This window comes from Lagenorhynchus albirostris, chromosome 2, assembly GCF_949774975.1.
Source record: "Lagenorhynchus albirostris chromosome 2, mLagAlb1.1, whole genome shotgun sequence".
NCBI lineage: Eukaryota > Metazoa > Chordata > Mammalia > Artiodactyla > Delphinidae > Lagenorhynchus > Lagenorhynchus albirostris.
In genome coordinates, this window is record NC_083096.1 from 32,963,769 (window position 1) to 33,535,928 (window position 572,160).

The 572,160-nt window shown below is 48.1% G+C and overlaps 11 protein-coding genes, 3 long non-coding RNA genes and 2 other non-coding genes across 32 annotated transcripts; 5 read left to right on the top strand and 11 right to left on the bottom strand.

The window, feature by feature from the left end:
* Positions 1-660: 660 nt before the first annotated feature.
* ETNK2 (ethanolamine kinase 2) lies at positions 661-19,046 on the bottom strand. Of its 3 annotated transcripts, XM_060142088.1 has the most exons (8): positions 18,509-19,044; positions 16,598-16,857; positions 13,525-13,647; positions 7,945-8,087; positions 7,266-7,349; positions 4,550-4,695; positions 2,769-2,842; positions 661-1,846 (listed from the first exon to the last, which is right to left on the bottom strand). In XM_060142088.1, the coding sequence occupies exons 1-8, from the start codon at positions 18,764-18,766 to the stop codon at positions 1,774-1,776; spliced, it is 1,161 nt and encodes a 386-aa protein (XP_059998071.1). In that variant the 5' UTR covers positions 18,767-19,044; the 3' UTR covers positions 661-1,773. The 3 variants fall into 3 exon arrangements, with proteins under 3 accessions (XP_059998071.1, XP_059998072.1, XP_059998073.1); XM_060142089.1 differs by lacking the exon at positions 13,525-13,647 and having other exon boundaries at positions 18,509-19,046; XM_060142090.1 differs by lacking the exon at positions 4,550-4,695.
* LOC132515737 (uncharacterized) lies at positions 18,404-19,943 on the top strand. The gene is made up of 2 exons (XR_009539177.1): positions 18,404-18,721; positions 19,594-19,943. It is a non-coding gene; the product is annotated as an uncharacterized LOC132515737 (long non-coding RNA).
* A 973-nt stretch (positions 19,944-20,916) lies between these two features.
* REN (renin) lies at positions 20,917-31,248 on the bottom strand. The gene is made up of 10 exons (XM_060142091.1): positions 31,085-31,248; positions 27,864-28,014; positions 27,185-27,308; positions 26,455-26,573; positions 25,276-25,472; positions 23,446-23,454; positions 22,807-22,926; positions 22,253-22,397; positions 21,860-21,958; positions 20,917-21,235 (listed from the first exon to the last, which is right to left on the bottom strand). The coding sequence occupies exons 1-10, from the start codon at positions 31,162-31,164 to the stop codon at positions 21,074-21,076; spliced, it is 1,206 nt and encodes a 401-aa protein (XP_059998074.1). The 5' UTR covers positions 31,165-31,248; the 3' UTR covers positions 20,917-21,073.
* Positions 31,249-41,958: 10,710 nt separating this feature from the next.
* KISS1 (KiSS-1 metastasis suppressor) lies at positions 41,959-48,088 on the bottom strand. Its single transcript, XM_060142092.1, has 4 exons — positions 47,955-48,088; positions 47,188-47,249; positions 44,176-44,296; positions 41,959-42,272 (listed from the first exon to the last, which is right to left on the bottom strand). The coding sequence occupies exons 3-4, from the start codon at positions 44,276-44,278 to the stop codon at positions 41,959-41,961; spliced, it is 417 nt and encodes a 138-aa protein (XP_059998075.1). The 5' UTR covers positions 44,279-44,296; positions 47,188-47,249; positions 47,955-48,088.
* Positions 48,089-48,582: 494 nt separating this feature from the next.
* GOLT1A (golgi transport 1A) lies at positions 48,583-62,517 on the bottom strand. Its single transcript, XM_060142093.1, has 5 exons — positions 62,352-62,517; positions 52,773-52,864; positions 51,570-51,748; positions 49,599-49,662; positions 48,583-48,922 (listed from the first exon to the last, which is right to left on the bottom strand). The coding sequence occupies exons 1-5, from the start codon at positions 62,374-62,376 to the stop codon at positions 48,884-48,886; spliced, it is 399 nt and encodes a 132-aa protein (XP_059998076.1). The 5' UTR covers positions 62,377-62,517; the 3' UTR covers positions 48,583-48,883.
* Positions 62,518-67,227: 4,710 nt separating this feature from the next.
* PLEKHA6 (pleckstrin homology domain containing A6) lies at positions 67,228-195,736 on the bottom strand. Its single transcript, XM_060129179.1, has 24 exons — positions 195,693-195,736; positions 111,861-111,941; positions 111,081-111,195; positions 105,518-105,622; positions 104,774-104,846; positions 102,157-102,257; positions 98,336-98,538; positions 96,344-96,826; positions 94,661-95,177; positions 94,094-94,180; positions 89,171-89,251; positions 88,187-88,255; positions 86,878-86,958; positions 86,441-86,590; positions 85,567-85,662; positions 84,092-84,203; positions 83,389-83,528; positions 80,865-80,994; positions 80,559-80,665; positions 79,524-79,700; positions 78,333-78,500; positions 78,122-78,255; positions 77,454-77,599; positions 67,228-71,073 (listed from the first exon to the last, which is right to left on the bottom strand). The coding sequence occupies exons 1-24, from the start codon at positions 195,728-195,730 to the stop codon at positions 71,021-71,023; spliced, it is 3,447 nt and encodes a 1,148-aa protein (XP_059985162.1). The 5' UTR covers positions 195,731-195,736; the 3' UTR covers positions 67,228-71,020.
* LOC132508813 (uncharacterized) lies at positions 139,032-140,886 on the bottom strand. Its single transcript, XR_009536782.1, has 3 exons — positions 140,670-140,886; positions 139,910-140,047; positions 139,032-139,811 (listed from the first exon to the last, which is right to left on the bottom strand). It is a non-coding gene; the product is annotated as an uncharacterized LOC132508813 (long non-coding RNA).
* Positions 195,737-234,135: 38,399 nt separating the features above from the next.
* On the bottom strand, positions 234,136-242,353 carry PPP1R15B (protein phosphatase 1 regulatory subunit 15B). Of its 3 annotated transcripts, none has more exons than XM_060129211.1 (2): positions 240,671-242,353; positions 234,136-236,888 (listed from the first exon to the last, which is right to left on the bottom strand). In XM_060129211.1, exons 1-2 carry the CDS (start codon positions 241,976-241,978, stop codon positions 236,667-236,669), a joined length of 1,530 nt encoding a protein of 509 aa, XP_059985194.1. In that variant the 5' UTR covers positions 241,979-242,353; the 3' UTR covers positions 234,136-236,666. The 3 variants fall into 3 exon arrangements, with proteins under 3 accessions (XP_059985194.1, XP_059985177.1, XP_059985185.1); XM_060129194.1 differs by having other exon boundaries at positions 239,843-242,349; XM_060129202.1 differs by having other exon boundaries at positions 236,742-236,888; positions 240,430-242,353.
* Positions 242,354-244,585: 2,232 nt separating this feature from the next.
* On the bottom strand, positions 244,586-247,055 carry LOC132515742 (uncharacterized). The gene is made up of 2 exons (XR_009539178.1): positions 246,819-247,055; positions 244,586-244,856 (listed from the first exon to the last, which is right to left on the bottom strand). It is a non-coding gene; the product is annotated as an uncharacterized LOC132515742 (long non-coding RNA).
* A 2,009-nt stretch (positions 247,056-249,064) lies between these two features.
* Positions 249,065-310,657, bottom strand: PIK3C2B (phosphatidylinositol-4-phosphate 3-kinase catalytic subunit type 2 beta). Of its 6 annotated transcripts, XM_060129222.1 has the most exons (34): positions 310,228-310,657; positions 289,108-290,128; positions 285,836-285,936; positions 285,093-285,247; positions 284,757-284,877; positions 281,727-281,838; positions 281,496-281,575; positions 281,051-281,114; positions 279,430-279,576; positions 278,755-278,788; positions 277,735-277,930; positions 276,529-276,651; positions 272,924-273,091; positions 272,252-272,363; positions 270,959-271,101; positions 270,479-270,550; positions 269,470-269,658; positions 268,230-268,323; positions 267,998-268,092; positions 267,358-267,538; positions 266,469-266,576; positions 265,723-265,815; positions 264,786-264,915; positions 263,843-263,979; positions 259,756-259,925; positions 259,101-259,257; positions 258,653-258,762; positions 257,328-257,529; positions 256,758-256,882; positions 255,451-255,568; positions 254,051-254,132; positions 253,544-253,650; positions 251,789-251,917; positions 249,065-251,085 (listed from the first exon to the last, which is right to left on the bottom strand). In XM_060129222.1, exons 2-34 carry the CDS (start codon positions 290,038-290,040, stop codon positions 250,897-250,899), a joined length of 4,977 nt encoding a protein of 1,658 aa, XP_059985205.1. In that variant the 5' UTR covers positions 290,041-290,128; positions 310,228-310,657; the 3' UTR covers positions 249,065-250,896. The 6 variants fall into 6 exon arrangements, 5 of the variants coding, with proteins under 5 accessions (XP_059985205.1, XP_059985213.1, XP_059985228.1 ...); XM_060129230.1 differs by lacking the exon at positions 270,479-270,550; XM_060129245.1 differs by lacking the exon at positions 310,228-310,657 and having other exon boundaries at positions 285,093-285,284; positions 289,108-289,275.
* A 5,704-nt stretch (positions 310,658-316,361) lies between these two features.
* TRNAK-UUU (transfer RNA lysine (anticodon UUU)) lies at positions 316,362-316,434 on the top strand. The gene has a single exon. It is a non-coding gene; the product is annotated as a tRNA-Lys (tRNA).
* Positions 316,435-316,729: 295 nt separating this feature from the next.
* Positions 316,730-316,802, bottom strand: TRNAK-UUU (transfer RNA lysine (anticodon UUU)). Its single transcript has one exon. It is a non-coding gene; the product is annotated as a tRNA-Lys (tRNA).
* An 8,410-nt stretch (positions 316,803-325,212) lies between these two features.
* MDM4 (MDM4 regulator of p53) lies at positions 325,213-416,855 on the top strand. Of its 7 annotated transcripts, XR_009536811.1 has the most exons (12): positions 325,213-325,343; positions 341,404-341,515; positions 343,213-343,287; positions 345,467-345,600; positions 346,625-346,680; positions 350,305-350,372; positions 351,060-351,159; positions 354,408-354,568; positions 355,850-355,999; positions 357,738-357,818; positions 397,192-397,386; positions 416,714-416,855. XR_009536811.1 is itself a non-coding variant. In XM_060129336.1 (11 exons), exons 2-11 carry the CDS (start codon positions 341,438-341,440, stop codon positions 416,720-416,722), a joined length of 912 nt encoding a protein of 303 aa, XP_059985319.1. In that variant the 5' UTR covers positions 325,213-325,343; positions 341,404-341,437; the 3' UTR covers positions 416,723-416,855. The 7 variants fall into 7 exon arrangements, 5 of the variants coding, with proteins under 5 accessions (XP_059985319.1, XP_059985295.1, XP_059985328.1 ...); XM_060129336.1 differs by lacking the exon at positions 397,192-397,386; XM_060129312.1 differs by lacking the exons at positions 397,192-397,386; positions 416,714-416,855 and adding an exon at positions 359,786-367,495.
* LRRN2 (leucine rich repeat neuronal 2) lies at positions 413,541-476,287 on the bottom strand. 2 transcript variants are annotated; one of them, XM_060129302.1, is made up of 2 exons: positions 476,199-476,287; positions 413,541-416,528 (listed from the first exon to the last, which is right to left on the bottom strand). In XM_060129302.1, exon 2 carries the CDS (start codon positions 416,289-416,291, stop codon positions 414,153-414,155), a length of 2,139 nt encoding a protein of 712 aa, XP_059985285.1. In that variant the 5' UTR covers positions 416,292-416,528; positions 476,199-476,287; the 3' UTR covers positions 413,541-414,152. The 2 variants fall into 2 exon arrangements, with proteins under 2 accessions (XP_059985285.1, XP_059985279.1); XM_060129296.1 differs by lacking the exon at positions 476,199-476,287 and adding an exon at positions 426,259-426,511.
* A 46,166-nt stretch (positions 476,288-522,453) lies between these two features.
* LOC132508862 (seipin-like) lies at positions 522,454-524,163 on the top strand. Its single transcript, XM_060129267.1, is given in 2 exon segments — positions 522,454-522,632; positions 522,634-524,163. Coding segments are annotated over 2 exon segments (1,182 nt in total). The 5' UTR covers positions 522,454-522,588; the 3' UTR covers positions 523,772-524,163.
* Positions 524,164-524,676: 513 nt separating this feature from the next.
* Positions 524,677-526,223, top strand: LOC132508866 (LRRN4 C-terminal-like protein). The gene has a single exon (XM_060129281.1). It carries the CDS (start codon positions 524,680-524,682, stop codon positions 524,974-524,976), a length of 297 nt encoding a protein of 98 aa, XP_059985264.1. The 5' UTR covers positions 524,677-524,679; the 3' UTR covers positions 524,977-526,223.
* Positions 526,224-572,160: the final 45,937 nt, after the last annotated feature.

Consider the following 572,160-nt stretch of genomic DNA (forward strand, 5'->3'; position numbering starts at 1 on the left):
AGCTCCAGCGGCTGCCATGGCACGCTGGTACTTTTGTAGGCAAAAGCCAAACAGGCAGAGTCCACCTGGAAGGCACCTGCTGCTGCTGCGGTTGCTACCAATAAGGGAACCAGGCGCCTTCTGGGGGCCCTGGGAGTGCAGCCTGGGAAGCTGGGAGGGTGCCCCACTCACCTTGGAGCTTCCGTTCTCCCTCCCTCTGGCTTTCTGAGAAAGTGACATATTGGGTCGGGAAATCACCCTTGCCTGCTCTCAGGCACAGCAACCTTCTGTTCAACTCAACTACTTGGGGCCAGTGAGGACAAAGGAAGAAGTCCTGAGCACTTGGATTTGGAGTCTTACTGGTCCATCACCTGGATAGGCCAAGTTCTTGGAATCCACGGTCTAGTTCCCTCGAGGCTGTGTCCTCTCAGGGTCAACTTATTCTAAGATGGTCAAAAGCAGAGGAGCTGTGAGACCACCAGCTCTGCCCAGGTCTACCCCAAATCAGGACCCCAGGCCTTGTGAGCCAGGTAAATGGAGGGTGTGGTGCAAAGTGTGCAGCCCAAAGGGACCCCAGAGAAGAGGGACTGGAGTGCCCTGCCACCCCCCACCGCAGGAGAACTAGTCACACCATCTGAGTCAAATCCTACCAGTGGCACTCAGACACAGAGTGGTCCATAAATGGCCGTTTTAATGCAGAAAACCATGATAATTTACAAATGAAAAATTTTATAGGCCAGAGCCAGAAAGGCCTGAGAGGTTGTGAGGGCAGAAAGGAGGTGGAGGCCATTGAGAGTCGGGGCAACAGCTCCTTCAGCACCTTCACGACCGACCCCACCCAGGCTCCTGTAGGCTGGCAAGCCCCGGTGGTCCCTGGCCCCTGCCCTCAGACTCCCACTAGTCATTCCCCAGTGTGGAGACCGTGGGGCAACTTCAGGACAGAAGGTGGACATGGAGAGACTGTTCCTTGGAAGTGAGGAGGGCAAGGGAGGGAACAAGGCAGGAGCCTGCTGGCTATGGTCCAGCCACCCCACTCCTGGCTCTGTCCCTTCTGGCCAAGCCACAGCATGAAGCAGAGCCAGGCTTTGGTGGCCCATTCCCTTGCCTTCCCTCCCAGCAGGAGGCAGAGGTACAGAACACAAGCCTGGAGCAGAAAGGGCACTGGAGGAGAGCACACGTCGTCAGGCTGAGGTTTGGGACGGGGTTATTTGATTGGATATGGTTTGGAGAAAGGGAGTAATCTCAGATGAGGCGGCTGCTGGGGCAGCCATCAAACCCAATTCTAGACCCCCCCCCCAAGATATGTACATCCATCTGTCAGAGTTGGCAGGATGCTGGTTTGGGCTCAGCACCTCCCACATGGGGCATGCAGGGGGAAACAGGCTGGAGGCTCAGGGCCCTGGAGGTAGAAAGGAGCCCTCCCACCTTCCCCCTTCCCCAAGCCAGGAAGGTCAAAGACACGTCTAAGGCAGCCCAGATGCCAGGATGGCCCGGGGCTGGGAATGCCAGCCTTTCCAGGGCGGTTGCGGTCTGAGCCCTGGCAGGCTGCAGGCACTCCCCACCACCCAGTCTGGCAAGGTGAAGAGGACCCCCAGAGCTGGGGCCTATCAGCCCCTCCAACCAAGAATGGTCACCAGAAGCATCACTGGGGGCTGGCGACGGGCAGAGCCTTCTCCTGGGGCAGCCACCTGTCCCCTCGCCCACCTTGTCCAAAGGTGAAGACCCCAGAGCAGAATGGAGCCCTGGAGAACAGGTCTGGCCAGGCAGATGGGAGGGGAGGGATGGGAACGCTGGTCACTTTGGCATCTCCAAGGCCGACACTTGAGGCTTCACCTTGAAATACTGGTTGAATCGGATCACTGCATACCTGCCAGAAGACAGGAAAGGGAACTGAGGGTGAGAAGGGCAGCCAGGTGAGCCCTGCTGGGGGCACTCACACCATGAGGAAAGTTTCTCACCAGCTCAGCCCATCTAGGTCTGGGCAAATGGACCCTAGCCCAGGCTGGGGTTTTTTGTTTTGTTTTGTTTTCACTTCCACTATAATTTTATTTTTCTTCTTAGATTAGACTGGAGCAACCCCTCCCCAAACATATTGGTTTGTCTGTTGGGTCTTTACAGCTCAGTGTGGTCAGTACGTTCACCTTGTTGAGCAACAGATCTCCAGGACTTTTTCATTCTGTAAAACTGGACTCTTATCTCCCCCACACAGCAAGTGCCCAGCTTCTAAGTAGTCAATACTCAAGTACAGTCTCGGTACAGCCCCTAGTATATCACTAGGGGCCACTAAAGGAGCGGTTGGGTCTGATACCCCATGCAGGGAGGCAGCACAGTCAGCTGAACCACCAAGGGACCTCAAGCCGGTCACCCACCCCTCTGGAACTCTGGCCCCTCTGCTGTAAAATGGGGTTTGGACTCGTGATCTTTCAGACTAATTTCCAGCAATTCCCTTCAGCACCGGGCTCTGTGGGGAAGAGCCCTGGCAGAAGAGCCGGGCAGTGAAGCAGATAGCAGGCTATAATAGGGAAAGAGGAATCAGGAGGCGGGGTGCAAGGGTTTCTGACCACTTCCAGAGAGGGATTCTGGGCACACGTGCTTCCCCAGGCATCCCTGGAGCAGTGACCCGCCTCGCATGGGCTGGCTGGAATGGGGATGGTGAGCAGGGCAGAGGAATGGACCTGGACATTCTCTTTGGGGTGTCCTTTACCCCCACGTACTGGGTTCAAGGCTCTTCCTTTCCTCCACGCACCCCCCACCCCGCCACTGACTTTCAACTTGCTCCCTGCACTCACCTGAGGAAATTAAAGTCGATGGTGGAGAACTGGCTCTGGATGAGGGCCCAGAGTGCCCAGAAGAAGTGAGACGCCTGAAAACACATCAGAGAAGATCAGTGTAGTGAGCCCCCCAAACCTGTCATGGACCCCCATAGCTGGAGGGACACAGGCACTGTGGAAGACACAGAACTAAGACGCTGGCAGAGACACAGTGGGGTTTCCCCAGCACAGGTGGGGGATATTCTAGAGGTCAAGTCACTGGATGGTATCTGGGGACTCCACTCCTAGAAAAAGGCAAGCAGAGTAGGTTCTACTGCCCTCAGGCTTAAGCAGACTCTCAGCTTGTTCCCCAGCCTAAGCCAAACCTGAACTCCAGCCCTGGCCGCTCCCCTACCCAGGAGAATCTTCAAGCCCAAGGTAACCAGGACAAGAGAAATCCCTAAGGCAGAGCTCAGGCCTGCTTGCCAGTGGAGGGGGTGGCACCCCGTCTGCAGTGCCCTGGCCACATGGGCATCAGAGGTCCAGTCACTGGAAGACCTCTAAAGGGACTTCTTTCACCCCTTAACCTCTCTTCTATCGCAAGGTGGGTGAGGTCAGACAGTGAGTGTAGACATGAGCCGGGCTGCTGACCAAGGGTTCAACTGCCTCCCCAGAGCCAGAACCCCCCCAGGGCCCAGACCACCCTGGGCTCAAGAAGCTAGAGCGCCGTGGTTCCCGCTGCTCCAGCGACCCCCGGCCAGGGCTCCCACTCCTGTGGCTCTCCTGCCCCACCCCAAGTCCTGCTCACTCTAGGGTTGGCTCTATAGCACCTCCCCCCATTTTATTCCCTTTTCACGACTTAAAAGGGGCAGAGATCAATTAGCAAGTGGGAATGGTTACTAAAAATTTAGCAAGATGAAGGCATAGGTGGAACAGTTAAGAGGAAGAACCTGAAAAAGAATCACTTGGTTGTACAGCAGAAATTAACATAACATTGTAAATCATATGCTTCAATAAATTTTTTTTAAAAAAGGAAGAACCTGATAAGAATCAGTTTTATACCAATGAGGAAAATAGAATAGGCAATTTAAAATTACAGGTAATTAAAGATTTTATTTAAGTTCTCTGATATATTGTGAAATTCAGGGCAGCTGACTTGTCTTCTCGCTTATGCATGGCTGACATTAGTAAGACTAGTTAGCAATCCCCTTGGTGCATTCCGTGGAGACCTGGCATGAACCATGTACCTTGGATAATTAGCACTCAAAATCAAGAACTGACAGCACAGTAATTTGAGAAGAAAGAGCCTGATGGGAAAGGCTTACACAGAGTTCTGTGTGAGTCAGTGGAGACAGTTAACAAGGAGGATTAGAACTGACATTCTCTATCTTCTCCAAAGACGAAAAAAAAAAAAAACCAACACAAAACTTAAGGGATGTATTTAACTGTGGCATGAAAGGCTAAGGTTAGACACTAGAAAGAACTTGTCCAAATGAGAGAATTGCTAAAATAGGAAGCTGGGCTCTTTCTTGGAAGTAGTTCTCTAGGAAGGAGAGAACCTGGACTTGATGGAATGGGAGGAAAGCAGGGAATAGGGTGTCAGTATTAAGAGGATGCCCAAGATGGCTCTTCCCAGAGTCCCCCTCTAGGTTGGGGTTCAGGAGCATATGATGAGACTCCCCCCCAGGACCTCACCCCTGACCCTGGGCTCTGCTTCCTCCTCCACCACAAGGCTGTGAGAAGGTAGGAGCTGGGGGTGGGCCCTGAGTCCCTCCTCCCAGCTCTCCTTCCCCCACCCCCTTCCAGTCACAAGCACTCACCAGGGCAAACTTGTTGACTTGCACATAGAGCCTCTCCACCTCCCTGGGGGTCACAGCCATCCCCTTCTGTGCCTGCAGGTAGTAGCGCAGCCACTGCAGCTGGGTCTCCCGCGCTGGGTACCAGCAGTAATCGACCTCATTCACACCTGATGGGGAGGCAGCCGCACAGAAGTTGCTGGGAGACGGGCCCACCTGGGGGTCTCCTCCAGCTCAGTAGATGTTCCCTGATCCCCTCAAAACCTCCATCTCCTGTGTCCTGTGGGGCTGTGCAAAGAATGCAGCTTCTTTGACCACCAAACTCTAATGTGTGGAGGGTCGACCCCCATCCCAGCTGGGGGCACTGCTTTCAGTGGGCTGAGCTGGAGGAAAGCACAGAGACAGGCAGACTCGTTGAGGGGCAAGGCACAGTCCTGGAAGTGATGGGGAAGCCCTAAGACAGCACCACTGTATCCCTGAGCCCTACACAAAACCACGGCACACTGGAGGCGCTGGGTCAGAGCCCCGAATCGGGAGCCTAGCTGTCTTAGATCTGACGCTAACCTCCAGTTAACTTCGGGCAAGCCCTTTCCTTTCACTGGCCAAAATCTCATTTGTAAAGCAAGGGCTGGACGTAATGCACCTCAAATACTGCTTCCTGAACCAGTGTTGAGCTGGTTAACCTAAAAACATCGCCTGGAGTGCTTGGCGAAAATACAGATTGCCAGGCACCCACCCATGTCCAACTCTCCAGGTGATTCGGAAACACAGCCAGGCTTGGAACCCCTAAGCTAAATGGCCTGGACTCCCTCTAGTCCCACCCTTCCTTGAGTCCTCAGACTGCCAGCCCAGTACGCACCAGCCACATCTTGGGCATGATGGCAGAGAGCCTAGATTCAGAGCTGGTACAGAAAGAAACAGTTTATTAAAGACAGGACCAGGACTGGGCCATCTTGTCTGGTCTCTTCCTCCCTCTTCTTTTCTTCCTATCTTTCCCAAGCTTCCCTTATATCCCTGGAGAAACACACTCAGGCTTCTGGGCCCCCAAGAGTATGGCTGGAGAAGAACGTCCTGGCACAGATGTAGACACTAAGGCCCAGGTAGAAGAAAGCTGTTCAAGGCCACACAGCCAGTTACTAGAGGCTGGTTCTGAGCTCCCAGCACTGGGTCTCCCTGCTCCTGAGAACACAGGAGATGCCTCTCTCCTCTACTGCCCTCCTCCTCCCCCCATGCTAGGTTCCTCCTCCTTCATTCTCAACTTGGAAGCAGGATGCAGTCTGCCCCCTTGGAGAAATTCCAGCTGGACTTTGCTCCAAGCGCTGGGCGAGAAGGACTTAAAATGCTTAAAAATTATCCCTTTTGGAAAGGCCAGTGGGTCTGTCAGCTGAGCAATCACAGGCCCAGTGCCGTGCGGGTGCCAGCCTCTGCTCCAGGCCACACCCCACAGCTCAGCTGCTCTGCCCAGCTAAGGCCCCATCTGTCCCTTGGGTGCCTAGATGCAGCTGGTGGCCACCCTGGGGAGTCATACCTTCAGGTACAAGCAGTGCTTGACAGCCCTGGTCACCTGGGGTTCCAGAAGGGGCAGGATTGGCCTGTATTGGCCTGGGGAGTGCCTCAGGCTGGCCCAGGTGCCGGCTCTACAGTTGGCCTGGGCATGCCTCACCTATCCTAAGCCATACGGACTGGCCACATCACGCTGAGCACCCCGCACTGCTAGCCTGGGGATGTCCCTCCAGCCCCAGTGTCCACCTCCATCCACCAGTTGCCTCTTTAGCCCCATCGAATTGTTTAACAATTAAGCCCTCGAGCTGGAAAAACTTGCCCTGCTTCCTTTACACAAATGATTCTATTGTACACACCTACCTTTATGGAAGGACGGCATATGCCAGGACACACCCCAAATCCAACCTCTTCCAGGACACACCCCAAATCCAACCTGTTCCATGGCTGCTGCAGCCTCCCTCGGAGGCAGAAAAGCTCCCCTGCCTGACATCAGCAGCAAATACCAACGTGGAGCTTAGTATGTGCCACACTGGTGTGTGTGTATCGCATATCAATACTATGAAGTAGGCACTATTATCATCTCCATTTTACAGAGGCACAGAGAAGGTAAGTAACCTGCCCCAAGCGTCATGCAGCTAGTAAGCAATGAAGCCAGGATGTGAAGTAGGGGAGTCAAGTTGCAAAGTGCACACTGTTAACTAGTTGCACCATGATTAATCTCATCAGGTCACCAGGCAAATAGCTACTTGCAACTCGTTCTGCCCCTTATCTGCCTGCAGGGCCCCTATGTACGACTGCACGGGTTGACTGGGCATAAAGGAGCTTGGACAGGGGGTGAGTGGAGGCTGACATCAAGCTGAGCTGGGCCAGCTGGCGTGGGCTGTGTCTGCCCAGAGGAAGGACGGGGTCTCTTTAGAATTCACAGGCCAAGCCGAATGTCCTCAGGGATCCTACAGAGGGCACATTTCCCTAATTTGTACCAAAGTGCCACATGGGCCAGCAGGGGCTTGCTCTGTTCATGTGGGTCTGCCCCGGCCCCCCACCCCACCCCCCTGCCCATGAGACCTGGTGCTTTCTCAAGGCAGGCTGTAACTGGCCCCTCCCTCAAGCTGTGATATCTTGAGGACAGGGGTGTCCAGCCTCCATTCCCCATGCACAGAACCCCCTCCAACCCTTCCCCTGGACCTGGCCCTCCATCACAAGGAGGATATAGGCCAAAGAGTAATGCCCTTCTCACCTGCAAACTCATTGAAATGGTTGCCAATGTCAAAAGCTTGGTAGTTATAGCCGGCATATTCATAGTCAATGAACCGTACATGACCTGTGAGGTAGAGGAAAGGCAGTGAGGGTTGGCCCCAGATCTGGATATAGGGCTTGGCCAAGCTTTCACAGACCTCAGGAATGCACCCACTGACTCTCACTGGCCTCTGCAGCAACCCAGCCTCACCCAACTTCTCAGTGGCAACTTTCTTCTAAGTTGCTTCCTTCCATCTTTCCATCTGTCTGTCTGCCCTTTCCCCAGCTCCGGCTGTCCCTCTCACAGAGCTGGGTCCTCAGACTCTCCCCAACTAAAGACATTTGTCCTCAGCATGGCTGAGGACCAGAAAATAAAGCCAAGTACTCCATGGGGGTGAAGCTATCATCAGGAACACAGGGAAGGCACAGGGCAGCCAAGACGTCCTCGTTGTCAGGGGAATGGCTCCACAAACCATGATTTTGAGTTCTTTCTTGGCAAAGATTTTTCTAAGTAGGAATTTGTTTCTTTTTCATTTCTCTCCTACAAATTAACTTGAGACCTACACCAGAAGGTCTCACTTTGCTTGTCCAAGTACCAGGCTGAGGAGTAGGACCCCAACGCCAGCTGATCAAGCAGCCCGAGCCCTGCTGCTGCCTGGCCAGGGCCAGGGAAGCTGTACCTTTGGTGCTGTCGTAGATGATGTTCTTGCAGAGCAGGTCATTGTGGCAAAACACCACAGGGGAGTCCAACTGAGGCAGGTGCTCCTTCAGCCAGGCCAGCTCCCGTTCCAACACCTCGACCTTAGGGACATCTGCAGAAGGGCTGGACAGTGGCAAGAAAGGTGGCCGGTGGAGGGAGGGCTGATAGCAGACAGGCACATGCTTGGTCTCAAAAGCCCTGGGCTCTGGCCCCATCACTACCTCTTATTGCAGAGGGACCTTGGACAAACGGCTGACCTTTCAGACCCCCACTTTTGTCACTTGTAAAATGGCACTCACCTTTCCTGTCCTTCTGACTTCCTGTGGTTATTCTAAGAAGCTGATTAAAACATGGGCATAAAAGCATTTTGCAAAGCGTAAAAGTCCCTGACCGGACAGTGTCCTGATGCTTCGTGAAAGGGAGAGGGAAATAAGGATGGGGGCACGAGGAGGTGTCAGGGGAGGGAGAGTGAATGCCCAAACTCAATTATTCCAGAAAGAACAAGGGCAGCAGGGGAGGGATGCAAACAGACCTGCTCTTGGGATGCTCGAAACAATTCCTAGGGGAAGGTGAAGCTCTCTAAAATAAGACCCCAGAGCTCCTCCAGTGGAAGAATGGCAGTGCCCTGGGAGGGGCGGCAGCAATGGTACCCTCTAGAGGAGACAGAGGGACGTTCCTGTGAGTCTCCCTCCTGCTCTGGTGGCTGGCATCATGGTTGGAAAGGACTAGAGATCATATAGACTAGCTTCCCATCGCACAGCGAGACCACTCAGGTCTACAGAAGAAAGCAAAAAAAAACTGCTTCTTGGGCCCACTCCTACAAGGCCAAGGGGATACGAGGGCCTTTCAATTGAAAAGCACTTGCTCTGCTGCGGCTCAATAACTCACCTCTTCCCCCTTGAACTATGGGTGTGTTTCCCTGCCCCGGCCCCCTGCTTGTGTAGGAACAAAGATGCACGAAGGCCACCTGTCCCTCAGCCCACCCCATCCTGTGGCCCACGGCAGGCATTTTTGCTAAAAGTACATGTTGAGGAATGAATGAACAGGTCAGTCAATGATGTTCTCAGAGGTCATGGGGAAGTTGGTGAGGGTGCACTGTGCTCCGATGCTCTGAACTTTGCTCCCAGGAAGCACAGTTCTGTGTATACTGAAAAACCAAATAGTTAGCAGAACCCTTAAAACCCTAGCCTCCTCCCCTCCACCCATTGGTGGTTCCGGGGTTTTATCTCCATTCACATGACTCCTGTTTGCTTTCTTGTCCAGGGCAGTGAGGGTACACGCAGGAGGATGTGAATGAGACATGTCCTCTCTGACCCTCCCCCAGGACGCCCCATTGCCCCTCACGCAGCCCAGAAGCCAGAATACAGGGAAGAGTAGTCAGCGACTAAGGCATCCCCATGTTCCCCTGGACACGGATGAGCCGCAGGCTCCCTCCAGGCTCTGAGAAGGTCAACGCTAAAGGGGATCTCAGGTCTCCCGTCTAACCCCATGGGGCATCTGAGGCTCAGGGGAGGGCAGAGACTTCCTCCCGCCTCCAGATGCGTCTTACACAGCTGGATACTCTACTCCCTCACCTAAGGAAAGCAGTCCTCAGCCTATCCAAGGATCCAAAATCAAGCTGAGCCTCTGAACTGAGGGGGCCTCAGTGCCCCTCAGGGGCTCTGCACAGGCCACTCTGAGTCTAGGGGTCTATTAGGGGTGGGATGGGGGAGGCCTCCCCTCACCCTCACTGGAATTTATCTGTGTTGACAGGTCTGCATAAGATACATTTTAATCCGGGCTCTTCTTAAGAAGCTACCTTTTCCTTTAAGATTCTTTTTTTTCCCCCTTGGACTGAGACCATCCAAAGATAAGAATTAGGAGGCTTCCTTTGGTTTGCCCAGGTCTTAGCCTGAAAAACATGTCTTTGACATCCAAGATGCCTGCTGCCCAGGCCCTGACCTCTGTCTGACCCCTACCCTACCCACCCCAAGGCCACACAGCTGCTTACTGTGCGAACAGTCCAGGCCTTCTACCTCCCTGTGCAGCCCTGCTTCCCTCCCCTGAGCGCTTGAAACGTCACCAGCTTTGCTACCTTCAGCCCTGACATCACTCGACTCTCTCAAGGCTGTGGGGATGGCAGAGTATACCTACCACTGCATCACAGAAACTTCCACATCCCAGGCAGAACAGCTCTGTCCCTCAGAGGAGTAGGAGGGGGTGAAGGGGCTGGGGGCCCTCCTCAGGGAAGCCTGGGGGTTCCCCTGAAGGGACTGCTGCCTGGCAAGTGTCCACTCAGCATTCAGGATCCGGGCGGGGGAGGGGGAGGAAGTATCTTCTCCCCACAGGGAAAGGACTTTCTAAGTGTTCAAACTTACTGACTCATCACGTTTTTTTTTTTTTTTTTTTTTTTGCGGTACATGGGCCTCTCACTGTTGTGGCCTCTCCCTTTGCGGAGCACAGGCTCCGGACGCGCAGGCTCAGTGGCCATGGCTCACGGGCCCAGCCGCTCTGCGGCATGTGGGATCCTGCCGGACCAGGGCATGAACCCGTGTCCCCTGCATCGGCAGGCGGACTCTCAACCACTGCGCCACCAGGGAAGCCCCTGACTCATCACCTTTGCCCTCATACCAATCAACCCATCCAAAGCTCCTCTTGATGCCTAACCTTAAGCAGTTATCAACCCCACCTTCCCCAGCCACGCTGGGTTCCCCCATGTCCCACCCAACACCAAGACTATCAAATCTGTTTCCACAAGACCTGACTCATCCCCCTATTCTCCATCCCTCCATGAAGCTTCCCTAGGGCAACGTTCCTCAGAGCATGGTTCCTTGATCACCTGCCTCAGAATCACCTGGAGAGCTGGTTAAAAGGCAGATTCCTAGGGTCTAATGCAAGACCTCCCAATCAATCTCCAGGGTTAGGCTCGGAATCTGTACTTAGCAAGCACCCAGGGGAATCTCATGCTCCAATTTGGGAACCCTAGTCCTAGATGTTGCCCACTGAATTACAAGACTCTCCCAGCTGGCCTCCCTGCCTCGAAGCCCCCAGCTCCCACCCAAATCTGTCCTTTACAATGAACCCCTGGCTCCAACACCTTCACACTGACTCTCCACTGCCTGATAAATTAATCTGGGCTCCTTAACCTGGCACTGAAGGTCCCTCACAGTCTAGCTCCAACTCACCTCTGCGGCCCCATCTCCCACGACCCATCCCCAATCCCTCCTGAAGATCTGCTCCAGGGCTTCCCTGGTGGCGCAGTGGTTGAGAATTTGCCTGCTGATGCAGGGGACACGGGTTCGAGCCCTGGTCTGGGAGGATCCCACATGCCGCGGAGCAACTGGGCCCGTGAGCCACAACTACTGAGCCTGCGCGTCTGGAGCCTGCGCTCTGCAACGAGAGGCCGCGATAGTGAGAGGCCCGCGCACCGCGATGAAAAGTGGTCTCCGCTTGCCACAACTAGAGAAAGCCCTCGCACAGAAATGAAGACCCAACACAGCAAAAAAAAAAAAAAAAAAAATTAATTAATAAACTCCTACCCCCAACATCTTAAAAAAAAATTAAAAAAAAAAAAAAAAAGATCTGCTCCAGCCAGGCCCTCACCTACTCAGCATCCACAAGCAAGCTGTGCTCGTGCTGCCTCCTCCAGCCGGAGGCCTCCCTTTTCACCTCTGCCATACTACCTCTGCCAAGAAGACTTTCCCTGGCGCTCCCACCCCTGCATACGTCACACACACTGCAGAGCCAGGTCCTATTTACACGGACGGTTTCTAAGCTCCTTGAGGGCAGGGCCCCTGTCACCTTCAAGTTTTTTGTTGTTTTAAATCCCAATCAATCAGTGTTTGTGAAATGAAGGACTGACTAAATCAGGGTTATTAGGCAACGACTGGAGCTCAAGTGCTTCACCCCATCCGAGCGATTGCTCATCGCTGCCCTGCTTGTGGCAGGTTAGACAGTTTAGGGCAGGCATCATCCCCTCAAGAGGCTCAATTTAAGCAAACTGATTTGCCTAAGGTCAAAGGTGAGACAAGAGAAAAGGAAGTTGGCCAGCTCTTCCTCAGGGCACACTCCCCTCCTAACAAGGTCACCCCCCGAGGCTACACAGTGACAGTACAGTCAGAAGAAGCTGCAGTAACAAGGGTCATGCCCGAGCATTAGGCCTGGACTCTAGTCCTTGAATTGCCACATATCAGTATAACCTTGGGCAAGTCCCATCCTTCCTCTGGGCCTCAGTTTTTCCACCTGTCAAACGAAAGTGGTGGGCTGGATGATCACAGGGTCTTGCTCTCCATGTGCTGTTCTAGTCCTAAGGGGGAAAGCAGTCCTTGTCCCAGAGCCATCTGACATAGAAGGTCAGTGCCATCTGAACGTCCTAGACAAGTAGTCCCAAAGCGGTGCTTAATAACCTCTGACAGGGAGGATCTAGATAAAGTCATGTGTGCATGCATGTGACAGAGACACACGATCGGGATGGTTAATTATTACCATCTTAGAGGGAGAAGGAGATACCCTTCCTCCAAACCTCTTCTGTGCCCTGCTCCCACGAACATTTGGAGAAGAATGATGTTCAGCCCCAGTGGGGAACATGGAGGGATCAGAGACCCACTATGGCCTTTTTTGCAGGGGGCAGGGATGACGACCTCGATCTTTTCTCCATGCCACCATCCTTTTCTCAGCACTCAAGGGTATGCTGGGGAGTCAGGCATCTGAAGGCCAGAAGGACTCTCAGGTTGCCGGTGAGAGCATAAGGATAGGTCCAGGGAACTGCGTCTTACCTGGGGAAAGCAATGTCAGGATGGGTAGGGTGCGCCCCTCCCCGGGAAGAGCAGTGAGAAAGCAGCGAGCTGTCAGTTTGAACAAGGTGAGGAACCGGGGCCCCAGAGCCATGTGGGGACAAGAGGTGCCCAGGCAAGTAGCAGGAATCTTGAAGTCCAAGGGCTTGTCAGCTGATGAGCTGAGTTCTTCTGACTGACTCTGAACTCAGCCCCACCCCATTCGCAAGAAGGTCGGTCCCTCCCTTCTCATTGCTCAGAAGCCAGCTCAGGTAGAAAGGGCCCTGTGTGGAAACAGAAGCCCTGCCTCTGACAAGCCCTGTGACACTGGGCAAAGCTTAGTCTCTGAGCTCAGTATCCTTCAGGTGAAATGGGGAGATGCTGACCCTATTCCCCGCCACAACCAGAAAACTGAAGGAGAAATAAGCACATAGATAGGGAGGGTGGGAGGGAGGGAGACGCAAGAGGGAAGAGATATGGGAACATATGTATATGTATAACTGATTCACTTTGTTATAAAGCAGAAACTAACACACCATTGTAAAGCATTTATACTCCAATAAAGATGTAAAATAAATAAATAAATAAATTTTTAAAATTCTAAAAAAAAAAAGAAAGAAGCTCATAGGTATAAAACTGCGGAAACAAGTTCCTGAGATTTCGTCAATCAGCCCAACTCTGCTTGGAGACAGAGGCTCAGGAATCAGGACTGAAGCCACTAAACCTTCTGTCGGGGCGGGCTGGGGAAGGGAGGTCATATTAAGGCAGCAGAGACAGTGGTAGCCTTGAACCCTCTCAGATCTTTGTACCTGGGGTTGATCTCGTTCTTCACAAGGGTGAAGTAATTGTGCATCTTGTGCCAGAGGATGGGCTTGGGCAGGCTGCCGTTGGCGTGGATGGTGTGAATCTTTGCCATTTCTAAGGCAATTAGCCTACAGCAGAAAACAGGAAGAGTAGAGTATGAGTGTGGGGCAGGCCCTCCCCAGCTCAGCCACTCCTGAGCATAAAGAAATGGCCCTGCAAGGTCCACTGGGGCCAAGTGTAGGCTATTACAAATCTGTTAGGAGCTCTTGGTCCTGCAGAAGGAAGGTCTCAGCAGAAGGCGTGAAAATGAGATAAAGGCCTTCAGCTCAGCAGCTCCCCTTCCAGAACCAGAGCCGGGGGAGCTTCAGGGAGTGAAAGGGCAAAGCAGTGGGCCGTTGGCCACGGGTCAGTGACCCTGCCCCACCTCAAGGTTGAGTGCCTACAGCAACCCCTGAGGACAGAGGGGTCACCTGGAGAGGGAGGTGGAACCCCTCCCACCCCCCACCCCAGCCCCGCCCCCTTGGACTCAGACCCACACCCTCAGGGGGAGGTAAATGCAGGGCACCGAGGAATCAGGGGGTGGTAATGCCACGCAGGGAAGAAACGCTTGTCTCTTATCAGTCTGGCCAAGGTGGGGAGGGAAGCAGGCTGGCCCAGGGCAGCCCCTTCCTCTGCGGCAGGGAGTTGATGCTGGCAGCTGGGTGCCAAGGACGCAAAACAAACCAGCGTTCTATTTTCAAGTTCTCCTGTGGACATTATCCAAGGTCCCGGGAGAGAAGGAGGGGGCGGTGGGGAGAGGAGAAAGCAGAGCTGGGGAAGGTTGCTGGGAGAGGGCGGGGGTGGATAGAGGACTGACTGGGCAGAGAGGGAAGGCCTTGATAAGGACCCCAGCGTCTGAGGCCCTGTGTCCCAGCTGGGCTCCCCCAGTCCTCTGCCTGCTCTCCCTTCTGGAGCCCCACCCCCCCCTCAGCTGCCAAGCCTCCAGCATTCAAGCTTCCTTCGCCTCTGCCTGTTGCTCGAATAATAATCACTGGGAAAGACAACAAAGGCATTGGCTGTCTGAAACCTTGTTGCCGAGCTGTTCCAGGGGCACCCCCTCCCCTGGCCAGGTCCTTGGAAGGGACAGCCATCGCCCAACAGGATAGCAGGGCAGACTAGGGGCTCCTCCAGAAGCCCCCAAGGCTCCCACCTCCTAGAGGGTGGAGGGGGCAGGGGGCGTGGCAGCGACCGAGTGGGTGAGAGATGAAGGCTGTGCTTTCAGAGGCGAGAGGCCCTGGGGCAGGAGGGAGCCCGCCAGGGCTTGGGCAAGGCAGGGGAGCAGCCCCTGAGACCCGGGGTTCCCCTACCCAAAGGAAGATTCCGAAAAGAGCCTAAACAGAGTGTTTCCTTGAATATCAATAGGGCTGTTGTCTGGAATAGCAATGAAAGTAACCTCAACAGTCAACGTTTTTGTGCTGCAAAGCCTCGCAGGAGGCGGAGGTTGGGAGGTGAGGGTCCTCTTCCTCCCTGCCTTTCCCTCAGAGATCCACCTTCATCCCAGAAGGATAATGGTCTATCCTGGGAAAATCATCAAGGAAGGGTCTACCTCCCATACTTATCCCACTTTCTGGCTCTCCCCCAAATGTAAAGTTCTTCTTATTATCAAACCTAAATCCATCTTCAATCTTCCTGACAATGGTAATTGTTTCCATGAAAGAATGAGTGACAGCATCAGATTCCCAGAGGTGGCGGGAGACTGGGAGTGGTGAGGACCTGACAATATCTGAGCTTTTTTGCACAAGACTGAGGGAGAGCTGGGAGGGGTACTGTGGGAGAAGTCAGGACAGAGTTCCCCCGGCCCCGCTCTGACCTCACATCTCTAGCTGGGTGCATTTTGAACTACCACCTGGAGCCTGAGAAGACCCTCGCACAGGGCTGCATGTCCCCCACCCCCACCCCAGATACACACACACACGGCTACAACATACAACTCCACATGAATATCCTGAGGCTCAACCAGCCCGGGAGGCAGTGCTCTCAGATTTCCTTCTTCTAAGTCCCTAGAGGGCCTGCTAGGGGTTCCCTGCAAATAGGGCCAGGCGCACTACCTTGAGGTCAGCTGGGTAGCAGGTGACGGCTAAGAAGCTTCTTGGTCTACTCCCTGCCTGGGCTTTCCTGTTTCCCTTCAAGATCTGAAAGGCTCCTTCCCCTTAGGTGGGACAGGACAGATCCCAAGGGTCTCAAGCAGACCCCCATGCTGTTGTTCCCGGTGTCAGGGGTAAATTTCAGTTTGCCTCAAGCGTCACTACGGTCTGAGGGCCCTGCACATGGGCGTGGCATTGTGGGGAGGAAGAAGGATCCTGCTGGACATCCTTGCTCAGCATGGTCAGAGGAGAGCATAATATGGGCTCTTCTTTGGTCCTCCCCCTTCCAGACCCCCAACAGTGGCATCTACAGGGCTTAAAGGTTAAGTCCAGTTCCTGGGTCCTACACATCCAGGCATTTAATAGGAGCAGCTCCCTGGGGGCCATGGGTCCTTGTGAGCCTCTGGAAGGAAGCCTCAGCGGTTCCCTAAACCTGGGCTCCTACCTTGTCAGGAAGCCCAGAAGGAGCTCAGACTGGGATGGGGAGGCATCTCTCTGGGTTGGTACAACCACACTCACCCTGGATAAGGCCCATTTTCCAGGAATGCCTGAGCCCTCGGCAGGACGGGAGGCACAGGAAACCCTGAGCACTCTGGGGATTTCACTTCCAAGGCTCCGAGATGTTTCCAGGTCAGACTTGGGATGGGTGGAGGACTGAGGCATGGGCCAGGAAGCAGATCCCCCTTTGGTCCCATGTTCACCAAAATTCTCACTTGCCTCCCCAAGAACACATCCTTTTAGCAGACCCCACTGAAAATCTACACAGAACTATAGCTCCTCTCTGCAGAGCAAGGCACGTAAACACACACACATTTTTCATGCAATTTCAGGGAGTTCACAGATCTTAAGAGTCTCTTTCATGGACGCCACTCCACCAGGGAAGCTGGCCAACGATTTCAAAGCCCAAGGCCTGTGGAATCATGGAGATGAATGATACACTGGGCACCCTCCTCACCTGAAGAGCCGGGGCTCACGGATGTGCTCTGGCCCCAGGGCCATGCCCCTCATGTACTCGTAGCACAGCCCATTCTGGAAGGTGCAGTAGAGTTTGGGGGCGCAGCCATGTGCTCGCAGCAGCTGGAAGTTCCTGACCTCATTCTCCCGGTCCACCAGCAGCTCTGTCCGCTCCCCGTACACCCGGACCAGCACACAGTCCTGCATGTCCTCCTCCACGTAGCAGGCCACCAGCTTGTTGGTAATGCCATCAGTGAAGCGCTGGCATGGGGGAGAGGGATGTGTGGGGCAGGGACTCTGCTCTTGTCTCGTGGTGACCCAGCTCCAGCACAGGGTGCTCGTTTGAATGCTGAGCACAATTGCACAGAACCCCCGTCCTTTAGCCCTCTCACTTAGTAAAGAGCTCAGCACTGCTCCTAACCCTCCACCCTCTCCCAATGCTTGAGGTAGACCAGAGAGTTCAAGAAAAAAATGGCAGCTTGGGCTCAGCCCAGGCATGCTTCTCCTGGGTCTGCCTCTAGTGGATGGGATTTGGCGGTGGAGGAATTTTCCCACCACTTACCTCCCCCCTCCACTTTTCACTCTCCCATCGGGCCCTGAAAGAAACCTCCATGGACCAGGATGCGGCAGACGGAGGGGAGTGTACAGCCTAGGACGGGTACAGCCTGACCCAACTTGCCTCTCATCACCTGCCAGGCAGAGGGCTCCTTGCGGTCCCCCTTGCCCCACGCAGCGGCAGGGGTAAAGGAGGGCACTGAGGTTGGCACCCACCCCAGGGCCAGGGGGTCAGAGCTCCTTAGGGCCAGAAGAGACAGAGACAGTAGATCCTGGGAAGGTTCTCTGGGTAGGGTGACAAGGAGGAATGAACCATGGAATTTATGGGGCACGGTGTGAGAGAGCTGGAAGGGGCCTTAGGGACATTCGAAGTAATAAAAGGTGGGGACACTGAGGACCAGAGAGGGGAGGGACTGGAAGACATCATGTTAGGCCAGTGCTGGAATTAACCTCAGGCCTGCTTGATGCCCTGATGGTTTTACACTAAAGTTGTCTTTTATTTTGAAAATGTTACCCACTCACCCCTCCCCCAAAAGGGGTCTGTCAACCTTCACACATGGTCCTGAACCGCACCTTTCCCCACCCAGAAGGCCCACCAGCATGGAGTTCCTACCACTCCAGCATAAGCTGCAGGTGCCCACTCAGGGCAGCATCCTCCACAGGCAGCTCCCAGAGGGAATGGGACAGCTGAAGACTCTTTACAGAGAAGGCAGGTCTGCTGGGAAGTCAGCCTGAGGCTCCTCAGGGGGAGCCTCTGCCCACGTCTGTGTCCCTGCCAATGTGCCCAGCAGAGCGAGGAGGTGCCCTGTGTAGGGGGAGCTGAGGCAGAGCTAGGGGCGATGGTGAGGCTTTCCACGCAGCTCAGGGCTCGGGGCTAGCTGGAATTCCTCAGGGTGGCTCCTGGGACCAGCAGGAACAGCCCGGAGCCTGGAGGCTTTGCTCCCACTATGGGGTGTGTGAGTGTGGGGGGTGCCCTTAAAAGTTCCTGCCTCCGCAGGTTTCAGAGCCGGATGGCTACTTGCTTCTGGGCAGCGAGGGGCACCGGCGCACACCGACAGGGGGTGGGGCCCGCACGCACAACGTGCTGACAGTGGGCAGGTGGATCTCCCGCGTGCCCGAGAGCCCCAGGAGGAGGGGTGTGTGTGGAGGGCCGAGGGAGGCGGGAGCCTAGCTTTGCTTAGGGACCAAAATAGATGGAGAAAGAAATACATACGCAAACCACCATTTCAGCCCTCTTCTGGGCAGCAGCCGCGCACCCCTGGGACCGACACCCGGAAGGATGCACGAACACACGTCCACGCATCCCCGTTCCAGCCCCGGCGGGGCCCCATCCCCTGCCCCGCGCCCGCTCTGCTACCTTGGTCCGAACTTGCTGGGGCTTCCAATGTGGCCGCAGCTCCCGGATGAGGCGCAGGGCGCCGGGGAGGATGTCGTCCTGGTCCACGGATATGCCGAAGCACGGGACGGCGGCGGCCCTCGGGGGGCCCGGCGGTTCCCGGCAGCCCGCGCCGGCCGCAGCCTTCTCCTCCATGCCCCATGAGCACTGCGGGCAAGGCGCCTGCCTCCTCAGGTAAAAGGGCGAGCACGGCAGGGGAGCCGAAGGGGGCACAGCCATTCCCTGCAGCCCCACCCCCTCGGAGCCGCCGCGCGGACGCTAGCCCCCGCGGGGGGGCCCGGCGCGGGAGTGGGAGTGGTAGAGGAGGGGCCAGGGGAAGTCCATGACTCAGGAGCCAGCGGCCCGCTTCAATCGCCGCCTCGCAGCCGGGCGCCCGAAGCCGAAGCCGACCCGGGAACGCCGGGGCCCGCCGCGATTGTGACATCAAGGGCCGCGGGGCGGGGGCCGCGGGAACGCTCCCACCCCACCCCGCCCCGCCCCGGCCCCCTGGCCGGTGGGGGTGCGCTGCCTGCCACCGCGGGCGGCTGCGGCCACAGTTACCTGGAGAGCCTGGCGGGGTGACGCCCCCGGAGAGGCCGTGACGCAGGGGGCGGGGCCCGGGTGGGGCCGGGGTGGGTGGGCCCGCCCCCACCCGGGTCTCAGGCCCGGTAGCCCCCGGTTCACTCCCCCCGCTTCCGTGGCGGCGAAGTGGCCTCCTCCTTCCCACCTCGGCTGGGGCCGCTCTCCCTGTGTAACCCGGGGCAGGGCCGGGGGAAGCCTCTTCCCGCCCCCCACTGCGTCCTGGAGTGTGGAGATTCCGCTGCTCCCAAGAGGTCAGCTTAGGCTAGACCACCTGTCCGCCAGCTTCCTGCCCCCAATCCCTGGACTCCTGGAAGAGACTCCGTGGGAAGAGGCCTTTTCCGATGGCGAGGGGACTTTGGGGGATGCTTTTTGGGGGTGGGTGTGCCAATGGGGACCTCACTAGTCACCTGGCCGCGTGGGAGAGCTCTCACTGCACCACCCAGAAAAGTGCCTATTTCCCCACGTTGACCCTTTCACCTATTCAGGAACCTCTCAACCACAAGCTTCCTGTCCTGATTGCTGTGCAGAATCCAGCTCTGCGCAGTGGAACTTCTGCGACGATGGACATGTCCTATATCTGTTCTGTCCAGTGCAGTGGCCACCAGCCACATGTGACTATCCAGCAATTGAAATGCGGCTAGCGTGACATTTAATTTAATTTTATGTTTAATGTAAATAGCCATATATGGCTGTATTATTGAACAGGGTAGGAGATGATTGGGGGGCCTGCCTACTTAAGGTCATGGAGCCCCAGTCTGTTGAGCTGGAAATGACACTGACTCCAACCCTTCCTGCAAACAGTGAGGATATAAAGCCAAGCAGGCAAGAAAGTTCAGAGGATTGTGCTCTTGGCTCTGCACTGGGATGCTGGCAGGTGTGGGAGTGCTGCCCTAGAGAGGCCCTGGTGTTCTATACAATTCCAAGAGCCTGTAATTCTAGAGGTACGAGCTTTGCTGGGCCCTGGGTGGGCTGCTCAGTGCCTCACCTTTTTCAGTCAAAAGAAGGGTGAGCAGCTGTCATGAAGAGGGACAGTGTCAGTGGCTTCATTCAGGTAGCTGCTGCCTCTCATTCCCCAAGCTACACATCTCCTGCAGATCGTCCAAGGGGTCAGAGTGGGAGAAGACATCAGCCTGAGTCCCAAGTCTTGTGAGATGGGAGACAGCAGTGCATACATCTGTGTGCTTGTGCACCTGGCCCCATACCAGGGTGGGTGAAGCTCTGAACCTGTGAAGGTACAACTGTATGTGGCAAGGTGGGAAGCCCCCAGACCTGAGTCAGACGGGCAGCCTTCACACTTCACTGAGCACTCTTGGCCAAATGCTTTCACTCTCTGAGCCTCAGTTTCTCCACATGTAAAAAGGGAGCATCGGTCGGATCTCTGGTGTTCTATGTTTTTAGGTGTTGGTGCCTTAGACTGCATGGGTAAATGGCTGTGTGGGGTGGGGGGTTGCAGTGCCTGAGCGTAGAGCCTGAGCTTGAGGCTGGCTTCCATGAGCTGGGACCATCTTTCTGGCCCACAGTCCACTGTCACAGTGTTAGCCCTGGTCCTCAAGGGGCTGGCTCGCTGCAAACTTCCCACCCAAGGTTGTGTAAACCTTCGACTCCACTCGAACCCTGCTGATGTCAGATGGATGGCATCAGCCCTGCACGCAGGAACCTGTGCTTGTGAGTGAACGTATAGTTTGCCATTCTGTCACGTTCCTGTCTGCACATGATCTCTTGGTCGTGCTTCCCTCTGTTTCAAACCCTAGTGAACCCAGGTACAGTGGGGTTGTGAACATGAAGTCTTTATTCTGTTTGTCCTCAAAGTAGGGAAGAGCTGGTGCTGGGGGCAGGGCGCACATCCAGGAGGTGCTCCATGCCCCTGAGTGAGGGCACAAGCACAGGGAGGGGTTGGAGAGTCCCAGAGAGTGCTCTAGCCCTGGGCTAGAGCTGAGGGCAGGACCTGCAGGGCAGCAGAGGGCCTCAGCGGGCCAGGGCAAAGCCAATGCGATTGTTACGCCGATCGAACTCCGTGTAGAACTTGCGGATGAAACTGGCACCCAGGACCCAGACTGGCCCCGTGGGCGGTGGGACGTCCAGACCGTGGAGGGCCAGTGTACACAGATCATCACTATTGTAGGGGTCCTGGCAGGAAGCAAGAGGGTTTCCACACTGCCCAGCTGATAACCACGTTGCCTGACTCCAGCAGCCATCCTCAGCAGCATCCCCCCACCCGTCCTCCATCCACACCGGGCCTCCGTCACATGCTGGCCCTTTGAACCATCATGGATCGCAGCCCTCCGAGACGCAGGCACTAAGCTGGACGCTGCTAACGGTGCGTCAGGCACAGCACTGCCTTCAGGAGCTTACGGTCTGGCAGAGCTTCTGGTCCTAGACAAGGTATTTAACACCTCTAAACCCACTGAACATAAAAAGCAGGTAAGAGTATAGGAGCATAACGTTACTGGGGGCGTTGGATGAGAATGGAGATCAGGAGGTGAGCACAGCGATCCTCAAATTTGGCTACAAGTTGGAATCACCTGGGGAGTTTTGAAAACATTGATGCCCAGGTGCCACCCCCAGAGGTATCAATAGGTATGGGATGTGGCTTATTACTGGGATTTTTAAAAGCTCCCAGGTGACCCTAATGTGCAGCCCAGTTTGAGAACAACTGGTCTAGCAGGTAATCTGTGCATAATGACTTGTCTCTTTTTGAGGGCCCCTGCCCACCCTTCCTCCCTGTTGCCGAGGGGCAGACTAGAGTCTCACCTGTAATACATAGTCCGCGCTGGTGAGCGTGTAGGCTCTGCCTCCGAGGTGGAAGGAGATGTCAGGGAGTGTGGGCACTTGGTTACAGTTCACGACATACTGGTGGTGAGGAGGGTCAAGGGAGCCCCTTTGAGTGTGGGAGGTCCCCCAGCAGACACAGCCCTGTGCTTGTGGCCCGGCCCTTCTCCTGGAGAGGGCTGGGCACAGTCCCCAAGTCCCCAGTCCCCTCTCCCAGGGACCAAGGACCAAGCCACACATGGGAAGAATGTGAGAGGCAGGAGAGGAAGGCCTGAAATGGTCTCGTTTGGGACCAAATGTTTCCTAGGGTCATTTGGGGGCCTGGACCAGGTGGTGCTCCCCCCACCCCTAGCGCCCTCCCCACCAGCTCCTTACTTCATCTGTGCTCAGCTCCTTGGCCCCCAGGGTCTCCATGAGCAGCCTTAAGGAGCTGGTGGGACCCGAAATGTAAGATGCACCGGTATCCACCACTACCATGCAGCCCTCCTCACAGAGCAAAGTGGTCGACCTCACAGACACCCTGGGGAAGGCCACACAGTCAGACAGACAGATGGACAGCAGGCTGATGGGGCATCACCAGGCTGCATGGCTTTCCCGAGTGAGGGCAGATGATGGGAGGGAGTGCTGGTGGTCCAGTGATTCAGTGAAGGAGGGGTAATGCGTGAGCTGGAAGAAGAGAGGTGCTGCCCCCTCCCTCGGCGTGTGGCTTAGTGACCCTCCGCTTCCTCCCAGTAGGCCCCCTCCCCTCTGAACCATATATCTCAGTGTTCCCCATCCCCGGACAAAGCAGGCAGAGAGCAAGTGTTGGCCAGACCTTAAGAAGCGGCTGCATTAGGAGAGAGGGCAGGATGGTAACCCTGCCCCTTCCAGACCGCAGCCACGGCAGCAGCAGCATTTTTAGAGAGTGAGGAGGGTTGAGGATTCCTGACCCTTTCATTCTGATCTGCCAGGAGCCAGTCTTGCTGACGCTCACGTAGTGGAAATTCTCTTGGTAATACTGGGGGTCGCTGCCTCCCAGCACGATCTCTCCCCCCAGCAAGTGGGAATTCCTAAAGGGAAGATCAGAGGCTCTTGGAGACCCACAACCTCGAGACTCAGTAACCCCAGGAACAAGGGAAGTTGGGCACAGGTGCAGGGTGGGGCAGACGGCAAGGCTAGGGAGCTGCAGAACATGCCGCTTCTCCACCTTTCTTGCCCCTTCCCAAGCCCAGTCAGAGGCGGTTCCAGGATGGTCCGGCTGCGCCCAATAAAGCACCCCCAGAGAGGTCACAGAAGGAGCAGGCACGCGGACAGTGAGTAGACTGCAAACAAGACACAAATCAGCCCCACCCTCACTTGGGTTCGGGGAGCTGTGTGCTGCGCAGGTGCACGGGACATGGGATGGGCCTCTGGGAGCTGTCGGGTGGGGGTGGGCAAGGACATGAGGAGAGCGGGAAGGTGGAGCAGAGAGCTTGGGCCTCCAGTGCAGCCTGGGTCTGCTGAGGTGAGTTTGGGGCAGGTGGCAGGTGTGATTCTGGGCCAGGTGCTCTGGAGGGTCAGGGCCAAGTGGGGGGTTTCCGCCTCCTTACTTGGAATTTCTGCAGAGAAAGAGACACAGCAGAGAGGAAGACTTTGTTTCAGGTGAGCCCCGCCAGCCTGTTGTTTGGCAGGGTGGGTATTACGCACTCTTTTTACCCTACAGGCAATGGAGTCACCAGGAGGTGAAGTCACTTGCCTGAGTGGGGCACTGGAGCCAGGGCTCCTGGTGCCCAATCTGAAGCTGGTGCCCCTTGCTTTCCTCTCCTCCAGGTGGCATGATGCCTCCCAAAGCTCAGGGCCTACCTTAGGGCTGGTTTCCTCTATGTGTGTGTGTGTGTGAGAGAGAGACAGAGACAGAGATAGAGAGACAAAGAGAGAGAGAGAGAGGATTTTCCAGCATTCATAGTAGACGGCAAGTGTGCATGCACACGGGTGCACAGCGTGTAGGTTGCACGTTATTGGTGCACGTGCAATTAATTGCATTTTTATAAATCCAGTACATATGCATACGTGCTAGCACAATTTCCCTCTGCCTCTCTCCCCAAACTTCAAGATCTCTCTGGATGTTGCCTCCTTCTCATCCAGTGTAAAGGAAGAGGCAGGCCCTCTCCTCAACAAGGCCCGCCTTCTTCGTGTTTGCTGGGATCCTACTCCCTTCCATGGCCTCCAGGCTCGTATACCCTCAGTTACCTCCTCCTTTTTCCCACATTTTCAACCTGTCACTTTCCACTGGCTTCTTCCTCCACCTGCAAGCACACTCAGGCATCCTCCAGCATTTAAAAACACCCGCCCTTCTTTTCCCTGCTTCTCTGTGCAGCTCTGTGTGCACCCCACCTGGCATTCCCTCCCCTGACGAATTTCTCAGGGCAGCCTACATCTGCCTTTGCCTTCCTGACACACATCCACCTCTTCACTGCTTGCCATCTGCCCTTGCCTGGCCTCTAAAACGCCTCTTCCCAAGACTGCCCCTCACAGCCAATTGGTGGCCTTTTCTCAATCCCTCCCTTTCTCTCATCAAACCAGACACTCCTTTTCATTTCATCTCTGTGATTTCTCTGGACACTGACCCTCCCCTCTGTCCTCGCTGCTACTGGCCTCCTGTTCTCACCCTCCTGATCTCTTGTCTCCAGCTCATACAGAACAGCTGAGAGCAGATCACATTTCTGCTCAACAGCTGACAGCAGCTTCCCCAAGATTGGCTGAGCTGCACATAAGCTCAGCCTAGAGTTGAAAGCGTGGAGTTTCAGCCTCATGTCCCCTGTTGTTGCCCATCACTTTGTAATGTTTCTTGTCTTCCCTGCCGGACTGTAAGCTGTGTGAGGGCAGGGACTCTGTCTTGTACACTGTGTTCATGGCTGTATCCCCAGAGCCTCGCACAATGCTTGTCATATCAGCGCCCAATATTTGTTGAATCAGTGAATGAGCAGATAAATGAAGGGATTAATGAATGAATGAAGTCAGCTGTCTATGTGAGAGAAGCCAGGGCCCTTACAGGGAGGTCCGCCAGTCACGGCAATGCCTTACTCCCCACTCTGCATTCTCCTCTTGTTCTAGAGCAGTGCTGAACTGAACAGAAAGTAAAAAAACTTTCCACAAAGACAGAAATGTGCTACACCTGTACTATCCAAAGTGGTAGCCGCTAGTCGCTGTGGCCGCTGAGTACTTGAAATATGTAGTGTGACTAAGGATTGGAATGCCTAATTTTAATTAATTTTAATTTAAGCATCGGCTTCCATATCGGATAGTATAGCTCTAGATATGGATTGAATACCACCTGGTCCTGAATACATCAAAATCCTGGCCCAGAACTCCCTTCCTACTCTCCCAGCTCTCCTGCCTCCTTCCCTCTCCCGGCCTCTGCCCCTGGAGTCCAGGCCTACCTGCTGTAGTAGACAGAGAAGACGTCCTCCTTCAGCACCCTTTGGGAGAGGATGTGGTCAAAGACGGGGGTGACCCCCCCAATGGCCTGTGCAGGGAAGCCCATGCCCAGAACACCATCAAACTTGGCCAGCATGAAAGGGATCAGGGGCAGCTCCGTGACCTCTCCAAACGTCTGTGTGACTGTGATTCCGCCCACCTGTCGGAGGAAGGACCAGAGGAGACCAAGCCCACAGCCTGTACCCTGGCCAGGGTCTGGTCTAGGCTTCCACACTGGGGCCCCCAGGCACACACAAGCCCCAGGGTGTGACAGTCTGGGGTAAGACCATTTCATCAACACTACATGCATATCACCTCTCCTAATAAACATGTAGGCGGCAGAGTCCAGAGGGACTGGAAGGGGCAGAGTCAGAGAAGGTGGTATTGCCAAGCAACAGTAGTAGAAGAAAATATGCCAGGAGCTCCCCAGGGCCCAGCTTTCACATCGGCAGGACTGGGTTTTTGTCCCCTACCCCCAAGATGGGCCAAGGATTTCTCTAGCACAGCCAGGCCTGCCCTTCATGATCCTTCTTCCCTAATTTCACGGACAAGAGGGAGTAAGGGCTCACACTGATTTCCTCTCAGTTCCATATGTACCCTTCCCCTAACTCTGTCAGAGCAGTAGCTGGAGAAATCCAGAAATGGAGGGGGGTCAGACACAGGCCAAGTGACAGTGAAAACCAGGACTGACATTAATCCCAAACTCTGAACTCAACTATGACCTTAAAAGCTAAGCCTGACTCCAAAAGTGACGCTGACCTTAAGGATGACAAGACCCCTGACCCCTGACCCCGACTCTGACTCTGGATTTCAGTCTAGGGTCTAGTTAAGAGCCCAGTCAGAGCTGGGTGACCTCAGGCAGGTCACTTGACTGCAGGCTGTGGGGCTCAGGACAAACCCTATGAGTGCGTTAGATGGAAAGGCCTCCACAGATCACCCAGGTTGAGCCAGGAGCTCAGGTCTGCTCTGCCCCAGGTGCTTTGCAGCTCTGGAGAGAAGTAGCAGAGGAGGGTACTCTTCAGCTCTCCGAGCTCCAAGGTGGACGGGCCTGCACCTTCCCCAACCACAGGCCCTAGGGTGGCAGGAGACGCCTAGGGACAAGAAGGGCAGGAGGTCAGATGACCTGGGATGGCCTCACTTACAGTCACCAGATCCTGGCTCAGGAAGCCTTTGACCTTCCCAGATCCATAGTGGATGGTGAATTCCGTCCCATTCTCCACATAGCTGGAGGATTCCGAGGAGTCGTAGAGGCTGTGAATCTCTGGCAGGGAGACATAGGCTCAGGGCCAAGGGAGGCCCAGGCAGGGGGCTCGGGGGCAGGCGCTGGCTATGGCCCATGCGTTGAGGCCTGAGTGCAGAGACAGGGTGGCCCTGAGCTTGGAGGCTTGGAAAATGTGTTTCATCAATCAAGGACTGTGTACCTCGGGCCCCTGTAATGTGCTCATGTCTCTGAGAATTTTGTCTCAAATGAAGTATTTTAAAGTAATTGCTAACACTAGGGTGGGGAGAAGATTCTGGTCACAGTAAGCATTCAGTAAGTTCACGGAGGGTAAGGACGGCAGAGCCCAGGAGCCTGGGATGGGTCTGAGAATTCAGTCCTCTCCCAATCTCAGGAGGAGTGAGAAATGGCTTTCTGGGTGGGCTGGGGGCTCCTGGAGCCTGCTTTTTTTTTTTTTTTTTTTTTACCTTGGTGGCCATATAAGAAAAATGGGGGACATTTTCTTCTTCTCTCTTCTCAGGGGCAGTGGGAGCAGAGGCAGAGAGGAAGCAGCTCAAGTGGTAGCAGGAGGGATTTAACTGGGTGTGAGGTGGGACTGCCCAAGCATGACAGGGCAGGGGCTTTGAGGAGGCACCCCAGGTCCCGGGTCTCACCACAGGCCGTGTAGAGAGGGCTGCACTTGGTGGAGGGCACCCAGAGGTTGGCTGAGCCCGTGTCAAAGATGACTTTGAAGGTCTGTGGTGGGGTGCCAATGCCGATCTCGCCATAGTACTGGGTCTGCAGGGATGAAACGAAAGAGGTGGCTTGTGGGGCTTGGGGAGCCTTGGGACTTGGGGTCTTGCCTGATACCCCCTTGGCACTTGGGGCCAGATCAGGCAGATCACGCAGCCTCTCTGGGCTTCCATTTTCCAGCAGGGATGGGGTGGGAGGCTTAGCACTGTCTTATGACTTCCCAGGAAGTGGGAGGCTCGATGAGACAAGAGGGCAAAATAAAAGTACTGCAAATGAAGCAGGAAGGTGCCCCAAGCCGTAAGGAACCACTGATGCAGTAAGTAGTCAAGCTGCACTGAGCCTGGTCACAGAAACATGCATCTGAGGTCATACACCCCTCCTGCCCACCCCTGACACCTGGGCTTGGGGCCCAGAGCCTGGATTCCTGAGTTCCAAACCTGACCCTGCCTCTGGGCTCCTTCCTGCCCTCTGTGCCTCAGGCTTTCCAGCTGTGAAATGGGAATTTCGTGAGGTGCTCAGAAAGGGCAAAGAAAGCCTTAGGCCCGAGAGAAAAAGGAGAGGGCAGGTGGTGGGGGCCAAGGGACCGAGCTGGGCACTCACATCCAGGTAGTTGGTGAGCACCACAGGGGAGGTGCGGTTGCCAAAGGAGAGTGTCTTGGTGAGCTGGCTCCACTCAGCACCCAGCCTGGCCACGTCCACGCCTCGCTCCTTCAGGCTTTCCCAGACGGAGGGCATTTTCTTGAGGAAGATCCTGGCCCGTGACGCAGTAAGAAAAAGTAGAAGGGCTCTGTCCTGCCCCATAATAATGGTAGAGTTCCGGAAGCTTCTGATACAACTACCCCTAACCTTAGCCCAGGCACCTAAGAATCACTCTTGAGCCCTTAGGCCTCTGAAGGAGAATTTACAAACCTCCATGGTCACCTACGCTGGTATTAAATAACCCTCAACTAACTCCTCCTGTTGTCTAATTTTGATCCTTATCACTGCAAGGCCATTTGTTCATTCATTCATTCCGTAATCACAGGTTGAACACCTACCCTGTGCCTGCACCGTGCTGGATACTAGGATATAAAGATCATCACTGCCTTCAAGGAGCTCCAGCAGGCCAGGAGACAGAGGAGGAAACAGCACTGACTTTCCCTCTAAGGAGATGAAGGCTGGGAGTGCCCCTCTCAAGGCGGGGCAGGAGGGGGCAGTGCCACATGGGGCCTGCAGGTGGCAGCAGACACTCTCAGTGGCCTGTGGGGGCTGTGGGATGTTGCGGGCGGGCGCCCAGCCAGGACCGTGGGGTGGAGTGGACCGATTGAACTGGGTGCGGTGGGGGAGAGGTGGGCATCTCCAGAGTGCCTGTGCAGCCTGTCCTTGGAAAGATGTGCCTTCTGAAGCCTAAGTCCCAGTCCCTCGGCTTCTTGTCCTGACACTTTCCTATCAGCTTTGGGAGGCAGAATTAGACCTGGGAAACTCACAGCACACTGAGCTGCCACCACGTGAGTGCAAAACACTGTGCATGCCACCCCACCCATGTAAGCCTCATGACAACTCTGCAAGCTGGCTGTCGTTATCCTCACTTTATGATAAGGAGTGAGGTGCCTCAGAAGCGATGCAGCAGACATTTAAAGCGGCGTGATCGGCCCTGTTTCCCATATAGGGTCCCCTGGGCTCTGACACAAAGGCTGTGCGCCAGAGGCTGGAGGATGTCCTGAGCTGTTAGTGGGGGGTCCCAGGGTTGCAGCCCAGTGTCTGGAGTATCCCTCTTTCTTATTCTGTACTTGGCACTATCCTTTCCTGCTCACACCCCATGTATTCTGTGTACCCCATTATGCCCACAAACATGAAGGCAGCTTTCACGCCTGTCGATATAATATTTTAACGGAAATGACTTGTCAAATTCATAACATAGTCTGCTCTTCAACAAAGTATTTTCACAATTATGATCTTCTTTGATTCTCAGCCATCTCATGAGCTGGGTAATTCTACTATTCTCATTTTACAGATGGGAAAATGGAGGGGCAGAGAAGGCTTGACCCCAAGGAGGGCTCATTTTCCACTATTTACTATGAACAACCTCAGCTCTGGACCTTTACTTTTACCTTTCTCCTTTTAGGAAGTCCCTTCCTTCTCGCCTTCCCCTTCCCTCCCCACACCCCAGCACGTTCATCCTTGGAAGCCTATCCCATCCCCGGGAGCTTGCCCCATGTGAACTCCCTCCACAATGGCCTCACCTTTGCTTGGGCTCCTGCTCTGTTTTCGCGGGGTGCTCACAGCCAGCACTGCACAGCCTCACGCTGCCTGGTGCTGAGGGCATAGTGGTTGTGGGGACATGCTTGAATCTCTTCCTACCAGCATGATTCTGAGCAATTTACCTAACCTCTCTGGGCCTTTCCTGAGCTCCCATTAACTCCTCTGTAACAATGGACTGAATGGTAGTACCTACCACGGAGAAGCACTTTGCAGATTAAGCAAGCTGCCCACTGCTCGGTAAGTAAAAGGCATTTGTGTATGTAAAAGGCAAGGACACGCCTTGAGAATGGGGTCTGCTGTTTGCATCTCTCAAAGAGCCTTGCATCATGCCCTGCACATGGCAGGTAGCAAAATTCCTGTAAGTATGTTTTAAAAGCCTGACTCCCTCTTCACCTTGGCCCAATTCCATTCTTCTCTTTCTGAAGAGAACAAGGGAGAATGTTTCCACCTTTCCCTGCCTTTATCCTGGGGGTGGGGCCGCGCTCAGGCACACGCTGCTGCTCGGAAGCCCCCCTGCTCTCTCACACCATGCCCCCAACCCAGCAGCTACTCTCCATGAGCCTTGGAGCAGGGGAAACCAGCTTTGGAAACTAAAGGCCCAGTGCGTGCCCAGGCTCAGCCTCTTACTTGTGACCTCCGGGAGCCTCAGTGTCCCCAGCTGCAAAATGGGACTGCTGAGTTGTTTGGAGGATGATTTGAGATGAGATACGGGAAACGATCCTGTGAATTCCTCAGCATTTTACAGACTTAGCAACTATTACTGTTATTAAAACCTGCCCTCTTACCTTCAGGTCTTCTGGTCCCATCTGCACTCCCCAACCTGAAACCCTTTCTCCACAGGCCCCCCACCCCCCTGCCTCTCCCCTTCTGCAGCCTTGAAGAATTGCTTGTTCCCACAGGGCCTGGCACCAGACATGGATGTTAGGTCTCTCTCCTCCCACCTTTGGGCTGCCTTAAGCCTTTCTTTTAACAGTTGTGATAATCACCCTGGAGTATGATAACAGCTGGGTTTTTACAGCGTGCCTGCACCAGGCCGAGGGATTTACATGCAATATCTCATTCAGTCTTCAAAGCAGCTCTGTAAAATAGGTGTTTTAAAAACGGTAAACTGAGACCTGGAGAGGTTCACTGTCTTGCCCGTGGTTCCAGAGCTAGTTGGCTCTGCTAGTGGAGCAGAATTTAAACCAAGACTACCCAGTTCTGGAAGCCTTGCATTTAATCAGTGTTGTGCTGCTTCCCGGGTAGACTTAACTGTACTGCACCCTTCTTAGTAATTAGGCTGTGAGCCCCTGAGGGGCAGGGAGTATGTCTCAGTCATCCCTGGGTGCCCCCACTGCCTAGCATGGTGATCTATGCAGGAAGTGAAAGCTCTGGTCAGGGATCAAAAGACACTGCTTCCAGGCTTAACTAGTGCCACTGCTGGCTGTGTGATATTGGGCGAGTCACCTGACCTCTCTGAATGGAACCATAAACCTTGCTGCCCTGCTGGTGGTGAGGACTGGGTGACATCACATATCTGAAAGCCTAGGTGTTAGGAAAATGAGGATCCCTTCTCCCCTGCCACCCTCTCTCCCAGTTACCGTCTGAAGGTGCCAGTGTCTGCTGGGAGACCGAAGGTGCAGGAGCCCCAGAGCACCAGCAGGAGTCCCCAGCGAGGCATTCTGCTCCACTGGTCCACGCTTCCCGTGGGTCCACGCTTTGCCTGTGTCCCAGCTCTCTCTGGGATCCACTGAAGGACCTTTCTCCTTTTGTACGCTCCACACTTGGGATGCCTGCGATTCTGCTCTGCCCTAATTTATTACCGTGGGGCAGATGGCAGGGCAGCCAGTAATAAATCCCTCCGTGGGACTGAGCTAAGTGGGTGAAGGGTGATCAGGCTTCTGACGCAGAGCAGGGGGGCCAGAGGAAGGAAGGTTGTGGGAAAGCAAGGCTGTGCCCAGTGACGCCAGTAGCCCTGTCTCGGCCTGGCCCTGTGACCCCACAGGGAAGACAGAGGCTGATGAGAAACAACACTGCTAGGGGACAAGGGCAGGGCTGGGACAAGCATGGAACCCGGGTTTCCAGTCCCTCAGCCAGTCTCCCTCACCCCTTGCCTTTGTAGCTCTGTCTTCTGGGTTAACCTTGGCTGTGCCCCTGCCTAGCTTCTCCTAGGCTGCATCTCAGTGTTCCCATCTGGAACATGGGTGACCCCTCCTGGGTCGTTCCCTGACAGAGCCAGATGCTGCTTCCCTCCACGTCTCTGTCGGCAGTGGCTGTTTACGGGAAAGTGCAGCACAGCCCTTCCTCTGGAAGTAGGCACCTGGGGGCAGGGGGCGTGTGTCCATCCTCAGTTGACCTAGTATTGGTGGAAGGGAAGGGCAGCCCTGGGGATGTGGGGAGGCTTCTGCCAAAGAGCGAGGTGGGGCAGCTGTTCTTCCAACCCCTCCTCCTCTTTCTGCTTGGCCTTAACTCCTTTCTGGGCTCTGTCTCTGCCCCCTTCCCTTTTTCTTGTAGCTTACAAGCAGTCAAGGGCAGCTCACCACACACTCACCTGGCCCCTAAATCCCAGGATGGGTGCTATTTATTCAGCTTAGGATGTCCTCTCCTGGCTTCTCCCTGCTCACTCTTAGGGCCCACTTCCAATATCACTATCTCCTCCGTGAAGCAGGCGTGGATTCAGCCTGGAATTGACTGTCTCTGCTGGGGGCTCCCACAGTGCAGACACGAGCCTTCTGTGAGAGCACAGACCTCAACTGTCCTGTCTCGGAATTATTTCTGTGTACATCTGCCTCTCGCCCAGAGTGGTGCTTAATACTCATCAAATGAGTGCCCGGTGAACCGTGATGAGCAGTGCGAGAAGCCCTGGCATCGCTGTCAGGGACCCGGCTTCTAGTTCTGACTCACCAGCAACTTGCTGTGTGACATGGGAACCCCTTCCCCTCTCTGGGCTTCAGTTCTCCAACCCAGCTGCTGGGTGGCCCCAGGGCACCCTCCTGGGTAGACACTCTAGTATCCCAGTCCTGTGTATTCAGGGCACTGCTCTCTGCACCGACTGTGGGCAGTAAGAACTTAACCAGAGGCGCTAATCTCTGTTACCAACATGTTGTCTAATTAATGCATTTGGATCTCTGAAATTATAACACCCTAACCAAGTGATGGGAGAATTTGGTGTTTCTTGGTATAAACTCTCACCGGAGAATTCTCAGGCCCTGTGGTTGGCATTGGGGGAAGCATTTGAGGGCAGGGGAGAACTTTTAAGAACACCTCAAAGTGGGAACATCTCTCTTGTCAGATTGAATAAATATTTATTAAGCATCCCTGTAGGTCTCGGTGCTCTTTCATTTATTAGCAAGTATCCACTGAGCATTTCTTATATATTAGACACTTTTCTAGATGCTGGAGTTACAAAGGTGACAGAAACGAACACCATTGCTTCTGCACAGCTCTGTGAAGTGGGGACCCTCTGCTCAAACAGGAAGCTGAGGCTTCAGAGAACTTAGGGAAGGACAAGCTGAGCGCTTTGCCTTGTGACTCCGGGCTCCTCTCTGGGGCTGTGTGTGTCACAGATGACCGGCAGAGCCAATGGGATGCGAAGGAGAGGGGTGCTGGGCTGTGGCTGGGTCTGCCAAGCCCACAGAGCTTTCTGTGGGGGAGAGGGAGCTCTTTAAAGCCCCGTCCTCACTGCAGTTTAGATGCCGGCACAGTGCAGTAGGACCCTCACCCGTATTTCAGGTCAGTACTCAGGACTCTTCTATGGCAAAGGCAGGGCTGGGGGCCCCAACAGCCGGCCAAGCCCTCTGTGGCCCCAGGTACTCTCCAACCAAAAATGCCCTTCCTGCCCACATCCCTGTCTCCTGCCAGTGGGTGCAGCACATGTGAGTACTGACCCTGGGACCAGCAGTGGGTACAAGTGTGAATAAGAAGAATGAATAACTTCCCCAGGAAAGACACAACTGTCAAACTATAGACCAGAGTTGCAGGGACCAGAGGATGGTCTTCTCATGTGCTGCTCTCGGCCCACCCCCTCAACTCCTGTGGGGCTCAGATCCTGAGACCAGACACTGGGTATCACATCCCATCAAGACTGTGGCCTGGACTCACAGTGAGCAGGGATCCTGAAATCAAGCCGTGAAGGTTCGTGGAGGGCAGCTCTGCAGAAGCTTAGCTGGGAGAGAGAAGCCCCAGGAATCATAAAGCCCTTGAAGGTTCTTCCACAGAAATTGGAGTCAGACCCGTTTGTACAGCCTCACTGTACAGAGCTGAGGCCCTTAAAGGGTGGCAGGGAGAAAGAATCCGGTTCTACTTCCATTCTGAGGAAGAACTGTCAAGCAGTCAGCACCCAGTGAGAGCGAATGCCCTGCGTGCGGTCACCTCCGACCCTGGGACGGTCCGCTCCAGTATTTTTTAGGATTCTGTGTGTCCTGACTCCCTGCCAGGTGGCCCAGCCTGCTACTCCCCATTTTCCCTGGCGGGTGAGGATGATTGGAAGGCAGGTGGAACTCCATGAGAATCTCCCTCTGAACCTGGGCCTGCCGGTGCCCTGGGCTGTGGGAGGGAAGGCGCGTGGGTAGGGACCTTTCCCGGGTTATCTCGCAGGCCCCATCAGCCCAGGGGTCCAGTGTTCCTCACAGAAGCCCCCCAGGATCCCACGTCGAGGCCCCAGGCTGCGTCACCTGAGGTTGGGGAAGCAGAGCTGGAGGCAAAGGGAAGGGCTGGGCCGCACCTGCCCTTTCCCCTGGGGCAGACCCATGACGTGAGAACCAGTCCGGAGGAGCATAAATCCCGCCTGGGTCCCGTCCTCTCCTCTCTCTTCAGATCCCACGCTGGGTGTGCAGAGTGGGGGGCAGGGGCATTCAGAGGGGTGGTGGGGCTCTGGGAATCTCTCAGGAGACAAGTGGTGCTCAGGGTTTCTCTAAAAATGCCCCCAAATCCCACTTTGCTCCAGGATAATGACCCCAAGGAGACTTGGGATTGTGACCAGGACTGGGAGGGACCAACGGAGGTGAAGTGTGGAGGGAGAGAAGGCTGTGTGGTACCAAGAGGCTGATTTTTGCTACTTTGAAAGGAACATGGATTTATTTCCACCAGCATTAGTTTAGTGGAAAGTTCTTGCCATGGCCACTGCCCTGGGGAAGGTGGCAAAGAGATCAGACTCACTGAGGCTTGGAATTGGGGAGCTAAATATCTCTGGGCCGATACTGCTTCTGTTCATAAAAAGCAAACGGGAAAGCAGGAAAAAAGATAAAAATGGACACGTCTTTTCTTCACCTGTATTCCTCCTCGTGTCACGCTTAACTCCCCAACCCCGGAGGGCCCAGCTGCTTCCTGGGAGGAACTTTTCAATCAGACGGGAGCACTGAGCTTGCAGAGATGAGCAGCTGGGGCCTTGAGAGGAAAAAACAGACCCGGAACGGAGTTTAATAACCAGCCAGGGCTGCCTTGTGTGGGTGGACCCTCCAGAGGGAATAATTACTTGGAAGGCATTGGGGCTGGGACCGGGAGCGTCTTGGAGCTGCGGGGTGGAGATGCAGGGAACCAAGTGTCCTTAGCTGGTTGTTCTGGGGGCCTTGGAGGAAAAGGAATTCAGCCACAGGGTTGGGGTGATCCCAACCTGAGGCCTGCTCAAGTGGTGGCCCAGGAAAATTGAAGGCAGGTCACCCGGGTCTTGGGAGCTACGAGCACCTGGGGGGAGGACAGGATTGGCAAGGGGGTGGGGAGCTTGGTGGGAGAGCTTGGTCAAAGGAGTACTCCTGAAATGAGATGCACCCAATGTAGTGGGACCAGACAGCATAGCCTGAGGCATGAAAGCTAGAAACATAATAAACTGCTTTTCCCCAAATGGCACTGGTGGTCTGTTTCATTATCAAACAAAGCTTAAACTGGAAGGTCCCTTTTCCAGAGGAGGGGTCGCGGTGGGGCAGCTCAGTGGAGGATGTGTGTGTTTGTGCTGTGTGGGGGGTGGTGATGCAGCGGCAGTGGTTCTGATGCGAGGGTGCTAGGGGTTTGTGCGCTAGAGTGTCACCAGCAGAAGTATAGGGAAGTGGTTGTATCCCGAGAACATTTCCTAGAAAATGGACCCCTTTCTTCCCTTCTTCCCGCTTTCCTTTTTTATCAGAAAAATAAATACTCTCGGGGTTTAAAAAAATTTTTTTAAATTTATTTTTTATACAGCAGGTTCTTATTAGTTATCCATTTTATACATATTAGTGTATTATGTGGTGGTGGTGTGATGAATTGGGAGGTTGGGATTGACATATATAGATACTCTAGTTTTAAAATCCAATAGAACTCAGCATCTCCAATCCTGCTCTACAGAGGCGACGCCTTTCAACTCTCTCAGCTATTTTGCTATTGATGGCTGTCCATATTCCTAAAGGTTACGCTTAAACTGCCATTTCTTAATTTTTCAGTTTTATTCATTATTTCTTCTTCTTTTATGGTAATTAAGGATTTCTCTCTCTTATGCTCCGTCCCTCCAACTTTGGCAAAATCAAAAGCCAGTACTTAGATGATTATAATTAAATTTACATTCATGGTGTATTACACTGACATTTCTTTGTGTAATTTTTTGCTTTCCATTAAGTTCATCATTGGTCCTGCCCCTTTCCCACTCCTTGTTTTTCTGTGCCCAGCTGTTCCACACCCCCTTCCGCCTGGTGTGATGCTCAGGTAACGCACCAGTGGAATTTTCTCCTGGGGGCTCGGTGCTCCTGGGGGATCTCTTTGCTGCTCTCCTCTGTGGCTTCCTATGTCCAGGTTCTGGGGTTTTCCTCTTTCTCAAGTGACACTTGTATTTAGGTGGAAGATGTGTTCCGAAGCTTGCTGAGAAAGGGTGCAGGAGAAGTAAACACTTGGAGTCCTGGCAGGTCTAGAAATGTTTCCATTCAACCCTTACTCTTTAGAGTTTGGGTGTGAATAGAATGCTAGGTTGAAACTTGTTTCCCCTCTGAAATTAGAAGTTGTTTTTCCAATATCTTCTGATTTTAACACGTCTGGTGCAACTCTGATTCCAGACTCTTCTATGGTTTGATCTCTAGTGGGTTTCACCACCTTTCCTTACCCCTGGCATGGGTCTTCTTCCATTCATGTGCTTCATCCACTTAATGGATGCCCTCAACCTGGAAATTCGTGTCCTTCCGTTCTGGGAAATCGTCCTGCATTAATTCTTTGGTCATTTCTTCCCTTCCATTTTCTCTTTTTCTCTCTTCAGGCACTCATACTAGTAGGATATTGCAACTTCTGTTTGTTTTCTAAGTTTCTTATATTTTATCGCCTGATTTTTTGTGTTGTTGTTGTTCTACCTTCTATGAGATTTCTCTAACTTGACGTTCCAACTCTTTTATTTCTTAAAAAAAAATTATCTCGTAATTTTAACCTCTGAAGGCCCTTTCTTATTCTTTGATTATTCCTATGTTTATTGCAACCACTACTTGGTTTTTTGTTTGTTTGTTTTTTAATTTATTTATTTTTATTTTTGGCTGTGCTGGGTCTTCGTTTCTGTGCGAGGGCTTTCTCTAGTTGTGGCGAGCGGGAGCCACTCTCCAACGCGGTGAGCGGGCCTCTCACTGTCGCGGCCTCTCTTGTTGCGGAGCACAGGCTCCTGACGCGCAGGCTCAGTAGTTGTGGCTCACGGGCCTAGCTGCTCCGTGGCATGTGGGATCTTCCCAGACCAGGGCACGAACCCGTGTCCCCTGCATCGGCAGGCAGATTCTCAACCACTGCGCCACCAGGGAAGCCCCCACTACTTGTTTTATGAGTGCAAAATTTTCTCTTATGCCCTCTGAGGATTTTTTTTTTTTAATTTTTTTTTCCCTCTGAGGATATTAATTACAGACTAATTTTTTTCTTGGTGTCTCTGGTTTCTCTGTGTTGTTTGCTTTGGTCTTCTCTTCCAAACTAGAGGTTTTATTCAAGCTCCTGGGACAACTTGGCTCTCCATTCAGGGCTAAGACAGACAGGTGGAGGGGCCTAGAAACTCAGTATGCAGGGGCAAGGCTCACAGCTGGTGTACCCCACTCTAGATGGGGGCTTTGAGCAGATTTTCCCTGGAGCACTGCCATAAAATGAATGTTTGTGCCCCCCAAAATCATATGTTGAAATCCTAACCTTCCATGTGATGATATTAGGGAGTGGGGGGCCTTCATGGGTGATTAGGTCATGAGGGTGGAGCCCTCATGAATAGGATTAGTAGCCCTTATAAAAGAGACCCCTGAGAGCTCCCTGCTTCTTTCTGTCACGTGAGGATACAACAAAAGCATATCCATCTATGAAGCAGAAAGCGGGCCCTCACCAGGCACTGAATCCGGGGTCCCTTGATTTTGGAATTCCCGGCCTCCAGAACTGTGGGAAAGAAATTTCTGTTGTTTATAAGCCACCAAGTATGTGGTACTTAGTTAAAGCTGCCCAAACGGACAAAGGTAGGTACCCTTCAATGGCAGTATCTGTCGGTCTTTTCTTTGGGGCGTTCTTTCTCCCATTTGGGGAGGTGGTCCTTGTGCCCTGCATTCTGGGAAGAAACTGGGAAAGGGCTTACCCAGGCAGACTTTCACACAGTCTACTCTCTTTATTCCCTCTTGTCAGACACTCTCTTTATCCCCATCCTCATTGTGCTTGTGACCCCCTGACTAGAGGTCTCTACTGAATCCTCGAGAGAGAAAGCCTCTAGCTTCTTCCTCATGGGTGAGCAGGGTAGCCAGGCTGTGTTAGCTGGAGACAGGGGACTCAGGAAGTCTAACTTCTCCATGTAGGGATTTCCAGCCAGTCCCCTGTTTTCAGTCTAGAATTCATCCCAGGTAGCTCCAAGTACCGAGACTTGGTCCTTGGGGTGAATCAGTTATGGCCCTTCAGTAGACCTTTTTGCTGGCTTTGAGGTTGTAGCTTCCTTCATTCTGCCAAGCCCTCCATCTAATTTCCATCTTCAATATCTGGTTGTCATTTCTCATCTGCTGTGGTTTCCTTTCCCTTCTCTTTGTCCTTGGGAGTCTATTCCTTTCTTGTTCCTTTGCTATCTTTTAAGGGGCTTAGGGTGTGAGCAGACATGACTGTGTCAGAAGTGGTACCTTTAAACATTTTGTGAAGGTAACATGTGGATGAGACTGTTGTTAAGACTCTATTGGACAGATAATAGAGAAAATATAGGTAAGCAAAACCTGAGAAGAGGATGAAACTGGGGGCTCTTTGTTTTGCTCTGGCTTTCCCAACAACCAAAACCAGTCCTGCTGGCCTCCAGGCTCCCTGCTCTGAGCTGAGTATGGAAGCCTGTTGGGCTCTGATGTTTTAAAATGGAAGAAGGGCGAGGAAGGGCATACTAACTCCCCTGGGACTTGACATCTTTTGCCTCCCTATGACCAAGTCTGGACCTGGGGAAGCTGCTTCCAGAGAAAGGAGACAGACAGGGGCAAAAGTCAGATGCCTGACCCCAAACAGGAGGTTTTAGGGGAGGAGACCTGCTCTGGGGATTGGTAACCTCACCTGTGTTGTCATTAAAGAAGTTGGAGGGGCATTGGGATAGAGTGACATTGGCTGCCAGAGACCTGCTACCCAAGACAAATCATTCAGGGAGAGGGTTGGCTCTGCCACACAACAGGGACAGAGAAAAAGGAAAGACTGTAGCGTGTAGGAAGATTATGATACGTGGAATTAGAATGTGAGAGTCTCACTCTGGGCTCTCTAACTTGCCAGCCAACCTCGGGCGCACCACTTGACTTCTCCAAGAATACTGCCCACCTCTTGCAGTTGTTGTGAGGTTGAAATGGAGTAGCCCTGTGCTTGGCACACTACAGGACTAAAAAATTGCTTGTTAATATATTACTAGTGATACTAGAGGCAGAAATCCCCCTGCATCCCTCCCACCCCCGCCCTCCATATTCCTTTGCTTAGGGGCATGAGACCACTTCCCTACTAGTGCAACAGACTTACCAAAATGGAAGGAATATGGAAAGAGATGCTCCTACCTCCCATTCCCCAGGGAAGGATGCCCAGGTCCTCCTGGTTTCTTGCCCCTTGGGGACTGTCTAGAGTTCCCAGGAAGGACTGGGTTTGAGAGACCCTAGGCAGCCCTACCTCCAAGTCTTTGGGCTCTGGTGCCCTAGCTCTCTGAGTCCACCCAGAAGTCTTGGGAGGTAGATGGGAGTCCCTGGGGCCCCTCACAGCCTGTACCTTCCCTCCAATCAATTCAGAGTCAGGCTGGGAGCCTCATGAAACCAAAAACCCCTTCACCCCATGGAGATCCCCATCCCTTCACAGCACATGGGGTCAAGAACTGCAAAGCCTGGAGTCTCACAGGCACAGTCCTGGGCAGGAAGACCAGGACAGGTGGATCCAGCTCTTCTGCTACCCACTGAAGCAGCTAGAACAGAGGTCCTGGAGAGCACTTGGGTTGCAGTGGGAGCTAGTAAGGCCTGAAATGTAGTTAGAGGGGCCACACCACACACAGCGTCACACAGACACATGTATGTTTCTCACATTTACCCCTCTTACACATACCTTCTCACACACAGACCTGCTTCTTATACCAGAGAACACATTTCACTCTCCTGCCCCTGAAGCAACATACACACACACACACACCCCTGCCTCCTATCTGCCTAAACTTGAGGTCATGAGGAGAAGTTAGGGGAGATCACAGGAAATTTTGTAAAATTAGGTTGGCTAAGAGCAGATTTTAGAGATCCATTAGCTTCTTCCTACGCATAGACTTCATCAGAGAAAGGATTGGTCCAGGGAATAGGAGAATAACTCACTTAACAAAATAGCTATTGAGTTTATGATTCCTCTCCCAGAGGTACAGGGACACACACCCCAGGTCGTTTGGGGGATGAAATATCAACAGCATCACCCTGTCATGCATGCTAGGACATGAGCTCACAGCAGTACCAATAATTTGAGAGATCCTGGAGGACGGTTTCAGAGTAGAGATGGGGGTAGGGCAGGTTGTCGTGTTCCCATAGCAGCCTATCTCATTGCCATAGCAACAAGATTCTGCCTCCATTCTATGGAGTCCTGGTTTCTGTAATGGGTGGAACACTGGTGTTTCATGGAGTGGTGGTGGACCACACAATCCTTCTAGGAAAGAACATTTCCATTCTAAACCAAGCAAGGTAGGGACTTCCCTGGTGGTCCAGGGGCTAAGAATCTGCCTTCCAATGCAGGGGACATGGGTCCGATCCCTGGCTGGGGAACTAAGTTCCCAATGCCCCAGGGCAACTAAGCCCGTGCTGCAACGAAGAGCCTGCGCACCGCAGCGAAGACCCAGCTCAGCCAAAACCAAGCAGGGTACGCGTAGCGTGAGGCTGTCAAGTAGGGCTGGGTTTTCTTGTGGGCTTAGAAGCCTAGAATTCCTGGAGTTTCCCAACTGACAAGCTCTACTCCTTCCTACAGCAGTTTAAACTCCCCAGCTATTGGGGGCCCCCAGGAATGTCCCCACAAGGCAGGTTGACCATTCCTGATGTTCACCACAGCTGACTCAGATGGAAATCCTGCCACGTCAGAGAGGTGTGACAGTGCAATGGGGAAGCCAGGAGCCTGAAATGGCTTGCCACTCATTGCCTGTGTGCCTTGAGTGAGATATTTATCTTCCTGAACCTCAGGATTCTCACTTGTGAAAATGGGGTTAACACATGCTCAGCCCCCTGGGTGGTTCAAAGGATGTAGAGAAGTGATGAACATAAAGCACTGGACCCATCCAGGGTTTCAGGTGGGTGGGCGGGGAGGGGGTGATTGGCGGATGGATAGCCCAGTGCACTGCTGACACTCCTTGCGCATGGAGTGGGGCTTCAGTGTGGTTGTGGCCAAGCACCCCAGTGGAGGTCTGACTGTGGAGCTAAGGATGGGGCAGTGGTTGGCATCGTCTTCCAGATCAGGCTGTCCGACTGGCTAAAAACTTCCCTGGGAAAGGGGAAGGTACTTAAGCCATCTGCCTTCCCCTGGCCTAGATCAGTGCTACTCAAAGTGTGGGTGTCGGCTCATGGCCCTATGAAAAATGTTGGTTACCCATCTGCAGTGACATAGGTCTAGGAATTAAGAGAACATCTTCAGAAATTTTTATAGCTATTTGATATTGCAGTAACACCACCCAAGCAGCATCCAATTTGAGCTTCTTTTTAGTTATTTTTAAAAGTCTTATAGAGATTCAGTGTGTGTGTGTGTGTGTGTGTGTGTGTGTGTGTGTGTGTGTGTGTGTAAAAGTACCGATCTGCCCCGAATTGGGGGAAAAAACAACTTGGTCCTTTACCTCTAGTTTTAAAATCATTGACCTTGATAACACTAAAGCCTTCTTAAAACCAGCTGAAGATCCAACTGAGAGAGAAGGGGAACAATCTCATCCGCGCCGCTTGCAAAAATTAGCCACGGATCACAAGCAGGTGAGACGGCAGCATTTCCTTTATTGCTTCAGGAAAAAAACTGCAGGCCCCTCCCACTGCCCCGCCCCCAGCCCCGGCCCCGATTTGGAAGGTCTAAGGCCGCACCTCCGCGCTCAGCCCTGCCCGGCGCCGTGGCCGCGGCTGCCGGGCGGCGCAGTCTGCCGCTTTCCGTAACGTAAGCCGAAGGAGTTCCAGTTGTAGGCGGGCAGGTCCTTCTCCCGCTGCACCAGCACCGCGCCGCGCGGGGCGGGGATCAGGCGACTGCGGGGGGCGCACAGGCCCGGCAGCTGGGGCCCAGCGGAGCTCTCGGGTGGAGGGCACAGCGAGGCCCCCCGAGGGCTCGGCCCGGCAGCGGCGGGCTTCCTCTCCGCGCACCGCGGGCTCTGCGCCCTGGAGGCCAGGAGCGCCGGAGGTCTGAGCCGCGGGCCTAGGACAGAGCCACAGGGAGAGGTTGACGTGAGGCCGGGGCCCGGGAAAGACGGCTTTGGAACACCTACTCACATCCCCATCCTCTGCTTCCCTTTTGTTCCTTGACCCCTAGGAAGCTCAGAGCTCCAAGCTCAGCAGCATCTTAGCTTGGGTGGTTAGGCCATTTGCTCCTCCTTCCTTCAATATAGCTTTGATTTCACATGTTTTACAGAATTGTCTTGAATGTCTTTTATATTGATTACATTTTTTTTTAGGAAGCAAGCAGGGTAGAGCTTGGAAATAAAGAAAACTCAAGTATTTGCTGGACACCCAGCTTTGCTCCTCTTCGTGGCCCTCTGGCTGGCCCGCCTGTGCATCAGGTTCCCACTAGACTGAGCTCCTAGGGCGGTTGGGGCCATGTTCATTCATCTCTGAGTCTCTCAGAGTCTTGAAAACAGTGCCTTGCACATACTAGGGCCTCAAAAATGCTTGTTAAATATATAAAAGCTAATGAAAGGCTCGTAGTTACAGAAATGAAGCAAGTGAAGCTAAGACCATTGTGCCTCCACACCCCCAACAAGTGTGATCCCTAAAAGGCTATATAAGGACTTCAACAAAAAAGGGAAATTATCTGGGTCACCTCAACCAGTTCACCTCCCCCACTCCAGGTATAATCTTTCCCCTTCATACTGAGGGTTAATGAGGCTAATTTGGAAGGCACTCCACATGCAAGGCTCATTAAGTGCACTATACCTTTTAGCAGTAAAGTAGTGCAACTAGCTCTCAGGAGACAATGACCCCAGCAAATTGTGGCAGGAGATCAGTGGAAATGAGGTCTGGGGTGTGAGTGGGTGTGTGTTGGGTGGAGGGTAGTTGGCTTTGCGCCCTGCTCTTCAGTGCCCTGGCATACTCTGGAGAAGAGCGGGCACGGTCCAGAGTTAGTTATAATCTTCCTAGGAGGGCCCTGGGCCTGGCTGAGATGGGAGAGACAATGACTTCCTTTCTAGCTACAGCCACCATCCCAGCAGGAGGATCACTGCTTATTAGGCTATTGTTTTTAGCATCACCTAAGCTTTTGCCAGAAAGAGCTAAGAGCTCAATGTCCCCAGGGCAGTGATGATGTTATACTCTGGGGGATCCTCCCTCACCCAGAAAGAACACCCGATCCCAGGAGAGAAGACACACTTGGCAAGGGACACCCAGGGCCATGTTCTCTTTGCTTTGGGATAGCTTATGGGCACAGTGATATCTTGTGTATAGAGAGAATGCTGCAAGTTCCACAGCTAGAGGAACTGAGGTCCCCAGAGGCCAAGCTGACCACCCAGCAGTGTTAAACCCCCCTCCTGACTTGGGGATGAGCACCATCCTAGCTCATGCCCTGTAGAGGGCACTCTTTGGGAGCTCAGTGCCTGCTGGGTTTCTGCAGCATTGGATTGAGTGACTTCGGGAACGTTTCTTTACCTCTTTGGGCCTCAGTTTCTCCAGCTCATCAGTTTCACAATGAACTCATAATGTTGACAGATGTTAAGGATCTGTCCTTTTGTGTAGGCTATTTTTTTTTTTCAAATTTCCCATAAAGGAACTGAGGTCACTGGTAAGACAAACTTGCATAGTAAATTCCTTCCTAGCAGATCTGCACAGAGAGGTGGTTGGCAGAGAGCAGAGAAAACCATGCAGGAGCTCGGTGGTTAACAAGCACCTGAACCTGGGTGAGCCTCCTGATGTCCGTAACAGTGGCGAGACATTCCTGCTTGCAAGGTTAGCGAGGCCCCTAAACGTGTTGCATGTATCAGTCTCAGGTTTCCATTAAACGCAGCTTTAAATTCACGTCACGAGACTAGCCACATCTGAAGAATATGGTAACTCTCATTTTGCAACACCTCACTTGCTCCCTCCCACCCTTCTTCCCAGACAACACATACCTGTGGCTCTAGGGTTCTCCATGGGCGTCGCCTTTTCTAATGTCTCCCTGAAGGAGACGGCACAGAGGAAAATCGTCAGCTGCCAGGAAACCAGCGAGTTCATCGTGGTCCCAGAAGTGTCCTGAGACCAAGACAGAGAGAGGGCGGAGGGGCTAGGTTAGGCACGCCCTCTGGGCTGGGTGATGGGGCAGATCCCAGCATGACGTGGGACCCTTGGAAGGGAGGAGACAGCCCCTGACCTTGGAGGCCCTCAGTGGAGGGATGAGGCTGAACAGACACAGCACGGAAATGGGACTGAGACCACTTGCACCGTATCGTCCAAGCTGAACTCATGCTAGGTGAGAATCATAGGGAGGGCTTCCTGCAGGTGAGGCCAGTAAGGTTAGGAAGGAAGGAGAGAAGGGAAGAAGGGAGGGAGGGAGGGAGGAAGGATTCATATCAGTGGAAGGGTCAGGACTGCTTGGGTTGGAAAATGGCCGGGATTCTGAATCTCACGTTTGCTTGAGAGGAATGTTGGAGAAACAAGGAATGAGGTGCAGTGTGGCAGTGAGCAGGGAAAGGTGAAGTGAAGTGGGGCAAGGAGTTCCACTGAATGGAGGACGCTGAGGTCCCCACCTGCTCTCTGGAGCCTGGGAGCAGGCTCTTCTTCCCTCCATGCTGGGCTCTGCATAAATGACAGCTTTCTGTGCTCCACTCTCCCCACTAGAATGTGCCTTCCCGAACCTGGCCCAGTTCCCTCCTGCTGTAATGGGAACTTAATTCCTTTCCTTTTTCAAGAAAAATGAAGAAAGAGGCAATCATCTTGCTTGCTCTCATAACCCTTCATAGCCTTGAAAACCGTCATTAAATTGTCTTATTGCCTGTAATTCAGGAAAGAGAAAAAAACTTTCCCTGATTTATCAGGTCAACTGTCTCCATATTCTATTCCCCGTGGTCTCTGAGAGGATATGAATATAATCGACTTCATGATTTTGGCTGTTGAGGTGGGAGCTGTGTGCTCTGACCCCCTCTTCATCCCCTTTCCCCTCTCATCCCCACCACCGCCCCTCCCCAGCTCTTCCAGCTCCCAAGTCTGATTTCTCTTTGAAAAAGTCACCAGGCATTTTGAGACTGTCCAAACATGATTAAAGACAAATTGGTGGAGAGCCAGGCAGCACTGCAGGCTGAGCAGAAGGGAGTGGGTGCCAGATCTAAAGGCTCGAGCCTCCCTCTGTGGTCGAGCGGTAAGGGGGCAGGGCGGGGGGACTATCATTTGTGCCCGTCAGCTCCTAACGGTGGCTCAGCCCCATCCAACCCTCTGTTGTGGCCCCCACTCCCCTTTCCTCTCCCTGCTCCAACTGGGACGCAGGCATGGGGTAGAGTAAGAGTGGGATTAGGAGGACTCAGATCTATAGCCACAGCTCCACCCTCCCTCCCTGTGAGACAAGAGCAAGTCACCTCCCATCTCTAGACGTCATTGCTCTGTGTATAAAATAAGAGCGTTGAGTCAGACTGGCCACCGACTGTCCCCTCAGATGGTCACTTATCCTTGCAGACTTTGACTCTGTGACACCCTGAAACCCAGACCATGGCTTTCTGCACCTGCCTTAAGGCCTGGGGCGGGGCATGGAGTAGAGAGAGGATCAGTCCACTAGAGAGAACAGTGCAAAACCATTTCTTTTATGGCTTCAGGCCATGGATGCACAGGGTCCAGGTCAGTTCCGAAGTCATTCCTGATCGCAGCACCTGGTTGGCGCTATGGGTGCACAGGTGTGCTAAGACGCAGGGTTGCTTCCCCCAGGCCCTCCCCTGGGATCTAGCACAAGAAATTGAGCCGTAATCAGAATCATCTCAGAATAACACGGTAAATGAGAGGCTGGAGGCATGTGAGCACAGGGTGGGTGGGGAGGCCCGGGGGTGTGTCAGAGCCCATGGGAGCCTGATGTGGAGGGTCCAGGCAGGCTTTCTGCAGGGGGTGGCACCTGAGCTGAGTTTCTGAGCACTGAAGGCAGTCCCAGCAAGGGAGCTGGAGCTGGGTGTGGAGGGAAGTGCAGGCCCTCCAGCCTGCCAGGAGGGTGAAACTTTGCTGGAGAGAGAGTGAGTGATGAGGCTGGGGAAGGGGCCACCAGGGGCTTTATCCCCAGGCGGTGTGAGCCAGAGGGGAATGTGTGTAGATTAGCGTTTCACATGGAGCATTCTGCTCTTCAGAAGCAGGACGGTGAGTGGGGAAGGAGGCAGAGGGCAGGCTGTGTGGTTAGAAGGTAGTGTTCCTTCTTCATGCTCCTCTCACCTGTATTGCACCCTCCCCATCCCATCATAGGCAGCACATACCATGAGAACTTTGGGTTTCCCCCACTACCTGTCCCCAGTGCACACCTACACCCCTCCCCCAACTCTTGGTTCACTGCCCAGCACAGGGGCTTTTAACACATGTGGTAGAATTGAGTTGTTTGGAAAAGAACCATCAGCTTCCAAGGGGCCACGAGTGGCTGTCCTGCTGTGGGCATTTTTGTGGTCTCCCTGCCCCAGGGGTTTTGTACCTAGAGAGTAACAGGAATTCCAGGCTTGGTTGGAAAGCTTTTGGGGTGGGGCAGCTCCCTTCTGCAGTGATCCCATCTCTTAGTGCCAGGGCTGGCAGGGTACACGGGGGCTCTTTGTTTAGGTCTGTGTTTGCCATCCACACATCAGGGAACTGCCCAGAGGAGTCCTGTTGAGCCTGTGAGCCCCAGGAGTTCCCCAGCTCCCTCCAAAAGCTTCTGTGGCCTCTCATCCCAGCCAGAGAGTTCATTCACTGTATTCATTCTTTCTACAGAAAAGAATCCCCAGGGTCCTGGTTTCATAAAGTGCAAGTTAACATCATTTACCCAGACATCCCAGAATAAATCTGGCCAGCCGAGTAATCAGGGAAGATCGGCACCCCCTTGGCCTGCCTGGGACACCTCCGTCAGTCTTGGAACTGAACCTGCTCCCAGCTTGGAGCCTCCCTGAGTCCGGCCGGAGCCTTCCCCTGTGTGGGTGCTGCAGCGCACCTACCTTGCCTTGGCTCCGTCCTGAGGGGTCTCCGAGGTGATGACTCTGCTTGGCTGAGTGAACACCTGGAGGGAGGGGAGATGGGCTCCTGGGCTCGCTGTCACCAGCTCCCTGGTCACGTCCCTTTTATAAAGCCCATGGTGACGTCTCCAGGCATAGGTCCACCTCTGCCTCCCCCTCCCTCCTCCTCAGACCCCCTCAGAGAGCACGGCGCTCCGAGCCGATGACGGCTGACTCCCGCCTCCTGGTTCTCATGACTGAAATCAGCCTTGTTCTGCCCCTCCAGAAGCCTTCCAAGGCTGGCTTTCTGATTGCCGCTAGTTCTTTCCAGCCTACTCACCGCTTCTCCCCGACCCACTCCAAGACCCATTCTGCCCCAAACAACATGAAAATGGACTGTTGGGGGGGGGGGCGGAGTGTCAGCGGGCAATGTTCCCCCTCCAGACAAGTGAGTAGGATGCAGGGGGGGAAGGGGGAGGAGGTGGCACAGTCTGCCCCGGGGGCTCCTTGCTCCCCGTGTGCTCCTGGCTCTGGCAGCTCAGTTGGGGTCTCAGACCAGAAGGCGGCTCCTGGGCTGGGATCTGGGACTGGGTGGGGGGATTGTCTCTTTTTTTCTTCCTTCCTTCCTCCCTTCTTTCCCCAAGCAATTCCTGAGCACGGGCTCAGCACGGGGTTTGGAGATGAACATGCCGAGGTCCGATGGGCGAGACAGGTATGTGAGCAGCTGGCTAAGAAAGCAGCAGCTTTGCAGCTCTAGAAGATGGGCGTACCTGGGAAGCACTAAGGGAACTCGGAGGAGTGCCTTCCAGCTGCAGTGTGTCGGGAGGTGCTGCTCCTGGGGCCCCACAGTCATGTCCTGTGGCACCTCGATCACACGGTTTTGGAGTTGTTGTGAGCCTCGCTTTGAAGTGGGGCAGGTCTCCTTCCCTTTGCACCCTCAGCACTCGCTCCTTTGCTCTGTACAGACACAGGGGCCCTCACAGAGACTTATTAAATGTACGCATTGCAGGGGACTCCTGTCTCTTTCTTGGGCCTGCAAGGATGCGCTTTACCCTTGAATAAAGTGCTTCCCAGGACAGAGACTGGGGCCCTTGGAAGGTAGGGGCTATGTCTCTACCTCAGCACAGAGGCTACCTGGTGGGTGAGCTGTGCAGACATCCACCTAATTAATGGTTGAGAAGCACTTCCCACCATGATGGGGATTAATACCCATCACTTGTTTAATACCTCCTACTAACAGGGGCTTGCAAACATATTATCTCACTCATTAGGACTCGTAGACACGAGGGTAAGAATGATAGGTCATGAGAGCAGGCCTGCTTCTTGCCATGTGTGTGGGCCTGCCCTGAGTCAGAGAATAGACTTAATGGGCTACAGACACTGACTTTGAGTCTCAGGCACATTTACAGCTTGGGGATTTAATCTTTGCTTTTCCTCTGATAAATACAGGGTGGGGTGTGATCCCCGTTCAATCTCCACAGGACCTGGATCTCTGCTCCCAATGGTCCTGACAGCGTCTTGCATTGACTTGGGGATTTGAGGTCAGTCACTCGGCTCCATCCTTCCTTCTGGACTTGGAGAGGTCCGGGTACGATGGGGAGATGAGTCAGTGCAGGGTGGGGGCCTGAGGGGGTGGCCCCCATTTCCTTTCCAGCCCCCTGAACCAATGATCCAAGTTCAAGCAGCTTATCTCTGCTGTTCAGACCATTGAGCTGGTGCCTTGAAGCCTCCGGAACAGCTGTGGGAGCCAAGAATCATTACTCCAGACAAAGAGTGCGGAGCAGACTCAATATCTAGGTTATTACGAAGCTGGCCTTGAGAGCTGGGAGCAGTGCCAGGCGCAGATACGGAGAGGGGACAGTGGGGGTGTGTCCAGGGGGCGGGCATGTCAAGGTGCTGGCTTAGAGCCTCTCTGAGCTTCTCAGAGAGCTTGTATTCTGTCTGGTGCTTCAGAGAAAGGGAGGGGCAGGGGCTAGGGACCACTGCCCCATGCCTGCCTCAAGGAGAGGACAGAATCTGCCACCTGATTTTCCTGTTGTCACTGGCTGTCACACATCCTCTCTCTGCCTGGGGCCCAGACTCAGCCCTCTCTCCGGAAGTCTGGCACGTTCTGGCTGGGTCACCTAGACTCCCTCAGGCTCCGTTTCTTTGGCCGTAATAGGGAGCTACTGACAAACACCGTTCTCTACACCCACACCTTTGGCACAACTGCTCACACCCGTCATCTCATCTGCTGTTGTCAAATGGAGAAGGTAGAGGGAGGGGAAGAGGAGCTGAGGCTGGCCCACCTGGGGAAGGGGCTTTGAGGGGAGATGGGGAAGTGTCCACTGCGCCTGGGGCTGCTGTTCTACTAAGTCCGTGTGCTTCCCCCACCCCAAGGCACCGCCACCAAGCCACACGCATAATCCACTTACCACGCTCAGGAAGGGGATGTTGGAGGTATTGCCCAAGAAGTCAAAGGCGACAGAGAAAAAGCCCCTAGGAGCAGAGAGGAGGAGGGAGTGGTCAGTGATGGCCCCAGAGGGGAGGATGAGGGCAGCGAGGCTGAGGTCCCCCCTAAGGCTCCAGCTTTGGCTCCCAAGAGAATGGGCTCCTGGGCACTGGGGGCGGGCATGCTTCTGCACCCCTGTTTTTTTGAGAGGCAGCCAAGTGGAGTAGTTAAGAATGAAGGCCCTGAGGTCAGACTCCCTGGGTTCAAATCTTGGCTCTACCACTCACTGGCGCTGTATAAACTTAGGCAAATTTCTTCACTTCTCTGAATCTATTTCCAGCTGTGAAATGGGGTTAATAATAATCGTATCTACATCATAGGGCCTTACACAGAGAAATGCTTGGGAAATGTTTATTTTTATTATTGTTACTGTCTTCTCCTCCCTAGACCGGGTGTGTACCGCCTGCCGCATGTTTCCTGGGCTCCAGGCATGGATCGCTTTTGGAGGCTGCGCTCACTGTTCTCCCCCACGCCTCGGCGCCCCATTCTTACCACACACCCCCTGGCATGGATGGGTGATCCATGCTTGGAGGCATGGAGGTTGGTGTGGGAAGGGGAGCAGAAATCTGAGTTCTGGCTGAGCTACTTCCTTTCCCTGGGCCTCAGGTCCCTGAGGTTCGCTTGGGTCTCTGAGGTCTCTTATAGCTCTGAGTTGTTTTTTTTTTTTTTTTTTTTTTGCCCCTTCCATGCTGCTGCAAGGTGTCTTTCTCAAGGTTTACTTTTGGTTAGAACTGCTGAGTCTGCAGTGGCCCCACTCACACTTCCAAGTCCTCAATAAATGGTAACTATTGTCAGAGTTAGTCTTCTTCACTAAATTGCAAGTTCCGCAGGAAGTTTCTCCTCGTTAGTGCCATATCCCCACACCTAGCCCTGTATTTGGCACGTAGTAGGTACTTTTTATATATCTGACTATCTGAATGAATGACTGTTTGAATAATGACATCGTGGAAAAATAATGGGTGGCAGAACACATGTGAGAGAATTTCATTTCCTGCAACCACACTACATGATGTCTCTGAAGTCTAGGGCATCGGGCCGATCAGGTGTTTTCAAGGCTACACTGAGTAAGCTAATGGTTCCGATTAGCCTAAGGTTCCTGGTCCACAGCTCCTTCCCATGAGTCCATAAGCCATGATTCTTCTAGCCCACATCATCCCCATCCCACCCCTGTTCTCTCCACAGTGTCCCAGAGATGGTCTTCCTCAGTATCCTTTTCTTTCTTCTCCTTAAGGACACTTCAGTCTTCTCTGAGACCCTACCCACCCCTCAAGGCCTGTCTCAGGTCCTGCTTCCTCTGGGACACCTCCCTGGCCCTGATGGAGGCCACACACCTTCGCTGAGTTCCACCGTGTCTTTCACCAGGTCCAGGCTGACACTGGACGGGCCGAAGCCAGAGACACCTGGGTCAAGTTCAGATCCTTTGCATACTACTTGTGAGAGCTCGGGCAGGGCTCTGAGCATTGGTTTCCTGATTTGCAAGTAGAGGACAATCCTACAATGGCTTGTGGAGATGACAAAATGAGAGGATGCTTGTGAGCATGCCTGGTGCATGTGAGGGGCTTAGTAGATTTTAGTTCACTGCCCTTCCTCCCTATCTGGATTGCCAGACTTGAGGGCAGGTCCTGTGTCTCCTCCCTGGTGACAGGCACAGTGATGGGGACACAGCAGGTACTCCATGTTTACTGACGGATGGGCTGATTCTTCCAACTTATCCTTCGGCCTACGGTTGGTGTCCACCTGATGCTCCTCCCCATTTTCAACCCTTCCGAGGCTCCCGTCTCTTGCAGGATAAAGTCCAGCTTCTGTATGCACTGCTGGTCATGCTGCCCAAACCTGACCTCAGCCGTTCAGAGGCCCTGGTGGGCCCATTCAGGGGAAGGGGACCTGCACTCACTTGAAGAGATTAAAGAAGCCATAGGTTTCCAGGAACATGCCCAGGAGGGGCCAGCGCAGGAGCACGATGACCACGCCCCCCAGGAAGAAGCTGGTCCCCTTGAGCTTGTGCCTCTGGAAGAAGAAGGAAAACGTCTTCCTCAGGCCGATGATGAGGGAGAGGCCAGTCAGGAACAGCAGCTGTGGGAGAGGGAGGGGGTGGGTGTGAGAACAAACACCCTGGCTCCCTCTGCTCCCTCGGGAGTCAGGGGCCAGGCCTGGAGCTGCGCATCAGGCATGCGGCAGGACTTGCTAACTCTTCAAGGAGGGACAATATTGGAGAGGGTGAGTAATTTGAACTGCTTAGGAACAGAAGTGCCCAGAGGCAGGGTGGACCAGGAGACCTTTGAAGGTCTCTAGCTTGTCACCCAATTCGACCCAATTTCTTGGATCCCAAGCACTTCTTCTTATATGATATCATTTCTCATCACACCTCCTAAGTAAGATGGGAAAGATAGTGAGATTCTCTCCATTTTACAAAGGTGAAGGCTGAAGCCTGAATAGGTTAGGCAGCCACACCCAGAGTCACAGGGCAGTGTCAGGGCTCCAGCCTGTGGCAGCATTCTCCAGGCCCTCCACTCTATGGCCCTGTCACCACCTTCAGCTTGCCCCCCAACGATCCCTTAAGAGTGCCTGGCCTCCTGTCAAACTTAACTCTCTGGCTTTCTTCCAGCAGGTTCCATGCTTTCCCTCCCCTTCTCCATACCTCTTCTCTTGTTCCATCCACCTGGAAGTGCTTTATCCTCCCCACACTCACTTATTTTTCTAGATTGTTTTTCATCCTTCTCCCACAGGGCACACTCTCTTTTCTCCAAGCACCTTGTTTCATATTAGATGCGTTTATCTTACAGTGGCTTTACCACTGCCCCTGTCTTCCTCCCCAGTCGTGTATGTTGATGTGACATTCCTGTCCCTAGGTGGTGGGATTCTCACGGGGCGTCTGATTCATCTTGGTACCCTCAGGGCTTTGCCCAGAGCTTGGCATGAGAATCCAGGTCCTTAGATTCTCTGTGCCCCATAGGCCTCCCCATCCATCCCCAGCTACCCCTTGCCTGCCTGCGCTTGGTGGTGCCCAGCGCCTGGATGGGCTCGATCTGAATAAACTCAGGGCTGACCCTCCCGGCAACGGAGACCTCAGGTAGGTTCACAGGGCTTGGGGACTCACGTTTCCGAAGGCCAGGAGCACCGAATCAAAGTACAGGAACATTCCAAAGAGGATGAAGAAGATGCCGAAGCCGGTGGTGCCCACACCAATCTCTGCAATGGGCAAGGAGGCTGTGGTGGGATGGGCTTTGGGGAGCAGCTTGGGATGCTGGAACTTCCCCCCATTGCCGCTGGACAGGTGCCCTCTGGGGGGCGGGGGATGGCATGGCCCCATTGCCATCCAGGAATCTTGGCTTCTGTGCTCTCAGGGAACGACAGGAGGGGAAGGGAAGGATGGGCACGAATCTATGTTTAGCACCTGGAAACTGCTGGTCAGTTCTATATACTCTGGCGTCCTGTCCTCACAACATCTCTATGAGGTAGCTAGTGATACTCTCACCACTTTCTATTTTCAGTGTCCTCTTGTCTTCAAATGCCACGTCACCTAGATCATTATCAGGGTTGGGTCTCTGGCTGAACACAACCCTCTGCCTACTCTGTTCCTGGCCTCTTGCTTTTGGGAGCCGCTTGATGCCCAACTCACACCAGGGCCGAAGGGTACCACTGAAAGCTCACAGCCATATCCCCAAAGTGTCTCACAGCTGCCCAGCTGGCCTGCCCTATGTCAGGAGGCTTGCCCTCCTGAACAGTTCTTTACAGTGTCCCCTTCCTTCTCTAAACCGCCCCGCTTCCCAGCCTTCTGATGACGACCTCTCACACTTGACTGGGAAAGAGAAGTCATTGACCAGAAATGTGCTCATCACCTCGGAGTCTACACCACAGCCAGCACCGTGGCTGCCCTGCCACACACCCCTTGGAACCCTAACTTCAGCCACAGGTGGGCCGCAGCAGCAGCGTGTCTTTTGCTTTGTGTCTCCTCGTTCTTTGAACTACAGGAGTTGGCTCAGAGCCAGGGAGCCCAGCACAGATAGGCTATTTAGGATATGAAGTTCCCTTTCTCTTAACCCCCCTCCATCACACAGAATTGTTAATTTTACTTTATCTGTGCCGCTCTGGTAGTCAACAAATGACAGTTCATTGTGTTGCTTCATTTTTAAATTGAATCAAGTTGAAAATTTTATCTTAAATTACAATAAAATACAAATAAAATTTATCATCTTAACCATTTTTAGGTATACAGTTCAGTGGTACTAAGTACATTCACCTTGTTGTGCTATCACCACCACCCACATCCAGAACTCTTTTCATCTTGCAAAACTGAAACTCTGTAACCTCTAAACAACTCCCCGTTCCCCGCTCTCTCTGGCAACCACCATTCTACTTTCTATGGTTCTGACCAGTCTAGGTACTTCATATGATTGGAATCACACAGTACGTGTCTCTGTGTGACTGCCTTATTTCACTCAGCATAATGTCTTCAAGGTTTATCCATGTTGTAGCATGTGTCAGAATTTCCTTCCTTTTTAAGGCTGAATAATATTCCATTGTATGCATATACTACATTTTGTTCATCTAGTCATCTGTGGATGGACGTGGGTTGCTTCCACCTTTTGGCTATTGTAAATAATGCTACTGTGAGCACGGGTGAACAAATATCTCTCCGAGACTCTACTTTCACTTCTTTTGGGTATATACCCAGAAGTGGAATTGCTGGGCCATGTGGTAGTTCTATTTTGAAGTTTTTGAGAAACCACCATACTGCTTCCCACAGAAGTTACACCATTTTACATTCCCGGTAGTGGTGTACAAGGGGTTCCAACTTCTCTATCTCTTCACCAACACTTGTTACTTTCTGTTTTTTCGCTTCGTTTTGTTTTTGATAGCATCCATCCTAAGGGGTGTGAGGTGGTATCTCACTGAGGTTTTGATTTGCATTTCCTTGATGATTAGTGGTGTTGAGTGTCTTTCATGTGCTTGTTGGTCATTTGTATATCTTCTTTGGAGAAGTGTCTATTCAAGTCCTTTGCCCATTTTTAAAACAGGTTGTTTGGGGTTTTTTGTTGTTCAGTTGTAGGAGTTCTTTGTATATTCTGTATAGTAACCCCTTATCAGATACAAGATTTGCCAATATTTTCTCCTATTCTGTAGGTTGCCTTTTCACTCTGTTGATTGTGTCCTTTGATGCACAGAAGTTTTAAATTTTCATATAGTCCAGTGTATCTATTTTTTTCTTTAGTTGCCTGTGCTTTTGGTATCACACCCAAGAAATAATGGTCAAATTCAGTATCATGAAGCTTTTCTCCTATGTTTTCTTCTAAGAGTTTGTTTTAGTTCTTACTTAGAGCTAAAATGAACTTTGAGTTAATTTTTACATATGGTGTAAGGTATGGGTCCGATTTCATTCTTTTGCCTGTGAATATCCAGTTTTCCCAACATCATTTGTTGAAAAGACTGTCCTTTCTCCATTGAACGGTCTTGGCACCCATGTTGAAAACCATGTGGCCATATATGCCAGGGTTTATTTCTGGGCTCTCTTTTATATTCCATTGGTCTCTATGTCTGTCTTTATGCCAGTCCCACACTGTTTTGATTACTGTAGGTTTGTAATAAGTTTTGAAATCAGGAAGTTTGAAACCTCCAACTTTGTTCTTCTTTTTCAAGATTGCTTTGGCTATTCAAGATCACTTGAGATTCCATGTGAATTTTAGGATGGATTCTTCTATTTCTGCAAAAAATGCCATTGGGATTTTGATAGATTATTGCATTGAATCTGTAGACTGCCTTCTGTAGTATTGACATCTTAACAATATTAAGTCTTCCAATCCATGAATATGGGTCTTTCTACCTATTTGTGTCTTTTAAAATTTCTTTCAGCAACATTTTGTAGTTTCCAGGGTACAAGCCTTTTGCCTCCTTAGTTAGGTTTATTCCTAAGATTAGGTTTACTGGCTAAGTTATATTTACAACTGAAAGAAAATGAAACACAATTGTCTTTCAGGTAGGTAGTTAATCTTTCCTAATCTGTTACCATACAGACCTTAAGAGGATTAGGATCAGTTCCAGTATAGAAATAAGGCCAAGGGACTTTAAAAGATCTTTAAAAATACAGAGATGAGATTTATTGTTCAAATTATGGATTGAAACCTCGTTCAACTCATATTCTAGAAAAATGCCGGTCTAATTGGGTCTCCATTTTGGCAGAGCTGGGTTTGCTAGGAATGAGTACAACATCATTTCTCTCAGCATATCCCCCACCCACCCCACCCCCGCTGCCCAGAATCCAACTGCTACTAATGGCGATTTCTCCTGTTTCTGACAAATCTCCGTAATCTATTTGTTTGTTTCCTGTTTCCTTGTCCTAGAATGCCTGCCTGAATTAAATCTCTTAGAACCCAAGACACTGGGTAGAGTACAACCCCCTTGGTCATTATGAAGTTTGTGTTCTGTCTTTCCATGTTGCATGATTTTTCTACCCTCAGAGACAGTGAGTTGAGGATCTAGAAGTACATCTATCTTGTCATGATAATTTTACATGGGCCAGGGTACTGTGGAGGAAGACCACAACCATATTTCTTTAATCTGAATGACAAAGGTATTTTAAGTTTTTATGCCCGTTATAAAAATCTCTTATTAGCTTACACTCACCATAAAAATAGGTCAGTTATGACAATACACCCTTCTGGTCTATCTCCCTTAGTAGATATTTTTGTGTGGAAACATAACATGGGCATTTTATTGGGTTTTCATTTTGTTTTGTTAGAATATCCACATGCCCATGCTGTAAACACTTAAGTACAGCCTCTTACTCATTTTGTAGAAATCATACATTTCTCAAATTCATCTTTCATGTCTTCTATATTATACTTTTTTCTGCAACAACGATTTGCTGGCTTGTATGGTTATTACTTTTCCGACTTGTTCCACACTGCCCTTCAAGGGCTGGTGCATTTCCACAATTTTTCTGCAATGGAGGCAGCCTTCTTTATGGGCCACAATTAGTGCTTCCAGCGTTCAGCGGAGAAACTGCACAGTGAACACAAAACCCCACAGAAAAGGGTCAGAAACTGTGTTTCTCACACACAAGCCTCAGACCTTGCTCTGCCTCTCACCTGTGGAGTAGCTGAGGGATTTCAGTCAAATTACCAGCCAGGGGCTGCTCCTGAAGTTCTTCTTGGGGCAGAAAGCATGGCAGAGAGGGTGGGGGATGGCACACATCACCAGGAGTGACAGCAGTGCCTGCAGCCCACCGTCCCCAGGATGCAGACAGTTGGGGCAGCGCACCCCTTGCTGGAGGTCACCCAGTCTCCAGGCTCTGGGGCAGAGAACAGCTGGGAGACTGTCGGAACTCTCCAGAGAGGCCTGGCTCTCCAGGGCGCCACCTGGTGAGAAGTGGGGCCCTCCCCAGACCGCAGAGAACAACCGGGCTGATGGCTGCTCCAAAGTCCTGTTTAGATCCCGCCCTGCAGCACTAACTGAAGCCGGGTTCAATGTCTTTCTTGCTTCCAGAAGCAGCTACAGCTCCAAGGAACGCAGTATCCCCTGGAGCAGCGGATGGGTCCCTCTGGTCTGAGGCTGTGCAAGGGAGCCTGAGACACCATTCACTTTCTCTCTCCCTCGCTCTCTCTTTTCTTTTTTTTTTTTTTAAATTTATTTGTCTGTGTTGGGTCTTCATTGCTGCTCACAGGCTTTCTCTAGTTGTGGCAAACAGGGGCTACTCTTCGTTGCGGTGTGCGGGCTTCTCATTGTGGTGGCTTCTCTTGTTGCAGAGCAGGGCTCTAGGCGTACGGGCTTCAGTAGTTGTGGCACACAGGTTCAGTAGTTGTGGCTTTCAGGCTCTAGAGTGCAGGCTCAGTAGTTGTGGCGCACGGGCTTAGTTGCTCTGCGGCATGTAGGATCTTCTCCGAACATGGCTCAAACCCGCGTCTCTCGCATTGGCAGGTGGATTCTTAACCACTGCGCCACCAGGGAAGCCCAGCAGGCGGATTCTTAACCACCGCCAGGGAAGTCCCTCTCCCACTTTTTTAAAAATCAATATCAAATGGACATAAAAGTTGCGAGCACAGTACAAAGAATTTTTTTCCTGAACCATTTGAAAGCAGTTGCCACCGGCTATCTCATCGCCCCTGAATACTTGGCTGTGGTTTCCTTTATTCTCCTATACAGCCAGGACACAACGTCAAAGTCAGGAGATTAACACTGATACATTACTACCATCCAACCCTCAGACCCCATTCAGGTTTCATCAGTTGTCCCAGTCATATCATTCACGGCAAGAAGATCCAATTCAGAATCACATGTGGCATGTGGTTGCCATGTCTCTTTAGGCTGTTTTGTCTGAAACAGTTCCTCAGTCTCTCCTTGACATGACCTTGACACTTATGAAGATTTGGGCCAGTTATCCTGTAGCTGTCCCTCTGTTTGGGTTTGTCTGATGTTTCCTCGTGACTAGGTTCAGGTTATGCAGAGATATCAACAAGAGGTGATGCTGTGTTCTTCTCACTGCATCTATCAGGTGATGCACAGCTTCAATTTGACCTGTTACTGAATGATGCTTCTTTAAGTACTTCATCAAGGCGGAGTCTGCAGGCCCCTCCACCATAAAGTTACTCTCCAGTTTCCACCCCAACCCTTCCAGGATGCCCCCTCCCCCTGGCCTGGCACCAGGCAAACCCCAGTGTGAACCCACCAGCCCGGCGAGGGCCCTGACACCCGCCCTGGGCACCGCCCCCCTGCTACCTCATGGCTTTAAGACTGAATTGTTCAGGAAGAGGAAGGAGGCAAAGGGGAAGAGAAAGAGCCTTGTTTCTCTTTTCAAAATTAACAACAGTGATTAATAGTAATAATTGTTAACACTAATGAACACATGGTGCCAGGCAGTCTAAGCACTTTATGTGTATTAACTCGTTTAATTTTCATAACTGCCTATGAGGTAGGTATGCTTTAGCCCTGTTTCACAAACAGAACGGAAACACTGAGCGGTCTTAACCTGTGCCCAGGGGTGCACAGCCAACAGCTGGCAGAACCAGGGTGTGAACCCAGTAGACTGGCTCTAGAAAAAGTGCCTTTCACCAACCCTGTCCGGTCCACTTCTGCCCCCACCCCCTCTACAGAGAGGCTCTTGCTTGGGCCTCCCATGACGTCCACGTTCCCAAATCCAAAGGAGAGGGGTCGGTCCTCATCTGTCAGCAGTTGGCCACTCCCTTCTTGAAATAGCCTGTGGTGGGTTCCGTGACACCATATTCTTGATTTCTTTCCTGCTGTCCGGCCACTCTTTCCCAGGCTTCTCCACCAGCTCCCACTTCTTTCTCTTCTCTTGGGGTTTGAATTGCTCAGGGCTTCAGCTCCAGCTCATTTCTCTTCTCATTCTAGTTTCACACGAATTTACACATCTTTAAGTATCTCTTGTGTGCTGACAGTGTTGATATTTATCTTTCTCGTCCATGCCTCCTTTGAGCTTCCAAACTCCCATCCAGCTGCTTACTTGGCATATCTGCATGTTTTTCTCTCTCCAAGGCATCTTGAACTCAACAGGTCCAAACTGAGCTATTGATTTTCCTTCCTTAAAGCTGCACCTGGCACACTTTTCCCCAAATGAATGAAATGTCATCACCACCCACTCAGCAGCTCGAGGCAGAAGCCCAAGAGCCACACTGAGTCTCCCTCACTGTTCCTACCACCCCTCCTCCATTCAATCCACAGCTAAGTTTTATTGCTTCTTCTTCCTAAATGTATCTTTTTTTTTTTTTTTTTTTTTTTTTTACGTCGGCCTGTCACTGTTGTGGCCTCTCCCGTTGCGGAGCACAGGCTCCGGACGCGCAGGCTCAGCGGCCATGGCTCACGGGCCCAGCCGCTCCGCGGCATGTGGGATCTTCCCGGACCGGGGCACGAACCCGTGTCCCCTGCATCGGCAGGCGGACTCTCAACCATTGCGCCACCAGGGAAGCCCCCTAAATGTATCTTGAAAGCTGTCCATCTCTCTCCACCCTTACCACTTAATTCTAAGCCACCATTATCTCTTTCCTGGACTCCTGCGACATCCCCCAGTTAGTCTCCTGCTTCATTCCTGCCACCCTCTTATCCCTTCTCCACACAGCAGTCAGGGGCCTTGGAAAACATAATAGCACAGCGTACAATCCGTCATGGCTTCCCACTGGCTTAGAATGCAACAGAGTCGTCCCACCCATGCCTTGGCTTACAGGCCCTGCATGATGGGGCCTAGGCTTGCTTGTCCAACTTCATCTTCTGCCTTTGCCTGCCATACACCAAACACATCATTGTTTCCATGACGAGCCTTCCTGCGTCGGGGCCTTTGTACATGCGGTTTCTCCCCACTTGCTATCTGCCCAACACACACTCCTTCAGGTCTCAACACAAATGTCGGTTTCTCAGGGAAACCTGGTCCACTATCTGTTCCCGACTTAATCTGGTTCCCTCATATTTTTTCTCTTCGTAGGACTTACTTAGCACATTCTTCATAGAACTTAGCCCGTTTTGATTTAATGTTGGCTTGCCCCTGGGCTCAGGCCTCAGCCCTCTTCTATTTTTTCCCCTAAGTCAGTGTTTCTCAACTTGGGGTGGAGGGTGGGGCTGATGGGTAGGTTGGCAATTTTGTTCCCCTGGGGACATTTGGTAACATAAGAAGACGTTTTGATGGTCACAAGTGGGAGTGAGAGTGTGCTACTGCCATCTAGTGGGTAGAGGCCAGGGATGCTGCTAAAATCCTACAATGGACAGGACAGATCCCCCTCCCCCCCCAATGTCAGCAGTGGGGAGGCTGAGAAACTGTGCCCAGGCAATCTCATGGTTTTACATACCATCCCTACGCTGGCAACTCCCAAATTTCTCTCCGTTGCAGACTAATATACCTGACTACCTACTTGACATGGAACTCGACATGTCTAAAACCCAAATCTTGCCTTCCCCCCTACTCAACCCTTCTAATTGCTCAGGCTGAAAATATTGGAGGCATTCTTGAATTCTTTCTCTCACAACCCACATCCAGTCCATCAGCAAATCCTTTCAGCAATTTCCTCAGCACAGATCCAGCACTGACTACTCCCCACCAGTTTGCTGCTACCACCCTGGTCTCCTCCACTGTCTCTCACCTCAGAACTGGTCTCCGCCATCTCTCACCTCAGAACTGGTCTCCTCCATCACCTCTTACCTCGGAACTGGTCTCCTTCACCACCTCTTACCTCGGAACTGGTCTCCTTCACCATCTCTTGCCTCAAAACTGGTCTCTCTGTTGCTGACCCCACCCCTCCACAGTCTGTCTATTCTCAATCCAGCACCCAGAGTGATCTTTTAAAAATATAAGCAGATCATATCACTCCTCTGCACAAAACCTTCTAATAGTTTCCCATCTTATGGAGATAAAACCAAAATTCTTACACAGTCTGGCCTCTGAGTGACCTCCCTGACTATCCTCCTATTGCTCTCCTCTCTCCTCACTTTGTTCCACCCACACCAGCCTCCTTGTTTGTCAAACACACCAAAATATGCTAATGCCTCAGGGCCTTTACACTGGCGGTCCCCTCTTCCTAGAACATTCCCCCCCCCCGCCCCAGACAGCTGCGTGGCTTTGCTCCCTCACTTCCTATGGGTCTCTGTATAAAAGTACCTTTCCCTGGGCTTCCCTGGTGGCGCAGTGGTTGAGAGTCCACCTGCCGATGCAGGGGACACGGGTTCGTGCCCCGGTCCGGGAAGATCCCACATGCCGCGGAGCGGCTAGGCCCATAAGCCATGGCCGCTGAGCCAGCACGTCCGGAGCCTGTGCTCCGCAACGAGAGAGGCCACGACAGTGAGAGGCCCACATAACGCAAAAAAAAAAAAAAAAGTGCCTTCCCAGGTAAGCTTAGTGACCACTCTATACAAAACAGTCACCCCTCCTACCCTGCACTCCCAAGCCTCTTTACCCTGTTTTATTTTTTGTCCGGAGGGAGGTATCACCATCTGACATACTACATACTGACTTCATCTGCTAATTACCTGTTTCCTCATTCTGGAACATAAGCAGGGACTATGTCTGTTCCATTCACTGTTGCATACCCTGTGCCCAAAACAGTGCTTGGTACATAAAGGAGACAAATTTGTTCAGTGAATGAATGAATATTATCTCCAGTTCACATATAAGACACTGGCTTTAAGTAACTCACCCAAATGAAACTTATAGAGCCACAGTTTTCACCACTTCTCCTGGACCTTGGGACTACCTCCCTGCCCTCTTCCCTGAATAAAGGGGAAAGATATTTAGGATTGAGGACAGAGTGATTTGGGGAGGGGATTTGAGTTTAGTTTCTGATAAGAAGGAGCCAGGGCCACAGGATACCCTAAGAGTTTGTGGGTGAAAGATGTCTCAATAGGCAGAGGCCTTCTAGGTCCACCCTTGTAGTATCCCATGTTTAAGAATCCTGAATGGGGAAGGGACCAGCCTGAGTGGTGAACTTGCCAGTTCCTCCAGGCACCAGCCTCTGGCTACCTGGGGGCCCTGGGCAACCCCCCAACCCCTGGAAGGCAGGGAGCCACACCCGGCCCTGGCCGTGCTGCCTGAAGGATGCCAACAGGGCAGCTCCCAGCCACTAGCTCCAGAGGTCGCCTTGCAGGTTCCCCAGAGAAAGATCCCGGCTGGGAGGGGCTGCATCTTGACCCACCCTAGCCGGTCCAGCCAGCCCCCTCGACAGCACCAGCCCCTCGCACTCACTCTGCCATTCGGTGATGGAGATCATGCTGCGGGCTGCCTGGGGGACCTTCCGGGTGGAAGCTGGCAAGGGGTGAGGAGCCCAGAGGACCGAACTTGTACATGCCCAAGGGAAGCTGACCCTTGGTAAGTTGTGAAATGAGCCTCTGGTAAATCATTAACTCCCCCTAGACAGACGCGGGCGCGCGCGCGCGCACACACACACACACACACACACACACACACACACACACACACACACACGGCTGCTTAAAGTCAGGAGTCTCCCTCCGGGTTCTTCCCAGAGGGCACTGCTCCCACCCACGCGCTCCGCCCACTCGGAGAAGGCCACTCCCATCTGACCCCTGTATTCCCCACCACCCCGTGCCCTGAGACTGAGTTCAGCTGTTTCCATCTCTTTTGCAAAATTTGGACTCTTTATGGAAGAATTGGGATTTAGGAGTACCTGGATTCCTTACTGGCTTGGTGGAAGGTGTGGGAAGAGTTGGGATCTGTCTCTCTCTGGAAAAGTACTAAATTCATCTTGTAAGAGTTTGCTCGCTTTGTGCCAGTACCCACGCTAGACACTAGGGGCGACAAACAACTGAGTAAAACCTGTTGCTGGCAGCCTTAGGAGAGCGCCAGATTCGGTTGAATCTAGGGCAAAAATGTCCCAAGGGAGTTAGACACGGAGGGCTTCGACCTCCTTTCCTCCAGCAGTGCCCAACTTTGGACTGTGAAGTTGAGCTATGGAAAATGAAAGATGAATTTAGGCTTAGGGTAGGACTGGACAACGATTCAGGAAGCCTGGTTCTAGTCCACCCACCAGTTGTGTAGATGTGGCTGCATCCTTTCCACCCTCTGTGGGCCTGAAAAAAAGAGAAGCTGGACAGTTCCTAACATCCTTTCTCTCATTGTAGAGCAGTGGTTCTCAATCCCATTAGAGCCAGCATTCCCTCTGTAATGTCCCCTCTATCCTGCAGTGCAATTCATAGATGATATGACCAGTCTACATACATCATTAAAAAAACCCTCAAAGCTAATTATAATAAAGAAGAAAAAATTATAATAAAACACAATGTCTCTCAGTATATGTGTTCAGGCAAGACTTAACAGAAGACATAAGTAGGCAGATTGCTTGCACCTACTTGTAACAAGTTTGAACTTAAGAGAAATAGACCACCATTATATACCACCACCCCTCCAAAAAACCCCAATAACCCCTCTCTCCATAAAAGAAAATGAAAGAACAGTGAATACTAGGGAGTGAATACTAGAATAAAAACTAATGTTAGCTAAGTAAAAACAGATCAGAGGTCCTTGCATATAAAAAAAGAGGGAAATAAACTTCACTGAAGTAGAGATAACATAGCAAAGCAAGTTATAGATGGCAAGGTGGAGACACTGAGGAAACGCCATGTGAATGCAAACAAACTGAGTTTGAGGGAGTTCAGGGCTTTCACTGCCATGGCCCGGATTCAATCCCTGGTCAGGGAACTGAGATCCCGCCAGCCGTGCGGCGCAGCCAAAAAACCAACCAACCAACCCCAAACTGCGTTGTTGTGTGTGTCGTTTAAATAGCTCCCCATGTTACCACATGGGGTGGGGTAGTGGCGACATGTCACAGACACATAGATCTGTGTTTTGAAACGCCATCATGTGTTGAGGCAAAATTCAGTCTGTGCGACCTTAAAAGGCCTTGGAGAGCATATATTTCCAATAGGCAATGGGGGAGAGAGGATGGATTGGAAAGAGAAGTGGTGATATAAGCCGTTTAGAGAAATTGAATGTGGATCCTTGGGACAGTGTCAGAGAAAAATAGAAAAACAACAGGCAAATTCCCCCAAACATTTCCACATATAATTGTTACAATATAGGTGTTCGTCGTTGGGCTGTAAAAAAACTTAAAAAATATAAAGGAGGCAATAATATGAAATAATTTCTAAAAACATTTCTTGAGGAGATCCAAGGAGACCCCTTGCATTTCAAGTGTCTTTGCTCTAATGATGTTTGGTTCTCTCAGAGCTCCTCTGTTAACTGTTTTCAGTCAGCCTCTTTGCTTATTCAGTAAGACCCTACTGCATTGGAACCAAATATACAGTAGTTGCAGTGTTAGAATACATTGCGTAGACAATGCGTGGAGTAGATTATTCAACAATTTTGAGACAACGTCTTTATTCCACTTAAGAGCCTTCTCCATAATAACCATCTCCTAACTTACTGAGTTATTCATAGAACTTATTTTAAAAAAAACTTAGCTTATAAAAACTTGGTAGGCCTATTATGAATTCCAGTATGACTGACATACTGGTAGTGGGTTTAGTCCATTTGTACATTTTAAAGTTGTGCAGGACAGAAAGCAATTATTTATTTTGGAAACCTGCCCTGTGCAGTGCAGCCACTAAATGCCAGTAAGAGTTTTGCCCCCTTAGCCCTGAGACAACTTAAGCTCCCCTGAAAATTTCCAAAATCACCCCTAGGGGGCGGTATCATCCCCATTGAAACTGGTAGGTTAAGAGCTCAGGCTATAAAATCAGAGCGCCCTGGGCTTCGTCCTAGCTCCATGAGACAGGTATTTTATTCACCCTTTCTGTGCCTCAGTTCCTTTGATAATAATAGTACCTATCACGTAAAGATACAATGAGAATTAGTGAGTAAACGCATGTGAAGTGCATAGAACCAGGTGCCTGGCTCATAGTAAATAACGAGCCATTGTTCTTATTATTCTAGTATAGTTATAATAATTACTGTTATTAATATTACTATTATTCTTACACTGTTGAATGCTGTTATGTGAAAGACTTCTGATCTCCTCTTAATTGTGGTTTTAAACTGCTCCCACAGGAATATAAAATAGCAACTAACAATACCTCCCCTAACAATGGAGCCCACCTGTAAGCTCAGAACTGAACCCTCCTGAATCTGGGGTCTCTTCATCTGATTCTCAGATTACAGCACTGGGCACCAGAGTTGGGCCCCAAGGGGTTTGTCTATAGCCCATCTTCCTGGAGAGGGGCCCCCTTCATGGGGGGCAACCCCAGGGAGGAGGACGTAGGCCCTGGAAAGCCTGTCCTGATCAACGTGGGGAAGGGCTGGCATAGTGCAGCTACTCCCTGGGGCTGGAGGAATAGAAGTGGGCAGGGGGAGGACGCCTCAGATGGCTGAACAACAGGGCCCCTGCTGACGTCCTCCAGTGAAGGCTACGGAGCCAGCAAAGGGGAGACCTTGGGAAACATTTCCCCTCCTCCCTCATCATGTCTCTAAAGGCAGCCAAGGGGCCAACACAGTGTCACCACCAACTCCTCTCATTGGTAAATGAATTTGAGTTTTCAAAGGGTTTTTCCTCCATTTTTTCATTTGACTTTCTTGAGAGCTCCATAAGATGGCAGTTAATATCCCCATTTCACAGATGAGGAAACTGAGACTCAAGAATTTTAGTGACTTGTCCAAATCTTCATGCAGCTAGCAAGGAGAGGGGCCAGGAGTTGAGCACGGCATCTCCTTTCCTCCATCAGTCTCAGCAATGGGGTGAGCCAGTTCTGCACTGGAGGCTTAGAGATAAGGGGGCATGTGGCATGGCCCCCGTTCCCTGTCAGCAGCAGGGTCTGAAGCCTGGCTGCCGCCTGACCCTAGCATGCTTCTCTTCAAGAATAAATATACGACCACACGGTTACAGAGCACTACTCCTTAAAGGGCATTCTGCTAGTTGCTTTTTCATTTATAGCTCCTGACTACTGCCCCCTTTTGCAACCCCAGCCTGGCTTGATTGAAGGGCTGATCTGGGCCAGAGGGTGGAGCGGCCAGGGACCTGTGAGCATCATGCTTGGAAAGAAGCACCCAGCAGTGCCCTGTGTTCTCACATTCCGCCTCCTCTCCAAGTCAATGGCTTTGGCCTAGAGGGGGAGCTGCAGACAGAGAGCCAGGTCCTGGAAATTGACAACTTCTCCAGTATACCTCCTCCAGCTCTAAAGGTCTGTCTTGAGCCTGTATCTGGTCCCAATTCTCCCTGCTTCACAAAGGACATCAAGGTTTATAGCTCTCCCGGGGATGTTACAAAATCCAAAATCCAGTCATTTTACTTATTTTTAAAAGTATAGGTAGATAGATGATAGATACAAAATACCTACTCCACTAGCCTTTTAGGGATGAGAAGAGGTGTCCAGAATTGAAAATCAGCCATTAGAACCAGACTGAGGCTAATCAAGAATTACAAGAAGCTTGCCTTCCTATATCCTCTTTCTTAAACCATTAATGCCTCCTCCTCTCCCCAGACATCCTGCAGAAGCCCAGGGAAGCCTGCCGCTGTCCTGGGCTCACGTCCTCTCTCCACACCCCGGCCCATAGAATTCACAGGGCTTCTTGACTCTCACTCCTCACAAACATTTCAAATTGAGCAGCTCTGGTAAAGTCCTTCACACTGAGTGTCAATAAGGGATAACCACTGAGTACCTGCCAAGAGAAATGACCCAAAAACACTGAGGCTAGATGAAAAGAATTTGGGCAACCTTTCTGATACCACCTCCCCGCCCCCACCTTCAGTGGAAGCTTCCAGGGCCTGAAGAATCTGATATTTCCATTGTACAGGACCTTGGGACAAACCTTGATCTGGGGTCACCTGGATCAAAAAGATGACAGTGGTGTCGACAACAAACCACCATTCCCTAGTTCATGGGGAGGTGGCATGCTTCTGAGAACTCCAGGATCCCTGCCTGGGGAGGCTGAGATGTACAGCCCAAGGCATGGGGGGAATGGGTGGTGCATATGCTCTGAACCCAGTTCTCTTAGTCAGGGAAGGATGGCCCCAGATACCCCTCCCCTTTTCTGCCAAGCACGTAAACACTCATGGACCCCAAGGCCAGCCACAGGCAGACACGGACACAGAGTGCCAGAGACACACCACTTGTACAAACCATTTATTCCCTGCATAGGGTTTATACAAACTTGCAAGATACAAATGCAGAACTCACTGGGTGCTTCAGTACCTATATCTAAAAAGAATGCTGCTGAGAGGGAAGCAAGCTCTCGCCCGTCAGTCAGGATGGCCCCTCCCTGGGGAGGGGCTCATTGGCTAGAAAGATGCTAAGGGGCTGGTACGGCTGTTTGGTCCCCTGACAGAGATGCCCTCTGTTTATCTAATCTTAACTCTTCTTCTAAGGTCACTTTTATACTAAATAAAGACACTGAGTCATAAATTTCCTTGTACGGTTTATTGTCTAATACTAGCAAATCAAATTGGCCCCAATATGTGCATAAATAGATATGTGTGTGTGTATATATATATATATATATATGTATATTTCATATTTTCCTTAGTTTTAAGAGCTGCCAGGTTGTCAGGGGGTACCTAAAGGGAAAGGAATTAATTCTGTCTTGCTATAGTCAGCCCTGCTCCAAGAGGATCCCTCTCACCAAGGGGAGCAAGTGCGCACAGCTTGCAACCTCAGAAAAACTCTAAAGTGACAGTATCAGTATTTGATTACAGCTTCTTGGTTATTGATGAGGGAGGTAATGTGCTAATTGGGAAGGCCCTAGATTAGTAACCAGGGCTGTCACCAGGTCGGTTACTTCCCCCTGGGCCTCCATCTAGGCCCCCTTCATTCACAGCAAGCTGCTTTAGGCTGGGAATAGGGTACCAGCAAATGCCAAAGTGGGAAGCCAGGCTTCACATGCTGGCCAGGAGCTCTGTGCTAGATTCCAAAACCCTTGATTCCAGATCTGGACAAAAGACATCCATTCTGCCCAAATTCTTGCAAGGCGAGAGCCCCTTGCCCACTTCAATAGTCGATAAGCAGTCTGGAAAGCTGAGCTGGCTTAGCTCAGGACCCCAGCAGCAAGAAAGTCCTTGGCAAGTCTGAGATGTACCTTGTCCGTGGGACCCTCCGGGCTGACTTCGCAGTCTGGATGCCAGACTGGGGTACCATCCCCTTAACAACGGCCCCCAGAAGAAAGGTCACAGAGGGAGACAGATGCCATAGGTGTCACCCAGACCAGTGAGGGATCAAGTGAAAAGGAGTGTGAGAAGTCCAAGGAACTTGAATGTATCTGCCCCGAAGGACCCGTGATGCCAACCCGTTTCCTTTGGCCGTTGCACCATATTCTAGGTCCATCAAAGAATAGACTGACATTCTCAGTGCTGTTTGGTGTAGGCTGCCCTTTCCAGCAGGGTGATAAAGGAGGTGGTCCAGGAGCACATCTGGGGTGTGTGTGCCTGCAAGGCTGTACTTTTGTGCACACAACTGTAAACATTTCCTCGAAGAGGGTTCACACCCAATAACCCTAGAGAGTCATCAAAAGTTGACAGTGTAATCAAATCCTTAGACCAGGACTTGCAAGAGAATGTCCTGCCCTGGCAAGATCCTCTCCGGGTGAGCTCTGGGGACCAGCCCTTTGCAGACTGGGGAATGGGAGGAAGGAAGCTGCCTGCTGAGGAGGAGGGAAGGGTGGAGGGTTGGACCTAGAGGCAGCCATCCCAGTCTCCTCACATCATTTGCCAATTCCATTCAGACATTGCACATTTTGAAAATAGATTTGCTTTTATAACAAAAGCGTAAAATAGATCTGTCTTAAAATAAGTCTTTCCTCTCCCCTTCTTTGGATCAAAAGGCATGGGGTATGGCCGCAGTATGCTAGGAATGATGTGGAAAGTAAAGGAGAGAAAATGGGCCTGGGCAGGAGTTCTAGTAAAGGATCAGACATCCAAACAAATATATATATATATATATTACATATACATCTATAATATGTATAATCTTCATAAAACATATATTAAGGCATGTAAAGCAACATAAAGAGCCAGCTTTATGAAATAAGAGGTGAGAGAGAGGTGGCAGAGGGGCAGACATTAACCCTTGGTATTTTACATGTATTTCTAAAAATATCACTTAAAAAAAAAAGGAGACACAGACAAAGAAAGGGGAAGGCATGGAAGGCCCCGAAAAATCCGTTTCTTATGGATGGATAAGGTGTGGGAGAAGATGGAGAAGGGAGAGACGGTTACCTGGGAGCCAATCCCACCTGCCAGTGTGTGCGGGGGGAGGACAGGTTTGGGGTGCTTGAGCTGTGCTGAAGATGGGAACTGCAGCCAAGGGTCATGTTCAAAAAACCTGCTAGAAGTGAAGGTAAGTGGAATCCCGTCTGTAAACCCTCAGAAGCATGAGAATATCCTAAGCACCTAGAACAGTGCCTGGTACATAAAAGGTGCTCAATAAATATTTGTTGAGTGAATTGTCAACTTTACTTGCATATGAACCATAACTGTCCCAGCCATGAAGGAGTGGAGAGGAATTGTTGGAAGATGAAGTAATCATTCTTGGGGCCGCTGGAGGTCAGAATGAAGTCTCTGGGCAGCAACTCTGGCAAAGAGAAGGCCTAGGGGCCAAGGTTATTCAGCTTCACTCTCTCTCCTCCATCCTCTCTGGCTACATTCATCTGAAGGTGGGTGGAGCATAGGGAGAATGGGCTTTGCTTCGGTCACTCCACTAGTGGCTCCCTGGGTAGGTGGGTTGTGAGTGAGCCAAGCTAGAAGGGAGACCTTCCATACAACCTCAGCTTGTCCTCATCTGGGATGCCTGGGATGCCTGGGTGCAGCGTAGGGCCCCAGAATCTGGCCTACCAGACTAAGGCCACATGCCCTCTTTGCAGGGCACATGCTCAGTTGGCCCACAGCACATTTCAGGGGGAAGGGAGACAAGATAATGTCACAGAAATGTTTAGGAAAGGCCCCAAGGCTGACCACACCCTCCGTAAGACAGGTCCTTCTCTCTGCTCCTGACCCCAGAACCAGGCCCAGACCTAGAAAGAGCCATCTCCCAGACTGCTGCTGCCCGGGCCCTCAGCTCACACCTCCATACCCACAGCAGTGTGCTCCATGGCAGGACCTCGGTCTGGCAGCCCTGCTGATCCTGGGGACGAGGTGGGAGAAGCAGAGCCAACAGCTGGCACTGTACTTGGCACTAACCTAAGGTTCCACCTTGGGGAAACCAATCCCCTACCCCTTCTCATCTCCGTCCTCCTCCTCCTGCTTGCGCATGAGTCCTGCTGCTTCCCTTTCCTCCCACTGTCCTGAGACCTCTCCCTCTCTCTCTGCTACCCTTCTCAACCTGCCCTCAGACACTGCACAGACCTGCTTCTCTCTATCCACAGCCAGCACTGTCTTCTGGGAGCCGAGGAGCCTCTCCCCATCTCTCATCATCTTGTCTTTGGCTCAGGCAGGGTGGTCAGTCTCCACTGGACCCCAAAGGAGTACCCATAAGCAGAGATGTGCCAAGACCCTGGGCACAGCTGGGGCAGGACGGCGGGGGTGATGGGGGAAGGGGGTGACGGTGGGTGCCATTCTCGGTGTCAAGAGAGGAGTCCTAACCTAAGATAGCCCAGGGCGCATTCCCCACCAGGGCATCTTCTCCATCAGGGAGTGTTCCAGTAGGGCCATCACAACCCCAGTTAGAGCCAGACCTAGGCTCCCTGTGCCGTGGGCATCAGATAGGATGGCGCTCCTCGCCCCACCATCTCACGCCCTGGCCTAGGACCACCGTCTGAGCAGCAAGGACTTCAGGGCCGGGCGCCGTGGGTATGTGGACACCGAGGCATCTGTGCTCCTCTCGGCAGAAGCCCGGCCCCCAGCCTGGCTCTCTGTGGCATTCCCATGGGAGCACAGGGGCGGGGGGCCAGGGGGCCAGGATGGGCAGAGGCAGGCTTCAGAACGTGGTTCTGTGGAGCTTCACGGCATTGGCCTCAGCCAGGGCTTGCACTGGAGGAGAGAGACACGGGTGAGAAAAGCGCTGCACAGAGGGGCAGACCCTCCAGCCCACCCTCCCCAGAGAGAAGTCTTGCCTTGCAAAAACCTGTGGAAACCCGCCCACCCCCTCAACCCTGAGAGAGGGGAACAAACGAGTAGAAGTCAATTCTTGTTCACTTGCCTGATCCTGAGCAGCTGCGTGCTAGGGGGAAAGAAGGGACACAGCCTTTGCCTAGAATCGTCCAGGGCTATTTTAATTTACAGTAAGATCTGGGAGTGATTTGGGAGAAATAAGATCTGGGACAAGCAGCTTCTGAGGCAGGACTGCTGTGTATCTCAACAGATGGCCGGCTTCTTGGCCGACAGGAAGTGCAGGGGTGGGAGTCAGGGCAGTCCCTCAGACAGCGGACAGGAGAGGCCTCAGCTCTGTTCCCATCTGCTTCTGGAGAAGCAAAGCCACTGGCACTGCAGCATCCAAGAAGCGGCCCTGCCAGCCGGCTCTAGCCCGGCACTGCGTGGGGACGCTTGCGGGCTCAAGCAGATGGATGGAAGGGAAAGAGCGACAAGGGGCACTGGGGTGAGGGGAGAAGCAGTGCCGGATGGAACAAGACAGTGCAGATGGCTCAGTGGGGGTGAGGGGAGGGGTCCCCGTTCCCTGGGCTGGATGAAATACAGTAGAAAAGTGCTTACGTCAGAGCTCAGACCCGCATGGCATGGCTGCTGTCGGCGCCCCGTGGGGATTCAGACGATAGGGGGTTGGCTGGTGGAGCCGGGGAGGCAGGGGAGGTGGGAGGGCTTGGGGTGGCACATTGCACTGGAAACAGAAATGAACAGGGAAGTGAATAGGGGCGGCCGGGGGTGGGAGGAGGGAGGTTGGGCGCCCAGAGCAAGCGAGGCCCCCCTCCGTGCGGTGCGGGGAGCAAAAGGCAGGAGGCAAGCAGGACAGCTGAGTTTGGGAACTTGTTCAAGCTGAGGCAGAGCTGGCCTGGTTCCAGGGGCGCCATGGAGGAGAGCGTGGGGCCCCAGAGGAGCCCTGGCCCAGTCCAGGCTCTGCTGAGAACCAGTGTGACTGTGGGCGAGGCCCAGCCCCTCTGAGCCCAGGGCTCCGCTTCCATCCCTGCAACCGGGAGAGATACACGTACCTTTCCACGACTGTGGAACAGAATGAGGGATGGCACCTCACAGGCAGTGATATCGCTAGTGATAATGATTAATAGTGCAGTAAAATCACACTAATCCGGATCATCAGGCCTCATTCAATGGCTCAATCCAAGCGATCACCATGTTTATCAATTCCGTGCCAACAGAGGTTTCTGACAGGCTTCAAGCCAGTCGGTTAACTTAGGCTGGAGGGTTCAGAAACAACTCCCCACAGTCCCTTAATATCTCTTTTCATCAATCCAGGAAAGGCAAATTCCAATCCACCCCTAAACAGATCATTAAAGGCCTTAAAGTGCTGACATTAGAATTAATGAGATTTTACTCTATTATCATTATTATTTCACGTTGAGAACAGCAAAATGAAGGACAAGGAAAGGGGAGTCGTATTGTTAGGAACAAGCTCTGCACCGTCTCCGGCCCCTTGTGCCCCCTTGGTGCAGCTGTGAGAGAACATCCTCACTCAGGCTCAGAGAAGAACCAGACCTCAGCCAGGGTCACACTGTGTTTCCCCCAAGAGAGGGATCCTGGCATTGAACTTCCCAGTCTCTTGCTCCCACCCTACCCTGGACCTCATCCCCTTCCCTGGCCTCTGCACAAGAGAAAGGGCCAATGCAGCCCCACGCATATCTACACACGCCCACATACATACATAAGACACGCAGGGCTCTCCCCGACAGGAAGTGATCCACAGTCCGTGCATGGGATCCAGCAATACGAAACCTCTCTACTCAGCACACGTAACTCAGATGTGTGTATACGGGCACTTCTGAACCTGTGCCTTGCACATGACCCAACACACTTGTAACTTGCCATACAAATACATACACAAATGCTTTCAAAACACACATTCGTGTGCATGTCCGTATCACAGATAATGGTTAGCTGTCTGGCAACTTCAACTTTTAAAAGAGTCAAAAAATCAAAACCTAAGCAAGGAAGATCTCAAGGAAGCCAAATAGATGTTACAATGTACATGCAGTGAAGCTCTTACAATTTATTCATTGAAGAGCTCCTTGGAGTCCAGTTACTCTTATTTATACACAATTCTGATACATGTTGACTTGCTGAGATTCTAGCCCATGAGAGATTAGAAACAGGAAAATCAGGAGAGAGAGAGAGGAATTGAGAGGCCCACTGACATCTATATAAGGCACAACTGAAGAGAGAAAATCTTCCGTAAAAAGTAGACAAAATAACTTTAAAACATTTCTCCAAAGAAGACATACAGATGGCCAAGAGGCACATGAAAAGATGCTCAACATCACTAATTATTAGACAAATGCAAATCAAAACTACAATGAGGGGCCTTCCCTGGTGGCGCAGTGGTTAAGAATCCACCTGCCAATCCAGGGGACATGGGTTCAAGCCCTGGTCCGGGAAGATTCTACATGCCGCTGAGCAACTAAGTCCGTGCACCACAACTACTGAAGCCCATACGCCTAGAGCCCATGCTCTGCAACAAGAGAAGCCACAGCAACGAGAAGCCCACGCACCGCAACAAAGAGTGGCCGCTGCTCACAGTAACTGGAGAAAGCCCATGCGCAGCAACGAAGACCCAACGCAGCCAAAAATAAATAAATAAATTTATTTTAAAAAAAACAAACTACAATGAGGTATCACCTCACACTGGTCAGAATGGCCATTATCAAAAAATCTAGAAACAATAAATGCTGGAAAGGGTGTGGTGAAAAGGGAACCCTCCTGCACTGTTGGTGGGAATGTAAATTGATACAGCCACTATGGAGAAGAGTATGGAGGTTCCTTAGAAAACTAAAAATAGAATTACCATATGATCCAGCAATCCCTCTACTGGGCATATACCCTGAGAAAAACATAATTCAAAAAGAGACATGTACCACAATGTTCATTGCAGCACTGTTTACAATAGCCAGGACATGGAAGCAACCTAAGTGCCCATCAACAGACAAATGGATAAAGAAGATGTGGCTCATATATACAGTGGAATATTAGCCATAAAAAGAAATTAAATTGAGTCATTTCTAATGAGGTGGATGGACCTAGAGTCTGTCATACAGAGTGAAGACAGAAAAAGAAAACCAAATACTGTATGCTAACGCATATAAATGAAATCTAAAAAACAAAAACTGGTACTGAAGAAACTAGTGGCAGGGCAGGAATAAAGACATAGACGTAGAGAACGGACTTGAGGACACGGGGTGGGAGGGGGAAGCTGGGGCGAAGTGAGAGCGGCATGGACATATATACACTACCAAATGTAAAACAGATAGCTAGTGGGAAGCAGCAGCATAGCACAGGGAGATCAGCTCAGTGCTTTGTGACCACCTAGAGGGGTGGGATAGGGAGGGTGGGAGGGAGACGCAACAGGGAGGGGATATGGGGACATATGTATGCATATGGCTGATTCACTTTGTTGTGCAACACAAATTAACACAGTACTGTGAAGCAATTATACTCTAATAAAGATCTATTACCAAAAAATTGTGTAACAGTTTGGTAGCATTTAGCAGGGCTACAAACAGATCTGTATGGATTACAGCCCCCAAGTGCATCCCTTCCACAGAGGTCAGCAAAATAAGGACGTTTATAATGATACTAAATGAGTGACAGCAAGAAAGATTGATTGCTAAATATAACCTCTTTAAAAACCTCTAGAAAAATACTAAACACATTAGGAATATATCCATCAAAATAAATTCACATATGCAGTGGATAGGCATTGGACAGATGTGCTATTACAGTTGTGTGTTCACAAGTGCTACCACATCTGCAGGCATAATCGGTCACATGTACTCAACATTCATGAGGCTGTGCTCCCTCCATCCTGCACACACAGGTGTGTGTTCACAAATGTGCAGTACATATACTGTGCGCGACATATACACAAATACTCTTTCTCATTCCTCATGCTGCACAGAAAGTCTATCACACGTAAATGTGTGCATTCATAAGCACTACCTCCACCCGTGTGTTGTACACTCACGTCAACAGCTTCCCAAACGTCAGCTTTACTCATAAATAATGGGTCTCCGCTCAACACCCATAGACATTTTGCACACACAGACACACTCCTATATTTGTACTCAAACTTCCCCTCCACCCACACATAACACACGTGCATATGCACCCATACATATGTACCTACAACCATTACCCAATACAGACACTGCAATTACATCACGCCACACATACAAACTTAAAATTGCTGCATCTTCCCGGATACTGCACACCAGGTATACCAACAACTGCTACAAGCTTGCCACCGACCACAGCATCCAGGCCCCACACCCCCACTCAGGCACTAACTACATCCCTTGCCCGCTGCACTGTCCTCATGCCCCCTGTGCCCAGCACTCCCCCCCTACAGCGCCTGCTGTGCCTGGCAGAGCTGCAGCTCTGGGAATCTGGGCCATAGGCCAGGGGTGGTGGGGACAGTGGGCTAAGTCTGAGGTCTGGCCCTGCCACAGCCGTTTTTTAAATAGTTGGGGTCTCGGCAACAGCAAGGTGACCATTTGTTTTCAGCACACTGACCCTGAAATATAAGCCCATGGGTATCAAGGGGGAATCTGAAGAGCCAGGGTGGGTTTTGTTTTCATGGCACCTTTGGCACCTTTGGCGCGGGAGCTATAGAAGAGAGAGCCAGGGGCTGGGACAGGGCAAGGGGCAGAGGGAAGTTTTAACAGTGCTATGCCCTAACCCTTGAAATAGGAAGTTGCCTTTTGCCCAGAGCATGTGGAATTTGATCTTTGGAAGCTTCGAGTTCATTTTGCAGGTAAACTACAGGGCGGTTGACAGAAGCCTCCTTGTAGCCAAACTGGTTCTGCTGCCTTCGGTTCTGGCTGCAAGATGCGGCTCTCTGAAGCCCATCCCTTCTCTTGCCCTCAACTCCTGCCCACCTGAAAGCCTGTTTCTGAAGTATCTCCAAGGGCTTTCCCTGGCCACCCGTTCTAATGTCCATTTATATGCCAACTGCTAGTAGGTTCTTCCTTAAAGCTTACTTAAATCTCCTTTGCTGTAGCCTAAAACCCTCTGGTTTCTGAAAATATCCATATTTAAAATAGCTAGAAAACCCACAAAACATTCCTATTTCTACTTTAGCTATTGCTATTTCAACTAATACTACCACAGCACCAGCACTACTGCTACTACAGCCGGCTAGCATTTATTGAGCAGTTACTGGGTGACAGACATGGTGCTAGATGCTTAGCTCACCTTGTTTTCATCCTCACACCACCAGACAGGTATTTTGATTTGAATTTTACAGATGAGGAAATCGAGCCTCAAAGAGCAAAAACTGAAACCCTCCAAGTCACCAACATGAAACGCCATTCCTTCCTCTGTGTGTCCAGCCACGATTCTAATCTGACACTTGCCCAGGCTACCATAACTCTGGCTGGCACAACCTGTCTCTGCTCACTCAACCAAAGTCATCACAAGCCTGGCATCCGTCCAGGGCATTCGTCTGGACTGGCCTTCAGAACCACCCCCCTTCCCTCTCCCTCCTAAGCACCTTTCGTGTTCAGGAGTGGGGAATATCGTCTCCCATGCTAATGACGTAACCACTGTCCTTCCTCCACCTCAAAGCCTCCCATTCACAGGGTCTCTTCTATTCTTCCCAATTACATTCTCCTCTATTCCGAGGTGCTTCTCCTCAAGCTGAGGGGAAGTGAGTCCTATTGGCTGCAACCCCATAGGATCCACTAAGACCCACTAGCCTTTGTATCAGTGTGAAGTCAGTTCCCTGTACTCATCTTTTCTTAGCAGAAAAGTGGGTGTGGGTCAGTAGCCAAGGTGGTGACTGTATTGGCTGCTTGTACCATCTTCCCTTTTCATTCCTGCTATTTGCATGCAGCACGAATGGGAAGTCAGAGAATACCCTGGAATACCTGGCCCTCACTCCACCACTGGTACATACTTGCATCTTTTCCAATCAGGCTCAGTTATCGCCTCTTCTCTGGGCCTTTCCTGGACCTGCCCAGGTAGAATGGCTCCCTGTGCTCCCCGCATGGCCTCTGGCCATTTCCCTGTCCAGCAGCTAGGCGGGTCATCCTGGCTCTGAGCTCCCAGATGTCAGCAACTCTGGCCCCTTTGCACCCCCTGAGACTAGCACAGCCCCTGGCGCTCAATAAGTGCTCATTCTGACCTCAAGGAACATCTCCCTGTTCTGTCCCTGGCCCCCTGCCGCACTGCACTACCTCCCCTACGCCTGGTCAGCCGGTCTCCCTGGCGGAGCGAGGCCCAGCCCGTCTCACCAGACAGCATGCGGCCCCTGCGGGAGGCCTCGGTCGCCAGGGCACAGGAGATTTCAATCCGCTTCTCCTGCTCCTGCAGCTGGCTCTCTGAGTCCTGGGGCACGTCCACAAGGTCCCCCTCGCCGATGGGCACCACGTTCTGCATACTAAAGAGGCACAGACACACAGAGATGGAGGGGGGACAGGATGGTCCGACTGGCTTGGGGGGCCTGCAGACGGAGGTTGGCAGGGATCCAGGGGCCTGTGAACGTGCAGGCTCCGGTTCCCAGCAAGCCTGTCCCCTGGGGTGAGTGGGACCCTAGCAAAACGCGTGTTGGGACCCCTACCTGCACCATTTAGAAATGAACTAGAAGGGTCAAGTGAATATTTAGGGCAGGCTTGACAGGGAAAACAAGTCACCGGAGGGCGACCCATCAGTTTGTCTTGATGACAGCGCGTGCACGAGCCCAGTAGGTCTTTCTGGCACCGATGGCAGCGTCACCAACCCTGCCACGTGCCTGGGGCCGGTCCGCTGCCTGGAACCACTGCTTCCATTTGCTCTCTGCTGGGGAGGCTCAGGAACCCCAACCGCATGAGTCCGGGCACTGGATTCAGTGGCACTAGTGCCCCAGGTGCCCTAGGCGCCAGGGTGGGTAGAGGAAGTGGAGGTTCACCCCAAGGCCTGTTACCTGGACTTGGCAATGAGCGTCTTGATCCTCTCCACCTTCTTCTGCTTCTCCTTCAACTCCTCTGGGCTCAGGGGAGTGTCAGGCTCCAGGTCAATGTACCGCTCAGGGATGAGGACTTTGTCTGGGGTGGAGAGCTGTGGAGGAACCGAGGTCACCGCCTCTATTCCTTCCTGGGGTTCCCCCCGCCCGGCCCCTCCTGGACTCTGCTCACCTCCTTACTGATATCCACATCATAGTGCTGGGGCTCCAGCTCCATTCTGCGGAGCCGGGCAATCTCCTCCCGTGGTGTCTCGTAGGCCTGCCCACCAGGCTCCTCTGCCCGCAGAGCTGCCTCCAGGTTGGAGATGTCCACCTCATGGATGCTGCGGTGACGGCGCACCTAGGCGGCAGCACCGTCGTGACCACGCGGGGCCTCTGTCCCACTGCCAGCGGCACCTCCACTGCTACCCACGCCTCCAGGCAGCCCTAATCATGCCCGTGTCCTCACTATCCCTGCCTAACATGCCTGACCTGGCCACGCCCCACTGCTGAGCTATCCTTCCATGCTGCTTGTCCAAAGCCTGCTCGCCTACAAGGGCCCCAAGGTGAAATCTCATCCCTGTCTTCTGTCCCCATCCTGCTGTACCTGTGTTCACATCCGGTGCCATATATAATATTTTGGGCAACTGAATCGGTGTGTCTTATATTGATCTCTAATTTTTTCATATGCTAGAAGTTCTAGTCCACCAATTAGAATGTAAACTGTTTGAGGGCAGGACTCATGGGCCATAATTTTTCTTGTATTTCTGAAATTTAATGGAAAGAAAAATTAGGCCAATAGTTTGGGCTACTCCCAGCTCTGCACTTAATAGTTGTGTGGCCCAGAGATCCCTTAATTTCTCATGACTTTTTTTCCCTATCTCTAAAACGGGGGTAATACTTCCTAATCCAGCATCCTTGAAATGACTAAATGAAATAACATGAAAGGGATCGTGACTTGTACTGTGCCATGTGATGTTGAGCTATGATTACCTTCAGTAACCCCCAGCCCAATGTTAAGCACATAGGAAATGCTCTAGAAACAAGTGACGGCTACTTCTAGGTTGCAGGTTTTGTACTAACCTCTCTTAACTGAATTTTGTATAATTCATTTCAGCCAAAATAGTCAAGGCATTCCTTTTTCGTGAGTTATTTTTCTTTAAACACACAAAAAAGGAAACACTTGTTGGAGTATCTCCTCTGCCCAGTGGGGGACAAGCGTCCCCCAGGTCTCCCAGGCGCCCAGCTTGGGTCCTTCCTGGTCTCTCCCTGACTAAAACCTCCTCCCTCCCTACAACCCCTCCAGGCCAGGCTGGTGGGGACCTGGGCGTGGGCAGTGTTGGCAGATGCCAGGCCATGCCTGTGGGGGCTGGGAGGACGTTACCACTTTGTAGGCGGGCCGGGCACTGGGGTCGGGGGCCGGGCTGGCCGGGAGTTGCAGGCTCCTCCGCTTATCCTTCATAGAGCCGCTCTGGTGCCGCCGCATACGGTCAATCTGCTCCTCCACGCTCATCTTGACCTTGCCCTCGCCAGGGAACACAGCACTCTTGGGGCGCTCCTGCTGTAGTGGGAGAACGGGGCTCTGACTGGTGCCTCACCCCCCCAACCCAGATTTTTCATCTGCCCTAATCCCTTAAAATTTCCCTTCTCTGGGAAGCCTGCCTGTAATGGGTTGAAGAGTGGACTCCAAAAGATATATCCAAGTCCTAACCACAGTACCTGTGAATGTGACCTTATTTGGAAATAGGGTCTTTGCAGATGTAGTCAAGTTAAGGAGCTCAAGATGAGATCATCTTCAATTAGGGTGAGCCCTAAACCGAATAATGGGTGTCCTTATAAGAAACAGAAAAAAAGAAGACACGTAGAGTAGAAGGTGATGTGAAGGTGGAGACGGCAGTTGGGGGGGGTGTGGGTGCGTCTACAAGCCAAAGATTGCCAGCAACAGCCAGAGCCAGGAGAGAGGCATGGAATGAGGCTCCCTCAAGCCTCCAGAAGGAACCGACCCTGCGGACACCTTGATTCTGGACTGCTGGCCTCCGCAACGGTGAGGGAATAAGCTTCTATTGTCTTAAGTCACCAAGTTTGTTTTGTTAACTTCCTAGCAACCCCAGGAAACTAACACGGTGCCTCTGGTCAGCACATTTGACTCTGACCACTGACTTTTGAGTTTGCATTTCATCACTGGCACATTACAATAATTTTGTTAAATATTCTTATATCTTTATTATGTATAGCTTCCTTGTCCCGTGACGTCTCCCTGAAGGAGAACTCCGCTTGCCTTCTTTCTTCTTGTTCTACCTTCCTCCTCTAGTCCTGGGTTTCTTGAACAGTGACAGGTAGGTGGACACACGGAGGCCCCTGGGCTTCCAGCCCCGCTCAGGCCTGCACGGGCTCTCGGGGCCTGCGGGCGCGCACTCACCCGGGAGGAGAGCCCATTGGCGAGCCCGCTGGCACTCCTCTTCACCACCCCCGACGGGGTCACTCCTTCATCAGCGGGTGACTTTGTCCGAGGGGGCACAATGCCAACTGCAGGGAGACACAGTAGCCAGTGGGTCCCATAAAAAGGGACACAGGGCAGCCTGCTTCTCAGAGAGGCTCAGTCCTGCCCTCCATGGAGGTGAGAGGCCCAGGTGGGGAAGCACCTCCTTGGATGTGAGCGAGCACCTGTCTGGGCTCTTCTCTGACCCTTAGCCTCACTTCCAGGGGAGGATGGAACAGGAAGTACCTTTGTTGAGAGCTGCCTGCTTCTCTGCTTCCACCTCTTGCCTGGTGGGCACAAGGCTGATGTCTCTAGTGGTGTCCAGGGGTGAGGTCTGGTGGGGGTCTTTCTTGCTTTGCTCATGGCTTGCCATGGGCTAGGGAGAAGGGATGAGAAGATGGATGGATGGTGCTAGAGTGACCACCGAGAATTGGGTCCCTGGTGGTGTTTCTTTGTTTTGCAGTGGTGGGAGTGCAAACCTTTGAAAAAACATGGGGCAGGGAAGCTGTGTGTGCCAGCTGGGAAGTGGGCAAGGGTACACTGGAGCCTCCCACCCATGCCACCTTAAGACTGGCCAGCGTGTGGTCCTCTTGGGGAATGAGGGCTCAGGGCCTCCAAGAGGGCCGCCGTTGAGGCCCATCAGAGAGATCCCTCAGCCCAACCAGTCCTCCTGGCAAACACGAAAAGCACAGACTTGCTGTGAGCCAGAGGAGGAATGGTTGGAGGAGGGGGCTACAAGGCCAAGGCTATCTGTGGATTCTGTTGGGATCCCACCCAAGACTTGAGCACAAGAATAAGATGAGCTTTGCGGGAAGGAACAGGGCATTTGGGTTGTGGTCTCACAGAATCATGTGACTAGAAAGGGACCTCAGACATCATCTGAGCCATCCCCTCCCACGGGGATGAAGAATTAAGTCTCAGTGAGGGGAGTACAGAGAGACTAGACCAGAGGTCACGAACTCCAGCTCTGGCCCAACTACAGAGCATGGGTAAGTCCTATCACCTTTCTTTGTCCGTAAAACCGAGGCAATGATACCTGCTCTGCCCACCTCACTAGGCAGACCCTCAAGGGTTGTGCATCTTACCAGTAAGTAGCTGAGCCTATTTGAGGAGTCTTTCTACTCACCATGCAACCTCTTCCAAGCCTAACTGCATGTTTCTCCTGGACCTTGCCTAGGGATCCAGGTGAGAGAAGGAGCCAGAACAGGGGAGAAAAGGGTCTGTATCCTTACACTTCAGGGGCTGATGAGAGTCAGAGGACACAGACAAGGCAGAGACACAGGCAAGGGGAGAGGGAGAGCATGGGAGGATTGGGGTCTGAGGTGCACAATGGCAGGAAGGGACTGGAATGGCTCCAGTGGGGGTTGGGGGGCTGTCACTGGATTTCCATGGTCTGGTCATGCTGGTAGGGAGGGGGGCATAACCCACCACCTACAGCCACGGGCTGCCACGGGGTAGGGCAGCAACTCATGTTTTCATTGTCCACAGGAAGCAAAAAGGGGAAAGAGGACCAGTATGAGGGTCTCAGCCATCCCTTTGCTTATCCCAGAGTCTGACAGAGGGCCAGTAGAAACTGAGCTGTGGGAAAATTAATACTGGGATGGGAACAATGACTTGGTCTCCTGCCGGGCCCCGCTCCCTCCGTCCCTGCCCTCCAGGACCCAAGGGTGTTGGGTACCTGACCCCTGGCTGTCTCGCCACTGCGGTGCCAGGAAGGGGAGTTGGGGTATGGCCAGAGGCGGCTCTCACTAGGGAGTGGAGGCACGGTGGGAGGAGACTCCAGGGGGACGTAGGCTTTGGGGAGGGGAGGCCGCGGGGGGCCAGGCTCCTGAGGCAGAGAGAAGCCAGAGCATTAGGAGGAACAAGAGCAGCCACTGTGAGAGCAGAAGAAAAGAGCATTAGCAGAGGCGGACGACAACACTGCTGGAGCCTGGGGCGGGGCCCTGGACCACCAAACTCCCACCCGTCGCCTGGATGGAGTTCCACCTCCAGAGCTAACCCTGCCTGGCCTACAAGGCCCTCCTCTACTGAGCCCCCGCCTGTGCACTGGTCCCCCATTTTCTCTGAAGCTCTCTCCTCATTGTCTCCCCATCACATTGGGCACACCCCTCCCCTGTACCTTTGCTTCCGCCAGCTCTCCAGCCTGTAATGCCTTTCCCTTGTTCCTCTACCTGTCCCAATGCTTCATGACCCAGTTTAAGTTCCACCCTCTCTTTGGAACATCAGAACAGTTACAGTCTGAGCCACGTGGCTCAGTATTGAGACATATGCCACCACGTTCCAGAGGAGGGCTGTTCACTGTGAATGGGTCTTGGTCCCCATTGGACGCTGGGTGGGTGAAGGCCCTCAGGCATCTTTCTGAGAGGGTCTCATACCGTCCCTTGCCCAGAGTAGAGCCTCTGAAAACACCTGCTGATTGGCTGACTAGGCAAATGCCCCCCACACCAACCCTCAGCCCTCTCACCCACAGAACAATCCTAGAGTTAAATTCCTATTAAGTGTTTGGTGTCTCTGCTAACCATCCTGGTGCTCAGGAAGACTTCCCTGAAAGGCAACTAAAGATGACAGCTGGAAATGAGAACAAGTAAAGGAGAAGTCTGGAGGGAGGGTCACCAAACTGGGTGTGAGAATGACTACCTTAGACAGAGATGAAGCACTACGACTGGAGGCCTCTGGGGAAGAGATGGGCACAGAACTTGTATAATTTCAGGCAAATGGGGACCTAGTCCTCCCTCCCCCACCCACCTTCTTCTCCGTGATCTCAGCTTACCTCATTGGACCCGGGCTTAGTGGGGGACCCCTGAGAGCCAGACACCAATGAAAAAGGGCTCAGGGGGCTGGTGAGGCTGGTGGAGCTGAGAGGGCTGGCGGGGCTGTTGGAGCTGTAGGTGCCTGAGGGGCCAAGTCCTCCTTTGGGGAAACAGAAGAGGAGAGAGATGAGGGAAGGGGTAGGGGTGTGGCCTGGAGTGTGGCTGGGCTCTGTAGGTGGAGAAGGCAGGGGAGGATTTAGGGTCTCAGGGCCACCTGGGCCTGCTGAAGGGACTTATAACGGGTCGGCTCACAGGTTGGCTGTTGAGAGGCGAGCTGGGCAGGAAAAGATAATGGATGGAAATGACACCACTACCTCAAAGGTGTCACAGAAAGCCAGCCCAAGGTCCCTGGGCTGAAGGAAGACACTAAGGTAATGGTCTCAGATCACCAGTGGGCCCATGGGCTTAGGGGCTGGGAAGGCGCAGGTGCTCGTTGACCTGTTCTGGGGAGGAATCTAGACGCAACAGCATCTCTGATTGGTCTATCTGGTCTATTCTGGGCAGGGGGAAATTTCTGGAGCCCTGAGAAGGCCCTGACTGGCTCTGAGCACAGTGTGAAGGCCTGGAGAGGTATGAGTTGGCAGGTGTGGGATGGAGACCAGAGACACTGGAGGTTTTTCTGGTGAGGCCAGGAGCCAGGAGGCTGGTGGAGAGAGCGCCTACCTCTGTGCTTGGCTGTGTCTGTGCCCCGGGATGGGTTATTCTTCCTCAGCCCCTCCATCACATCCTGGATCCTCCAGATCTCCTTCTGGATTTGTCGGTTGAGCACCTCATTCTGAAACAGCCAGAGAGCAGGTCAAAGGAGGTGGCTACCAAGGAGTGTCCCGGCGGGAGCTTTCACGTGCTCATGCACACACACACATCCCTCTAGCACACTCATCTTTCTCATGGGCAGCCTTTGCCTCTTCGGCTTCCGGAATTGCGGGAGGAGAGGGCTCTGTCATCACAGCAAAGAGCACTTTTAGGTGAACGTGTGGCCTCAGAACGAAGAGAGTGAGAACCTGTCCCTCTGATTCCGCCCCCCACCCAGGGGAGCTCAGGGTGGTCTTGGAGTGAACACCCCTCTAGGTGGACACTTGATGGTGGCCTGTTTTCCAGGGCCAAGAGCTTCTGGTTTACTGTCTTGTTTCACATACTGTGGGACTGTTTGATATGCATGAATTCTACTCAATTACAGTGTCCACTCTTTGAAAAATAATAGCTACCTTTTATTTAACATTCCCCGCCCCGCTGCCCTCCACCCCACCCTGCCCGCCTATACCAGGCACTGTGCTGAGTGCTTTGCACACATGAACTCACTGCGGCTGCACAACACCTCTACGAGGCAAGGACAGCGGTTGTCTCCACTTCAGAGGCTCACGCCCAACACCATCTGTTAGTAAGCAGTGTGGCCACCATCTGGATCTGGTCTCGAGCTGGTGCCCTCGACCATGACGCTATCCTACCTCCCAAAATGTTTGCGGTGAAAGTGAGGCTTGCCCACAGAACATCGTGGCATTTGGGGCCTCTGGTCCAGGGGCTAACCTAACCTAACAAGCTGCAAGTTTGGGTGGTAAGTTTTGTTACCAGGAGGGAAACAGGAGGAAAATGGGGGAAACCAGGGTGTTAACTGCATCAGAGAGACAGGGCTTGCAAAGCGAGCTAGAGAAGGGGCAGAGCCTGGGAAGAGAAAAGACAGAGGAAGGAAAAGAAGAAGAATGCCCCAGGAACGTCCATCCTCCTGCCTCCAAGCAGAGTGTTTTTGACCCATCCCAGAAAGAAAGGCCTCTTTCCCACCTAAAAATTCCCCGGTGGGTGGCTCCCACACTGCGTACTCTTCTGATGTCATGAGAGAGATTTGTATTTATCATGATCTTCTTTACATTCATATATCTGTTAAAGTCTCCCATGCTTCAACTTTTATTCTTCCCCCATGATTTGATGGAACTAAAGAACGATCCCACATTATCTTCACCCTGAAACTCAGAGTCTGTTTTAAGAGGCCCTGAACCTTGTCTTTCATCTGAGGACCAACTCCTGGTCATAAGTCTCTGAAATTTCTAAAGCAAGAAAGGAAGCCACCGTGGCCTCTTTCGGCCAAAATGACAAAGGAGGGCCTGAAGCACACAGCAGCCCCGCCTGCCTGTGGGCCTCTTCACCTGAAAGTCCAAGCTGAGCTGCTCCCAGAGCTCGTCGTGCAGGGCAGAGACCTCTGCCTCCAGGCCCTCATACTCCACGGTGCTGTTCGACAGGGCCTGCAAGGGGAGGGCTTACTGAGAAGCTGCAATTGCCAATCCGCCCCTCCTCGTCCTGCCTCAGGGCCCGGGTACCAGAGGGACAGGAGAGGGCCCTGGGCTGAGACATTCTGATGACAGCCAAACACTGGCCTTTTAGGAGGTGCAACAGCCCAGCCTACTGCATGCCCAAAGAGAGAGAAAATGGAATCCTCTCTGGATGGCAGGCAGGCCCAAAGGGGCTAATCTCACTCTCACACCCCTCCTGTTCTCCCCAGATTGGGTGATAGAGAGTAGAGGGCAAAAAAGGAAAGACCTGAGGGTGCCTGTTCTCTGGAGGTTAGAGACCTTCCTCCCTCTGGGCCACAATTTCCTGGGGCTTTTGCTGCTGCTCTCTGTGTCAGAGGGTCTGCCCTGTGCCTGCTGGGAAGTAACCAGGGTGGCGTGTTGCCGGTATCCTGGTTCTCCAGGGGAGCGGAAAAGGTGGGCAGCAAAGCTGTTAGAGCAGCCAAGGAAATAAGTGGCCCTCAACTTCACTTTGTCCTGAATGAATCCTGGTGCAGATACAGCTTGTGGGAAGCAAGCCAGTCTCCCTGGTGGAGACTCAGTGGGATGAGCAGCCTGGCACATTTGCTGCCTCTTTGTAAGGCAGTGTTAAGGTCTTTGTTTATCCCTCTCGCAGACAGCACCCTGCTCTCGCCTCAGAGGAGAACAGGAATTAGAGGAGCACAGCTGGGAGGGTGGCTCCCCCCTGCAGGTGCTGGCCAGGGTGGGAGCGCACACCCAGCTCCCAGGTTACCGTGGTTGCCTGAGACAGCTCCACCCGGATGTGGATGAGCTGGTTCTGCAGCGACTCCTTCTTGTGTAGCAGCTTCTCTGGGTAGGCAGGCTGGTTTCCAAACATCTCCAGTTCCTGATGGGTCCCCATCAAGGCACTTTCCAGGCTCTCCTGAAGAAAGGCAGGGGAATGGCTATGAGCGGCCTTCATAGCTCCTCTCCTGGGCTTTCAGCAGCAGAGGCCTGAGCCCTAGGGGTTCAACCAGGCAGCTTAGTGGAGGTTTCCCTCACACTGGCTGAGGTCCCCAGAAGAGCTTCAGCAGGTCTGATTAAGGGCAGGACAGAAATTTAAGGAGGGGCAAATCTTCATCAGCTTAGTCAGGATGGAGATAGCAATCTACACCTTCTCTGGGCCAGCCCCCCCGTCTGCCCCACTCAGGGCCACCCCATGGCTCTCACCTTCTCAGCTCGGAGCTGCTGCACCAGCCGTTCCTGCTCCCTCACCACCTTGTTCTGCTCACACAACTTGCCCAGCAGCTTCTGGGGGCCCCAAGGGGGAAGGGAGGGAGAAAGAAGGGAGTGAAGAACACGGTTTGATGGGGACCTGGGAATTGGGTTGGCAGGGCCTGGCCTCTGGATACCACCTCCTCTTCCCTGCCAAGGAACCCTGGGCCTTCACCTTGACCTTGGAGGCTCCTGGGAACAGGAAGATGGTCTTCACCTCGGGGGACTCTCCAAAGACCCATTGGGAGGGGAGACAAATTTATTCTCTGAGGAAACGAGTCAGCTTGAGAGGGGAGAGGGCTGAGAGCCAAACGTTAAGCTTCTGCACTCCCATCCTCTTGGGGTTCCAATTCACAAGAGGTTCAGGAGATAACACGGCCTCGCCTCCTGGGCCTCCAGGTGTGTATGAATCAGAGGCACAGGCCGGTTTCTGAACAACAGTCTTAGCAAAACCGCTGAACGATGTAAACTGGTTCCCTAGTCCCACAGGACCCTGATCTCCCCTCCTCCTTCCAGAGCCTCAGGATGGCTGACGGTGGCTCCCTCTGAGGTCTGGTCCTTGCCTGTACAGAGCGTCTCCCCTGCCTGCTGGGCAGATCTGCTACCTAGGCAAGGCAGGTTAGGCCAAACTTGTCTTCTGGGAAGACCTGTGCTTTCCTGCGTCCACACCTTTATCCATGCCACTCCTCAAATACCCGCTTGGCTACTTTCTAGTGGGCCAAATCTTGTCCTCTGGGCCCTTTATTTCAAGGCCCGGCTCACGTGCCACCTGTTTTGTCCCCGGCCTCCAGCAGCCCACGCGGTCCCCCTACCCCGCACTACTGCAGACCCTGTTACAGTCCGCTCAGCACATGAATCCTGTGCTGCCGCCTGCTGCTCCCTGGGCCTCCCACTGCCCAGAAGCTCCCTGAGGGTGGAGCCAGGCCTCATTCTTCTTTCCAGGCACCTGGGGACTACATGCTCTACCTCCTAACGAAGTCTGTGCTCCTGAAATAAGCACAAGCCAGCGCTGTAGATAAGAGGGCCTCGAACTCAGTGGAGAAACACACACAGCCATGGTGGGAGGTAGGGGTGAGTGGTAAGAACAAGAGGAGGCCCAGGCAGAATGTTGTCTTTGCGGTGAGAGAGGACAGGAATGAAAGGTATGAAGGGCCACAGGAGATGAGAGATGGACGGAGGAGAAGCCCCCACGGAGGAGAGTGAGGATGAGAAGGGCAGCGGGAGGGGCTGGAGTGGACAGAGGCAGCGGGAGAGCTGTTCTTACATCTGTGTCTTGCTCGTTTAGCTTGTAGGTGTGGAGGCTGTCCCGGAACACTTCTGGGTATGGAGGGACCTGCAGGAACAGGAAGGAGGCCGGTTACCACAGCAGAGGGCAGCCCGGGCAGGGCACGCAGGGACGGGAGCGCTGACAGTCTCGCTCCGTTCCTGCCACCGACCACAGTCCCATCGCCTCAGGCAGCATCTGTTCTGGGGACCTGGGCTGAGCTATAGTGCTCTGCCCCCTGGCCGGAAAGCGTGGGACAGCCCGGCCTAAGCTCCGCCCCAACCGTCCTGGGCTGATTCTGGAGGTAGAGATGCTGCTCACTCGTGCTCTGTATCTCCTCTCCGCTAAGGTCTAAAATCTACTGCCAAGAGGGGCTCCAGGGCTGTGTAGCTCCCAAATGGCTTACTGGTAACAACCATGAGAACAAGAGTTAAGTCCTGGCTGTTCTGATAAGGATAAGACCTGGGAGAACAGAATGAGCATTGGAAGAATCTGAGAACGACCACCCTACTAGATGGAACGCCAGCCCCAGGGCTTGTGCCTCAACCAGAAGTGCCTCTGAGTCCAGCAAAGGCGCCTGCCCTTGGTGTCACATGCAGCAATGAGAGCACACTCTACACAACTCTGTCGCTGGACGGTTCCATATCACACCCGTCGTGTCCTTCACCCCAACAACTGTTAAGAAGACCCAAACATGAAAGAGAAGTCCTGAACGCTAAAAAGCAGCCTGCGATCCCTGCATGGCGTGAGATGTCAGTGCGGGCTATTTCGATGGCCTGGGAAACGGGCCTGGGTTCACCCATGAACGTGAAGAATGGGGGAGACACAGTGAAAAGAAAGGTGGGAGGCCAGGCTGAGCCTGGGAGATGAGGCCTGGCAGGTGAGCAGGCGGAGTGGACTCATCCCTGATGGGTGGACGCGACCATGCACAAGCAGCTGAAAAATGGTGTTGACAGGGACCATGCTGCCAGGCAGAGGTCTTACTTGCATGAAGAGTTGGGCCCTGGGGGAGGAGTTCTCCACCATGCGGTTCACCATACTGATGAGAGTCTCACTCTCACTCATCTGCAGCAGAGGAAGGAACAGACGATTCAAACTCAGACCCACAGAGAGATGTCTCCCCACGCCCGCCTGTGCTTGCTTTCCAGGAAACAGGAAAGGACAGCTCCTCCTGAGGCCTCCAGCATCCTCTGCCTGGCCTTGCCCATCACTCACCCTCGTGAACTCCATCTCAGGACCCGCACTGAAGTTGCCCTTGAGGAAAGCCCACAGAAGGGACCTGGGAGGCCACCGTGCCCTCGCTTGTGGCTCTGAAGAGGCCCCAGCCCAGTGACACCTCCCCAGGGCGCCTGAGTGTGGTGGGTCTCATCCCATTGGGCCGGCTCTCATTTCTCACACTGGTTTGGTCAAAGACCACACAGGCAGTTGGAAAGTCCGATCTCCCAAAATCTGAACTAAATGAAACAACGTTAAAGAAAATGTGACCCGGCTCTTTGGATGGGCCGTCACATTGGGAAGGCACAGGTCTCTCTTCCCAAACCCTGCCCACCTCTGCTCTAGAGTAGAAAGTATTGCTAAACACGGTTTCCAGAGCTGGGCTGGTAGCATCCATGCCAATCTGGGATGGCGCCAGGGAGCAAACAAGGAGGCCAAAGCAAGTAAGCCACGTTAAAGGGACACCAGAGATTGGAACACTGCTCTCCCAACACGTTATCCTTATGCTTCAAGGATCATCAGGAACATGGAGGGGGAAAGACTATTTGCCAGATGAAAACGAAAGAGAGAGAGGAAGGGTGAGGGAGAGGGACAGGGAGGGAGGGAGGACGAGCCAACCAAATCAACCAGGAATGCCATCATTTCCCCCACTGGTTCCAGTGTGACAGCGTCAAATGTAAACATATTAGGGAGTGTCCTTGGCCATGTCCCTTTAACTCAATGGATCTCCAGGAGAAGGCAGCAGAAGACAGAGGGGAGTTGTGCAGGAAAAGCTTCTTGGGGAGGGGCAGTGAGTAAGGGAAGGGACGGAGCCACCTTAGGGCAGATCTTCTCAGGTCACAGTTCAGGGAACCCCCACGTTTTTTGCCCTTGTCTTCCCAATCTTTGTTGGACCCACACCTATTTCCCTCTTGCCCTGTTTAGGCGGCAGCCCCAAAGCAGCCTTGCTTCTGCGCGCTGTACAAGACAGGGCGAGGGGCACCCCTCCACCCCCATTCACAGGCTCTAGAGCATTTTAAAAGGCTTTCCTAGGATCTGATTTTGCTACTTCTTTAGCCCAGTTGGGAATTTTTTCTATGATATAAAGTGTGATTTAAAAGGCTTTTAAAAGAGCAATCGTAATATGAGGTTGAGTCTTTGCAAAATGGTTAAAAGTCAACAGTATATCAACCACATTTTCTGTAAGGATCTGAACTCAAGTCAGTGCTCATCTTCTTAGAGCCTGTGCACGCGCATGTGCGTGCGTGCGTGTGTGTGTGGATGAGATTGTGTTTGTTGTGTATGGGGTGTGCCAGTGTGGTGTATGTGTGATTGTATGTGGTACGTGTATGTTTATGTTGGCTGCCTGTGTGTCATACCTGTGTGTCCTGTGTGTGGTGTTTATGTGTATGTGTGGAGGACAAGGCAGATGTACCAACACATCAGGCTTTGAGAGGGCAAGGGAGGCCCAGGCTCTTCTTGGTCACCCACAGATCTCATTCCTTCCCCAACCAGTAGATCTAAAACAATAGAGGAAGCAGGGGTCTTCTCACCCTGGCCTGCCCCCATACATGCTATGGCTTTCAGGATCGTTCAGCCCATGTGGGCCTTGCCTCTAGGAGGATTCCTGTGTGCCACCTTCTGTCTCTCCGAAACGTTAGAGAAATTTCGTGAGAAAGCACCTAACCCAGCACCTTATACACAGCACTGGGGTCAAGAGTGGTCAATTAATATTTTTGAGTTTTGGAAGAAAAAGAACAATAAAATAATCATAGTAGCAATCACTAGCCCTCATCAAGGCCTGCCAAAGTGCTCTCATATACATTCTCACTCGACTCTCCCAATAACTCTGTGAGGTAGAAAGGGCAGGTCCTACAACGTCCGTCTCATGATTGAGAAAACAAAGACCCAGAGAGACCAAGGTTTAAAAAAAAAAATCCCTGTAAATGGCACAGCTGGAACTAGAGTGCAGTGTCTGACTATGTTCTGGACTCTTCTTATCATACAAGACTGCCTTTTAAGAGTATTATTGTTTATCTAGGAAGAGGTCCTCTGAAAGGTTATTTCTGAAGCCCCCAGCCCCTCTGTGAGGGAAGAAGCCCCCAGGAAGGGGCCCTGCCATCTGCACTGAATGCTTGGAAAGCCAGCAGTGTGGATGGGCTGCGGGGAGGAGGGCCTGCCGGGAGTCATCCCCACATGGACTAGAATGCTTACGGTGTCAACACCACATGCTCCTTCTGGGACTAAGATGCAATGTTCTTGAGGGCCAGAAGCCATCACTGCTGATTAAAATGTGTATATCATGCTTCCCAGTACCCAAGGGCTCCCATGAGGACGACCTCACTGAGACACGGAGACCCTGTGAGATGACGGTCACATGGCTTGTGACTAGAACCACCAGCATTTGCAGCCACGTCCTCTGATACCAAGTTTATGGTTCTCTCTACAATGTTAAGAGCACAAAGTCATCCTGATGAGGTTCAACCCCAGCTTCTTCACATGTTAGATGTTTCCTCAGCTGTAAACCGAGTCAAAAGCTCAGAGTCATATCCAAGCTCTGTTGTTCACTGGTTGTGTGTCCTTGGCGTGTTATTTGATCTCTCTGGGCTTTAGTTTCATCATATCCCCTATGAAACGGGGATAATAACAATACCTACGTTGCAGAGTTGTTATAAAGGTTAGGATCTGTGAAATGCTTAGAATGGTGCAGGGCATGGAGGAAGCATCCCATTACGGTAAGTGCTGCCACTATTATTATTATTATTACTAACATTATTCTTTCCACCACCCCAGGCCGCCTCCACCTGGATCTGGTACACATCCAGGTCCCCCATGATTTGTAGCACAGATCTGAATATGAGTATGTGCTCATACAAACTGCCCAGCATATTGACCCCTGGCCTGTCTAAACCCAGTATCACAGCCTCCTTAGTCTCAAAAGGCAAGGTAGCCAAAGGTGAGAGCCCAGGCAGCCGATTGCTTTCATCACTTGGGGACACTCATTGCCTCTTCAGGGTGCTCATCTGTAACACTGGATTGATGACACTCTCTCTGCCTACAGCACTGAGTTCTCAGGAAAACATGAGCCGTGCATACAAAAGAACTTTGCAGAGGAACTAACATATATACCGAATTACCATAATTTAAAAAATCAGTGCAGGGCAGGTCTGTGGTCCTTCGCTTACAAAATGTGGAGTTTAACCACAACCTGTGGAATAGGATAGGCTAATTTCCCAGATTCAGGCTGAACTAAATCCTTAGCCTCTTAGGCCCCAGCACAGAGCTCCTCCCTGTCTCTGCAACTCTATCCAGCAAAAATGCAAATTCCCGCCTGCCCCCTGGGGGCAGTTCCATCTGGGTCGAACAAATAGGCGGTGACATTAATTATTCATGTGGTAATTTACAATTCTCCTTTCCCCAGGAAACTCCCAGCTGCTCTAAAGGGCTTTGCAGAGAAGGGGTGTGAAGGTGCAAACCAAAATATAAGCCACTTTGTTGTGTCCCGGTTTTTGCCAACAAAGGTTGTCAGATGGATGGGGGATGAGAAGGCGGGGAGGAGCAGGGAGACGTGAAGGGAGGGCAGGGGGATGGTAAGGGGCACCAGCTCTGCCTACCTGCTGATCCAAATACTCTAGGTTTCTTTGCAACTGAAGGTCTAAAAGTTCATCCTACCCGGAGCCCGAGGCCCAACGGCAACACAAACAAACAGGAACAGGACAAAAGAAAACAATAAAAAGGAAGCAAAGCAGTTAAGAGTTAGCTGGGCAACGACAAACAGAGGCCTCTCTGGCCTTGAGGAGTCTAGGGAAGGGAGGGGGGAAGGGTGCGGGCAGCCACAGAGGTTGTCTGCTGGACAAGCCCAGCGAGAGAAGCGACACACTCCGAGGCTCCTGGGTCGGCCTGGCCCTGCCCTGGGAGAGGGAAGCACCACTGAAGCCATCTAGTCAGCACTTCCTGGAGCTTTTTCTGAGTTTTCTGGAAAATCCACTGTTTCCAGATGGGTGCATTTGCTGTGTGTCTTGGCTATAGAGTTTGGACACCGGCAGAGAAGACTCAGAGAGAGGGGCCAGTGACAGGCCGTTGGAGACAAGGATTCTGCCTGTTGGTTCCAGTGGTTTTCCCCAGCTCCCCAGGCGGAGCATCTGCATCGAGTTCTCCAGGTGGAGACCGAAATCCTCAGGAGAACAAATTCCCGGAAGAGACACAAGTAGAAAGGGGAGTGAAAGTAGGAGGAGACACAGTATAGAAAATCTTTTCTTCCTCAATCCGGCTTCTAGTCTCTTTCCCCCAAAGTGACATTCCAGGCAAGGACGAGCTTGAAGCAAGTATGCTTAGGGGTAAGAAGACTAGAAGATCATGCCTGATTTGGGAGCTCTAGCTTAACTTTTCTTCCCAGCCCATAGCCTAAGCACCCTGTCCAGGCCCCTCTGCATGCTGGAGAGGAGTTGTTCTGAGACTGAGAGAATGGGGACGTTTCACGCTTCCAGATCTTGTCCCTGCTCCTCTGCCCTGTGTCACAGAGGAGGAGGGGTAACTGACACCACTCTCTATATTGGTGTTAGAGTCCAGGCCGGAGGGAGGAGGTATCCAGAGGCTGCTAAAGACCAGACGGGCCAGGCACTGGGCACAGAGCATCCCTGCGTCTGCCCTAGTTTGGCCCCGCCCTGGGAGGAGAGGTCCTGAGGGGAAGTGGAGTGGGAGGAGAGGACGTACCATCTTATCGTGGACCGTGGGGGATGGTGGGTAGTTGTAGGGGAACAGTCCTGCAGGGACTGGCCGCCTGTCTCCCAGGTAATCATACTGGAAGAGAAAGGGGATTGGAGAGGTGAGGGGGTCCGGCTGGGATATGGACTTCCCCACCAACTGAAGTTCAAGGTTAGGGATGTTTGTAACCTGTCCCGGAGCAGATTTCAAACTAAAATGGACAGCCTTTAACCATTGCAATATCCTTGCAGTGATCTGTCCAGGTCCTCAAGATTTGAAAAAATAGAACCCTCTCTGTCCTCTTATATAGAATTAGGGCTCCTGGTACAGTCTGGGGATGGGCACAGAGAGCAGTGTTTCTACTCAGGGGCAAGGCAAATCCCCCAAGGCAGCTCTCCTATGGACAGAACCGCAGGGCCAGTGGCTTCCCCTGGGCAGCATCCCTGGTCCTGCTGACACAGCCCAGTGACCCCATGTCCCCAGATGCCCTTGCATCCCCACCTCTTCTCAGCAGATCGTCTTAGGCTTCTGGGGGATCTCAGGGGCTGAGGAAGGAGGGGAAGGCTGGTGGCTCACCTTGGGGGAGCTGATGGATCGCCTCATCACATAGGCAGCAGGGTCAGCATAGATGTCCTCACTGCGAGGTGGCAGCCGCTCGAAACGGGCACTGGGTGAGCGGATGGGGGAGAAAATGCGGGCGCGGCTGTAGGACCCATGGCTTGGCGAGCGGGGCACAGAGTGGGAACGGGGCTGCAAGGACAGGCGTCGCAGGGAGCCGGAGGCGGCATCCAGTTCATCATAATAGACAGGCTGCCGGGAGGGGCTGGGGATCCAGGTGGTACCATCCTGCCGCCCATAGCTGGCAGGCTCCTTCCACGCACGCAGCTGGAAGGCGGGGCCGCCTCCATTCCGGAAGGAGTGCCGCTTGTCCTCCAGGGCCCAGGGTGGGCTGATCCGATCGTAGGCCGGCATGGAGCAGATGCTATCCGGCCGCACGCCTGGCGGGTAGTACTGGTAATCATCAGGGTACTGGGAGGAGTAGGGGCTGTAATACTCAGGGACCCTACGGGACACAGGGTAGAACCTAGAGGGACTGAGACAGAGAGGACTTTGTAAGGAAGCCAGACAAAATGGGCACGCCCCCAGCCACCTGCCCGTGCCCCAGCCCCTCCTCCTTGTCCTCCAGCCTAGAGTGGGGTCTGACGAGGTGAATGGTGCCCTAGGCTGACCTTGCGAGCATACGGGGGCGCCCACTGCCCAGGCACGGAGGCCTGTTTCCAGAAGTGCAAGGAAAGACCTGTCCTCAAAGCTCTCCCCCTCAACCAGTTCCCTGAGGCCAGAAATTTCACCATTCAGAGCTTCCATCTTTGTCTCTTTGTCTCCCTGGGGAGAAACTTTAAGCCTTATTAGCCATCTCTATCTCAGCATGAACCAATTTATCAGATTCTTTCCAGAGAGGCTGAGAGCAGAGAGAACACTAGAGTGTACCAGGCACCTGGAGGGGGACAACGGAGGAGGGACAAAGGGATGCCTTCGCTGATTTTATGATCCTGTCAAGGAGCCAACCAGTCCGTTCCTGGGACTCAACCCTAGTGAGGCGCTCTCCCCAGGGCAGGGCAGACCACCACAGTGAGCTGCCCTCCCAGACCCCCAGGGAAGGAGCGGCAGCCCCCCTTGCCCTGATGAACACAATCAGGTCCAATAAATGTCTTCAAATACTTGAGAGCCAGTCACTGGATAAAGAAGTAAATTGGTCTACTGGGAAGAACTAGGGCCAATGAGTGGCAACGGTTTTCTTTTTAAAAAACTGCTTATAAATAATGGCTTGCAAACAGAGCTTCAAAGACGCAGCGAGCTGCCTTGGCAGTTAGTGAGTCTCGCGTTGGTAGAGACACTGGACGCTATACAAGGGTGGGAAGCACGGACGGACGTCTGGCTGGACAGCTTTAAAGGCCCCTCGCTGCGACTGCCTGCATGCTTCAGGCCGCCCAGCGTCCTGTGGGAGGCACTGGGTGCTCTGTCCCTTCCTCTGAAGTAGGCAGAGACGGCAAGAATCAGGGGCAGGGGGCAAACTCTACAGAGGGAACCATGGGGTTAGTAAGCATCTGGGCAAGCAGGGAATCCTGGGGTTTTCTTGGTTTCCCAATTCAGCCTGGCTTCCAGAAGGTTTCCAACAGAGGGTGCCTCCCTGTCACTCCCCCAGCCCCAGCCCCCAGCCGGAACGCCATCCCCACTCCACCCCACCCCACCAGGCCTCACCTCCGAAGATCTTCAGGAGGGGGCACCCCTCGGCGCAGGTTCACCCACTGCTGAAGCTGGTTCATGGAGCTCTTGCGCTGGGCGATTTTGTCGGGGTTGGCACGTGGGGGGAAGCTCCGCCGTTGCCCCCCACTTTCTGAGTCCTGAGGTGGGAAAGCTGTGCTCCCCGGCCGGCTCGGGGAGCTATACTGCCAGCCGTTGGGCTGGGTGGGCCGCTCCCCACCTCCTGGGACCCTTGGGCCCTCAGGGTAAGGGCTGCCCGGGTCTGAGGCTGGTTCTGGTCCAGCGTGGACACCATTGGCTTTCACCAGAGGCTCGCTCTTGACGTCAGGCCTCTCAGGCCTCCTCTCCACCTTCTCGCAGCCTCGGCCATCACCCTCTCCTCGAGTCTTGGCCTCTGGTTCAGGCTTGGGAAGGCTGTTTTGGGGGGGTTGGTGGTGGTGTTTGCTGGGTGGGATGTTCTCAGAGTCTGGCTTCTCGTGGCTGTGGGATGCCAAGGGAGATGTTGTAAGGGACTCCAGCCCAGCGTGGAGTTCAGGTGGGGGGAAACTGGGAAGGAGAAGAGGAGTGGAGAAGGATGGACAGGAAGGCAGTGATGGAAACAGGGTTCAATGAATTCCAATTCTGTTTCCTAAATCCTACCATTTTATATACTTGCTCCAGCCTGGGCAATTATAAAGCGTAATCCAAGCTTGCCTGTGCACATGTGCTCGTCTTGCCCTGCTGGTCTCCTCCTCGTGTGTCACCCTCCGCTCCCTTCTGCTGAAACTCCTTGAGTCCAGCCTCCTAGCTATGGCCGAGACTAACCTCACCCAGACTAGGTGTCTCCTGTAGTCTGTTCCTGATCCAGCCCCCGTCACTTGGTGTGCACTACACACTATGCATAATCGGAACCATCCTTGGTGTCTCAGCTACAGAGGTTTGTGACAGGTCAGCCCTCTCTCCTTTAGAAAGTTACTTAACTTCCACGAGTCTTGGGCTCCTCGTTGGCAGGCTGGGTAGGACTGTGTGAGATCAAACATGGCAGGCGCACCAGGGGCTGAAGCCGTTGCCTCCAACTTCACAGGCATAGAGAGAAGCTAGTTCCCCTCCCAAACAAGCATCTTCTAGGACTTTCTATGAGAGTATAAGCTCCATGAGGTAGGAGCTTGTCAGACTTTTCCTACCTTGTTTTCCTGGCACCCTATACACATTTCTATTTACAGTAAATATTTATGAAAAGAAGGAGTGAAGTTCTGGAATTCCACCCCTTGGTCAAAGCAAAGATGGAATCTCATGACAATGTTTTCGCTACACCTTCCCCAATTCAACATAGTCAAGCATCCTTGTTGAGACACTGCTTGGTAAACGTTTTCAAGACAGGTACACGGACTTGGAGTCTATACCGTAAAACTTCCTTCTGCTGGATCCCTGCTAACATCTAACTTAAGACTCAATGCCCGGTTCAAGTAGAGACAGGTGCTGAGACTGCGGGTGATGACGGGGTGAAGTGACAGGAGCGTCACGTGCTGAGTGCTCGCTGCATGTCAAGCATTCTACCCACACTATTGAGTCCTCACGACAACCCTATGAGGTAGGATTATAATTATCGTCTCTGAGGGTCAGGGGTTAAGTAACTTACACTCAGGTCACACAGTGGGCAAGTGTTCCAGTTGGGATTCAAACCTGAGTCCCACAAAGGCTGTATGCATAACAAAACGAGTGAATGACCCTGGTCTTTGGCTCCTGGCCAGGCCCGCATGGAACCTGGCTTCTCTCTTGGCCTCCACCAGCTCAGAGAGAAGAGGAGGAGCTGCCCAGGGGAAAAGAGACTACAGGCTCCGAATTCACTTAGCCAGCCTCCCTGCTGGGAGGCAAGGAGTTGGTTCACATGTTCTCAGAGGTTCAAGTCCACGTGCTGGGCTCAGCAAGGGCACAGAGATGGGCACCTCTTCACTCCTCCTCTCTCTCTAATAGCAGTCCTCACACCTATGCCCGGTCCCCGGCACTCACTTGTGACGTGCAGCTTGGGGCGCTGACTTCTGGGCTGGGGGGATCTGTACTCGGGCAGCCTCCCCCATGGCCTGGATCCAGGCCTCCTGCTCCTCGGGGCTCTCGGCACTGAAGAAGTAGGTGCGGACCCCGGCGTGCTCAGCCTGTGGGGAGAGGCAGTGCGTGGAACTGTCCCCAGCCTCGTCCACCCAGCACACAGTCACCTGTGGGGAGAAGACACCCACGCCCACAGGGCAGGTGGTCAGGCAGGTCATTCCCCTGACCTGCGGCTCTTCGCCCCATACGGAGCTCGGGGCAATGTGAGGAGGCCCCCAGCTGTCCCAAGTGCCCCAGCTGGCACCCACGTATCTGCCCCGACTAGCTCTCTGGACACCACTAGGCAGCCCAACAGGCAGGTAAGCTGACCTGCCCCACCTGAGGGACAATTACCTTGCCCGCTCTCCCATCAAATTCCATGCTTGCTTTGAAGGGCAGTTACCCCGTGCCCGGGAGAGATGCCCCCCTACCCCAACCACATGCCAGTCTCGGCCCCAGCTCAGCCTCCGAGAAGCTGGCACTCTCTTCCGCGCAGCGGGACAGCGCGGGCACACGGGGGGCATGCACAGACGGTCAGAGCACGCTACCTAGTTGGCGGCTGCAAGCAGGCGCAGCAGGCGGTAACCCAGAAGCGAGCTCCTGTCCAGAGGAGGGGTCCTCACGCGGCCAGAAGGAGGAGAAGCAGAGAACAGGTCAACCGAACACCAGAAGGAGAGACAGGAGACGTGACAGGAATGTCGAGGAACAGAGGGAAGTGGGGAGCTATTCAGACTAGCCCCTTCTACTCAGTGTCACCACTGGGACCACGGCACCCAGCAAGGCTCAGGTCAGCCCACCAGGAGTGGGGGTGGACAGCGTGCACCCGGCAAACCTGGGTTGCTCGAGGAGAGAAGGCAGGGCAGGCAGCCCAGTGCTAATCCTAGCTCTGTTCCCGACCAGCCCTGCAACTGTAAACAACTCGAGATTTTGCTCTGGCCTTAACTGATGCATCTGTTTGATGGGGAGGGTCCAAGAGGAAAAGACGCTCCAGTGCTGGATCCTTTCTGGGGTCTCAGAACACTTCCTAGGTGAGACCAGTCTCCCAGAAAAAGCAGCTAGCCTTGTTCATCCCATTCAACATGAGAGATCCCAAAGTGTTTAAGAGTCTCCGATGTGAACTTCACTTTGGCCTATGACCCCTTGGGTGCTAAATCCTGGGTCTCTGGGGGTTGGAAGGAGAGAAGACAGGGCTCCTCTGACCAAGCCCCAGGGTTCTCCTAAGCAACAGTGTCAAATCCACACCCTTCGAGTGCTTTCCCAGCCGGACCTTCACTTTTCCTCAGCACCTTCCCCAGCACGTGTCTTTGCACAGGAGCCATTACCCAGTGAGGGGGCATCCTACTTCTCTAAGGACAGAGACGGGCCTCCTTCCTCTGGATCCCGGCCAATCCCCACCCTCCAGCAGAGCTGCCCAGCAGGTAGGCAGAGACAGGGAGGTGCTGACGAAAAGCCAGTGAAGTTTTAAAGAGGGATCTGGGGGTCGAAACTGCACAGGGAAATGGAGAGCAGGGGCCCAGGCAAGCCCTCTGGGGTGGAGAACACAGGGTTATTGTAGAGGGGAGAGACACCCAGGTGGGACGAGTGGGTGTGTCCAGGGCTGGTAGGAGTGGCAGCAAATAATTACTTTGCTAAGCATCCCGTGAGCATCCTGTGTGTGCAGAGCTCTGCTCTGGGCACCAGTCACAGGGAAGCAAAGACATGCTCTTAGCACTCGAAGAGCTCACGGTCAAGCTGGAGGACAAAACATACCCATGGGGAAACAAGGAGAGAGCAAAGGCACGGGAACAACAGCTGTGACAGGAGAAGGCAGAGGGCCTGGGAAAAGACAGGGTGATTGATGGGGAGCCAGGAGGGGGCACCAGCCTGGAAGCATGAAAGGGGACCAGAGAATTGAGGGAGGTGCCCCCATGGACGAGCCCACAGAGCCCCCACGGGGCTGTGCAGGGACAGAGGAAGGCCATTCAGCAGCAGGCTGGGTGGGAACAGTGCTGGCTCATTACTGGCCATCTGAGGGTTTCGCTTGGTGGCCGCAGCAGGACAAGCCTCCCATCTGTCTCATCTCCCCTCCCTTCCCTGGGGAAAGGCCACTGAATAGCCACAATCCGAACCTTTTGTGGGCCACTGAGCACAGCCCTCCGAGTTGGGTTTTAAAGAGGCAGTGCACTCCTCAGGGGAAAGGGAAGGAGAGGGGCTGATGGGCACAGAGATCTGGGGTTTATGGAGGGGTGTGTCAGTCACCGGGACGTTGTTCTAACGGGGCTGCCGGCAGAGCTCCCGAGCTGGAGTGTGTGTGTGTGTGTGTGTGTGTGTGTGTGTGTGTGTGCGCGCGCACACGCACGCAGGTCTGGAGGGGAAGGGTAAGACAGGCTGTCTGACTGTGTGGGGGTGTGTGCGTGTCTGTGTAGAGCAGGCCTGTTTGTTGTTGGTTAAACAGCCTGTTCCTATTTCCCCAGCTAAAATCCGGCTCCCTGGAGCCAGTGTTTTATTGATTATTCATTCTGCAGACAGGACCCTTGGAGGCTGGAAACTAATTATGTGCCTAAGAAGTCCCTCTTTGTTCCCCGGAGCAGCATTATGTGTCTGCCCACCTCTCTGTGGCCAGGTGACCAGAGCCCAAGGACAGAAAGGGCAGAGTCTCTGGGGCCCCAGGAACTCAGATGCTGCCCTCGAGTAGTAACCTGTGGGTTTTCAGGGTCTTGGACAGCAATTCTCAACTGGGGGAGAGAGGGCTTTGTACTAAGAAGATGCATGGTTGAGATCATAATTTTATATTTGGAAAATGAAAAAGAACCTATGATCTTTGCATCACAAAATACAAAAAGGGCATGGAATTTTCATTGTTTTTAATGGGCCGTGAATTTTTAAATGTGGAAAAACACTGGCCTAGGATGAGACAGCTGCAGTCCCGTCTTTGATGGGTGGATCCCCCAGGGGTTCCGAGCAGTGGCGCTGAGCACTGCAGGTGAGGCCATCTCCCTGGGCCCTTATTCCCTCAAACTGTGTCTCTGTGAGGTTTGTAGCTTTCAATTATAATGAAATTCAATTCCTAACTTTCTGCAAAGATTTTTTTTTTTTAAAATTAGAGCAGGTCGTTTATGGAAACTAAAAAACACAGGCGTACAAAACCCATTTTACAAGGTGGCAAAAATACTAGGGTGCTGGCCCATGACAAGGGCTGGAGAGGGGACAGGGTGCAGGCAGCAGGGCTGAAGGGCAAAGGGATAAGAAGGAAAGTGGGGACAAATGACAAATTGAGGGCCCTTGCATGGGCCGGTGCGAACGCGCCGTACACTGAATAGTAGTGAACAACTTACATCTGAGACCCTTTGAGTAAGTTTGACTGGGGGTCTAGTTCCCTGGGCCCAAAGTGGGGAGGAAGACTTTCCAGAATGGATCTTAGAAACCCACCCGGCCACAGTTCCTGCCTCTGCTGTGAGGGATTTCCTAGGTGCCAGGCCACCGGGCAGAGGGTCCATGGCCTCAGCACATAACTAATTCTCCCCCAGGAAAGACTGTGGTACCACTGAAGCTCATCTCTACAGGCCCACCCTGGGGAGAGAAGAGGAAGGGGTCCCGGCACAGCCTCACAACAGCCTGCACTGAGCCCAGGGACCGCTGCCTGCTCCCCCCAGTACTACCACTTGGGGTTCCTGAGGAGGTGGCTCTTGATCCTGTTTCATTCTTATATGCTCTAGAGGAGCCGGCCTCCCGCCCCTACCTGACCTGGGAGAGGAAGGCCAACTGACCTTAAAGGTATGTTTTCGGCTGATGTTGTCTGAGGGCTGCACCGCAGCCACCCGGAAGCTCAGGAGGGGGATGCTGCCCAGGACGCTCTCCTCCTTCTCGTCTGTCAAAGGAAATAGAGGCACAAGTGAGATATATGTGTGCGGGGGGGAGGGGAGGGGGGTGTGTCAGCCCTATTAGGATAAATACCAGCAAATATCTGTTACTCGTCTACTATTCGTCAGGCACTCGGGGCCACCACACAACCACACAGGGCGTGCTCTGCACAGCGAGAGGCACACTCCCTGGAGCTGGGGAGCGTGGCAGCCCTACAGGCACTGTTCTAGACTTGGGGACTGTAGAGGTGAATGCGAGTAGTAGTGCCCACCCTTGGGGAGCTCACATTCCAGTATGGAAGCAAACAAGCACAGAAGAGCCAACATTTTGGAGCGCTTGCTATATGTCAGGCACTGTTCTAAGTTAAAGGCTTAATGGATTTAACCTGCCCAACAATCCTATGAATGGGTACTCATGATCTCCATTTTATAGGTAAGGAGATTGAGACACAGAACGATTAAATAACTTGTCCAAGGTTACTTAAGTAGAAAGTGGTGGATTAGTCTTTAACCCAAGAAGTCTGACTTTCGAGCTCTAGCATTCTTAACCTCCCTGCCATCCACAGCGCCTCTCCAAACAAGGTGATCCCAACAGCGACACGGGGAACAGGATATAAGGGGATGGGGCGCGGTAGAGGGGACGCTCGCATCTTCGGCTCGGGCCCTTCCGGGCAATTGTCTCTAAGGTTCTCCTAGGCACCTGGCAGCTTGCTTTGTCTTCTGACTAGACCCCTCCCCTTTACAGTCCCCATGTCTGCACAGAAGACACGGCCCTGCATGGCCCCCCGCCCTCTGATCCCCAGAAGCAGGTGAGCAATCAGGCTGCTGCATAATTCATCCCGAATCTCCAAAGGAGCCTGAGGGATTAGCTGGTCAGGCCCCCAGCTATCAGCAGGAGACCGAAAGGGTAGGGGTGCCGTGTGGGAACCACGAGGTTGGGGCTAACGATGAGGCCATGGCAAGACCCTCCCCACTTCCCTGGCATAGCTCTTTATTCCTGGGTCTAGAGACCCTGTAAAACCCTCAGCTAGGGTTCCGAAGAAATCTCACAGGGCTTACAGACTCCACGAGCTCCCCTTCTCCCCTTACTCGTCACTTGCACAAGGTCCAGTTTCCTGGACAGACCTCGGCATGGTACCCAGAGGATGGACTAAGCTAAAGGGACAGGAGGGCTGGGAGCCCAGAGCTTCTTCAGGAAGGCAGAGGCCATCATCCGCAGGAGGAGGTGGGCCCCCTGCCTGGCTGAGTCCAGGCCAGTGTCTAGGGGTCTCCTGAGAGCACCTCTCAGTGCATAGTGACCCTCCATCTCCATGCCGCTTGAGTTCAGAGCTTCTTAATGTTCTCCCCTCACACCAGGCCCAGAGTGTCTTCCCTGCAGAGACCCTGGTTTTCCCTCCAGCTTCTGTTATACTCTGGCTCCTGTGCGGCCCTACATCCCGGGGCCCAGCCTGAGCAGATTCTTCTCCCTCAATCTTGGGGTTTCCTCTGTGACTAGACCCTGGACGTGCATCCCCTTCCTGATCTCTCTCCTTGGGATTCAGGTGCCTCAGGGCACAGGAACAGCAGTGTTCTAAGCGGGGGTGGTGGGGGTAGGGGGTGGGGGGGTGGGGGGGGTGGTCACTAGGTACAACCTTTGTTTGCCAAAGTTAATGATTCAGTGAATTGCTCCCAGGAGACCTGGAGAAATCAGAGATCTGCCATTCCCAGGGCATGGAGGAAAAGGAAACAGCCACTCTTGCTGCTAGATCATTTTATCCTCTCCTCAGCGCCCAGGCCTCGTTGCACGGCATCAGTGTGACAGAACCGTCACTGTCATCAACCCTCACTAGTTCCTCCCTGCCCTCCTTGACATATTGTTGCTGTACATACTTTAAAAATAACTTCCTAGAGGCTGCTGCACCAAAGTTATAAGAGTTTTGCCCTCCTTTCTGTGGGGGAGGAAAGGGAGTGAGTGTTGGGGTGGGCAAAGGGGGCAGAAGCTGGGGGATAATCATTTACTCCACATTCATTGAGCACCTACTATGTGCCAGGTGCTGTTTTCAGTGCTGTGGATACAGCAGTGAACAAAACTGACCCCAAAATCCTGCCTACACAGATCGGATCATACATTCCAGTGGGATGGGGGAAGCTCAACATACAAGGTCCAATTAGCAGGTGACCTGCTAGTGATGACCAGGGACCCTCGTCTTCTTCCTCCTTTTCTTTTCCCACCCACGCCCTCCCCCGGACTTCACCCTCTGTCATCTGACTGTCTTGTTCATCCACCACACCACCCACCAGGGCTTAGAACTCTGCCTGAAATCTCGTAGGCACTCAGTAAATATTGCCGAATGTGAAATGAGTGAGTGAATGCGAGCTTTGTCTTTATCCCCTGTCACGTGCCACTGGTGCCGGAGACCACAGGGGGGATACGTGCCCCCCCACCCCCAACATCCATCAGAAACCGAGCCCTGTGACAGGGCAGAATGAGAAAGAGGGGGCCCTGGCTTCCCACAGCCCCTGCCAGTGCCAGGCGCAAGCTCACCTTTATAGTAGAAGAGGCAGCGATCCACCAGGACGAACCAGCGCTTATTCCACTGCTTAACCCCGGAGCTGGCCTGCAGGAGAAGTGGGGAATAGACAGGATAGTCTGTGACCTGGGCCTGGGGAGGTGGGTGTGTGCAGTGGAAAGAGTGCCGCACTCATTATAAGGACATCCTGCCTCTGTTTGCAGCTCTGTGACTAACAAGTGGCAGCAACCCCCAAGAGCCCTCAGAGGCAGGGAATGACATTACATTATTGCCTGTGACCTTCCACCTCTGTCATTCTGGGCCTCAGTGTCTCCCCCAGGGGAGATAAACAGTGCAGCGATGAGCCAGAAAGAGTGAGCAGAAGGTCCGGCAGGGATAATGGCCAGGTCAACGAGGAGAACTGGACCCCTAGACGTAGAGGAGACATCCCCCTCCCTTCATAGCAAGAGGGCCCTGCTGACTGAGCCACTGGGTTGCTCTGATAGGGTTGATGACAGCATATTTCAAAGTCATTGCATCTGCCCATCAGGAGACCTGGCTGAATTCCCAAATATAACACTAATTTCTCTGTGAGACTTTGGGAAGATACTCAACCTCTCTGAGCCTTTATTAAATTAGGAGATTTCGCAGAGATATACCAAAATAGGACCTGGAGGGACATAGCAAAATATACATGGGCTGTTATAACTACAGAGGCATTACAGCACTATGAGGAGAAAGCAGGGATGCAGTGGGCAGAATGGAATAGGAGGCCTCACCTGCTTGAAAAGCCAGCCTGCCTTGGTGACAGGAGCACTGGGGTTCCGCTTCATGGAGTGCGAGCGCTTGCCAAAAGCGATGGCCTTGCGGGGCGTCCGGGTGGCCTAGGGATGCAGAGAGCAGCCAGCTTAACTCTTCCTCTCCTCCTTCCTGCTCCACCAGCAAGGGAAGCTGCCCTTGGTGGGAGCTATCCCTCTCCAGGGCCCTGGGGGCCCTCATGTTAAGAGGCCCAGGTGAGAAGCTTGGATCTCTTACTAACTCAAGGGCATGGCCTTTCAATTCTTTGCTCTTTCTCTTATCTCTAAAATGGGGTTCAAAATTATAGTCCTACCTGTCTCACAGCGATGTGTGTTTTTTGCTTTTTCTTAAGGAGAAAATAAGATTTTTCATTTCACTCCTGGCCTATCCTTCTCTACTGGCCTTACTCCTTACCTCTTTCATAATGCTTTCTCAGACCCATTCAACTTCAAGTAAATTCCCTATGTCATCATCTTCTCCAAGCCCAATTCATTCTTTTTTTTTTTTTTGCTTTTTTATAAGTGTATTTATTTAATTTATTTATTTTTGGTTGTGTTGGGTCTTCATTGCGGTGTTGCGGGCTTCTCAGTGCAGTGGCTTCTCCTGCTGTGGAGCACAGGCTCCAGGCGTGCATCAGTAGTTGTGGCACATGGGCTCAGTAGTTGTGGCTCGCGGGCTCTAGAGCGCAGGCTCAGGACTTGTGGAGCAGTTGTGATGCTCCGCAGCACGTGGGATCTTCCCGGACCAGAGCTCGAATCCGTGTCCCCTGCATTTGGCAGGCGGATTCTTAATCACTGTGTCACCAGGGAAGCCCCCTATTCATTCTTGAATGTCCAGCACACCACAGAGCAGGGAGGATGTATGGGTGTTCTCCTAGCTCCTTATTGCCACTGGGACTTCCCCACATTCTGGCAACAATCTCTCTTTCTCGAAGTATCAGTGATCTTTCACTGTTTAGCCCTTCTCACCACTATCAGCTTCTAGCTTCTTTTTTCAGAGTCTAAGGATTTTTTTTTTTTTTGCGGTACGTGGGCCTCTCACTGTTGTGGCCTCTCCCGTTGCAGAGCACAGGCTCCAGACGCGCAGGCTCAGCGGCCATGGCTCACAGGCCAAGCCACCCCGCGGCATGTGGGATCTTCCCGGCCCGGGGCACGAACCAGTGTCCTCTGCATTGGCAGGAGGACTCTCTACCACTGCGCCACCAGGAAAGCCCGAGTCTAAGGATTTTGATATCAGTCATCCTCTCCATTCTAAATCTTGCCATCACTGTGGACAATTTCATTGTTCCACAGTGAGAGGGAGGATGACCCATCCAGTGGCCTAACTTTAAACTACCTTGATGTCCTCAAGTCCAAAATCCTCCACTTCCAGCCCAGCCACTCACTCCCATGGCAACACCTTAGACTTGGCCAGCTCCCAAGCCCCTGTCAATTCTCATATCCCTATCTTCTGAGCACAGCATCCCATCCTCTGGGCTGTCTCACTCCATCCCTAAACGACACCAGCTTTTCTACTCCACTGAGATCCCCAACTCCTCAATACTTGCCTTTTTTTCCTGGATCCATGAGCTACCTCCTGGTGTTAGTTGTTTCCCTACAAATAGGCCCCCTGGTGTAATAGATGAACCGCACTGTCCAACACCAACACCCTATCCAGTGCCTTTCCACTTGATCTTCTCTGAAACTCTAAATCCCCGATTAATCAAATTAGCCACCCTCCCTGCACTCACAGACAGACTATAGTGCTGCTGGAGAACAATCACACCACAGTACAGATGAGCCCACCGTGGCCTCTCAGTCCCCTGCGCTCCGCTGCGCACCCTCACCTCTCTCCCGAGCCCAGCGACCTGCCCGCCGCTGCCTTCCCCGCGGTGGCTTGGATCCGCCCCCACAGAGAAAATTGAGGTTGTCAGACACGCGCTTCCTCAATTTCACACCCTTTTACCCAGAAAATTACTGCCCTTACCACTCTCCTTGTCTCTTTCCCTTCAATGTCAGAAGAAGAGGCGTTTTCCTCCTTTCCAAGGCTATCGGGCCCAGCCTGCTGTCTCCTCTGAGACTTGCTTCATTGATAACCTCTCAAATCTGTCTTCATGTTTTCCTCCTCCACTGGCTGCTTCTCCTAAGCAAACATGCTCAGCTCTCTTCATCTTAAAGCATCCCTCTGTCTGTCTGTCTCTCTCTCACTGTCTGTCTCTGTCTCTCTCAGTCGTTCTCTCTCCTCCTTCTCACTGTCCCTCACGCACCCACACACAGCTGACGGCCCCCTCCACCCTCCACCAGCTGTCCCCGTCAGGTAACACCTTCCCTCCCTTCCCTCTCTTTCTCCTCAGAGATAGGCTGCTGGGAAGAGTCCTGACTTCCTCTCCTGCCTTTACTCCTAAACCTCCTCCACTCTTTTCAGAAATGGTCCCTGCGATGTCAACTCAGGCCACTCAGTCCCTGACATCCTTAAGCACCGATAATGTGAACCTTTCTGTCCTTCCCGGAACTCTTCTTTTGGTTTCTGGGGCACTATTCCTTACTCTTCAATATTTGCATCTGTGGCCAGTCCTTCTCAATCTCCACCTCCACTCTAAGTGTTGACAGACCTCAAACTTACGCTTTTAGTCTCGTCGTACATCGTGCCTGTGTAATGTCATCCATACCCATTGCCTCAGCTGCCAGCAATATGCTGAAAACTCCCTAATCTATATCTAGATTCATTTGCTAGAATGAATCTAGATATAGATTCATTTGTCCCAGTCCATTTGCTCACTAGTTGTCCAACTAGGATTAAATAAGCGCAGAACCAAACTCATCCTCTTTCTAACCAACTGGTTCTTCCGTAGTTCTCATCTCAGTGACTGGGCCACAATCTACCCAGTGGCCCAAACCAGAACTCTGAACAAGCTCACACCATCCCCTCCTCCCTCCATTCCTCCACACCACCATTTACGGAGGGCTGACAAGTCTGTCTTCTTAATGGATCTCAAGCCTGTCCTTTCTTCTCCAATGCCGCTGTTGGTGCCTCACGGGTTGTCATCTCTTCTGCTTAAAATTTCTCACTACCTCTCGTCACTTAGGAGAGAATTCCAATCCTCAGCACAGCACACAAGGACAGGTCTACAAGATCTGGCTGGGCCACCACCCACTTTCTGCCACTCAACCGGAAAGGCACCACCGCTGGTCATGCCAAACTCCGAGTGGTTCTCTCCCATCTCCCTAGGGCTTTGCTCACCACGGGAGGCGGGGGAACCCCACTTCCCTTGTCCACTACCAAATCCCAACTCATCCTTCACAGCCTAGTGCAGGCCCCCCTAGTCCCCGAACCCCCCCTGTTCTCCCAGACTAGTTGTTGCTCCCTCTTCTCAGAAACTTCCCATAGTCTAGAATCTGTCGCACTGCAACAGAACTGTGGACTTTCTGTCTCCCGTACGAGACTGGGAGCTCTTTGTAGGGAGAAATTTTGTTTTGTTCATCTCTTTATCACCAGAGCCTAGCAAGGTGTCCAGCTATCAATAAGCACTTAATAAATACTTGTAGAAGGAAGGAAAGAAGAAACTGGGGTTTATCATAAAGTACCTCCCAAACTGGAAAATGAAATTATTTTCTGTACTTTACTTGTAAAAACCCACATATAATGGCAGAGATCAGCCATCTGAAGAAGGCATCCACCACCCTCAGAATATGTAAATCCTAAAATCTTTCCCTTTTCTCTCAGTCCGTCATCTGTCATAGTTTCACCTGCTCTCTGCAGCCTAAAAGCTGCTCCCTGCCACTTCAGCCATTCCCCTGCCAACCCCTCAGTAATACTCTAGCCTCCTTATCTTTCTGCCACAGCTTCCCAGCAACCCTCAACCTTAGGTCAATGCAACCATCTGCCAGGCCATAGCATTGCTGGAGAAAAACCACACACACCTGTGGATCAGAGCCACACGGATTCAGTCTATGACCTCAGACGACCCTTCAGTATTATTGGGCAATATTCCAAATGTTCCTTGTTGACCACTGACCCTTGGGCTTATTCTGAAGCCCCCCACCCCCCAATGCCTCTCTATCAACCCCACTCTTCTCAGCAGAAAACCCTACCTCCTACTTCCCTGCAAAAGTTGAAAACAACAGGTGGGAGCGTCTTGAACTTCCTAGCCCCACCGCCACGTTTCACGTACCTATCTTACACAGCCTCAGGAAGAGGGCCCCTCCCCTATCCAGGCTGACAGCACCTTTGCACCTGACTCCTGTCTCTACACAAACATGACTCATTGGCGATGCCCTTTCTCCTGAAACTACCTACTGGGTCATTCCCCTCCTACCCTTAACACTTTGAAACAAAACAAAATAAACAAAGAAAACCTCCCTGCATCTTGCATATCTCCTAGCTGCTACCCTCCACCCCTCATTTCCCTTCACGGTCAAGTTTCTTTAAAAAATTTTTTTTGAAATATTTCAAACATTTCAGAAAAGAAGGGACTAAATCACCACTGCATGTTGTTTTCTTTCCCTAATAAAACATAACAAATAGAGCTGAAACTCCCTTTGAACCCACTCCCCAATCTCATTACCTTTTCTTCCTTCCTAGAGGTGACCACTGACCACAAATTAGTACGCCTGTCCATGGTTATATGTCTGTACTGCAAGCTTATCTATAAAAACGCTGAATTACTTTTCATGTTTGTACATTTTACATAAATGATACCATGTTTTTCATATCCTACAACTTGCTTTTTCCTCAGCATTATGTTGTTAAGGTTCATCCTTGTTATACAGCTCGCTCCAGTCCATTTTTAATTTTTGGAGAGTCCTCCATTGTATGACTACACTCCCATTTACTATCTAGTTTCTTTCTTTCTTTTTTTTTTACGCGCAGCCCTATCTAGTTTCATAGAAGAGCAGTTTTCTACTCTTCAGTGTCCTGTATCCGCCCTCCCATCTCCTCTTAAGCCCTCTCCAGCTTGTCTTTGTCTTCTGTGCTCCTCACACCACTGAACTGCTCTTATCAGGGTCTCCAATTACCACGATGTTGCTAAACCCCATGGATACTTTTAGCCCTTATCTTACTGGACCTCTTTGCAACATTCTTCTCTGATTACTTCCTCCTGATGGTCTCTTCCTTCCTCCTCCTTTCTGAGCACCCAATTGCCATTCTTCATGAGTTATTCTTCTTTCGCTGTCCCCCTAGATCAGTGGTTCTCAGTGAGGGTGGGGCAATTTTGTCCCACAGGGGGCATTTGACAATGTCTGGAGACATTTTTGGTTGTCACAGGGTGGGGGCTACTGGCATCTAGTGGGTAGAGGCCAGGGCTGCTGCTCAACATGCTACAGAGAAAGAATGGTCCCACACTACAAAGAATTATCCAGCCCCCAATGCTAATAGTGCTAAGGCTGAGAACCCCTGGTCTAGATGTTGGTCTTCTGTATGGTTCTGGTCTGAGCCCTCTTTCCTCCCCACTCTCCACTTCCTGCATCACGTCACCTGCTCTTTGGAACCTGCAGAAAAAAGTAAGCAGCCTAATACGTTTCCTAGGATTCCTCCCCAGCAGCTTGCGTGGGGGACCGGACTTACCCGGACACTGGGCCGCTCTGGAGGGACCTCGGACACCATGTTGTGGTTGGATAGGTCACTGTTGGCGGTAGTTGGGCGTTTCCCACCTGTTTTATTGGACATGTCCAAGGTCGATCTGATTTCAAGTTGACCAAAAAAGAAGTGACTAGTGAGACCAAGAGACAATGGGTGCCACCCATCCCTTTTCCCAACCCTGCCCTTCACCGTTCCAGCATTCAGCACAAATTAGGTCCCCTCAGTGCTCCCGAGGGGTCCTCTCAGCGGCTGCCGCTGCTTTTCCGAGATTATATGCCAGTAACCCTGGACAGTCTCCTCTTTTTTTCCTGCAAATTTATCTTAAAAACCTAGACCCTAGGACTCTGGAACTCGGCCTGTGAGAGTCATTTAATTATCTTTTTTTCCTTTCATTTACTGAGCCAACATCAGAGGAGTTAGCATTTGGCTCTCGTGGTCATAGTGGATTCCCTCACTGCTCTCCTCAGAGGCCCCTGGTGATTGATATGCCAGCCTCAGACATGTCTCACTCCTTTAGCTCGGCCCATGGGAGGCACTAACCTGGGACCTGCAAGATTCCAGAAAAAGTGGTTGAGGGTATCAAGCCAGATGGGTCTCAGGAGTTTCCAGTCCTCAGAACTGAGGTGAGCGACCCTAAACCTCTCCTGCTCTCCTTTCTGACCCCCACTCTGTCCGCTGCCCTTCCTCTTCCTAGCTACACAGAGGCAGCGGGATGATGGTGGTTAAGGACAGAAAGGCCAAACAGCAAGTAAGGGGTAAACGTACATTTTCAAGTCAAACTTTTTGTTTTCCTCTGGGACCTGGCCGGTCAGTGGGTGTAGAAATGTGTTCCGTCTTTCATTATGGCTGTGGAGGCAAAAGAGAGAGAGAAGCTGTGGTCAAGACGAAGAAGGCAGAGACACAGGCTAAAGGGTGGACAGGCCCTAGGCAGTGACAGGGATGGCGACCACACAGGAGCTCGTTGCTCTGTCCTCCAGTGGGACCGTAAGCCGCAAGACAGAGGGCTGGGCTGTAGAAGGTCATTTGGGGAGGGGAGGGGAGGGGAGGGGAGGGGAGGGGAGGGGAGGGGAGGGGGCAGGAAGATGTCTTTCTGACAGTGTTAATTACTTACTAGAGATCCCCAGGCTGGAAAGAAACCCCACTTAACCCTTTCAGTGGCCATCCTGGGCATGTATGTGGGGGGCGGGGAGGGGCTCCAATAGTCAAGACTTGGTGTTTGGCTGTTTTCCTCCCAGGGACAACTCCTGCCAGGGCTCCACATAAAAACCGCTCACTCATTATTTGCTAAAAGATTTCTCTTGCAACCTTGGACTCCTTCCTCTCCTGCTCTATCTCTTTCTTCAAATGAAATGAGACATCCAGAAATTCCATCCTTGAGCTTGGGCTGGGCTCCACTCACACCCCAAGTCCAGGGCCTCCCCGTCTAGGGGCTACCTGACTAGCCGACACCTCAGGAGCTGTCCAGCATGGAGGTGAGTGCTGGCTCTCAGTCAGATCTAATTAAGGGATGCTGTGGCCGGGGAGGGTAGTGCGGACAGCCTGCCAGGAAGCAGGGGCGAACATGGGCCAGGGCCGGGGTCTGTGCAGAGGCAGATGGGAGGCTCCCTTGGGAGCTGTGGCTCTTCTGGCTGGCTGGCTTCCACGCTAGCTCCCGGTGGCTCTGCAGGGAGGTAAGGGAGGAAGGGCAGCGGACAGAGCTTAGGGAGGGGCTGGTGCAGAGGGTCTAAGCCATACATGGCAGCAGTTTGAGATGATTTCTGAAAGCAGAGGGCCACCTGGCAAGAAAGCTGTGGGAGATTCAAGCGTGCAGCCAGCGGGGGGCTGGAACAATTTTAAGGTCCTCTTCACCTACCCCCCTTGGGAGATACTGTGAGAGCCCAGAGCATGCTCAGTCCACCCCCAGAAGCTGGTGCCTGCACAGAGCCTACCAAGGCTGCACGGCGGCTTGTGGGTCTTAGTACCAGGCCACCACGCACGCCCACAGCAAAGGGCCAGCGCTCTGCTTGGCAAGTGGCAGGTTAGCTAGCACCAGGGGAAAACAGTGTGGTCCCTTCAGCTGCATGAGCGAAGTAAAACAACCTTTTGGAGAGCACCCTTCCATTGCCGAGGACGCTTCCCAGCCCTTAAGACATCTGCTGAAGCTAAAGATCATATCGGAGGGTATGTTTTCAGCTTCCAAACCAGTCATGTTCAGATCGAATCCAAAGACATGTGGGAGACAGAAGCCCAGTGGGCAGTGGCCACAGCCTCTGTGGAAATCTGGTTTTGCAGCCAGGACCCTAAATCTGGCCAGTGTCTATTCGGCCTGGGTTCTAACTCTAGCACATTGATAACCCGCTCCCTGCTTCTCAAACTCTACTCCTCCCTTCTTCCCAGGTCCAATAAGGATGCTCTCCTCAACTCAACCACAGGGGATCTTTGCAAGGAACAGTAGCCGTTTCCAGTCACCCTCATCCCTGGCTCTGCCTCATCTAGGGGTGGGGGCAGGCAGTCTGTGACAGCTAAGATCCCTGAGGCAGCAAGGTCTCTGCTGGTTCCCAGGGGCACAGATCACCTGCCCCCCGACACCCCTCCACCCATTCCGTCCCCTCCGGCCCATTCTGCTGTACACAATCCCTGTGCCAGCTCGGCTGGAACCCTTCCTGCAGGCACTGGTACAGACGGATAGATGGACGGAGAGACAGACACACACAGAGGCACACACACCGTCTGCTGTCAGCTGGTACAAGTCTTTCAGAGGACACCAAATTTCTTCCTGCCCCAGACTCTCCTACCCAGTAACCCCTACAAATGACGTCCTCGCTCCATCCCGGCGCTACCAATTTCAAAACAGCTTCCCCTTCACAAGCACTGCAATGCAGCAACCATTGACCTAACTGCTCTCCCTTCTCCAGGTCACACGGGGCAGGCCCCTCACTCTGACGCCCCCGGATCCAGTGACCTGCCCACTCAGCTCTCACTTCACTTGACTCACAGCCCACTGAAGAAATCCCTACCTGACCCGTCGATCAGCTCGAAACTTCAACATCTTTTAGGCAGCTTTGTCCCCTGTTTGGCAGCCTCAGAGGACCCACCAGCCACCCTGCTCGTACCATCCCTCTGAGAAGTCAGTCCTCCGGTCCGGCTCGCCGTGCCGTGGCTGAGCTCCAGGTGCACGTGGCCGCGGCAGGCGCTGCTCTTTCCCCTCCTCCTGGCTCCAGCACCAGGAAGGGGGAGGGCCCCTTGGTGGTAGGGGTGCCCAGGTGCCCTAGGGGGCCTGCAGCTTCCCAGCATTCAGACAGAACGCTGCCCGGCAGAGTGCCAGAGGCAGAATAAGTGAGCAGGGGATGACATCTTCTCAGTTCAGGTGCCCAAGGAGAAAATGCAAAAATGGAGAGACGGAGTACACGGAGCAGGTGTACAACTTCCAGGTAGTCTGACCTCACCGAGCTAAGGACGCAGAGTAGCTGGGCAGACGGAGGAGTCTGGGGCTGTATTCCCATCTGCACGGCAGAAACCCATGCCAGCCCAACCTGCAGGAAGACAGCCCTCCCTGCCTCCCCTCGCCCAGAACACAGGCCCTTGGGCTGAAATCCACTTGCTTCAGAGAGACCCTTTCGACCCAGTGGGCACAAGGGTTAAATGAGCCTCCAGATTCACGTGCTGCTATTGTCGTTGCTGCCGATGCCGGGAAGCTCTCTCTCCTCCCAGCTTGCCCAGCCCTCTGTACGGACAGGAGCATCATGAACACGAAGCTTGTCTGCAGCACCCCCTACACACTCCCTTTAGACACAGCCCCAGGTTGCCTGCCCTCCTCTTGGGGTGGCCCAGCAGATGAAGGGCGAGTGAAGCACATGGGCGTGGGTGTCACGGAGCCAGAGCTGGTGGCGAGGACTGCCTTCTCTGCTTGGGTGAAATGGAAGAAAAGCTTCTTCCCAAATCTTATGAGGAAGAGGGTAGCAAATGAGGCTCAGACGGGGTCACCGTGTGTTTATTTCTGTAAATCTGCCCAGCTGCAATGTAATAAATTCCAGCTGGAAACTGTCAGATCTGCTCGGGGCAGGGAGGTTTGCATCGTTGTTAGCTACTCTGAACTCTCCAGAGATCCAAGATGGTCACACCTCTCCTTTTCCTAACGTTCTCTGTGTCTTAGAGCCCTCCACGCAAGGGGCTTCTGAAGGTCATCTCTTCCAAGCCCCTGCCTCCAGGCAAGCCTGCTCTCCAATCAGTCTCAGTAAGTGCCTTGTTTGTTTGTGAAGGGTTCCAGGAAAGGAAGCTCCGGACCCACTGTTATCTTATACTGCCTAGATGTTCTTTTCTGATATCAAATTTCAGTTCCTCTGGCTTTTGATATCATTCCATTTTTATCTTTGGATGACAGAAGCCTTACTGACCAATGTGGTTCCTTTTAGCAGCACCAGGCATTCTGGTGACATCATAGTCTGTTGTTATGGCAATTCTGTGATGTCAACAGACACTGAAAGGGAGGAGCTAATCTAATTTTTTGGATTGAGGACAGAACTCAGTCAGAGAACAAAGCAATCAGTGAATGGAAAAGGACAACATAATGATTTAACCCGTGATGAGTCAAGCTGGGTGGATATAGCTGGGGTCAACAGCTGCTGATACTTAAGCAACTAATCCTAAACCCAAAGGTCAATATATTCAGCCATTTAGTGGTACATCTGCAAATGCTTTATCCTGATGACAAGTGGCTTCACTTTCCAGATCCCACCTCTCCCTGTCCGTAATCCAGTTACTGGAGCCCTGCTGTGGTTATGGAGAGCTGGGCCCTCTCCTGATGCCTGCTTGGGGTCTCTGCCTGTGCACAGTAGGTATCCAATAAATATTTGTTGAATGAATAAGTGAATGAATGAATGAACAAAAGAAACTCCATATACTCTGATTTAATTTTTAGCCACCTGCATTTGGAGTTTAACATTCTATTACCAAGGGCTTCCCTATCTTTGCTCTCTCTTAAAATTAATTACTGCCTCTCCATGAGAGCAGCTCTGTTTTTGTCCCCTCACCCCTTCACTTAGCTCCCCTGCCTGGCTCCCCCTTGAATATATAGCTTGGCTTTGATCCATCTTCATTAGGAGGGGAAGAAAATTAAGCTCATCTGCACAGAAGGAGGGGTGGAGGTGCCTTGGGAAATGAGTTTTCTTCCTCTAGAAGGCAAAAATATCCCTTTCCCTTCAATTTGAGCTCAGGGGCCTCCCACAGCCTTTGCTTAACTTGCAAGTTAAATTACTTCTCCCATGCCCACTGAAGATAGCACAGGAGGAGGAAGGAAGGCTCAAGGGTTTCCCCTGCTTGTCTGAGAGCTCTGAAATCCTCAGGATTAAGTGAGCACACAGAATGCCTGGCTGGAGTTTCTTTCCTTTGCCACTAAACTGCACAGATGACAGGTTTTCATTAGGTTAGACACCAGGAAGAACTTACCAGGTATGGAACATTAAAAAAGGGAAACAGGGACAGGTAATCAGTTTTTTTTTTCCCTCTCCTCTTCCCTTTCTTTTGGGATGTCAAAGGCCTCCATTTCTCAAGAACAAATGGTTATGAATCCATCTCCAAATGGACTCCTTGAATTCCACCCAAGGGAAGGGGGAATCTCAAGCAATAAAGGAGATTTTGCTATGAAGACAGGAGCAACCCTAAACTCCCGAGTTGCCCACTAGGTGTTCCCCTATCCACGGTACCTATGAAGGTGGCCCCAATGGCAGTGCCGTCAGTGAGAAGAGAATTGGCAACACCGGGCTTTCAGTCCAAGGTCCAACATGAGGGTGGCTTGACTTCTTTGGCCCTTAGTTTTCTCACATGCAAATGAGGTACTTTCTAATTCTATGAAATAATAACTGGAAACTTTCAAAATGTGAAATATTTTATGCACAAGAGATAATGCCTATGTTTATTCTGCTTAAAAACAAATCAAGAGGGACTTCCCTGGCGGCGCAGTCGATAAGACTCCACACTCCCAATGCAGGGAGGCTGGGTTAGGGAACTAGATCCCACATGCATGCTGCAACTAAGAGTTCACATGCCACAACTAAGGAGCCCATGTGCTGTAACTAAGGAGCCCACCTGCCACAACTGAGGCCTGCCACAACTAAGACCCAGCTCAACCAGATAAATAAATAAATAGATAGATAAATAAATAAATAAGTAAATGTTTAAATATTTTAAAAAATCAAGAAATATGCTAGGTACTGGAGCTAGAAAATGAAAAACACACAGTCTCAGGCTTAAGATGGCAGTGGATGGAGCAGGGGCTGGGAATGCGGGGACTGGCATTCCAGAAGTGCCCAAACCAATCAATTGCAAAGAAAAGAGGTAGATCCTCGCCGTTTTCCAAGTGTTTGTCCTCCATCTAGTTTGGGCTTTTCTACAGTTCTACAAACACCTGCAGCCTCTAACTTCAGGCGCTAGTGACAGCCTCACTATGGAGGTAACTGTGTACTGATTCATCTCCAAACGTCCTCCCCAAGAATCGGTATCTATCTGGAGTGATACCTGGCACTACACAGTCAAAAGCAGCAAAATCAACCCGGGTCTTCGTGACTCTTTGCGGACATGCATGTCCGCACATGTGTGCACACACACGCACCACACACTCAGGATGGACACCCAGAGGTCCCACCGTGATAAATACTGAAGGACTAGAGAGATACATTCAACTCCTTCCACCCTGGGCCCCTCTTGGCTATCTGCAGGACACCAAGCTGCGGCGTCCCCAGAGCTCCTGAGAATTAGCCCCGCCAGGGTTTCCCATCCAGACAAGGCTTTGGCTTCTGGCATTATCGCTCATTAGATAGAGGACTGTGAGGCGAGTGGGAAGGAGGGCTGCTATGGCCCATGCCTCCCACTTCCTTCTCCCCCAGCTAGCAAATTCCAGGCTCAGACTGTCCACACACCAGGGAGAATTTCTGCAGCCGACAAAGGAGGCGAAGGTGGGGAGACTTTTGACTCCTGCTCTCCACCTCCCCTCTGGATCTCATCATCATTTTCAAGGAGCTTTATGTGTTCTACCTTTCTCTCCCAATGAAAAAACAACTTGGTTTACATTCTCAACAATCCTGATGTGCCTGATTCCTGAGACTCCCACCAACCCCCGTCATTCCTAGGAAAAAGTACACTTCCTAGCCAAGTTCTCCCCACCCAAATCCCTCCGCAGCCACACAAACGGGAGGTCGAAAGGGGTTGGCCCTGGTGGCACCTCTAGGTATTTGCAAGTGGGAAAGGCCCCTCTACCTGACACTGTCTTTTTTCCAAATGCTGCCAACAGATCAAAATACCAGTCCTGCAGGCTCTAGGGACACAGCTGTCAGCCCTGTACTTGCATTTACTCTCTTCTCTCCTCCCTGCCCTCCTCCTGCGCCACAGTCATTTCCAAACTGGCAAGATTAGAGTGTCTTCTCCAAGTAAGCTTGGAACATCCAAAAATGCTGGCTACTGGGCTGAGTGCCTAGGAGATAAGGCTCAGGCTGCTCTCTTTCCTGCTAAACTCTGTCTGTCCTCATAGCCCCTTCCCTGCCCCAAAGGGTCAAAACACCTTTTCCTTCCCTGCTATGACCAATCATGGAACACTGGGGGAATTTCACCTGAGTTTGGCCCCTACCTCAGGTAGAAAGCAGAAAAGCTGGCTCAGTAGCCAAGGGATGGAAATTACAAATCAGGGATCCAGATCCAGGCTTCCTCCCTTCCATCCTAGGTGGACATCCTTCTCTAGTCTCTCACTAGATAATCTCCTGAGGCTGGACATTCAAGCTTACAACTTCAGGTAAGGGTATGGGGGCCTTGTGTACTCTTTAGTCAGGGCAATGCTTCACTGTGTGTACGTGAGCGCGTGCGTGTGTGTTTATGTGTAGTGTGTGTGTGTCTGGTGAGGGGGAGAGTACAGATATCACTCAGGGGAAGTTCATGGGGAATCTTCATGCTGATCTACCCCAACTTGGATGATCTTATCTTCAAACTGATTATTTTACTTTATGGAACTCCACTTGTCTTCTGAAAAATAAAGATAAACAGAGTGGATACTCAGCATAACCATGCCAGTTATTAAAATGCTGAAGTTCTTCCATATTGGTTGGTAAAGGGCTACTCTTCCAATAAGGAAGAATTTCAATATTTTAATAACCGGCCCTCCCCTCCTCTATGTGATCCAGAGACACCTTGGGGCCCTCCAGGACTCCAGGCCAGTGTCCTTTCTGGTTGATAAATTACTGAGTGTCATTGCTGGGATGACCATTCCTTAACTATCTGAACACCGACGGCCCTTCCAGGTGTTAAGAACTGTGATTCTGAGCACAGAAGTCATCTCAGGCAGCTCGAGAGGCATTTCCCCCCTCACACGCTGGCCCAACTTGGAAAACTGGGGCAACCCAGCTCCCTGGGGTTCCTCAGGCTCCTTGCCCTTGTGCCTCTGTGCTGTCCCTGCTCAGGGGAAAAGGAAATGAAAGGAGAAACGGGAGCTCTCTACGGCTCCAGCTCCACATCTTCCTTCTCTCATCCTTCCCCTGAGTGGCCCCCAGCTAAGGCAGATAGAAGCAGAGGGAAAAGGGCTTCAGTCCCCTCCCCTCAGCCTCCAAGCTGCTTTCTCCGACAGTCAGCAACTGGAAAGAGGCCCAAGAGGTAACGGGCAGAGCAATAATTAATTACCACACCCCCCAACACACACACACCCCACCGCCAAGCTCTGAGCCAAATCCCAAACCCCTACCCTTCAGAGACTGAGGAAGCCCAGCTGTCTGCTTCTAGGCCTGTGGAAGGTCACTCGAGCCAACCTTCCTCATTCCTAGCTCAGCAGATTTGGTCCTGGTGTCCCACAGACAGCAGTCACCCCACCCACCCCCAGGGAACGAATTGTACAAAGTGAGTGTTTGGAGAGTAATGCAGCTGGGCTGGTGCCCCTCCTTCCACACCCTCAAAAGCTACAAATGCCTTCTTGGTTCCCAATCCAGCAATCTGTGGGTGTCAAGCTCTTCCATGGCTCAGTTTCCTCGTTTTAGGAATGAAACAGTAGTAATAAGTGGTGGCCTGTTTAGAAGACAACACAAATTTCCTACCAGACTAGACAGCAGAGGAAGAAAGGTGATGATGCTCTGAAGGGGTAAACACAGGGAAACCATTAAACTCATGTGGTCTCTGGTCCTTGCACTGGGAAGAAGGCAAGGCCCATTCCAGAGTCAGGGGAGCCGAGAGTCACTGCCCCAGCTACAGCGACAAGAGAGACAAGACAAAGTTCCCGTCTCCTTGGTTGTCTCCAGGCCCTGCTACTTCTCCAACCTGAGCTCCTCATCTCCGGGAGAGAAGAGAGCCTCATGGTTCAGGGGGGAGACTACAGCTCCACAAGGCCCGCTGCAAGAACACAGGGGTGAAAGTCACAAACCCTCTTGCTGCTAACCCCCATGGGCTACAGGTCTGGGCACTGTGTGTGATGTAGGGTGGGAGGTACCCAAAAATGTTAGTCCGACCACACCTGCCTGGGTGCACACAAACTGCTTACAATCTGGACCTTCTTTGTCACTGTGCCTGGCCGGCACCTCACACCCAGACACTGAATGGCTGTCTGGTGGAGTGGCTTAGAGGCAGGCCAGTGGTCTGACCACAGTGGGAGGAGGGAACATGTGCTGTTCTGCTCTGGGATGTTGAATTGCTAGTGCGAGGCAGGAGAGCTCAGCCTTGAATCCTCTCACAAGGGAATCCAATGGGTGGGTTCCGTCTGCTCCATGGCCCCTCCTCTCCCCTCTCACTTCCTACTGGCCAGCCAGACTCTATAAGAGTCTACTGAGCAGAGGCTTTGTCTGGGGAAGAAGAGAGCAATAAATCAATGGGAGCAGGAAGGCAGGAGCCTCGGCGACTGCTTTGGGAGAAGGAGGCCCCCACCTCGGAGGGCTGCATGGGGTGTGGATGCAAAGGCAGGTGGGACGGCAGCAAAGCTCTAGTGTGAGCACTGCTTCTCACCTGCCCCCTGAGAGGGCTCAGCTTCTTGTCTCTCCTAGATTGGGAGTAACGGGTGAGCAGGGATGCAGATGGATTGTGGGAAATTTTGAACGCCTCCTTCTGCAGGGAGTGAGGAATCTGGAACTTCCCATGTACTCAGGGAGCTTGCTAAGGGCTCAAAGGGCAGAGGAATCTCCCCGGATTGCTGTCTGCTGTAGAAAAGATCCAAAAGGAGCTTGGGGACAAGGGCCACCAGTGGAACCAGCCAGGAAATGACTGTGTCTGGAGAGAGACGTTGTTGTCTCCACCTCTGTGTGCTGAGAAAAATCATTGTGAGCTCCCTTGACATCCCAGAGAGGGAAAGTGAGACCTGGAAGGGAAAGGACTTGGAGAACTTTTGAAGAGAGCTGTAACATGAAAACAAAGAATGGCTGGCACGTGGCTGTGGCTGAGCAGTACTGACCTCTTTACTTTTCTGGGCCTCAGTTTCCCCATCTGTAACATGGAATGATACCACATTGCTGGGAGGATTAAACAAGATCACATATTTAAAGCACCTAGGAGAATGCTTGACACATAACAGTTTCTCAGTCAGTGGCTGATGTTATAATCATTTATAAGATAAAGGAATGAAATAAAACAAGGAGTACTATTCCATCCAGTTTAGTAGCTGCTAGTCATATGTGGCTATTTACATTTTCATTAATTAAAACTAAATAAAATTAAAATTTCAGTTTCTCCGTCGCGCTAGCCACAGCTCAAGAGCCACCATGCCTAGAGGCCACCTAACTGGACAGGACAGCTGTAGCATGTTCCACCACTGTGGAGTATTCCATCGGATAGCACTGGGCTAGATGTTCCCTAAGCCACCTTCCAGTTCTAATCTTTTTGGACTCTATAAAACACGTAACTCCAAACCAGTCTGTCCTTCCTCCAGCTGATATGTGTTCAGTGTCCTCAGGAAATGCAAGTTCTCTTACAGTCCTCAGCTAAACCAAAAAAAAAAAAGGAAATCTGCTACCAACAACAACAAAAAAGTTAAAAATCTAAAATCAAATGATACATTCCAAAGACCAATCAAAATTAATTTGGATAATACATCATTTTAAAATATATGCATTGGGCTTCCCTGGTGGCGCAGTGGTTGGGAGTCCGCCTGCTGATGCAGGGGACGCAGGTTCGTGCCCCGGTCCGGGAAGATCCCACATGCCGCGGAGCGGCTGGGCCTGTGAGCCATGGCCGCTGAGCCTGCGTGTCCGGAGCCCGTGCTCCGCAACAGGAGAGGCCACAACAGTGAGAGGCCCGTGTACTGCAAAAAAAAATAAAAATAAAAAAATAATAAAAATAATAAAATATATGCATTAAGACTCCCCTCCAGGGCTTGAAAATATTGTTACTAACAGCCCTACTGGGGGCAGGCCCTGGGGGAGGCAACTGGGAAAGGTTACAGAGAGGATCACGGAGGTTGGAAAAGGTGAAAGAACAAGGAACTGTCCCTCCTTCCTGCCTCATTTTCCTTCTTGGATTGGCCAACTTCTGGAGAGGGTGGAGGGAGGAAGAGCAGACAGGTCGGCTGCATGGTCTGCAGGGTCCTGCGGTCCACAGTGGGAGGAGCCAGCACAGAGGGGAAGAGAGGGAAGAGGAACCGCCACCAAGGACAGCAGGCTCAGGAGTCTTCCTTCCCTTGCACTTCCCCTGTCCCCACCCCGGCCCCCACCCAGCCTGGAGCCTGTGGTAATCACAGGGATACAATCTGCTCCTAAACAAATAGCACATGAAGCTGGTGCCAGAGTGTGTCCATTGATAACCGTGGCTTAGAGAGGGGAGGGGAGACGATCTCAGAGGAATGGAAGAGGCACTCCCAGACCTAGACCCTGCCTGGAGCCCAGGTAATGGAAAGAAGAACTTGGGAAGAAAAGGAAAGTGTGGGGGGGGACCAGGTAAGGGACACTGCTGGCCCCTCCCCTGTCCCCATGCCACGCAGTAGCCTTGAAGGAAGACTAGGCAGGGTTGCTAAGACAAGAAGAAACAGACGCTTTGGGAGGAGGGTAGAGGGGAAGAAAGGAAAAGGGATGCTGTACTGGTCCCGGTCAGGACAGAAGCCAGTCTTGGTAAGTGACACCTGAGTAACAGGTGAGTCCGCCTATGCCTGTTGGAGCATATGAACACCATCCTGCTGCTGCCCCTTGTGGCTGGCCTGGGAATAGCTCTGGCTATATACTTGGCAGGGCCCAGAGCAAAATAAAAACGCAGGGCCCCTTGCTCAAAACTTAAGAAGTTCAGGATGGTTACAGAAGGACATTAAACCAAACCCTTCTGAGGACACAGGGCAACTGCGCAGGCTGTATGCCCACGAAGCCCTCCCTGCCTGGGAATACCAATTCCTCTGGGCTGCTTCTCCTGGGGGTGTGAGGACAGAGGGTGGCTAGTCTTACGTGTGGCTAACTCTTAGTACGAGGCAGAACACGGAAAGTGGCCGGCTCCTCTCCCAGTCCCGACTTCCCCCTCTTTGTTGGCTCACATGCCCAGAAGCTTGGCATCTTTTGCTCCTGTCCCACTGGGTCTGGTGGCTGGCACCTCCCCCTTATTGTGCCTGGTTTCTGTCTGCCTGTGGGCACCTTAGCCGGAGGAAGCAGCACAGCTGAAAGCCACGGGGGTTGGGTTTGCCTTATCTCTCAAGACTGGCACAGGGAGCACGCTGTTCCTACCCAACAGACCCTCCAGGGCTGCCTACCATTACCATTATGTCATGGAACCTTTTTCCTCCCAAGAAAGAGGCAGGGGGACAAAAGGGTTCCTGGCTAAGAGGGGGTAAAGTCAACAGTTCTGCTTTGGAGACAAATCAGTCTTTCATTTTTTTGTGCACGCATGAGTACACACCACACACACACACACACACACACACACAGAATCAGCTGAGAAAATTCCGTCTTAGCACCTCCTCCAACGAAGCCAAGAAACTCTTGTCCACATTCCCTGCACAAGTCTGACTTGTCATGAGAAGGTGTCTGGGTCAAAGAGGCCTAATATTTGGAGGGAATGAGGGTCCTGAATGGGCAGTTGGGGGCAAGGGGACAAGAGACATCTAAACCCAAAAGACTGGTTCTCTCTCTTCCTGGATTTGTTTTGCTCCCAAATGACAAACTTTGTCTTCTAACACGTTGAGTCCCCGCCAACTCTCTGCTCCACCCCCACCCCTTGCATCCTGCCTCCTACCTCTCCACACCTGACTTGAAGTAAGAAGAATAAAAGGCAAAAGGCACAGCTATGCCCGTCTCCTTTGGCTGTGCCCTCCCTGCCTTCCCTCTGGGCTGGTCCCAGCAAACGGCTGTGAAGGGGCGGATGGTGCTTCTGCCCAGAGCTCCTGAGCCCCTCTCCGGAGACAATGGCTCAGGGAGAGGGGGAGAGCAAGACTCCAGCTTTGTGTGCAAGGTGGCCACACCAAACCATTGTCTCTGCATCAGGACAGACAATGATGTGTATTTCCGGCTTCTGTGCCAAGTAGTTCATACCCCTTAGACTAAGACAACCCTAAAGATTTCCTTCTAATAAATAGGAATGATACCGAAATCTGGCCCCAAGCTGAGAATTTGTATCCGGTTGTAACAAAAGCCCACTCTAGCTGATGGAATGGGAATATTGGTGCTCTCTTACCTGCTCCAGAGCCACCCAGACGAATATACAGCAGACAGATAACCACTCACTCACCGGCTCTTCTCTGGGGTCCCCTCTGCTCTCGCCCTGACTCCTTTCACACTCAGGAACAGGGAAAAGGTTCTCCTTTAACACTCACCAGGTCCCTGGTGGGTAGCAATCATTAACAGCCACACATGCTGACTGGCCTTAACCCCTTCAGTGCCGGTCGCCTCCAGTTGGCTGATGGACAGCCCTGTCCCCTCTTCCCAGCTCTGAGAAAGTGGCAAGTCCCACCTTGGTGCCATCCACCTGAGTAATGCTGCTGCCTCCCATGTGGAAAGCAGGAGCCCTCTAGTCCCACCCAGGCTGCCCCGCCTGATTGGCGCACGCTGGCAACCTGAGGTGCTGGGCTCTGGCATGATGCCCAATTGGATGAGCCCACATTATGAAATATTTGCCTAGCAGGCCAATAGAGGAGCCAGGATCGGGGGGAGGGGATGATATTTTTATTTGTTCCTGGAGGAGGGAGAACAGACAAAGGTAGTCAGAGCATCCCTAGCCCTGGGCCAGGAAACAGTGGGAAGGTGGTCTTCAGGTCAATGTATGTGCCTCTAGCCTCTCTGTCTAGGTACAGGGCACAATCCTGGAAGGCTCCTAAGCAATTTCAGCTCCTGGCTGTTTAGCCACGGCGTTTCTTTGCCTTAATAATTCCCTGACTCACCCAGGAGTTTGGAGCTAGGAACTGTAATAGAAACGAAGATGGAAAATAACTTGACAGGCAAAGGATTGCTCGTAACTGCACAAACTGTGTGTCACAGGTGGTCTTTTTTATATTTCAAAGCTGCAGGAATAATTTTGCATCTTTGGAGGATGCAGAAGAAAGGTGAGCAGGAATGAGTAGAGTCAAATCACCTCTTTATCCCTTTAAAAATAGGCAACTGATTTGGGGAAATCTAAATCCAGCCTAGAAGTATGTATCTACATGTAGGACACATGCAAATCTATGCAGATATGTGCAAATGAGCAGCTCCAGACTTTTCAGAGTAATTCCTTGCCAGGATTTTTCTAGTTTGAGCAAGAAATCAGGTAGTCTCCAAATCCAATAACGAAGCATCTCACGACAGCATAAGGATATCAGTAGAGGGAGCATATAGAGGTTTATAAACATATTTATGGAAAATTCACTACATAGAAAGCCTTGAAGTACAGTCTAGTAGAGTTTTTAAACCATGATCATAAACATGATAGGCTATACAGGAGAATGCAAGCGCCCTCTTTCTCCGCACCCACAGTTAATACCCCCTTCTCCTTTCAGGCCCCAGTGGGTGGTCAGGCTGCTCCACTTCGTGCCAGTCTGAGTCTAGTAGCTGCACCTCCTCTCATCACCCCTGGTTCCTGTTTGTCAGTAGTCCAGTCACTGTGGCTCAAGACCCTGGCTTAAACCTGCCAGGGGGCCTTATCTTATCTCCTGGGCTGCCTTCCCAGCGGCCTGATGGCTGGTTGGCCCTGGTCTCTTAAAGGGGCTGCATGCATTCCCACCTGCTCCATTCACCCTCGAGAATACCCCAGAAATCTAGGGCTGCACTGCCTGTGGAGGGTCAGGTTCACCATACCACTCCCTCCTCTCACATCTGGCTGCAGGGCTGCTACATATGATTTATTAACTTAAAATGGGAAAAGATGCTGATGTTTTCACATGCTTTTAAATGCTTATCATATCATGTAAAAGCCCTGCATCTCAGTATGTACAGGTTCCTGCTCTGTAAAATTGAGTTTTAAAGGGGGAGAGGGGCTCAGGATAAAAAGTCAATATAGAAAAATCAGTTGTATCTCTATATAGTGGCAGCAAACAATGAAAAATTGAACTTTTAAAAAGACTACTTATAATAGGGTAAAAAATATGAAATATTTAGGAATAAATTTGACAACAGATGTGCAAGACCTATATACTGAAAACTAAAACACTAGCGAGAGAAATTAAGTAAAATCTAAATAAAAGGAGAAATATACTGTTTGTATGGAAAAGGAGATTGTTAAAATATCAATTCTCCACTTATTTTCCTATAGAGTCAGTACAATCTCAATAGGTTCTTTGTAAAAATTGACCAAGTGATTCTGAAATTCATATAGAAATGAAAAGGACCTATAGTACCCCCAAAAACTTTCAAAAAAGAGAATAAGGTTAGAAGAATAAAGTTAGAAGTCTTAGATTACCTGACTTCAAGATTATAAATCTACAGTAGTCAAGACAATGTGGTATCAGCATAAAGATACATGTACAGATAAATGTAACAGAATAGAGAGTCCAGGAATTGACGAGTTGACCATGCATATATGGTCAGCTGGTTTTCCACAGAGGTATAAAGGCAATTCAATGTGGGAATGAGAGCCTTTTCAGTACATGGTGCTGGAAAACTAGAGGTCCATATACCCAAACCAAAAACAAAACCCCTTGACCCTACCATTAAAAATGAACTCAAAATGGACTAAGGCCTAAAATGTAAGTGCTTAAACTATAAGATTTCTAGAAGAAAACACAGGAGAAAATCTTAGTGATTCTTGGTTTGGCAAATTTCTTAAACACGACACAAAACACACCAACTTTAAACAAAATATCAAGAAATCAAACTTCAGGGACTTCCCTGGTGGTGCAGCGGTTGGGAATCTTCCTGCCAATGCAGGGGACACAGGTTCAAGCCCTGGTCTGGGAAGCTCCCACATGCTGTGGAGCAACTAAGACAGTGCGCCACAACTACTGAGCTGGCTCTCTAGAGCCCATGAGCCCCAACTACTGAAGTCCATGCACCTAGAGCCCATGCTCCGCAACAAGAGAAGCCACCACAATGAGAAGCCTGTGCACCGCAATGAAGAGTAACCCCTGCTCACCGCAACTAGAGAAAGCCCACGCACAGCAATGAAGACCCAACACAGCCAAAAAGAAAAAGAAATCGAACTTCATTGAAATAAAAAACTTTACTTTTCAAAGGATGCTGTTACAAAAATAAAAAGGTAAGCCATAAACTGGAGAAAATATTTGCAAAACGTGACATAAAACTTTCATCTAGAATATATAAAAAACTCTTACAACTAAATATTAAGACAGCAAACACAATAATAGAAAAAAGGTGGGCAAAAGATTTAAACCGACACTCCACCAAAGAGGATATACTATGTCAAATAAAGCACATGAAAACATGTTCAACATCACTAGTCATTAGGGAAATGCAAATTGAATCCATAATAACACTACACACACCCACCAGAACTGCTAAAATTAGGACTAATCATACCAAATGTTGACAAAAATGTAAATGACCGGGAAGTCATACCCTGCTGATGAGACATTTTAAATGGTATGTCCACTTTGCTTAACTTTCTAACTGCCAAACTTTTCCATACAGTTGAACATACAACCCATTGATTCCTAGGTATTTACCTAAAAGAAATGTAAGCATATGTCCACACAAAGACTTGAGCAAAAATATTCATAGCAGCTCATTTGTAAGAGCCCCAAACTGCAAAAAACTCAAATGTCCATGAATAGGTGAACACAATATGTGTTACATCCATATGACTCAGCAATAAAAAGAAATGAATTATTGATATACATAACAACAGGGATGCATCTCAGAATAATTGTGCTGAATGAAAGAAGCCAGACCCCTTCCCCCCAATAAAAAGTGTATACCGTATGATTCCATTATACAAAACCCTTACAAACGTAAAACGAATCTATAGTGGCAGAAAGCAGATCGGAAGTTGCGTGGACACAGGGTAGAGAGAGGGATTTCAAAAAAGCGGGAAGAAACTTTGGGGAGTGATGGATATATGTGCATTATCTTAATTGTAGTTATGGTTTCAAAAACTGCATCAAATTTTACCCTTTAAATAGTTTATCATAAATCAATTATACCTCTATAAAGCTATAAAAAAGAAAAGTCTTCAGTTGAGACATCAAAAAAAAAAAAAACAACCCAGCACCTACTCCTGGACCTCACCCATTATGGTTTTGTTTTTTTTTTGCGGTACGTGGGCCTCTCACTGTTGTGGCCTCTCCCATTGCGGAGCACAGGCTCCGGACGCGCAGGCTCAGCGGCCATGGCTCACGGGCCCAGCCGCTCCGCGGCATGTGGGATCCTCTCGGACCAGGGCACGAACCCCTGTCCCCTGCATCGGCAGGCGGACTCTCAACCACTGCGCCACCAGGGAAGCCCCCATTATGTTTTATACTGTGATAAATGTAGGCAAGTGAAGGCGGGGTGGGCAGGGATTCCAGCTTTTCCTAGTGACCCACTTTAATCTGCTGGTTAAAGACAGGGATGGACGTGGCTTTGAATCAGCCTGGACTCCTCTCCTGGATTTAGGTCAAATAATGTGGCAGACCTGAATGTGGCCTTTATAAAAATAAAGAATTATTTGTTTATTATTTATTTTATTTAAATAAATAATATTTATTATTTATTATTATTATTTAATTATTTATGACAGAAAGGAAAATATCAGGTAAAACCCTGTACAGTTCACAAAGCCCTCCCATCACTATCTCACTTGATTCTTTTATGGTCTTATGAGGTTAGCAGAAAAATATTAACACTCTCATTTTACAAAAAACAAACAAACAACAAACAAAACTGAGGCTCAAAGAGGTAAAGGGTCTTGACTAAGATAACCCACCTCCTACATGGGAGGCAAGGCTAAGCCCAGAGTCTCTTAACCTCAGTCTGGAGCTCTTTCCTGTTAACACGCGGTCTGCCCGCAGCCTGGCTGACACCCCCGCCTGTCCCTCAGCTCTGGCTCCACTCCCAGAGCTGTGGAACATGAACCAGCATCGTGGTGCTCACCCCACACTGGGTGGATGCTTTTCTACAGCACAAGTGACAGACCCAGAAGGGGTCCCAGGATGGATGAAAACAGGGGCATATCTAGGGTCAGAACAGGCTCAACTAAGGGGAACCATGCAGTGTTAAGACAGGGGAGACTGGGAGGGATGAGGGTATCTAAGGATCTAATCAGATCACACATCTAATGAGAAAAGAGGGGGGAAAAGCCAACCAAACACCACTCCCAAGGCAGGAAGTCTGGTGGGTGTGGAAGCAGCTGGAAGCTGTTAGAGGGCTCCAGGCCTCTGCATCCCTCCTCTCCCTCCTCTTCTGTCCCCCACCCTCCCTCCTCCTCCACTCTGGCCAGGGCCAGGGCTGGCTGGGAGCCCCACCCCTCTCTCTCCCTAGTTCTGAGGACAGGATGACAGGAGGGAGGAAACCCACTCTGCAGGGCATGGGGGCACACAATGTAAGAGGCATCTAAAAATTCAATGATCGAGATTGATAATATTTTAATGTAATATTTTTTGGAATAAAAATTAGTGCAAAAAATCCATGATGAATGAAATATCATTTTAAATAAAGACCAGATCAGTATTACTCAATTTCCCTTTCGCCTGAGGCTCCAACATTGCTTGGAATGACACTGGTACTTATCCTGTTGTTATTGAAAATGTTGATGTTTTTGTTCTTCGTGAAATTTTTGCACTGATTTTGATTTTTGAAAATATCGCATTAAATGTTATTTATCTTGATTACTGAGGTTTTTGGCATCCTCTTAAATTGTGTGCCTAAGGAGAGTGCCTCAGTCACCTCACCCTAGTCAGCCCTGCTCAGGGATGAGACTGGGGGGACTGGGAGGGAAATGGGGAGACTGGACAAGGCCCAGAAAGGGCCAGAGAGAGGGCCTGCACTCTTCAAAAACCTCAGTGCATGAGGAACAAAGAAAGGCTGAGGAATTATTCCGGATTAAAGAGGAGTAGAGACATGCTCCTGGATTAGATTCCAATGACATTACTAGGGCAACTGGTGATTGTCTATTAGATAATAGTATTGTTTCAATGTTAAGTTTCCTGAATTTGTTGATTGTACTGTGTTTATGCAAGAGAATAGCCTTGTTTTTAAAAGGAAGAAAAGATAATGAAGCAATAAGGGTGAGAGGGTGACAGCTGCCTGAGAGCTACATGAAGCCAAATGCCCCTCTCTCTCCAGCCTGTCTTTCCTCCGATTCCAGGCAGTCCCAATAGGGACCAATGGTGATGGCAGGAAGTCTTGTCCAGAAGACTAGTTATTGGAGGGCTGGTTGGACATTTTCTTCCCGAAACAAGAATTAACCTTGACAACTGGCACAGAAAAGAAAGGAAATTAACACCTACCCAAGGCATGACACCAGCACATTCTCTGCTGAACCTCCCGAGATAGGTACTGCTGTCCTGTACCTATGGAGGAGGAACCTGAGAGGTCAGGTAAGCAGCCCAAGGCTACACGGTTCGGAAGTGGGAAAGCTGGGATTAGAGCCCAGGACACAGCCCAAAGCCAGGTCTTTTCCCACTTCAAGTTTGTTGTGCAACTTGAAATTCCCTTCTCGTGCATCATCCTACAAACTAATCCTTTAGTTTATTTTTGCTGAGTTGAATCTGCATTGGCTCTGGAGTCAGACTGTCCCAGTTCCAATTCTGACTCCACCAGTTACTACCTAAGGGGCTTTGAGTGAGTGACTTAACCTCTCTGTGCTTTCATTCCCCTATCTGTAAACAGGGATAATATAAACTCCTACCTCAAGGGTCTGTCATAGGATTAAATGAGATTATACAAGCAGAGAATTCAAGAGAGATCCTGGCACCTAGTAATGTTCAGTAAATGCCAGTAATTATTATTAACTGTCGGCCTCTGTCTCGAATCATTCATTCACTCATGGGAACCCATGGCCTAATTTTTGACTACAAAACCCCTTAGCACTTTGACGCGTGAAGATGAATGCTTAATAATTGCTCCTAAAGAAGTTGTCCATCAAGACGGCGCTTTAGATATTCCTCAGTCTAGTTTGTAATGCCTTTAAGCCACCACCCACCTCAGATCACTTGTGATCATCTGAGGCCGACCCCTTACCCTTAGGAGCCAGAAAAATCAACACCTAAGAATCTCAAAGAGGAGGGAGGTCTGCCCTATCATACTCTGAACTAGGAGGGAGATTTTGGTTTTCTGTGTCATGTCACACTTGGAAGTTGAAAAGCAAGTCAATTCTAGGGACTACATCACTGGGCTGAAGGAGCTGTCTGGGAAGACCCAAGTTCTAGTGCGTGTACTGCACCCATCCAGCTGTATAATGTGGGCAAGTGCTTGCCCCTTGGGGCCCACTGGGCCTGAGCAGGGAATTACCTTGCCCACAGAGTGAATGAGAGGACAAAAGAGGCTACCAAGTCCTGAGCACTTCAGGTTCCTTGAGAAAGCTCCTCTGGAGCTCTCTCCCTATTTTACAGTTTGGGACCAGCTGAGGAGGACCCACAGCATGAGAAGGAAAACAAACCAACAGCTTATGCATCTGGGGAGCTGAAGAGGGGCAGACCAAGGGCAAGGTGCCCAGAGGTCAAGCAGCGGTCAGATTTAGCCAAGATGGTCCTTCTGTGACAAAGGCAGAGCTGGAGCAGGGCAATTTTCTAACTATAAACAGAAACTCAAGAAGCCCCAGGCCACACACAGGCATGTGCGAGGATGAGGGTAAAGCACGGAGGACACCGGGTATTGTATGTAGAGGAAAGGGCTTGTGAAGTGGCAGAAAGGGAAGGAAGGAGGGTGAGTGAATGTGGGTGCGCGAGGATGCAGGGGCAGAGCCAGGTCTGTGGGGCCTGAAGCTTACAAAATTTGGGCAGTTCTTATGAAGAAAAAGACTACAAGTACAAGTTAGAGGGACCCTTGGAACGGGCTGGCGCGAGCGGGAGGCTGAAGCTAAGCTGCATCGCTTCCCAGTAAACTCGCCCCCACGTCTGTCCGTCCGTACCTCTGAACACAGGCACAGCTCACACACCTGTGTTTGTCTGAGCCTCCCAGCCCCTGCCTTGGCACTGTTTCTCTTTCCCATCTCACAGCGCTTTGCCTGACCTGATTTTTTTTTTCATGGCAGAGAGCACGAAATAGAGCCCCCATACCCTGGAATTAAATTTCTCCCCACCTCAGTGCAATGGGTATTTGGATTTTGTGCCACTCCCCAAACCCCCTTCCAGTGCATTGCACCATCAGCGTCGCCACTGGGGCCACATCTCTCCCCACCCTGCATACTTTGCTATGGGTAGCTCCACCTTCCCCACAGGGCCCCGCCAAGCTGCCAAGAGGGGTAAAACCGCAGCCCCCCCGGCCGCCTGGCCCCTGCATTCCAGCCCTGCGCCCACAGTTTGACCTTCTCTGCGGCTGCTGCAGATGTGTTCTGTGCTCCAGAAATAGCTCAGCTCCTGGGTCCCTGCAGGCCCTCCCTTTCCTCCGCCCAGAGACACTCCCACCTCACAGGCTCCAGGGGAGTCAGGCAAGAGCAGAGGGAAGGGCTCAGTTCTCCACTGCCCTCCCACCCCTCCCGGAGCAGAGCCAAGTGGGGCTTGCCCTTCTGGCCATGTCTGCATTACAGTGGATGGAGGTGAGAGTTTGGGCAGAGGAAGGCATGAAGGAGGGACAGCTCCATGAAAGGCTTAGACAACTTGACCCCTCAATGTGTTTCTCTTCTCTGGAGTTCATCGGGATGAAGGGCAGCAGCCAGCCAGAAATGGTTCCAAATCCTATATACCCTGGCCCAAATCCCTGTCTCCTCATGCAAGGGGATGATTTCACAGTCACTGATTCGATCCTAACCTAAACAAGATGGCGGGCATTGGTCCTCCTCACAAGTCCAAGATGGAATGGGGGACAGTGGCCTCAATAACATTATGAAAGACTGAATTTAGAAACAGTGACGAGCTTTTAGGCCTGAGGCTTTTAGATCTTGACTCCCTAGTGTCTGATGGAACGATAAAATCTTTCCTGAAGGACTTTACTAAAAGGCTAGAGTGTTAACTCTGGGTAGGCTGGGGGCCTGAATGGCCTTCAAGATTCGGGTTCCACGCCTTTTCCACCCACGGGGAGCGGCAAGGACTCCGCAGCCATGCCCTGGCTCCTTCAGTCACACTGCCGTGCTACCTACTAGGCCTTGCCGGCCCCCATAGCCAGACGGGAAAAGAGCTGAACAAAAGAGGCCAGGGGTGTGTAAACTCTCCAAACCAAGCTCCTCTAGGCTTGGAGGTCCAGGAAAGGCTAATGGTGATAGAAAGTACCCATCCCTTTCTAGAAACTGCCCCTCCACCTTGATACCCACGTAGTTACGGTGGTAACAGCCATGCTGCTAAAACCTGACACTACTCTCTTGGTTATAGGTAGCCACCTGACCCCAGCTCAGCCGAAACACCTTTCCAGGGATGGGAATTGGGATTGAGAGGAAAAAAAGAGATCATTCTTTCTCCAGGTAACAGGTACACGAGGGAGCTGCTGGAGGCCATCTTTTCCACGCTGTAGGCTGACCACGGAGCCGGAACGGCTCTGCAGGGAGAAGAAACTGAAGCCAGCACACGGAGAGGAGCAAAGGGCAAGACCATACTTGCGGCATTTAGCTTCTTGGTCTAGTTTGTTCCTGTGGTCCAGCCATTTCTCTGGCCCTTACAATAAAATCCCCTTTGGAGCTTAAGGTGCTTTGAGCAGTGCCAGTAACGTACTCAAAAGTCCTAACTAATACCAGGAAGAAGAACAAGATGACTTCTGGAGGACCCAACGTCTCAACTCTGCAGATGTGGCTGCCATGAGGAAGAAAAGGAAGGTGAAAGGAAGAGGAAGGAAAAGGACCAGGGAGTTTGCACAAGGGCAGCAGAAAACGGTGCTGGAAGACCTTGACTGGCCTAGAAGTCAGGCTGTCTGAGAGGACAGGGTGGAGGTAAGAGTCAGAGAAAGCAGATAAGTTTGCTACTACCCGGTTTAGAAATGCTCCCAGGATGTCTAGGGGGAGAGGGCAACAGAAGTGGGGGCCATACGGGTGAACTAAGACCCCTAACGAAGGTGGCAGACCAGCCCTGCTGATGGATGGGCCAGGGCGCTCGGAGCCCGCAGGCTAACACAGCTTTGAGACACGTTCCTGGAGGACATCCGTTATTTGGGGGAGAAGAAAATCTTGTATCCTCTCTCCTGCACTTTCCAAAGCAAATGAGGGTCCTTTGCCACCTTAGAGGCTCACAGTTCTCTCAGACCAAGGGTTCTGATCTGCCCCTCAGGTCTTCTTTAGAAAAACCTACTTTCCAGGCAGCAACTCCATGAGCTAATGGTCCCTTTAAGAAAATCTTCCCCCACTCTGTTCTCTAGTTGTCTGGAGCAGATGTTCCTTGTTCCTATGGCAACGAACCTACCACCCTTCCTAATGGGTAGAAGGACACACACAGCACAGACCACTCCCCAACCAGAGCGGCTGGCCCAAGTGCTGCTTTGAGTTCACCGACAGCAGGACAGCACAGGACACTGTGGACTTCTGTGTGCATAGTAAGAGTTCAAATCTTAGCTGACCTACAGATGACCCAGAAATGGCAGCACTTAGAAGGTAGGGGGAGGGGGTTACCTATGTCACTGCCCAGACAACAGACCAACGTCCGTCTTTCCAATAAAGTGTTAAAAATCATGTGGTGTATCTTCAACAAATTGAATTAGCTCTTCCTTTGACCTTTTTTTACATCACTAATGAAGACCAGTGAGACACCACCCCCCCAGCTGAATTCTCCTTATTTCGAGCTGCACACCACCCTCACTCTCATCTGGAGTTTGTGACCCTCCCAGACAGTCCTTCTCTCAAGATGGGTCCCTACTCAAGGCGAGCCTTCTACAGCAGGTGGTGGGTGGGGAAGCAGGGAGCCCTGTGCGTTCCATCGGTTCTGCACGGGGTTGTTTCCACTGCAGGTGATGCTTCTCTCACTAAATCCAACTTGACCCCATTTGTTCTCGGCTCTCACAGACCCCACGGAGCCAGCTGGATTCTTCTCGTAAGCCACAAAGTTGACTGAACTTTAGCTTCCTCTCTTCTGAGACTTTAAGCTTACTGGGATCCCAGAAGTCAAGGTATGAACAAGAACAAGCCAGTAAATGATCCCTATCAGATGTGCAGGAAGTGCCTTCCTAATCAGGGAAGATGCCAGAGTCAGAGCTCCCCACCCCCACCCTCAACTCTCCTTCAGTCACTCCTAAAGGTAAAGTGCATCATACCTCGGAGGAAAAAGCCTGGCTCCGGAGATGAACAGACCTGGATTGGAATCACAGCTCATCTCTGTGACTGGAATCCACTTACCAACCGAATGGCATTAGACAAGTTACTGATGCTCTCTGAGCCCTAGCTTCCCCACCTGTAAAATGGGAATGCTAATTCCACCTGGTAGGATTATGTGAGGCAATATAGAACTGCGATGCCTTAATAGCAGTCCCAAATCCACAAATATCTGAAAATCAAAAGTTTTTTCCTAACTCAACAGAACCCAACCTGGCCTGAACCTAGTTAGTAGCAAAGCATGACCTGAACCGGCATGAGACTCTTTTTAGCCTTTATTTATCCTACTTGTATGACTTTTTAGATATATCTTGCTGCAGAAATATTAGTATGTGTGATTTTGGAGCTGCTCCAGACCCTGCTGGAGGTTTTTATGTAACACACAGTGTGTGCGACATGTTACCATTCTGAAATCCACAGGCCCCAGGCATTCCAGATGATGAGTCGTAGAGCTGCCTGAGCTCTTCCTCCAGCCCCTGAAGTCAGGGGTTTCAGGAAGCTACTAGAGTTACTTAAACTAAAGATGTTGACAAACATTTAAAGCATTTGCCTCATCACAATCTGAATCTCTCCTAGGTCCCTGGGTTCCTGCAGCCTGGAGCCAGCAACCTGAAACACAAGTTGGCATGGGGTAGGGGAGAGGATCCAAAGACCAGCCCATCAGCCTGTACAAATCTGCTGCTTTTCCACCCGAACAGAGCTAGCAGAGGCAGTGTGTTGTTGTTATTTGATTGGACTTCAGGTATAGACATGCCTGAATGTTCCAAACATGCCTCCAACTCACCACCTCACTGGGCTTCCAGCGCTCTCTCCACTCTACCACCGTCCCACAGCTTCATCTCTGCTACCTACTCCCTAGAGGCATTCCCAGGGGAAGAAATGACAGCGCCTCGGGGAATGCTAAGGGGTAGAGGGGGCCAAAGTGTGTGGGGAATTGGGCTAAAGGAAGGAAAAGATGCTGAGTGTGAGGGAGATGATGAAGATGGACACTCTGGATGAGAAACAAATATCCGACACACAGTGGAACAGGTTTGGCATGTTTCTCCTGATGCTGTTTCACGGCCCCAGGAGGCTTTGAAAACAGGAAAGCAGCCCTGGCCCATAGCTGTGAGCAATATTGGGCAACTGTCATTCTCAGCTGCCTTGGCTCTAGCCGTCCATTACAGGACTTACTGATGACTGTGAAGGACTTGACCTGTCCCAATGCACTGTCGTCCAAGTGGGCATCTCAGTTCTGACCCTGGATCTGCTGTCTTGAAAATACCCATCTCATCCTGCTACCTCAAGCCACTTTTCCAACAGACATGCAATTGCTGGACAGCAGACCTGCAGCTCTGAGAAAGGCAGGAGACTCTCCTCTTGGAGTGATAAGGTCTACCTATTGGTCAAATGGAGAGTTGAGGCATGTAGAGTTGAAGAGGATGGTGGCAATCAAATTCAACCCCCTCGCTTCACAGATGGGAAATCTGAGGCCCAGAGAGGGACTGAATTGCCCAAGATCATGCAGCCGATTGAAGACAAAGGTGGCCCTGGAGTCCGGATATTGCTTTCCATTGCCTCACCGTGACAAGGATGGGAACATCTTTGAGGTCCCAGTCATGCTCTCGTTGACGTTTACAGTCAGAAAAAGGTATGCTGAATGGTTCTCACCCTCTGCCCTTTCGTCCTGAACATCTCAGAAGAGATCCTAATTTCTAAGAATTTCACTGTACGCCTTGACTCTGTGTCCCAATCTACCCAAAGTTAGGACAAAATCCTTATGAAAGCCCCCTTGGGGAAAGCCACTGTCGCTGGTGACCAGAGATGAGCTAAGAGAATCACTGCTAAGAGAATCACACGATTCACTTGTCCCAAACCTAGGTGGAGCCATCAGAGGGTCTGTGGAGGGGCCTCCTGTGCCGGAGCACCTCGGGTGGTGGAGATCTTTCATCTGCACTTCTTGGATTCTTTTTCACTTTGTCTTTCCCCCTCCACTGGTTTGAATAAGTCTGTGGTGTCTGCCATCATTCACGGGTTTAGGCTTTTCTGTAGCACTGTTCTTAGGGGTTGTGCTGCTCTACTGCCCCATCACCATCCAGAAACCTTTGGGAGAAGAGAATTTAATGCACCTAGGCTTGGTCTTCCAGCTCAGAGGCTAAGGCTCCCCTGTTGCCTTTAGTAGTTTGTCCTACTTCTCCCTCTGTCCCAGGAAAGCTTGAGGTAAGAGTCTGCTACTCACTCCCACAAACTCAACAGCCCACGTAGGATCTCCACTGCTTTCCCAGGCTAGGAGGGCTCTTGTTTCAGAACATAAAATTGGGGTGGAAAATCAGAAAATTCTCCCCTACTAAGAGGTTTCTAGACTTTCAGGAAAAAAGGGTCCTAGAACAAATCTCAAAAAGAGCATCTAGTTCAATTTCCAGGGTGATTTCAAACTGCCTTTCCTCTAAACGCTTTCTCTCCTACAAGTCTGCACACATGTGCACACCCAACCACATGTCTCAGTCTGGCAGCTGGGGCTGCCTGGGGATTCCCACATATTTGTTGCTATTCCAGGCCTGACTCTCCAGAAGGTAGAAGACCCAGACACTCTAAGGCCTCCAGGAGCCTCCAGATTTAGAAAAGCTCCAGCTGATATTCTTGAGAGCTCAAGAAGGTCCACCATTTCAAAAACTGATGGCAAGAGCTTTTTAATACCTGTGTTTCCAAATGATTAACACTGGACGCCAAGACCTCAAATGTAAAATATACCTCATGCTGCTCCCTTATTTCAAACCACAAATCCTCTCTGTCTTTTCCAAGCATAAGAGATGACCTCCATCATTTCCCAAAAATGACTATAGGAATAGGAACCAGCAAGGCCTGATCCCAGAGCCCCTCAGAGAAGGGAGAGTCTCAGACTTCCTGACAAAGAGGACAAGGAAGTGAGAACACATTCCTCTGCCAGTGACCTTATCCTGGAGGCAGAAACCTCCCACAGTGTAAAAATGAGGAAACTGAGACTCCGTGTGAGTTTGTCGTGGCCCAAGGACCCACAGGGAAAGAAAAGTGGTGACAAGATCAGAATCCAGGTTTTCAGAAATCTGCCCCAAAGAGCCCTTATCAGGGAGATAGAGTCTCATCTGTTTGAAGAAGATCCTGCCTGGAGGCAAGATTTTTTGATTTCATAGACCAGTTAAATTTCAAAAAACGAAATGTAAGGAACCACTGTGAAGTTGCCAACTCTTTATTTTGCCAAATAAGGACATTTAAAAAGCCTAGCTACCATCCACTCTCATCATCAGCTCATGAAAAGAATAAGCAAGCCATAACCTCAGAATAAATATTTGAGTACATCTCCTGCCTCCGAAAGTAATCCTTTAAACTGAATACATTATGCTTCCCGAAAAAAATTCAGTATGCTTCCCTTTTTTTCTCATTTCATTTCGGACCGGTGAAAACTCTGTCACAGACCAAAATTTGATAATCACTGGGACAGATGACCTCTCTATGTCCCTTTTAGCTTAAGCCTAAAAATGAAGAGAACCATCCTAAGCTTTGGTGATTCAGACCTTTCCAGGAATCCTGAGCTGGTAAACGTGGAAGGGAGGGGGAATTGACAAGCATACTGTTCTCTGCTCATGTGAACACACTCTGTCCACTACAAAGAACTAAGCAATGCTCATTAGTTTATAAATCTAGTGTTCAGTGAGCATCCACCACCATTTGGAGCCTCCCAGGTTTCCATGGGTCCCTGGATTTTACAGTCCCCTTATCTGTTCAGATAATCCAGGGAGAAGAAGGAGGAAGACAATCTTCCCCAAGTCAAGAATTATCTAAGAGATAAAGGCGGCCACTGCTGATTGGTAGAGAGCATCAGATCAGCAACTAACATAGATGCAGACCCACTGATGCCGTTTCAGTTGCACAAGTAGGAGCCCAGAGAGGACTGACTCCATTCCAGGGAGCAGTTTTTCCAGGCTGCCTTCCACAGATGATTGCTTCTTGCTCAACACTCTGATGGAGACAGTGTGGGGGGTGAAGAGGCGGAGGGAAGTTGAGACAGTACTGTGGTATAGGGGAGACACAAAACAGCACTAGATTAGGAGTTGTATCTTGATCCCAATCCCTGTCCTTCTGCCGACCAACCATGAGTCCTTTAGCACCTTTTGGCTCCAGTTTCCTCATCTACATTGTGGGAATGATATTCTGTCTTCCTGACAGGACTGCAGTTAGACTGTGAGATCCTTGAGGGCAGAAACAGGTCTCATCTGTGTCTATATACCCAATCTCTAACACAGTACCTAGGAGAGAATAGGGTTTGGTAAACATCTGCTGAATTGAGCCGATGTTTCAATATATTGAATCTGCAGAATAAGAGAGTGTCTCTGAAAACACACTCCAAGCTGGAAAACCCTACACAACTGAATAAAGTGAAAGGTTATTATTATCCGTTGGCCAAACTGATGCATTGCACCATCTACCAAGTATACGAAGACACTGGAATTCTATTTGGAAGTAGCAGGTGATCCAAATAAAAAATAATTTTTTTAAATGCCCATAGTTTCAAAAGTGACCAGACTATACAACCTACTAATTATATTGCCTAATAAATAACTGTGTGATTGCCTCCCAGACTCTACTGCACTCTATAATTTGTCGGGCTGAAAATGTGTTTCTACTGTGCTTGCCCAGGCCACATCACCTCTCATCCCTCTATCTCATTATAGTCAGAAGTCGGTAGGCAAGCCCTGGTTCTCTCACCTACTTCAGGTTGCACCTATGTTGACAGCTGAGGTCCCTGCTGGCTGCAGCCTGGGACTGTATCAGAACCTAAGACTCCCTGGTCCCCTCTCCTGGGTCCGTTCCATCCACTCCGTGTTCTGCCTCCAGCAGACTCCACCACACCCCTCTTCCAATGCTTACCGCACTGCCCCAAATCTGCTTCTCAAAAGCCGCCTCCAGGCCCTTGCCAAGTCACATTCAGCCTGGCCCATCCGCCATTCCTGCCGGATCCTGCCTCACCGCATGTGCTGCCCACTGGGCACGACTGCACAGACAGGTCTTGGCAGCGAGGCCAGGCTGCCCGCCCACCGGCCCTTGTACGAGGTAGGTCTCTGAACTCTGCTCCTGCCACTGAGAAACACCACACAAGCCCTGGGAAGACAGAACCATATTCAGCCAGCCTGACTCACCAATCACCACTCCATCCAAATTTGTGCTTTCAGGAAGGGCGCCAAGCCCCCACCCCGCGCCCACCCCAGGCATTGGCCTCCATCCTGCCCAATTCCGAGCCTCTGAGACGAAAGTGCTCCTGGCACTTGTCTCTCGTAGCTTTGATCTTGTTCAGCTGGTTCAAGCTAATTCCACACGGAGACCATGCTGGAATCTATACTGGTTACACCTTCCCATCACGCCGCAGACTTACAGTTAGCTCTACCAGGAGTGTTTCCAAATGCCTGCAAAAACCAGGGCTGGTTCTAGGGACATTAGTCCTCTGGACACATACCTCCATGTCACTAGGTTCCCTCTGCAGCCCCCTACCCCCAAATGAGGAAATATTCACATTCTAGAAGTCAGAAATTTTCTCTAATTTTATGATTGGAGACCCTCAAGGAAGATGGACGTTCTTGGGACATTCTTATTTGTGAGGAGATAAAGAGGGGATAAATAAAGAGAAAGTGTTAAAAGAAGATTTGCTTTCCAATACAATAGCAAATGCTCCCAACACACACACACACACACACACACACACACTCCCCCCCTCACAGACACACCTCCCTCCCTCCCTCCCTCCCTCCCTTTCTTTCTCCCTCTCTCTCTCTCATCCCTCTTATTGTGAATTATTCCTCTTTGCCCAGCATGTGCATCCTTCCCCCCCCCCCCGTCCTCCCCACTGAAGCCTGGGTAGCCCCAGTTCTTCCTAGCCCAGGACCCCAGATATTACCTTCCATGCTGGAAGTCAGATCCCAACTGGAAGACGCAGACTGATGATTGGGAAGGAATCCTAACAATACTCCCGACCCAAGAAAATTGCCAAGAGTGGCTGCTGCAGCTCCCGTGAGAAGGAAGGAGACGAGGAGAGGGCCCGGGAATCCAGCATTCCCCCAGCCTTGCAGGAAGGCTCTGGTGTCAGCTCGCTCCCTGCTCTAGCATTGACTGAAAACCAGGGGAAATTCTCCTGATAAAGCAGAGTCTGAAATCTGAAACTGCAGGTTGGCTGAGTCCTATATAAATACACTCACACCCCCGGCTCCTTGGGCCTGATGGCTTACCCGCCCTCGCACTCCCCTCCCTCCCCACCCAGGCTGCAACTTGGTAACATCAGACAGCCCTCTAGCTGCAGCTCCTCCAGAAAGCCTGAGAGGAGAGCAGAGTGGAGGCATGCAGGCCCAGAGAGAGACCTGTCAGGTGCTGCCCACAGTCTCTCCCAGCCCCAACCCCCTGCAGCTGTTCTAGTCCAGGTGCTTAAGTGACGCTCAGGGTCATGGCATTGAGGGTGATGGGTAAGTTCGGATTAGGAGCAAAGATTTCTAGAGTCTTCCTCCATATCAAGGAATAATATTCTCCTAAGGATTAGTTTCCAGATAACTGGTCTGGTATATACTCATTGCTAACCACACCTTCCTCTCCTCTTCCAAGTTTCTGCGTCTGGCTCTTGTAGCGCCACCCCTTCCTTTACGTTTCACCTGTAACAGAATCAGGCCAGGTGAGAGTGGGAAGGGAAATCTGATGACAACTGGCTCATTTTGCAGATGAGGGAGCTGAGGCCAGGAAGATGAAACGGCTTGTCAAAGCTAGGCCGTGACTCCCAGCCAGATTTGGCATCTTGGGTAGTAGAATGGAAAGAGAAGGCTTTAAAAGTCAGATGGAATATGCTTTAACACAACTAGGTTCTCACTTGAACCACTGATTGTGAGAAAAATCACTTAACCTCTCTGAGCCTCAATTTCCTCATTTGTAAAATGAGGCAAATGGTTCTACATGAGAGAGTGACAATTATCAATACATAGGTAACAGGCATAAAGCAGTAGGCACATAATAGGCATTCAGTAAAGATCCACTGTGCACCCCTCTGTCCACGACTGCACACTAGCTTTTGTTGGCTGGCTTCTGACTCAAGAAGGTAACTCTAAATTGCCTTTAGTACTTACTGTTCCTCCAGGTGTTGGTTTAATGTTTCCAGTTCATTGTCTTTATGTCAACGTATTAGCATTCAGAGCTTACTTTGAACAGTGCTCAGAATGCAATGCTTCATTTCTATAAAGGAAAATCTTTGATCTACAGGCCAAGGTCATAGATTCGCATCGAAGCCCTCCTTGCAGATGTCCCTCACATCTCCGCCTCCAGGCTCCAAGTTTCAGTCCCCCGAGCCCAACCACACACTGAGCATTTCCCCAAGGGTTACTGTTCTTGGCCTTAAACTCACATCTAAAATCAAATTAAGATTCACCACCCACTGACTAGCTCTGTTATAGTATTGATATGGCACAGTCTCCAAGATATAGTAAATGCAGCTAGCGAGGGGCAGAGCAATTCACTTCATATGCTACCATTTGGGTTAAGAAATGATTTGTAACTATCTCTCTATATTTGCCTAGAGCAGAGGTCAGCAAATTTTTATGTAAAGGGTTAGATGGTAAATATCAATATTTTCTGCTTCGTGGGCCTTATAGTCTCTGTTGCAGCTACTCAATTCCGCCTTTGTAGCACAAAAGCAGCCACAGAGAATATGCAAAGAAATGAGCATAAACAAATGATCATAGCTGTACTACAAGAAAACTGTACTTGTGGACACACTTAAATTCCATACAACTTTAATGCATCACAAACCACTTATTATTCTTATTACTTTTTTAGCCCTTTAAACATAAACACAATTGCTGGCTCATACACTCAAATTAGGTGGGGGGCCAGATTTGGCTCGTGGGTCATAGCCTAGACTGCCTTAGAGCATCTCAGGAAGGACATACCAGACAATGGTAACAGCGATCACCTTCAAGGAGGGCGCTGAGGCTAAATCTGAGAGGGGGCAGGCGGGAAACTTTTCACTGAATACTATTCTGTACCATTTGAATACTGTAACCTATGCATGTTAAAAAAACAGTCAATTATTAATGGGCTCCCCATCTAAGTTCTCTTACTTCTGTCAACGTCAACATTAACTGTCCCAGGCAACAAGGCTTATAGCTACAAGATCAGCTTTGACTCTCTCCCACCACTGTCTCTCACTCCAACAGTAATCAGTGTCCAAAATCCATTGGCCCAGTTCACCAAGTGCCTCAGCCCAGAACTAGCTATCTACTTCTCTCACACACACCCCTACTATTGTCTTTACCACTCAGCTGTTGTTTCATACAGCCTTGTACCCTTAACTGACTTTTTACTTGTGTAAAGCTTATTTCCAAAAGAGACACTGAAGCTTTTTAAGGACTGGGACAATTCCTTGCCCTCCCCCTTAGCTCCTACACCAGTGCCTTGCACCTAGTAGGAATGCCATAAATGGTTGCTTGATTGTTAATCTCCCATCCTGCTAGAGATGGTTTGGAATACAGGGAAAAGACCCACCCAGAATAGAAGCTGGTTCTGGGACATGTGGCAAGGCAAGAGTGCAAGCAAGCCTTTGATGGTAGTAAAGAATATATAGGGAGAGGAAAGATGTTAGAGTCAAGGCTTGATCCAAATGAGAGGGGCTGTGCTTTGGAGAAGGCAGTCAGGAAGCTCCAGGGGAAATTCCCCCCAATTCTGATCTCTCATGCATTCGCCTTGTAGTGTAGGGAAACCCCCTGTCCTCAACTGGGGAATTCTGGTGATCCCAGAATCAGAACCTCCCACATTTAGGAGAAGCAATCTCAGCACAAAGCAGTCTTCCCTTCCACCCAATGCAGGAAAAGCTCTCTCCAGCACTTGGAAAGATGAAGGTGCCACGTGAACTCCCGCAAGGGCAAGACGCTCACTGCCTTGAAGGCGGCCTATCCCACTATTGGAGGACGCCATCATCACACTTTCTGCCTCCACCCATTGTTTCCAGTTCTGAACTAAACAGTTAGAGACTTCCTGAGTGGGTTACAAAAACTAATGATAATTGCCAAGTATAATAGAGTTTTCGAATATTTCTTCCTTCCAAGATGTTCAAAGGGTTTTTAAAGACATAAAATCATTGACTCTTTGGAACTGGAAATACCATTTGCTCAAAAATGTTTATGGGGGCAATCCCACTACTGGGCATATACCCTGAGAAAATCAAAATTCAAAAAGAGTCATGTACCAAAATGTTCATTGCAGCTCTATTTACAATACCCTGGAGATGGAAACAACCTAAGTGTCCATCATCGGATGTATGGATAAAGAAGATGTGACACATATATACAATGGAATATTACTCAGCCATAAAAAGAAACGAAATTGAGCTATTTGTAATGAGGTGGATAGACCTAGAGTCTGTCATACAGACTGAAGTAAGTCAGAAAGAGAGAGACAAATACCGTATGCTAACACATATAAATGGAATTTAAGAAAAAAAAATGTCATGAAGAACCTAGGGGTAAGACAGGAATAAAGACACAGACCTACTAGAGAATGGACTTGAGGCTATGGGGAGGGGGAAGGGTAAGCTGTGACAAAGCGAGAGAGAGGCATGGACATATATACACTACCAAACGTAAGGTAGATAGCTAGTGGGAAGCAGCCCACAGGGAGATCAGCTCGGTGCTTTGTGACCGCCTGGAGGGGTGGGATAGGGAGGGTGGGAGGGAGGGAGACGCAAGAGGGAAGAGATATGGGAACATATGTATATATATAACTGATTCATTTTGTTGTAAAGCAGAAACTAACACACCATTGTAAAGCAATTATACTCCAATAAAGATGCTAAAAAATTAAAAAAAAATGTTTATGGAGGCTTCCCTGGTGGCGCAGTGGTTGAGAGTCCGCCTGCCGATGCAGGGGACACGGGTTCGTGCCCTGGTCCAGGAAGATCCCACATGACGCGGAGTGGCTGGGCCTGTGAGCCATGGCCGCTGAGCCTCCGCGTCCGGAGCCTGTGCTCCGCCACGGGAGAGGCCACAGCAGTGAGAGGTCCGCGTACCACAAAAAAAAAATGTTTATGGGGCTTCCCTGGTGGCGCAGTGGTTAAGAATCCACCTGCCAATGCAGCGGACACGGGTTCGAGCCCTGGTCCGGGAAAATCCCACATGCCGCAGAGCAACTAAGCCCGTGAGCCACAACTACTGAGCCTGCGCTCTAGAGCCTGTGAGCCACAACTGCTGAAGCCTGCACACCTAGAGCCTGCACTGCACAAGAGAAGCCACCGCAATGAGAAGCTCGCGCACCGCAACAAAGAGTAGCCCCCGCTCGCCGCAACTAGAGAAAGCCCGCGCCTAGCAACGAAGGCCCAACGCAGCCAAAAATAAATACATAAAATAAAATAAATTAAAAAAATGTTTATGGAATGAAATTGAATATAATCCCTGCTTCCCAACAGGAAAGCCTTCAGCGTTATGCTGTAGAATAGATTGCTTTATTTCATTATGGGAGCAATGATCACAATCACCCATGGCAATGTGGGTCCTGAAATCCCATTTTAGGCCACAGCAAACTGTGATTAGAGGAGTTAGTTAACTGGCCCCAAGGCGCAAGCTAGTAAGCAGTAAGGCCAAAATTCAAAGCTAGGTCTGCCCAGCTTCAAAATTCAGTCTTCCCTACAGTCCAAAGTTTCCATGACACTAGACCATCTCTGCTAACCCCACCCTGTCTTTGAAATGGGCAGAAATGATTACTTCCATCATGACCAACAGAAACATACAGCCATCCTGCAGTCCCTCAACGGATTCCATCCTCCTGAGACACTCGGGCCTTCCTGGGACAGAGGAAAGGAGACCAAAGACAATCCAATGCCAGGATGCCAGCATCCCAGAGATACCCAGGAGCAGAATGGGAATGGCATCTCTCTATCTCACACATGGTGCACAGTCCCGTGGTTCCCTACAGCCAGTCTTCACAGGGGCCTGGCTCAGGGAGCTGTGGCGTTCGGGAGCCCATGAAGCATGGCATTGTTTGGGCAGTACAAACACAACATTTACCTGGCTCCTGGCACCTTTCCTCTGCAGCCCTGCTTTTGGTAAATATTTGGCTGGCTCACCCAGGAGACGGCTGGGGCCTCTTTGTCCCACATCCCAACAACCACAGTTCTAGGAAGATGAGCTGGAGAGGGCTGAGGATAGGTAAGAAGAATCACACTTACATCCAGCCAGTCCCCCAGTCATCAGCAGATGATTACCAGCATCAGTTTGCCTCTAGCACACCCTCTGAGCAGCTCTGAAATATTTGCGGCTAAGCTCTTAGCCCATTATCAAAGCTCAGCTTCAGATCCCAGAATGGTTCCTAATTGTCCATTTGGAGTTCACAGCGCTGAGTGATGCCCTCCTCCAGGCAATCGTCAGAGCTCCCTACCTGGCTCTTTCCAACCTAACGTGCAGGTGCCTGGAAAAACACCGGTTTGTTCTGCACCTCAGAGCACCTACTTCCAGAAACATGCACCTTGGGCTCATCTGGCATCAGTGACTACCTGGACACTGGGGATGACCCTCCCCATTTCTCAAGAGGGCAAACCACAGCCAGGAGTTTGGAGCCCGCACAGGATGTTAAGACTGGAGACAGAAACAGGTCCCGAGCCCTGCATCTCTCCTCAGTCCCTGGAGAGAAAGCACCCACTCTCTCTGATGCTCTATAGTCCATACTGGCCCAAGGAAATGCCAGGAGGTTCTACCTCTGTCGCCCCCATTCTCAGGTGGTTGTCCTCAAGACCTCCACCTGGCCTCTGAAGCCACCCACCCCTTTATCTACCATCTCCCTGGGAGACATGGTCATTAGCAGAGAGCACTATGTAGGTGTCTAATTAAGCAATCAGTGGCAAATGCAAAAACCTGTTTAAGTCACCCCACAGAACATCCAGCGGGGATCCTCTTACAGGCAACTCCCTCCCCCGAGCTTCCTGGAAGGTCCCTATTGTTTGCCTGGAACAGAAAAGTGTCTGATTCTGCCCTCCTCCTTATCTGCTGGCACTGACTTCCCGGCCTTGGCACAGCTCGGGGGTGCCATTCACATGGAGCACAGTGTGAATGTTGCCCCCAGAACTGTGGGACACAGCAGCCCCAGGTGGGTGGGAAAGTACAGGTCCCCAGGTGCGAAGGACAGGGTCTTCTGAGAGGGTGTCTGCCTACCTGGCCTCTTTAGGTGTCCCAGAGCCATATCCTATTTTGGGGTCTGGGCTCAGGAAGCAAGGGGCCCTCCAGCAGTTGGGTAGGAAGGTGGCAGAGGTGGAGGTGGGCAGCGTGAATGGCTCAGCTGCACCCCTCTCACCTGTCTCTGAGTCCTCTCTCTTTTCTGCACTGTACGCTCACCTGTTCCTGTTTCACCCTTTAAATGGAATGTTCCACTTGCCCTGGAAGCCCGGGGGGAGGGGGAAGGGTTGGAGTCCCTGTTCAGGAAAAGCTTTCTTTTTTAGAGATTGGCATCTCTGGGATTCCACCAGATACTGCTGCAGACGGCAGGTGGAGGAAGGGGGCGAGGACAACAGCCGAGGAGGACCCTCGGAGGACAAGACAGGCTCAAACTCGAGCCTGCTCCCCTGAGCCTGGGGTTGGTTTAAGCTGGAGACTGGAGGGGGGCAGACACCGCAGCTTCCTCCCTCCTAGCAGAGCCTCTTCTCAGGTGTCCGATGGGCACTCCGACAAGCAGGGGTGAGACACCCCCCAACCTCTTCTCCTGTGCCCATCGCTGAATCATACCTTGTTCTTCTTCTATGCCCTTCTCTCCCGGCTGAGAGACCTTTATCAGCCTCATCTCTCTTACCTTCACGACGGAGCAGGAGGGTAGAGGGGCCTGTCTTGATGCCCTCAAGCTTTTCCAAGGGGCAGTGCGTATGCCGGTACTGGGGGTGGGGAGGCACAACAGCACCAAAGAGACAAATCCAGGGCTTCTAATCCCATGGGGGCTCTGATGACTCTAACCCACACCCCTGGAGGTGGGCACCTATATTAATGCTGGCCGCAGTGCCCTCCCGTGCCCCGGGGCTCTGCCAGCTTGGCCCAGAACCCTGGCGCACATACTTGTTCCACCAAGATATGTGGGTTCTCTTCTGACAGAAATGGGAGAAGGACTTTTCTTTCTGTCCAGGTTTTTTCCAACTCCTAGGAGACAAACTGTACTTTGCAGCAAGAAAGATTTAGGTTAGACACCAAGAAGCACTTGGAATAAGTGATAAGTTTAGGACTCTGCCTTTGTGCTTTAAAAATACAGCCAATTTCCTCCCTGTAGGGTACGGTTTAATGCCTGTTTTCATCATGTTACTCTCTGGCTCAGAAATTTCCAGTGGCTGCCCCCTCCCCTGCCTGCTACATAAAGGCCTAACACCTTGTCATGGCATCTAAGGCTCACCACAGTTCATCCCCATTCATCTTTCAAACATCCTATTCCACTGCTCCACGTAAAAAATTTCTAATCCAGCCAGAGCTTCCCAATATTTCCCCCAAAAAGCCTTAGGGATCTCTGCTTTCGGCCATGCCCCACCTCCCACCAGGATGCCCCACTCCTCTCCAGTCACCAGAGCAAGCCAACCTTTAAGGTAACAGATCTCAACCAAACTGATTGTTTGAGAACCTGAGGAATTTCTCTAAAAAACTGATTCCCAGGTTGCCTGTTGAATCCAAATCTTCCAGGGGAGGCAGGTGGACACTGCTTTAAGGCTGAGCCCCAACGCCACTGTTTCCAGAAAGCCTCCGCCAAGCACCCCCAGCCCACAGGAAGCCCCCTCCCCCGTGCAGATATGGCCATTCATTACGTGGACATCCTGTGCACCCACAGTGCTAGAGACTAAGATGAGAGGGGGTCCCTGTGCTCAAGGAACGCCCAGTCTAGTACTGGACACAGACAAACCAAACCCACCAAACGGCCCTCCCCTCAAAGACAGCCCGTGATGAGGGCAGTATGAAGGCAGAGTCGGGAGACGGTCAGGGAGGCATCCGCATGGAGACAACAGCTCCTGAGAGAGCCAGGGCGGGCATCCCAGAAAGAGAGCCACAGAAAAGAGGTGGGGGCAGACCGGCCCCTTGACTAGGTCAGGGGTCACCCTGGGAGGAAAGAATAACGATAGGAACTAACATGTATCGTCTTCACCATTGTGTCTACTGCTCCATATTTATGACCTCGTTTACCCCTCATAACTAACTAGAGCTGGGGGAGTGTTGGGGGCCAGGCTGTGACTCCCACCAGGCACCAAGTGTCTCCTGATCAATGAATGTGTTCTTACTGATCGATAGATAAAAAGAGCTTTGAAGGCTCACTCCCAGCAACAGGAAGCTGGGCTCCTTCAGGAGCAACCACAGCTCTGAAAAACATTTCCCTAACTTTTTAAACTACTAAAAGCACCACCGGGACAGATGAGGGGAGGTGAGGCGCTGGCTGGGTGAGAGCCTGGCTTTCCTGACACAGGATGTGGGAGTGGGTGTGAGAACACAGTCCCCACCAGAAACCCAAGCAAGGAGACAGCTGCCCTGAAAGACAGCTGTAGGGCGCTCAGAATAGGGACCCGGGAGAAAAGTTCCTGGCGGGCCCGCCTAGTGGTCCCAACCTCCCCAGCAGTCCCTTGTCCCTAATGCCAGTACTGGACCTGTGGGGCAGGGCTCCCCAGAGCTGGCAGGGCCTCCTGAGCTGATCTGGTCCTTCCTCCTGCTCCAGAGGGCAGTGGCTCCGCTGACCTGCTCCAGAGTGACGGAGGTCCCTTCTAAAAGGTCACAGCTTCCCCTGGCTTCCACCTTCTCTAGCCTCCCAGTCTTTGGGTTAACCTTTATCTGGCTGGCTGGGATTTAAGCCATCCCCCACTGGGGAAGTCAGTACAGACATCAAACTCACCCTGATAAGAATGACACCACGGGCAGACGCAAGCTGAGCGTGGCCTATTCCTCGTGCCTCCGGCCTCCGCGCTAGGGTACCCAAGAACGGGGGTGCTCTGCTATATTTCACGGGGGGCAACTGGGGCTGAAGCACAGAGGAGCCAGGTGATGGACCCCAGATGGGTGAAACAGCCTCTGTGTATCCACTTCCTTAAACATCTCCATGATTGACACTCAATCACACCATCGACCGTATAATCTGCAGCTGAAATCACTGGAACCGGAAGCCCGAAGCCTGCATTCTAGGCTTCCCTGAGCCCTGGCAGAACCATTGGACAAACCTGAGGCCCAAAGAGAGGCTGAACCTGACTCTCTTCCTTCACCTGTGGAATGGAATGGAACCTACACTCAAGTTAGCTCTTGTGAGCATAAAGTAACTTGATAAATATAAGAGTGTTTCAAAAGTTAAACCTAAAAGTAAAACACAGGGTACTGTTGATAGAACATGATGAGGCCCAGGTACCTCAAGCCCTCAGCAATCAGGCCCGCATCCTGGGCTCCAGGGCAAGGGCTCCAGGTTGGGATGCCTTTCCCTGATCTGAGTCTGGGAAGGGATAAGATAACAAGAGCGACATCCTGAGCCCTGCTCCAGCCACCTCCAAGAGTTGGAGCACATTCTCTTGAGAGCCCCCATCTGGGAGCCACAAGGTCCCTTCCCAGTCTCAGAGCTCCAGCGCTCCCAGCAAGAGCTCCACCACTTCTAGGAAAAGGCCACGCGAAGCTGCCGTGTCTTTGTCCTCCTTGCCTCAGAAGTTTCCCCTCGTTACCCTCCTCCCTTTCTGAGCAGACTCTGTAGGACAGTGACTTTCATGATGTAATTTTCGACTCATCAGCAGGTTGTGCAGTCAACTGAGTAAATCAAGGTCAGCACTTTTAAAATTTAATGGAACAGAATAGAAAATATCAGTGTGCACTTGGTAAGAGGATTATTTTGTGATACTTTTCAAACCCATAACACACACACACCGTGTTAGAGTATTGACTCAGTCACTTGTCCTTCTATGCTTCAGGGTCTTCATCTTTAAAATGAGGACCCTGACAGCACCCACCTCATAAGGCTGTTGTGAGGATTACATTAGCTAATATACATAAAGCGTTTGGAAAGGTGTTTGGCACAAGTGCTATATAAAAGTGTAATTTCTGTATTTGTACATACGTGTGCGTGTGTGTGTGTGTGTGTGCGTGCTTACATGGTAAATATCTTTCTGTAGTGTGGAGGGAAAGACTGAAATCCATTGCTGTGGGAAAAGCTAAGTGTCTCTCCAAAGACAATACATGCTAAGAGTCAGATTCCCAAGTCTCATAGGTTTCATGAGTGTTTGTACACATAGCTTTAGGGAAAGAGGCTTAGGTAATTTGAGGAACACGAGCCTGAGCAGGGTGAGTACAAGCGTCTGAGAGCACTACACTAAGTGCTTTCCAGATTAACTCATTTAATTCAATACAATCTATGGGGTAGGTATTACCGCTCCCGTCTTACAAGTGAGGAAACAGCACAGAGAGGTTAACTTGCCCCACAGCTCATCAGTAGTGGAGCCAGGATTTGAATTCTATCTCCCAAGTGTGGACTTTTACCCACTATACTACACTGTCTGCTTCACTCTGACGCCACCTTCTCACATGTGAAAGGGAAGCCAGACCTAAAAAGTTTCTGCCACCGAGGAGGTTGCCCTGTTCGTGAGAGGGGTGCTTCATCTGCACTCACCTCAAGGCCAAGCAATTTAATTTTCTAATGGCTTGAGCTCAGGAAACAGTACCCCCAGGGTCCCATCGTAGAGTCCAGAGAGTTCTACTACAATAGTTGGGGGAAATGAAGTTGGTTAACAGGGCTCGTAACCATATGTGTTAAGTACTCGATCTGAGCAGTTTCTCTCTGGAACCAACCATGGGCTTCATCAAACCCAGCTGATACTTGCGGTGGGAAGAAAGAGGAGAGACAAAAGAAGACAACACGACTATAATTTTGAATGCAACCTCTTCTTTCCCGGGGCCCGCCCACGGTCCTCCACAGAGCAAGTGGAGGGGCAGCCGCTTCTCTCCCACCAGCTTCACGGACCATCTCCTCTGAAATTCCCAGCATCCTTGTTCACCGTCCTCTCCAATGAGAAATGGCTAACATTGCCTCCTACTAGGCCAAACCCATGATTCTGTTTGTGTCTTTTCATTCTGTAGTAAGCCTCAAAAAGCCTTACTTTAGAGTAAGCCTCTAAAAATATATATATATATATATGAAAACTGAGATCCAGAGATGTTAAGGGAATTGCTCCTGGTCACAGACTTTGTGAATATAAGTGAGGGCAGGTCCCAGCAAGGCCAGGCTCCTTTTGGAACTGGAAGGAACTGCTCTTCCTCCAGCAATCCCCCATTCCCACCCCAACAGAAGTGATTGCTCCCTCTCCTGCACAGGTGTTTCTGAGCCACGACATCTCCCCATATTGCGATGATCTGTTTATGTATCTGTCTCCCCCAGTTCCTCGAGGGCAGTGACCATGCCTTATTCATCTTCGTATTCCTGGTATCTGGCATGTAGTGATTTCTCAGTAAACGTCTGGGGAAGAAAGGGTGGGAAGGCAGGGAAAGTGGAATGGATAAACAGGGAGGAGGGAGAAGAGAGAAATGGAAGGGGGAGGGAGGGCTGAGGAGGGAGAAAGGAAAGATGGGGGAGCAAGCAGGAAGGCAGGCAGGAGTGAGGGGGGAAGGATGGGTGAGCAGGTACCAGGAGATGGTGTCTCCTCAAGCCAGTGGGACTGGACCATGGCACATGGCCCTCGGCTGACCTAAGTCTCACGGAGATGCACAGACACAGGCTGCACCCCCCAGAGCCTGTCCAGGACAGAATTAAGGAGCACTTATAAGGGGGTGGCCTTCAGCTGCCGGGGAGGCCCGGCAGTTTCCCAGGACGCCATTGTCCTTCCTTCTCTCCTTTCCCACCTCCAGAAAGTGAGAAGAGCCCGTTGCCGCGTCTTCTCGGAGGCTCCCACGCTGCACTGCCTCCCCCCCTTGTCGTTCCCACCTGTTAAATGCAGGCTCATTCCTGTCCTGGTTGATGGGGATGGATTCAGGGGAATGGGGGCCTGCAACACAGGCTGGGGAGGCCCCTCCACTGGATGCCCAGCCCCAGATGTGGGGTGAGCTTTTGGGGGTGCTCCCCAGGTGAGGAGCTGGTGCCACAGGAACCTGAGCAAGAAGCCACATTCCTCCATCTGGATTCCCCACAAACACCCACCCCACCTCCCTGAGGCAGGAGGGAAGGGCGGCTTCTGTGGGAAGGGGGCTCCTGAACAGGCTTGGCTTCTGCATATGACTCAGGAAAACAACTGGAAACCATAACTTAACAAGCTGGCTTCTCTCTGGAATTTCCCTGGGGTGAGGAGATAAGGAGACTTTTTGCTCAGCCTGAGCCCCTGTGAGGCCCCCACTGCTCCTCCTCGTTTTCTGGAAAGTACCAGGTCCCCAACCCCTTCCCATGTGGCCCATTGCTCACTCCATATGTGTTTGTGGAGACCTCCTAGCTGCAAGGCACACTGGCCCTGAAGGCAAACTCTGGGGACTAGATCTCTAGAAGAGGTAGGGGCAGGTGAGGGCAGAAGGGGTTCTTGGCTTCCTCCAAAAACTCCTGAATAATGCCATCACGCTCTGCAAATCCTGCCCAATCTCTTTTGAAAAACAAGTCCTCAAGCCAAATCTGGCACATGCCAGGCAGCCAGGCACCTGGAAATGAAGCAGGAAGGTATTCCAGCGGATCCTGTGGCTTCTCCTTTGTGCCAGAGAGCTGGGCGGGGGAGGGAGGGCCGGGCTCAATCGCACAGGGCTCTCTGAATGGACAAGGCAGCTGCTGCATGGCAGAATGTGGGGTAGTGTTAGCTGGAGGCCACGGCTGCCCTGGTGGTCCTGGGGAGCATCCACAAGGACAGTCCACTCTATAAAGCAACAGTTAGTGGAAGCCAAGGCACTGAGCTCTCATTCTGACCCTACAGCTAATGTGCTGTGTGCTCTCAGGCAGGCCACAAGCCTCTCTGATCCTCAGGTAACTCATCTGTGCTGGACCATAAGGACAGGGGCAAGGAGAAAAGAGGAAGCAAACTGTGATCCACGACTGCTCAAACCCTTAAAGGATTAAACCCACGGTCCTGGGTAGAGCTGCCAAAGCTCTTCACAAGCCACATCACCTTCTGGCCTCCTACCCTGAGACTCCTGAAACGTTCTCTGTGCTTCAGCCCCGACCCTGCTGATGTATTTCCAGGTCCCATGCTGCCTCGTGAATCTCAACCTCCAGGCGTGCTGTTCCTTCTGCCTGAGCTGCACCCCTTCCACCCACACACCCATACTTTAAGGTGGAGCCTAAACCTGCCCCCTGCAGCCACTCCTGACTTCCATTCAGGCAGACTTCATTCGTCTGTGTTTGCAAAGCCCTCTGTGCATCTAGTCTTATTTTTCTCAATTCTTTGTTTATAAGTCTGTCTCCCCTGCTAGACTTTGAACTTTAAAGGACCATGTCAAATTCACCTTCCATCCAACAAACATTTAGTAAATGTCTGCCCTGTGCCAGGCACTGTGAGGTACCAGGATACAGAGGAGAGAAAGACAGTCTCACGTCTGGTGTCCCCAGTGCATAGGACAGTGCAGGCACAGAGCCCAGCCTACAGCAGAGTCAGGAAAAGCAGGTGCCAGGAGCTGCCCCTGGGGCTCTGCAGTACCTGCTCTGCCTCCTCTCCCTTAGCAGGAGACGAAAGGATATTGGGAAGAAGACACTAAAAACGTAAACCGTGACCACTTCCTGAGAACTTTACTACATACTACTATGTAGTAAAGCTCTCAGTACTTTAGACACATGATTTTTTTTTTTTTACGATTTTTTATAATCTTCAAATTAACTCTCTGACAAAGGCCTTTGTAGGTGAGAAAAGGGGTGCCCAGGGAGGCTGAGAAACCTGCTTGAGGTCACACAGCAGGCAGCAGAGCTTAGACAGGACCTCAGGTTGGTCTGACCATCACTTGCCATTAGTCTCATGCCACCCAGTTTAAATATGTGAACAAATGAGCACCTGTGTGTGCCCAGACTTCTTTTTTTAAAGGAGGAAATAATGATGTATTAACTCCTGGCTCTAAACTGTATGACTTTAGTCCTAGCTGCCCAGGCAGCCTCCAAAATTCTCTATTCCCTTCCTTTCCCATTGCAACAGAAGTTCCCAAAACTAAAAAGCCAGGCCAGCTCCCCACTCTGCCTGGGAGAAGCCAGTGAAATTGCATGGCAGAGGGCTGCCATCCAGCTTTTGCCATCTTCAAAGTGTCATTAGCAGCTGCTTGGCAGGTGGTCCCAGGCCCCTGCAGCCCCAACCACTGTCCCTGTTATCCAGAACTAACAACCACTGGGATTCTGTCCTTAATGGGCAAACAGCAGATAACGGGCCTCCTGTGGTCTGCTCCCCCACCAGCCACAATCAACTTCTCAAACGTGCTCTTCCACATTCCCCTACCAAGCATTTTTCTCTCTCAAAACCTAGCTGTGGCTACTGCCTATGCAAACTCCTCTGCCTGGGCTTCAAGGGCTCTTCCCCAACACCTTTTTACAACACTCCTTTTACTCCTTTCTTCTGTGACCAACACCCCTACCCCCCCAACTCAAACCAAGCCAACTGGCCCTGGGGACTTTGCAAACGCCCTTCCTGTCTCATGGAGTGTCATTTTACTGATGCAAGTTCTTCTCCTTCTATCCATCCTAAATCTAAATCATCTCTTCCAGGATGGTCCCAATAGGTTGAAAAACCTGCTCAAGTCACACAGCAGGCAGCAGAGCTTAGACAGGACCTCAGGTCAGTCTGACCATCCCTTGCCCTTAGTCTCATGCTGCCCAGTTTAAACATGCAAATAAATGAGCACCTGTGTGTGCCCAGACTTCTTTTTTTCTTAAGCAGTTAATAATGATGTATTAACTCAAGGCTCTAAATTGTGTGACTTTAGTCCTAGCATTGTCCTGATAGACCACGCCCAACGCTGACCTTGACCTCACTTTGCATTTCCGCAGAACTTAATATCCTCCCTGCAGCTACGTTGGACAGAGCAATTCGTTATAGTCATTCATTTGACAAACATTTACTAAAGGCCTACAACTGTGTGCCAGGCATTTGTTGTGTGTCTACTATGGGCCAAGCACTCTGCTAGGCACTGGACATTCAGTGCCCTCAAGGAGCTTCTGGCACTCATGTTAATTACCTTCAGGCCCTTTCCTGGGGGAGGCCCACCTCTGCACTTAGATTGGGAGTTCTCTGGAAACTGCTCCCTCTTTGTCATCCTCACACCTGTCATTTACAAAGAACTTTACTTCTGCAAGGTGCTTTTGCATCCATTATCTCATTTTATCGGCACAGCACCCATACAAGGTAAGGCTGGAAGACGTTATTATTCCATTTGAAAGATGGGGACACTGAGGCCCAGGAAGATGAAGTGACCTGTTCAAGGTCACTTGGATGATATGACCTGGTTACCAGCCAGGTCTTTAACAGAATTCAGGTCCTTTGACTCCCAAGGAGAGTGACCTATACACAAAACCCTGCCCCACACCATGCAGACTAGGGTCATCAAGAGCTAGATGAGACCTGAGTGATGACCCATTTCTCAACCTCAGTTGCTGCCAATAGATCCTGAGGAAGAAAGAGGCTAAAGCAAAAATAGAGGGCCTTAGAAAATGCTCGTGTAACCGGAAACTTTGAACAAGTTTATCCTTGTATTCCTGGTACATAATAGGCACTCAGTACATATTTGTCAAATGAATGAACAACTTACTAGAGAGGCAAATGGCAGAGGGTATGAGCTAGCTAATAATAATAGCTATTTGAGCGCATACTTTGTGTCAGGCATAATCCTAAATGCAACTCAATTCATCCTCACAGCAATCTTTTGAGATGGCTATTACCATCTCCATTTTACAGATGAGACAAAATGAGGTTAAATACCCAGAGTGGCAGGACTTGGATGGAACCTGGGCAGACTAACTCCAGAGCTGTGCTCTTGACCACGTTAGCCAAGTGCAGGTCATATGCTCCTGCCGTCCATGATAATCACTCAATTCCCATTACAAGCACACTGAATGAGTGTTCTGATGAGTGCTGAGTGAAGACTGAAGTCACACTTCTGCCCTGGGCCCCAAGGTTCTGCATGAGTCACCCCTGGCTGTAATGAAAATCCAGCCCGGGGCAGGGGCGGGTGCGGGGAGGGGAGGGGTGTTTCAGCTGCACAAGGACTTCATGAGTCCTCTCCAGTGTCTACATTCCAGAGTCCTGCCGTGACCCGGGGGCCTGTCCCCAAAAAGCAGCTCTTCTCTCTGATTTGATTGTCAAACGGGCCTGGTAAGAGTCAGGGCTATGAATTGTGAAGAACAGAGGATAGAAAGAAATTTCTAGCATCTCAACCGAGGCTGAAGGAGAGGGCAGGGTTAAGGAGGGTAGAGTAGTGTCTGTCACTGGGACAAAGACATGCTGGAAAGATTTATAAATAGGATAAAGAGAGGGGCCTCAGTGAATAACCCCTTTATAGGAGGGGATGGGAAGGACGGGGCTAGGCAACTCCAGCTCTGCCTATTTCTGGCCCCCGTCAGAAAGGAGGCTGACACTTAGACAGGAAAAGTCTCACCACCAACAAGACAGGGACAGGGGCCAAAGAAAGAGAATGTAGAAATAATCTTCTCTGAGGCCGACTTTCTCTGACAAAATCTTAACTGGGAGGGATACGATTCAGAAGAACTGATCTGAAGCAGGAGAGACTACTCCAGAAATCACAAAAGCTGAAGATTTGTGCCTAAAGGTGCTGAATTATACGTTGATTCTGATCTTAGTGCTTCTGTGTGATCTTGGGCCAAAAGCTTATTAAACCTTCCATAGACTTCAGCATCTCCAGTTATTAAGAGGGTATTGTGTCACCTGTACATGTCTTCACCCTTTGGCCTAGGGACCATGTTAGGGTACAGAAGACCAGGGACCAGAGGATGCTTGAAGTTATTTAGAAGAGAAGAGATGCAGAAACGTGAGATCTGGTCAGAGCTCTTGGCGACAGACAGGCAGGAGCCACCTCCAGGCTGTGCTTCAGTTGCTCCAATTGCAGAGAGAGGAGCAACTATTCTGATTGTCTTAAAGCTCCTGAGAAATGGGGATGAAGTGCCTCATGCACCTTGGGTAGGTGACATCTCTGCCCAGTTATCCGTGCCTTCAGATCTCTAGGATCAGTCCACAGAAGCTGAATGGTGGGAAGAAATGTGCCCCGTGATTGAAGCAATGCAGAGAAATGCAAACCGGGGTTAGAGGGCTGGCACAGAGAATCCCCAGGGATTGGTGGCCAACTGTTCCAGTTTGCCCAACAAAGAAGGGTTCCCAGAATGCAGGACTTTTGGTGCTAAAACATAGACATATCGGGACAACTGGTCACCCTAAAGAAGGGCTCACATGTTAAAAAAGCCTCTGGTTTGGCACCCCATGGAATCCCGATGCTCAGAAATATTGAGAGCTCGGGTCCCAGGGTTGCGAGGCCAAGTGCCCAGATGCCTCCCAGGGAGCCTTTGGGCACACGCCGGCCTCGCTGGGCCTTAGTTCCTCTAGAAGATCTGGATAAGTTTGCCTTCTAAGCTTGAGGACAAGATCTGCTAGAAGATGACTAAGGTTGCTCAGGACCCTGAGCCCTGAAAAAGTTCCTTCTTGGTGATTTCTTAGGGTAGCCTGCAGGCAAACCCAGGAGGACGCCATAGAGCAGGACTCTGCTTCCTGGCTTTCCCCAGAGGTCACTTCATCCTACAAAGATCTCAGTGGCCAGGGCAAGCAAGGGATTCAAGAATGGGCACGGGGAGAGGCAGTAACAGCCATTTCCAGGCTGCCAATGCCAGGTACGGCTGAGCTGTCATTAACTTACAGGCTGGACAGAGCACAAAAGAGGGCAGTGCCCCCCGTTCCTCACCCTGCCCAGTGCCCTACCTAGTGAGTCCAGTGCTGTGAGCTGAGCTTCCCCTGGCTTGAATCCATTTAATTTTCTCCTGAGCCGCTTTGTAGGACAGGCTGCTGGGCACTCGACGTGTCCAGTCCTGCTGTAGCCGACTTTCTCTAGGGCCGAGGGCAGGCTCCAGTTCCATGCCCCTTCTGCCAGCTGAAACAGAGCCCAGGCTCAAACTGGACCCCTGAGTTCATGGAGACCAGAGGGCATGATTGGATACTTACCCTCTCTGTCCCTTAAAGGCAGTCTGCCCCATTATAAGGCCGGGAAGAAGGAACAGGGCCTAAGAAGTTAGGATGGCCTCTCCCTCCTGCCTCTGCCAACTTAGTATTTCTTTATTCAGCAAATGTCCTATCAGCACCCACTATGTGCAAAGCACTGGGAAGGAAACAGGCAATTGAGACCCAGACTCAGAAACCAAGGAGGGATGGAGGACTCAGGGAGCTGAAAGCTACAGATTTTTCCCAGCTCTCAATCTAAGGTTCTAAGTATGGCTGCCCCACTCTGTGTCCCCACGGACCCACCCAAGTCAGCACATGCGGAGACGTGGAGGTAAAAGGGAAAGAAGAAAGCCCACATCCTGGTTAATTCACAAAGCAGTGCTCTGTGGGATAGATAATCAAGCTTTGCCCCGATTTATAACACATTTCCAACAACAACCGTTTTGAGACCTAAGTCCAAACCCTAAGGATCAAGCTAGAGAATTTTTAAAGGGTCTAAGGAGAAATGTAGTCAAACCCCTTTTCCTTCTCTTTAACTGGTCCATTCATTCATTTATTCATCCATTCATCCACTCAATTCATATTTCATGAGTGCCTTCTGGGTGCCAGCACAGAGTTAGGCATTAGGACTCCGGGGGAAAGTTTAATCCGACCTCACTCAGTGTCCGCTGGCTCCCAGCATCCTCATTCCAGCTCTATGATCCAAATGTTCATGGCTCTGTGCCCTTGAACTCTGCTTACTGCCCAGACCCTGGGGCCCTTAGAATTGGTCCAGGCAGAAGCCAGCTCCAAACAGCAGCCTCTGTAGTCTGAAGTTATGGACAAAGCAGCTACTTGGGTTTCTGCCTCGCCCCAGTCTCTCCCATCCCCCTTTCTCTTCTGCCTGGGATGGAAACTCTGCCACTCTCTGCTCACATGCTTGAGTCACAAGACTGAGCTCCCAGCAAAAGAACTAGCTCAAGGATATAACAGGCAGGAGCCAGTGAAACAGAAATGTAATAATTAATTTTGTTCATTAAGTTCCAGTCTTCCTTTTTTTGATGCCTAAGAAGGCAGTGCAATGCTCACTGTTTGCCCAGCCTTCCTACCTGTCCTTCCCACTGAGGCCTCACTTCCTATTCATCTCAGCTCCATTCCTTTCTCTGTCTCTCTCAAGGCCCACGAATGGTGTCCTATTGTCTACACTGCCCAGCACTTGAAGAGTTATAGGAACCAGCCAGTGATAAAGAGCTCATACAGAGCAAAGGAGCTGGTGCCTGCCAGTCTCCTCTCTTTCCATGAGCCGCAGTGCCAGAGCCCTTCTCGGCCTGAAGTCTCTGGCCCACTTAGGCCAAGGAGAGCACTGGAAGTCCCGCACTTGATTGGCACCTCGTAAGTAGGCTTCCTCCTCTGCCCAGGCAGGTTGTTGTGTCTAATTGTCTAACTGCAGATTTCCATCTCTGATCTGCATGGGCAGACGGGCAAGCAGCTGTGCCAGGCCCCAGGGGACTGCAAGCTCCCGGGGAGGAGGAGCGTCTACCTGGCTCTCTAGGCCCAAGGCCTCAGGGGGCCTCCTCAAGGGCAAGAAACAGCCAGGCCTCCAAAAGGGAAAAATACAAGAGCAAGTCTAAGCCAAACCCCACGGCCTCCCACTCCCTTCCCGCTTGCTCCCATTCCTAAGGAAGGGACAGAGCAGGTATCAGGGAGCCAGGGTGGCCGGATTGCTTTCCCCATTTGAGGCACGTGTTTCTGAGAGCAAGGTCACTGATTTCTCTGGATACAACCTCATCATCCTTAAAATTTTGGCTGAAGCCCTGGGCCACTTTCTGATGACTCTGGCTAAGCTGAAAAGAAACGAAACTGCTATCAAATGCTGCTTGGACCTCCTTATCGGTGGCTCCTGGAACAGCTAGCATACAATCCTACGTCTGTGATATACGGCCAGCTTTCAGTTATCTGCTGCTGCTCTGTTCTCTACAGTGTCTGCAGATCTCACAGCTAGATACCGGATTACTCTGAGCAGATCATTCAAAATAGCAATGGCTAACACTTACTGAGCTCCTACTATGTGTCGGGCACTGTGCTAAGTTCTTTGTTTACATTATCTCATTTAATATCCATAAGTACCCTGTAAGGTAGGTGGAGACACTGATGCAGAGAGAAGTCAGCTAACGTGCCCAAGGCCAAGCAGTTAGAAAGTTGGATCAAAATCCATACTCAGGTAAGCTGACCTCAACGCCTCCATCTCGTGTGTGTGTGTGTGTGTGTGTGTGTGTGTGTGTGTGTGTGTGTGTGTGTGCTTTGCAAACTATCAACTATTATACAAATATAAAGAGTTATCAGGTCGGTGATAGTAGTAAGAGCTAGGGGGTGGGTATAGGAGATAGGGAAGGTTTGTGTCTGATTCAATATGGCTAAACTGTATATCAAAGCTAATTGGAAAAATTATTTGGAGTATTCCAGGCTTTCACTCCCTCCATCAACACAAAAACCTGAAATCTGACTGAACACTGTAGAGATGCAAAGGACTCTTTCCAAGACTCCCAAACTGGCATTTATAAGACACCTGCCTTACCAATCCACAGAGACACCAGAACGAGTGGGAGTGGGCCACCCTGTTGCCATGTGGTCTCAGCCTCCACAGCAACACCTCCCAAAGGAGGCTTCTTTCCAAAGTAAGAGATCACTTACTGTGGGATGAAAGAAGCAACGTCTAATTAGAGAGAGTCATTAATAGGCAATTAGCCTGTAATGAATGAATGGATCTAGGCAATGATCATCAAGGCTGCTAATATCACAAGAGGGGAGAGAACCAGACATTGTGTGTCTCCTGACAGATGTACACACCACAACCAAGGGATCCTTGGCCCTCCAATAAATAAATTAAAGGAACCTGAGTTTGACCAAGCCCTAACATGTTCCGAGTTTGGAACATGTTAAATGACGTGACGAGGATGCAGTCAGCCAAATCGAGAATGTGAGAAACTCTACGAGACCAATGAATGACCCAGTTTCTTCAGCAAAACACTGCAAGAGAAAGAAGAAGAATACCTATAGATTAAGAGTGACGTAAGAGCTGCAGCAATCAATCACAATACATGGACTCATTCGGAGCCAAATTAAAAAGAAAACTAGAAAATAAAGTTTTACAATAATCAGAGAAACACGAATACTAACTGGATATTTCATTATATTAAGGAAGTGTTCATTTTGTTTAGGTGTGATACTGATTTTTTTTACAGAATCCCTATCTTTAGAGATGAAATGATAAGCTGTCTAGAATTCACTTCAAAATAATCAGAGGGTAGAAAGGCTTGGGAGTGTACCTGAGACAAGATGGGCCATGAGATGACTTCAAAACTACTGAAGCTTGAGTGCATGAGGGCTACTACACTATTCTCTCTATTTTTGTCTATGTCTGCAGTTTCCAATGATAAAAAAGTTGTTTTTAAGTAAAAATCAGACCCTCCATGATCATCACTGTGGTGGTATAAGCACAGTGCAATAAACTCCTCCAAGCTGGCCAGGCCACTGGCTCTGGCCTCTGTTCTCCCACCCTTGACAACATGATGGGAGAGGACCCCCCAGACTGCCTTTCCGTTTCCAGTACTAGCACTGCAACAACTCACACCTCACTTTCTACAGCTGGATCCCCTCAGGCCTTTGACAGAGGTAGAGCTAGTGCCACGGAAGAGAAAGCAACCCTCCCAAGGTCCCACCACGAGACAGCAGTGGAGCCACATTAAATCTTTGGAGGTGGAATGCCACACTCCGGCTTTTCCTCAGACCATCCTGACTCAGAGCTGAAAACGAAGAGCTTTCCCTGCTTTCCCAGTCCCATACTGAATTTAGCCTCTCACTACCCTGGCGGTTGAAAAAGAACTGGCATCCTGTGAAGAAGCATCTGCAGCGGCCGGATCAAATGCTGAGCTGCCTTTCTGCTTCCATTATGGGGAAGCAGAGGAGGGAGAAGGCAGAGTGGGGAGGACAGGCCGCAGCAGAGCCTAGCGCCCAAGCCCACACTCTGGCCCAGCCCAGGGACCCAGGCTGTGGCCAACCCCACCCTGGGCAAACAGTTGGCACCTCCCAGGCTGGTCCTCCCCTACCACTTACTGGTGCTGCAGCTCGCAGAGCTCCTGGGAGAGGAGACAAGACTGAGGGAGAGGGGACGCGGAATTCAGAAGGGAAAGGAACTGGACAGGTACGACGGGGTGTCTGCAGAAGCCTTTAGAAGGGAGGAAGTAGAGGGGTGAGCTCAGAACTGGAACATTCCAGAGCTCAGATCTGCCAAGGAAATAATTGAGTAAAAGGGAGAGAAGAGAATAAGAGAGCAAGGGAGAAAGAAAGCACCGGTAAAGAGGGAGGCGAGAGAGATGGGGTGGGGAAGGTTCCAGAGGCCCCCAGGACCACATAACCAGAGCCATGGGTCAGCCAACGGCCCACCCCACTCCCACAGCCCTGGCCTCCAGGGTCCCATCGGCCATTCCCAGCCCAGTTTGCTCAGAGAGAGCTCCCTGCCTCCCTGGCCCAGGACGGGCGTGCAGGAGCCAGCTGTCGGACACACCTCGTGTCCCCATGGTCCTCTCCTACCTCCCGGCAGCCTGCTCCTGGAGAGAGACAGCGGACTGACCCACCTGCCTCCTGAGGGGAGGAGTGCCAGGGGCCGGCTCCACCTCAGGCCAAGTGGCCAATCAAGGGAGTCTGCCAGAGCCCGCCCTTTTGGGACACACTGCTGAAGGGGACACGGGATTAATTTAGTGTTCATCCAAGGTGCCTGTTCCATATTCATGCCCACGCTGGGCGGTCACAAGATGACTGCCTCCTACCTCCTCACTGACCTTCAGGGACCACAAGACCCAAGGTTACCCTGGAGTCAACCTGCACCAAAGCCAGGAGAGCAGGCATCCATCCTCACCCTTTAGGCCCTGAGCAACTGGACCACAAATCCCCCAACTGAGAGTCGAGGGACCTTGCAACTAACCCCAGAGGCAGTGCCGACTCTGAAATCCAAATCCTGGCTCTGCCACTTGCTGGCTAACCTAGGGCAAGTCACTGAACAGCTCCAAGGCTTCGTCATAAGGTTACCGTGATCCTTTTGCTCAGCCCGTGCCTGCAGAGCGATGGGAGCGTGCGCTGAAGGACAAGAGCTCTGGACTTCTAGAGGAAGCCACGCCCCATAAATGCGACGTATCATTACCATAAACAAAGTTCTTGCCACACCTAGGAAGGAGGAAGTGGGTTTCTGTCAGGCCCTGCAACTCCATCCCAAAGAAGGATAAGGCAAATGACAAACCAAGTCAGAGAACACTGAGGCCCCCAGGCCTCAGCACCTTACGCAGGACAGCAGAGGTCCCCCAGCCCCATCAGAGGGAAAATGCAGACACAGGAGAGTCAGGAAGGATGGCAAGTAAGGGATGGGGGAGGGTAGCATGATCTGGCCCTGGGACTGGTATTTGTGGGTTGACCGGGGTTTCTCTAACCATCAGGCTTGAGCTAAAGCACGGTGGCTTGGAGGAGCAGGCAATTCACACCCCAAGGGTTGCTTCTCCTTTACTCCTCCAGGGAGAAAACTGTGGGCTGCAGGAACTTCCACGGGGAACGGGAGCTCAAACCCAGGACTCCAAGACTTCTCTGCTTCTCCTAAGAATAATGCTATAAATAATAATCTCTGACGTTTGCACATTGCTCTTTATACACACAGACTGTTTCCCACTGCAGCTTCACAGAACCCAAAGGAGGGAAGCCTTACGTTGTGATCCCTATTCCTCAGCTGATTAAACAGCTGGGGCTCAGAGGGGATAGTGAGTAATCCAAAGTTACACATCTTAGGGAAATGCCAAAGGCAGGACAGGAACCCCATCTCCGTCTCTCAGAGCCTGTTTCTCTCCCCTCAGGCAGCCCAGGGCCTGGCCCTCAGGGGGCAGGATAAACACTAAATGTGGAGGACAGGTCCTGCTCTCTGGGTGGGGCCGCCCTGGTGCCACTCTTCAGCCGCTCTGGGAAGAGCTCCCTTGAAGGGCTACCTCAACCAAGAGTTCAGGGGCCTCAGGGGTTAAACGCAGGCTGTTCTATAGCAAGTTCAGGGTTTCACTGGCAATAAATTCCCTTAAAAATTTAAGAAATGTCCACTCATCTTGCTCCTGATCGACAACAAATTCTTACTCAGCCAATTCAAATTACAAAGTCCTTCTGAGGTTTTGAGCTCTGAGAGGTCCAGCCTTGAGCCATTTCTCCCCAGGATTCGATCATAAATGGGCAAGAGTAATATGATGCTGATCGTGGCAGAGGCGGAGGAAGACGAGAATCCCCTGTCTCTAGAGCCTTCCCTGGGAGCAGGCCTGGGATGGAGTGGAGCAGCCTCTATGGACTAGACATGCTTCAGCCCAGAAAAAGCTCTCAGGAGGCAATCATGCATCTGGGCAGGGGAATAAGACAAACAGCATAGCTCCCCCCATCTCAGAGGGAGAAGCCAAGTGGGGGAGGCAGTAAGGTGAGTTGTAAGCAAAGTCCCCTTTGCATCCTGTTCAATGAAATCTTAAATCTTTGAGCTAAAAGAAAGAGTCAATAAAAGCTCTCGACCGTCCAAACAACTTTCCTAATTACCCCTGAAATATATTTGCACTCCCCGTAGTCACCATTGGGGAAGGCTCTGGGCCTGCCCTTCTAGACTTGGTCTGATGAGACCACCTTGTCTAGGAAACAGACAGAGAGACACTTTCCTCCTGGACTCTTTCATTCCCCTTGGCCCCCAAAGTGTTAACCAACAGACAACCCCCCACAGCCCCCACCCCCTTCCCAGCCAGGCAGGGAAAGCAGGAAGGCTATGGAAGGCTGGGGCAGCTGGTGGGGCTGGGGGCGTGTTGAGCTTGGCCTCAGCCCAGCACTGCAGACAGCTCTACTCAATGTAGAGACACCCAGGCTGGGCCCCTTGGACCAAGCTCCTCCCTTCCTTCCCCACCAAAGAAAGGGTCTAGAGAAGGCCCCTCTTGGGGGAGGAAGTGGGGAGAGGGAGGCCGTTTCTCAGGATCAGAGTCTGAAGGAGGATTCCATCTCTCAAATGCATCTTTGAGGCTGCAGTGGGCAGCTACACCCTTCTCTGCTCGCTGCCAGAGAAACCGGATTAAGGCAAGAAGACACTCAGGAAACACTGGGCAGCCCCAGTTCGAGGGATGGCAGTGCCAGAAAGATGGTGCCCGTTTTGATGAGCAGAGAGAAAAGTGACCTTGGAAGAAAGCTGACAGACAAGGAATCATGTCACTCCCCCATTTCCCCTCTTCTGTGTGGGCAGGAAGGGGGGATGGAAGGGCCAGCTGTTCTTAGCCATGCAAGGGGAATGATGGTACATATGTGATGTGGGCATATCTGCACCTTCTTTTCAATCTCCCACACCCCCAAGCCATTGCTCTGCCACAGTCCCCTGTCACCTCACCTCAATTACTTTGATGGCCAGCAAACAATTCTGCTGGGTCACTTTAAGAGGTGCTTCTAAGGTGTTCCAGGGGGACACCTGATCCCTCCCCTGTGAGCTCACCTTTCCTGAGTCCTACTGTTCTAACAAACGACTAGCACCCAGAGCACAGGGCAAAATCTCCTACACGTGGGGATGCAAACCTCTCTAGTGTCAGAGGAGCTTTCCAAGGGGTCCTGTACCTAATCTCCCATCTGGTCCCATATGCCCTAACCCTAACCTTAACCCTAACCCTCCTGCCTCCACTTACCAATTCAAATTTATCCTAAGACTTGGATTTCCAACCTCACCCCCTAAGCCCCTGAAATAGCTCTCGGTTTGTCATCAGAAACTTCAATCACCAACCAGTCTTTCCTGTCCATGATGTGGTCTTTAAACTACAGACTTAAACATGACCCAGGAACCCACCTGAACTATGTAATCCCCAGTTCCATTGCCCTGGAGATGAAAGAGTGCTTCTGAATCCGGTCTCCCCCACTTCCATCCCCCACTCCCATCCCCCACTCCCCCCCTTCCCCTCTTCAAATGATAATTCAGTCATGCCCTGGCTCATAAAACTTCAATGTATCTCTACTGACTACAGGATAGAAGCTAAACTTCTTAGCTTGAGATGCAAGGCCTTATATAATCCAGCCCCAATTTGTCCAATATGATCTTCTACTTCCACCCTACAACCCAAAGCAAAAATTTCCTGTAAGTGTTAGAAGTCACTGTGCCGGAGGAATTCAGTGGAAGAAGAGATCACTTCTGGCTAAGGCCATCAGGCCAGACTTCATGGAAAGTGTGTGTGTGTGTGTGTGTGTGTGTGTGTGTGTGTGTGTGTGTGTGTGTGTGTGTGTGTGTGTGTGTGTGTGGTGGGAAGCAGTATTCAGAATCATGCACTGGACCAGCTTGTCACTGGTCTGCCCTCCTCCTTACTTCACACTCCCATCATGAGTTTGTAAGCATAAAGGACATCCATGTGGATGCAGGAAATGCTTTTTTTGCACTTGAAGATCTGTCAAACTCCAGGCATCCAGGAACAGAATCAGACTGCAACTGAATCACAAAAGCTAGCAACTGCCTGTGACAAGCTTCCTGCTACTGCTGGCCCAGAGTGATAAAGACAGCAGGGTCTAGAGAGGCCTCCTCCATGGCTCCTGCAGGGTGGTTTGCTAACAGGGCTTCTATTTCCCCTCTCCTGAGCCCTGCGGTCCTACCAAATACCTAGCATCCTGAGGAAAGAAGAACCTGAGGCAGGGAGGAGAGAATTTTAAGTAACTCCCGTCTCTCTGTACTCCCAGCCTTTTCAGTCTGGATCTTTGGAGGGAAGGGTATGAGAAGAGTTAAGAAAAAAAAAATCCAACCTTCTCTGCCACCTGCGATTCTGGCAACTCAATGCTGGGAAGTGGGAGATGAAACTGAGCTTGGAATGAAGGGACAGAAGACCAGAGCACACTAGTGGACGCATAGACTAGCCAGCTCCTCCCTTCCCAGGCAGCATCGCCAGCCAGAGAATGAGGAGGCAATCTCCTTTCAAGTTTATATAATAATTCACCCAGTGAAACATCACCACTGTATAATCATCCTGAATGGGGTACTTGTATGTGATGAGACAGAGAGAGACCAAAAACTGGAACCAGGGCAGAGAGGTGAAGAGGACACCTGAGTATGAGGGTGAGGAAAAAGAAAGAGAACTAATGAACTCCTGTTGGAATTAATTTTCAAAGACCAAACAAAAGCAATTAATGTGGAAGAGAGGAATCCCCAGGCTCAGCCGCTCTAGGGGAAGCCACCTGGGTGACTGGAGCCCCGGCGGCACTATGTTTACAAAGAAGGTGGGAGGGTGCACACCAGAGGAAAATCCAGGGGAAATGACTCCCAAGTGCTCCAGGGGGAGGGGAGGAGTAACTGGGAAGCATGTTCCAGAGCAGTCACGTGTGTGCTGGCGAACAACGCACACACACAAAGATGTTAACAGGGCAGTTGCAGCCACTACACCGCTAGCCATAAAGGCATCCCAGCTGTACAGAGCGCTTGTCACACCCTCCCAAACAAGAAGTCATGTATGACAGGCAACATGGAGTGAATGCCTACTCCACACCAAGCACTGGACATTTGGCACGTCTTATCTCCTTTCATCCAAACAACCCTATGAGGTAAGTGTTATCCTCCCTGTTTTATAGATAAGTTAAGGTTCCAAGAGGTTAAGTGTACAGGAGAGAACATTTGCCCCAAGGTCCCAGAGACCTAGGCTCTACAATTTTCTACCTCCGTGACCCAGTGATTGTCACCTTGGACGTATTATTTAACATGTCTGAACCTCAGCTTTACCATCTGTAAAATAGGGATATCACTACATACTTCCCAGGTTGTTGTAAAAATTAAATAAGATAATTCATATAAAGCTCCGCATACTAAGTCAGTAAATGTTGGTCCTCTTCCCCTCCCCCTGCTTTCATTAAGATAAATAACTCATTCATTCAACAGACAATGGAGTGTCCAACATACGAAAAGGCGGAAGGGAATGGGATTTTGGAAGCCCTTTTTTCATGCCAGGCACTTTACTAGGTCTTTAGGGTAGGGTGTGGAGGTTAATGAGAAGAATGGAACAGGAGTTTACAACCTAACAAGCCAAGCCCATAAATAACTGAACGCTCTGATGTGTGATAAGAGCTGTGTAAGACAAGGGCAGACACAGATACAGAGCCTTGGGAGTTTGGAAAGGGAAGAGAGGAGGGACCAGGAAGACAGATCTGACGCCTTCGGGGCCACCAGGGAAGGCTCTGAGGAGAGATCACACGACTTCTAAGCCTGAGAATGGGCAGGATTCAGAGTGGAAGCCAAGGGGCCAGGTCTCTCATACGGCCTTTCTGAAGGCAGAAGCTAATAGGATTCACAGGATACTAATCAGCACATGCTTTCCGTCTTTAAGAATAGAGATCAAAGATGGCTACAAATTGAAGGCTAGAGTCTGCTCCACCTCCCCTTGCCTCTGGGTGCACCCAGGACTCAGTCTGACCAATGGAATGTAATAGAAGTGACGTTGTGTGACTTCTGAGGTTAGGGCATAAGAAGCCTTAAAGTTTCCACTTGGGTCTCTTGGAATACTCTGTCTTGAGATACTCCTTCTGGGAACCAACTACCACACTGAGGGAAGCCCAGGTCACGTGGAGAGGCCACACATAGGTACTCAGGTTGACAGCCCCAGCTGAGCTCCCAGAGGACAGCCATGTGAGGAGTCACCTTGGCTGTCTGGCCCAGTGCAGCCCTCAGATGACTGCAAGGACAGGAGACAACCCAAGCAAGCACCTAGCTGAGCCTGGGGAACCCAGAGAACCCCGAGGGAGCAATCACTGTTGTGTTAAGCCGCTACCCTTTGGGGTGGTCTCCTCTGCAGCACTTCTTGCCAGAGCACTAAGTCTCCACCTCACTAACCTGGGCTGTTACTAGGGAAGTTGGAGCAAGAATCCTACTAGAAATGGATGGGAAAGGAGGTGAGAAGAGAGGGAGGGGAGGGAATCGGTTAAACTCTCCCAGTAGCCTCCAGCTCCCCACTCCCCTCAACTCTTTCCAACACGACGCCAGATCAATATAACTCGTAATTCAGTTTACCCCCTGGGAAATAACCAGGAGAAAAAATCAGTAACATATAAAGATGTTTATAGCAGAGCTATTCATAATAGCAACCAACTGGAAACAGCTCAGATTCCCAGAGATAAGAGAAAAGCAATACAGTAATGGAATAACATGACAGACTTATTTACAGCGATTTAAAATGAAAAATTTACAGACCATCATCATACCTGGACGTGTTTGGATAAAATAACATTAAACAAAAAAATGCATGGCACAGGACAATAGCTACACACTAATTATAACTATGTAAAAATATTAACAAAGACCAGAAGGGCCCATGGAATAAAGCACATAGTTTAGTATTTATTTACCCTTGTTTTAGGCAAAGTTGATTAAGGTACTACTTTCTAAAAAGCACCAATTCAACCTTACAAATCCTAAAAATAGGGTCATGACTGCACGGGAATTAGGAAATGATATTTTGGAAGATGTTACCCAGGGGATGTGGGTAAAACCCTGGGGGAAGGGGTGGGGGCTAGATGACAGGAATGGAGCGAGTGGGATGGAGCTGTGGCATCTCTCCAGTAGGGGAGCTGAATGTTAGGAAACAAACCCTCCGTGTTTGCTGACACAGTGCAAGGAGAAGGACTCCCACAAAAGACACCCATTATCCCATAATTATTGTCTCTCTTGTGCCTGCAATTAACGACTGTCTGAGAGGCGCTGCCGCTGCCGGGGTAAATAAATGTTCACCCGCATTAGAGTCAATCAGCCAGCTGAAGCGCCAATTAACAAGCCCACTGCAGAGACCCTCCCTGTATCCAGCGGTGGTACACATCAGCGACCGTGGGGAGGAAGGGGATGGGACAAGATGACACAGACCTTGGGCACACTCCTACCCCAGAGGCAGTGAAGGGACGCTCAGAGCAACATCTTGAGCCCCAGGGTAGAGGCCAGTCTTGCCCCAAGCTAGGCAAGCCAGTGCTTTGACCCCCCGTGCCAAGTCAGAGGAGTCTGCATGCATCCATGTGTTGCCAGCAAGATTCCCGGGAGCTGCCACAGCTCCAACGTGGGGCGGTTTTTGGCCTGTGGGAGCCCATCAAGGGAAAGACCTGTAAGAGAAGGCCTCAGAGGTGCTGTCACCTCCTGAGTTCCAGGGGGACATAAAGAGAGGACAAAGAGAGGAATCAGACAGGGAGCCATCTTGTCCAGCTGATGCTGAAACTGACTTAAACCGGCCTTCGGCTATTTTTCTTAAGCAGCAAAGCTCCGAAACACAGGAAAGTAGCTAACGTCAGAGAAGTCAGAGATAATTCTTTTGTCCAGAGGAGAAGGGCAGGGGAGCGAGTTCCTGATACGAGGCATCTCAAGTCCTCTCCCAGGGATTTGGGGAAGATAAGGATACCCTACAGTTCTGCATGGCCTGCCCAGCACCTGACCACTGTGCTACACCAGCACACCAAGCCGTCTCTCCTATCACAGACCCAGCCAGTACTGCTCAGGCGGTGGGACCAGAGGCCCCAGAAGATGCCTATCAGGCTGCCAGGGAGCCTCTGAGATCGGAGCGGCAGATCGTGCAGTCAGAGATGTCTGGTCCAGGGGTTCTCAATACTGGCTTCACACCGGAATTACCTAGAGAGCTTTTTAAAAATACTAATACCTGGGTACCACCACAGACCAACTGAATTAGGATCTCTGGGGGAGAGGGAAGGAGGCCCAGGCACATGCATTTCTTTAAGGCACCTCAGGGATCCTGATGACTACTCCAATTTCCTCAATTACAGATGAAGAAATGGGAGTCTGGGACGGTCATACCCCACCAAAGGTGACAAAAGCAGCGGGGAGCAGAGCCAGAGCTCAAACCAACCCATCGGAACGCAGGATGCAGCTCTTGCGCTCAGTAAGGCTGGCTGAATGAATGAACCAGTGCTACAGGGGTCTGTTCAAGATCCTGCTGTGTTCCGCGGTTTCATCCACAATTTGCATAAAGACTCAGAAGGCAAGGCTACCAGATTTGCTCCTGACAAGGCCAGGAGGGATGGCTAACAAATTTATGGCAGAATCAAGATTCCACATACTGAAATACTGGCCTAACACTGACAAAAAGGAAATATTGGGTTGGTCAAAAAGCGCCTTTGGTTTTTAAGTCAAAATACAAGACACATTTTTCATTACCACCAAGAACTTTATTGAACAACGTATTCACCCTCTTGTTCCACTACCTTCTGCCATTTTTCAGGCAACTTCATCATTCCATCTTCCCAAATCTTTTTATCTTTTTGAGCAAAGAACTGTTCCAGGTGCCTTTTACAGTCTTCCGGAGAATTGAAATTGTTTCCATTAAGAGAATTTTGTAAAGACAGAAATAAGTGGAAATCTGAAGGTGCAATGTCTGGCGAATACGGCAGACGAATCCGAACTTCCCAGCCAAGATGTAACAGTTTTTGCCTAGTCATCAAAGAAACATGCGGTCTTGCATTATCCTGATGGATGATTATGTGTTTTCTGTTGACTCATTCTGGATGCTTTGCGTCGAGTGCTGCTTTCAGTTTGTCTAATTGGAAGCAGTACTTGTTGGAATTAATCATTTCATTGTCCAGAAGGAGCTCATAATAGAGGACTCCCTTCCAATCCCACCATATTCACAACATCACCTTCTTTGGATGAAGAACAGCCTTTGTTGTGGTTGGTGGTGGTTCATTTCGCTTGCCCCATGATCTCTTCCATTCCATATTATTGTACACTATCCACTTTTCATTGCCTGTCACAATTTGTTTTAAAAAAAGGAACGTTTTCATTACGTTTAAGTAGAGAATCGCGTGTGGAAACACAGTCAAGAAGGTTTTTTTCACTTAACTTATGTGGAACCCAAACACCAAAGAGATGGACATAACCAAGCTGGTGCAAACGATTTTCAGCGCTTGATCTGGGTATTCTATGTTGCTATCTCCCACATGGCATAACGTTGATTGTTCTCAATTAATGTCTTGATTTGATCTCTATCAACTTCAACTGGTCTACCTGACCGTGGAACATCATCCCGTGAGAAATCTCCAGCACGAAACTTCACAAACCACTTTTGACACGTTCGATCAGTCACAGCACCTTCTCCATACACTGCACAAATCTTTTTTTGCGTTTCAGTTGCGTTTTTACCTTTCTTGAAATAATAAAGCATGACATGCCAAAAATGTTGCTTTTTTCCTTCCATCTTCAATATTAAAATGGCTACACAAAAATTCACCAATTTTGATAAGTCTTTTTTTACATGCACGCTGACATGACAGCTGCCACATACAACCTAACACATTGAAGTTAAAGACAACTAAGTGCTACTACAGCCATCTTACGGAAAAAACTGAATAAACCTTTTGGCCAACCCAATACATCATAAATGTAAAACACCTATCATTTAAAAGATTCCAATTGTACATATAATTCAAAGCTTTGAAATATGCTCAACAGCTTGTTACTAATAAAATGGAGAAACACAGATACAGTCTATGTATTGTTAAAAATGCATGAGTGTTTTATAAAAACCCTATTATTGGCAGTCCAAGAGGCAAACAGGGCATGTAGGCAGTTAGTGATCAAATATCCTGGAAATAGTTTTATGCCTGTCCCTAGAAGCCTCGTCAGTAAGACTGATTTCAAGATCTTGGAAGACAGAATTCTCCCCACCTCACCCTCATTTCTACCCCAAGTTGAATAATGTAGAGCAGTACCTCTCAAATTTTAACGTGCATATGAAACTCCTAGGGGATCTTGTTAAATTCAGATTCTGATTGTGTAGGTCAGGAGTGAGGCCTGAGATTCTGTATTTCTAACAAGCTCCCAGATGATGTAGAGGCAGCTGGCTTATAGAGTAAGGATTTACAGGGCCTCAAAGGTTTACCTGTGAAGCCAGGCACTCTGAATATGTTTGGGGCATCTGTGTCCCTTCCCCTATATCCCGGGAACCCTGAGAAGTGGTGGAGCTGAATTTGGAGGTTAGGAAGTTCCAACGGTACTTGCTCAGCTCAGCTCCCTTGATAAGCAAGTGTGCATCAGATGAGCAAAGAAGAGTGAAAGAGACCCACTGAGAGAGAAAAGACCCATGGTGGGGGTGGGGGGATTTTATTTCAGACCAGTGTGGGTCAAGGTATTTTCCAAATAGAACACCAGATATAGAGTAGCATTATAAAAACAACCAGACTGCATCAATGAGGGTTCATGTGTGTTTGGAACAAATGTGAAGGGACGCTCTGGGCTCCCCTTGACACTGGCCCTCCCTCTAAAGCAGATCACATCTTTTATGTAGAAGAGGGGAGACCTAAACCTAGCAGCTGTCCACGGGAAAATAACCTGAGGATTTCGGCACAATGAGCCCAATTTAAACACCGGTGATTTGCAAACTGGGTCTGATGTAATAGAAAGAGATGGTCAAGTAGACGGCGTCAGAGTCCCGCTGAACAGACCACACCTGGAATACTCTGTTCAATTCTAGACAATTTATTTTAAGAGAAGATAAAAAGCTACCATGCACAGAGTGGCTTGTAGTTGCCAGGCCCTGTTGTAAGCCTTTTACATGTGTTAATTCATTTAGCCCTCTCAACAACTCTATGAGGTAAGTACCATCATTATCCACATTTTACAGATGGATGAACTGAGGCTTGGAGAGGTTAGGATTATAACCAGGGTCACAGAGCTGCTGAGTGTGAAGCCAGGTGCAAACTCAGGCAGATGAATCCTGGAGCCTATGTTTTCCCACTGTTTCATATTGTCTCTTAACACTGGTCTGACTCTTGAAATGATGACAAAAGTGAGCTCAGAAAAGAATGATCAGGATGGCCAGGATGCTGAACTAGAACCAAAGGGTGGATGGTAGGAAGAAAAGTTTGAGTTCAGCATCAAGGAAGGATGTGAGTTGAAGCTGTCCAACAATAGAAAACGCTGCTTCACAGAGCAGCGCTCCTAGTTACTGGGGGTTCAAGCGGTGCTGGCTGACCACAAGTCTGGGGTGCTGCTATCTGGAGGAAGTTTGGACCAAATGAAAGGTTGCTTCCAAATGAAAGGTTGCTTCCAAGCCTGAGACTCTAGGTCCCTCTCCTGTCTTGGTCTCTCCACCTGGAAAAACAGGCTCTGACATCCGAGCACAGAGTTTATAATGAGGTACATTTAGCCCAGACTTGCCCACAGATTCCGGTGTATATGATGGAGAGAAAGTGACAGCTATGCCCAGACTACAACTTGCCTAGGATGCCTGTAAACTGAGCCACAGGAAGGATTATGGCAAATATGCAAAGGAGCTCCTGCTGACACCTCCTTCCCCTGACCTGTTATCATCTCAGGAGGTTCTTCTGGGAGTGATAAACTCCTCTAAACTGGCTGAAAATAGCTCACTCCTTCTCAAAGAGATAATTAAGAATATAGGAAGTCATCATAAAAAGTATGAAAGAGGTCAGTGTTTCCTAACCCAAATTATACTTTGGGCCAGCATCTTATCTACATTATCCAAGTACCCCAGAAGTGAGTGATGAAGCCACGTCTCCAACAGGAAAGGCAGAGAAGGATGGATGAAATACGATCAAACTCCACCCTGCAAATCCTTCAGCCAATGACTGGCTCTAAACCAGAAGGAAGAGAAATAATCTGAAATCTCAGCCCATAAAAGGACCTGGGCTGAGACCATCTTCTTATCTTACTGTCTTGCATGTTGCCCCATCCCAAGGATAATGCCCAGGGAAGGTGGGGAGAGGTATGTATCAAGCACCTACTATTTCAAGACACTATGCTAATTACTGTGGGGAAATACAAATTTATCAGAAAGACATATGTGAAAGAAAATATTTCAGAGCAACTTCTATTTCCAACTGGCTGTTTCAGCCAATGAAAGGACACTTTTGAAAATATAACTTAATAAGTACACAAGTGTTGATGGCCTGGCCTTGGTTCTGACAACACCAGATTTGGAAGATGCTGGGCCCGATCAGGATGTTTTCCGTTTAGAATTCTAGGGAGTACTTTCTGGGGTCTAGACACTCTCTAAGTTGCCACACTCTGCCACTCTGCCTCCAGAACAGCTGACCAGAGGCAGCCCATCAACACGTAACTGAGCCTGGCCCTGTCCATGCCGATCCAGGCTTCCTTTCTCAGACCTCGGCCCCACTCCCGTCAAGGCTTCCCTCCACTGGGAGCCTTCTCCACGCTCCCCATCGCCACTGTGCCGGAGGTCTCAGTTTCTCCCTCTTCTGCCTGCTTTCTTCACATCTGGGATCTGCTGCCATGAGGCAGGTCTGTGGGATCTACATCTTGGTCCCCCTCAGAACCCATGTGCACGCTGCCCTGGGTATAGCCTCACCCACAGCACAAGTCCTAGAGAGCTGACGGACGTGGCTGGCGTGACAAGCATCACCCTGAACAGGACAGCAGCATCAACCATGATTCCTCCTGTCCCCTCTTCTCCCGCCCCATGCCCTGCTCCCTGCCCCTGCGGCAGGTTCCCTACACAAACCCTCCTTTCTGGGCTGAATCACTTGACCTTAATAGTGGGATCAGAGGCATTAGGAAAAGTAAGCTCACCCAACTTCCCCCATCTCTCTCTCTCTCTCTCTCTCTCTCTCTCTCTCTCTCTCTCTCTCACACACACACACACACACACACACACACACACACACACACACACACGGAAAGTAACTACAATGATGGGGATGTTGGGGAAGGGCAGAAACACCTGGGAGTAGAGTACAGGGGAAAGAAGAGAATGAGCTAAGCCCGCCCTGCCGGCTGCCACCGGAGGGTTAAGTTGGTTTAAATGAGGACATTGGTTTCTGGATTCAGAGAAGGCCCGCACTGCTAAAGGAGGCTATGGCTCCTGGAGGAGCTGCTGCCTGGTTAGATAATGTCCTCCTCCAGCACTATGCGGGCCAAGGGAGCTGTAAGGACCGGCACCGCATATGGTCCCTGATTCCCCCTGCAGCTCAGCTCTGCCTTCAAGCCTTCTCCTCAGCATCTCTGTGACTTTCTTTCTAGATGGTCTGAAGGGCTGCCAGCAACTGACAGCCCCTTCCTACATGCACATGAACCTGTAAGTAACACATGCACACACCCTCACTCCTCCAGAGGAAGCATCTACCTCCTGCCCCTCCCAGGACACAGGGTCAGGGCACCTGGGGAAGGCCAGCGGGGCAGCCCTGAGAGGCCGAAAATGAGCCGTGACTGTTGGGGGTGTCATAACAAAGCAGAGGAAAATAATCACATCTTCCCCCCCTCTCACTCCCATCTCCATTAGCTCACTATCTCTGGCTAATATGCATGCATTCAAACTTGGGTCACACGAGGGGCAGAAAACCATAAATCCCAATTCTGATTCCTCCCCCACTTCTCAATGTGGTCTTGGATGAGCAGCCCATCATCTCAGAAATATTAGATTCTTCATAAGTAAAAAGTGTTAATCAAGTCGCCCTGGACAAGCTAGTATAGAGCATACTGGGCATACACAGAATACACGGATGCAGAGATAAGGGGTCCCTACAAGACACATGTTCATCCAACTCCCACGTGAATCAGTTCATCTCACAAGACACATGTTCATCTAACTCCCACGTTAATCAGTTCATCTTCAAGCACTGAACACGGTCTCCTTATATGATCCCAAGGCATCAATTCTCCTGACTGGAAACCCAGCATCTCTCAACCTCTATTCACCCAGCCTCACACCCCCACTTGAGCCCCAGCAGAATTCCTAGTCACATACCCACTGCCCTGGCCCAAGGCCCTGAATCCAGCAGCCTGGCCATGCGGGGTTGGGGTCGCGGATGCTCATCACTTTGGCCACCCAGGGCAGAGGCTTGAAGCCGGCCCTCTCCTCCCACAGCTGCAGCCCCACCACTGCTCCCCAGGCCTCCATTCAACACCAGGCAGCCTGTGCAGGAGGGGCTGCGTAGACGCTGCAAAGGGAACACACCCAAACGGAAACGAAGCGCCTCAGCTGTGGCACCTTGCTGCTGTTTGCAAAGGGCAAAGTCCACGCCGGAAGAGGAGGACTGGCCCACCTCCAGGACGGGAGACACAGGCCCTGGGACACGGAGAAACAGCCACGTTCTCACAGCACAGCTGAAAACGGAACCGAGCCCTGTGAACTCCACACACTCTGATTCTTACTCTGGGCCTGATCGTGAATCTGTCACAAGTATTCACAGGGGCAGCCTTCTGCCCGGGACGGTGCTCCTGGGGTTCAGCACTCCTCACCTCTGGGTACTAAGCGCTCCCCGACCTGAGCCCACTCTGTGGTCGAGGCCGTACCTGACCGGACTCCTGCTGTTACTTCCTTCGTCCCGCTGGAGACGGACAATTAAAAACTGGCTTTTCCTGGGCCTCGCTTAAGGCTTTCCTATCAGAAAATCTCCCAGGAGCCTGGGCCTGTAGGCAGTCCCAGGACCCTGACACAGGCTCAGCGCCCAGGAAAGCTCGTGGGGGGCGGCTTCAGTGCAGACAGGCCCACCCCCTTCCTCGCCCCTTCTCCCTCACAGACACAGAGGGAGCACCCAGACCGCTTCAGGCTCAGCCTCATCTTTCACAGCACCCTCGGCATCCAGCAGACAAGAGGGACGGAGGCCTAGGCTCAGCTCTAGGCCCTCATTTGGGATCTTTAGAGCCTGGTTTCTCTGTTTGTAAGAAGAATCCTCCAATTCCTCTTGCAGCAAGAATGAAAATGGGCAACAGATTCAGCACAAAGACCCCCTTTCAAGCCTTGCCCCTGCGACCCTGGGCCAATCGTATGACCTCTGATCTGCGACCCTGGGTAGGTCATATGATCTCTGAGCCTCAGTTACCTCACAGATTGCAACTGTAAGGATCCAACCAGACAACCTCACACATGGAAGGTGGGAGAAGCCCGAGGTCCTATACATGCCTGAGGAGCTTTAGTTAGGATTCTCTCACAGTGTTTCTCAAACTGAAGGTAGTGACCCAAAAGTGGGTATGAAATCCAGCCGAAGGGTCAAGGTATCTTTTTTTAAAACAAATAGACCAGACTAGACTCAAATATGACACGAAGCATGCACCACAAACAGTAAGGGTATCGCACACGTGTTTGCTGGGCTGTGATGAAAAATGTATTTCTGCTGGTGGCAGTCAAAATTTCGATTAGGTCCTACTTTGAAAACTTTCTTGCAAATATTCCCACCTGTATAAACTTGCTTCCTGCCCTCAGAAGATTGGGATGGTAAACTCCTTGAGGCTGACAGCCATGTCTCTGGGTTCTCAAGAATTCCAACTCTCCCACCCCCTGCCCCCATTGTGCTGGGCTAGGACTAGTGTTGGCCTCCAATACAAGCTGTTCACAGGCTGGAAAGCATCCAATGAATAGAAAATCAGCGAGGAAGGTGAGGGGGGAACCATCATTGACAGTGCCAGGCACTGTCCCAGACAATGTCCCTGAAGGTCTGTGTTAACATTTTACAGATGAGGAAACTGGAGTTCAAAGAAGTTAAGTTGTCCGGGGGTGGGGTGACCAGGATGGAGACCTAGGTTTGGACAGTCCATGGCTCCCTCTCTGGGACTCGCTGCCTTTGTCACGGCCTGAGAGAGCTCCTGCACTGCCCTATCAAATCTTCCAAACGTCCTGCATTGCCCAAGATGACTCATACCACAAAATACACATACACACATGGCAGGAAACAACACAACATCCTTTCCTACCTGCCTTTCTCTGGCTTTCCCAGTCCCACGAGGGAGAGAGAAGAGGGCTATGCTGGGGGCCTCTGGGATTTGTCTTCCTCTTGGTCCCACCCTTGTCCTTCTCTGCCTCTTTTGAGGCTGATTCCCCCTAGCTCACCATCCCCCTCCCCCCCATACCAGCTAACTGGTTACCAGGGCAACCCAGCTGGGAGGCTGCCAGTTACCATGGCAACGCAGCATGGCCGCCAGGCTGCCTTGCTTAGGAAGGTCGGGGACCGGCCGGCGACAGAGCCATTAGGATGTTGCCTGCAGGAATGGCCCAGACTGAGGGGCCTACGTGCCTGAGGGAATTAAGTTCCTGCTGTTGGGGGCTACTTCTTAGTTTCCCATGAGACAGCCTCCCCCCGCTGGGGGCAAGAGCTATAACCAACCTACCCAATTCTCTCACTCAAGGCTGGTAGCCTCCAAACTTTGCAGCAGAATTCTGGTCACCTCACCTTGAGGAAGGTTTCTCAGAACGAGCAGCAACTGGCTATCACCCAGCCTAACCCTGGGCCCCCTCACCCTCCTCCCTTTCTGAGCATATCTGGGAATCAGCATGCCTGCAACATGTGTGTGTCAGCGTGCAGACAGAGTCTCTCCATGATATACGCTGGTAATAATAACAAGGAAGAGCTACTATTTCCTAGGACTTACTATGTGCCAAGCGTGTTCCAGGTACCTTGCCTGAAGTCTCTCCATCGATCCAGATAACAAACTTGTTATCCCCACTTGGTAGACACAGCAACTGAGACTTGGAGAAGTTAAGGAACCTGTTCAAGGTCACACATTTGCAGAGCTAAAATGAAGCTGTACAAATCAGCTTCTGAAATTCCTTGAGCCCCTGGCTAGTGCACCTCCTCCAAGTACCCAGCCCGGCTTCAAGAAAACATTTTTAACATTTATTAAAAGATTATTTGGTGCCAGATGTCTTATTTATATTATTTTATTTCATTTCATCCTTACCTCCATAAACGAGGTTTTAGTCTCCTCACACAATAGCTTAGGAAACTGAGACTCAAGGATGTTAAGCAACTTTCCCAAACTGACGAGACCCAGCTTCAGGCCCTTCCTCAGGAATCCTTTCCTGACTCTCCAGGGAGAGTCTATCGCTCTCTTTCTTGGCCACCAACAAATGCAACATATGTCTCTATCATATACAGGACAATCATTTGCACACACGTCTGCTCCCTTACTAGACCGTGAATTTAAAAATTCATTTTCACAACCTAGTACCTGGTCCATAATGAGCATACAGTAAATGTTTGCCAGAAGAAAGTAATGGGGCTGGTATTCCAAGTCCTGTTCATCTGCCTTAATTCCATGCTCTCTCTACCACGTTACCCTGTCTCATTCATTCATTCAGTCAGTCAAAAAGCAGTTATCAAACAACTGCTATGTGCCTGGCTCTGTGTGGAACATCACAAAGGCAAAAACAAATAAGACTATCTCTTGCCTTGAAGCAGCCCAGTGGAGTGGAGTGGGGGTGCATGCCTGAGGAGGACAGGAAATAAATGCCCCCCACCACTGCCATCAAAGGCTTTCTCATGACTGTTTCCCCACTGCCTATTCCTTGGACCAAACTCCTTCCCCTCCAAATCTTTACATATCCAACCAACATTTATCGAGCCCCTGATATGTGCCAATGCCTTCAAATCACCCATGGTTTGGGGGACAGTGAACAAGATAAGAAGACAATGGAATCAGGAATTATGCGACATCATGAGAAGTGACCAGGAACTAGTGTCCAGGGACACTGGGACCATTTGTCTAATTCTAAAGAACTTCCACATTTGATGTGATAAAGCAATTTCATGCTGCTTTACATTCACACCCACTTCCTACATTAACTCATTTGAACCTCAGTGATGCATGCAGGGCAGGAATTATTACTCCCATTTTAGAGATGGGGAAACTGAGGCTCAGAAGCAGAAGAACATTGGATTAGAATGAAGGAACCTGGGTTCTGGACCTCACTTGTGATTCCAACAAGGCTAACTATACTTCCATCAGGACACTCCCACCCCACCTTCCCACCCCACCATCCCTCCTCACTAAAAGCAGATTTTCCTTCCCTGCTATGACCTCTTCAATTCCCCAGCTAGGCAGCTGCACTTTCTGGAGAGGCAAGCGGGCTGGCCTGCAGTCTGTGGATAGCCCACTGATGCTAATGAGGACCCAGGAACCAAGCAAAATCAGAAAAATGACCTCACCACCAGAGGCCAGGTTGAATTTAACAAGCTAATTGCAAGCATTAGGCTAATTAAAAGCAAATTGGCACCTGCAATTATAGACTTGGGTTCTCAGGTAATGATGAGCCAGACTGAGTGGACTTGGTGATGTCAGAGCTAGGGAGGGACCTCACCTCCCACACAGAGGGGGTTCCCAAGCCCCGCGGGAGGAAAGCCTCAGCATCCATCCATGCTTGTCAGATCACTGTTGACTTGCCCAGCCCTATATCCTGGGTTCACACAATAAGGACCAGCCCTTTACAGAGACTAAATGACCTGGGAGGATTTGACAGTCACCCTGGATACCATCTGCCCTAAACATATTTCCTACTGACCCACCTCGGCATCTGTCTGACCTTTGAGTTAAAGCATTGCCTTCTGATATACATTGTTCAAATACCATGTCTAATAATAACTGACATTTGTGTAATTATTTGCAGTTTAAAAATCACTTTCATATATATTACTTATCTAGCCTATAACTAGGTAAGCAGATAGTGATACTAACCCCATTTTTCAGACCAAGAAACAAAAGCTCAGCGAGATTAAGCAATTTGCTACAAATCATACAGTTGCTAATTTGGACCAGGATTTGAATCCATGTCTTCAAATTCCAGCTGGGCATTCTCTCTACACCCCAGCAGGCAGTGCACTGACTCTCTCTTATTAACACATGGACCAGAATTAGTTTATCAGATCAGCTAGTGCTACTTTGGAAAGTGCAAAGAAGGCTCAAAGGAATGGGGAACAGCCTGGGTAGGTTTGCCGGGATCAAGAGAGGATGTGCACCTGGCAGTGTGTGAGGGGTTGGGCAGGGGGACTGGGCAGCTGGAGGAGGGGAGCCAGAAGACACCAGAGGAGCCAAACTCCCTTGTTCAGGCACCTGCTAGAAGAAGCTACAGAGTGTGACATTCCAGGGGATTACCCTGGGAATGGGGAGTGGCTGTCTCACTATGCTGTGTGCTGGTGAGACCAAACCTGGGGTGAAGCAACAGGAGAGTTTGAGGAAGGGTGTGGTGGTCACTGGAGGCATCTAGCCTCAAACATGGAGACTTGGGGGATTTGGGGGGAGGGGAATCATGATACTGGCTTCAGATATATATGTTTCTCATGCAAATCAACAATAGTAATATAATAACAAACACATTTATCACTTACTCTGCTCAGCATGATTCTATGTGGTTTACATATGTGACCTCATTTATCGTCACAAGAAGTCTATGAGATAAGGTACATTATTATCTTCATTTTACAGATGGAGAAACTGAGGCACAGAGAGATTAAATCACGGTCAAGCCCATATCCCTGGTAAGTGGCAGAGCCCAGATTCAACCTGAGTTTGGCCCCATAACTGTGATCTAGACAACTGCACTGAATTGTTTTTTAAGAAAAGGCAAAGACTTGAACAAACAAATGACAGCAGATGGACCCTTCATACTTTAAAACCTCTTTTTAAAATTTTAAAACTCACTACTAATCAAACAAATGGGTTAAAACAATAAATTAAAACAGTGAAAAAGTTATAACTGTCAATGCTGATGCTCATGCAAAAAAAGGCATTCTTATACGCAGCTGCTGGGAATGGAAATTAGTACTTTCTAACAAGGAAGTGGCAAAATACGTCAAAATATTTTAAAATGTAGGAATTCCATTTCTGGAAATGTAACCTAAGGAAAACAATCATTGATATGTGTAAAGATTCAGATATTTATATGTTCACTGTAGCATTGTTTATAAAAATGACAAACTGGAAACACATAGTTTAACATAGGGGCCAATTAAACAAACAAATAAATAGAATAGGTATATAATGAAATACCAGACAGTCACTTAAAATGATGTTGTAAAAGAATAATGACGTGGAAAAATGCTTTTTATTTAAGTGAAAAAAATATATGCTTGGTCCAAAATTTTAACAGTATTTTGATGATAAATATAGTCACATGTCTGTGCATGAATTCATAAAAACATATATACACCAAAATGTTAAAATTATACACTAAATCTCTGAGAGAATTACACATAATTTTAATCTTTTCTTTATGTGTTTTTCTATTTTTAATAACTATGTACTACTTTTATACTCACAGAATAATAATTTTTTAAAGGTATAGCCTCCATCACATTAATTCTATGTCTTGGGATTTATTCTAAGGAAATAATCCAAAATACAGGAAAAGCCTCATGCACAAAAATGACCACGTTGTGTTATTTGTAAAAGGAAAATAAGGGGAACCACCTAAATGTCCGATACGAATATGATTACATAAAATACATTACATCCAAAGGCTATTATACACTATTTTAAATATGAAGAAAACCATCTTTATCGCTGTGGGAAAGAGAGCTGACTTGCTCTGCGCTGCTTCAAAGAATCAAAACCAAAGGGCAGAACACAGAAGCGGGCAGATTTGATTCCATATAGAATGTTCTAACCTTGGAGCAGGCAGCCTGGTGAGGTAATGAACTCCCCGTCGCTGGAATTATCCAGGGGAGGATGGTGCTCCCCTCAGGGAGGCCACAGAGGGCTGGTCTGGGCTTGGAGGGCGTCTGGAGCTGTGGGCGCAGAGCAGGAGCCCATGTGGACTGAGTGATTGCCAAGGAAAGGGTCCCACTCGGCCTATCCTCAACGCGCTTCCTCTCTGCTCACTGTTTATTTTAAATGTTTCCCAAAGTGTGTTCTTTCCTCACTAAATATGTGGGCTTTTTTTTAACTGGTTGGAGACTGGCCTGCCAAAGTCATCTCACTAATGCACTGATGTCCAAGCACCTCAGCCCAGAGCTCAGCACACCGTGGGAAACCTCTCAAAGCCAGGACCCACTGCTACGGCCGCAGCCCCCACTGCTCAACAAGCTCTCCCCGACGCCCCGCTGCAAGCTCCCTCCTCCTGACCCTCCTCTGGGGGGCCCACAGGCTCAGTGCCAAGGCCTCAGGGGACCCACAGCAGGCCAGGGAGGAAGACAGAGGAAACGGGCTCAGGCCCATCAGGCCGTGTGTCAGCCCAGGCCAAGCGGCTGCCTGCTCACTGACTTCCTCGGTAATTACTTCATTTCCACCGAGCAGGAAGAATCCAACTCAATAATCCAGGCAGACACGTTAAAAGTAATTATCTGTGTAATGCGTCCTGCACCATCACCTTTCTGTGAAGAAGGAAAAAAAAAGCCAAACCCGGCAAAAGAAAAAAAAAAAGGCCCCCATTGTCTCGAGCCTGTGCAGCGGCAGCCAGGATTAATTACACCGCCGCGCTAACACATTTAGCACCTCGCCGCTGACTGGAAAGTCAAGGACTTTTAATAATTCGTATCTGCAGCCTAGCACTCTGTGCCCTGCTGAGGACACAGAGAGCGCTTGTTTTCTGTCAGGCAGTGCCAGGCTCGCCCCTCGGCCGCCCCACCTGGAGATGGCTCCAGCCTCGGGCCACTGTCTGGCTCCTCCAGGGAGGCCTCGTCTGTGCGAGGGGGCGGGGGAGAGGCTGGGCCTCTGTGGGGCCTCCCTCCCACCTGCGCTCTGCCAGCGGAATCTGCTCATCTCCTGCCCGAGCTGAGATGCAGCGCTCTGAGGTGGGAGCCTCAGGATCCCCCAAGCTCCGCCTCCCGCAGAGGGGCCTGGAAGCCAGAATTTAGGGGATTCGTAGGGCAGCTGCCGGCGATGTCCCTGTGGCCGTCTGGACAGCAGGCTCAGGCAGAGACAGTCCAACCGGGGCTCCCACCCCCACGTGCAGGGGACCCTCAGGGGAGCCAGACTGTGGGCGAGGGGACTATAGGGATTGGGAAGGAGCTGCCAAGCCTTGAAGGCCGTGACCCCCTTTGACTCTGAGTCCATCCTCGTCCCACCACCTTCCCCTCAGTCGCTCAGACCGCCCCAGCCCTGCGCCCTAGGGCTGGCTCCCTCGTTCCTGGCTCTCCCATCCCTGGCTCTCCCAGGTTCCAGGTTCCAGCCCCCTCTCTTCCCTTCCGCCCGCTTGCCTGTGGTTGCAAGAAGCATCTCCCCTATGGAGGTGCCTATAGCCTCTCCTCCCTTCTTCTCCCTCCATCGTTCCCGTCTAACTCTCCCCCTCAGCGCCCCCACTCTACCTTTCAACACCCCACCCTGCCACTTCCTCAACCTTTGCCCAGAGCCTCACACAATAAGCCCGAGGCTCTGCTAGCTGCAGCTTGGCCCTACCGTTATAAAACCCATCCCCCCATGCTCACAAATCCGGCTCCAGCTCCTTCAGGGCTAAACCCAAGACCCCAGAGGTCAGACGCCTCGTAGGAATTCAAGAGCCTCAGCAGCCCCAAGCCCCAACCTCTGACCCATAAAAGACACACCCTGACCCCTCCCACACTGAGGAGGTGGGTCCCTGGGGCTGACCTGAGCCTGACCCCCAGACCACACCCCCATCTCTCCTTGCTGCTGGCCTTAAACTCACTGTTCTGGCAAGATTAGAAGCAGGGTGGGGCTGGCCTCTTTGCTCTAGCCAGGCTGGGGGCCCCAGCTGAACCCTAGGAAGCTGGCAGCCCCAAAGCTGGCCTCACTCAGGAGATGCGGTTCAAATGTGATAAATTCAGACAACATTAGCCCCTACTGGGGGTTCTGGAGGTGGGGGTGGGGGCACAGAGAGGGCTATAATTAACATTCTCAGCATCCATGATCCCTAAGTATCACTGCCAAGAATGAGGGATGCGGAAGGCAGTGGCTCCGCAGTGCCAGCAACCCAGACTCACACGGCGGCGGGCGGGCTGCCAGCCCTGACCAGAGCCCAACCTTCCTCCTCCCACCTCATCTATATGATGCATCAAAACAGACTCACCGGCTTCTGAGGTGTGAGCCCGGCGCTGAAAAGCTGTAACTCTCCGAGCCCTCAGGCGCCCCTCCCCCCAGCTGAGGCCGGCTGGGGTCCTCCTCCCCACCCCTGCGGCCCCCTTCTGAGGAGCAGGGCTCAGATCTGATGTGGTCTAATCAGTCATCTCTCCAGCTGGCAGGTCCCTGGCGCAGGGAGAGGATGCTGTTGTGGTGACTGCAGAATCCAGTATCTTTCCCAGGCAGAAGCAGCTGGGCATGCTCCATCGTCTCCCGAGGGGATTTCAGGGCCACGTGACTCTCCCTCCCCGAGCTGTCACTTAGGATCAGGAGTAAATAGTCCCCAGAAAGCTTTAACTCCATCCACACCAGCGACAATCTGTTAACCACCCATGCTGCCTGCCTGGGTGAGAACAGAGTACCTCAGCACAGCCTTCCTGGCCTTCCACCACTGCGACGAGACTGCCCCCCAAAGGGGATCTGGGCCACCGTCTGTGTAAGCTGCATTTTGCAGTCCTCCCACCAGAGCACAGGGAACCAGAAGTTGCCCAGGGGGCTGGCATCTGCGGCCTCACCATGCCTGCCTGTGGTTGTCTTTTGTCTCCATGGCTGTCTACCCAAGAGATGGGCGTGTCTCTGGGTGTCAGGAGGCCTTGGCCAGAGCCCTAGTGCCCTCACATCCCCCCACCCCACACAGCGAATATAAAGAAATCATGTTTGGAGCTGACTGGAGTCCGTTACAAGATGTCAGGACCTTCTAGGTCCTCAGCCCAAATTGGTCTCCAATGACCTTGGGCAAGGATGCTGGGGGTACCTGTGTTTTGCATTATTGAGGGTCAGAGGCAGAAAGGAGGGCTTCAGCTAATAGGATTTCAGCCCTGTTTCTGCTGTAGAAAAGCCCATGCCATTCAGAGATCTCTCTCTCTCCCTTCTTCTCTCCCTTCCCCCCACCCCCTCTCTCTCTGCCTCAGTTTCCTTCTCTTCACGTTTCTGTGGATGCTGGAAAGATTCTCTGTGGCAATAACTAAGTGCAGGAGAAACACTGAGTTTCATAGCCAGGATCAGAAAGATGGAAAGAAAATGGACTATTCCCACGGGAACTTCCAGGCAGGCTCACCGGGTCTCAGTCCTACCTGCCCCTGAGACCCAGAAGCTGGAAACCCCAGTGAGTTCCTGGGGTCACTTCTGAACAAAGAAATATTTCAGTAAGCAGGGGCTAGATAAGGGCAGCTGCCAGCACCCACCCACACGATTATTAGATCTTTCCTGAATGTTTATTTGAATGAACTTGATTTTTACAAAATAAGCCTCTCTTCACTTAAATACAACTATTTCCCTTCTCCATGGGTCTCTTTTAATGTGATCTGAGTGTAAGTTTCATTTTCACCAACTGAAGCCTTTATCTTTAAAAAGAATCTACTATGGAAGGTGCAGGAGCACAGAGTTCCTCCCAGGGTCCAGGAGGAGCGAGGGAAGGGGAGTGTTAAGGGGATCTGATCTACACCCCTCTCCCACACACCCCAGAGGGAGCTACTGGAATGACCATCCTTCCCACCCTAGAGCAGGCCAGGCTGGAGCTGGGGATTCCAGGTTAGAATAGCATGCACTTGCCTGCAGCTGTAGTGGGGAGGGGGATCCCTAGGTCACACCCCACCACGGCTGAGATGCTGAGTTCAACCCAGCTGAAGGGGCAGAGAAGTCCTGGATGCAGGCCCAGTGCAGGCAGCACCGATTAAGCCTAACCCACCTGCCCCGGCTCTCCAGGACTTGGCAAGGCTGCCCAGTACAGGCCGGGGGAGAGCTGGCTCCCAGCCAGACAAAGATACGGAGCTCTGGGGGATCTCTGGCCTCGAAGACCCAATGGAGTAAAGTAAGGCTGGGGCAAGAGAGTACAGCATCCAGGAGGGGACAGAGAAGGTGGGAAAGGGGACAAGGACCCCAGCCTCCATTCCACAAAATCTTCAGACAGCTGGAAAGGGCAGGAGATGGGCCTACGGGGAGGGTTTTCTCTCTGGCAGACAGAGGGCAAGGGCTGCAGATGAGTCCCTTGGGTCCTCCAAGAGGCCAGAGCCAGAAGTGTTGATGCTTCTCGGAGATCTGGTGGCTGTGGGGGCATGAGAGGCCGAGGGAGGATGGCTGTGGGAGCAGAGCCTTCGCTTTGGGGAGCGAGGCGGGGGAGATGCTGCAGTAGGAGAGTCTTAGAGGTCCAACAAGGATGGATGAGGCGAAGCTGAGAAAATAGTTGACCTTTGCCAAATCTAAATTCTCTTTCTGTTAACCAGCAGAGGAGAAGCGAGACTTATCTGAAAGACTCAGGTGGGGAGGGTGTGAGGAGGGGGTGTGAGGGAGAATATTCCAAAGAAAGTGCCTCTGTGACTCTGTCCATTCTCTGCTCTGGAATCCATGGCCTCCAGCACTTGGCAGAGAAAGTGCAAAACTCTCAGTCAGGGATTCACAGTCTCTAAACACTCGGGTCCTCCCTGCCTTTCAAGTGTCATCGCCACCCCTCACCACAAAGTCTTGGTGGCCACTAAATTGATTGATTCGTTACCCCTCAAATATGCCCTACCCTTTCCTCACTGGCCACGTCCAGATGACTCTCTTCCTGCAAGAAGGTACCAATTGGGGAGCAGAAAAAAGGAGCCCCATATGATGAGTTATCTTTCAGGACCTACCTGAGTTTGAGCCCTAGCTCCATCCTCAACCAGCTGAGGGAGTTTGAACAAGCTACCTGACTGCTGAGCCTCAGTTTTCCTCATCTGCAAATGGGGCTTCTCTGCCCTGAGCCACATACCATGCACCACCTTTCTCTTCATCTGTCTCATACTTTACTGTTCTGGGGTATTATTTGCCTTTCTGAAAGCAGAGCCAGTCGGGTCACTAATTAGCAGATTTACTGCCCTGGGACCTTTCTCCTTTGTCTTGTCTGCCCTTTGGAGACAATAGAACAGCTCTTGAAGCTCTACCGTACTTCCTGGGACACTGCCTCCTTTCGGGTCCCATGGGTTGGGGTCTATATTGATGACTCACGGTGGCCCAGCCCTCGAGTCCTGGGGGCAGAGCCCTGGGCTTCTGCACGCCTGTCCCCCCACAGACCCTGGCAAAGCGCTGAGCTACTCCCGACTGAGCAGAGACACAGGTGCAGAGAACCCATTCTGGCCCCTTCTTGGAGGAAGTATTCAGACGAGAACAAGGAAGTGACAGCGGCTGGGTGGGACTCCCTGAGATGGAGGAGGTGCCAGGCCAGGCTGGCATGGCCCACGGGGGCACCGTACCAGTGGGGAGGAGCAGTGGGGCCCAGATTGGGAACAAGGGTTATCAGGGGTGTGGCTCTGCAGAAAGCGCCCCTGCCTTATCGCTCTCTTTGCCAACTGAAGAGAGACGCACTCTTGGAGACAGAATTGGCAAGTTCCATAGCTGGCTGCTTTAGCAGGAAGCAGGGGAAGGAGTCAGGGGCCAGAGAAAATCAGGGATGGGTGTTACATAGCCAGATCTTTAAGCGTCAGAAAGAAGTCTACCAGCCCCATAGTGGTTGAGATGTGGCCGAGGATGGTCAAGATGGCCCTATCAGCTCTGGAAGGACCCACCCAATCAGCCTGAGGAGTCACCACTGAGCCAACCCTTTAGAGGCCTTAGCGGGGCCGGTCATGTGTGCTTTGGTGTCCTCCAGTGGACATACGTGGTACATGCATACAGGCTTGCAATGGGTTTTACCCACATTTTAACCCTTTGCTTTTTCTCTTCTCCCTGCACCACCCTTTCTGGTAAATGACCCCTTTAAAACTGCAGGCAGGCTTGAGCAATGACTTCAGCTGTGGAAACATGAGAATCACCTCCCAAGCACTATGAAGGAAAGAGTTTATTGACACACAATTATCATACTTGTCTGATCCCAGGCAAATATCAGTATTTGCTCATTGAAATTTGACTCAACCACACAAGAAGGAGAAGGAGAAAACCAGCTTCCCGAGTTATATATCTGACTTTTATTATTACCTCTTGGGATCCATGTCTGAGGTCCTCAGTTTCTAACTCACCCACCAACCGAATGTCATAAACCTTTGTAAGGAATTGATTGTGCAGGCAACTGTGAAAATAAGGAGAGTGGGCCAGAATCATTCATTCATTCACTCACTCACTCATTCAGTCAGGGGTTATTGATGCCTCCCTTGTCCAAGCAAGGCACTGAGGATGCTGGATGCAGCTGTGGCATTACGCTAAAGAGCCCAGCCTATGAAATCAGGCAGACGTGAGGCTGCATCCCAGCTTTGCTTTCTATAAGCTTCATGACATTGAACAAGCATTTACTCAGTTTCGGTTTTTTCCTTACTTTCTCAAACAGTTAGAGATGACAGTACCTCCTTCATAAAGCCGATCGAGGATTGAATGAGTTGTAAATGTAGTAAAGCTCTCAGCTCTGAGAGTGGCCACAGCTGCTCCTGGTGTGCAGAGTGGCCACCAAATCTGGGGATGATGCGAATGCATGATAGGGTAGCTGACATTTCATCACAATACAAAATGAAATCATATTGTCTATGTTTCCGGACCTTACAGCCACCTTATGTCCCCTCTGCCCCTGATGAGTTTTCATTCTAGACCAGTAGTTCTCAAAGTGTGGTCCCCAGGGCAGCAGCAGCAGCATAACCTGGAAACCTGTTAGAGGTGCAGAGTCTCAGACCCTCTGAATCAGAAACGCTATGGCTGGGGCCAAGCAGTCTGTTTGACAAGCCCTCCAGATGATTTGGATGCACACTCAAGTTTGTGAACCACTGATCTAGGGAAAATGACACGTGTAAACAAAGAATTACAATACAGGTGGGCTCTCCTGAGCAAGTGACACCATGAGCAGAGTCTTGAAGGAAGAGCAAGTGTTCACAGGTGGACACAAGCCATGTTGGAGGAGGGATTCCACTAAGAAAGGCTGGGGGCATGGAATGGAGGTGTGTGCTAAGGGAACCACAAGCGATTTAGTCTATCAAAATGGGGTGTGGGGGGAGGCTGCAGAAGGTGGGCCGGAGCCAGATTACAAAGCCCTTTCAAGTGCCTGAGAAAGGAATTTAGATTTTATCCTATAACTGATGGGAAGTATGGAAGGTGTCTACAGGAGAATGATATGACCACATTTGCATTGTAGAAAAAAGCACTCTTGGGATTTCCCTGGTGGTCCAGTGGGTAAGACTTTGTGCTCCCGATGCAGGGTGCCTGGGTTTCATCCCTGGTCAGGGAACTAGATCCCTCATGCATGCCGAAACTAAGACCTGGTGCAGCCAAAATGAAAGAGAGAGAGAGAGACAGAGAGAGAGAGAGACAGAGAGAGACAGAGAGAGAGAGAGAGGGAGAGAGAGAGAGAGGGAGAGAGAGGAGAGAGAGAGAAAAAGAAAGAAGAAAAAGAAAGAAAAAAGCACTCTTGCAAGCAGTATGGCCTGGAGGCAGGAAGATGAGTTGGAAAGCTGCAGAATGATCCAGGTGAGAGCCCGTGTGGGCATGAACTTGGGTGGTGGCCATGGGGATGATGAGAAGTGGGTGGGTTGAGAGATATTTAGGAGGAAAATTGACAGGACCTATGGGGGAGGGGCCTGAAGGTTCTGCTTTGGTGGCACTTCTGACAAAGATGGAACCGGTGTTGGTGATGGGAAGGCAATGAGTTCAGGACTGGAAAGGCTGAATTGGGGGTGCTGAGGAGAATGCCCTGGGCTGGTAGAGAGGAATTAATTATGCCTCTATTGTTTCTCTCCCAACATTTTTCATTCATTCATTCATTGCACCAAATATTGGGTTCCTATCTTGTTCCAGAAAGGTTCCAGGACAGAGTGGAACACAAGATAGCCAGAATCTGCTCTCAGGGTTGACACAGCAGTGGGGGGCACCAGCCATAAAATAAGTAACGGAATACGTAAAAAAAACCTTTCAGGTAGCGGTAGGTGCTATGAAGAAAAATAAGGGGGACTAAGGAGGAGCAGGAGGGAACTTCAGAGGGGTCATCAGGAAAGGTCCACTGAGAACATGACACTTGAGCTCAATGTTAAGTAGGAGCCAGATGTACAAAATAGGAGGAAAGTGGGCTTCCCTGGTGGCGCAGTGGTTGGGAGTCGGCCTGCCGATGCAGGGGACGCAGGTTCGTGCCCCGGTCCGGGAAGATCCCACATGCCATGGAGCGGCTGGGCCCGTGAGCCATGGCCGCTGAGCCTGCGCGTCCAGAGCCTGTGCTCCGCAACGGGAGAGGCTGTAACAGTGAGAGGCCCGCGTACCGCAAAAAAAAAAAAAAAAAGGAGGAAAGTGCACCCAGGCAGAGGGAACAGCAAATGCAAAGGTCCTGAGGTAAAAGTGAGTTTGGCCTGATGGAGAAGATGAAAATCAGCACAGCTGCCCAGTTGCGGGAGATGAGGGCAGTGAGGGGAACAAGGCCAGACCATAGTAGTTTTTAAAGACTGATGAGATGAGGTAATACATGTGAAAGTTCAGGACCTCCTGGCAGTCCAGTGGTTAAGACTCCGTGCTTCCACTGCAGGGGGCATGGGTTCCATCCCTGGTCGGGGAATTAAGATCCTGCATGACATGCAGCCAAAAAAAAATACATGTAACAGTGCTTCATAAGGGACTTCCCTGTGGCGCAGTGGTTAAGAATCCGCCTGCCAATGCAGGGGACACGGGTTTGAGCCCTGGTCCAGGAAGATGCCACATGCCACAGAGCAACTAAGCCCATGTGCCACAACTACTGACCCTGTGCTCTAGAACCTGCAAGCCACAACTACTGAAGCCCGTGTGCCACAACTACTGAACTGCAATTACTGAAGCCCACACGCCTAGAGCCCGTGCTCTGCAACAAGAGGAGCCACCACAATGAGAAGCCCGTGCACCGCAACGAAGTGTAGCCCCTGCTCACCACAGCTAGAGAAAGCCCGCACGCAGCAACAAAGACCTAACACAGCCATAAATAAATAAATAAATAAATAAATAAGAAAGTGCTTCATAAATGATCTCAAGAACCAGTCACACACAAAGGAATACTAAGGTGGTATCTTCAAGGAGAAAAGAAGTAAGTCTTAACTGAAGCAAGGAGTTTGGCTCAATTTCAGGAAAAGCTCAGGCTATGAGAGCCATGTCATATCAAAACAACTTCCAAAATGGATCATTTGTCCATTTTTGTTGTTTTTGTTTAAGAATATGGTTAACAGCCGAGTTGATGTAAGTGCTGGCTGGTCTTGAGGTGGGAGATGGAAAGAGGACCTCTCATAGCACAGACAAGGAAGGCGAGGAGGAAGGGAGGGCAGGAAGGAGGTTCTCCCTCGCCGGCTGGGTGAGGGCTCCCTCTGCGGGCGCCGGTGTTCGTGCAGCTGCTCTCCACCAGCCCTGCAGGCCTGAGCACGCCTGCCTCACCCGTTGGAACAAAGCCAGGACCCAGCCCGGTTGGAGGGTGGAGAGACCCAGGCCAAGGCAGAGGGAAATAAGTCTAGCTGGGTAGATGTGGAGCTGCCTTCTGCTTCCACGGTTACATCCAGGCAGCTTTCCCAGGTGCACCTTAAGTTGCTGAGAACACGAGCTACCCCAGGCAACAGAGGGCTCTGACCAACCCCTGAGGGGAACACAGAGCCCAGACACACACCCGCCACCCCCAGGATGGCAAATGCCCCCATCCAGGAGGGCAAGAGTGACGTTGTCGACCTTGCCACCACCTGACCTGCCGGGCTCACACCTTCCCTCCAACCAGCTCCACTTCCCACCTCTCATGACACACTGCGCTTCATCTCCTTCTAGAACAGCCTCTTTCCTCTACTCTGTCCCTCCCACCCACATAGCCCAGCCCAGAGCTCCACTCACGCCTCCCCACCCCATCTCAGAAAAATTCCCATGACTGACACTGGCTGTCTTGGACGAACATACACACAGACACACACACACACACGCACACACCCTGGGCTTTATCTGCAGTGCTCACTTGGAAGCTTTGACATCTCTTGGCCATTCACAGACTCAAGCAAGGCCTCCAGCAAGACCCTTTAACTATCTCCCTGCCCAAGGAGGCATCAGGTACAAAGACAAAGGTAGAACCAACAGCAAGACCAGAAAGAAACTCCATTTTACTCACTTGATGAAATACACAGCTCCTTCCTGGGTGGAATCCATCTCCCAGCCCTTGGGCAAACCTGTGAGGAAGCAAGATCACAAAATCACCCTCTCTTCCACAAGCCCAATCTGCACTCTGGAAGGATGGGGGCCAGGAGAGCTAGGAAAATTCACAGATAAGCCAGTAGTGTTCAAACCAACAATTTCACCCTTTTCCGTCCACTATTTTTATCAGTCTGTGTTTCCAGCAAATAAGAGAGATGGCAGTGCAGGGGACATCTCCCATCAATGAGCAGTAAAGTGACCAAAGAGATCACTGCTTTGCAGGCTTTGCTCATTCATTCAACAAACTCTTTTTTTTTTGCGGTATGCGGGCCTCTCATTGTTGAGGCCTCTCCAGTTGCGGAGCACAGGCTCCGGACGCGCAGGCTCAGCGGCCATGGCTCACGGGCCCAGCTGCTCCGCGGCATGTGGGATCTTCCCGGACCGGGGCACGAACCCGTGTCCCCTGCATCGGCAGGCGGACTCTCAACCACTGTGCCACCAGGGAAGCCCCCCATTCAACAAACTTTTATTGAGCATCTACTCTGTGCCAGGCCCTGTGCTGGCCCCCAGGGATATAGCAGTGAATGCATAGATGATTGCCCTGGAAGGGTCCTCAGGACCACCCCTGCTTATATCACAGAAACAGAAGCTGGTGCCAAGGGTGGGTCACTTGCCCCAGACCTTATGGATAATTAGCACCCAAGATTAGACCAGGACTCGAGTCTTCAAATCCCAGACCAGTGTTATTACCTCCAGATTCTGCTGCTTCTGGACAAGACACCAAGGACCAGAAAATCAGTCCCAGAAAAAATGAAGAGACTTAAAAAATTTTTTTCTTAATACTACCTCCGAAAAAATTTATCCATGAAAATGCTCAGAATGGAGAATCACTGACTTGCAAAACAAGAGAGGACTGAATAGCCAAAGAATCTGACCTTGGCTCGGAAGCGTCTAGGCAGTCCTCCAGGTGGGCGCAGCCCCTGCTGGACAGCTCCAGAGAGACACAGCCCCTCCTTCTCCAAAGAGCACTCTGTTAGCCTCCACCTCGGCCCACCCTCCCAAAACAGCCACTCTGGCAGAGCCCTGCCTCCCTGGCAAACCCAAGGCAGAGGAGGAGGGGTCTTCTGAGAAACCCGAGAGAATCCAGTGTCAGAGGTGGGGACAGGCAGGGTACTGGTAGAGATCGTTCCTTTGGGGGTGCAAAAGCCCTGTGGCTGACACATTACAAAACAGGTGCGGATTCTCTCAACAATCACTGCCACTTTTCTGATCAGTTCAAACGTTTACCTTGTGTACGAGGTTTTATAAAATACAGCTATTCACTGCTGGTCTGAATCTCTCCTGCCATGTTACCAGCTGCCTTAGGGTCCAAGCTGCTGGAATGCAGGGCTTGGGTTCTACAGAGTGGTGGGCCCGGTATTTGTTCACTCATTTCACTCACCCCTATGTAGCAAGGGTATGTATTTCCATACTTGCTGCTGCTGCTTCAATGCAGCAGGGCAGCCAGCGGGCCCACCTCCCTCTCAGGACTTGGTCCAGAGAAATCATAACACCAGCTGCCACTTAGTGAGAGCTTCCTTCCTCTAAGGTACACATTTCCCCACTAATAGCATATTTAATCTGCACAGCAACATTATACAATAGGCATCAGCCCAAACATTTTTACAGATGAGGAAACTGAGACCCAGAGAGGTCAATCAACTTGCTTAAGGTCACACAGGAAGTGTCTGGGCCAGGATGTGAGTCTGGTTTGCTGCCTCCAAAGCTCACATTCTCTCCTCTGTGCTGCCCCATAAATGCTACTTGTTCCCCTCTGTCCCTGTGTGAGGATGTTCCCATTCAGAAGGGCGTGGGTTGGCAGCCTCCCCAAATAGAGGGATCCCCACTGGGTCAGAACCATAAATAATCCTGCCAGTGTGATGTGCCTGGGAAAGAGGCCAGCGTGGATTATGTCCCCTGCCTTTTCCAGCAACTTCCCTCCACACTGCCCTCTCTGCCCGGGCAACACCAAGGGTGCTTATATTCCTGTCCAGGCGGAGTGCCCGCTAAGGCAGCTGCCCTCCCAGCAAGCTTCAGGGGCATCTTAACCCCTTCCCAGCCTTGGACAACCAGTTAGCTGCAGCCAAAAATGAAAGAATTGGCTCACAGACTTGCATGCATCCTCTAGCCTTACCTAGGGTCACGGTGAGCTGGATGGACTCAAACTGCAAACAGCCAACACCAACCCAGAAGAAGAAAACAGCCCCAGCCCTGGGGTCAGGAAGCTTCACTTTAAGTCAAAAATACAATAGTGACAATAACAATAGCAGTCACCGCTGTTGACAGTGACTCTGTTGCCTAATTTGTGCTACAACCTTTTGAGATTCATAATCCTATCCCCATTTTATGGATTAAGAAGGTGAGTCCCAGAATTAAACCACTTGCTCAAGACCACACGAATAGAAAGTTGAGCCAAGATTTGAGCTCAGGTCTCTCTGTCTCTAGAACTTATGCATTTAACCCCAACGCTGCTTTGCTTATTAATGGAGTGGGCTTGAGCCAGGCACTTCCTCTCTGCTCTTCCATTTCCCTACCTTTAAAATGAAGGAGTCAGACTCCATGATCCCTGAAGTCCCCTCTGGCTCTAGAACCACAGTGAGTCTAGTCCTGAATCTAAAAGAAAGTAGGCTCTGGGCAAGTCAACACCTTGACCCAGCATGTCCATGAGTGACCGGGACTCTGTGTAGTTGGGTGAAGGGCTGGAAGGCCAGAGGGGCAGGGGGTTTCCAATGCTGTCGCTCCCACCCCTCCCCTTATTGGTCTATAGTGGCATCCCGAAGAGGAGGATGGATTGTTCACTTGAAGTACCCCAGGCCTTCTGACTCTTGGTGTCTCCACCTCTTCAACTTAGAATGAAATCATCTTTGCCCGGAGGGGTCCTATCTTCCCCACTAGGCTGGGAGGTCCCTGAAGGCTTAGTAATGGAGTCTTCTTCATAGTAAGCAATCAGTGTTGGCCCTGTCCCCTTTTCTTTCATGTTCCCCTCAATGTGAAGCAGTGCCTGCTAGTCATGTGGGGTTATTTTAATTTAATTTAATTTAAATAAAAAATTCAGTTCCTAGGTCACACTAATCACATTTCAATTGCTCAGTAACCCGATGTGGCTCATGGTGACTGTACTGGGCAGCAGAGAAAGAGAACTTTTCCATCATGGCATAAAGTTCTATGGTACCGCACTGGGGGCTAGGGTTCTTTCTGCCCAGTTCGGGAGCTCTCAGGATGGAAGGGATTTTCTGACTGGGCAGGGGGGTGAGAGAGGAGTAAGCTCTTTCTCCTCAAAGGTCAGTCCCAGATACTAGTCATGGGGCTGGAAGTTTGAAAAGACCTCAAGGTGAGCGTCAACCCTCCTGCGAAATCCCCCACACGGTGGGCCAAATGCTCAGCTGAGTCTGTCCATAGAAAAAGGAAAAGTCGGAAGCAAAGTCAGGGTAGGGGGTTCCCACAGCCACCTCAAGCCATTGCCTCCTCATGGATTGCAAAGGCAGGGACAGATGAGATCCTTACCTGGACTGGAGGAGTGTCCACTCTGTATGGGCGATTCCGTACCAGGGTGCACCCAGCTGGTTGACTTTTCTTCATCACTAGAGAAGACCAGAAAGAACATGTGAGATACAGAAGAGGCTTCTGTGAGGAGGACACCCATCTCCACATTCACATCAGTACTGACTGTCTGATCCCAGACACCTGACATGGGGGCACCCAGGCTGCCTTCATTCACTCACATTCACAGAGCATTTACTGAGCAGACTCTGGGGATTCAGAGATTTATAATCCTGGATCCCTGACCTCAAAGAACGTCTAACTCACTGGGGAAACAGACAAGAAAAAAGATATTTGGAATATGATGTGATAGGAGCTATATAATCCCTACTATAGCTATGCTCTCTCTGCAGAGAGCATTTCACCATCAGAGAAGAGAGTACTCCCTGGATGGAGTTAAGGAAGGGGAACAGCATGAAGGCTTCAAGAAGGAGGTGACATTAAAGGTGAATGGTGAAGCCATGTGGGACGTACACAGAAGGTCCTTAACTGGCAGCTTCTCAATGGATAAGAGAAGAGGAGGCTGGGTGAATTGACAGTCCCTGAGTGTCTGCAGGGCTGTATACCATCATTCACGATGGTCCCTCACATTAGGAATATTACAGATTATGAATCTGAGGTTCAGAGACGTTAAGTAATTTGCCCAAGTTCATACAATAAATAACTGATGAGGCCAGGATTCAGACCTAGATGCGCCCCCCTTAAAACCCAAGCTCTTTTTAACATCTCACTCCCAGCAAGCTGGGCTCCCCAGCAGTGCAGATCCTCTGGGCTCTAGACGCCATGGCAGATGAGTCCATTGACCTTTCCCACCAACCAAGGACACCAATATTTCCTGAGCCAGATGTATGTGGAGGAGAGGACTCCCAGATCACCTGTATCACCCAGGCTTTAGGCTGGGGCCTTGGGGTCCAGGACAGGACTCCACTCAATAATTAATACCTTAACTAATATAATAAACTCCACTAAGAAGGGTGCCACTAAATTTCTACTAAAGTAAGATATACAATAAACTGCACATATTTAAAGTGTACAATTTAATAAGTTTTGACGTAGTTGTACACCTGTGAAACTATCACCAAAATCAAGATGTGAAGCCTCCAGATTTTCTTGGCGCTCCTTTGTAATTCCTGTCTCCTACCCTGCCGGCTCCTATCCTCCCCCACCCCCCTGCAGCAACAGATCTGTTTCCTGTTACTATAAATTCGTTTGCATTTTCTGGAGTTCTTAGAGTTTCATATACGTGGAATCATACAAACTAGGCTTCTTTGTCTGACTTCTTTCCTTCTCGTCTTTCTTCCATGTGCTAGCATGTGTTAGTAGTTCATTCCCTTGCAGGATATACCTCATGTGCTCATCCCCTCACCTGCTGATGGACATTTGGGTTGTTTTCAGTTTGGGCCATTACAAATAAAGCTGCTTTGAACACTCGGGTCCAAGCCTTTGTGTGGATTTATGCTTTCTTTTCCCTTGACTCCACTAATTTTCCTCTGAGTTTGAACACCTGCTGCAGGAAAAACGTTCCCAGATGACCCACCCCTCTGATGAAGAGAGAATAAACAAAGTTTATTAAACAAAGCTCTGGAGCCATGTGCACCTTTGGAGATGACCTGTGGTCTGGGCTTTGGTCCTGGGAGGCAGGGGAAGAGGAAGCCAAGGAAGGGGGCACCTCCTTGCACCTCCTCTTCAGTTGCCCTGAGATTTCTGGCCCTGACCCCTTCTTCCTCTCACACTATCGGCTCCTTCAGACTTCACGTCTATCTCCACCCCGCCTGGACATCACCGACAATCACAGGGTCACAGAGGTGGGCACAACCCACCATTCCCTCAACTTCCTCTCCCCCGACCTTCCCCCACCCTCCAGTCGTCAGCCCCTGGTGAAAAACAATGCAGTCACAGACCGTCTCCACTCTAGCTTTGAGCCCAAAGCTGGTGGGGAAATTGTGGAACCAGGAGGACTGGGGTCATTGCAAATCCACCAGCTATAATCTTCTTCAGGGGCCCCAATCAGTTGCCATTTGCCAAGTGTTCTAAGGCTTCCCACCAACCTCAAGTCCCAAGCCTGCCTCTCCTCCCCTCCCTCTCACCCATTCTCCATGGATAATCTCATCTCTTAACTCAAGAGAAATAGAAACCATGAGGCAGGTTTCTACCCAATACACTCAACCTCCCCCTCAAACTTATCCATATTTCCACCCATCCTTTAATGCTTGTCTCTACATTGGAGAAAAGGTGGCCTCCTCCCACTGAAGGCTAGTCCTTTTGCATGGGTCACAGTCTCCATCATCTCCTGTCTTTTCTAGACCCTTTTTCTATTGAGCATCGCAGATTTGTATCTTCAACTTCTCTCTCCCTCTCGGGTCCATCACTTGAGCCCCCACTCCTGTTCGTGTGTTCCAGTCTGAACCCTCTATCTCTCTCTTAATGCCGTCTCCCCTTCTAGCTTTCTTCTCGTGTTCCTCTTCTTACTGACCAAACATCCCTGTTAGAAATTAGTTCCTTCTAACTGTCCCCACTTCCTGGCCTCCCATTCGCCAATTCTCTGCAATCTGGTTTCTGTTCCCAGCCTTCCCCTGAAACCACTTTCCTAGAGGTCATTAAACACCCCCAGTTCCTAAATCCAGTAAACACTTTCCAGTCTTAAGCTCATTTGGCTTTTCCACGGTTGACCATCCCTTCCTTCTTAACATCTCTCTTCCTTCCCTCTGGGGGGCACGCTACCCTGGCCGTGGTGCTGCCCACCTCTGCATCCTGGGTCTCCTCCAGTCTGGCCTCTCTTCCTCTATCCTTTCCTTTAATGCAGTGCTGCCTGGGGACCCTCCTGTCTTCTCCCTCACACACTCCAGGGTGGTCCCAGCTCTACATGAAGACTCTCCAGCCCAGGCCTCTCTCTTCAACCTCTATCCTGTACACCCAGCCACCTGTGGGACATCACTTCCTGAATGTCCCATGGGGACCTCAAAATCAATATTTCCCGGCTGGATCTGTACTTTCCCTAAAGTCTGTTCCTCTTCCCATACTCCTGATTTCTATCAAACTCAAGTTAAAAATTTTAAGATTTATCTTCAGCTCTTCCCCCTCTCACCCCTCGTTCCTCAACATTCAGGGAGTAAATGGAAACTCTCAATTCTACGCCTAAAGATTTCTCCCACCTCTCCCCGCCCTTCCCCTCTATTCTCGGTGCTTTAATTCAAGTCTTTTGGACTTGGTGATTGCCTCCTAACTGCTTTCCATACCTCAAGTTTTTCCCCTTGCCTCCCTACTCAGCCCTCAAATCACCGTCAATGCAGCTGCCAGAGAGCTCCTTCTAAAACACAGGTCTAACTATGTCACTCCTCTGTTTAAAATCTCCTTTGGTTTCCCATCACTTACGGGATCAAGTTCAAACGCCTTAGCCTAACACACAAGGCCTCTCCGAAGCTGCCCACTTCCTACCTGTCTTGCCTCACCTTCTGCAGCACCCCAGCCACCTCCACTCCACCTCTGCTGAATCTCTCAGAGTGTTCTAGATAACCTGGGCTCCAGCAACCACCGGTGCCCTCCATCCCACAGGCCTCTGCCTCAAGGCCCCTTTCACTCTAGTCTCTCTCCTCCAGAAGCAGCTCAAATGTTTCCTCCTCTGGGAGGCCCCCCCTCAACTCCTCAGAGCATTAGCTCTTTCTTCCTTATGTTCCTATAGCATCATGTAAATACCTCTGGAATGTATCTTATTATTTCATAAGTATTTATTTGCGTTTTCTCTCTACCACCTTCAAGGAAAAACCTGTATCTGATTGTTTTTTATCCCAATACCTAACACTGCAGCAGACAAATAGCGGATACTCAATAAATGTCTGTGGAACGAACGACAAAAAGAAGCTGGAAGGCAAGCAAGAGATTGAGAAGAAAGATGAGAAAAGCCAAATTAACCACTTCGTCAGAACACCCGAGGAGCTTGTGGAAATCGAGATTCCAAGGCCCACGCAAGATCTTCTAACTCGGACAGAATCTTTGGAGGCAGGGCTAGGGAATCAGCCTTTTTAACTAAGTTCCCTGGGTGATTCTCAAACCACTGACCAAAGGGACTCCAGTTTAAATCCTGGAGACGTCCTGTTATTTAAGAATCTGACGTAGGGTCAAGAACTTTAGTGGACTTAATTTCTAAGATAGTATAATTACAACATCAATTTTGATCACAGTAATGATAACTACAGAAGAAAAGCCTACAGCAAATGTGGAAACGGTAACACCAACAAGAAACCACTGGCTGCCTGCACTCCTGCAAAGGCACTTTGGTACGGGGGGGAAAGCAATGCACTCAATTCAGCGGGGCCTGGGCTTGGTCGGAGCTCTGATTAACAAGTGGTTTTATCTCAGAAAAGTACTCTCAATCTCTGCAGACCTCGCTTCCTGTCTGAAACATGAGGGGGTTGCATCCAAGCCTCCTTTCAGCTCTAATGTTCTGTGAGTGGCTATCTTGAGAAAGGGAAAACCCATCATGTGTGGGTAATAGTTCAAATGCTGTGCTTCTAGACTTGCTATATTATCGGGAAATTTCTATCGTGGCAAAAGAAGCCTATAGAAGTAGGCCAAAATAGCACCAGCGGAGCCACTCTGTTATAATGAGATTATGCCAGAGCTATTTTGGTTTATGTAATTAATATAAGAGTGCTAATATATTACTGAGAGCAGCAAAGCCTCCCTCTCTCTAAAGAATACCAAATGGACTGTGGGCATCTTCTTCCCCTTGACCACAGCCCCATAAAGATGCAGGAGGGAGAGGGGTTGCCATCTAGGGAACCCTGAGTCCTGGGGTGAGGGAATGCAGGGAAGCGGGCGGTAGAAGCAGGGTCTCCTGGTATGTTGTCCCTTAGCCCAAGTCTTCCCATAGGAAATGGTCGGGGAGTGGACACAAGAAAGAAAGGACTCACTCCTGTCCCCGTCAATGGCCAAAGCTGAAAGGAAGGAACTGCAGGCTGGGCAGCAGCTCTAGTCATCTTCCTCAGGGTTCCCATCCTGCCTGTGACCAGGCGAGAGGGGAAGGTCTGCACCTGCCCTGCCCTGCCTTTACAGGTGCAGGGAATGCTGAGCCTCAGCTGGACTTTGACCCACTAGGGAAAAGACGGGAGACACATTCAAACAGGCATCGTGATAAACTTATTAGTTATGCCTGCTGTTCCAGCCATTGCTTACCCTGACCCTCTCCTGCCGGCCCCCAGCCCTGCTGCCTTTCAAGTCAGACAACTTTAAAGAAAAAAGAGAGAGGGAGAGAAGATGAAACAGAGACCCACATACTTGATGAAGAAGACTCTCCCCCCGCGGTCAACTCCGTAGGTCCACCGGCCGGGCAAGTCCAGCCAGTCGATCTCATCGGCCATCTCGGTGTCCCGCAGCCCCTCTCGCTCTCTGCCCACCCGGACGCCGGGCTGCGGGGCGGGGGCCTACCGCGCACCCCCCACTTTCTGCTCCTCCTCCAGGCGGTGATGGGGGAGGGGGTCCGATGCGGTCCAGCCCGGCCCGCGGCGTACCTCCCGGGTGCCTGGCAGGGACTCTGGCCTCTCGCTGAAGGCAGCTGGCCTCCAGCCGGCCAGCAGCGAGCGGAAGACTTAACCCTGGCCGGGCTGAACGAGCTCGGCGTGCGCGGCGGAGCCGGCCCCAGACACCTCCTGCCTCTGGAGTCTGCGCTCCCCTTCGTCTCCTTAACTTAATGAGGGGCAATTAGCGCATGAGTAATTCTGCCGCTCCTCTCGCCGGGACTGCTAACGAGCAGCGCCGAGGGTTCAGTCCCCTCTGCTCCCCGCGGCCGGGCGGCTGGCGGGGCCGAGCGAGCGGGAGCGCGAGCCGGAGGATCCCTCCCCGAAGGGAGCAGGTTGCAGTGTGCGAGCGAGGGTGTTGCCTCCCGCTCCCAGCTCCGAGCCCGCTCCCAACCTCCGGCCGGGCGAGCGGAAGGCGGAGCCCAGCGGCCGCTCCGAGGGGACTTCACAGCCGCGGCCCGGCAGGTCCCCGAGTCCTGACACGGGGCGCGGGGGAACCAGTTTGGCTGAAAGAGCTTTGAATCACGAACCTAAGGCACATGTCCAGTCACTGACCGAAAAAGGGGAAATGATCAAACCTGGTTCTACTTGGCGGGAGGTTAGTAGAGGTACACAGGTCAAATGCAGGGAAGAGTGCACGGGTGTGAGTAGCAAGGGGCCCATTTTTGCTAAGATGTCAAACTAATTAGTCAAGCCAGTCCTTACCTTTCTTTCTGAGCACTTCCTCCAAGAAGCCTACCATGACTAAGTAGAATCAGAGTGAGATCTTAGAAACACACTCAGAAACCAACAGCTTTTATATCCCTTCCCCCTAATTTGCACCAGAAAAGGAAAGAAAAAGGGAAAAGAGAGAAAGACAGAGAGAGACAGAGACAGAGAGGAGGGAATGTGTTCTGTGGTACAGGTTGCAAGCATTCAATACTAGCAGATCAAAAATGGTATTGCTGAAGCCCACAGTTCTGCTGTCTCTGGTCTGAATCAAAGTTGGACTCCAGTCAGCTTTCCCAGCTTACTCAGGACCTGCCCCCTGGGGCTCCAATTAGATGCACACTGTCTTAATCCATGTGTCAGACCCAAGGGGATAATTAGACAATGGGAGAGACACCTGTCTTTAGAGGACGCAATGTGTCACATGGCAGCTGGCAAGTCTCTGTCGAGTGAGCATACTTACTGTGAGCATGCTAGGGATTGGACGCCTGTTCCACCTAGGTAATTCCTACTCATCCCTTTGGTGTCCACCTATGTGTCACCTCCTCCAGAAAGCCATTCTTGATTCCACCCCAGGCAGATTTATATGTCCATCCTCCATGTGTCATGGAGCCTTATTAATAGCCCTGTAGTGGAGCTTATCATACTATAAGGCAAGCCTCGGTACTTATCTGTCTCCTTCATTAGGCTGTGTGCCCCTCGGGGCAGGGGCTCCATTTGATTCATCTTTATAGCCCCAGCACCTACCTGGGGCACCGGATTTATATCTGATGAACAACTGATACTGTCCTAACTAGAAATGGCTCTTAACTCTAACCACAATCCTGTACTTTTGGACCCTATTTAGGGGCCTGATAAATATAACCAGCAGCACATCAGGCTGTGTGCGGGGAGAGCTTTCTGGAAAAAGGAACAACGAGTGAGCCTTCCCAGGAAACTCAACTGCTCAACCTAGGTGTAATGTGTATACATCTGATAGATACTGAGGCCAGCAGATGCCTCAGAGAACATCTCATCCAAGGCTCTTGTTTTAAATATGGGAAACAGAAGAGCGAAGAAGGGAAGGGAAGCTTCAGGTCACTGAGCAAGGATCTGCCCCCCAATGTCCAGGCCAAAGCTCTTCCCATTACATCATTCTATCTCCAACAATGGAAATTCACTCTGCCAACATATACAGGCTGATTCCTGGTGCCAGGTTTAAGTTGAGTCCATTCTCCAGATGCAAAAAGGAGCAAAACCCCATAATACCCAACTCTTTTCTCCCTTCTCAGATCCTACATGTTTCTAGTAAAGAAAGCTGCATTGGACAGTAAGGCAGAGCTGCACCTGAGAAGCATAGATGAGGATCCGTGTCCCTTTGTAGCTCCTGAATTGGGGAGGGTGGGAGGGTCAAAGGGTCAGGTTCCTCACCAGTCCCCCCGTCCCCAGCCTTGTGAAACACCTGTACGCCTCATCCCGCTGATAAAGCACAGAGCCACCTGCGCACCCCTGTGATATCAGAGGATCTGAACCACCGGAACTGCTGCCAAGATGCCTCCAGGGAAAATACCAGCAACCAGTACACTCCCAGTCCAACCTGAGCAACCAGTAAGGGTGGCTTCTTGGGCTGAAGGTGGGTGGATATAGGGGACAAAATGACGTATTTTTGAAAACATGTATTACACCGCTGTCTTCTTTGAGGAGTAAGGGCTCCTGCTGATTTCTTCACAAGATTTTTGTCTTGTTTATCTCTAATCTAGCCTGGGGCTCCTTGGAACATTTACCTAGACCAAAAAATAAAAAAATAAAAAAAAGCGAGTGGTTGAGATTTTTTACGCATTTGAAATAAGAAAAGAGATCAAGTTTGAAAATACTTTTCTGACTGTGGTGTATTCTCGCCAGTGACTCTTTACATTCTAGTTCTTGTTTATCAATTATGATCAGGATTGATACTGCTAATAAAGACATTTTAGCAAAGAAACTAAAGACAATGCAGAAAGGGAGTAGAAAACTCAAATAAAAATAGCTATTGGTTCAACAGTTACCTGGAAGAGGGCAGGAGGGTGATATGTTGACATGAAAACCTTACATGCTTTGCAATCAAGTCAGAAATTTAGTTGTCTGCTCTTCCCTTACAGCAAATTTTATTTTATCTCTTTAAAAGGCAACAAAGCATGTGGATAAAATATATCAGCAAAATCTAGAAATGATTCTGATTCTCTCATACGTTTGAAAGTTTAAATCAGTCACCTGAATGTTATTATGCTTCTGGCTTGGTTCCAGTGGTAGGCTGAAAAACAGCCCCCCAAAAGCTGTCCATGTAAAGTCCCTGGAGCCCATGAATGTGACCTAACTTGCATGTAATTAAGACAAGGATCTGGAGAGGAGGAGATTATCCTGGATTATTTGGGTGGGCCCTAAATTCAATGACACATGTCCTTATAAGAGAAAGGCAGGGGGAGATCTGAGACAGACAGAAAAGGAGGAAGCAATGTGACCCCAGAGGCAGAGGATGAAGTGATGCCACCACAAATCAAGGAACGTCAACAGTCACCAGAAGCTAGAAGACGCAGAGAAGGAATTCTCCCCCAGAGCCTCCAGAGGGAGTGTGGCCCTGTCAACACCTCAGTTTCAGTCTTCTGGACTCCAGAACTGTGAGAAAATAAATTTTTGTTGTTTCAAGCCAGCCAGTTTGAGGTAATTTGTTATAGCAACATGGGAAATTAACACAGTACCTATAAGAAAATCATAAGTTAACGAGGACTGAAACATATGTCCATTATTTTTACTTGTCCAATATTCAATCTCCATTCTTCTGTTAATAGCCTCCTGAGTTTCCTTTTGGCATCTACCCTTCTGCCACTGTCCGTCCACGTGGGTTGATGGGCTGCCTCCACCCCCACCCCAGCTCCATTGTTTCAGGAAAGGACACATGACTCAGCCCAGACCAATGAGATTCAGTTTTAAAAAGATCCCAGAATTCTTGGGAGGAAGCCCATTATCTCTTGGATTTGAAGCTGGCAGGTATCATTTTGGTGCTGCTGGGAAAGCTTTATGCAGGGAAAGCTTGCTGAAAGTGAAGCCAATACAGGAGAAAGTGGAGTCAGAAGATGAAGACAGACTGGGTCCTCATATCCTATGAGCCCTAGGACCCAGCTTGCCAGAAGAGGCTCTACCCCTGGAATTTCAACTTGTAGGTGCCAATAAACACCTTTATTTGCTTCAGCCAATTGGAGTTGGGTTTCTGACCCTAACAACTGAAAAAATCCTAACCAGTACAAAGGTCACAGTGTCTTGTGTCCCTGTTTCTTTGTTGGAACCAATGTTTCTTTGGGAAAGCCAGTGAGATAACCACCTGCATTTCTAGTGACTTGAGAATGCAGACTCTTCTCTGTCAATAGATGGTCTTAGGACCATCCAGTCAAAGCCCACACTTTCCCCCTAGAGGGTATTGGAGAACTCAGGAGAAGTACCCAGAGTTGTGGTGATTCCGCAGGAGAGTTAGGACCACAACTCAGGTCTCCTGAAAACCTGATCAGTAGAAAGCTGTATTTCAACGCATTTGCTTTATCATTTAAACATATTTGGCCAGGAGACTCACAATTACAAGAAGATTATAACCGATACCTCTGCTCTACTAAAGAATAACCACAACAGTAATTTTTATTGAGTGCTGGTGTTTAATAGCTATGCTAACCAACAGGCTCGGTCACCAGCCACTGTTGATTATTTTACAGGAACTAGGAAGCAAAGGAAAAGAAGGCAAGGCCCTCTCTGTTGGGATTAGATATACGATTATGTAAACATGCAAGAGCCCAGACAAACTAGTTGCTTGATTAAAGTCGTGATTTGATAAGGGTTTGAGAGAGGCGGTTTTTGTTATAAAAAACAAAACTGGTTCTGGTAACCAGAGGATTGTGGACTCCTGAAGTTTCCCTACAGCCAGTTGAACTGAATTACATTTGTTTCACAGATATTTATCGAGTACCTTCTGTGACCCCGGTATTCTTCTAGGTACAGGGGATCCAGGAGTGAATAAAACAGAATGTCCTTGCTCTCGCAGAATTTACATTTAATAAATACATAGTCTCGGAGGACGATGAGTCTATGGAGAAAAATGGAAAGAGTAAAAGGATAGGAGAGCAGTGGATGCTGCTATCTTATATTCCATAGATTTCATATAGGGTTGGCAGGAAAGGCCTCATTAAGAAGAAGGACATTTGAACAGAGGCTTGAAGGAAGTGAGACAGCAAACCATGTGACATTGGGGAAACATGTTCTAGGCAAAGGAAGTAATAAGCGCAAAGGCCCTGAGGCAGGAATATCCTTGGAGTGTTTGTGAAATAAGGAGGCCAGCGCTGCTGAAGCACAGTGAATGAGGGAAAGAGTAGTAGAAGAGGACTAGTGGGGGGTGGGGTGGGGGGGGAGTGAGGAAAGCCAGATCATTCCAGGTCACTGTAAGAAGATCAGCTGTTATCTAAATGAGATGGGAAACTGCTGGAGGTTTGAGTGTAGGAGCAATGTGACCATTGTGACTTAAGAACTCTTTTAGAGGATCATTCTGGCTGCTATTTGGACTAGGGTAGAAACAGATTCCAGCTAGGAGGCTACTGCAATAATCCAAGCAAGACATGATGATGGCTTGGTTCATGGTGTTGGGGGGTAGAAGTAGTGAGAAATTGTCAGATTCTGGGTATCTTTTAAAGGTAGAACTAATAGGATTTGCCTACAGATTGTAATTGGGCTATGAGAGAAAGAGAATGAAGCATGATTTGCACATTCCTTTTCCTCCTGAGTGATGAGAATACACTCAAGGCTGACTTCCAAGTCTCCCTAGTACCTGATTACAAGGTATTTGGCCTGAGCACCTGGAAAGACAGAGCTGCCACTGACTGAGATGGGAATAGGCTGCAGGAAGAGCAGGCGTGGCAGGGGAGAGTGGGGGAACCAGTTTAACTCTGAGCATGTTACGCTGGAGTTGCCTAAGAGATTCCCAAGCAGAGATGCCAAGGAGGTGACTGGGTATATGAGATTAGAGTCTGTCTCAGGAGTTAGAGATATTTGGTATTTTTTCAGCAATTAGATGGTATTAATGCCATGAAGCAGGTTGAGATAACAAAGGAAATGAGTGTAGGGAGGGAGGAGGCAGAGACCAAGGGCTGAGAACCAGGACACTCTACCTTTTAGAGGTCGTGTTAATGAAAAGGAACCTGCACAGAAGACTGAATAACAAGTGACTAGTGAAGCAGGAGGAGAACAACAGAGAATGCTATCCTGGAAGTGAGCCTTGAGTGCATTCACATCACTCACAAGGAGGAGGAATGAGCAGATGGTGCCTGTGGTCTAGAAGGGTTGAGGTTAGGGTGGGTTCTGTCTGAGCAGGAAAAGACTTGTACTCCTGTGTGCGAGGGTGGAGAGACGGCTCAGGCTACTTTTAAGTTGGTCTGAGAGGGGCCCTGGGAAGATGATCATTTCAGCTAATGAGCCCTTGCTTACCCTAGAGAGGAGCGCCTGAAATGTGCTTCCTTCAGCTGCATCTCTCATAGTCTCTGCGCTGGCTTCTCCTGGGAATGAGGCCAGCCCAAGATGGCGGTCTGACTTCTCCTGCCAGGACTGTGTCATGGAGCAAAGAACTGGCACTGGCAGCTTCCCTGAGGGGGAGGGGTGGTATGAAATAATCAGTCAACAGCTCAAGGCAAGATATGCGGGCTGGGTGGAGCCTGGAGAAATGGTCCAGTAGTCATTGCTGATATTTCTTCTCTGGGTCTCTTCTTGAATCTACAGCTTAGGCAATGCTCTTTCTGTGCTGACTTTAATGACTGATCTGGGGTTTTTCTAAAAAATGGCAGCTGTGCTGACTTTGGCATTTCCTGGAATTAACACAGCACTTTGGTTCAGTTTAGTTCAATAAACTTGTAAAGCACCATTATGCCTCTATCTCTGAATAGAGATACTGAAACTGTTCCAGCCATTAGCCAACCAGTTTCTTCTCCTCCTGTCTCTGCCACCCACCAAGCTGCTGGTCAGTCCCCTACATTGTTTTTGGTTCAGCATCATCCTCTCCATCCCTTATCTCCCTCTCACTTTGGGTAACTTCAGTGCTGATGTGAATAAACTATCCAATGTCCTAACCTCACAGTACCTTAATCTCTGCAACTCCAGGGACATTCACCTCCTCTCCAATAAGTTACTCACACCCAAAGCTGTTCCTTAGGCTTTCTCACAACACAGATTCACTCCAATTTGGAAAACATAAATTCTAATATCCTACTTTCTGACCACAGTTTTTGTCCTTTTAATACCCTCATTCCTTTCTTCCCTGTACACCTATTCTTTGCCTTCCTACTGTACCTTTATCCTCATGAGTTTCCTCTTAATCTACCAGTGAAAGCCTTTTTTTCACTTCCTGCACTGTTCAGCCCAAACTCACGGCCTGTCACTTCATCCCTTCACTAACCAGTATTCTAGTCCACATGTCCTCAGCTGTACCCACACTGAAAACTCCACTCTGGATTAATCTGCCTACATTTTCTGCTCCAATGCCCAGAAAAATATCATATCAAGCTATTGTAGGAGTTAAATAAATTGATGCCTCTATCATTCACACTCTCCAGCCTTCCACAGGTGTCTTGCTGTGTCTATAGTCACTCTCAGCCGCAGACCATCATTATTCCAAGAGAAAATAAAGGCCATAAGAAAGGCACAGCCTTAACCTAGAACACCTTCACTGCAGTCTCCCTATGCCCACTGTTACAACCTTATCTATACTTCTACCCATCTGTCTCTCTTTCTTCCTATCCAAAGCTAAACTTCCATGTTCTCATTCTTACAAGTGTCCATCCCTTACCAGATCCTCAGAAATCTTACTCAACATCAGTTATCTCCTCTCTCCTATATTTTCAAGCTTCCCCCTCTTCCAATTCTTTCCAGAAAACCTATAACGAAGTTCAAGATTTCTACCATTAAAAAAAAAACACAGGGGGCTTCCCTGGTGGCGCAGTGGTTAGGAATCTGCCTGCCGATGCAGGGGACACAGGTTTAATCCCTAGTCTGGGAGGATCCCACATGCCATGGAGCAACTAAGCCCGTGCACCACAACTACTGAGCCTGCACTCTAGAGCCCACAAGCCACAACTACTGAGCCCATGCACCACAACTGTTGACGCCTGTGCACCTAGAGCCTGTGCTCTGCAACAAAAGAAGCCACTGCAATGAGAAGCCCACGCACTGCAACGAAGAGTAGCTCCTGCTTGCTGCAACTAGAGAAAGCCCACGCACAGCAACAAAGACCCAACACAGCCAAAAAAAAGAAAAAAACAAGAATAATGTTGCTGTTCTAAAGTGGGCAGCCTTTTAACCCATTAGATAAAGAGCAACCTTTAAAAAAAAAAAAAAGGCATTGGTTCAAGATGGCAGAGTAGAAGGACATGCACTCACTCCCTCTTGCGAGAGCACCAGAATCACAACTACCTGCTGAACAATCATCAACAGGAAGACACTGGAACTCACCAAAAAAGATACCCCACATCCAAAGACAAAGGAGAAGCCGCAGTTAGATGGTAGGAGGGGAGCAATCACAATAAAATCAAATCCCATAACTGTTGGGTGGGTGACTCACAAACTGGAGAACACTTATACCAGAGAAGTTCACCCACTGCAATGAAGGTTCTCAGCCCCAAGTCAGGCTTCCTAACCTGGGGGTCCAGCAACAGGAGGAGAAATTCCAAAAGAATCAGACTTTGAAGGCTATCAGGATTTGATTGCAGGACTTCAACAGGACTGGGGGAAACAGAGATTCCACTCCTGGAGGGAACACACAAAGTAGTGTGCACATCGGGACCCAGGGGAAGAAGCAGTGATCCCATAGGAGACTGAAACAGACCTACCTGCTAGTGTTGGAAGGTCTCCTGCAGAGACGGGGGGTGGCTGTGGCTCGCCGTGGGGACAAGGACACTGGCAGCAGAAGTTCTGGGAAGTACCACTTGGTGTGAGCCCTCCCAGAGTCTGCCATTAGCCCCCCCAAAGAGCTGGGTAGGCTCCAGTGCTGGGTCGCCTCAGGCCAAACAACCAACAGGGAGGGAACCCAGCCCCACCCATCAGCAGACAAGTGGATTAAAGTTTTACTGAGCTCTGCCCACCAGGGCAACACCCAGATCTACCCACCACCAGTCCCTCCTATCAGGAAGCTTGCACAAGCCTCTTAGTTAGCCTCATCCACCAGAGGGCAGACAGCAGAAGCAAGAAGAACTACAATTCTGCAGCCTGTGGAAAGAAAATCACATTCACAGAAAGATAGACAAAATGAAAAGGCAGAGGACGTTTTACCAGGTGAAAGAACAAGATAAAACCTCAGAAAAACAAGTAAATGAAGTGGAGATAGGCAACCTTCCAGAAAACGAATTCAGAATAATGATAGTGAAGATGATCCAGGACCTCAGAAAAAGAATGGAGGCAAAGATCAAGAAGATGCAAGAAATGTTTAACAAAGACCTAGAAGGATTAAAGAAAAAACACTTAGGGGCTTCCCTGGTGGTGCAGTGGTTGAGAGTCTGCCTGCCGATGCAGGGGACGCGGGTTCGTGCCCCGGTCCGGGAAGATCCCACATGCCGCGGAGCGGCTGGGCCCATGAGCCATGGCTACTGAGCCTGTGCGTCCAGAGCCTGTGCTCCGCAACGGGAGAGGCCACAGCAGTGAGAGGCCTGTGTACCGCAAAAAAAAAAAAAAACAAAAAAAAAACACTTAGAAGAATTAAAGAACAAACAGAGTTGAACAATACAATAACTGAAATGAAAAATACACTAGAAGGAATCAATAGCAGAATAACTGAGGCAGAAGAACAGATAAGTGACCTGGAAGACAGAATGGTGGAATTCACTGCCGCAGAACAGAATAAAGAAAAAAGAATGAAAAGAAATGAAGACAGCCTAAGAGACCTCTGGGACAAATTAAACGCACCAACATTCGCATCATAGGGGTCCCAGAAGGGGAAGAGAGAGAGAAAGGACCCGAGAAAATATTTGAAGATATTATAGTCGAAAACTTCCCTAATATGGGGAAGGAGATAGCCACCCAAGTCCAGGAAGCACAGAGAGTTGCAGGCAGGATAAACCCAAGGAGAAACATGCTGAGACACATAGGAATCAAACTGACAAAAATTAAAGACAAAGAAAAATTATTGAAAGCAGCAATGGAAAAAATGACAAATACCATACAAGGGAACTCCCATAAGGTTAACAGCTGATTTCTCAGCAGAAACTCTACAAGCCAGAAGGGAGTGGCATGATATACTTAAAGTGATGAAAGGGAAGAACATACAACCAAGATTACTCTACCTGGAAAGGATCTCATTCAGATTCAATGGAGAAATCAAAAGCTTTGCAGACAAGCAAAAGCCAACAGAATTCAGCACCACCAAACCAGCTCTGCAAGAAATGCTAAAGGAACTTCTCTAAGTGGGAAACACAAGAGAAGAAAAGGACCTACAAAAACAAACCCATAACAATTAAGAAAATGGTAATAGGAACATACATATTGATAATTACCTTAAACATGAAAAGATTAAATGCTCCAACCAAAAGACACAGGCTTGCTGAATGGATACAAAAACAAGACCCATATATATGCTGTCTAAAAGAGACCCACTTCAGACCTAGGGACACATACAGAATGAAAGTGAGGGGATGGAAAAAGATATTCCATGCAAATGGAAATCAAAAGAAAGCTGGAGTAGCAATACTCATTTCAGATAAAATAGACTTCAAAATAAAGAATGTTACAAGAGACAAGGAAGGATACTATATAATGATCAAGGGGTCAATCCAAGAAGAAGATATAACAATTATAAATATATATGCACCCAACATAGGAACACCTCAATACATAAGGCAACTGCTAACAGCTATAAAAGAGGAAATCAACAGTAACACAATAATAGTGGGGGACTTTAACACCTCACTTACACCAATGGACAGATCACCCAAACAGAAAATTAATAAGGAAATAGAAGCTTTAAATGACACAATAGACCAGATAGACTTAATTGATATTTATAGGACATTCTATCCAAAACAGCAGATTCCACTTTTTCTCAAGTGCACACGGAACATTCTCCAAGATAGATCACATCTTGAGTCACAAATCAAGCCTTGGTAAATTTAAGAAAATTGAAATCATATCAAGCATCTTTTCCGAACACAACGCTACAAGATTAGAAATCAATTACAGGGAAAAAAACGTAAAAAAACAAACACATGGAGGCTAAATAATATGTTACTAAATAACCAAGAGATCACTGAAGAAATCAAAGAGGAAATCAAAAAATACCTAGAGACAATGAAAACATGATGATCCAAAACCTATGGGATGCAGCAAAAGCAGTTCTAAGAGGGAAGTTTATAGCAATATGATCTTACCCCCAAGAAACAAGGAAAATCTCAAATAAACAATCTAACCTTACACCTAAAGGAACTAGAGAAAGAAGAACAAACGAAACCTAAAGTTAGTAGAAGGAAAGAAATCATAAAGATCAGACCAGAAATAAATGAAATAGAAACAAAGAAAACAATAGCAAAGATCAATAAAAACCAAAAGCTCGTTCTTTGAGAAGATAAACAAAATTGATAAACCTTTAACCAGACTCATCAAGAAAGAGAGGGAGAGGACTCAAATCAATAAAATTAGAAATGAAGAAGGAGAAGTTACAATGGACACCGCAGAAATACAAAGCATCACAAGAGACTACTACAAGCAACTCTATGCCAATAAAATGGACAACCTGGAAGAAATGGACAAATTCTTAGAAAGGTATAACCTTCCAAGACTGAACCAGGAAGAAATAGAAAATATGAACAGACCAATCACAAGTAATAAAATTGAAACTGTGATTAAAAATCTTCCAACAGGCTGAGGTCAAGATGACGGAGGAGTAAGACGTGGAGACCACTTTCCTCCACACAAATACATCTACGTGTGGAACAACTCCTGCAGAACACCTACCAAGCGCTGGCAGAAGACCTCAAACTTCCCAAAAGGCAAGAAACTCCCCACGTCCCTGAGTAGGGCAAAAGAAAAAAGAAAAAACAGAGACAAAAGAATAGGGAGGGGACCTGCACCTCTGGGAGGGAGCTGTGAAGGAGGAAAAGTTTCCACACACTAGGAAGCCCCTTCACTGGCAGAGATGGTGGGGGGAGGGGGGGAAGGGGGGAAGCTTCAGAGTCATGGAGAAGAGCGCAGCAACAGGGGTGCAGAAGGCAAAGTGGAAAGATTCTTGCACAGAGGATCGATGCCAAGCAGCACTCACCAGCCCGAGAGGCTTGTCTGCTCATCCGCTGGGGCTGGTGGGGGCTGGGAGCTGAGGCTTGGGCTTCAGAGGTCAGATTCCAGGGAGAGGACTGGGGTTGGCTGCGTGAGCACAGCCGGAAGGGGGATAGTGCACCACAGCTAGCCGGGATGGAGTCCGGGAAAAAGTCTGGAACTGCGGAAGAGGCAAGAGACAGCTGTTTCGGGGTGAGCGAAGAGAGGGGATTCAGAGCACCGCCTAAACAAGCTCCAGAGACGGGCGTGAGCCGCGGCTATCAGCGCGGACCCCAGAGACGGGCATGAGACGCTAAGGCTGCTGCTGCAGCCACCAAGAAGCCTGTATGCGAGCACAGGTCACTATCCACGCCCCGCTTCCGGGGAGCCTGTGCAGCCCGCCACTGCCAGGGTCCCGGGATCCAGGGACAACTCCCCCGGGAGAACGCACGGAGCGCTTCAGGCTGGTGCCGCCGCAGGCTCGCCCCGCACTCCGTGCCCCTCCCTCCCTCTAGCCTGAGTGAGCCAGAGACCCCGAAACAGCTGCTCCTTTAACTCTGTCCTGTCTGAGCGAAGAACAGACGCGCTCAGGCAACCTACACGCTGAGGCGGGACCACATCCAAAGCTGAACCCCAAGAACTGTGCGAACAAAGAAGAGAAAGGAAAATTTCTCCCAGCAGTCTCAGGAGCACCGGATTAAATCTCCACAGTCAACTTGATGTACCCAGAATCTGTGGAATACCTGAATAGACAACGAATCATCCCAAAACTGAGGTGGTGGACTTTATGTGATTTCGTCGGTATAGCTTTGCTTTTACCATTTGTCCTAGGGTTCTGTCTGTCCGTTGTTGTTGTTTTTTTAAATAGTTTTTAGCGCTTCTTATCATTGGCAGATTTGGTTTTTGGTTTGGTTTCTCTCTTCCTTCTTTCTTTTTTTTATTTCTTTTTAATTTTAATAATTAAAAAAATATTTTGTAATACCTTTATTTTCTTTTTTTCTTTCTTTCTTTTTTTAATTCTCCCTTTTCGTCTGAGCTGTGTGGCTGACAGGGTCTTGGTGCTCTGGCTGCGTGTCAGGCCTGTGCCTCTGAGGTGGGAGAGCCGAGTTCAGGACATTGGTCTGCCAGAGACCTCTCAGCTCCATGTAATATCAAACGGCGAAAGCTCTCCCAGAGGTCTTCATCTCAACGCTAAGACTCAGCTCCACTCAACGACCAGCAAGCTACAGTGCTGGACACCCTATGCCAAACAACTAGCAAGACAGGAACACAACCCCACCCATTAGCAGAGAGGTTCCCTAAAATCATAAGAAGTTCACAGACACCCCAAAACACACCACCGGACACGGTTCTGCCCACCAGAAAGACAATATCCAGCCTCATCCACCAGAACACAGGCACCAGTCCCCTCCACGAGGAGGCCTACACCACCCACTGAAACAACCTTACCCACTGGGGCAGACACCAAAAACAATGGGAACTATGAACCAGCAGCCTGCGAAAAGGAGACACCAAACATAGTAAGTTAAGCAAAATGAGAAGACAGAGAAACATACAGCAGATGAAGGAGCAAGGTAAAAACCCACCAGACCAACAAATGAAGAGGAAATAGGCAGTCTATCTGAAAAAGAATCCAGAGTAATGTTAGTAAAGATGATCCAAAATCTTGGAAACAGAATGGAGAAAATACAAGAAACGTTTAACAAGGACCTAGAAGAACTAAAGAGCAAACAAACTGATGAACAACACAATAAATGAAATTTAAAATTCTCTAGAAGGAATCAAGAGCAGAGTAACTGAGGCAGAAGAACGGATAAGTGACCTGGAAGATACAATAGTGGAAATAACTACCACAAAGCAGAATAAAGAAAAAAGAATGAAAAGAATTGAGGACAGTCTCAGAGACTTCTGGGGCAACATTAAATGCACCAACATTCGAATTATAGGGGTCCCAGAAGAAGAAGAGAAAAAGAAAGGGACTGAGAAAATATTTGAAGAGATTATAGTTGAAAACTTCCCTAATATGGAAAATGAAATAGTCAAGTCCAGGAAGCTCAGAGACTCCCATACAGGATAAATCCAAGAAGAAACACGCCAAGACACATATTAATCAAACTATCAAAAATTAAATAGAAAGAAAAAATATTAAAAGCAGCAAGGAAAGACAACAAATAACATACAAGGGAATCCCCATAAGGTTAACAGTTGATCTTTCAGCAGAAACTCTGCAAGCCAGAAGGGAGTGGCAGGACATATTTAAAGTGATGAAAGGGAAAAATCTACAACCAAGATTACTCTACCCAGCAAGAATCTCATTCAGATTCATCGGAGAAATTAAAACCTTTATAGACAAGCAAAAGCTAAGAGAATGCAGCACCACCAAACCAGTTTTACAACAAATGCTAAAGGAACTCCTCTAGGCAGGAAACACAAGAGAAGGAAAAGACCTACAATAACAAACCCAAAACAGTTAAGAAAATGGTAATAGGAACATACATATCGATAACTACCTTAAATGTAAGTGGATTAAATGCTCCAACCAAAAGACATAGACTGGCTGAATGGATACAAAAACAAGACCCATATATATGCTGTCTACAAGAGACCCATTTCAGACCTAGGGACACATCCAGACTGAAAGTGAGGGGATGGAAAAAGATATTCCTTGCAAATGGAAATCAAAAGAAAGCTGGAGTAGCAATTCTCATATCAGACAAGTAGACTTTAAAATAAAGACTATTACAAGAGACAAAGAAGGACACTACATAATGATCAAGGGATCAATCCAAGAAGAAAATATAACAATTGTAAATCTTTATGCAGCCAACATAGGAGCACCTCAATACATAAGGCAAATACTAACAGCCATAAAAGGAGAAATCGACAGTAACACAATCATAGTAGGGGACTTTTACACCTCACTTACACCAATGGACAGATCATCCAAAATGAAATTAAATAAGGAAACACAAGCTTTAAATGACACATTAAACAAGATGGACTTAATTGATATTTATAGGACATTCCATCCAAAAACAACAGAATACAGTTTCTTCTCAAGTGCTCATGGAACATTCTCCTGGATAGGTCATATCTTGGGTCACAAATCAAGCCTTGGTAAATTTAAGAAAATTGAAATTGTATCAAGTATCTTTTCTGACCACAATGCAATGAGACTAGATATCAATTACAGGAAAAAATCTGTAAAAAATACAAACACATGGAGGCTAAACAATACACTACTAAATAACCAAGAGATCACTGAAGAAATCAAAGGAGAAATCAAAAAATACCTAGAAACAAATGACAATGAAAACACGATGACCCAGAACCTATGGGATGCAGCAAAAGCAGTTCTAAGAGGGAAGTTTATAGCAATACAATCCTACCTCAAGAAACAACAAACATCTCAAATAAACAACCTAACCTTACACCTAAAGCAATTAGAGAAAGAAAAACAAAAAAAACCCAAAGTTAGCAGAAGGAAAGAAATCATAAAGATCAGATCAGAAATAAATGAAAAGAAATGAAGGAAACAATAGCAAAGTTCAATAAAACTAAAAGCTGGTTCTTTGAGAAGATAAACAAAATTGATAAACCATTAGCCAGACTCATCAAGAAAAAAAAGAAGATGCAAATCAATAGAATTAGAAATGAAAAAGGAGAAGTAACAACTGGCACTGCAGAAATACAAAGGATCATGAGAGATTACTACAAGCAACTATATGCCAATAACATGGACAACCTTGGAAAAATGGACAAATTCTTAGAAAAGCACAACCTTCCAAGATTGAACCAGGAAGAAATGGAAAATATAAACAGACCAATCAAAAGCACTGAAATTGCAACTGTGATTAAAAGTCTTCCAACAGGGCTTCCCTGGTGGCGCAGTGGTTGAGAGCCCACCTGCCGATGCAGGGGACACGGGTTTGTGCCCCGGTCCGGGAGGATCCCACATGCTGCAGAGCGGCTGGGCCTGTGAGCAATGGCCACTGAGTCTGCGCGTCCGGGGCCTGTGCTCCGCAGCAGGAGAGGCCACAACACTGAGAGACCCGTGTACCACAAAAAAAAAAAAAAAGTCTTCCAACAAACAAAAGTCCAGGGCCAGATGACATCCCAGGCAAATTCTATCAAACATTTAGAGAAGAGCTAACACCTATCCTTCTCAAACTCTTCCAAAATATAGCAGAGGAAGGAACACTCCCCAACTCATTCTACGAGGCCATCATCACCCTGATACCAAAACCAGACAAAGAAGTCACAAAGAAAGAAAACTACAGGCCAATATCACTGATGAACATAGATGCAAAAAACCTCAACAAAATACTAGCAAACAGAATCCAACAGCACATTAAAAGGATCATACACCATGGTCAAGTGGGGTTTATCCCAGGAATGCAAGGATTCTTCAATATATGCAAATCAATCAATGTGATAAAACATATTAACAAACTGAAGGAGAAAAACAATATGATCATCTCAATAGATGCAGAAAAAGCTTTTGACAAAATTCAACACCCATTTATGATAAAAAAAAAACCCTCCAGAAAGTAGGCATAGAAGAAACTTACCTCAACATAATAAAGGCCATATATGACAAACCCACAGCTAACATCATTCTCAGTGGTGAAAAACTGAAACCATTTCCTCTAAGATCAGGAATAAGACAAGGTTGTCCCTCTCACCACTATTATTCAACATAGTTTTGGAAGTTTTAGCCACAGCAACAGAGAAGAAAAAGAAATAAAAGGAATACAAATTGGAAAAGAAGAAGTAAAACTGTCACTTTTTGCAGATGACATGATACTATACATAGAGAATCCTAAAGATGCTACCAGAAAACTACTATAGCTAATACAGGATAACAGCAGGATACAAAATTAATGCACAGAAATCTCTTACATTCCTATACACTAATGACAAAAACTCTGAAAGAGAAATTAAGGAAACAATTTCATTTACCATTGCAACAAAAAGAATAAAATGGGCTTCCTTGGTGGCACATTGATTGAGAATCTGCCTGCAAATCCAGGGGACACGGGTTCAAGCCCTGGTCTGGGAAGATTCTACATGCCGTGGAGCAACTAGGCCCCTGAGCCACAACTACTGAGCCTGCGCGTCTGGAGCCTGTGCTCCGCAACAAGAGATGCCGCGATAGTGAGAGGCCCACGCACTGCAATGAAGAGTGGCCCCCACTTGCTGCAACTAGTGAAAGCCCTCACACAGAAATGAAGACCCAACACAGCCATAAATAAATAAATAAATAAATAAATAAATAAATATGTTAAAAACAAGAATAAAATATCTGGGAATAAACCTACCTAAGGAGACAAAAGATTTGTATGCAGAAAACTATAAGACACTGATGAAAGAAATTAAAGATAATACAGACATATAGAGAGATATACCATGTTCTTGGATTGGAAGAATCAACATTGTGAAAATGACTATGCTACCCAAAGCAATCTACAGATTCAATGCAATCCCTATCAAACTATCAATGGCATTTTTCACAGAACTAGAACAAAAATTTCACAATTTGTACAGGAACACAAAAGACCCCTAATAGCCAAAGTAATCTTGAGAAAGAAAAATGGAGCTGGAGGAATCAATCAGTCGCCCAGACTTCAGACTATATTACAAAGCAACAGTAATCAAGACAGTATGGTACTGGCACAAAAACAAATATAGATCAATGGAACAGGATAGAAAGCCCAGAGATAAACCTACACACATATGATCACCTTATTTTTAATAAAGGAGGCAAGAATATACAATGGAGAAAAGACAGTCTCTTCAATGAGTGGTGCTGGGAAAACTATACAGCTACATATAAAAGAATGAAATTAGAACACTCCCTAACACCATACACAAAAATAAACTCAAAATGGATTAGAGACCTAAATGTAAGACTGGACACTATAAAACTCTTAGAGGAAAACATAGGAAGAACACTCTTTTTTTTTTTTTTTTTTTTGCAGTACGTGGGCCTCTCACTGTTGTGGCTTCTCCCGTTGCGGAGCACAGGCTCTGGACGCACAGGCTCAGCGACCATGGCTCACGGGCCCAGCTGTTCCACAGCATGTGGGACCTTTCCGGACCGGGTCACGAACCCGTGTCCCCTGCATCAGCAGGCGGACTCTCAACCACTGTGCCACAAGGGAAGCCCAAAGAACACTCTTTGACATAAATCACAGCAAGTTCTTTTTAGATCCACCTCCCAGAGTAATGAAAGTAAAAACAAAAAATAAACAAATGGGACCTAATGAAACTTAAAAGCTTTTGCAAAGCAAAGGAAACTACAAACAAGACAAAAAGACGACACTCAGAATGGGAGAAAATATTTGTAAATGAATCAAAGGACAAAGGACTATTCTCCAAAATATATAAACAGCTCATGCAGCTCAATATTAAAAAAAAAAAATCCAAAAATGGGCAGAAGACATAAATAGACATTTCTCCAAAGAAGACATACAGATGGCCAAGAAGTACATGAAAAGCTGCTCAACATCACTAATTATTAGAGAAATGCAAATCAAAACTACAATGAGGTATCACCTCACACCAGTTAGAATGGGCATCATCAGAAAATCTATAAACAACAAATGCTGGAGAGGGTGTGGAGAAAAGGGAACCCTCTTGCACTGTTGTTGGGAATGTACATTGATACAGCCACTATGGAGAACAGTATAAAGGTTCCTTAAAAAAACAAAAATAAAATTACCATATGACCCAGCAATCCCACTACTGGGCATATACCCAGAGAAACCATGATTCAAAAAGACACATGCACCCCAATGTTCATTGCAGCACTATTTACAATAAACAGGTTGGAAGCAACCTAAATGCCCATTGACAGACGAATGGATAAAGAAGATGTGGTACATATATACAATGGAATATTACTCAGCCATAAAAAGGAACGAAATTTGGTCATTTGTAGAGACGTGGATGGATCTACAGACTGTCATACAGAGTGAAGTAAATCAGAAAGAGAAAAACAAATATCGTATATTAATGCATATATGTGGAACCTAGAAAAATGGTACAGATGAACCGGTTTGCAGGGCAGAAATAGAGACACAGATATAGAGAACAAACGTATGGACACCAAGGGGGGAAAGTGGTGGGGGTGTGGGTAGTAGTGGTGGGATGAATTGGGAGATTGGGATTGACATATATACACTAATATGTATAAAATAATTAACTAATAAGAACCTGCTGTATAAAAAATAAATAAAATAAAATCCAAAACGAAAAGAGAAAACATACAGATGGCAAATAAGCACGTGAAAAGATGCTCCACATCATATGTCATCAGGGAAATGCAAGGTAAAACAACAATGAGACACCACTCCACACCTATTAGCATGGCCAAAACCCAGAGCACTGACAACATGAAAGGCTGGTGAGGATGTGGAGCAACAGGAACTCTCATCATTGCTGGCGGGAATGCAAAAATGGTGCAGCCACTTCGGAAGACATTTTGGTGCTTTCTTAAAAAACTAAACAGTTTTACCAGACGATCCAGCAATCACACTCCTTGGTATTTATCCAAAAGAAATGAAAACTTATGTTCACGCAAAAACCTGTGCAAAGGTGTGTATAGCAGCTTTATTCATAATTGCCAAACAGAAGCAACCAAAAGATGTCTTTCAGTCCTTCAGTGATGAATAAATAAAATATGGTACATTCAGACAATGGAATATTATTCAAGGCCAAAAAGAAATGAGCTATCAAGCCATGAAAAAAATATGGAGAAACCTCAAATGCATATTACTAAGTCAAATAAGCCAATCTGAAGAGGATTTCAACTGTAGGACATTCTGCAAAGGTAAAACTATGGAGAAAGTAAAAAGATCAGTGGTGCCAGAGCCTGGGGAAGGGGAAGGAGGGATGAATACGGGGGGTGGGTGCACAGAGGATTTTTTAGGGCAGTGGAACTATTCTGTGTGATACTATTATGGTGGATTCATGTCATTTTACATTTGTCCAAACCCGCAGAACGTACAATACTCAGAATGACACTGATGTAAACTGTGGGCTTTAAGTGATTATGACATGTCAGCGTAGGTTCATCGTTTGTAACAAATGTCCACACTCTGGGGATGCTGATGCTGGGGGAGGCTGTGGATCTGGGGGGCCGGGGGCAGGGGGCATATGGGAAATCTCTGTACCTTCCTCTCAATTTTGCTGTGAACTTTAAACTGTTCTAAAAAATTGTCTTAAAAAAATAATGACAGTAGTGAAGGCAGAAATAAAACAGTCAATTCAACAATTATAGTTGGTGATTTTGATACACCTCTCTCAATAATTGTTAAAATAGCTAGATAGAAAATCAGTGAGTATATAGAGAACCTGAACAGCACTATCAACCAGCTTGACCTAACTGACACATAGAAAACATGTCACCCTGCAACATCAGAACACACTTTTTGGACTTCCCTGGTGGCGCAGTGGTTAAGAATCCACCTGCCAGTGCAGGGGACACGAGTTCAAGCCCTGGTCCAGGAAGATCCCACATGTCACAGAGCAAGTAAGCCCGTGTGCCACAACTACTGAGCCTGCACTCTAGAGCCCGTGAGCTAAAACTGCTGAAGCCCGCACACCTAGAGCCTGTGCTCTGCAACAAGAAAAGCCACCATAATGAGAAGCCCACGCATAGCAATGAAGAGTAGCCCCCACTCGCCACAACTAGAGAAAGCCTGTGTTCAGCAACAAAGACCCAACACAGGGACTGCCGTAGTGGTACAGTGGTTAGGAATCTGCCTGCCAGTGCAGGGGACATGGGTTCGAGCCCTGGTCCAGGAAGATCCCACATGCTGTGGAGCACCTAGGCCTGTGTGCAGCAACTACTGAGCCTGCGCTATAGAGCCCGCGAGCCACAACTACTGAGCCTGCTTGCCACAACTACTGAAGCCCGCACACCTAGAGCCCATGCTCCTCAACTAGATAAGCCACCTCTTTGAGAGGCCAGCGCACCACAACGAAGAGTAGCCCCCACTCACCACAACTAGAGAAGGCCCGCGCTCAGCAGCAAGGACCCAATGCAGCCAAAAATAAATAAATAAATAAATTTATTAAAAAAAAAAAAAAGACCCAAAACAGCCAAAAATAAATTAATTTTTTTAAAAAGCTGGTTTATATTTTTTTTAAAAATACCCTTTTTTTGGTCAAATATATATGGAACATTCTATAGGATAGGCACATGACTGGGCATAAAATGAGTCTTAATAAATGTAAAAGGATTAATATCAGATCAAGTATGTTCTCTATCCACAGTGCAATTAAATTAGAAATCAACAAGAAATTTTGGAAATTCCCAAATATTTGAAAGTTAACACACTTCAAACATGGTTCATAGAAGAAAGCACAAGGGAAATTTTAGAAAATATCTGGAACTGTATGAAAATGAAAACACAACGTGTAAACACATTTGAGAAGCAGCTAAAGCAGTGTTTATAGGGAAATTTATAGCATTGGGTACTTACATTAGAAGAAAAGAAAGATTTTGAATCAGTGGTTTAAGTTCCACCTTAAGAAATTAGAAAAAGACAATTAAATCAAACCCAAAGAATGTGAAAGAAATAAAAAGACTACAAATCAGAAATCAGTGGACCAGAACACAAAATAGAGCAAAGTAAAAAAAAAAAAAAAAAATAGAGAAAAATAATCAATGAAACCAAAAGCTGTTTGGTTTTTTTTTTGTGGTACGTGGGCTTCTCACTGTTGTGGCCTCTCCCGTTGCAGAGCACAGGCTCTGGATGCGCAGGCTCAGTGGCCATGGCTCACAGGCCCAGCCGCTCCGTGGCATGTGGGATCTTCCCAGACTGGGGCATGAACACGTGTCCCTGCATCAGCAGGCAGACTCTCAATCACTGCGCCACCAGGGAAGCCCCAAAAGCTGTTTTTTTTAAGATCAGTAAAATTGATAAACCTCTTGACAGACTGATAAGAAAGAGAAAAGACATAAATTACCAACATTGAGAATGAAAGAGAAGACATCATCAGTCCTAATGATCAGGCAAGGATGTTTGCTCTCGCTGCTTCTATTCAAAAACGTACTAAAGGGACTTCCCTGGTGGCACCAGTGGTTAAGACTCCACACTCCCAATTCAGGGAGACCAGGTTAGATCCCTGGTCAAGGAACTAGATCCCACATGCATGCCGCAACTAAGAGTTCGCATGCTGCAAATAAAGAGACAGTGAGCCACAACTAAAGGAGCCCGCCTGCTGCAACTAAGACCCAATGCAACCAAATAAATAAATAAATAAATATTTTAAAAAAAGAAAACCTGAGGGAATTTAAAAAAAATGTACTAAATATCCTAGCCAGTACAATAAGACAAGAAAAAAAGAAATAAAAGACATATAATGTTAATATTCTAAAATGTGATCATCTATGTAAAAAATTTGAAGATCACAGGATACAAGATCAATATACAAAAATAAATACATGTATTTCATATATTTCATAAGTGTATATGAAAATCTATGAAACATTGCTGATAGAAATATTTTAAAACCCAAATAAATGGAGAGATGTAGTGTGCTTATGGATCAGAAGACTCAATATTGCTAAGATGTCAACACTGTAAAGTCAGTCTATAAAGTCAGTGCAATCCCATTCAATACTCTAGTAAGTTTTGGGTTTTTTTTTGGTAGAATTAATAAGCTGCTTCTAAAATTCAAAGAGAAATGCAAAGGACCAACAACAGCCAAAACTATTTTGAAAAAGAACAAAGTGATTTCAAGACTTACTATAATGTTAACAGTAATCAAGACAGTGTAGCATTTATGTAAGGACAGAGATACAGATCATTGAAATAGAATAGAGGGTCCAGAAATAGACTCAAGTATATTTTCAATTGATTTTTAACAACGGTGCCAAGGTTACCTTTCAACAATTTAATATCTGTGTACAAAAACATGAGTCTCAACCCTTACTTCATACCATATGCAAAAGTTAACTCAAAATGGATCATTGACTTAAATGTCAGAATTAAAAGCATAAAACTTTCCAGAAAAAAAAATAAGCAAAAATATTTGTGACCTTGGGTTAGGGAAAGATTTATGAGATAGGGCAAAAATTCATGGACCATAGAGGAAAAAATAGATAAATTGGACTTCTGCAAAATTAAAAATATTGCTCTTCAAATGACATTAAGAAAATGAAAAGGCAAGCTACAGACTAAGAAAAAATATTTTACAGACACACACACAACTTGGTTTAAAAAATGGATGAAAGATTTGAACACATATTTTACCATATCATTAAACATCAAGGAAATGAAAATTTACACTAAAATGAGATGTCACTACAAACCCACTAGAATAACTAAACTTAAAAAGATTTACAGCATCAAGTATTGGCAAGGGCATGGAACAACTGGATTCTCATACCGTGCTGCCAAGTGGTACAGCCAGTTTGGAGAACTGGGAGCTTTCTTATAAAGTTAAACACATATATACTTACCATCTGATGCAGCAATATCATTCTTGAATTTATCCAAAAGGAATGAAAATGTATATCCACAGAAACACTTATATGCAAATGTTCATAGCAGCCTTAATCACCATAGCCACAAACTGAAACAAATCAACTGTCTATCTACTAGTTATTGAATAAATAAATCGTGGCATAATCATACAATGGAATACTACTCAGCAGCAGAAAAGAATGGACTGCTGATATACTCAACAGCACAGATGAATATCAAAGCATTACATTGGATAAGAGAAGCCAGACACAAAAAGGTACATACTGTATGTATGACACCATTTTTACAAAATTCCAGAAGAGGTGAAACAGTGATAAAAAGCAGATCAATGGCTGCAAAAAGCTGGAGGTTGGGGAGGTGGTTGAATAGAAATGATCATGAGGGAACTTTCTGGAGTGATGGAAATGCTTTATATTTTTGCTGTGGTAATGTTTACATGACTGTACACATTTCTCAAAACTCATTGAATTTTACACTTAAAATTGGCGAATTTTATTATATGTAAATTATACCTCAATAAGCTGATTGAAAAAAAAAGAAGTCCTTAACCAGGAAAATTGGATACGAATGATACCCTGCCTTAGGAAGAAGTGCCTTTCATAACACTGATCTAATTTCAATAAGCCTCATGCTATCACTTGAAAGATCAGTAATGAAGCCATAACATCAACTGATTTAAAACCTTAGGTGTAAAGTCGTCACTAGCCATATTAGCTTCTCAAAAATATCTCAAGTACTAAAAATAAAAATGTTTACATTAGATTATATTACTTTTCACACATTTATTTGCTTCTTTGAAACAAAAGCAATTAAATTAATTTGAATTAATAAATTTCAACCGTTGTGTGGGGTAGGGAAACCTATTCATTGGGAGAAGGAGGCTCTGGAAATTGTCACTTGAGTTAAAGAAAAGTATACTGTGCACCTAAGACATTCTGGTCCCTGTGCTGAGGACCCCTCCACCAAAGAGGTGACAATCTACAGGAAGAAATGGAATTGCAAACACAATTACAATTCAATGTGATGAACAGTGATAAGAACATGTACAGGGCACTGTAATACTGAGAAACACAATAATGAGCTCTGAGGATGTAGGGATGGAGTCAGCAGGGAAGCCTTTAGAGGGTAGATGAAACCTGATGACAGAAGGTAAATATTCCCAAGGGACCCTGAGGCGGTTCTATGCCAAATGAAAGGGGTAATAAGGGACACTGGAAAAAATGAAATCTTGCTATTTGTGACAACCTGGATGGACCTCTCGGGCACTGAGCTAAATGAAATAAGTCAGTATACTCTCTCTTATATGTGGAATCTAAAACAACAACAACAACTGGACAAACAAAAACAAGCTCAAAGATCCAGATAACTGATTGATTTTTGCCAGAGACTAAGTGGGCGTGGGGGTGGGAGAAATGGGTGAACCGTTGTTGTTGTTTTTGTTTAGTTTAAATAAATTTAATTTTTTAATGACTGAATGAGAAAAAGGGGAAAAAGAAGGGACATTAGCTAATGTAACTGTCATCCCATCTGGAACAACCTGGGAAATTAATTGCAAGAATATGCACCTGCTTCAACCCTATGACTTCCCAGCAGGACTTTTCTTCTGTAATTCAATATTATTCTAAAAGTATTGCCATCTCTCAGGCAGTACTGGGTTACACCCCCCCAAGCCAATCAAGCTGTGACTTTCAGTAGGTTGTCCTGGGGAAGGGAATCTGTTCAGAGGTGAATATCTAGAAAATATGGCAAACAGAAATAAAAAACAAACAAAAAACTCCCATGTAAATTCCTGAAAGTACAAAAACATGCCTACCTTCCCTACTCAGAAACAAAAGAAAGGAAAAGCACCACAATAATACAGTTGAAAGGTGCCTCAGTCACTGCAGGCACAGGAAAATTGTATGCAAACATGTAATGGCCTCCATTCTGCACACCTGGAAGCGGATCGGAGCAGCCCCTTGGAGCCAATACCAAACCTACCAAAGAGCAGTCCTGGATATCCACCTGGCCTTGGCTACTAGCTCTAAGAGGGAAACAGGTAACACCAGCACAAACCCCAGATCAATAGTTCTTGAGGCTCTTTTCCTCTTTCCACGCCAGTTGCATGTATAATTCTGTAATCAGGCACAGTGAGACCCCATGCTCCGAGCGATGTGGCACCCTCTCTCCTCTCATTGAGAATGACTGCCCTGATGCACAGGAATGCAATAGAAAACTGAACGCTGAACAAATAGTTAAGTGAGATAAAACCCTAACTAGAAAAACCCTAATACAAAATCCCGTCAAATATCCGTACATCAGCCTCCTATATCTCACCTCCAATCTCCTAAACCGTCGTATTCATTTTATTATTCCTCCATGTGGATCAGGAAGAATCAATTCATTTATTTGTGTTCAAATACACTTCTTGGTTCTCCCATAAGGAACAGCCCCCATTGATGGGTAGTTACCACTAAAAGGTGGAGTCACAATGGGCCAGGCAGGCCTAGAATGGGCACAGCAGGGCAGTTGCCATCTTGTTTATACACCAAGGGAATGACCTCTAAGCAAGCAACAGCCATCAGATTAGTAATAAATCTGTCAGGCACTCCGAGATGGCAAGTCACGCCATCTGGTGGAATCAACAGTGCATCTCTAGAAACTCAAAGCCAACCTGCCGAAAAAGGAGTAGAACTGAAATTTCTGGTGTGGTGGGAAAAATACTTTGGTACTCTAGTACAATACTTTGGTACTCTTTAATTCTGGAAAAGAAAGGTCTCAGCTGATTTGCTCACATATTAACTTCATAAATTAACATGCACCTTGTTAATGACACTCAACTTAATTGATGCGGTATCCCTAAGCACAAATTTCAATTACAATTGAAATCTGTAATTACATTCTACAAATTTAGAGCTTACTACAGCTTCTCCCTAAGGACCCTTCAGTTCTGTGATTCCGTATCATCTACGGCTGAGGCACATTGGATTCTAATCAGACATGGCTGTGCTGATGAACTCTCAGTAAAGGCTATATGGGAACTCACTTTAGGAAAAGTTATTAACTCATTCAGCAAATATCTGTTGACTATCTATAATGTGCCAGCAACAGTCCTAGGCTGTGAATATAATTTTAAAAGGTAAAGATAGTGGGAAAAAGGGGTTGGAGGGTAGGGTGGTCAGAGGTCTCTTGGAGATGATATTTGAGATCCAGTCTTCTCATGATGAAATTTGTTTTTTAAAACAACCATTCCAGAACATATATCTAGATGAGCCTTTTTCAAAATTCTTTTGGGACTTCTCTCTGGTTTTTGCCTTCAAAGCCAGTGTGTGAAGCCCATTAGGAAAAACAGGCTTACCTCAAAGCAGCATAATCCAGCTTTAGTACCACCTCTTTCTTTGACCCTAAACATCTTTGGGTTATTTCTTGGAGTTAATCCAGTCTCAGTGTATATAACCTAGCATTCTGGTGGGGATAGTATCGCTAATGAACACACCTCTGGCAACTGTGCTGTTCTTTTGCTGTGAAAGTCCTCATCCCTCTTCTTCTAGGTAAGGATCTATGAAACAGTAGTGAAAATAGCAAACAAAGGCAGGAGGAAAGTGGCAGAAAAGGATAGTACTGAGACAAAGGGAGGGGTAATGGATTAAAGAACAAAACCTGAACAATCGCTCCAAAGCGTCTTCATAGTTCAGCTTTCTAGACCTATGTTCTCATTAGATCTCCAGGGTATCCTCTCCGTGGGTCAAGCAACCCACTTTCCATAAATCTAGTTTCCCCTATCTTTCCCTGGTGAAATTAAGGAGTCGGCCGATGGTAAAACAATGATGTGACTCAAACTGTTACACAGCACTACCACCTCCACCGTGTTCTCCATTCCACATGTAGAATTATTTCTAACTTCCCTGATGTCAAAACTGTCACTAATACGTATTAATTGAAAGCATTATAGGTCTTGTATGAATCCTTAAAGTGAGCAGGGTTAGATCTATTTATCCTATTTATTACACCTATTTTTGCAGAGCTTGATATCATGCTTCCTTTGTATTTTAAAGTCATAATTAACCAATAAAAACTTAGTCTCAATGGAGCAAATCCAGGCAGAAAAAGACTTTTTTTGTATTGACCAAAGCATTCAACTAAGTCCATAAGAATCCTGAGAAACAATGTAGGTATATTCCAAATAGCCAACATTCGTGTCATAATCAGTTGAATGAAGAAATATCAAAACCTCTTCATGCACATAAAAAGAAATTAAGTCTCTTAGCTCAAAGAGCTAAGCTCAAAGAGCTCAGCTAAGCTGAGCAACGTACTTACTCTTTAGAATGTACCAGATGTCTTTATATCTCTGTATTACTTTTATAAATAACATGAGATAAAAATGAAGATATTTTTATTTTTAAAAGGTACATAAAGGAGGGTGCAAAGGAAGTCTCCAAATGAGACCAACAAACTCCCAAATCTGTGTGTAACTATCAACATTTCTGAGGTCAGCAATTAAATATTTGCTTTAAACTTTCTATTAAAGTAGAACAAAAAAGAAACACAGCACAACTTCTATAGGGATATTGGGATAGTCATTAACAATAAATCTGGCTTGGTGTAAACATGACTATTATTATATTTTCTCCCCTTCCTGGGGAGACATAGCCAAAAATGCTTAAATTAACCCCAAGATGGTAATAGAAGTATAACCTGGGCCATCAATTCAATCTGTACTCAACATTGATTTATCTGCAACTAAATGTTAATTTCTTTCTAGTTCAGAAATACACCTTTAATAACTTTTCAATAGCTTGGAAGATCCAAATGCCTAAATTAAGAATGCTATTATGCCTTAGTCCATGAACAGGCTTGCTATAGCCCAAATGTCTTTTTTTCAGGATAAGAAGTTTGTTTTTTCTGATGTTACCATCACATTTATTCAATATCATGAGGTAACATCATGACTTACAAATACCATGGTTATCATTAATATTAATGCACAAAATAAAGAAACCGAATTCCCTGATACTTAGTAGAAACACTATGCTATTCCCAGAATATGAATTTACTTCTTCTGTGAATACTATTTTACTGTTGTTTTTTTTTTAAAATAAATTTGTTTTTATTTTTGGCTGTATTGGGTCTTCATTGCGGTGCACGGGCTTCTCATTGCGGTGGCTTCTCTCATTGTAGAGGACGGGCTCCAGGTGGGAGGGCCTCAGTAGCTGTGGCGCACAGGCTCAGTTGCTCCGTGGCATATGGGGTCTTCCCGGCCCAGGGCTTGAACTTGTGTCCCCTGCATTGGCAGGAGGATTCTTAACCACTGCACCACTAGTGAAGCCCACAATTTTACTGTTTTCTTTGCAGAAGAAATACATAGTTGGGGCCAATTTTAGAATCAAACCCCCATTCTCTAAGAAGGGCATTTCATACGCTAAGAACTAAATTCTTTTTTCTAATACCAAAATGTGGTTTACAATTATATTTATTCCCTTACCATTCCTTCCACTTCAGTTAGTTGTGGTGTAATTTCCATGTCACATAACCTTTTTTTTTTTTTGCGGTACGCGGGCCTTTCACCGCTGTGGCCTCTCCCGTTGCAGAGCGCAGGCTCAGCGGCCATGGCTCATGGGCCCAGCCGTTCCATGGCACCTGGGATCCTCCCGCACGGGGGCACGAACCTGCGCCCCCTGCATCGGCAGGCGGACTCTCAACCACTGCGCCACCAGGGAAGCCCCACATAACCTTTTTAAACCACATAAATTTGTGCAGCACCTTTAAAGTTTACAGTGCTTCTACAAAAACACCTGATTTAATTCTGGAAATCCTGCTCAGTAATACTGAAAATAATGTAAAATACAATATAAAATTGAACCAAAATATCTTGTAACATTTAAAAATTGCAAATATATTTATTACAATTTACACATTAGCTAAGTTATATACACAAATATAATTTTAGCTATAAAGTCCCAACAAACTGGTTACATTTAAATCATTGGATCTGTAGAAGCCAATTTAGATGTCTTCTAGTCCCCTAACTTCACCTTCCTTAAATTATAAAAAAATAAAATCTGATAGTTTTGATTTCAAGTTAAAGATGACGAGATGGTGTTATCACATTTGAACACTCAGAAAAGGAAATTTTACTTGTCTGTACAAAGCCTTTCATATGCTACATTGATACTTAAAGCACCATCGCAAGACTTTTAGGTGTGTAAAATGTTCAGTTAAAACTTCCAAGGATTTTAAGACTGAAGGTTTAACTTTGTTCTAACAACTAGAATCAGAATGAAACTGGTAAGAATTCTGTTTCTTCCCTTGTCCAACTTTAAAATGGTCCCTTTTGTCCTTATCACCGCCTGATCACTTCTTTTAAAGGAGGGTAGTAAATGGGAGAACTCTTCACCAAGCTTTTACGTATTTGGTAGTGAGGCTGGAATCTCAAGGGAATCATTCTCCAAAATCCAGTAAATGTAAAGATATCCCATTATTTTCATACATGCAGAGGTGCAAGATTTCAGAAACACAAAACACAACCTAAGTCTCTGAAAACAGTATACTTCAGTCTGGTTTTAAAAGAATGCCTACACATTTTCAAAGTTTTCTTTTCAAGGCAAGTGACACCTTCTTTCCAACTGACACAGCTGGTGTTTGAAACTTAGCTTATTTCCATGTTGTTACACCAGACTCTATAAATGCATTCCCTGTGATTACCTAAAATGCAGGGGCACAAACCACATTGAAGAAGGGGTCTGCAAAAATCTGACTTTTACTTGTACTCTCAGTGTGTTTAAGTATGAATATATATATACACATATATATACATATTAACACTAGAGGCAGTTCTTAGAGCAACCCAAACAAATAAAATAATGACCAGGTAGATTATAAACTGAGGTAGTAACCCTGCAAACACTTCTGATGAAAAATTTGTCCCCACTCTGAAACAAGTTCAAAATTAAGAGGTCATCTATTCTATTCATGTTTTCCATTACCTGTGACAGGAGGCACATGAAACAAAAATAGACCATTAAGGAGTGGGTTAACATTCCCTCAACCTAACAAATGCACACCATGTAGAACTAGCTAAATAAACCAAACGCAATCAGTCACTGCAAAAACAGTCTGCTTTGGAAAATGAACATTGTCACTTTTGTTTATTAAAGGTATCAGCTTTTTTCAAGTGGAAAAAAAAACAAAAGTAAACTTTGGGCTGAAGATATTAAGACTTTCTATTTGTTAAATCTATAGTTCTTTCCTGAAACTATAGGCCTTGCCATTACTTCTCTCACTATTAAAAAAGGAGAACACAATAAACTTGGATATTGACTGAAGTCTACATTTTACATTTCAAACTGGAAAGTTAAGAACTGTCCATTTCCAAGTTCACAGTGCCATCCCGACAGGTTTTAAAAGTGACGGTGCTGAGGCATATTAATAACACTGGTTTTCTTTTGAGAGCACATACAACAAGACCAAATTGCTCTGAGATGTCTCCTATCTTCTTCCTAGGAAAATTCTAAGCTTTTAAATTTAAAAGCAACTATGATGCAATTATTACTTCGGGAGTCTTTTACAACAATTTCTACCTACTGAAGACACAAAGAACCACCCAAGTGGGAACTATAATAACATATACAGAACCTTCTTCAAAAAAGAGTTTGCACAGAAATTAAGTATATCAGATGTTAAAATTTGGCAGAAATATGCAGCTTTCCCAAAGTAACAGGAAGTACTGCACATATAGGTTTTGTGGCAGTCCTTGGAAATATCCTAGGTAGAGCTTAATCTAGAAATAAAAACCCACCACATATTTTCAACCAGTCATTTTTAGAAAGAAAGAAAAAAACCCACAATGACACAAGATAATGTACTTTAAGTTGGTAGTATATACAAGATTATTTTCTTAGCCTTGAAGTAGAAGGGCCAAATTACTGAAATAAAAAAATATAGAGAAAACATAATAGCCCATTAATTTCAGAATGTTCAGAGGGAAAAAAGAGCCCAAAGTTTTTAGACAGGTACACGTAATTTAAATTAGAATGAAAAATGGGCTTCAAACCCTATAAATATTGTTTCCCAAGAAAATAAGTTTTCAAAGTGCAAAATTACACCTTAAGAGGTCCCCTTTTCACTTCAGCAAGCAAACAACATTCAAAAACAACTCCAACTGAACAAAAAAGGAGGATTAGAAATCACACCATCTCATCCTTCATTTTCAGGGCTTGGCTTCAAACCTGTACATTTCTGAGTGGGATATGTTGCAAAAAAAATATATTAAACTAGGTCACTGGATCCAAGTTGCATATCCTCTAAGAAAAAAGTCAAAGGACAGCTGCCAATTTTTGTTTTTAAAAGAAACCTCTCAAGTAAGAGGTAGTGTTTGCTAAGGCCAGAGGCTGTCACATCATCTTAACATTGCTCGAAAACATTAAGTCCTTTGAAGCACATTTCCTGGAGTCTATTAAACATTTTTTCTCTGTGCTCAAATGTCAAGCAGTATCCAATAGCGTCTTCTGTTTCTTGAATTCGTTTCTGGAATCTGCATCCATCCCGTGCAAATTCTTCCCATGGTCCTTTTCGATCCTCATCACCACTTATATAATACTCAGTAACTTCTTCAAGGAAGGTTACCTATAAAGATATAGACTAATTTTAATCTCAAATATAACAGAAGCAAAAGGAAGGAATGAAGGGAGGAAGAAAGGGAGGGAGGGAGGAAAGAAGGAAGGGTTCTAACTGACTAGATGGCACCTGAATAAAACAGTGGGCAAATGTCCCTTTAACTCCTTTCTCTTTCTCCTTCTCTCTCTCTCTCTCTCTCTCTCTCACGCACACACAACACACACACAAACACACACACACACAGTCCCATCCCGCATCCATTATCCGGTCAACCCCAGACTACCCCCAATCCAGATGGGTAAGTGAAATTCTCCTGATGCTATTAATCTTTACTTTTTTTTAATCTTTAGGGAAATCAATTCTGTGATACTTTTCCAAATGACAAATGTTTCCAAACAAAGTATTTCAGAAATATATTCCTGGAGTCAATGCTTTTATTACAACACAAAAGCTTTAACAAGATAGTCACTTATTTCTATTCTTCCTTTTTCCAAAAAAAATTTCACTTTTCAGTGCTTTCCAATTCTTGAATCATAAATATGTAGTATTATTCTTATATTATTACTTTTGTAATAAGAATACGGAAGAGAGTTACTTAATAAACAAACTGCAGCAAAATTAACGTATCTTTGAAGTTATGTTACTATAAGAGAGACTGTAAAGATAAAAACCCTCTTTGTATTCCTCCTCAATATGCTATCACTACATATACATGAAATTGAGAATATTACAATATACATGATCACATGGAGTGACAGTCTCTTTTAATCCCTACTTAATTTCTAATATAGAAGTTTTTCTTTTTTATCAAACACCAAAAGTAAAAACTTGTTTTAAAATACGTTCAATAGTTACATCAGCTAATCCCACCGTGACCTACTACTTTCATTCCCTTTACATCAGGCCAAGGAATGCCCCCGAGGACAATTAGTAGGTATGTAATACCTTAAAAGTTATTGCATTCTAGTGTTACTCATTGTGTCACCAAGATAAATAACAACAACAAACATTTATATAGTGGTTATCATATGCCAGGCTCTTTTCAAAGTACTTAGCAATTTTTATCTCACTTCATCATCATATCAACCCTATGGGGTATGTATTACTATCATCTCCATTGTACAGATAAGGAAATCAAGGTAGGTAGGTTAACTGACCTGTTCAAATCACACAGCTTCTATGGGTGCGTAAGGATTCAAACCCTGAGTCTGGCTCCACAGTCTGCACAATGTTATGCCATGACACAAAGCATTTTAAACTCCCAGATCTGAAAGCCTCATTCTAAGAAGTAGGCCATATCCATTATTCCCGTATACCTAAAGAATGGCATGTAGTCAAAGGCTATAATTTTACCATATCGCAGACAAAATCTTTTATAAATGTTGCTTCTAGTTCATAGTAATAGCTGAGACACAGCTACTTGACTCATCTCAGTCTTATTCAATGAGCAAGCTAAAATGAGGCATGAGATTGGCCTGAGGTCCCTGAACAAGAAAGAGCTACCATTTTAAAGTCAAGGCAACTAACTGTGAGTTTTATCTACTCACCTCATTTAAACCGTGCAATAATTCATACAATAGTTCTTCTTATTATTATTACTTCCATAAGATAAATAAATGAATCAAAGCCATGAGAGGTCAAGTTACTTCCTAGCTCTGGCTGTCTTCTCAAATCTCTTGGCCCTAACTACTCAGGAGTGGGGAACAAAGGTCTCCAGGTGCCAAGTGCTCCTTCCATTGCTCCATTTCGCTTCTTATCTATTCACTAAATAGGTCATTTTGTCAGGGACCCTTTAAAAATATAGAGAAAAACTCTTTGATGACAGCATTTACAAAAGTGTAAACTGAAATTTAATTTTTAATATGCCTTATTCTGCTTCTATGGCTAAGACATAAGATTACCACCATTTAGGGACATTTTCTACCCCTGGAAGAGTTTCAAAGTATTAAGCTGGTCACTTGGAGACAGTGGATGGTTCTTTCCACTTGAAACTTCGATGCTGCTGAATCTGAGGTCAATAATAATTTACCTACACCTTTCTCTTTCCAAATATAAGTAAAGAAGAAACTTTCCCTTCACAATAAAAGATACCCTGTGTGTCTGGGGGGATCACTCTCCAATTAATAACTTCAGTTGAATAAACAATAGAGAAAAAAAAAAGCAACTCAAAAGACTCCCAAAATAAGGTTAACTTGACAATGTGTTGAAAGAGTAAAATAAAATGCTCCATGAAGTTTTAAGACTAGTCTGGGAATAGGAAGCAACTACTCAAGAAAACCAAATAAATGACCATCATTGTTACAAATGATTATTAACCTGTAGCTGGCCAATGATAACTAGTAATACTTTCTCAAGAAAAGGCAACACTATTTTCTGTATTGTTTTTGACTGTCAATCAAAATCCCAAATGTCCAAAAGTTTTTAATACTGAAATTAGTATTCTCTTTCATGGCAAAGAACCAGACAAATATGACTTGCTACTTGGTACCATCATCCCTTTGGGTTCTAACGGACAGGAATGAAGACACTGTTATCATGTAACTACAACACTAAGTGTCTGCAAACACCACATTTATTACCATTTAAAACTCTATGGCTATAATAGGACCTTCTCAATCTCTAGAATTAAATCGTGTACACACAAGGTTTAATTTTTCTGTTTCTTAAAAAAAAGTGAAAAGTTTAAGCTTGGAGGAAAACAGCCCAGAGCTGCCAATCCAAAAGAAAACAGCACCTTCGAGCTAACATCTATACAATGGCACCTTCAATTCAGACAGGAACAACACTCTAATGAGGGAAGTGGCGGGGCGGGGGGGGCTCATTTCTCAATCCAAGTATATGAGCTTGCAGTCTTTCCTCAAAAATATGCACTATTATGCCTCCAGGAAAGTCATGCTGATATCCTTAACCACATCAGAACAGGCAATACAAATTATCAGGCATGTTAAAAGAAAGAAACAAACCTTTTTTCTCTGGATATGTGTGTGTCTTGCTCCAGAAAGAACCCCACCCTGTACCAAGTCTGGACATTCACTTTTTCGGCTCCCTGACAGTTGTACCTTACAGGAAAGAGAGCTGTGACACTCAGAAATGGCCACAATAGACTCAGACGGCCTCTCTGAGGCTCGACAGCCTTTCCAATTTTTCCCTGATGTTTGAAAAGGAGCCTTAAAATTTAGAAGGTTGTAGGGGTCATCGGAATTACAGAAAGAATTCCACAGTTTGAGACTCTCTGCTTCATCTGCACTAGATTCCCAGTCATCTTCTTCCCCAGAATTATGGTCAGGAGATTCAGGAAGGCTTGCAGTCCAGGGAGGATTTTCTAGATTAGACTTCTCAGACAAATCCGTCTCTGAGTCAGAAGGGTCTCTGGGAAGAATTTTGGCAGCAGTCTGAATTGTTGCCGTGAAGTTTTGGGGATTATAAGGATCGACACTATAGAAAGAGTTCCAAAGGTGGAGCCCTTCTGAGTCTTGTTCAAGGTCTGATTCTGAGAGTGAGCTATCGCTATCAAAACCATCATCCTCAGCGTCGTCATCCCAATCCTCACCTTCTGAATCAGAACTTGTTTCCAGGTCACTGGCTGCACCTCCCAAAATGTAATCTATCAATTTGTTGCTACAGGCTGGTCTGGCAGAAATGGGAAGGTCATCGTCTATGTCTGAGGAGTCAATTACACTTATTTGGTCCTCTCCAGGCTCCTGCTCCGTAGGAACCTCACAAGATAGACAGCCTTCCGAGGTGCCCTGTCTCTCCAAAGCAAGGGGAACCTCTTTAGTCAACAATTCTACCTTCTCCTCAGTGGGTTCCTGAGCGGTGCCGGGAACGGCTCCAGCAGCGGGAACACACTGTGTTGCACTATCTCTGCGGTGCTTCAGATCCATCCGGAGCAGGCTGTGCTCTTCCTCCAGGCTGTGGTAGCCATGATCTTGGTCAGGGGTGGGTAACGCTTGGCCCTTGCTGGCCTGCTGAAGGAATTCCAGCCGCTTCATGCGAAGATGGTGGATTTCGGGCAGCCCTTCTCTAGAGAGAGGCGCACATCCCTGCAACGAGACGCAAGCCATCTCCGCGTTGAGCGGCTGGGGATGAGACGGGACCTCATCCAGGCAGCCGCTTTCTGGGCTCAGCGCCTGGAAATCGACCAGCTCGCCACTTCTAACGCTGCTCTGATAGCTCAGCTCTACCCGGGGCAGGCAGTCCAGATAGGAGGGGTTCAGCAAATAGGAGACGACGTTGGCACTGCTTAAGCGCTGAACGTTGAGAGGCCCGGAGGGCGAAGGGCCAAGTTCCCGGCCGGAGAACAGATTGGCTTGGAGCTCCACTCCCCACAGCTGCTGCTCTAGGAGAAAAGCGTGGGCTGCGGAGTCCAAAGTTCCTCCCTTGGCTTTAAGTTCCAATTTTAGATCTGAGGACGAGCACTGCCAGTGGATGCCCTCCTCTAGCCAATCGAGGGGAACGGCGCCCGCGTCAGCCGAGGCGTCTAGCCGCAGCGAACTCAGAGATTTCGGCGCTGTGGGGGCGTCGGGTTCCTCCCGGGCCCTCAGGGCTCTCAGCACGCTGTAGCCTCCAGCAAAATCTAGCCATCTGGTCGGAATCATCCCACCGAAAAGCTGGCTCCAGATCAGCAGCTTCTGAAGCAAGCCGGGGAGCGGCGCAAAGAGCTGGGAAAGCAGCTGCATCCACGAGCTGCGCCGAGCCTCAGGCGGGGGACAAGAAGCCAGTTTGAGATCCCCGGAGTGTTCCGGGGCAGGAGGTGCGGGGAACTTGGAAGTGCCTGGTCGCGAGCGCCGAGGGAAGAAGAAGGGCAGCCGGAACCGGGAGTCCGCCCGCGGGGCGGCCCGTTCCCGCGATGCGTCTGCTGCCGGCTCCATCTCCGCGTTCTCGGCAAGTCTCTGAGGGAGGAAAGCGGAGCTCAGCGGCGGGCGGCCGGGAGGGACTCCAAAAGGCCTACAGAGTCTCAGCCTTGCCCAGCGGCGGAGTTGATGCCCCAGGCCGATCTCCGGGCCAACAGAAGAGCCACAGAGGAGAGCGGCTTCGGCCGCGGGCGGCAGACCACAGTCCGGAACGGCGGGCACAGGACGCGGCGGCCGAGGCGACATCCATCCTGGCGGAAAGGAGGTGTCCTAGTCCTCTCCAGCCCTCTCCACCATAGATAGAAGCCCTTCCGCGGCGGCGGCGGCGGCGGCGGCGACTTGCCAGGAGAGACTGACCGTGGAAAAGCCCCTCAGCTAAGCGACCCCGGAAGGGCTGGGCCGGCTGGCTGGTGGAAGCGAAGCTCAAAATGGCCGCAGGGCCAGCGCCGAAGCAGGACGCCTCCAAGCAAGCGGACGAGACGAAGGAGGGCAGACGGCTACGCCACCAGCTCAGGGCCACCGAACGTCACTCGCAGGATCAGGCGGGCGGGCCTTTCCGCACTCTTCTTTGTGGCCGCTGATTGGCCTAGCTCAGGTCCCTGTCGGCTTCCTTACTCTCGGTAGACGCAGCTCGCGCGAGGGAGATTGCATCAGCCAGGCCCAGCACTACGCGTGCGCACTTGCTGCTCGGCGGTCGCCTAGGAAACCGCCCCCTCCAGCCCCTCCTCCCCGCCCTTTGGGCCAAAGGGAGCGGCTTAAAGAGGTGGAGAATTCCCTGGAAGCCTTTTAACGGCCTAATACACACCCAAGTGTATACAGATACCTTAGCCTTGCATATATCTATGCAACACTGGGGTTGCAGTGTTGTTGAGTGCTAAGTAGATCATCAACCTAAGATCTTAGTATAATAAAAGTTGGGAAATGCTGTGTAGATACATATCTGGTGTTAACACTAGTAATGTGGAGTGATTAATAAGTCCTAAGTGAAAAATGAATCATTATGCATTCCTGCCCCCTCGGTTTTAGGGTTTTTAACCAACGGTTTAGCTCTACCTAGGATCTAGCTTTGAGGTCTTTCAGCATCCAACCCACATATGTCTCATAAAAAAGTGAACTCATGTTTCTCAGGTGGTGTCCCTGTTAGACAATTCCCTCGGTGGGGCAAACTGAAGTCACAGAGAAGGAAAGAAATGGAGCCCCCAGAACTGTTTACTCTCTTTTATACTTCCCATTCAAGTCATATTCAAGTCATATTTGTATCCTGAGCCCACAGAACCACAGGATACAACATCCAAAGAAGGAAGCACAGACCGTTATCCTTTGAAAAAATTCTCTCTCATAATCTTAGTTGCTACATTTGATTCTCTCTTGTGAGTTTGGTCTTAGTCCATTTCTTTATTTCTGCTAAAACTTTTTCATCGACACCTCTGAAGTCAAGTATCTGTTACCGAGGGAGGGTAGCAGTTTTGAGCACTGGGGACAGCAGTAGGGTCTTTTAGGAGCCAAGAGGAGGCCAGCTGCTCCTCTTTCTTGGGACTGTTCAGAGAACAGCCACTTCTTTCTAGGAAACTAAGAGGTCCTCGATTTCTGTGGTTTGCCCCTTTTTATCTTATTATCCATATCTCTGGAAATATCTCATTTACAATCCTAAGAACTTCAGAACTTCAGAAAAAATGTATTAATAATAGGAGTCAGTTTAATAACAGACCAAGAGATCCAAGTATGCAAATTAAATACTCAAAGCTTCAGTGGGTTGGTGAGTGAACTAAATTCCTAATATCGTGCCTACCCTAGATAGAGTAGGGACACAAACATCAGCTAATATTTGTTATGTAGCAGCTAACAGTTGTTTCACATCACCTGAAGAATAAAGGCTCTGTACAGTCTCCTTCCACTATACTTTTCCAGCCTTCTCTTCAGTAACTTCCCGTCATGCAGGTTATACTCTAGGAACACTGGGCTTGTTTCATGCCACTATTCACGCTGTTCCTCAGCCAAGAAAGCCATCACCTCCTCTGTTATATACCTACTCATGATTCAAGGTCCAACTCAAATGGCAACACCTTCTTGAAGTCTTTGCTGACCTTCCCAGTCAGAATTATATTGTTATACTCGATTAGAGCACTACACTATATATCCCTGTAAATATTCTTCTCTCTTGCTGGTCTCAGCTCCTTGAGGGCTGTATGCCAGTAGTTCCCAAAGTATGGTCTGGGCACCCCTGGGGATCCCATTTTAAGACCCTTTCAGAGGATCCTCAAGGTCAAAAATATTTTCATGGTAATACTAAGCTGTTATTTTCCTTTTTTTTTTTTTTTTTTGCGGTACGCGGGCCTCTCACTGTTGTGGCCTCCCCCGTTGCGGAGCACAGGCTCCGGACGCGCAGGCTCAGCGGCCATGGCTCACAGGCCCAGCCGCTCTGCGGCATGAGGGATCTTCCCGGACCGGGGCACGAACCCGTGTCCCCTGCATCGGCAGGTGGACTCTCAACCACTGTGCCACCAGGGAAGTCCCCTATTTTCCTTTTTTTTTGTTTGTTTGTTTGTTTTTGCGGCACGCGGGCCTCTCACTGCTGTGGCCTCTCCCGTTGCGGAGCACAGGCTCCGGACGCGCAGGCTCAGCGGCCATGGCTCACGGGCCCAGCTGCTCCGCAGCATGTGGGATCTTCCCGGACCGGGGCACGAACCCGTGTCCCCTGCATCGGCAGGCACACTCTCAACCACTGCGCCACCAGGGAAGCCCCCCTATTTTCCTTTTTAACTCTCATTTTCTCATGAGTATATAGTGGACATGTACCTTCTAGAGGACACATGATATGGGATCTGGCAACAGACTGAATGCAAAAGCAGATACGAGATCCTAGATGTCTTTTATAAAGCCAGATATTAAAGACATTTGGAAAAAAAAGTAAAACAATGCCACTCTTCTTGCTAGACTTTGTTTTGAAAAAAAATTTTGTCATTAAGAGTGTCATTTATGTTGGGGCTTCCCTGGTGGCGCAGTGGTTGAGAGTCCGCCTGCCGATGCAGGGGACACGGATTCGTGCCCCGGTCCGGGAAGATCCCACATGCCGCGGAGCGGCTGGGCCCGTGAGCCATGGCCGCTGAGCCTGCGTGTCCGGAGCCTGTGCTCCACAACGGGAGAGGCCACAACAGTGAGATGTCCGCGTACCGCAAAAAAAAAAAAAAAAAAAAAAAAAAAAAAAAAAAAAAAAAAAGTGTTATTTATGTTAACATGTAACGGGTTTGTTATTTTTAAATTAATAAATACTTTTTTAATTCCTCAGGTTTGAGTTCTAAAACAATAATTATCCATAGATATAATTTACATATGCAAAAGTTCTTTGGGGTCCTCAACAATTCTTAAGAGTGTATAAAGGAAGGGGTCCTGAGACCAAAAATTTAGGAACCACTGACATAGCATGTTGACTGGCACATAATAGGTGCGTTTGTTGAATGAATGGAAGGGTAATAATACTTTAAAATAACAGCATCTTCCTTATGGCCAAGACTTTTACATTCCACTCTCAAATTTATCACTAACACCATGAGCCTCCCCCCAAATATTCCTTAAAACATCTTGAATGGGCCTTTCCTTCCCCATCTAGTCATTGGATACATACTTTTTATCTTCCTTACCTTGGAAGTTGCTCTAAAGGGAAAAATGCAATCATAAAGTACTGGAAAAGTCTAAGAATATGTGACTTTGCCTTGTCAGTCTCTGCAGGAAACTAAAGTGTGAACCATCTCCTGCAGCCCGCTATCAACCAGGTGGCAGAGGGAGGGCAGCTCTGTTCGCAGAGATAGCGCTGTGTTGCCAGGGCTGTGTGCGTGCTGGTGAAGACAAGAAGTCTTTAGACAGTCCAGCTGACTGGCACTTTGGCAGAAGATAATTTAAACCTCAGCTAATTATTTTTATTTTTAAAGATTTTGCAGGGCCTGAGGTAAAGGGTGTATACCTTTTCACTTCATTTTTCAGTCAGTACCACCTCCAAAATCTTTTTCCAAGTATCCCACACTCCGGAAACCACCTCCTATCTTTCCAGCTCGCTGCCTTGGAATCCCTATTCAGGTACTTATCACCGCTCCCCACCCCCCCAAACGTCCAAACCATTGCCATTACTACTTTTTTTGTGATTCATCACCTTCCTTCACTTCCCTCCTTACCCAAGCATGAATTCCATGGTCCAGTATGAAACTACCCCCTTGCAAAAACCCTTCATTCTTGTGCTCTACACCAATATTCTTCTCTGGCAAAACCCCAACCCTAGTGAAACCCAACTGTCCACTTATTCTGAGCCTACCCCCTTGCAGCTAGCCATTGCTGGAGACATGCTGACTGACTCACTTCCTATTTGTAATGACAAATCCATGCCGGGCATTCCTGGATAGTTCCTTTTTTTTTGGCAGCACGGCATGTGGGATCTTAGTTCCCAGACCAGGCACCGAACCTGCACCTCCCTGCAGTGCAAGCGCAGAATCTTAACCACTGGACCACCAGGGAAGTCCCCCTAGATAGTTCCTTAGCAGCTTTGCATCTCCTACACTGAGACTGTTTCACAATGTTTACTCATTAAGCTGGTGGAACACTCATATTAACATGGGTTAATATCACCTATCTTAAAACAAACAAGTAAACAAACAAAAAACAAAAAAAAGGAAACCTCTCCTGCACCTCCGAGTTTCTACACCACTACAGCAAAAATTTCTCCAGAGTTGTCTATTCTCACAGTCTCCACTTTCTCCACACCTATTCTGTCGTCAGCCTACTCCAATGTGGCTTTCATCCCCAACACTCATTAAAACAGCTCTTATCAAGATCACTAAGAACATCTTGCCAAATCCAATTCTCTGACTTGTGGGTTGATGTGCACTCCCCTAAAAGATATTGAAGTCTTAATCCCCCAGTACCTACGAATGTGACCTTATTTAGAAATACGGTCTTTGTAAATTAAGATGAGGTCATTACGGTGGGCCCTAATCCAGCATGACTATGTCTTAACACAAAGGGGAAATTTGGACACATGTGCACACACAGGGAGAACTCCGTGTGAACATGAAGGCAGAGACTGGGATGATGTACTTACAAGCCAAGGAATGCAAAAGATTGCCAGCAAACCACCAGAAGCTAGGAGAAGGCATGGAACAGATTCTCCTTTTCAACTCTCAGAAGGAACCAACCCTGCCGACACCTTGATCCTGGACTTCTGGCCTCCAGAACTGTGAGACTGTTGTTTAAGCCACCCAGTCTGTGGTCCTTTGTTACAGCAGCCCTAGGATATTGACAATACTTTTCTTTAGACTCCCATGACACCATTCCCTTGGTTTCCCTACAATTTCAGTGACTCCTCCTCTTCCTCTAAATGTTGACCTGTATCAGAGCTCAGTCACCTGTGGCTTTTTTCTTTTTAGCCTCTGTAACCTATGTGATCTCACCCAGTTCCATGGCACTAAATGCCAACTAAATGCTGACCTCCACTTCTAAACTCCAGACTGACCCCTCCGTTGGGTTTCAGATTCCATCCTCCTACTTCTCTACTTGGATGTCCAGACATCTCAAACTTACCATGATCAAAACTCTTAATTGTGATCCACCAAGCCCATCTTCCCCATCCCATAATGCCCCCACAGTCATTTTCACCCAGTTGCCAAGCCCCTAAACTTAGGAGTCATCCTCAATTCCTCTTTGCCTCACCCCCACATCCAATCCAACAGCAAATCCTGTCAGCTCTACCTTCAAAATATATCCAGAATCTAACTACCTTTCACTATCCCCATGCTACTCTCATTCCCCTCCTAGACTACTGCTTCCATTCTTGCTTCAGACAGCAGCCAGAAGGATCTTTGAAAACATAAATTAGAGTGCTGCAGTCCCTTTCTCAAAACCTTGTAATGGCATCCCCGTCACACTAAGAACGAAATCCAGAGTTCTGATGGAACTCACTTCAAATAGCTCCCACTGCGCCTGCCCACCCCTCCCCTTTTCCACCTCTGTCCCTGAGACACAGCACTGTAATCATCTGTTTCCACGTCTGCTTCCCTAGCTGGACTCTGAGTTCCTTGAGGACGCGATCCACACCTTTGTCATCTTAGTAGACACAGTGCCTGGTACTCACTTGACCCAGAGAAGGCCATTGGTGTTGTGGACAGACACCTCAGACAAGTCCCCAGGCACCAGAATTACCTCCCAACTTAAAATGTTGCCTCGCTTTTGACCTTTCAAGTCCAGTCTAACCCTTAGCTCCCAAATCCTAACAAGTCCAGTTACTTCATTTTTACCACCTCTGTTTGAACGCAGAAAATCCAGTCTCCTGGGCTTGTTTCTCTTCTCCCTGGGCATACCCTCTCCCCCAACTCCCCAGCTCTCTCTTTCCCACTCCCTCTGGGTGGTTCAGATTTCTACCCCATTTGGCCAAGAAATTTCCTTAACTAAGACTCTTGCCGGTTTCAAGTTCTAACTTTTAAAAGGTCCATTGGGACTTGCCCAGAACTGCAGTGACACCTCAAAACCACTTAGAAACACAGCAGGTAGGTTATCACTTACTACTGTTATTACTGAAAGTCCCTTGGAAACCCCACAAAACTTCCCAGCATGAAATATGACTCCACACCGGAGAGTTTTGAAAACTTCTGGGTAAACTGCTTGAACAAGGGTCATGTCACCTCCAGCTTCCACTTGGGGTTCAGTTCTGGGCTACAGCTCTGCTCTAACAACGTAATCGTTGCATGGCATCTCAGGGGTTGTTCCTTCTCTTATGAAATGGGGTTAGTTAAATATCACTAGGCAGTAAACTTCTTAAATGCAGAGAACTATCTTAATTTATCTTTGTAACCCACAGCCAGTTACCTGGTACAGGGCCCAGGGCCCAGCTCCAAGGTCTGTATTCTTTATGAATGGAGGCACGCCACCAGGTAGCACTGGTAACACTGGTAAGCACAGTAAAAGTTTGTTGACAGAATTAACAAATGAGCCATGTCTACTTTCCAGGGTAGTTGCAATGAAAAATGACATCATGTATATTAAAACACTCAAGAGTCAAATAAACCTGGGTTCAAATTCTAGAGCCAAGGCCGACTGGCTATGTCCTTAAGCAAATTACTTAACCTCTCTGGGCTTCAGTTTCTTCATCTGTAAACTGGGGATGATAATACTCACCTGATCAAGTTGTTTTAAGGAAAGATTTAGCTGACACGTGTGAAATGCCCGGTGCACCACACCAGTGCATATAAAAGTTACCATTTGTAGAAACACTACTATCATTATTATCTTCATCTTGTACATCAGATGTTTTAATCTAGACATTTAAACATCAACGAATCTTGAAAATGATAGTTTTGTTTTTCTAAACATCATTTATTAGAAAATACAATTCCAGAGAAAGGAGAAAAAGGATGTCTGGGATGTGGGTACAGTACACAGACCTCTCTCTTTAACAGGGGCATAGAGGGTCAAAGTAAAATGAGCTACAGGCAAAAAGCCAGTAACACATCTCTGGTCCATTCATCTAGAGAAGTTCCACCTCTGTTCTCCACTCCCCTAACCCCTGCCCACAGCAGCCAGCTTTATCCTTGAGATTTTAAATTTAAAAGTTTCAACTTCCTTGCTGCTCTGTGGCTTCAATGAATGGAGCTTCTTTCTCTAGTTATGGAATGAGTCAGCGAAAGGGGGAATTTCTGATCCTTGGAGCTGGGGAGGGACAGTCCACATTGTATCCCCACTTAACTCCATTCCTCAGTCACCGGGCACAACCAGCCAATTTAGAAAGTTAATATCAAATTCAAAGTCTCTCCTTTTTTCTAGGAAGACAACCTTTCGGAGTAAAGCGCACGAGTGAATTTCAAATCCATTTGGTAGGGAATGAAGAGTATTAAGAGATCAGAGACCCAGTCTCTCCCTTCCAGCTCAGCTCAATCCAGCCTCCTCACAACCAAAGAAAATCACTGGCAAAAACAACAGTTTTGATGGGATCCCTCACCCGCACCCCCTTTCTTCAGCTGGGGCATCCCTTTGGCTCCAGACAAAATAGGTTTATGGCCCCATAGAACGAGAGAAATTCTTATTAAAAAAATGTGACAGAAATGGAGTTTGGGAGAGAAGCAGCAAAACAAAAGGAGTGGTGGATGACGAGGAAAGCTTCCCAGAAACCACCCAACAGCCAGCCAAGCTGGCGTCTGCAGCCTAGAGGCCCATTCCTAGGGCCAAGACACCCTGGGGTGAAACCAAACCTAAGGGCCGAGGCAGCAGTTTATCCCACCAGAGAAAAATGAAGGGAGAGACCTATGGGGGAGCACCCAGGCGTATTCACAGGGACCAGATGACCCCCAGAAGAGCTGAATGGAGGGGTAGAAGACAGTATTCAGGGCAAGTCCTAGCAAAATAGGGGAAGACGAGAGGAAAAACTCCCCCCAAAAGAGCCCAGGTCCCTGAACACAGGTCCTCTACAGACCTCCATACGGAAGGCCCTTCCTTACACACGTAGGTATCACATCGCTCTCCTTTGGAGGCAAAATCAGAAAGGCCCAGTGGCGCAGGCCTCAGTCCAGCACACGCAGCCCTCCTTGTCCCTCCCGACCTGCCTCAGAGACGGAGGGCACTAACTGAGGGCCCACTGGGCCCCTCCCCAAATAATTCCTATAGATAGAAATGCAAAAACAACAAACAAACAAAATCCTAGGGAAAAGTCCAATAAGAACCTCAATCATACAAAAAGTCCAATTCCTCTTTTGCCTTCTGAGGCACATGTAAGTCCCTTCTCACAAGGCTTCCTGTCCAGTTAGGACAACGTTACTATTTCATTTTTTAAAAATAAAAATAAAGATATCCACCCACCCTCCCCCCAAATGCTACTTCTACAGCCCACCCCACACACCTCAAACCAGGCATTGCTCCCTTGACACAAGGTAAACTTAAAACTTTGCTGCACCCTCACAGCCTCCAAGGGGCTGCTCATCACAACCAACCCAAATGCAGTCTGCAGAGGAGCGGATAGCAGAGAGCATCTTTACTCTCCTTGCCTCCTACCACGGAGGCCCGATCCGCCGGGACAGAGGGAAGCCCCACCGAGGGCCCTGCCCCTACACAAGGAAGGGGCAAGTCAAGCAGGGAGAGTCCTCTCCTCCAGCTCTGCCATGAGCCTGGGGTCCTGGGCCACGGCTCCGCTGGGCTCATAAAGTCTCATGACTTCGAGATCCCAGTGCGAACCAGCCGGTCTTCTCCTGGGCCAGGTCCAGCTCTCGCAGGCGGATGTGCACCTCCCCCAGCAGAACGTTCTCCCAGAATCCTTGCTCACTCAGCACACTCAGCTGTAGCTCCCGCTGCTGGAGGTCTCCCTTGGGGATTCCATCATATACCAGCTGCAAATGCAAAATTGGGAAGAAAGGGAAGTAGTGAGAGAGGGAACATGGAAGGGGGAGATGCTTAAGTCTGTGGTGGTGTGATCTGATCTGGCTGAGACCCCTTTACCTCCCCAACCAGACAGAGCCCGAGGGAATAGAGAAAGCATACAGAACCCAAGGGAAGCTTAAAGAACCCTGCTCTTGGGGGGACTTCCCTGGTGGCGCAGTGGATAAGACTCCACACTCCCAATGCAGGGGGCCCAGGTTCGACCCCTGGTCAGGGAACTAGATCCCACATGCATGCTGCAACTGCAACTAAGACCTGGCACAGCCAAATAAATAAATAAAAAATAAAAATAAATAAAGACCCCTGCTCTTAGCTCAGAGTTCAGGCAAATGAAGGCTTGTCATTGGGGCCACAGCTCATTATCAGCAAAGGACCAGCAGGCTCTTCCTCCCCACAGACCATGCCGCAGCTGTGGAATCCCTACCTTAAGTGTCAGCAAACTTTTTTACATAAAGGGCCAAATAGGAAGTATTTTAGGCTTTATAGGCCATACATTCTGATCTATGTCACGATGACTCAACCCAGCTGCTACAACATGAAAGCAGCCGCAGACAAGACTTAAATGAATAGTAATGGCCACGTCCCAATACAACTTTATTTACAAACCGGCACAGTCGGCCAACCCCAGCCCCACCCAGCACCTTCCCCACATACCATCTCATTGTAGGTGGGGTTGCAGGTTTTCCGGGCCACTTTGGTTTTCTTCTTAGTGGTTTTCTGAGGGTCAGGAAGGAGGTAAATCTTGACATAGGGGTCGGGATCATTCCCATCCTGGAGCAGTTGCTACAAAGGGAATGAAAACCAAAAAAAAAAGATGAAGGTTTTTCTATCTGTCTCTCTATCACCATTCCTGTGATCACTCCTTGATCCAGACCCTCTTCTCCCACACCTAGCTTCTTGCAATGCACAATAATTTATGCTTCCCAGCCCACTGCATTCTGCTAGAAACACCTACCACGGTAACGTTAGGTGTCCTCCTAAAACATCCATCAGATTGCCTATGATATCCAGTCTATACTTTGTATACGAATGCTCAGGGCACGCCATAACTTGGTCTGTTCTGAATGAACCATCATGTCCCCAGATATCTCTGCCCAATATCTTTTGTCTATTTTGATCCAAGTAACCCCTAAGAGGTAGAGAAATGAGTCAGAGAGATTAAGTTGCTTGTTCAAGGTCAGCCAATTAGTGATTCACTCAGCCTGATCCTTTTAAAACTTAAGTCAGATCTCGTCACGCCTCTGCGCAAAACCCTCCAAGGGCTCCCATCTCACTCACAGAGAAGCCACACTCTTGACTGTGGGACCGAGGCTCTGGTCTGCCCTCTCCAACCTCACCATCTGCTATTCTCCCCTCTGCTGCAGGGGCTTCAGCCACACTGGCCTCCTCCTGCGGTTCCTGACATGCCCCAAGCAGGCTCCTGACTAGGGCTTTTGGGTTCAACTGCTCCCTCTGCCTGGAGCAATCCTCCCTCAGATGTATGTGCATGGCTCCCTCCCTCACCTCCTTCCACCTTTGCCCAAATACCTCCTCATCAATGAGGGTTTCCCTGAACACTCTGCTAGCTTGCTGCTAGCTTCATTCCACCCCGGTATTCCTTCTCTGCTTTATTTCTCACCAGAGCACTTACCACTATCTGACTTGCCATATATTTAACTTAACTATTTGTCTGTCTGCCTCTTCCTACTAGAATGTAAGCTCCCTGAGGGCAGGGATTTTATTTTGTTTACCCTTGTATCCAGAGATAATGTATCAGTGCCTGGCACACGGTAGGCAGTTGATGAAGATTTGTTGAATAAAATGAATGAATGATTCTGTAAGAGCGAAACCCAGATCTCTCTGATTCCAAAGTTCATGTACCTCCTGCTACATACTAATGCCCCAACCTGCAAAAGTCCAGCACATCATGGTATTCAATAAGAGTTCCCTTCCCCTTCCACTCACAAGGTTCTTAGAATCATACCAAAAACTTAGTGATTATACTCTGCCTTGATTATGCTTGAAGGATGTCACATGGCTGCCTTACCTCTATAACCAGGAAATAAGCCCCTTGGGCCTCTCCCTTATAATAATCACCATAATAATGATACAAGGCACTATGTCAAGTGCTCTTACATGCATTATCTCATTTAATCCCTATAACAACCCTATGAGATAGGTGCTAACATTATCCTCATTTTAACGAGGCTAAGGGTAATTGGGCTACTTGCCAAAGACCACAGGTAGTAAGAAGCTGTCTCTAGTATTGCTTGGTCATACCATAGGCCTAGCACGGTAGCAGGCCCATTGGGTATTCATTCAGTAATCTTTGTGGTTACTCTCACGAGAGGGGGGCAGAAAAGGTCTGATCAGTCAGAAAAGTACCAGAAGAAAGATAAAGATCCAAAGGAGGACTGTGTATGCACTTACCAAGCCCCGAATATGCATCACCATGATGAAGAGTTTGTTGTTTTTGTAGGAGATGGACAGCTTCACCTCTCCCCCAACCTTTCCGACCGCCCGGGCCCATGTGCCATCTGTAGGGACAAAGGAAACTGAGAAAGGTCATGAGGCCAGCCCCGTCCCCATCTGGTGCCAGGCAGACGTTTCTGTTTTCTTTTAACCCCCCGCCAGTAACTCCACGTCTGAGTCCTGATACCCCATCGGGGATCTGCCAAGTGGCATCCGCGAACATGACGCAGAGTCGGGTTGGGGGCGTCTATCCAATTCCAGTGTGTAAGCATATCCAGTCCCTGGGGACTTGCTCAAGGAGCTGTGGACCCATAGCCTGAGTGGGAAACCAGATTCTCTAGCCAGTAAGCAAAGGAACAGAGACGAGTCAAGGAAAGAGAACTGGGAAGGGGCAGGGGCAGGAAAAATGACCTTTGGGAATGGTTCAGAGAGGTTGGCAGAAATGTCACAGAGAAGGCACTGTACCTGAGGACTTGGGAGCCAGGCTGGTGCCCGCAGCCTTCTCATCCCGGGACAGGGGGTGGAAGAAGGTGTACACCAAATCACACTGGAATGGAATCAGAAAACAGGGTCATTCCTCAGTAAGACAATGGCCCAGTGAAAAAAGGAAAAGGACTGTTCTACATTAAAAGAGACCTATGAAATGTGACAACCAAATGTAATATGCAGTTCTTGTTTGGGTCATGGCTCAAACAAACCAACTGTTAAAAGAATTTTGGAGATGACAGGGACATTTTGAATATGGACTATGTTTCAGGTGATATAATGACAGTGTAGTTGTGTAAGATTATGTCCTTGTTTTTTAGAAACGCATAGTAAGTACTTAGGGGTAGAAGTCACGATGTCTGTGATTTACTTTAAAATATTTCATAAAAAATAGATGACTCAAACATGTCAAAATAATAACTGTTTAAGTGATGGACATACAGGCGTTCATTAGTCTGTTTCTCTATTTTCCTATATGTTTTGAAAGTTCTCATAATACAAAAGTTTAAAAAAAAGAAAAAAAATCAAATAAAAGTAGGTCACATCAGGGCAAAAGCAGTCTGTTCTTGGAATTCCCAGGCAGTCCAGTGGGTAGGACTCGGCGTTTCACTGCTGGCAGGCCAGGGTTCAATCCCTGGTCGGGGAACTAATGCCTGATCCAGCCTTGGACAAAGACCATGAATCCTACTTTTGAGAATGTTTACTAAGCAATTAGGGAAAACAAAACCAAAAACTAAAATGTGTGAAAATACCCACTCTAGCATTAAGAGTGAAAAAAGGGGGGAGGGGAATGATCTAAATATCTTTCAAGAAGCGAATGGTTAAAGAGATTACGGTATTGCAAGTTGGTGTATTAATTTGGTACACATAGTTAAAGTTATGCTTACTATAAACACTTAAGTGAAAAAAGAACAGAATATAGCATTATACTTAAGCTATGACCACTATAAAACTATAAAAGTCACATTTATATACGGATAAATGGGAAGGAAACATGGAAATGGGGTCAGATGGTGTTTTAGGCTGATGGGACTCCGGATGACTGTATTTGTCTTTATGCCCATTATAGGACCATTTGTTTAAAGAAAAATCTAGGCGGATACACACACTCAACCTGCTCAAAACCTTCCATTTCCTCAGGCTCTCGCTCACTACAAGCACCTAACACGGACATGTCTCTCCGCGTGCCCAGCTGCATGTTTGTGTTTCACTGCATTTCTGTGCATAGTCCTGTGGGGCTGGAGCCACGACCCACCCACCTCTTTCTGCACACAGACCCAGAAAAGCCAAGTCCCCTCCATGATTGCCACCCGCTTCCGTCCGCATCCCCCACCCCCCACCAGCGCCAGGGACAGCCAGGAACAGAGGCAGCCACCCACCTCGGCCACCTCAGGGGCTGCGTGGATCAAGTGCCAGATGTAGCCATTTAACTCCTCTCTCCGCCGCTCCGCCACCGCCTCTCCCCGTGAGCGGCCAATCACAAAGCGACTAGGGAAGCTGCACGGCAGGTGGGCAGTGGCGATGCAGGAGGGGGAAGATGGGGAAAGATAATGAAGAGGCAACAGGATTTAGTCACATTTCACTTGCATTTTCAGTCACCTGATCTGCATTTCTCACCAGCCTCCATTCCCAGGGAACTTTCCCCGACTCCATGCCTCCCCAAGCTCCCCAGGTCTGTGCCAAGGGCACACACGCAGCATCTCACACCAGACAGTTCCTAGGACACCGGATGAGAAAACCAAACTGTTGAGCAGAGTCCTACAGCTCTCCAGAGGTGCCTCAGCGGCTCTGGAGCCCCCAGTTTTCCCCATCAAGGTAAAAATTCATTTGAAAAATCGCTTTTATAAATTGTTGTGAAATACACATACCATAAAATTTACCATCTTAACCATTATTTTAATATATATATTTTTGATATGGACCATTTTTAAAGTCTTTATTGAATTTGTTACAATATTGCTTCTGTTTTATAGTTTTTTTTTTTTGGTTTTTTGGCCTCGAGCCATGTGGGATCTTGGCTGCCCGACCAGGGATTGAACCCACAGCCCCTGCATTGGAAGGGGAAGTCTTAACCACTAGACAACCAGGGAAGTCCCCCGTCTTAACCATTTTTAAGTGTGCAGTTCAGAATTAAGTACACTTGCATTGTTGTGCAACCATCACCACCATCCATCTCCAGAACCCTTTTCATCTTGCAAAACTGAAACTATATACCCATTAAACAACTCCCCCTCCCTCCTGGCAACCACCATTCTACTTTCTGTTTCTATGAATTTGACTACTCTAAGTGCTTCATGTAAGTGGAATCGTACAGTAGAATAATATTCCATTTTGTATATACACTGCATTTTGTTTATCTATTTGAAACAAACTTTTACTCTTTAGAAGATTAGAAACTTCGAAAAATCTTCAGATTCAGTCAATCCCCTGCCTTTAGACCCAGGTTGCTCTCCTGGCAGGTGGACCCAAGCTTATTTTCAAGGCTGGAGGAAGACCTCTTGAGAGCCTCAGAAGAGCATGACCAGCAGGGGGAGCACTTGTCATCAAACTCATTGCCAGGAGGAGAAAACCAAGGACATAGGTCTTTTCTCCAAAGGGCAGTATCTCACTCCCGCAGTCCTGCCCAGCCCCCATCCGCTCTCCCTCCGCAGTATCCCTCAGTGCAGAGAGTAAAGGCCACAGATACCTGGGCAGGAGGGAAGAAGGGAAGAGCAGCCGCAGCTTATTGTGTAACTCCTGGAACTCCTCAAACGTCCTCTGGATGTAAGTGGCCTCGTGAGCATTCTCTCGCATCACCTTTACCACGTAAATCTGCAAAATCCAAATCTTAGAGAATACTCCCTGCCAAACCCTCTACACCCAATGAAGGGGGTAGGTGAGGGGACAGAAGTGTGTGTGTGTGTGCGTGCGCGCACACACACGTGTTGGAGGAGTTACGCTTTCCAGAAGGAAGAGGATAAAAATGTCTCTAATGGAGACAAAGATAATATACATATGCAGCAAACTGAAAGCAAAGATTAACAAGAATCCTTGTTTCACAAGACCCTTGACTCAGAGGGAACAGCCATCCAACTCAGCTCCCTGATTGTAGGCCAGACACTTGGGCAGTGGAGAAGGAAGGGGTGTGTGACTGCTCCCAGCACAGGGTGCTCAGTCAACTCCAGCGCCCACAGTGTGGAAGGGAAGAAACAGTCAGAACCCCAACAAGCTGGGGCAGTGGGGAGCAAAGGAGGGTCAGATCAGAGAAAACACTTACGTAGCCTTTGTTGGGGTGGAAGATCTTCTCGTGGCGGCAGAGAAATACATCAGTGATGCGGCCAGAGCTCTTGAGAGTGTGTGTTCGGGGAGCAAAGGAAAGGGTCAGCCGGTCGTCTGAGCCCGTGAACTTCATCTGAGCCAGGTTATGAATGAAAAAATTGAGCTTTGTGGCTACACTGCCGAGGCTGGACTCAATCAACCTGAAGGAGGATGGGAATAAAAGGATGTGACCACGGACCCAAGTCCCCACTGCCTGGCAGAGCTATCTCGAGAAATATCCCCTGACACCTGAGATTAATACTCAGCTCAGGTCAGATCATTTTCCCTGTGTGATATCCTCATAGAGTACATGATTGCACACAATGATCAGCATACAGTTTATTTCTGTGAAACTTGGGGTCTTATCTCTCCCCACTGCCCACCTGACCCAAAGACAATTAAACCAAGGTAGGAAGGAATTAGGGACGCCACCGTGGGCTCACCATGTAAATGTCTAAATACTGTTGTCAAACTGAGTTTCAAGGTTCAGTATAATGGAACCTCATCAAACAAAGCTCAATCCAGAGATTTTAGTTCAAAAGGAAAGGTACTATATCAGACCCAACAGAGAAAGTTTAGTTCGCTAAGTTCCAAAAAGGGTGCATAATGGACAAAACAGTAGACATTAGGGGCTTCCCTGGTGGCACAGAGGTTGAGAGTCCACCTGCCGATGCAGGGGACACGGGTTCGTGCCCCAGTCTGGGAGGATCCCACATGCCGTGAAGCAGCTGGGCCCGTGAGCCATGGCCGCTGAGCCTGCACGTCCGGAGCCTGTGCTCCGCAGCGGGAGAGGCCACAGCAGTGAGAGGGCCCACGTACCGCAAAACAAAAAACAGTAGACATTAGTATACAGACACTTTCCTGCTTTCACACAAAGTGTGTCTAAGAACGTCAAATATGGGAAAACAGAACCATGGAATTCCATGTTTTGACAAGGGGGAAGGTTCTGATCCAGAGAGCTAAAAACTAGTACAAAATCCCTACTATACATTGCCCCATAGACAAAATCCTTGACCGAGACATGGTGAGAATGCAAGTAGGGGATCGCAGTACCTCTATATAAAGGTCAGCACCCAAGTGCAGATGGGAGACTGAGTCTGAGAGAAGTAAAATGATTTACCGAAGTCAAAGGCAAAGTTGGGACCACTGACCCATGTTGTCAACTCTAAGCTCTGCCACCGGAGCTAAGCCTCTCCTGTTTCCCTAGCCCTGTTCTTCCCAATCCAGCAGCCTGGAAATTAACTACCCAGAGTGGGCAGCACTGTTTCATACGGAGAGTTTTACCTGGTGAAGTAGGTAGTGGCATTGGCCTCTGTGTCCTGAGGCCTCAGGGCATCATACACATACTTGAGGTCTTCCAGGTCTGAGAGCTCAGGGATCCCACAGGACAACATCTAGAAGAGCAAAGAAGAGAGGATGCCTGTAACAACCAGGAATTCTTGCTTCTTCCTTACCATAAGGCAAGATTTTCTACAGCTAGGCTCCCTAACCCTTCTAGAGGGTGGCAGGCAGATGCTGTGGGCAGTGGCTAGCAGTCCACAGGAACTGGGGGGGCTGGAGCAGGAAGTCAGATACCTGCAGACACCACTGTCCCCAGGTGGTCTGAGCCCTGCCTTTACCTAGGGCTCAGAGAAGTAGATCTCCAGAAATCCTTTGAAGCAAGACAAGGGAGTCTTAAAGATGGTGCCAGATGATAAGAAGGAGGGGTTCAGAAAGGGATGGAGCTCCTCACCAGGCCCAGAAGGTTGAGGAAGAGGTGGGTGTGCTTGCGAATGAGGTTGTAGGCTTGGCAGCAAAGGTCAACAAAATCATGGAAGCGGCTGGAAGGCTTGTCACCCCCGTTGATGACATACGCCATGTCCGAGGTGAAGACAAAGGGGGCACGGTCCCTGGGCCAAGGGGAACATACAGGTAGAAGGTCAACATGAAGGAGGAAGCCCACTTTGTGGGCTGCATCAGGGGATGGTTTTCCTCATCCCTCAACACCTGTGTGAAATGGATAGATGTGGCTCCTCTAACATTTTCGTTTTTCTTTTCCTCCCTTAATCTTAAAAAATCCCCAAGCACATCCTTCATTGGTTCCTTGCCTGTGAGCTAGTGATATTTTCCCTGGACATCTAGTTGTATTCCCTTTTGCTGTGGTTTGGGCTCATTTCCCTTTGCTCAGTCCTCAGCAGGGAGGGCCAATGGCTGGTGCCTGCCCTCTTCTGCAAGGCCCTGAAAGGACTTGACCTCTTTCTCAGTCTTCTCTTCTCCAAAGCTGCTCAGCCCAGGGACCACACTCTGCAGTGCGGGCCCTCCCATCACGGGCTCGTGTTCCAGCTCCGAACCATTTCCGCTGACCTCCCTGGCCTACACGCGCATCCTGGCTTCAGGAGACCACTTACCGCTTGATGTTCCCGAACATCTGGGCGTGGCCCAGGAAACGGCCAAAATCTATGTGGAACATGTGGCCAGTCGTCTTCAGCATGATGTTGTCATTGTGACGGTCACAGATGCCCAAGACGTACGTGGCCACACAGCAGCCAGCACAAGAATAGATGAAGTTCTCTACAGCCTGGGAGAAGGAAGGCAGAGGGGAGGAGGGGACATGAAGCTGGTGTGGACAGACCCCAGGGGCACAGCCAGACTGAATTCAGCCAGCCCTGCCCCTCTCTCATGAGTCCAACAGCTCTCACATCCGCCTGTTCAGCCTTCATCACATACGTACACACTGATGCACACAGAAACTTCTCTCGTATCTTATGGGGCAAAAGGAGATGGAAGGCTTATAGGTATATCTCCACCACGTTATCTGCAATTCACCACCTTCTGCACCTTTCTTACTCCTTGGGAAACTGGTTGGAAAGACAGTGCACTGATCCGGGAGCCCAGACTTGACCAGCCCATAATCAGGGAAGACTGTGACGTTTACAACTTTCCCAGCTGTTTGTGGTGACCTTAACTCAAGCACAGCACTGAGGCAACTGACTTAAGGGCCTCTTCCTGACCCTGCTCGGAATTCTTCTGTCCTTCTCCCTGCCCCCAGTATGACTCCCATTTCCACTGTTCTTGGTAACAGATGAATGCTAATCTAATTAAAGCCACTTCACCTCAAGGAAGAGCTGAGGCAGCTTAACACTTCTAGGGGATGTTTTACACTTGAAAATCAGACATCTCTAGTTGGTAAAATATGTTAGAGCAATTTCTGAGTTTCAAGCAGGAGGGGAGGGAGTAAGGGGTTGGATCTACCTTATTTTATCTGGTCAACGTTTGCCCCCTTATCTGCCTTTCCAGTAAAAACGTATGGAATTAGTGAATAGACACCTTTCATCCTCTAAATCCTCTTTGTGAGGTTTCTGGAATTCCCAAGAACCCAAGAAAGACTCATCAGCAGAGGCAACAGTTGTCACAGCCAAGTAAGAATGGACAAAGCTGGGAATGAGAGAAATCTTCATAGAACACATGCCCTTCCCACCTCCCTCTGCAAGCTTCCACCCAGCCTTCAAGGACCTTCCTTGAGTTCCACACCTTTCCCAGATCTTACCAGCCTGCACTGACTCCTCCCCATTGAGCCCCTACAGGCACCATTCACTCAGAACTTAGTATTCTCACTTTCCCAGGGTCCAGGGATCTTATCTCCCAGCAGTCTCTTGGCTGTTCCACAGGTCTACTTCAAAACTAGCTACACACAGGGCTTCCCTGGTGGCGCAGTGGTTGAGAGTCCGCCTGCCGATGCAGGGGACGTGGGTTCGTGCCCCGGTCCGGGAAGATCCCACATGCCGCGGAGCGGCTGGGCCCGTGAGCCATGGCCCCTGAGCCTGCACATCCGGAGCCTGTGCTCCGCAACGGGAGAGGCCACAACAGTGAGAGGCCCGCCTACTGCAAAAAAACCGAAAAAAAAAAAAAAAACCCAAAAAACTAGCTACACACAGAAATCCCCTGGCTACTTGTTAAATTAAACCAGCTGACTAATCGCTAGGAAGTTAAGAATAGAAAGTTGTAAAGAAATCACAGAATGTACCTTCTGGAAGAAAGAGATGATTTCTATGATAGGGAAATATATAATTGAAAAGAAACCACTCAATAAGTATAACCCATCAACTCCCAGTCCTGACCATCTCCATCAACCTGTCTTCATGTCACAGATGTTCCTTCTACCTGAAAGGCATCCTATTTTGACTTACAAAGCAGCTATATGCCTGTACTCTGCCACAGAGTAAGTAACTGAAGTCTCATCACCTAAGTTATGCAGGGTGTTGGCTGCTTACTGGCAGGAAGTCTCACTGGATAAAGAGAGCTCTCCTGATTTAACGGGTTTCACTTATAGGATGGAGGTACTTTGGTTTGCTGAGTAGGTGGCCAAGAGACAAGTATCTCTAGTTCTTTCCTCCTGGAAGGCACCATAAGAAACTACCAGCATCATTCTAACAGAAAGACTAGAAGAGCTGAGAGCTAGTTTTGAAAGACTGATATTAAACATTGAGACACTGAGTTAGTTTCTGTGTGTATTCTTTTTTTTTTTTTTTTTTTTTGCGGTACGCGGGCCTCTCGCTGTTGTGGCCTCTCCCGTTGCAGAGCACAGGCTCCGGACGTGCAGGCTCAGCGGCCATGGCTCATGGGCCTAGCCGCTCGGCGGCATGTGGGATCCTCCCAGACCGGGGCACGAACCCGCGTCCCCTGCATCGGCAGGCAGACTCTCAACCACTGCACCACCAGGGAAGCCCTCTGTGTGTATTCTTGTTGTACAAGCTTTTATAATATTTATTATGACTCTTTATTATACTGGCAAGGAGTAATCATAATTCCAGCACCAAGCACAGTGCTTCTGTATGGTGGCTGCTTAATACCTGAAAAATACATGTTAGTATAAATAGTATATAGGGTTGAGGGAGGGAGGAAACAATATCACTCCTTTCCAAGGGTAGAGGACCTTAACATTTACAACATACAGAGGATGGGTTTTGAGGGATGGGAAAGGGAAGAAAGGGCTTTCCAGGCAAAGGAAATACTATTGTCTAAAGGTACTGAAGAAATGCAAGTAGCTCCCTAAACTACAGCATAAATTATCATAAGATGGGGAGGTGCAGTGGATGAGACCACAGGGGCAGGCAGGGCTGAATTACAAAAGGCCTGCGGCAATGTTGTGGATGATGGACTCATCTTTTAGGACACAGGGAGCCTTTGAAGAACTGAGAGCAAAGGAGTGACATGAGCAGTTTGCACCTTATTTTAAAAGACTCTGAAATCAAGCAGAGGATGGTAATGGAAGGAGGAGAGGCAGTCCAGTAGTTCAGGGGACAGAAAGCAAATGGCTTTAAGAAATGGTAAGAAGAGGACAGATTCAAAAGACATCTGGGGAACAGGGCTTGGTAAAGCAGAGGAGAGGCAGAAGGAAACATCAAGAAGACTCATGGCTCTGTCTTGGGTGACTGCACAGAGAGAGTCAAACCATCCAGGAAACACAAAAAGCAGGTTTCAAGAGGACAAGGAGAGACAGAAAGCTCGGTTTTGCCTATACTGAGTTTGACATACAGGTGAAACACAAGAGGAGAGGTCCAGCACTCGGGAGGTGAGAGAGGGGAAAGGGAATGGCTTTGGAAGTCATCAGCAAGTGGGTGGTAAAGTAATAAGAGATGATGAGCGGGCACGAGAAGAGTACAAAGAGCACAGCAGGCCAGGAATTAAACCCTGGGGAATGCAAACATTTAAGGCCTCAGAAGATCATCTAATTACATGTTCACTAAACAACATTCTGATTGTAATTTGGCTGCCCACGTAGGTTCTCCTTCAGGGATAAAAGCCATTGATCAATATAAGTTAGTATATGGGTCGCTTCTGGTTTATGGTCATTCTCTTATGAGCTTGGTTATTATGATTTATTCTCTCCCCTAAACTTAATTAACCCAGAGGCAAAAGCCATGAAGCTGTGGACCAGCCCCAGAACACAGCAGGTCACCAAGGCCCTACCACCCAGTACAGCCCTGCCTGAGGAAGGTCAGCTACCTTTTCTATCATCTCTGTCTCATATCTATCCTCAATCCTGGCTTCCGGTTACATGCTTGTCACAAACGAGCTCCATAACTGGGAACAAATGAGCGAGTCTTAATTCACATCTATGAAAAGAAGAGTTGGATAAAATGATCTCTAAAGTCTCTTCCAACTCTTGTTCTGCAAAGCACCACTGGACTCCTCGCAGGACACGGGAGGACCTGGATAGGATCGTGACTAAGAGGGTCCCCTCCTCCAAACTCAATCTGCCAGCGGAACTCAGCAAAGGCTTCCCAGTTGGATACCAGGGGATGTTCTTGGTCAGCTTACAAAAGTCACTTGACCCACCTCTAGACATCTGGGGGCACCAGTCAACCAAGAGTGTTTCTCTCCTCCCAGTACAGCTGAGCTGTCTTCTCTGTGCATGTGTGGGCCTTGTGGGAACACAGCATGCCAGAGTCACGCACATCCCACCCCAGCTTCACCCCCGCGCTTCAATCCTACCTTCTCGTACTCATCCTCCCCAGGGTTGTGCTTCTGCAGCCAGTCGGCTAGAGGCCGGTCCTTGAAGGAGCCGGTCACCCCGTGCTCCACCTGGATCTTGCGCAGGGTCTCAGAGTTGGGGATCATCTCTACCATCCCTGTGAGGGGAGACATCAAGTCATTCTCCAGAGCAGAGAGAAGGCGTCTGTCAGGAGAGGACTCCAAGAGCTTTGCCGGATGCTTCCCTACAAATAAAGCTCTAGGACATTTGGACAAAGTCTGATAATAAAGGGAACTGGTTTCATACTCCATGCTGTGACTCCTTGGTCCCCCCAGCTCATAGCCATGATCCTTTTTTGTTTTAACTTTTACTATGGGATTTTCAAATACATATAAGAATAAAGAAATGGTATCATGAACTCACACAAAACCAGTTTCAAAAATTACCAACACTTTGCTAATCTTGTTTCATCTATTTCACTTCCCCCTCTTCTCTTTCACCCTCCCCCTACCCCATTCGCGGCTGGAGTATTTTTAAGTAAATCCCATACATGTCATTTCACTCATAAGTATTTCAAGTATAACTGGCAAGGACACAACCACCATGCCATTATCACATCCAAAAATTCAACGACCATTCTCTGATCTGATCTAACCCAGTCTACGTGCAAGTTTCCCCCAACTGTGTCCAAAAGTATCTGTTTACAGTTGGTTTGTTAGAATTGGGATCCAAAGTCTCCACGGTTTGCTTGGTTATGTCTCCAAGCCTGTTTTATTTTATAATAGTCTCTCTCCTCTGCCTTCTTTTTTTAATGTCATTCCACAGCTTCTAATGGGATAATCTTGCCCTTTTCATTTTTCTGGAGAAGCACACAGTTCTCGTCAGGGAATGGCAAAAGGGCAGTAAGCAAGAATGCCCCCCACGCCAGCTGCCCAGTCAGCGCCCCGCCCACTCCCTACTGACCTCTCCCACGGCCAGTGGAGAAGCAGCGGAAGAGGACCATGCGCATGTCCAGCCCCTCCTGGACCCAGATCTTGCTCATGATGCGAATCATCTGCAGGGTCAGCATGTCCTGGCGAAGGTCGTCCCCACACTGGATGAAGGAAGACAGTGACCGGAACCACCTCCCCCACTTCCCCCAGCTCCCAGATCTCCCAGGAGGGCAACCTTGGCCCAGACTAGTGACCAGGGACTGCTCAGTGCTCCCACCTCACACTCAGACCTGCTCACACCAGGTCAAACACCAGAGATGGGCCAGGAACCACATCTTGCCCGTGTGGTGTTCCAGCTCTTCCCCCAACCCCACGTCCCCATTTGCACTGAAGTCAGGGTCCTCTTCTTCATGCAGCCTTCCTGACCATCAAAGCCTTAAAACTTGGATTTGGAACTTACACACAACAAATATATGTCACTAAGTCACGCACGCCTTTCATTTCCCCCACTGGATTGTCCGCTCTGAGACTATCCTTTATTCCTCAGAATCATGGATGTACCAGTTAGAGGGACCTTAAGATTCATCAGGTCCAACCTGCACCTGATTTATGAATTTCCTCTTCAGCACACCTGCCATAGTCATTCAGCTTGAATACTCCAGGGACAGCCAGGTCAGCACCTTATCCATTCCACTGCTGAGGTAGCTCTGCCTTCTAGAAAGCGCTTCTGACATTGAGCTGTCAGTTACCTCCTTACACATCCCAACACTGTTCCTAGCCCTCTGGGGCCACACACAATTCATCTATTTCCTTTTTCACCCGATAGTCTTTCACGCACTAAAATGGCAGCATGAGTGTGACCCAGTAGGAAGAGAATGGCCCCGAGGCTGCTTCTGCCACCCTTGGATTCCCACCTCTCCTTCTCTCTACCATCTATATCCCACCAGGCTTGAGAGAAGCGTCCTCACCTTGAAGATGACACGGATGTTCTCGCCCAGCGGATCCACATTTTGGAAGGAGAGCTTGAGGGGGACTGCATTGGAGTTGAAGTAGGAACAGTCCTGCCACAGTAGAGAGGGTAGTGATGAGGGTCAGGGTGGCCCAGGCCCAGACCCAGGCCCAGGAAGGAAAACGGCCTCTCCAACTCTCCACCAGCTGCTGCTCATTGTTTCTTCCAGATTTCTGCAGAGCCCACATTCCTTCCCTCCCTCCCTACCGCCATCACCCTGGTTCAGTTTATGACTTCAGCTCCTGCACCTGGTCTCTCTCACCCCTTCGGGTCACTCCACACACAACTTACTAGTTGTGTGACTTCTGGCAAGTCGTGTGTCCCACCTATAACTCAGTTTACTCCTCTGTAAAATGGGGCTCACAACAGTACCGACTTCCTAAGAGTCGTGAGGATGAACTGTGATAACCAAAGGAAAGCACTTAGAACAGTGCCAGGCACAGAGTGCGTGCTCGATGAATGACAGGTGGGAGCGTCACCAGCCTGGACTTCAACCCCGACACCATCAGCAGAGGCACTTACCCAGCCCCAACCCAATTCCTCCACCCCGCAGAGCTGTCAGGTAAAAGTCCATACACGTTAGCGTTGGCAAGAGGCCCCACATATGCCTTTCTTCCTCATCTCTCTCAGTAACCAGGTCAGTGAGGACCTGGCTTCCACTGAGCCCTCCCCACTCCAAGAGCCCCAAACCCACCAGTCACTCACCCTGGGCACGATGCCCTTAACCAGCAGACTGGGGCTAAGCGGCAGGCGGCAGGAGCCATTGAGGGCAAAAAACTGCCCCACCTCCTCCAGGCCTGTGCGGAGAATCCCCTGGTGGGGAAAGGAGAGCAGGGGTGAGGTGAGGGGCCCATAAGCTCCACTCAGAGCCAGGCCTCTCCCAGGGGCGGGTGCCAGTAGTGGTTGGCATGGAAACAGTCACCCGAGAGATGTGGACAACCTCCTGGAGACGGTGAAGAAGGAAGACTGCCCCACCCACACCACAGCCGGGGCCACAGCCCAAACACCTATAGAGACTGGGTGGATGACAGAACAGCTTAAAGCAGCCCACGGTGAACTGAGAGGGTGGGCTACAGGTCAACGAGGAGTTGCCACTTGGGCCGTTGCCAAAAAAGCCAATCATCTAGACTTCACAATCTCCCAATTTTTAAATGTTAGCAACCAGGATCACTAATACTGGTCTAATACAACCCCTTTGTGCAAACAGATAAAGGTGCCCCCTCTGGGTGGTAGCAGCCCTGAGCCGTGGCTCACAGCACAGTGAACAAAGTATGACTGAATTTTAGCCCTCACTTGCCCCCTCTGGCTGGGTGCTCTTGTGCAGTGAACAACTTACACAACTGGGCTTAGCCTTTAAGGTAAACAGTTAAATAAAAATGTTAATACTTCGCAAGCCAAAGAGAACACATTCCGTGGGCTGTATCCAGCTTGCAGACTGTCAGTTTGTAGCCTGTAGGTTAGGGAGTCACCTCTTTCCAGCCCCTCACCAGAGATGGTCAAGTGCCACCCTGCTGGTCAGGATGCCTAAGAAGTTAACGACTGGCTGCAGAGGCCCAGAACCGGAAATGGGGAGAGGCAGCCTCACCCCACTCACCGGCCGTGCAGACGGGGCAGCCTCCCGGACCTGCTGGGCCAGCTTGGCCAGGGTACTGACAAGCCAGCACTGGCGGTTAAACTCCTCTCTCAGCCCCTTGCCACAGCAACACAGCAAGGCTGCCAGCAGGTACTGGTAGCGGATGCTGAACTGAGAGTCCTTGAGGCCGTCTTTCAGCAACCTACCAGGCAAAGGGAGGGGGGAAGTCAGAACACTCAAAGGATAACAGGCAAGGGCGGGGTGGGGAGTGGTCAGACCCAGCTCCAGCTCCCTGGAGAACCCACCCCAAACTTGGGAAGGAAAACAGGCTCTGGATGCAGAACTTATACAGAGGCGTTCGGCCACACCTCAGTCTGCCCATGCTGTCTTTAAATAGGGCTCAAAGCCCTTCTGCATCTGGTTTCTCCTTGTATTTCTGCCGTGCGTGGGTGCAGGGGAGGGCCAGGGATGATCCCCACTGCACTTACATGCGGGTGAGCTGAGACCCCCCGAGGAAAAGGTCCTGGCCCAAGGCCACCTGGTAAGTCAGACACATACTGCAACCCAGATGGCTCAGCTCCCCACCCTTGCAGGCTTAGAGTAAAACACCCCCAAGTGAAGGAGGTGTGTTCATCTCTCCTCTTTCTGCACACAGTTTTACCAGAAGAAGTAGTGAGTCACTCTCAAGTCAGAGACAGCTCGTTTCAAGAGGAAGCGCACCAAGGGGCTGTCCAGGTAGCACTCATACTTTAAGGCCTGTGTAGGAGAGAGGGAACAGGAGGCTTTGTTGACTGCCTGTAATTTACACCAACTGCTATCCCTGCAGGATGCAGTCTGTCTTGGGGTCCTGGGGGTGGGACCATCAGAACTGGAGGGAAGGCCAGCTCACCCACCTGCACGAGCTGGGGCAAGTAGTCCAACAGCTCAGCATCAGAGAGGGAGCCAATCCACTGAACAGCCATACGGCGCACCTCCTGGTCTGGGAACCTGCAAAATAGAGCCCAGGACCCTGACAATGCAGCCACAGGGCCTAAGGCACAGGAGTGAGGAAGCACCCTCACCCCTAGGCCTCAGAGCCATGGGTGAAGAAATGGCAATGACTCCCAGAACCTGCCAAAGCCACTAGAAGAGTCCTAAGCACCTTTTCTGGATTGCAACCCTTGAGAGTGGCCCTGGCCCATGGTCAGAGTCAGCCTTGGGCCATGGAAGCCACTCTCACTCTCTGTATGAGTTAAGAAAATGGGATAAAGTCCTCAACCCCACTCCCAAAGATCTCTTCCTTGACTCCCATTGTGCCAGAAATCCCATCATCACAGAGCCCTCGTGAGGGTCAAAGCATTATCGTTTCTTGGTACCATCCTTTTAATGCAAAGCTTGCCAGGCAAATAACAGAGATCATGAAATTATATATAAGCCAGTACACCTAGCCAGAATTAGTTTAGCAGAGATTAGCAAAACCTTTGCCTCAAAGAGTCCTGAAGGCAAAATACATGCATCAGGTACATTTTAATTACTAAGAGTGGAAGAAAATAAACCATTCTAGGGGTCTGAGACTGGGAGCCTGTGTCCCCAGAGGAACGAAGGAAGAGAGGACTGTAAGAGCAGAACTAAGTGGTAAGGTTTGGGTTACACAGGTGTGTGCATATGTTAAATCTCAGCAAATGTACACATAAGGCTTGGGCATTTACTTACATGTAAATTTTGTCTCAAAAGAAAACAACATAAACAAACATTGAGCTGTAGTTAATGTTATGGTTGTTAAAGTATTTAGGAAGGAGTTATGATGCCTCAATTTACTTCAAAATGCATTAAAGAATAAGATGTATTGATGGACAGTATATACATAATAAAGCAAATATAACAAATGTGAATGGTTAGAATTTAGGTGGTGGGAATATGGATGTTCACTATTAAATTCTCAGTTTTGTTGTATGTTTGAAAAATGTTCATAATATAACATGGGGGGTGGGGGTGGAATAAAATAAAGAAAGGGAAAAGGAGAAGTGGAAAAGCCCTGAATTTCCACGCCCACTTGACCATTCTCCCCAGAGCTGGCCAGGTCAGTGATGGGCAGTGCCAAGCCCTGGCTTCTGGAAGGACACGTGGTCAGGAAAGGTAGGTGTTACAACTCACGTGGCATGCAGGAGCCCCAGGGCATCCTGGTGGTTCATGTGGGTCCACTGCTTCAGGAGAGCGTAGATGTCGGGCAGGCAAGCCCACTCCCAGCTGGGGGCGCTAGCGAGCACCAGGGGGAGTGAGCTCACCTCCGAGTGGCAATAATACCGCTTCTCCCACAGGCTCTTTTTGTCAGCATCAGTGAGCCTGGGGGTGGAAGTGGTAGGGGGAGGTGAGAGAGACAGCAGAGTCAGCCAGAGGGTAAGGTACTCAAGCTCCAAGAGAATGCGACACACTCCAGTTCAGTAGTTGCCAGACTTTGCTGCATGTTACAATCACCTGAGGAGCTTTATAAACGCCTCTTGTCCAGGCTACACCCAAAACCAATTAAGTCAGAATGTCTGGGGAAGGCAGGCATCGGTAATTTTAAAAATATCCCTAAGTGACTGCAATGTGTGAAGCGAACTCTGGGAGCCAGGGTCCAAATGGCATCTTTGATCCTTGACTCAGGGACATCTCACACCAAGGCAGCATGCAGGGGCCAAGGGCACCGAATTCGCGACCCCTCCTAAGGATGCCCTTCGGGCATCACTCCCAAGTAGAGCCACCAGAGGGCAGTGGTCCCCACTGCTCAGGGTCTGGGCAGCTGAGAGGCCTCCTGGGGCTTCCTGGGGCCAGCTGGAGGTTTTATAGGACCTGCAGCTAATTGGGCCTTGCCTGAGATCAGGTGTCTAATGGGAGAAGGGAGCTCAGGGGCTGATGAAGCAAGGGGTCAGCAGAGGAGTGGGGGCAGGGGAGGTCTGCCGTCACTCGGTGATTCTGGCTGCCCTGGGTGAGACACGAGGGAGAGAGATGAGCCCCATCTCTCTCATTTCCCCCACCGCCACATGCAAGGGCCATGCAGGAGCCAGAGAGGTATAGGAGAGAGCAGGCCGGGGAGGAGCCCAGATCCCACCAGCTCCTCCAGCCTCTTCAACCCTGGTGAGACAGGCAGCCCCAAGGATGAGATCAGCTTGGACTCGCTTACCCCTGACAGCTGCCAGCTTGCCTTGACACCTGATCCTTTTTGGAAAGTGACAGGGCCAGAGAAATGCAAAGGCTGTGGGTGTGGAAGGGGCAGGAGGTGGGGGCAGGGTGGTAAGCATAACGCCCAGCTGCCCCAATGGACAGCAAATAGTACACAGCTTATCTGGGGGTGGGGCAAAGCTCTGGTCCTCTTGGCAAGCTGATTCTGGGCCAAGTCCCCATCGTGGGGATGGGTGTTCCCAGATCTAACATCCTGACTGTGAGCTCTCCACTTTGCCTAAGGTCAGCTCATGAAAAACGTCTGGGGGCTGCAGAGCCCTCTCTCCACCACTTCCTGCCTAGGCGGCAGTGCCCACCCTATCCCACCTCGACTCCCAAAGCAGGAGGACAGGGACATGCTGGGAGGTAAGAGAAGGTCAGTTAGAACTCGAGAGACTTAGTAGAGGCCCGAGTCACACATGGGGGTTGCCCTGGGCCTCACCAGTACAGGGACTCCTTCTGCATGATGTTTTTAAGCACGTGTTGGTCTTCCTCCCGGAGGCTGCCAAACTCATAGCGGGGGCTGAACTTGTCTCCAGCGGGGCTGGTGAACTTGATGTCGAAGGCTGAGGTGGGAAAGTCAATCTGGGAGATGACATCAGGGAAGTGAGGAGAGAGAACAGGAAGCTGGGTGGGGCTGCCACCTACCTGGGTCTCCAGCTCTTCTTTTACCCACCAGCCTTCCTGCCTCCCTTCCTCCCTCCCTTACCCTCAGATTCTTTGTCTGTAAAATAACCTTGTTGGACTTGGTGATCGCTAAAGTCCCTTCCAGCTATAACTTCCAGCGAAAAATGAGAAGGAAACAGAGAGAGAGAAAGAAAAACGGTCAAGTGAGGAAGAGGTTGGGCTGAGATGCATCTAGGTGAGGGGACTGGCCCCAGGCCAAACTCTGAACAGAAGCGTCATTAGGCTGAGCCACTGGGAGCCTCACGCCGAGGTTGGGGAGCCTTCAGTGTGGTCTTGGAGGGCACTACTGCCTGATGGAAAGTGGGACCACATGCCAGGTGAGAGCTCTGCCAACTCTGAAGTCTGCAACGCTGGGTTCCCTTGCTCTCTGCTGCCATGTTCATCCTTCTAAAATGGATGTCAGGGAGCCAGTCCTCAAAGGGAGTTCCACATTCTTTCATTCAAGAAATGTTTATTGAACCCTAATATGTACCGAACATTGTTCTGGGCCCTGGGCACAGAGTAGCAAATAAGACAGATAAAAACGCCTGCCTCTTGGAGCTTTCACTCTGTATCCACTTTGATATTCCATATTCCGTACCAAAGCATCTCATGACCACAAGAAAAGGAACCAGAAACGGTAACTAGACCTTGGACCTGACCAGCTCCTCCTCCTGTCCCCAGAGAATGGGTCCACCCCACTAGAGCACTGAGTGGCTGTGGGGAGGGCTTCCCCATGGGCCCCAAGAGGGGATGGCTCAGATTAGTAATATTAGGGTTCAATATAAGGAACTCTGAAGAGCTGAGCCCTGGTTGGCAAGGGTCTCAGACCCTGCCTTCAGGCTCCTTGAAATCAGCTAACCTCAAGGAGACGGGACATAGCTTCCGTAGAACTTGCCCTCCCACTCCGGGTCTAACCATGTTCACCTAGTTGCTTCAGTCTCATCATCCCACGCGCAAAGTTCCGCACTTTCTCCTACTGCCCCAGCCCAAACCTCAAAGGGAAAACATGGAGCCAACTCTGGAGTGGTCCTGATGGGTCGGTGGGAGGGAGAGGCTGGGGTCTCACCTGCAGGATGACACTATCTGGCTGATGGAAATTAGGTGCACTCCAACGGGTACTGGGGCTTTCCTGTGTTGTTGGCCATAAGCCCAGAAGCTTCCGGCCACAGGTCAGGACTCTAAGGAGGATGGAAGGTGGGATAAGCCAACAAACCCAGTCGCTAAGGAGATGGTTCTCCTCCCGCTCTCCCTATCCACAACTCTGCCTTTTCTGCTTGAAGCCACTGCCCAACTCCTCTCTCTCATTCTACCCCACAGACCACGACCTTCTCTTTCTTCCAAGTCCTACAAAAACCCACCCCCTCCAGGAAGCCTTCCTAAACTAACCACACCCTCCCTGGTCTGGGTGACCTGGTGGCAGGGGTGCCTTCATGACGTAGAGAGCTGGACTGGATGACCTCTAAGGTCCTTCCAATGACAAGACCAGATGACGCTGCCTGAGCATGCATGTCCATGCCCCTTCCCACCAGTGCTGCCCAGTAGCTCTTGATTACATTAACTGTGCTGGCCACCAGTCCTGTGCCTTGGTCCTCTCCACCAGGGCTGGGACCCTCTGGACTCTGCCGGTGAGCCCCACCTGGCCAACCTGCCCAAGGGGCATTGGCCCATGCAGCGGCCAGGCCTCTCTCTCCCTATCCCCTCCTCCCTGCCAAGGCCAAGCTGCCCTGGGCCCACATACTGCCTGAAGTTGAAGAGCGGAGCAGTGACCCAGCCCAGGGCTTCGGGCACCCGCCGCTGCTTATTGGACTCCGAGGAACTCCCGGGTGGGGGGATGGGCAGAGCATAGAGAGTGGCACACAGCAGGGTCTCCCGAGGCAACCGGTTCACCTGCACAGGGAAGCAGATCCTAGGGAGGACAGGAAACCAAATCAGGAAGCGCCACCCCTGTGGCTTCCAGGGCCAGGTGGCCCAGGAAGTCAAGATGAGGCTGAGAACTTGGCCTCCCGATATGCTCCCTGGGTAAGCCTTCCTGCAGAACCAGGACAGATCCCAAACTGCAGGCAAAACCTCCACTCGATGCCTGCAGGAGCACAGTCTATATGTCTTTGCAGCCTCTTGGCAGAGTAAGACAAACATCCTCTGATTTTGAGGCTACCCACAGTGACCAGACAGAACTCACTTGGCCAGGGCCACCTAGAGTTCAGGTGTCTACATGCCCCATACCGTCAGCCATACTCCTTCCCTTGTTTTAGGATTTCTGCAGAGTCATCGAGAAGCTGCTCCTTTTGACAATCCTTCTCCACTGAACAATCCCCAACCCTCCCCCACCTCTTTCGGTTGAGAGCAGCCTGGAAGCGGCAGCATGATCTCCGCCTTCAGCGCACCCTCCCCCACGGCCCTCCCACCTGTCTGTCCTCCCGTGTCCCCTTCTTCTCCTAACCCACTGGACGCAAATAGTTTGTTCTCACCCCGAAACATTTTCAAAGCCAAAAGGATAAAAAGAAGGGGCTCCTCTGAGTCCCTGGGTGGTGAGAAAGCAAACTGGCGGGGCCCAAAGAACTGACACTGAAGCCCTTGCCAGCACCCAAGCCCAGATAGTCTCTCCCGTGCTCCCACGCCTGAATCACACCCGGCTACTCCCTCCAAGTTCAGGATAAGGACCTGGGGTGGGGTGGGTGGAGAGGGGAGGGGAGCTGTGGGAAGAGGGAGGACCCACATTACCTTTCGGGGCAGCTGTCCCTGGGAAAAGTCCATACTGTCACACCCTTCTGGCCAGCCCAGGGCCCAGCAGCTTTTATGCCAGAGGGCACAGAGGCGGGGCGGCCACCCCCAAGGTTAGCAGTTTCATGATGAAGCAGCCTCCCTCCACCGCTGCCCCTCACTCCTCCAGGGGAATCTCCACGTAAGTGAGGCACTCTCTCCTTCCCGCCAGACTGGCAGGGCCCTGCTCTGTCCCAGCTGCCTCTACCATGGGGGCCCACAGCTATAATTAGGACCCCGCCAGCAGCCAGCGTGCACGCCAGGCCAGGGCTCGGCTACAGTGGCAGAGCGAGGCTGCTGGGCCTATTTTGAGAGTTAGCTGACCCCATGCTGCTACAGTGAGGGAGACAATCAGCTGACCCCACAGCAAAGAGGAGACGGAGTTGGCCCTGATCCCTTTCTTTTCACCCAAGAAGCGGCTTCCAGCTGGGCATCCAGAGGAAAAGAGAGTGAGGAACCTTTCTAGCTGAAACCATAATGGCTAGAACCAACCAAGGGCCCCTTCTCCTCAGCCCTTGGGTATAGCTGGTATTCTAAAACCTCCCCCATGGACCTTCACCTGGGGTGAGTCAGGACAACCGGTAGGTTAGCTGTAGCCCTGAACTTCCTCCCTTCTGCAACCCATTCCTCAACAGTGCATCACAGGGGCTGACTCCTCCGGGCAGCATTCCTGGGATGTGCCGGTTCCAGTCCTGGTTCTGCCTCTCACAACCTTCGGCAACTACTCACACCTCTGCGCCTCAGCTTCCTCATCAGTGAAAAGGGGAACATGGCTTCACTTGTGTGATGTGTGTATATACTGGGTGCTTTTTGCTATGTGACACTGTGGTTACTGCACTGGAACGGAGCTATATACATTTAGTACTTTCATGCACAAACATCCCCATGTGTCAGTCACTGTGCCAGTCACTTGGAACAGAGAAACCAGAACTGAGAGAGCTCAGAACACAACAAAGATGATAAAGAAGAAAGCATTTATCGTGTACTAGGTACTGTGCCAAGTACTTTACTTGCAGTGTCTCAACTGCTCTCAAACAACCCTATAGGGTAGGCCCTATTACCGTGTCCCTTTTGGGTTGAATGACCTGCCCAAGGTTGCACCTACGGTGAGAAGGAGAGGATGGTGGCACCCAAAGCCTACACTGTACTGCCTCCTCCCACATGCCTTGGTCTTGATCACGAAGGTGCCACGGGGCATCTGGAGGGGCAGCGCTGACATGACACCCTCCACAAGGCTCTAGGAAGGATAGCAGCCCTATGGGATTTGAGGCGGAGATTCAGACAGGGAGTAGAATGAGACCACAGAGCAGGCAGCTTGAGGTGGGACATGCTGGGCTGCTTCCACACCTCTGATACTCCGTGGGGAAAGGGTCTAAGGCTCATTGTGAGGTCTGCCTGGGCTGGAGCGCTATAAAGCACCTAGTAATGGAGGCCAGAGAATCCCAAGGGGATGGTGAAATTCGGGAGCCGTTTAATGTAGCCATCCTCAGCCTCCAAGGAGTCTCTCCTGCTCTGGTGATTGTTTAATTAAAGGACTTCATTTATACCTTTATTGCTCTAAGAATCATAAACGTGTGAAGACAGGAGAAAAGGTCTGCCTCTCCCGTTGGCCGTCTGTAAAATGGCCCACCTCTCCCCGGATTTCCACAGACTCTCCATCCACCTATTTTGGTATCCTTGGCCTCCCCAAGGACCCTCCTCAATCTCTTTAACCTGCACTCCAAATACTGAATTTGCAGCTCTGCTTTGCACATAAGGACTCAGAGATAAGTCAGTCTGGGAAAGTGAAGCTGCGGGGAGCAAACAAGGTGCTTGCTGACTGTCTGGAGGGAGGACGGAGCAGCACAGAAAAGGCACGAGGCACACAGGCTCCTGCAATGTCACCATCGAGGCACCCTGGCCTCCATTTCCTTCCTGTTTTGCTTGGCTGATGCCTACCTTCCGGACAGCAAATTACTGTTAATAAACGGTGGTTAATACTATCTTGTGCTTGTGTTTTCATGTTTCTATTTATAACCTGTCTTACCTCATTTCCGTGCCACAACTGCCTCTGAGTCAAACAAATGTCCCCATTTTACAGTTTGAGAAACTGAGGCCCAAAGAGGCCAGAGAGAACATACGACTAGAGACAGACCTAGAAATAGAGCCTTATTCCTATAGCTCTAAGCCCATTAGTCTTCCCTCTAGGCAGCCTGCCCTTCCAGATCTATAAGGGAGAAAGAAACCATGGTGCCATCTCCCTCTTCCATGAGAACTTTAGGAAGAAGGGAGAAGATGAGACTCCCTCAGACTAGTTAAACCTTTTAAGGGAGACAAGATCAAAACAATGAATTATTATTAAAACTAATGTTTATATGGTCCTTCATGGTTTACAACAAGCCTTTATGGATACTTCTCATTGGAAACTCATAACAACTTGAGAGGTAGAAATTACACTTGTCCCCATTTAAGATAGGGAAGTGGAGTCTCAAGAGTCTGAATGGCTTGTTTGGTTAGGGTTCGTGACAGAGCCTGGTTTAATCTGGGCATTCAGGAGGCTGAGAGGGTCTGCAGTGGGCACTGGAGCCTGGCGGGAGGTCTTACTGCTGGTCCCAGATGATGAGGTGGAAGAGGTACTTGGAGAAGTGAACCCTTCGGGTCCGCAGGGGGCTGCACAGCTCCTTGCCGCCATGGCTGAGGGAGCAGGAGAGGTAGAACTCTTCATAGCTACAAGAGAAAGGGCGTAGGTCAGGACACTCAGCTCCTAGACCTCATCGCAGTCACCCAAACTATGCCAAACACCATTTCCCCTGTAAGACTCTTGATCTGTGGGACTGGAACGTGGGGTCAAGGGACAGGACAGCCAAATCGGGTTCGCGGAAGTGTGCTCCGGGAAAAGCAACTGGATCTGGATCTCTCTGCCCAGTTTCAGGTTCCATGCTGAGCCCTCGGTTTTTCTCCCTTCTTTATTGGGAAGCAGCCATGCAGCCTCCTCCTTAGAACCAGCTCCAGCCCATGGGGTGTCCGGGGGCACGCCTGCGCAGTGCGCATGCGCAGGTGAGAAGCGTGGGGGATGAAAAACGACATATGCTGAAATGAATGCCAACACATGGGAGTCCCTGCAGCTCGTGACAGGTGCCTGACAGAAGAGGTCAGAGAAGGCCCTGGTTTCCCAGGCTGCCTCCTTTGTTCTCCGCCAATCGCCCAGAGGAATACATTAAGTGAGGAACAAAGAGAGAAGGGGAAGGGAGGGGGAGGGGGTGTGGGAAGAGGCGGGGGGGGGGGGGGGGGGGGGGGGGGGTCGGGTGGAGCCAAAGGCCTATTCCCCCAGGCCTGGGATGCTGGGAGACCCTGAGAGGAGCTCAGGATTACCAAATTAACGTCCTCCTCCACCCACCCTTGCAGGCCTAGGGAACTCCAGACAAAGGGTCATCTCCCAGCTCCCCGCCCCCTCCCATTGTCCATCTGCAGGGGAGTGCAGTCATTGGCCGTGAGGCATGCACTCAGATCTGGGAAGCGGCCATCTGTCGCAGCGTCTCCATCAGCTGGCCTTGGATGGGAGGGGGCAGGGATGCCTAGGCAGCCATCGCTGAGAGGGAGTGACAAGATCTGACCGCTGCTGCCTTTTCTCTCTCCTCTGGGATGTCCCAGCCTGTCAGTCTCCCTCTCAGTGGGCTCATCCCCTCAGCCACAGCGCACCATAATGCCACAGATCCTAAATTTAGGACAGTGGGGTCACATGCGGACAGGAAAAGCCACCTGAAGTCTAACTCAGCTTGCTCCCTATAGGCCATTCAGCCCAGTGCTCACCTGGTAGCCCAGATGATGGGGATACGGTGGGTGGCATAGACCGTAAAGGCCAGGGGCCCAGAAAAATGGCAGGCCTCCTGGACCAGATCATGCTTGTGGCTCCCGTGCACCGCTGTCTGGAAGTCTGCATTGAACGTGTTGCAGTACAGCTCCACCAGGTCCAAGATGGCAGCTGTCAGGGCTTCCACAACCTTCTCTGTGAAAGGAAGGGGATAGAAGGAAGAATAGTGGGGCTTCAACAAGCCCCATCTTATTGTCATGGCACTGGCTAAGGTGGGATACCCTCGGACAGTAGTCCCCAAATGCCAGTCACCCATCTGTGATGAAGCAGGAGCACGTCACGAGCTTCTCGTAAAATGACAGATCCTCAGTTTTAAAATTGTCCTTATTTTTACGTATTGCTACTTATTTAGTGTAAAATGTCCTTTCTTTTAGGAAGTAGTGGGAATAATAGTTACCAGTTACTTAAAAGAAGTCATTGCTTAGTAAAATAAAAACTGATAATTCTATGTTGGTCCCCAAAATAATGCTTTTTGGTCCACGAAATCTGAAACACTGGGAATCACTGACCAAGAATCCTAGAGAAACGAGCTCTGTAGGGCAACATTCTGCTTGCAAGACTTAAGGGGGAATCCTAGGGAAAAATTCTTTATCACCATCTCCCCAGGCCCCTTCAAAGTTGGAAACACAGGGGTTAGGAGCTCACAACCTACCCAAGTGAAAGTTTTTCCATCTGAAACCCAGGGCTAACTCTGCCCCAACACGCCTACCCTCACACTTACACCGCCTCATCACCATCTCCCAGGGACACCACAGGAATAACTAGTAAAAATAACTAGAAAACATTTTGTGGAAAGAAATGTGCTCTCCAGCTGCGTCCACGCCTCATATAGGAAAACACATACACACACAGAGGCAGACCTGGACCCATAAATCAAAGGGGCCAGGGAGAAAAAGGAATCTGGGCAGAGACTGCAGTTTTCAGTTGCCCCTTCTGGATGAAGAGAGCAGCTCCCTTACCTCGGTTTTCCCTCACAGCCAAGACGGTGGGATCCTATTGGGGAAAAAGGAGAGGGAGGGGAGCTTCAGGGCCATGGCCTTTTCCGTCACAGCTGGAAGAAGGGCTTTTCACAGCTGTGCTCATCTGGACCAGACTGGACCGAAATTTGAGGAGCAGAGTTTCCCCAGGGAGGATAGAGTAACAGTTTGTACCAGATTCGTGTGATGGGACAGTGAACCAGACCAAGGATAAAATCACCGTGTCCACCCAAATGAAACACGCCAGCCCTCAGGCTACCCCACTACAGATCACAGCACCTATCGTGCTGGCTGGCCCCGTCTGCACAGCACACAGCCCCCATTGCGGAGTCCCAAATCCCCGGCTCGGGGCAGATTTTGGTCTTGCACCCTGCTGGGTATGAAAACTGGCAGGCAGCGCCGCAGTGACTGTGAACAAAGCCTCTGCTGGCCTGGGATCCCGGCAGTCAGTCCCGGGGGGAGATCCTAGCCCACTCTCATCCTCAGCAAGAGGTGACAGACTTGGCAGCTATCTCCCCAAAACTCTGTGACTGAATGTTCAAACATAAAAGATGGAGGTTGAGAGAAGAGCCTTTTAGTAAGTGGACACCTAGTCACCTGGTTTCCGGGGAATTTTCCTCTCCTCCTTCCCCACGCTAGTGCTCTGGGCCCCGTTACCTTCTGAATTTTAGGCTTCATTCGGGAAGGGCAGGGGGGCAGCTGGTTGAGAGCGTTGGTGATCTCAGGGGTTTCCACAGCGGCTAGGGCGTTGCAGATGGCCTTGACAGACTGGACCACCCTGTCGGCCTTCAGTGGAAAGTCGCCCTGTGGGAGGCGGCACAGTGAGGCTGGCAGGCTAGCACTCAGCCTCCAGCACCCACAGTGTTGAAGGAATGAGCCGGCAGGAGTAGCGGCCCATGACTCTCAGGAGTAACCAGTGGAATCCATGCTTTATTTTCAAACATCCAGCGTTAGTGAACCACACACAGCTCCTGCTGAATTAAAGGAGCCAAGCCCACGTTCCCCAGCGCTTTCAGCCATGCTGCCTGAACTCCTCTTATTCCCAGCCTCCCTCTGTCCGCTACAGTCTGCTTATACTATACAAACACATGCAGGGTCTCCCCCAGAGACATGCAGTTTTAATAAAATCAATCCACAGGGACTAGCAGGGGGACCAAAGAGATCACACTGAGGGCCCACTTGCCCACGCAGCCTCATTTCTCCTACTACTGTCAAGAATGTCCAGATGGGTCTCATCTCAGACCATGGCCATGCCCTGCCCTCTGCACTTTGGCTCCTGCAGTTTTCTCATTTGGAATCCCCTTACCTGTCCTACCCTGATTACCTAAGTAAATGCAAATCACGGACCAGCTAAACTCCACCCTCCTTCCCCAAGCCTTCCCTGGACAGTTCCCCTCTCTATCACTCTCCAAGAGCCCCTGATTAACTCATTACCAACCTGTTCTGTCTACTAATAGCTTTACGTTACTATTCCATTTTTCTGGCAGGAACACAAGCTCCCTGAAGGCTAAGACAATTCTTATGCTTCTCCATCCACAGTAGCCATTAACAGAGGGCCAGACTAGTGCAAAAAAAGGTGTTCAGAGAACTCCCCTCTCATCACAGTAAATTTTCAAGCAGAGGCTGCTAGAGAAGGGATTCTGGTAGTCGGTGGAGGGCTGAGCTAGATACAAAGCTGAACTCTCCCAAAAGGATGTGACCACTATAACAGGATCAGTGAGACAGGGATTGTTTTTGAAGGTCACTGTCTGATTTTCTTCAACTTCATGACATGTGGAGCAAATGTTTATTCTCATGGTTTTGAGGCTTAAAACTCCATGTGAATCCACGTAAGGAGAGTCCTGGCCCTTCCCTACCTTTGGGACCCTCTACCTCTGACGGTTTTCCACCTGTGACACCAGCACATCAGAACCTCTCAAATCAGAGGTTCCTGGGCCCTGCTCACAGGACGCACACTCCAGTGCACGCTCAAGTTCAGCAGCAGGGCGACAACTCTATGTCCCTTAGCTTTGAAGATGCCCTACTCCAGAGATAGGATCAGGGCATGGTTCCTGACCTACTTCTACAGAGGAGCACAACCCTTCTATACACACTGGCCAGCTGCCCAAGAGCTGGCAGTCGTGGTTTGCCCATGTGCTAGGGGAATGAAAAAAAGTGCTCTGCTAATAGATTTTCAGTATCTACTCCAGATCCCCAGTGTGAGCTGATCCCAGGAGGACGGGAGGAGAGGAAGGGAGGAGCGTTGGGCAGCTGGGCCAGCCCCAGAATTTGTACTCACATCAGCCAACAGGAAGGCATCCACCTCATTGTGGTAAGTGTCAAACAGAAGACTCAGGGCCTGCCTGGGGAGTTGGGGACAGGGAAAGGTCATAGAAGATGTCAGAACAGACCCAGTGTACTGGAAGACCCATCCTCTCCCTCCTTCTCCACAGCTCAGGAATCAGACTCTGGCTTAAAGGGGTTCCCACTCTTCCCTTAGGTCCCATGAAGACTGAAGGCCGGCAAGTCCTTTCTAGTTGGCTACCTTCTACCTGGAGAATGTGGCAAAGGACTAGAGGGAAGAGATGTCACATACCCTGAAGTGGGGATCTTCTCCTCTAAGACTCTTGGGCCCCAACACCTGCAAGAACCCCTGGCCCTGGCATAAAGGCAAGCAAGGGTATCTGCTAGGGTCCCCTCACGGTTCGGGCTTGGGCCACATCCGAGATGGTGCCCACTCTCACCTGCTGATGGTCTGCTTGACCGGCCTCTCTTGCAGATGGATGAGGTAGTTCAAGGTGGAGGGGCTCTGGTCATCATTCACCTGTGTAAGAAGTGCCCTATTCAGAGAAGGGTGGTGCCTGTATCACAGCGCAGTGCTACTGCCCCATGTCCGCCCAAGGTATTCCATGTCACCCTCTGCCCACTACCTCCCCATCCCCACGCAGCCATCAGCCTCCCCACCACACACGAACCGTCCGGGCCAGGTCACCGCGTACAGCTTTCTGCTCCATCAGCTGTAGCCGAATGTCGATGTCAAACTTTCGACAGTATTGAATATACTCGTGGCTGCCCAGGGCGTGCTTGCTGGTGGGACAGGGGGACAAGGCCATTAGCATTCTGGGGGCTCACTGGGACTTTCAAGGGAAATGCATACCTTAGCCTCAGGGAGAGAGAAACAGGAGGAAGGGGGAGGAAAGGTGAAGGGGGAGTATACCTGTCATGTACCCCTACCTTAGCTCTTAGGAGATGTCATGGTAGAGCTTGGGGAAAGAAACAGAGGTCTGTCTAAAGAAATGCCACCTATTACATTTAACCCTTGGTCTGTACAAACAATGACTTTCCTAGGTATTTATTACCATTATCACTCGTTCACTCTAGGGGCGGGAACTTTTGGAGGGAGTGGAGAACAAAGAGATTTCTCAGGGGCAGTGTTTAAACCCCATCCTCTTGGCTTTGGTACACAGGACACAAAAGAAGCCAGCCTGTGCTCAGGCTTGGGTGTGGAGCTCAATGGGTGACACTATCCCCCCAACACTGTGATCCTAAGTCTCACATCCCCCACCATGACCAACTGGGTGCTGGGACCAACCAACCAAAGCCACCAAGATTCCAGGTCTATCATCCCTAACCCACCAAAGTGCTGCTTCTCACCTCCCTCTGTGGCTCCTGCGATGGTGAATAACAAGGTAAATCTCTACAGACTACCAGCATGCTAGTCCCACTGCTCAGGTGAGACCCCCGCCCCACCCCCAAGTTTCAGAGAAGGCGGCTTAGGGAGTCCCTCGGTGATCCAGCCCCTTCCTCCCTCCAGATCACACCTTAGGCAGAAAGGAAGCCGAGGAGAAGGGGCAGGCTGAGTCCCACTTGCAGGCCAGCACTGCAGGCCTGGGCCATGTCCCAGCAGCTGGGTAACAGAAGCCGGAAAGGGACTTCCTTCCTCAGCAGAGCTGGGAATCTAGGCCAGAAATGGAGAGGAAAGGAGCAAAGCATAGGGCTCTGTGCAGAAGCCAGCAGAGGTGCCTGGGCCGGAGGCCAGTAGAGTCCAGCTAGGACGTAAGTGGGTTTTCCACATCCGGAGGCGCCAAGCCTCTGATTTAGACCCCAACCTGCTAAGACTGAGCTGCAGTCAAAACCTTGGGGGTGGGAGAGGCTGGGCTGTGGGGTGGGGCTGGTAGGAGTGCCCTGGGAGGAAGGAAGAGTACGTCAGGGGTGGGGGAGGTGGCAGGAAACCCAACCCTCCCCGGGGACTGTCTCAAGGTTCTTATCTGAGAGCAGCCTGCATCCTGGACCCGCCACTCCCCCTCAGCGTCAGTCCCTTTTCTAAGCAAGGGTAGGAAACACAGGGCCTCCTTGGGAACTAGCAGCTTTCTGGAACCCCCAGAGGGTCCTTTCCACCCCCAACCCAAGGCAGCTATCTTGTGCTCAGGGGTCTGGGCTTTTCTGTTGCGTGGGAGGGAAGAGAAGAGCCTTGGTGGAGGAGGGGGCTCCTGGACCAAGAGTGATGGACACAGGTCCCCCAGGGACTTGCTTGACCTTCTCTGTGGAAGGCCTTCCTCTGTGTGCATTCAAGTTAGAGTGGGAGAGGCATGACCCTAGGACCAACAATCCTTCTCCACCTCGCCTGGAACACTCCACCTGAGTCTTGGCAAGATGTCAGAAGCTGACGGCTTATCTACCACCTCTGGGCTTGGGGGCTCAAGGACTAGGGGGCTGCAAGGGAAATGCCAGTATCCATCTAATCCGCATCCTCTCTTTGGACTGGTCCTTCCCTGGGAATATTTACTGATCGCTCGTTGGGTGATCCTCATATTTAACCCTTGCTACATCGTACAGAAGAAGCTGAGGGTCAGAGCTCCACAACGAGCAAGTGGCAGCTGGAACCCAAACCAGCTGCGTTGATGTGACCCATTATGCCCCTTGCTCCCTTACAACAGTGGCAGGTGCTCTGCGCCAGGAGCCCCTGAATCTGGGGCCCCCTCTATTCCTCTAGGGGAGAGCGATACACATTTGAACTGTGCCCCCTGGAGGTGTGCCACGTAGGGCCCTGCCCCCTTCTTTTCTCTCAGTTTTCCAGTTGAGGGCACAGAGGCCAGGAAGGGCCCACAATAACCCTAAGGTTAAAGAAACCAGCCAAGAACTGCTCTAGCCATAGATCAACCATCCTTGCATCTAGACCTGCATATAAGAGAAAGAGCAAGTGGTGGCCCTCATCGCGCACCCCTCAGACCTGAGATACCGGCCTCTCCTCCCCCGCTCCCAAGATCTGCTTCACCAAGTGGCCAGTAGTAGTGGGCAGCAGGCAACTGGAAGCTTAGGGAGGAAAGCAGCTCTCTTTATTTCCTTATCTGCTGGCCTCTGGCTGACTCTACAGCCTGCCACACAGCTGTACCACCTGAGGGGTCCAATCCCCCTTCCCACCACCCCAGCACCCCAGAGTCCCAGGGCAGTGGAAAGGGGATTGCTGCCACTGGACGTAGAGGAGCTGGAGGCGAGCCTTTGGTAAGGAGCATGACCAGCTGCACATGCCAGTGGGGGAAAGGCTTGTCGGCAGGGGAAGGGGGAGGAGAGAGCAACTGGGATTTTTACCGCTAGTGGCTTCTGACCAGTCCTCCTCCAGCCCTTGGCCACAAAGACCCCACACATAATCTAGGGCGGGAGAAGCTACCCCACACAGTTTCCCCGCCCCCACACACACATCCCTCCACACGCAGAAGTCTGCAAGCAGATACGACTTAGTCTTTGTCTAATCCCAGTTCCAAGCTCTTTCCACAGCAGATTTGGCCCAGGAAGCCAGCCAACCCCGCTGGAAGACCGAGCTCCTGAGGGAAGTACGACGTGGCTGACAGTACGCCCAGAAAGCAGGAGTCCTGACTGTGGGATTGGCAGGGAGCTGCCAGCCCCAGGCCTCGAGCCCAGCACCACCCCGGTGAAGCCCCCTCAGAAGCCTACTACCTAGAAGGCAGGTGCCACTTCCTGCCCACTGTCCCCACCAATGCACTCACTTCTGCAGGAATTCCTCCAGCCCACAGGGCTTTAGCACGAAGTCACCCACATCGACACCCCTCAGTTCATCATGGGTATAGCACAGGGTCTGGTAGATGAGCAAGTCTACAGTGGAGGAACCTGCAAGGGGAGAGGCAGGGGAAGCAATGAGGGGGGGCACTGGGGCAGGCGGGGTTCATCCTGATCCCGTCCCCCAGAGCCATCAACAACCAGATAAAGCACGCAAACACACAGTTTGGGGTTGGGAATCGACGGCAAAAGACCCCATACAGTCAAAACACCGTCACCCCTGCCCCACCTTTAGGGATGCTCACACCGACTCCCCACTAACTTACAGTTGCAGGTAAAAGTGAGCGGCTCCCGCAGGCTGTCACACAACACGGTCACCTTCAGGTTAACCTCATCCCCGAGGTGCTCTGGGCTTGGGGTGACAGTGCTCCAGACATACCCAGTGAGGGAGTAGTCTTGGACATCAGAGCCAGATCGGAGGCTGTGCAGGAAGAGAGGGAGAAGGACCGTCGCTGTGCCTTCAGAAGAGAATGGTCAACAAGAGGCCTGCTGGGACCTCCCGTCCTGAGGCCCAAGGACCCCTCCGTCCCCACTCAGCCCGTGGGTCTGTGGGCCAGGATGGGGGCAGTGGGGAAGCAGCTGGGGGAAACCCTGTTCTTGATACATCTGTTACAGTTGCAAAATGTTTCCCAAGCTGAGTTGAACATTAAGGATAGTTTTAAAACCACACAGCTTTCCACGGAAAAATTTTCCACTTCCTTTCTCTTTTAGCCCCAGATAAGATTACACTCTTATCTCCATCTGGGGTGTGTTTGTTCCTAAAGGCAACTGAGCCTGAAGTGATTGGAACAATTTGACTGTTAGATCGAGGTTTCCTGAATTTTGTCCAAAGTGTGAAACTTCTAAGATTCCAAAAAGCCTGCAAATACCAGTTGCAGGAAGCATCCCATAGTTGTAAATTGAGATGTATTAAATATGGCTCTTCTTCCTCCCTAGAAAGTTCTGAAAGGGGTGACTCTCCTCCCCAGCGCCCACAACCCTCCCCAACCCCCCAGTCTTTAACTCTTACATATCCAGCATGTGGCAGAATGCAGCAACTTCCTCATCTCTCTCCTCTGAGACCTCAAACAACTCATGGCCATTGGCGATGGCGTGGGGCCGGGAGCCCACCTTTAAGAGAAGAGCAACTTACTCAGTGCCTTTTCCCTCATGCCATCCCCTTCCTGCAGGCTCCTAGGCCTAAACTCTTAAACTCTAGGTGTAAAGACTTTCCAGTGAAAGGGGCATAAAAAAACATGTGGGAAATCCAGGAATATATTTATCTGCTGTCCTGGCAGACCAAGAGCCAAGGTGAAAGAGTACTTGATGCCTTAGCTGAGTCTGGAAGCCTGGGTGGGATGGACATGAGTGTGGCCGAACCTCCTTCCCGAGAGGCCAGTGTCTAATAAGCTCAACCCTGCAGGTCAGGTGGTTCCCGGCACGCTGGGCCGTGGGGCTGGCTTTCTGGGGGATGCTCCCAGAGGCGTGGAGGGGAGCTGAGCAGACAGCTGTTGTTCCCCGTCCCACCACTGAGGCCAGAGCAAGTGGGTTGCCCAAACCGTCCCCAGGGAAGCTGAGCCCTGGGCAAAGCTGCAACATCCACAGTAAGCCCCAGGGACCCAACTCAGAGAGAGACCGAGAGACTGTGAATGGAGGCAATGACTCAGACACATGTGCCTTCCCAGTAAGCACTACTTGAGGAAGAGAGTGTCAAAGCAGCTTTCTGGGCAGGAAAGAACCGGGAAGAAGGCTTAGCTCCTCCTGGCTCTCAAGTCTTCTGGTCCCCAAGAGCTGGAAGCCTTCCTGGGCCCCACTTCCTGTCCAAGAACATGTGTGTGCTGGTGGGGTTCTCACAGACAAGACCTCAAACTGTCTCCCACCACAGAGCTGTTTTCAGTCACCCATGAGGAGTTCTAAAGCAGCCCTCCAACAAGGCCTGCAGCACAGCCACAGGGAGGAGCTGGTGCGTGGCAGGTTTCGGCCTGCCTGCCCAGAGCCACCAGGGAGGCCACTGCAAGGGAATGAGGTGACAGCTCTGACAGAGCGCCGGCCTGCATCCGGTAAAGGCGGATACTTCCGGGGAGCCAGTGTGCACACACGCAACGCCTCACCTCTCAGCCTCCCCCTGGCTATTCTCCTGTCCTCCCCGCCCCCTCGGGGCAGATGGCAGCAACTGAGCTCCTCATTTGAATATCCAGATTGTTTCCTCTGAGTGACCCTCTCTCATTGGCCTTGCTCCCCTGGGTGAGCATGGAGCGGGTGCAGAGAGGGGAGGGTAGCCGTGGGGGCAGTTGGCATGGGAGGCCCTGGCTCTGCCAAGTTCATGCCTGTGTCCCAGTCAAAACAATAGTACCACTGTCAGCAGCTAACCCACAAAAGTGAGAGCGATAGAGAGAGCAACAGAGACAGACAGAGACAGAGAGACAGCAAGAGGAGGGGAAGGCAGGAGAGTGGAGAACAGAGTGGTGGCTGAAGGCCACTTTCATGCCTTTCAGTACCACTCACTGGCTCCATAAGAAAACAAAAGCCACTTACGTTTGCCCTGCTGGCAGGCCCTGATGGCATCGCCCGATGCTGGCTGGGGGGATCTGCAGGGCAGAGGCTGGCAGCAGGGGTACCAGGCTGGCATTTGGAGCCAACCATTTCCTTAGCTGGCTCCACAGGCCTGGGATAAGGTGGGTCCCTCCGGCTGGAAGCCCGGCGAAGGCGGGGCGGTGGTATGGGTCGAGAGCCCGAGGGGCCGCCCCTCCCAGCGGGATGAGCCCCCGCACCAAGCTGGGGTGGGGAAGACCAAGGCCGCATTTCCCCCTAAGAACTGGCAAGGGCTTTTTGCTTTGCCCTAGCTTCTTCAAGGAGACTCTGGACCAAGCTCCCTCCCAGAACTCTGATAACACACAGGGGATGGGGGAAGGGCGAGGGAGTGGGGGGGAAGCAGGAGAACGAGCCACAGAGGTGACCACCTACCAGGGTGGCCTGCCGCTGCGCAAGCAGGCCCAGCTGTGCAGAACAGAATCTCCCTGTCCCTATAAATAGCAGGAACAGCCCCACCTCTCAGAGCAAGTCCTTTAAAAAGCCCTGCGCTCTAGAGCTGTGACTTAACCCAGGAGCTGCCTCTGCTCTGGGCGACTCTCTTAGCTGAAGCACAGGAAGGAAGGACCACGTGGCTTTTCCAGAGTTGTGAAGGATCCCAACTGCTGGGACACAAGGTGGGAAAGCCCCAGTGTCCCTTAGACAATGGATAAGGAGGAAACAGGGAGGGAATGAGGTGGAAAGCTGTCAGGACAGAACTCATCAGCCACAGGGGTGCCTCTCGACTCCCCTGGGGTCAGGGTTTCCAAGTGCAAAACACAAAGCAGGCTTCAGGTCCCGCCCATGGAGATGTTGCTGACACTTTTTAAACCAGAAAAAGATCAAAGCTGCCCTGGAACCTACGCCATGCTTCTGTGCAGAGAGTTTTCTATTTTATACTATATACTGATAAAAGTGAAATAATTACTGTCACACTGCATACTTTTTTCTTAACATTTTCACTGTGAAAAGAGATGGATGACGGTGAGGATTGCACAACGGTGTGAATGTACTTAATGCCACTGAACTGTATACTTACAGTTGGTTAAGACAGTAAATTTTATGCTATGTATATTTTATCACAATGAGAGAGATGTGCGGGGGCAGACACACAAGGACAGGGAGGAGAGAGACAGAGGGGGAGAGACAAAGGGAGGGAGACAGAGGGAGTAACGCAGAGAGAGCCAGCGAGCTAGCGAGTGAGAACAATGGAGCTTTGGGATGAGACACAGCAGGGCTAGCCACTGCGGATCATTAGGCAGGGTTGCTGAGGGGTCTGGACCAGGGTCTGGGACTTAGTGAGCACTAAACATTGGTTAGTATCATGACGGAACCTCATCACCACGCAGCATTTTTGGCAGAGCAGAAAGTCAGAAAGCAGAAGGAACCCACCCCAGTGCCCAAGGCCATTCGGCCATGCCGTCAACAGTGTATCCCCTCACCCCAGTTCTGTCCTTCTTATATCACGAAGTGGGTATTCCAAAACGCCTGCCCCCAGAAGGACCATTTGGCCAAGATACACAAAACTGGCCCTGAAAAGGAGCCTTCTCTACTAGTGTCCCTCTTCCCTCCCCCACCACGGCCCGGGGGCCCAACGTCAGAAGCAGAGGGCAGGAGAGGACTGAAGGGGTGAGTGTGGAGCAGATTGTGGTTTGGACAGCAAAGAAGAAAGGGGGACTCTATTTCTGAATGACAAGGGGAAAGGGGACAGAAGAAACATAATCAGGTCCTCACCGGAGCTGCAGAAATCTGGAGGTTCTTGCCAGATGTCCCATTTTTCCGGTTGGCGTAGCGGGAGGTGTAGGTGCGGGGGGGCACCTGAGGGGGCATGGTCTTGCTCCGGGCCACAGGTTTTCCAGGAGTGTCCTTGCCAAAGTTCAGGAGTCCCCGGCCCTCCTTCCAGCCCCTGGTGGCGTCCCGCAGCATCTCTGCATCATAGGTTGACTTCAAGTTGAGCCGTGTAATGGCATCATTGATACCGTCGTAGTCCATGGACCCCAGTAGGCGCCCTGGACCCCCACCTCCCAGCTCCTCTTCCTCTTCTAGGAGCTGATGCCCCAGCAGTTTGCCTGGAGGTTGTTCGACCAAAGAAAAAGTGTTGATGTCATTGGGCCGGGAGATCTTGGAGGATGAGGGGGACCCCTTTCTGGGAGGCAGGGGAGGAGTGTCCCAGATAGAGACTCGGGGAGGCAGAGGAGGTGGGGACAGTTTCTTCAAAGAGTCGTCTGTGTCCCCCAGTCCTGGGGACAAAGAGAGCCCCCCATCTGAACCATCAAAAATGTAGAGATAGTCTCCGGCCAGGGAGGCTTTGGGCCAGGGATCTGGGCCAGGCTGGGAGCCCTGGGAGGTAGAGTGGTTGGGCAGCCCTTCCTGTGGGGAGAGCGAGTTGTAATTGAGGGTAGGGTCAGAGCCAGAGAGACCACGTAAGAGCTTGAGGTCCTTCCGCCTTCCCGCTGGCTTGCTGTAGAAGTCTAGGACAGGCTCATCCCAGCTGATGAGGGAGGGGTCTGTGCTCTGCTTGGCTCTGCTTTCCTCCTTGTCGTGCCGAAGCCGGGACAGAGCATCATACTCCATCTGCAGGGCTTCGGCCATGGCCAGCTCTTTGCGGCTGATGCCCACAGACTCCAGTGACTTCCAGTGATCCCCACTGCCCTGAGTCGAAGACATGGTGAGGATGGGGGACAGAGGAAACAAGGAAGTCTTCTACTTCCTGGCAATGTCAGTTCTGCAGGGTTGTGGCATGGTGTCTGGGCCCCTGCAAGTGAGGAGGAAAAATATCAATCATTCAGTCACAAAAAGAGACGTGTCAATAATCCGATTGGGTGACATAATCTGGGCCACTGCCTGTTTCTTGAGTGCCTACAACAGATGGAGAGAAACAGAAAGATGGAGAAAAAAAGACATACCAAGACAACTTTATTTATCTGTTACATCCATCTACCCTTCCATTCGTCTATACATGTTTCCATTTCTGGTCCCTAAATCCCATCCTCATGTCGCTCACAGGTACCCCGAAGAAAGAAGGAGGCACCTTGTATCAGCTAAGAGGAAAAGATGGAGACAAGGGCTCTTCAGTCAATTTAAAGAGGACGGCTCTCCAACGTGGATGGACCTAGAGATTATCATACTAAGCGAAGTAAGTCAGACAGAGAAAGAGAAATACCATATGATATCACTTATATGTGGAATCTAAAATATGACACAAAGGAACATATCTATTAAACAGAAACAGACTCACAGACATAGAAAACAGACTTGTGGTTGCCAAGGGGGGCTCGGGTCGGGGGAGGTTTGGGAGTATGGGATTAGCAGATGCAAACTATTATATATAGGATGAATAAACAACAAGGTCCTACTGTTATAGCACAGGGAACTATCATCAGTATCCTGTGATTAACCATAAGGGAAAAGAATATGAAAAGGAATATATATATGTATACCTGAGTCACTTTGCTGTATAGCAGAAATGAACACATTGTAAATCAACTATACCTCAATAAATAAATGTTTTTAATAAAATAAATAAAGAGGACAGCTCTCACACACTGCTGGTGGGGAACGTTAAATGGTACAACCACTTTGGGAAATAGGCAGCTTCTTGAAAAGGTAAGCATCCACCTACCATATGACTCAACTATCCCACTCCTAATTACTTACCCAAGAAAAATGAAAGTATATGTCCACACAAAGACTTGTATATGAATATCCACAGCAGTCTTATTTGTAACATCAAAAAACTGGAGACACGATTCACTTTGTTATAAAGCAGAAACTAACACACCATTGTAAAGCAATTATACTCCAATAAAGATGTAAAAAAACAAAACAAACAAACAAACAAAACTGGAGACAACCTAATGTCCATCAGCAGGTGAATGGATTAAAAAAAATATGATACGTCCACACAACTGAATACTACTCAGCAACAAAATGGAATTAATCACTGACATATGCAATAACATGGATGAATGTCAAAATAACTATGTTGAGTAAAAGAAGTCAGACAGATATGAGTGTGTAGGATTCCATTTATATAAAATGCTGGAAAACGAAAACTAATCTACAGTGACAGGAAGCCGATCAGCGGCTCTCCGGGAAGGGGTGGAAAGAGGGTTACAAAGGAGCACAAGGACACTTTGGGGACGAGGAAAATGTTCACTGTCTTGATTGTGGTTTCACGGGTATATACATATGTCAAAATTTATCAAGTTGCACACTTTACATATGTACAGTTTATTATATGTCAACTATACCTCAATAAAACTATAAATGAAAAGTACAACAAAGCCCTATGAAACAGCTACTCTGACTGCACTAAGATCCTCCCAAAATGCACCAATATGAGTCAATAAGACAAAGTCTGCCAACAGGTGAGACCCGGGCACCTGATGGAGTACAGGTGTGCCGAAATACTGATTTCCCTCAGCCCTTAGGAAGCCAGACAGGCAGAGAACACCTGCCACCTGCCAGCCGGCTGCCTCTGGCCACGAGCAGCCCCTTCATTCACTCCAGTGTTGGTACCCTTTTCCTTTAGAAGCTGTGACTGAAGGCACGGTTGCAACGACAAGGCGAGCTGGCCCAGTGGTTCTCAACCCTGGCTGCACATTCGAAACACTGGGGGAATTTTTTTAAAGTACTGAAGCCCAGGTACTCTCAAGAGATTCTGATTTAATTGGTCTGCAGTAGGGCAGTGGTATTTTTTTAAACTCCCCAGGAGATTCTACTCTGTAGCCGAAGCTGAGAACCATGGACCTGTGTGTGTATGTGTTTCAGATTAGGTTGGGGCAGGCGATTGTTTAGTAAGTGGTTTCTGACCCTTCTCACCAGCAGCTGCGAAGTTCAGGATTTCATAAAATTGTCAAAAATCCTTCATTTTATTGTACTGTTACCCAGCAGGTAACAAACATGTGAAGCACGTCCTTCCTCATGACTAGAAAATTGAAAGCATCAATAGGAAAAAAGTTCAGACAGATTCGTGGGTGGTAAGTTCCATCAGACCCCAAAGGAGTTAGGACAAGAGTATCCCTCAACCTGAGGTGCCCTTCCAGGATCCTGGGGCATCCATCAGGCACAGGCTGGCTCAGTGAGTCTTAGGAAGTATTTTCCCCAAAATGGAATAGCCCAAGCCCAGCTTCAGGGCATAAGAAAGCTGCTCTCTGCTGATTTCTCTGCCTGTTGAGTTTCTCCACGCTTCAACAGCTCCTTATAGATCACTTTTTATCCACAGAGGGTAAGAGGGAGTCTTGCTATTTAAAATTCAAAGGAATTGGATGCGCTGATGAAGATACCCAGAACTTGGCTGCCCCGAGTTGGGAAACTGGGCCCAGGAAAAGGAGGGCCTAGTACTTTCGATGGGAGACACAAGATAAATGCTCAAAGGTGAACTGAGATTAAGCCTTTTAATCCAGAGAACAACTGTATTTTCAGCCCCAAGCTGGGACAAGCAGAGTAGTAACACTGGCCTTAGCCAGGCACCACTGTGAAGAGAAAAACCGAGGCCACTGGAAATAATCTCTCTCGTTTTCCTGCCTCTCTTCCCTACTAACTTAACCACACTTGCATTTGGCCTCCCTTCCTTTTTTCCTTTTTTATTTATTTTATTTATTTTTTGGCTGCGCTGGGTCTTCATTGCCGTGCGCGCTTTCTCTAGTTGCGGCGAGCGGGGGCTACTCTTTGTTGCAGTGCGCGGGCTTCTCATTGCAGTGGCTTCTCTTGTTGTGGAGCGCAGGCTCTAGGCGCGCGGGCTTCAGTAGTTGTGATGCATGGGCTCAGTAGTTGTGGCTCGCGGGCTCTAGAGCGCAGGCTCAGTAGTTGTGGCACATGGGCTTAGTTGCTCCGCGGCATGTGGGATCTTCCCAGATCAGGGCTCGAACCCGTGTCCCCTATATTGGTGGGTGGATTCTTAACCACTGTGCCCCCAGGGAAATTCCTGGCCTCCCCTTCTTCCTTTTGGTCTCAGGGAAAGCAGGTCCCCGCTTCCCACTGAGGTAGAAGCCTCCAGAGCCTCCAGGGCGCTTGCCCCACACACTGGATCTCCTCTAGGCTGATGCCCCACCAACCTCCCTTCCCTCTCCTGTACTTTCACCTCTTCTCCTTAACTGGGTCTCTCTCTTCAGCACATAAACATGATCAAGCTTCTTCTAGCCTTAAAAAGAAAAAGAAGAAGGAACAAAAACCCGAACCCTACACCCTAAGCACCTTCTCTTGCCTTTCTGTCCTTCAGCTCATACCCTCCCTGTTCTTCCTTCCCTTCCCAGTCAAGCTTCACAGAAGACACACGATGTTTCTCAATTCTCCGTTATTTACTCTTCAACTCACTGTAATCTGACTTCTGCCCCCAACATTACGCTAAAATGCCCCAACAACAATGCCCAGGCCACCCAGTTCCACAGGCATTTCTATCTGCCCAGACATTGCTGCTGCACTTGGCTCTCAGACCATTCCCTTCTTCCTTACATCCTCCACCCCCTGGCTTCCATGACACTACTTTCTCGTGTTCTCCACCTCTGTCATTGTCCTCCTCTTCCTTTGTCCACCCCTGACATATTGGTGTTGGCTCAGGACTCTATTCTCAGCCTCTGTTAATGTGACAACCCCACTGGGCAGTCTCATCTGTTCTTCCACTCACATCACGTGCGTGTTGATGATTCCAAATGTGTGTCTCCCCCGTCAAGGTGATATGCCCACCCATGTCTCAAACCCCAGATGTCCAAAACTGAACTATCACCTTCTTATTTCCTTCCCACAACCTTCTCCTCCTTCCTGGTTCCCCATCTGGGTGAATGGCACTATCCAGTTACCCAAGCTAGGAACCCGACGGTCATCCTGGATTCCTCCTTCCTTTTCACCCTATATCCAATCACCAAGCCTGCCAACTTTTCCTCTTAATACTTCCCAAATCTAGTCCTTCCTTCTATGCTAACTGCTGCTGCCCTAATTAAACCCGTATTTTCTCCCACTTGGGCTATTACAATAGCCTTCAAACAGTCCTTCCTCCTCCTAATCTTTCCTTCTCTAAAGCTTGCTCCCCAGAGCAGTCAGAGGGCTCTTTCTAAAGTGTAAATCTGATCATCTCACTCTGCTTAAACCCCTTCAAAGGCTCTCTATTTGATTCCTTTACAAGGCCTTTATCACCAGCCCCCATCTCCCTCTCATCTCCAACCATTCAGAACCACGCATTTGATACCTCTGTAATTTCGTGCAGTACCTTCCTGCTCCAGGGCACGCCCTTCCCAACTGCCAACGCTCTTTGCCTATGTGATTCTAACTGCTCAGACTTTGCTCTGACATCAAGTTCTTCAAGAAGCCCTCTCTGAACCTCCAGATTCAACAATGTGCCCCACCTTCATGCTCCCAATAGCAACTGGTATATACCTCAAATATCATCTTGAAACATTTAATTCAAAATTAAATGTGTATGGGGCTTCCCTGGTGGTGTAGTGGTTGAGAGTCCGCCTGCCGATGCAGGGGACACGGGTTCATGCCCCGGTCTGGGAAGATCCCACATGCCGCGGAGCGGCTGGGCCCGTGAGCCATGGCCGCTGACCTGCACGTCCGGAGCCTGCGCTCCGCTACGGGAGAGGCCACAACAGTGAGAGGCCCACATACTGAAAAAAAAAAAAAATTAAATGTGTATGAATCTGTCATCTCCCACCAAGATCCTCAAGTTCCAAAATCACCTCATTTCCACTGAGGAAAATGTACTTCAACTGGGATATAAGGGTAGAGCTTTCTGGTGGTAAGAATTCTCAGACATAGAGATGTGTGATCAGGATGCAGGTGGGGTCCTTCCCTGGGGATCCTTCAAAAGTAGGACTGGGTTTCAACTAACAGGACCAGGTTTGGCATCTGTAAATGCAGGTGGGTAGATAGACAAGACCTCCACAGAAAGTGCCTTCCAGCCCTGGGATTCTTTGATTCTGACCTGTTGATTCCCTTCAGTCACATTTCTCAGAGGACGCCAACGTTAGCCCTGGGAGGAAAGAGAAGAAAGGCCTGAGGGGGAATTCCCTGGTGGTCCAGTGGTTAGGACTCCGCACTTTCACTGCTGAGGGCCCGGGTTCAATCCCTGATGTAGGAACTAAGATCCCACAAGCCACACGGCGCGGCTGAGGGGGAAAAAAAAAAAGACCCGAGGGAGATCCAGCAGGCCCAGCTCCTAAGGCTCTTCCCAGACTGGAATTCAAACACAGAAAGCTGAGCCACCCCTCTCTAACCACCGGCCCCCTGGCTCCCAGCCAGGACACCACCAGACTGTCTGTCAGCTGTGCAGAGGAGGCCCAGCCCATCTTGCACCCGGGGCTATACCGGCAGCTGCACCTTCCAAAAAGTGCAGTGCTCTGCTCGCTCTGATGCTGAGGGATCCATGGTGAGGAGGCAGGACAAGCAGCATCCCCCACAAGGCCAGAACACCAGGACCGGGAGACCCCGCCCTAAGGTAGGGTGAAGGTTCAGGGCAGCAGCCAGGCACAGGGGAAATGCAGAGAGGGAAAGAGGAAAGGCAGGAGCAACCAGTCCCAACCACCTGCAGCTAAAGGGAGCCGGCTGGCTTCCGCCCGGAATTTCATCTTCCAGGAGGGGTGGGGATACACAAAGTATTTTAGGAATCAGAGCCTCGTGTTTCTTGCCTCCCCCATTCTCTTCCCCAGTTCAGCTCCCTCCCTGCCAGGCTCTGCTGGGTTGACAAATTCTCTATTGCCTGAGTCCTCAAGGGTTACTAGGGATTCTGTAAGAAAGCAAATATCCATGTAGGTCCCAGGAAAGAGTTGGGGTGGACGAGGGCCTGGGGTCTTTGCTACTCTGCAGCTCATCCAGGAAGAGAAGGCTGGGGCCAGTACCGCTCTGTTGCACAACTCCACGGAGCACCCACACACTGTACTCTACGTGAATGACACCCTCTACCACAACAAAGAGAACGGTGCCTGCTGGAGTTGTGCACCTTGGTGGCCCTAGCTGTGTTCTCTTCTAGTATCCCTCTCTCAGAAAGTAGATGGAAACCATCTGAAAGACCATTTTCAGCCAGATTCCTTTCACCACCTGCATGCACTAATTGTTAACATTTCCCCACATTTGAGCACACTTTCTCCTTCTCTGCTTAACATTTTCAAACGTTAAGATGCAAACACTTCACTTCTAAATACTTCAGCCTGAATCTACAAAACTAGGACATTCTCTGATGTAAACACAATGCCAGTTAGCATACCAGCTAAATTTAACGTTGACAATACGTTAAATTGTAATTGTTATTATTTAACAATAATATTATCTAATATAGGGTCCACATTTGAATGGTTGTAATTATCATCTGGAAAGTTCTTCAAACATACAAATTCCTGGCCCCTCTCCTGGAGGGTTTGATTCAGTGGGGTGAGTCCCTGGACTCTGAACATTTCAAAGCCCCTCAGGCAATTCAGATGTGCAGCAAAGTTTGACACCAAAGACTAGGGTTTCAGAACTACCAGGAAGACAGGACGGAACTGGGGAAAGGAACCCCAAAGAGCACCAGGCAGTCAGCTGGTAAAGGAAGAGGGCATGCTTATGGCCAAGCAGGTCGGTGCCAGGGTCTAGGCGGCACCAAACTCAGCCCACACGGCTGCCAACAGATGGCTGGAGGTCACAGGGGGAGGAAGGGGGTCAGGGCAGAGCCACACAATGGCTCAGAGTCAGAGCATGGAGAGAAAGGAGAGGGCACTCCCTCAAGTGAGTTGGCTCTGTTCCATGTCTGTGCCAGAGAGGGAGGGGCCCCAGGGTCCAGCAATGACACCAGCTGTGGGTGCAGAGGGCTTCCTGTTGTCTTGCTGGACGGCACCGTATGAGAACTACCCTGCTCGGGACAGACTAATGGGTCTCGGTCATCTCCCCAAATCCTGAGCCACAGAGCTGGATTCTAATGGGCGGTGAGTACCAGCTACGTGCCAGGTACCATGCTAGACCCAGAAGTATTCAGATGACCATGGCACAATTCCAGGAAGCTTACAGTCTAACAAAGGTGACAGATGTATCATAAATAATTCAATCTCCCCTTTCGGGCACAAAGCAGGGAAACTTGCACGTCCTGACCCATCTTCACTGAGCAGGGGAAATGGAGAGCTATCGAGAAAGGTGGTGTAAAATATGGAGGGTCTCAAGCCCCCAGCCTGTTAGTAGTTTTTACTAAGGGAAGATGACTCAGTTCTAGGACTGCCCTAGGAAGAGACCTTCAGTACCTCCTCTCAGGACAGAATGGTTCAAGGGGTTAAGGACTTAATCCCTTTGGATCCCAGAGCTTTCTCTTCTGAGAGGACCCTGCCCCTATCTACCCCCAGCACCCACACTTACCCAGACCCCAAATCTCACTGGTTTTGCAGCCAGGTACCCGTCCCCCACCCCTCACTCCACACTCTGCTGCCCAGCTCCACCTCTCCCCTCCCACAGCCCCAGCTCCAACAGGGAAGTCAGCATGCCCTGTGCCAGGAATACGACTCCTCCAGCAGGAAGGTATAACAATAAGTCAAGTAGGTCAGCTCCCTGCCTCAAACAGATGTGCAGCTGATCCCTGCTTCCGTATTGAAAACCTACAGGTTTTATACAGCTCTACAAGCTTCTTTGATGTCAGGCCCATCACTGAGTCACACTCACCAACAAAGTCTTTCTCTTGTTTAACTATGTTCTCTCTGTGTGGTTCTCACTTAATCCAAATGTGAGGAGACTGACTATAACTGCTTGCATTTTCTTCCCACTCATACAGCCCCTCTCTAGCGTCCTCTCAGCCAAATTAAAGCAGCCCCGTGTGGTTCAGTTTTGCTACTGGAACTTACTTTCCATTTCTCTCTTTCCTGGGCCTACCCTGGACTCTCCACCAATTGAAGCCAAAGTGGACACAAGAGTTAATAAAGGGCTCTCTGGGTCCTAAGAGAGCAGAGGGACAGGAGGCTGTGTGACACAGTTACATCAGTTGGGTTTGCATTCAGAGTCCTGAGTCCTCGGTCCCGGTTCAGAAACCATTTGTACAGCTGTTCTGTTCACACACACACACACACACACACACACACACGGAATCCCTGGAGATCACAGCTCCTAGCACACACCCTGTAGATTTGGATCTGGGTACGAAGACAGTCAGTGATGGAAGAGGTGAGGCAGCTCGTGGCTCCTCTCAAAACTTTCCTTCCTAGTGTTGGCGATTAAGATGGCAGGGACCAGGAACTGGCAATCAGCTGAATGGAACGTTTGGCAAAAAGGAAAGAAAGGTCTTGGCCAGGAACCATCCCAGGAGCCAGAACAGCCACATCTCCCCTCTGTCTGATTCACACTTCCTGCTTTTTCCACCCCCTGCCCTCAGCCACCACAGCCCCAAGTTCCAGGCCTTCTAGCTCAGATCGGCCGGGTTTCCTCCAAGGAGCACGGTGGTTAAAAATTACTCTTCCAGTTTCCTCGACCCTCCAGAGAAAGGTGGTGGACAGGACAGCAGAGGAAAAGAGGAGCTCCCAGGATGACCTTCCCTTAATAATCTTGGCCTCCAGCTGAGAGGACTCCTGAGGAAACTTCTTTACAGACAAACTTCACACCAGCTCACCCACATGAGAAAAACCACCTGTCATTTGCAAACAGCAACATCTAGGAAACCTTAGCCTCTCCGAAGGCCCTGTAGACTCCTGAAGCATAAAGGAAGCCCCTCTGGGAGGAGGATGTAAGGAAGTGGGTGGAGGAGGGCATGGGGACATGGCAGCCCTTCTCCGTGCCACTTGCTTGCTGCAAACCAAGGGCTCCTGCAAGGCTCGGACTGTCACCTCTGTCACCTATAGCTGAATCTCCAGTCCAGCTTCCCCAGCTCATGCCCTTTGGAATCCACTTCTCCAGGATTCCTTCGTGGGCTGGGAAAACTCACTAGAGGAGGCCAGCCCATTAAGCAGAATCCAGAAAGCAGGTCACAGCTGTTCCCGTCCAGCCGGGGCACCAAAGCGAGGACCCAAAACGCCAGCAAGGCTCTGCTCTGCCTGGAGGACTCACCGGAGGGGAGAGATGAGAGGCAATGTCCTCCACCTCACAGCCCAGGTCCAGACTCCCCAGGTCCTCACAAGCTAGGTGGGGCTAACCCATCAGAGTCTGCAAGGAGGAAGGAGGCAGCCCTGAGCAGACTTCAAATTACAGCCCAATCCCATGGCAAGGGGATGGGGATGTATCTCAGGGTAACTACAGAGGCATCAGACTAACCAGAGTCTACCGAAGAATGCCAGTGAGACTATCCTCCAAAAGAATGACATCTTTGCTGGGAATCAACACTCTGATCTTTAGGGAGTGTCTCCAATTCATTCAATTATAACAATTCTTTGGTTATTTTCTGGTAGCACCTTTCTTAGACATCTAAAAGGTAATCTCTCTTCTCCATGACAGGGTCCTACTGTCTAGTGGAATGAGGCCCACAAAGGGTCAGCGACTTTGCCCTGCGTCTCACGGCAGAGCCACAGCAGAGTCGGGAAGGGCCCACAGAACCAACGTGGGGAGGCTACTTGGTGCTGGGCCTCAGAAACAACACTGGCCCCAGCCCTGCGCTCCATCCCATGAGTACACACTTGGCACTGAATGTGCCAGAGCCTGGGACGAGAAGGACCGAGGGACTTGGTCCCCAGAACAATTCTACAGAGTAGAGAAGGTGGGGCCAGCAGCCCCAGTGTAGTGGCACTGCCTGTGCCAGGGGGCAAGCACAGGCTGTGTGGGCAGCTGACAGCCACCTGCTTGGCTCGGAAGAGGGTAAAAGGCAGTCGAGCAGAAAAAGACTGAGCCAGTCATCCATGGGAACCTCGGAGGAGCAAAGACCAGCCGCCACACCATGCCCAGGGCAAGCTCCTTCCTGCCCTCCTGGTAGGGAGGCTCTGCGCCACTGTCCACAAGCCCTGCCCACTGTCCCTCTGCCACCACAGTCCCTAAACTAGCAATCTTGACATGCTGTCTGATGATAGAGAATATCTGCAATCAGTGCTAACTCCCCAAATCGAGAAAATCCCTGATAGACTGCAGTCACTCCCAGGGACCCAGAGCCACAGTAATCACACAAACTGCACACCTTCCCGCACCCTCCGACTCACTCCCTCCTTAGCTCCCTAAGGGCAGGAGAAGAAGCTGGCCTAGACACCACGAGGTGACAGCCTTAGCGCCACTGGCAAAGAAGCCTGAGAAAAGTAGACGGAAAGTTGTTTTTTTTTTTTAAGCAATGAAGTATTTTTTTTCTTTAAGCTTTTAAGTTCAGACGACAAATGTTATTCTATCTATAAATCTAATAATTGTTTTTTCTACAACTCACACACACACACTGTATTTTATTTTTACAAGAGATAAATAAACTGACACCAAGCATTGTAAATGGATGACCGCAACAAAGATTGCAATTACCAAACACGAAACACACTCATACTATGTCATAATATTGACATTCAGTCCAGGAATCCTCCACTGTAACAGCTCCTTTACTTTGCAGTGAAAATTGATTTGTATATTTTTTGCCTCTGAGTAGAGGAAAGTTGAACCAGAAGAAAAAGGAAAACAGGACCTCTAAGCTCCAGGGGCAGCTCTGGGCCTTCCCTGTCCACATTCCAGCATTCGGGGACAGGTTGGGCCAGTGAGGAGAGCACCGGGGAGGGAAATGCCAGGGAAGGAGACTCCAGACACAAGAGCCCAGGAGGGCCTTTGTCCAAAGGTCACCTGGCTTCTGGACAGCCTCAGGGACAGGTGTTATTTCCTAGGTCAGGGCAGAGTGGAGAAGCCCTGGGGTCCTCACAAACCAGGGTGGGAAAAGAAAAGGGTGTCAGCTCTCAAGTAGCCCCCTTCTTTCAGACCAGAAACACACACACACACACACAAACAAAACACCACCAAACATCTGATACTAATTTACACAGGGGTGTTAGAGGCCAAAGTGTTAGTCCCTCCCAGGGACGTTTGCATTTAAAAAGCAGAGTCTGAGGAGAGGGGTGCTCAACCTAAGGGAATCTGGAAGTGGTAAAGGAAATTTCTAGTGGCACTGGGAGAAGTGACCCATTAAAAGGTAGGGGAGGGCTTCTCTGGTGGCGCGGTGGTTGAGAGTCCGCCTGCCGAGGCAGGGGACGCGGGTTCGTGCCCCGGTCCGGGAAGCTCCCACATGCCGCGGAGCAGCTGGGCCCATGAGCCATGGCCGCTGAGCCTGCACGTCCAGAGCCCGTGCTCTGCAACGGGAGAGGCCACAACAGCGAGAGGCCCGCGTACTGCAAAAAAAAAAAAAAAAGGTAGGGGAGGTGAATCTCTGGCATAGGCCTTGCCTGTCCATGGCCTCCCCTGGTCCCAGTTCCTGAGCCCCAGGAATCTCTTGCCCCTCTCCAGGACACAAGTCCCCCCAAGCGCTACCCACCAGGCAGCTTGTCCCTTTAAGTCACTGACCCCCCCCATACTTGGCCTTGGCTGCTGTTAGCCTGGCCTCACCCAGCAGCCATGAAGTTCCACTCCACTCTTCCTGGTAGCAGGCCGGAAGGATGTCCTGCTCCGGGTCAGCCAAGGACACTGAACCCTGGGGGAGACCACGGATTCTCTCTTACCAAGGTCAAAGGAGAAACCCCACTCAGGATGCAGGGCCCTAAGAGGGAACTGAGAAATGAGATCCTCTTTGAGATGGCCTCAGTGTCCAGAATCCCCAAACCACAGGGAAAGGGATACTGAGATGGGGGGACTGGGAAGCGGGCAGTGACCCTGACAGTGCTAGATCACTGGGGATCCCAGCTAGGGCTCCCCTCAACCTGGTCACTCCCTAGACCTGTCATAGTGGTAGTTCCAGTGCCCTGGTCTAGACTCCCCAGTCCTGTTGCCCGTCCCGCCTGACTCTCAGGGCCTGAAAAGCCGTGGGCGCAGCTGGAGGCACTTTGCCCTTCCTCCTGCTTTCTCTCTCCTCTTTCCACCCCAACTCAAGATCCTCAGAAACCTTCCCTGGTCAACCCTTTCAAACTGTCCTTTCCTCTTTTACTCTCTCAGTGTCTCCCAAACACTCTGATGCTGCGTGGGTGACATGACTGATTAAAATGGGGGTGCCGGTGTCTGGGGCACAAGAGCAACACATTCGCCTTGGCTGGTGTTAAAACAACTGTTCTGCATCTCTGCACATGGAGGGGTTAAGAAGATTTATTTTCTAAATAGGAAGTGACCTAGCGGATGGGGAAGTAGACGAGGGGTCGTGTCAGTTTCTGTGTTGCCCTGTATATGCCCTAATGCCTTTCTCCCATTTCCTATGTCCCACTCGCACAGGAAGGTCCCAAGGGAGACAGAGCCCAACTCTATACCCAGCATGGGGACACTCAGCAGAAGAGTGGACTAGCTGCCCACCTGGCTCAGTGTAGCACGCTCACATCCCACCAGCCCCACCTTCATGGGGCCCTTGCCCATGTGACCCTCAGTCGGGGTCTACCAGGCTAGCAATAGTCAGAGGCCATTCTCAGCAGGGATGAGCTGCATGCCTGCAGCTGGACGAGAGCAGCCAGAATGTGACTGAATGTGCAGGCATAACGGAACTAACCATCCTTAGCTACCTTGCTGAAATACCACTGCAATGTATGGAAACTCCATTACAAAGTCTGTCAAATTAGTACTACACGGATATGTCCACTGTCGTGCCTGGAGTCAGGGTATCACACTTTGTTTTGGTGAAAAGAAAGAGAAGGTGGGTTGGCGGGGGGGGGGGGGGGGGGGGCGTTCAGAGAGGGAGGCTAAGTGAATATGAGCATCACAGAAAGAGGAGGAAGGAAACAGACCTCCCCACCCACCCCAGCACTTTGTGCCAGGTATTGTCTTGTTTAATCCTCATGACAATCCTTAACGGTACATATTATTATCCTTATTTTATGAAAACAGAAAAGGAATTGAGTAATTTGCCCAAGGTCACACAAGTAGTAAAAGATACTGAGTCAAACTGTTGTAAATCATCTACACTTCAATAAGCAAATAAATAACATTTAAAATTAGAATAAATAAATAAAAGTTAAACTGAATCTTGTTTGAGGCCAAAATTGTTTGAGGTCTTTTTCCCGTCCTGCCACGGAGACCCAGGCATACTGCATTTCATCAAATTTTCAAGCTGATATTGGTGACTATTCTGGTACACCCCCAAGCTCTCCCCAAACACCAACACACTGTGTCACTGTCTCAAGCCACTGAAAACAACAAGCAAATAAATAAATAAGCAATCAAGCAAACAAACCCTAAACACCAGACCCACAGTTTTGCAGGTAAGAGAACCAAAGACCGCGGGGGAAAAATGACTTGCCTGAAGTCACACAGGTAGTCAGTGGCAGAAGTGGAACGGGAAGCAGGTCTCAGACCCCCACTCAAGTGCTCTTTCCAGACTGAACCACAACCAATCTTGTCCGTTCCCAAAATCCTCCAGGGAAGAAAGTCCCTCAGCCTTTCTGTTCTAACCTCTCTCAAATTGGTCCGTTCCTTTCCAAGATTCTGATTACTTTCATTAAGTGAAATAACCTATCGAAAGCACATCTTAAGCACCAAAAAATTATTATTCCTTTCTGTTACCTGATCATTAGAATAGCGTTCTAGCTAGCCTCTCTGCCTCCCCTGCCGACTCCTTGAGGTATCTGCACTCCGGTGCCAGGGAATCCTGCAGCACAGCTCTGATCATGTCATTCTTCCAATGAAAAACTTTGTCTCTCCCCTTCCTTATCAGGTACTCAAGACCTCCCACACTGAGTCCCAGCCCAGTCCCCTGCATGCCCCCCAAAACGCTGATGGTTATTAACCATTCTCCAGGGCCCCATGTTTTCCCACAAAACTTCACTCATGCTAGTGCCCTCTACAAATACCTGCTCTTACATTAGAGCCTTCTTTCATCTCCTATGACTGAAAGTGACTTTGCTCTCTTTCAGACATCTGTAAAATTTTTAATGCATCCCACTGCATTTATATTGTTTTGTATTACCCCACTGGTGATTAGAATGAAAACAACCTATCCATGTAGGTACTTTATAGTTACAAAGCACTGTATAGGTATAAGTCCATCAATTTTAAGAAAAAAATTACCTCCTATTTATCTTTGTCTTCCTCACGATGCTCAATACAATGTTTTACACATGGCACAGAGCTGTTAAATACTGTGTTCTGAGGGTGGTCTGACCAACCCAGAGAAGGGTTATCACTTTCCCGTTGTAGCATCAGAGATTCTGAAGCTGAATGAGGAAGGCAAAATTGTCATTGGTTTTTCCAGGTCGATACTCCATAGCATTTATTAGATTCTCAGAATTTAGAGACTCCCCAAATATTAAGCACTCCAGTCCTAGCTTCTATACTTTTATGAAATGCTGCCCAAGATTACACCAACTCTTGGGGCAGCCACAGGACAAGTGACTCATACTGAGCTTATAGAATTACCGCACTACGTAAAGAAACTCATCCGTTCACTTGCATTTTTTGGAGTACAATGTGGGTACCTCAAGGTCAGGGGCCATACTGAACTCAAGTTTGTATCCCTAGGGTTTAGCACAAACCTGCTATTGGAAGATGATAAAATAATTGTGGCCACCACCATTTACTGAGTCCTTCCCATGTACCACGCACCGTTCCAGGTAGTTCGTTTTGTCTGTCCTCTTCACTGCGGTGCACTGAGGAGAGCGTCAGGTTCATCATGTACATTCAATGCATAACGGGTGACGGATGGATGAATAAAAGGTAAGATGCAAACTCCTTCAATGCCTCTGGCCAAATTAAACTACTTTCCCTCCACGTCTTTCACCACTCGCTTCATCCCCCATCCCACCCCAATGCCTACTCATCGTTCAGATCTCAGCTAACATTTCACTTCTTCCAGGAGGTCTGACCACCCTAAATGCCCCGCTTACAAGTTCTCAAAGCACCCCATACTACCCCACCCCCTACACCCAGCCTACTCACTTGTCTATGTTCCCAACCCAGCAATGTGTTCTGGAAGGGTGTGTGTCCTAGTCACTGAAAGCACCTGAAGTCAGAAGTAAGCACTCAAAAGACATCTGTTGAATGAACGGATGAGCTCTTTTCAAACATTATCTGACAGACTTTCATTACTCTTGTGATCATTTCTTCCACAGACGACTTTAAGAAGAACACTTGCTGCTGTCACCTGGCTCTTGGGGAAGTCCCATCTCATGCAGAACTTGGGCCTCGTTGACATTTTTTCCTCACAGGTCCCTCCAGTGTAGCACAGAAGGGACACAGGTTCTAGAGGTATCCTGACCTACACTCCAACTTTGGCTCTTCTTTCATTAGTTGTATAATCTTAGCCATGTTTCTTAATCTTGGTTTGAATCCAAACCTAAGCTTAACCTCAGTTCTCCCATCTGCAAATGGGGATGAGACAATTTCATTATCATCCATTTCCTCCAAGGATTGCGGGGGGGGGGGGGGGGGGGGGGGGGGCGGTGTGGAATTAAGATAAAATTTCAAAAGCTATGGGTAGACAGACACTCAGTGCTGGTGGCTATTCTTCTTTATCACATGCTCTTGCCTTTCTCGGTAGTTGAACTTTTCCTCAAGTGGCTCCTTTTTGCCTTCCTTGTTGGGACCATCTACAACAGCATAATCAAAATTGTACTTCAGAGAATTGCCAACCCTTTGGAACCACTCTATCTTTCAAAGTCTCTTGTCAGGGAACTGTATCCATCTTTTCTCTTAATAGAAAGAAAGGAAGGAAGGAAGGGAGGGAGGGAGGGAGGGAGGGAGGGAGGGAGGGAAGAAAGAAAGAAAGAAAAAGAAAGAGAGAGGGAGGGAGGGAGGGAGGAAGGAAGAAATCTGCCTTCTTGAATTCTAAAGTGAAAATCTGACATCCTGGTTATAATATTTTGGGGAAAATATAGTTGCCTTCTCCTAGGTTCCCATAATATCCAATTTGCAAAAAATCTCTCCATTTTGGGTCAGAATTAAATGCGCTGTAAGTGCTCCTAGTACTTTAACTTCTTTTACCCTTTGGAAGACACAACAGCATGGCAAGTCAGGAATGTGACAGACACTCTGCTTTCAGAAAAGTGGGGCTCTCAGAGATGTTTCAACAGTGGCAGGGCTCCAACATTACTCCTCTCTGGGTTCTAGGTTAATTTGGACCTGAGACGGGAAGAGCTCATATCTATTTCTGCGCCCTAGCAAAGCAAACTGTACTATTTCCTCAAAATGGAATCTCCTTGGCTCTCTAGTCTTTTCCCCTCACTCTGTGCCTTCTGGTTTGCTATCAAGGGTACCAAGTAGACTAAGATAGAAAGAGAGAAAAAACTTGGCAGGAGAGGTTGCCTCCATGCAAGCTTATTCCTGGTGGGCCTGGGGAACATGTGTGAACAGCTCTCATGCCTGGCACCCACCTTCACTGTGGGGAGGATACAGAAAGAGAAGCTAAACTGTAAGACAGGATCCATGGGCCAGAGACTTAGAAGGAGGCACAAAGCATCATGGGAATAACTGCCAAGGAGAAAAGAAACCACTGTCCAGGAGATTAGTCTTGCAGTGACTAGGGATGGCTAGGGTTAAGAGAGAAAGGTCCAGGAGGAAGGGAGTTGAACAATGTTTTCGAGAAAGAAGAGTGGTAGGTGTGAAAGTTAAGGAGGAAGGAAAAGAGTTTCCAAAGAGGCAAATGATTTTTGGCTTCTCTCTGAAACACTATGAAGCCTCTGCTCGGTAAGACTACACCTACTACAGGAAGTTCTCAAGAAGAGGAAGGATGAATTGCTGAAGATCCTTTGTCATAGATTCTGTATTCTGCCTTAGGGCTATTGGGAGCCCCTCTCCTCTTCCTTCTCCATATCTCAAGAGCATCTGCCCCAACACGGGTGTCCTGTGTCCTTAATCTCTTTAACAAAATCAAGATTTGAGGACAGTGAATTCCATCACCTTGAGAGAAGAGAACTTCCCAACAATGATAGGGTCAACTGATAGGCCACTGATAGGTACATTCTAAAGTGCCAAAGGATAGGTCCTTTCATTAGTAGTAAAGTGATCTGTGGGGCAAGTAATCATGTGACCTTGGGAGAGTCATTTCTTTGCAGGAAAATGACTTTCCAATTCTAAAGCTATATGTGATCATAGGAAATGCAAGAATTAAGGAGGTACTATGCTGGACCTGCTATGCTGGGTGGAGGAAATTTGTCCTCCGGGGCCTCTGTTATCTAAGGTATGTCCCAGTCTGGTGACATTTCACAAGCATTCAAATCAAGGGATCCCGTATGAATGAATTCTGTAACTCTGCTTCCCCTCTTTGTTCTCCCAAGACCCAATATCTCCCTGAGAGTGGCACCCAGGTTGTGAGCACAGGGTCTGGAGTGGGATTGCCTGCTTTGAATCTGTTCTCTGTCATTTACTAGCTGGCTGACATCAGTAAGTGTCAGCTATTATATTATTTGCCAACTCAGTACTACCCTGTCTATAGACAGTAGCCAACCTTTGGGGGTGTATGTCTCCCCCTGATTTCCTACACATATCATTAAGCAGATTTCCCTTCTCTCCCAGTTCCCATTCTACCAATCCTTTAAAGAGAAATACCCAAAAAATAGTTACCTTGGCCTTGTCACATCACTCTTCCCTTAGTCAGAAAAGAAAGGTTCCGGAACATTCTCTATTTCATATCCCTTTCCTCCCACCCCTCCCCCCCATCCCCACCAACTTTCCCTCCTTCATTATTGAGACTAAACTCATGATGAATAACCTACATTTGTATAGTACTCTGCAGTTTTCAGAGTGCTTTTGCATACATGATTTTATTCAATTCATGGTAAGCAGTGTATTTCATCCTTAAAACAATCCTATGAGCCAAGGGTATATTTTTCACCATTTTACAGATATGCAAACTGAGTCCTAGGTTCACAAGTTGTCCATGCTCACACAGCTAGGAAGCCTCCTGACGCTGAACCCATCCACTGTTTTCTCTACTATTTCGCATTATCATGTCCAAGTTCACATCCTGGGAACAGGAGGGGCCCGAAGTTTATGGCCAGTTACAAACCCCTAAAGGGAACAGAGATCCCTCATTTTTATTCCTGCTGGCTAGCAGGGCTGTCCAGGCTGAATGACCATACACATGAGATGCCTGCAAAGGGCCAGGCCTAGGTGGGGTGGGGCCACCACAGAGAGACCAAAGGCCCACAAGGGTGTGGAGTATCTGCTAGAGCACCACTACATCATGGCCAAGGACACAGGTATTCCAGGACAATCCCAAAGGAGAGCCCCAGGGAAAAGCCTGAGGACCCAGATAAACTGAACCTTCCTCACACCAGCACACCCTGTGGGCCTCCCTCACCAATGCTTCCAGGGAGAGGGAAATGGACAAGCTCCCTTTTGGCCAGGGCTGAGAGTCTGATCAGATTCAGACACACACACCCATGCACACTCAGCAGTAAATTCAGAGCCATGGAAATCAAACCTTGGCTCACCCAAAGGCCAAAGGAGAAGCAGCCACAGCTTCAGTCCAGGGTTCCGGCTCAGAGCCACCATCTCCTCAGATGCTGGCGGCCAGGCAGAGCTATAAACTGTGCCTCGACTTAATTTTTCCATGGACACAACCCCAGATGGGACCGCCAGGCTCTGAAGAAGCTTCAGTTCTGAAGCATCATAACCTCTCTGTTCTGGGATCCAAAGCTAGAACTGGGGAGGGAGGAGTATTTGGGAATCAGGTTTGCCACGCCCTGGACCATTTCTCTTCCAATATCTTTCCAAGGCCTAGTGCAGCAATACAGTAAGTTTTCATTCAGCGACAGATACAGGGTTGGAATTCAGTGCAAATTACTTACATCTGCTTGGCCACAACCCAGATAGTCAGGTAGTTTAGAGAGAGAAGGAGGGGCATGTTGGCCCACTTCTGGGATCCTGGGTAGTTGTGTGCTAAGGAATCTGGGCCATGCTGGGTCCAGCCTGCACAGGGTACAAAATTCTCCAACACAATTGAGAAAAAACATCAGGGCAGCTGAGACAATAGAGATTCCACCCCAGGCACGACTGGTGGGACTGGGGCAGGGAAGCCACAAAGACCCCACAAGGGGTTGGAGATGGAGAGAAAGGTTGGCCTGAAGGGGTACGAGCAATGGCAGATTCTTCACACACGCCCCTCAGCCAACTAGGGTGTGTGCACTAACCTCATACATTTGGTAACCTCTTCCCACAAACCAGGAACCTGCCAAGCCCCTGGGCTTCCCACCCCACCCCACCCCATCCCAGTTTGGCAGCCTCCCTTGGGCTTCCTGCTGCTGCGATTGCTCCCCAACATCAAAGCCACCGATGTCGGAGCTGAAAACGAGAGACAAGTACAGGCCAGGAGAGCAGCGCCTCCCCCAAGGCTCCGGAACTCAGGCCTGGGGGCCCCTCTCCCTCTCCCAAGCTTTCTCCTTTTGCTGCAGTATCCTTATAAGGGAGAAGCCAATTCTACTATCCATCTGGCTAAAAAAAATGTATATATTTCCCAGGCTAGATGCTGACTTTCCACCCACTCTAAGAGAAAGCACCCCACCACCACCCTCACTCCAGGGCAGTTTTTGCTTTTTATTTCTCATTTTAAACAAACAAACAAATACCAAAACCACTGGCTGGTTCAGGTCGCCTTGCAGCAGCTGGGAGCCAGGAAGTGTGTTTAGAAGAAAAGGGGTGGGGAAGAGTGTGCCCTGGGTCCGAGACGCCCCGAAACCTCTGGAGCGGGCAGGCAGTGGGGGCTGGCAACCTGCTCGGCGCCAGGACTGGAGCTCCGTTCCCACCGCGTCTGGGTCCCGCCACCAGGAACCTTCGGTTCCTTCCATTGTTGCCCCTCGGCTGTTGCCATGTTGGAGGGAGAGCCCCTGACCTCCGCTCGCTCCACTCTGCGGGAAATCTGCAGACCCCGGGCCGGTGCTCCCGGATGGGTGCGCGTCTTACCTGTGCTCACTGCGGGTTTCCTGCAAAACCCGACGTGTCTTGTGCTCGGCGACCTGGGCTGCTGGCTCCACGGCTCCGGGCGGCTCCGGCACCCACGCGAGGCGGCCGCGCACCGCCTCCTCCCGGGCCGCTCCCCCTCCGGGCTGCACGCGGCGGGCGCCGGCCCCAGGGTTCCCGGGGCGGCAAAGAGGCAGGCGAGGTCGCGAGGACCAGCTCGCAGCGGCGGGGGGGCGGGGGCGGGGAGTCCTCTAGGCCGAGAGCATGAGCGAGCCCGCAGAGTCAGGCAACCCCAGGTGAGACAATAGCGGGAGCAGCGGGCGAGAGGGGAGAAGCCATCTCCCGGAGACCTGGCGCACTGCACGGCGACGTGAGACTCGGCCAGACCCGGCGCGGACAGGCAGCCGCCAGCCGCGGCTCCAGCCCGCAGCGCCCACTGCGCCGCGAGCGGGAGGATGGGGCGGGTCCTGGAACCCTGACCTCCCTCCCTTCCTCCTCCCCTCCCGTCCCTTCCCCTCCCCTCCCCTCTCCTCTCCTCTCCTCTCCTCCTCTCCCTCCCTCCCTCCTTCCTCCCTCCTCTTCCAGTACGTGGGGGAAGAGAAAAGCGCTGGCGTCAAGTTGTGCTTCGGGAATTCAAGAGCCAAGATTTCCACTTCCCACTCGCGTGAGGGTTTTTGCAGATGGTCGTTACTTTTCCCTGCTGGGACCCCTTTGCTCTGTGTCAGATGAATGCCAAATCATTCTACTGGAAATGACAGAGTTTTGAGGTCCATTTATCGGTTTGCGGAATTTCCCCCCATCATTAAGATAGAGATGCCGGAAAGAACCCCTACCTTGAGGATGGAGGTGGTGGTGGGGGGAAGCTGTCTCGGCGCTTTGCACATTCAAACTCATTCGTTTTTCTATTCGCCCTAGTGGGTCTTCTGACCCGAGCCCCAGAAAATAGCAATCTACAACCTGAGCGGGGAGCGGCGGTAGTAGGTCCTTCAACCCAACTATCGCAGGGGAAAAAAACCTTTCATAGTGTGTTATATTTAAAATTTTGACTCAGTACCTTTGTTTGAGCAGTGGTCTCTAGAAGAATTTTCCTAAGGGCTCCACCCAAAGAAACAAATAATTGGCCAGATCCTCATTTGCATTTGGTTTGCATAATAACTATGATCTCTGATCTCAAAGTACATTTTCCTCAAAACTTGAATCTTGTTCTCCCCCAGGTCCCTCCTTCTTTCTTTCTTGACAGACTATGATCAACACCTGGTTCTCAGCCTCCCTCCGCTGCAGTCCCCTTCAGGTATCTAAGGCTCAAGACTCCCAGCCTCTGATCAGATACCCAGGACTCTGCAGCCAGGGTTCCCAGGGAAACATCTGCAAACCTGCCCCTTCTACAGCTTCTCTGCAAAGCTGCCCCTAGTAGCTTTTAAATATTTGTTAAAAGCTATTATTCCAGCCCGTTTTGGGTTCACTGGAGTTTTGTGGGATTTTCTTTTTTAAGGGTGTTGGAAAGGCCTTTTAAAAAAGATCAGGGGCCTTTTAAGATTTCCTCACTAATATGAGACTTCAACAAACCCAACACAAGTCTTAGATTCATAGACTTATAGAATTGGAAGAGACTCCAGAGCTCAAAGGAGGATAAATGTTTGTTGGGAAGGGAATTTGAATAACCAGAGGAAGTCCTATGTAGGCGAAGAAAGCAAAATAAAAAGTGACTTCATTATTCAGAAGAATCTCTTGGGATAGATATTGTTCTGTTCTCATATAAGGTGAAATCTGGGCAAATGCAAAGGACCCTTAATTGCAGGCAACCTTGAATGAGACAATGGGAGGAGAAGCTCATGAAAGGAGATGTGACAGAGGCTCCTGTTTTCTTTTCTACCCACTGTGCCGTGACCTTGGGTAGTCCAATTCACCCTCTGAGCATCAATAGTTCCATCAGCTTCGCTTACCACTCAGGGCTGTTGTGAAGATCAAAGGAGAGAACCTAATGGACCATTCTGATGACCGCAGGCAGCATGCTCTACATGTAGCATGATGTCTACATGATGCTATTCCTGATCCTCAAGAGCCACAGGGGATAAAAACATGCATTCATTCACTCACTCATTCACTGCTTGATCACAACACAAATATTTGTGACAGCTTACTGCATGCCTGTCATCAGGCTAAGCTCAGAAGCCTAAGAGAACAGAGTAGCATAGAGCCACCAGTGCTCCAAATTTGCTGGAGTGAAGAGTCTTCAGGGAAGAGCTAACAGGAAACAGGCCTGCCTGGGTCACTGGGGGATCATATTAAAGGCTTTATAAAGCATTTTGGTAGGGAGAAAATTTTGTGTTATAAGAGCAACCAGGGCATATCAAAAAGTTTAGGTTTGTCCTGTAGGCCACAGAGAACCCAGGGTGTAGACTGGGAGTGATGTGATCAGTGACGTGCATATTACACAGGAGGACTTGGAAGACACACTGCATGTCTTTCTTCCTTTTGCCCCTGTAGATCCACTCTTGGCCCTCTGGCTTCCTAGAAGGGGTGGGCCAGTGGAGAGCCACCGCAGGAGAGTGGGAGGAGGGAGGTCAAAGAGGTCTGGATATTTCTTCCTCAGGATCCTTCTCTTTGGGTTCACTGTGGGCTGGCTGCCACCCTCAACCAAAGATCACAGCTTCCCTCCAGGTGCTTCCCCCTCCCTCTCAGCCCCTCTCCCTCCCTCTTCCTTTTCCTCTTCTCTCTTTAATTTACATAATCACTTACTCCCTTCCTTTGACTTTCAATCCAGGGAGTGGAAACTCCTTTTCCTGCTGGTCCCTGGGTACTGCACACTGTTCCTTGTGGTTGTGCTATACCCTGCCAGCCCTTTGTAAATTGTTTCTTCAAATTGGAGTATGCCATTGGCATCCTGCTAGGTTAGGAGTACTGGCTTGGAGCTCGACAGGGAGGCCCTGTCTACATTCAGAGTGCAAGATCAGAGAATCTCAAAGCTGGGGCAGGGAGGGTGAGAAGGAAAGGACAGATACAAGAGAGAGTCAGGAAGTCAAAAATCAATACTATTTGATAATGTATTGAACGTAGGGATCATCAGAGAGGGGGAGGAATGTAGAATTACTCCCCACTTAATGCCTTAGGAATTGGTGGTAGGACTGTAGTAAGACAGGGCCCAGGTGTGGGGCGAGCAACCATGACTTTAATTTGGACATGTTGGATCTGCAGTGTCTCTAGAATGTTTAGGTGGGGATGTCTAGCTGACTTTGGATTTATGAAACTAAATTGAAAGTAAAGGTGTGGACAAGTGATATCAATTTTGGACTCTTCAGTTCATAGATGATCCATAAAGTTATGGGCGTATATGAGATCACCCAGGTGGGCATATAGGAGAAGGAAGAGGCCTGCAAAAGAGATCATCAAGAAGAAATAGCCAGGTTGATAGCAGGAAGAAATGAGACCTCAGAGTGTCAGAAAGGAGGATAGAAGAAAGTGTCAGGAAAGAGGGATGGGGACACAAGTGCAGCAGAGACATCTAGGAGGGCAGAGCTGAAAAGGCCCTTTGGAATGACAAGGAAGTCAGTGTCTGAGCTCTCTGTGCTGTGCGAGATTCTTGAGTTGCTACCCTTGCTGTGTTCTCAGAGAGGACGGTAGTGGAAGAGAGCTTGGAAAGCCCACCAGAAACCCAGGCTGCTCTCAGTTTGGAGTTATTAGGCCAAAAACACAAAAGGAGACTTTTCAGAACAACTCCTCTGTACCACGCATCTTCCCAGTACCTTGTAATGGTCTCAAACTTCAAAGACTGTATACAGTGATGGTGAACTACTGGGTCTCTGAATAGGCAGTTACATTAGGCATTGGTTTGGGGACCCCTTTCTTCCTCCCTTTCCCAGCTCTGATACAGAGGTGTTGGCGATTTTCAAAGACCGTTGAGTCTGATGAGTAGGAGAGCAAAGAGCGTCGCTTTAAAAATTAGTGGGAGAAATTTAGCTTGCGCGGGGTGCGGGGTGGGGGGCGTGGTTCCGCAGATATAGAATCTGTGAGTTTAGACTGCCCCCTGGTGGGAGAATTAAGTTCGATAGTCAATGTGAATGAGAAGCTTGATGAAGCACTCCGGGAAGATTTCATGCTAAAAAGGAACAAGGTAGCACTACTTGGTGGCGTTTTGTAGTGCAACATAGCAAAAGCAGATTCAGTTCATGCTACCTCAGGTTGGACTTTACAATGTTAACAAGTCAAATTTCAATTAGACTTTCAAACTTTGCCGTTGCCTATATGATAAAATTATTCTCTTTCGCCTGAAATAAACCCGTCAGCTGTCTCTAACCCCTCACTCCCTCTCTACCTCCCTCCATTCCAGCCAGATTAATTTATTCACCATTCCCTAAACACAATTTTCATTCATTTTCCTTCCAGACTTATTGTTTTCCTTCCCACTGTGTCTAGCTCACTGCTGTGGAAATAGGTACTCAATAAGCAATTCATGAGTTAATCTCAGTGTATTTAAACAAATGCTTTATTATCCTGGAGGAAAGGGAATATGATGTAACAAAGCCATTGGGCAGGAAAAAAGAAAACAACTTTATTTCTGCCCCTTTAGGACGCTGGACAGACACCATTTCCCTTTCTTAAAAAAAAGTTAGGTATAATACATTTCCACATCTGATTCAAACAAACGGAGCAAAAAGTTTTTCTGTATCTAACACATGAGGGCTCAAGAAATGTCTGAATAAATGTCTGTCTGGCTCATTACAATTTCCTCTGCATACCTCTGACAGTTACTTGTTGAAACTCAACTCCGATCCTGAAAACTTAAGGACCCCTGTCCTCATTTTATACCTACTGCCTTTCTGTCCATTCTCATCTCCTGCCACTTTCTGCACTTGAATTCTTATTACTGCATTTATTACTTTGTTAAAATTAATTGCTTAAATGTCTGCCTTCTTGCCTAGACTGTGAACAGGATCCGTGTCCTATATATCTCTGACTCTAGAGCCAGCACAGAACCTAAGCCATAATAGATGATCAATAAATGTTTGTTCAATTAAATTGTTCTTTCCTGTTGCATTTTGAGTCTATTCCTTCTAATCTTATTCACAGTGGGAAAAGTAACAGAGTAGTAAAATTTTAGATTTAGATTTTAGATTTACAGTTCATCTAATCAATCTCCCTCATTTTATAGATGTGGAAACCCAGACCTGTTTAGGATCACACAGTTTGTTAGTCTTTGTTCTAAAAGAATCAGACAATTGTAGGAAACAAACTCCTACAACTGAGGCTGGGCAATCTTGTTCATTGTGTTCAGAAGCCTCAGGTTCCCAGAAACAAAAATGAATTCCCTTATCAGTCTTGAAATTTCATAGTCCTGTGTTCCACACCCTATGCGTCAGGGTTGATGAAGTTGATTTTAGGAAAAACTAGGCTATCTGGAGATTTTTATTCTTAATACTCCATGTTGCTGGTACACATGTACATGTTCCACTGGTACACACTTATACTTCTTTAGGAGGATTCACCTTGTGAGTCTGACCTGAAAACTGCAACTTGTTGGGAAGAGGGAGAAAGGCAAAAATTGAATCAAAATCTAAATTAAAGGTCTAAACTCTCTTTCTCTCAATCTAAATTCACACCCACCTTTCCACAGTCACTTCTGCTTTCCTATATTAGCTCCTCTATTCGTGAATCAAATGTATCTTTCCTTCTTTTGTGCTAAGGAATGCTTGTTTAACAGCTACATCATCTAGTGAAGGGAAATATATTGTTCATTAACAATATGGGAAAAATACTGTAATCTGGTTCAGTAGAATATAACTAAAATTAAGAAGTCCTATCAGGGAAGTAATATATGGCAGACAGAAGAATTGTAATAAAAAGAGGTTGCAGCTGTCTGAATTTTTAATGTTCGTCTTGGTTGCCCATCTCTGTAATTTAGTACCGCTTGGTTTTAGAGAGCTTAGTAAACATTGGAAATTTACAAAACACGAACTATGAAAGAACTTGAAGAAAACATGTATTAAGTAAATGGAGAAAAATATAGAAAAGTGAATGTTTTTCTTCATCTTGCTGAAAAAAATACTTTAATACTAATTAAAACCTAAATTTAATCTATGTGAGAAGAAATTTATTAGAATACTATCAAGTAAAAAGAAGAGACAGTGTTTCAAGACGGCGCCCGGATAGCTCAGTCGGTAGAGCATCAGACTTTTAATCTGAGGGTCCAGGGTTCAAGTCCCTGTTCGGGCGTTTCTTCGTTTTCTTGTCCCTTTCTTAGCTTACTACAAATACGAAAATCTCAATGCCACAGCGTACTTCTACCTTAAATAGAATTAATTTCATTTTTCACTGGTTTCAGAGTATGCTAAATAAACATATTCTCAGAGAAGAAAAAGAAGCGACTACCCCAAATCACTCAATTTCTTGGCGAGTATGGAGGGTTTGCATGGTAGTTTCCCAGCGGGAAGGATTTTTTTTTCCTTCACGTTTCTAGTACTTGAGAAAAACAAAAAAACAAAAAACGAAAAGAACGATAAAACCGAAACGCCCGAACAGGGACTTGAACCCTGGACCCTCAGATTAAAAGTCTGATGCTCTACCGACTGAGCTATCCGGGCTCTCGTGAGAAAAATATTCGTGCTACAGTATCTTACTTAAGAAGGAAGAACCTTTTGTAATCGATTCCTTCCGCCGGCATTTTGTGAAACTGTTTTAAACCCAATAAAGCTCTGTATTCGTACGCCAAGAAAAACAAGAAGGCGTAAATCATGCACCTTTCAACAGCCTTACCAGTTAACTCAAAATTGCGAGACACTTACGTGCCCAATAACCATTATTAGGTAGACTTCTTTGATTTGTAACCTCTCTAACAGGTCCAGGATTAACAGAACGGCGAGGTATGTCACTTTTGAAGACTTGTAGTGACACCAGATCTGTTATGCTATTGATAATAGGGTGGATATCAGTTCTAAAACCTACCCGACAATAACAACAAAAAATGAATCTCTCTAAGAGAGAATAGAGATGTGCTGTTCTGAAGCTATTGCATTGAACTGTGTAGTATAAAGTGGGAGAAAGGACCCTGCAGAGGGATAGCGGGATTGTCCTTTAGGTCCCTTAATGGAGTCCAAGTAATTTTACATGACGCAAACCCTGGAGTAGGTCACCCCCAATGGCCTTGAGGGCAGAAATCCTACTAAACCAGAGCGGAGAGCTGAACATGCCAGCAGAAAGACATTTTATTGATCTTGGCATTGGAGGCTCTTCTGTTCCACAGCCACCAGTAATCTGAGCACTGCCCTTTGCTATGGGGTTGGCGCAGAGAATTACCCTCGGTGGGGCTTAGAGTGAGACATTAAAGTGTTTTCGTTAGCTGATGTTGCTTTGCCTTAATTCCATCTGCTTAACTCCAACTGCTTTAGAAGTGATTGCTCTGGTCCAGCAATTCCACTCATAGGAATTTGTCCTAAACAAATAATCAGGGATGTGCAAAAAGACCTGATTACAAGAGAGAACGTCAAAGCATTTTAATTGGAAAAAATTGTAAATGACATAAATGGCTATATAAATTATGGTACAGCCTTAATAAGGAATGATATGCAGCCATTAATAATCATATATAAAATAACACAACTTGGGAATAATTGTAAAATATTGTTAAGTTAGGAAATATTTCAAATAAAAAATTTAAGCAACAATATATTGTACAGCACAGGAAATTACTTTAACAGAAGTAATTTTAACAGAGACATAATGGTCTGAATGGCTTCCATTCATACTTTTAACAGAGTATAATCTCTAAAAACACTGAATCACTATGTTGTTCACCTGAAACTAATATAATATTGTATATCAACTATACTTCAATTTAAAAAATTTTAAAGTGTGCATATATGTACACTGAAAAACTGAAAGGATAAATGCTCTACGTAAAGGCTGGGTTCTGAAGTTAGGTGCCCCTTTTTGAATCCTTATTACCACTCTGTGATCTTGAGTAAGAGATTTCTCTGTCTCAGGACAATAAAATGATTGCAAGAATGAAATAAGATAGCTTACATAAATTGCTTAGAATAGTGTCTGACATGTAATAAGCATTCATGAAGTTACATAAAGAGTTAATAGCAAAGCTATAACAAGATCAGACTTCATGGATTCTGTTCTTTCCATCATTCTCTGACACTACGTAACCTTCAACAATTGCTAAACATATTTTTTAAAATTAATTTTTATTGAGGTAAAATTGACATTTAACATCATGTTTCAGGTGCACAACCTAAAGATTTGATATTTGTATACACTGCAAAATGATCACCGTAATAAGTCTAGTTAACATCTGTCACTACACAGTTACAAAAAGTTTTTTTCTTGTAATAGAACTTTCAAGATCTACTCTCTTAGCAATACAAATATGTAGGACAGAATTGTTAACTATAGTCATACTGTCTATAAGGCTTAACACATATTTGTATTTTTATTGAAGTATACTTGATTTACAATGTTGTGTTCATTTTTGGTATACAGCAAAGTAATTCAGATATATATATACACACATACTTTTTCATATTCTTTTCCATTATGGTTTATTACAGGATATTGAATATTCCAGTGCTATACACTAGGATCTTGCTGTTTGTCTATTTTACATATAGTAGTTTGTATCTGCTAATCCCAAACTCTTAATTTATCCCTCCAATCTCCTTCCCCTTTGGTAACCATAAGTTTGTTTTCTATGTCTGTGAGTCTGTTTCTGTTTTGTAAATAAGTTCATTCTATCATATTTTAGATTCTGCATATAAATGATATCATATATTTGTCTTTCTCTTTCTGATTTACTTCACTTAGTATGATAATCTCTAGGTCCAACCATGTTGCTGCAAATGGCATTATTTCATTCTTTTTATGGCTGAGTAGTATTCCATTGTATATGTTTACCACATCTTCTCTATCCATTCACCTCTCGATCGACATTTAGGTTGCTTCCATGTCTTGGCTACTGTAAATAGTGCTGCTATGAACATTGGGGTGCATGTATCTTTTCGAATTATAGTTTTCTCTGGATATATGCCCAGGAGTGGGATTGCTGGGTCATATGGCAACTCTATTGTTAGTTTTTTAAGGAACTGCCATACTGTTTTCCATAGTGGCTGCACCAATTTACATTCCTACTAACAATGTAGGAGGGTTCCCTTTTTTCCACACCCTCTTCAGCATTTATTTGTAGACGTTTTATGATGGCCATTCTGAATGGTGTGAGGTGATACCTCATTGTAGTTTTGATTTGCATTTCTCTAATAATTAGCGAAGCTGAGCATCTTTTCATGTGCCTATTGGCCATCTGTATGTCTTCTTTGGAGAAATGTCTATTTAGTTCTTCTGCCCATTTTTAAAAAAATAAATTTATTTATTTAATTGATTTATTTATGGCCGCACTGGGTCTTCGTTGTGGTGTGTGGGCTTTGTGTGTGGGCTCTTCTTGTTGCAGACCACGGGCTCTAGGCACGCGAGCTTCAGTAGTTGTGGCAAACGGGCTCAGTAGTTGTGGCTTGCGGGCTCTAGAGCGCAGGCTCAGTAGTCATGGCGCACTGGTTAGTTGCTCCACGGCATGTGGGATCTTCCCAGCCCAGGGCTCGAACCCGTGTCCCCTACATTGGCAGGTGGATTCTTAACCACTGTCCCACCAGGGAAGCCCCTTCTGCCTATTTTTTGATTGGGTTGGGTTTTTTTGTTATTGAGTTGTGTGGGCTGTTTGTATACTTTGGAATTTAATCCCTTGTCAGCCTCATCATTTGCAAATATTTTCTCCTACTCCGTAGGCTGTCTTCTTGGTTTGTTCATGGTTTCCTTTGCTGTGCAAAAGCTTGTAAGGTCCCATTTGTAAATTTTTGCTTTTATTTCTATTGCCTTGGGAGAGTGACCTAAGAAAACGTTGCTACGATTTAAGGCTTAACATATGTTTGACTGGAGTGGAGGGAGATGTAGAGAATTTAGAAAGCTGACAATATTGAGTTATTAATAATTTGGGCAAAAGAATAACTTTATCCCCTAAGCAATGGGGAGCTATTAAAATTTTGACTCGGGCTTACCTGGTGGCGCAGTGGTTGAGAGTCCGCCTGCCGATGCAGGGGACGCGGGTTCGTGCCCCGGTCCGCAAGGATCCCACATGCCGCGGAGCGGCTGGGCCCAGTGAGCCACGGCTGCTAGGCCTGCGCGTTCGGAGCCTGTGCTCCGCAACGGGAGAGGCCGCAGCAGTGAGAGACCCGCGTACTACAAAAAAAAAACACACACACACACAAAAATTTTGACTTATTAATGTCCCAGTTTCTCACTCAAAGGAACACACATTAGATTTGTTCCATTCATGTTACAGTAAAAACAATAACAAGGACTACCATAGTAAATATTCTCTGTAAGAATCAAATGACCAGAGCTAATCATCCACATAGGGCTAATGGTAGAATGGTTTCTAAAAGTGGCTGTGTGTAGATGAGATGTTGAGTCATCAAATTAGGAATATTAGATTGACCTTTCTTTGCTCAAAACCCTTTGATTCTGCTTATTGAATAACACATGGAACTTTTTATAGCAGCATTCAAAATCCAAAATCCAGCCTGCAAATCCATCCCATGCCAGTACCATTTAATAGAAATATAATGCAAACTACATATGCAATTTAAAATTTTCTAGTAGCCACATTAAAAAAGTTAAAAGAAACAGATAAAATTAATTGTATACTTTATTCAACTCAATATATCAAAATATTATTTTGACATGTAATCAATACAAAATATTATTAAGATATTTTACATTATTTTTTTCCTACTAAGTCTTTGAAATCTGATGTGTATTTTACACTTACAGCACATCTCCATTAGGACTAGCCACATTTCAAACCACATGTGCCTGGTGGCTATTATATTGGACAGTGTAATTCAATACAGTGCCAATCTTCTATACAGTAATCAACAATTCAATCAAAGGAGACTCTTTCTTTCTCTGGTTTTTAGACAGTCTTCTAATTCTTCCTCCCTCTCCTCATCACTTATGCCATATTTCTTCAAACGACTTCTCCCACCTCTGCCTCTTGAAATCCTATTCATTCTTAAAGGCTCCATTCTTCTACAAAACCTTCAATGATTATGTTAAATGGGAAGGAAAGATTAATTCAAGAACCTATAGACTCACAGTTTATAGATTCAATAATAGAGCCATACATTTGTTGTTCAATTTGTAATTGAAAAAGTAAAATCGGATCTCTGCATTACAACATGCACAAAAATTCACCACAAATGAGTTAAAGGCTTAAATGTGAAAAGCAAAGATTTAGAACTTTTAGAAGAAAATATACAAAGTGTCTTTATGATTCATAGACAGGAAAGAACCTCTTAAATAATATACAATAAATAAGCTATCATAAAGAAAATAATTAATAAATTTGACTTCATTAAAAAACTTCTGTTCAAAGGACAACATTCAAAAAGTGAAAACAAGCTATAGATTTGAAGATGTTATTTGTAATACATATAATTAAGAAGGATTAATATCCAGATTATATAGGGAACTCATAAATCAATAAGAAAAAGACAAACCAATAGAAAAATGGGCAAAAGATATGGACAATTTATAGAAGGGTAGTCAATAAATATGAAAAAATACTCAAACTTACTAATAATCATGGACACATAAATCAAACCACCACGAGAAATCATTTCACATCTATTTTTAAAAAACCTTGTTATTATACAAGTGTTGGTGAAAATGTGAAGCAACAGAATCCTTATACACTCCTTTCAGGAGTGTATACTTCTACAATCACTTGGAAACACTTTATCACGATCTAATTGAGTTGATAATGTGTATATTACCCAATAATTCTACTCCCTAAAGTACACACAGAGACACATACAAGAATGTTGATAGCAGCAATGTTTGTAGAGCAAACAATAGGAAACACCTAAATATTTGTCAAAGGAAGAGATGGGATAAAAAAAATGGTGGTGCATTCATTTATTGTTATGGGCTGAACTGTGTCCTCTCAAAATTCATATGTTGAAGTTCTAAGCCCCAGTACCTCAGAATGTGACTCTGTTTGCAAATAGGCCCTTTATAGAGATGATTAAGGGAAAATGAGGTCATACACGTGGGCCCTAATCCAATATGGCTGATGTCCTTATGAGAAAAGGAGATTAGGACACAGACAATGTGCAGAGGGACAAACATGAAGACAAATTTTTAAAAATTTTAAAGCATAAAATGTTTGAAAGGAATATATACAGGTATATAACCTAAAAGTCTAAAGAAATGCATGGCAGGGGTAAGTACCAAACTCAGGATAATGGTTCCCTCTGCAATTGAAGGAGGGAGATGCCATTGGAGAAGGGACTGCAGAGAACTTTTTTGTATAGATAAAGTATTGTTCTATAGGAAGAATGGTGGGGAAAAGGAAATCATATTCTTCATTATACCTTTTTGTATGTCTGAAGTAACTCCTTATAACTTTTTTTTTTAATTTATTTATTTTTGGCTGCATTGGGTCTTTGTTGCTGCACGCGGGCCTTCTCTAGCTGCGGTGAGAGGGGGCTACTCTTCTTTGCGGTGCGCGGGCTTCTCACTGTGGTGGCCTCTCTCGTTTCGGAGAACGGGCTCTAGGTGCGCAGGCTTCAGTAGTTGGGGTGCACGGGCCCAGTTGCCCCATGGCATGTGGGATCTTCCCGGACCAGGGCTCAAACCCGTCTCCCCTTCATTGGCAGGAAGATTCCCAGCCACTGCACCACCAGGGAAGCCCACTCCTTATAACTTTTAAGAAAGGCTCTAGACCAATAATATTGGCTTCTAATTCCTTTAAAGCTGCAATGGGCTTTAGAAAAGTCATCTGAGTCAGCCATTTTACGCTACAGATTGGGAAACTGAACACCTATGTAACTTTCTCATTTCTAGAATAGCTAGACTAAACCCAGATTTCCTGTTTCTTTATTGAATAAATGGTTTGTGAGCACAGTTCTTAGAGAAGGAAGCGGTGATCACTGAGTCAGTTATGAGCTTGTTAAGCCAATTTCATTTTCTTTTTTGGCAAGATTACTTGACTGGTAGAAGAAATACTATAGTTATGATTTGTTTTCATGATAGCAAGTCATTTAATGAGGTTTTATGAACTCCTTGGGAAAGGTCAGAGAAATGTTTCCAGATGTTGACCTCTAGTAGGTGGGATAATTGGTTTAAGAACAACCCTGGAAGAGGAACAATTAATCATGAATCAGAGTCAACCATGAGGGGAAAAGCTCTACTCTTAATCATGTCCTATTCAACGTATTTACCAAGGCTTTAAATGAAAATAAGTTAGATATGTTAATCAACAATTTGCAAAATGCAAAAGTGAAAGAGCTAATCTCTCTTGACTCTCCAGACAAGGCTAACTGCAGCTCATCATTGCACTTATCACATTCTCTTTACCTGGACAGTCTGAGGCCTCCTCTAGGCAGATTCCAGGTGTCACTTGTTTTAGAATCCTCTACACTGGTGCTTGGCACACAGCAGATATTCAACAAATACTTGTCGACAAACTGAATTACATGACAGGATCACAATTCCAACAGTCCAGGAGACAGTAGGAAAGGACCTAAAGTAACAAGGTACTATTTAAAAGATACAAAACAAACTCCTGTTTGGGATTTTTTCAAAAATTAAAATTAATTGCAGAAAAAGAGAGGAGAAATAGTTGACAGTGGTTCACCTAAAAAAGCTCTCTGGGAACAACTGTGAAAAAAGAATTAATTCTTCAGCTTATTTACAAAACTCTGGATCTCCACCTAAGTCGGAGGTGATGCCAGAAGTAGAGCAAGGTGCAATGTGCAAATTAAGAGAGGTCATTGCCCCATTTTATTTTGCATGCATGTGTATCTGGTTCTGGGAGCCACATTTTAAATAGGACAAAGAGGTACTTGTTCAGAAGGGTGGCAAGGGGGCTTGAAGCCATGGCAAATAAATAGTTGAAGGTTCTGAGGGGATTCTCAGCCTGCAGAAAAACAAAAGAGAGAGTTAGAGATGGGACATGATAACTGTCTGCAAAAAAACCCAATAGGGGCTTCCCTGGTGGCGCAGTGGTTGAGAGTCTGCCTGCCGATTCAGGGGACATAGGTTTGTGCCCTGGTCCAGGAGGATCCCACATGCCGCGGAGCGGCTGGGCCCGTGAGCCACGGCCGCTGAGCCTACGCGTCCGGAGCCTGTGCTCCGCAACGGGAGAGGCCACGGCGGTGAGAGGCCCGCGTACCGCAAAAAAAACAAAAAAAAAAAAACCCAAACCAATAGTACTTATATTGGAAAGAATAAAGCCTTACTCTTCTCCAAACTGCAGAACTGAAACCAAGAGAAATGGCAAAATAACATATTTCAGCCCAGAAATTCCTCTAACACCTAGAATCACCCTAAAATAAACGAAATGAGGTATTGGGGGGAGGTCATGCCAGTTGGCACTGGCAGAGGTTGAAGACAACCTGCCTGAGAGGTTTGAAGGTGCTTTTGTATTGGGAGAAAGCAGGCTAGATGACCTGGTTGTGTGATCCAAACAAGCTCCACCTCATTGTCCTTTGCATCTCTCTTTTAGCATTTCTTGTAGTGATTCGTGTATATACTAGGCTTATTCTCACCCAGTTAGCGACAACACTGGGATGCTGTTTCTCCGCTCCAGCCACCTCTGGGGAGTAAGAATGAATAACTTAACACTGAGAAACACAGGGAGCGGCTTTTCAGCTTTCTGAAGAGCTGAAAAGGCGGCCTCTGATTATGCTTTTAGCTTTCTCCCCTCCCTGTTTTTTGATCTCCCAGGACATGTTTATGAATATCACAAGATCCTGCAATTTCCTCAAATGATCTCTCTTGAAACCTCACAACTCTTAGTGGTCCAGGTCCTGCGACTCTCTTTCCCCGGACTGGATCTACTCTATGGTAGGGACGGCTCAGCCTCCTGACTCTCTAGCCATCCAGTTGGCCCATCTATGGTTTCTGGAGGCCTCACCGGAAGCTCTTATGGGAGATGGGTTGGCGAGGCCGGAAGTTGCGCCCTCACTACTCGCCGTTTCAAAATGCTGCTGAGGCCTTAGGACCTGTGACTGACGCCCCCTCCCCCCCGGGCTCTGCGGGGGAGCTACTCATGGAGCGGCCGTAAGGTGTGGCTTTTGGGTTTAGTCGGCGGGGTGCCGGGAGGCCGGGGGTGGGAAGTGGAGAGTGGGGAGCGGGCGCGGCGCGGCCAGTTCTGCAGGCCCCGGAGCCGGGGTAGCCGGCGGGAGGAGCTAGAGGCGTGGGTGGCGGCGTGGGGACGGTCGCACAGGGCGGAAGAAGGGCTGGTGGAGGAAGGGTTATAAGATGAGAATCAGCAGAGGACAAAAATGGAGGTGGAGTGACGTGATGCAGGTCGGCCAACAGGTTACAAACCAAATCGAAATAGATTGACGATGCTTAATTGGACGCAAAATATGAGGATGACTGAGGCACTTTGGAGGAAAGGTGGGAAAGAGGGAGGCGGAGAGAGTGACATTGAGGTGTCTTCGAGATTTTAAGGCAGTAATTTTCAGGGCTGCGGACCATCTGTCTCAGAGGCACTTGAGTGCTTTTTTGAAGAATGCTCACTTGGGGGCCACACCCAGACTTCCTCTAACAGAATGCCAGGAGCTGGGGCTCGGGAATATGTATTTTAATCAGCACATTTCCCAGTTGATTCTTGTACACCCTTAAGTTTGAAAACCAGTGTTTTAAAGCGACACCCGGAGAAAATGCTGCTTCTGTTTTCCTTCATCCGGAAAGATCTATTAGTTACGAAGCTGCTCCGTGCTTTGGGATGTTGGCACGGGGAACAAGTATCAAAGATAACTTGGTACCTTTTGGTATTAAATTTTACTACATCTCAGTTTGGGTTTAGTTCCCTCCCTCCTCATACATTCCCGCTATGAAAAATTAATTTAGTTTAGAAGTATTTATTTCGGAATATTTTGTTTCACAGTACGGTCAGGATCACAATTTTTTATTTTAAAGTTTTTTAAAAAACTAAAATACTACTTGCCTGTTGTTAAAAAGAAAAAAAAAAGCACAGTACAGAAGTGTGTAAAGTTAATTGTCCATTAACGTGTCCCTAACCTGTCCCCTCCTCAAGCTAGCTACCCGTAACTGCTTGGTATTATGTCCTTCCTGACTTTTTCCACACATACTCGCATTTTTAAACAACAGTGGGGTCATTTTGTGTCTACTGTTCTGTACCTTAAGTTTTTCAAATAACATCAGGGGCAGCTTTCCATAAAGTCTACATATAATATTTTCTTTTAAGGGCTTGCGTAGTATTGAATTATAGGGTTGTACAAGAATTTCTTTAACCAGCTCCCCATTGATGGATTTTTAGGTTGTTTCCTAGCATATTGTTTGTTTTGCAAACTGCTGGAGCATACTCTTGCTACACGCTTCACCTTTTTAGATGTGTAACAGACCTGATAAGAACTAAAACAACATCTGAATGGTAGTTTCTTTTTTAAAAGAAAACAGTTGGTTTTATTACTTTAACATATTTAGTTGAAAGACAGTCAGACTGGTGTTTAGTAGAGGTCCTTAGGGCTTTAAATAATTGATAAGAATGATTAGTTCTGCTGACTTCTGACAAGAAGCTTTTATTTTAATTAGTCTTTAAATCACAGTTATCTTCAAAGGTAGAGATTTGAAGATGAGGTGTAGGAGTCTTTTGGACTAAGTGTAGGGTAAAAACCACTCTTCTGTTATCATTGAGAGATGTATAAGACTGTTCCTTCTCTCTATGATTTCAATCCAGTAGGGGACACACATAAAGACATAAATATAATGTTGTGAGTGTTTTAAAAGAGGTGCTGTGGTGTCATCAGCTCCCTTTGGGGAGTCAGAAAATCCTTGACCAAGGAGGTAACTGGAATAGTATTTCCAAGATTACTAGTTTTTTCAAGATACAATAGATAAACACATGGAATTGTTGTCATTTCTTACACATTTGCTGTGTACCATTCAATAAGGTAATTAAAACCTATTGTTTTAATTTAATATTGTTATTTTCTATTTTCCCACCTTTTTAAGGAAATATTTTAAAGTTTCACAGATGTGTCATTTTATTTACCTTTAAATATGTCAGGATGTAGCTCTTATCAGGTTAGGATTTTTTAAAAATTTACCACAGTGCCTTTCTACTACCATTTACAGCTTCGTAATAGTATCTAATACCTAGTACATAATTCAAAATTTCCTGATTGTTTAGGAAAAAATGACATTTTACAGATGGCTTGTTTGAATTAGGACTTGAACAAGGTCCACACATTGTATTAGGGTAGTGTTTTTTAAGTCTCTATAACAGTCTGTCCACTTCAACAGTAATGCTGCACCCAAGACCCTGTAGAATTTCCTACATTCTGGATTTGCCTAATTGCCTGCTTTTAGTATTGTTTAGTTATTCCTCCATCCTCCATTTTTTCCCCCTACAAACACATATTAGTTAGATCTAGAAGCTTGATTAGATTTGGATTGGGGGTGGGGGGCCAAGAATATTTCATAGGAGGTACTGGGTGCTTCCAGTTGCTTCACACAGGAAGTACACGATGTGTGAATGCTGCTCTTTCTAGAGATAAATTTGGTCAGTGGGTCAAATGCTGTAAGCCTGCTCAGTGTGTTTTTAAGTCCCCCCTTCCCCCAACCTTTCACTTATATGGTTTTAACACTTATTAATGATTGTTGAGGAGATGACATTTAACTGGAGACTGGAAGGTTTAGGATGAGTCAGTCTTGTACAGAGAACTGTGTTCAAAATGAAGGAACAATGCGTGCAAAGGCCCGGTTTGAGAAACTAAAAGATCAGTGTGGATGAGGTGCAGGGAGTGTAAGGAAGAGCAGTGTAAGTTGGAAAGACTGGCAAGGTGCTGAGGGCCTAGGCTCTTTATTTTTCAAACAGTAGCAAGCAGTGGAGCAGGGCCTGGCAGGGTAGGATTGTTTATTTTATTTTGGTTTTTTAATCCTTCTGGCTGTAGTGTGGAGTTTGGATTGAAGTGGGGTTAGAGAGACAGTTAAGAGTCTATTGCAGTGACACAGGCAAGAAATAACATTTTTTGATTTGGGGAATTGATGGTGAAGATGAAGAGAGGGCGTGGTTTTGAAAGATTTAGGAGTTAAAATCCATAAAGTTTGATGATGTGATAATGGGGGAAGAGGGAGAGGTCAAGATGACTCTAACTTTCTGGTTTGAGAAACTGAATGTAAAAGGATAAGCTTTAGTCTTGGGCAAGTTATTTGACTTTTTTTTTGCGGTACGCGGGCCTCTCACTGTTGTGGCCTCTCCCATTGCGGACGTGCAGGCTCAGCGGCCATGGCTCATGGGCCCAGCCGCTCCGCATGTGGGATCTTCCCGGACCGGGGCATGAACCCGTGTCCCCTGCATCGGCAGGTGGACTCTCAACCATTGCGCCACCAGGGAAGCCCTATTTGACTTCTTTAAGCCTCAGTTTTCTGTATTAAGGAGAGGCTAACAGTACCTAACCGTGTTGCACTCAAAACAGATTCCAGGTGAAAAAGGGAAAAGATCTTGCTTTGGGTTCAGAGCCCATCAACTGACTTCATTTCTCACATACATCCGAGAACAATTCCTTTCCTCATGGTATTTTTCTCTCCTATTCTTTCCAGTGTTCTCCCATTTTAAAGTCCTCCCACTGCTATTGCCATTCCCTCTCATTCCTCCTCTGCCTTGCAATCAAAAGTAATTTGTCTTTCTCTGAACTTCTGTGGCCCTTAAATCAGTATCTTTTTAATGGCACAACACTTTCTACCAGATGTTAAACCATTATTGACGTTTAAATTCTTCAGAGCTGCCAAGTGGTCAAGTCTTGTTCCTACTAAGATGCTGAACTGGCATGACTGCTGACTCCTTTCTCTCAAATCATCCCTAGAGGGACTATAAAAGGAAAATACTGGGCTTCCCTGGTGGCGCAGTGGTTGAGAGTTCGCCTGCCGATGCAGGGGACGTGGGTTCGTGCCCCGGTTCTGGGAAGATCCCACATGCCGCGGAGCGGCTGGGCTGGTGAGCCATGGCCGCTGAGCCTGCGCGTCCGGAGCCTGTGCTCCGCGACGGGAGAGGCCATAACAGTGAGAGGCCCATGTACCGCAAATAAATAAAAAAATAAAAATAAAAAAAAAAAAGGAAAATACTGTGAGAAACAAATGGGTGATGTGGACTTTTTTGAACTGCTTTGTGGGGTGGAGGTGGGGGTTGGGGGAGGGTGGGTCTTTGGCCTAGGACAGGAGTCAGGCAGGCATAGCTGTAGGAGAATAAAACTGTGGAAGAAGGGAACTATTGGAATACTGCTCTAGTTGCTCTCCTGCCTCATTACTTTGGAATTACCTTTTTCTACACTTGCTGTGACTCAACCCTAGTCCAGCTTTCCTTAAGAGTAAATCAGGGCATTACAGAAGCATATACTTGTGAGGAGGAGTTGAGAAAAAAAACAAGTGATGACTGACTTTAGGCAGTCACTTCTCTGTCCGTTACCTTCTTAATTCTTAGGTCTCCCCAAATCCCTATCATAATGCTGTATCTCCCTGGGGAACAGAAGGTGAATCCTTGGTCTGAGCTGTGATTGTATGGGATGGATAGTGATTGTGGTTATCTGGTGCTTGGGATTTTCTACTTTAGTGTTCATTTCCTACCTTACTCCAGCTTACTGTGGCTGATTTTGGCTGGAATTTGGTCTTCTCCCTTATGCTTTGCCAATCAGAATAGCTGCTGTCCTCTAGGGAAAAATAACAGTGTTGAAGAGCACAGGTATTTCAATAGGAGAACAATATATAGGCTTCATTGGAACATAAGTAATAGAACAGATGGATCAAGAGTTTAAAGTTAGGGCTTCCCTGGTGGCTTAGTGGTTAAGAATCTGCCTGCCAATGCAGGGGACACAGGTTTGAGCCCTGGTCTGGGAAGATCCCACATGCCGTGGAGCAACTAAGCCCATGCGCCATGACTACTGAGCCTGTGTGCCACAACTACTGAGCCTGTGTGCTACAACTACTGAAGCCCGTGCACCTAGAGCCCGTGCTTTGCAACAAGAGAAGCCACTGCGATGAGTAGCCCTCTCTCGCTGCAACTAGAGAAAGCCTGTGCACAGCAATGAAGACCCAATGTAGCCAAAAATAAATAAATAAAATAAAATTTTAAAGAAAGTTTAAAGTTAGACTGATAATCATTCTCGAGGAAGTAGGGATGATATTAACAACTTGAAACAAGAATAAGCAGAGGCTGATAGAACCAAGCAGAAATAGTAGCCTTGAAAAATATAGTGGTTGAAATAAAGAACATCACATCAGATGGATGTAACAGAATGGATACAATTGAGTGAATTAGAATTCTAGATTGAGGAAAACTCCCAGAACAAAGGAGAAAAGGACAAAGAAAAAAACATATAAATGAAAAGTTAAAAGATAAGGAGAATAGATGTAGAGGTACTCACATCTGAATAATAGGAATCTTAGAGAAATAAAAATGGAAAGGAGGAAGTATTGAAGAAATAATGGAAAAATTGTTCTCTTTTAGAATTAAAAAGGAAAAAGAAAGTCCCCAGATGGAAGGGTTTCTTAGAGTGCTAAAAACAAGAGGTCAGGAAAAACTCACTTCTAGACATATTATAGTGAAATTTAAGTGTATCACAACAAAAGAAAATTGTAGGAGCCTCAGAGAGAAAGAACAGATCACACACAAAGGAGCAAAAATTGAATTGACATCAGAGTTCTGAACAACATTGCTAAATGCAAGAAGACAAAAGTGTTTTTAGGGTTTTGTAGGGAAACTTAGAGTTTTATACCTAACCACATTTATTTAAATAGGAGGGGATGATACAGATATTTTTAGGCATATGAAGTATTGGAAGCCTTGCCACCTAAAGGCCCACATTGAAGACAGTTCTAGATGAAGTACTGAGAGATTCAAATCCAGAAAATGTTACAAGAGATATATGAAATAAAGGTAATCAGATACCTTGTTATCATTTATTGTTGTAAAGGCTAAGGCCAAAGGGGAAAAAAAAAAGAGAGAAAAGGAAAATTCAAGAGAGGGGAAAAGATATCTGCCCCAGAATTTAAAGTCCAAATGATATCATGCTGAAGTTCATATCTTATTAGCAGGGAGACAGAGATACAATTTTAAGAAAGGTAAAAGGAAGAGTAGGACAAACTAGAATGCTAAATTCAGATGGTAGAGACAGGGAGTTCCCTGGTGGTCCAACGGTTAAGACTTGGAGCTCCCAGTGCAGGGACCGGGGTTCGATCCCTGGTCAGGGAACTAGATCCCACATGCCACAACTGAAAGATCCCAAGTTCCACAACTAAGACCCGGTGCAGCCAAATAAATAAATAAATATTAAAAAAAAAAAGTGGGGGAGACTTCCCTGATGGCACAGTGGTTAAGACTCCATGCTCCCAATGCAGGGGGCCCAGGTCCCATCCCTGGTCAGGGAACTAGGTCCCACATGCATGCCGCAACTAAGAGTTTGCATGCCGCAACAAAGGAGCCCACGTGCTGCAACTACGGAGCTGGTGAGCCACAACTAAGGAGCCCACCTGGTGCAACCAAATAATAAGTAAATATTTAAAAAAAAAAAGAAAGAAACTCTTTGGACATTCCAAAACTTGTTCTTAAAAAAAAAATAAAAGAAAAAAGATGAAAGAGAAGATTTATAGATATCAATTACATTAAATGGACTAAATTCACCAAAGATAAAAATTGACAAATTGGATTAAAAAACTCAAAATCCAGATATATGCTTTTTACAAGGGCACGCCAAAAGTTTAAGGGCATGCAAAAATTGAAATTAAAAGATTGGGGAAATACATGCCTGGAAGTACTAACTAAAAGAAAGTTGGCATGACCATACTAATAGAAGATAAAATATACTTGAAGACAGAATGTCTTAATTGGGATGGAAAGAAACACTACATAATTATAATCACTATATATTAATCACTCACCAAGAAGATATAGCAGTTTAAAGCATGAATGCCTCTGATTAAAAATCCTTACAACAGATGAAATGAAATTGGTAGAACTACACTGGGATCAATGGAGAGATCCACCATCATGGTGGGAGATTTCATTACATCTCTTAATTAATTGTATGTCAAGCTGACAGATTGGCAGAAATAGAAGAGTGTAAAAAACCAACAAGCTTAACCTAATGAACATAGAGTTTTGCACGCATTTAGTATGGAATTGATCATCAACTAGACCATGGTGAAAGCCGTAACAATTTCAAAGATCAAGTTTTATGCAGAGGGTGATCTCTCCCACTGTGTTGCTAAATTAGTGGTTAATCACAAAAACATACATTTGAGAAATACAGTATACATAGGCATAGCTATATAATTCATGGATTAAATAAATTATGGAAATTTAAAAATACCTACAGCTGAATGAGAATGAAGACTTTATATATCAATACCTATGAGCTGAATAAAAAAGTAGTGCTGGGGTAGGAGGGGGAAGGAATTTTTAGCCTTAAATATTCAATTATAAAAGTAGTAAACTAAGTGTCTAATTTATAATAATCAGGAAATGAACAGAATAAATTTTTTAAAGTAGAAGAAGTAATAAGATATGTTAAACAATATCACGAATGGAAAGAAGGATGCAACTGTCCACTAAATAAAGATGAAAAGAATGCTATCAACTATATGCCAGCAATTTTGAAGACTTAGACAAAATGGAAGAAGAAAAAAACTTGAATAATATTTGTTAAGCTAAAGCAGCAGTTAAAAGTCTTCCCACAGGACTTCCCTGGTGGCGCAGTGGTTAAGAATCTGCCTGCCAATGCAGGGGACACGGGTTTGAGCCCTGCTCCAGGAAGATCCCACATGCTACGGGGCAACTAAGCACTTGTGCCACAACTACTGAGCCTGCGCTCTAGAGCCCATGAGCCACAGCTGCTGAGCCCGTGTGCCACAACTACTGAAGCCCGTGCACTTAGAGTCTGTGCTCTGCACCAAAGAGAAGCCACCACAATGAGAAGCTTGTGCACCACAACGAAGAGTAGCCCTTGCTCGCTGCAGCTAGAGAAAGACCGCGCACAGCAGCGAAGACCTAACACAGCCATAAATACATACATACATAAATCTTTCCACAAAGAAAGCACTGGGTTTTATAAGTTTTATAAGTTTTATAGGTCAGAAATCTTTCAAAGACTAGAACATCTCAATTTTGTTATAGAATTTTTTTTCAGGCAATAGACAAATAGGGACTATTTGCCAGCTAACCCTGACATCCAAATGAGACAAAAACTTGACAGTGGAAAATAACAGACTTATTTCATTCACCAGCAGAGACTTTACAACCTAAACAAAATATTAGCAAATCAAAACCAACAGTATGCAAAAAAGGATAATATCCAAAACCAAGTTGGATTTATCTCAGGTGTGCAAGGATATCTATATTAGAAAATCCATAAATGAAATTCAAAATTTACCACATTAATAGATTAAAAAACCAAAAAAATCATGATCATTTTGATAGGTGCAGAAAAAGCATTTTCTAAATCACTCTTCCATGATATAATCCTTTTTTTAAAAAAATGTATTTTGTTGAAGTATAGTTGATTTACAATGCTGTGTTAGTTTCAGGTGTACAACACAGTGATTCAGTTATATATATATTCTTTTTCAGATTCTTTTCCCTTACTGGTTATTACAAAATGCTGAGTATAGTTCCCTGTGCTATACAGTGGGGCCTTGTTATCTATTTTATATGTAGTAGTGTGTATGTCCATGATATATTCTTCTTTTTAAAATTTTTTTTAACCACATTAAAAAAATTTATCTATTTGGTTGCACTGGGTCTTAGTTGTGGCAGGTGGGCTCCTTAGTTGTGTCATTCGAACTCTTAGTTGCAGCATGTATATGGGATCTGGTTCCCTGATCAGGGATCAAACTCTGACCCCCCTGCATTGGGAACTCGGGATCTTATGCGCTGTGCCACTAGGGAGGTCCCCATGATATATTCTTAATGAGGAGCAAAAGGAACCCTTTCAAGATGATAAAGAATAACCATAAGAAAAAAATAGAGAAAACATGTTATGTAGGGAAACATTAGAAGCACTCCCTTTAAAATCAGAGACAAAAATGCCTGATACCGTGTGTACTCAACGTTGTATTGACAGTCCTAAGCAGTAATGTAAGATGAGTAGAAGAAATTAGAGGCACAAGAATTGGAAAGGAAGGAATAAAATTTTATCTGCAGGTGATATGGTCATTTACATAGGAAACAGAAGGATCCACAGACAAGTTATTAAAAATAATTACGTAAGTTTAGCAGGTGACTGGATATAAGATTATTGAAAGTCACTTGTATTTCTGTACATATGCAAAAACCACTAAAAAGCAGTGGAAGAGAAGGCATCACAGTAGTATCAATATCAACTTTAGAAATCAGTCTAACACAAATGTGCTAGACCTCTAAAGGGAAAATTGTACAACTTTTCTAAGAGATATTAAATAAGATCTTAATAGAGGAATATGTCATGTTAATGAATTGAAAAACAGTTTGATCTATATATTAAATGTAATTTCATTCATAATCCCAACAGGGATTTTCATGAAACTTGATGATGCTAAATTTTATATAGAAGAGTTAAGGACCCAAGAATAGCTGGTCACTTCTAAAAAGGAATGGGAGGGGAAGACTTGCCCTGTGGGATGGCAAGACTCCTGATAAGATAGAAGAATTAAGATAGTGTCAGGGGCTTCCCTGGTGGAGCAGTGGTTAAGAATCTGCCTGCCAATGCAGGGGACACAGGTTCAAGCCCTGGTCTGGGAAGATCCCACATGCTGCCGAGCAACTAAGCCCGTGAGTCACAACTACTGAGCCTGTGCTTTAGAGCTGGTGAGCCACAACTACTGAAGCCCACGCACCTAGAGCCTGTGCTCTGCAACAAGAGAAGCCACGGCAATGAGAAGCCTGCGCACCGCAACAAAGAGTAGCCCCCGCTTGCTGCAACTAGAGAAAAGCCCGCGTGCAGCAACGAAGACCCAGTGCAGCCAAAAAAACTTTAAAAAATAAACTTAAAAAAAAGTGTCAAATTGTATAGACAGGAAGATCAGACCAGTGGACTAGAATAGAAAACTCATAAACACTCATGCATGTTGATACACGACAAAGGTGGCTGTCAGTCAAGAAGGTCATGTTCAATAAATTCAGCTGGGAAAAAAATGGCCATCCATATAGAAAAAGAATAAAACTGACCTCTAAAAAGAAAAAAGTCAACTCTAGACGGATTAAGGGTTTAAATGCCATAAACAAAAATTTTAAAGTTTTAGTAGACATCCCCCTCCCACACACACACAAATCTTAGTAGACAGTCTAGGTGAAAATGAGACCTTGGAGAGTAAAAGATTGTTTAACCCAGGCAGAGATCATTGACTAAAAAATAGAAGATTGATAAATATAAATTTGACTTAATTAAAATTAAGTTTTTGCTCAAAAAGATTTTTCCACCTTCTAGAAAATGGAAAGGAGGTTAAAAATTGGGAGAAGATATTTGCAGGACATCCAATTGACAAAGGGTTAATATTAAAAATATATATAGAACTATTACAAATCAGTAAGTATAACAAAATCTATTAGAAAAGTGTGTAAAAGACAACACATTTCACAGAAGAGGAAACACATATGGCTGATAAGCATGTAAAGAGATAGCATCATTAGTGATCAGGGAACTGTAGACCAAGCCCATACCTATTTGATTGGGAAAAATTAAAAAGTCTTAGGACATTAGATGTTGGAAAGGAGGTAGATTCACAGGGTATCTTATACATTGCTGATAGGATTATAAATTGGTACAAACACTTTGAGGACAGTTTGGTGTCAGATCCTAAAGTTGAATATTCATATATGCTATAACCCAGCAATCTGTCTTGTAGATATGCCCATGAGATACTTTTTGGCACATATAGAAGAACGTTAATAGCACTATTCATGATAGTGAAAGCCTAGAAACAACTCAAATGTCCATCACACACTGGAAATATACAGCAAAGTAAATAAAGAATAAAATACGCTATGACATGGATGAACATTGAAAACATTATGCTAAATGAAATAAGCCAGACACAAGGACAAATATTGTATGATTTCATTTATATGAGGTACCTAGAATGGGCATATTCATAGAGACAGAAAGTAGGGTAGTGGTTACCAGGGTCTCTGGGGAGAGGGGATAGTGAGGAGTTATTGTTTTATGAGTACAGAGTTTCAGTTTGTGGTGATGAAAAAGTTCTGGTGATGCATAGTGGTGATGGTGTACAACATTGTGAATGTACTTCATGTCACTGAATTGTAAATTTAAAAATGGTAATGGGGTAGGGAAGGGAAGGACTGGGAGTTCGGGATTAGCAGATGCAAATTATTATATATAGAATGGATAAACAACAAGGTCCTACTGTATAGTACAGGGAACTGTATTCAGTATCCTGTGATAAACCATAATGGAAAAGAATATGAAAAAGAATTTATATATGTGTAACCGAGTCACTTTGCTGTACAGCAGAAATTAAACACAACATTGTAAATCAACTATTCTTCAATAAAATTATAAAAAATGGTAAATTTTTATGTTATATGAAGGAACTCAAGTGACAGGGAAGTAGGAATTTATTTTAGTGAAACAAAAATTCCTAAAATTACATACAACATACTTCCTTTTTTGTGAGTTAAAAGCAGCTAAACTGAAAATATGTACTTTTTAGGATTCCATTTTGATGCAGTAAAGTGCATAAAAAGGAAGGGAAGAAAATCAAAACAATTCAGGATGATTGTTGGGAGGAGGCAGGGGAATGGGAGGGGGAATCTTATGGGTAAATATAGACTGTTGCCAGATTCCTAGTTTGTGGATGTTTATTGCATTATTAAGAAAACTCAAGTAAAAGTGGGCCATGTGTGGATGAACAATGAGAGTATGTATTGAAGGAAAGAATTGTGATTAATTCTGTGTACTTGAAGTCTAATGGGAAAAAAATATTGCTAAGTGGGGACTTCAGAGCTGTTCTGAGTTTAAAATCTTGACTTCAGCAGTTTCCTAATTGTGTGATCTTGGGCAAATAATGTCCCTGTGCTTCTCTTGCTTCATTTATAAAGTAAGGATAATAATAGTGCCTACATCATAGGATTATTTAAGTATTAAACAGATTAATATATGTGCTGGTACAGATTAAGCTCTATATAAGTCTTTGCCATTTATTTCTTATGATGCTATGTGCTGAGTTCTGTGGGATGAACATCCCATTCTATACGTTGGTTCTGGTGGTCTCGCTTGTAGTCTGTCATGCAGCTGGAGTTAGGTGTCACCTGAGGCTGGAATGTCCCAAGATGTGTGATACTTTGGAGGGTATGGTTGGAAAGCTGAGCTCAGCTGGATGACTGAGCCTCTCCACGTGGCCTTTTTGTGTGGTCACCAGTAGAGTAGCCAGTTGGGAGATGTGGTTTATTGGGGGCCATTTTTGGAAATTGTCCAAACTATTATTAATATTTGTATCCATCGTGTTGTTCTACTATGTACATAATTGACAGTTTAGGCACTGGGGATATATTAATGAACAAATAAATAGAAATCCCTTCCCACTTACAGCTTATGTTTTACATGATAAAAATTAAAATGTATATACTGTGTTGGTTGGTAACAAGGACAGTGAAGAAAAGAAGAATAAAGCAGGGAAGGAGATAGGGAATACTGGGGGCTGGGAGTAGCAGTTTTTAAAATGTGTGGTCACATTTAAAATGTGTGGCCTCATTGATAAAATGGCATTTTGAGCAAAGACAAAAGGAGGAGGTTAGGAGCCAGAGGGGCAAGGGTGGAAGCAAGAAAACCTTTACGAGCTAAGGCAGTTCAGAGATGGGCAGTTTGGTTAGTGTAGTAATGACGGAGGTAGTGAGAAATGCTTTGATTTTGGATATATATTGAAGATAGAGCTTCAGAATTTATTCATAGACTGGGTGTGAAGTGTGAGAAAAAAAAGGAATTGAGGATAACTTCACGGTCATTGACCTGAGCAACTGGAAGGATGGAGCTGCCATTTAATGAGATGGGGGAGACTATAGCACTAGCAGGTTTAGGGAGATGAGGTGTTTTTTGTTTTTGTTCTTGTTTAATTTTTGAATTTTATTTTATTTATGTTTTTATACAGCAGGTTCTTATTAGTCATCAATTTTATACACATCAGTGTATACATGTCAATCCCAATCGCCCAATTCATCACATCACCCCCCCCACCGCTTTCCCCCCTTGGTGTCCATATGTTTGTTCTCAAGATGAGTTTTTTTTTTTAATAAGGTTTGAAATGCCAGTTAAACGCTATTTGCTTTAAAATGACAAGTTATGGGACTTCCCTTGTGGCACAGTGGTTAAGAATCTGCCTGCCAGTGCTGGGGACACAGGTTTGAGCCCTGGTCCAGGAAGATCCCACATGCCACGGAGCAACTAAGCCCGTGTGCCACAACTACTGAGCCTGTGTGCCACAACTAATGAAGCCCAAGCACCTAGAGCCTGTGCTCCACAACAAGAGAAGCCACTGCAATGAGAAACCTACTCACCGCAACGAAGAGTAGCCCCCGCTCGCCACAACTAGAGAAAGCCCACGAGTAGCAACGAAGACCCAGCACAGCCAAAAAATAAACAAACAAATAAATAAATTTACAAAAAATCCCTACAAGTTATGCTTGTATCCTGTTTGACTTCCCATTTTGTAGCAAGGGAAGCTGATAGAAGTGTTGCAGTAAAGAGAGTGGGGCATGAGAGGATGGTCATGTCCCAGGTCTCAGGCAAGTCCGAGTGTGGGTTCTTGGCTTTGCGCAGGAAAGAATTCAAGAGCAAGCCGTAGTAAAATGAAAGATGATTTATTCAGGGAGAAACACACTCCGTAGAGAGAGTGTGGGCCATTTCGGAAGGTGAGAGAGGCACCAGGGTATGGGGTTGTCAGTTTTTATAGGGGTGGGTAATATTATAGGCTAATGAGTGGGAGGAGTATTCCAGCTATATTGGGGAAGGGGTGGGGATTTTCAGGAATTGGGCCACCAATTTTTTTTTTTTTTAATTTATTTATTACTTTTCGCTGTGTTGGGTCTTTGTTGCTGCGCTGCGGGCTTTCTCTAGTTGTGGCAAGCAGGGGCTACTCTTCGTTGTGGTTCCCAGGCTTCTTATTGCGGTGGCTTCTCTTGCAGAGCACGGGCTCTAGGCACGTGGGATTCAGTAGCTGTGGCGCACGGGCTTAGTTGCTTGCTCCACGGCATGTGGGATCTTCCCAGACCCGGGCTCGAACCCATGTCCCCTGCATTGGCAGGCGGACTCCCAACCACTGTGCCACCGGGGAAGCCCTGGGCCACCAATTTTTGACCTTTATGGTTGGCCTTAGAACTGTCATGGTACCTGTGGATGTGTCATTTAGCTTGCTGATGTGTTACAATGAGTGTATACTGAGGCTCAAGGTCTAGTGGAAGTCGACTTGTCCTCCATCTTGGACCTAGTTGGTTCTAACCAGTTTATGTCAGGTTCTTAGGCTGTGCCATTCTTTCAAAGGTTGTGTTGCAGGAAGGGGGACCCCTTCCAGGGCCCGAGAGTGGGCTCTTGTCTAACACTCAGAAATGAATTGTCTGAGTAGACACACGTGCTGACAAAGCAAGAGACTTCATTGGGAAGGGACGCCCGGGCAGAGTAGGAGGGTAAGGGAACTCAGGAGGACTGCTCTGCCACAAGTGGCTTTCAGTCTTGGGTTTTATGGTGATGGGATTAGTTTCCGGGTTGGCCAGTCATTTTGACTCAGGGTCCTTTCTGGTGGCGCGCAACCGCTCAGCCAAGATGGATTCCAGCGAGGAGGATTCTAGGAGGTTAGTAGGACATGTGGACTGGCGTCTCCTCTCTCCTCTTGACCTTTCCCATATTATTCCGGTTGGTGGTGGCTTGATAGTTCCTTACCAAGGATCTCCTGTCCTAAAATAACTCATGCAAATTGTTACTGCTTTGCTTGGCCAGGGTGGGCAGTTTCAGTCAGTGTTTTACCTAACAGTTGTGCCCTGCCCCCTTCCTATCTCAGAAGGAGGGTTGAATTTATACTTTGTTGTCATTAATAAGTCTTCTCAGAAGAGTGAGGAATCTTGTTAGCTGTAAACCAGACTCTGTTGATTTTTTTTTTTTTACAATGTGGACCAGTTTTTAAGTCTTTATTGAATTTGTTACAATATTGCTTCTGTTTTATGTTTTGGATTTTTGATGGGGAGGCATGTGGGATCTTAGCTCCCTGACCAGGGATCGAACCCACACCCCCCTCATTGGAAGGCGAAGGCTTAATCACTGTACTGCCAGAGAAGTCCCCAGGCTCTGTTGATTTTTTTATTTATAAATTTCACTGACTTTTGTCACCTTTTTACTAGAAAAAGTTCTGAAGGTAAACTCAAGTTTATTTAAAAATTTATTTTCCTTCTCTATAGCTTTTTTTTTTTAAGGACAAAAGTTAAAAGGTGAAAAACTTTAATTAAACCTTACCCTTTATTTCAGTTCATGCTATATCTTTCCTTTGATGATGTATGTCCACCTTGGTTCAACCCATTTTATAGGTATTTAGGTATTTACTCTTTTTAGGTATTTACTCTTTGGGCTTGGCACATTTTAAAAGCTGCTTTAACTGATACTGAATATTTTGACTCTGACTTTCCTGTGGTCTCTTGCCAAGACATGTTGCAACATGTTGCAGAGGTTTTCCTTGGTGCTCTTGGAGTCTTTAAATCTATTACTTAATCTTGGTAATTCCCCCAGCCCTGCATCTGTCTCCTAGGGGGTGCTCTTGAGCACTGTCCAAGAGAGGAGGAGATACCAGAGAACTGGGGAGGTAATGATTGCAAATTTCACTTTCAGCCAAAACAGTTTACTCATTATCATCAGTGTAGAGGTTGGAGCATGCCTGAACCTGTTTCTCTTGCAGGCTTCACTTGAGGGAAGTATAGATGGTTCTTATTCTTAGTGAAGCTCTTCAGTTTTTTGCAGGATCTGAACTAGAAAGTGATCAGAAGGGTAACAAGAACCTCAGCATGGGTACATTGCACTTGTGTAGGGTGCTGTGATATATGTGTTTCTTTTACTTCTGCTGGTTGCTTTTTTTGTAAATCCTAAAGAGAATTTTCTACTTTAGAAGAGATTTTTACATTTTTTTTCCTTTTAGATTTATCAGCAGACTTCATTTCACCACTGCCAAAATGACAACATTTTCCACCTCTGCCCATTGTTCAACATCTGACAGTGCTTGCAGGATCTCTCCAGAACAAACCAATCAGGTAACTTATTTTTAGGCATTCCTATTTTTCTTTAAGTTTTTAAAAATTAAATTGGGTCATGTAACTGACTTCACTGACTGTAGGATTTCATTCAGAGCAGAAAAGATTCCTTTTTTAAATGTCATATTAGGGAAACTAGTAAACAGTATCAATACTTATAAATTTGAATTGATCATTGATTAAATAAATACTTGGAGGTTACAGATTGCTCCAAATGGCACATTTTAAACACCTATCCTGTTTTAGGGTATGGATGGCTAGTGGAGGATTTGGGGCCAAGTTATATATTTGTCTTCCTTCTCACTTCATTGTATATAATTTGTTTTCTTTAAAAATCAGTTTTAAATTGTAAATATAGTAAGTGTATTCTTATAAAAAATTCAGTCTTTATCATGTATTTATAAAGTATTTATCTGTAGAGATTCCTTTGATCATCTCCTCCCTTCTTCTGCCTAAGTCCCTTCCCTCTGAGATAACACTATTATCAATTTGGTGTGTCTTGTTCCAGATCTTTTCCTCTAACATAAAATACATAATTTTGTTTTGTGGTTTCATAAACATTGCACCATATATATATTATGTACCTTAATTTATGATAAAGATGGAATTTGATTTGATGGGGGAAAATGTGGCTTATGTAATAAATGGTTTTGACTTAATTGGCCATCCCTGAAAGGAAGCAAATGAAGACCTCAAACCTTGTACAAAAACAAATTCCGGAGAGATAAAGATTTAAATGTAAAAAGTGAAATGATAAAAAATATTAGAAGAAAATTTAGGAAGTATTTTGAAACTTTAGAATAAGAGAGACCTTAAATAAGACAAAACCAAGGAGGGACTTCCCTGCTGGTGCAGTGGCTAAGGCTCCATGCTCCCAATGCAGGGGGCCCAGGTTTGATCCCTGGTCAGGGAACTAGATCCCACATGCATGCCGCAACTAAGAGTTTGCATGCCGCAACAAAGTAGCCCGCCTACCACAACCAGTGCAACCAAATAAATAAATATTAAAAAAAAAAAAGACAAAACCAAGGAGGCTGTAAGAGGATGAGAGAGACAAATTTGATCATATAAAATGAAAAAAATTAAATTCTGTGACTAAAGACAGACTGTATAATCAGAGTCAGGAGATGGCAAACAAAGTCACTATTCCTTGTATGTATATACCACATCTTGTTTATCCATTCATCTGTCAGTGGTATTTAGGTTGTTTCCATCTTTTGGCTATTATGAATAATGCTGCTATGAACAGTGGTGTACAAATATTTGTTTGAGTCCCTGGTTTTGGTTCTTTTGGATATATACCTAGGAGTGGAACTGCTGGGTCATATGGTAATTCTATGCTTAACTCTTTGAGTAACTGCCAAACCATTTTTCACAGTAGCTGTACCATTTTACATTCCCCCTAGCAGTGCTCAAGGGTTCCAGTTCCTTTACATCCTCGCCAACACTGGTTATTTTTTTCTTTTCTTTTTTCCTGTTATTATAGCCATCCTAGTGGGTGTGAATGTGCTGCCTTTTGAAAACGTGATTTTTCAGGAAGTTAACAAGTAATAGACTGATCTTCTGTAGTTATTAGATGCTAAGTATGAACCAGGGTTTGTTAAAAAAAAAGTTTAAGGAGATTTGTTTTTCCCTTGGGGCTCAGAAACCAGTCTAATTGAAATGTAAATAGCAAATTTATTTTATGTTTATATCAGGTACGACCAAAACTGCCACTTCTGAAGATTTTGCAGGCAGCAGGTGCACAAGGTGAAATGTTCACTGTTAAAGAGGTAAGCCATCAAAGAAAATTCTCAGCTTAAAGAAAAGCTGAGAAGTATAATAGAAGCCTATGAATGTATAGTTCTGAAATCAGGCCTAAGAAAGGAAGTTCTATTCCTGTGGTACTGGAGAGGCATCTTTTGTTGTATTTTAAAGACCATTGAGGGACTTCCCTGCCATCCAGTAGTTAGGACTCCGTGCTTCCACTGCAGGGGGCATGGGTTCGATTCCTGATTGGGGAACTAAGATCCAGCAAGCCGCATGGTGTGGCCAAAAAAAAAAAAAAAAAAAAAAGACTGTCTATGATTTACAAGATATGCTGTGAGGCAGGAATTAAATGTAGTAGTTTTTCATTATAAATCTGTCAGATACTCTTTTGAGCACTGTGAGTTATTTTAAACATGCATTTAAATAACTTATTTAGTTTCTAAAGTTTTCTTTTAACACAGAAACAAATTGAATTCTTTAAGTGGAAAAGACTCAGTATTAAAATGTTAATCTCTTTGAACTGCTTGGATTTAGTAGGGTGAAGATCGAACCCTTCTTAAACAGAGGAAACAAAATTCTCAAGCTTCTTTTTGACTTTTCATAAAAGCTGTTAGCAATGCTATGCTCCTGAGTCATTCTACCTCTCAAGGAAACAAATCTGGAGGCATTTCAGATTTTCTTGAATACTCATATTTCTTTTATCATTTTAAATTAAGTTTGTCATTTTGGACTTTGTATGTAAAATTCTGGTAAGACTTTTTTCCAAACTGTTATTAAAGTGTGGATTTTTATATCAATAAAGTTGTTATAATGCATTATGCTGTCTCCTTCAGTAGCATGGCAGAGTTTGCCTGAGTTAAGACAGAGTTAATTACATATGTTTTATGGGGGAAATGTTGGACGGAGTCAGTTTACACAGTAAGCTCTTTATTATGAATCTTGACACTACTTGGTGCATAAAGAGGAATTTCCTAGTTTTTTATTTTTAAATATTGGTTATCAGTATGTGCATTGAGGCAATATGTTATAATGAGAATAGTAGCATATAGAAATTCAGAGTAGTGTTTTTGAAGATCTTGTTTTGTATACTTGTAGTGGATTTATTTTTTTCTGGAAGTTGGACAGACATAAATATAAAACTTCCAGGACATCCCCGGTGGTCCAGTGGTTAAGACTCCACGCTCTCAATGCAGGGGGCACAGGTTCAATCCCGGTTTAGGAACTAAGATCCCACATGCCGCATGGCATGGCCAAAAACAAACAAACAAACAAACCTTCCTCCTTTTTCTTATAGTAGGTGTTCTTTCTCATCTTATTTTTCTCTAGATATTTGATTAGATATGAGAGCTCCGTTAATATTGGGACATGTTGCCTGGGATGGATGGGAGCCTAAGAGCATCATTGCTTCAATATAATGGAAACAGTATTAGGAAAATTTTTGTGCAAATATCTTATAATTCTTGGGAAGTCAGGGCCTAAAGATAAAGATAGCTACTTTGGTCCGTTTGTGATCTGTGATAAAATTATTACTATCATTAAGTGAACTTAACTATTAAGCAATTAAAAAAAAATCTATCACCTGGAGGAAAATCTATCACATTAGGAAAATTGGATAACTTAAAAATTTTGAATCAAAAACTTGTGTGTGTTCCCTCCCATTTTGTGAACTCTGTGAAAAAGGTCAGGTAGACTAAATTTTTATTTGATAAACACTTAAATTCTGTTTTATGCACTTATAGTGCTAATGGCTTATTACCATTGTACTTCATTTGCCAAAAAGACTTAAGTGAACATACATCAAAGCCTATAGTAGTTATGTGCCCCTGGACTTGGAAAATATTTTTATGATCCAGGCAAATTTAAAGTTTATTACTTCTAGTAATAGAACAGACCCCTTTACTTGGACTGGTGAGAACATTAAGGGGATACTAAGTAAATTCACCACTTTTTCTCATTATCAGACTGGTACATTTTTATTCTAAAAAGTAAGGGTCTGATAGTGTCCAGAATGATAATAAGTAGATGAACCGAGTAATTGGGGGCAACTGTCCTTTTGTAGGACCCCTTACACAAGCACTGACAGTCATGTTCATTATATGTTACCTCTTTCTCTAGTAAACTAACTTACCTTATCTCCTCATTTAATTTGTGTTTTGGGCAGCAGCTGGACAGATCTCTTCATAGTATGTTGTTCCCATGTAGGTCATGCACTATCTAGGCCAGTATATAATGGTGAAGCAGCTTTATGATCAGCAGGAGCAGCATATGGTATATTGTGGTGGAGATCTTTTGGGAGAGCTACTAGGTCGTCAGAGCTTCTCTGTGAAAGATCCAAGGTAAAAAGAGTGAGGGTTTGTTTATCTTTTCGGGGTGCTTATACCTAACCACTTAATCTCCATAGGTTATTAATGGTTATTTAATCTTTTAGTCCACAAAATATTTGTTGGGCCTACATATATCAGGTGATTGCGAGGCACTGAGAACATAGTAGTGAGCAGCACAGTGTCTAATTTTATGGAGCTTAAAGAGTAGAGTGAGACAGTAGACACCCTTCCCCATCTTAATCGAATTATCACATCAATACATGGTAAAATTATATTATGATAAGTGTTACATAAAAGAGGTACATGAGGCTGTGTTGGAGGATGGGATTTAGGGTCTTAGGGGTGGAAGAAAGGTTCCTTGAGGAAGTGATATTTGAGTTGAGAGCTGAAGGATAATTAGTTAGAGGGAGCTGGTTGAAGGAGAGCTTCTGGCAGATTGAACATCATGTGTAAAGGCCTAGGTAGGAGGGAGATTGATGTGGCGAGATTAGAATTTTGTGAAACAGTTGTTATAGAGAGGAAGAGTGAGCTGATGAGAGAAATGTAGAATTGCTGGGCAGTTTGAGGTTAACGATGGGCTTCATAAGAATCATATTAGAGCTATTCTTACCTGTTGCATGGCATTCTCCAGCTGCACAGGGTGTATGGTTATTGACTTACACAGTCAAAAGCTAATTAGTAGTTGAGAAGTCATTGTTCTCATTCTCTCTATAGTTTTGTGATGACTGTTTCTTCTAAGTCTCCCACCTCCATTCCCCAATAAAATGTAAAACTCAGTTCTTAGAAGGAAGTAGTCTTGAAGGAAATCTCCCCACTTGGGTTACTGTTAGCTTATGAAATAAAACGTAAATTAGTTTTTTTAAATGGTTGCAGAGTAACACAAGGGCTTGGGTATTAACATGTTGATGCTTAAATAATTTAATAAAATCTATTCTGGGGAAAATATTCTGCCTCTTCATATGTTATAAAGAATGTTGGGAGATGCCATGTTAACGGAAAACCGTGGGATTAATTTTTAATTTTATCTCTTTGACAGCCCTCTCTATGATATGCTAAGAAAGAATCTTGTCACTTTATCTACTGCTACTACAGGTATGTCTCATTATATTTCTTCAGTCTTTATCACAATTTTGAGTTCAGGGGGGCAAATTATGGGAGAACAAGGAGGATCAAGATGGAAATTGAATGCTGTCTTGGCATGACTGGGAGGGATACCTGTCACACAGAATGTTACTACTGTGTTATTTGACTTTTCATTGTGAAAATTTTCAAATATAGTGAAAATAGAGATTAGTATAATTAATGCCCACCTCTTAGATGTAGTAATTGTTAATGTTTTGCCATATTTGCTTCATTTACACAGGCTTTTAAAAAAAAATCTCTAACAGATAAGGACATTTTTCCTTCAAACACAACTACAATGCCATTATTACACCCAACAAAATTAACATAATAAACAAAATAAACAGTAACTCCATAATACTATCCAATAGGCAGTTCATGCATGGTTAACCCATTATTTCAGAAATGTCTTTTTACATTTGGCTTATTCAAATCAGGATCCAAACAAAGTCCACACTTTGCCTTTGGCTGATATGTCTGTTAAGTAATTTTAATCTATAAAACTTAACCCTCCTTTTGTTATGTCATTTGTTTGTTGAAGAAATAGATGATTTGTCTTGTAGAATTTCCCACATTCTAGTTTGCAGATTGTATCCTTGTGATGTTGTTTAACATGTTTCTCTGTCTCTTCTATTTTTGGTAAACAAATAGTGCTTGGATAGATTCAAGGTTAAATGTTTTGTTGAGAATGTTTCATAGGTGGTGCTTTATATATCTGTTGCATCACATCAGAGCCCTGTAAGGTCTACCTGTCCCTCTTTCAGTGATGTTAAGATTCTGTGGGCTTATGTGGTGTCACCCTGATCCATCTTACAAAGATCCCCCCGAGAACTTTTCACCTAAAGGTTTTAGCTTTCTGTTATTTGAATGCCAATTTGTCTAACCTTTTGCTTGATTTTATATCTTTTAAATACTGCCCTTTGAGTTTAGTTTATTAGTTATGTGCAGGAAACTGGCTGCTTTGGGATCTGAAGTATGGTGTGTTAGAGATAAGTGAATAAACTGGATACAACTAAAATGTAACACTCTCACTCATTTCCAAATAGTGAAACTTTCTTCTTTCTCCATTCCTACATGAAGCCATTTTGTGAGTTTCAAATTAGATTTTAGGTAAGGTTGTCCTTTGAAGAAAGCCCAAGTTTGTAATCCCTTTAGATAGGTTATTTTTCAATAGTTTACTGAAACAAATAGTTTGAAAAAAATCCATTCCTAATAAAGATTTACTCTTTAAAGTGAGAGCAAAGAGACTTTGCTCTCATATTGAAATGTGAGTTTGAACTTACAGTGAATTTTGAAGCCTCTTGGTTTCACTGAGCCATTTGCCCACTTCACTCAGCTGTAAATTTCTGTTTGAGAGGGAAGGCCTTGCAAATGATACAGCATTTATTTGAAATTCAGTCACTTGTGAAATAGTATGGTTTTCCAGGGATAGTCACTACAGGCTTGAAATACACAGATAATTTTATATTTGCTTATCTATTCTTTCACTAAAATTTGCTTTCTGATTGATGTGTTCTCTGAATATCTAGAGTGGGTATAATTTTCACTTGTTTTCTCTCTCATTTTCTTTCTTGCACTTCCTCAGCAGAATGCCATATAAAACATGCCATATATTAAAGTGAACATTTCTGTAGCAAACATTTCAATTTATCCTCATAACAGCCCTGTGAGGAAGGTCTGGAGATGAAGAAACTGAGGGTTTTTTTTTTTTTTTTTTTAATAGAATGAGTAACTTGTCCAAGATGAGATGCCACTGATAAGGGATAGAGCAGATATTTGTGACTGTCCAGTCCTTGCTCTTTCCTTTGTGCCACACATTGATGTCTCTTTAACCCTTGTTAGTAACAGAATTTGCCTCAATTAATTTTTTTAACACATTTAAAAAATCTGAACATTAAATCTTTGAAACATTTTCTTTGTTCTTTAATTTATCACTTTGAAATAATTTCACTTACAAAAATGTTATGAAGGTATTAAAAAGATTTGCATATACTCTTTACCCAGATTCCCCAAATGGTAACATCTTACATAACTGTAGTGCAGTGATCAAAACCAGGAAATTGTCCCAAAGTAATTTTGAGTGGTTGTCTGTTCTGGACTTGAACTTGCATTAGTACTTGTGGTTGGCCATCTGCTGATCTTCATAAATTGGGTTGCATGTGTTTTATTTGAAAGGCAAATGAGAAAAGCACCTTCCATATCAACTATCTTATACCTTTGCAAATGAGATAAACCTTTTATTTGGCGATTGAAGAAATGAAGGTGGTTCTTTATAAATCATTTCTCCAAATTTCCACATGTATTTTAATAAAATGAAATATATATGACAAATTTTGTATCTATTTTAAAATTTCCTTGAACATTATAGTTTTCTCCGATAATTTCTTTTTGCTTCAAATAGTTTTAACCTAAGGTAGTATATAGAACTAGAAATGACAGTAATCAAATTACTTTATTAAAGAAATGCTTCACTGCATTGTATATTAATTGATCTTGAAAGATTGCTGTGGTCAGAAAATGCTGGCTCTTGAAAGAAACTCTCAGTATCTCCATTTTATCTATAAAAATGCTTCTAGAAATAATGCTCTTTATAATTACAGTTTTGAAAGTGTTTGCTTTGTGCCAAACAGCTCAATTGTCAGACCAGTTGTAGGATCTGTATTCTTTCTCTGGCAGTCTTTATTGGATGAGGATGGCATTTTCCATAAGTGTCTTATTTCTGGACCTGATAGTAGCTGATGAACCCAATCCATGATAGACTTAACTTGGGTGCATATAGTTACAAATAGCCTCATATAATGAGTGATCCAGGTTATTAAATTTTCTGCATCTTTTTTTTCCTGTAGCTAAGTTTTCATGTTCTTTTGTGCTTGAAAAATTTTCAAGGCCTTGAAATACATTTTTCTCTATCTAAGAAATTCTCTCAGGTTATTCTTTCCTTTGCTTCTTTTTATTGGCCTTGAGAAAAACTTTATCTACTTCTTCCTTCTTAGGAAATGTTTATAGAAACTGGAAAAAATAAGACTGGTTGATTAAAAAAATGAATCTATATTCAGGGGATGGGAATTTAAACTGTGAAATCATCATTGACACTTAGAATGCATGAGGATGCTATTGTGTCATAAAGCAAGTGGGAAAAATCCCAGGTTTTTAGATTTCATAATACTGTATAGCTTTAACACTTGAAAATAAAAATTAAATTAAAAAGCCAAATTTTTTTTCTTATTGTTAACAAGTTAGGCAAATTTGGAAACACACCTATAGGAATAGATGATAAAATACTCTCCATTATTCCGTGCTTGGAATCACTTTCTGTATTGAATTTGAAAGCGTGCTATGGAAGAACATTTTTTAGTCATTTTTGATTTTTCTTCAGATTATATTTTGGTAATATATTTTGAAAATAGCCTCTCTTGATCTATGCCATTTTTATTAGTTTTCATTTTTCCTTTCCTTTTGGATGAAAGCCTTGGCCGGTCAGAATCATCTTTAGGGACCAAACCTGGCTCCAGGGTTGTTTGCTGAGGTCCTTTTGGTGTGGAAAGAATGGTTATTACCAGGGAAGGTTTTCCTTTTGTTTTACTTGCTATCCAGATGCTGCTCAGACTCTCGCTCTCGCACAGGATCACAGTATGGATATTCCAAGTCAAGACCAACTGAAGGTAAAATCACCACACGGTGACTTCTTTTGTTGTACAGAGTGGCCCCTTCTCTGTACCTATGATCTTGGACTCCCAAGACCTTTCCCTGAATGCGGTAAGAATTTAACAAGAAAGGTTCTTGGGAGTTCACAGACTAGGGACAGAGTGAACCTTCTCTGTTCTGCCCATAACAGAGTTCCAGTCTCTGAATCTTTCCTTGGGATGTAGCACTTCTGATCTTCAGTTCTTCCAGTTGCATTTTCTTAGGGTTTGTATGTGCCTGTGTGTGTGATGGTGTAGGTATGTAGGTGTCTGAAGAAATTGCTTTATTAAATTTTAACAGGCTTGTTGCAATTAAGTTCAGGTCAGGCCATTTCTTAAAGCTTCCCCAAACCTGGGAAAACTTTATGATCATCTTGGTATACGTTCTTTTTTTCTGAATTATGCCTAATTTTGTGTAGGCTAGAGGCTTTATATTGATAACCTGTTTTTAACAGTAGATTTTGGCCTTTTGTGCAGATTTTTTTCCCCACAGTGGGTTGAGGAGAGGTTGCCTTTATTTGATGACTGTTGTGAACTCCAGAGTTTTCCTTTCTTGTGCGTAACCCATTGTGTCGCACACTAACTGGTGAGCCAGAATGGAACTGCTACATCCCCTGGTCACAGTCATTTCTACTGCACTGAGAGACACCTTTCCCTTCTTTTCAGCAAAGTGTAGAGGAAAGTTCCAATTCCAGGAAAAGAACTGAAGAAGGCAATATTCCCGCACTGCCTACCTCACAGCGTAAATGCAGAAATTCTAGAGAAGGTAAGTTTTGGATTAAGGCTATGTAGACCTTTCTTTTTTTCTGTTTCTCTCTCTGTTTCTTATTTTTTGGTGGTGACTTTTATTTTTTATTAATGTTTATTTATTTATTTATTGGGTCTTAGTTGCAGCACGCGGGATCTTTCATTGCAGCGTGTGGGCTCTTTGTTGCAGTGCGCAGGCTTCTCTCTAGTTGTGGTGCACAGGCTTATTAGTTGTGGCACGCAGGCTCTAGTTGTGGTGCACGAGCTCCAGAGTGCGCAGGTTCAGTAGTTGTGGCGCGCAGGCTCCAGAGCGCGTGGGCTCTGTAGTTGTGGCACGAGGGCTCAGTAGTTGCAGTGCACGGGCTTAGTTGCCCTGCGGCATTTGGGATCTTAGTTCCCCCACCGGGGGTCGAACCGGCATTCCCTGCATTGCAAGGCAGATGCTTTTTTTTTCTTTTTTTTTTTTTTTGTAATACGCGGGCCTCTCACTGTTGTGGCCTCTCCCGTTGCGGAGCACAGGCTCCGGACACGCAGGCTCAGCGGCTATGGCTCACGGGCCCAGCCGTTCCGCGGCATGTGGGATCTTCCCGGACCGGGGCACGAACCTGTGTCCCCTACATCGACAGGCAGACTCTCAGCCACTGCGCCACCAGGGAACCCCTGCAAGGCAGATTCTTAACCACAGGACCACCAGGGAAGTCCCAGTGGTGACTTAGAAATGGCATCTATCCATATTAAGCACAAGCAGTAATTAAGACCGTTATAGAGAACTCAGAAAATAATAATGCTGTCTCTTTGTATGTCGAGTAGTGGGGGCATATGTCATACTTATTTTTCATTCTTTTCCGAAAACCTTTTTTTTTTTTTTACCCTAGTCACCACTGTTAACTTTGAAGAAGGTGGTAGTTCTTTTTTAGCAACATGTGATGACTGGATGGAGCAAGACCCTTCCTTTAGTTAGCGTGCTAACAGAAGATAGCCACACATTTATCAGTTTGCCACCTGGTAACTCAGCTGCCTTGGCCTTTTAAATCTTGGCATCCCTGTTATACATTTGATGTGGTTAGAATTTTTATTTTTATTTGTCTGCTTGAGGCAAAGGCTAATTTTCATAGATTTTTTTGAAGTTTGCAAAGATGGTAAAATATACTTAATATCTCACAGCCAAGAATGAGACATAAGAAGCCTAGTACCTCCTTTGCCCCTGGATGGTAGTCATTAGATCTTTACCATTCATATTAGATATAGTATGGTCAGGTTAAGTGAGTTGATCAACATTTTGGAAGTTTTCCCCAAACCCTACTTTATAAAGCATTTCCTAAAAATTTTCCTGCAAAGATAATGTAAAATCATAAATTCCTCAAAGATATTTTATGGCACGATGGTTTCTAGTATAGGTACCTGACTCAAACTTGCAAAATTGGCAGGTTAGACCTCTAGTAACATCCCAGAAAATTATGCTGCTGAAATTATTTTAAATGATTAAATTAAAATTTAATCTGTTTATCATGCTGGATGGTCTTCTTCAGATTGCATTTGAATATAAACTGAATTTTGGACTATCTAGTTATGTTGGAGCTTATTCCAGTCTGCATGGTATTAAATGTGTAATTTTGTTTCTTTAAATACAGGTGCTGGCTTATTTTCTACTCAAAAGGCTGTTTAGAATATAAGAACAGCCAATTCAAGAGACTCTATGAAGTTTGTGATGTAAATTTTGAGAAGAAATAGCTTAGTATTTTCAGGGAGGTGTACATGTAGAAAGGAGAGAATTTTTATATGTGGAAAGAATGACCTCTTTTCATTCCCTTCCCAAGAAGTTATAGAGCTTGAATAGTTGAAGATAACTTTAATGTGGCACCCTCTCAGGAATTAGGTTTCTCATAATTTCAGCAATGAGTAAGTAAAAGATAGTTGAAGTTTCCGTGAGCACAAGTATGCCTTTTAATAGGCAAGAACAACAAAATTTGTAAGTAGAGAGGGTAACCTTTTGTTTTGTCAGGGATCCATTTATTGCAGACATTTTTTCAACCGTATGTGTCTTAGCACATTTAAACACCTCGGTCGCCATTGGCATGCCTAGGGCATTGGGAAGAGGTAGAGGAGAGTAAGAAAGTAGGAAAAGAGTAAAGCACAATGAGAAAGATTGGACGTGGGAAAGAAGGAAAAGAATTTCATGTGGTAGCAACAAACTTATGTTTGTAACTCCCTTGAATATCATCTAGATGTATAACACGAGATCTTTTTTTTTTTTTTTTTTTTTAATTTTTTCGCGGTACGCGGGCCTCTCACTGTTGTGGCCTCTCCCGTTGCAAAGCACAGGCTCCGGACACGCAGGCTCAGCGGCTATGGCTCACGGGCCCAGCCGCTCCGCGGCATGTGGGATCTTCCCAGACCGGGGCACGAACCTGTGTCCCCTGCATCGGCAGGTGGACTCTCAACCACTGCGCCACCAGGGAAGCCCGATGTATAACACGAGATCTTTTATTGAGAACATGTGGGCCCTTAATATGTTTTGGATTTGCAATATTTCTAGATTTTAGATATCTTAACTCCAAAAGAGCCTATTGATCCAGAAAGGACATATGTGTATATTTATTTGGACAGCCTAGAGCTCAGTGTTTCATAGTGGTTGTTACCTATTAAAACATATGAATTGTTGAGAAATGTCCGAAAATATGTGGTACCAGTGAGACTGCCTTGGCAACCTTGTGATTGCCCATTATGGTCTGTACCACCTTGTTTCTATCTCAAGGGTTGGGCCACTATGCCATCATCATTTGCAGTCCACTGAATCAAGCCATTGTCAGGTATCATGTACTGGAGCAAGTCATTCTTCAGTTATTACAGTGGTAGGGATGTTTAAATCGCCAATAAATGACCATTTAGATATCCTTTTATTGATAGAATAATAAATAATATATATAATATATATTTTATATATATTATATATATAATATAATATATATTATATATATAATATAATATATATATAATATATATATAATATAATATAAACTGCTTTCAGAGTTTATATTACTTGATGAATGATCTCTAGTGTCATTACTTGCTAATGAAGCCTAAAACAGGGGGAAGGAGATTTGGGCTCTGCCACTGAGACAGGTATTTGACTTCTGATTCTTTCTTACTGGGAAGAGCAATTTCCTTTTACCTCTCTTACACAAGAGATTGTAAGTATTATAAAGAGAGTCTTGATTCTTAAGTGTTGTGTACATAGTTACCATCCTTTTCATTTGACTTTTGTAGATGAAGACTTGGTAGCAAATTTAACCCAAGATGAGACGTCAAGACTGGACCTCGGGTTTGAGGAGTGGGATGTAGCTGGCTTGCCTTGGTGGTTTTTAGGAAACTTGAGAAATAACTATACACCTAGAAGTAATGGCTCAACTGATTTACAGACAAATCAGGTGAATTTCACATCTGAAGAGGAACTTTTTTTTTCTTTTGAAAGAGTAACATTCTTGGTTACTCTTGAACCATACATTACATCCTCTAAGAATTCCCATTCAGTGCTATGACTTTTAAGTACCATCTCTATGCATGTGTTGCCCAAATCTGTATCTTCAGTGCTGACCTCTCTCCTCAGGCCAGCTTCCATATCCAGCTGCCTACTCAACACTTAGAAGATCTGACATTTAACATGTTCAAAACAGAACTCTTGATTTTTTTTTTAAACTAACACTCCTATTCAGCGTTTCCTTTTTCATAAGTCTGCCTTCCACCCAGTTATTCCAGCCAAGTATCAAGGGATATCATTGATTTCTTTCTTTCTCATATACCACATTCAGGCTATCAACGCTTTTTCTAAAACATACCTAAAATCTAGCTATCCACTTTCTATTACTTTCACTGTTACAGCCTAATTCAGGCTATCACCATTCTGCTCTTTTATATTCTCCATTGTACTTCTCACATTGTAAAACTATTATTTTATTTTGTTTATGTGTTTGTTGTCTGACCACATTGAAATACAAGTCCAGAGCTTTTGTATTATTGACCACTCTATTCTGTTGCCTAGATAGAAGCAATAGGCAGCATCTGACACATAATAGGCAATTAGTGAGTATTTGTTCAGTAAGTGAATGGACGTATAATAATGGCAAAATAATAAGTTGTCTCTTATGAATATTGTAGAAAAAACACGTCATAAAATGTCCGTTGATGAATGTAGAAAGTTATATTTAAAGTTAAGAATTAAGAAAGAAGTGTTATATACCAACTTTACCTCAAAATAAAAAAAAAGTTCAGAAAGAAGACAAGGTTTGAATTATCATCAGTATTTCTCATATTTCTTTGGTAAACATCATTGACTATTACAGGAAAGAATATGTCACAATTAATAGAAGTTTTCTAGGTCCTCAGAACGGATTGTAGTGGATAGATTCTATTTAGTTGAGCAACTACGAGTTTTTAGCTTTTAAGCACTTTAGTGCTGTTTCTCTGGTGTTAATGCCTGATTTATGGTTAAAATAGAAAATTCCTTGCCAGGTGCTCTTATACACACCCATTAGTTTATACGTAGTAGCTGCCAAGTAGATATTTGTTGAATGAATACATATCTGTGGAAGAAAGGCTAGGCGTTCTTTAGAGATGTGTGAGGACATTGAGTTTTGGCTTCATTTACTTGGGTTCAACATCTCTAATAAACCTCTGACTACAAAAACTCATGTTTGTTTTCTTTATATTAGGATATAGGTACTGCCATTGTTTCAGACACCACAGATGACCTGTGGTTTTTGAATGAGTCAGTATCAGAGCAGTTTGGTGTTGGAATAAAAGTTGAAGCTACTGATCCTGAACAAACAAGTGAAGAAGTAGGGAAGGTGAGAGACAAAAAGGTATGTTGTGGAAAATTTTCACATTGATTGGATTTACATGCATATAGTATAATCTTTTCAAATCTGGTGACTTGACCCTGTGCTGCTTTGTAGAACAAATGACTCATGTAATCCCCCCGCCTTTTTTTTTTTTTTGCGGTATGCGGGCCTCTCACTGTTGTGGCCTCTCCCGTTGCGGAGCACAGACTCCAGACGCTCAGGCCCAGCGGCCATGGCTCACGGGCCCAGCCGCTCCGCGGCATGTGGGATCTTCCCAGACTGGGGCACGAACCCGTGTCCCTTGCATCGGCAAGCAGACTCTCAACCACTGTGCCACCAGGGAAGCTCTAATCCTCCCCCTTTTTTTAAAAATACTTTTCCTATATCCAGTTTCAAGATTTACATTAAGTTAACCAAGCCTGTCTTAAAAATAGGATAGGCCTTCATGGGTAAATCTCCTAGTTTGTTAGAAGCAATAAGGTACCCTTTTCCTGCTTGTCTAATCTCTCATTGTGGAGTTTTTTCTTCTGGAGACCTTGCTTTGCTAACAAGGCAAAGTTCTAAATGGCCACAAAATCCTGTAGGGCAAAAAAAAACTTTATTTCTTAGACTTCTCAGTAGTTTCCATACCTGCTTTATACCTAAATGGAACTAAACAGATGAGCTCTTCCTACATATTTTAGAGTTTAAATAGGAGGAAGGAAGAGAGTTAGAATTCATAGTACACATGGTGTAAGCACACCAAGATGAAGAGTCATATAGGCACATGCTCAAGTCTCAAAAAGCATTGGGCAGCAGGTCCAGTGCTGACTTGGATGAGAGTCACAGTAAATATCCATTGAATAAATACTGCAAAAACCAGACTTAAATTGGGTCATTCTTTTAATTTAAAGGCTTTTCATAGTAATTTGGGTCCCTGAAGGGTATTCTGATAGGTTTGTGGGAGGCAGGAAATGCTTGGTCTTTGTTGAGCTAGTTATTTTTTGGTAGCATTAGGAGGGAGTACAAGTTATTAGAATGAAGACAGAGGTGACATTGGAAACTTCTATAGAGAGAGATGGGACTTAAAATACTTGAACTTTTGTGAGAAAGTTGCTATACAGTGGTTCATAATTGTATCATAATTGGTTTCATTCCATTCATTGGATCACAAAACTGGGATTTTAATTTTTAGAATTTTAAATTTCAAAATTTAAAAGACGCTTCCCACATTTCTTGACTTTTTTTCCTGGTCCATGGGCATGTTTTTATAGGACAGTCAAGAGTATCACATAACTAGTTTTACTTTTGAATATGAAAAGTAAAATGTACTTTGTTTTCATTCTTCACATCTAATTTTCTCATTCTATATGGTGCTTTTTACTTCCATTTTCTCATGTAATCCTGTTTTATTCTTGTGAATGCCTACATAGATTCTCAAGATAAAAAATTTCCCCATTTAATAATTTATACTCTGATATTGTTTATTTAAATGCATAAATTTGGGAACCCTCTCTCTTCTGAATGCCAAAGATATTTGGTAACCCCTCTGGGTGCTTTATTCTACTGAAATGTCAGCTAGGTATGTACGGAATCATGTCTCACATATAAGCAGTCTCCTTTTTAAGTGCTAGTGTTGGGAGAAGAATGTGAGTTTTAAACTGAAGCTCTTCTGTCTTTTTTGCTCTCAGGTAATGACATCTAAAATAGGTAAACCTAAATAAAATAAAATAAAATAAAATAGGTAAACCTTGCTAATAAGATGTCTTTGCTTTCTCAGGTGATTGAAGTGGGAAAAAATGATGACCTTGAGGACTCTAAGTCCATAAGTGATGATACTGATATAGAAGTTACCTCTGAGGTATGAGTTTCTAGTAAAAGAGCTGTTTTACACCACCCACGTCTTCAGATGTTAAAGTTCCAGCAGTTCACTTGTGTTGAAGAATGCCATATCCCCCATTTCTATCTACCTTTCCTAGGTAGAGGTATTGGTTTCTTTACATCTTGTTAGATTTTTATTGGAATTTGAGAAGAGAAGGGGATGAGTTGATCTAATCCTCTCCCTGCCTTGAAAAGGGATGACTTAAATGCCTCTCTGTGTGCCTTTCTCCCTGCTTTCAGAACTCTTTGGACGTTATGCAGTGGATACACAGTTATTCAAAATAGTCCTGTACTGCTTTTCCCACTAAACACCTCTCTGTAATCCCAAAGATACGCCTATAAGCTATCTAAAATTCTTGGTCAAGTATAATACTTTCAGTGCTTTCTTAAATAGAAACAAATGGAAAATGGCTTAACTTCTACACAGGTTTATATTAATGGGGGCTGATAAATGAATATTGAGTATTAAGCTGTTAGATAACAGGTGTGGATTTGTCACCAATTGGCAACTCAGGTTTAGATTCAAATGTATACCTTGCTTTTCTCTTTTCATGCTAGTTCTCCATTTCCCTTTTAGTACTTCCTCAGCTAACTCACTGTGGGAAGAAGGGTGGTGGGGGAAGGATAAGGAGGGGATTTTACATTTTGCTGTGTAAGGATATAAAAATTTTAGGTTGTCTCTAGTGTTGATCCTTCCCCCTAGCTCACACCCCACCACTGCTAACCATTATGGTAATTCATTGAAAATTGTTTGTGCATAGCTAAGTAATAAGGTGAGATATATTGGTCCATTAAGTGTTCTTGACCATAATACAAGTAGCAGAGATAAGTGTTTCCATCTTCATCAGACTTTTGAGGCTACTTGGGCCTAGAAAACCTATTAAGCAAATAGACTATATTTCATCAATTCAGAGATGCCATGGAATTTAATAAGCCCTATTATTTTATGTACTACTAAAAAAGAAAAGTGATGCCAATTAGACTGTGACAAACCATCAATTATGAATTCCAGATCTTTGAAGTTCCTTTGGGTATTTGTATAGCATTTCAGATGAAATCTGAGGATCTTAAACTGGCAAGAATGTTCCGAGGCTCTCTGGAGAACATCCCAGTTTAACAAATGGTTGTGTCCCTGCCTCTCAGTATAGGCAGTTGAGTTATGACTTCTAAACTTGAAGTGCTTGGCCTTCGTTCTGAAAGTAATCAAGTCAGCATGTGTCAAGTCATTGATCCTGTCAAAGCCAGGCAATTATCCACATTAAATACTCTTGACTTGTTCCAGGTAGCTACCTTTGAATTAAGAAAGGCATTTGAAATTCATTGAGCTCTGGTATCTCCTAATTTGAACATGGAGAAGTAGGAAAAAAATTACTTGGCATTCAAGGACAAGAACATTCATTTTTCAGAGAATGTGATTTAGGCATAAAATTAGCTACCTATGATCCTGAGAGCAGTGAGAGAGCATGAGTAAATGTAGTAGTTTTCAAATTTCATTTTAATTTCCTTTTTGACAAATTTTATAACATTTCTTAATTAGTAGGAAAGAAAGAGTATTATCTTTTCTTCATTCTTTAGCCTCTTGCTCAATAAAAGAGTAAGTTATACAAAGAAAAATGACCTAAAAAGAAGGCAGTGGGGAAAAGCAAACAATGTAAATTCTACCCAGACTAAATAGAAAGCTAAAATGATTTAACTTTTTTTAAAAGATTAGCTACATCAAATTTTGGCTTGAAATGGCAATTATGTCACTGTCATTGTAAAACTTCTCAAGACTTATTTACACGTAGCCATAGACTTTGTTCAAGTTCTAAGCTAGACCACTGGTTTGGAATGTCTGGATTCTTACCAGCTTAGTGTGAGATGATGAGAATTTGGCCTACTTTCCCTTTTCCTCAGCATCATGTTCTCCACTGAGTGAGTATTAATTGGCTGCACTTGTCTTTGTAGGATGAGTGGCAGTGTACTGAGTGCAAGAAATTTAACTCTCCAAGCAAGAGGTACTGTTTTCGTTGCTGGGCCTTGAGGAAGGATTGGTATTCAGATTGTTCTAAGTTAACCCATTCTCTCTCCACGTCTGATATCACTGCCATACCTGAAAAGCAAGAAAGTGAAGGAATTGATGTTCCTGACTGCAGAAGAACCATATCAGCTCCAGTTGTTAGACCTAAAGATATATATGTAAAGGAAGAAAACTCCAAACTTTTTGGTCCCTGCAACTCAGTGGAATTCTTGGATTTGGCTCACAGTTCTGAAAGCCAAGAGACCATATCAAGCATGGGAGAAAAATCAGATAACCTTTATGAACAGAGAACAGGTACAGAAAACATGGAGGATTGCCAGAATCTCTTGAAGCCATGTAGTCTATGTGAGAAAAGACCACGAGACGGGAACATAATTCATGGGAGGACAGGCCATCTTGTCACTTGTTTTCATTGTGCCAGAAGATTAAAGAAGGCTGGGGCTTCATGTCCTATTTGCAAGAAGGAGATTCAGTTGGTTATTAAGGTTTTTATAGCATAGCTGAATCAATGAGTTGCAGACAAATATTAACAGGGCCTGGTCATATATCAAAATGTCAGTATTGAGCATCTCAGTGTGACCCATTTCATACTTTCATTTATTCATGGAAACATTTGTGCTGTAGGACATATTTTTGCTTCTAAACTTATATGGAATTTGATAATAAGTTCTTTCGAACTAGATTATCAATTTGGAGACACCAGTAACATTAAAAGAGAAGTTAATCACTTCATTCTGTCTTCAAAGATGAGGATCTGGCACTTCCCTGGTGGTCCAGTGGTTAAGACTCTGAGCTCCCAGTGCAGGGGGTCTGGTTTGATCCCTGGTGGGAGAACTAGATCCTGCATGCCACAGCGAAGATTCCCACCTGGTGCAGCCAAATAAATAAGTAAATATTTAAAAAAAGGAAAAAAAGGAAGTTATTTAAAAAAAAAAAAAGAAGATGAAGATCTGGGAGGGAGCAACTACCAGTACAAATAGAAATACATTCATTCTTTCATTTAGCAAATTACTTGAAGATTAATCATTTCTTTAGTTAATTTTATTCCTTACTCTTCTTTTCTGTTAGGGAATGTTCTTAGGCCTCAAAATCCAAGATGGCTATTAGAAAAATATTAAAGCTAACAATGAAAAAAACATAAGTAATTTATGTATAAAGTAGATCACTTTATGTTGCATTGTTCAGAGGAACCAATATGTTTGTAAAGTGCCTAGAACAGTGGTAGCAAACATTTTTGCTAATGTACCTCAAAGAGAATTTTGAAAAAGTATATATGATATTTTGCGTACTTTAAAAATTGAGGTATAATTAGCAAACAAAGTGTTCCCTTCTAATAGGATGTTTCTGTCACCTCAGAATGTTCTCTTGTGCCACTTTGCAGGCAGTTCCTCCACCATTTCATGGCTCTCACCTTCGATTAGTTTTCCTTTTGCACATGTTTAATTCGACTTCTAAATTTTTAAGATTTAAGTACTTACAGAGGATGTATCATCCATTATATTGTAGATGTCCTTTCAAGATATTTTTGCCCAAACCTTGGATCTGTAGATTTAGCTGATTGAATTTATAGAAAAAGTCGGGTCATATAAACTGGCAAAGCCTATTCTCATTATAAAACTAATCAGCCAAATCAGATTTCATTTTCAGTCAAAGTATTTGACTTTATTTAATTCAGTTAAATGTATTATATACATCTATGGCACAACCTCTTCTCAACGACAGTTCTAAAAAAGATAAGGCACACAGTTTTTAACCAAAGCTCTCTTTGCTTTACTCTTTCCTCCTGTCGCTTGGGAGTCTGCTAGGGGTTTTTTGTCTTTGTTTGATGCCTCTGAGGTTTTTTACATTCTGAGGCAATGCCGCATAGTAAGATTTTAGATGGGTGAGAGGCAGCCTTTCTTCTGAAAACAGTATAGCAGTTGTGAAAAGGAAAGTAATTAAAGAGAAATGATAGCTCTGAAAAGGCCTTATCTGATCACGTAAATCTTAGGATAATACATATGGAAATTGAAGATCTTTCAGTTGTTTTCCTTACAGATATTCTTGTCTGCTTTCCCTGTGGAAAAAATCTTGGTGTATGCCTGGGTACCAGTATGAATGTAGTCATTTTGAAAACCAAGGCCCTAGAATTATCAATTTTAAGGCTCATAAGAATCACCTGTGTTGCTTGTTATACGCCCATCTCAACCCCCGGCCCCAAACACACACACGTGCATACACTCACAGGAGTGCGTGCACACGCAGACTCTTTGATCCCTGAGGTCTGGGCCAGGGATTTCCATTTGAACAAATGTTTCTGGAAGCTGACGCAAGTTCACAAACCACACTTTTGGAAGCCCTGCCGTGCCTTAGAAGGAAGGGTGTTTTAAGGTGCAGGAAGTAGAACAAGATCCCTTTGTTTAGCATTATATTTAATTTCTAGAGAAGTTTTGTTAAACTCATAGAACTTTAAAATTAGGATGCACTCATCTACTCAACCCCTTTTATTTTGCACATGAGGCTGAAAGGATAAATGACTTCTGAAAGTCACAGCTAGTGATAGAGCTATTACTAGAATCTAAGTCTCTTGTAGTAAACCTTTAAACCATACTTGCTTCCTTCTCATTATTTGTTAAATGGTGGTGCGTATTGAATTTGGAACAACTGATAACCTTAAAATATTGTTGGAGAATATGAGTTGCAGCCAAAATAGGACTTCAGAGAGAACAGAGACTTTTAACCCTTTCTCCCCAAAGAGAAAAGGCACAGTAAATATCAAGCTCTCTTATATAATCAGATAAGTTACTCCTCCCATTGGGAAGACAAGTAAAGATGGCAGAGGAACCTGAACTCTTTTCTCCAGTATTTTTCCTTCTTGGGGAATGAAACTCAGGTCTCTGGCTCCCTCCGGGCATTAGGGACAAGGGTTTTTTCCCCCCAATAAGTAGAACCAGTTCTTCAAGTTCAGTGTTTTGTTAGACTGTTCAGTGTTTTGTTAGACTATGGTAAATGCTCTGAATATTTAGAAAGTTAAATAATTTTCTACCCTAATTCCCCCCCACCATTACTCTCTTCATAATAGTTTGATAGCCCTCGATTTTGTTTTATTTTTGCCAGTTAATTGCTTTTGCAAGTGATAACTCAAAGAAGGAGCAGGGAGAGCTGGAATCTGCACTTGTACCCTCTGATTCCTTATAAAGTTGCAGTTTTTTAGAAAACTTAAATAAGAAAAAATTTAGAATTTTTATTTGTGTGTAGATGTTTGATGCTAATTTGGTGCATCCTTGCCTAGCACAGAATCCTCTTATGTTACTCTACTTACTTTCTTTTCCCCTTGGGTCACCTGGGTTTTTACTGTCCCCATTAGCAGTAAGTACTTTACTTAGAAGATCTTAAGCTGCGCATTTGAGCTGAAAGTATTACAATAAATGTACACTTGGGTTTACTGTACTTCTATCAAGAGCCTTTTGAATGACTGAAATATTAAAGAGAAAGAAGTGTATCTGTAGAAAGAGGTAGGTAGTGTTTCTTGGTAGCTTATCTGAAATCTAAGATGCTGCATCTGCAGATTGTTTTCCGTCATCCAGGATCTTTATTAAATGTCATCTGGGAGCATAGCACAGCGAGTAGAACTCCTTGTTTCTTGGGGTAGGATGGGTCAGGGATCCTAAAAAGGGCCAAATAGAACTATCAGAGCAATTCTTTACCCGCAAGAATCGTTAAGCCATCTTCTTGGTCTGATTTTGATTTTGTTCTTTTTTTCAATGTCACTGCGGTACAGATAAGCAAGACATGGTTTGTATTTGAAGACGTCATAGTTTATGTGATGCTATGTGATGATGAAACTCTTGACTTCCAAGCACTGTCATTTATTTTGTAGTTAGGGTGACTATGTACTCTGGTTTTCTGGAGACAGTGCCAGTTTACCCCTATTTTTCAGCATCCTATCCGGTTCATTTCTGTTGCTCCCCTTTCACTCTCAAATGTCTTCTTTTGGACATTAAATTATTATGGTCTTCCTAGTTATAGGTAAGCCATGCTTGGATTGAAATCTTAATTGTGAGGAAAGGATCTGTTAAAGTAGGTGTCAGTGGAGTTTATAGTTTCCGCTGCATCACGCCATAGACTTGTGATTAATGAAATCATCCCACATTAGCATCAAATTTCTTATTTTAGTTATATAAATTAATATTTATGACCATGTTATCCCAGACAAAATGTTCAGACCAGAAATGACAAATCCTTAGAAAAGCAGTGAATTTCTAGATTATAGCTAAAAATGTCTTCTGTCTCTTATTGTTAGCTCATTTTACTTGCACCATAATTATAATATTTGGTATGCTTCTGTATTTAATACTTAAATCAAACTTTATAAAAATCGTAGATCAAGGCTTTAAACTTATAAGCATTTCTTCACAGTCCATCTATGGAATATCATAGGTTCCCAATCCTAGGCTTGAACAGTGGTCAGTGTCCAGCCAGGCCAGCTTCCAAACTGCCATGAAGTTGTATAATATAAGATTGAATCACTGCCAAGCATTTGAAATATTCAGTTGTGTTTTAATAATAATTTATGTATATTTAGATGTATGTAATGCTTTGTGGGACGTTATTTTGTTTGTAAGAATTTATTTTTAAAGGTCAGGATCATTTGTAAACTTTTAATGTCAGTTCGATGCAATGTTGGCTCCTTTGACAGTCGCTGAGAAATTAGTAAATGTTAAGATCTCGTGTTCTACAAAGCTATTGTAGTGTTACCTCTTGGTTTTCTTTAGAAAGGAGGAAACCTGTTAACCAGCTATTTGATTTTTTTCCTACAGAGAGTTATATGAACTTCTGAAAGTATATGATTTTAGATACTGTGAATCTGTTGTTTTCCATTTAGCCAGATAGCTGCTTAAATTATTCAGGCCCATGGTCTAAAGAATTCATTTTGACAGATCTCCCATTCATGGGTGTACATGTGTGCACACACACTATCAAGACTGTTAAAGCTTTTGCTAAAAATGTCTGTGGACTGGCTGTGTTTACAATCTGTACTTCAAAGATAAAGGAACCTGCAAGCCCTCCCCTGTGCCAAAAGTAACATGTACAGTGTTTACAAATGTCTGAAATTTTGCACTGCCATACGCTATGCTGAGATTACTTTGCTGGAATTTCCCAGATTTGTGATTAGCTGAGGAGGAATATAGAGGACCCTAAAGCTAAACTGGAAATGAGGATTATCTGAGGTAGTGGTTCAAGTAGCTCCCCAGACCTAATCTGAAGACAGTTTTCCAGATGGCCTTGAGATATCCTTTTCGTTGACAGAGCTTTCCTTGTTTGCCATTGCTATATTCTTTCTTTAAGAGCCACAGATCTCTTCTCTCCTATGGGAGAATGTCCTATTAGCATTTTGAGATCTTTTAATGCAATGAACGTGCAATCCCAAATAATTCTACTGTTGGTGAATGTGGCATTGTTAAAGAGCATATTATAATAAACCTACACTTGGGTTTACTGTACTTCTTTCAAGAGCCTTTTGAATGACTGAAATGTTAGAGAAAGCAGTGTATCTGCAGAAAGAGGTAGTTAGTATATCTTGGTAGCTTATCTGAAATCCAAGATGCTGTTTCTTCAGATTGTTTTCCTTCATTCAGGATCTTTATTAAATGTCTTCTGGGAACATGGCACAGCAAATAGAACTCCTCATTTCTTGGGGCAGGATGGGTCAAGGATCCTAAAAAGGGCCAAATAGTGCTGTCAGAGCAACTCCTTTCTCGAATAGTTGCTGTAATAGTTGCTGTAATTTGGCAAATTGACATTATTATAACAGTCTATTAGAGCATCTAATTTCTTATCCTAAGGCTTTTTTTTTTTTTTAAACAGTAAGTACTTTGATGTCAGACATTTCCCCTTCCTTCCTTCCATCCTGTTGCTCTTTTTTCTTGGAGTTCAAAGTTATTATCTACTTCTGAATATTGCTTTTATACCAAAGGCCTTCTGTATTACCCCTTGGGTGGTTGTAACTACAGTATCTTTAGATAAGGTTCCTCTTTTCCAGCCAGTCCTGGGGATTGTTTCTCTTGCAGAGTTAGGTGGTAGATTCTAGCAATAAGAAGGAAAGATATGACATCAGAACTACCATCTAGTACAAAACAACGGTAGTTGAGGATTTGTGTGTATGATGGGGCAACAGGGGATTTAGTTCCCCTATTGTCTCAGCATTTAGAAATTGAGGTCAGCCTGTCCTCTTCCTACAGGAAGATTATTATTAATTTTTAACTCTATTTTATTTTGGAGTATAAGTGATTAACAGTGTGTTTCAGGTGTACAGCAAAGTGATTCAGTTATACATGTATCTGTTCTTTTTCAAAGTCTTTTCCCATTTAGGTTGTTATATAATATTGAGCAGAGTTCCCTGTGCTATACAATAGGTCTTTGTTGGTTATCCGTTTTATTTATTTATTTTTTAACTTTTTATTTTATATTGGAGTATAGCCAATTAACAAAGTTGTAATAGTTTCAGGTGCACAGCAAAGTGACTCAGTCATACATATACATGTACCCATTCTCCCTCAAAGTCCCCTCCCATCCAGGCTGCCACATAACACTGAGCAGAGTTCCCTGTGCTATACAGTAGGTCCATGTTGGTTATCCATTTTAAATATAGCAATGTATACATTTTGTTCCCTACAGTTTGCCTCATTTTTTCCACTTCCTTTTTCATAAAGAATCAAAATGTCTCCTTTGGTTTTTTCTTTCCCCCTTTAGAAAGTTATAGAACATGTTTTAAAGGAGGAATGAAATGTTTCTGGCTTCCTCAGCACTTGGCAAAGCAGCCTCTTGAATAGAACTCTCTCCTAGTCTATAGCTAGGAGCTGTTAAGTGCCTCTTGGATAGAGATAAGGAGTAAGATTATTCCACCATGGTGAGTCCCAGTCTTGACCTTCTTAAGCCTCAATTTTTCTCGTCTGTAAAATGAGTCCACATACTACTCTTTCTACCTCATAGTTTGTTGTGGGGATTAAGTGTGGGAGCGCAATAGAACCTCTAATTGCCTTGAATAAGATATTAGAAGTTGTTACGCTTTGGGTAGACCAAGCTCTGGGGTATATATTCAGAATACCTCATGTCCTGGAAGCTGAGCATGAACTCCCCTTTGTGCCTGCCTAGCAGAGCCTATATTGCTTCCTTTTACCCATGCCTCTAGCTCAGATATCCTTTGCTTGACATGAGCTCTTGTCTAGAAGAGTTCTGCCTCTAGGTTCTGAGAGAAGTGTGTGTGTAGATTTGGCTAGTAGCTACAACTGCCTTGCTATGGTCTTGGTATAAAAAATTCTGTCTTACATGCACTTAAGTAGATGGCATAAAATGCAGTCAGTATACAGAAAGCATGCAATTTTCCAAATAACATATCTGATTAGGTAGTCATAATTAATAGGAGTAGCAAATGTGGTTTCATAAAATGGGAAGAAAAAGGCAATTTAAAATAACTGAATAGTGACCAGCCCACCAAATGAGAAAAGGAGATATTTTCATGAGTTCTTGCCTAATCTTTATAAGCACCACTAAGTTAATAGCTCTGTATCTTTTCGGTGTTTGCACTATGTAATGCTTTTAATATCTGTTGATTCTGTTGTGCTTTTTTTGTGTATTAAATATTTTTCATTTTGCCATTTCATGGTGTCATTATTGGGGAAGTATGTAATTGGCTTTGTATATAGCAAAATCTTGTCTTCTGTCTTTATATAGTCTTTGGTCTGACAGGAATGAAGAGAATAAATAGAAGTTATTGTACTCAAAAACAACAACAACTTTTAATCCCCTGCCACCTCCAATCAACATACACACAGTTAACTATTAGAGTAATTGCTGTATTTCATTTTTAGGCTCCCAATCTTGAAGGAAACCTCAAAATTTTGCAGAGTATTTTTAGCATTGAGCTAAGGCAGTGAGTTGTGGAGTTACCCCCACTAGAGGCCTTGAGAATTAGAGCAGATACAGGAGCAACTGCATGTCTAGAATGATTTAAGGCAAGCCCTCTTCTTGGCCCAAGACTGCCAAACTCTTCTGAACCCATGAATATATCAACCTGTCCAACACCCTCTTTGCTACTGAAGAGATTTCAAATGATGACAATGGATTTGCCTCTATTGAGTTTATGAAGGGTGCCAAGTGCAGGGTTCTATTTTGTTGTGTTTTTGAATTGGGGCTAGTGTGAAAGGTACTGAGGGCTTGTCACAAAGTACGCACATGCTTTTCAAAAGATCATTCCCTGGTAGCTGAGGCCATTAAGGTGGGTAAAGCATCTGGTCAGTTGTCCTGAGCTTACGGCTGTCACATAGTAGGCACAGATTGGTGCTCACTGCACAACTTTTGGGAGCACCTTTCATACGCTGCCATACAAATGATAATCCCCCTAGAGTTAGGTAGTATACACCTGTATGAGGAGGCCTGGGGGTGGAGTGGGAGAGAGAGTGGAAATAGTAGGGATGGCATTTAAAAAATGAAAACAAAAAAAGCAAGAGGAGCATTAGAGACAAGGATGAGGCCAGCTTCTGTGTCCACATAACCATTCCCATGTTTTGTGAATTCTTAAAGTTATTTTTTTTTTAATTTATTTTTTGGCTGCATTGGGTCTTTGTTGCTGCACACGGGCTTCCTCTAGTTGTGGCGAGCAGCAGCTACTGTTCGTTGCAGTGCGCAGGCTTCTCATTGTGGTGGCTTCTATAGTTGCCGAGCACAGGCTTTAGGCATGTGGGCTCAGTAGTTGTGGCTGACGGCTCTAGAGCGCAGGCTCAGTAGTTGTGGCACATTGGCTTAGGTGCTCTGCAGCATGTGGGATCTTCCTGGACCGGGGATTGAACCCGTGTCCCCTGCATTGGCAGGCGGATTCTGAACCACTGCGCCACCAGGGAAGTCCCAAAAGTTACTTTTTAATAATAACAACTGCATACCATGTTTTGTTTCCTGGGGTTTGTATCCTACTCACCTTAATTCCTCGTACTGCAGGTTTATCCTTATTGAAAGTAGTCTTGAGGCTAGAAGAAGGCAAGCTGAAACTAGTAACTGAGCTAATCTGTTATTAGCAGACGAATGCCTAGCCAGTGATTGTTTGCTAGAATTTGCTCAAATCCAACCTCTAAAAGTATAAAAAGCATTAGTGCTATTAGAAAGATTTCAGGTCATTACAGGTTTGGGGATACAGGGATAATCTTGCTATGTATATCTCCAACCTTAAATTCATTTGAATAATGTTTTCCTTTTGCTTTCTTTTCAAAATAAAGGATAAGAGTTAAACTCGCTCAATAAAGTTATTAAGGGTTAATAGGAGCCAGAGCCTGCTTGGTACGGGAATACCACAGTGAATAAGGAAGCTCCCTCAAGTTGCCTAACAGTCTACCAGTCACGTTAGGGACAGAAGACAGTTTCCACATGGGCTGTGGAAGCAGTAATGAAAGTACTGCAGGTAAGAGAATGGCTTGTTTGGGAACATAAAGTTGTTCCGCATAACTGGAGCAAACGATGTGCCTGGAGAAGTGACGAGAGATGGGACTGGAGTGTTGGAGGGGCTGGGTAATGAAGATGTGATAAGCCAAGCTAACAAGTTTGAACCTTATCCTGAAGGCAGTGGATAGCCATCAAAGGATTTTAAGCAGGAGTGTGACATGATGTCATTTACATTTCTGAAAGATCATTCTGGCTGCATTGTTGATAAGAGACTGGAGTGCTGGCTAGATCAGAGGCAGGGAGAACCATTAGGCTGTGGCAGCTATCTGGGCTGGAAATGATGATGCTCCGAAGCCAATGGCAGTGGAACTGGAAAGAATAATAGGTAACATTTACTGAACACTTAGTATGTGCTGACTTGGCATCTATTATCCCAGGAGGTATTTAAGGCTTAGCAAAATTAATATGTCCAAGGCAACTAAGAATTGAAGAGTCAGCAGTTAAAACCGTTGTGTCTGAGACAAAAACCCAAAAGAAGTGCATGGATTTGAGAGAAATCAAGGTGGAAGTGACAGACTTCATGAATGAATGTGGATGTGAGGGAAAGGGAGGTGTCTAGCATGGTTTGGACAGTTGGTGGATGGTGGTGCCATTCATTGAGATAAAGAATATGGGTAAAAGTGTAGGGTTTTGGTGGCAGTGATGAGGTAGGAAAAAAGTCATGAGTTGGATGTGTTGATTTTGTGCATTGAGGAGATTCAAGTGGAAAAGGAGCTCAGGAAAGCCCTGGGCTGTAAATATTAAGTATCTATTACGTATCTTATACTTTCTAGGTACTGGGAATACAGTGGTGAAGATGATGAATGTGGGCCCTGCTCTCATGGCTTAGGGAAACTAACTAGTTAAGCACATACTATTATGTGAAGAATTATGTTGGAAAAATACATGCTGCTATGAGAAATATAGAAGAGGGGCCTCATTTAATCAAGGGTTTGAGAGCAACCTCCTTGAAGAAATGAGAAACAGATCTAAAGGCAGGATAGGAGTTTGAAGAGGTGGGGAGGAATGCCACAGATAAGAGGAGACATGCAAGGGCCTTTAGGTGAGGAAACAATGGCATCTGAGAAGACTGTAGCTGAAAGCACGGAAGGAGAGAGTTGAGTATGATAAGAGGATGTAGTTGGGATAAGAGTTTGAAGAGAATGGAGAAGGTCTGAAACCGATACGCTGGAGAACAGGAGAGAGAACAGAGTAGGAAACTTCTGCAAGACAAGTGCCTGAGACTACCCCATCTCTAGACCTGGGTTTCTCAACCTCAGCACTATTGACATTTTGGTTTGGAAAATTCTTTGTTGTGGGGAGGGATGTCCTGTGCACTGTAGGATGTTGAACAGCATCCTTGGCCTCTACTCACTAGATGCCAGCAGCCAGTAGCACTCCCTGCCCAACCAATTATGATCATCAAAAATGTCTTCAGACATTGGTAAATGTCACTTAAGGAGCGAATCGCCCCTGGTTGAGAACCAGTAGGTCCAGCTGCTGAGTGCTTCAGGAGGAAAATCACACAACTTGCGGTCTGCTGTTACTACACATTCATGTGCCCCACCTGGGCTTGCAATTCTGCCTGGTCCTTCGGTTTCCCTAATGGTTGAAGTGATGGTTCTAATCTAGAAGACAATCATGAGAAGAAAGTGAAGACAGGTTATGTAACTTCTCTAAGCCCCAGATACCTCACGGGATAACAGATGTCAAGTCAGCACTGACTAAGTGTTCAGGGTATCTACTCTCACTATTTCCAGGAGGGGGCTGATAGGAAATGGCAAGCCTTAATGAAATTGGAAGAATGGCATAGTAGGAGTGGGCCGAGAGCAGAAGAGACAGGTTACCACATTCTGAGAGAGATTGATGTCCTAGTAAGACTTCAAAGACGTCTGCCTCATCTCTCCACCAGGCCTTGGAGAGGACTGTGCTTCCTGCCTCTCTCACAGCAGGCTTGTCAATGAAATGTGAGTGGAAATGAAGCATGTTACTTCTGAGGAGAGATTTGGGGACCATTGAGGGGGCCAGTCTGCTCCTTTCTCTCAGCACAAGGCTAGTGCACCCTAGAACGGGGGCTGCTGCTTCAGCCTGGCTCCAAGATCGGCGAGAACAGGGAGTAGTGCTGCAGCTGTCCTGCAGTGGGCAGAGAAACAAACGTTTTATTGGAAACCACCAAGATTTGGGGATTTGTTACCACACTGTAACTCAGCCTTAGCCGTCTGGTACAATCCCAGGTAAGGGCAAGTCCCAGGTGTGGCACAGAGTGAGTGGTTGAAGTGTTATGGGGGTGAAATTCTTTGATGTTGATGTGTCAGTGACAGTCCTGTGAGGCTAGGGTGTCGGATGAATCATTCATTCATATGATGTTGATATCACCCAGGATGATGGCAGGATTGTAGGAACCCAAAGTCTATAATGAATGAGGGAAGGTATCTGGAAGGTCAGCAGATGACATAATAAAGGAGGAGAAAAGAGAAGAATACGTTTAAGTCTTAAAAGAGCAGAGACTTATGTGCAGATGGATAATGGTCGGGGTGCAGTACAGGGGAGGCCCATCTCCTGTACTGAAGGTAGATGAGGTGTGGGAAAATGACCACTAAGATTCTTTGGGGGAAAGCCAGGCATCTTTTAAGGTAAAGAAGTGGAGGAAAGAGAAGAGTTTGTGGGCGCAAGCAGCAGGATGTTTACCATGAAACAGAGTTGTAGGGCCGTAAGTAGTCCATAGCTTGTTTGGGGTCAGGAGGCGGCTGCTGTGGATCCTGTCTCCACAGCCAGGGTAAATACATATGTAAAATTTTATATGCAAACCCAAGGAACTTTTAGACCCCCTAACACTCTCTGTGGACCCTGGGTTAAGAACCCTGTTCTCGAGCAGTACTTTCAATCCTTAGCAAGCATCATAATCACCTGGAGTGCTTGGCCAGCAGATTGCTAGGTCTCGTTCCAGAGGTTCCGACCAGTATGTGTGGGTGGGTCCAAGCCCCTGCACTTCTGTCAGGTTCCCAAGTGATGCTGGTTTTGCTGGTCTACGAACCACATTCTGAGAATCACTGCTGTAGTCTATAATTATAATAGAAAGTTTTGGGAGGGAGAGGAACCGCGGGCAATTGCTGGGGGCAAGGTCATGAGTATAAGAATGGATTTTTGCTTTGTCCTACTAGACTCCTAAATTTCAGTTAGATACTCAAATGTTTCTGCCACACACATACACACACAGAGAAAACTTTCAGGGGTGGAGAAAAGAAGGGAGAGAGGAGTAAGCAGTCATTTCAGGTTTAGGGCAAGGCGTGCAAAAAAAATCTTTTAGGTTAACGTGTCCTTAAAGATCATTTTCTTCAACACCCAAAGAGGGGAAGTGATATGAAGCATTGCTTGGCTAATTAACACATTTGGTCTAGGTAGCCCCATCTTGCTTCCTCTCCCTCTGCGGCTCTTTCCCCTTCATCATTAACCTTTAAAAGAAAAAATGGGAAATAAGCCATGTATTCAAATCAATTCAAAGAAACATGAAACTTCTGGTGCACTGTGTTGAAAAACCTTAATTCAAACTCCAGCAAAGTACACTGCTTAAAACTGGATACAGCTGTTACCTAAATATGGGACACATTCTGGGGATAACTGCATCTGTGTTCTTTTTCTTCTGTGTGTGTGTGTGTGTGTGTGTGTGTGTGTGTGTGTGTGTGTGTGTGTGTTGTCTGTATTTAAAACATTTGTGACCATCAGGATTTCTGGAATCCTTGGCATTGAATTAGGATTGCCAGTTAGCTATTTAGCAGGTGACCTCAGGCAGTTCACTTAGGGTCTTTGAGCCTCAGCTCCCTGATCTAGAAAACAGAGCATTAAGGAACAAATGAAGTAATGCCTGTGAGATACTTAGCACCTGATATTTCCTCTTTCTCTTGCTTACCTCAGAACTGGGGGCTGCAGCTTCCTCAAACGGGAGTGTGGCCTTTAACCAGCAGATGTAACCTTTATCTTCCACCAGAGGGCCCCAGCAATCTGTAAAATCTAAGAGGAAGGTCCCTTTGCCACTAAAACAGCATACTTGAATCTGCCTGAGGATAACCCCCTAGGTTCAAGTCTTATTTGAATATTCTTCTTCCTGGTGCTTAGAGGAACCATTTGTAAGATTCCTCAAATATCCAGGAGGGAAATCTGAAGTAAGAAATTTGGAGTAAATGGTACTCTAACTCCACACCAGGCACAAAGAAGATTATATTTCTGATTTTTATTTTGTTAATTTCTACCATCCATGCTCCATCTCCTCTTACTATTTGTAACCTAGGTACGAATTATTCTCTCAATAATAAGCTATTGCAGTTCCTTTCTTCCTGGTTTATTCAAATGAGCTGAACCGCTGTTTTTTCCCTTTGATGTCCTCTTGCCTCCAATCACGGTCAGCCTTCCTTCTAGCAGGCGGGAAGGGAGGGTGGGGGGATCTATTTCTGAGCCTCTGCCTCACTGCTGAGCCTCAGAAGCTGCTTCTCTGAATCCCTTTGTGGTGAGAGTCTAGTGATCAGCACAAAAGGATGTTTTCTGGGGAGAAAGCTCTTTCTCCATTTGAGGAAGGGAGACAACTGGAAAAAGTTGACGCCACCAGCCAACACAGCCTCCCGCAAAATATCACAGACTTCAGGGAAGAAATGGTATCCTGTGTGTATCTGTCCTGTACACACTGTTTCTTCTTTACCTGTCTTCTTTGTCCTTTAATCTGATGTAGGAGGAAATATAGCGTCAGGTCAGCTCTGAACATTGTTCCTGGGAGTGCTGGCCCAGACTAGGAAAGCCTGAAAGAAAATCAAAAGGGTATGTCATGCATCTTATTAGTAACACAGAACCGTAGAATATTTGGGAAGAACAGGTCTCCAGAAATCTAGTACAACCTCTCATTGTTTGGAGAGGAGAAATGCCATGGTCAGAATTACATGGTTGTTTAATGGCAGACTAGCTATTCTAGTAGGACTAGACTCCAGATCCATGGGTAGACACACCTGTTCTTGTCTCACCACTCAATTTTTTAAATCGGCCATCATCACTAACATTTATTATGTTCTCAGGTGTGTCAGGCATCTGTTTTGTTTTATCTTGTGTAATCTTCACAACAACCCTATGAAGGAAATGTATTGTTCTGTGAGTGAAATAAGTTATCCCCATTTTAAAGAAGTACAGAGAAAGAAGTTAAATAAAAGATATAGGAAAAAATTAAGCCAGTTCCATTTAAATCAGTGTTTCTCCGTGAGGGTTAGTGGCTTTTTTTTTTTTAATGGGACTGTCCCTTGCACAGCAGGATACTTAGCATCTCTGGCCCCCAAGCATTAATTGCCCCAGTCATTATGATAACACCCCCGGTTTCCCCAAATCCCAGAAGGTAGGGTAGAGGTGATACTGCTGCTGATTGGAACCACTGACTTAAATGCACGTGCACAGGAAAAGGAACAGTAAAATTGCTCTGCTGGTTTGGTTGGTTTTATATTAATAAAAGTCACAAGATGGAGATAAGAGCATGACAAGAGGAAGGAAATCCCTGGGGTGAGTGTAGCTCTGGAAGGGAAGAGGCTAATTTATAAAGGAAGGGAATGAACACTAGACCAAGGAGGCTCTTCATATATGGTCACTGCAAGAACCCATAGTGTAACTCTGGAGACCAGCCGGGTCTCACAGACAAGGAAAGTGGCTGGGCCAGGGGACAACAGGGAGTGCTGGGGCTGGAGTAAATATTGGATTTAACAAAAGAGTTTTAAGCACTAGTTAGGCCAAGAAAAAAATGCCTGCAGGTGAATTTGGGTAGTCTGTGACCTGTGGGTCAGGTCATCTGAGGGGCCATTCCCATTTAAGGGATATACCCACCATGCTGGTTGGTGGAAGGGATGTGGGTTTCAGCACACACAAGAAGGAAATTTACTACCCATCTGAGCTGGCAAACATCGGGGCAGAGGAGTTGTGAGCATTCCCTGGGGCACTGGGCATCTGTGCTAGGGGACCATCTGTCCAGGGAGCTGAAGCGGGCATTCTGTGCAATCTCTGGTCCCCTCTGGATCTGAGACTCTGGAATTCTGGGTCTGTGATTCCTTAAAGGCAGAGCTGGGAACAGGAAAACTCTAGAGCAGGGCCACTGCCTGTCGTGCTACCAGCCCAGGCCCCTGGCAATGGTTCCTTAGCTCAGTGCTGTCATTCCCCCTGATGTGTGGAAATGGGGAAAAGAGGTCACTGAGTCCCCACTCCCTAGAGGCCCTTTGCCTTGGTTCATAGCACTGGCAGTTCACAAACTCAAACAGCTTTTATTCTCTCTCAGCCAATGGGCCCTGACACCGACTGCAGAGCTAAACAACCAATTTTCCAATCCAGCTGTTCAGCTGCACTATAGTCTTAAGTTTAAATGCACTTTTTAAGAAAACCTTCGGGAACTATCTCCTTCCCTCTGCTTTCTTTCTCTGCTGTGAGTCCAGCAGAAAGCAGGCACTTGACACAGAATGCTTGTGCCTGTGGATCCTCTTTCGGACTCAACCCACCTTCCCCTCTGGACGGTGATGGGAATGAAACCCCAAACTCCAGCGCCTGCCCTCCCTGATCTTTGGGGAGGGGCCACCGGGGCGTCTTGCTCTCTGGCGGGCAGCACCGTGCCTTTAAAAGCAGTCCCTCTGCTGTTTCCGACTTGTAGCAGTGGGGCAGGCAAATGTGGGGGAGGCAGCAGGGCTTTGCCAAGGAAACTCCTGATATGGAGGAGTTGAAAACCAGGCTGCAAATGTTAATATCTAACATGCCAGGAAATCTCTGTTCCAGTCCTCCAGGTCTAGTCAGTCGTTGGCTTCAGAAGTCTGTAACGCCTCTCCTTCCTTACTTTGCTTACATCCCTATACCCTAGGCCTTAGGGTGGGCTCTCAGAAGGGAGGTGGTCCCAAGCCCTGTTGCCTGTCCTTCCTGGACCATATCCAGCATAGGCCAGGTTTTATTGAGCCTCAAAAATTTCTCTGCTACGGGCAGGGAGGATGGTGTAGGTAAAGGCTGTTGACAGGCCTGCAGCACAACGCACAGAATGAATTCTGAGGCCAGTGCCAGGGAAGGTGACTTCCTAGCTCTCCTCCATCTTAACCCCCCTCTGGCATCCCTGGGAGTCAGACCATGGGTCGTCATTTTCTTCTTCCTTCTCTATTCAGCCTCATATCTGGATGCCCTGTCCAAATCAGCTTCCCATCCTCCACTACAAGGAGAACTCTGATAGGTTAGGGGACCTTGGTAGTATTGCTCAGGAATCATCCTTTAAGGAATTTACCTACAGCACAAAATTTCAGAATTGTGAACAGGATCAGCATTTCCAGAATTTTGGCTATCACAGATGAATGGAATTAAAAATAAAGCACAGCAATAAAAATTGACATTTTTTTTTAAGATGGGGACTTACATAGGGTTGCCAGCCTTTATTTCATCAAACACATACATTAAAAAAAGGACAACTACTCGGGACTTCCCTGGTGGTCCAGTGGTTAAGACTCCGCACTCCCAATAGGGGACCAGGGTTCGATCCTTGGTCAGGGAACCAAGGATCCTTGGCATCCCACATGCATGCCACAACTAAGAGCCTGCATGCTGCAACTAAAAGATCCTGCATGCCGCAACGAAGATCCGGTGTGCCGTAACTAAGACCCAGCGCAGCCAAATAAATAAATTAAAAAAAAAAAAAGAACAACTGTTGCTACCATATATTACCGCCATCCTTTCATAAAGGAAAGTACATTTTAATGCCACAAATGTGTGAAGGAGATAATCTCTAATAAAGGATGGTCCTTTGAATAAAATCTTATAGCTTTATGAGAAAGTTATCTCATTCTTATTTTCCTAATTTCATCCCAGATGTGACATCTTTGTCATGGACTTCCTCAGCACTCCGATGGGGCTGGCACTAGATGGCTTTTCCCTTCCCACTTTCTGTGCCCGTCTCTGTCGTTTCTGCTTTGTCATGAAAGGAGGATAGTCATCATGTTAGGAAAAGTTGTGAAAGACTTTGAAATGGGCAAAAAAGGTTATTGGGTGTCCTGTCTAGTTTCTCTTTGGATTATCTTTGCCTTTCATTGTCTTTGAGCTCTTTTACCACTCTGTAAATTGTAGAAAACTGATCATAGTGCAAATGATTTTGCCAATAAAAATACAAATTGTATCCAGTGGACATGCAGTGGATTATTGCCCTGTGGATATTGACCAATGTTGTGTCTGTTGAGTAAATTAATTGCAAGCATTCCTGATGGCTTATGTACATCTGCGCTTTGGATTCTCTTTTGAGCAATTGTAACATCTTGCTAGATCCCTCATTAATTGATGAGTTAAATGATATCATTGACTTGTGTTAATTTTATATTTGTACAAAGATCTTGATGTTACCTTTAAAAAAAATTACCATTTTACAATAACTACCTCTGAGAGTTGTCGTGAGAGTGGAATGAGGTCATGGGTAAGCGAGTGCCTGGCTCAGGTCCTGGCACATAGTGTGCCTTCCACAGCTGGGACAATCCTTGCTTCTTCTGGACTCTGAGCTGCAGGGCACCCTGTGTTTTCTCCAATGAAATAAACAAAATCATCTGATTAAACTTCTCACGGTACAGTATTAGTGACTTTGACTTCCCAAGGATTTTCACATTTCAAAAGAGGACCCTAGGGGAACAATGATGCTTACCCTGAAAAATGACTATAATGGTGAAAATCCAGAGGGGTGCTGTGCTATAGATATTTGGGGCCAAGTACCTTTAAAATAACCTGCCCTCCTGGCATTCAGCTTCAGAGGACAATTTGATTCAACCTCCCCTCACCCCCTCTCCAATGCCAGAAACACCAGCCTTACCATGCAAAGGGGAACAGTTTCAAACTTGTACCAGGTTCTTAAAATATACACTTATTAAATCCTCTCCTTGATCTGTGAGGTGGGTATGTTTATACCTGTTACTGATGAGGAACTAGAAGAGGTTAGATGACTGGCCCAAGGTTGTACAGCTAGGAAGTTGTGCCAGCTTGAAATCCAGGGTCTGAATCCAGAGCTGTGGATTTGAACCATGAATCAGCCCTTATAGTCAAGACTCTTTCCTCCCCCAGACCGTCACCACTGCTGAGATCCACTGCCAAGTGTCACATCTGGGCAAAGACAGTGCTCCCGTTCAAATGGAAATGCCCTTTAAGGCGTAACACACTTGCCATGAAAATAATGTCAGAAACAAATTGATCTGCACCTGGGACCCAAGAAGTTAGGGCAATGCACTCATGTGCATTGCTGAATTCTGGGAGCCCCTGAGAGTCAGGGGACAAGGCATCTTGGGGACTTCAAGGAAAATTGCCTCATTCCACAAGGAGGAAGGGGGGGGACCAAGAGCGGAAAAGGGACATGCTCAAGGTCTCAGGGCTTTTAAGTTGCAGAGCTAAGAGCTAGATCTATTTGCTGAGGGTTTTAGACATTTCTGATTAGCTCCCAGAAGTATCTCCCCCAAACCTAACCAATCCCTGAGTTAGGTAGCGTGGCTCTAGGTGTGACTTGTATTTGCTGGGGCCTTCAGCCCTGGCATCAAGCCTGTTAGATAGTAACTCTACGTGGTAGAAGCAGGAGTAAATTTGGTTTGAACTCTGCTGCTAGCTCCCTGTGTGACCTTGGCCAAGTCATTTCCCTTCTCCAGACCTGGTTTCCTCTCCAGTCAGAGAGGAGCCGGGGAAGGTAGGCAAGGAGCTCCCTCCAGCAGGGTCCTCTGTGCTGTCCGGGACTGAGGGGTAGGGATGGACCTGACGGGAGAAGGAGGAAGCTGGGGAGGATCAGCAGAGTGAGTTGGTGGCAGAGCAGTGGGAAATGTGCCCTCTCTCCCTGCCCCGTGACAACCAGGAAGATACAAGGTGTAGGAAGAGGAGGATGCAGACTTCAGGAGGTGAGGAGGGCCAGCCCCCAAAACGGCTTCCTAAAGGTTGTAAGGAACGGCACCAAAAACGGAGGAGCGCTTAAACAAGCTTTATTTGGGAATGCTCCCGGGCGAGGTTCACTGGTCCGAGAGAAAGGGGCCAGAGAAGTCGCGCCCGGGCGAGGGTTTGGGCAGAATTTATAGGGGAAGAAGGGAAAGGGGTGTGGTGAATCCGGGAGGGCGCAGGGTATTCCTTATTTGGTGGTCTTTTCGGGTATCGTGGCAATATCTGGTGCCGGTCGCATCAGTCTTGGGACCGTTAGTCCCACCCCTCGAAAGGCGGGAAGGCTGGGCCGGGTGGAAAGTCCCCAGGTCAGTTCCTGGAACTGGGTGGTCCGGAAAGTCTCCAGGTCAGTTTCTGGAACTGGGTGGTCTGGAAAGTTTCGGTCTGATGCAACCTGTGAGTCTGATTGCGTTCCCCTGCCTCGGGCCAGTTGGCCTTACAAAGGTTAACTGGCCAAAGCCATGCCCTCCTCTGCACTGTGCTGGCCAAGGGGACCCCGTGGCCTGTGCCAGGTGTGGCAGGGCATGTGGATTCTGGGATGGCCCAGAGGATCAAGGACAATGAGCCAGGTCAGAGCAGCATCTCTGCTGAGCCAGAAACAGGAGGCCTGGGCACATGGAAGCCAGGTATGTGGGTGTCTTGGTGATGGATGGAGCAAGTGTGACCTTTCCCTCTGTCGAGTCCAGCTGGACAGACCCAGTGGCTCCAGGGCCCCTTGTCATCCACTGATTGCTTTGTGATTAATGCACAAATCACTTATTCCCACTTCCTGTCCCTGCTCTGTGCTTTCCTAGCTCCGATGTTAGACCCTCTGCACTTAGGTAATTTACTCAGAAATTATTGTCCCTAGAATCTCCCAGCATGCTCAATGTACAAGTAGTAACCAGGATCTGCGTGCAATTCCCCTGTGGAACCAAGGACAGACAGACCGATCACAGCACTAGGGAAAGCCTGAAATATCTGTAATGAGTAAAGCAGGGCCCAACTGAAGCCAGAACCTGTCCTGCCCGAATCTCCCCTTCTTTCTGGCACACTTTTGTGCTCAGCTGGAATGAGGTCCCACATCGTGGTCATTCACTGGAGCTGCCTGTGGGGTCCCACATAAGCCTAACCCTGGTTTGTCTGGAAACCAGAGAACTGCATTTGGAGGAGAGGGAGGCCACCCTTCAGTTCCCAACACCAAGCCAGGTAGACCCCCCCGCCCCACCAAACACAGACAGTGAATGAACATTCTCACTTCTTTTCAACAAATATTTTCTTCACCTTGGCCTGGGGTCCCAAAACAAAAACTGCATATAAACTAGGTTTACTGCTGACTTGGCTGCATGGACTTTATGACTTATCAGAGCAAGGAAAGACAGTCATTCTGTCTTATTTACTGAGTACCAGATAGGAGAGAGGGATTGTTTGTGTTAATTCACTGGGAAAAGCAGCACATTAAAAATTCTTTATGGGACTTCCCTGGTGGTGCAGTGGTTAAGAATCCGCCTGCCAAAGCAGGAGACACGGGTTCGAGCTGTGGTCCGGGAAGATCCCACATGCTGTGGAGCAACTAAGCCCACGCGCCACAACTACTTAGCCTGCGCTTTAGAGCCCGCGTGCCACAACAACTGAAGCCTGAGTGCCTAGAGCCTGTGCTCCGCAGCAAGTAAAGCCACTGCAATGAGAAGCCTGCACACCGCAACGAAGAGTAGCCCCCGCTGGCCGCAACCAGAGAAAGCCCACGCACAGCAACGAAGACCCAAGGCAGCCTAAATTAATTAATTATTTTTAAAAAGCTTTATGCTGTTCCTTCTTTCATGTAGCAGAATGTATTTAATTATCCCTCATCCTACCCCATTCCCCACTTGCCTCCCTCCCTTCCTATACAGGGCAGATTAAAATGTTTTTGCTCAGTCGGAGGAGCAAATTTGTAAGTAACTTGTAAGGTAAAGGATGGCGGACAAATGCTCTATTTGCAAAATAAGGCCAGGAGTCTGAGTTCTTGTGAGACAGAGTAAAGTTATGAGAGTCGGAGGAATGTGAATACCTCCAATAGACCAAAGGGGAGCTCTGAAGATAAATTAATCTTCTGGTGCCGAGGTATATTTGACTTAAGACTTTTTAGGAGGAAACCAGCTGCTGTGGGGATAGGAGGCCGCATTCAGTGGGCTAGAAGTCCCCCTGCAAGGGTCGCTGAGACCAGAGCTCAGCCCTGTCCTCTGCAGAGCCTGCGGGTGTCCCTTTCCTGGTACTACATGGAAGACAAGGACTTCCTAGATGTCCTATGTGCATACTCCCTTGTTCCCCAACCCTCCCCTCTCTCTCTGTCCACAGTCCTCTCCCACTTAACTCCTCCCCCATTGGTGGTCCAGTCCTCCCACTCTTAGATGTGGCCTTGGAGGACAACACACAAGGGGATGCTCCGTGGTTACAGAACCAGGCATGGCCCATCTGGCTGAATGAGTAACTCGCATACCTACTTTGCAAAGGAGCCCTTGCCTGTCAATCCAGTGGGGTGTGGTCATAGCAGTAATAACGGCCTGTGCTTACATGGTGTATCCTTCTAATCAGATATTTACAGATATTAACTCATTAATGACAACTCTGTGAGTTGGGTACTGTTACAACCCAATTTGACAGATGAGTAAACTGAGGCACAGAGAAGTTAAATGACTTGCCCTGGGTCACACAGCTAGCAAATGGTGGCATAGGGATTTGAATTTGGCAATTTCCCTCCAAAGTCCACACACTTAACAACTCTCCATTCTGCTCCACGCCCCCAGGTGAGCATTCTCTTATGTTAGACTCTAGATTGCCAGTGACAAAAACCCAACCCAGGACACTCCAGGTAGATGAAGCAGCAGTTGCAAAGGCTTGGAAGCCTGAAAGAGAAGGTGGGTGGTCAGGGAGGGTTGTAAGTTACTGGGAACAGAGATGAAAGAAAGTCATAAGAGGGAGCTTCATTTGGGTCAGGTGGACAGAGACAGGGGGCTCGCTGCAGTGACCTGGAGCTGAGGACACCAACTGTCTTGTCACTGAGGCCGGGGGTGAAGAGAGACACAAGGGAACAAGCGTGGCCTGGAGTCCTGTGCCCTTTTTTTTTTTTTTTTTTTGCGTCACGTGGACCTCTCACCGTTGCGGCCTCTCCCGTTGCGGAGCACAGGCTCCGGACGCGCAGGCTCAGCGGCCATGGCTCACGGGCCTAGCCCCTCCGCGGCATGTGGGATCTTCCCGGACCGGGGCACGAACCCGTGTCCCCTGCATTGGCAGGTGGACTCTCAACCACTGCGCCACCAGGGAAGCCCTAGAGTTTTTTTTTTTTAAGGTTTCAGGTTCTTTATATGTATTGTTTCATTTGTGTCACCATCTCACCAGTTACAATTGTTGCCCTCATTTTATGCATGAGGAAACTGAGCCTTGGGTAAAGTCAACATGTCAGGCCACACAGTGGTGAGTGGCAGGGCCAGGGTTTGGTATCTCCAAAGCCTTATTCCACCAACTTCTGCCTCTGCTGGCCTTGAGGCCCTGGCCAGAGGGGGCACTTCAGAGGTCTCAGGCAAGGGCTCCCTGTGGTCCCGGGGTGGCTGCCTCAGGGAGCTGAGGCGGGCTGGCCGCCTTCAGGGAGGCAGGGCCGGGCTGTGAGACTGAATGGGCCAGGGCTGGGGGAGGGTTGGGTCCTGCCACAGGTTTTGCCGAGGCTCCTTGACAGGCAGCGCTCAAGCCACCCCCTCCTTCAGAAAGCCTTCCCGAAGCCGCCCCCCCCACCCCACCACCGCAGAGCTGTTCCTCACTGTACTTCCACATGTCACCTGGGCCTGTTTCATAGCACATCTTTATGCTAATATATATATGCTATTGAAGTTTGTAGGGAATAAAGTTACACTAGGGCTTCTCCCATTCCCCTGCAAACTCCTTGAGGGCAGGGACTCATGTGCATTGCCTAAGGCACCTAGGAGAGGTTTTGCAAAGAATAGCAGGTGATCGATGAGTATTTGTGGAATGAACTATTAAAAATAATCATTCTTAAGACTGTCAAGAGTGATTTCATATACATTATTTACCCATTCATTCAAATACATACACATTTGCTGAGCCTAAAATCATATGCCTAGACTTCACCAGATTCCAGGGACACAAAGACACATTGGACACCTGTCTGTGCGTGGGGAGCTCATAGTGGTGGGGGTCGGGAGTGGGGAGGGGAGGGGAGGGGAATTGGTGAGGGCAAGAGACTAAAAAAAGACAAAACAAAACAAAACGTGAAAACAGAAAATTACAGCATATTCAGCTAGGAGTCAGCACAGGTGCTGGCAAAGCCCGGAGAAAGAGCCCCTGGCCCAGTCTGGGGGTGTCAGGGAAGGCTTCCAGGGCAGAGGAAGCAGAGCGGGGCTTTGTGGGCCAGGCAGGAGCAAGTCAGCCAGGGGGAGGGTATCTGAGTCAGCCAGGGGGAGGGGGTTCAGAGTCAGCCAGGGGGAGGGGGTTCAGGGTCAGCCAGGGGGAGGGGGTTCAGGGTCAGCCAGGGGGAGGGGGTTCAGAGTCAGCCAGGGGGAGGGGGTCTGAGTCAGCCAGGTGAAGGGGTGGTCAGATTAGGGAGAACATGGGGCGGGAGGGAGCTCAAGGCAGGTTTTGGGGTGATTGTACTGGTGAGTAATGCAGCTGCCTGGTGTGGAGAGGGATGTTTTGAGGACCCAGGTGGGAAGAAGGAAGAATGGAAGTAACACCTTTTATTTGAACATGGAGTGCTTTGTGTTTCTCAAAGTACTTCCACATCTATCTCAAATTAGCCTAAAAACAGCAGCGGCAGCAGCGAAGTCCCTCTGCGCCAGGCTTTTTCTCAGGGCGGGTGTTATGTGTTACTTGGGGAGAAGGAGGTGCTGTTATCACCTCCCCTGTACAGAAGGGAACACTATGGCCCCAAGAGAACTGGCTTCTTCGGGAGGGGCAGGGAGGGCTCTGTGATTCTCTGTCTGCAGTTGAGGACATGGGCGCTCAGGGGGTTATGTGACAAGGTCTGCTCCTTTGACATGAGGTCCACCTGGGGTTCCAACTCAGGCCTCTGGGGCTTTTCCCTGGAAATTTCTCTGCCTCTCAGGACAAAATATCTGAACCAAGGAGCCAGACTGTGATTGGAAATCAGCTCAGGCTGCCTGGTATTTCTCCACTTCTGCCTCTGCCACTGAAGGCGCCAGGACGCCCCCGCCAACCGCAGTGACCTGGGCTTTGAGGGAAGTGTTTTACCCGGTCAGCCAGCTGTTGGAAGTGCAGATACCGTCCTCTCTGTCCTGGGCACAAACCAACCAAGTTGCTCCACTCCAGGCATCCACTCTTGTTACTTAATTCAGTTCACAAAGTTAACCCGTTGATCACAAGCCAGCAGCTTCACTGCTGGGGCTTCCCAGTCTCTCCACTCCCACCTGTCCTGGGCTTCTCCATCACCAAGGAAGAGGGAGATTTTCATCCTTCCTTCCCATGGGATGCTTCAAGCACCACTGTGACAGTGTTGCTGACCCCTGGCTCTGCCGCCTTCCCTGACACTACAAATAATTGACCCTTGGCCCGTTAGTCTGATACCTGGTCTGTGGCCTACTTTGCATGTCCATTTCTAAAATCTCCTTGAGGACCCCCATTTGCCACCTCACCTGGTTCAGGCTCACAAATGCTCAGTCACTGAGGAAGGGAGCAGAGTGGACAGGTAATTTGTTCACAGCATAAATGGGTCTGGTTTGAATCCTGACCACTGCCAATAGCCACATGACCTTGACCAAGACTTGACCATATTTCTCTGGGGTGTTGTGCAGAGATCATGAGATCCAAACTGTAAGACATCTAGTACTTCTACAATAATCTCTCAATAAATGGTAGATATTTAACTATTAATAATGAAGTCTTTTTAAAGGATTTCTATGAGGGTGAATTTGAAAGTGGTTGGAAACTCCAGGCTGCTTCCCCTTCTCTACTAGAAACCCAGCGAGGGCAGGGGTCGTGTCTTTTGTTCACGATGTCTGGTACATGGAAGGTTCTTGATGTATATATTTATTTTTGGATAACTGAATAAATCTACACTGTCCTCAATTCTGACTTTAGGATTCATTTTTGGTATTTTTCCTAATTATAAAAGTAATACATGTTTCATTGTAGAAAAATTGGAAAATATTTCTTAAAATTAAGAAAACAAAACGTAGCTGTGATCCTACTCTCTAGATATAACCATGATTAATGTTTTGATACATTTCCCTACAGCATATATGTATCAAAATTTTTATATTCTTGTTTTTCAGTTAACATAATGAGCATTTTCCTGTTATTAACTAAACTTTACAAACATAATCGTCAGTGCTACATGTATTATTCTGTGACACGAATGTATCATAATTTATGTAACCAATACGCAATGGTTGGATATTTAAGATTTTTCACCATTATAAAGCTGCAATAAACATCCTTCCATATAAATATTTGTGTATATCTCTGAATTAAGAATTTCTACCACAAATAAATTCTACAAAGTCAATTACTGGATCTAAGAGTGAACATTTTAAGGATCTTGATATACGTATCGTTAAATAATTCTTCTGAGAGGTTGCACTAACCCACACTCCTCTCACTCTCAATGCTTGAGAACTCTCACCACCAGAATATTACCATTTAAACGGAGACAAAGAACTTACTTTTTTTTTTTTTTTCCTTCGGTACGCGGGCCTCTCACTGTTGTGGCCTCTCCCGTTGCGGAGCACAGGCTCCGGACGCGCAGGCTCCGGACATGCAGGCTCAGCGGCCATGGCTCACGGGCCCAGCCGCTCGGCGGCATGTGGGATCTTCCCGGACGGGGGCACGAACCCGTGTCCCCTGCATCGGCAGGCGGACTCTCAACCACTGCACCACCAGGGAAGCCCAGAGAACTTACTTTTATATGATGATGCTCTTGCCTTAGACATACATGGTACATTCAGTCACACCAGGGTTTCTCCACCTTGCTACCATCAACTTTTGTGCTGGAAAACTCTTTGTTGTGGGAGCTGTGCTGTGCATTGTAGGATGAGTAGTTGCAGTTATGATAACCAAAAATGGCTCCAGATATTGCCAATGTCCCTTGAGGAACAAAATCACCCCTGGTTGAGAACAACTGAGTTGTACTATATTAATTTTTTTTTTTTTTCGGTACGTGGGCCTCTCACTGTTGTGGCCTCTCCCGTTGCGGAGCACAGGCTCCGGATGCGCAGGCTCAGGGGCCATGGTTCACGGGCCCAGCCCCTCCGCGGCATGTGGGATTTTCCTGGACTGGGGCAAGAACCCGTGTCCCCTGCGTTGACAGGCGGACTCTCAACCACTGCACCACCAGGGAAGCCCTATATTAACTTTTTATTGGTTGCAATTAACAGAAACCAACTCTAAGCAAAAATGGTGCCTTTGTTAGAAGAATCTTAGAGTATCAGAGAACCCAAGGGTGTAAATGCTACTGGGCCTTCTCTTTTCATTTTCAGGTCGGACTCATTCTTTTCTCCTGATACAGACTGCCTTCCTCTGTATCCTTGCCTATATGGAGGAAAGTGGCCAGCACCAACATTCTTGAAGTTTATATCCGTCTTGTTTGTGAGAAAACCAGACCTTGCTGGGATCTCTCGGTTCTAAATCCAAATTCTCAGGGAAGAACTCTGATTGGCCCAACTCAGATGGGCTTCCACTGCTGGTCCAATCATGTAGCTGGAAGTGGGGGCTGGGGAGAAAGGCACATGGCCCCTGGGAGTCTCGCTGTAACCATGTGGATGTGCAGTTTCTAGAAAAGAAGCTGCTGGGCAGCCAACCCTCTAGGATTCCCCTACATCTGGTGGGGGTTTCCCAAGCGTGCACATGCACTACTGTACAGACATCCCAACTGCGCATTTTCCTGAGAAGCCGGGGACTGTCTGTCTCATTCTGTGCCCCCTCCCAGCTCAGCCTGGACTTACAGGTGTGGCGGTAAGGCTGCTGTGACACCCAGGCTCTGGTTTCAGCCACATTCTGGGTGGAGGGGCCAGTTTCTCTATGACAGATTGACAGAGTTACTCAGGCAAGCTCACTTTAGGGTCTGGTGTTTGCAAGTGTTTTAGGTGGGAAATAACTGCTGGTCCTCCTTCATAAAGCTGGCTTTGCAGGGTGCAGCCACTGAGGCAGAGGAGACCTGTGCCAACCTGGCACCATCCTGAGTGCTGGCAATTCAGCCTCTGCCTCCAAGAAGGGGACAGGCTGGTGTACGGGCAGTGCCGGGCCTGAGACCTGGGCCCTGAGCACAGAGGCCTCAAGCCAAGGGCAAATGGCAGAAGGAGGGCTTCTTCCCCAAGTAAAGACGGGCGCCATCCTATTCTGAAAGCCTTTCCAGCTCACGGACACCGTTCCTGCCCTCACCATGCTGTGACCTTGGATAAGTCCCCTCTCTCGGGGCTTTGGGTTCTTTACAGAAATAGAAAGGACACCTGCCCTGCCTTCTTCACAGAACATAAAAAGAGATTTGATAGGAAAGTGCTTTCAAAAGTTTATGTAAAAGCAGTGCAAGTCCTATTGTAATAAAGGTATTTATAATCATTACTTCACTCTGGGGAAATTCTAAATCCTTTGAGGCCATCTATTGCTCAACAGAAGCAGAGCTGGGGGCAGTGTTTCCTCTGAGCCATCCCTTCCAGACCTGGAGCTGGCTCCAGATTTCTGCTGCTATATAAATGTTTCAGGGAAGTTTCACCTAGAAACTCAGGAGCCTGAAAATGAGTTGGGTCTCTCTTTCCCATATAACTGTGGGCACGTTAATTAACCTCTCTGGGCTTAAGTCTCAGCATCAGTAAAATGGGCATACTAGTGGCTTACCTCTTAGGTTATTAATGTGTGTAAGGCGCTTGTGCATGGCAGAGAGCAAGTGCTCCCTTCATGTTTGCTCTGTGTATTCATATCACAATGTGCCTGGGACTGAGCTGAGGGCTGTGCAGAGAGATGAGGAGAACATGGCCGGCCCTTAGGGTCCTCGTGGTGACCAGAGGAAGGAGGATCCTGAGGCATCTATAAAGCAATGTGGCAAATCGAGCGATAGTGATCCAAGTGTCCCTGGGACTGGGGCCCTCTCCAAGGCTTCCCCTGGGGCTACAGGGAAATAGGTCAGATAAGGCAGGACACGGGTCAACCCCACTGTCTCGGGCTTTCCACAGTTCTGGGATGTAACTGCCCAAGGATCGGGAGAAGCGCGCCCCTCCCCATGTCTCAGGCTCATAGGGAACGCTTTCAAGGGGAAAACCCTCCCTTTTTTTTTTTTTTAGCGGTACGTGGGCCTCTCACTGTTGTGGCCTCTCCCGTTGCGGAGCACAGGCTCTGGACGTGCAGGCCCAGCGGCCATGGCTCACGGGGCCCAGCCGCTCCGCAGCATGTGGGATCTTCCCGGACTGGGGCACGAACCCGTGTCCCCTGCATCGGCAGGCGGACTCTCAACCACTGCGCCACCAGGGAAGCCCACCCTCCCTTTTTTTAAAAAAAGTAGTTGCCCAACATTTCCAACCCTAGGCAATGGTTAGGTAGAGGACATGCAGTCAGTAAAACTGATACCACACAGATTGCACATGACATGGAAAAGCGCTTACATGAGACGTTGTAGAGTCTCTGGCTTTCCCAGCTGCTCAGAGCAGGAAGGAAGAGCAGGGATTGCAAAGGGACCATCAGCTGTGGAAAAACCTGCCCGCTACCTCGGATGGAGGAACCTAGTGCGGGGGAGGCAATGCAGTGCTGGGGAGGAGTGAGTGACTGGAGCCTGGGGGAGCAGTGGGCACTCAGAGGAGGAAGGATGGGGAAACTCAAAGCCGAGGCCAAGACAAACGCAGAGCGGGCCCAGCTTGGTGTGGGGTTGGAGCTGGGGTGGGGATGTTAGGAGGGGGAGGGGACTTGCCAGGAGGAGATGACTCCAGGAGGAGTTTGCTTTCTGGTGTCCGGGACTTTGCTGGGTGAGGCACAGCTTTGCTTCCCTCAGCTGGTAATTGACTCTAATGTTAGAGTCTGAAACATTTGGCCAAAGCAGATGACTGCCGAGGGGCTTGCCTCTCAGGTGTGTGTACACGTGGGGGGAGCAGAAAGGAGAATTCCGTATTCATTAAGATTGCAGGGAGGTAAAATCTTATGCACACTTGTACATGGACAGGGAAAGCACACAAGGAAATGAAAACAGATTTGTTAGGACGGTAGACCGGCGGTTTGCTTATTTTTAGCCCTTTTCCCCAGTGCTCTTTTCCTCATCAGGATGCGTACTACATCCATGCGTCCCCACCTCCGTTTACATCTGCATCCACATGCATTTCTATGTCCGTTGCTATCCATATTCATACCTGCACTTACACTCATACCTGCATTCATATATTTGCTAAGAAGCTCCCTTTCCCACTACAGGTAAATGCTAGCTTCCAGGAGATTTCTTTTACAAAAGCTATTTATGCTGGGTGGGTTTGGCCTTGTCTTTCCTTCTCACCTTAGCCCATCCTTTCCTTTCCCTCAACCACCTCTTTCCCTTCCTGTTTGTTCTCCTCCCCTCCCTCCCAGCTGGGGCCACATTCCCCTTGTCCCTCAAGCATCTCCCCTCCTCCATCCCCACTCTCAGTTGGCCAAACCCACTCCACCTAAACTTTGGGCCCTGAAGTCTGACCAGATTTCTAAAGATAGGGGAGCCCCAGCTGCCTGTGCTTTGATGGGGACTGGTAATAAGGCACAATTTGGGGGCTCAGGGTGTGGCTGGGATGCATAAGAAGGACCATGCGTAACTTCTGCAGAAACCAGGCCTCCTGTTTTTCTGTCTTTTCATGTTGCCCAGGGCAATCTCTCCACTCTCCTGGCTTAAACCATCTTTTATATGTAGATGCCTCCCCCATCTCTGAACTTCAGAGCCATAAATTTTTTAATTAAAAAAATTTCTTTTTAATTAAATATAGTTGATTTACAATGTTGTGTTAATTTCTGCTGTATAGCAAAGTGATTCAGTTATACATATATATACACATCCTTTTTTAAAAAATATTCTTTTCCATTATGGTTTATCATAAGATACTGAATATAGGTCTCTGTGCTATACAGTAGGACCTTGTTGTTTTGAGCTATTAATTAATTAATTAATTATTTTTCACCTTTATTGGAGTATAATTGCTTTACAATTTTGTAAAGTGTTGGTTTCTGCCGTACAACACAGAGCCATAAATTTAAATGCCTGCTGGATACCCCTGCCTGGGTGTTTCACACACTTTCCAAACCCAGCATGTCTAAGGCAGAAATGATCACATCACACTCCCAGGCTGGCTCTTCCCCCAACAGACCCTCACCAAACCCCCAGGGCCTGGGGTCAAACAAGGGAGTCACCCTCAAGCCTCTTCTCTCCCTTAACCCCAGTTCATCGTTCACATATTCAGTTTGGCTCCCTCTCACTCGCCCTCTCCACTGTTGCTGCCTTGGTTGACTTTTTTCTGTTTTTTCCTTTTCCTGTTTTTAAAAAATATTTATTTATTTATTGGGCTGCATCAGGTCTTAGTTGTGGCATGTGGGATCTTTGTTGCAGCGTGTGCAGTCTTCTCTCTAGTTGTGGTATGCGAGCTCTAGGGCACGTGGGCTCAGTAGTTGTGGCACACGGGCTCTAGAGCACAGGCTCAGTTGCCCCGAGGCATGTGGGATCTTAGTTTCCGGACCAGGGATCGAACATGCATCCCCTGCATTGGAAGGCAGGTTCTTAACCACTGGACCACCAGGGAAGTCCCCTCCTTTTAATAGACTATTTTTTAGAGCAATTTTAGGTTCACAGCAAAATTGAATAGAAAGTACAGAGATTTTCCCAAATCCCCCCTACCCACACATATGCATAGCTTCCCCACTATCAACATCTCTGACCAGAGTAGTGATTTGTTACAACTGAGGAACTTAACTTGATACATCTTAATCACCCAAAGTCCATAGTTTACCTTAGGGTTCCTTCCCTCTTGGTGTTGTACATTCTGTGGGTTTGGACAAATGTATAATGAGATGTATCCACCATTGTGGTGTCACACAGAGTAGTTTCACTGCCCCCCAGATCCTCTGGGCTCCACGTATTCCTCCCTCCCTTCCCACTAACTGCTGGCAAGCTCTGATCTCTTACTGTTTCCATAGTTTTGCCTTTTCTAGAATGCCATATAGTTGGAGTCATACAGTATGTAGCCTTTTCAGAGTCACGTCTTTCACTTAGTTATATGGATCTGTTTCCTCCATATCTTTTCATGTCTTGGTAGCTCTTTTTTTTTTTTTTAAAGCACTGATTTATATTCCAGTGTCTGGATGGACCACAATTTATCCATTCACCTATTGAAGGACATCTTGTTTGCTTCCAAGTTTTGGCAATTATGAATAAAGCTGCTATAAACATCTGTGTGTAAATTTCTGTGTAAATGTAAGTTTTTAACTCCTCTGGGTACCAAGTAGTGCGATTGCTGGATCACACGGTAAGAATAAATTTAGCTTTGTAAGAAACTGCCGACTGTCTTTCAAAGCAGCTACACCATTTTGCATTCCTACCAGCGATGAACGAGAACTCCTATTGCTTCACATCCTTGCCAGTATTTGGTGTTGTCAGTATTTTCCAGTCTAACGTGTAGTGTGTAGTGGTATTTCATTGTTTTAATGAGCATTTTCCTGATGACATGTGACATAGAGTAACTTTTTAAAAAAATTATTTATTTATTTGGCTGTGCGGCGTGGCCTGTGGGATCTTAGTTCCCCGACCAGGGATTGAACCCGTGCCCTCTTCAGTGGAAGCACAGAGTCTTAACCACTGGACCATCAGGGAATTCCACAGGGTAATTTTTAATGTGCTTCTTTGCCATCTGTGTATCTTCTTTGGTAAGGTGTCTGTTCAGATCTTTTGCCCATCTTTCAATTAGATTATTTATTTTCTTATTGTTGAGTTTTAAGAGTTCTTTGTATATTTTGGATAACAGTCCATTATCAGATATATCCTTTGTAAATAGTTTCCTCCAGTTTGTGGCTTGCATTCTCATTCTCTTGATTTGCCTTTCACAGGGCAGAAGTTTTTATTTTTAGTGAAGTCCAGCTTATCAATTATTTCTTTTGTGATTCATGTCTTTGATGTTGACTCTAATTTTACCTGGCCCACACCAAGGTCTCCTGACTCCTGATTCCCTCAGGTTCTTCATCTCCTCCCCACCCTGCTCTTTGAGAACTCCATTAACATAGGCCTTTCACTTCCTCAGATGCTCCTCCCACCTCAGGCCCCCCAACTCTTTGTCCAGCCAACTCCCACCGTCCTCTGAAGTCAACTCAATGAGGCTTCCTTGGGGAGGGGAGAGCTCAACTCAGGTGCCACCCCCATTACATCTCTCCCAGCCCGTGTACTTCTACTTCCTTTCACTTGTCACAATCATAAGATGCGGCTCCCTGCTAAGATGTAAGGTCCATGAGGGCAGGTGGAATTTCTTCGTTGGTCACTGTTTATCTCCAGAGCTAGTGCTATGCCTGGAACATAGTAATGGTTATTATAACAGCAAATACATCTACAGTGCTATGTGCCAGAAACCCTCCAAAGCAGGTTACATATTTAACTCATCTGCTCTCTACAATAACCCCATGAGTGGGTAATTGATTCTGAGGTACAGTTTGCCCAAGATCACAGAACTAGTAAGTGGAAGAGCTGGGGTGAAACCCAGAAAATCGGGCTCCAAAGTCATCTTTGTTGAATGAATGACTCAGAGAGAAAGAGAAGGAGACAACTAGGAAATAGTATGAGAGAGAAGGTGGTTAAAGATCAGAGTGAATGAAATAGGCATTTGCCTCAGAAGGGCTCCTTAATGGTTGTTGACTGACTGTTGAACGGACTCTGGAAGAGAGATGCTACTCGGCCTCAGCCCCTCCTTCCTTCTGGGATGAGCAGCACAGGCAGATAATTGGCGGGACAAAGCCTGCGTTCTTTGCGAGGGGCTCTTGGAAGGCTGCCACGGGGCACTTTTTTTTGTGTGGTACGCGTGCCTCTCACCGCTGTGGCCTCTCGCGTTGCGGAGCACAGGCTCCGGACGCGCAGGCCCAGCGGCCATGGCTCACGGGCCCAGCCGCTCCGCGGCATGTGGGATCTTCCCGGACCGGGGCACAAACCCGCGTCCCCTGCATTAGCAGGCGGACTCTCAACACAGGGCACATTAATACTGAGCTGCCTTGGGTAGAGACAGCCTAAGCTGGAGATAATTACTGCTGAGATGTCTAGGACATCAGTTGAAAAGATTCAGTCATCCCCAGCAGCTCTGACTCAGCCACAGCCCTTTTTAGGGGAAGACAGTGGAGCGTCCAAGAGGCCCCAAGGTCATTGCCCCCATTCCTCATCTGACCCAGTCCTGACCACATCTGGGGTCTCTGTAGTTGTAGACACTCGGGGAATCCATCCCCCCCACAACCGCCCCTGCCTTTCCCAGTCACCCTGTATCAGAAAATTTTGCTATCCTGTTGTCACGTATAAAAGTAATTTTTCCAGATGGTGAAAATATAATCGAGCAGCTTTGGGGAATGTTCTGCTTCTCCCTGGGGAACACCTGGATGTCATACCCACAATCAACAGGGTTGGTTCCCTGAGCTAACTTGTTCTTTGCATGAGTCAAGCCATTGCTGTGGCCCCTGCTATTTAAGAGAAGCACTGTTCACATGGCAAACGGGAACCTGGTGAGCCTCCAGAGGAATAAACAGGTAATGACTGAGGATGGGACACTAGTATCAGGGTCCTTTACTGCGAGCAGTAGAAGCTGACTCAGCAAAAGGAAATTTCTGGAAGGATAAGAGGAGTTCACAGGATCAAGGGAAAGAGTAAAAGAGAGAAAGAATAAGGGAAGGCACAGGAACCAGGGTTATTTTGTGGCAGCAATAGACAGTCTCTTCAGGGGTAGCCTTTGGGAGAGAGGTCCCCCAACAGTGTTCTCTTGTTGTGAGTCCAGGGACAGAAAGTCCTCAACTCTTTGGCCAGGGGAGACCAAGCCACCTTGACTGATAGCTTCACCAGGACTGGATCCACTGGGGGAGGGGTGGTAATCCAAAACAAAATCCCAGTGATGATACTAAAAGATGGAGTTATAGGTAACAGGCACAGAAGGCCCTTCTGAAGATATGAACTGAAACTAAAATGGTGAGAAAGAGCCAGACACAGGAAGAGTTGGGGGAAGAGGGAACAGCAGGTGCAAAAGCCCTGTGGTGGGAAAGAGCTTGGTGGATTTTCAAGGGTCAGGGTGGCTGGCTCTGTCTTCCCTCACAGACTTGGCTTGGGAATGGGCCCATCGCCAGTCCTCAGAGGCTCCCTGGGCCATGTTATGGGGCCAGAATTTTGTTTATTCCAGATGCAACAGAATAGAAGGCTAGGTCCAGAGGCATTCTCCTAGCTCCTGTGATAGGGAGAACAGTGAGGGTGGAATTTTGGTCAAGTCATGTTTCTGGAGGCCTGTGGTGGACCAGGCGCTGTGTTAGGGTCGGTAGACTAAGGATGGATACAATACATGATGCAGTCCTCAGAGCACCTACTCTTGTGGGGCAGATACAGGCAGATCACGTGATAGAAGTAAGCTTGGAGCATGGATTTAAAACCTTCTTCTTTTGTTTTTCATTCTGAGTTTTTTATTTTTTAGGCCGCATGGTGCGGCATGTGGGATCTTAGTTTCTTGACCAGGGATCAAACCTGCGCCCCCTGCAGTGGAAGCTTGGAGTCTTAACCAGTGGACTGTGGGGGGAAGTCCCCAACCTTTCTTCTTTTCTGAGCTATGTGTTTAGTTCTGTATATTCCCCCATAATACTGCTTTAGCAGCACCCCAATGATTATTTTTAGTTTCTCTAAGCCTTTGTTTCTTCATGTATAAAATGGGAATAATAATAGTACCCTAGTAATATGAAATTTTTATAGGGATTAAATGAGATAATATATGTAAAGGTCTTACATATGCTTGGCACTTAATGGTAACTGCTCAACAAATTTTAGTTGTTATGATTAATAATAAAAATCAATGTAAGTCCTACTATCCTGAAACCAATGATTTTGATAAGTTGTTTTTTAATTTTCATTCAACTCAAAATACTTCCTAGTTTTCCTTTTCTTTGGCACAAGGATTATTTAGAGGTGTGTTGTTTCGTTCTCAAATATTTAGGGATTTTCTAGGTATTTTTCTGTATTGATTTCTAATTTATTTCTATTGAGGTCAGAGAACATACTTGGTATGACTTAAATCCTTTTAAGTGTATTGAGTTTTATTCATGGCCCGGAAGATAATCTCTCTCGATAACAGTTTCCTGCTTACTTGATCCATGCTTGGTTGTGATTGGGTGGAGTGTTCTGTAATTGTGGATTAGGTCAAGTTGGTTCATAGTGTTGTTCAAATCTCCTATATCCTTGCTAATTATCTGACTTGTTCTATCAGTTATTAAGAGGGGGTACGAAAATCTCTAATTGTGGGCTTGTCAATTTCCCCTTACAGTTCTGTTAGTTTTTGCTTCATGTATTTTGAGGCTCTGTTATAAGATATATAATGTTTAGAATTATTGTACAATAAAGCACAATATTGTATATTGCTTTATATAGAATAAAGCAATACAGCCCAAAATGTCAACTGAGAAAGCTAAGAAATCATCTCTAGATACTGAGGCAAGATGCTTTTATGTACGCTCTTCAGTGCTCATGAATCATGGGCTTTTCCGGTCTGGCCTGTAGGAACCAGTGCTATTCCCAGCTTGTGTGAGGGCTCAGCACTGTTCCCTTTAATCCTCCGTTTATTCTTCCCCCAGCCTCGAAGAGGTTCCTCACGTGTACGTGCTGATCAGTACTCAGCTGAGTACCTGAAGGGGATTCGCTTTAGATCTCCAGAGTTCTCCCTCTGTGCAGCTCTTTCCTCTCCAGTTTTCTGTCCTATGAATTCTACCTGCCTTGTACTCTCAGCATCAGCTCCTTAACTCAGGAAGCCCATCAGGATCCATCTGGGTTCCCTCTCCCCACTTGTGGCCTGGAGATTCTCTTAAGGTAGTGAACTGGGGCAATTATAGGGATGACCTTATTTATTTCCCATTTCAAAGAGATCATTGCCCTTCATTGCCTGGTATGCCATGTCTTTTTTTTTTAATTTTTAAAATTTATTATTTATTCATAATTTTAATTAATTAATTAATTTATTTTTGGCTGTGTTGGGTCTTCGTTGCTGTGCACGGGCTTTCTCTAGTTGAGGCGAGCAGGGGCTACTCTTTGTTGCGGTGCGTGGGCTTCTCATTGCGGTGGCTTCTCTTGTTGCAGAGCACGGGCTCTAGGCACACGGGTTTTAGTAGTTGTGGCACGTGGGCTCAGTAGTTGTGGCTCGCGGGCTCTAGAGCACAGGCTCAGTAGTTGTGGCGCACGGGCTTAGTTGCTCCGCGGCATGTGGGATCTTCCTGGAACAGGGCTCGATCCCATGTCCCCTGCATTGGCAGGTGGATTCTTAACCACTGCACCACCAGGGAAGCCCTGCCATGTCTTATAAACAGTTGTTTCACATATTTTTTCTGGTTTTTGGTTGTTTAAGGTGGGAGGGTAAATCCTGACTCTGTTACTCCATCTCGACTCGGAGCCGGTCTCTGGATTTTGGGGACCAGTTTTGGGACGCTCTGTGGAACCTGTGGCAAACTCAGTAGCACGATCCCAGGGGAGGTCCTGTGGTTTTGGGAACAAGCACACTCTGTCAGCTCGCTATGCTTTTGAGAAGTAGTTTTGGCTTGTTGTCAGCCCTGATAGACTACATCTCTGACCACTGGGTACCACATGACCTTACAACCAAAACTACTCATCACCACTGACAAGCCATAAATTCAGCCTTCCCAGAGGCGCTCTGCACGTAATCAGGTACAGGTGGCATCGGCGGGACTGAGCCAATACTAGTGGCGCATCTAAGTTCTCGTCACAAGTCACTCACACTCTGAGGGTGCCCACTGCTGATCTGCTCTGCCACCTCTTCCTCAGTCGACACCTGTGACCTCAAGAGGAGGTGACTGAGGAGGACAGCCCAGACTGCTCTTCAGAACTCTTCCTGATACAGTGACACCCACCCGAAGGCAACTCCCCTGGCACTGGAGCTCTTTCTGGAGTGCCCCAGTGGGAGTGCTCTGAGCAGGACAACTTGTTGACTACTTTACTTGGAAAGAGAGATGGCCTGAGGTAAGTCTCTCACTAATTCATGTGCTTTACTAATGGTTTGGCCAGATGGTCACAAACTTGGAAGGGATAAGATTCAAGAATTCGTGACAAGGAAGTTTAGAAAAAAGATGTGTGGACAGGCCTCTTAGAATGGGCAGAATATGAAACTATTTGTGTTCCGTGTGGATTTGACCAAGCTCCTACTAGTAGCCAGGCGGACAAGGTGGTCCACTTTGTGGATGTTAGTTAAGGTTCTCCCTCAGCACCCCCAGTGTTTGCTCAGTGGACTTGTGAACGGAGTGGCCGTGGTGGCCAGGCTGAAGGCTTGGCATGGCTCAGCCACATCCTCTCACCAAAACCAAGCTGGTTACTGCCATTGTTAAATGCCCAACATTCCTAAAGCAGGAACCAACCCTGAGCTCCTGACTTGTACCGTAATCTAGGGGGACCTGTGGGCTCCTTTAGACCACGTTGGTTAATTCAGATAATTGCCTCATGTTTCCTCCTAATTAAGATATAATGTAGCTCCTGATCCACGGAGGGGCTACGGTTTGTTCTCTTGGAACAGATACTTATTCCTAGTGGAATGAGAGTCCCTGCAAACCAGGGTCACATTTGTAATGGTGGAGGTCTGCAGCCCTTTGTTTGTTTGTTTACCCAAGGAATAGGTATCTGGTGAACCGGTTTGTGGAAGAGGGTTCTTACTGCCATGGCTGGGCCATCAGGAGGGTCCAGAGACAGCCTGTGAGGTGGCATATGAGCCAGAGCTAGCTACAGGATGAAAAGCCAAGTGTAGAAGCATCTGTGCTTTGTGTAGGACTCAGTGTCTGTCATGTTGGTGAGGGCAAAGCAGTGTGGTGGTGGTGGTGGTGGTGGTGGTGTGTGTGTGTGTGTGTGTGTGTGTGTGTGTGTGTGTGTTGCATGCCAACATCTCATCCTTCTGACCAGCTGTGGAGGGCTTTAAGGCAAGAAATGATTAAAGAGCTCTCAGAGGGAAGGAAGAGGTGAGGCATCCTCTGATCTTTGTCTATTCAGGGTCTAGTATAGTTTCTGTCACAGAGCAGTTTCATTTGTTGAATGAGAAAAAGGAAAGGAAAAAAAATGAATGAGTGGATCTGTATATCCTTTGAGTTGGAAGGGATCTCAGAGATTATCTACTCCCATCCCCAACCATTCTGAGACTCTCTTTGTTGGCATCCCCCAACGGGTAGCCACCTAGTTTTTGCTTGTTATTATATATAAGAATAGTTCTAGCTGAAATTTATCAAGTGCTTACTATTGTGAGGTACACTACTTTACATGCACTAACCTCACATATGCCTCAAAATTTGAGGAGGTAACTATTATGCTTATGTACCAGTGAACAAACAGTTTCAAGTTACATTCTCCAAATCACACAATGAGTAAGTAGACAGTCAGGAATTGAAGCCAGATGTGTCTGACTCCATGGCTTAAGCTCCCAGACACTATGCTGTACTGTTTGAATATGTATTGTAACAGAGCTCTCACCACCTTACAAGATGACTGTGTTATCATTAGCCAGCTTTGACTGTTAGACAATTTTCTCCCTTTGAGTGGAAACCTACCTCCCTATAGCTCACAGGCCCTTCTGAGAACCATTCTCTTCTGCCCCCAGCCATCTGAAGATGGCTCTCCCAGGCTGCAGCTGGGGAAAGCTCTCCTCTAGACCCTCACCCTGATCTCTGGAGCCCTTGCTGAAGGGGGCCCAAGTTACCAATGCCCTTTGCGTGTGGCTCTCAGGCTGGGTAAGGAGAGGCCTGACCAGGGCAGAGAGTTTCCGGACCAGTGCCTCCTGTCTAGACACTCTACTGTTATTAATGCCATTTCGCCTCCCATTAGCTTTTTTTTTGGCAAGACAAATTCTTCCACTGCTCTGGCCTGCATGGCTGAATTACCGTGGAGCTTAGCTCAAAGCAGGAATTATTATGAGAGGGCAAGAACCGCAAGCCCCCTTGGGTCTGGCCTGAGTCATCTGCGACTCCGGTCTCTGGATCTATGTATTGGGCAGAGAGGGAGGGAGGAGAGGTCGCACACAAGCTGGCTGGTCCTGGTTTGTGTGATGATGCTAAGTGACACTTTCTGTAGTGGAGCTATGGGTGTGTGTGTGTGTGTGTGTGTGTGTGTGTGTGTGTGTGCATGCATGTGTTTCTGTGTGATGTAGCAGAGTAATCTTTTAGAACAGCTGTTGAGCACCTGTCTTAACCTCATCTATCTGGGCCTTTTCTTTCTCATGGGTGTAACTGAATCTCATTTCACTGGAAATACCCTCCTCCAGGCTGAGCTGAGCTCTGCACATGAGATGGCCTTTGGACTGTCCCCCCATCTCTCCAGCCCCCCGTGCAAATAGATAACCAAGGAGGCTGCGTTTGCGTGGAACTCAGGGGGCCCCAAAGCCTGGCTCTTGTAACCTGGGCCAAGGCTGCAGGCATCGGCCGGCAGCAGCTTCATGCAAGCCCAGGTGGAGTGCTCTGGGGCCCCTGCATGTGTGGGGGTGGTTGTCGCTCTCAGTTAGGGTGCTCCTTGCAGGGGACCCCATACTAATTGCCTCGGATTTCCTCCTAATTAAGATGTAATGTCGGGGGCTTCCCTGGTGGCGCAGTGGTTAAGAACCCGCCTGCCAATGCAGGGGACACGGGTTCCAGCCCTGGTCTGGGAAGATCCCCCATGCCGTGGAGCAATGAAGCCCATGTGCCACAACTACTGGGCCTGTGCTCTAGAGCCCGCAAGCCACAACTACTGAAGCCCACGTGCCTAGAGCCTGTGCTCTGCAACAAGAGGAGCCACCGCAATGAGAAGCCCGCGCATCGCAATGAAGAGTAGCCCCCGTTAGCCACGACTAGAGAAAGTCCGCGCGCAGCAACGAAGACCCAACGTGGCCATAAATAAATAAATCTGTGAAAAGTAATATATGCTTTAAACAAAAAAAAGATGTAGGGCTTCCCTGGTGGCGCAGTGGTTGAGAGTCTGCCTGCCGATGCAGGGGATACGGGTTTGTGCCCCGGTCCGGCAATGATCCCACATGCCGCGGAGCGGCTGGGCCCGTGAGCCATGGCCGCTGAGCCTGCGCGTCCGGAGCCTGTGCTCCGCAGCGGGAGAGGCCACAGTAGTGAGAGGCCCGCGTACCGCAAAAAAAAAAAAAGATGTAATGTGGCTCCTGATGCACAGAAGAGAAGGAGGGTGAGAGGCCTTGGACACTCTATCTGACCCTCCCAAGTCCCCAAATGGGTAGGGGTTGGAGAGCCAAAGGTGCCCACGGGAGAGGAAGGGCGGTGTGGGCTCTGCTCGCCCTCACCTACCACAGCGCCGTTGGTAAGTGAGGGCGGGCATCTTGGGTGTTTGACCCGACGTTGCCCTTGGCTAGCTGTGTGACAAACGAAGGGCCACATTTCACCCCCCTGCCACACAAGAGGATGGCACTGGAGAGCAGAAATGGCGTGGGCTCTGTGATAATGACAGTGGTATGTAGGCAAACTTCCCTAATGCTAGTGTTCCCAGGGCGGCAGCTCTGGGGGCCCTGGGGAGAGAACGGGCATAGGGGGAGGACCCCGTTCTGTGCTCCTCTCCCCTGAATCACTGCTCTTCTCTTTTGATTGTTCCCAGGTCTGGGACTTGCTGTTTATCAGCTACAGGGGGAAGATTCAGGATGCTGTAGGGGAGAATTTTGTCTTGCTAAATCTTTACACTTCATGGGGAATGGCCAGTTAGAGCCTAGCTCCAAGAGTTGCATCACTTTTTGTACCTGGGGCCTTGGGTCCCTTGGCCAGGCTGGCTCCCTGGGCGAATGGCCATAGATCACAGCCGTGTCCTAGCAATGGGGGGCCAGAGAGGGGCAGGAGGTGATGACTGGGCAGAAGCTGGGAAGCCAGGGAGGGTGGAAGAAACCATAAACTCTTCATTACTCAGTGTCACGGAGTAGGGGACAGCCAGATAAATTCACATATCCTGATAACCCAGGCTTTTGGAACAGCCTCCCAAGGAACTCCAGAGTTTGTGCTGCATTTGCACGGTCCCTGCCCCCTTTTTGGCCTATCCTCATTTCCCCATAACTTTGGGGACAGTAAAGGCCATAAGACAAGAAAGAGGTCAAAAGGTGGACGGTGGAAGGTGGAAATTGCCGGCCCCCTGCGCCTCCCAGGTCTCGTCAGCCTCAGGACTCAAGCCTTCATGGCTTCATTCACACATTCATTCACTCATGCAATGAGCACCAACACTGGGCCATGCTGTGTTCTAGGTGCTGGGAGGCCAGGTTGCAGGCCATTGCTCACAGAACCTAGTGTCAGGAACATGGGTGAGTCTCCAGGGAACACACCAGTGGCAGAGTCCTGCCATGCCCCCATGGTAATACTGAGACTCAGAATCCGGGAGGTAATGGAGGAAGCGACATCTAGGTTGGGACCCAAAGGGTGCCTAGAACTACTTAGATGAAGAGAGGAAGGAGGGTGATGTGAGGGAGAATGTTCCAAGCTGAGAGAACATTGTGTACAAAGGCCCAATAGAGGCAGCGAGTGTGGTATGTTCTAGCAGTTGGAATGCATTTGTGTGGCTAAATGTCGGAGTAGGAGGGAGTGACACAGCAGATGTACCGAGAGCTAGGCAGGGCTGGGTCGTGAAGGGCAGTGATTTTGTGTCAAGGAGTTTAGTCTGAGGGCAGTGGGAGCCATGAAACATTTTAAGTAGGGAAGCGAGAGGACCGGATTTGAATTTTTGAAGAAGCCCTATGGAGGCTACATTGCAGGCTGCTGTGGTGGTTCAGGGGAGAGTTGACGGTGGCCTGGACTTCCACATTCACTGAGAATAAGGCGCTCCCCAGCCAGCCTCTCCCCCGTTGCCCCCTTGCCCTGTGCTCTGTTTGCCGGTGCAGCTGCCGGTGCAGCTCAGGGTAGGGGTGGCAGCTCACTCCTGTCCTCACCCAGATCAGTCCCATTGCTGAGTGCTCCGGTTACTTGAGCGCTATTGTTCTTGGGTGTTTGCTCGCTACCTTGGAAGACTTTGTTTTCTTTGTCCTTCCCTGGCCTGCTGGAGAGCAGGCTCCTCAGGGGCTGAGGGATGACCACGAGACCTCTGAGAAGGCCGGGAAGGGTAGGACCGCAGGCATTCTGAGGTCCTGGATTCTCATTTCAAGTCCAGAGATTCTGGGGAGCCCCTCATTCTCAGCAACTCCTTAAGAGCAAAGCAGGGTGGAGAAACTGGAACCCTTGTGTGCTCTTGGTGGGAATGTAAAATGGCGCAGCTGCTGTGGAAAACAGCACAGCAATTCTTCAAAAAAATTAAAAATAGAATTGCCATATGATCCAGTAATCCCACTTCTGGGTATATATAGAAAAGAATTGAAAGCAGGATCTCAAAGGGATGTTTGCACACCCATGTTCACAGCGGCATCATTCACAATAAACAAGAGGCGGAAGCAACACAAGTGTCCATCAACAGATGAATGAGTAAACAAAGTGTGGCGTATACATACAGTGGAATATTATTCAGCCTTCAAAAGGAGGGAAGTTCTGACGCGTGCTACACATGGATGAACTCTGAGGACATTATGCTAAATGAAGTGAGCCAGTCACAAAAGACTGTATTGTTGTGGTATCTAGAATAGTCAAATTCATAGAAGCAAAAAGTAGAGTGGTGGCTCCCAGGGCCTGCGGGGAGGGGGAAATGGGGAGTCGTTGCTGAAAGGGGATAGAGTTTCCATTTTGCAAGATGAGGAAGATGTGGAGATGGTTGTACAACAGTGTGAGCGCCTTGGGCACTTCTGAGCTGTACGCTTAGAACTGTGCACAACGCTACAGTTTGCGTTGTGTGTTTTAAACCACAATTTCAAATGAAAATTTTAAAAATCAGGTGATTTAAGTTTAACAAAAGGCAAAGCAGGGAAAGGCGGGTGGGGGTGGTATAAGCAGCTCCCCCTTTCTGAGGGCGGTAGGAAGTGAGAGGTCAACCCAGATTCTGACTCTCCTCCCCTGAGCAGCCCCAGGTACACACACACACACACACACACACACACACACACAGAGTCTTTCCTCTGAGCACATATTTTCAACTTACTCTCTCCTTGATATTAGTAAAAATAGTGGGGAGGCTGAGAGGTGGGACACATGAAGTTGCCTTGGTTCCACACTCATCTAGGGGTATCTCCGCCTCCCTGTTTCTCCTACTTTCCAGAAAACTGTAGCTGAGGTCCAGCTGGAGGCCAGGGATGGATGGGATGATGACTAGGAAGCCCTTTTCACCCATATGGGGAAAAAGCACAGAGGGGAAGGCTGCCACTGATTTCCTCTTTGCTCAGATGCGCCGTTGGCCTTCCTCACGTCCCCCTCGGGCTAACGCAGCCAGACCCACTGGGGTCCTGGGCATGGGCCTGCTGGCAGCACACCCAGGTGGGCTGGACTGAGGGGCTCGAGTGTTTTCTCCGCCACCTCAGGGGTTCCTCAGCCTTCCTCTGCCATTTGGTGTGGTCCATTGCATGTTTATGTTCCCGGGCTCTTGACCATAAACCCTGCAGTGTGCTGGGGAGGTTAGATGTACTCGCCTTTCCTAAGCTGTTGGGCCTCTTGACTAGGACATGGGGAGTAACCAGAGGACTCAGGAGGGAAGAGGGGTTGTGTGTGTGTGTGTCTTTCTTGAAAAACAAGCTTGTTCTTGGCAAAGGCTTCCCTGGCCTTTCCAGTCCTCCCCTAATCTCAGGAGCTGTGTGCCCCTCAATTCAGCTCTTGATCATCGCTGTCTTGTGTTATTGGCACAATATAGAAACTCTTTTATTAGCTAAAACTTGATTCCTTAACCAAATGATAGATTCCTGGAGGGAAACACTCTTCATTTCTTGTCTGACTTTTGAAGCGGGGTCTTAAAGAGGGTCTTCATTTTATAGAAACATTACAGGGCTGCATCCGTTTCCCACAGGCCTCTCTTAATTTTGGGTCTCCAAATCATTTACTTTTGAGGTGACTGCTGTGTATGATCCTTGTTGATTTTCTCTTCTTCAGTTGTTAATTGGTCTCCCCACCCCGGTCTTATTGTTTCAATAGCTTTGTGGGTGATTTAAATACTTCTCTAACATTGATTTGGTCAACATCGTTTGCATTTCGGGAGGCAAGATATGCAATTTCACTTTGCAATTGGTTTGTCTCTTATTTGTTTTGTGTGGTAGTAACTGCCCACAGCCAGCAGAGGCTAACAAAGACCTTTGCCACAGGTGTTGGGTCAGGTTGAGACTGCAGTTAAACGGGAAAGAACAAAATTGAGTGAGGGGTTAAGGTTAGAGGGTGGTAGGTTCATTAGTAACTATTTTTGTGTTATGTTGACTTTTGTGTCCCAGCACCACCTGTGAGAACTGGCGAGCTAATACTCAGTTAACAAGAACCTCTGTATTGCCCTTCTGACACTTTGATAGTAATTAGGAACATACTCTCAGTTTGCAGTTGTAATTTCCCCTGACCATGGAAGGCATCTCTACACAGCTGAGCCTGCATGTGGAAGGGATAGCTTGGGGTGAGTTTCTTCCAGAGTTTAGATCTAATGAGCGGGAGTCACAGGGCTGTGGTTTCAGTTCAGTCTAAGGAAAAACTTTTTAAAATGTAGAATCGTTAAACTTGATGGGCCGCCTTGCGAGGTAACGAGCTCTCTGTCACTTAAAGCATTAAATCTGGGATGAAATGATGGGGCCGTTGTGGAGAGAACTCCTGTGGTGGGTGGGAGCTGAGGCCAGAGAACAGTTCCAAACCTGAGAGGCGATTATTCTACATCTTTTGTACTAGGGTACAAACTCCTGTGGACAGGACTGGATTCTTTTCATCCCCATGGCCCCGAGCACCTCATAAATACAGTCACAGCAGCTTGGTTGTTAGTGAATGAATGACTGACCGGGTGGATTGAATAAATGAACCAGTTCTCATCTTCCAAATGGTCCTCAGCACCTGGCCACTCCAGCAGCCAAAGCCAAGGTTAAGTTTCCCCCAGTCCTTCCCAGGGAAACCGGAGCGGGCAATGGGGCTCTGAGGAAAGATTAGAGGTCCTGGAAAGAGGGGCAGCTGGGCAGCTCATACAGTGTGTTTCAAATGCATTGAGCTTCTGCTACAGAGGCTCTCAACGTTGACTGTACATTTAGGACACCGGGAGGCTTTTTTAAAAAGTAGTAATATCTATATCTCGCCTCTAGAGACTGATTTAATTGGTCTGCAGTCGCTGGGCACCCAGCTGTCAAAGGTCCCCAGGTGATTCTACTGCACAGCCAAGGTTGAGAACTGCTGCCTGACTAGGTGCCGGGTGATTTACACCTATCTTCTCATTTAATCCTCACAGGAACTCGTGAGTTAGGTCACTGCTCTCACAGAGTGGTCCTGGAGCAGCGGCGCCCCCTTGGGAGCTTGTGTTAGAAATGCAGGTTTTCGAGCCTCACTCCAGATTCGAGGTCGAGCCCAGCAATTTGCGTTTTGACCGCCCTCCAGGGGATTCTACAGCGATCTGTTTTTGGTACGCGGGCCTCTCACTGCTGTGGGCTCTCCCGTGGCGGAGGACAGGCTCCGGACGCGCAGGCTCAGCGGCCATGGCTCACGGGCCCAGCCGCTCCGCGGCATGTGGGATCCTCCCGGACCGTGGCACGAACCCGTGTCCCCTGCATCGGCAGGCGGACTCTCAACCACTGCGCCACTCCAGGTGATTCTGATGTGTGCTCCAGGCTGAGAACCATAGAGGTACTAGCAGCTCTCATTCACAGACGAGGCAGACAGGTGTAGTCAGCACCCCAAGGTCTCAGGGATAGTAAAGATCACGGCAGGGATTTAAATCCAGGTGTATGTCTCTGTGTAGACACACCACACTGCTTATGGGCAGGAGACTGAGATCTCTTGCTGATCCTGGGTCGATTCTTTCTCCTTCTCTTCACTTGGTGCCTTCACGTAGCTCCATCTGGAGCCCAAATGCTTTTGCCCTGGGGAAGCAAAGGGCAGAACATCCCAGGATTCACTCTAAAACAGTTTTATTAGGTGCTTAAAATAGCTTCTGGCAAATGGTGTGTAGAATGGGGACTGGAACAGAGCTGCAAATGACATTTACAAAGTTGTGTGTTTGTGCAAACACATGGACACGCACGTGTGCACACAGCTCATGTGTGTGCGGGGGGGGGTGGTCAGAGAAGTTGAGGAATTGGGGAAGAGGAGTAAAGGAGAAATAGAACAGGATGGATGATTCTAATCTACTCAAGATGAAAGAGAAGGGCTTGAGCCTGGGTTTCCCAAGGCACTTGGGTGAATCCTGTGCCCTCCCGGGGCACATGCTTGTCAGATGGATGTTGTTAAGTGGCTGAGTGAGCTCTCATGTGGCTCTCGGGGCTGGGGGACCCATGGGGCTGATGTGGGAGGTGCAGCGGAGTTCTAGGGAGCTTGTAGGTTTTGATGGGCTAAAAGCTTGAAGCTTTGATTGAACGTTAGGAGCAGACATAGGAGCCCCTGCTTTGCAAATGAAAACACTGAGACTTCACTTCATCTTCCTTATTTTAAAGGAAATGTCTATGTAAGCAAATCTGAATCCACTTAGGTGCAGAGATGGTGAATGTTCCTCAACCTAATCCTCCCTGACAGACCTGCAAATTGTTGTGGGTGGCTCTGTTTCCCTTGGCAACTCCCAACTAGAGTCTCGAGTTCTACAGCTGTGAGTGGGACTGTAGTACCCTCTAATGCAGTAATTCTTGATCTTTCTGGGGTTTTTGACCCATTTCAAAGTCTTATTAAATCCAAGGTGCCCTCTCTCCAGAAAACGTTACGTATGCATGTGCACAGAAAACTTTGCTAGCCTTCACAGCCGCCCATGGACTCTCCATCTTTGAATGACTGGCTCTAATGGAGGGCCCTAGTCCAGCCCTGCCCTGAGCCAAAAGGTTGAGATCCTGGTTCCCCTCCTCTTCTCACTGTGAAGTCAACAGAGATAATGATACCCAGGCTATTAGAAGGCAGGGGCCTAAACCAGATTACTCTGTGAGGCTGGCTTCAGCTGTGAGAGGTGGGACTTCACCAAGCAGCGGCCTCTGAGCCCCGGAGCCAGGCACTGCCGCCGCTTACCCTTCTCAGCTGTGGCTCCTCTGCCTGGGCCAGCGCCGCCTCCACAGTCCTGGGAGTCCATCTGTGGGGTCTGGCTCCTGCCCACCCAGCTTCTGTGATCCTTGTCAGTACAAGTGATTCCATCTCCTCTCTAGTCTCTGTAGTCAGTACCTGGTGATTTCCATCCAGCTTCACACCGCGTCCCCCCGCCCTGAGAGGAGTGCATGCCACTCACTCCTTATTTTTGATGGAGAACATGGTGTGGGTAGGTGAGCAGAGCATGGGAATTCAGAATTAGAAGACTTGGGTTCAAATTCCAGTTCTACCTTTATTGGTTGTGTGACCTTGGTTATTTAAATTTTCCAAGCCTCGATCTCCTTACCTGTAAAATGGGAATAATAATCATATCTGTACAGCATAACTCACTGAGTTATTATTAACAGCAAGAGAGGGTAAGTATCAATGAACTTAGTAATGTGCCACCACGTACTGCCCCTTATTCTTATCATGTAGGTTGAGCCTGGGTTCTTTCTTCCCTCCTCACAGGCTGATAGCCTGATCCTTTTTGATTTCTGAGGGTAGCAATGAAGGAATGAGGAATAGTGCCTTAGCACTTCCTCAACCTACTTTTGTTCTCTTGCTGCTAAGGGAGCTGCCATTTCCAACACTGGCCCTTCGTGCTCTAAGACATCCACAAGCAAGACAACCAGGTCTCTTTTTGTGCACAGTAGGGGTGGGGACTATGGCAATTGGAAATTTCTACAAACGAGGCAGAGGGGAGCTCTGGGTTCCCTGGCTGGGGACTATAGGAAAGGGAACCTGGAGGGGCACAAAGATTTGGAGTGTGTGGTGGAGGCGGAGGGTGGGGATACTGATTCACAGCTGTAGCTAGGCAATGGACGTTCACAAGAAGCACAGCCAGATTTTGCATGCAGATGAAAGGAGAATGGCTCAGGAGGGCCCTGTGGTATGAGAATGATACGGGCCACTGGGTCAGAAGGAGGCCATGGGGACCGTGTTTTCTAATTGATGCTATAAAATGGGCACAGAGGCCAGAGGAAGCAGGGACAGGACTCCTGCCACCTAGATCCTTGCTTGGTGCATTGCTCGGCTCAATGCTGAGCCTCCGACGAGCTCCTGACTTGGCCAGCCGACGTCTGAGCTCAGAAAAAAAAGGAAGCCCGTGGGCAAGGGCTGCTCTGGATGCAGTTCTGATCCACAAAGAAGAGCCAGTTGGTGAGGAGGGAGATCAGAACCTCCAGAGGAAGCCGCTGTGGAAGTTTAGAGTTCACAGTATCTAAGGAAGGAAAGGATGAGGGGGCAAAATCAGACACCCAGGCTTCTAAAATACATGTTCCAAAAATTCAGAGACAAGAATTATAAGCTGTGATTCTCAAGAGAATATAGTTCAAGAGGTTTTAAAATTGAAGTCCTGACAATAAAGCCACAAATTATCCTGAGTTTAAAAAAAGAGGGCAGCGTCTAAAAATATATGTGGCTGCACAGAGTGCTCTAAAATCTGCACACAGATGTTAGAAGTTCTCATGTTCTCGAAAACTACTGGCATACTTTTAACGCGTATACATTTGAATATAGCAGAGCAGTAGTTAGAAAAGAGCTTTTGGAATCAGCGTTTGAATCCTGGCTCTGCCACCTACTCGCTGTGTGACCTTGGATAAGTCCTTTAGCCTTTCTGGGCTCTGATATCTAAATTTGTAAAATGGGGGTAACTGTAACCACTTTATAAGGTAGCTGTGACTGAAATGAAGTGGTGCGTGTGAAATCCCTACTAGGGTGGCTAGCACATAGTAAATGCTTGACTTTAGGCATTATTACCATTCTATAAAAATTACAAGGAGATACTCTTAATCAAAGGGCATCTGTAAAAGGATAGCCCAAGTGGGTAACAATCGTACTGGGAAGGCTAAGGACGGGTTGATATGACATGTGTGAAACTTATGAGGAACACACAAGCGTTCTTTTGGTAAAATCATCAAGAAGGAAGGTAGACGTCAGGCCTGGAACAGCCAATGCGTTGTCAGCACATTGCATTTGCAGTGTCTTTGCAACACTCCACGGCGAGGCGCTGTCAGGGAAGAGGCAGGATAAGGACTCCTGCCACTGCTGTCTCTCCCTTGGAATGACTGACTGCTTGAACGACAAACACAATTAAGATGGAAATTAAAGCAGTGAGGATCATCCCTCACTACCTTACATAAGTTCTGGTCTCTGTTATGAGGCACTGACAGAACTAGCAGATGTGATGGAGGAGCCTTGGTCTGCATGAGCTGCCTTGAAGAACAGTGGGGAGAGAGAGAGCGGTCAGGATCCTGCGAAAGAGTAAATGTGGCTTTGATTTTCAAAAATAGGGGAAAAGATAGATTCAGGAAAGAGAGGTACACTTCGTGTCCACCCCAGCAAAGTTCTAGAAGCGATGGGTAAATGGAGATGATTATTGCAGTGGTCTCCTAAGTGACCTCTCCGCTTCTGCCCTCGGCCATCCCACACGTCCATGCTCTGTTCTCAGTCTAGCAGCCAGAGGGATCTGCTTGAGCCAAATCATGCCACGTCTGCTCAGGACCCTCCAGTGTCTCCCCTCTTACTGGAAGGAAAAGTCCAAGTCCTTCCAGTGGCCTATGAGGCCCAGCATGATCGCCCGGCTACTTCTCTGCCCTCAGTTCTCCCAGGTCCTCTCCCTGCCCCCCTCCCCCTTGCTCCGGACACAGCGTCCTTGCTCTTGGCGTTCTCCCTTACTTTCCTCTTTCTGGACCACTCTTCCCCCAGATAACTGGTTGGTTCCCTCCCCCACAGCATTGCTCAAATGTCAGCTTCTCAACAAGGTCTTTCCTGAACCCCCCTATGTAAACCCCCCTATCCCGACTCATCCTCTTCCCTGACTTATGTTTTTCTCCATAGTACTCACTACCACCCAACATGCTATATATTCTTACTTATTTGTCCTGTTCATCAACTTCCTTCCCTCACTAAAATGCAAGGTCCATGGGCTCAGAGATTTTTATCTGCATCCCTAGTTCTTAGAACTGTGCCAGCCGCATAGTCACGCTCATTAAATACTTGTTGATTGGGAGGCAGAAGGGAAAACGGGAAGAAGGAAGGTGCCTGGAACACTTAGAAAGAGGTCACTAGACCAGGGTGACCAACCATCCTGGTTTTCCCAGCACTGAGAGAGGTCCTGAAACAAGGGACTTTCAGTGCTGAGACCAGGAAAGTCCCAGTTGGTCACCCTACACTAGATCAGCCAACCTCATTGACTTCTGCGATACAGGGACTAGTATGAGAGCTGCCAGGACTGCCTCACACTCTCTCCTCCTATTGGCACAGCCCTCCAGGAAGTCCGCCTCCTGGGAGAGTGCAGGAACATGGGCTGCAAGAGAGTGTATTTAAGTGGTTTGCACTGACAGCTGGCTGAGCGGCCACCTCAGATGGGTTGATTGATGGGCCCGTGTCGGGCTGGTAGGAAGGCTGCTGTGGTAGTGAGCCACAGAACTGTGTCCTGGCCCGAGTCTGCTCCACCATCTGTCTGGGCTGCGGCTGAGGACAGAAAGGCAGGATAGGATCCTGCAGTGGCGTGCTCCCGCCAGGGACGTAAACAGTCAACAATTGAGCTGGGTTTTGAAATCATCTCAATAGATGGAAGTGACAGGCTCTCTGTAACTTAAAATTCAAACAGTGATAAATATTGCTTTCTATTTAGGGCTTAAAAAAAGCTACCTTAAATGTCCGGAAGAGACCAGGCTAAATAGCCGTTTTGTTTGTTTTAAACCCAGCATGTTTAGTTGCCCACGCACTCAGACTAGTTTGAACGCTAACTGCAGCTCAGCTCTCTTTCCAGGAGAAGAGAGGCCACTCACTCAGGTCCTTTCCCCGGCTCACCTCACGCTCTGGGGCAGCCACATGCTCAGGACCAGGGAATCCAGCTGAGAGAAAGGCTAAATCACCATAACTGCCTTCCCCCCACCCAAGAAGGGATTCGTTTTCAAGGGCTCAGTGCCGGGAGCCCCTGAGGACATGGAAACTGGGAGCCAGAGCTGCACCCCTCTTCCTCAGGGCTCACAGCTTCCATGGTCCCCTCAGGGCTTCCTGCCTATAACCGAGGAGTCTTCTGGAAAGGAGGGTAGCAAAGATGTCTTTCAACTTCCAGCCTTTCCATCCTCCGACCGCAGGTACCTTTACAAGTATTTCGTGCTTGCAGGATCTAATGTGTGCTGGGGTCACTTTTTGGGTTGCTGTGACCGAACCCTGAGGTCTTAGAGGAGTTCTGGGGTGGCAGGGGAGGAGCTGATGGGAGAGGGTTGCAGGGCTCACAGGCTTTGCAGGGCTCTGGGTGCTAAGGGACCAGCACCAGGATTCTCCTTGCCATGTGGGCCCATCAAGAAAGGCAGCACCTGCCCTTCATCCTAGACAGGAGAGGCGCTGATTTCTAACTTCAGTTTTCCATGAGCAGCACAGGCCCTGGCCTGCCTCTTCCCCACAGAGCCTCTGGATCACAGAGGATGAACCCTCACCAATGGCAAGTAGGCTGGATCCCACAGGCCAGCCCCAGTTAGTTGGCGTGGCTGCCCGGAACTTGGCTATGATGGTCGCAAAGCTTTCCCAGCTCCCTCCCCTAAAGAACACGTAAGTTGCCCATGGGAAAGAGCACATGTGGCTGGAGCCTGGTGACTCAGGGCAGTGGGCTGTCATTTTGAAATGGGGTTGAGCAGCCCAGCAGTAGAGGGGGCAGGAGCTGAGGGACCATAACCTGTACTGCTGTGTAGAGAAAAGCTGCGACCCTGAACAGAGGAAGTGAAACATTCTAGCCACCGCAGGCTGGAGCTCCATGGTTCTCCAAGTGTGGTCCCCAGACCAGCAGCAAACTTGTTAGAAATGCCATTCTCAGATCCCACCCAAATCTAGATCAGAAACTCTGGGGGTAGGACCAGCCGTCTGTGTTCAGCCAGCCCTCAGGTGACTCTGATGCAGGCTGATGTGTGAGAACCCTTCTGCCCAAGAGGAAAAGGCTTCTAAAGTGGCTGTTTGCTGAAGGTCTTCAGAGAACCCTGCTCTCTTTGTGCTTACCGAGAGAGAAGCATCATCGTCTGGCTTGGGGTGAGTGTTCTCTTTCTAGGTTCCATGGGGCCTGATGCTCTATTGGTCTGGCTTCCACCTGTGTCTACATTTGCAAACTTAGGGTGACTTAGACCCCGCCTCCTATGAGTCTGCTAAACGTGTCTGTAGCGCAGAAGACGTCAGGTTCACGTGGTGCTTCTTTTCGGTCTCAAGAGACCCATCTCAGAAACGAGAGCTGTGGCCCAGCGGCCTTCTGCTCTGGAACCGCCCTTCGGCTGCCGCAGCAGCCCCTCCCCTTGGCTCTTCTGCTTTTCCAAAGATGTTTCTCTTCACATTTGGTCCTAAGAAGTCAATCCATGAAAAAAAAAAATACTGCAAAAGCAAACCAGGCTCACTGCAGCTTATACTGAAATGGACCAGAAAGATAAATGCAGCAATTTTCTTGTCCCACAGCCTTCCCCTCCCCAAATCCTCCGTCACCCCACAACCCCCTCCTGCCCCAGTGAGCCCAAGTTCTTGCTGTCTTGATGATCTACAATTCTCGGCATGACTCTGCCTCTTGGGTTTGTTTAATTAGAAATAGGATGGGAAGTGCTTCCCATGCACTGGCATGTTAATTGCTTATCACAGAAAGAGAAGGGGTGACAACATTTGGTGATGGAAATTTCCACTCTCTCCATCTCCAGGTTTTCCTCCATTTTCCTCTCCCGCCCTCTCCTTGTCTCTTCTTTCCTCTCGTGGCAGCCTCTCCTGCTCTTTGTCTCTCTTCTCCAGATCTCCAGGCCCTTTGGGGAGCAGGCCCAGAGGCGCCTGGCAGGTCAGAATTCAAACCTAAAGGGAAAAACTGTGCTCTCTCGCACCACGTTCCTCTCTCTCTCCTCCCTCCTCTCCCATTCCAGCCCCTTTCTGTCACCCTCAGGCTTTTAAGAGATTCAGAGCAGAAAGCTCTTTAGTCATACTCAGTATTCAAAGGATTATTTTTCTTTTGTTTCCTTCCCCTCCCCTTATTATTGTTATTCTTATTTATTTTTATTTTTTACAAAACAGGAGAAAAGAATGAATTGGGTTGGGGGGAGGTGACACATTTCTCCACAAAGGTACAAAATTGCCTATAGAAAGTCAACCTCAGAGCGCAGGCCAGAAGGGTGCCGAGAAGAGGCGTTCCTGGGCATCCCTCTCCCACGTGTCCTCCTGATCCAACTGGGGCCCCGCTTTGGGAGCAGTCCCCCGAGGTGGGGAGGAGAGGCCTCCTTCAGCTCTTGCCCAGAAGGGGAAAGAGCAAGCAACTGAGACTGTACAGAGACAGAGAAGAGGAGGGGGCGCATCCTGTGGGCCAAGGGCCTGAGGACACAGGCGGGGGACATCCAGGCCCAGGAGCCTCTGGGCACGCAGACAACTGGGGAGGTGGGCAGCTTTAGCCAGAGTCCTTCCTGTTCCTTGGAGATGCTCCTCAAATGGCAGCGGAGGAGCCCTCAGAAGGTAAGGGCCGTTTCTGGAGGCCGCAGGAGCACCCCCTAGGGCCACAAAGCTGGCTGTCTTGGTCCAGCTGCCAGGCCTCAAGCACGTGGACCCATGTTACTTTCCTGGCAGGGTACCTGGCCCAGATGGCTTCCCTTCTGGTAAAAAGTAGTCCTAGTTATTTCTCTGCTGCTGAGAACAGGCTGAGCTTCAGGAATTTTGTGACAATGGTGGTGACAGTGTCTCCCCTTCTGAGGACCTGGGCAGCTTCCTCCCCGGATTCCAGGGCAGGACAAGGGGTGCAGATACCACCCGGGCTGAGGGGGTGCTCCAGCCCCAGAAAGCCCAGGCTGGAAGCAGAGGCCGCCCACCCGCTCCCTGCCTGGGCTGGCCAGTGCCAAGGTGGGCTGCCAGCCCGGCTGCCAGCAGGAGGATGGTGAGAACCAGGATGGCTATGAGCCCAGGTTGGTCCCCTAAGGCTCTGTGACAAGGAGTGGCCTCTTTAGTCCTGGCCCATACACATGCCAACTGGGTGTGGGCATCAGCAAAGGCCACTTGCAGGCAGGCCCAGTACTCCGTGGCCTGAAGGAGGCGGGTGATGTTGTAGCTGTGGGTGCCCCGTGGCAGGCGGGCCACAGCAGTGGCCCTGTGGCCCTGGAGGGCAGAGGCACTGGACCAGGTGAGGTTGGTGGAGACTGTGTTGGGTGGGGAGACCCAAGATAGCAGGATGTGATAGGGGTGAGTCTCCTGCACCTGGAGTTCCAGACCCCATCCCTTGCCTCTGCCTGGCTGCAGGGGAGCCCGGCCAACAACCACACTAACCGTCTTAGTGTCAGCCCCTACCAGGTTCTGGGCCACACAGGTGTACAGCCCTGCCTCTTCCGCTGTCACCCTCCGCAGCTCCAGGGTCCCCTCAGGGTACACCCGGTACTTCCTGCCTGCCCGGGCAGCCGTCAGTCGAACCCCAGCTGGAGTAACCCAGTAGATCTCGGGTTCTGGTTCAGCCAGCGCCCGGCAGTGCAGCACCAGGCTCTCTCCACTGGCCACCTGGAGGCTGGGGGGGAAGCTGCGGGGGGAGATGAGGGGCAGGCAGTGGTCCGTCATCTCCCGGAAGGGCACCTCCCGCACTGGGCGGCGCTGGAGGTCTGGTGGCTCGGCACACAGGGTGGACTGAGGCTCGATGAAGCGGACATGGGTGCCCGTGGCATTGGCCCAGCGGATGACACAGTCACAGCGGATGGGGTTGCCATGGAGACCCACCTCCTGCAGGTTGGGCAGGGACTCCACTGTCTGCTGGTGCAAGGCACTGAGAGCATTGTTGTTGAGCATGAGGGTCTCCATCTGGGGCAGGTGATGGAAGGCGCGGGGGTGGATGAAAGACAGCCGGGGGTTGTTGGTGATGTCCAGCTTGGTCAGCTCAGGGAGGTTGACCAGGGCAAACTTGTCAATGGAAACCAGCTCCTCCATGTTGTTCAGCCCCAGCTCCTTGAGGTGCAACATGTTGGCAAAGTCCCCGGGCCCCACCCGCTGGAGCGGGTTCTTGTTCAGGTCTAGGAACTTGAGCCCAGGCACCTGCTCCAGCGCCCGCCGCGGTACCCGGGCCAGCAGGTTGTCATAGAAGGAGAGGCTCTCCAGGCTTTGAAGCCCCTCCAGGGCGTAGTCAGAGATCTCCCGCAGGTTCATGCCTGCGAGCACCAGGCTGCGCAGATTGGCCAGGGGCCGGAAGTTCATGTCCAAGATAGCGTCCACTTTGTTGCCGCCGATCATGAGGATCTCCAGGCTGGGCAGCATCTCGAACCAGCGGCCGTCCACGGCCCTCAGCAGGTTGGAGTTGAGGTGTAGCCGCAGCAGGTTGCTGAGGCCGGCGAAGGCCCTTGGGGCGATGCGGTAGAGCTGGTTGTGGTTGAGATAGAGTTCCTGAAGGCTGGCCAGCCCTGCAAAGCTGTGGTCCTCCAGCCGGGTCAGCTGGTTCTCGTCCAGGTGCAGGCTCAGCAGCTGGGGCAGGGCACGGAAATCACAGTCTCGGGTGTCTGAAAAGCTGTTCTGGGACAGGTCCAGCTCTGTGAGATTGGCCAGGTAGCCGAGCTCACTCTGGTCCACGCGGACGATGCCGTTGCTCTGTAGCAGCAGGGTCTGCGTGCCTGCGGGCAGCGCCGGGGGCACAGCTGTCAGGAATAGGTCATTGCAGTCCACGGTGGTGGCCTCGCGGTAGGACGATAGGGGTGTATACCAGGGCCGGATCTGGCAGGCACACCGAGGGGGGCAGGGCACGTGCCAAGGTACCACGGGCACAGTGGCAATGGCACTAGCCACCCAAGCTAGCAAGAGGGGGGCCACAAGCAGCCTCATGGTGGAGCTGCAGGGCAGGGGACCATCCACAAGAAGAGTCTGGAGTCCCTGTGCTCTTAGCGCTTTGCAGGCCGAGGGTCAGCAGCCCTGCCAGGGCCCGGGGAACCACTCTCCCTGGGCAGTCATTCTATGCGGGGATGGGCGGGCATCATTTCCTGCCCTCTTGGGTGCGGCTCTCCATCCTTGTCCACTGGCGCTCGGTCTGCTCACTCACTGCCATGACCCATCGGGGCAGCCCTGGAAGAAGAGGATGCAGAGTTAAGGAGGTTGCAGAGAAGCAGAATCTACTCCCTCCTCCTGTGTCTCCCCTGTTTGACTCAAGAGGTCAAAGGAGCTGAGAGGGGTGGACAAGTTCAGCGCCAGGCCTCCTGGATTCTGTCCTACAGTCCTTAGGCTTTGTTGTCCTTCTCTTTGATCTGCAGGGGGAGTGACTGGGAGTCTTCAAGGAAGGGGCAAGAGATTGAGCCTTGGAAGCTTCCAGTATAACTCGCAGAAGGTGTGTGTGTGTGTGGAGGAGAGGGGATGGCTGAAATTGTCATCTTCAGAGTCCTTCTGAGCCCAGAGAGATGTGGAGTAGATTCTCCAACCTTCCTCACATCTCTCCTCACTGAGTAAATGGGAAATAAAGCGACAGTTTTCAGACATCCCTCTGAGCAGTGTGGGTAGAGGGTGGTAGAAACAAATGCGGCTTCTAGATTCCAGGGTGCACTCCCAGGACTCGGAAAGTTGAAAGGCAGTGGACCCTGACCCCACACCCAGACAGGCTGGGGAAGTGGGGTGGTCACCTGGGGTCTGCTTAGGCTCTCCTGGGATAGGGGACAGCTTTGGCTTTTGCCAACTTCCCTGCCTGGAGGCAGGGGCTTTCCCTTCCCCTGTAGCCTAGCCAAACTGCCAGGAGCTGGTGGGTTTAAGAAGCCTGGGTCTGAGCACCTCAGTCCTGACCATATGTGATCTGGCCTCAGCCAATTCTCCTGGCTTTTGCCATCCTATTGACTCACTGTGACCAACCTTTCAGGTCATATTTACCCAACACCCCCCGCTCCTGTCTCCCAGACAACTCTCAGTTGTTCTTCAAGACTCAACCTAAGGTCAGTCGCTTCCTACAGAAAGCTGCTTCTAACCCTCCCCACCCCTGGATGGCTAAGGGGCCTGCCTTGTGCTCTCACAGTACCCCATGCTTTCTTCTGTCACAGCCCTGATCACATCATGTGGAAATGTCTCCCCAACTGGGGACCTGTCTCGCTCATCATCACGCTTGTAGCCCAGGACAGGTCCCTGGTGAGGGTTGATCGTATAAATCAATCTCTGTGGTCCCAGGGCCCCTTCCTCCAGGAGGTTGGGTCCCTACCCCCACTCCAATCTAGAATCCAAGCCCCTGCTGTTCCTTCCTCCTGGGTATGGACAATCGATCCTGGTTCTCTAGAAGAACCCATGGCCAGGATGCTTCGCCCTAGACGAAAGTCCAGCCTTGGCCTAGAATCGAGATGGGCGAACCAAAGGGGGCCCCTGGGCCTGGTCTGACTCCTGAGTGGAGGTCTGACTGGGTAGTTTTCCAGCTGCAGACATCAGTGGAGTGCACAGTCATTGAATGCCTGCTATTTGCCAGGACCTTTCAAAGACTGTGTCTTATTTCATTTAACCCTCATAAAGAGTCTACAAGATAAGCATTAATACCTCCAGTTTGCAGATGAAGAAACTGAGGTTTGGAAGAGGTTAAAGAATTCGGCTCAAGCCATACAGCTGGTAAATGTCGGGAGACACGAATTCAGAGGTTGTGCCATTTACACTGTGCTTCTCTGCCCCCAGATCTGGCCCGACCCTACCCTGGATACCCTGAGCTGTACTGGCTGCCGAAGCAGCAGGCTGGGTGCCCATTCTTGTCCCCTGAGGAGATGCCGCCTTATCAGGGAGCTGCAGGAAGCTGGGAGCTGTGCCTTCCACCACCCTCCAGGCAAGTGCCTCTCAGCTGGCCAGCGGGGCTCTTTGCCCACCGCATCCCACTTGCAGGATGCTGGGGCCGGGGAGGGGAACAGTTGGAGGCCTCCCTCGAGCAAGGGAGCGGCATGCCTCTTTACATTTGACTACTTCCCACCTTCCTCTGCAGCTATTTCTGAAGGTGGGAAAAACAACATGACTTAAAATGCACAGAGGTTTTGAGTGGGGGTGTTGTGTACACTGACACATAAAACTCAGGGCAAACACACGTGCACACGCGCATCCACGTGCAGAGGGGAGCCTGGAGTACTCAGCCACCCGGGCCGGTGAGCGGTGGTCAGGAGGAGTGGGGGGGATTCTGCCGTGCGCTATGTGAGTGGAGAGGCAGCAGGGACAGGCTGAGTCCTGGGATGACCCTGTCACGGAACTAGGGCTGTGGTCCTGCCACACGTACACACCAGAGGCTCCTGCCTCCTGCCCAGGCCTCACCCAAGAAAGTAGAACCCACCAGCAAAGAGATCTCACTATTACTTACCACTTCCTACCAGAGCACCCTGGGAAAGGTTCACTGGTCTGAGCATCTGTTCCTTATGTGTAAAATGAGCTTGTCATTAGGATTAAAGGGACTGGGTGTGGTGCACACAGAGAGCCCAGCAAGGCTTAGTTCTCTTTCATCTCCCAGGGCTGGGAAGCTCCCCAGCTATAGGACTTCTTAGTGGGGGATAGAAGTTGGATCCCAGGACTCAACAAGCCCCTATTAAGCTTGCCCACTGTGGGCCCAGTGTCGCCCCCAGGTGGGATGGGGAGCTGTGAGCGGGACTGGATAAAACGTCACGCCTTTAAGAGTGCCACTCTGGCAGGACCAAAAATGTAAAATGATTAGGAGAGCCCAAGACAGTTCGTTAAGGGGAGAGGAGGCTGCAGTGGGTGGAGAGGGCCTTCAGACCTTGCCCGAGCCCCAGGTTCCTCCTCCAACATCTCTGTCCTGGCACCTTTGTCCTACCGATGCTCAACTGTATGGATGGGATAGAGAAGCCATTTAAAAGTTCATTAAAAACGTCCAGAGATTCGCCTTTCCCTCCACTCCAGGCTCACCCTCCTCCTTGCCCCTGTGGCTGGGCTGGGGGGTGGGTGGTGAGCCAGAGCTCCAGCCGCTCAGCCAGGAGCCTCGGGCTGGGGCTCGGCAACCAGCGGCCCAGAGACGGGCAGCGGCTGGATGACTCATGTTCGTACGCACCTCTGGTCCCAAGGCTTGGCAAAGGCCCAGACAAGTCCTCCCCGTCACTGCTGAGCACACAGCCCCTTCCAAGATAGAACTCAGAGCTGCCCACTCACCTGCCATCACCACTTAAGGCTGTCTTGCACATGGCCCACTCATGCAGGCTTGATTAGCAATTTCTGCTGGGAGCCGGAGCTGCAGAGAAAGCTAATTGTCTTTTATCTATAATCTCCCGGGGTGAGCAGGAGTTCAGACTATCACGCGTGCGTTTTCCCCGACTGGATTTCAAGCTCTTTGCCCTAGGGGCTATGTCTTGCATGCTTTTTGTGTTCCCGGTGAGCCAAGTGTAGGATTGAGCATGCAGAGGGTACTGGTGAGTGGATACAAATTGTGAAGTGTGTCACTCTCCCATCAACCCTGTGTGCAGACAGAGAAGGGATCGTTTAGTCTCATTTTACAGGGGAAGCAATTGAAGCAAGGAGAGGTTAATTGACACATCAGAGCTTGCACAGCTTCTGACGCGGTGGGGGTCAGAATTCAAACCCAGGTCTTTGACTCTGTAACCTGCCCCACCAGCCCAGCCAAGGTTCACTGCCTGGCAGCTCAACGCCTGCCTTAACAGGAGCAGAGTGCAGGGCTGGTGGCCCAGAATGCCTGCTTCAGGTGCCAGTCCTTTCAGAGTTGAATGGGTCCCCTGCTCCTCCCCAACGCTACCCGAGGGGGCCCCTCAGACACCATTCCTCCATTTCTGGCTAGAGTGACTTCCTTGGGGGACACATGGGGAAGACCCTGTTCCTCTGAGTGTGTGGCTGGGCCTGGAAGCACAGGGACAGACAGAGCCAGCAGGCTGCACACAGACCTCAGCCTGCCTTCGGATTGGGGGCTGGGTGCTCCTCTTTGTTCAGGGACAGCTGGAGACATGACCGTCAGTGACAGGGGAAGCAGGGTTGCCCGCTCCAGGAGCAAAGTTTCTCTTGGAAGGGCTGGCTCTGCAAGCCCCAGCGGACCCACCTCCTCCCGGCAGCGGCTCTGGATTTAGCAGAAAGTATGGAATTGATCCTGTACACTCCCCATTAAACTCCAACCCTTGGCAAAGCCCTAAATGAAGAATTTTGGAGAAGCTGACGTCAGCAGCCAGAGCTGCTCTTCTCCCTTTCCTCCATCTCTGGCCCTGCCCCCAGTACAGTCCTGGGCTCCTGCCAGCACTGACAGCGTTGCTCCTCCAGGGGGCTGCTGGATGCCAAGCCTCTCCTCCCCCAACTCCTCTCCCCTCCCCACAGCCTCTGTCCAGCCCCCCCACCCTGAGCTGGGAGCCCTCCGGAGGGAGGAACAGCCAGTGGCAGTGATCAATTGCCTGGCCTTCGCTGCTGCTTCAGTGCCAGGTCTCCCTGAGCTGCGGAGACAGAAGGGCAGCATAATTGAGTGTAGCACTGATAAACCCCGGCCTCCTCACCAGCAGATAAGTGCTGGGTTGGGGGATGCAGAGGTGGGGGAGGCCATCCCTCCATCTGTACACCTGGCCTCCGCTCCTCCCGAGAGGTGAGCATGGCCCCTCACTCCCACCTCTCATTTAATCACAGACAGCCAGGACCTCAGAGCTGGAGGAGACTTCGGCATTTATCTAGTCTTCCAGAGTCTGAATTCCATAAATAACTTATGCAAAGCAGGAGTGGTGGAGCGGAAGGAGCCTGGGCTCTGTGATCAGAGTTTGAGTCTGGCTCTGCCGCTCACTGTGTGTGACCTTGGACAAAGTTAGACGACCCGAGCTGGGAAGTGAGGATGAGACCCTCTCACAGAACTGCTGTGAGGAGCCAGGATGCAAGGCCTATGACGTGCCTCTTAGTTGCCTTCGTTGCCCCCTTCACCATTGCCTCTCCTCCCACCTTAGCCCCTACTTCTCGTCTCTCACCTTTCGTCCTAAACTTCTTCTTTCTATTATGGTGTAACGTACGTACAGGAGAGTACATAAATGGCACGAATCCCAAGTGCACAGCTTGATGAACTTCTACCTTAGTAGATACCAGGACAACCACCACCCATAGCAAGAACCTCCCGAGGTTCCTAGGCGGCCCTTCCCAGTCAATGTCCAGCCCCCACCTGGAGTTAACCATTGTCCTGACTTCTATCATCATCCATCAGTTTCATCTTTTAAGCCCAGAATTCCCCTTCCTTCTCCATCACAACTTGGAACCAGGGTCTTTGGAAACAGCTGACTCTGGCTTTAGGGAACGCCAGAACCTCAGACCTGAAATTCACTTAATTCATCCTCCTGCTTCATAGTGGCTATAGCTTCTCAGGGTCTCACACTTAATCAGCGATCTCCAGGAAGGGAGACTGATTCCTCTTTCTTGTTTTACAACTCCCGTATCTAGAAATTGCTCTATGCCCTAGGGTCCCCTCTCCGGTTGGAATCCTGTGACTTGGGCCTGTGAGTGTCATGCTGCCTTGAGACAAGAAGATGGCAGGATAACCTCCTGGCAGCCCTTCCCCAAAGCCCTGCTGGGTCTTGGCCACCTCCTGGGGCAGCATTGCTGGGCCCTTTTTGTTGCCAGACCCCTAGGTATTCTGATTACAGAATCTGGGGCACCAGGCAGAGGACAAATTGGGGAGTGACCAGGAAGGAGAGACCCAGACTCACTTGTAACTGCCCCAGACCTCTCCACTCGCCCATTTCAGAGGCTCCTTGCACTCAACTTGTCCCAAGCCCAACATCTCCCACCAAACCTGCTCAGGAGGCACTGCCATCCACCAGTCTCCAAGACTGGAAATCTCCACCATGGTGACACGTCCCTTCCACCTCACACACACCCACCACAGTGCTCATGCTAACGTTCCCTTTTCATTTCTTGTCTTGACTCTCACAGCAGCCTCCTCACCTTTGAGTGACCCTCTCATTCCCAGGCACCTCCTGCTCCTCCTAGACTAGACTTGCTATTTCCTTCTCCTCCGCGGGCCTCTCACTCAACCAGCAAAACCTCTCCCCAACTTCAACTATCAAACTCCTCTTCAGCCATAAAAACCCATCCCAAATGCCACCTCCTCTGTGACATGTTCCCAGAGGCCCTCCTAGAAGGGTGGTTACACCCACCGCAGTCCCGGAGACTCTGAACAGACCTCCACGGTAACAGCACCTTCCTTATCATCATTCTGAGAGCCTGTGTTCTCAACCAGGCTGTCAGCTCCTGGAGGAAAGGATGGTTTGTTATTTATTTTTGTCTTCTCAGAGCCTAGTGCAGTGCAGAATTTCCTGGTAAGGGTGGGAGGTGTTCTACAGCCATGAATTATGAATCGCAACCCATTAGTAGGTCATGAAAACAGTTTAAAGTGGATAAAAATGTACATTAAAAAAATGAAATACAGTGCATTGTATGTAGCTAGACTAAGAGTTGTTTTGAGAAATTTTTCCCCTCTGTTTTACACACACATACACACACACACACACACACACCCCTGTGTACAGACGGATGTGATGCAAAATCATGCATTTTTGCCCTTGAGTCGCAGCTATAAAAGCTTGAAAATGATGAGTCTGCAGAGCCTCTCTGAGTGAGGTGAGTCCCTTCAACTCTAGTTGATGCCGCTGGAAGGATGACATAAATCAAAGTGTCAGAGGGAAGATACGACGCCCCCGAGTGCCTTCTGTGTGCAGGATTTCTATTTGCTGGCCACTTTAGAGATACCTCATCCTATCCTCCCAACAACCCTGTAAGTAGGTACTTTTTAGAAGAGAAGCCTCACGCTCAGTGCAGACAAGGGATCAGACCCAGGTCCCACAGCTAGAATGTGCAAGAGCCTGAGTGTGAACCCAGCTGTGTCTCACACACCAGCCCTTTCTAGTTCCATGATTCTGGTGCCAGAAGCTGAATTCCAAGAGTGGAGGATACTGGGGAGACCGGAGGAGAGAAGGGAGGAAAATGAGAGGGCATCTCCTGGTGAAAGGATGAGGTTTCTCTTGTCTACCCTTGCCCTCCCCTCCCCTCTGGAATGAGAAGAGTCAGTTCCAGTAAAAACCCTTTCCCGGCCCGGGAGGGAAGGGACTTGTTCCCAGGAAGAGATATCTACATTCCCAGGTCTCTGGACTGGCCCTGGACAGAGGGCATTGCAATTCTACTGCCTGGAAGGGAGCCTGCCTCGTTATTTCTTAAGTAGGAGTGGAAGGCGCCAGTAGGTAGCTCACAGTCATTTTTTGTCTGGTTGCACTGCACCAAAGAGGCTTCAGGGGAGTGGAGCCAGCTTTGCAGGGGCCTGGAGAGCAGCGCCAGGCTGAGCTCCACTGCCGCGCGTCGCCAGCCTTCTGCTGACTTATCTGCCCATCCTCAGGAAACCTTCTCTGACCCCTCCATGCCTCTCCTGGGCTCCTCTGGGGCCTCAGCGTCCCTCCATCATACACTGGCTGTTTACTTGTCTGTCTGTCTCTCCCTCCACACTGTGAGGCCCTCAGGGGAAGAACTGTGCTCCAAGTGGCCAGTTCCTCCAACAGTCTGGCGCACAGTAGGAGCTCAGAAGATACCTGCGGAAGGAGAGAGAAAGGCAAGGTAGGGCAGGGCACGAGAACAGAAGGGGGCTGGTTGCTTCAGAGCTCCTGAAGAGCAGGTGGACCTGAGTCTGGCCTCGTGAAGGAGGTCCAGAGCGCACCTCCTATAGGCACATGCCCGGGCTCCCCTGCCCTGGCTCTGGCCACTGCATGGCCACTGTAGCCCTCCCCTTGATGGAGAAGGCACTTCTGACTTAACTTTCTGCCTCTGGATTCCACCCTAAGACGATCCTCCCCCTCTGGACTCCCTCAGGCGCCCCCTCTGGAAATCCTGCGGACACTCTGAGATCTTAGGTTAGCGGTTCAAAGGAGGGCTTTGGAGTCGAATCCTGGTGCTGGCTGTATGACCTCGAGCATCCTTACTCAGATTCCTCCTCTCTAATGCAGGGAGAGAGCCTACCTCATGGGGGGAAATCTGCAAGAATGATGCCTCTAAGTGCCTGGCGCTCCCTGGAGCGCTCTTCCCTTTTCATCCACTTCGGTTGGTCTGAGGCACAGCCCCTGGCTTCCAGGCCACCTGTGTACCAGGCCCGCACCAGACGGCCTGTCCATGGTCATGTGGCCTGTAACGCAGGCAGCCTCTCCTAGGAACCCTTCCATCTCAGTCTGACACTCCTTCCTGACAGAGCTGCCCTCTCCTGGGTCAACTTTAAGCACTCCCCGGGGCCTCCAACCAGGGTCCAGTTCTAGTCTTTAGGACTCGAGAAGGCTCTAGAACTCAGTTCATTTACAGATCACCAATGTCTGACACACTCTCACCCAACAGCTCACTCTTCCTGCCTTAGGTGAGCAGCTCCTCTGTTTGCCCAGGTGCTCCTTGGAAGGGTCGAGAGGGCCCCTCCTAGCAGAGCGCTAAATGTCCCAGCTTGACCGCAGCCTGCGGACATTCCACACTGGCCACAGGCGCAAGCCAGGGGGGCAGCCAAGCCCAGCTACTGACCTCGAGCCTCTCCCACCTCTCTCCCTATAATTTTCGCTGCCCTTCCTAGAATTAGCCGGGGGTGCTGGGCAGACCCTGCAGCATTCTTGAAAGGCTGCCCTCCTGCAGCCCTTCAGACACAGTGCATCCCTGGGAGTTAGGTGCAGCGGAAGGAGAGGGAAGGCTTCAGATAGATGCAAGCAATGCTCTTTCCTGCCCCCGTGCCTTTGCACATGCAGGGGCCTCACCCACAAGTCCGTGTCACCGCTTGTGTATTCCCACCTCTGAAGTCTCAGTTCACACCGTCCCCCTCTGAAGTCTTCCCTGACCACCGCCCACGATCCATTAATCAACCCCTTTCTCCTTCTCCCATCCTTGAAGAACCCATATCCACTGTGATGCTCAACTCCTCTCTCAGATTGTGAACCCCTCGAGGGCAACTCTGTGACTCATGAGCCCAGAACTAATAGTGAGAGAAGCACCAAGGCATGGCGAGAGTGAGAGGAATGCCTGGGGAGAGGGTTTGGGGCCTGGGTGGCTGAGGAGAAAGAGGCAGAGCAAATGGGGAACAGACCAGTTAAACAAGGAGAAAGGCCAAAGCTCTTCTAACGGAAAAAGAAAATGAAATCAGAATGAAAATTGATGAGGCGGAGAGAAAAGGAGACTCATTTCATCAGCAGGTTTGCCAGATGAAGAAGCCCCGAGATAAATCACGAGGCGGAAGGAGCCTTGGTCTCGGTGTGGCTCACTGCCTTCTCCTTCTGTCAGCTGTCTCGGGCAGGCCTGAGAGATAAATGGCTACAGCTGAGGCCCCGCAGTGGGTTTTTTTCCATCCGCAACCGCAGTAAGAATGGCCCGTCAGTCCTCATCGCCTCCTCCAGGCCTGCGCTGCCCACGCCTTCACGCGCTCCCCTCCCGTGGCCCTCCTCTTCCCCTGCTCCCCTCCTCAGTCCCGCTGGCCTCTCCCGCAGCAGCCCCCCCATCACCCCTCCCCAGCTCGGGGTCAGGCCTGTGGAGAGCATTTGTCAGAAGCCCTGTCCAACCTTCTGTGCCCCTATCCAGCTTCTCTGAAGTCAGGGTGGGAAGGAGACGTCAGGGCATGAGAACTGGTGGTAGAGGACATGGGACAGGACAGGGCTGGGTTCTAGTTCTGGCCTGAGACAGACCTTGGAGTGTGTCCTCTTGCTTCTCTAGCCCTTGGGCTCCCCATCTGTGAAATGAGGAGGTGGGGCTAGAGCAGTGGTTCTAAAGTTGAGGTCCCTGGAAAGTTGAGGTCACTTGGAAACTTGTTAGACATGCAGATTCTCAAGCCCACCCCAGACCTCCAGAATCAGAAACTCAGAGGGTGGGGCCTAGTTACCTGTGTTTGAGGAAACCATCCAGGTGAATCTGATGTATGCGCATGGAGAATCACTGGGCTAGATTACCTCCAAGGACCCTCCAGATGAGATCAGAATTCTGTAAAGGAGAACAGTGCCCCCGCTAGGAACGCTCAATTAAAACTACGTGGGGGACTTCCCTGGTGGCGCAGTGGTTAAGAATCCGCCTGCCAATGCAGGGGACACGGGTTCGAGCCCTGGTCTGGGAAGATCCCACATGCCGCAGAGCAACAAAGCCCGTGTGCCACAACTACTGAGCCTGCACTCTAGAGCCCACGAGCCACAACTACTGAGCCTGCGTGCCACAACTACTGAGCCTGCGCACTAGAGTCCGGGAGCCACAACTACTGAAGCCCGTGTGCCACAACTACTGAGCCCATGAGCCTAGAGCCCGTGCTCTGCAACAAGGGAAGCCACTGCAATGAGAAGCCCGACCACCGCAACTAGAGAAAGCCTGCATGCAGCAACGAAGACCCAATGTAGCCAAAAATAAATAAATAAAAAGCTATTAAAAAAAACACTAAACCTATGTGTATGAGGAACTCCTTATCATTATCCTGATAGATAAGAGTTGAGTTTTCCAGACCCCTCTCACCTTCTCTGTCCCGGCCACAAGGAAGCTCTCTACCCAATGAGCATTAAATAGAGCCCTGACTGTATGCTGGCGCTGTGAGGGGATAGGGATACAAGGTCATGGGGAGGGCAGGCGGGAGTCACAAATTTAAAAACAAAACAAAACACTCTATTAAAGTATGATAAGAGTTGTCACAGAAGCACTTACCAAGAGCAACAGGGGCATAGTCTGGAGGAGAGAACACAATTCTGTGAGGAAATTTCTAGAAGTCATTGAATTATACATTAAAAATGGGTAGATTTGTTGGTATGCAATGTACTTCAATAACGTTGTTTTTAACGAAACCTCCCAGGGAAGTGTTGCCTAGGTCAGCAGATGCACAGATGGTAGAAGACCATTCTATACATACTGGGGACACCAGGAGCAAAGGTGCTGGGATAAAAATGATGAAGTGAACTCTAAGAACTGAGTGGTCCCCCTTCGTTGCCAACAGTGTAGGTGAGGTGGAGAGGCTGGAGCAGCAGGCTGGAGCCAGAACAGTCTGGACATGACACTGTAGGTAGAGGGCAGCCCAGAGGGCATCTAAGGCAGTGACTACTACAGCCATCAATACTATCTATTATGACTGGCTGCACCACCTTGCGATTTAAATTCTTCCATCTCCACGATCCTGAGTGATATTCACAATAGCCTTGCAAGGTCATAGATACCATTATCCCCATTTTAATGGAAAAGATATTAAGTGACCTGCCCAAGATCATACAGCAAACAAGTAACGGAGCCAGGGCTAAAAGACAGTATACTTCCAAGTCCAGACTTACTTTCTCAGTGGGATGGCAATGTTAATAATGGTAGCCATTGACCAAGGACTGCCTATGAGCCAGGCTTTGGGCTGGGCTCTGAAATGAGTGGTTGCCCTCAATGCTCAAAACCACAGTAAGATGTGGGGATTACTAGCCCCATTTCACAGATGTGGAGGATAGGTAGGTACCTTGCACAAGAACACCCAGCTGGTAGAGCCGGGAAGCAGACAAGGTCTGGCTGGCTGCCAAAGCCCATGCTCTATGCTCCGACCCCACATCACCCTCCTCCGGCTCCCACTGCCCAGCTCTCTTCAGGCCCAGAATGGAATGGGAGATTTCCAGCTGACTTCTTATTCAAATTCCCTTGAGCCTGGGCCAGCCCAAGAGAAAGAAACTGGCCCCAGGCCTAAGCTGAACAGCCCTTCTTTAAGGGAAGGCCCTTTCCAATCCGGCAGGGGCTTCTTTCCTCCAAGCCCATCAATGCCTTCGGAGCCCCACACACCCACTGGGGGACCAGTGCCTTCCAGGGCCCGGGGCCCAGTGGATAGAAGCACTTCCATCTCATGATCAATAACAGGCATAATTCAGTGACTGCAGCAAGTACAAAGGAGTGTAGGTTAAATCAATATTTAGAAGCTTCGAAATGAAACTAATTAAGAGCAAGCCTTAATGATTTTTACTGCCTGGGAATAAAAAGGACAAAAAGCCTGCCCATATTTCATGAGTCCACCTTAGTAGCTTGTAATCATTTGGCAAGAGCAGAAGATGAAAAGTGCTCCCAGCCAGCCCCACTTTCTGCATTGCAGGAGAGGGCAGTACCTCGTCCTTGGTAGCAGAAGACGATGAATGGGATGGAGCACAGGACGCAACTGCATTGTGGAAGGCCACTGGCTTAGGTCAGGGATCGTTACGGATTGAATTGTGCCCCCCCGCAAAAGATACAGTGAAGTCCCACTCCCAGAACCTGTGAACGTGACCTTAATTTGGAAACAGGGTCTTTGCAGATGTAATCAAGTAAAGATGAGGTTATACTGGGTTAGGGTGGGCCCTAATCCAATGACTGGTGTTCTTATAAGAAGAGGGAAATTTGGACACAGACACAGAGACACAGGAAGAATTCAGTGTGGTGATGGAGATCGTGATTGAAGTGCTGCAGCTGCGAGCCAGGGAAGCCAGGACCAGAGCCTGGGAGAGGCAAAGAAGGAGTCTCCCCTACAGGTTTCAGAAACACCACGGCCTGGTCCTGCTGCCCTTCTGACACACTGATTTCAGACTTCTAGACGCCGGAACCTGAGACAATTAAGTTTCTGTTATTTAAGCCATCCAGTCCAGTTTGTAGTACTTTGATACGGCAGCCCCAGTAAACTCATGCTGGGATCCTGGATTCTGGTTCCCACTCTACCACTTACTAACTGTGCAAGGTTGGCAAAATGCTTAACCTCCATGAACCTCAGTTTTCGCCTCTGAAAAATGGGGATAAGACTAGTTCCTTCCATCTTTTCTGTCCAGAGATCTGGTTCAGATCTAATGAAAATATGAGTGTGAAATATGCTGTGAGCTGTGAGTGCTACACAAGTACCACCTAGGCTCACTGCTAGTGGAAACAATCTGGGAACGACTCAGGAGCTGTCAGATGCGCAGGAAGTTCCTTGCCAGCTCCCAGGGCGTGATCCAATCAGATCACAGGTGTGAGGTGTCTTTGCCTCATTAGAGATATTATATACATGAAGAGTATTTTTATTGTTGTTCTCAACAGAGATTTTATTTGTTGTCCACTTGGCCCTCGCTTTCTCATCTGTAAAATGAAAGGGTTGGACAACATTATTAAGGTATTTTTCAGCATCAATTCCTGGGCTTATTCATATATACATATTAATATATATTTGATATATATACTTAAAGTAGCATATCTTAGCATCCCAACCTCATTCTCATCCCCGTAGCCCAGGGCAATGCAGAGGGGTGCCAGCTAAGTACTGTGGTGAGAGATAGGAGTGCTGGGGTTTTGCATCCCTTTGCCCTCTACTGCCTGGGTTAAGAGAGGAATCAGAGCACTTTCCTCTCTCCTCCCTCAAGCTTACCGGGCATGAAAGGAACAGGAAACCACGCAGGCAGCATATAAAATCTCTATCGATCACGGGATGGCTGGCATCCCAAGTCCGGCTGGCTCAGAGCTGTTCATCTTAAATAAACGTTCCTAATGATCCCCTCATACTTAATGCTGGAGCTGTCTTGTTAAAGTGCAACGGAACAGGGTGGCTAAATGTGGGGCTGCTGCCTCTCTGTCGGGGCCTCTTCCAGGGCTCCAGGGCGGATAAGGTTCTCAGGTGGCCTCTCAAAATTTTGGAAGGAGCTGCACCTTGCAGCAGTGGGGTTCTCAAATGTGGGGACCAAGCTAGCTTCCTGCCACATGACAACCAACATTCTTCCCAGATGTGTATCAGTGTGGCGAATGAGCGTCTGTTTGCACGATGCCCTCACAGGAAGGGAAACATCAACATGGTAACCACCACGATGCTGTCACCTGAGATTCACCAGCACGGTGGTCGCCCCACCTACAGCACACCATCTCTACCAATATCACCACCCCACTGTCATCGTTGTCCTCAGCTGTGATCACTAGGGGCCCCTCGCTCACTGTCATCACCACACATCACTCTGAACACCCTCCACTAGCAGCATTATCCCTCCATCCACTGCCGCCACAATCCTGGTCATCGTAGTACCCTGATCATCATAAGAGAACTTGTTTGGCTTCATCTCTGTGACTCATTCAATATCTGAAACAGATATGGATTTTGCCATTGGGACATATGAGACCTTATTAAGGCTAACGTGAGAATGAGTGGATTCACATGTACACAGAGATCCATCCTAACAGAAGCATAGGACATGTGATGTACACAGGGAGAGCACCAGGGGGAAAGGGGAGTCGGGTTGGAAGGATAGGCAGGGGACAGGTCAACCAGAGCTCACCATTCTCCTTAGGAGAAAAAAATTACAATCCTTTGTCTCCTGTTATCTCTGTTTTCCAACTCTGGCTGCACCACAGATTCATATGGGGATCTTTTAAAATATACTGATGCCTACATCCCACTCCAGACCAGTTAAAATCAATCTCTGGGGGTACAATGCAGGCATGGAATTAAAACTCCCCAGGATTTCTTTGTACATAAATTTTACATCAAAAGAAAAACAAAACTGTAAAATAAAGTTGAACTCCATAGTTGTTAAAGTATCTAGGGAAAAGTGTACTCATGTCTGCAATTTACTTTAAAATGCACCAAAAATAAGATGGATTGATGGATAGATGGAAAGTGATGTGATAAAGCAAGTCTCGTAAAAGGTTAATGGTAGAATCTAGGTAGTGGGTATATTATTGCTCACGGTAAAATTCCTTCAACTTTGCTGTATATTTGAAATTTTTCATAATAAAATATTGGGAAAATATCCAACTGGTGTTACTGTGAAGCTAGGGCTGAGAAACACTTCATCTAAAGGAAACATCCATAAGCAAGTGATTTTCTCTTTCCTCCACCCTCCACCTTTCTCATCAAACCAATCAGACTCTCATCCAGTGTTACCCACCCTTCTTGGGTCTCATCACATGGAGACAAGTGGATCTGGATGGTGCACCAGGGGCAATGGAGGCAGCTGCGTGCTGTAGGAGCGGGCGGCTAGGGGGACACCTGGCTGCCCAGGCCTCGCAGGGCTGGGCCTGGGACCCACTGCCATACCAGTTGGCCAGCTGTGCTCTGGTCAAATGGTCCCGAGTCTCCTCTTTCTTAGCAAGGATTAAATCCTTTCCCAGGAAAACCAGACCAGAGTCTATTGCAGAGAGAGAGAGAGAGAGAGAGAGAGAGAGAGAGAGAGAGAGAGAGAGAGAGAGAGAGAGAGAGAGTGAGAGAGAGAGAGAGAGAGAGAGAGAGAGAGAGAGTGTGTGTGTGTGTGTGTGTGTGTGTGTGTGTGTGTGTGTGTGTGTGTGTGTGTGTGTGTGTGTGTGTGTGTGTGTGTGTGTTGGATACTGCGGGCAGGGGCCAGGCCCCACGTCTCATCTGTATGCTCCTCCACAGCTGGCTCGTCCTGCTGGGGGAGTGCCATGGCAACACCGTGCTCTTCAAACACAGGAGTTTGTGCTGCCATCGCAAAGCAGCATTAGGCAATTTAATTAAGGAGTTGGCAGCAGACAAACTTTGTGAGTTAAAGGCATTTTATTAAATCCCATTGTATTATGCAGCTCAGTTCCCCCAGGAGCTGCAGAGCTGGGGGAGGACAGAGGAGAATTTGCTGGGGTTTCTTTTCTCTTCTTTGCTTTTTTCTGGCCTCCTTTCTGCTTCATGAATGCATTCACTGAACGTAGGGGGACCCCAACTGTGACTGCCTGCTCCCCCCAGCCCAAGCGTCAGGCCCTGGCATAAGGTCTGCTGGCTGCAGTCTGGGCGGTATGATCGCCAGCACTGACCCCGTGTGTGTATCACCATTCACAGGGCACTCTCAGCACGTTATCTCAGGGCCAGGCCTCCAACCCGAGCTTCAGTGTCCACTCGGCACCAAGCTCAGTGTTTCCCATGCAGGGTCTCACTGAATCCCCCCACACCCTCGGAGTAGGAACTTCCGGCAGCCCCATTCTACAGATAAGGAAAGTGAGGCTTACAGATATTACGAAGCCTGCCCAGGATCTTGTAAGTAGTATGTAGTGGAGAAGCAAGCCCAGACAGGCTGACTGCAGAGGTTCTGTGCCAAGGTTCACAACACTGCTCCCTGTTACCTCTTAAGGCTGGTGATTTTTTCCTGTTTCAACCTTCGGAATGGGTTCCACTCCAGGCGCCCAGCTGGGAAAATAATTGCAGGGTGAAGCCGGGGTGGGACTAGGCATTCTGCAGGACCCTGACCCTAACCCACCCCACCTAGAATGTGTGACTGTGCCTCGTGAAAGGTCACACCCAAGCGCATGTGCTGAGAACATGCTGGCATGTTCAGGGGGTCCAACCTGTCCTCCTGGCCGCCTCAGGGAGAGTGTCTGGCTGGGACCTGAAGTCAAGTCCATCTCCTCTAAGGACCAGAGGTCAGGAAACCAGATGAAAGACCATAGGCTGCTGTGGCTGGATGTGGGGAAGAACTTCCTGGGTGAGAGACAGGTTGAAATAAAAAAAGGCCTGTCTTGCCAAGAAACTGCATTTTAGCTCATCTGCCCCAAGAGGGAGCCCACCCAGGCTCCTGCCTCCCGGCTGCGGAAGCGAGTCTGGGGCTCGCACGCCTGCCAAGGATCCCACCCTGAGGCCTCCCTTCCCTGGCAGCCCTCTCAGCGCCTGGCTTGTCAGAGTCTCTCCTGTGCGAGCAAGCCTAGGGGAGTCCAGCCCAGCCCCAGCAGTTCTGGGGAGGCCCACTGTCCCCCTGGGCTCCAGCTGGCCCCTGGGCCACAGGGCCTCCCTCCTCAGCCTCTTCAGGTGCCCGGAGCTGTAGCAGCAAGGGGCGAAACGCCTTTCACTCTGCAGACGTTCGCCGAGCTCCACCCAGTGCCTGCCCTCCAGACCTGTGGACAGTTCTCTTGGGCTCAGTTTCCTTAATCCTAAACTAGGGGCAACGGCGTACACCTTGTCCCGCTAAAACAGGTGCAAAACAATTAGCTAATTTCATGAAGGGCTTTTTCTCTGCCAGGGACTTGCCACTCATCGCCTCTTTTAATCCTTAGATGAGGGAACTGAGACTAAAAGAAGTTAAGCCTCGGGCCCAAGCTCATACAACTAGGAAGGGGTAAGAACCAGTGTTCTTAACAACCCCATTTTATATATATATAACCTTATACATATGCATGTATATGCATATGTAGGTATATATATGTATATATAATTATTACATAATTATATATAAATAACAGCGTTGAGCTATAATTCATGTACCATAAATTCAATCACATTATATTTGAAAAATAAATTTAATGGCTGGATTTGCCACCAAGCTTAAGGATGCTTTACTGTTACCCAACAGGAAGCTCCTCTTGGAAGGTGCATTCAGTACTCAGCAAACGGAGCCAGACGAGCCCAGCCATGGGGCTCCCCAGGAGCCGGCTGTGGGGCCTGTGTCTTCTCCCAGCCTCCACCTCTTCTCTTAACGCTCCCCGCTCTTCTCACCCCTCCCCCACTTTGCTCTTCATCCATCACCATCGTCTCCCTGCCCCCACCAGGCCCTGATGCTTCCTTCTGGCTCCCGGGTCTCCTCTACCCATCCCCACTCCCTCACCCCCACCTGGCAGAGACTGAGCCACAGCTGCAGGTGCTGTCCAGGTGACCCCTTTGAGAAGTCCCCAGAGGGGTGGCCATGTGTGCAGGCAGGCCAGGGAAGGACGAGCTGGCAGCAGCGGGAGGATGCCCAAGTCCATACTGCCACCATGTAAATCTCCCAGGGAAACAGCAGCATTCTAATCCCAGCTCCACCACTTACCAACTATGGGACTATCTCACCGAAGCCGTTTCTTCTCACTTGTAAAATGGGGATAAGAATATCTTCTCTGAATTTTAGTAGGTAAAATTCATTGAATACTTACTCTGTACTGGGCCTTTCACGAAGCTTCATTCTTATCTAACCCACATAACAACCCCCTGATAGTGGTAGTTATACTTACTGAAGAGGAAATGGAGGCTCAGAGAAGTTAAGCAACTTGCCCAGGTCCCACAGCTAGTACGTGTAGGAGCCATGATCCAGGTCCAGCACTGCGTGATGCTGAGCCCTCACTCTTCAGCACACCGACTGCCAGGCTGTGAGGGAGCCTATGGGATGCATGTGTGCAAAAGTGCTTATCAACAGAAATCCCAGAACAACTAAAGCAGAGGGCCTTTCCCCCAACTCTCACAGGGCTCTGCTATATAGCCTGGCCAGTTTTGTTCCACCGAAATAAGAACAAGTGCTCCAGGGGCTACGTACCCTCCCTTCTGCTGGAGCAGCTTGGGCTGCACGTGTTTGTGTGCATGTGTCTGTGTGTGTGCGTGTGTGCACTTGTGTGTTGGGGAGAGGCGCGGTGCCCGGCCAGGTGACCCAGCTAAGAGGGGAGCAGATTTGGAGGCTGTATTTTGCCACTGCTTGCTCTCCTGGGCTCAAAGCCTGGGTGGTGCCAGCTCGTTTTCAGTCATTTTCCCAGGGAATTAACAGGGGAACATTCTCGTCTGTAATAATGATAAAAATAATAATAATTAACTCAGCTGTAGCTTATATTTCTCCAGTATCTCTCTCCCCAGATCTCAAAACTCTGGACAAATAGCAAATCTGCTGGCTTTCTAGCCATACCCGAGAGCCTGGGAAGCCTTAGGTACTGGCAGATTTTCTGTCTCCTCCAGCTGGGTGGCAAGTCAGGTGCACAGGAGACTGGTCCCAGAAGCTGCCCTTTGAGTGCCCCTAGCAGAGCTGGGAAACAACCCCAGGTGCTCTGCCTCTCCACCTTCTCACTCCATCACATTCTGGGATCACCCTGTGTCCCGGAGCAGGAGAACTGGTAAGGAAGGGAGCAAGGTGTCAGCTGTCTTTGCCCAACCTTAAGAAGTTCCCCCATCTCTGGGCTCCCACACAGTGGGCACTGCCTTAGGGAGAACGACCCCCTGCTCCTCCAGCCAATGGAACCACGTCCGGCAGGTCTGGCCCCTGCAGAGGATGGCTGATGGCTTTTTCTGATCCCAGCCAGGAGTCATTACGCACCAAATGTCTAGTTTAAACAAGTGATTAGGCAGCTCTATTAAGAGCGCACGTGCTTCCCGCCAGGGAGGGACAGGAACTTCCAGAGGAGGCGGAGGACCTCAGGGACTTGCAGCAATGGGCTTTCTCTTCCAAAGCATTCTCCAGTGAGCCTAGTGCAAGGAGGAGCTCCCAGGGTTCCGGGAGCCAGCATCCTGGCAGAGTTTTAGACACAGAGCCCACTCCTCAGTGACCGGGCAGCCCACCTATGCCCTGATAGACATGAAGGACTCTGAGCAATTTAAATACAGAGAAGCCAAAGCTCTCCTGTGGCCTGTGGCTTCAACCTCTCCAAAGACATTCTTGAAAAGCAATTACTGGATCTGAGTTACTGATACATTTCCTTTGCTTCCTCCAGGAGCTGCAGGACAAGGAAAAGGTCAGAAGGGTAAACACAGTCAGCAACTGTGCTTATCATAAACATATTCCCCCAGCATCTCCAGAGAGAAAAAGCCTACTTAATCTCGAGTCCACAGATGGACTGAAGAGCCTGGAAAATACCTGAAATTGTGTTTGTGTGCACATGTGTGAGCGTGAGCATATGGGTGCGTTTTTCTGGAGAGAAGGTCCATAGCTTGTATCAGATCCTCAGTGGGGTCTATGACCCCCAAATGCTAAGAAGCACTGCTCTACTGGTTCCTTGGTCAGTTCTAAAGATGATGGGTTGGCCCCTTTCCATAAAGGTCTCTTCATCCTTCAGAAACAGCAGTAGATTTTGAGGCCTGGATTCTACCTGCTTGAAGAGGGGGGCTAGGACGAGTCTGGGGACACAGGTGAAGCAGAACTGTGACAGGGAGTCTTTTGCCAGGCGGAGCTGTGGCCGCCTCTCATCTAGCTGCAGTGATGATGTGCCTTCCTCATCACCTCATTTTTCCCGTTGTGACAGCTCCATATCTGCTGTTCTCTGTCACCCCAGTGACAGCCTTCTAATAATGAAGGCAGCATCAATGTCATAAAAATCCCTCCAGAACCCCAGGGGCTAGAAGGAGATCAGGTTCAGGAAGCTGGGAGCCAAATGCTCTACACAGCAGAGTGGAGAGAACCAGGTCTTCAGAATAGGAAAGACGAGTTCAAATCCTACTTCTGCTTCTAACTAGCTGTGTGACCTTGAACAAATCACTTAACCTGAGAGTCAGTTCCTGCATCTGTAAAATGGGAATAACACCTCAAGGGTTATCCTGAGGATTCAATGAGGTAATACTGACAAAGCATCTGGCACAGCGCTGGTACACAGCAGGAGCTCAATAAATGAGTTCTTTTTCACAGCAGGCATGGACAGGGACGTGCACACCTACACCCTCCTGCTGCACTACTGCAGTATCAGAGAAAAGGGGCCCCAGGGGAGAAGGGCTTCTTGGTAACACGTGAATGGCAGTCAGAAGCCACGTCTGCCCACGCTGACCCGAATCTCCCAATCCTTCATGGGTCGCCAGAAGGCCCCTTCTCCTCTGCACAGTGCTCTTTCCTGACATCCCATAATTGCCATCTAGGTTTTCCATCTGTGTATCGTGCAGCCTCTCCTCTCCATCTCTCTCCTTGTGATGAGGGAGGCCACTGGCTCTCCTTGACCAAAGGGCACACCCCTTGGCTGCGTTAGTAGCAGCCACCCCATCCATCCCCACCCACCTCTCCAGGGCTTCCCCTCCTCTTCTCTTTCCCTGAACTGTATAGCAACTGGCCGTTGTCTTTTGCGCTTGCAAGGCCTTTGAACTTGTTGCTCTGGAATGCCCTTCCACTCTGCTTGGGGAGCTCTTAACTGTCCTCCCGTGCCAGCTCAACTGTCACCTCGTGGTGACAATCCCTGCCTTCCCCCCTCTTGCTCCTCCAGAACCTACCCTAGTTTAGCAGGAGCCGTGGAGTGTCTTCCTCCCTAGCCTGAGTTTCTCCAGAGCAGGGGCTGGGCCTGCTCTAGCCTGGCTTCCCCTTTGCCTCACACAGGGGTTGGCACATGGTTGGTGCTCAACAAATGCCAGTTGGAGTAAAAGAACAAATGGTGTGATGGTCCATGGCTGGCAGTGGGGTTGTCCTTAACGGGAGGCTTCCTGTGAAGGGGGCAGACCCACCCCATCTGTAAAAGGTGGCTAGCTTGGGTCCTGCTGGAGAAGGCCTAACCCTGTGTCTAGACTAGATGAGTAGCAGGTGACGATGAGAAGGCTGATGTGCTCACCCCATCTGGATTCTGCACTTGTCTATTTCAAGCCACGGGGTCAGGGCAGAGGGCTTCTGCCAATCACCCCAGAACCTTCTCGACCTTGCACCTGCAGGTGCACCTGCGACTCAAGGGGAGGAGGAGGGGAATTAACCATCGTGAGCACTGGCAGTGTTAGGGCGAGCTCTGTGAGGCTGGCGTCCTCGACTCATTTCACAGATGAGGACACTGAGGCTCAGAGGTGACTCGCTGGCCCAGAGCCAGGCAAGAAGCTGCACAGAGCTGAAACGGGAGCCAGGTTGGTCCAGCTCTAGAACGAGATCTCTTTTCTTCACAAGATACTGTCTTCTGTAGAAATCATAACACAGCACCCAGAGGGAACAGGAATGGAGAAAGGCTCACACTGAAAGATTGTGTGTATGCATGTGCGCATGCGTGATACTTCTCCACCGACAACAAAGACAGAGAGGATGGATGGAGGAAGGTCTGGACAGCCTTTCCTCCCACGTGTCTGGATGCGGGTCAGAGGATTCCACACTGGGGTTCAGGTCCACAAGGCAAGCCTCTGAGCAGGCGTCACAGTCTCCAGGTACCGGTGGGGAACGGCTCTCTCAGCACAGCAATAAACAACTCAGGGGGCTTCAGCCCACCCCTGTTTCTATGCCACCACGTTTGGTTACTTGCACTACCTGGCCAAAGTCTCAACCCCAAAAGCATGAGAAGGAAATGCGGGGAGGGGAGGAAGCCCTCCACCGTGAAAAAAGAGGCAAGTCCAGACACAAGGGTGAAATGAGGGGAAGGAGCCGGGGACAAGCTGCTTGGACTGAACCAGCCCATCTCAGATTTAAGTACCTTTATTTTTGATCAGAAATATGTGATCTGGAAAATCTTGGGACTTCTATGCTTTTTGGGTTTTTGTTTTTTGCATGCGTTACTGTTTCTCTTAAATTTTTAGTGCTCCTTTTCAAAAATCTACTCTTGTTTCCCTTGAAACTGAGAGAAAATCGGGATCGTAAGCACCTGGGTGAGTGTGTAGCCGGGGAGCAGCACAGTCTGCTGGGGACTCTGGAGGAGCTGGGGGAGGGCAGGAAGGAGAGAGGGGTAAAGGGAGGCAGGACCAGCAATCACACCCAGGAATGAACAGTGGCTGTGAGGAAGGCTGGCGTTCCTTGCACATGGGAACTGTTTCAGGTCCAGGTGAGCTTCACGGGCAACCCCCGCACCTGGATTCAGAGCCAGGGCCCTGCAGCTGCTGAGCAGCTTTTCCGGCTCCTGTACGGGTGCCTGGAGGGCAGCTGGCTCGCCTCCTGTTGGAGTGGGAGAAGGTTCCAGGAAACCTGTGGCGACGGCAAGATTCTTGACTCCAGGTAGCCAAGGAGCAAGAAGGCAAAAAAAAGAGGCTGGAAAGTTAAGTGGAAAGGAAGGCCTTGAGGAGCCTGGCGTGGCAGGTTAATAGTTTCCTTCAAGAGAGATTTCATGCCCCAATGGATAAACGAAATACTGCGCAATTGCAAAAGAGCCGTCCTGCAGCGTATTAGACACCACCACACTGTTCCGTCATCGCCATCACGGTGACTGATGACTTACCAAAAGCCACACTGACATTTCCAAGTGAGATGCTTTGATAGAGGTGCCATTCAACAGGGCCCAAAAAGCCAGAGAGAACCTGAATGTAAATGAGGAACATTTGTCACCTTTGTCTCAACTATTGAAAGGTTTCTTGTCTGACAACAAGTCCTCCAGGAGAGAGCTATGGAGTGAGAGAGGTGGCCTGGAAGATGGGCAGGTGAGAGGGAAGGGAACAGCACGATTCTGAAAGAGCCCGGAGGAAGAGGAGGACGGCCCCCTGGGAACAGTAGGAAGTCAGGGGCAGCAGAGGCCAGGGAGATAGTCGCCCTGTGACTCAGCAGAAAGGAGCGGCAGCAAGAACACAGGCCTGCACCGTCCAACATGGCAGCCCCATACGTGGCCGCTGAACATCTGGACTGTGGCTAGTCCAAACTGAGAAGTGCTGTACATGTAAATGCACACCGGCTTGTACAGATTTAATGTGCAAAAAGAACGCAAAACATCTCATTAATAACTTTGTTACGCTGATTACATTTTGAAATGATAATCTGGGGGGATATGTTGGGTTAAATAATGTTATTAACTTCACCTGTTTCTTTTTACTTTTTTAATGTGGCTACTCCATATGTTCAAGCGTGGTTTACATTATATTTCTATTGAGCAGCAAGCACTAGCACAGACTGTGGATCAGAAAGATGTAGGTTCAATCCCACCTCCACCACTTACTCAAGGCTCCCCCGCCCCATTCCTGGGAGCCAGGACTGAACACTCTCCTGGCCTCCTCAATTATTAGCTGCATGCGCAGCTTTTCCACGGGCCCTCCATGAGAATCTGGGAGACTATTACCCCTTGGCGCCTTGGTTTTCCCAAGGGTAAAATGAAGGGATTAGGGCAGATGGCTTCTGAGTGCTCCCCAAAGCTCTGTGACCCACAGTATGCATCACCCAGCCTCGGCGTGCCTGCTTCCTCACGTGAGTCTTCGTGAGGGGCAAGCAGCAGCAGTGGGCGGAAGGAAGTGCAGGGGTGATGCTCCTGACCTCCTAGGGTGACTCAATGTGCTTGTGCCTTACGGCAGACACCACCGCCCTCCGGGCTGGGATGTGGGCCATGGGGTGCTGCGCCGAAGCCCCCACGCCACCAGGGTGTGGAGCCTGGGGCTGTGCCCAGCCGAGCGAGCCCAAGTAAGGGATTCAAAGTGCTCTGCTCATGCAGTGTGTCTAAAGAAGTGGGCGAGGCCTTAAAATCTTCACCCAGGAGCATCACAGCATCGCCTAATCCCTGGGGAAGTAAACATCCTTCCTCCAGAGCCGGCCCGGGCTCCCAGCTGCTGCCCACAACCAGCCCCTCTCCTCTCCTGAGGCTCCCACCTCCCCAGGCTAGGGCAGGGGTAGGGACGAAGATCAGGATTACCAGAGGGACCAAGGTAGGAAGAGGGTGCTGACAGCAACCTGAAGACCTAGTTAGCCAGTGCTCCAGGCCTCTGACCAAGTCCGGCTGGGGGCTGATGGCTTCTCTCTCGGACCCTGAACTTCAAGGCCTTAACAAGCAGGGGACAGACCTCTTCTTGTCACATCCAGATCAAACAACCTTTCACAGAGGGTGGTCCATGGTCCCCTTAAACCAAAATTAGGTTCAGAACAACCGTACAGGGTGCTTGTTAATCCTGCAGATTCCTGGAATCCACCCAGACTCTGGAATTGGATTCTCTGGAGCTGAGACCCAGGAACCTGCCTGCTTAACACACTCTGGAGGTGGTCTTTGGTAAGCACTGATGGAGATCCCAGTGAGGGTTAGTGTAATGACTTCGGGAGGGGCAGAACCCTCCCTACCCCCAGCCCGGAGCAGGCTGCATTTCTGTCCACCCCATCAGCAGGCGGGCGGGAGATGTTCGAGCAGAAAGTGAAGGACCAGGTATGCATTACACGGGGAAGGGAAGGCTGGGCTCAATGCACCCCTCTTCTCGCATCTGTGCAGCCCTATACATCAGAGACGGTTCCCAGGCGCCTGAGGAAAATGGGTCAAGCTGCAGCAGCAGGGGCTGCAGTAGGAATGTCCTGCCATGAGGAGCCAGCCACACTGGAGCATCTGGCTTCTTTTCTTTAGTGACAAGAGACAGGCCTGTGGGGATGGGCTCTAAGCGCCCTCCAAGGGGAAGGGGTCCTGAGGCTGTGGACCCAACCTTCCCACGCCTTTCCCTCAGGTCAGGCCGAGGAGGGAGATCTGGCAGCAGGTGGAGGCAGACACGGGTGGGGGAGGAAGAGGAGGAACTCAGGCAGGTGGCCCAGCTAAAGCCAAGAGGAGCAGTGGGGAAACAACACAGGGCTGCTGGTTGGGCTGGGGGAGGGGGCTGGGGGAGGGGAGGAGGGGAGGGGAGGGGAGGGGAGGGGCAGGCAATGGGGAAGACGCAGAGAGAATGCTGGAGAGGGCTGCCATCTGTGTCTCCCTCAGGAGGCGGTGACGGAGGGGCCTGGGGGGAACCCAGATGAAGCTGTGGCCTCTCCCAAGGTTGTCCTCACTGGGGGATAAATCTCAGCTGCTGACCCGCCTGTTAACAGTGGAAGCCTGGGAGAGGACGTGACCCAATGGCCTGGAAGCTGAGGCCCTGAAAGGAAATCCCTTCCCCTCCTGATCCCCACTTCCATGCACTTTCCACCTCCCCACGAGCCTCCAGTTAGCGCTCCCACCAAACTAAAGGATGGCACTCAGATGCGGTGGCACCCACCAGGGCACACCAAAGACGTCCTCTTGTGCAGCACCGCAGGCTTTGTTCCAGGGGTCATGCAAGGTGCTCCATGCCTGCCTGCTGACGTGCAAACCTTCACCTGCCGGCCTCATACCATCTGCCCTCCTTTACCTACGAGGAACGGAAGGCTCACAGACTCAGGTTACTGGGCGGTGGTGGCAGCCCTAACCCAGGATGCCCTTGACCAGACGGGAGGCTTCCACCAGCGTGGAGCCAGGTGAGCTCCTGCCAGAGTCACCAAAGGCGGCGGTGGAGGCACCAGAGCCAAGGCCCTGGCTTCAGGAAGGAGGAGGGGATTTGTGGAAGGTCACAGAGAGAGCCAGTGGCAAAGCCAGGATGAGGACCCTGAATTCCTGGTTCCAAACCTAGCTCCTCAAGCAGCAGCAACTCGACGACATGGTTGAGCTCAGGGTCGCTCCACAGCCAGAGGCAGGGGCCAGGAGCCAGCAGCTATCCCCTCACCTGCTGCTGCTCAGGATTAGTCAGTTCTCACTGAAGAATGACCTACTGGAGGCTGGGACCCAGGGCTGAACAGCTCCACACAGGACAACCACGAGGCTGTGAAGTCCTGGAGGGCAGGGATGGGTCTTGTCCTTGGGTCCCAGCACGTAGCACGGTTCCCAGCACACAGTGGCTGTGACGGATGAATGAAGGAATGTGTGAATGAATGAATCAAACCAGCCTGATGTGTGAGGCTGAGTCGGGGGAGGGGCTTGGTAGACTCAGGACTCTGCCTGCGCCTCATTTCCTGCCTCTGGGAGGATGCCAGGCATTGTGCTGGGGGTAAGCCATGGGCAAGAGAGCAAAGGAGCACCCAAGGAGAGGAGAGACAAGTAAGCAATAAGAAGCACGATGGGCTGCGTGTTCCTCCTGAGGCTGGACCCCTGTGTGACCTTGAGCAAGTCCCTTCCTCCTCCAGGCCTTCGTTTGTTTAGTAGGAGCGGGGCTGAACTAAATGATGCAAAGTCACTCACACCGACCCCATGAATAGCAGGCGGTGGGCACTGGATCCTCTCCCAGCTACAGAGAATCACAGCTTCACCACAGCGCGGGCACTGAGGGGGTAGAGAAGAGCAAGGCCACGCAGAGATGCCCTGGCCCAAGGGAGGCAGACGCTCCTGGAAGCTGGGTCCCCAGAGACTGCGCAGCCAGAGGTAACTGGCTGTGACAGAGGAGCGATTCAGTAGTCAATTCCGTCCATAAAACTTTGATTGCCTAGGAGCCTTGTAAACAGGCAGCTCCCCTGTGGGCCCGTTCAAAGCCTTTCTCTTTCCTTCTCCCTCCTGCCAGCACCGGCTCAGCCCAACCCCGGCCTGCACCAGCCACCAAACATCCCTCAGTCTCTGGTGCAAGGTGGGCAGCCAAGGGTTAAATGCCCACTGGCAGGTCGGGGCCCAGGGCCATGGGACAGTGGGAGGGGGAGGGAGCCAGAATCACCTAGCCCTCCATTAGTCCAAATTAAAATCAGGAGTAAGATGACAATTACAATTTGCAGTGGGCTAACTGTTTTCCCTCAGAAGATGGTCGTTTTGCAAACTGGGGAAATTAGTTGTTTAAAGTCCCAGGTGGATTGGCTCTGAACCCAGCTGAGGCCAGCCGTCCCTGCCTCCTCCTGGACTGGTCCTCCGCCGCTTCACCACCCCTCAGGGCAGCCATCTAGCCTCAGGCTTCTGCCCTTTGGGATCCTCAGGCAGGGACAGACTGAGGGTCTGGGGGTTCTGGGTAGGCGGAGGGGGGAACACCGGCAGAGAGGCCGGGCTGGGGAAGCAGCTGCGCAGAAGGTGCAGCTGGTCAGAAGCCAGCAGTGCTAGGGGCTTCCAGCCCAGCTGCCAGGAGGGCCCACTGTAGCTGCAGGTGTCTCCCTGCCTGACCTCCTGCCATCTGCCCAGCTGAGGGGTGGGCTCTAAGAAGCCTCTTTGGATTTGCCAGAAGTTGTCATATCCAATAGTCATTATAACATTCATTCAACAAACACCGATGTGCCAAGCACTAAAAAAGGACGAGGGACACTGCAGTGAGCAGTACAGATACCACCCCCTCTCGTGGAGCTTACATGGGGAGGAGAGGGATAGACAATAAACGGAGAATAAATACATAGGTAAATAAAACACCCGATAGTGACAGGGTTCTTCTGAAGGAACATGGTAAGCAGAATGGCCCTCCAATGACCTTCACACACTAATCCCTGGAATCTGTTGAATCTGTTATCTTACATAGCAAAAGGGACAGTGCAGATGTAACTAAGGTTGTGGACTTTAAGAGGGAGCGTCCCGGATTACCTGGGTGGGGCACATCTAATCACACGAGTCCTTAAACACACAGGACTTTGTCCAGCTGGAAGCAGAAAGGGAATCCAAGCATGCAAGGATTTGGCGTCCTGTTGCTGGTTCTGAGATACAGGAGCTACGCACAAGGACTGAAGAGAGGCCTCTGGGAGCTGACAGCCGGCGAGGAAGCAGGGCCTCAGTCCTGCAACCGCAAGGAACTGGGTTCCACCCTGCCACCTGCATGAGCTTGGAAGCGGATTCTCCCCAGAGCCTCCAGATGAAGCGTCCAGGCTGGCCGACACCTTGATTTTGGCCTTTTGGAACCTGGGGCCGAGAGACCAGGAGAGCCGTGGACTTCTGACCGACAGAGCGGAAACAACACATACGTGTTGTTTCAAACCGTCAAAGTTTTGGTGATTCATTAGAGCAGCAATAAAAAACGAATTCAGGAACTAAACGTATAGGATGGTGACTTGGTGCTGCTGTACCCTGGGTGGCCGGGAAGGCCTCTCTGAGGAGGGACCTGTCCTAAGACCTGAATGAGGAGGAGGAGGCAGAATACGATGATCAATTTGTCCCCATTTCTCAGCTTTAACTCTGAAGTCCTGAATCTCAAAAAGCCCTCAGTCCCAAGCAAACCAAATGGTCGGTCACTGTAAGGCAGAGGGGACAGCAGGGCAAAGGCTCTGAGGTGGGGGGCTTTCAGGTGAGTCACCACTAAAAGCATCCTGGGGGAAGTGCTGTCAAATACAGGAGCAGGTGATGGAGCTGTGGGGACTCTCGCTCAGAATGGGGACTGAGCAGTTCTAGCTAAGGTGTGGGCCTGCCCAGAGGTGGGGCACTGGCTTCTTCTAGAACCCTCTCCTTCCAGCTGTGGGGCTTAATTACTGCTGCCTTTCCAGTCCTGTCCCTGGGCTACTTCCTCTCTCCCCTGCTCTGCCTCCTTCTCCAGCTGGCCTCTGCCAGTGCCCAGGTGTCTCCTCAGTGCCAGGGTGCCAGGTGCTTACTGCTGCTTTCCCTAGTGGGATGCTGGTACACCACCAGTGGCTCACAGCAGGGGGAATTATCTGAGATGTCTTTAGTTAGTGAGACAATAGGAGGCTGGAAAGAAGGGAAGACAGAGGTCATGGATGGCTTCACGCCCCATCAAAACATGCCTGGGAGCCTGAGGAAGCCTGAGAAGTAGAGGGAAAGGGAAAAGCAGAGATGGCCAGGGGGCTCCTCTACACCCTCTGTCCTGCTGTCCCACAGCAGCCCCACCCTTACACGAACCCATCCCCCTCTCAGTGCAGGTCACCTCCAACACTGGAGGCATGCAAGCAGCAGCTGTTGGCCTAAGCAAGGAGCGAGAGTTAGTCTGAGAGTAAAGAAGGACCCCAGGTAAAATTCTGGCTCTTTCTCTCGTTAGCTGTGTGTTGTCTGGCAAGTTAATTGTTCTGGGTCTCACTTTTCTCTTCTGTACAATTAGAGTAGGTATTATTATACCTACTTTGCAGGGTGGTTGTTGTGAAGATTAGAGATGTTGAAAAGTGCCCCACATGGAGTAGGTACTGGATAAATGGTAGCTATTTCGATTATGAGCACTGAACCTCCCATCCCGAATCCCAGTCCCCTGAATCCAACATATCTCAAATCAGAGTGTGCCCAAGAATCACCTGGAGTGCTTGTTAACGTGCTAATATCCATCCCACTCCTCTGGTCCCTGATTCTGCAGGCCTGGGGGTGGAGCCCAGAAACCTGAAGACTGACTCACTTCCAAGCAGGTGAATCTGATGTAGGTGCCTGGGTCTGCACTTGCTGTCCCAGGCCAGTGTCTGCCTCCTGGGGGGAAAGAGCTGGCCCCAAACTGTCCGGCACCATATCCATTTCAGAAGCTGCCTCCACGGATGAAAAGAGCTGGCTGGGAGGCAGAGCCTTTCCCCCAATCCTCTACCCTCACGTGGAGGTGTGTGCCTTAGGCAGCCTCCACACCTAAGCAAGGTGAGTTGGTCCTCTGCCTCCTGGGATGTATGTTCTAAGAGCCTCAGGTGGTCAGAGCACACCTCAGCCACTTCATTTTGCCTCCTTGCTTTTCAATGGAAGAAACTGAGGCCCAGAGCAGCAAGGGACTTATGCAAGGGTACCCACCAGAACTCAGCTTCTGAATCTGATCTGCAAGATAAAAGTCCTGGGCTATGGGACCACTGGTCCCTTTCAACTCGAATGTTTAGGGCATTATTTACTCCAGGAGTTGGCTCCACTCGCCCCAGGCTGGGGACGCCCAGGGCTGACTGCCTTCTTTGATCTCTAATCACCCTCTCTGATTTCCAGGCCAGGAGGTCTGTAAAACTTTGATTGCATCCCAGCTCCCAGGTCTCATTCACTTTATGGTCTATGTTTGGTGGGAATTCTCTCTTTCCTATTTTTCTGTTTTCCTCCTCCCCTTCTCTTTCTACATATTCATTCAAGCTTTGATTCCGTGCCTGCTCTCTGTTAGCACTGGGGATACACGAGACGAACAAGACTCAGCTCTGCCCTGGGGAAGCTCTCAGCCTAGCAGGGCAGACAGACAGACACAGGTCTCATGTAGGCCCAGGGGCTGTGAGATGTGTTAGACAGGGGCACCCACAGTGGGGGGTAACAGAGGTGAGAGCCAAAAGGGCCCTCGGAGAGCCATATCCTTCCTCTCTGTCCTTTGTACCTCTTCTCCTGCCTTTGGCTCTCTGCATTTGCCAACAAAATGCCAAAAAATACAGTCATTTAGGTACAATGCAGCACTGTTATTGAAAAATGAGAAAAACACATGGAAAAAATTTAAATAATCCCCCTTCCCACCTCCCAATTCTAACTAACTGCTATTAACATTTTGGTGCATGTCCTTTCAAGCTTTTTCTTACAGTAGCAAATATTCTTACTGTTATGTCCCTCTGCCTGGGTTTCACGTCATCTTACTTGTTTAGGTGGAGCACAGTGTCAAGTCACTTTTGAAAAAGAGGTGAGTTTCTTGAAAATGTGCATGTTTGAAAATGTCCTCATTTAATCTCCGTAATTAATTGATAGACTGACTGAAAATATAATTTCAGATTAAAAAAACCTTCCCTTATATGTTCGGAGGAATTTTTCCACTATCTACTTGCTGCCAGAGTTCTATTGAGAAGTCTGCTGTTATCCTAAAGCCTGTCTTTTTCTTTCAGATACTTGTAGAATCTTCACTTTATCCCCAACATTTTGAAATTTTAAAATGTGTCTTTGTGAGGCTCTTTTGTCATTAATTGTGCTGGGCACCTAATGGATCCTTGCAATCTGGAAAGTATGTAATCATTTTCGTTTAAGGAAATGGAATACATTTTAAATATCTAAGAGTTCATTCTTGTTCTCTGCATTTTCACTGTCTGCAAATCACCCAGATGTCCATCAAGTGATAAACGGATGAATGTGAAATATCCATGCATGCAATATTATCCAACCATAGAAAGGAATGAAGTACTGATAATGCTGCAACATGGATGAATCTTGAAAACATTATGCTAAATGATAGAAGCTAGACACAAAGGCCACATACTATATGATTCCACTTAGGAAATGTCCAGAATAGGTAAATGCATAGAGACAGAGGGCAGATTAGTAGTTGCCAGGGTCTGGAGAGAAAGAATGAAGAGTGACCGCTTATGGGTATGGGGTTTCTTTTTGAACGCAGTAGACTGAACAGATGATATAACTAGAATTACATAGTGATGATGGTTGCACAACCTTGTGAATATACTAAAAACCACTAAAGGGCTTCCCTGGTGGTGCAGCAGTAAAGAATCCGCCTGCCAATGCAGGGGACAGGGGTTTGAACCCTGGTCCGGGAAGATCCCACATGCCGCGGAGCAACTAAGCCCGTGCGCCACAACTCCTGAGCCTGCGCTCTAGAGCCCGTGAGCCTCAACTACTGAAGCCGGCGTGCCTAGAGCTCGTGCTCTGCAACAAGAGAAGCCACTGCAATGAGAAGCCCGTGCACCGCAACGAAGAGTAGCCCCTGCTCGCCCCAACTAGAGAAAGCCCGCGCACGGCAACAAAGACCCAACTCAACCAAAAATAAATAAAAATAATAATTTTTATTAATTATATTAATATAAATAATTAAAATAAAAAATTAAAAATAAAATAAAAAATTAAAAAACCCCCACTAATTTGTTCACTTTGAAAGGGTGAATTTTATGGTATGTGAGTTATACCACATACAAAATTTTTTCCTCTTTTGGCCATGCCATGTGGCTTGCGGGATCTTAGTTCCCTGACCAGGGGTTGAACCTGCGCCCTCAGCAGTGAAAGCACTGAGTCCTAACCACTAGACCTCCAGGGAATTCCTGATCTCTCAATTTTTTTTAAAAGGCCCCTTGCTCTGTGAGTATAAAATTCTCCCTTATTTCTCTGAGGATATCAATGGTGATGGTGGTGCCGTTTACATTTTCTTTTGCTCCCTGCATACATTTACCTCTTTCAATTTGTTTTATTTTGGCTAATGCTTTTTTTTTTAACACCTTTATTGGAGTATAATTGCTTTACAATGTTGTGTTAGTTTCTGCTGTATAACAAAGTATACATATATCCCCATATCCCCTCCCTCTTGTGTCTTCCTCCCACCCTCCCTTGGCTAATGCTTTTTCATATTGGATGCCTTCCTTAAAAATCTTGTAGTGCTTGGCTGATGGCTCGTATTTACGAGTGAGGCATTTAGAAGCTGACTGGAAGCTCTGTGTGCATGTGTGGGTCTCGCCATGGGAGGTTTCAGTGGAGTCCCCCAAATGTCACTATTTGCCCAGCTACCAACATTCCTAGAGCCAACAGGAGGAATAGGTCAAGGGGCTCCCCCATCTGGCTTGCAAACATTCAGAAAATCCCCATTTTTCAATATATTGCCTCATCTCCACCCATACTTTGTACCCATGTTCCCAAGCCAGCTTTTCTTGGGTTCAGTCTCTCTGGAGAATAAAGTTCTCTCCAAGATGCTGCTACGGTAAAGCAGGGACAGTTCTGTGGTGAAAAGGGGTGAGGAACCACTCTCCTGTTTGGGGCCCTAATCCACATTCTATCCTCAGATGTCACTGATTTCTGAGCCTATGTGTCGTTCAGTGGCAGGAGTCTGTCCGTTTCTCACTGGCTTCTCCACTGCGGAGCTTTAGGCTTTACCTTCTCTATCGAGCCGTCAGTTAGCTTCTCAACTTCCAACGCTGCACAGACATCACTGATTCACTCTCGTCTCCTTTGCCCTTATGGGCTGGCACCTCTTCTCCTTTACTCTTGTTTACGTGTGGTAGTGGAGAGAGAGAGTGTTCAGTCTACCACGTTCAATCGCAGTCCCTCTCTGCTTCCTGTCATTCGAAAAGCAGCAGACACTTGGCATTCTCAAGTTTACCATAAGGTGGTTTCCACTGCAACAACCAACCCCGATCTGACATGAAATAGTGCACAGTGCTGACTTGCAGGCTGTGAGTCTGATTCAGGAGAACCTCCCGGCAAGCTGAGAGTAAGGTGACTTTGCCCTCACTAGCCATCCTCATTATATTTCTCAGCCATACTTTACTACATTTTATGGGGGAAATTATAGGGTAGTCTCTAATCCATGGATTCATGACAGGCTATGATGTCTCTCTTGAGAATGTCAAGGGTCTAGTGTATTTCTGTCGCTATGGAAACTAGCTCCCTGGTGACAGTCAGGCTTAGAGACATCACAGTGGTGGGATGCACATGGATTCTGGCTCTGGTAACAGGCAGAGAGCAGTCCCTGGAGAGTTGGCTACACTCACCCTAATGACCAGCTACATCCTTCAAGATGTCTCCTCTCATCCTGAGCACCTAGCATGGGGCCTGGCTCGAAGCACTTCAGCTCAGAGAATGAGGAGGCAGAGGGTGAGCCTGTCTGACCCACCAAGATCTGGAATCGTTCAAGTACTCCTGGAACTGCTCCCAAATCCAGCCCCCCAGGACTTCTGCTTCATGCTCACCCAAGCGAGGGAGAGTTGGCTCAGAGTTCTTTCAGGGGCCAGCAGTTCTTTTTTTTTTTAAACGTTTTTTATTTCTTTAATGTTGTATCTATTTTATTTATTTATTTATTTTTGGCTGCATTGGGTTTTCGTTGCTGTGCGCGCGCTTTTCTCTAGTTGTGGCAAGTGGAGGCTACTCTTTGTTGTGTTGTGCGGGCTTCTCATCGTGGTGGCTTCTCCTGTTGCGGAGCACGGGCTTTAGCCACGTGGGCTTCAGTAGTTGTGGCATGCGGGCTCAGTAGTTGTGGCTCACGGGCTTAGTTGCTCCGCGGCATGTGGGATCTTCCCAGACCAGGGCTCGAACCCGTGTCCCCTGCATTGGCAGGTGGATTCTTAACTACTGCACCACCAGGGAAGCCCCTGGCCAACAGTTCTTAACTTTCAGAGTGGGGAGGAAGGAAGGAGATGGATAATTTAAAAAAGTCACTAGTGGGCTTCCCTGGTGGCGCAGTGGTTGAGAGTCCGCCTGCCGATGCAGAGGATACAGGTTCGTGCCCCGGTCCGGGAAGATCCTACATGCTGCGGAGCGGCTGGGCCGGTGAGCCATGGCCGCTGAGCCTGCGCGTCCGGAGCCTGTGCTCCGCAACGGGAGAGGCGACAACAGTGAGAGGCCCACATACTGCAAAAAAAAAAAAAAAAAAAAAAAGTCAGTAGTGTTTGGCTTTGAACTACTCCCCCGCCCCCAGCATATTTACTATGCAAATGAATTAATACAGTTAAGTGCTTAGGACAGCCTGGCTCCTGGTAACTGCTTTATAAGTGTTTGTTGTTATTATTACAAAAATTGTATTTAGCTTGAGTCCATATGAAAACAAATTTGCACTGCCTGCCTCTCTGCAACTCCCTCAACTCAGAAAATGCATAAGATAGAGACCCAGGGACGGAGACTCCTCTTCACACAAGAGCAAGTAAACCATCATCCAAATATTCTGCTTATTAGTTCTCCCCATTCACCAGACCGGTGAGCTCATTCCGTCAGCCCTACTCCTTGACGCTTCACCAAGAACCAATTAGTTGATGTCTGTAAAGCCGTTTGTGAGCGCTCCCTCTCCAGGCTGTCCTCATGGCTGCCCCTTCCCGGTCCAGGCGGGACAGGCAGGCCCAGCTCCTCCTCCTCCCAGTTCCCTCCTCCCTGCTTTTTTGTTTTGTTTTGTTTTGTTTTTGCGTTACGCGGGCCTCTCACTGTTGTGGCCTCTCCCGTTGCGGAGCACAGGCTCCGGACGCGCAGGCTCAGCGGCCATGGCTCACGGGCCCAGCTGCTCCGCGGCATGTGGGATCTTCCTGGACCGGGGCACAAACCCGTGTCCCCTGCATCGGCAGGCGGACTCTCAACCACTGCACCACCAGGGAAGGCCCCTCCTCCCTGCTTTGTACCTATGGCTCCAGTACATCCCTGGTCTTGAACCGGCCTTGGCTGGCCGTAGGGCTCTGGCTCCTCTGTTCGGCTCTCCTGCCCATCCCTACTTCTCCCTTCCAGTGCCTCCCCCCCTTTTCCAGATGTGTCTTCTTGCTTTTTCTGTCACTGTCCCCATCATCTCACTTTCTCTCTTTTCATCCCCTGGGCTGGGAGCCCCTTAAGGGCAGATCTTCTCTACCTCTACAGTCTGAACACCTAGCATGGGGCCAGGCACATAGTAGATGTTCAAAATATTTTTTTTCTTTTTGGAATGATGAAATCTTCTTTCTGTGTTGCCCTGTTTCTGTATCTGCTTTGTGTCCTCTATCTGTAAACCCTCAGCCCATCCCACCCCACTCCACCCTGGCTGGCTTCCTCTCAAAGCCTCTCGGGCCGCCCCTCTGCCGGGCTGGGGGCAAAGGAGCTAGAGTTCCCAGCGCCAGGAGACCCCTGCTGACCTCAGCTGCAGAGAAAGGCCTGAACAGGTTGCACAGCTCAGTGTGTCAGAAGTGATCCCTACGGATGAGGGGTAGGCTTGTGCTGTGCAATTTCCATCTCATTTGTCTTTTCATTTGTAGCTTAAGTTGGCGAATTTCGTCTGGAATGTGCGTGGTCTCTGGCAATCCACACACAACAAATGCGCGTCCCCTGTAGCTGTGACAGAGAGTCTGGCAGCGGAACAGGCTCAGGTCCTCCATGGTGGCACAGCCCTGGGTCCTGAGCCTCCAGAAATGCTAATGCTTGAAGAATGGTGACCAAAAGTGATTTCTCCAAGGCCTGGGGTGGGGCAGGGACAGGGAGGAAACTGCAGTGAGGGGGGTTAGGGTTAGGCCCTGGAAAATTTTGTTTTCTTTTTTTCCTTTTTTTCTTTGTTCCTATCTACCTACCTATCTTGAGGGAGAGAGTAAAGTGCAGGGAATGGAAGATACGTTGTTTGGGCCTTTAAAAGTGGGCGGCATAGGCACAATGTGGAGCGAAAGAAGCCAAGAAATCCGATCATATAAATTCAAAAACTGGCAAAACTGAAGTGTGTTGCTAGAACTGTGAACAGTGTCAGAGTGTCAAGGGCACGAGGGAGGCTTCTGGGGGGCTGGAAGTGTTCTACATCTTGATCTGGGCTATGGGTAACGTGGGGGGTATGGTACACCCTGTGGACAAATCCATCAATTTGCCCACTTATGATCTGTGTGCTTCACTGTGTGAGTTCTACATCAATAAAAGTGAGGGGAAAAAAAAGTCACACCAAGGGTTTTCCGACTTTACGATGCATAAGAATTACATGGGAGCTCATTAATCCCACTACTGGGCATATACCCAGAGAAAACCATAATTCAAAAAGACACATGCACCCCAATGTTCACTGCAGCACTATTTACAATAGCCAGGACATGGAAGCAACCTAAATGTCCATCAACAGAGGAATGGATAAAGAAGATGTGGTATATATATACAATGGAATATTACTCAGCTATAAAAAGGAAGGAAGTTGGGTCACTTGTAGAGACGTGGATGGACCTAGAGACTGTCATACAGAATGAAGTAAGTCAGAAAGAGAAAAACAAATATCGTGTATTAATGCATATATGTGGAATCTAGAAAAATGGTATAGATGATCTTATTTGCAAAGCAGAAAAACAGACACAGACATAGAGAACAAACGAATGGATACCAAGGGGAAAGGGGTGGTGGTGGGATGAACTGGTTGATTGGGATTGACACATATACACTATTGATACTATGTATAAGATACATAAATAATGAGAACCTGCGGTATAGCACAGGGAACTCTACTCAGTGCTCTGTGGTGACCTAAATGGGAAGGAAATCCAAAAAAGAGGGGATGTATGTATATGTATAGCTGATTCACTTTGCTGTACAGCAGGAACTAACAACATTGTAAAGCAACTATACTCCAATAAAAATTAATATAAAAAATGCAGATTTCTGGACACTGGAGTGCTGTCTGGGAATCTGCATTGTTAACATCCCTCTCCCCACCAAGAATGATTCTGAGACAATGGTCTACAGACAAGACCACATGGGGCTTGGACGTCTGTCCAGTCATGACCTAAGTGCCACCCTGCTGGGAGCCATGGGGGCAGCTGCGTGGTTAAGGGCTCCCAGACACCCTTTGCAGGGAGGGTCAGGGGCTGCCGTGCTGCGGCACAGAGGAAGCACTGTCAGACAGAAGTGGTAGTGGGAAATGAAGGGCAGCTCTATGAGCTAACTCAAATCAGGACAGGGAGTAGGCCCCCTCAGCAGGGGAGGGAATTACTCTGAGCAAGGAGCCCTCTCCAGCACTCCTGTCCTCTGGGTACCCTGCCCCGGGATGGCCAGGCAAACATCATGGAGATGCAGTGGTGGGGAAAGCTGGTCCCCGGCAGAGATGGAGTTCCACAGAATGGCCTAATGACTCCATAGGGACCAGAGACTGTGTTTGATGAGCCATGCATTCCTCAGCAAGCACCTGCTGTTGGACAGGAAGAAGAAACCCAAGACGGAGACATGCAGCTAAAGAGGAGACCCTGGAGAGGGTGCAGACAACGCGGCATTTCCACAGACAGGCGCAGGGCAGGAGTGTCTGGAAATGTGTGTAAATCATGTCTTCTGAGCCGTCCTTGATTTGAAGGCCTGGGAGGGGAGCTATTGATAGACAGGGGTGTGAGGAGAGTGAAGGGCGCAATGTTTGGGGAGCAGCTACCATGTCAGACCCTTTCCAAACACCACGTTGTTTGACTGTCACGATATTCTGACTGGCTTACTCACGTCCACTTTACGATGATGAAACCAAGGCTGAGATGTTCACCAGCTTGTTCAAGGCCACAGACTTACCAACAGTTGGAATCTGAACTCGGGTCCGTATGGCTCAAGCCCCACGACCTTTCCATATTCCCTGCTACCTCTCCCTCTCAACCTCCAACAGCGGTCAGACATTTAAGAAGTTGCAAAATGCTTTCTCACATGTTATCTTGTCAGGCAAGTATAAGTCCCACTTTATGGATGAAAAATTGACCTTCAGGTAAAGAATAACCTGCCCAAGATCAAACAGTTGGTAAGCAGCTGTGAACTTGGGCCTTAAGCACAAGTCATATGGCTCTAAATTTGCCACAATCCCTTGTCTGGACACTGAGAAACACAGTCCAGCCCTGTCATAAGTCTCAGAGAATCTGGGGACACCACTGCTTAGAGCACAGCTTGGTTTCATGACGACTGGTTTTACTAAAGCCCTTTAGGAACTGAGATAGATAGGCACAGGGATGTGTCATCTTGGACATCTGCCCTGACTCCACCCACAGGGGTTTTCCCAGGCATTCCTCCTGGTACACCTGGTCATCACAGGTCAACACACAACACACGTGAGTACAGTGTTCTGGGGTGCCCTGCAGTATCTGGACTGCTCTGACGTGCTGAGTGTTCACATAGGGGCAGCCATCATGGACCCTCCATTCTGCTTGTGTGCACTTGGGGATTATTCACTGGGTGGCTTCTCCCCACGATACCAGCAATCATTCTTTGCCTATCCTGGTTTCTCCTTGCTGCTGCCTCTCCTCTAGGAGATGCAACCAGTGCTCTCCAAATCAGACCTAATTAGACCAGCAAATCGGTGTACTCAAGCCATCACAGCACACTCCAAGCACAAGTGGAAATGCTGTTTGGATTATCCTGCAAGGCGCTTGTTGCATCTGTTGTGTTTCCTTGGATTATCCATTCTCTGTTTACCGCCTTCCATCACGTCCCTAATGGAGAGGCAGGACGCAGTCCCCCACAGGCCAGCATTCATCTTCCCAGTCTGACCCTCTTGCAGGCTATTAAGCTGCTGTTGCAAGATCGAGGAGGGGAGAAAAATGAAAACAGTGCACAGAGAGCAGCGAGGGCAAATGGGACTCTTTTAGAACCGGATCCATTGATAAGTCAGGACAAGAAGAAATAGCCTCAAGCTTTGAGAAGCGGAGAGCTCCCCAGATGGCAAGGCCAGGTGAGTGGATCTCCTGGCTGGGCTGTTCACAGGAGGAGGCCAGGCTGGGAGGGTCTCTGTAGAAGGCTGGGCCTCCTAGGAGCCCAGGCCCAAGGAAGTGAGGCAAAGGTTACTGACGTCAATGCTGCCCCTGCCTCAATGAAAAGATTCGCTATTCTCCCTAACCCACTCCGGTCCTAGGAGCCCAGGCCCAAGGAAGTGAGGCAAAGGTTACTGACGTCAATGCTGCCCCTGCCTCAATGAAAAGATTCGCTATTCTCCCTAACCCACTCCGGTCCTCTCCTTCCAAAGCACTGTAGGAAGAAAACAGAGAAGCCTACAGACCAGCCATACAATAGACCCACGATACCAGCCCCACCAGGCCCTCTCTGCTGCAATCCCTTTATTCTTCTCTTGCTGCCACCCCGGTACACTCTGCAGAGCCCTTTCCTAGACCTGCTTCTCACTGTGCCCCCGTCTGCACCCCGTCCTCTGGACAGGTGGCCTTGCCGACTTGTGGGGCTGATGGGATGGGCAGGCATGACCTGTGCCCTCCGGCACTGTGCCTCCCTGCCCACACACACCTCTGCCCAGCTGCTAGTCTTCTCTTCCCTCTGTCTTAAGGAAAGAGGTTTTCTCCTTTTAAAAACCAACCTCGTCCCTTCCCACTTTCTCAGGAAACTCAGTCCCTCACTTACCCTCTCTCTGCCTTTAAAACCAACAATAAAAATGCCACTTTTGTCTGGTCCTCCTCCTAAGCAGAGCCTTCTTGCTTAGCCACCTGTGAGCTGCTTTTCAATCTCACAGCTCTTCACAATCCAGCAGCATTTTCTCTGCTTTCAGCCTCCGGGAGCTCTTGATGGACTCATCCAGCACCGCTAGAAGCCCTTCCTTCTCGGAACTCTCTTCCTGTCTTCTGTGCTCTCCTGTGCTCACCCTCCCTCCGGGATCAGCCTCTCCTGCAGGCTCATCTCCCCCCTCTTCCTTGGCCGCCTCCCCGGTACTCTCTTGTCCCACTGGCAGCACCATCACAGTGACCATCAAGTCCTTTCTCTCCATTCAGTCCCTAAGCTACCAAACTTCAACTTGAGTCCTTAGAACAGGGGCCCTAAATCAGACACGCCACACCCTCTACCCCAGTACTGGCTGCACCTCCTAACAAGCCCATCCTCTCAACAGGCCATTCTGCCTCCCCACCCATGACTCCGCTCTCTTTAGGGAGAGGAGTCAACTCTTCCTTTGAAGTGGCCCTGATGACAGAGAGTGGCCATACATTCCCAGGGGTCTGAGGACATAGTCCCAAATGACCTGCAGAAAGGTCAAAATGACTCTGGAGTCTTGGTTAAACCTCTGTGAACTTCCTGCCAGACTGTATTTGCTTTCCTCTAGTGTTTCCTCCCTGAGCCTGGGAGTCAAGGAGGTACCGCTCCCGAGAGGCAGGTCCCAGGCCTGTTCTTCCGTGTCCAGCCGAGTCGCACCTCCTCTAGGACACCTTCTCCAGGAAACACCGTCTCTCTTTCCACCAACTACCACTGGCTTTAGGGCCTATACCATTTAGTTTGGTGTTTAATTAATCGCTTTGAGGCTGGGTCAACACCGTTAGCAGTTCCTTGAGGGCAGGGCCCACGGTCTCACCCTCTTCGTCTGTCCCTCCGACACAGGGCCCTTGCTAAGGCCTTGACTGGACTAAAATCACAGGTTCCCTCTGAGGTCACGGGACACGTTTCCAAACTCCCTCCGTGAAAGTCCCGCCCTGGAGACCCCACTTATCCCCACTGTGTCCCTGGAGGCTGAGGCTAGCTCTCTTGCCACCTCACCTCTAATAGACGAGGGATGGCACAGGGGCTCGAGCAAGCCGTCCCCGGGGTGCGGTGCCCGGGACCGAGACCAGTTATAGCTCGTGGGGCCTTTCCAGTCACTTAATCGCATTTGGCTCCACACCTGAGGTTGAGGATTCCAACTGCTCCACAAATCCTCCTTAATTAAACCTCCTGAGGCCCCTGCCGAGTGGCAAGAACTCAGCTCCTCTTCTACAGGCAAAAACGCCCTGGTGGCCTTCTTGGCCTAGGGCGGGCACTTTCTGGACCCAACCCATGGTCTGTGCAGCCTGCACCAGCACAGCCTGCCTGGAGCAGCTGAGAGGGTGGTGGTGACAAGAAGCAGGAGCTGGAAGGGCTTCTCTGCATTGTGCTAAAATGAGCAACCTGCAAATTAGATGCAAAACACCATGCAAACATGGCATATAGTAATTTGGAACCAATCGCTTTGGGCATTTTAGGCAATAAAATGCCAGCCTCTGTATGTGATCGTATTTACTGCCCCGATTTTCCTTTTCTGATATTCCAAGTAAAACTGAAAGTGCAGTTACGTAAGATATCAAGAGGGATGTGTTTCTCTCTTGTGAATGTCTAGGCACAGGGACAAGTTAGACATTACTGTTACCTATGTAAAAATAAAAAATTGTACTGCTACAGATGCTATTTCATCCACACCCTCTCTGGCAAACGTTCCTGAGCGCCTACTGTGTGTCAAACACTAGGCTGGGCACTAAGAGCACGAAGCGCCATCAGTTGCGCTCAGTACAACAGACAAATCTATTAGGTGCCTATTACTAAACACTTACTAAATGCCACCTACGAGTTGTGTGACCTCGGGCCAGTTAGTTTCCTCACTTGAAAATGAAGTAATGCAAACGTGCTTCAGTGGGTAAGTAGTTGAATTGTAGCACATCCCTATCAGGGAACACTACTCATCAACAAAGGGGAACAAAGTACTGATACAGGGGACAACTTGAATGAAACTCAAGGAAACTATGCTGATAGAAAAGAAGCCAATGGCAAAAGACATAGATTGTATGATCCCATTTATATAACATCTGTGAAATAACATGATCATGGAGATGGAGGGAGTTAGGGATGGGGGTGTGTAGCTATGAATGTTAGCACCAGGGAGCCTTGTGATGGTGCAGTTAAGTATCTTGATTGTGGTGGTGGTTACACAAAGCTACACACACACAAATGAAATCTGGATAAGCTCTATGAATTTATCAACAACCGTTCCCTGGTTTTGATATTGAACCATAGCTTCATAAGATGTGCATGTTGGGGGAGGCTGGATGAAGGGTACTCGGGACTTCCCTTTACATTTCTTTGCACTTCCAGTGAATCTATACTTTTTTCGAAACAAAAAGATTTTCTAAAAATAGGGTATATAGTACCTACAAGATGAGCTTATTCTTAAGGTTCAGTGAATTAATATAAAGCACTTAACATATCTAGCACACAGCAAGCCTTCATTACATGCTGTTGGTGTTGTTACTACTACCTGCCAGGCGCTGGGAGCACCGATGTGAGTAAGTCACGGTCTGTGTTCTCAAGGAGCTTCCAATCCAGCATGATAGGAAGACGCAGCAAAGACATGTTTAATACGGCATGCTGAGTGTGCTCAGTACATGGGAGGAGGTCTCTGGGCTTTGGGGAAGGTTTCCCGGGAAAGATGTCAGGAAAGAAGTACAGGGAGAGTCAACCAGGTGAGGAGTGTATGAAGGGCACCCAGGCAGAAGGAACAGTCGAGCAAAGCTTACCGGTGTGGAGCAGCAATGGGAAGGCCAAGAGGCAGTGGATTTTACTTGGGCATTTAGAAGGCAGAGAGTGGTAGGGTGAGAGGCTGCAAAATAGGCAGAAGCCACTCCAGGGAGGCTGTGTATGCCCCAAGAGCCCAGGCATCCTCCGTCCAGAGGTGAGGGTGAGGGGCCACTGTCCGACACCCTCCTCAACCACCCTCATTCTTTCCTCTGGATTCTCCAGGCCCTCCTGCTCCTGGGACCCAGAGAGCCTGATCTGTCACTCTGTCCTGGCACTGAATGAGGGACTCTAAGTATCTGAGAAAAGCGAGAGGCCCAGTGCAGGCTCTGCAGAGCCCACGTAGACCGGCCTTAACCACACAGGAGGTATATCTACACAAACCAAACTGCACATCACATTCCACCCACCTCCTCCTTCCCACCCCATGTATGGTTTACTTTTTTTTTTGGTACCACTCCTCCTTCCACTACTGTGGATAATCCAGAACTTGGGGCAGCCTCTTTTCTACAAGCATGTATATGCAATGGTGCAGAGAAGCACAGAAGTGGGGCCACAAGCACCAGGTTTGAGCTTAACTCTTTGCTGACCAGTCCTGTGACTGCAAGCAAGCCATTAAACCTTTCTGAGCAGTAGTTTCCCCCACTGTGAAACAAGCGATCATAACACACACCCCAGCTTCCTCATAAGGGTGGCTCAAAGGACATTAAAAAACATCAAAATACCACGATATACGTGAAAGAGCTTTGTAGGTTGTGAAAAATTATTGCTATTGTTCCTGAAAGAACTATTGGTAAAGAGGAGTCTATACCTCTGATTGGAAAATCAGAGTAAATCTCCTTTGAAGCTGGGCAAAGTCTTTAGCTGGGGAAGGACAGTGAAGGGAAAGGAAAGGGGAGAGGAGAAGCAGCCCTGCTTCCTTCTACTGCAGAACACAGGCAAGGCAGCAGTCATCTGGTCACACTCTCAGCTTTTTCCATGAGATCTTTTTTTTTTTTTACGGTACGTGGGCCTCTCACCGTTGTGGCCTCTCCCGTTGCAGAACACAGGCTCCAGACGCGCAGGCTCAGCGGCCATGGCTCACAGGCCTAGCTGCTCTGCGGCATGTGGGATCTTCCCGGACCGGGGCACGAACTTGTGTCCCCTGCATCGGCAGGCGGACTCTCAACCACGGCGCCACCAGGGAAGCCCGAGACGAGATCCTTTTTGTATTTAAAGACCTTTCACTAATTAATTCACTCCCCAAATAAGTTTTGAATGCCTAATCTGTGCCAGTGTTACAACCGTGAACTAAAGAGTGTCTCTGCCCTCATGGGGTCACAGTCTAGTGGCAGAGATGGACATTTATCTAATAAGCACACCCAATTATATAATTAGATATCATGAAGTGTGTTATGAAGGAAGCATATAGGGCATTATGAGAGTGTTTAACAGGGGGCTGATAAAATTCTGGAGGTACCCTGGGGAAGCTTTTTTAAAGAAGGGTTATTTGAGTTGAGATCTGAAAGCTAACTAGAATTGAGGGAGAAATATGGAATACGAAGAGTGATTAAGGGACAGGGAACAGCATGTGTGAAAACCATGAGGCAAAGAGCTTAGCAAAGAATGGTAAGAAGCCAATGTGTAGAGTGTAGAGCATGACAGTGGTGGGTGCACTGGGAATCATTGAAGAGTTTTGAGAGTATGGGAGACTGTGACCAGATCAGATTTGTGTCCTTAAAAGATCATTCTAGGGACTTCCCTGGTGGTGCAGTGGTTAAGAATACGCCTGCCAATGCAGGGGACATGGGTTCCATCCTCGGTCTGGGAAGCTCCCACATGCCATGGACCAACTAAGCCCATGTGCCACAACTACTGAGCCAGCGTGCTGCAACTACTGAAGCCCGCGTGCCCATGCTCCACAACGAGAGAAGCCACCACAAGAAGAAGCCCGTGCACCACAACGAAGAGTAGCCCTTGCTCGCCACAACTAGAGAAAGCCCGTGTGCAGCAACGAAGACCCAATGCAGCCAAAAATATAAATAATTAAAACACTTAGAAAAAAAAAAGAGCATTCTAGCAGCTATTTGGAGACTGAATTGGCAAGGGCAGATGTAGACACCCAAATTAGAAAGGGATTCCAGGGCGCAGGCGAGAGGTAAGGGCAGCCTGAAGTGGAGGCTGTGAGGATGGGAAGGAGTGGATGGACATGGATGCTGTTCCAGAGATCAGACAGGACCTGGCATGGACTGGTTATAAGGGGGTAAGGGGAAGAGTTGACGACTCCTGTACACAGAACTGGCTTGAGGTGGTACCATTCAAAAGCCAGGCAATGCTGAAGGGGGATCAGGCAGTGGGTGGAGAGGCAGTGGAAGATTAGGAGAATCATGACTGTGTCTTTAGATATGCCAAGTCTGAAGTTTCTTGAGACTCCCAACTTAGTCAACTAGGCAGGTGGACATAAGGATATGGAACTCAGAGGGAAAGACGCAGGCTAGAGATGTACTTCTGGGTGTCACCTGCATGTGGCTGATAACAGAAGCCTTTCATGAGATGGCTTAGGGACAGCTATGCAGTCAGAAGAGAACTCCTTGAACCAGACCATAAGCAATGCCAATGTTTAAAGATAGAGAAGGGAAGGATGAGTCAGCCAAGAAGACTTGGAATAACCAGAAGAGCCAGGAATATGGGGTCAGAGAAGCCAAGGGAAAAGAAGTGTCAGAAAGGAGTAAAAAAATGCTTCTGAGAACTAAAAAATGTTTCCTGCACTTAGTGATATGGAAAGCTGTTTCAGTAGAGCGATGGGGGAGGAGGCCAGACTGAAGTGGGGCAGAGGAAGGAGTGGGAGGTGCAGAAACGAAGACAGCTAGTAGAGCCAGCTCTTTCAAGAAATCTGGCCCCTAAGAAGAAAGGAGATAAGGCGGCAGGCGGTGGAGTTGGACTTGAGGAAGGTCTCTGTTGTTGTTGAAGATGGGAGAAGCTTGAGCGTGGCGGGAAGGATGTTCCTGAGGAGACCAGAGGACAGGATCTGGAACACAAGTGGAGGAAGAACTGGGCTGCAGTGAAAGTGCTGCCTCCTCTGCTCAGACAGGAGGGAAGGGGGAGACGACTGGTGCACAGGCAGCTGGGTCTGAGGCTTTGGCGAAACGAGTTGAGGGTGTTTTCCCGATGGCTTCGATTTCTCTGTGAAGTAGGAGGTGAGGTCCTCGGCTGAGAGTGAGGGCGTAGGTAGAGTTTTGGGGAGGGAGGTGTGAAACAGTCTTTGTGGAGAGTCAGGAGGGAGATAACCACGGGAATGTGGTAGGAACACCAGGCACTTCTGAAGAACAAGTTGGGTTGATGATGGCGAATTTTGAGAGGTCCCAACCTGCCTCATTTTGTCTTTTTCTAGCAGGCTTGTGGTCTGGATGCAGGCAGAAAGCAGCAGACAGAGTGATTAATCTGGAACTGGGATTTTGCCAGACCGGGCAATAAAGACAGAGGGTCAAGAGAGTTTAGGATATTGGCAGGAGAGTTCTTAAAGTGATGGAACATGGAATTTATCTGGACTCAGAGAAGTCAGAGGAAGGTCACGGATGGCAAGAAAGTAGAGGTGCCAATGGACCAAAGGATCTAGAACATAGGTCCCAATGGACCTACGTCCATATGGACCCAAGGTCTCAAAGAGGTTAAAAAACGGCTGTGTGGGAGTCTGAGGTAACAAGCTGGGGAACCAGGAGGTGGTGACCAGAAAGCAGGGTGCTTTATTAGGTGATTTCCAGGTGACGGCAAGATCTAGGGTGTGACCTTGGGAGTGAGTGGCTGAGCCGGGAAGCTGGTGAAGGGGCTGATGGGTCTGGGGGTAGAGTGAGTTGCCCATCTAGTCATTGATCTCCCCCAAAACAACGGACAGACTTGGAAAGGGAAGGATGTCTATGGGCAGATGCCAAAGGCTTCACTGAACAAGAGGGTGGTTGGTGATGATAAGGGGGAAGCAGAAATGCAGCCTGACTTTTGAGATTAGGGGAATAATGGTCTTAGAGAAATTACATTCCCTTGTACCTTAAGTATGTTCTCCAGAGTGAAAGGTCAGAAAAGAAAGTAGAAGGAGTCTTGAGAAGAGGTAATAGATATAGCGTATGGTCAGAAGTTCGGAAATGAATACCTAGTCCTGATGACACTTACATGCTGTGTGACCTTGGGCAAGTCCTTTCCCCTCCCTGGGCCTCAGATTTTGCATCAGTAAAGACAGATTGGGGGAACTGGCTAACCTAAAGCTCCCCAATCGATGTTAGGGTGCCACAGATGGGTTACAGGTGTGCTGAGACATTGACCCCCCCCCCTTAGCCCTCTGGTCAGTCAGAGTCCCTGAGCCGCTATCATTGTGTCTGTGTGCTATATTGTGAACAAGAGGGCTGGGTAGCGTGGGCCAGGTACTCTCCAGGGCCCCAGCCGTCTCTGACGTTCTGTTTGCGCATCTCTGGCACTCGGTCTTGGAAGAGGCTGCGGGGAGGCTGATAGAAGAACAGACAGACTCCTGCTGCAGGCAGAAGTCCATCTGCTGGCAGAGATGGAAGCCAAGTTCCCAGCTCCCTCTTGCTCTCCTCGCCTCCCTCCCAGCACCAGCTGAGCGAGCTGTGATCCGCTCAGCTACCCAGGTGAGGGGCAGGTGCATTTGTTCCTCTTCCGTCTGGTGGCTGGGTGGTCACTGGCAGCCCCCTCAAGCCTCAGCAGCAGCTTATGAAAGTGGAGGAGCACTTCATCCACTTTCCAGCTCTAAAAACAGACTCACCATTTCTGAGGAGTCAGGCAGAATGTCTCATTGCACATGACCCAGACAGAGCCTTCACAATGCTGACCTTTCTCTTGGGGCCAGCCACTTCTCAGACATCCATGGAAGATCCACTATGTGGCTGACCTTGGGCCACCCTCTCTCTGCCACTAGCCCTCCCTAGCCTCCCCCTCCACCTCCTGTCAGATGCTATATGCTTAGAGAATGCACAGGCAACCTAACTGCACCCTAATCATAAAATATTAGGGAAGACTGGCACCTGGCCCAGTACCTTGTACACAGTAGATACTCAGCAAATATTTACTGAATAAATGAAGACTATTCTCGAATACTTAGAAAAAGAAAACCCTACCAAGCCCACCAGAATTTTTTAAATTATTGATCACTTTGCTCCTATTTATTGGAGTAGATAAAAGATTGTTTTTTAAATTCTTTAATATTTATTGGTGCCTACTATATGCCAAGTATTGAAGTGTGAGCTGGTTTCACTTCCACAACCCTGTGAAATGGGTATGTAAATCCCATTTTACAGATAAGCAAACTGAGGCTCAAAGAGAGGTTAAGAGACATGTCCAAGGTCAAAGAAGTGGTAGACAGCGGCGCCAGGATTCTAACCGAGACGTATCTAACTTTAAAGATGGTGCTCTTTTTCAGCACACCAGGCTGCCTCTCTGCCTAAACAGAGACCAGGATGGAGACAGAAGCGAAGGAGGAGGCAGCGAAGTGTGGAAGACTGCGTGGCACACAGGCGAGGCTCCCCGCTGCCTTGCCCTGGGAAAGTGGTTTTGAGGTTGGGTAAGCTTTGCTGAAGAGACGTGGAGAGGGTCAGGGCCTCGCTCATCTCTCCGCCTTTGACTGCTTGGCTGGCTCACCCACTGCCTATGCAATCTGGCATCCCGCTCAGCCACCGCCTAGCTGGGTTCTCTGAGCGTGTGAGAGGCCAAGACGTGGCAAAGACCTGTCCTGTGGATATACCACCCTTGTCCCCTCCCCACAAGGTGGGGAGACTACTGGGCCCAGCAGAGACCCTCGTTCTCAGGGCCCAGGGAGCAGGCAGGAGACGTCAGAAAACACGAGTGGTCTGACCTGCACGAATGAACACGGCTGTCGGCCCCCCATGCCTGCCCGCTGCTGCCTGACAGGTGAGCAGCTGTGCTCGACATCTGTCTGTCCATCTGTCTCCAACTCAGGGGCCTGGAGAGAGCTGATGCTCCTCAGAGAGGGGAGGCCCTGGACCTGAAGCAGCTTCTATACTGCAGATATTAATCAGCAGGGAATAGGAAGGGTGGGGAGGGAAGAAAAGGGTGCCTCTATCACCATCCCAAACTTGAACGTCCTCCCCACTGCCAAGCCCCCCTCACTTCCCCCACCCTCCCGCCACTAGCTCCCCTAGCTCTGCCTGCCAAGCTCTGCAAATTACCACACATGCCAATAAGTCATTAGAAACCAGAGCGGCAAATGTGGGGTTGCCATGGAGACCAACACCCGGAGATGGCAGCCTTGGGGGCTGGCCAGTGGCTCAGGTGTGCTGTGGGGGAGAGCCGGGTAGGCCAAAACGCCTGGCAGAGGGGAGATAAGGCACTAGCGGAGTGCTGACTTCAGGTGGGGCACTGGGCTCTGCCACCTCCGCTCCCCCCTCCCCCAAGGCCCTGTGTGCTGCAAGAGGGCAGGTGCAGCAGGGCCAGCGGGCCAAGCCCCCTCCCTTCACAGAACTGCATCTCTGCCCAGAGGAGGTGGCTATGACCAAGCCCACCTGGGGACCAGCCCCAGGGTGAGGGAGGCTGACAGCCTTGAGCAACCTGAGCTGCTGGCCTATGTCTAGAGGAAGAAGCCCCTCAGTGAGGGGCTGAGGGCAGGCCCAGCACTCAACCACTTTCTCCCATATTCCTGAACGTCGACCTCACTTGTGCTCCTGCCCAGTGCTGAGCACAGCACCCAGCTCTTCGTAGGTAGAAGCACACACACATTTGCTGCAGATGGATAAGCGGATGAGAACGAACGCGGGTGAGCACCCGAGATCTCTGATGGGACAGGAGCAGGCCCTGGACTGAGTCTACCAGTTCAGTGTGACCTCTGACAAAGCCACTTCTCTCTGGGCCTCGGTTTCATTGTGGCGAAAATAACCAGATTGTGTTTCAGACACAGTGTATTTCAAACTGGTTCTTCAGAGCCTCGGAGTTCTGAAAGCGATTCCTCCAGGGTCACGGGTCAGGAGGAGGCCAAGTAGTGGGGTTCTGGTCCACTGGCTTTGCTTCAACTATAGCACCCTGTATTAATTTCCTGTTGTTGAGGTAACATACTACCACAAATTTAGTGGCTTAAAGCAACATAAATTTATTATCTACAGTTTGAAAGGTCAGAAGTCCAAAATGGGTCTCACTGGGCTAAAATCAAGGTGTTAGCAGGTGCGTGTTCCTCCGTGGAGACGCCAAGGGGGAATCTGTTTCCCTGCCTCTTGCAGCTTCTAGAGGCTGCCGCACTCCTTGGCTCACAGCCCCTTCCATCTTCAAAGCCAGCAACGGCCAGTCGGGTCTTTCTCATCACTCTGACGCTGACTTCTGCCTCCCTCTTCTACATTTACAGGACTCTTGTGATTACACTGGGTCCAGCTGGATAATCCAGGATAATCTCTTTATTTTAAGGTCAGCTGATTCGCAACCTTAATTCCCTTTGCCCTGTAACATAACAAATTTACAAGTTCTGGGGATTAGGAGGTGAGCATCTTTGGGAGGTCGTTATTCTGCCTACCACACATATAGCTTTGTCTTGAAATATGGATCAATTTCTAGAAATGTTTGAAAGCCACATGACCAGAGGACTCAGTTGCCATCAGTTTTAAATGCTATGGCCTGGACTCCTCCTTTCCTCCCTGGAGGATCCTTACAAGGAAATTCAGAGGAACTCTGGGGTCTGCCCATTGAGTGTGAACACTGGCAGGCTTAGGCCATCCTGGTGCGGTGTGCAGAGAGGTGGTCTCTGTGTCCACCAGAAAAGAGGTCTCCAGGGAGGAAAGCATGAGGGCTATTGTGGAGAACCCACCAGTCTCAATTTTCTCCTCTCCCCTCCCTCTGTAACCGTATATTCAGATTACCCTGCATTCATCTGTTCTTGTTTTCGCTTCCAGGTCAGGTCAGATGGCGCTAGCTGTGTGTGCATGTGCATCCACGCATGCATGTGAACGATCTTCCCCCACCAGACTGGTGATCCCCGAGGCCATGTCCTTGTTTTCCTTGGCTCCCCATTACCCGTCCCCATCCATTGGCACTGCACCTGGTGCAAAAGGTGTACTGATTTGACAGTAAAAAAAAATTGAGACAGTGGCCCTTCTTCCCACATCGTGACCTTCAACACTGTCCCTTCTTAAATCCATCCAGAGGAGCCCCCAGATTATTTGTAATAAACTCCAGAAACAGGACCCAAGTTCAGAAGGCACAGGTTTTAGAATCTTCCTGCTAGCACATTTCTAGGCCCACAGTGATCAACACTTGCTCCTGGGGGAGACGGTGGCCTCACGTTCTCCTCCCACATAGCATAACCTCTGTTCTCACCTCTGCAAGATACTCTCTGCTGACTGCCTGGAACCCAGTGGGGTTGAATGACCAGATTCTTATGAGAAAGGTGCCCTAGTTATTAATCACAGCCCTAGTGTTTTATGATTTTATGCAAATTACTCACCCTCTCTCAGCCCTTTTTTCCCCCTTGGTATAAACCATTCCCATTCCTACTTCTATTATATGTCCCAAGGGATCCTGGAGAAGAAATGTGATGCAGGAGGAGAAAGCTATTCTTTGGAGGTACGGCCCTGGGGAGATTGAAGAGAAAAGGAACTAACATTTACTGAGCTTCTACTTTGTAGCAGGCACTGTACGCAGATTAGCTCGTTTAACGGGGTGGTTGAGAACCAGGGCTCTGGAGTCAGAAAGATGTGGGGCTGAATTCTGACTCTGCCACTTGCTGGCCTCGGGCAAGTTACTTAATGTTTCTCAGCTTTGGTTTCCTCAATGGTAAAATGGGGGAAAATAACATCTACTGCACAGCGTTCTGTGGATTAAGTGAGATAAATGCAGTAACGCTTTTGGCACATCATAAGCACTCAACAACTTAGCTCTTATCATTAGCAACCCTATGAAGTGAGTGCCATTAACCCAGATGTATAGGTGAGGAAACTGAGGCTCAGAGAACCTAAGAAACCGCCCAAGGGCGTGTGGTTACAGGAGGGACTCTAACCGGCTCTGATTCTACCTCCTCTGGACTGCAGGCAAGCCCCAGGCTCAGGCCTGCATCGTGGAGGTGGCTGTGCCGGGGAGCCTCGGGGATAGAGCTTGGTGGGCCCTCCTTCCTCCAGCTGCTGAGGGCCCAGCGGAGGGAGAGCAGACTGTGGAGCAGAACACTTAGCCCTTGCGACTCTTGCTCTCTGGCTGGGGGCCGGGACAGCGCCACCAATGCTCCCACTCTACCCCAGGGCAGTCTGTCTCCACACTCCAGAAGGAAGCCCAACCCCCAGGACCCAGGCAGCCTCTCTAGGGGAAAGAGAGACTCACCCCTCATGGGGGATGGATGCTCTTTTGGGCAGAATTTCATTTCCATTTTGCCATACACGAAACTAACTGGAATGTTCTAGGAGTAACCTACCAAAGAGGAGCTCAGGCAGAGAGAGGAAGGGAGAAGAGAAGCTGGCTGCAGACAGGGTAGAAAAATGGAGCTCAAGGGAATTCCAGAGAACTGAGCCCCGGACAACGGGGGGCTGAGTGGGCGCTGGTGGATGGCACCAGATTAGAAGAGAGCGCATCTACGAAAACAACTCGAGAGCTGGAAATGGGACCTGAGAAGAGCAAGAGGGCTTCAAGGGACAGAGATCAGCTAGCTCTGCAAAGGAGAGGCCCAGAGTACTGGCCTACGGTTTCCATTCTCTACAGGGCTGCTCTCCTGTTTCCTGAGAGAATAAAGGGGACACGAGAAACCTGGGTGATGGGGAAGGGGCTGCTCCAGAGACAGAGTGCCTGTCCTGGGCAGCTTACGCTCCTGCGGCCTTACTCCCACCCACGTGCCCTCCCCTGGCCTGGCCACCCTTCCCCACACCCACAAGTTCCCCTCCCGAGAATCCTCCCCTCTGCAGATCCAAACCCCACCCGGTTTTCAAGGCCCAAATCAGCTGCACCTCCTCGGGGAAACGTTCCCTATATACTCCCACATAGAGCTCACAGTTCTGATAACATTTATAGTCTAAATCACACAGTTTAGCACTTGGTTTTAAATACTGTCTGGTATTATTCCCTCCTTATTTCTTGTGAGTATAAGTTTTGCCTTTCCAGCTGATTGGTAGGTTTCCTTACCAGTAACGAGTGTGTCTTATGCTTCTTTTTATTCCCCCCTATCCACCCCCACCCCCCCACTGCCTAGGAGGCAGTGCCCATCATGTGAGGACTTGGTGGGTCAATACTGATTGACTAAATTAGCTTCAATGCCTGGAAAACTTCTTGACCAGCCACCCAAGTAAAACGCAGAAATGGATGGCCCAAACCTTGGGGTTTTTTTTTTTTTTTTTTTGCTGTACCGGGCCTCTCACTGTTGTGGCCTCCCCCGTTGTGGAGCACAGGCTCCGGACGCGCAGGCTCAGCAGCCATGGCTCACGGGCCCAGCCGCTCCGCGGCATGTGGGATCTTCCCGGACCGGGGCACGAACCCGTGTCCCCTGCATCGGCAGGTGGACTCTCAACCACTGCGCCACCAGGGAAGCCCAAACCTTGGGGTTTTAAAAGGTCAGATCATATCACCCCTGCCCTAAACCCTGCAAAGCCTCATCTTACTCTGAAGAAACAAACTCCTCACCCCAGCTCCAGGCTCTCCAAGATCTGGCCTCCTCAAACCCACCAGGCACAGCCCTGCCTCTGACCCCTTGCACCTGCAGTTTCCTCTGCCAGGCGTGCCCTTACCATCTGCCTCCATTTCATCTTTACGCATGTCATCTTCTCAGCAAGGTTGCCCTGTACAAAGCTACAAAGTCTCCTCTTCCTAACAATACACTCTTAACCCCCTTCCTGGCTTTATTTTTCTTTTTAGCACTTGCCACTTTCTAATACACAGCTGACACTTGACCAATGTTGGGGAACAGGGCAATGACCCTCTCTCTGCACAGCTGAAAATCTGCATATAATTTACAGTCGGCCCACTATATTTGCGGTTCCTCTGTATCCACAGATCAAACCAAATGTCATGTAGTGCTGTAGTATTTACTATTGGAAAAAAACCCCACGCAGTTGAAACCCGTGTTGTTCAAGGGTCAACTGCACTATTTACTCTATCCTCAGACAATAAAGTATAAGCTCTAGAGATCTCTGGTTGCTCATTGTTATCTATATGCCCAGTGCCTGGCACAGATGCTTCATAAATACTTGTTGAATGAAGAGACCCCAGCCCCACCCTGGGTCTGAGATGGCCGAAGCACAGTTGTGCTCAGAGGTGGGCAACGGACAGGAAATTCTGTAGGTTCCCCCTAGATGTGGGATTCCACCATTTCACCCCTGGGCCAGCTCTGGGGAAATACTTTGAGGTTCGGAGGCCTGGAGCTGTGTGAGCCCCAGTGACCTTCATCCCATTGGGAGTTCTGTCCAAGAAGTAGAAGGTGAGGGGGCGGGGGTGACCGCCAGGCAAGGTAACATGTCAAGTCCCTCCCCTCCGTGTGCACAGCTTTTAGGTTCCTAGCATGCCCGACAGCCAGCCCTCTGTGGTCTCTCCATCTCCTGGGCATTACAACCCCTGCCCTCCCAGGCCAAAGACAGACACTTCCGTCACCTGCCTCTGATGCTCATTCTGAGAACGCTTTGTAAAGGAACACGACCTTCCCTGACTTTCTTCTCTCCTCGCCCCTTTCCTCCCCCTACCTCCCCCCCCCGCCCCCGGGTAGAATGAGGGAAGACAGACCCGCCTTTCCTGGGGGACCTGTGCTGGTTGCCTAATAATTGCTGCCCCTTCTTCCACATGTTTGCTCCTGAAGGATCTGTCCCGTGAGATGTTTGTAAATAGGAACAATTGTACTTGCTCTTCCCAAGACACAGGATTCTCCCTTGTTAGAGACACCCCACTGACAGTGCTAATCTCAAGCTTTCCCCACCTCCCTCCACCTCATCTGGGGTCTGCAGCCCACCCACCCAGAAGTCACTGGGACATCAATCACTGGGAGAAGACATCTCCCAGAAGTCACTTGTGCATTGGTTCCCACTACTGCGGCCCTGGGGACTGACTCTGAGGGTCCAGCTTCTCTGAGGCCACTAGCCCCATGTGGCCTCCGAGGCATTTAGCTGAGGCAGAGGAAACAATGTTGGTTCTCCAGGAGCTGTGACCTCTGGGAGGAAAAAGAAGGGAAACCCTCTCTGAAGGTCCCAAAAGTGGGACAGGCAGCCCCTGGCTTGGACAGGACTTGGGGAACTTCTTACTGTAGGGGGTGGGGAGAATGGGCAGGATGCCCCCAGAGCACCCTCCAGGCCCAAGGGACACTGGATTCTGGGGGCGTTAAGGAGAGGAGCCCACCGGTCAGAAAGGTTAAGTCCTCTCTTGGTTTTTTTCTAGCTACATGTCCTTGAGCAAGTTACTGAACCTCTCTGAGTCTCAGTTTCCTCATGTTTAAATTAGAGATAATAAGAGGACCTACCTAATGGGGTATTTTTTGAGGACTTAATGGGAAAATGTAGGTAAAGCACATAGACAGTGCCTGGCACATGGTAAGTGCTCAGTAAATGCCAGCTGCTATAATTAGTGCCATTACACTGTGCAAGGTGGAGGCGAAGAACAGTTAGTGCCCCAGGAACCCTCTGCCTGCTCTTCCTCTTGTAATTCACTTCAAGACCATCGCATGCTGAGCAGCAGGGAAGGTGTGGGTGGAAGAAATGTACAGAGAGAAACTGAATTCTAAACAAAGCCTGGGTCAACTCACTTCCTAAAAGGCAGGTCCCTCAGGCCAAGGTTTCTCCTGGGTCCCCAGGAAGCACAAGAAGCCAGAGGACAAGGGCCATGGCAGCTCTGGGTTTGGAGCAGAGACTGTTCAATGCTGGCTTAGAACATTTAGGAGGCCAAGGTCATGAGACCAAATCCCAGCAGGGATGTACCAGGTCCCCTGCCCAAAGGCCAAATGTTTTAGGCTGGAGAGTGTGGGGATGTTCTGGGCGACCTGCCAGCCGCACTGGAAGCTCAGCTCTGAGCACCGGGAACAAAGAGGCTGAGGTAGGATGTGTCCGAGATGCTCCTACTATCTATAGAAGGTAACACACACACGACACAGCCCCTTTCCACACACGATTCCTGGGCCCCAGGGTTTCCAGGCCCACCACCTCTGCCTGGTTGACTCCTTTTCAAGGCTTGCCCCAATATCGTGTCCTTTGATGACCGTTTCCTCATCTGCCGACAGAGACAGTCACCTCTTTATCTGCTTATCCCTATATTATAGCACTTGTTTCACTATGGTAAGACTGACTCCCCCATTTAAGAATAGGTATCTGGCACTTACTAAACTCAGTGCATGTATGAACTCATTTAATCGTCACAACAACTCTATGAAGTAGGTACTAGTATTATCCCATTCATAGATGAAGAAACCGAGGCACAGAGACGTTACATAACCTGCCCAACGTCACCCGGCTAGAAGGGGTGGATCTGAGCCGCAGCCGTGTGGCTCTAGAATCTGTACTCTTACTGTCGACTCCTAGAAGGCAGGGGCAACACCTGATTTGTCTCTGTCCCTAGCACCTAGCACAGGGTTGAACGCACAGTAGGTACTTAGAAAAGATAGGCTGACTGAGTAAGCACACGCCTGCATAAGGCTAACACGGTTGAATGTTCCAGCCTCTATGCTGCGGGACAGAGAGACCAAGGCCCTCTGGAAAGTATCACATAAAGCCATCCTTCTTATTCATCCTCTCTTAGCAATCCCACCGCACACTGCTGTTTGTCCTGCCCGTTGTGTCTTTTTGTGCATGTCTCCTGCCTTCTGGTTTTTGTTTCTGTTTATCTCCTGCCTTTGTCTGTTCCTAGGTCACTCTCCCCCTTTCCTGTCCCACCCAGCCTCCATCCATTATCCCTGTCCTTCTCTGTAGTTCTTGCAGGCTTGAAAGCCTCCCACCCCCATTCTTTGCCTTGGAGCTTTTCTAGAATCCAGACTTGCCCAAGGAGGCTGAGAACACCAATGACGTTGACTCATTAGACTGGCCATGGACCAAGCTCCTACACACTGACCCTGAATGGAAACGGCAATTTCTCATCAACTCTACTTAGATGCTGTGTGTGTGTGTGTGTGTGTGTGTGTGTGTGTGTGTGTGTGACAGAGAGAGAGAGAGAGAGAGAGAGAGAGAGAGACTGCCTGCCTAGTTTGTCACAGACCTGTGTGGAATCAGGAAGATCCACTGCCCTCCCTGCCTCCTCTCCCAGGGTCCCAACTCCTCCAGGAAGCCTTCCCGGATCCCATGAGAAAGCTTATTCACGCAACCATTCATCAAATCCTTATATATTTTAATATTCTGAGGAGACAAGGCATGCTCCTGAAAAATTTGGTTAAAATGTAATCTTCAGATAACTGTATAAGTTACCAGATGTCACAGACATAGGGGCCAAGTGAACTGCAGATAATCAGTGATTTCAATACGGAGACCTCTGTGACCTGGGACAAGTGGTTTATCCTCTCTGGTCCTCAATTTCCTCAGCTATAAAGCAGATGATAATCCAGAATTTAGAAGGTTATTAGGAGGATTGAATGAGATAATTTCTGTAAAGCTCCTGACAGACTGGTGCTTATAGGTACTCAGTAACCAATATGTTTCTTTCTCCCTTCTCCATCTAAAGCACTGGCCTTCTACTCAGCCCTCCCAGATAAATGGTAAGATATGAACTGGTCCATCCTTTGAGGTCAGAAATGTCTTAAGGACAGGATGACCCTGGGTCTGTAAGCTTTGCAGTACCTGGTTTACTGTAAGAAGATGAGCCTGTCATGCTAGAGGTCACTCAGTATAATAAAGATGACAATTTACTAGGGTTGTTCACACGCATCCCCCACTGACCCCACAAGTAGTGGGTCTTTGAAACAGCCTGGTGAGCACAGACCTAATCAGCTGGGAAGTCCAGATGCAACTTTGGTTCTGCCCTGAGATATAAAGGTTTGTTTAATTGCTGTATCCTCAGCTCCTAAAATAGTGCTAAGCACAGAGTAGGTGCTCAATAAATTGTTGAATGAATGAATTTTTTTTAAAAGCAATGGATTTCCTCTCCTCTTTCTAATACTAATAATAAAAAAAAGAGGGTAGGTAGGAGGGGCAAGTGGTAAGGTACAGGAGTCATGCAGGGGGAATGCAGCTGCCAGGCCCTCCACCCAGGCTCCTCCTCTGCGAAGGGGGTACAGCAAAGCTAACAGTGCATGTGTGCCCACCGTCAGGATGCTCGGGAGCCAGGAGCCAAGTACACACTCCTGGCTTGAGGCTGAAGCAGCAGGTTTATAGAAGAGACGGGGCCAAGGTGGAGACAGACCTGGAAAGGAGGGAGGGAGAAGTCTGGGGAGAGGATGAGAGTGAGAGAAGAGTGAGAGCAGTCTGAGGGAAAAGGGAGAGGAAGAGATGCTTGAAGGGGAAGTGAAGAGTGAAGGAGAAAGAGAGGAGGAGGAAGGAGGGGGGGAGACACAGGAAATAAAGAATGGGGAGTGGAGAGGAATGGTGGAGAGTTAGAGGAAACCTGCTGTCTCAGCCTGGGTGGAATTCGTCTTAGCAGACCTCTGAGTTCCCCCTGCCATTCAGTGTCTTCTTTGGGTCGGGCTGTGCAGGAGGAGGCTGTAGATTTGGGGGTGCTCCTAGATGCCAGGTGTCTGCCAGACCCTGGGCAGGTCTCAATCCCTGAAGCCTGAGGCCTTTAGTTCCATCCTTTCCAAATAATGAGGTCTCATCCCAGGTCTAGAGGGACACCCCTTCCCACCCCGCATGGGAAGGAGGAGACTCAGTGTGAGCCAAGACCAGGGGAAGGAAAGTGGTCTAGAAGGCTCAGACCCCTAGCTGTGTTCTCTTTCCGTCTTCTCCCCATAAGGACACCTGGCCAGCCAGGAAAGTGGGTCAGGCCACCCACATGTGACTTTTTTCTAATAACAGCAGGGCCCACAGGCAAGGGGGCCTCAGTGCCCTGTACACAGCCCTGCCCATCCCATGCCCAGTGCTCTTGTTGGAGGGACCTTTAAGGAGCAGTGGGCAGTGGGAGGGGATCCCTGCCTTCTCATTCAGGAAGAGGACATGGGCCAGAGCCCACCCCAAGCTGGCGGGGAAGGGGGAGCCTGCCGTCTGCCAGGGTGCATGATAAGACCCAGATCTCCCCATGATGATGACCAAGCTGGCAGGGAGCCGCCTCTACTCCCCTGACCTGGGGTGTCTGTTTTCTCTACCACGCACCTTCTGGGGTCTTCAAGTAGAGGGCCCGACGGGTCCATTTCTGGCAACTGAGCGCTGCGCCCAGCCCACCCCCTCCAGACCCTGCAAGGTGCCCTATTAGAAGCTGCGTTGGTTCCAGCAGACCGGAGCTGCGGCAGCCTGAAGAACAGAGCACAAAGCCCAGCTGACATCCTCCTTCCTGTTCCTTTGATGCGGAAGGAAGGACAAGGACAGAGGGGGAGCACGCAACAACCCTAGGGCCCACCCTCAGGGTCCAGGTCTCCCGCACCTCTTTTGCTTCTCAGCTCAGCCCTAATGGGGCTCAGGTTCCCCTCACCCGGCGGCTCCCCGCTCGCTGGGCCGCCGGAGCCTACGCCGCCCTTCGCCTGCAGGACAGACGCACCACCTGTGGCTGGCCAGCCCCTCCCGTCGGCTGGGTGCCGCGGTGGGCCCCGAGCTGGCCTTCCACTCCCAGGGCCCGCAGGCTGAGCCCGGGGCCCGCAGGCTGAACCGTAGGCCCGCCCATCCCCCACCCCGAATGTCCCAGCCCAGGCTGCGCACAGACCCCTGCCGCCCGGGAAGAGGCAGGCTCCGGGTTCCAGATACTTCGGACAGACGCCAAGGCCACCTTGGACACCCAAACTCCAAGGAAGGGAAAGTCCCCGGGCTCTGGAGCGCTTCCCCTGGCGAGTCCGCCCCTGTCACGCCCTCCCTAACCTCTGCCACCTCGCGGCTCCGCGACATCTCAGGGCCCCGCTCTGCCCAGCAACAGTTTGGGGCGGTTCGGGCCTCTCCGGTGGACTCAGGCCCGGGCGCCTCCTCCTCGGGTCCAGGCTGCGCAGTCGGCAACCGTCTTTCCAGTCTCCAGCCCTCCTTCCCTCTCCCCTCGCGGCCGCCTCCCCGCCCGAGTCCCTGGCTCCCTTACGGGCGTCGCGGCAGAAGCCCGCCCCTCCCCTAGCGCCCGCCCGGCCCAGCGGCCCCCAGCCCGCGCGCCCCGGGTCGCGAGCCGCACACTCACCCCCGGCCGCCGGCCGCCGCCTGCGCCGCCGCGCACCGCTCCGCTCCGGCCCGGGCTGGGCTGAGGAAGACCAGTCCGCCCTCCCTCCGCGCGCCGCCCGCGCAGGCCGGGGTGGGGTCGCGGGCGCCTCCCTGCCGCGGAGTTTTCCTGGGAGTGGTCCCGGGGCAGAGCCGGGTTAGGGCGCCGGCAGATCAACCACCTTCCCAACCGCGCCGCGCCGCGCCCGCGCGTCCGGCGGGAGGCTGGCGACCGATATCGTGCGCTCCTTCCGCTCGCCGCCCGTTCGCAAGTGCAGCGAGCAGGCCTCCGCGGTGCCTCGCGCCCCTCCGCGCGCCCCTCCCCCCGGCTTCTCGCTTGCTGCTCCGCCGCTCTCCCAACCTCCCCAGCCCACTGCGGTCGCCTTCTCCCAGTCAGCCTGCCACGCCATCCCCCAACCCCTCCAGTCCTGCTGCCATTTTAACTCCAGAGTGTCCAGAGGCCCCTTTCACACACACACACACACACACACGCACACACAGATGGAGGAGTTGGGTGGGGCCAGATGCTGAGGCTTGAGCGTCTGGGGCCGTGGTGTCCTCGTGCTTTTACACGCAAGGCTTGTCTGAAAGAGGAAGGGAGCACAGCGCGCGGATCTGAGAGGGGAAAGGGAACGGCTCTTCTGATATTGCTTGTTACTCCCTTGTAAAGGCCAGGAGGACGGAGGAGAAATTCAGCAGCTTTTAGAGCACAGGTGCAACTCATAAGCATAGCATTTTTGCTTTGCGTGGTGTTATCCTCCCCCAAGTTAACAGCGGACTAAGGGATGCAGAGTGGGTTAGAATTTGTCCATGGGTACGGGTACCGCTCATCCTAAAGAATGGTATGGAATATCCACCCCACCCCCACCAGTTCTCATGCCCTTCCAGCATTGCCCCCTGAAATGGGCAGCTCTGGCTTTCTGGAAGATTCCATCCTGGCCCTTAGCAAAGATATCAGTCTCCATACGTGTTAGGCAGGAGCTGGCAAGCCCACTCAGGGGCTTGGCTTTGGGGGATGCCCCTCTTGCAGGCTGGACGTTGTGAACGCTGGGAAAGGAGAGCAGGATGCTGAAGGCGGGTGCTGGGCTGCTACCTGGTGGCTTAGAAAGGCTAGGACACCGCCACTGGTCGGTGCTTAGGAGAGTGTGTCTCCTGCTGGAGCCAACTGCCTGAGGCCCATGCCTTAGTGGAGCCTTGAACCTGGACCACTCAAAATGGACGTGACAAGCTCAGGTCCATGACAGGCCACACCCTACTGGTTCTGGTTCTGACCAGAGCCTGCAGAAGCAACCATAGGGGAGTAGGTGGGGTGGAGCCCAAGGGATGGGGAGTCCTGCCAGGCGTGGCATCTGGTCTGCCTTCCTTCATCCAGGGCTTTAGCTCAATGCCTCCTGTGAGCTGAGCTTCAGAGAGAACAGGGACAGAGCTTTCTGGCTCTGTCTTCTCCAAGGGCACAGCCGGTGGTAACTGCATGCCTGGAGGCTTTTATCAAATCGGCTTGAAGGTCTGTGTGTTCTATATGCACAGAGGGGGTTCTCACCTTCATGTATTCAATAAGCACATATTAAGTTCTCATTGTACCTCCTAAACCACTCCCATGCCCCCACCCTCCACCCCTGCTGTGGGGTATAATGGCCTCAAGGAGCTTAGAGGGACAAGTTGGAACTATATGAAACACATTTTAACATTTCAAGGCAAAGGAAGTGCTGTAGAAATACAGAAAGAAAAGGCTGTTATAGGTTGGGGTTATTCATAAAAGCTTTTACGGAGGAGTTGAGCTTCAAGCTGAGCCCAGATGGAGGGACAGGTGAAACTGGCAGAGCAAACAGGGACTAGCAAATGCAGAATGCAGGAAAGTGGAGACCAGCAGAGCAGAATGGATTGCCTGGTAGGTAGGGGGCAAGGGAGGGAATTTATAGAGCTGCGATTGGATGCCAGGCCTTTTCACACATCTCCCTCATTTTATCCTCTGAGTTGACTCTTACCCCATTTAACAGACAGGAGAATGGAGACTCAGAGAGTTTAAGATCTACAGGCATAATTTGAACCCTGCTGGTTCCTAAGTGGCAGACCCTGTAAGACACATAAGGGATAAGGGAATTGTATCATCTGTGGGCAGAGAACTAGGTAGAGAGTGTGGCCCCAGAGCAGTGGTCCTCAGGCTTAAGCATCATCTAGAGCGTGTGAACAAATGCAGACTCACAGGTCCTACCCCAAAGTCCGATTCTGCAGGAATCTACAGTTTGACAAACTCTCTAGGTAATTCTGATTCAAGTGGCTAGATGAACCCTGCTTTGAGACACACTGGCCTGGTGTGCCCATCACTCTCTGATCTCTCCTGCCTGGGCTCAGCCAGCACAGAGCCCTGTATTCTGGATACTGGGGAACCACAGTGAAAGGAGAACACAGGGTCCCTGCCAGAGGCATGTTCACGGTGAAGCTGATGAAGCTTAAGTTTTATGGTTGTTCACTTGCGGGGAGGAGGGGAGGAGGGGAGGAGGGGAGGAGGGGAGGCCGGTTTACAAACAGGAAGCATTTTTATGCAGGCATTTCTGGTGAACTGAACGAAGAGGTGTCACAAGGAAGGGATCTGAATTTCCAAGGCTTACATAAATTATTGTGATCTTTCTAGTTCTAAAGAAATATCACCATTGGGCCTAATTTTGTATTTGTTCTTTTTCTTAAGAGGGCCCCACAAAACCTGGCTCTTCCCCTGGCCCCTGCCTTCAGGGAGCTCCCAGGATCCACAAACACCCTTGGAGCACAGAGAACCAGAAAGGCAGGAGGACACTGCAGATGGCAGAGCTGTGTGGAACTGCAGGGAGTCCTCAAATTTATCTTGGGTTATATTCCTGGAAAAGGTACTGCAGGTAAAATGATGTAGGTTGAATCTGGTTTTGCCCAGGAACAATGTGATAATGGAAATTACAATCCTCACCAAGGTCTTGGTGCCCAACTTTTTATAGGCATAAGTATAAATACCATATTTAATCAACTGTAAATGATACACCTGCACTATGTATTTGTTAAATTGAATTTGAATATATAAAACAGCTAAACTGGGCAATATGGTAACCAAATCCCATTCTGTTTGACGTAATGTATTCAAAAGATTCCTGGGAGAAATGCTCTTGTGGCGGGAAGGAGGGAGCCATGGAGAAGACTGGAGAGACTCCCCTTCCCTTCATACGCAATCTGTTTAGGCAAGAGAAAGACTCTCAGAGGTCTGAAGCTGGGGGACAAGGGTTTTGTGCCCCATGGCAATCTGAAAACAGCCCAACCAGGCAGCATCATTTGTGGGTACACCTGGCCAACTCTGAAGTGCATATGTCTCTTAAGACAAATTAAGGGCTGCCTACATGCACAGCCCAAATGGGGGACATTTGAGAGGGATTTGAGTACATGAAGTTGGATGAGGGTGATCTGGGATGGCTTTCTGGAGGAGGAAATTTTTGAGAAGATACTTGAAGGCAGAAGGGAGAATGGTTAGGCCTCCTGAGAGGTCAGTGCCAGGGACCCTCAAAGACCTTTTCATTTGACTCTTAACCCACCTCATTGTGTAACCCGTAGGCTGCCAAGAAGACTTTGTCCCAAGGTGCCCGTCTCTCACCTCCCGTCTACTTCAGTGTTTCTCAAACTGCAGGTCGAGACCCATTAGTGAGTTACAATAAGAACTTTTTAAAAAATGAAATAGAATAGGATAGAACATATTTCATTAACACTTTTGTTCCAGTTTCATGAAATCTTATGTGTGTACTATGTCATGGTGTTCAATGTATTTCTTACCGTGGGTCTCCATAAAACCTTGGTTATTTATTCCCAAAGTCTGCAAAGAAGATACTTGTGAGGTATCTCACATGTTAAGAGTAAAGTATTTCTCGAATTCAGCCTTTTCACATGGCATTACTTCTGTGATTTTCTTCTTTTCCAATCAGACTGTGTTCATTTCTGAACACTTTATTTCAGAAATGGTTGACAGGGCAAAGAAACCGGGACTCCGTGTATCCTAATCCTGTACTTTTATCTTTGCATTGTCTCTGACCCCTATATTTTCTTTCTTATTTTCTCTCAGAGAAGGAAGTCTTTATGGTCTTACTGCCAATATTTGAATTAGTTCCAACATAGGTCTTAGAGCTCACAGGACTCTCCAGAGATCATTCCTAAGGTCTGTCCCAGCAGCCAGTGCCTGGGTCTATTTTTGCTTTGTAAACTGAAGCTTCTGAAACTGTGTGAGCAAAAGAATTACCTGGGGAACTGATTAAAATGCACTTTCTTGGATCCCATCCATAGATCTGAAGTGGGGCTTCTGAACTGCAATTTTTTATTATTTTTATTTTTTGCGGTATGCGGGCCTCTCACTGTTGTGGCCTCTCCCGTTGCGGAGCACAGGCTCCGGACGCGCAGGCTCAGCGGCCATGGCTCACGGGCCTAGCCGCTCTGCGGAATGTGGGATCTTCCCAGACAGGGGCACGAACCCGTGTCCTCTGCATCTTCCCAGACAGGGGCACGAACCCCTGTCCTCGGCAGGTGGACTCTCAACCACTGCGCCACCAGGGAAGCCCCTGAACTGCAATTTTGACCAGTTCTTTAAGTGATTCTGAGGACCACACTTTGAGAAACACAATTTATAAGCCATGGAGAAAATTCAGCTCCTTCCAGGAAGCTTTCTCCCATTCACCCCTGGTTCTGATCACTCCACTGTTTCCCTTCTGCAGGAACAGTCTTGTTTATGCCACTTTATGTTTATTTGCAATCATTTGCACTTTGTCTGAAAAGTTATTTTATCTGGGCATCCCGCCTTCCTACTTAAATTATTAGCTCCCCCGAGGAACTGTATCATTCATTACTATTTCCCCAGAGTACCCAGCAGAGGACCTTGCTCATGGCAGATTTCTCATATGCTCTCTGTGCATAGGACAAAATCCTCCCATATATCCCCCTGCCCCTCTCAGCCCCTAGCGCCCTGGGTGGTAGTCTCCACCCTGGAGTGCTCAGGGCAGGGGTTAGTGTCTGAGCTGTTCCCTAGATCAAACAGTGTTATTGATTGGGTGATTTCAGCTCTGTCTGACTTTGTCCTTTCCATCTGACCTCCATAGGTTTAGAGAGAAGTGAATCGGTAAAAACTAATGAGTCCAGATGACCCCCCTGGGATAGTAGCTTCATCAAAGGCTCTTACATGCTCCCCACCCAGAAACACATTGAACAGCAAAGGCAGAGGGCTGAGCAGCAAGACTAGAACCAGAAGGAGGCAAGCTAGCTGCCTAGGGAGCAAGATTTAAGGCAGCACTTACTCTCAGGTGCTGACCCTGCACATGCAGGACCGTAAGAGTGGACACCTCCTTAAATTTCGGCTCTAGGCGCCTTTCCTCACCCTAGTGCCAGCCCTGCTAAGCAGCCTGAAGCAAGCATCCTGGGCCCCAAGTCTTGACACTTAAGCCTTAAAATGGACGGAAGGAAAGGGGGCTGAGCAAGGCGTGGCCTGGACACTGTCCTATTCCTAGATTAAATGATTCTTCAAGCAGAGGTCAGCTTGGTCCATTCTCTTGTCCCAAGGCATTGTCGTGCATGATAAGCAACTTGGATAAAATTGACTCTAAGCTCCTGATTCTGCGCAGGGAGCGGTCAGCGTGTGGTCTCACTTGGTCCTTATGAGCTCCACAGCAGCTAGTCTCCAGCTAGGAAGAAGCTCAAACCCGACTCAGTCCCATGTCCTCTGGTCGAAGTACACTGGGTTTTTTTGTTGTTGTTCTTTCCTTTTCTTCCCCCTCTACAACTCCTCTGCCTCTCGTGGAAGACATCCCACAGTCCCCGAGAGCCACATGTCAAAGGGATTAAAATCTTCACTGTCAGAAAAGTCATCCTTATGTTTTACCCTTATTGCTCCTCCTACCACAAAGCACATTTCTTCCTGTTTCAACCTCAGGGGGGATGAAGAACAGCCTGTCACTGGTCACCAGCCTCTGTATGTGGGAATCCCGGGTCCTTTGGCTTTGCGAAGTCTTTTCTGTCTTCTTTTCCTCAGGCACTGTAAACTCATCTTCTTTGCTGGGGGGCTTCTTTTCTTTTCTGGGAGAAGCAAAATTATAAGGAGAGGAAGGAGGAGAAAAGTAGGAGAAAGAAGAGAGTTGAGGATGTAAATTAGCGCCACCTCTTCCTCAGCTGAGGGAGACTGATCTGCCTGAAGGCAGGACCCGAGGAGGTGACCAAAATGCTGGGCTCCTTGCAGGCCAGGATCCTGGCAGAGAGCCTAGAGCCTTGGGCCACATCTGTGTACTTCCGCACGAATGGCTAATAGTCCACATCCCTTCACAGACCCCAGGCTGGATGGGTCCACAGACCTCTGCTGGATGGGTCCCACCCTGGAAGGGAAGATGGATGAAAAGGCTACTGGAAGAAGTTGCACCTGGCTCACCTGGATGCCCCCGTCACAGATGAGTGGGACTTTCAGACTCCAGATGGGAGAACAGAAAGCTGAGGCCCCGGGTCGGGCACCCAGCCCTTCTCCTCCCCTGTCCCCCTGCAGTGTCAGAGAGGATCTCCCCCCACACTAAGTAGGGAGGCTGGAGTGACTAATGACTAATGCATGTCATTTTCAAGATGCTCTCTCTGCACAGGAAAGTACATTCAGATCCAGGTTTTAATCATGTGTGATTTTAGCTGAGATGGTGTTAATTTATTTCCTTTGCTACTTCAGCGGTTCTTCCTCTTTCATCACGGTGAAAATATCTGGAATGTATCTTTTTTTCTTAAGGACAAAGAAAAGAAGCTGATCTTGCTCCTTTTCCACTGATTGAGGTTTAGAACATTCTAGGGGCTGCCAGATGCTGTTTAGTGGGTACTTCAGGATGGAGGCCCTACGGTCTCCCACTACCCAGCCTTCCTGTCCTTCTGCTACCAGATTTGCCAAAGGGAATGCTTGATGCGGCAGGACCCTTACCACCCAGGCAGACCCTCTGACAGGTTCACCAAAAGAGGGGATTTTTCAGCCAGGGCCGGCTCCTGTTAGTTTCCAAAATGTGAGGTGCTTTTTTCTTTGTAGAAACTTCAGAGAAAAGGGGAACAACTTGACATTGCAAAGGGCTTCGTGGAGGAAGGGGACAGTATCAGTGAAAGAAAGATGGGACAGGAGGCATCGAAGGTCCCCTGATTGGTGGTCCAAAGCTCGTGCTTTCTGACTTTGGTTGGAAGAGGGTCTATTTGAGAAAGTAGGCAGGGTCAAGGTGAATATGATAACCCACTAATACATTTTTTTTCTTTTCACTCAAATTCTCTTTGTGATGAGCATAAAAATAGCACACACACCTTCAGAGATTCTCTAGCATCTCGCCCCAGAACTTTGCCCTCTTTGAGAATTATTATTTTTCTCTGTATCTGTACTAGCTAAGATCATTTTATCAAGCCTTACTTACTCTAATTTTTATTATAAAAATAAAATAATTTTAATTTTCCAAACCTAGAATTGTAGTAGCATTTTAAATATGTTCTTTCAATCTGTATGTAAGTCCCAAATTGGAGATCAAATTTCCCCACCCCTCTGCATTGGAGAGTCACGGAATCACTGCCCTAGTATCCAGCACAGGATAAGCAGAAAAGCGTCAGCCATGCCAGGCTGGGGCTATTCAGGGACACTTTTGCCTCTTGTCCAAGTCACTCCCCGCCATCTCGTGAAATCAATGTCTTCTTCGGTCATTTGGGCACATAGTAGGAAATTCATTAAGTATATAGTGCATGAATCTTACACTATTAAAGTCCAGATCTTCCTTGACTTACAGTGGGGTTACATCCCAATAAACCCATCATAGGTTGAAAATATCTAAAGTCAAAAATGCATTTAACATAACCTACCGAACAGCATAGCTTAGCCTAGCCTATCTTAAATGTGCTCAGAACACTTAACATTAGCCTACAGTTGGGAAAAATGCTCTAACACAAAGCCTGTTTTATAATAAAGTGTTGAATAGCTCATGTAATTGATTGTAACTGTACTGAAAGTGAAATACAGAATGCTCCCTATCAAACTACCACTGGCATTTTTCACAGAACTAGAACAAAAAATTTTGCAATTTGTATGGAAACACAAAAGACCCCGAATAGCCAAAGCAATTTTGAGAACGAAAGAAGGAACTGGAGGAATCAGGCTCCCAGACTTCAGACTATACTACAAAGCTACAGTTATCAAGACGGTATGGTACTGGCACAAAAACAGAAAGATAGATCAATGGAACAGGATAGAAAGCCCAGAGATAAACCCACGCACATATGGTCACCTTATCTTTGACAAAGGAGGCAGAAATGTACAGTGGAGAAAGGACAGCCTATTCAATAAGTGGTGCTGGGAAAACTGGACAGCTACATGTAAAGGTATGAAATTAGATCACTCCCTAACACCATACACAAAAATAAGCTCAAAATGGATTAAAGACCTAAATGTAAGGCCAGAAACTATCAAACTCTTAGAGGAAAACATAGGCAGAACACTCTATGACATAAATCACAGCAAGGTCCTTTTTGACCCACCTCCTAGAGTAATGGAAATAAAAACAAGAGTAAACAAATGGGACCTAATGAAACTTAAAAGCTTTTGCGCAGCAAAGGAAACCATAAAGAAGACCAAAAGACAACCCTCAGAATGGGAGAAAATATTTGCAAATGAAGCAACTGACAAAGGATTGATCTCCAAAATTTATAAGCAGCTCATGCAGCTTAATAACAAAAAAACAAACAACCCAATCCAAAAATGGGCAGAGGACCTAAATAGACATTTCTCCAAAGAAGATATACAGAGTGCCAACAAACACATGAAAGAATGCTCAACATCACTAATCATGAGAGAAATGCAAATCAAAACTACAATGAGATATCATCTCACACCAGTCAGAATGGCCATCATCAAAAAATCTAGAAGCAATAAATGCTGGAGAGGGTGTGGAGAAAAGGGAACCCTCTTACACTGTTGGTGGGAATGTAAATTGATACAGCCACTGTGGAGAACAGTATGGAGGTTCCTTAAAAAGCTACAAATAGAACTACCATATGACCCAGCAATCCCACTACTGGGCATATACCCTGAGAAAACCATAATTCAAAAAGAGTCATGTACCAAAATGTTCATTGCAGCTCTATTTACAATAGCCCGGAGATGGAAACAACCTAAGTGTCCATCATCGGATGAATGGATAAAGAAGATGTGGCACATATATACAATGGAATATTACTCAGCCATAAAAAGAGACGAAATTGAGCTATTTGTAATGAGGTGGATAGACCTAGAGTCTGTCATACAGAGTGAAGTAAGTCAGAAAGAGAGAGACAAATACCGTATGCTAACACATATATATGGAATTAAAAAAAAAAATGTCATGAAAAACCTAGGGGTGAAACAGGAATAAAGACACAGACTTACTAGAGAATGGACTTGAGGTTATGGGGAGGGGGAAGGGTAAACGGTGACAAAGCGATAAAGAGGCATGGACATATATACACTACCAAACGTAAGGTAAATAGCTAGTGGGAAGCAGCCGCATAGCACAGGGAGATCAGCTCGGTGCTTTGTGACCGCCTGGAGGGGTGGGATAGGGAGGGTGGGAGGGAGGGAGACGCAAGAGGGAAGAGATATGGGAATATATGTATGTATATAACTGATTCATTTTGTTGTGAAGCTGAAGCTAACATACCATTGTAAAGCAATTATACTCCAATAAAGATGTTAAAAAAAAAAAAAAAGAAATACAGAATGCTCGCAGGGTAAGGAATGGTTGTAAGTGGATGGGTTGTTTACCCTTGTGATCCTGTGGCTGACTGGGAGCTGTCACTCACTGCCGCTGCCCAGCATCATGAGAGAGTATCATACTGCATGTCACTAGCCTGGAAGAAGATCAAAATTCAAAAGTTGAAGAATGGCTTCTACTGAATGTGTATTGCTTTTGCACCACTGTAAAGTCGAAAAATCGTTAAGTCAAACCATCATGAGGCAGGGACGATTTTTATTATCAAGTGCTTGGCACAGTGCTGGCGACTGGCGGTGACAAAGTACTCAATAAGAGTTAACCACTGTCCCTAAGGTCCCCAACACCCTGCCTTCTCCACATGTCCTGTAGCCTGCCCTCTGTTAAGAAGTTCTAGCTAGTTGAGATGCTAATTTTCTTAAGGTACCTTGGGACAGCCCTCAACATTCTCTCCAAATGGTGACCACCTACTGGTTTCTTTTGGTTGAATCAGAAGCCTATCACAGTGCTGTACACATAGTAGGGCCTCAACAAATGCCTGTTGAGGGAGTGACTGAACGGTCTGGTGCCTTCCACTTGGCAGCCCCTCTGGTCAAGGGAGGCAGAGCCAGCGGAATGGTTGGGGCTGGACCATGACACAGCTGCTTAGTGAACAAGTATGCTCTTCTTTTTTTTTTTTTTTTTTTTGTGGTACGCGGGCCTCTCACTGTTGTGGCCTCTCCCACTGCAGAGCACAGGCTCCGGACGTACAGACTCAGCGGCCATGGCTCACGGGCCCAGCCGCTCCTCGGCATGTGGGATCCTCCTGGACCGGGGCACGAACCCGTGTCTCCTGCATCGGCAGGTGGACTCTCAACCACTGCACCACCAGGGAAGCCCACAAGTATGCTCTTCTGCTTGTGCTCTTCATGTGCAGGGCTCTGACTTACCAGGACACAGCTATGGCTTGAAAATCATTCTGGGCAGCCCGTCTTTCTAGCATGTTTAGGGGCTTGTTGGAGGCCAGAATTATTTTGCTGTTTAAAATTTGTTTCTGAGGTCTCTCTAGATTGCTTGGGATAGCTTTGGAGTCCAGAGAGCTCTTCCTTCCAATTGCTTTTGGCCATTTCCCGCTGTGTCAGCTGCAGTCTCAGTCTCTGTAGGGCGATAAGTATCGGTTCCTTTCCCACCTGGGCCCGGCCTGGACTTAGTGGACACCTCTGACCATGAGCTGAAGGTGCTTGCACTTCCCAGATGTGCCTGTTTATTTGCCCCAGTTGCCATTTCTTAAAAATTAAACGTATACTTACCATATGATCCTGCAGTCATCTTCCCAGACGTGTGTCCCGAAGAAATGAGAACTTAGGTTCGCATAAAATCTTGTACACGAATGTTCATAGCAGTTTTATTTGTAATAGCCCCAGAGTGGAAACAGCCAAAATGTCATTCAATGGGTGAATGGTTAGACAATCTGGTACATCTGCACCGTAGAATACGATTCAGCCACAAAAAGGAATGAACTAGTGATACATACACCAACTTGGATGGCTCTCAGGGCGTTGTGTTGAGTGAAAAAAGCCAATTTCAAAAGGTCACATGCTGCATGATTTCGTTTATATGACATTCTCAAAATGACAAAATTGTACAGATGGAGAACTGATTAGTGGTTGCCAGGGTATGAGGAGGAGGGGTGGTTTAAGAGGAGAGGAGGGGTATGATGTGACCATAAAGGGGCAGCACGAGGGATCTGTGTGAATAGAACAATTCTGCGTCTTGACTGTGGTGCTGGTTACATGAATCTACACATGCGAGAGATAAAATTGCATAGAATTACACACATCCCTACACACACACACACAGGAGTGCGTGTAAAATTGGTGAAATCTGAATAAGGTCTGAGGATTATACCAGTGTTCAATTCCTGTTGTTTGGTTTTTGTTTTTTAAAAAAACCTACCCTTTGTCACCACTGTTTGTCAGCCCCTGAGCTGCCTTTGATCTCTAGCACGATGTTCAGGATAGGTTTGGAAGTACCAGATTCTCCTGGCATTCTTAAATATTAGGAATATAGCTAAAATACTTCAGCTCCCCTTCAACCTATAATGAATCCATTTTCCCCAGAATCATTGTAATCTGGTTTGGGAGCTCTACCTATTTCCAGCCTATGCCTCCTCTTGGGGTATTGTATTCTAAGTGGATTATCTACCCTGTGAAGTAGGAGTATAAACATATTTTGTTTATTTGATTATTCTAAGCCTAATCAGCTTCACTTTCAAGTTTAAGGAGGATCCCGAATTCAATTGCCGGAGGACTTGCTTCTTCTGCCACTTTATTTTGGGGCCAAGTCTGCATTTTCTGAACCCATGGTGCGCTCCTGGTGAGCCGAGGCTCCACCCTGCCGTTGGCATGGGATACAAGATGTGGCTTGCCCTGGGGCGTGGGGAGGGGGTGTCCAGAGTAGGGGGGGCTGAAAGAGCCATCCTAAGACTTGATTCATTGAACCACCCTCACCCCACCCCACATGAGCAGCCCCAGGAGCTCTGTTCTTTCTCCCCACCCTAAGTCTTTCGGAGGGAAAGACACAGGCTTGTCCTGCCTCGGTCGCACACCATCTCCTTACTGCTCATCTAGGCCCACCCTCATCTTTTGCATCCTGATCTTGTGGGGCTCCCAGGAAGGTAGACAATCATCCAGGAGTGCATGTCCCCCCTTTTCTGTCTCCTGTCTAGGCTTGCCTGGACAAAACCCCTCATTTTGTGGGTGAAGACCCTGAGACCTTGCAACAGTTAATGGCAGAGCTGGTCTATAGCCCACTGTGGGACTCCATGCTACCTCTTTTGGAGAATGAGTTTCATAAATTTATTTCTGATTGACAGTTCTGGTTTGTTAATTGGAGGAGTTTGATGACAACAGATGTGGGACTTCACCTGAGCTGCTCTGGCAACAACTCAGAGCCAGCTCTGTGGCTCTGTGCCCCCGCCCCCTACTTTTCCTGGGGCCAGTTCTTCAAAAGGGAATGAAGGGATGGGGAAAGCTCAGGAAAAAGGAGGAGGTGCCTCTGTCTCTTCTGGAGGCTCCTTTGCTTTTTGGTGCTCTGGCCTTTGGGAACACCAGGTTTACACTGAAGGATCAGCCCAGGCCAGGGGCAGGAAGTCTGAGCTTAAGGGTGTGGACAGTTGGAGTGATGCTGGGGAGTACTGTGGGCAGACTGGAAAACATCCTCCAATGGGCTAAACAAACACCCTTCCCAACCAATACCCATGCACACACGTACCTGTACACATGTATGCAAACATGCATGCCATGGGATTTAAGCATACTTCTTCTTGACCTCTAGTATGGTACATGGTTAGAGACATAAAGGTTAAGACCCACCTGCCCTAGTTTGAATCCTGACTCTGCCATTTCCTGGCCATGTCACTTTGGGCAAGCCTTGTAAAAACTCTTAGCCTGCATTTCTTTATCTCTAAATAGGGGTAATGAATAGCATCTAGGGATGTCACAAGTAGTGGAAGAGAACATATGTAAAGTACTCTATCTAGCCCCTGGTACTTAGTGAGGGCTCAATAAATGTACGTTATTTTGACAATGCCGATTATGATAATGGTGAATATGAATGTTTTTTTAAATCATTGTATATTTGTGTCCCGCATGTTTCAGCTTAGACACTACTTCCTCTAGAAATCTTGCCTGACTCCACAGGCATGGATGGAAGACCACTCCTCTGGGTCCCCTAGCACTCAAACTTGTCTACCTTACTATTTTCACATTGTATTGCTGGTCTTGCCAACTAGACTGAGTTATTTGAGAATAGCATCCACACCCTGTTCATTTCTCTATCCCCAAGGTTTAGCACAATGCCTGACAAATAGTAGGTGCTCAAGAAATATTTGTTGTGCTGGAGAGGGTGTGGAGAAAGGGAACCCTCCTACGCTGTTGATGGGAATGTAAGCTGGTGCAGCCACAATGGGAAACAGTATGGAGGTTCCTCAAAAAACTAAAAATAGAGTTGCCATATGATCCAGCAAACCCACTCCTGGGCATGTATCCAGACAAAACTATAATTCAAAAAGATACACGGGGGGCTTCCCTGGTGGCGCAGTGGTTGAGAGTCCGCCTGCCGATGCAGGGGATGCGGGTTCGTGCCCCAGTCCAGGAAGATCCCACATGCCATGGAGCGGCTGGGCCCGTGAACCATGGCCGCTGAGCCTGCACGTCTGAAGCCTGTGCTCCGCAACGGGAGAGGCCACAGCGGGGAGGGGCCCGTGTACCGCAAAAAACAAACAAACAAACAAACAAAAGATACATGGGGACTTCCCTGGTGGCACAGTGGTTAAGAATCCGCCTGCCAGTGCAGGGGGCACGGGTTCGATCCCTGGTCCGGGAAGATCCCACATGCCGCGGAACAACTAAGCCCGTCCACCACAACTACTGAGCCCGCGTGCCACAGCTACTGAAGCCCGCGCACCTAGAGCCTGTCGGCCACAACTACTGAGCCCGCATGCCACAACTGCTGAAGCCCATGCGCCTAGAGCCCTTGCTCCACAACAAGAGAAGCCATCACAATGAGAAGCCCACGCACTGCAACGAAGACTAGCCACCCCACCACTCGCCGTAGCTAGAGAAAGCCCACGTGCAGCAACTAAGACCCAACACAGCCAAAAATAAAAAATAAATAAATTTATAAAAAAAAAAGATACATGGACCCCAACGTTCATAGCAGCACTATTTACAATAGCCAAGAAATGGAAGCAGCATAAATGTCCATTGACAGATGAATGGATGTGGTACATATATACAATGGAATATTACTCAGCCATTAAAAAGTATGAAATAATGCCATTTGCAGCAACATGGATGGACCTAGAGATTATCATACTAAGTGAAGTAAGTCAGACAGAGAAAGACAACTACCATATGATATCACTTATTTGAGAAATCTAAAATATGACACAAATGAACATATTATGAAACAGAAACAGACTCACAGACTTAGAGAACAGACTTGTGGTTGCCAAGGGGCGGGGAGGGGAGGGAAGGATTGGGAGTTTGGGGTTAGCAGATGCAAACTAGTATATATAGGATGCATAAACAACAAGGTCCCACTGTGTAGCACAGGGAGCTATGTTCGATATCCTGTGGAAAAGAATATGAAAAAGAATATATATATGTCTAACTGAGTCACTTTGCTGTACAGCAGAAATTAACACAACACTGTAAATCAACTGTACTTCAATGAAAAGAAATATTTGTTGAACAAATGGGTGAGTAAAGGGATGAATGAGTGAATGAACAGACGGTATGCAAACTCAGGACTCAGTATGCCCTCTCCATACTGAGACACAGCCTGCCTCCAGCTATTGGCTCATCCTATTTCCAACTTTTGGAATGTCTGTTCCTACCTTTCTGTTTTTCTTAAACATTTCCCTCCTTCAGGGCCCATCTGGAGTGCCTACTTCCTATGTGAAGCCTTCCATGATTACCCCAACCTGCTGTGATCCCTCCTGGGTTAGAATTCACATGGGAATTATTTGGCATTGACTTGGACTATCAGTTGTCTTTTTATATTTATGTCCTTCCTCCCCAAACTTTAAGTTCCTAGAGGGCAAAGATGCCACCTTATTCTGCTCTGCATCCACAGAGTGTTTTGTAAACCTCCGGGGCTCAATAAATGTTCATAGGTTGAGAGTCAGAGGAATTGTATATGAGGGACCAGGAGAGCCACAGGCAGGCCTGCAGGGTGGACCCCACAGGGGTGCTTCTCCCACCTGCTAGCTGGCTCACCTTGGGCAGTTTACTTTCTCTCTCGGAGTCTCATTTTCTTCAACTGTCCTGAAAAGTAAAGGTGTTTACTCTGGAGGATTGATGGGAGAAAGAACACAAGGAGTCCCTGACACACAATCACCTTCGCTGCCGTTACCGTTCTGCCTTCTTCCACTGTTTGCCTCCCGTGCGCTACCATCTGCTGCATTCATTCCATTGCCTTGCACTTTGCTTCGTCGTACCCTGATAGTTATGAGAACCCTGTCAGCAAGGCATTTGTCCCCTCATTTTAAACAGGAAGAACCTAAGATTCAGGCACGTTGGGTAATTTTTCAAAGGTCACACAACTAGAAAATGGCAGAACGGGGAGTCAGGTCCAGGTCTGTCTGACACCAAATCCATACATATCACAATATAATTCTGGAAAGGGCACAGAGGTCTAGCCCTTGCTCTGCCACCAGCTTGCTCTGTGACAAGTCACTAAATTTTCCCAGTTGCCTCACAATGAGGCGGTCAAGCTAGATGGTCTGTGGCATCACTCCTGCTATCGTGCCAGGATTTTCTACTCCCCTGTGAGCCCCTCAAGGGCAGGGATGAGGTATCCCTCAGGGTTCCTTCCCTAGCACCTCTCATCCTCCTTACTCAGAGAAGTCCCGCACAGGTTGCTGAACGGAAGCTAGACTAACTGGGGCTGTGGCAGGTGGTTAGGAAGGTAGAGGGTGGTGCTGGTTAAGAGTGAAGGACCGTGGTGAGGGCAGCCGGTGGAACACAGTGCAGTTGCCATCGGCAGAGAGAGCCTGGCCTGGGCAGGAGGGGCTCTGATCTGACCTCTGTCTGGGTCTGGGTCAAAGGATGGGAACAGGGGAGCTGCTTAGGCCGGCAGTTCTAGGGAGAGGGATTTCTGAATGGTTTAGGTGAGCTTGTGGTTTGGGTTTGGGTGGCTGTAGAGAGAGGGTGGTCCTGACTCAGAGCCATGGCTGCGCCTGGTTATCTGTGCTGAGCCTCGGCAAACAGGATTCAGCAACGGAGTAACCACGACCTACCCAGCTTTCCGTGGCTTGAATAGCTGTCTCCCCTTCTCTAGCTGGGAACCTCAGTTTTCAATACTCAGCTGGGTGACACACTCCTGGATGCCCTGGGAGACACCATCCTTCTCCTCTGCTCGTCCAGCGTGATTAAGGAGAAGAGGCCAGGCCTTAACCCTTCTCTCTGCAGGGGAGACTGGCTGGGGCCTTAACATCTAACCAAACGCATCCTGTGTTTGACCCACCACAGAAGAGCGGCTGTCAGACATGGCCAGCTCCCCGGCCTTCCTCCCCAGGGTCCAACAGGAGTGCTCCCAGCTCCTCCCTGGGTGGTCCCTCACCCTTCACACTCAGCACCCTCCTGGCTGCTTGCCGCCTCCTTCACATGCTGTCGCTCCTTCCCTCCCAGCATCACACCGCTTAATCCCTGTGTGTACCAGTCACCTGCCCACTATGGGCCCAGCACAGACGTGATAAGAAGGGGGCCCCAGAGCAGTCTAAGGTATCATTTTGTAGAAGACATCGATCCCCATGAGGGCACAGTGCCCATAATCAAGTGCTGTCACTATGGGCCCTGAGGGCTGGGGGCTGGGCAGAGCCATGGCCGGGCTGTCCCCAGGCAGCATGGAGCCCCGGGTGACAATGTCATCACGGCCTTCCTTCTGCCACACATCATGCTTGGCACTTCTGTGCCCAGCAGCACCGGGGAGAAAGGGCGGCAGGGCAGTCCAGGTATGCTCAGCCAGGAGGCAGCAAGGTTTGGGCACATCCTCATGTGTCTGGAGAGGCTGAGGTGTCCAGTGCAGGGAGCCAGCTCTCAATGCGTTTCCCACCAGCCCCCTTGAATGTGTCTCCCTCCTCACAGGGGCTTGGGGGGGTCATTTTGGAGGGTCTGTCACAGAGCACCTCAGCTCCCCAGCCCTTCAGACAGAGGCCCTGACCCTGCAGAGAGACTGGGAGGGCCCAGGCAGAGGGGAGACAGTGTTCCTCCGGCTACTTATTTCTTTGGTTTGTGGCTGTTCGACAACAGCAGTAAAAACAGCTTATAAATTAGGTGCCCTGCTATAAAATGCAGAAACAGCTGTGGTGCGGGGGGCAGGGAGCTTTCCTCCCCCCTGGTCTCCTGGCACTCCCCAAGCAGGACAGGACCCCATCTCTCCCAACTCCCCTGGCCCCGGGCAAGGCAGCGGGGAAGGCTGGTGCCTGACACCCCGAGTGTTTTCCCCAATCACAGAAGGGCCAGGGAGCGGCTGTGGCTCCTCAGAGGTTCTTCAAACACAGAGATGTTTATATCTTTTCACTGTGGTCCAAATTACAAGCAGGAAATGAGCCTAGGGAACGTAAACCAAGGGATACAAGGTAGGAATTTTTCTGTGAAGCTTGATTTAAATCAACCTCCAGAAGATCTCAAATGAGGCCTGTGGGGAGGAAGAGCTGCAAGAAGACGGCAGGGAGGCCCGGCCTCCAGGAGTTCAGTGACCTGCTGCGTCCTTTAAGTGTCCTCCTTTGCGAAGTGGCCTCTCTCCCAGCCTGTTCAGAAGGCCAGTTACTCTAGCCGAGAGGCAGCCCCCGACGGAACTGAGGATGGGCTCTCAGTGCAGGTTTCCGCACGACCAGGACAGGTAGCCAAGCTTCTCTGGCCACAGGAGGTCGCTGGCCCAGCCCTCTAGGGAAGTGCCTCCTCTCTACCCCTTGGCAGGGACAGTATCTGGTCTCTGGCGGCTTTTCCTTCCTGCCCTATACCCAGTGAGAGCCTAAGGACCTGGGTCAGAGCCTGGGGGTGTCTAAGCACCCACCCAACTGTGCTCAATGCAGACTGTCTGTAGAGGGGCCTCAGGACTTATGTACCGACTAGAGGTCACCCTTAAAGTCGGTTCCTGAACCCCAAACACAGCTGCCTGGACTCAGCACCCCCAGTCCTACGTTCTGCTTCTGCTATCCGTGCCCTGGCATGGCTGTGTAAAGCTCCTGAAGCTGGGTTTTTCCTCTGCATTTGTTTATGTGTTTTCTGTGCCGGTGTCGAGTCACTGTGTGTGTACAGCCACCCCCCATGAGGAGAGCCTGGAGAGCAGGGACAGGGCTGCTCCCTCGTACAGATCAAGGATTCTGCTCTCAAGCAGGCCTGGCCACAGGACGCCAGTAGGCAGGGAGAGGACACCCAGGACACCCAGGGAGAGGGCGCCCAGGGGACGTGTGTGTGTGTATGTGTGTGCACTCACATAAGCAAATAAACTGACATTGAGGTGCAGCACACAAGTCTTACAGGCGCTGCTTTTTCCCAGGCATATTAGTCTTTTACTTACTCTCTTGTCCTGCACGGCAGCTGCCCACACATTCCACCCTGGCCCAAGCCCAGGAGGTCTGAGGGGCAAATTCCTGGGCTGTATTACACCAACGTTAGACCTGATGTGTTTTAGACCAGTGAGCTACCAAGCAATTCGTCATCTCTTTTCGAGAAATAAGACATTTCTGACCCACTGGAAACAACCGGGAAGTACTTTATCGAATCTAATAAGCTGTGTGACCTTAGGCAAGTCAGTTAACCTCTCTGAGTTCAGCTTTTATCTTGGAAGTTAGGAAAGTGATCCCGGTGAAATTGCTTTGAGGATCAAATGAGATAATAGATGAGAAAGAGCTCTGGAAAGTCAAAGTTCTCTAGAAGGTCTAGAATTCTAGAACAACCACAACCACTGTTACGATCAGCAGGTATAGACTGTGGTGAATGCCAGAAAGAAGCTAGGTGCTCCATGAGGCCTTATCGAGAGGATGCTCTCACCACTTGTGCTTGCTATCCTGATCTTCTCTTTTTCTCTTTCTATGTGGTATATGTGATCCAGTCATTTTACACACACACACACACAAGCCTCAGATGCTGTTGATTGATGCTTGACCACCTCTGCTGCCCAGCGTACCCAGGATCCCATATTTCCCCACAGTGTGGGGCCCTGGACCAGGAGTGAAGGCTCTCTGCATGACGGTCCCTCTCCTCACTACCCTTGGTCCATACTCTAGGACCCTGGAGGCTTAAATATGACTCTGGATACAAGTCTGCATGCATCTGGAGGGGTCTCTTGGGCCAACAGTTTCTATGAGGGGCAGGGTGACACCCTGGGACACACTTTGGCTATCCTATATCTAGTGTAGCTCTCCAGTGTCAGGAGGACTCCTTGGTGGGTAGTTGCCCCCTCAAAGATAAGGATCTGTAAGCTTCAGGAAATGTGTTTACGGGCCATTAGGAATAGTCCCCATCTCATTGGGTGGGTTTACAACTTAAGGAGTATTTCTATTTTAGCAAAATGGGAATCAAAGGACCTTCCTCATTACTGGCCTTTAGTTTCAATTTCAGAGAAAGTCTTCCCAACCAAGCTGTCCACATCAGATGTTCAGACCGACCCGCATCCTCCCTGCCAGACCCAGCTGGAGGGCCTTCCGGCGCAGAGGCCTGGCATGGGGGTTCCTTCAACTCTGGGAGCACCCGCAGCAGAGACCTGGGCCTCCTGCCCCTCCCATGTTCATCAGTACACGATGCTGTCCACGAGGCTTTCGGTCCGCTTTGGCCAAACTGCGAATGCAGAATACCTAGGATTTCTGCGGGGCTAGTCCCAAGGTGAACCACGTTTAGGAAAGTTCCAGTTTTCCCATGGGTCTGGGATCGCAGTTAGCTGCAGGGTGGCGACACAGAAGAGGGGGCTGGGTGCGGCCCCTCTCTCCTCTGCTAAGTCTTGGTCTCCTGCCGCCCAGGCCACGACGCCGGTTTTGGGGTGGGGTGCGTAGGTGACCTGCATCCTCGGGATAATGCCTCCCGGGATCTCTGCTCTGTTTCTACTGTGGCAGGAAGATGACACTAAAGCGTTCCTCCCTGCTGTCCCCAGCGTGGTGTTTTTCCACCTACTCTTCTGGCTTCCTATCGATTTAAATAGAGAGAAGGCAAGTGGGGAGAGGGAAGAGTGTGACCCAGGGAACAAGATTAGATCACTCCCTAACACCATACACAAAAATAAGCTCAAAATGGATTAAAGACCTAAATGTAAGGCCAGAAACTATCAAACTTAGAGAAAAACATAGGCAGAACACTCTATGACATAAATCACAGCAAGATCCTTTCTGACCCACCTCCTAGAGAAATGGAAATAAAAACAAAAATAAACAAATGGGACCTAATGAAACTTCAAAGCTTTTGCACAGCAAAGGAAACCATAAACAAGACCAAAAGACAACCCTCAGAATGGGAGAAAATATTTGCAAATGAAGGAACTGACAAAGGATTAATCTCCAAAATTTACAAGCAGCTCATGCAGCTCAATAATAAAAAAACAAACAACCCAATCCAAAAATGGGCAGAAGACCTAAACAGACATTTCTCCAAAGAAGATATACAGACTGCCAACAAACACATGAAAGAATGCTCAACATCATTAATCATTAGAGAAATGCAAATCAAAACTACAATGAGATATCATCTCACACCAGTCAGAATGGCCATCATCAAAAAATCTAGAAGCAATAAATGTTGGAGAGGGTGTGGAGAAAAGGGAACACTCTTGCACTGCTGGTGGGAATGTGAATTGGTTCAGCCACTATGGAGAACAGCATGGAGGTTCCTTAAAAAACTACAAATAGAACTACCATATGACCCAGCAATCCCACTACTGGGCATATACCCTGAGAAAACCAAAATTCAAAAATGTACCAAAATGTTCATTGCAGCTCTATTTACAATAGCCCAGAGATGGAAACAACCTAAGTGCCCATCATCGGATGAATGGATAAAGAAGATGTGGCACATATATGCAATGGAATATTACTCAGCCATAAAAAGAAACGAAATTGAGCTATTTGTCATGAGGTGGATAGACCTACAGTCTGTCATACAGAGTGAAGTAAGTCAGAAAGAAAAAGACAAATACTGTATGCTAACACATATATATGGAATTTAAGAAAAAAAATGTCATGAAGAACCTAGGGGTAAGACAGGAATAAAGACACAGACCTACTGGAGAACGGACTTGAGGATATGGGGAGGGGGAAGGGTGAGTTGTGACAGGGCGAGAGAGAGTCATGGACATATATACACTAACAAACGTAAGGTAGATAGCTAGTGGGAAGCAGCCGCATGGCACAGGGAGTTCAGCTCGGTGCTTTGTGACCGCCTGGAGGGGAGGGATAGGGAGGGTGGGAGGGAGGGAGACGCAAGAGAGGAGAGATATGGGAACATATGTATATGTATAATTGATTCACTGTTATAAAGCAGAAACTAACACACCATTGTAAAGCAATTATACCCCAATAAAGATGTTAAAAAAAAAAAAAGGCAGACTAAAGCGGAGGGAGAGGGGAAGAGGAAGAGGGAGAGCAGCATGGTGGGCGGGGAGGGAGCAGGAAAGAAAATGAGAGCTGCAAGAAGATAAGCAGAGGACCAGGAACAAAAAAATACAAGGCGGGGGGAGAATAGGGGAGCAAGGGGAAACTCAGCTTCCCGGGGCTTGGGCTTCGGCAGCGCTTCCTCCAAGTCCACCCCTCCTCCGGCCAGCGGCCAGCTGAAGGGATCCACCTCCAGGAGCCGCAGGTGGGGACAGAGCAGGGCCACGCCTCACCAGATCCCTCGTCCTGGTGGAGCCCTGGGCTTCATGGGATATGCGTGGGCAGAGCTGTGCCACCATCTGTGCCCACCTGATGGGACACCCCTCTTCTGCTCCCCACAGCCCCACAATTCCGGGTGCACAAACTACACCATTAGGTGGCTTTCTGTAGATGAAGGTGCTTTGCATGAGGGGCTTCCCTCTGTTCCAAGGGGAGAGTTGACCTCTGAAAGGAGGGCAGATGATCCTGCCCACTCCATGCCCCTGGCCCAGGGTAGTGTCCAGACATGACGGGCGCAGGCTCTCTGGGGGTGATCCTCATACCTTGGGCTCTGCTGTCCGGGTCCTTTGTGTCCTGGGGCTTTGGCTTAGGAAAAGACTCGAACACAGTGGTGTTTACAGCACAGTTGGATTTGCCTGTGTTGCCATGACAACAGTGAGGCTTGCCCCTGTTCTTGTTCCCACCCCATACTCTGCTCCTTTCACGAGCTAAACACCTCTTTGTCTCTGTTTGTCTCTCTCAATTCCCCCTCCCCCACCATTATTCCTAATTTCCATGGGACTTAAATCCCTGCCTGCCCCATCTCTCCCTTTGGAAGGATTAAAGCTGTGCATTTTTCTCTCCAGTCCTTCCAAGATTGTGGATTCCCAAGTGCTGGTTCCAAGCTCGGAAGGGAAAGTGTCCTATGCTGTAACTGGGAGGACGGGGCAAAGGACCTGGGTGCAGTTTGTGGGAATGCTAGGGCCTCACATCTCCAGCATCCTCTGAGAGATTGTCTTCTCCTTCCTCAGAGTACACCCCCAACACACCCCATCCCAGATCTCAGGCATCTGAAAGGACCCCTCTGCCACCTCTGACCCAGGGACCTGTTGCCCTCTTTCTTCAGATTCCCAGTCAAGATTCACCTCTCCCTACAAGCATTCCCTGTTTAACGCCACCTGACCTCAAATGCCAGGCTCCCCCTCAGCATTTAAGTGCACTCTGGAGTATTGATCTGCCCTTGCTTCTGCTGTACATGCCCACATCTATGATCTGGGCTGAGTGTGGGTGTGTGTCTAGCTTCCTCAGCAGCCGGGGACAGTGTTTTTACCTGTCCACCCTCCCACCCCCGTACCAGAGCCCTCTCCTATGGCAAACCTGTTCTGTGTACATCGGTAGGGCTGACCAGCCCACCCCCTCACCCTGCCCCACCCACCAAGGGATGGACACCTGGCCAGGCCACACAGTGCCTTCTCTGAGACTTGATATTAGGACATGGGACTCTCCCACTGGACTGTGAACTGTAGGACAATTTAGCCTTGGACTTCTAGGGGCCACATTTCCCACCACAGGAAAAGGAACCCATAAGTGGCAGGCAACAGTGTCATGACTAATATATTTACCCATTATACTGGGAACTTCCTGAGGGCAAGAGATGTGTTACTCCTACCAGATTGGTGTTCCCTGGGGCAGGAGCTGGGTTCGCCCATCTAACAGGGAGCTCCCCAGGTAGGGGTGTTTCTTAGTCAGATTAGGTGCTAAAGTCTTGGTAGTTTAATTGGTAAAATACCAGGCATCTAAGACTCATCATTCAGGGTTTAATTCCTTATTTGGATAACTTTATAAAAATTATACCTGATTATAAATTCTACCTGGGTAGTAATGGTCTTGTTCTCCCTGCAAGGGGCTGAACCTAAAGACAAAGGCAAGGTAATCTTTGCCTTTTAGGATTTAAAGTATGGCAAACAGGATTGTCTGTGCTCTGACAGAAGTACAGATAGTGTCCAGTGGGAGCCTGGGAAGCAACGGCCATACCATCACAGGGCAGGTCTGGAAAATCTGAGAAAAGGTCCCCAAACCAAGTCCTCAAAGAGGCATAGGCACTTGTCATCCGGGTAGGGTGGAAGATGGAAGCAGAGACGGGAGGTGGGAAGTAGCCTGAGGGCTTGGAATGTGTGAGCAGGTGTGGGTGCCGAAGGCAGGATGAGGCTGGGGGCACCCCTCGTACTGAGGGGTATCTTTACTTCTCCTGGCCTGGACCCTCTCTTGCAGCAAAGCTTCATGGAATCGTCTTCAGTTGCATGGGCTCTGCAGTCTTTCAGGGCAGGGTGAAGAAGCTGGGTTGCACACCACACAAGAAGAGCTCCTTCCTTACCTCGCCCTCGGGTTACCATTAGTCAGAACTCTCAGTTGCAAGTACCAGTAACCAGTCTCTGTTAGAGACATAAATAAAATATGAAGTTTATCAAAAGATAACCAGTGTGATGTGCTTCCTCAGCTTAGGGTACAAATCAAGTCACAGATTTTTTAGTATTTAAGTTAATCCTCTGAGCATCCATCTGCCCAATTTAGCAGGAAGTCTGGAATCTCTTTCTCGACGACCCTTTCTTCCTCCACAACTCCTGCCCCTTGTAATTGTTAGAAAGGTCCTAGGGCTTGTGAAGTGGGAAGGGATGGGTGAGTAGATAACTGGAGGGCCTGACCAGTCCACGCTCCTGTCACTGCCTCATGACATGATGCTCCGACAGTGGTCTCCCACAGTCCAGCAGTGCTTTTCCACTGCTGCTTTGATGTCCTTGCTGATCAGGTTCCTACACAGACCAGCACAGTGATGTTCCACTCTTAGGCCCCTGATATACCGCAAATGAGTGTATACTGTGTGCTCAGCCACTGTCCCCAAAGGTCACCAGCTAAGTAGCTGGACTGGGAAGAGTTGCTAGACGCAGTACCACTCTGAGCCAGAATCAGCCACTCTGCCACCAAGATAACCTGAGCTCCAGCATTAAGGCCGGATGACCAGTCTAGACTAGTGCTTCCCAGATTTTTTTGGGTACAGTATTAGAATTCTGCAGAGCCTATTCAAGCACAGACTTTGGGCCACACCCTCAGAGATTCTGATGAGCAGGTCTTCGATGGGACCTAACAATTGGCACCTCATCACACAGGATACTGATGCCAGTACGGGGACCATACTGTGTAGCCCGGTCTAGACTCTTCTTTCCTCAGGATTTCTCCCTTGGAGACCTTGGTGTCCATCCTCACCAGTGATGTCTAAGTTTATTACATTTCAGTCCATCACAACTTACTGAACTTGAGATCAGCGACTTGATCCTGTTCCTTTCAAGAAGTTTCATGGGCCCTATGCAAATTTGTCTTTTCCTTCCCCAGTTACCTTTGAACCCACCTTCTCAAAGTGGGCCAGCAGCGTCAGCATCACCTGCGAACTTGTTGGAAATTCAAATTCTCAGGGCTCACCCCAGACCTATTGAACTATGTTCTTTTATGTGATGGTGAGTCAGGTGCAGCCACAAGAAGAGACACAGGAGAGGTTCAGGAAAACATGTTTATTATACTCACATCTTCTAGAAACAGGAAGCATGCCGCATAGGGTCACGTGAGGAATCATTGTCAGGAAGCAGAAGGGGCAGGAGGGAGGCGAGAGCATAGGCCACGGCCTTCATCCGGGCTTCTGTGGGAAAAGCAAGGCAGGGCAGGGTAAACAGTTTACGACTGGCTAGCTTGAATAATTCTGGTGGGCTCTAAGCGATAGGGTGTCCCTAGTTGCCTGGTACCTGGCTTTGGATGATTGAGGCAGAAGCATTTTCTCTTGGGGTGTCCCAGCCAAACAGAAGAGGTTTGGCTCTGGGATAGTTAGTTTGCATATCAAAGGAAGATGTGTTCCCAGCTGGGCCCTTTGCTACCTCTAAGAATTGATTAGCCCGGGACATGCTCTCTCCCCAGCCAGAAGGGTTTATAAGATTTCAAAACATCTTAAGATACAGAAAATAAAACGTATAAACATACACTAGCTCATCTAGAAACTCCGGGGTGGGGGTGGGGGGCTCAGCATTCCATTTCAACCTCCTGCAGGTGAGTCTGATGTACACTGAAGTGTGAGACGGTCCTACACCAAGAGACATCAGAGGGGCAGCCTTTGTCAAGCCATAAAATAGGTCTGTTAAATGTCCCCTTTCGGGGAACCCCTTCCTGAGCTTTACCTAAGCTCTCCCCCTGACTCCGTATCCGCCACGTGCAGCCCGGGGGAGGAGGGCGCAGGGTGCCGTGACTGCTGGGCTGCCAAGCTCTCTCCAGTCAGCCCTGCCCCTGCCTGGCTGTGTGTCTCTGGGCTTGTCCCTAACTTCCTTGTGTCTCCTCAGCAGCAAGTGAGGACTGCACCCGATGATCTGCCAGCCCTGTGTTTCCTTGTTTCTCCTTCTCACTCCCCACTGTCCTTATCTGTAAAATAGAGAGAATGCCCACCCCTGGGATTACAGAGACGATGAAATGGGGTGATATGTGCGGAAGCACCCAACGTGTGGTAGAGGCTTGATAAATGTTAGTTGAATGTTTAATTCTTTTCTTGTCCTCCCAATTTTGCCAAGATCTCCCTTTTACTTCTTATTTCTGTCCTTACTCTGGGCTTTAATCAGGCCTCAGGAGCCCTGTCCTCTCCAGAACTGTCTTCTCTTTATTAACTTCCTTACACCTGACAAATCCTGTGGGGAGAGGAGCTCCCCTTATATTTCCTCAAGAATCAGGTGAAAGAGGGAAGAACTGGGGTCATGCAGGTTGTACCAGGCACCCGGGGGATGTATGACAGAGCTGGCCTGCTCCACGCCTCTGCTTAGCTGCTTCCTGCTAAACCCCAATTCCCGTTCTTCTATCAGGCCTCAACCAGCCCCTCTGATGAGCGGCTCAGATCCCAAAGAAGACCCCCGAGTCTCTTCACTGCCTGTCCACCCCCACTCCATCTTCTCCCCACCCCCCGTCCCCCCACCCCTCTCTGCCTGGGTTGCCTCTGCCAACGGCTGGCTATTTATATCCCCGAGCAGCTGCTGACAGACAGCTGGGAACCAGGAGGCATCTGACAGGGAGGAGCGAGGCAGAGATGGCAGGGTGGTGGGTGGTGCTGCCACTCTCCGAGGACTGCCGGGCAGAGCCTCCTCCCCTTCACCCAGGTAGGGCTGACAGGGACATCTGGCAAGGGACACTTCAAAGGCAAGGGAGCAAGGGGTATGAACCTTGGGACAGGAGGCAGCAGGGGTGGGGCTGGGCGAGATCTTTGCCCCAGACCTTTTTCAGAAGGGGAGGGACCAGCTGTAGCTTAATTATCTGAGCACTTGCCCTTGGCATCTGCTGCTCAGGAGCTGTATGACCTTGGGTAAGTCACTTCCTTACTCCAGGTAAAGTGAGATGGTTAAACACGATGTTCTCTAAGTTCTTTTCTAGCCACATTAGTAGAGAGGTTATAAACACAGACCCTGGAGTCTGAGTCCTGGCTCTGCCACTTGTTTTCTGTGTAACCTTGGACAATTTACTTAACCTCTCTGTGCCTCTCTTTCCCTCTCTGTAAAATGAAGGCTCTTAGAGCATCTATATCACAGGCTTTTTGTAGGGATGAAATAACCTAATTAACACATGTGATGGCATGAGAGTGGTGCCTGGCACATGGTCATTTAGCCTAAGTAGAACTTCAAGTTTATGATTCTTAGGATGTGCCTCCTTGCTCTAAGAAGTTAACTATATTAGAAAATATTAAGAAAAAAGGATGGTACCCTCTTTATATACACATTGCAGAAGGAAGGGAAGGTTTAATGGGTTCATACACCTTGTATTATAAAATAGGTAACCTGCAAATTGGGAAATGTTTGGGCTAAGGCTACATTTGTTCTGAGTCTGAGACCTTGTCTTTTGACTATTCCTTCACTAGTAATCTCTGGGGACTGTTGTTTGTTCAAAATATCAAAGGGTCAAAGGTTATTGTGCTGTTTGACCGACCCTGTCTGTCTGTCATTCTCCCTCTCTTTGCCTCTCTCAGCTCCTGTCTTCCGCTGAATCCTTTGCTGTCCTTCTGTTTTAAAAACCAATACCTGGTCTGGGAAAGAACAAAATCACAAGCGTGTAATTAAGTCCCTGGGCACAGTTGTGCCTACAGCACCAGCCTAGCTATCAGGGTGGGGCTGGGCCTGAGCAGGAATCTGGGGGCTGGTGACCTTGGAGCAGGGAGCCCATCAGTCCCCCCGCCATCTCTGAGCCCCACAGGCAGACACCTCAGGTTTCCAGCAACACCTCCTCAGCTACAATGTCTGTGAGCAGTTGAGGCCGGGGTGGATGAGGGTCCCTTCTCTCTTTTACTAATCTTGGCCCTCCTGTTTAGAAAAGGAGTATACCCATAACAGAGGAGGGGGAGAGAGGGAAGCAAAGGAAGCTGATGGGTTACCATGGAAACCAGCTGAACACAAACTCTTAGCTTCAGCTAATACTTGACTTGCAGAAATACTTCCATAACCACAACTTAAATGCACACACACACACACACACACACACATATACCCCTGTAAAAGAAGAATAATTTTTGACTCATTCTTCTCTAATCACAGCAATTAGGCTTCTCATGTTCAAGTCCAGATAAGAGGTAAGGATGGGATGAATCTGTTCTCTTTTAGAGAGGCCCCTTGCAGTTCACTCTCTTCTTGAAAACTTGGGACATTGGTTCCAACATTGCCCAGAAGTCACATATGGCGGATTGCATCCCCAAAGTCCCTTAATCCTTTTCTGAGTCATGCCAGTTATAGACCTAAATTGTTTGGTTTCAAGGAGTCTCCTGCCTTTGGTGGATGCCACAGCAGTGGGGAGGAAGGGAGTGTCAAAACTGGTTAGTCATTCATTAAAGATTTCCTGATCACCCATAATGCACCAAAGTGCCAGAAATTTAAAGTGATAATAAAAATAATAAAAATCTGGTCTCTGTCATCAAAGGGCATGATAGTCCAGGCAGTGGGTGGTATGACACAAATTATCTGCTACTACTAATAAAGGATCCACATTTGCAAATGATTTTTATATATGCACAAATATTGCATTCAAGGTGACCCCTCTGACGTTATGCTTTCTTCAGGGGAGAAGGTGAGAACTGGGGCTCAGGGAGAGAAAGGGCGAGACCACGTTCTCTAACACACTCAGCCCTTCCAGCTCCTCTGTCACTCTGCCTCTGCAGTCACCTGCCCCAGCTGCACGGCTGCCAGCCCCTTCGCTCCCCTGGGTTAACTGCCTTCTCAACTCAAAAGTTACCTCCTTCTGAAGGGGGTCAACCTTATGCCCTACAGGAAGCAACACAAGTTTCTGTAAGACCTGTACTGAGAAGGTGCTTTTAAGTTAGCACACTGTCCACGGATTTAAACTCCACAGACACTTACACAGTATCTCATTTAATCACCAAGTAGCGCTTTAGGTCCCATTTAACAGGTGAATTACTGGGAGTCCGTCGTGCACGAGGTCGCGCAGCTATCTGGGGTAGAGCCCGAGCTCCCCCCAGGCAGGTCTGTGGGTCTTCAACACTTTCACCCCCGGATCCAGACAAGTAGAAGATCTGGGTGGCCAGGGGGAGTCAGGCCTGGACCTCCAGCCTCACTTTTTGCAAAATGCTCTGCTCAAATGTCCCTTGATCAGAGTTCTTCCCTGACTACCTTTTCCAAATTGAGTCGTCTCCCTCACTCTCTATCCTCTCCATCCTGGATTTTCTTCTTCATACTCCTTGCCACCTGCTGTAATGTATCCACCCATTTGTGTATTGTCTATCTCCCTTCATTAGATTGGAAGCTCACGTCTAATTTGTTCATTGCTATATTCCCTGCACCTGGAATATTGCCTGGCACATAGTAGGCACTCTGTGTGTTAGTTAATGAGTGAATGAATGAACAAATGGAACCTCAGACAGGGTCACCAGGAGATGGCAGCTGAGGAAGTGGTCCTGGACCATCCCAAGGGCAATGAACTCGCCCCCTCCTAGGGACCTGGGAAGCACACATTCCACGGCCAAGTTTGCCAGTAGATAATTTCAAGGCTGAAATGAGCCAGAGTGTCCCAAGAGTCTCTGCTCAGAGAGGGCCCAGGAACTTTCAATAAGACAAAATAGCAAATGTAACAGTTTGGGGTTTGGTGCTGCTTCCCTTCCCGCGCCCCCACTCCGCCCGCTCTGCTTAGAATCAGTGCGGCCCCTGAGGCTGCAGAGGGGCCTGTTTTCCCCCACCCCCGCAGTCTCTGCTCCTGTTCCCACAGCCAACTTCCTCCCGCCCCACACTGAGGCTCCCAGAGCTCATCTGGAACCTTCTGATTTGCATCTCGAAAGAAAGAAAATAAATTCCACTAAACGCTGTTTATTTTTCCTTCTGTTTTTCCTGAGGCAGACCTTTTGTGGCTCCTGGGATCCAGAGTGGGTAATCAAGGCGATTTCAGTGGTTAGGGAGCTGGGGACCTCAGGGGCCTTCACAGTAAAAAATAAAGGTAACTGCAACTCCAGTTTGAAAGGGGTTGGGGGTACGGGTGGGGAGACATGGCAGAGGAAAGATAAAAACGGCAACAAAACCTGCCTGACACAATTACAGCCACATCTGCATAACAGAGACAGAGAACTCACTTAGGAGTGGTAATTAGATTCTCCAGTGATTAGGGACACTTTCCAAACATGGAGAGAGGAGATGCAAATCCAACCTTGAAGTGGAAAAAGCGTGTAAAGAATTGAGTATCGCTAGTGAGTGGCGGGACAGGAGGATGGCCGACCGGAGAGCTAATGGATTCCAGGTCTGACCCTGCCAGCAAGCAAAGGTTTTCAACCCAGATCTGCTTGTCGGGATCAAGGAGGATAGTGTTGAAGACCTGCAAACCTGCTGTCTAAGTAAAGGGAACGGTAAGAGCACAGGCCCCGCTGAAGCATGCCTGAGTGTTCAGGAACAGCAGGGAGCCTAGTGGCTGGAGCTGGGGCATGAGGGGAGAGTGGGCAGAGAGGAGATCGTAGCTCGCACAGGCGTTGGGCATCTTCTATGGGTCCTGGATTTTACTCTGAATGAGAGAGAGGCCATTGGAGGGTTTTGGGAAGAGCAATGATGTGACAGGATTTTCCATAAGGGCAATTCCACTTGCCGTTTGCCAGACTGTACACGGCAAGGCTAGAAGCAGGGAACCCAGTTCTGGAGGCAAATGCAGCAGTTAGAAGGCCTAGGTGGTAGCCATGGACATGGTAGGAAGTGCTTGGAGCCAACAGAATTGGTTGCTGGATGGGATGTAGAAAATGGGAGAAAGGATTCAAGGATGATGGCTCAAGATTTTAGCCTGAGCAACTGGGGCTACCATTTTGGGATGGGAAAGAATGGGGAGGGAATAAAGGTTCTGTTTTGTAGATATTAGGTTTGAGATTCCTGTTAAATATCCAGGTGGAGATGTGGCGAAGGCAGTTGGAAATTGGAGTCTGGAGTTCAGGGGAAGAGGTCTGGGCTGGAGGTATAGATTTGCATATAGATGGTACTTAGAGTAATGAGAATGGATGAGATCACCTAAGGAGTGAGCACTGATAGAAAGGAAGGGAGGGAGGTCTGAGACTGAGCCCAAGGCTCTAGCTATTTAAGTTCTTTCTGGCAGATAGGTGGTATAAGAGCATGATCAGTCTGGGTAAACTGAGGCCTATATTTCAAGCATTCTATTCCCATCCACGCCAACTCCTACAAACCTCTCAGGGCCTCAGATCCCAGAGATGGGTACTGAGGCATCCAAGTATCATTTCGGGAAATGGAGACAGAACAGAGCTAACTGTGACCTGGACAAGTCCCTTCCCTTCCCCAGACCTCAGCTTTCGCTTCTGTAGAAGGCGTGGTGGATATTTGGTCTCTGAGGGCCCTTCCAGCCTGAACTCTCTGAATTTCACTCCTGAAAGTCCAGTGCACTCTGGGAACATAACTGACCTCAGGGAGACTGTTGGGTTGATACCCTGTTCCCCTCATCTGGCTCTCATTATCTACAATATACAGTTGATCCCTGTTACTGTGGATTCTGTATTTGCAAATTCTCTTACTCACTAAAATTAATTCTTCATCCCCAAATCAAAACTCAGGGCGCTTTGTCGGTCGTTCACAGACCCGTGCAGAGTGGTGAAAAATTTGAGTTGCCAGAGGCATGTGTTCTCAGCTGAGGTCAAATGAGGCGACCCTCTGCCTACTTGCTTCAGCTCTCCTACTGTAAACAAGTGCCCTTTTCATGGACTATTTAGTGCCACATTTTCCTCATCTTTGTGCTTTTTGTTGGTGATTTTGCTGTTTAAAATGGTCCCCAAGCACAGCGCAGAAGGGCCGTGTTGTGTTGCTGAGCAGAGGAAGCTGTGATGCGCCTTATGGGGAAATCACGGGTGTTAGCTGAACTTCCTTCAGGAGTGAGTTTTAGTGCTGTTGACCACGAGCTCATTGTTAGTGAATCAACGATATATATTAATAAGATGTCTTTGATAAAAAACACACATAAAGCAAAGTCATGTGTTGATTGATTGACGAAGATGTTGTGACCAGGGGCTCACAGGAAGCTAACCTTGTATTTCCCCAGGAGCGATTGTTCAGGATTTGCTAATCCAGTGTCCACAGTGACTCGCAGACCCTAACTACTGTAGATAACCAGCAGTGGCTGAATTTGGTTTGTTAAACCCCAATACGCGCACACGTGAGGTAACTGCACAAATGCTAATGCGTAGCTCTGTGAGAAGCAGATTTCCTGACTAGCGTACAATACCTGTATACAGTCCTTTTGGTCTGTTCTCTTATCGTATCCAGTCAAAACTATTTTCTAAAGTTACTTAGTTTAGTTCTTTTCTTTCCCATCCCCTTCAGTGTAGGTATATGGTTCATTTGTACACAATCTGGTTTACTTCTTAGTGTATTCCATCTTGAGTTCCCCCAACATTCTGGTTATTTCTTTACAATCTGCATACAGTGACATTCACTTTTTGTGCTGTTCAGTGCAGTAGGTCTCGACAAATGTACAGAGTTGTGGATCCACCACCCCAGACATGATATAGAACAACTCCATCACTCCCAAAATTCCCTTGTCCTGCCCCTTCATGGTCAGTCCCTCTCCCCAGCACTAACCCCTGGCAACCACTGATCTGTTTTCTTGTCCCTAAAGTTATACCTTTTCCAGAATGTCATATAAATGGAATCATATAATATGTAGCCTTTTGGATCTGACATCTTGCACTTAGCAAAATGCATTTAAGACTGAGCCACGCTGTATGTCAACCAGTAGCCAAGTCATATTCCACTCCATGAGTTTGTTTATTTATTTGCTGGTTAAGGAACACTTGGGTCGTTCCAGTTTTTGGTGATTTTGAATAAAGCTGCTGTAAACATTCATGCACAGATTTTTGTGTGAACATGTTTCCATTTCTCTTAAGCCAAGGAAAGTGGGATTGTAGGGTCATATGGTAGGTGTATGTTTAACTTTATATGACACTGCCAAGCTGTTTTCCAAAGTGGCTGTATCACTGGCAATGTATGAGAGTTCCTGTTGCTCTACAAACTCATCAGCACTGGGTAATATTTTCAGGTATAAAAAAATTTTTCTAGCCATTCTAACAGATTTGTAGTGTTAGGTATCTCATTGTGCGTTTAATTTAACATTTCCCTAATGACTAATGATATTGAACATCTTTTCATGTGCTTATTTGCCAACCCTGTACCTTCTTTGGAGAAATGCCTGTTGTAATCTTATGTCCATTTTTTAGTTGGTGTTTGCTTCTTTATTGTTGAGTTTTGAGGGTTCTCTATATATTCTGAATACAAGTCCTTTGTCAAAAATGTGATTTGCGCGCTTCCCTGGTGGCGCAGTGGTTAAGAACCCGCCTGCCAATGCAAGGGACACGGGTTCGAGCCCTGGCCCGGGAAGATCCCACATGCCATGGAGCAACTAAGCCCGTGTGCCACAACTACTGAGCCTGAGCTCTAGAGCCCGCAAGCCACAACTACTGAGCCCACGTGCCACAACTACTGAGGTCTGTGCACCTAGAGCCTGTGCTCCACAAGAGAAGCCACGACAATGAGAAGCCTGCGCACTGCAACGATGAGTAGCCCCCGCTCACCGCAACTAGAGAAAGCCCACACACAGCAACGAAGACCCAACACGCAAAAATCAATAAATAAATTTATTTTAAAAACCCGGGGCTTCCCTGGTGGCGCAGTGGTTGAGAGTCTGCCTGCCAATGCAGGGGACGTGGGTTCGTGCCCCGGTCTGGGAAGATCCCACATGCCGCGGAGCAGCTGGGCCCGTGAGCCATGGCCGCTGAGCCTGAGCGTCTGGAGCCTGTGCTCTGCAACAGGAGAGGCCACAACAGTGAGAGGCCCGCGTACCGCAAAAAAAAAAAAAAAAAAAAAAGAAAGAAAAACCCAAAAAACCCCCCAAAATGCGATTTGTAAATATTTTCTTCCCATCTGTGGCTTGTATTCTACTAACAGTGTAATTTGCATAACAAAAGTTTTAAATTTTGAATAATATCTAATTTATCATTTTTTCGTTTTTCCCAACAAACAAGTTTCTGCCATTTTTAATTGTATTTTGAGCAACAAAAGATTCCAAGGTTACAAAAAGAGAATAGAACTCTAGCCCTTGGGCCTGGTCCTACTGCCCTGTGGAGGCCAAGTGCCGCTGTGAGAACTGAAGCCCCAACAAAAGAAGTTTAAAGCAAAATTAATGTTTCTTTAAAAAAAAAATCGTTATATGATGCTTTCTTTCTTTTTAAATTTTCTCCCTCAACATAAAAATTAATTCTTATATCTGGTTACATAGTCTGCTCCCTCCTGCTGCCAAATTAATCTCAAGGACAGCGCAAGAATGTCATGTCGAGGCGCTCCCTAATTAATATTCCGGTCTAGGGGAAGAAGAAAGGTGTCACTGAGTGGTGGGGGGACTCTTTTTTCAGCTTGTGTCATCCCAATGGTGGTTACTCTCAGCACCTGAGTGGCTTAGGGGATAGGACAACCCCACAGGCACTTCCCTGCAGGACAGTTAGCACCAAGGGCTAAGGTTGGGAGAGACTGCAGCCCTGATCTATCTACTGTGCAGGGAACAGAGTTCCAAAATGTGAAGCATCAGGCAGGGAGGGCACCACCAGAGAAGCAGCAGCATTCTAGAAATTCCTTTCCTTTGGGACATATGTGTGGGTTCCAGTCTTTGGTGGCCAATGGAATCTGTAGCTATGTGACAGCCCTTTCAAGTAGTACATATGCAAACTGTTTTAGACCACAAGGGTCACTCAGACCATAGCTTCTCATCTAATTCCATAAAAAGATAAGAGACAAGTGGGATAAGGAAAGGAATCAGCACTCCCGCTCTACTGAATTGGGCTTGGAAACCAATCAATGCATATTATCTATTTTCTGGCCAAATCTAATGGGGAGAAATCAAAGATGAGTCAAATGCTGCTTTTCCCTTTAAGACTCTATCTGCTAAATTACAATATTTACCACTTATTTTTGGAGTGGGAACATTCCAAATGGCTTATTACCTCAGCTGAAGTGTCTTTAGAGGAGTGACTAATTGTGGATTTTTCTGCCTTCACCTAGAAATGGTTAAGGGTTGGGAGGCTCTGGGCAACAGACCCCAGTGTCAATCTGTTAAATGAAGAAAAACACCCCTACCTGTGGGCAGAGATGGACCTGTACCTACAGATATACTACTTCTAGTACACTGATAAATTTTTTTAACAAAGGAAAACACATTTTCATTGTCAAAATCTTTACAGAACATATCCAAAACCAGAATTAGAGCACATGGACACCCAGTAGCAAGAGCACCTCAATCGCAGGTGAGCGAATTATTTGAAATGGAGCACTTGCTCCAGGTTCCCAAGTGCAGGAAACTGCCCTTTTCTTACAGGGATGGTGAAGAACAAAGAATACCCTTCCTTCTTCCAACTGCACAGGTCCCATTAGTGGGTCACTGGCTAATCGCTTGGGTGGGCCTTTGGCCCCAAGTCTTGGCCTTCCCTGTGGTAAATCCCAGTCAGTTCCAATGAGACTTCACCACCCTTTACACATTCTTCTGTCTTGGGTTAATAAAGTGCAACACATCATGTACCCTACCCTTCCCCCCCGCCCCGCTCCTTTGCAAGCCTGTGGGTCAGGCCTCAATAGGAGCAGAGATCTCTTGGTTATCTGATCAACCCAGGTGTCTTTTCCATGGTCTCTTTCACAAGTACATGGTATCAGTTAGGAACTGGAACCAAATATAAAGGTGCAGAGAAAGGTAAAGCTCTCAGAGCACATTATATCTATATATATAAAATTCAATTTTGAACATGGATACATTTTTTTTCTTTTATGAATCATACTTTTGGTATTATATATCTAAAAACTCCTTGCCTAATCAAAGTCACAAAGACTTTCTCCTATGCTTTCTTCTAGAAGTTTTATAGTTTTTTGGTTTACATATGATCCATATGTAAAATGGTCCTTATGATCCATTTTTAACTAATTTTTAAAAACTTTATTTACTTATTTTATTTTTGGCTGCATTGGGTCTTCATTGATGCGTGCGGGCTTTCTCTAGTTGCGGTGAGTGGGGGCTACCCTTCCTTGTGGTGCGCGGGCTTCTCATTGTTGTGGCTCCTCTTTGTTGAGGAGCACGGGCTCTAGGCGCATGGGCTTCAGTAGCTGTGGCACGTGGGCTCAGTAGTTGTGGCTTGAGGGCTCCAGCGCACCCGCTCAGTGGTTGTGTCTCACAGGCTTAGTTGCTCCGCGGCATGTAGGATCTTCGTGAACCAGGGCTCGAACCCGTGTCCCCTGCATTGGCAGGCGGATCCTCAACCACTGTGCCACCAGGTAAGTCCCCATTTTAAACAAATTTTGAGTTAATTTTTTGTGTAAGGTGTGAGGTATAGGTTGAGATTCATTTTTGTGCATATGTGTGTCCACTTGTTCCAGCACCATTGTTGAAAAGACTAACTTTGAGAAGTCTTTTTAAGTCAATTTAAGAGAATCTTTTCATGTGCCTCTTGGCCATCTGTATGTCTTCTTTGGAGAAATGTCTATGTAGGTCTTCCACCCATTTTTTCATTGGGTTGTTTGTTTTTTTGATATTGAGCTCCATGAGCTGTTCGTATATTTTGGAGATTAATCCTTTGTCCATGGCTTCATTTGCAAATATTTTCTCCCATTAAAAAAAATTCTTTTTATAAGTTTATTTTCATCTTGTTTAAGGTTTCCTTTGCTGTGCAAAAGCTTTTAAGTTTAATTAGATCCCATTTGTTTATTTTTGTTTTTATTTTCATTACTCTAGGAGGTGGGTCAAAAAAGATCTTGCTGTGGTTTATGTCAGAGTGTTTTTCCTATGTTTTCCTCTAAGAGTTTTATAGTGTCTGATCTTACATTTAGGCCTTTAATCCATTTGGAGTTTATTTTTGTGAATGGTGTTAGGTAGTGTTCTAACTTCATTCTTTTATATGTAGCTGTCCAGTTTTCCCAGCACCACTTATTCAAGAGGCTGTCTTTTCTCCACTCTATGTTCTTGCTTCCTTTGTCATAAATTAGGTGACCATATGTGCATGGGTTTATCCCTGGGCTTTCTATTCTGTTCCATTGATCTATATTTCTATTTTTGTGCCAGTACCATACTGTCTTGATTACTAGCTTTGTAGCTAGTAATAGCTACGAAGTAGCTTTGTAGTATAGTTTGAAGTCGGGGAGCCTGATTCCTTCAGCTCCGTTTTTTTCTCAGGATTGCTTTGGCTATTAGGGGTGTTTTGTGCTTCCATACAAATGGTAAAATTTTTTGTTCTAATTCTGTGAAGAATGCCATTGGTAGTTTGATTGATAGGGATTGCATTGAATCTGTAGATTGCTTTGGGTAGTATAGTCATTTTCACAATATTGATTCTTCCAATCCAACACATGGTATATTTCTCCAACTGTTTATGTCGTCTTTGATTTCTTTCATCAGTATCTTATAGTTTTCTGAGTACAGTTGTTTTGCCTCCTTAGGTAGGTTTATTCCTAGGTATTTTATTCTTTTTTTGCAATGGTAAATGGGATTTTTCCCTTAATTTCTCTTTCTGATTTTTTGTTGTTAGTGTATAGGAATGTCAGAGATTTCTGTGCATTAATTTTCTATCCTGCAACCTTACCAAATTCATTGATTAGTTCTAGTAGTTTTCTGGTGGCATCTTTAGGATTCTCTATGTATAGTATCATGTCATCTGCAAACAGTGACAGTTTTACTTCTTTTCCAATTTGTATTCCTTTTATTTCTTTTTCTTCTCTGATTGCCATAGCGAGGACTTCCAAAACTATGTTGAATAAGAGTGGCAAGAGTGGACATCCTTGAAAAGATGCTCAACATCACTAATAGTTAGAGAAATGCAAATCAAAACTACAATCAGGTATCACCTCACACCAGTCAGAATGGCCGTCATCAAAAAATCTACAAACAATAAATGCTAGAGAGGGTGTGGAGAAAAGGGAATCCTTTTGCACTGTTGGTGGGAATGTACGTTGATACAGCCACTATGGAGAACAGTATGGAGGTTCCTTAAAAAACTAAAAATAGAACTACCATATGACCCAGCAATCCCACTACTGAGCGTATACCCTGAGAAAAACATAATTCAAAAGGACACATGTACCCCAGTGTTCACTGCAGCACTCTTTACAATAGCCAGGACATGGAAACAACCTAATTGTCCAATGACAAATGAATGGATAAAGAAGATGTGGTACATATATACAATGGAATATTACTCAGCCATAAAAAGGAACCAAATTGGGTCATTTGTAGAGATGTGGATGGACCTAGAATCTGTCATACAAAGTGAAGTAAGCCAGAAAGAGAAAAACAAATATCGTATATTAGCACATATATGTGGAATCTAGAAAAATGGTACAGATGAACCTATTTATAGGACAGGAATAGAGGTGTAGACATAGAGAATGGACATGTGGACACAGTGGGGGACAGGGAGGGTGGGATGAATGGAGAGATTAGGTTTGACACTACCACGTGTAAAACAGATAGCTAGTGGGAACCTGCTGTATAGCACAGGGAGCTCAGCTTGGTGCTCTGTGACGACCTAGATGGGTGGGATGGGGGTGGGTGGGAGGGAGGTCCAAGAGGGAGGGGATATAGGTATACATATAGCTAATTCACTTCATTTGTACAGCAGAAACGAACACAACATTGTAAAGCAATTTTACTCCAATTAAAAAAACCAAATAAATTGAAAAAAATGTCAATTGAGGAAAAAGACTGAGTTTCACAGTGGGTTGAGATGGTGGTCCGATTCTGACACTGATTCCAATGTGTGTTTTTTTTCAATGCTACCAAGAAATTAACTCAATTCTGACACTATCTACCTGGAGCCAGCATCATATCCCACAGCTTAAGGGCTCAGTCCCATAAGATTGCCCTCCCCCCCAGATGCCAATCAATAGTCCAGTTACCTGTGCTTCTGACTGACTGGCTATAAATCAGAGGTTCCCACCATCCCCTCCTTAATTCAAGTAATTTGCTAGAGCAGCTCACAGAACTCAGAGAAATAGTTTACATATTGCTTATCAGTTTATTATGAAAAGATATGATAAAGGATAGAGATGAACATCCAGATGGAAGACGTGAGTAGGGCAAGGTGTGTGGGAAGGGACACGGAGCTTCTATGTCCTGCCCGGGCACACACTGCCCTAGCACCTCCATGTGTTTACCAACCTGAAAGTTCTCTGAACCCCATTCTTTTGGGTTTTTATTGAGGCTTTATTACATAGGCATGACTGATTAAATTATTGGCCATGGGCAGCTGATTCAGTCTCCAGCCCCACTCCCCTCTCGAGGTTAGGAGCATGGGACTGAAAGTTCCAGCCCTCCAATCACATGGTTAGTTCCCCCTGCAACCAGCCCCCATCCTTAGGTGCTTTCCAAAACTTACCTCATTAACATTAACTCAGGTGTGACTGAAAGGAATTTGTTGTGAATATCAAGACACCTTTATCGCTCTTATCGCTTAGAAGATTCCAAAGGTTTTAGGAGCTCTGTGCCAGAAATAAAGACCAAATATACACTTCTCATTATAAATCACAATATCACACATGGGAACTGGAAAAGGATGGAGGAGGAATCAGAGATGGTCCATGTATCAAATAATCCATCAGCAGCTCAAAACCAGAGGTGTTTAAGAGGAGATAAGTCACCCAGGAAATTATAGAAAGGCTTTGGATTTTCCATTAAGTCATTAAGGTGGGGAAAGGCTGTTGAGTCAACCTCAGGCAGATCTGAGGTCTGAGATCTAGCTGATGTCTGAGTACCCCCAGCAGTGAGGTGCATTCTCTCCCAGGTTCTGGCTCCTTGGCACGGCTGGCGAGGTGGGTGCTGCAGCCTGGGCTGGGAGCCAGGTTGACTCATCAGCCCAGGGTGTGCGTCTAGGGGAAAGGTTGTGTTGTTTGCTCTCACGGTGAGCCCCGTGACAATAACAGAATCAAGGTGTCCTGGTGCTTTGACTGCTTTCTCCCTGGGCTCTTGATGGAGATTGACAGGATCTAGCATCCCAGGTAATTCTATTGTCAGTTTCAGCAGCCTCCTGTACCTCATTAGACAAAAGCAGAGAGAAATGTCAGCCGCAGAGCAGAGGGGGCCTATTAGAGTGAGCAGCTTTCGGAGATGACAAGGTAGTGAGGAAATAATCTGGGCCTTCCAACCAGCCCCTCTAGGTCCCGGGTGGGAAACTGGGACATTTGCAACAAAGCACTGTGTCGGGGGGTGGCCAGGGTGGACTGTTCGGGTTATGCTGCAGGCTCTGCTCATTGAGGGATGGAATGAGGGGAGGCTAAGAAAGGCTGTATTGGTCCAGCCCTTGGGTCAGAGGTTCCTCCTGGTGGTGGGACCTATCAGGGAGGTGTCTCTGGGTGGCTCTGGTGTAAGCAGCAAGTGGATACATTGTTGGGGGTCAAAGCCTTAACTGATTTATCCAAACCTTTAGGATTTCACTCAGGATGGATAAATTGTAACAGACTATGGGAGAGAGAATCCTGGGCCCACAGGAAAATAGGAATCTTTCACTGTCCCACACTAATATCCTGCCCCCAGCCTGGGCCAGAAGCACACACAGACTTACATAGATACACACATAACACACCCAACACTCACATATAGAGCCTCATGTACAAATGCATACAACACTCACTCATCTACTTGTACACATTTTTTTTTTTTTGCGGTACGCGGGCCTCTCACTGTTATGGCCTCTCCCGTTGCGGAGCATAGGCTCCGGACGCGCAGGCTCAGCGGCCATGGTTCACGGGCCTAGCCACTCCGCAGCATGTGGGATCTTCCCAGACCGGGGCACGAACCCGTGTCCCCTGCATAGGCAGGCGGACTCTCAACCGCTGCCCCACCAGGGAAGCCCTACTTGCACACATTTTTGAACGCACAGAGCACTAGACCAAACATACATGCCCAAACCACACAGACACATGACATATACAGGTTCATGTTAGAAGCATTCGTCTACAAAGTTTTTGTCTGTGGCTTATGGCATCAGCCTCTTTGCAATCTATTTACATCTTGGATATATACAGCTCACATGCACATTCACACACACCCACCGTTCTCACAACATACAGCATGCACTCAAACACCCATGCCACAAACATACTCATATAAACATACATGCCTCTTCCATGTTCACCGTGCATGAAAGCTCCTCACCACACCGGGCCACTCTCCACGCGTGGACACCCACGTACTTATACTCTCTCCCGCAGGCTCTTGGCAGGCTAAGCTGACATCCACGCAGACCAGCGGAGCCGGGAGTGGTTTCCGCCTCCCTCCGGTCACTGACATGCAGCACCTGTCCTGTCTTTAGTTCCTCACACTCCGGCTTCAACTGGGTTGAATGCCAGAGGCTGCCTGCACAGAACCCAGAGCAGCCGTCCAGAAGCAGCTGTCCTGGGGGAATGAGGCTCCCTGAGCCTGGGAGGGGTGTGTGCCAACCTGGAAGGGCCATCAGGAAAGTGACCCTGGAGTGACCAGGTGCTAGTGACCACCCCACCCCTCAGTGGTGCTCTGGAGCGCCATGGCCTGAGTCAGCACATGACGCCTCTTTCCAGCCCTCTTTACTCGCGCTCAGAATCCTGGACATTTGGGGGGTTCTAGGCCTTCCCCAAACTAGAAGAATGAGTGGCGCCTGAAAGAGATAGCAGCTCAAAGAACTCAAGTCAGATTCTGGGCTGCTGCCTTTTCCGTTAGCATTTGCTTCTGCATCGCTAAAGCCCCGTAATCTAGAACATGCCTGGAACAGTGCATTTCAGCTGAAAAAATATGAAGGTACGTCAGCCTGGAAATAGGACCAACACTGCTTTTTCTCTCAGGGCCGTCTGTACATTACAAGGAGACATGCAAATATGAGGAATTTTTGCTGTTACTGTGACCAGCACCAGGGAGGTAAATCATTTTCTTCTCCGGTTCACATGTTTCTGGCCCAACCCACTCCCCATACCTTGCACTCTCTGTCACTAGTCACCATTATTTGAACATCTGTTAAGTCCCAGGTACTATACTAAATACTTTACAAATATCTCATTTAAGCTTCACAACATCCTTGTTTAAGGAATATCACTCTCCCCATTTTATGGTCAGGGATCCGAGGTTCTGAGAATCTGAGTAGCTTATCCAAGATCACACAGCTAACGAACAGCAAAGATAGGATTTGAACTCAGGTGGTTGTTTCTCCAACCCATGCTTTCCCCTCTGCACCAAGTTTATATCTATTATCACCAGCCATAGAATGTAAATTCTGTTCATATATCCATTATCTAAGTCTAAAACTCCCTTCCCATCTATGTTCATCTATCAGTCTTAAACTATAAACCAGATCATAGATGGCAGGAACTGTGTCTATTGAATTCATTTCACAGTGCTCAGCATACTTCCGGGAATATATAGTAGATTACTATCTTTAAAAAGTTACGGTTCTGTGAATTTCAAATTGTGCCTGGAGTTAAGAGACCAAGTTCTAGCTCTGTTTTTATTTATTTATTTTTAAATTTAATTTTATTTATTTTTTTATACAGCAGGTCCTCATTAGTCATCAATTTGATATGCATCAGTGTATACATGTCAATGCCAATCGCTTAATTCAGCATACCCCCAACACCACCACCCCCAGCCGCTTTCTCCCCTTGGTGTCCATACGTTTGTTCTCTACATCTGTGTCTCAATTTCTGCCCTGCAAACCGGTTCATCTGCACCATTTTTCTAGGTTCCACATATATGTGTTAATATACATTTGTTTTTCTATTTCTGACTTACTTCACTCTGTATGACAGTCTCTAGATCCATCCATGTCTCAACAAATGACCCAATTTCATTCCTTTTTATGGCTGAGTAATATTCCATTGTATATATGTACCACTTTTCTTTATCCCTTCATCTGTCGATGGGCATTTAGGTTGCTTCCATGACCTTGCTATTGTAAATAGTGCTGCAATGAACATTGGGGTGCGTGTGTCTTTTTGAATTGTGGTTTTCTCTGGGTATATGCCCAGTAGTGGGATTGTTGGATCATATGGTAATTCTATTTTCAGTTTTTTAAGGAACCTCCATACTGTTCTCCATAGTGGCTGTATCAATTTACATTCTCACCACCAACAGGACAAGAGGGTTCCCTTTTCTCCACACCCTCTCCAGCATTTGTTGTTTGTAGATTTTCTGATGAAGCCCATTCTAACTGGTGTGAGGTGATACCTGATTGTAGTTTTGATTTGCATTTCTCTAATAATTAGTGATGTTGAGCAGCTTTTCATGTGTTTCTTGGCCATCTGTATGTCTTCTTTGGAGAAATGTCTATTTAGGTCTTCTGCCCATTTTTGGACTGGGTTGTTTGTTTTTTTTAATATTGAGCTGCATGAGCTGTTTATATATTTTGGAGATTAATCCTTTGTCTGTTGATTTATTTGCAAATATTTTCTCCCATTCTGAGGGTTGTCTTTTCATCTTGTTTATGGTTTCCTTTGCTGTGCAAAAGCTTTTAAGTTTCATTAGGTCCCATTTGTTTATTTTTGTTTTTATTTCCATTACTCTAGGAGGTGGATGAAAAAAATCTTGATGTGATTTATGTCAAAGTGTTCTTTCTATGTTTTCCTCTAAGAGTTTTAGAGTGTCTGGTCTTACATTTAGGTCTCTAATCCATTTTGAGTTTATTTTTGTGTATGGTATTAGGGAGTGTTCTAATGTCATTCTTTTACATGTAGCTGTCCAGTTTTCCCAGCATCACTTATTGAAAAGACTGTTTTTTCTCTTTGTATATCCTTGCCTCCTTTGTCATAGATTAGTTGACCATAGGTGCGTGGGTTTACCTCTGGGCTTTCTATCTTGTTCCAGTACCATATTGTCTTGATTACTGTAGCTTTGTAGTATAGTCTGAAGTCAGGGAGTCTGATTCCTCCAGCTCCATTTTTTTTCCTCAAGACTGCTTTGGCTATTTGGGGTCTTTTTTGTCTCCATACAAATTTTAAGATTTTTTGTTCTAGTTCCATAAAAAATGCCATTGGGAATTTGATAAGGATTGCATTGAATCTGTAGATTGCTTTGGGTAGTATAGTCATTTTCACAATATTGATCCTTCCAATCCAAGAACATGGTATATCTCTCTATCTGTTCGTATCATCTTTAATTTCTGTCATCAGTGTATTATAGTTTTCTGCATACAGGTCTTTTGTCTCCCTAGGTAGGTTTATTCCTAGGTATTTTATTCTTTTTGTTGTAATGGTAAATGGGAGTGTTTCCTAAATTTCTCTTTCAGATTTTTCATCATTAGTGTATAGGAATGTAAGATTTCTGTGCATTAATTTTGTATCCTGCAACTTTACCAAATTCATTGATTAGCTCTAGTTGTTTTCTGGTGGCATCTTTAGGATTCTCTATGTATAGTATCATGTCATCTGCAGTGACAGTTTTACTTCTTCTTTTCCAATTTGTATTCCTTTTACTCCTTTTTCTTCTGATTGCCGTGCCTAGGATTTCCATACTATGTTGAATAATAGTGGTGAGAGTGAACATCCTTGTCTTTTTCCTGATCTTAGAGGAAATGCTTTCAGTTTTTCACCACTGAGAATGATGTTTGCTGTGGGATTGTCATATATGACCTTTACTATGTTGCGGTAGGTTCCATCTATGCCCACTTTCTGGAGAGTTTTTATCATAAATGGGTGTTGAATTTTGTCAAAAGCTTTTTCTGCATCTATTGAGATGAGCATATGGTTTTTATTCTTCAATTTGTTAATACGGTGTATCATATGTATGATTTGTGTATATTGAAGAATCCTTGCATCCCTGGGATAACTCCCACTTGATCATGGTGTGTGATCCTTTTCATGTGTGTTGGATTCTGTTTGCTAGTATTTTGTTGAGGATTTTTGCATCTATATTCATCAGTGATATTGGTCTGTAATTTTCTTTTTTTGTAGTATCTTTCTCTGGTGTTGGTATCAGGGTGATAGTGGCCTCATAGAATGAGTTTGGGAGTGTTCCTTCCTCTGCAATTGTTTGGAAGAGTTTGAGAAGGATGGGTGTTAGCTCTTCTCTAAATGGTTGATAGAATTCACCTGTGAAGCCATCTGGTCCTGGACTTTTGTTTGTTGGAAGATTTTTAATCACAGTTTCAATTTGATTACTTGTGATAGGTCTGTTCATATTTTCTATTTCTTCCTGGTTCAGTTTTGGAAGGTTATACCTTTCTAAGAATTTGTCCATTTCTTCCAGGTTGTCCATTTTATTGGCATAGAGTTGCTTGTACTGGTCTCTTAGGATGCTTTGCATTTCTGCGGTGTCTGTTGTAACTTCTCCTTTTTCATTTCTAATTTTATTGATTTGAGTCCTCTCCATCTTTTTCTTGATGAATCTGGCTAATGGTTTATCAATTTTGTTTACCTTCACAAAGAACCAGATTTTAGTTTTATTGATCTTTGCTATTGTTTTCTTTGTTTCTATTTCAGTTATTTCTGCTCTGATCTTTATGATTTCTTTCCTTCTGCTAACTTTGGGTTTTGTTTGTTCTTCTTTCTCTAGTTCCTTTAGGTGTAAGGTTAGATTGTTTATTTGAGATTTTTCTTGTTTCTTGAGGTAGGCTTGTGTAGCTATAAACTTCCCTCTTAGAACTTCTTTTGCTGCATCCCATAGGTTTAGGATCGTCGTGTTTTTATTGTCATTTGTCTCTAGGTATTTTTTGATTTCCTCTTTGATTTCTTCAGTGATCTCTTTGTTATTTAGTAACGTATTGTTTAGCCTCCATGTGTTTGTGTTTTTTACATTTTTTCCCTGTAACTCATTTCTAATCTCATAGCATTGTGGTCAGAAAAGATGCTTGATATGATTTCAATTTTCTTAAAAATACTGTGGCTTCTCGCGGTTGCCCGGGCAGTGCGCGGCTGGAACCACCAGCTGCTTCATCCCATGGCCAGGGGTGGCGTCCAGGTGGCAGAGCACCTAGGAACTCAAGGCCTGAACCCGGGGCCAGACCCCCTGCACTCCCCATCATGGTCAATGGCCCACCAGTACCAGTACCTGCCTTACTGTGGGCACGTCCTGGCAGGCCGTGCCTGCAAGCTGCTACTGCAGTTTGGGGTGCTCTTCTGTACCATCCTACTCCTGCTCTGGGTGTCTGTCTTCCTCTATGGCTCCTTCTACTATTCCTACATGCCGACAGTCAGCCACCTCAGCCCCGTGCATTTCTACTACAGGACCGACTGTGATTCCTCCGCCTCCTTACTCTGCTCCTTCCCTGTTGCCAATGTCTCACTGGCTAAGGGTGGACGTGATCGGGTGCTGATGTATGGACAGCCGTACCGCGTTACCTTAGAGCTTGAGCTGCCAGAGTCTCCTGTGAATCAAGATTTGGGCATGTTCTTGGTCACCATTTCATGCTACACCAGAGGCGGCCGAATCATCTCCACCTCTTCACGCTCCGTGATGCTGCATTACCGTTCAAACCTGCTCCAGATGCTTGACACACTGGTCTTCTCTAGCCTCCTGCTGTTTGGCTTTGCAGAGCAGAAGCAGGTCCTGGAGGTGGAGCTGTACCTAGAATACAGGGAGAACTCGTATGTGCCGACCACCGGAGCCGTTATCGAGATCCACAGCAAGTGCGTCCAGCTGTACGGAGCCCACCTCTGCATCCACGCCCACTTCACTGGGCTCAGGTACCTGCTGTACAACTTCCCGATGACCTGCGCTTTCGTTGGTGTCGCCAGCAACTTCACCTTCCTCAGCGTCATCGTGCTCTTCAGCTATGTGCAGTGGGTGTGGCGGGGCATCTGGCCCCGACACCGCCTCTCTCTGCAGGTAAACATCCGAAACAGAGACAGGTCCCACAAGGAAGTCCAGCGGAGGATCTCTGCCCATCAGCCAGGCACAGGGCCCCAAGGCCAGGAGGAGTCCACTCAGCTGTCACCCATTACAGAGGATAGTGAGAGCCGTGCAGATCCCTCGGAGCCAGAAGGCCAGCTGTCTGAGGAGGAGAAACGAGATCAACAGCCCCTGAGTGGCGAGAAGGAGCTAGAGCCCGAGGCCAGTGACAGTTCAGGCTCCTGGGAAGATGCAGCTCTGCTGACGGAGGCCAACCTGCCTGTTTCTGCCCCTGCCCTTGCCCCGGAGACCGTGGGCAGCTCTGAACCCTCCACAGGCACTGTCCGACAGCGCCCCATTTGCTCTAGTTCCTGAAGAGAATAGGGCAGAGTCCCCACACTCCAGCCCTCTCCCCCCCAATCCCTTTCCCTTTCCGGGGCTCCCCCAATAAACTCTTTTCATGCCAGCTGCCTCCCTGACTCTGAACTGGATTCAGGGCCATTTGAAAACGTGATGTTCCCCAGGCATCCCCCACCTCGATTGGAGGAGGTTGTCTTGTCAGGGGCTACCGATGGGGAAGACCTCCAGACCCTGGACTATTTCAGGCACAGCTGTTTCCATTCATCAGCCTAGGACGTCCAAGGAGCGAAAACCTGCCCACTCCATCCATGTGACTCTCATCTCCCTCTGGGGAGGGGGATAGCATAGGGCGGGTCTGGAAAGCTGGGATACATCATTCTGGCCTCCGTACCCCTCCCTTTCTCAGTCCATTGGGAGGCAGAAGACAGGAAATGACTGCCATGGAGGTGGTATGATTTTTTACTGAAACAGCATTTTGTAGCCCAGGCCCCATGCTGTCCACAGCTGTTTTTCTCTGATACCAGCCAGGTGGCCCCGTCCTTTGTGTTCCCCTCCTCACCCCCTCATATGACTTCAGCCTTTGGATTCTCAGCTCCTGGCTGCTTTCCACATTCCACTGCTCTTTCAGAACCCAGGCATCCTGGCCTCCAGCTGAAACTGCTGCATGTGGCTTCCCCCACCCCTGGCCCCGTGACTCAGGCCCTCTGAAGGGACCAGCCCTCTTCTTGGCACTCACTGGGGAGGGGGGCAGGGGAAGGGGGGCCAGGTGGTGACATCACAGTTGAGGGGTATAAAAGCTTTGAGCCAAAACAGAATTGAAATTGAAGACACTGAGAAAACCTGACTGCGCAGCCTGTGCTCCTGGGGACCTCTTAGGACCCCCGGCCTGCTACTCACTGCATCAAGGCCTACCCACCGACCCCATGCCGGGAAATCCCCGCCTTCTGTGGCTCCTGGCTGTCACCTTCTCCTCGGTTCCCAGAGCGCAGCCCTTGGCGGGAGACGGGGAAGAAGAGGAGCAAGATGAGACACCTCTGCCGGCTGTCCCCTGCGACTACGACCGCTGCCGCCACCTGCAGGTGCCCTGCCAGGAGCTGCAGAGGGCCGGCCCGACGACGTGCCTGTGCCCTGGCCTCTCCAGCGCCACGCAGCCGCCCGAGCCGCCACGCCTGGGGGAAGTGCGCATGGAGGCCGAGGCGGGCCGCGCCGTGGTGCACTAGTGCGCCCCCTTCTCCCCGGTCCACCAGTACTGGCTGCTGCTTTGGGAAGGCGCCGGGGCTCCGCAGAAGGGGCCCCCTCTCAACTCGACGGTCCGCCGAGCGGAGCTGAAGGGCCTGAAGCCCGGGGGCGCATACGTCGTCTGCGTGGTGGCCTCCAACGCGGCCGGGGAGAGCAGCGTGCCCGGGGCCGAGGGCCTCGACGGCGCGGGCGGCCCCGCCTTCGGGCCCTGCGGCCGGCTGACTGTGCTGCCGAGGCCACTCACGCTGCTGCACGGGGCCGTGGGCGTGGGCTCGGCGCTGGCCCTGCTCAGCTGCTCCGCCCTGGTCTGGCACTTCTGCCTGCGCGAGCGCTGGGGCTGCCCCCGCCGAGGCCGCCCGAGCGGCGCGGGACTCTGAGGCCGCCCGGGGGCCTCTCCGGCCAAGCTAAGCCCGGCGCCACTCCGGGGGAGGTGGCGGCCCCCGACAGACGGCGGGATGGAAGGCCGGGCGCTGGGCCCCCACTGAGTCGGTTCAGGCCCCAGACTTTCCACTCTGCCCCGAGCTTAGGTTTAGGAGTAGAGAAGGTCAGCAAATTTTTTCTTAAGGGACCAGAATAATTTAGGCTTTGTGGTTCCAGGGGATAAAATCGAAGATATCCTGTAGTTCTTACACAACCATGTAACCATTTAAAAATGTAAACATCATTCTTAGCTCTTGGGCCTTACAAGTCAGGCCCTGGCCAGATTCGGCCCGTTGGCTACGGTTAGTCTACTTCTGTCGTACAGCCTCAAAAGGGCCCTGCCACTATGGGTGGCTTCCGTGGGGTTTTGAGAATAAGCTGCTGCGGTATGGAAGTTTGGGGCTAGAGACCACTCCTTCTCCTTCTGCCTTTTTGTTTAGATAGTGAGGATGCGCACTGAGTTAGAATCTACCTGTGTCTGAGGCGGGTGGAAATAAATGACTGACATGGGGTGGAGAAGAGAAGGACTGCCCAAGCTGCTGTCTGGGACAAGCTTGCGGTTTTGCTAGTAAAATTATAATAATAATAATACAATAATAGCAAAGGAGTCCCCCTCCCGCATTTGTGTTTATTGTATATTCACTGTAACAACATTAAAGGAGATGTAAAAGGAAAAAAAAAAAATACTGTGGCTTGATTTATGACCCAAGATGTGATCTATCCTGGAGAATGTTCCGTGTGCACTTGAGAAGAAAGTGTAATCTGCTGTTTTTGGATGGAATGTCCTATAAATATCAATTAAATCTATCTGGTCTATTCTGTCATTTAAAGCTTCTGTTTCCTTATTTATTTTCATTTTGGATGATCTGTCCATTGGTGTAAGTGAGGTGTTAAAGTCCCCCACTATTACTGTGTTTCTGTCGATTTCCTCTTTCATAGCTGTTAGCAGTTGCCTATGTATTGAGGTGCTCCTATGTTGGGTGCATATATATTTATAATCGCTATATATTCTTCTTGGATCGATCACTTGATCATTATGTAGTGTCCTTCCTTGTCTCTTGTAACATTCTTTATTTTAAAGTCTATATTATCTGATATGAGTATTGCTACTCCAGCTTTCTTTTGATTTCCATTTGCATGGAATATCTTTTTTCCACCCCTTCACTTTCAGTCTGTATGTGTCCCTAGGTCTGAAGTGGGTCTCTTGTAGACAGCATATAGATGGGTCTTGTTTTTATATCCATTCAGCAAGCCTGTGTCTTTTGGTTGGAGCATTTAATCCATTCACGTTTAACGTAATTATTGATATGTATGTTCCTATGACCATTTTCTTAACTGTTTTGGTTTGTTTTTGTAGGTCCTTTTCTTCTCTTGTGTTTCCCACTTAGAGAAGTTCCTTTAGCATTTGTTGTAGAGGTGGTTGGTGGTGCTGAATTCTCTTAGCTTTTGCTTGTCTGTAAAGCTTTTGATTTTTCCATCAAATCTGAATGAGATCCTTGCCAGGGAGAGTAATCTTGGCTGTAGGTTTTCCCTTTCATCACTTTAAGTATATCATGCCACTCCCTTCTGGCTTGTAGAGTTTCTGCTGGGAAATCAGCTGTTAACCCTCTGGGAGTTCCCTTGTATGTTATTTTGTCGTTTTTCCTTTGCTGCTTTCAATAATTTTTCTTTGTCTTTAATTTTTGCCAGTTTGATTACTATGTGTGTTGGCGTTTCTCTTTGGGTGTATCCTGTATGGGACTCTCTGCGCTTCCTGGACTTGAGTGGCTATTTCCTTTCCTATGTTAGGGAAGTTTTTGACCATAATCTCTTCAAATATTTTCTCGGGTCCTTTCTCTCTCTCTTCTCCTTCTGGGACCCATATAATGTGAACGCTGTTGCGTTTAATGTTGTCCCAGAGGTCTCTTAGGCTGTCTTCATTTCTTTTCATTCTTTTTTCTTTATTCTGTTCCACAGCAGTGAGTTCCACCATTCTGTCTTCCAGGTCACTTATCTGTTCTCCTCCATCAGATATTCTGCTATGGATTCTTTCTAGTGTATGTTTCATTTCAGTTATTGTATTGTTCATCTCTGTTTGTTTGTTCTTTAATTCTTCTAGGTCTTTGTTAAACATGTTTTGCATCTTCTTGATCTTTGCCTCCATTTTTTTTCCGAGGTCCTGGATCATCTTCACTATAATTATTCTGAATTCTTTTTCTGGAAGGTTGCCTATCTCCACTTCATTTAGTTGTTTTTCTGGGGTTTTATCTTGTTCCTTCATCTGGTACATAGCGCTCTGCCTTTTCATCTTGTTTATCTTTCTGTGAATGTGGTTTTTGTTCCACAGGCTGCAGGATTGTAGTTCTTCTTTCTTCTGCTCTGGCCTCTGGTGGATGAGGCTATCTAAGCAGCTTGTGCAGGTTTCCTAATGGGAGGGACTGGTGGTGGGTAGAGTTGGGTGTTGCTTGGTGGGCAGAGCTCAGTAAAACTTTAATCCACTTGACTGCTGGTAGGTGGGGCTGTGTTCCTTCCCTGTTGGTTGTTTGGCCTGAGCCACCCAACACTGGAGCCTACCTGGGCTCTTTGGTGGGGCTAATGGCAGACTCTGGGAGGGCTCACGCCAAGGAGTGCTTCCCAGAACTTCTGCTGCCAGTGTCCTTGTCCCTACAGTGAGCCACAGCCACTGCCTGCCTCTGCAGGAGACCCTCCAACACTAGCAGGTAGGTCTGGTTCAGTCTCCACTGGGTTCACTGCTCCTTCCCCTGGGTCCCAATGTGCACATTACTTTGTGTGTGCCCTCCAAGTGTGGAGTCTCTGTTTCTCCCAGTCCTGTTGAAGTTCTGCAATCAAATCCCACTGGCCTTCAAAGTCTGATTCTCTAGGAATTCCTCCTCCAGTTGCTGGACCCCCAGGTTGGGAACCTGACGTGGGGCTCAGAGCCTTCACTCCAGTGGGTGGACTTCTGTGATATAAGTGTTCTCCAATCTGTGAGTCACCTACCGAGCAGTTATGGGATTTGTTTTTACTGTGATTGAGCTCCTCCTACCATCTCATTGTGGCTTCTCCTCTGTCTTTGGATGTGGGGTGTCTTTTTTGGTGAGTTCCAGTGTCTTCCTTTTGATGATTGTCCAGCAGCTAGTTGTTATTCTGCTGTTCTCTCAAGAGGGAGTGACAGCACATCCTTCTACTCCGCCATCTTGGTTCCAAATCCTAGCTCTGTTTTTAGAAAAGAACAAACTTCAGAAAGACCTGGGTTTGAATCCGACGCCATCACTTACTAGGAATGTCTTTCCTCTCTCTGACATCAGTTTCCTCATTTGTAGAACGAAGTACTAGACGTGATGATCTTTTGGGTTCCTTCCAAACATGACTCTCCAAGAGCCTACTGTGTGCATGATGATGATACAGAGTGCAAGTGACGATCTAAAATCGTTTCACGTGCTTAGAGAGCAGACCACTTCCTGAACACCTTCTCTTGCCTCGTCCTGTGCACCTTCTTGGTTGGTAGGCTCCTGCAGAAATCCAGATCAAAGACACCCTTTGACAGCCTGCCTAGAAGACAGGAGCTTCCCAAAGCCATAGTCAGTCACCCTACCCATGAGCCCAACACTTCATATGCTCTTAATGAGCCTGTGTTAGGAGAATGGTCCAGAGAGATGACTGAAGGCTGTGAGAAAGAGAGCTGCAAAGGTACAGGTGAGCTGAGGACATGGGTGGTCAGACTCTTCTGTGTGGCAAAGGCCCCTGACATCTGTTGACAAAAGGGGAGGGAGGCAGGTCCTCAATGGGACCTGATGGGAAGACAAGAGCCATGCAGGTCCACATATTCATTTCCTGTCATCAGCAGGTGCTTGGTAAAACAGCATCACTGTCCTACAAAGAGCTGGTCTGGGAGAAGGAGTTGGGATTCTAGACCTGGCTCTGAGGCACTGATTGACTCCCAGCAAGTCATTCATCTCTCTGAGCCTCAATGACCCTGTCTTTATGCAACCAGATTCTTTCAGGCCTCACCGCTCTGGAGATATAACCAGAATGTGAATCACAGTAATGGTTGCAGACACTAAGGCTCTAGGGTTCCCCGGGGAAAGTACTGGAGTCTTAGTCTCCAAATACTCCTAGTTCAAAGGCTTCTTGGTCCAAGAAAAAAGCGGCCTCCTCTTCTTCTATACCTGTGGCATCCGCCCTCTGTCCTCTATCATTCTCCACTCTCTCGCCCACTATATCTCTTGTGAACCTCCTGTAACCAGAAGCTCTGGTCCCAGCAGTGTGCAGGTAAGTGTTTAAGCCCAGCTTTGTGGTGAGGGGAATGCCTAATTTATAGGGTTTGCCATGTGTCAAGTTGTAAACACTCTCACCGAAACTAATTTCAAGATACCAAATGTGACATCATTGAATGCAAAGGCAGGAAGAGCTGTGCAGAAGCACACCATTCTACAGTATTTTCACCATGCAGATACAAAAGACATAAATAACTTCAAAAGCAGAGATAGTAATAAAATGTAAAATAATCAGGAAGTGATGAATTTTGAGTATTTATTACCTTTTCTTTTATAATTTATTTGATTGTAACTTTATGTAATTTGCTTTTTAGTAATGGGTGTGTTTTAACAACTGTCTCATAAAATTTCTGAAAAATGCATGGTCCTCCTCATTCTGTTCTTCTCAGAGGTACGTTGAGATTTGCAGAGGTACATAGTTGAGGCCCTTGGCTGCGGAAGCCTTGTGGGTGAAATAGGGGCATTTATTTCTGCATGACTGTTTTGTCTCCCTTCTTCAACTTCAGTTTCCCCATCTGTCGTATAAAATATTCCTTCCAGATTCTCCTCCCTTTGTTAAGATGGTATTGAGAGAAATGAGGTCCAGTAGTAGTAACACCCTGCATCTCATGGAACCTTACAGTTTACTAAGCCCAAAGCACGTGTTAATTCTCACAGCAATTCTGTGAAATGAGGTAAATGGAGAAGTGAAGTTAGTGGATGGACCATTTCACACCGGATCAGCAAACTTCTTCTGCAGAGGGTTAGAAAGTAAATATTTTAGGCTGCGTAGGCCATATGGTGTCTACCGCAACTGATTTTGCTCTTGTAGTTGAAAGCAGCCATAGACAATGTGTAAAAAAAAACAAGAGCAGCTCTGTTCCAGTAAACTTTACTTATGGACAATGAAATTTGAATTTCATATAATTTTCACATGTCAAATTATTCTTCTTTTGATTTTTTCTAACCATTTAAAGATATAAAGATAATTCTTAACTCTCAGGCCATATAAAAACAAGTCATAGGCAAAATTTGAACTGCAGGCAATAGTTTATCATCCTTAACAGAGGAGGAAATTAAGCTTTGAAGAGAACGTGACTAGTTCAAGTTGATATAAATGGGAAGAGCTGGGACTGGCTGGGATCCAACTCTGCTGAGCTTTCCACTAAACCAATCGGCCATCCAAAGGAGCCGCTCTTGTTCTTTAATACATTCACCTGTGGGTGAATTTTCCACTGTGGGAGTCTCTGTAATCCCCGGGGGATTGTGAGTCATCTTCCCTTACTGTCCATTTCTGACTCTTTAACTGTAGTGGGCTGTCCTACGCATCAAAGTCAATCAGAAGAGGTTTTTGGACAATGTATACTTACAAGCAATTTGTAACCTGCTCCCCTTCTGTTAAGGCAGAAAATAAAGAACCACTGTTACAAATGTTGATTTTATGACTCTGTCCTATTTTCTCCCAGGTATACTAAATTTTCACAAAGCAGGGACTACCTATCCCTTCATTATTCTGTATTCTCAAGTGCGTAGTCCAGGACTCTTCCTGTAGGAAAAACTTGGTGACTAATGACAACGCTCCCTCGAGCCACAGTGATGTGTGACAAGAGGTGGTGTGACTTACCTGTGTGATTTCTTCTCCCACCAATATATTATAGCAAAAATTTTAAACATTCAGAAGGTTTTTTTTTTTTTTTTTTTTTTTTTTGGCCACGTTGGGTCTTCGTTGCTGCGTGCAGGCTTTCTCTAGCTGGGCAAGCAGGGGCTACTCTTCGGTGAGGTGCACGGGCTTCTCATTACGGTGGCTTCTCTTGTTGCTGAGCATGGGCTCTAGGCGCGCGGGCTTCAGTAGTTGTGGCTCACAGGCTTAGTTGCTACGCGGCATGTGGGATCTTCACAGACCAGGGATTGAACCCATATCCCCTGCATTGGCAGGCAGATTCTTAACCACTGTGCCACCAGAGAAGTCCCTAGAAGAATTTAAAGAACTGCGTAGTGAACACCCACCGCCTAGATTCTATAACTAGCATTTTACTATATTTGTTTTATTACACATCTGTCCATCCATCAGTCCATTCTTTATGCTTTTAACACATTTCAGTGTAAGTGGCATACATCAGTACACTTAACTTTTAAACATTTTAGCATCTTATTAACTAGAGTTCAGTATTTGTTTATGCTTATAAATTTATCTATCTATTTATTTATTCTTGGTCTGGTATACATTCGAGAGGCTCTAGAAGCTGCCTGCAGAAAATAGCTCCCCACTACACTGACCCCTGAAGACTTTACTTGGGCATTTCTTTCTTTGACTTTTCCAGGGCTTTGCTAATGCAAATGCCTTTGGTGAAGAGAACTCATCTCTACCCAGCAGCAGCTGGAGTAGTAGAAATAGAATTTGGCCAGGCCAGGGTTTGAATCCCTACTCCATCACTTAATAGTTGCGTGTCCTTGGACAAAAAGCACTTTTTTAATCTCTTTGAGCCTCTTCATATGTAAAATGTGGTTAATAATAACTACCCTGAGATAATAATAGTGAGGATCAAAAACTGTGTTTGTGAAATACCTGACAAATGATAGTGTGGTAGGACAACCAGATCGAGAAACGAATTGTGCCTCTATTTTCCTGTCTATAGGCATGTCACAAAAGAGTGAGAACTGTTTCCAGCTTCACCCCAGTTCCACTCCAGGGAGATCATCCACGCTTTGAGTACTAAGGTTTAGGTTCTTCTTAACCCCTTGGGTGGACAAGACTGCTTCCTTGTGTCTCCACTCTAAAATATGAAGCGAAAGAAATTCTAACTTACCAAAGCTGTGGCTGGAAAGAGTTGGCTCCACAGGAGGCTGCTGCTTGGACTGGAGCTGGTGGGAGTGGTTTGAACCCCAAGGGAGAGTGAGGAGGAGTGAGGGAGTGGCAGGCTCTGTGCGTGGGGGAGACCTGCCCTCCACACCCACACAGCGACCCAGGACACAGCTGAACCTCTTATAGGGTCTGGAGGACTATGGCCAAGTTGGCACGGAGAGACTAGCCCCTAGGGGCAGCCCTCACTCCCTTGAAGGGACCCTACAGGTTTGGACTATGGGCAGAAGACTTTCCCCAAGCTTTCCAAATTGAGTAAGGATCCTGAACACTCAGACCACCTTACAGAGGGGAAGCATAGTGGAATGTCCCTCCAGCTAGCTAGGCAGAATCTCACAGTCATATTTCATTTAGAAAATTAACAATCCATCCTTGTAGTTTCTTTCCTTCTTTTTCCTTCCAAAAGTCTGTGTCTTGAGAGATGTGCCAATGGCAAGTTGTTACATGGCAGAAACGGAGTTAGGGACTCTGGAGAGATTCTTTCCTTCTGGCAGAGACAGACCTGAGAGACACTGAGAAGAGCGATCTGGCTCAGGAGTACTCAGCCCCCCATCTGTGGGGAGGAAGAGAGACTGAGGAAAGGGCAGAGGGAGCCGAGGGGAGCAAGACAGAAGGCTGGCATCTGGACTCCCCTAACCTTCTATCCCAGAGCCAGACAGGCTCTTCTGCTCCCACTTATGTCCCAAGCTGCTTCTTCCTGTAGCTTGTCTGCTGGAGAGTAAAAAACAAATGGAACATGCAAAAAAATTCAGCAGAAATAATTACAGGTTACTACAAATCAATTGGTGAATAGGGAATAGCTGCAGGCAGGTAGCCCAGTCAGGGTTCTTCAGCTTAACACCTGGCCCTCCCATGGCACCTCCAGTGTTAGTCTCCGGGACGTGAGACCAGAGAGTCCTGGATGTGATGCCCGAGGATCTGGGTGTGGGTCCCAGGCCCCCCCTGACCAGCTATGTGAAGCCAGGCAATCCACTCCATCCCTCCTCGCCTTGCTTTCATCACCTAGACTGAGATCCAAATTACATGTACTACTATTATCTGTCACGGCTTGTTGAGGGAGATGAATCTCAAGGGATGTAGTAGATGCAAAAGTGCTTCAGATGATCTCCTGAATCCATCCACTCGTCTCCATCTCTATCAGTGGCTCCTTGAACTTACTCCCACCGTCTCTCATCCAGCCTGCTGCAATGGCCCTACTGACTGGCCTGTATCCACTCTAGCCCCATTTCTAATCTCTTCAGTAGGCTTGCAGCCAGCTTGATTCTCTACGATCCAAAGTCTGACCATGTACCCAGGGTTGTCTAGTCCCTGAGGACTGAAGGGAACGTGGGACCGAGGGTTGCGGTGCTAAAGGTAGTTTGGATTAAGAGAGAGAGAGATAGTGCTGGCGAGGAGGGTAGAAACGAGGTGGTACAGCTCAACAGCATTCATGGCGTGTTCTGTGGCGTGGTGAGGGGATGTGAGGGGTCTGTTACAGTGTCCTGTCCTCGTGTTGCTTAACAACTATGGGTTTGCAAATGTGAAACAAATGGAGTGCAAAGTTGTGTACTCCTAATTATAAAATATTTCCATCTGCTGCAGAAGCCCCAGGAAGCTCATGGTAAGGGCTGGAATTAAGACGAGACCTTGAAGAGCTGGATTACGGCAAAGAGGGAAGGATGGGCTTCTGGAGAGGGGATCAGATTGGGCTATTCTTGGTCGGTTGGGGATAGCGGTGTGGGGACCGAGTAGTGGGGAGAAGGGCCCCAGCACTAGGAAGCTGACTGGACTCCGTGGGGCGGCTGGCTGGGTAGTAGAGTCAGGTGAAGCAGGACTTCAAAGTCTAGCCTGAGGCGATGAGATCTAATTTAGACTAAATGTGGATAACCTGATGAATTATAGATTTGCTTAATGGATAATTTCATAGCTCAGAAGTGGAGGAAGCAAGGGAGAAATTCACTGCTCTGGACTTAACTCTAACCAGCCTCAGGGAACACTTGTTGGCCATCAAGTGACCGAGCCTAGGGAAAGTGACTGTCAGCCTGGAGTGGTCACAGTAGGGAGGGCACCGTGGCCCAGAGGGCATCAGTGCTAAGCTTGAGGGAAGGGAATCTGAAAATCCCTGCTTGGGAAAACAGAGGGGTCAGTCCCTTGGCCAGAGACTCAGGAACAGTGGCAACAGTGGTGGTGTGGGGAGGGGTGGCTGAGTTCACAGAAGATATGGGCTCTGAAGATGGAAATCTGCAATCGGCCACAAATAATTCTAAAGAGAGAAGGCATTGGCTCGTCCTCACCCCGCCCCCCACATACACACTTGTTCTCTGCTCCTGTATCTGTCATTAGGCATTCAGGCGGTTAATTCACCCAGACACTCCGCTGAGAGTACCAGGAGCCTTGCACAGTGGAACTGGAATGGTGCCGCAAGGCTCGTTACAGAATCCCTGAGGGAGGCGATAAAGAAGGGGTTTCTCCTCTCTTGGCCTCTCCGGGTGGCCCTGTGCCTCTCGCCTCAACTCCGACCCACCCTGGCAGGCTGAGTCCCTTGCCCCGACTCCCAGCCCTCCTCGGACTCCATCCCCTGCCTCTGGCCATGCCTACGCCCTCCGGGTCCCCCTCCAGCTTCCTGATCTGAGACAGGTCCTCGCCCTGTGCTCTTTGGAAGAGAAGAGGGCAGGAGCTGAGGTGGTCAGGAAGTGGAGCCCAGGGACTCCAAAGCCAATCATGCCACCTCCCCCCAGAGTTAGCCCAAAACAGCATAGAGGGAAGTAGGGGCAGCATTCCACGCCCCCCTCCACCATCACAAGGGGGCTTCTTGCCACCGCAGGGCAGCACCTGGTGCAGGGCAGGCACATCAGGTTGAAGGAGCAGTGGATGTTTGAAGCACTTACCAGGCGCTGGCCCTGTGCCGTCACTCCAGGCACTTGGGATGGATTAGTGAACTGAAGTGGTGAGAATTCCCACACCAGTCAGGCTTCCATTCTAGGGAGGGGAGAAGGGCAGGGGCAGCACACCTAACAAACGAGTGCATTGGGTGCTACCTTAGAGGGTGATAAGTGTTACGGGGAACACAGAGCAGAGTATAACGGGATAGGGAATGGGGAGGGTGTTTTAAACAGGACGGTCAGGCCGGACCTCATTGGGAAGGTGACATTTAAGCAAAAACTTGAAGAGGTGAAGGAGAATCTCAGGCAGTGGAAACAACTAGAGCAAACAGCTAGGAAGGAGAATCGCAGGCAGTGGAAACAAGCCTGAGGTGGGAGGGGCTTGGCCTGCTGGAGAAACAGCAGGAAGCAGAGAGGGTGGCCAGACGTGTGGACTGCTACACAAATGAACAACTGAATTCAGGCCTTAGAACAAACGTTACCTACCTCCGAGGTCCTCCTTGAACTCTACACAAAACAGCACCCCGGCTCTACCCCTTCACCCTGTTCTGTTGTCTTCATCACCCCCACTATCATGAGACATGTTACATATTTACTTGCATTGTCTGCCTCCCTGAGAGTCGATATAAGCTTCATGAAGGCAGGGACGTTACCTGTGTCTGCTCTGTCCCCAGGGTCTGGCTCATAGTCAGTGCTCCATTAGCACGTGCCAAATGTCAGAACTGCTTGTGAGTGTGATGCCTTCCACCCCAGAGGCTGCAGAGGAGCCTCACGAGGTAGTTCTTTATTCCCTGAACTGCAGGGAACGTTCTGACCCACCATGACTCTCGTCATCCTGAGGGGAAGTCCATAGCAGTACCGCAGGGCTCTTTCACTGGCCTTGATCAGTTGAGGGCCGTGCAGGCAGAGTCTCCTGTAAGCATTGTCCTAAGACCTTCCTCGCAGGCAGGCAAGTATTTTGCTTTCCTTTATTCACCAAATATTTGTTGGGCAGCTACTATATGCCAAGCACAGAGGAGCAGTTGGAATCATGCCACCCTAGCCCTTTGCAGGACCCCTAGGGCCAGCCTTCGTTGGGCAGATGGGTGGAGTACGCCAGGTGCATGCCAGGCCCTGGGAATGCAGAGATGAACAGCACAGTAGTATCTGCATTAACCAAGCTGCTGACAATCTAGTAGATGTGAAAGACATGTAAACAACTATCTCACAGTGATAAGTACAATGACTATGTATACAGAGAACAAACTGAAAGTGAGTGTTGTGTCACCTTGCGGCCTGGTTTGAAGTACCCCCTCTCCCCCAATCCTTTTCCTGCTGAGCCTGGAAAGAGGAATTCACAGGTATGGGTTAAGCATTGTGCTCCCCTGGTGGCCCGGACATAATTAATATTCCTGAGAGAGTAACTAACACATGATGCAATTTAGGCGATCACCTTCTGATGTATGAGGACACAAGATGCCGTGTGAGGGGGCTGATGGAGAGAAAGGAGGGGCTGAGGGACCCTCCTCTCCCAGCTCTCTGTCCCCTCTCTTTCAGTGGTCTCCATTTTTAGGTGCCAAGGCTTTCAGGCTGTCTGGGGGGTTCTCTAATCCTAGAGGGAAAGATTTGATAAACACGTTAATTAACACATTTACTCTAATAGGCTCAGGATCTGGGATCTCCTCACAGCTCTGCTTTCTTTTGTCCCTTGCTGCATCCACTGGGACAATTAAAATTTCCATCTCCATGCAGCTGGATGTGGCTTCCTGAACCCCTTCCTCACCCCCTGTCTCTGAGGCCAGCCCTTACCATCCATGTCCTTGCTGTGCATAGGGCCTGATGAATATGGGGTTTCTTGATTTTTAGCATGAATTGGAGAAAGACTCCTATAACTACCTTTGTGGACAAGCTAGAGGAATAAGTTGGATGATAGCATATTAGATAGAGATCTTTTTGGTTTAGTAGCCAAAAAGTATTGATTATTATCATCACAGAGATAAACAACAGGGCTTTTTCACTGGTTTTGACTTTTTCAAGATTTTAATCAGTGGCTTAGATAAAGACTGAATAGCACAAAGGTTAGAGGAAAACATAACACAAAAGTCAGTAAGCTCAGATATGTAAAGACCCAATGAGGAGGGACAAACCAGATTGTCTGCTGGAAGACCCTTGTGCAGCCCAGTGGAACGCTGGCTCTGTAGGAGGGCTTCAAGAACTTGGGTTGGAGCCAATGCTGATATGCAAACTTCTCACACAACTCATTGGGGAATAGGATATTTCTCATGCCAACAAGGTTGTAACCCATGTTGCAAAGCTCAGGATCTATCCCCTCTGACCTTCATCATGAATATGCAAGGCAGTGGGGCACCAGGTTCCCTCTCTTGGATCACAAACACACACACATGGCACTCCAAGTCATGGTCGGCCTAAGCATGCCTCTCCTTGAGATGACAGGTGTCTGGGAGGACTGTGTCCATCCTGCCAGCCACATGCCTGAGCACCTCTACTTTGAGTCTACATTGTATATCATTTATACAGTGTTTATCCTTGCTCCTTACTCCACAGATGAGTCAAAACAAGATATTTTTTAGAAAAATATAATGTTATATAGATAAATACGCTGCGTGTAGGCTAAAAAATCAATTATATAAGTCCGTGGTGGAGACTTGCCATCATAGCTTGAGAGAAACCAATGAGTTTAGCGGACGCAGAATGAGTAAGGGGAGTGATATGTGGTCTGTGGCTTGATCCAGACTTCAGGAGAGGACCTTGCCCACCCCTGGACAACTATGCCTAGTGCTGCCCACTCTAGTCCCAAGGAGAAGCCAGGCTAACAGCTGCTGCGGATGTACAGACAGAGTACTTACAAGGCTAGTGGAGCAGTCAGAGAACCAGACTGGAGCAGACTAACTGTTTGAGGCTGACAAATTTAGAGTAAGGCTAGCCCAGGCTCGTGTCCAGGATTCTAAAGCAGAAGGGAAGGTTGAGAGAGACAGGGAATGGACCTGGATGACTATGAGAGGACCAAGGGAGAAGCCAAAGCATACCATACTGGGGCAAAAAGGAGCAAGCGCTGAGGGGGCTGAGTCAGTCACTGAGGAGGGAAGCTGATGTGGGCTGAAGAAAAGGAAGAGCAGGGTGGAATGCTGCAGCCGAGGAGCTTCTCTGGAAAGGGTGGTTTCTTTGAGGAAACTTCAGTACAACTATCTTCCTTATTTTAAAAACTATTTATTCTTTTTTTAAAAAATCAAAGTAATGCATGGGTACCGTTTTTTTTTTAAATTCAATAGTACCACTAAGTCTACAGTGAAAAAATGGCAATCCTTTCCCCCTACTTTTTTGAATTCCTGCTTCCTAGAAAAAACTGCTTTTGACTCTCTTCTCTGTTTCTTTTGTTTTCCCCCCACCCCTTATTTCTAAATAGCAGGATTATACTGCTATCTCTTGGTTTTTCAGTTTTAGCTTTTTTGGATCCTACACCAACCTTTCCTGCACTCCTGCCCCACTCACAATCAATTCTTCCCATCCTCCCGTTATAGTACTCTCACCTTGTGGGTGAAATCAGTGTTCAGTGTTGATGGGTTATGGTTATGGAAATGTAATTCGCTGCTTACCTGGGGAATACAATAAAACTATTTTATTTTTTGGGGAATACAATACAATACAATAAAATACAATAAATACAATAAAATAAAATAAATAAATAATAAAATAAATAAAATAAAAAAATAAAATAAATAAAATAAAAAAAATAAATAAATAAACAATACAATAAAACTATTTTATTTTTTGGACAACTTTATGTTTTGCTGGAGTTAATAGTTGCCTCATTGTTTGCCTGCTTGCTTAGTTTTCCATGTACTTATCACAAATTCATTTCAAATTCTCTGGCCAAACAATAAAAATCATCTCAATATGTGCAAACATATTAAGTAGCCTTTTTTTTCCCTCAAAGATTTCTCTCCTATACCCTTTTTCTTTCTGTTAGATCTAACTTGTAACTGTTGAAGCTTGCTGCACAACCGTTATCACGAGCACCCCTTCATCATTAACCTGAGAATTTCTTTTGCCTCTCTCTTGGGTTAAATTTCTTATTTTCTGAATTCCATATTTTTCTCTTTCTGAGGTTATTTACTCTTTTTGGCAGAATACATCTGCAAGTAGCTTCTTGTGAAAGATAAATGGGAAATTAATTTTTAATGTCTGAAAATGTCTTTATGTATTTTTTACAGATTTACTGAGATATATTTCACATACCATAAAACTCACCCACCTAAAGTGTACAATTCAATGGCTTTTAGTAGTATTCACAGTAGTATGAACACCACAATTTAATGTTAGAACATTTTCAACACCCCCAAAAAGAAACCCTGTCCACATTAGCAATCATTCACTATTTCTGCTCACCTTACTCCCCCAAACTCCCTGCCTCAACCCCAGACAGCCACTAATTTACCTTCTGTCCTTATGAGTTTGCCAATTCTGGACATTTCACCATATAATATGTGGTCTTTTGTGACTAACTTTACTCAATCTTTTCAAGGTTCACCCATGTTGTGGCATGTATCAGTACCTCATTCTTTTTCATTGCTAAATAATAATTCTGGCATATGAATATACCACGCTTTGTTTGTTCGTTCATCAGTTGATGTATACGTGGGTTGCTTCCACTTTTCGGTTATTTTGAATAATGCTATGCTGGACATTAATGTATAAGTTTTCTGTGTGGACCTACGTTTCATTTCTGGGGTATATACCTAGGAGTGGAATTGCTAGGTTACATAACTCTATGTTTAGCATTTTGAGCAACTGTCAAACAGTTTTCCAAAGTGACTGAACCATTTTACATTCCCACCAGCAATGTATGAATGTTCCAATTTCCCCATATCCTCACCAATACCTGTTGTCTTTTTTATTTTAGCCATTCCAGTGAGTGTGAGGTGGTATCTCATTCTTATTGGCTTTACATTTCCCTAAGAATGATGTTGAGCATATTTTCATGTTTATTTACCACTTGTATATCTTCTTTGGAGAAATGTCTATTCAAATCCTTTGCCAACTTTTAAATTGTACGATTTGTGTTTTTATTGTTGTAAGAGTTCTCTATGTAGCCTGGATATGTGTATTGTTCTATGGGTTATCTTTTCACTTTCTTGCTAGTGCCCTTTGATACACAAAGGTTTTCAAATTTGATAAATTCTAATTTATCTATTTTTCCTTTTGTCACTTGTTTTTAGTGTTGTCTCTAAGAAACCACTGCGTAATCAAAGACCACAAATATTTACTCCTATGCTTTCTTCTAGGAGGTTTGTAGTTTTAGCACTTACATTTGGGTCTGTGGTCCATTTTGAGTTAATGTTTGCGTATGGTGTGAAGCAGGGGTCTAACTTCAGTCTTTTGCTTGTGGATATCTAGTTTTCACTGACCATTTGTTGAAATAAAAAAATCTATTCTTTCCCTCGTTGAATTGTCTTGGCACCCTTGTTAAAAATCAGTTGACTATATACTTGAGAGTTTGTTTCTGGACTCTCAATTCTATTCCATTGATCTATATGTCAGTTCTTATGCCAGTACTACATTGTCTTAATTACTGTAGATTTGTAGTCCGTTTTTTTTTTTTTCTTTTTTGTAGTCAGTTTTAAATTGGTAAGTATAAGTCCTCCAACTTGCTCTTCTTCTTCAACATTGTTTTGGCTATTCTGGATCTCTTGCCTTTCCATATGAATTTACAATCAGCTTGTCATTTTTTGCAAAAAGAATCTAGAATTTTGATAGCTATTGCATTGAATCTGTAGATCAATTTAGGGACTATTTACCATCATGACAATGTTAATTCTTCCAGTCTATAAACATGGGATCCCCTTCCATTTATTTGAATCTTTAATTTATTTTTAAAATGTCTTGTAGTTTTCAGTGTACAAGTCTTGCAGTTCTTTTTTTAAATTTATTCCTAGGCATTTTCTTATTTTCACTGTGATTATAAATGGAATTGTTTCCTTAATGCCTCAATTAATTAATTTTTAGATTGTTCATTGTTAGTGTATGGAAAGATTATTAAATTTTTAATACATTGATCTTGCATCCTGCCACATTCATGAATTCATTTATTAAATCTACTAGTTTTTAGAGGATTTCTTAGGATTTTCTATATACAAGGTGTTGTCATCTGCTAATAGTTTTATTTCTTCCTAAGTGGATAACTTTAGTTTTTTTATTGACTAATTGACCTAGTTAGCCCTTCCTGTTTAATGTTGAAGAGAAATGATGAGAGCAGACTTCCTTGTCTTGTTCCTGATCTTAGGATGAAAGCATCCAGTCTTCCACCATTAATTATGATCTAGCCGGGGGTTTTTCACAGATGCCTATTATCCGATTAAGGAACTTCCCTTCTATTCCTAGGTTGTTAAGTGTTTTTATCATGAAAGAATGTTGAATTTGTCAAATGCTTTTTCTTTGTCTATTGAGATGATCGTGTGATTATTATTATCCTTTATTCTATTAATAAGGTGTATTACATCGATTGATTTTAGTAGGTTAAATCAACCTTGCATTCCTGGGACAAATTTCATTTGGTCACAGTGTATAATCCTTTTTTATGTTGCTGAATTTGGTTTGCTAGTATTTGTTGAGTATTTTTGCATTTATATTCATAACAGATAGTCTGTAGTATTGTAGATGGTCTGTAGTATTCCTGTGATAATATTAGTTTTGGTATCAGAGTAATACTTGTCTCATAGAATAAGTTGGGAAGTGAGTTTTATATATTCTTAAACTTTAATTGGCTTGAAAGAAATTTCTTTAGAATAAGTTTCACAGAACTTCTGTAAAAGAGCAGATAGTAAATATTTTAGATTTTAGGGGCCACACATGGTCTCTGTCACATATTCTTCCTTGTGTTTCTTTCTATAACACTTAAAAAATTTATATATCATTCTTAGCTCAGGGGCCGTAGAAAAACAGGCTGTGACATAGATTTGGCCCACAGGCCATAGTTGGCCAATCCGTGCTTTAAAATTTCAAAGGCATTGCTCCATTCTCTTTTGGATTCTTTCCTTAACCTTTTTATGTAATCTTTGCTGTTTTGCTTTGTTTTTTCTCTGAAAGCATATATATTCTTCTATTTATCTCTGGAATCTGGAAATTTCTCAAGGGTGTGTTCTGGTGTAGGTCTTTTTTATTCTTATTAATAGGAAATCTGTCAATATGAAAACTGTTAACCTGGAAATACATATACTTTTAGTTCTAGGAAGGTTTTTTTAACATTATTTATTTGCTAATTTCTCCCCCATTTTGCTGTTCTCTCCTTCCCAAACTCCTGTTATTCATAAATTGATTGTTTAGTTTTCTTAACTCTTCTCTATTGTCACCCTCCCTCATTCTTTTTATTCCAACTCCTAGGAGGTTTCCTTAACATAATTTTTAAACTTTTTTGACTTTTGAAATTTTATATATATATATATATATATATATATATAAAATGCAATTTCTAGAACTCTTTCTTATTCTCTGTTAAGGAGATTTCCTTAACATAATTTTTAAAACTTTTTTGACTTTTGAAATTATATCTATCTATCTATCTATATCGATATATATATTACACAATATACAATTTCTAGGAACTCTTTCTTATTCTTTCTCATTCTCTGAACTCTTTCTTATTCTCTTATTCTCTTTTATAGAATCCTGTTTTTGTTTCATGGATGTAATGTATTCTCCTATAGCTATAAATATACTTAAAATTTTTTAAAGTTTTCTTATGCTTTTTTTCATTGTGTGTTTCTTCATTATTCTTTCTTCCCTGTTGTTTTACTTTGGGGAAGACTTGTCTAGATGTTTTCCTCCTGATTGTTGATACTTGATTACCCATTCAAATTTAAGAGTAGGAGACAAAATCTGATTAGAAATTCAGCTGGGCTTGTCAACTAGTGGGCTTCACTAATGATTGAGCAAGGATCCTGTCTTTTGAGGAGAAGAGGAACAAATATAAATTTCTTTATTTTTTTCCTCTTTTCTGCCATGAAGAATTCTATAATCTCCCGCCTACAGGTGGGAGGTAAGTGTAGGACTGGCTGTCTATGTTCTGGGAGCCAAGTAGGGGAAAAGGAGGACTAGGGTGGCAGGGGACTCATATTTCAGGATATAAGCTTTGATTTAATTCCCCTTTGCTCACTCCTGGCTCATCTGTGTTGGTATTCCCAGGTACAGAGCCCCTCTAGTTCAGTCTCAAGAGAATAAACCTCTATTCTTTTGTTAGGGTGGGATTGGGATAGGTACATAGTTCCAGGGGTGGGAGATTCGACCTGGGAAATCTAAATGCTTCTTATAAAGATCTTCAACCAATCCTCCCATTTTAGCCCCACCCCACAACTCCCACTTCAGCAATACAAGGAGCCTCCAGTTCCAAAACCTTTACAAAGCTCTGGGGTAGTGATTGGCTTCTTTTTATTGGCTTTCCTAAGGTTCAAATTTCTTGGTCTGCTAAGTCAGTTATTATTTGCACACCAACATTTCAGTTTCTAATTAAAAAAAAACATTTCTTTTCTATCTTTGACTCTTATCCTCTTTGAACTTGAGGGTTTATGACTTTAAATTATTTTAATCTAACTTTAGTGAGATACTGGAAAGAAATTCAGATAAGTACGTGAGATCAATCTGTCATGTTTTAAAGGAAATTATTACCTCCTTTTAAAAGAAGATGATTCTACATCCTCTGGCAGTATTCTCACTGAGGTGCACTCAGCCCCTCCCTGTCACATCCTGTGGATATTTGGGACCCCCCACTGCTGGTTCTTATGGTCTGGACCCCCCACAAAAGAATTCTCAAGTCAATAAATCTAGAAAAAGTGAAGCAAAATAAACCCAAAGCAAGCAGAAAATAATAGAGATAACAGTAGAAATCAATGAAATTGAAAACAATAGAGAAAATCAGTAAGCTGGTTCTTTGAAAAGATCAATAAAATTGACAACCCTCTAGCAAGGCAAACCTCTAGCAAGAAAAAAAGAGAGAGGACACAAATTATCAATATTAGGAATGAAGCTGGGAATAACACTGGAAGCTCTGCAGACGTCAAAAGGATAAGAAGGAAATGTTACAAACAACTCTATACGAATATATTTGACTACTTGTTCTACTTGTTCTCTCAGTTGTTGAGAGAGGGATATTGATGTCTTCAACTACAGATGTGGCTTGTCTATTTCTATCAGGTTTGCTTTACATATTTTGCAGCTCTGTTCTTTTGTATGTACACATTTAGAATTGCTATGTCATCTTGATAGCTAACCTTTTTATCATTCTATAATGTCCCTCTTTGTCTCTGGTAATTTTATCTGATATTAATATAGACACATTTGCTTTCTTTTGATTAATGTCTGCATGATATATCTTTTCCCATCTTTTTACCTTCAACTTGACTATATTTTTATACTTAAAATGAGTTTCTGGTAGACAGCATATAGCTGGTCATATTTTTTAATCCACTCTGCCAATCTCTGTCTTTTAATTGGTGTATTTAGACCATTTATATTAAGTAACTATTGATATGTTAGGGCTAAAGCCTGCCATTTTGTTTTCTGTTTGGTTCCTCTGTTATTCATTTCTCTATTTTTTTTTTCTAACTTCCTGTGGACTGCTCAACTACTTTTTTTGTTGTTTGTTTGTTTTTTTACGGTATGCAGGCCTCTCACTGCTGTGGCCTCTCCCATTGCGGAGTACAGACTCTGGACGTGCAGGCTCAGTGGCCATGGCTCACGGGCCCAGCCGCTCCATGGCATGTGGGATCTTCCCGGACCGGGGCACGAACCCGTGTCCCCTGCATCAGCAGGCGGACTCTTAACCACTGCGCAACCAGGGAAGCCCTCAACTACTTTTTAGAATGTCATTTTGATTTATCAGTAGTGTTCTTAAGTGTATCCTTTGTATAGCATTTTCAGTGATTGCTCTAGGCATTACATTATATGTAGTAACTTTTCACAGTCTACTGATGTCATCATTTTAACAATTTGAGTGTAGTTAGAGAAAACTTAAATCCTTTATGTCCCTTTACCCTCCTCGTTTGCAACATAATTTTCTTATGTATTTCCTCTACAAGAATTTAGAACCACATCAGACTATGTTATAATTTTTCCTTCAACCATCAAATATTTAGAAAATTCAAGAAGGAAAGATTCTTATGTTTACCCATACGTGTACTCTTTCTATTGTTTTTTTTCCTTTCCAATGTTCCAAGTTTCCTCCTTTTATTATTTCCTTTGTTTCAAAATTTTCCTTTAGCCATTTTTCTTTTTTTTTTTTTTTTTGTGGTACGCGGGCCTCTCACTGTTGTGGCCTCTCCCATTGTGGAGCACAGGCTCCGGACATGCAGGCTCAGCAGCCATGGCTCAGGGGCCCAGCCTCTCCGCAGCATGTGGGATCTTCCCAGACCGGGGCATGAACCCATGTCCCCTGCATTGGCAGGCGGACTCTCAACCACTGCACCACCAGGGAAGCCCCTCCTTTAGCCATTTTTATAGGGTAGATCTGCTAGTGACAAATTCTTAGTTTTCCTTTGTTTGAGAATGTTTTAACTTCTTTTCATTTCTCATGGATATTTTCAGTGGGTATAGGATTCTAGGTTGACAGTTCTTTTAGTACTAAAAACAAAAATATTGTGCCACTTCTCTCTGGCCTCCATAGCTTCTGATGAGAAATTGCTGTCATTCAAATTATTTTTCTCCTACAGGTAGTGCCATTTTTCTTGAACTGTATCAAGATTGTTTGTCTTTAGTTTTCAGAAGCTTAATTATGACGTATTTTGTTATGAATTTCTTTTGGCTTATCTTGTTTGAGGTTCACTCTGATTCTTGAATCTATAAATTTACATCTCATCAAATTTGGAGAGTTTTTAGCCAGTATTTCTTTGAGTACCTTTTCATCCCCACCCTCTTTCTCTTCTCCTCCTGGGACTCTGATGACATGGATGTTAGATCTTTTGTTATAGTCCCACAGATCCCTGAGACCCTGTTCTTCTTTTTTTTTTTTTTTCAGCCTATTTTTCCTCAGTTATGTAAGATTTGGTAATTTCTATTGTTGTATCTTCAAGTTCACTGATTTTTTAAATGTCTCCTTTATCCTGCTGTTGAGCCCATCCTTTGAGCATTTTATTTTGAGTATTGTATTGTTAAGTTATAAAGTTTCCATTTGGTTCTCTTTTATAACCTCTATTTCTTTGCTGAGACTTTTCCACTTGTTTCAAGTGTGCTCATAATTGCTTGTTGAAGCATTTTATCATGGCTATTTAAAAATCTTTGTGAGGTAATTGTAACATCTTTGTCATCTCGATGTTGGCATCTATCGATTATCTTTGTTTTTTCATTCAGTTTGAAATCTTCCTAGTTCTTGATAAGGCACGTGATTTATTGAAACCTGGACATTTTTATGTTATGTTATGAGACTCCAGACCTTAGTTAAACCTTCTTTTTTATCTGGTTTTCTCTGACAAAGCTCCAACAGAGGAATATGTTGTGGGTGACCACCTTATTATTGGCAAGTGAAGGTAGAAGTCTGGTTTCCCATTCAGCCTGCAGCCAAGGGAGGGAGGTTCCTCATTGCTGCTGGTCAGGGGTGGGAATTCCAGCTCCCCACATTGTCTCCTCTGGCACATTTTATTGATGATGAAATTCCTGACTTTCCACTAGGGGAGGGGAGCTTCATTATTGCTAGGTGGGGGGTATAAGTAGACACTTCCCATGTTACCTCCATTGACATTGTGGTTGGGGGGGCATCTTGGTATCAGTCATCTGGAATGAAAGTCCCTGTTCCCTACTTGGCCTTCTCTGACAGCATCCTGGCAGGTGTGTTGGGACACCTCATTACAGCCTAGGCAGGACAGGAACCTAAGCTTCCCATTCAACCTTTGCTGGCATGGGTGGAGGTAGGGTGATGGTTTTTTTCTGTGGTGTTTGGCTGGAGTGGAGCAGTAATTGTCTAAACATTTTCCATCTTGCTAGGCTGCCCCTTTCCTGGTCCTTTAACTCAACCAGGTTTTTGTTGGAGAGTTTTCTCTTTTTTTGTGTCTGTTGTCTTCTTTTTTGTGCCTCTTGGTTTTTCTGGGTCACTGGCTTCTTCAGCTCTAAGTCTGGGATGTATGAGGCCAAAAGAAGATCCATGGACCTCACTACCATGTAATTCCTCAGGTCTTGAAGTACCTAGCCAGTCTGCCTTTGGCTCTCCACCTTTCCGAGTCTTCTTAGGTTTATGTTATATGTAATGTCCAGGGTTTTAAGATGTACTTAGCAGGAGGAACCAGGGAAAGGACATCTATTCCATTGTCCCAGAAGCAGAAGTCCCCAATACGTTACTTTTTCCATTTCATAAATGAGTAGAGAGACTCATTTATGTTTGTCCCAAATCACAAGATTCCAAGCAGGATATAAACTAATTACCATGGAGCTTCTCCTCCTGCCAGAAACCAGGGTGCCCAGAACATGTAAGAGCCAGCACTGGGGCTCCAACCATCCACAGGATGTTGTATGCCCCCAAATCACATGGCAGTTACCTGCATAACTAGAATGTAATCTCACATTTGTATGAGTCTACAACTAAGACTCTTTTGTCCTATGACACAGGTCCATGGGGCCTAGGTCCAAATATAAGAAAAGTGGTCATATGAAATAAGGATTAGACTTACTTCTCATGGATTCAGAGAACAAAGCTGTCCAATCAGAGAGCAGAAACCATCCATCAGAGATGCTATGGTATGGTTCAAAGGACCACCTGGATAAGAATGTTAAACATGTCATTAAAAATGCAGATCCTGAGGTGATTTTGTATGTGTGCCTCCTAAAGATTGTTAACCATTGCTACAGAGAAAAAAGGGGGAAAGTTCCATGACAGATTAGAGCTCTTCAAACTGAGACTCTGTGATTCTCCTGAGGGCATTGCCTCAGTCACCCCACATGGGTGATGGCCCATGCTGCTCTTTCAATTACTGGTAAAACTAGCCTGGTGAGCAAGGCCAACCCAGTCCTGGCTTATGGGAACATGTCGTGAGCTTCCTCCAGGGGAAGGGAGATTTGGGGTCGGGGAGGGGACCAAGGGAGGGACCTAGTCAAAAGTGGCAGATAGTAGACTAATGGGATTAATACAAGAGAGTCATTAGCCAAGGATTCTGGAACCTTGCCAGCCCTCTCTAGCAAATGACCCAAACTGCCCCCTTAGTAGCATTAAGTGAAATTAGAAATCACAGATGCTGGCTGATCAATCCCCTTGGGGTTTCTCTGCAGACATTGTGCAGTGGGGTGGGGACGATCCTTCAGGGGGGTGACAATGGCTTCTCTGCCAGCAGCTATAGCATGTGGTCTGCTCTGTCAGCTTCCCTAGCCCCTGGCCTGGAGGCAAGGAGCCAAGCAAGCAGGCCTGAATCATGGTCAAATCTTCAACCCATTCCACAGCACCCCACCCCGTAGCACAAAGTCACCCTCAAAGAGGAGCCAGTTAGAGGCAAAATGCTTTGTCTCAGAAATTTCCATGGCCACAAAGTTAAGTTGGAGTGGTGTCCTGGGCAGAGGTCACTGTGGCATGGTGCCAGGAGGGACTTTCTTTTATTCAACATAGCCTGAGCCTAAGTTTCTTGAGAATCTGAGAGGCCTCAGATTGAGAAGAAAGGCCATGATCCACTGGGTACCACATCTCCTTCCAAGGCCAGGTTCTGGGGCAGGAGCATACTCAGAAGCCCATTTGGGGCTTAGACACTTGGAAATTTGGTGACCTGAGTTACCTCCCATCTCTTTCAGCATGTGGTCCACCAAGGCTCATTGACTTTGCCTGCTGGAAGCTTTTGGAATCTCCAGCAGAGGCCTTGCCGCTTCGTCAGTCCACTTGCTCACATTCTCCACTGCCTTGGCTTATTCTATGGTGTTAATGGTGATCCATTATCCTCTGTTTCTCATGACAAACCTTGGTTACCTCATCAACCACTTCGCTCCTTTCTCCTAGGATGACGGATGGGGAAGTTAACCAAGCCAGGTTGAGACGTGAGAGCAGAAGGTTAAGCAGTGGGGACTCCTGTGGCGTAGCTGAGCCTCCTGAAAGGACCGGGACTGTGGTGCCAGACGGGGAACACCTCAGCTCCCAGGATGCTTCTGTGTCAGCAACAACCATCAACTCTGCCTGCCTGAAGCTCACTGGCCAGACCCGGGCTCCTGCTGGGAAGAGCTCTTCTGCCCCTCACTGAGACTGGTCGCAGCACAGTCAGCAGCAGAGTGGGCCAAAAGCAATTTCTTCATGATGTTTCCAAGGGTGTGATTTCACACATTGTGCATTTCTTTGGGCTCCCTGGGGGTCTGATGGCATCAAACCCACAGCCAGCAGCATCTCAAAGGTGGGGTGGGTGGTGAGCACACGTATGGTGTGTGTGTGTGTGTGTGTGTGTGCGTGTGTGTGCGTGTGTGTGTAATGCCTGCTGAGACTGTCCACAAACAGTTCTGCATGCACCAGTAAGCAAGGTGTTTCTAGGTGCCCAGTGAATACTCTTGTCTATACAACATCAAAATGAGAAATCAATTCTGGTAATTACCCTATTTCCTTGATCTTAATATGCCATTGATTATAAGATACACCACTGATTTAATAGCTGCTTCAAAAAAAAAGAAAAGAAATTTACACATCTATTTTAAGATACATCCTTATTTCAGAAATGTTAGAACATGTGTAGGGGAAGAGGAGAGATGCATATTATAATGAAGAGAAAATGGTAATTGGGAGATAGTCAAACCAATTGCCTGGTTCATCAGTAAATGCAGTCAGCATGATTTATTGACCTGTTCTGTGAGAGAGAACCTTTTCAGGTGAGAGATTTTTGTGGGTTGGTGGGCACACTGGCCAATGACTCAACCACCTTGAGTTCAATGACTGTGCCCCACTCCTTGCCCTTTCTTGCGGGCCCCTTCCCAAAGAGCATTTCCTCATATTCACTGCCATGCCAGGCATCTGATTCTAACTAAGTGACTCCCAGAATTGAAGACAGAAAGGTACCCTCATCTCCTTTCATCTGGCACTGGCTACTGTGCTCAGGGCCTCCCCGCAATTCTCCAGGGACTCAGATCTCCCTCCTATGGTGTCAGCATCACAAAAGACCCATATCCCAGAGCTGGATCAAAAGGGCTGGGGACTCTCCTCCCACCCAATGTCCAGCGAAGACTTATTGAGACCATTATCATTTGCTTCCTGCCTGTCTCTCCCACCTTCTCTCCCAGTACACAGCCTCCAGCCAAACCGTCTGTCACCACCTCTCCAGCATGCCAGGCTTCCTCCTGACCCCAGCCTTTGCTAATGCCGTTCTCCTAAGCTGGCAGGGCCTTCAATACCTGTGATCAACATTCCAATCTATTATTTTGAAGAGGAAAAAAGGTGGGGTTTAAACACACACTGGATTGTGAGGTGGCCCTAATAACAAGCCAGCAGGACACCTGGAAGGTCTAAGGCCTGAGGTGGGAAGTGGTAGGAAAAAAACATCTTTGAGAAAATGAAAATCAGAAAATTTTGATCCACACTGGAGAGTGGGAGGAACTGGCTAGGGGCTGAGTGAACAGGGGGCTGGAGTGGTCCAGGAAGAAGACAGTTAAGAAAAAGACTTAAGAGGGAGAGTCTTTACAAAGGTGCTGGAGAAGAACCCTGCTATGAAGAAGGCCGGGACAATTTCAGGGATCATAATCCTATAAGTCTCTCTCAGATCTCAAACTCTTCTCCTTTACCTGGTTTTTCTATCTTTCATTCAGGGTTCTCAGCCTGGGAGTTAGGGTGCTACCCCTGCCTAGGGCTGTTTAGAAATGTCTGGAGGAGTTTTGATTGTCACTATAACTGGGTCTCTACTGTCGTTTAGTGGGCGGGGCCAGGGATGCTAAGTATGCTGAAGTTCTTGGGATAGTGTGCACATGAATGAACTATGTGTCCCAAATACCTTGCTAACCCAGACTGAGAAATATTAATCCCTGCGCTACTTCACCCGGCCTCTAGGGGCTGGTCTAAGTTTGCCCTGACTGCTCTTCCCTGTCAGTCTGATTTGGAATTTTCAAATAGAAATTTCTTAAGAAACTACGAGAAGACAGATGGGAAATTATCAAAGAAAGCAACAAAGCATAAAAACAGATGAGCATCAACAGATTTCTGAGTCTAAGGAAGAACAAGTCTATTCAGTCTAATCACAGAAGCACTTTTTTTTTTTAACCCACAGTTTTCCTGATTGAAACAATTTACTAGGTGCAGAGGCCTCATTTCTCTCCTTATTCTAAGGACACCACAGCAAGTCATAGTTCAGGCTGGTTCAGATGCTGTCCTGTTTAAACTTTCCAGAGACCAATTCCTGGACCTCTCTCTGTGCGTGACCCAGAAGGACCATGAGCTCAAATTCACTTCAATCTCAAGCTGCCCTGGCCTACTGGGCTCTTCCCAATTTCCGGCTTTTTGTTTTTTTGTTTTTTGTTTTTTGTTTTTTTTGCGGTACGCGGCCTCTCACTGCTGTGGCCTCTCCCGTTGCATAGCACAGGCTCTGGACGCGCAGGCTCAGCGGCCATGGCTCACGGGCCCAGCCGCTCCGTGGCATGTGGGATCTTCCCGGACCGGGGCACGAACCCATGTCCCCTGCATCGGCAAGCGGACTCTCAACCACTGCGCCACCAGGGAAGCCCCCAATTTCTGGTCTTTCACATTAGCCCCAAGCACCAGGTCTGTCTGAGTAAGGTGTGGTCTTCTGATTTGCCTTTTAGGGTAAGTATAAGGCAATGCTAGTAGCTGTAACAGAGTACTCATAAACTCTCATGATTTAACACAATAAAAGTTTATTTTTCACTTATTTAAAGTCTAAAACAAGTATTCCTGATGGGTAGCAACTCTCCTCCAAGTGGTAATTCTGGAACCTAGGCTCCTTCCATCTGGTGGTTCCCCCTCTTTGATATGTAGTTTCTCAGCTTGCCATGTTATCTTCATCAAGCCTGCAGAGAGGAGAGAGCCTGGAGGATTGCCTGTGGGTGGTGTTCAAGGGCCAGACCTGGAATTGCCACACATTGCTTCTGTTCGTGTTCTATTGGCCGGAACCCAGACCCATGGCCTCACCTAGCTGCACGAGAGACTGGGAAATATACTCTAGCTGTGTGTCTAGGAAGACAAAGAGTTTGATTTGATAATCAGCCAGTGGTGTCTACCCAAATCCCCACATTTATGGGCTTTTAGAAGTCCTGTTGTCATTTTTCTCTACCATTTCTGGCTGGTACACAGCAATTTCCTGGTTAAGAATAAATGGCTGGTTCTTTAAAAAATAAAACATAGGATTACCATAGGACCTGCAATTCCACTCTTAGGTGTGTACCTCAAAGAATTTAAAACAGTACTCAAACAAATACTTACACACATATATTCATAGTTGTACTATTCACAACAGTCAAAAAGTGGAAACAACCCAAGTGTCCATCAATGGAATAAATGGATAAACAAATTGTGGTGTATACATACAATGGAGTATTATTCAGCCACAACAAGAAATGAAGTACGGATACGTGTTACAATGTGGATGAACTTCAAAAATATTCTAAGTAAAGAATCCAAACATGAAAGATCATGTTACATAATTTTGTTTATACAAAATGTCCAGATAGGAAAATCCACAGGATAGAAAGCAGACTGGTGGTTGCCAGGGACTAGAGGGAGGGGGGAGTAGAGAGTGACTGCTTGTGTACAGGGTCTCCTTTAGGATGAAAATGTTTTGCTCTCAATTTCCCAGATGATTCCATGCCCTGGGGCCACTCTTGCCTTTTGAGACGACCACATTCTGTCTGTGGAATGTGTGTCTCTCTAAATACACTCGCTTTCACTTTAAAATAAAATAAAACAACAAAATAAAATACAGTGGTTAATTTTATATTATGTGGATTTCACCTCATTAGAAATTTTTTAATGATTCTAAACAAAAGAATAAATGGGTGGGTTTTAAAATTTTTGTTTTCAGTGAAGTCTAGCTTTTACCTATTATTCTTTGTTAATTTTTCTGCTCTGTATCACATACGATGGTGCATATCATCCTGGCCTGGTCCAGCAGCTTACTTCATCCTATACTCCGTTTAAAGACATCGGGGAATTAACTGGCTTATTTTTCCTTAACTCCTTGGACTTTTCCCTTGGGTTTAGTTTATGATAATAGGAAATTCATTTCTGACATATAGAGTGATGCTCTGTCAGAGTTCATGTGCTGAACAATGATAATTGACATACCCTGGACTTGGTTATTTTTACTTAGTTACTATTCTAACTGCCATCCACTTCTGGAAGCTTCTGAGCTTCCTTCCCACCATGCCTGCCCTCATCCAGTAACTGCCCCTCCACCTCTGTCCTCTGGGTGCTGTCTAGGAGATTGAGAGCTAGGCATTTTCAAGCCTTCCTAGGAAACCAGCTCCAGTCTTTTCTGCACATATGAGTCAAACATCCACTACAATTTTTAAAATATCTTAAAAAATTAATCATATTCTGCTCCTGCGTCAAATAAAATAGCACAACTTACCACGTTGTTTTGTACTTCTTTTAATATAGAACTTTTATTCCTCTAGGGTATAAGTCCTTTGAGGGTAAGAACCATGCCTTAATTGGCCCTATATCCTTGGCACTTAATACAGTACCTGATAAAAAGGATTGCTCAATAAATATGAATTAAATGAATGAACAAAATGTAATAACATACAGATAAGAAAATGGTTGTTTTCTCTTAGGAATAAACAACTTGATGGAAGCCATTCTCTTGTAAAGAGAGCAGCTTTTACCTGAAATCAGTGGATTGTTCATTCCTGGAAGAGCACAAAAGAACCATTAACTAGGGCTGGCAGGAATTATAAGCAGGCAGGTTCAAGGAAAGAAACAAGCTGTTATAAATGGGAGTCTAGAACTCAGGAGCAGTGGAAGGGGCAGACCAGGAGTGGCAAGAATAGAGAAACCAGTCCTACTCATTGGGGGAGGGTAGGCAGGCTCTGCCATAGGTGGGGGAAATCCAGACAAGCAGTAAACTCTGTGTGCAGATGGGCATAGGTGGCCATCTTAGCGAAGCCTATCAAAGGGAAAAACAGAGGACCCCAGCAGCTCTGGACCTCGGTACGGGGCAGGGGGAGTGCTATGAGCGGGAGCTATGGGAGAGCCAAACGGGCAGGTTGTCAGCATCCAGGAGAACTGGCAGCCATTTGGGCTGTGGGTGAGATTTCTGGAAAGAATGGTGGAATTCAGTACCCTGGAAAGATAGACAGGAGTAAGGCTGGGTCTTGGCTTTGGAGCAACAGGGTTCTTGCCAAGTTTTCTAGGCAGAAAACTGAAGAGGCCCAGGAGGGATGTTTGCTGAGAACCTGGATACAAACAAAGCCCAAGAACTAGGTTGTGCCGTCGGAGCAGGGCTTGGTAACTTGCAGCTGAGCTCCTGGACTAGGTAGGGTGCCTTCAACTTGCTCCACGACCGAGGTCAGGATGACTCTCGGAGGCTGAGGCAGAAGTGAGAATGCAGACTAGACTAAAGTGCTAGAGTCTAGGGTAGGGTCTAGAGTCTAGGACCCACTAGAGAACGGGGAAGGGAGGCCGTCGGGGAGCAAAGAGCCATTAAAGTTAAACCTTTGAAAAGCAGACATGTGGTTGCCAAGCTGGATTCAATGATCAGGTCAGGTACCTATAAATTACTCCACTGGATTTAATGTATATACATTTTAAAGATTTTCCTTCCCCATAGCAAAGTAGATTTACAATCTGAATGGCTGAGCTTATTAATTTTAATAACCTCCTCCAGAATGGAAGTATATGCGAGGACAAGAAGTAAGGGCCTATGTTCTGAGGTCTAAGAAAGGAGAGGATCCCTCCCCAACACTACAGCTATGGCGGTCACAGGGGGTCTTCTGGTGACCATGATCCCAGGGGAGGTTGCTCATGTCTCCACTCCCCACCTGTCCAGCTGGCATGCCTGCTTCCCTGAGGGCTCCAGACAAATAGAGCCATCTGTTCTCTTACTCAGTGGTTGGGTTGTTCCACTCTTTCTAGATGTGTTTCCCCCAGCTCTCAGTAGAGCACCCCTAGGCCAGTACCTGGGAGAGCCTTAGGAAATTCTGAGTGGAAGGCCGGCTTGGCCGAGGGCTGGCTACCTTCTTTCCCGCCTGTTTTGAGTGTGCTTCTTCAGTCTTCTAAGCAATTTTATGAGTTATCCAGTGCTTTTTCAATAAATTCCCTTTTCAGATGACATCAGTCTAAGTCAGTCCTGATATTTACAGTCAAGAACCCTAGCAGAGGGGCTTCCCTGGTGGTGCAGTGGTTGAGAGTCCGCCTGCCGATGCAGGGGACACAGGTTCGTGCCCCGGTTTGGGAAGATCCCACATGCCGTGGAGTGGCTGGGCCCGTGAGCCATGGCCGCTGAGCCTGCGCGTCCGGAGCCTGTGCTCCGCAACGGGAGAGGCCGCAACAGTGAGAGGCCCGTGTACCGCAAAAAAAAAAAAAAAAAAAAGAACCCTAGCAGATATGGAAATCAGAGTCTTAAGTGGTGGCAGGAAACAGACTTTTGGAGAAATGGAGTGTTGGGATTTGTAATCTGCCTGGTTGGAGCTGAAGACAGTGGGAATCCGGCCAGGAACCCTAGCACCCTGTGGCTCAAGTAGCAAAACAGCTCCTGAAGTTACCACCTGTAGACAAGGGTACAGAGGCTCTGGAGCAGATGCTCTTGATGCCTGCAGCACATCTCCCACCCTCCAGGTTTCAGTGCAGCGGTGGGGCAGTCACATTTAAGCGTGTACCAGTGTCTCTCTGCTTTTCTACCTCAAAGCTTTCTCCAAAAGTGTGGGACAATGCCTCAGCTCACGATCAGTGCAGCCAGCTCCCAAGTGTGAGGAAAATTAGCATTCCTGAGGGCAAACCTCAACCAAAAGGGGATGGGAGCCAGTGGACAAGTGGTTCCACTCCCTTCCTTCAGAGGACAATTCAAAGGTGCCTCTCGCGTGCTTCGGAAGACCCCCAGTGGGCGTAAGCCCACCACATTCAGCAGCGCAATCACACACCCTCTGTTCATTTTTCTCTCTTTCCTGTCTCACTCACCCTGCTTCCTCACCTGCTTCCTGATGGAAACCCCAGATAAACAACCTGCGTCTGAGTCTGCGTCTCAAGCTCGCTTTCAGGAGAGCCCAAACTAAGTCAAGGAACAGGGTGGAGCGAAGAATGAAAGGGCGGGAGCTGGAAGGGACGGTGGCAGGGTGGCTGTAGGCTTGCTTCTGCCAGCACTGGGAAGCTTGCGGAGAAAATGGAAAACCCAAATTCGTACATTCCAGCCCAAGGCATTTATAGAAACCCAGGGACTTTCTATGACCTTACTAAAAGGCTTTATTCTAGCTTGGTCGGTCGTAGAACTGAGATAGTCATAATCAATTAGAAAGTTTAATCCTATTAGTGGTCAAATGACAAATTTGTTAAAAAGCCACAGCTTCTCTACATTTCTAATGTGAAAAATAGGGCATTGACCAGCAAAGAGTGGGGCCCCAAAACCTGGACTGAGGATATGTGGGAAGTCTGGGGGGACTCAAAGCACCCTGAACCTCTCACCCCGACTGAGTCTTTCTGGCTAGAGACAGTAGCTACTCCCCCTCTGCAGCTGTTTCTGCCTTGTTTGTAAACCCTGTATGGACCCACCTTATGCAGTTACCTTGCAAGGATAAGAGTCACTATCCTTATTATCTCCAGACAGAAAAAAATGATTAGACGTAGACCACAGCATGCTGGGGGGTGAGGGGGTGGAGGTAGTTAATTACATGGTCAAGCTCTGGAGGAGAAAATGTACACACCAAAAGTACAACATGACATTATTAATTTGAATCACCAAAAATCTGAGGAATCCATGTGAGAATGAATTATGAGAGAATAAGACCAAGAAAAGAATACAGTATGAGATTGTCTGAATCTGAAGATTCTCAATTGAATGTCCTAACCTAAGTCACTAATCCTAAGTTCTAATTCTGTGTTTGGTTGACTGAAGCATGGATTCCACACTAAATGGAGTTGAGAAGCCAGAAATTCCTCAGACATAAGGAAGGAATGCAGAGAATGGAGGGCATAGAAATGTGGAAATAGATTTATATGAGACCCACCCACTGACTCTGAGAGGACCCAGAAGATATTTCTTTTTTCCCACTGTCTTGAGGAATATATATTTACCGAGATGTCTAGTGGGTCATGTCCTCTTGCCCTGGAATTATGGTTAAGGCCAAAAGTTAGGATAGAAGATGCTACGTATCATACATTCTAAATACAGAGTCATCACGCCACCTCTATTCAGGACATACCAGGGGCGCCGTCACCACCAACACCCTCACTGTCCCCACGATGTGCAGTGATACCTGAGAGACATAAGCTAGCCTTTGGGGGATACAGTGTTTATGGTGAGAAGCTATTCCCTCCCTTCATACCTGATGGGTGGAGAAAGGAGAGGGGATGCTCTAAGAGAATCACTTGTAAAGAAGGGAGCAGAGAAGACTGCCATTTCATGTCCTGGTTGGATGCCTGCTTTGCTGACCTGAGCAAGGGAAAGGAGACCTGGGGAAAGATGGTGGGGCCAAGTCTGTGTATGGGGTGGGGATGGGCAGTAAGCTTATACTCCTATCATTTGGCATGGTAAAGACCCATGAGTTTCCCAACAGTTGGGTGGCCATAGCAGAAGGGAGTTGGTCTTGAGTTATCTTGTCAGTGACTCCACATGAGGACTGACTGCCCACCAAAGTCATCCTGGCAGCTGGAGACCAGGGTTGAGTACATTTGGTGGGGATTGGGGTGGGGATGGGGAAGTAAGCCAAGCCAGAGTCAATCTCCTGGGTCAGAGAAATGTAGAGTGCAAGTCCCCACAAGGTCCACCGGGAGCTCACATTTGAGCCGAGCATTTGGTGCCTGTCCCACAAGGGGCTCGATGACCTGCCAAGAAGCAGCAACAACTGACAGAAGAAAGCCTGCAGCCTCTCCCAGTGAAGAAGGGAGACGTTTGCCCTTTTCCTTCTTGCTCCTCTTTGCCTAATCATATAACTGCCCAAAACTCCAGGACTGGCAAATAGAGGTCTGATTTGAGCTAAAATGGAAAATCATGGCCCTCGCCTCTTTCCCACTCCTAAATCAGTTCACAGACATGGAACAAAGGGAAAGTCAAGTGCCCTTGAGGAAAGATCCTGCAGTAACACCATGATAGTGCATTGAGAATCTTTTAGCCTTCCCTGAAGGGATCTGGTGGCCACCTACCAAGGTAACTATGTATTGAACAGGGTAACTGGATTACCCAGATCTTTCAAGGTTTATTGGACACTGGTTCTGGTATAACATTAATTCTTGGGGACCTCAAATACTACTTTATCCATTGGTCAATGTGAGGCTTTGGGGGCCAGGTGATAAATGGATTTTTACCTGAGTCTGTCTCATGGTAGACCCCATGGGGTACCCCATGGTTATTTTCTCAGTTCCTGACTAAACAATTGGAATAAACAACCTGAGTGACTGGCAGAATCCCTGCCCTGGCTCCTGATCCATGGAGTAAAGGCTATTGCCATAGGAAGGACCAAGCAGGGGTCTCTGGAGTCCTCCCAGAGCCATGATGGATGCAGAGATTAAGGCAACCATCGGCAGCTTCCAGCTTTGAAAGGAGCCAAAAGCAAGAGACATTTCTGTTGAGGGTCCAAGTCGAAATGTAAGTACCTATGGCCTGTGCCTCTCATGACCCAGCTGATCCAGTGGTGATCAGGATTGTGGTAGGTCAGGATTCCACGTAGAGCCATTGGAGAACACCAGTGGGAGGATTCCAGTGGGGGCTCCTGGGGCTTTCGAACAACGATATCATCTCTTTGCCCAGTAATTCTTCATGTGAGAAACAGCTCTTGACTTTCTCCCACAGCTCATAGACTAAACACCAGAACATAGCTACCAGGGGATCATGCAACCCACGTGGCCCATTATGAACTGTGTATGATGTGACCAGTAAACCAAGAAAAGCGTACCCAGCACCACCACACCACCAGGTGGAAGCAGTATATTTGGGGCTGGGTCAAGCAGGGCCTGAAGACACAAGCCTGTTGCATTTGGGTTACTTTCGACACACCTGGTCCTGTTCTACTGCCGCCTACCCTCAGCACACACCTACGAGCTCGTGGAGAGCACCCTATGACCTGCTGACTGCAGAGGACAAATGGAGCCTGATTTGCAGGTGGCTCTGTACAATATTCTGGAATCTCACAGTAAGGGACTGCTGTGACATCAGAACTGCCCTCAGGGCCAGCCTCGAAGGACAGCAGAGAAGGCAAGCCCTCCCAGGGACAGGACTTTTGCAGTGTATTTTCACCACTCAGATGAGGAGAGTTGGCCTGAGGTAAGCAACTAAAGTGACTCGTGAGCAGTAGCAAGTGGTTTGGCCCGATGGCCAGGGATTTGAAAGGAACTAGATGGAAAATTAGTCACAAGGAGGTTTAGAGAAGGGGACTGTGAGTGGACCCGTACCCTCAAATCACAACACCCTCTAGCCTCCCTCCTGCCTCCAATATGTGTCCCACTTTATCATCCAAGTGACCTTGCCAACCGGCTAATCTAATCCTGTCACTCCCCCCACAAGAATTGTAATGGCTCCCTATTGCTCAGAAGATAAAATATAAGCCCTTTACAGAACCTGTCCCTTGCCTATTTGTCTAAGTTCATCTCTTACCACTTCCCTAACACTTAGGCTGATCCCTAAAAGCATGCCTTTCTTTCTCAGGCTTCTGTACCTCTGCACGTGATTTTTCCCTCTGCCCGGAAGCATCCTCCAGGGCTCAGCACAGAGGACATCTCCAGGAAGCCTGCCCAGATGCCCCCAGGCAGGCAGATTCAGGCTGGAACCACAGTCTTGGGCTTCAAACCTGGCTCTGCCACTTAACCTTGGGCACATTACTTAGCCTTTCTGTGCCTCAACTTCCTAGCCTAAAACATAGGCAAGGCTGGTGCGAGGATTAATTAATATATAAGTATTAATAATTATTATTATGTTTATAAATAATAAAACGTAATTATACAAGGAAATAATACAGAAGCAGAAACATAAAAGCAGGGTTGGGCCTGACACAGAGCGAGTGCTCAGCATGTGTTAATTAGATACTCTTTTCCCTGTGCTCCTCGGTACCCTGTGCACGTGCCCAAGCAGACAGGGTAAGGGTAGTCTCCCTGCTCTGCATATCTGGTATCCACCAAGTGCCTGGCATATATCAGGCTCTCAATAAATACTCGTGGGATGAACAAACAATGTCTGGAATCAGAATCAGAGATACAGTCTCTGTTCTGTCATTTACTAATACAACCTTGGACAAGTCACACAGCAAGTAAAAGCTTCAGTTTCCTCATCTGCAAAATGAGGATGACAGCACAAATATTAAGCTGAACCATAGGAAAGTGACATTTTTGTAGGTCAAAAACAATTGACTATCAGCAATTTCATATGCTTCAACATAGTTCTTACACTTAGGGCTAAAGGGAGGCCCAAATGAGGTAATGGATGTGCGAGTAATTTATAGGCTGTAAAGTGCCGTAAAATGTCAGTATTGATTATTATCAGATATGTGTGGCAAGTTAGAATTGATGAATTTGAGTAGAATCATTTCATTTAATTCTGTTTGTATAATAAAGAACAACTTGGAGAAACAGATTAAAATTTTAAATTCAGGGCTTCCCTGGTGGCGCAGTGGTTGGGAGTCCGCCTGCCGATGCAGGCGACACGGGTTCATGCCCCGGTCCGGGAAGATCCCACATGGCACGGAGCGGCTGGGCCCGTGAGCCATGGCCGCTGAGCCTGTGCGTCCGGAGCCTGTGCTCCGCAGCGGGAGAGGCCACAACGGTGAGAGGCCCGCGTACCGCAAAAAAAAAAAAAAAAAAATTTTAAATTCACATGACAGGTGGCATCAAAGCTGGATTTGAACTCAGGATTCATGGGCTTGGGTGGGCCGCCATGGGAGGGCAGGAGCGCAGGGAGGCCTGGCAGAAAGCTGTGGGTCTGAGAGAGGCAGTAGCCTGCCTGTCTTCCAGCCTGTGCTCAGTTCGCATTCTGTGGCTCTCGGAAGCCCCTTAGGGATTTTTCCGGCACTCTGGTTCCTCCAAGAGTACATGCTGTATTTGTTCACAGTCACTCGCCTTGCCCAGACTCCCAAGGTGACAGCCTCCCTGGAATTCCTGATGCAGTAGGAGCTTCCCTGGTGAATGTCAATACACAAAGGTCCATGGGAGCCTGCAACTTTCAGTTTGGAACCCCCCTCCATCCCCAGTGACTCTGGTGAAAGAGATCTGTTTATAGACTCCAGGTCCTGCCAGCAAATGTCCTTCTTGCTGTTCTTCCACCAGCTCAGATAGGTGACCACCTTGTCGGATATAATTTGGGGGGTGGGGGGATGGGCTTGATGACTTTTGAGATCCAGGCAGGCCAAGCAGAGCCGGTGTCTAGCAGAATTAACACTGAGCTGCCTTTAAACCAGAGCCTTCCAGTTGCTTGCTTTTTGCCCTCTTTACTTTCCTATATAAAAAATACTCTCAGGGCTTCCCTAGTGGCGCAGTGGTTGAGAGTCCGCCTGCCGAAGGAGGGGACACGGGTTTGAGCCCTGGTCCGGGAAGATCCCACATGCTGCGGAGCGGCTGGGCTCGTGAGCCATGGCCGCTAAACCTGCGCGTCCGGAGCCCGTGCTCCTCAATGGGAGAGGCCACAACAGTGAAAGCCCCACACAACGCAAAAAAAATAAAAATAAAAAAAAATAAAGACTCTCAATCACCTACACTTAGTGCGAATTTAAATCATAGCATTATCCACCATTCGAGCTGGAAGGGTTCTCAGAGACGACCCACAATTTATAGCTGAGGGAACTGAGGTCCAACCCCAGAGATAAGAGGCTTGATTTGAAACTAGGCCTGTGGAATCCCAGATTAGCACTCTTGATGTCAAGTGACATGTTTTCAACAATGAGCTCTCATTTATAAGAATATGAGTGTATGACATAAGATAGTCCTGAGTTCATCTAAATCTACCCCTTACCAGCTGTATGACCTGGGGAGCATCACTTGACCTCTCTGTGCCTCAGTTCCCTCATCTGTAACGAACTTCTCAGTGTTGTAGAAAATCAAATAACATGTAAACTGCCTATCATACCCAGAGTGTTTCATTTCACTGTGGAATAAAAGACAAACTGTTTTGAAGAATCAATAAGCAAGTAAGACTTTTGGCAACACTGGTCAAGGAGGAGGAGAGGAGAGGAAGGCACTCTAACATATCTGATGTCACACTATTTTATCCTGCTTTTGTATAGGACTGGCAGGTTTTTTTCCCCCCCCAACTTGATTAAATTCAGGAATCATTTATTGAATGCTTATTATGTGCTAGACTAGGTTAAGTTTTGTGGGTGCAGATATACTAAGTCAGTGTCCCTGCACTCTGGAAGGTGACCCTCTGGCTTGGGAGACAGATGGGTGAACAAGGAACTGTGATGCTGTTCTGCATAAGAGGTGCACTAACAGAGGCGTGTACAAGGGAAAGGGCATTCCAGGCAGAAGGAACAGTTTGAACAAGTGCCTGGAGGCATGAAAATCAATTTGGAGGATGTATCAGGGAGGCATAGGCTTGGCAGCTGACAATAGAAAGCTCAAAATAGCAGGGGCTTAAGCAAGCTTGAGGTTTATTTCTCTCTCACATAAAAGAAGTGCAGAGACAGGCAGCCCAGGGCTGATGTGGCAGATCCTCTGTTATTGGGAACACAGGCAGTGCAAGGTGCTGCTTAGAGCATGGTCTCCAGAAGCACACTGTCTGGGTTTTAATTCTTTCTCAGGCCATGAGACAGTGAAGAAGTTATCTTTCCTCTCTATTTCCTCAGCTGTAAAATGAGGATAATAAAAGTATCTGTCTCATAGGATTGCTGAGGATTCAATGATTTCATATAGAAAAAGTGTTTTGAACAGAACCTGGTACAGAATGGTGTCATATGTATTTTAATATTCTAATTTTCTACTCTAACATCCTTAGCACTTGGCTTTCATTCTCAAGGTCACCACATAGTCCAGAATGGCTGCTGGTGCTCCAGCCAATACATCCCAATTCTAAGTAGCTGAAATAAGAAAGAGGAGGAGGACAAAGGCCCCACCCTCCAGATGAGTCAGTTTCCTTTAAGCAATTTTCCAGAGTTCCCATGAATCACTTATGCTTATAGATCACTGGCCTGAACTTAGTCACCTGGCCTCATATAGTTGCAAGGGAGGCTTAGGATCATGGTTTTTGGGCTGGGTTCTCTTAGAAAAAAAGGAGAAGGAATACAGATTTTGATTGGTATAATATTGTGATTTATAAATTTAAAGAATTTAAAGAATGTATATTTGGTCTCTGAGCTCCTAAAACCCTTGGAACTTCCTGTGATAAGAGCAATAAATGTGTCTTTTGTTATGTTCATGAGGTAATTTTGGGAATGCCCCTAGGTAACAAGGGCTGAGGGCTGGTTGCCAGGAGAACCAACAGAGTATTTAGAGGATTGGAAATTTCTGTTCCATCCCCTGACCTCTGGGAAGGGGAGAGGGGTTGGAGATTGAGTTCAATCGCCAATGACCAATGATTTAATCAATTGTGCCTATGTAATGAAGCCTCCATAAAAACGTGAAGGACTGGGCTTGGAGAGCTTCCATGTTGGTGAACACGGGGAGGTTTGGGGAGGGTGGCATGATCAGAGAGAGCATGGGAGCTCCGAGCCCTTTCCCCATACCTTGGAATATGTATCTCTTCCATCTGGCTGTTCCTGATTTACATCCTTTTATAATACACTGATAATCTAGTAAGTTAAATGTTTCTCTGAGTTCTGTGAGCTGCTCTAGCAAATTAAATGAACCCAAGGAGGGAGTTGTTGGAACCTCTACAGCCGGTTGGTCAGAAGCCCAGGTGATAACCTCCTGGATTTACTATTGGCATCTGAAGGATGGGGTGGCGGGGGTGGGGGTGGGGTGGGAGGGCTGGAGCAGTCTTGTAGGACTAAACACATAACCTGTGGGATCTGATGTTATCAGTGTCAAAATTGAGTTGAATTGTAGGACATCCAGCTGGTGTTAGAGAATCGCTTGGTGGTATGGGGAAACTATCCCCCTTCCTCTCACACACTACACATTGGAATCGGGTCTAGAATCCTTTTAAATTGGCAAGTTGCAGTAGCTGCCACAGGGAATAATAGATAAACTCCAATAGGTGGGCTCCAACCTTGAGATCTCTTACATATCACAGGTAGAGTGAGAGGAGGGGTGAGTAAAGAGATGTATTCAGGTTTTAACGTCAATGGGTGCCTGCCTGGGAGCAGGGATTAGATTTCTGGTTGGGGAAGGGCAAGTGTGTAAGAAGGTGCCACCTCTGACAGCTGTCTCTCCAAATGTGCTGTTTTCACACTCTTCCTCTTCTAACAGATTTCCATTAGTCTACAATTGTCATACAACATATTACCTTGAAAAATGAAAAGTGCCACTTTTCAGGAATGTGTTTGTTGCCCCCCTCCCCCTTGCAGATGGAACCCTGCAGCGCACCAGCAGTTGGGGGGAGGGAGAAGAAGAAGAGGAGTCTCTGTGTCTGTTAGGACTGTGAGCACCCAGCTTCCTGGTTCCTTTTATTGGTGTTCCAGTGTTCACCCCAACTGTGGTTGGTGGCAGAGCTCATTCAATCGGAGACCCTTCTGGAAACCTGCTCTACCTTTATGCTCTGGGTCCCAGGACCTTCTCTAGCCTTTAAGAAGTGGCGGCCTACCTGCTGAGCCCCTTGCAGGATAAAGGTTGGGCTAGCCTTTCTTCAGGATCCAAAATTCTTTGCCCTCAGAGCACTGCTCCTGACCTACCAGCCCCTGCTGCCTTCACCCAGGAGAGCAGACAGACTGGCCATGATAGTAAAAGCAGAGTGCCCAAGCTACACTTAACTTTACAGAGATGGAGTATATTTATTATCTATTGCTGCATGTCTATTTACCCCAAAACTTAATAGCTTTAACATGATAATAAAAAAACAGACATAATAAACTCAGTTTCTGTGGATTGGGAATCTGGGAGAGACTTGGCCAGGCAGTTTTGGCTCAGGGTCTCCATAAGGTTGCAGATAAGATTTTGGTGGGGCTGCATCATCTGAAGGCTAGACAGGGGCTGGAGGAGCCACTTCCAAGGCAGCTCATCTATATGAGTAGGTGGTCCTGTCCTTTGGCAATAAGCCTCAGTTCCTCTCCCTGTGGACTTCCTCTGAGGACACTTGAGTGTCCTCATGATGTGGCAGCTGGCTTCCACCAGAGCAAGAGAGCCAGGAGATAAAGAGCCAGGGAGAAGCTTTCCTTTTGATGAACTAGCCTCACGACCACATAGCACTACTTCCACCACCTTCTATTTTTTAGAGTTGAGTTACTAAGTCTGGCTCACATTCAATGGGAGGGAAATTAGGTTACACCGTTTGAATGGGGAGTATTGAAGAATTTGAAGAGAAGGCAGACAGCAGAAGCAAGAAGAACTACAATTCTGCAGACTGTGGAAGGAAAACCACATTCACAGAAAGATAGACAAAATGAAAAGGCAGAGGACTTAGTACCAGATGAAGGAACAAGATAAAAACCTCAGAAAAACAACTAAATGAAGTGGAGATAGGAAACCTTCAAGAAAAAGAATTCAGAATAATGATAGTGAAGATGATCCAGGACCTTGGAAAAAGAATGGAGGCAACGATCGAGAAGATGCAAGAAATGTTTAACAAAGACCTAGAACAATTAAAAAACAAACACCTAGACGATTTAAAGAACAAACAAACAGAGATGAACAATACAATAACTGAAATGAAAATTACACTAGAAGGAGTCAATAGCAGAAAAACTGAGGCAGAAGAACAGATACGTGACCCAGAAGACAGACTGGTGGAATTCACTGCTGCAGAACAGAATAAAGAAAAAATAATCAAAAGAAGTGAAGACAGCCTAAGAGACCTCTGGGACAACATTAAACGCAACAATGTTCACATTATATGGGTCCCAGAAGGAGAAGAGAGAGAGAAAGGACCCGAGAAAATATTTGAAGAGATTACAGTTGAAAACTTCCCTAACATGGGAAAGGAAATAGCCACACAAGTCCAGGAAGCGCAGAGAGTCCCAGGCAGAATAAACCCAAGGAGAAACACACTGAGACACATAGTAATCAAATTGACAAAAATTAAAGACAAAGATAATTATTGAAAGCAGCAAGGGAAAAATGACAAATAACATACAAGGGAACTCCCATAAAGTTAACAGCTGATTTCTCAGCAGAAACTCTACAAGCCAGAAGGGAGTGGCATGATATATTTAAAGCAATGAAAGGGAAGAACGTACAACCAAGATTACTATACCCGGCAAGGATCTCATTCAGATTCAATGGAGAAATCAAAAGCTTTACAAGACAAGCAAAAGCTAAGAGAATTCAGCACCACCAAACCAGCTCTACAACAAATGCTAAAGGAACTTCTCTAAGTGGGAAACACAAGAGAAGAAAAGGACCTACAAAAACAAACCCATAACAATTAAGAAAATGGTCATAGGAACATACATATTGATAATTACCTTAAACGTGAATGGATTAAATGCCCCCACCAAAAGACACAGGGTCGCTGAGTAGATACAAATACAAGACCCATATATATGTTGTCTACAAGAGACCCACTTCAGACCTAGGGACACATACAGACTAAAAGTGATAGGATGGAAAAAGATATTCCATGCAAATGGAAATCAAAAGAATTTTGATTCCATGCAGTCACTGATGTTTCCTGTCCTGCCGCCTGCCCAGGCCCCAGGGAGAGTCCTTCTGGACGCATCTGAGCGCCAGGGCCCGGGCCTCCAGCGCCTGGGTCAGGGGAGCTGCTTGACTGCCTCCCGGCAACGCCCCTCTTGCTTTGTTCTTGGCATTTCCATTGACAGAGGACAAAATGCTTTCTTGTCAGACAAAAATGCACACTGGGGAAGCTTGCCCAAGCAGTTTTTCTCAGGGAAGAAAAGAAGTTGTTGTTTGAAAACCTTAAACTGGCATTGAGACCTCAGAGGCCTGACTGGGCAGCTCTGGTTCTCAGCAGACCTACTTTTTCTGTTTTGAAAGTCCTGTTTCCTCCTTCACTTCCTGGCCGTGGAGCTCTGGGGACGTTCCCCTGCAAGGTTCTAAGGCCTCTGTCACCACGGGTCTGCATTCTCCTCTCTCCATAAAAAAGAACAAAATAATGCCATTTGCAGCAACATAGATGGACCTAGAGATGATTATGCTAAGTGAAGAAATTCAGACAGAGAAAGACAAATATCATATGATATCACCTATAGGTGGAATCTAATAATAAAAAAATGGTACAAATGAACTTTTTTACAAAACAGAAGCAGACTCACAGATCTTCAAAAATGTGGCTACCACAGGGAAACATGGGGGGAAGTGATAAATTAGGAGGTTGGGATTAACATATACACACTACTATATATAAAACAGATAATCAATAAGAACCTACTGTATAGTACAGGGAACTCTACTCAATATTCTGTAATAACCTATATGGGAAAAGAATCTGACAAAGAATGGAGATATATATATATATATATATATATATATATATGTAACTGATTCACTTTGCTGTATACCAGAAACTAACACAACATTGTAAATCAACTACACTCCAATAAAAAAAAAAAATGCAGCCAAAAAAAAAAATAGTAGGGGACTTTAACACCTCACTTACACCAATGGACAGATCATCAACAGAAAATTAATAAGGAAACACAAGCTTTAAATGACACAATAGACCAGATAGATTTAATTGATATTTATAGGACATTCCATCCAAAAACAGCAGATTACACTTCCTTCTCAAGTGCACAGAGGACATTCTCCAGGATTGATCACATCTTGGGTCACAAATCAAGCCTCAGTAAATTTAAGAAAATTGAAATCATATCAAGCATCTTTTCTGACCACAACGCTATGAGATTAGAAATCAATTAAAGGGAAAAATATGTAAAAACACAAACACATGGAGGCTAAACAATATGTTACTAAATAACCAAGAGATTGCTGAAGAAATCAAAGAGGAAATAAAAGAATACCTATAGGCAAATTACAATGAAAACACAACAATCCAAAACCTATGGGATGCAGCAAAAGCAGTTCTAAAAGGGAAGTTTATAGCTATACAAGCCTACCTCAGGAAGCAAGAAAAAATCTCAAATAAACAATCTAACCTTACACCTAAAGGAACTAGAGAAAGAGGGACAAACAAAACCCAAAGTTAGCAGAAGGGAAGAAATCATAAAGATCAGAGCAGAAATAAATGAAATAGAAACAAAGAAAACAATAGCAAAGATCAATAAAACTAAAAGCTGGTTCTTTGAGAAGATAAACAAAACTGATAAACCATTAGCCAGACTCAACAAGAAAAAGAGGGAGAGGACTCAAATCAATAAAATTAGAAATGAGGGCTTCCCTGGTGGCACAGTGGTTGAGAGTCCGCCTGCCGATGCAGGGGACACAGGTTCGTGTCCTGGTCCGGGAAGATCCCTCATGCCGCGGAGCGGCTGGGCCCGTGAGCCATGGCTGCTGAGCCTGCATGTCCGGAGCCTGTGCTCCGCAACGGGAGAGGCCACAACAATGAGAGGCCTGCGTACCACAAAAAAAAAAAAAAAAAGAAATGAAAAAGGAGAAGTTACAAAGGACACCGCAGAAATACAAAACATCCTAAGAGACTACTACAAGCAACCCTATGTCAGTAAAATGGACAACCTGGAAGAAATGGACAAATTCTTAGAAAGGTATAACCTTCCAAGATTGAACCAGGAAGAAATAGAAAATATGAACAGAGCAGTCACAAGTAATGAAATTGAAACTGTGATTAAAAATCTTCCAACAAACAAAAGTCCAGGACCAGATGGTTTCACAGGTGAATTCTATCAACCATTTAGAGAAGAGTTAACAACCATCCTTCTCAAACTCTTCCAAACAATTGCAGAGGAAGGAATACTCTCAAACTCATTCTATGAGGCCACCATCACCCTGATACCAAAACCAGACAAAGATACTACAAAAAAAAAAAAATTACAGACCAATATCACTGATGAATATAGATGCAAAAATCCTCAACAAAATACTAGCAAACAGAATCCAACAACACATTAAAAGGATTGTACACCATGATCTAGTGGGATTTATCCCAGGGATGCAAGGACTCTTCAATATATGCAAATCAATCAATGTGATAGACCATATTAACAAATTGAAGAATAAAAACCATATGCTCATCTCAATAGATGCAGAAAAAGCTTTTGACAAAATTCAACACCCACTTATGATAAAAACTCTCCAGAAAGTGGGCATAGATGGAACATACCTCAACATAATAAAGGCCATATATGATAAACCCACAGCAAACATCATCCTCAGTGGTGAAAAACTGAAAGCATTTCCTCTAAGTTCAGGAACAAGACAAGGATGTCCACTCTCACCACTGTTATTCAACATAGTTTTGGAAATCCTAGGCATGGCAATCAGAGAAGAAAAAGAAATAAAAGGAATACAAATTGGAAAAGAAGAAATAAAACTGTCACTGTTTGCAGATGACATGATAGTATACATAGAGAATCCTAAAGATGCCACCAGAAAACTATTAGAGTTAATCAATGAATTTGGTAAAGTTGCAAGATACAAAATTAATACACAGAAATCTCTTCAATTCCTATACACCAACAATGAAAGATCAGAAAGAGAAATTAAGGAAACAATCTCATTCACCATTGCAACAAAATGAATAAAATTCCTAGAAATAAACCTACCTAAAGGAGGTAAAAGACCTGTACTCATAAAACTAGAAGACACTGATGAAAGAAATCAAAGATGACACAAACGCATGGAGAGATATACCATGTTCTTGGATTGGAAGAATCAATATTGTGAAAATGACTATACTACCCAAAGCAATCTACAGATTCAATACAATCTCTAACAAATTACCAGTGGCATTTTTTACAGAACTAGAACAAAAAATCTTAAAATTTGTATGGAGACACAAAAGACCCCTAATAGCCAAAGCAGTCTCTTTGTTTTTAAATTTAATTTTATTTATTTTTGGCTGTGTTGGGTCTTCGTTGCTGTGCAGGGGCTTGATCTAGTTGCAGAGAAAGGTGAGCAGTGGCTACTCTTCGTTGTGGTGAGCAGGCTTCTCATTGCAGCGGCTTCTCCTGTTGCGGAGCACAGGCTCTAGGCACGCGGGCTCAGTAGTTGTGGCTCACGGGCTCTAGAGCACAGACTCAGTAGTTGTGGTGCACCAGCTTAGTTGCTCCACGGCATGTGGGATCTTCCTGGACCAGGGCTTGAACCCCTGTCCCCTGCATTGGCAGGCGGATTCTTAACCACTGTGCTACCAGGGAAGCCCAGCCAAAGCAGTCTTGAGGGAAAAAAATGGAGCTGGAGGAATCAGACTCCCTGACTGCAGACTATACTACAAAGATACAGTAATCAAAACAGATTACTGGCACCAAAACAGAAATATAGATCAATGGAACAGGATAGAAAGCCCATAGATAAACTCACACACCTATGGTCAACTAATCTATGACAAAAGAGGCAAGGATATACAGTAGAGAAAAGACAGTCTTTTCAATAAGTGGTGCTGGGAAAACTGGACAGCTACATGTAAAAGAATGAAATTAGAACACTCCCTAACACCATACACAAAAATAAACTCAAAATGGATTAGAGACCTAAATGTGAGACTGGACAGTATAAAACTCTTAGAGGAAAACATAGGAAGAACACTCTTTGACATAAATCACAGCAAGAACTTTTTGATCCACCTCCAAGAGAAATAGAAATAAAAACAAAAATAAACAAATGGGACCTAATGAAACTTAAAAGCTTTTGCAAAGCAAAGGAAACTACAAACAAGACAAAAAGACAACCCTCAGAATGGGAGAAAATATTTGCAAATGAAGCAACTGACAAAGGATTAATCTCCAAATATAAACAGCTCATGCAGCTCAATATTAAAAAAATAACCAACCCAATCCCAAAATGGGCAGAAGACCTAAATAGACATTTCTACAAAGAAGACACACAGGTGGCCAAGAAGCACATGAGAAGCTGATCAACATCACTAATTATTAGAGAAATGCAAATCAAAATTACAATGAGGTATCACCTCACACCAGGTAGAATGGGCATCATCAGAAAATCTACAAACAACAAATGCTGGAGAGGGTGTGGAGAAAAGGGATCACTTCTGCACTGTTTGTGGGAATGTAAATTGATACAGCCACTATGGAGAACTGTATGGAAGTTCTTTAAAAATCTGAAAACAGAATTACCATATGACCCAGCAATCCCACTACTGGGCATATACCCAGAGAAAACCACAATTCAAAAAGACACGTGCACCCCAATGTTCATTGCAGCACTATTTACAATAGCCAGGTCATGGAAGCAACCTACATGCCCATCAACAGATGAATGGATAAAGAAGTTGTGGTATATATATATATATATATATATATATATATATACAGTGTATATATATATATACAGTGGAATGTTACTCAGCCATAAAAAGGAACAAAATTGGGTCATTTGTAGAGATGTGGATGGATCTAGAGACTGTCATACACAGTGAAGTAAGTCAGAAGGAGAAAAACAGATATTGTATATTAACACATATATGTGGAACCTAGAAAAATGGTACAGATGAACCTGTTTGCAGGGCAGATATAGAGACACGGATGTAGAGAACAAACGTATGGACACCAAGGCGGGAAAGCGTGGTGGGTGGGGTG

Coding starts and splice junctions, on each gene's coding strand:
- PPP1R15B (XM_060129194.1), bottom strand. CDS start 241,978: ATGTCGCCTCGGCCGCCGCGTCCTGTGCCCGCCGTTCCGGACTGTGGT. Junction 236,889..239,842: donor CACATATCCAGAGAAAAAAG/GTTTGTTTCTTT, acceptor ATATCTTTATAG/GTAACCTTCCTTGAAGAAGT.
- GOLT1A (XM_060142093.1), bottom strand. CDS start 62,376: ATGATCTCCATCACCGAATGGCAGA. Junction 49,663..51,569: donor GGCTTCTTTAATCTCTTCAA/GTGAGTGCAGGT, acceptor CTCTGCTCCTAG/GGGCTTTTTCTCTGTCGCCT. Junction 48,923..49,598: donor ACATCCCCTTCCTGAGCGTG/GTAAGTGGATTA, acceptor TGGCTCCCACAG/CTGTTCCGGAGGCTTCAAGG.
- REN (XM_060142091.1), bottom strand. CDS start 31,164: ATGCCTCGCTGGGGACTCCTGCTGGTGCTCTGGGGCTCCTGCACCTTC. Junction 26,574..27,184: donor CCCTCTCTACACGGCCTGTG/GTGAGACCCGGG, acceptor TCTCCCTGCCAG/AGATTCACAGCCTCTACGAC. Junction 25,473..26,454: donor TGAGCCAGGATCTGGTGACT/GTAAGTGAGGCC, acceptor TTCCTCCGACAG/GTGGGCGGAATCACAGTCAC.
- PLEKHA6 (XM_060129179.1), bottom strand. CDS start 195,730: ATGGATTCCACCCAGGAAGGAGCTGTGTATTTCATCAA. Junction 111,196..111,860: donor AAAAAGTTTGACTTGAAAAT/GTACGTTTACCC, acceptor ACTTGAAATCAG/ATCGACCTTGGACATGTCCA. Junction 77,600..78,121: donor ACGCTCATTGCCAAGTCCAG/GTAACAGGCCTT, acceptor GTGCCTCTTTAG/TATGCAGAACGTGGTGCCCA.
- MDM4 (XM_060129312.1), top strand. CDS start 341,438: ATGACAACATTTTCCACCTCTGCCCATTGTTCAACATCTGACAGTGCT. Junction 345,601..346,624: donor TTCTCTGTGAAAGATCCAAG/GTAAAAAGAGTG, acceptor TCTCTTTGACAG/CCCTCTCTATGATATGCTAA. Junction 346,681..350,304: donor TTTATCTACTGCTACTACAG/GTATGTCTCATT, acceptor CTTGCTATCCAG/ATGCTGCTCAGACTCTCGCT.
- LOC132508866 (XM_060129281.1), top strand. CDS start 524,680: ATGCCGGGAAATCCCCGCCTTCTGTGGCTCCTGGCTGTCACCTTCTCC.
- KISS1 (XM_060142092.1), bottom strand. CDS start 44,278: ATGAACTCGCTGGTTTCCTGGCAGCTGACGATTTTCCTCTGTGCCGTC. Junction 42,273..44,175: donor GGAGAACCCTAGAGCCACAG/GTATGTGTTGTC, acceptor GCTCTGTCCTAG/GCCCGCGGCTCAGACCTCCG.
- PIK3C2B (XM_060129222.1), bottom strand. CDS start 290,040: ATGTCTTCGACTCAGGGCAGTGGGGATCACTGGAAGTCACTGGAGTCT. Junction 279,577..281,050: donor ATGCCTTCCTGTTGGCTGAT/GTGAGTACAAAT, acceptor CGCCTCCCACAG/GGCGACTTTCCACTGAAGGC. Junction 269,659..270,478: donor CAAGCTGGCAGCTGTCAGGG/GTAAGCGAGTCC, acceptor TTCCACCCCCAG/GCTCACTGATGCTGACAAAA.
- LRRN2 (XM_060129302.1), bottom strand. CDS start 416,291: ATGAGGCTGCTTGTGGCCCCCCTCTTGCTAGCTTGGGTGGCTAGTGCC.
- ETNK2 (XM_060142088.1), bottom strand. CDS start 18,766: ATGGCTGTGCCCCCTTCGGCTCCCCTGCCGTGCTCGCCCTTTTACCTG. Junction 16,858..18,508: donor CCCAGCAAGTTCGGACCAAG/GTAGCAGAGCGG, acceptor CCCCCATGCCAG/CGCTTCACTGATGGCATTAC. Junction 13,648..16,597: donor CGTGAGCCCCGGCTCTTCAG/GTGAGGAGGGTG, acceptor TTTCTGCTGTAG/GCTAATTGCCTTAGAAATGG.